Consider the following 576,716-nt stretch of genomic DNA (forward strand, 5'->3'; position numbering starts at 1 on the left):
TTTTGGTCACATTTCTATCATTTTGTTAACGCAATCATGAATAACACAGAGATAATGTATACATGATAAGGAAAATGAAAAGATTTTATATTTTAAAATGTTGCTGTTTTTTTTTTCATTTATTTTAGATTGTGGCAGCTGGCATTAAAGGCGATATAGTAAGTACTCTGGTATTTCAAAAATGAAACTGCTTCTCCCCACAAAATACTTTATGCGCCCATTTTGATAATCATACATATTTTTTTGTTCATTTAAAGGGAGCTCCTGGTCCTGTAGGCCCCGCAGGTTCTCCTGGAAAAGAAGGCCTAAGGGTGAGTCAGTACTTTTTTTTTTGCTTTCTTTTTAAATTTTTTGCAACACACATTTATTTAATAGTTATAGCTTATACTAAAATGTATATCACGTTTTAGTGTTATATTGTGTTTACTTTGTAATATTTGTAAGAAAACCTTTTTTTATCCATAATTTTTAATTAAAATATAATTATATAGATAATTTCATCATTCATTTTCATCATCATTCATCATTTTAAATATACTTGTACATATTTTTAAATAAGTGTTCAATAAATAGCACTGTTTATCTCTATTTCTCTATTCCTTAAGGTTCCCTCTGTCAGCTGGTTCCACAGTAAGTGGCCCCAGACTGACTCAAAGTGAGTGCTGCTCATAGCCCTTTAAATGATATGGAAGTGTGATTACACTGCTGTGGTAAATCTAATAGTCATTTTGCCACCCCCAGCCTGGCACTGTACCCTTCGTGTCAGGGAGACCACAGAGGTCTCTCTGTTTGCCCCCTGCTGCTGGGCTCTCTACTGTGTGAGTCTGTACTGTACTGTGTGTGCTGGGAAACCCCTCTGCGGATGTCAGTTATGACATCAGCAGAGGAAATCCTTTGAGAGGTGAGATTAGGGGGTTGGATTAGAGGGTGGGATTAAGGGGTTGGATTAGGACTGGAATTATACATAGGATTGTGGGTATAATTATGAATGTGATTAAGGTTTGATTATGGGTAGAATTAAAGTTTGTGTTACAGGTTGGATTATGCATTGGATTACACATTGTATTGTAGGGTGGATTATGGGTTGGATTATGGCTTTGATTGAGGGTTGTATTAGGGAACCGATTAGGGGTAGTATTGAGGGCATGATTAGGGGTAAATGCATACATGCTGGGTATTGTTGTATTCGAGTACAGTAGCAGAATACAAATATGAGATATTTGTAGTAGTGGGACATGCGTGTTCTGTGAATTTTTATAAAATAAAACACATGAAAAAAACACAATAAAATAACTAATTTGACCAGGTTTGTGATAAAATGGTTAAATGAAAGGTGTCAAGATACAATATATACTTTTGTGCAGTGGATTTGGATTTTGTGACTGCTATAAAAGTTTTAAACTCAGCATGCCACATTTTGCTTTAACTTACATTTTGCTTTAACTTACAGTTTTAACTGCAAAATCATAATTCACTCCTTGCAGTATTTGTTTTATAACTTGTACCAATAAATTGAAATCCTATGCATATTGGGCTTTTTAACAATCAGGACTAATTAGTGAAATTTGGTTTGAGTTAGTTTTCTTTATTTGCACTTGGTGTGAAGACATTCCTAAATGTAATACTGAGAAAAATGATTTTTTTTTTCTCTATATTTACCATTTTTTTTTAAATATCTTAATTTCTATTTCATATTGTGTTATGTACACAAATTGGTTATCAAAAGGAAGCCCTATTTATTTTAAAATAATATATAATATATATGGGTGCACTTACACAGTAAGGGGGAAATTGTAGGATAATGACCACATGGTAAAGGCGTCTCATCACAAAAAAAGCCTAGGTCCTTAAGGGGTTAAATGAGCTTAACTGGCTATGTGGTTGAGAGTGTTCCTTTATTGGATCTTCTCTTTATGATACATAAAAATCAGTTATCACCAGCTGTAAGAAGTTTACTTAAAAGTTTTAGAACATGATTAGAGTGTTAAAAATCACATTTTGTTTTTACTAGCTATTTCACAGTTTATTTCTTCATGTACGCAAGTAAATTATTTAAATTATAAAATAAAGTATATCATGCGCAATTATTTTTCAAGTATTTTTTCTCACTATCTATGGGAATATCATATTTATATAATTGTCAATTTTAACAGTGTCCTAAATATCATGTGCTTCATCATTAGCGTTACTATAGTCTCAAATGTAATGCCTTTTGTTCCTAATAATATGAGCACACTGGTGTGTTTTTTTTTCTTACAACTAATAACAGACAACCTTTATATCTTTTTCTAGATTGCTATAACTTTATTGTATATTATTAGCTCATAGCGAAATGTACTTCTTATGAATACTCTTGTTTTTCCATTGAGATAAAAAACCACCACCTGATAAGGAATATATAATTGACAATAGCTCATTGCATATTGATGCTTATACTCAGTAATCATATTATATAGAGAATAAAAATAATTTACAACATTTTAATAATAAAAAGGAAGTGAACAGGAGATATTATACAGGAAGCGTTGAACTGCGCTAGACTGATGGGAATCTTATAAATCATGTAACTTTGATATAGTCAATGAACCGGTTTTCATTATATTGATCAACACTTTTTATTACATGAAGGCTAAGTCTATTTACAGATATGTTTGTATTTCTGTCTAACTTTCCAAATAAAAACTTGAGAAAAAAATGCAACTATCACTTGTTTAAGTTTTTTTTTTTTTTTTTTACAAGATAGAATCTTTATATAAGCTTTATAAAGATAAAATTGAAATTGTATTTATTGCTTGGAGTAAACTAAAACTAAAACTGAAAGAGGTAATTATGTTCCTCCTTTTTCTCACCTTTTCTGTCTATTTTTATAATGCTAGTAGTTGGGTATTATGTTAGTAAGGTGGAGATAATATGTTATTCAGTTTGTCTCCATTCAAAATTTACATCAGAATGCACAATGCATGTGCATATCAATAGAATGTTCAGTTGATTTTTTTTTTGGGGGGGGGGGGTTTAAAACTTGAAGATTCTTCTATATCATTAATTATGTATGTCTATTTTGGTGTTTGTAGAGTGGCATAAATAAATAGCATTATAAAGCTTTTTTTTATATAATGAATGAACAGTAGATCATATTATAAGGTTCAGAATATTGGAAAACAAAATTAGGTGAACAGTCTTTCTAAAGTAGCTATATTTAATGGAACATTGGGAGTATTATAGAGCAGGTTGGCTTCAATTACAAGGTCTCTATGTTCATTTTTTAGTAACTTCACCAGAACTGGAAAGTGCCTGTTCCACTTGATTCCAGTTCTCAGCAATATTACTCTAGAGCTGGCATTTTATTTTTTCTCTTTGGTTTTAATTAATAGTGAACTTCTTTTAGCTAACGAGGTCAGTGAATTTGACAAACAATGTGTGCATCTTTAGTTCTAATGAACTCCTATGGAATTTAATTTGTACCAATGTCCTGAATTTGGACATATGGCAACTATAATTAGGTTCTTTAGTTAGCTGTTCTATTTTTTCAACAGTAAAAGCAGTTTCAGATACAAACCACCATTTATACACCAGGGATTGATACATCTTACATGAATTAATAAGCCAAAAATAAAATGGAATATCAGATACATTTATTGAAGAAGAAAAACTATAGCATATATTAACTCAAATGAATTAAATAAACAAAACATTAAAAATAGAACACATATGATAATTTATCCAGTTCCATTATTTTGGACTTAATTATTTTTTTTTTTAATTTGAGTGTTTGGACACAATATGATTTTTTATTTATTTATTTTAGTCTATGATTATAGTTAGGCAGCTCTACATTTAGGTGTCAGTGATGTCTGAACGTTAAAGAAAATAATAAATCGATTGACCAATCTAAAGAGTTTCTACTTTAATGTGACTGCAAATAGACATAGTACCCAAACAAATGTGAACAGGATGTATGGAAGATCATTATCTCAATGATAATGCTAAGTATATTATATACACAAATTATTTAACTGAAAAAAATTTATATACTTTGCACTCTTAATATGCTAGTTATTGTATAGTATTGTGCAAATCAAAGGTGTCCGGAATGCAAGTGTACTTTCACATATATTTTTTTGCGTTTTCATATCAGTCTCAATTGTTGTATTCCATTCTAAACAAAAATAGGTTTCTAAATTGAACTAGCTCGTACAGATCATTTTGTTTTATTTCTCATTCTGTTGTCACCTCTCTCCCTGGAGTAGTATTTCCATAAGCAGTTTTTCTGGAAGGATTTAAAGACATATGATGGATTTATTGTCCACCTCAGAATGATGAAAAGCTAAGTTGAGCCAGCTAAAAATCAGGCCTACCAGCTTAAGGGGAAGACGGAAGGAATAAACAGAATAAATAATGGAGAAGTAAAATATTCCATAAAAGTAAAGGTAATCAATGTGTCAGGCCCAATATAGTAAGTGTTCATTAATAATCAATGTAAAATCAACATCTGTATTTATAAATTTTAAATGTTAATAATCATCATTGCATCTACTAAATTAAAGAACTTGTATTAAGAAGTGGTCAAATGTAGATAAGAAGACATACCGTAGTCATTGTAATATATATCTGAGGTAGCATTTAAAGATTTTAGATTAGAATTCTGCATTTGGCTTCAATCAAATTTCATCTTGTCCAGAGGCGTAACAAGAAATCGCGGGGCCCCCGGTGCGAAAATTGCCCTGGGCACCACCCATACGTCTACCCACTGCCATCAGGCACCGTGGTCGCAGGGAGCCGCAGGGCAGCCGGGCCCCCTGGAGTGACGTGCCTGGTCGCAGCTGCGACTCCTGCGGCCGCATTAGCTCCGCCACTGGTCTTGTCTGAACTTTGGGCAATGTGTGGTCTGTCCAATATCCCAAATTCCAAAGTGCTACGTGGATGAATCACAAAATAAGTAAAATGGACAATGGATGAACCAGTTTAATTTTGGGGGGATTTGTAGTTGTATTGTTGGCACCAAAAAAAGATGATTAATGGCAAAAAAAAGGATGATTGATGGTTAGGGGACAGCCATTAAATGTTGATTTTATTCACACATTAAGTGAGAAGTAAACTTGGAGATTTGTTCCAGGCTTTGTAGTTGTGAGCTATTCTGCTGTCCTTGAATTGTAGGGTAAAACTGCTGCCCAATTTTCATTAACACGAGATTATAACAAAGTTTTCTCACTTCCTAGTTTTGTTTTAAATCCAGACCAGATATATAATAATATAATAATTTAATTTTCGTATTTTAGGATTGGAATTACATAAATGAGGCATGGCCAGGCAATATTGTAGCCATTTTTGCATGCCAGCACAGTCATAGTCAACATTTGTCCAGCTGTTTTGGCTGCCTAAATCACCTCCCGAATTATTTCGGTACCGGAATTCGTCCAAACAGAACAGTGACGTAAACTAAATACTGATGTTCCCCCAAAAAACATGTTTTAGTGTTTTCTGTTTTTCCCTCTATTGGTTACTTCGTAACACTATGAACTAATTGAAGCAAAAATGGTCATATTAATGTACTGCAAAATATATACTCAATACTTATATTATGTATATAGTTTGCAGTACACTGGTTGGGCCATTTTTGCTCTACTTTGGTTCATCTGAATATTTTTTTCCAAAATTGATTCCATTTTCAAAATTATCCCAAATAGAAATGCCACATGGGTGAAACCTGAGTTGCTGGAAACATTTAGTTTTTTCCTGTTTCAGGCTAATTTATTCAGACAAACCAAACATTTTCACCGTGGTCTTCTTTAGACTGAGAAAACGATAGATAGACACACAGACTAAAGATGGATTTTTTCTTAAATTTACAGGAATATATTATGCTACACAACAGCAGAATAATTAACTTAAAATAATTCTAACTACTTGTAATGTAGAGCTCATTAAGAGTGTTGGTTAAGCCACCTGTTTATTAACATCATTTTTCCCAATGCATCCACTTAAACAGTTCCCTAATTCTTTTCTATTAGTTAGCCAGTAGACAGCTGGTCACCAACCTTAGGATTTAATGTTCAGAAGCCAATCATTATCATCAACAGATGCAATTCATTAACTCCAGCTCTTACACAATCAGAGCATGTTGAACCCTTTTGCGATTTTAAATTAAAGGGTCAGTAATTCCTTGATATAACTGAATTTTATACAAAATAGCACACTGCGAGAAGCTGATATATGTATATTAATGGCTTATGAATATGCATGTAGAATGCCACAACGCCTTTTAATCAGCCAGAAATGTTGTGCAAACTTCAATGTCTGTAGAAAGCATATCTAGATTGTACCCATCACAACCCTAAATTATTCATTCTTTAAAGAGATCTCCAAATGAAATGTCAATATGACAACTTTGAGACAACATTTGTGCTGTTTATTCACTATGGAACGTTACAGATAGACAAAATACTTGCATTTCATAAAAGCTGATAATCAAAGTAGGAGAGTGACCCTGAAGGAAAAAGTAAACAAACAAATCATAGTTGAAATTAAAATTGTCAATGTTAGTTACTAAATTCCAAAAACCTCTGGGTATATGGTCAGATTGTAATCTAAAAATATTCAACAATGTTTGGATTACACAATAAAAGCTACAAATAAGTCTGAATTTGGACCGAATTTCAGTCGGACCAAACACTGCTGGATGACTGAAATCCAGAGCCTATGAGATTCAATAAGAACCCCATATTACTAGAAGTGCGGTTAATGTTGTTTGAAGCATATCTGATAAATGTTTAAAAACAGCTACTGGGCAGTCATTGCCACCCAGTCAATAGAAAGGTTCCATCCTTTATGGAATATTGGGTGGTGAACATATCACTATTTAAGAAAAGGGAAAGACATCCTAATGCCCCCGGCCCCACCTGTTGTCAATGGGTGGGGCTAATATATTATAAGACAAATCCAAAGTGTTCTGACTGATATTGCATAGTGTGGGAAATTTGGGCTGCCTAGTTCCTAGTTTCATAAATTTAGTAGATATGCCTCCACCTGTTACATAGCAGATGGGGGCATGGGGAGGTTTAAAACATCTTTTATAGTTACATGGACATCTTATTAACCCTACGTTTTTATTTTTGTTTTTACTTTTTTAATGTTAGCCACTACATAACTAACCCTCAGGGAAAGTACTGATTTTAATTTGGACACTGAATGCATCCGGCAATTGCTGCAGATTTGTTCTGCCCAACCGAATTTCGACTGTATTAATAATTTTTAACTATGAGACTTGCCATTGCTGTTGGAATTCGATCACTATCACCGGATTTTGTCCATCCATTTTGTCTATTCTGTTTTTTAGTGACTAACTCTGTGTATTTTGATGCTTTCCATTCATAGTAATCATAATGAGTGCCAGACCTAGAATGAATAAAATGAAGATGTATGGAACGAGTAGGACTTCTATGGACTGAAAGGCAATATGGGAGGGATGGAAACATATTGCACTAGAAGCAAGAGTTTATGAGGAACTGGTGGTTCAGGCAACAAGCAAAGATTTGCATAAAAGAGCATTTGATGCGTATGAGTGTATATGTACCCAAAATGGCAATAGTCACTGTCCCACAATGCAATATCCTGTCTTCAGTTTACATCTTTATGTTTATTGAAATATTGACTAGTACAATGTCTGATTGAAGTTTAAAACGTATTTCGGTAATTTGTTAAACACTGTAAAGGCTATCTTCTCTATAAAAACACATATACCAGTATCATAGAGGTACAACTTGGACAAATGTATTTAATTTGGTTACAATTAAAAACTTAAGCTAAAACAATTTCAGTATATTTAAAGAGAGTGATTGCACCTTAGTAAACTAGCATATAGGGATTGTGAACTGGAGTCTCACATTATTTTTAATGGAGTGGAATAGTAGGAGGCTTCTTGTGATATCTGTTGTAATGTAGGAGTGAGGCAGCAGGCAGGAATTGTACAGGTCTATTTTAGCCCAGTACTGTTAGTATTTGTGCATTGAATGGTGGACACCAATATCTGTGTTCAAAAGACCTGAAAAGGTGCACACATATATTTCTTTAAAACTTGAGCCAACCAGGCTATCAGATAACAATGTATATGTATGATGTCCCTGGAGGTGTTTACAATTGGCCACAAAGAGATAAAACAGTGCTCATGGCATTCATAACTCTTGTTATTGGCATCAATGGAGTCTTAGACATGCACAGATCATAATGTGGAGGTTGTATGTTTACTGCATGTTTTTATGTCTCACAACTTCTCAAACCTATATATCGGATGCTCCATGTGAGTATGACTATCTGCACAAAAAAAGGCTATTTGTTTGTACTTGCACCCCAGGCCAAAAGTTGCCAGCTTTTTCCTGGGTTCAATTTTAAAGGGACTCTATAGTCAACATATAAAAACAAGGTCCCCCGGCCTTCCTTCTTGCTTTTATATGAACTTTCATGGATTAAAAATTATTTTCGAGGTTTTTTTATATTAAAAACTTACCTCCGTTCCAGCGCCGAGCTCCCAGCCATGCCGCGCCCCCTTTTTCATAAAAATGACGAAATCAGAGAAATCAGAGAGAAGCGGCATCGCGATGTGGTGCGCATGCGCTGCTTCGCGCTGCACCAATCGCGTTCTTCATAGAGCGGCATTGACAGCCGCCCTATGAAGAACCTGAGCGCTTTACCGCGCATGTGCGGGGAATGCGCGTTCGCGAGCTGAGCTGTCTGACTGACAGCTCAGCTCGCTTTCTAAAACTAACGGGTGGGGGCCCTAAAATTCACAGTAGGGGGGACCTACTGTCCCCCCCGGCCCCCACCCCTGAGCGGCGGGTGGGGGCCCTAAAATTCACAATAGGGGGGGGACCTACTGTCCCCCCCGGCCCCCCACCCCTGTGCGGCGGGTGGGGGCCCTAAAATTCACAATAAGGGGGGGGACCTACTGTCCCCCCCGGCCCCCACCCCTGAGCGGCGGGTGGAGGCCCTAAAATTCACAATAAGGGGGGGACTTATTGTCCCCCCCGGCCCCCACCCCTGAGCGGTGGGTGGGGGCCCTAAATACAAAGGGGGGGACCCTAGTTAACCCTCCCCCCCAAAAAAATAATTATCTCCCTACCTACCCCCCTCACCCTAAAAATAATGAGGGGGGGACCTTTAACTAAAAACCTGTAAAAAAAAAATATAAGATAAAAACAACTTACCATTCGATGTTTTCTTTCTTCTAAAATCTTCTTTCTTCAGCCCCCAAAAAGGCCAAATAAAAAGCCATAATAACCGACGCAATTAAAAAAAAAAAAAAAAAACGAGCGCAAAAAAAATAATCCATCTTCACCCATGGAGGGCTCCGCGCAGACTGAGCTTTGCAGGGCGGGGGAAGGCTTATAAAGCCTTGCCACGCCCTGCAATTAGGCTAAGAACACTCTGATTGGCTGGTTTAAGCCAATCAGAGTGCTGTGTGTCATTTTACACAGTGTGGGAAAATTCCAAAGAATTTTCCCACGCTGTGTAAAATGACACAGAGCACTGTGATTGGATGGCTTGAAATCCATCCAATCACAGTGCTCTGTGTCATTTTACAAGCGTGGGAAAGTTCTTTGGAATTTTCCCACGCTTGTAAAATGACACAGAGCACTGTGATTGGATGGCTTGAAATCCATCCAATCACAGTGCTCTGTGTCATTTTACAAGCGTGGGGAAATTCCAAAGAACTTTCCCACGCTTGTAAAATGACAAAGAGCACTCTGATTAGCTTAAACCCACCAATCATAGTGTTCTTAGCCTAATTGCAGGGCGGGGCAAGGCTTTATAAGCCTTCCCCCGCCCTGCAAAGCTCAGTCTGCGCAGAGCCCTCCATGGGTGAAGATGGATTATTTTTTTTGCGCTCGGGTTTTTTTTTTTTTTTTTTTTAATTGCGTCGGTTATTATGGCTTTTTATTTGGCCTTTTTGGGGGCTGAAGAAAGAAGATTTTAGAAGAAAGAAAACATCGAATGGTAAGTTGTTTTTATCTTATATTTTTTTTTTTTTTACAGGTTTTTAGTTAAAGGTCCCCCCCTCATTATTTTTAGGGTGAGGGGGGTAGGTAGGGAGATAATTTTTTTTTGGGGGGGTGGGTTAACTAGGGTCCCCCCCTTTGTATTTAGAGCCCCCACCCACCGCACAGTAGGTCCCCCCCTATTGTGAATGTTAGGGCCCCCACCCGCCGCTCAGGGGTGGGGGCCGGGGGGGAGACAGTAGGTCCCCCCTATTGTGAATTTTAGGGCCCCCACCCGCCGCACAGGGGTGGGGGCCGGGGGGGCAGTAGGTCCCCCCCTTATTTTTAATTTTAGGGCCCCCACCCGCCACACAGGGGTGGGGGCCGGGGGGGGAAGGAGAGTAGGTCTCACCCCCCCCCCCCCTTCAACCACTATTGTGGCCAGATAGCGTCCCTGTGGGTTCGGGCTTTAGCTGTCAGCTGAAGCCACGCCCACAGCAGTGCTGACAGGCTATCAGCACACAAAGCACGTTCACAGTGCTTTGTGTGCTGATAGCCCGTCTGATGTATTCACCCAGAATGCATCGGACGAGAGGCCTTTTTAGGGCCTCTGAACTCGGAAGTCCCTCTGGTGGCCGTCTGATTGACTGCAACAAGAGGTGTTCCAAGCTTCCAATGTAAACACTGCATTTTCTCAGAAAATACAGTGCTTACAAGAAAAAGGCTCCGGGTAGCTGTAGCACTCACCTAAACAACCTCATTAAGCTGAAGTTGTTCAGGTGACTATAGTTTCCCTTTAACCCCTTAAGGACCAAACTTCTGGAATAAAAGGGAATCATGACATGTCACACATGTCATGTGTCCTTAAGGGGTTAAGCCTTCATTTAATAAGCTTTCCAACTGATTCAATACAGTTAGAAAAACCTTCCAAGTGATTTATCTACCGAAGTCACCATTAAAGTCTATGGGACGTTTTGTAGCTAAAATTCTGAACGTTTTTTTTCTTACAGTATTAAAACGAGTCGGAAAGCTCATTAAATCGAAGCCATATTTTGGAACTCTGTATTCTGTATTACCTGTACTACAAACTGAATATTCTTGCAATACTTACTATTTGGGACGCTCCAATAAAAGATCTACACATGAAAAATGTAATAAGAGGCATTATTACAGTTCTGAACTTGGTGTGAAAATATTCTCTCTCGTCAACAAATCACATAGTATATATATGTATATATATATTATATTTATGTGTGTGTGTGTTCTATCACGGAAGATTTGCAAATTGAAACACACTGTTTTCCCATTAATAACATTGGGGAGTTGCTTATGCTATTCGATTAAGTTTCAGCAAAGCTGATGCATTTCCCCATGGGTTCTTCATAACACAAATTTAATCACACAGAGTATATACAAAATTAAAATGATGACAGGCTGAAATAGACTCTTGGAAAGTAGCTTTAAATGATTTCCTAATAGCTTGATTAAATGAGATCTTGAGATAAAAAGTCACTACTCTATTCATCACGGTAGACATAGTAAAAAAAAAAAAAAAATGGTAAAAGAAAATCTGCTACAAATCTTTGTAGACTTATAAACCAGTACATTTGTATTTTGGAATATGAGGTTGTTTGCTTAGGAGTCAGAACACGTGAAAAGGGAAAAGCATATTATTAAGGTTTTATAAGAATTCCTTTTGATTATAGCTGGCATAAACTTATATGCGTCTGTGTGCTCATTTAAATCTTAACTAACAGAGAAAACAAAGAAAGGGGGACTTACAAAATGTCACCTGGGCACCAGAGGACCTTTCTGTTTTGTTATTTCTTTTTTTTATTATTTGTTATTTTCACTGTATTGCAGAGAGATGATGGCTTCAACTTTAATATGCCTCTGTTATGAATATGAGAAAATAATTAGGTTTCCAAGAAAATAACTATACAGAAGTCCTTTATTTATCATATTGAGATGAAGGTTTTAGGTGAAAGAGTTTATTTGTAGAAGGCTAATTGGATTAATGCATATAGTACATTGAATTATATATCAGAATTTACCATATTATGTATTGCCAATAATAGAAAGTCAGTCAGACCATTAAGAACCCCCCTCCCCTTTTATCCCCCCAGATCTCACCCCATCTCCTAACTCTCTGGTGAGGCAGACATAGTTTGGGAACCCAGAGTGTGTCACTGAATATCAGGGGTAGGCCACTTCTTATATATATGCACAGGGCTGGTCCAACCATAAGGCAGCACAGGTTGCCTTATGGTGCACCTGTGTATTTTTCGGGTAACTGGCAGGAGAGAGTGCAGAGCACAATGCTTATTGCTGGTCACTGCATGTAGTGGGACCGAACAGACCGCAGTAGAAAATCTTCTATATTCTCTACTTGGTCCAACAGGACATTGTTCAATGGGCTCAGCTCACAGATTCCTGTTAGACTTGGTAGAGGATAAAGAAAGCTTCCTCTACTGAGGTCGCAGGAGGGGAAAGGCGGGAAGAGACCATGAGGGGAGGAGTAGACACACAAAAGGGGCTGGGGGGGAAGCACACACGTTTCTGGGAGGAAATTAGAGACACAAAGGGGCTGGGAGGGAAGAGATAAACAAAAGCAGCTAGGAGGGAAAGGTACACAAAAGGGGCTGGGAGAGAAAGAGAGACACAGAGAGGGATAGGGAGGGAAAGAGAGACACACAAGTGCTGTAGAAGGGGCTATGAGATATACTGAGGGGCTGTGTTGGGGGAAAATGGCATACAAAAGGGACACACAGGATCTGGGTAGAGAAGAAAGACACACAGAAGGGCTGCGAAAGGGGAGAAAGAAATACAAAGGAGTCTGGGAGAGGGGTGAATGAAACACACAAAAGGGGCTGGGTAGGGAGAAAGATTTACACAGAGAGGCTGGGGAGAGAGAGACACCTAGGGTAAAGAAAATGACACATAGAGGGGAAGGAGAGGAAGACATACACAAAGGACTGAAGAAGGGGAGAAAGAGACACATTGAAGGGATGGGAAGGGGAGAAGGAGACACATTGAGGGGATGGGGAAGGAGGAAAAGAGATGCACAAAGTGGTTAGGGAGAAAATACACACAAAGAGGCTAAGAGGAAATAAGAGACACACAAAGGGGTTGGGGAAGAGACACACAGAGAAGCTTAGGAAAGAAAGAAACACAAAGAAGGTAGGGAAAGTAAGAGACACAAAGGGGCTGGGGAAATAAGAGACACACAAAGGGGGGGGTTCTAAGAAACACAAGACACACAAAAGGGAACAATGGGGCATAAGATACACTAAATGGGCTGTAAGACAGTAATGGTCGATATAATACACTAAAGGGGTAAGACATTCAAAAAATGGGATAAACACAAAAGGGGTTAAGACATTCAATTGGGTGGCCAAGAGACACAGGTAAAGATGCATTTTCCTTCAATCAGCCCTGTATTTTTCCATCATCAATGTACTATTCATTTCTTTGAGAGAGTTAAATCAAATGTTCTATATTGGCTATTTGACCTGAGTACATTTAAAAGTGTCTGTTGTATTGTAAAAAAACATACCATCCAGGCAGGAAATGGAAAGTTTTGAGATCAGTTTCATTAATTAAAACAATATATAAAACCTTACTTAGAAACTGCTTAAATGATAAAACTATTTAAAGTACACTCAAACCATTATCCATTTTACTATTCATAGCCCAGTAATCTTTACAGATATATCATCACTAATGGAAAACCTGTGATTAGCGGTGTACTTCTGTAATGTTCCAGGCTTGCAAGGAGAAGAATAATTACAATAGGCTAGAAGAGTTTACAGGGATGTCGCACTGCTCCATTGGCCTAATGTTTAATCCTTATGCTTTTGTTTCATATTAATCAAACAAGCCTAAATTATTGAAGTAAGAATGTGCCTAATGGAGTCTGTGGTTCAATTTTACATATCCAAAAACAACTATTAATATGAACTGAGGTCATTGAATGACAATCGCTGCCATTGCTGCAAACATGATCTCTCTGGGAAGAAATAGCAGAACGTATAGCATGTAAGAATGACAGCATGCATTCTATGAATATAAATATTGAACTAATGGAAAGTATGAGATTGATGAATGGCAACATGTATTAAATATATTGATAAGTGAGAATACATTTTTTTTTTTTTATTAATTGAGTTTATTGTTTTTCAATCATAAAATAGAAAGGGTGGGGATACAGAAAAAAAAAGGGTAGAGTGGGGAGTTCAGGGTTACAGTACATAGGATCTGATACAACACAGTGACATTCATATGTCATATTAATCACCCCTATCTATATACACAGTGGTATGGGCATAATGTAGTCTCTGCTCATCCCAATTTAGAACGGGCGTTACTTATACCCCTCTTTACCACCTCCAAGTGTAACTCGTCATTGAGGCAGTGTAGCTATCAGCCTCTTATATGCATGCTGGGCCGATGCTCCGGTTATCTCTTGTCTGTTTGTCATGTGATACGCGTACCTGCTACAGACCCTAACCTTGTTGGGCATTCAGGGGGTCAAGTAGGCTCAAGTGTAGCTATCTTGTGTTTAGAGTCCTACAGTCTATCTACCCGGAGAGGCTCTCAACCTACTCTGTTAATGCCTCCTATATATCCCCCTAAGCGTGATACCCTGTGAAGTATTACTCAAGTGTCAAGGCGTTGTTCTGCCTGAACATCCCATATTTGAACATAAAAACGGAAAAAGAAATAGAATACATTTAAAAAACGATCCAACATGGATCTAACATGAGGGAGAACCATATCTGTTTGCTATCCATTATCTATTCGGACTTCTATGGCTGTCATTTTAGGCGATGATATCGACCAGGGTGGGGGGGGAGGAATAAGAAGCTCCTTGCTCTAAAGTTCACTTTTTTTTTTTTTTTTTCGATTATCAGTAACAGGTGTGTGCGTGATCTGGATCTGAGGCCTATTGATGGTTTTATGGAGGCTGGAATTGAAAGCGGCTACACCAAGGTTCCCAGTTTTTTGATATTTTATGTTTTTGGTCGGCAGTTATCGCCGATGAGATGTCATATACATAATTTAATCGGATTTTGTCCATGAGGTTTTTTTCAGATGGGCAGTTGGTTGATTTCCAATTGAGCGCTATGAGAGCTCTAGCTGCTAATATCACCTGTGCGGCCAATGCTTTCTCCTGCTTCGTCCAGCTGGCGGGAAGGTCCAACCATAGGCAGGCCCCAAACTCCAGCGGGAGAATGATATCTACTTTGCTAAGCAGCCTAGAAACCTCCAACCACAATGGCCGAATAAGGTCGCATCCCCACCATATGTGGAGTGTCGTGCCTTTTTGTGCTCGACACCGCCAGCATCGGTCAGAAGTGTTCGGGTATATTTTGCTAAGTTTGTCTGGTGTCAGATACCATCGGTACATTAGCTTTCTGTGAGCTTCAATATGTGAGTAGCACGTGGTATGCCCAGTCAGTGCATTGACCAATGCTAGCCATTTGTGTGGAAGAAGAGTAGTCCCACTTTCTTTTTCCCATTGGGACATAAATGATAGGCTTGGGGACAGTGGGAAGTTCGATATTGCTTTGTAGCAATCTCACAGGTGCTACAAGTGAGAATAAAATTTTGAACAGTGGTTGGTGCCAAAGCGTATTTGGGCCTCAATTTAATATTGTTCGATAGCGTTGCAACCTCTAGCCGCAAGACATCCGACACCCATAGATGAGGGCACAGGCATGGTCTGATCTGCCGGTGTGGGGACCTACATTCTCAGGTAGAGTTTTGCTCAAAATGCTGCAAATAGCTTGTTTAGGTTGGTCAGAGTATGAGTAGTCAGACCATAGAAGGGCCCAGCGAGAAGAGCTCGGCATTCGCAATTTTGGAAAGGACGGTTTCAGGGTAATCACTCTCTTAGAGGATCTATATCTAGAGGGTACTATATCTGTGTTGGCTATACTGCTTGTGCAAGGGTGTCCCTCACCAGTGGGGGAGGGAGACTAACAGATTATCTGTGGCAATTTCAGGCTCGAGCTCAAGGGAACCGTGAGCGGAGAGATCGTCCGTCTCTCCCGCGTCTACACCACCCAGGCCACAAAACGGTTCAACCGCTACAACTTCCCCATAAGAGTTCACGGTTCTTTGATTGTGCTCCCACAATAGTGCTGAGGGAGATAGGGAGTAGTGATCACAGGCAGTCTGGAAAGTTATCAGGAATAAGGGCTTAAAGGGACATTATAGTCACCAGAAAAACTACAGTTTATTGTATTTGTTCTGGTAAGTATAATCATTCCCTGCAGGCTTTTTGCAGTAAACACTGTTTTTTTCAGAGAAATTGCAGTGTTTACATTTCAGCTTAGTGATAACTCCACTGGCCACTCCTCAGATGGCTACTAAAAGTGATTCCTGAGGCAATGCTGCACAGTGTGCATCACTTTAATATGCCTCGGTTATGAATATGAGAAAATAATTAGGTTTCCAAGAAAATTACCATACAGAAGTCTTTTATTTATCATATTGAGATGAAGGATTTAGGTTAAAGAGTTTATTTGTAGAAGGCTAATAGGATTAATGCATAGTACATTGAATTAGATATCAGAATTTACCATATTATGTATTGCCAATAATAGAAAGTCAGTCAGACCATTAAGAACCCCCCTCCCCTTTTATCCCCCCAGATCTCACCCCATCTCCTAACTATCTGGTGAGGCAGACATAGTTTGGGAACCCAGAGTGTGTCACTGAATATCAGGGGTAGGCCACTTCTTATATATATGCACAGGGCTGGTACAACTATAAGGCAGCACAGGTTACCTTATGGTGCACCTGTGTATTTTTCGGGTAACTGGCAGGAGAGAGTGCAGAGCACAATGCTTATTGATGGTCACTGCATGTAGTGGGACCGAACAGACCACAGTAGAAAATCTTCTATATTCTCTACTTGGTCCAACAGGACATTGTTCAATGGGCTCAGCTCACAGATTCCTGTTAGACTTGGTAGAGGATAAAGAAAGCTTCCTCTACTGAGGTCGCAGGAGGGGAAAGGCAGGAAGAGACCATGAGGGGAGGAGTAGACACACAAAAGAGGCTGGGGGGGAAGCACACACGTTTCTGGGAGGAAATGAGAGACACAAAGGGGCTGGGAGGAAAGAGATAAACAAAAGGAGCTAGGAGGGAAAGAGAGACACAGAGAGGGATAGGGATGGAAAGAGAGACACACAAGTGCTGTAGAAGGGGCTAAGAGATATACTGAGGGGCTGTGTTGGGGGAAAAATGGCATACAAAAGGGACACACAGGATCTGGGTAGAGAAGAAAGACACACAGAAGGGCTGGGAAAGGGGAGAACGAAATACAAAGGAGGCTGGGAGAGGGGTGAATGAAACACACAAAAGGGGCTGGGTAGGGAGAAAGATTTACACAGAAAGGCTGGGGAGAGAGAGACACCTAGGGTAAAGAAAATGACACATAGAGGGGAAGGAGAGGAAGACATACAAAAAGGGCTGCATGGAGACACTGAACTTTCCTCATAGACATGCAGTGATTCAGCGTTGATTGTTGATGCCAGGGGTGTGTTTGGCTTGTGCTGGCTTCCCTTGATCTGCCTACCTGACAATCTCAGCCAATCCTATGGGAAAGCATTGTGATTGATTCAGAAAACCACTTATGATGATGTCAGCCAAGCAGGCAGATCAAGGGAGGGGCAGCAGCTGCAGACTTGAATACAAGTGAGATTTTACAATATTTATAGAGGCAAGGAGGGAGCAAGGGGAGCTAGATGGTGATTTTAACACTATAGGGTCAAGAATACATGTTCGTGTTCGTAACACTATAGTGCTCCTTTAAATTCGGCTTTTGGCCCGGAGCTGCAGGTTGATGCAACTGCGCAAGATGGTGTTTAGGCTCCGTCCCCCAATTTTACTATTTTTAAAATATATCTTTTTTTATATTAAATATTTTTGATATTTTAATATTTCTTTAAATCTATTTAAAAGTATATATAAAAAGATTAAATCATATGAGAAGCTTATCCAAAAACATTAAATTGAGGCTTTGGTTGCTTGTCTTCTGCATTACATTTCTGTACGCACACCTTGTAGAAACTATATACCTGCAATATAATGTGCAGGTGCAAAATTTCCTTAAACTGGGGTAATATTTATCTATTATTCTCTATGGGAGCCACTAGCCACCACTTAAGAACTGGATTCTGGCTTGTTTCCAACTCTGTCGCTTACTTGAGATAGGGAGAATGTTAGCTATATGGCATTATATTGGAACCCAAAGGAATATACTAATGCATATTAGTATATCAGTTTAAGAAAAGGACAGATAATGTTATAAAACATAGTATTATTCTTATATATTCCTATTATTATTAGAAGTAGCATGCATGTGTATTTTAAATGAATGATACCATAGCAGAAATTAACTCCAAACATTCCATAGATGTACATCTGTTACAACACAAAATGGCTATTTAATAAATTGTATACATCAGTGGTTCCCAAACTGTGTGCCACAGAGCCCCGGGGACGTGCACACAAGGGTGCAGTGGAATGTTTCCTCGATGCTATGATTACAGCACCGGGGAAACATTAATGTTCAACAGGGACCCGTTGAGTGCCGTGGTCCTTTAAGACCGCGACCGTGCCCCTTTAAGGTTGGCCGGCTGGGAGGAAGTGACAGCTTGTCATGCACAGAGACGGAGTGGGAGGGAGAGGAGGCAGCCGCAGCGTGAGGGGAGAGGAGCACAAAGAGCTCCAGACCCCTTCACTCCCCCCAGCAGGACAAGGACTACATGCAAGTGGTCAGGATCTTTGTGAGCAGATATTATTGGCAATCAGTTATTCCTCTCTTCCTTCCTTCACTCCGGTTTAATAGAAGATAAGTACACATTTTTTGGAGATAAAATTACTAATGCGATTTATCTATTTAATTGAGGCTACAAAGAGACTGTTTCTGCTATACTATAACAAAAGACTATTTCGTGTATGAGGAACATGCATTAAGTGCTGCGAAAGATTGACTTTTGGGGCCAGGAAGTGACGTAGCGAATGAAGTGGAACGCAACAATGCGTTCCAAATGGAAAAAACCCCGAACCCTGAAGTGATTTGGAACGCACAGTGCTTCCCAAAAAACGTCCCAAGGCGATACCAGTGAGAGCCACACGTCATTGGCTCCACGTTTGTGAGTACCTCATTTGAGAATTCTGCACTGTTCAGCTATACAAACTCTATTACACTATTGTGTGTGTTATATTTATTTTTTACAGACATATCCGGAAGTGTGATTTACCATCTTTTGTATGTATTCATTTATGTTATATTGAGTGGTGTGAGGGGTTTTCCCACTCAGGTGGTTTGTAGCACTTTAGCTACCACACTTGTTTTCATTGTTTTTACCGTATACTTTCTTTATTTACACATTATTGGCAATCAGTCCATAAAAAAATAGCAATATGGTTGAAACCAGTAGTAGCCACTGCTAGCTATACCAGCTGCTGTTCATAGTGACACCTAATGGAAGCTATTTACTGACAAAATATTGAATTATTCCTTAGTTTGGTTTACAGTAAAATAAACGAATGAATGAAGTAAAAGAATAGTCCATAGTATACCCAGTCCATAATGCTTTGCAGCTGCCGAGGCAAGCCCTGAAGGAGTTAACTGTGTTGTGCAGAGCCTGTTAGTTTTAGCAGTTCTAGTACACACTCTTTATCTCTTAACCAAACTGTGTGAGCAAATACACATAACCAGGCTTATTATTATAACGGGTTGTGAACACATGTTCTTTGGCTTCTAAAAGCTTCCTGTTTGATTTCTAACGGTTACGTTTCCTATCCAAGGTGCTGAAAAAAAAATATATATATATATATATTTTTTTTTTGTGCTGATATTCTTCAGTGAATCCATTAAGATACTATTCAATAATGAACATAAGGGATGATAGTGCTTGAAAACAGCCAGGTACTGTAGGAGGGAAAAGCAATTACTTGGCTGATGCGGGCCAGAAATTTTTATGCTTTTAATTCCTGCCAGACACAACAAGACTGAGTGCTGGTATAAAAAGTAGACTATTTACCAAAACACAGATTTTAAGTTAACCTGTAGCTCATTAACCTCTTAGGGCCAATAAGATGAATAATTACTGTTACATACCTGGCTCTATGTTGTTCATGGTTATAGGGGAAAAAATATATAGATCTGACTAACTTTTAGATGATCCTGCCGCATTTTATTGTGGATCTTTCTTCATTCACCACACCGGACTCATTATTAAAGCATTTCGGAATTATGTCATTTTGAGTGAAAGTACTCAATCCTGAAAAATTAATTATTCTTTTGACACAGAGGAAAAAGCTCTCTTCTTTCCTGACTAGCTGGATAAAATCAGTGAGAGACAATAGGAACAATGTTCTGCAGCTTTGCCTTCAGCCAAAAATATATATACAGCCAGGTGGTTCTGTTGGCTAGTTTTCCCTTCTTCTCTATATGTGCAAAGGTTAGACGATTAGATGTTTAAACTGTTACCCCTAGCCCATCCATGCATTAATCCACTTCTAAATTGTAGATCAGTTCTTGGAAAACGTTCCCTTGGCATCCTTCAGTCTCTTGAGTATGTTTGCAAATATAGGGTTGATCACAGCACATGTTATCTTCATACCAATCCTGTTTTTTTTAAAGCTCATTTTTTATCTTCCATCCTTATTTTCACACTTTTTCTTCTTCCCCTCTTTTTTGACACACTAACTACAACACTCTATGCTGGCCGAATCTCTCCCTTAAGTTATCTTTCAGATATAAGCTACAGGTATTTTCGTGATCAGTGGTAATGGTACTAGAGCTATTGATACAATAATTAACACATAATGGAAATTAATGCAATAATGCAGCACTTATTATACTATATAAATGCATGGTTGTTCACTAAAGTGAGAATTGCAGGAAATTTGGAGTGGATTTCAAATTGAAGGCCGATATAACTAAACTGAAAGCATAGCTGAATGAGGTAATTATTCCTGTTTAGCTATGTTGGCCGTAAATCTGAATTTCACACAAGAGGCACCCAGACCATGTTATTTCATTAAAGTAGTCTGGTTACAGTGTCCCTGTCCCCTTTAGGGGCCTCCCCACCCCCTGCCCCCCCATTAGTCATAAGACTGCCTCTAGTGCGTTTCCTGCATTTTCATGGAGTTTGACTCCATGAAATGAAGCTGGCGAAAAGGCACCTTCGGAAACAATTGATTCAATGCTTTCCTATGAGGTGTTCGCTGAGAATGCACATTAGGTTCTTTTAAGCAGGGGATAGGAGATTGCTTGTGTTATTTATCATAGAATGACATCCTAGAGACTAGGCTTAATATAATGCTGTATCTACCGAGCTAGCAGTATTGGAACAAATTTGAGCGTGAGATAGGGTATTGCCTGTTATTGTAGATTATTGACTTTAAATGTTAGTGATAGATGGGGGGTGTGTCCTGGCAGTGGAACGGAGTGGACGTATGTTCTGAGTGCTTTGCACCTCCATGGCCTTCACGCGAGCAATTTTGTCTCTTAAGCCCTACAAAAGCGACTACAACATACCTCCTACCAACATGTCTCAACCCAAAGGCAAGAGGAACACCGAAAAGGGAGACAAGTCTACCCAAGACAAAAGCGCTATGCCATCGGAAGGCACCCAAGATGGCGCCGAAGAAGAACTCGAGCAGGACCAAAAAATTCCCAGTGACAGCAACTTCACTCACAAAAGAGGTAATGAAAACCATGCTGGACGACATGTCGGCTAAACTGCTGGTGAGCTTCCAATCCTCACTCAATGACCTCCGCAAAGATCTACAAGACCTGGGCACTAGAACCTCGACCGTAGAGGATAAACTAACGGAAATCACTGAAGCCCACAACGACTTGGCGGGCAAAGTGGAGGGGATCATAAACAACATGCATTCCTACGAAATTAAGCTGGGAGACATCCACGGCCTTCTAAAAATGCTGGCAACAGACTTACCTAAAGACCTCCTTCTGCTTGATCGTTGCAATCGGACTGTCAAACCGCAGTCCCTGCCTCCTGACACTCCACAGGATGTTTTCATTCGCACACAGAAATCATTACCAGAGCTCTACAATGGCCTTTCCATATCAGCAGATGTCTCAGCCTTAACGTTGAAATGGACGAGAGCATTCAAGGAGATCACAGACCAACTACGCTACCACAATCTGCCCTACAGGTGGGATACCCTGTGAAAGTGCTGGTGATGAAAGGGGGAAAGACCATCGCGATGAACTCACTAGAAGAGGGTAGCATGGGGCCTAGGGCCTCAGAAACCAAGCCTCACCTCAACATTCACCGAGAGGGGACCGGGTCTCGCCTGATGGGAACTAAGTTGTCAGCGACCCACAGACTGGACTCCAGCTCATACACACCTCCTGTTGCAAGTATAACAATTTTGTATAGACTGGTACTGCTGGCTCCCACCATAAGGAGTATATTCTGTACTGGGCTTCTGCCCAATAGTACAGCCAGGTGAAAGAGGGATTGAGAATAACCTCGGGGGGAGATGGAGAGGGAGGGAGCAGTTTAAGACATACACGCTATGAAGCCTGCCAAAGACCCTCCACAAGGGGATGGGAAGGGGGATGAGACCCCTGAGAAAAGTAAACCTTGGGGCTCCCACAGTCCACAGTGCATAAGCTTCCCACCCCTGAGGTATACAAGATTGGAAGACACACTAGCTATAGCAACAGAGAAGGTTATGGCACACAGGTTTAAACAAAAAATGAAAAAGAACGAAAGAAAAATAAATACACACACATATATATATATATATATTTATTAAATAAAAAAAACACAACAATTCTGTATAAGAAAGAAAAAAAAACGGTATATATGTTAATAAACTAAGGTACACCACTGGGCCTGGACACAGCCCTTTGGCATTTCATGGTGCGAAGCACATAAGGTAGTAGATACTGGGAATGCTAACCCCGTATGCTGCAGACATAGCAGAGTATAGACCTCAAGTTAAGGGACATGGCGAGCCAGCGTACACTTATGATTTCTATTGAGCCAGGCAACATAGAATCCTATGTTATAGGCCGCATTACGGTGCACCACCCTTTTAGGAAGAAGCCTAGCTTCTACCCCCACGGTACTGCTGTTCAGTACCCAGCCAAGTTATGGCAAACTTGTTTCAGGTTACAATGCTGTTAATTTTTGTTTTTAATTTTTATGTTATATTTTCTATACTCACCTTGGTTAACCTGACTTCATGCTTTCCGTCTCAATACTCCCTGGGGTACAAATGTGATGACCGCGGTGCCACCCTTTGGAGCGGACGTTCATCGCCTCTTGAACCCCGGCTACCCTATAGGATGCAGGGGCAACAGAGCAGAGACCCACTTGCTAATAGGGGTAGGACACTCAGCACGATGCCGCTGGGATGATTGAGCCCCCCTCACAACCTTCTTCAACAGCTGAACAGTGTACTTAAATATTTTAGGTTTAAACCCCCATTAAAATCTGTAAACTAAAGAGGACTGAATTTACTGGTTAAGAGACACTTACTGAGCAAGGAATTAAAACACATCAAGGCAGACGTAATATGCTTGCAAGAGACACACTACAGGACAAACAATTTCACACAACCCTAAATGTTAGACTACCCACACCAATACCACGACACTTCCCCTACTAAATCCAAAGGTGCTTCTATTTTAATCTCCAAACATGCAGCATTCACCTTTGAGTCCCTGGACGTAGACGCTAATGGGAGATATGTTATTCTAGGATGCATGATCAACAATATTCGATACACTATCACCAATATCTACTCATCCAACACCAATCAATGCAACTTTTTGTACAGGGTTCTAAACAAACTGGCCAAACTACCAGAAGGTATTTCCATAATTTGCGGTGCCTTCAATCACATATTTGATCCAAGATTGGGCACAACGTTGTCACGGCATAGCAATAGATTTAAAATCCTCAAGCGACAATGTATCCAAATATAAAAGCTCCTCACCCTGCACCATTATTATGATGCTTGGAGGATATCACTCAGACGAGAAATCTTATACACACTTTTCACAGGTACACAATTTGTATTCGCGTATAGATGGGTTCCTCATGCAGGGATCAATGCTCAACCAACTGGCCCTCTGCGATATAGAAAACATTACATGGTCTGACAATGCCCCTGTCACATTGACATTAAAAGACCAATACAACTTTAAGCAACGAAGCCCATGGCGAATGAATGCCTCGCTGTTAACAAACCCTACATTTACACAAGAAGTCCAAAGAGCCCTCACACATTACTTCCAGGACAATTCTGACACGGCCATGCCACACAGCACTATATGGGCAGCACATAAAGCTGTAGCACGCAGACTTTTCATAAGACAATCATCACACCTACATAAAACCTCTAAAGCACAGCATATACAATGGCAGAAAGACCTCTACCATCTCAATACGCAGAACCAACTCTCCTCATCTCTGGATGAGTTGTCTAATCTTAGAGAAGACCCAGGGAACCATGTCTCTGAACACAACTACGAAGACACTAGACGTGAACCGACATCAAGGGTATCACCTCTGAAATTCCAGTACGCACTAGAATTATCCTTTCAAAAATGACCGGTAGGGAATACCTGATTTACTGAATTGTTTTTCTGATTTGTGATTTTTTATTTTTGTTTCATTCATAGTAAGAGACAAGATTGATTTGCTATGTGCTTCTGTGCCACTGCTTGTGCTTTATAAATTATAAGCTTCTACCCTAAGTAATACACAGTGTGTGGCTGCAGTTTACTGCACAAGTGAACCCTGCATACACTGAGTGTGGCAGTATTAGTGCAGCAGGCAGGGTACAGCATAATTAAAGATAAAGAATTAGCTTGCAGAAGGATTGAAAGCACAACTGGTGACATCATGCAATATCTCATATCCTTCATGAGCAATAGTATTCATAGTAAGACAAATACTATTTCTCTATGCTATAGTATTTGGGTTACTATGGGTACTAATGTTCACGCTTAATATGAGCTCACACATGATGTTACCAGGTGTGCTTCTGAACCTCCTTTTGGTTAATACACTCCTCTCATTTGTTGACACTTTTTTCATGCTTCAATAACGTTAATAAAGGCAGTAGATTAAACGCATTATGAAGTCCAGCAAGCAGTGTAATACTTTTCCCCAACTTTTATGGGATTGGTTTAATTCACTGGCGTACATACCGCGGTCGCAGGGGTCGTAGCTGCGACCGGGCCCGGCCCACCAGGGGGCCCGGTCATCCTGTGACCGTGTATGTACGCCAGTTTGCCAGCCTCTTCTCCTAGGGGGCCCCCGAGGCTGGCAGTGGCATTACATGGCAGGTGCGCGAAGGAGCTTTCCCCCCGTAGCGCTCTCTGCTCAGCTCCCTCGCGTGCACCGCACTAATGCCGGAGCCAGAATATGACGTCATTCCGGCTCCGGGCATCAGTAAGCGGCATGTGAGGGAGCTGGGGGATTAAATAAAAAAAATATATGAGTGTGTGTATATGTGTGTTAGTGTGTGTCTGTTAATTTGTGTGTGTCAGTGTGTGTGTGTGTGTGTGTGTGTTACTGTGTATGTGTGTCTGTTACTGAGTGTGTTAGTTGTGTGTTACTGTTTGTTACTGTGTGTGTTAGTTTGTGTGTCTCTGTTATTGAGTGTGTGTCTGTTAGTGAGGGTCAGTGTGTGTGTGTTAGTGTGTGTGTCAGTGAGTGTGTTACTGTGTGTGTCTGTTACTAAGCGTGTTAGTTTGTGTGTGTCTGTTAGTGTGTGTCTGTTAGTGAGTCTGTGTGTTTGTCAGTGAGAGTGTATGTTTTGTAAGTGAGTGTGTATGTCTGTCAGTGAGTGTGTATGTATGTCTGTCACTGAGTGTGTGTCTGTCAGTAAATGTGTGTGTCTGTTAGCTAGTGTGTATGCGTCTGTTCATGAGAATGTGTGTGTGTGTGGTTAAAACCCCTTCAGCACTTACCTTTCTCCAGCGCCGGGCTCCATTGGCGTTGGGGATCTCTCTGCCCTGACCCACCTCTCAGCTCCCTATGCGCATGTGCGGCAAGAGCCGCGCGCGCATTCAAACCGCCCATAGGAAAGCATTACTCAATGCTTTCCTATGGACATCCAGCGTCTTCTCACTGTGATGTTCACAGTGAGAATCGCGGAAGCGCCTCTAGTGGCTGTCAGTGAGACAGCTACTAGAGGTTGGATTAACCATCAGTTAAACATAGCAGTTTCTCTGAAACTTCTATGTTTTCAGCTGCAGGGTTAAAGCTAGAGGGACCTGGCACCTAGACCACTTCATTGAAGCTGAACAGATTTTTTTATATCAAGTTGGAACTTTGTTCTGTTTTAGACGCACATTTTTCAATGGTTTGATAATCTCTTTGAATCTCATGAAACATTGCCAATGTTATGGTTAAAGTACTGAGTATGTAAAACCACAAGTGCTGTGTTTAAAATGGATTGTGTAAACGTGCTTTAAGAAAATGAGATGAATTTATGTTTCATTTTTTGTTTTATATTTGAAGAGGCATAAAAACAACATATCCTGTATTGGCTAACAACCAATTGCCTTAAGAATATCTGCCCAGTTCTTCCTAACTTTGAACACATCCAATATTTATTTAGCTTTTACAATTGAACAAGACAGTCAAATGCTACCGTATCAAAATAGCAAGTTCACTGTTAAGTCAATAGAATTTGCTTTATTCAGCTAACCGTTTGCTGCCAAGTTTATACCAAGTTTTGCTGACAAATCCAATAAAGTCAAAGGGATGCAACTTGATGGAATCAAGATTACAAAGTCAAATAAGGGTGGGTAAAGCATTTTACTTAAAGGGAAACTCCAGTGCCAGGAAAAGCAATCCAGCTTTGTATTCCCGGCACTACAGTATTCCTTTAATAATAAAACACAATAACAGAATAATATAAGCACCAAAAAAAAACTTGAGTCTAGTGAAGCCCTTACATTATTACTTCTCAGTTCTCTGCTATTCAGAAGTTAAATTGCTTTGGTTATTCAGCACCAGCCAAGTCTCCCCTGATTGTGACTCTCACAGCTTCCCTTCAGCTTTCCTGTTAAAAAAAGTTCACATTTTTAAATATGTTTAATGTAGTTGTATTTCTTTTCTGCTTTGGTAATTGCCTATTAGAGCCTACAGCAAGATTCTCATTAGTGCTGATTACAGTATACTGTGCTGTAAGTTTGGTTTGAAAATGAAACCTTTTTTTCATGGAGGTTGTGAGTCTCAGCCAAAGAAGGTGTGGCTCGTGCTGTATGAACAAAGTGATTTACTCCTACAAACCCCCTTTGTCAGTTCTTACACGTCTTATATGAAGATATAGGGCTCAATTTAAAATTCTGGAGTTTGCTTACAAATCTCTACATAACAGAGCTCCTACCTATTCGCACTGATACACAAGCAGGGCTCTACACTCTGCTGAAGATCTGCGTCTACTACCTGTTCATACTCACACTTGTGATGCCGCTCTCAAGACTTCTCTAGGACTGTGCTGTTTCTATGGAACTCCCTTCCCTGCTCCGTTACCTTCTTACCCAGTCTCAGTTCCTTGATGTGTGGGATAGTTATGAGTATCTCCTTATTGTGCCCAGCTCTATGTGTAACTTCCCTGTATTTTCCTTAGCTCTACTAGTTGTATGTCTAGCCAACTCTGTGTATTATATAGGTATATTTGTATATTCTCAGCTCTGTTTGTTGTATGGTTATCTCTGTAATGTACTTAGCTCTATGTATTTTATAGATGTCTTTATGTTTTGCCTATACCTGTGTTAAAATTTCAATTCAGTTTTAGTCATATTCTTTTGACTAAAAAGCCATTTTAGTTTTAGTCATATTTCAGTCATCTGAATTGTTTTAGTTTTAGTCTGGTTTTAGTCAACTACAATTTGACTAAAATTGTTAGTCGACCAAATTAACACTGGCCCATACACGTGTGTTTTATTGTGTGAGCATATTTTTTATTATGCTCTGCTCTCTGTGTTGTATAAGTATCCGTCTACCGATAAGGGAGGAGTACAATTCTGGGGGAGAAGTCTGGCTCACCACTATCTTAAGAATTTACCAGCTGCCTCAGGTCAGTGCAAAGAGCTGCCCAAGAAAATCTTTCAGATATTTAAAACCCCTTAATCAAGTCAGACAACACTCCTCTAGTGTTGCAACAGGAATATAGTAGGTAAACTAATCTAAGTCTATCAGGTGGCTTACAATATCATATTAAGGGACAAATAACTTACCCGATTATTCACCCAGTCAGCATGTGGGTATGTTTATTACATAGTTGCCAACATGTACATGTTTGTGGATTGGTATCAATTAATCATGTTACATAATACCACAATCATTTTTCCTGAGACCAGTGATATGTCTGTTTCCTAGACTAGGCCGTTTATGGACTCTTTTGGGTGCTGGGTGATTACTTTCTAATCCTGCATCCTTCTAGTAATTTTAGTGATATTACCCCTACTCTAACAACAACTGTTCCATTATCTTTACATGATTCCTTAACACTCAGCACTCCATTAAACACAACATATTCCCAAATCCCTGCTGCTCCTTATACCAAGTTTCTCAAGCTTTCTCCAATCTTTACCTCTCCATAACACTAGCCTATCACAGTATTGCTTAACTGTTCCAAAACCTCTCACTTGGGACCCTAACATTTTCCTAACATGCTTCTTTTATGCTATGTAGTAACTGTAACTGCTTCCTAGCCAAAGTGACTAGTTTGTCATTGTAAATTAGGCTTTTCTAATATATCCACAGAGCACAATCTTTCTTTTGTACAATGTTTCTACTACTACTACTTTGTACAGTGATATCATGATAAATGATTCCATAATTATTTTTTTTGGTATATTAACAGATCTAAAACACAAAGAGTCAATTTATATGTCTGATACTGTAGTTGTGTTTTGGCATGTAATCATTATGTCACAGTCCAAACATGTTTGCATTATCTATGGATTTCATGTATGTGCATATTCTAATGTCCCCAAATATTAACAGAAGAATTACAAATACTCTTGGGAACGGTATCTGACCGTGTTCGTTTTAGTTTAGTAATTTATACAATTAATTTTACTATTACTTTAAATGGGCACTATAGGCACAGAGCCCACTTCATCTCATTCACTAGAGGTGCTCTTGGGAGTTTACCGGACTCTGGGTGAGGACATCCAGTGTCTGTAAAATCTCCATAGGAAGGCACTGCTTAAATGCTGTCCCATGGAGACTATATAATGCGCTTGCAGAAGGCCTAACGACATCGGAGGAGACAGACTGCTGACCCAGCACCGAGGGAGTCCAGCACTGTAATTGGATAAGTGACTACATTTTTTTAACCCTTTACATGTTGATGGGGGGGGGGGGGGGGAGGGGCAGTGGGCACTAAAGTATTAGGAATACAACTAGGAATACAACCTTTACGTACATGTATAAAATATCCAAAACGAGGCATACCCTATAATCTCTAATGGTTTATTTATAACCCATTCCAATTTATTTCTGCAAGGGGTGAACTGCAAATTAGAACTGCATTTGCGAATAATTCAATTATATATATTTGTAATGTATTGTAGGTATTCCATAACAGCAGTATACATACAAAATTAGTGGTTACATTTAAAATTACAATAAAAGCTGTGCTAAACTTACATTTTTTGGAAAAAAAAACACTACAAAGCAAATGGGAGTAATATTTTTACACAGCATACATTTCTAGACATCTGCTGTTTTTTTCTGTTCACTTCTTCAGTGTTCTTTACTGGAAATATGTGTAGTGTGTTGTATTTATTATACCCTTTCTAACGATTTGTTGCTATTAAGATACTTGCTTTAAAAAGCACTGATGTTCACAGTGTGTTCCTTTTGTATTTTTGTATTAATATTTTTGTCATTAGAAATTCTCTATACCGACGGAGAAACTGAATATAATAGTTAATAGAAAAGGCAGAGGCACCCTAGTAAAAGAACAATATGGAATATTAGGACTGAGCGTTTGGTAACATACGACCTTATGCAGATGAAAATAAATTAGGAAGAATTATTATGTAGCAAAATTCTACAATGAGAAGTAAACATTAAGATACGTAATTGGGGGAAATTGAAAGATACGCATGCTTCACACAGAAATGTCAGTCTGCATAATGTCAACATTTCAAAGTTTTGAAAATGTTAAAATCATAAACCAGTGGACAATTGTATAAACCTAGCGTCCATCGGAATATGCATTTGTAGCTATAGCAACAAATTTCTAATGTAAAATGCAAAGAATTTCAGTGGTACTAATATTCAAAACACCCTAGTATTTGAAGAAAAAAAAATCTCAAACCAATTATTATTTAAGAAAAAAAAAAGAAAAGCTGTAATATGCTAAACTAGATTTAAAAAGTCATTTCTAGCATTGACAAGTATTGAATAAAATGCCACTTCCATTTAATTACCAGGTCTTCAACCTCAATAATGCACCATACATGTAACAAGTACATGTGTACAAATTCAATTCCAAACATCTGAAAAGGATTTAATCACTATCCCGGAAATCATGTAGAGGCTATATTACCTATAGCCAAGATAAGGAATTTTAGCCCTAGTTTCTAATTTGCAGAAAACTATATTTATATATACTATTTACTAATTAAATTGAAAAACAAAAAACACAAGAAACATTTCAGTTTATTTCTAGAATTAATATTTTATATATTTGTTATCAGTTTACTCTATATGTTTGCAATCTTCTAGATTTTGCCGCATATAATCGCAATACGCATATATATATATAAAGTATAAACATTAATTCTGCAAAATAATTAATAACCAGATAATAATAAATCATGGCTCACGTCGATTATATACGGCAAAATCTAGAAGATTGCAAACATATAGAGTAAACTGATAACAAATATATAAACAAATATATAAAATATTAATTCTAGAAATAAACTGAAATGTTTCTTGTGTTTTTTGTTTTTCAATTTAATTAGTAGAATTACAATACCCAAGTAAACAATTACTAGGCATAACATTAACAAAAGTAATTTTTTTTATGTTACTGGCACACCGAAGACTACAATATGAAACTATGTAACTTTTAATGTACATAAAGTAATTTAACCAAGTATTACCAAATGTTTCACTGTTTAAATGTCAAAATGTATAAAATGATCAGTGTATATTTCATATATCCACAGAGCCATAGCTAGCTGTTTTTGCGCCCGAGACAGGAACAGCAAATTGTGTCCACCCATTAAATTTATCTAGACAAAGATGGTGGTATAGCATGACTCCTGATTCAGGCAGTGAAGGTGGTATAGCAGGCCCCTGTGGGGAAATGTCCCTAGGGCCCTACAATCTCACCACTCAACACATAACCACATGAAACTACCAGTGCCATGTATGATTTGACAGTTTATTTTGTACTTTTGTGCATGCATACATGTATGCCATTAGTGTGTGTGGGAATGCTGCTTGTGGTGTACACTGGTGCTCACCCTGCCTTGTAAGTGCCGTATTCCCTTGGCTGACAATGGTGAAGAATCATATATTGCCATGGCCACCGGCAGCAACTATCTGATAGACTCCAAATCTCAATCCACAATTCAACCTACCAGACCCTTAATTGCAGCCAATCGGTCTTCTGGCATCAGAGACAAGACATTTCTAAAGCCGGTGATGCGCTCTATTAGACGGGCATTTTGAGGGAGCAGTTGTCAGTGTGTTCTTCTTCATGATCCCTCATGCCACAAAACTTCTCAGCTGCAGCTGGCCCCAAAACCGAGTGGGCTGCCTTTGGGGTGAGTGAGCTGTGTGGTCACTTTACGCCCTGTTGCCATTGCACAGCCCACGCATCCCAAAGGCCGGCACTGACTGCAGTCCCTTGCAGCTGCGCCTCAGACGAGTCCCTTTCTAAGGCTCTGCATATCCAAAAAATCCCAGCTGGCTTGATCCTTTTTCCTGTACAGTGCAGGTTGTGTGTTTATTAGAAGCGGTGGTATAGAAATTGTGAGCTTCACCCCTTCTTAAAATTATTAAAAACACATCAAGAGACTAGAAATGTATTCATGACAGCACAGTTTCATTTTCAACAATTGTTTCTGTTAGCCGCTCAGCTTTTCTCTCGCGTGTATGTGCAGTCTCAAATCCTTTAAATGAACTAGCAAGGGGCATTGCAAGCTGTTATCGAGCTCTTCAGGGCAGAAAATCATTGTGCCAGTGAAATTCCATTTACAGCATTGTGTACGCTCAAATTCTATAAAAGAAAGACAAAAAAAAAACATTATTAATTTCTTTTGTTATAGAACTGAGGCTACACAGTAAAAAAAAAAAGTCTGAGATAAAGATTTGGCAGCATTTGATGAAACAGTGGCGCTTTGTGCATGCCATTTCCTAATAGTCGAACGTGGACAACACACAAACAGTTACATTGTGGTTCAATAACATAATCTGTTTATATTCTATTGTGTCAACACCACCTATGTATGTGTTTAGCATTCATAGTTACACATTTGTGAAAGCTAGACTTTGTATCAATATACATGACAGATGGGGGAAAACTGTGGTCTTACTCTGTTCGAGCCAGGGAGGCTGAGAGCCTGACAGATATTTTACACTGCATGTTCTATCATTTCATTAGAACAGCAATGTTGAAGAAAGATGTATAGACTCCGATAATACTACTATTTTTGCAGTTAAAACAAGATTTTTAAAAATTAATATTATGTATGCAAAGCTGATACAAACTCAGGTAAAGGAAAACAATCAGGGTTACTAGCTAAAATTGGAATTCTAAGTGAATCTAAAATGTAAGGTCAAAAAAGCTGAGCTTGAAAAATTCTTTAATTTAGGTATGCTTTCAGTTTGGCTACTCTGGCCTTAAATGTGAAATTCGGTTTGGATTATGTCCTTAGTAAATAACCTTGTCTATTTAGGGCTTGACATTTCAAGTCTTACACTACTAGCCAGGCCTCAAAAGTCAATTGACACTTCAAGAGTCCATGTCATAATCGATAGGGGTGAATTAGTAGGAAGATTTCTTTTGGCTTTTGTTTTCCTATGTTTTTTTATGTACCTTGTGGAATAAACATTTTCTTTTGGATTCAGAGCGCTTGCTTTTTCTGGCATTATTTTTTTTTTTTTTCTTTGCGTAAATTTCAATTCACCAGGGCAAACGTTTCATTTGCCAATGGCTAATGGAGAGCGAATAGTTTAAATGGACACTATAGTCACCAGAACAACTACAGCTTAATGTAGTTGTTCTGGTGAGTATAATCATTGATACCTTCAGGCATTTTAATGCAAACACTGACTTTTCAGAAAAAAGGCAGTGTTTACATTGCCCTTAGGGACACCTCCAAGTAGCCACTCCTTAGATGGCCACTGGAGGTGCTTCCCGGGGCAGTGCTCCACAGTAGGCAGCACTACCTTTCAGCGTCTCCACACACTGCATGGGGACGCTGAATTTTCCTCATAGAGATGCATTGATTCAATGCATCTCTATGAGGAGGTGCTGGTTGGCCAGAATGGTGTTTGGCTCCACCCTCTTTCCAATTTAAAAATTGCCAATTCTGATGATGTCACCAAGGGGCGGGGTCAGTGTCGGCGGACCCGCACAACACTGGAAATAAGGGGAGTTTTAATTTCTTTTAACGGGGCTAAGTGGGGGGCAAGCCACCTAAATGGTGGGTTTAGCACTATAGGGTCAGCAATATATGTTTGTTTTCCTGACCCTATAGTGTTCCTTTAAGCCTGGCTCTGGTTATATTTGACACATATTTTAAATGTATTAACAAAAATGCAAAATTAAGAAAATGTATTAATTTCTACATTTAAAGTACAGATTAAGGAACTTCACACACGAAAAAATACAGTTTAAAATCCAAAATTTTACAAGGCTGCTTAAAATCACCTATCTTGTCAAACAAATATGGGTATTCATATTTTATATTATATGCCAATATATTGTTAAACCCACCACTACTTCACAGTACCCCAATATTAGTAAGTCCTACACTAATTTTAACATGGGAGATTAATAAACTAACTGCAATACTTATTGCTTAAACTACTTTCAAATGTATGTCACCTGCAAAGGCGCACCCAAAGTGGAAGCAGTGGGCTTAACACAATACAGCCATACAGCCATATGGTCTAACTGTGTATATTTAATAACCAGACCAGATTCCGTTTGGGTTGAGCACCCCGTCCCTTCACTAGAGATGCCCCTTTGTAGGTGACCACAGGAAACTTTAAATTTGAGGAAAGTCTCCGGAAGCATTTTAAGCAGTAAGTACTGCAGTTAGTAGATTTATCTCCAATATTATTGTGGTGGACTTAAAAGAACACTCTGGTCACAATAACAACTTCCTCCAAATGAAATTGTTATGGTGCCAGGAGGCCCCCCAGGTACTGTATTACCATTAAACTGCCTCCAATGTCAGATCTCCAGGTCCCCCAGCGATATCTGGTTCTGAAACTGAGATTCAGGAAGCACAGAGTACCATCAGGCAGCGCCCCATTCATAACAAAAAAAAAGTTCTGAAGGAACTGGGGATCTGGGCCTTAAGGCAGCCTTTGGGGTTAAACATTAATATTTTGGTCTTTGCTATACCACCACTGCTGAGAAATGCATGTTCTTGGTGTGCCCCCAATTAATTTTTTTCTGTATTAATTTCTACATTTCTCTCATTTAGTCCACATCTTTAGTGTCTCCAGTTGAGAATTCTCAGCTATTGATTATATACCTGCTGCTTACATATACAGTACTTAACATGTTTTGATACACCTTTCTCTTGAGATATTGTGATGCTCAGCATTCAGAAATAGTTCAATTCATGAGAATACATGAATAAAACTATTGCAGAATCTAATTGAAGCTCCAGAATGAATGAATGAATATTTTAATGGATGAAACTAGGCACATTTTAGGCTACAGTGCAGACTCTCTTGTACAAAGCTGTTAGAAGGCAGGTGAGTATTAGTGCAGTTCTGGAGCTTTGTGTTTAGAAACATTTATATACTTGTTTAACCTATCTACTAATATCCTAAGGGAAAACAATAGGTAATAAAATAGATAGACAGGAGGGTAGTGATAAGCCAGTCAGAGGGGAATATCTACAAGAACAGATGCTCACTATGAGTGAAGCCAGCTGGGTAGTATCCTAATTAGAGGTAAAAAAATCCCCCAACGAATGCAACAAAGCCTCACATTGAGTGGTTCAGGGTAGTTAGAGATAACTTAATAAAGCCAGACTTGAGTAAAAAGAAGTCTCTAAAAAGAGGCACTAATGGATCCCAAAAACCTGAGCCTAAACAGAAACCCCTGTAGAGGATAAACTGTCCCTAAGTACCTCAGCACAGTGGATAAACCACTAGTGCCTACTAGAACCAAAGTCCCTACCTGTCTAAATAACTTAAATAAATCAATTAACTTAATTCATAAGTGCTACCAAAAAAGTGCAAAGATAAATAAATAAATAAACGAGGACTAGCTCGACGCGCGTTTCAGCGTTTCAGCACGCCGTCGTCAGGAGCAATGAACTGTTAGCATTGCCTGTGGCTGTTTAAATACCTTTAGGTGTAATGATAACTGTTGCCAGCTGTGTGTAATCACATGGTCTGCCGTACGTGTTCTTTCATTATTGGTCGGTCGCCTCTCTGAGCTCCGCCTACCCGCTGGCCGCGTCATCTGACGCGGTCCCTGTACAGACAGGGAGGTAATGCTGGGAGTAGGGGGTGCCTGTGTGTGATCCGTGCAGACGTCTCTTAGCCGCGCCCCTTGTCGGCCGCGTCATATTACGTGGTGCCTGACGTGGGCGGTGAGGCGTACTGTGGGAGGTACTCACATGCGGAAACAGAATGGTATCCGCCCCCAAAAGTGTACTTTGATCGTCAAGATGGCTAAAATAACTATACGTGAAGTATAGTGCTCAAGTACCATTTGGGGACATAATAGCCAGTAGTAATGATGAGTGTACTTACAACAGTGTGTACACCTAAAGGGTTTAATGTCATACAGCCCATAAAGGCTGGAACCATAAGTTATGTTATGTCAGATTCCATATGTTACCTGATTTAAAGGTATAGTCATACATAGAAAACATGACATGACATAAAGAAATATATATATATAAATGTGCAAATAGTGGTATATTTATTTACAGTGTACTGTATCCAAATCAAAGGAATAGTAAGGATATCCCTATAATTTATTAACATCCAGAATGAGAGAATAAAGAAAAGTTAAACACATTTAAAGAAAGGCTGAAAAGGAGAAACCCTCATTTAAGGTTTTGAGTCTGTAAATCCAGTAGGATACACACTGTCGCAGGGTGATGGCTATGCCAATTCAAAAGGCTGTTTGTACAAGCCTTTTGAATTGGCATAGCCATCACCCTCATCCTTTAAAAGCTGGTATACCAATAGGACAGTACTTAAGATTAAGACGCAACTGCTCCTCCCTGGACGATTTCAAAATTAAAGCATGGGAACTCAGACGTGCCTTTAAGGATAAGGGTTATCCTAACAGGGTCTTACGGAGAGCTTATACCAGAGCAATCAGCACCGAACGTGAATCTCTCCTCACTGATGATACGACACAGAAACAAGACGAAAAATTAATTTGTTGTATTGCCACATTTGATGCGGATTGGGACTTCATGATGGGGACCTTAAACGATACTGGCCAATCCTGACATCTGATCCAGATGTCAAACAGGTAGTCACCACATTCCCCTCCGTGACAGCATGGAGAGGAAAGAACCTACGGGACACCTTGGTACATAGCCACCTAGCCCCCTTAAAAAGAGGAGGCAAAAATTACCTACCAAAGGGAACATATAAGTGTGCACACTGCAGTGCATGTGAATTCATAGACCAAAAATCAAAGGAATTCACTGATAGTGAGAATAGGGAGTCTTTTCCGATACGTTCTTTCTTTATCTGCAGGACAGAGGGGTTCATCTATCTACTCACCTGCTCATGTGGCCAAAAATACTTTGGAAAAACTTTTAGACCTTTCAAACTAAGGATAAGAGAACACGTCAATTCGGTCAGAAGACCTCTGGAGACTCCAATTTCACGCCATCTCAAAATTCACCATCAGAATTCCGCTGACAAACTGAAATTCATGGGGATAGAATATATTCCACAAACCCCACGGAGGGGAGTTTGGGATAAAAAATTGAGACAGCGTGAATCCTACTGGATTTACAGACTCAAAACCTTAGCTCCCGCAGGCTTAAATGAGGGTTTCTCCTTTTCAGCCTTTCTTTAAATGTGTTTAACTTTTCTTTATTCTCTCATTCTGAATGTTAATAAATTATAGGGATATCCTTACTATTCCTTTGATTTGGATACATTACACTGTAAATAAATATACCACTATTTGCACATTTATATATATATTTCTTTATGTCATGTCATGTTTTCTATGTATGACTATACCTATAAATCAGGTAACATATGGAATCTGACATAACATTACTTATGGTTCCAGCCTTTATGGGCTGTATGACATTAAACCCTTTAGGTGTACAAACTGTTGTAAGTACACTCCTCATTACTACTGGCTATTATGCCCCCAAATGGTACTTGAGCACTATACTTCACGTATAGTTATTTTAGCCATCTTGATGATCAAAGTACACTTTTGGGGGCGGATACCATTCTGTGTCCGCGTGTGAGTACCTCCCACAATACGCCTCACCGCCCACGTCAGGCACCGCGTAATATGACGCGGCCTACAAGGGGCGCGGCTAAGAGACGTCAGGACAGATCACACTTAGGCACCCCCTACTCCCAGCATTACCTCCCCGTCTGTACAGGGACCGTGTCAGATGATGCGGCCAGCGGGTAGGCGGAGCTCAGAGAGGCGACCGACCAATAATGAAAGAACATGTACGGCAGACCATGTGATTACACACAGCAGGCAACAGTTATCATTACACCTAAAGGTATTTAAACAGCCACAGGGAACGCTAACAGTTAATTGCTCCTGACGACGGCGTGCTGAAACGCCGAAACGCGCGTTGAGCTAGTCCTCGTTTATTTATTTATTGACTTCTTTTTACTCAAGTCTGGCTTTATTAAGTTATCTCTAACTACCCTGAACCACTCAATGTGAGGCTTTGTTGCATTCGTTGGGGGATTTTTTTTTACCTCTAATTAGGATACTACCCAGCTGGCTTCACTCATAGTGAGCATCTGTTCTTGTAGATATTCCCTTCTGACTGGCTTATCACTACCCTCCTGTCTATCTATTTTATTACCTTTTGTTTTCCCTTAGGATCATTAAAGGTAGGGACTTCCCTTTACAAAATTACTCTCCACATGGGCTTCCTTTAGCCCTTCCTTTCCTTTCCTTTTTTACAATATTTGAGGGTTATTCCCTACTCTGGGAGAGTAATCTCTAGGGCTCTTGGCACTTATTCATTGGTCAATTTTCTGACCTCTGAATCAGAGCCATCACTATCTTATTTTTGCTATCTACTAATATGTAGTTGTAGTGGGTGAATCTGATTAACGTTTCAAACATTTTACTTGTATTTCTATAGTATTTTACACCTTGTTTTCTCAAAGCTAGCTTACATTTATTTGACTTTTTGATTGTTGATTTTTTTTCCTAGTTGTGTTGTTATTTAGCGCTATATGTACTATAACTTCTTTTAGGTTAGTTTAACTTTGTTGAAAATGGAAAATGGAAGGACCCCAGAAAGTTCTCAAAAAAAGAAAATGAATCAGCATTCTTTATTCTGGTATCTATATATCATTGTTCAGTATGCATTTAGTAAATACAGGTGTCTGGATCGGAGATCACTCTTAAATATGTTTTCCAGCTTGTAATAATAGAACTCTGTTCTTCTGGAGATATCATTGACACAACAGGCATTGCATAACCTTTTCTTTCAACAACTATAAACCCCGTATCTAGAAGTTTCTTTGAAACATCTGAATCTTTTTTTAACAATTGGATTCTCTTCACTGTAAATTACTCTTGCTCTAAGGAAACTCAAACTACGTTCCTAAGTGTCGGGACAGTTCAAGCTTTAAAATATATTTGATCCTAAGCATGTTTGACTGAACAAATGATTATGCCATCAGTGCAGAAGAAATATTCTCATGGAACTCTTTGATGAGGTTTTCTGTGATTAGTTTTGACCCTCCTTCTCCGAACCATTGTCGTATGTACTTTCTGAGTGATAGACAATATACCTCTGAATTTTTAAAGAAAAATTGGCAATTCTAATGAGTCGGCTCTTATACAGCTAGACATCTAGATATGCCATTAAATTTCTGTTATTGTAATCTAGGAAATGGAAAAATTATTAGCTTTGTTTTATTGGTGACAGTTCTCTTTTACTCACCTCATTGAGTATTTGAGGTGATGAAGTGTACATCAGAGAAATATGGAAACATATTTAGTGTGTTGGAGCGTCAGTTTTCTGATTGAATACCTCCGCTAAGAACCTCTCCCTGATGCCACAAAGTGGCTAGTGATTATAGCTCCCACCCAAACATCAGCCAAGACTTGATGAAGAGTCAAAATAGTGAATACTTTATTGAAGAAAGTCAAGTTTTATACACATAGATCCCCAGCAAGGGTATCTATAAAAACATTGAAAATGTAACAAGCCCGCCGAGGCGCCTCCATGTTTGTGAGAGGATTTTGACATACTCCATTTAATTTAATTATCTCCATACACAGATGCGCCTGGTACAAATATACCCCAAAACAAATTAAAAACATTAAGAACCCCACACATGTGATATCCCCGGAGATTTCATCCCTGAACTCACAATCTGTAAAAATAGTGCCCTGATCCCACGTTTGTAGGGGAAACGCCATTAGGTTAAAGTTTTAACCGGCAGCGGCTAAGATTCACAGTGCCAGCATGAAAATGGCATGCCAATGGGGGGATGCCTGCCAGATTGAGGGGAAGCCAAATTGCGTGATTATTGGTCTCTACCGTACAATTGTCATTGCTTATTCACATTTACCTTTACTGGATGTTCTAGATCACTCAAATTTATGGATGTTCATCTGCAGCCGATATGGTATAAAGATATTTTTTTTACATTAGTCAGTACTTGCAATTGATGCATAAAATAATAACAATCCCAAGGCTAAAAAAAAAAATCTAAACTGATAGTTAGATGCTTAGTTGTATTTCCTTCTCCTTTATGGCAGATCCATTTTCTTTTTTTTTATTCTTTATTTTCTGTGCATTGAGAAATGTAACAAAACATACTTGTGCTGCCTTTTCAACATAGGCAGATTAGTAAACGGCATTGTTGTTGCCATGGATCAGAATTAGTCCATATGTTTTACAGTTATAACATAACAGGAGCGTAAGATTGGCAGCAAACATATAGTGTGTGTCTCATTGTTCTATGAGCTAACCTGCGTCCTAGTAGTCAGGGAGAACTTTGTGGTCGTGTTTCTGCACTTTTTCCTGTTTTCTAATGGGTCGAGTTTGCCCATGCGGTAGGTTCCCATAGGGTGGGCTGGTTGTGAGTAAGTGTGTCTATGTTGATTGGGTCCTGTGAGTGGTTAAGTGGCACTTCTCTCGGCCGTTTGAGGGAGGGTTTGGGTGATTGTTAAGTTCTGGCGTTCATCACCGGTTAAATTGGTATATGTACGTCTGTCTGTGCCTGAGTGTGGGTTTTGTGTCGTGCCGCTATGCTTGGATTAGTAGGTAGTGTCGAACCCCTAACCTAAGAGGATCACGGGGGTTGGGAGTATGTCTCGGTTTTTGTATGGGGAGTTATTAATAAAACTTGGTATTTGGATAGAGCGATAGGGTGAGCTCAGAGAAGGGAAGAGAATAGCAGAGCATGGAAATTAAAAGGTAAACAGTTTATGAGGTGTTCAGGTCTCTGCCTCCGGTATCTTGTTGCCCCTGGGGACGAATGGTACAGTTCTTTCTGGGTCCCATGAGTGGGGGACTGGTGTTGTTCCCGGTGTTGGGGTGTTCTGTATTAGTCCCAGTTTTTGGAGGAGCGCCAGGGCCTCCGAGAGTGAGGTGAGTTTTAGAACCTCTTCTCCGCTGAATACCGCCAGGGTTCTTGGCAGCAGCAATCTGTATTCTACGTTCCTCTTCCGCAGGTGTTCCGTTACGTTGCTCAAGGACTTTCTTCAGAGTAGGGTGCTCCGCATGACATCCTGGAAGAAGGTAAGTTGTGAGGCTTCAAAGGCCAATGGTGTCTTGTCTCTCACTGCTGCTAGTATGCGGCGTTTGTCTGTCATGGAGTGGCAGCGGACGATGACGTCCCTTGGAGCCGTTGTGGGTGCCCTTTTCTCTTTATTAATGCGGAAGTGGCTGTCAAATTCCAGCTTTTTGGCTTGTGTGTGTGGCAGTATTGTTGCCGTGAGTCTCCTCGGGTACTGTGGTAATTCGGATGATCCCAATGCGTCAGGGATAACCCAGATCTTAATATGTGTGCGCCTGCTGCGATCCTCCATGGCGTCTAGTGTGTTTTGGAGCACTGAGTTCGCTGTCTGCAAATGTTTCAGGGCATCCCCCATGCTTTTCAACTCTTGTCTGAGGTCTAGTATGGATCCATTTTCATTGGGGCATAGGTCAGACATCACCAACGCGTTTTACTTTGTCTTCAGGGTATCAATATTATTAAGAAAAATGTTATGAAACATACAGCATAAGTATTGTATTTTTATATGTGTGATTAGAAATAGACAAACTAAATAAATATCAGAATGCTAATTGTGACCTTACTGTTATGCAATTAAAGTCCCCAACTACAAAGTGTTTAAAAAGCTGCCTATCACCAGTGCAGTGATATAAGTGATGTAATCATCATCAGATCACATTTCCAGTAAATCTTTCTCTTGTCAAACTCCTACTTGTTCATACAGAGAAGGTATAATTTTAAAAGGAAATCTTATTACATTGTAATGAACAATCATCTTTTAAATGTCTTTGCTGATAATTAAAATCCTATATGTAGTCTCTAATGCCTCTTCAAGGAAAAGCATTGCTTACTAATTAACAAGGCATACTCATACTCATTGCTATGCCAAAGAGGAGAAAGAATTAATGATATGGAAAATAGAGAAATGTGAAAACATGAAGAAGGAACCTAGTGTCTGCTGTAGGCGGGAAATTATGTTTAATCAGTACCATCAAAACATTATATTATAAAAAATATATATATATAATCAAATGTATGCCTACTTATTTAAATGGTGATATGATCTGAACTATCATCCAACACTTTGCATTATATGTGTATTCAATCTGTTCCCCTTGCATGCAAATTGAAAATCCACTGCTAAAATACACATTTTCTAAAATGTTCTAAAATGTTAATTTTGTAACAATCAAAAATACCTTGAAAGAACATATTTGAAAGTGCCAAAGGTATTTTACATTTATAGATGATTTTTTTTTTTTTTCATTAGAACTGGGAATTATTTTTTTGCTTTGAAATCTTTAGTTCCTGCTGGGTCTTTTAAAATCTACCTGCTCTGAAAGTTCCCAGGAATTGCTCAAGAGCAAATGAAAAAAAAAAAAATAATAATCTTCCAGCCCTATGAAGTGAAGCATGCAAGCCTTCAATAGTGGATTCTGGCATCACACTATAGGGGGCATGTACAATCCAGCCACAAATGAAATAATAAAAGTAAAATGAATAGTGTGCAAAAAATAAAAATAAAAGTTGCAAAATATTTTTTGTGCATTAACCACAATAAGGTGAATACAGTGGATATAATTGCATAACAAACATAAATGCAGAAAAAAAAATGAACACAGAAAGTATTACCTACAAAAATAAGAGTGGTAATAGTTACATTATGATCTATTTTTAAAGAAACACTCCAAAAAAACAGAACGCACTTTAGCGGGGGCAGAGTACCTGTCAAATTGTTATTTTTTTTAATAGTGTTTCTTTAAGGTGAAGTCCTAAAACAGATCCCATTTGTGAATATATCTGCACAGTTATGAAATATATTTACAACTGTAAATGGCTGCTAATGCTTATGGCACAAAAGTCACAGTTATTTGTTAACATCTAGTTTTAATGCACTTTTTAAATACACATCATCAGAGTATTATATATAAAATTATTCCTTTATAAGTAGTCTGACCTTTTGTTGTATTTATTTCCCCATAGGTGTATTCACCTGCTAGAGTTATTTAATTAGCATGTCATTTAACTAATTATCCCGCTTTATGTACCAATTATTATTTTTAGATATGTGTCCACTTAACACTTGGCCTTATCTTGTTTTACCAACACGTGCTGTTGGGTAACAGTTATAATGGGTTTGCTAGGTTCACAAAAATTTGTAGCATTGCACATTTACCACTTCAATGCCCGGAACGTGTTTTATAATTATATTTGTTATTTGTTATTCTTTAATAAAACATTAAAAGTGTTCAGCTTTGCCATAAAATGTTGCACTATTGACCAAGATGACCGAGATTCTGCGGTTAGTATTTTGCGTTGTATTTATTCAAACTTTACTTATTATCAGATCATTGTTTCCAAGCTGACACATTAACATCGCATGTTCACCTTTCGTTACAAGTACCACTTTATAACAGTAATTTTAAAGATGTTAAAGGACATATTCCTACTTGATATGTTCATTGTACAATTACATGGACACTCCAGTTCTGATGTTTGCTACTAATTCCTATAATATGATCATTTTGCAGTGTGCTCTCTCCAGTTCCAAGGTTGATGAGTATTTTCTGACAGTCTCCCTCCTCCACACAATATAAAAACAATTTTCAAAGGTAGTCCTGAGGGATACCCCAGGGGTTATAGATCCATTTATATGAATACTTCAATGATGAGGCTATACAAGCTAATAATAGCAATGGTATAGCTCCTGTCTCGTAGTTGTAGCACATACTCTCTTTAGGAATCTACAAGGACATCTCTGAAAGGTAGTGGGGACCAAGTACTAAGTGAGCTGAAATCAGGGTATAGCTGTGTATTTAATTTACCTTTAAATATGTACAGTTATAAGTAACAGAGTGCAATCAGAAATGGATAGAAATTGCCTTTGTAAGAATCTTGGTTTGGTATGATACTTACAGTAGGGTGCTTAGAGTGACTCTTTGAATACTGCATTATTTTTATTCTGAAATTATACACACCTTCCCATTTACTGTAAGCAAAATATGTCTGAACTTCATGTCTTGCACTAAAAGGGACCTTAGTGTCCAGAGAGCTTCAAGTTATCCCTCTTTTGTAAGCCAATAAAGTCATTACTTACTATTTTATGTCATTTTAGTGTCATTTCATTAACCAGCTAACACGGTACCAATAAAAATATATATATATATATATTTGTATGCAGTAAGCTGAGTACATTGACCATGCTGAAATTTGTGGCAGATTACTTGTTTATAACATGGAATTTCTTCCCCATCATTCATTGATCATGAAAACCATTTACAACTCAACACTGGTAAACAACACAGTGGAAAATGAGAAGGGTGTTAAACGCTCATGGCTTCCAACATATTACAAAGTTAAAATATGGTTTGATTTCTGTCTTGTTATGAAAGAGGAAATGCATATTTTATCTTTCTTCATATTTTATAATAATGTGATACTAAATATAGCTAGCAACAGCATTCAAATTATTTAACCATATCCACATAAGATTCAACTGAATGATTTAGTAACTCGCTATGAGTCGCTGGTCAGAGATATGACCAAAGTACTTATTCATACACCTTGTTTCTTTTATTATTAGCATATCTCTGCCGTGAGAGCGCACAGTGACTATAATCTTTTCTCTCTGGGACAGTGACTCATTTTTATCTGGAAGACATTCATAGTTCTATTCATAACATATTTTTTAAATGTTTGCGGTCTCTGACATTATTGCTAGTAATTTAAAATCTGCTTTCAATGAATACACTGTTTAATATCCTTTTCAGCAGTCAAAATCCTTTGTTAGGAAGCCATTCTTCTGTGATCATTAACACAGGGCTGGAACACAAACAACAGATGAATTCGCAATTGCAGAATTTTCAGCTCAAAAGGCAATTTTTTTCCTTAGAACAGTTTTTCCATGTGTGGTTTCGTAGCCCACGGGGGACCCAATAAATATTTTTTTAATGCAGTGAGTTAGTTGAAAAGGATTTATATTCTTGTTTAAGACTTATCTTAAATGTTATCTTGATAGGGAATCCCATCCTTTTTAAACATTATATTCTTCTAACAATGTCAAATACTATTCTTGAATTAGTGACTCATCACCAAAACTGTTATTTACCTCTTATTTGATGCTTCAAGCAGTATAGACAATGTAAAAAAAAAAAAAATATATATATATCTCACAATTCTCTACGAATTGACTTCAGTAATATGGTGAGAGCTGATAGTTTCAATTTAGAAAATCTCTGCTTACAAAAAAAGAGGATTTGTGCCAGCTAATACTTCACATTCTTTTGAAGGTTGTAATAGTTTTTGTCATGGATGAGAGAGAAGAGATAATTTTTGCACAGCTCAAAGGACTTTCAAATTTATTCTAAAACAAAACATATATATCCTATAAAGCCAATCAAGAAATAGGCTAAATTAAAGAGATCACATTTAAAGTAACATATTGGTCTGTTTGAAAACCCTGTTTAATAGCAAAATCCAATTTCAACAAGGCTTGCCCCAGTTTTGCAGCTGAAAGTCTTTAGTAAAAAAAAAAAATAGGTCACAATTTACTGCAGAAGCATGTTTAATGTCAGACTATTTGGGATTCTGTCATACATAATGACCAGATTGTATACATAAACAGGTCAGTTCATCTTAAGAGATCCAATAATTGTAAAGTTGATTGCTTGACCATTTTTCATTTTCCTATATTATCCATTTTTTGAGGATTTTTTTGAGGGTTTTACCTCTATGTATTGTTAGTACAAAACCACCAGTTTTTCTTTTTCTTTTACTTGATTTAACCATGGCCGCCATTTTGCGTCATGGCACACAACACATTTTGGTTATACAGATGCTTATGGAAAACTAAATATTTTAGTTCAGGATGGTCCTAGCTCCTTTCACCAAATGCTGATCTCTAGAGCACATACAATGCATATGTATATATATATAAATTGTGCACATTTGTGTTCCTTAGACTTAAAACTTCTAGTTCTAATTGAATGCTCAAACTGGTTGAAAGTTCCCTTTTATTTATAAGGGGAAGGGTTCAAGTCTCAGTCCTTTTTTAATGGTACCTAGGGAGGTATATTGTACAAGGTGAACATTTCAGATTTGATATTTTTCATATTTGTAATTGTAATTTGTTATTGCTGTCATTTTTTAATATTTAGCCCTTGACGCTACTGTATGGAGGAATTAGGATTTGCTATATTTTATATACAAGCATTTTTTTAATTATAGATCATGGAAGGGAAGACATCCTATCTGTTATTGTATATCTTGGGGAGGGATTTTTTGTTTATTTTTATGTATTTTCCTGATGTGGGGAAGAGGAGTGAGCTAATAATAACAAACTATAGTTTTTTGAGGGGATATCTAGGCTACTTATTTTTATTGACACGTATTTATAGCACATTTTTATTATATGTCTAATTTGTTTGTCTGGGAATATCATATTTGAACAAACTGAAATAATCAAATTTGCTATCTAATTACAGCGAGTAAGTAAGTAGCTATCAAACTACTATAATTTCCTTTGCAACTCATGTTATTTGTCCATTGATAATATTGAATAAGCAAATTGAAAGAGTTATTCCTTGCACCACAACCACTTCAGTGATTTGACATTGTTCTGGTGTCTATATGTGCAGCGTTAAAGTATGAAACACTACACATATGGATTTTATTCCTTCTACTGCTGATGGTGTAACTCCACCTCCAGCAGCATCATTGGGGTGTCATCATCCAGCCTAGAACTGTTCCAGGCTGGCTATTGTCAGTTTTGTGCAAATTTCATTTACAAAGTGTTTTGACATAAATAGCAAGACCGCTGCCATCTCTTCCCCAGGTTAATGACTTACATGGACCTGACCTTAAAGAAAACATGATTCATCATGCCAGGCAACCTTCTTCCGTTCTGAAGCTCACGTCCCCATTGAAGGCACTTTGGTGGGGGTTAGGGGTCATCCTGGGGACTCTGACAGGTCTGCGGCTATGCAGCAAACTGTGATGCACTGTGTGTGTTCTGACACCTTTCTATCATGGCATTAAGGTTTTCAGCAATTTGAGTTGCAGCAGTACTTCTGTGTGATCAGACTAGATGGGCTAGCCTTCACTCCCCACGTGCATCGATGAGCCTTGGGCACCTATAACTCTGACACCAGTTCACTGGTTGTCCTACCTTGCACAACTTTTGGTAGATACTAACCACTGTATAATGGGAACACCCCACAAGCCGTTTTGGAGATGCTCTGACACATTTGTCTAGCTATTACTATTTGGCCCTTGTCAGACTCACTCAGATCTTGTTGATTGCTAATTTTCCCTGCTTCTAAAAAATGAAATTCAAGAACTAACTATTCACATGCTGCCTAAAATATCCCACCTCTTGACATATCCCACTTATTGCCATTGTAATGATATAATCAATGTTATTCGCTGTCAGTGATTGTAGTGTTTTGGATGATCAGTGTATTATTTTGTCTCCAGGTCTTTGAGGCTGGAATTATATTTCCAATGGTCATGATACCCAAAGAATGACTCTGTAAGCCAAACATAAATGTCTTCAATTTACAAAGGATTTATTTGTTTAAGCAAACCCACTACCAATACAATCCATATGATAACTGGACATGGACCCCATTCAGGCACCATTGTATCATACAACAGCCCAATAGACAAGCTGGGGTGCACCCTTCACACAATAGTGGCCAACCCAAGGACAAGGTGGCATTTTCCTAGAAACACCAGGAAGGATATGAATCCAAACAGTATTTTGATTGATGGATTCATGAAAGAAATAGGTTGACTGCTTCCTCTAACTAACAAAATATCTAGATAGAGTACTAGAGAGTACATGTAATCTTTTGTATTGTAACTATATTTAGCTCATTCAGCTGCTTCAGAGAAAATTGAATCAGCCTTTAAGTCTTTTGAAATGTAGTCCCAGATTCCAGACGCATTAATCATCGATACTTACAGCTGACCTGATGCTGCATGTCCTTCCTCTTCTACAATTAGTTCTTATTGAACAATGCTTAGAGCTACCGCTATATCTTACGTGTCAGCTTCAGCACTGTCATCCTAAGACACAATCACATTTAGTCATTACTGTGTTTGTGCACTGCATGCTTTTCTGAAATCCTAAAATCTGAAGGCAATATACAATACATTTTAATTGACTACTCAATCTTGAGATGCATAAAAATGAAAAAAAGCATAACGCTAACATGAATGATCAGCCTCTAAAAGTTCTCCACATAAAATGTATTAGCCTATAATATGTTAAATGCCTAATACACATAAATGCTAAGTCAGCTATTTTATAGTGGTATAGAACATAAAAATAAATGGTTATAAATATTATCTTCAAAAATAAAAATATGCCAGTGGTTAAACAGTAATGATAATCGTGTGATAAATGTGTATGCAAATATGTTCATTTTAAGATAAACAAATAAATAACAACATATTCCTTCCATGTAGTATTTTAAGCATCCTGCAAGTAACTTACCTGATTTTTCTGTAATATATCATAGCTGCAAACCACTGTATTTAATATGATCATATTTTATATAAAAGAGCATTTTGCAGCATAAACACACATACACACACCTGACTATTAATTCAAAGGGCAGATCATGTTTTCACATCCCATATTACACAGTTTGTGATGTCACTCCGTGCAATAAAAACAGTGACAGACAGTGTGCAGTGCAAGACAGCACTGGGATACATTACACAGCCTAACGAAATGGAGAGTAACTTCTGGGGCAAAAACTGCTGACATTAATTATTTTTCATCCTATTACTCAGATGCCAGGCAAAATGCTAGGGAGAGACAGACACTGTGTTTCTATATCACTAGCCCTGCTCCCAGCATGTCAGTAAGGGGAGAGGAACTGATTTTAGGGCAGAAGCTCTTCTTGCCCAAGAGTTTGACTCAGATCAGACCCTAACATTACAGCTCATGTATATCAGATTCCTAACTTAAAGTCAACCTAGTGTTTAAATCAGAGTTTGTGTAATTGTGGTTGTATGCACGTGTGTATTTGCGTCTGTTTGTGTATCTAACTCTGGCCATAATTTAAAGAAGTCATGTGATATTAAAGATACATAATGCTGAAGTGTGTAATAGGTGACAATAATATTGTCATAGAGTTAGGAAGACATGCATTAACCACTCAGCCTACTTAATCATGGGTTTCTCGTGATATCTCCAGACATTACGTTCTTGTAATGTCTGCTTTACCATTATATTTTGTCCTTTTTGTATTTCTGTCTCTTTAGATTTAACTTTCAATTTCTTTCCGTCAGTTGGAATCACCAAGAGTGTTAAGCTGACGTTCCTCATTCTTTGTAGGTAGGGATAAGAAATGAGAGTTGTTTTTGGCTTGTTGTCCCTTGAGGTCTAGCACGTCTTCCCCACCAGCCTTGACTCTGACTGTTACTGATGTTATATCTACCTTGAGAACCAAAAGATCTGCTGTAAACAATTTACACATCAGAGTCATCATTACTTATAGCTTCTTTTTAATGAAGAAAGTCAAGGGATCCACAGCTGGTAGAGTTACTGATGGCTAAGAGGGAACAGGAAAAGGAATAGGAAAGTTCTCATCACCATTTTCAAAAGTCTTCTTATGTTGTTGCTGTATTGCTGCCATTTTAGTTACAGGCTACTGGAAGATTTGTGTCACAATCCTTTGTGACACAAGCCTCTTTTTCTTGGTTTTGATGCCCATATTGTGTGTACATGTAAAGGTAAGTTTTTACTTGATATCTGGTGGTTTTGCGATTCACTGTACTTTGCAGGTTCTGTACTTTCCCTTCATGTCCTGTTGACCTTATAATTTAGTGGTGCATTTTATGCAATCATCACAGAGAGCTTGAGGCTTTTTCTGAATGTTCCCAACTAGATCTGATGAGTGCTTTGTCTTTTTAAGTACATCTACAGGAGGAGTACTTGTGTTTTATGTGTATAACTCATCCTGCAGATTCAAGGTGGTGGGGATGTTTTTCAGCTGTATTATTTGTATTTAATCCAGTAGTATAAACTTTATTTTGTGATCTTTGACCCAACTGCTGCTGGAATTAACCCTCTAAATATTTGCCTTAATTTTTATGCTTGCTTTTATAGGACCTTTGTTACCTCTGGAAGACACATAATTCTTGGGGCTACAACTCTGTATGTAAGCATTCACCACAATGCTAAAACTACCTGCATTATATCATTTAGGTCCTGCTCGTGTTGCCAAAACAGTTAGTTAGTGTTGGGATTAGTATTAAGCATAGGATTAATGTTAGGATGTTGTAGAGCTTAAGAGTTATGGGTATGGATAAAGATATTCTAATATCATTTTAAAAGACCAGCACTTTTTCTCTATATATACACTGATCAGTGTCAGGATCGGGACAGGGATCCAACACGCAGAGTACAAACAGTAGCCAGATACGTATACCGGACCTTAGAATGGCCGGACTAACGTAAGTAGTACAGTAAAGAATGGTCAAAGACAAGCCGAGGTCGAGGGTAACAGAAGACAGGTAAGCGAGAGACAAGCCGAATCAAGGGTAACAGAGATAAGCAGAGTAAAGTAAACAAGCCGGGTCAAAACCAAAAGGGATAATAGAATACACAAGCACTGAGTGACTAGAACAAGCTAGAACCACGACAGGGCAATGAGCTAATGAAAGAAGCTCTGTTAAATACCCTGTTCAGAGCAGTAACCACACCTCCGAGGCTTCCTGATTGGTCCTGCAGCAATTGAGTGACAGGTCGTTCCGGAGGAGTGTCCTGATGACAACTTCCTGCCTAGATGCTGTAAAAGGCAGTCACTCCCTTGCGGCCGGCCTTGCATGACCGGATAGACCGTGGGGAAGGGAGCCATCAGGCCGTCTGGATGGAGGAACAGCTAAGTCTCTACCTCTTTCGGAGGTAGAGACCACAGGTACCCTGACAGTACCCCCCCTCTCAGATACGCCCACCGGGCGGAATACACCAGGGTGAGAAGGGCATCGAGAGTGAAACGCCCTGCGGAGACGGGGAGCATGCACCTCCTCCTGAGGTACCCAACTTCTCTCCTCAGGACCATAACCCTTCCAATCGACCAGATATTGCAGTTTCCCCCGGGAGATTCGAGAATCAACGATGGAATTGACCTCATACTCCTCCTGACCCTCCACCTGAACTGAGCGGGGAGGGGCGATCGTGGAGGAGAACCTGTTACATATTAATGGTTTTAGCAAGGAAACATGAAATGAATTAGGAATGCGTAAGGCATTAGGCAACGCTAAACGATACGCAACTGGGTTAATTTGAGACAGTACCCTGTAAGGTCCAATATATCGAGGAGCAAACTTCATGGACGGCACTTTTAACCGAATGTTTCTAGTACTTAACCATACTCTATCGCCTGGAACAAACACCGGTGCTGCCCTTCTACGTTTGTCAGCGTGTTTTTTAACCAGCGTAGAATTGTGCAGAAGGATTTGTCGAGTTTGATCCCACAACTCTCTTAAATTGGCAACATGAACATCCACCGACGGTATCCCTTGAGAAGAAGACTCCGAAGGAAGGATGGAAGGATGAAAGCCATAATTCAAGGGCTAGAATGCGTAGAATCACAAATGAGATTGTTATGTGCAAACTCCGCCCAAGGAATCAAACCGACCCAATCGTCCTGGTGTTCTGAAACGAAACAACGTAAATATTGTTCAACTTTTTGGTTAGTGCGTTCAGCAGCTCCATTGGACTGAGGATGATAGGCAGAGGAGAAATTCAATTTGATGCCTAGTTGGGAGCAGAATGATCTCCAAAAACGGGAAACAAATTGGGAGCCTCTGTCAGAAACAATCTGGGAAGGTATCCCATGCAAACGGAAAATCTCCCTGGCGAATATCTCCGCTAATTCGGGCGAAGATGGGAGTTTAGGTAAGGGAATGAAGTGAGCCATTTTAGTAAATCTGTCTACCACAGTGAGGATGACAGTCTGCTTTTTAGAGATAGGCAAATCAACAATGAAGTCCATTGCCAGGCAGGACCAAGGCTTTTCAGGAACCTCTAAAGGGTGTAGAAATCCGCATGGAAGCGAATGGGGTAGCTTGGTCTTGGTACAAACTTCACATGCCCCGATGAATTCTTTAATATCCTTGCGTAAGTCAGGCCACCAAAAATCTTTAGAGACCAGCGCATAAGTCTTGCGGATGCCAGGATGCCCAGCCACCTTACTGTTATGGAGACAGCGTAGCACCTCCAGTTGGAGAGCGGCAGGAACGAAGTGTCGATCCCCAGGGGTCTGTTTAGGTGCCAAATGCTGAAACTTCATGATCTCAGAAAGCAATGGAGAGTGAATCCTGAGATTCGTGTTCGCGATGATATTCCCCTTAGGAACTATGGAGGACAGAAGTGGTTCAGTTATAGTGGATGGTTCATATTGACGAGACAATGCATTGGCTTTAGAGTTCTTAGAACCAGGTCTATACGTAAGTACATAATTAAAGCGAGTGAGGAACAAGGCCCAGCGAGCCTGCCTGGCGGACAAGCGCTTCGCCTCCCCAATATAAGACAAGTTCTTATGATCCGTTAGAATAGTAACAGGGTGTAGTGTCCCTTCCAGTAAATGTCTCCACTCCTTTAAAGCCTTAATGACCGCTAACAATTCCCTCTCCCCGATGTCATATCTGCTCTCAGGCCCAGAAAATTTTTTAGAGAAGAAACCACAAGGGTGTAACGGTTTATCCACCCCTAACCTTTGAGACAGAACAGCCCCAACTCCTGTCTCAGAAGCATCGACCTCGAGCAAGAACGGCAGAGTCGTATCAGGATGAACTAGAATGGGAGCTGCGGCAAAAAGTTCCTTGAGAGTCTTAAAAGCACCAAGAGCTTCCTCAGACCAGAACTTAGTATCAGCCCCTTGTTTGGTCATATTGGTAATAGGCGCAATGATAGAGGAGTAACCCTTAATGAAGCGCCTATAGTAGTTGGAAAACCCAATAAACCTTTGGATAGCCTTGAGTCCTTTGGGCAAAGGCCAGTCTAAAATAGATTGGAGTTTACCAGGATCCATTTTAAAACCTTCCCCAGAAATCACGTACCCCAGGAAGTCTACCTGAGCCTGATCAAAACTGCACTTCTCCAATTTGCAGTATAGACCATGTTGCAGAAGTTTGTGTAACACCTTTCTGACCTGTCTATGGTGAGTCTCAATCTCCTTAGAGTGTATTAGTATGTCGTCCAGGTAAACAATAACACAATCATGCTGAAACTCCCTAAGTACCTCATTAATCAAATCTTGAAATACTCTAGGAGCATTGCATAGTCCAAATGGCATAACAGTGTATTTGTAATGGCCATACCGGGTATTGAATGCCGTCATCCACTCGTGACCTTGCTGGATTCTCACCAAATTGTAAGCCCCTCTGAGATCTAACTTGGTGAAGATTTTGGAGCCCTTAAGACGATCAAATAACTCGGTAATCAGTGGGATAGGATAGGCATTTCTGACAGTTATTTTATTCAAGCCTCGGTAATCGATACAAGGTCTCAGCGTGCCATCCTTTTTCTTAATGAAAAAGAACCCAGCCCCGGCCGGAGAAGAAGACCTCCTAATGAATCCCTTTTCTAAATTCTCCCGAATATACTCCTCTAGAACCAAGTTTTCCTGAACCGACAAGGGATATACATGACCCCTCGGAGGCATAGTCCCGGGTAGAAGCTTAATTTTACAATCAAATGACCTGTGGGGCGGTAAAGAATCGGCATTCTTCTTGTCAAATACTGCCTCTAAGTCCAGGTAAAGGTCTGGTATCTGTCCTTCTGTGGACTGAGTAGGATTCTCCGGTATGTTAATGTTAGCTAATGGAGAAACCTTGCCTAAACACCTCTCCTGGCAGCCCTGGCCCCACGAGAGTATCTCCCCTAACTCCCAATCGATAATTGGGTTATGTTTCTTCAACCATGGGTACCCCAGAACTATGGGAACGGAAGGGGACGAAATCAGCAAAAGAGATAAATTCTCCACGTGTAGGATACCAACATTTAAATTAATGGGTACGGTCTCACGAAAGATAACAGGATCTAGTAGCGGTCTACCATCTATGGCCTCAACGGCCAAGGGTGTCTCCCTTAGCTGGGATGGGAAATTGTTTTTAAAAACAATTTCAAAGGCTTGGTCTATAAAATTCTCAGCAGCACCGGAATCTATCAAAGCCATAGCCCTGACTACTTCCTTCTCCCAAGTTAAGGAAACTGGTAGCAGAAGCCTGTGATCTTTATAATTAGGAGTAGAGGACAAAATAGAAACACCCAAGGCCTGTCCTCTAGAGAGACTTAGGTGCGAGCGTTTCCCGGACGGTTAGAACAGTTCGAGAGTAAATGCCCTTTGGCTCCACAATACATACACAGACCCTCTCTTCTCCTGTACTGTCTTTCCTCCTCAGAGAGGCGGGTATACCCTATCTGCATAGGTTCAGGAAGCAAAGATACTGTGGAGTCAGGACTTGGAAAAGCGGGGGCTAACCTAAAAGAAGGTCTCCGATTCCTTTCTCGAGTGTTCTGTCTCTCTCTTAAACGTTCATCTATCCGAGAGATGAACGAAATTAAGTCCTCTAAATTCTCAGGGAGTTCTCTAGTAGCAACCTCATCAAGGATTACATCAGATAGGCCATTCAAAAATACATCCATATATGCCTGCTCATTCCACTTGACTTCTGACGCCAGAGACCTGAACTCTAGTGCATAATCCACAAGTGTTCGGTTCTCCTGTCTCAGGCGCAACAGTAATCTGGCTGCATTCACCTTTCTACCTGGAGGGTCAAATGTTCTTCTAAAAGCAGCTACAAATGCATTATAGTTATACACCAATGGGTTTTCGTTTTCCCATAATGGGTTGGCCCATCTCAGAGCCTTCTCAATAAGTAGGGTGATAATAAATCCTACCTTAGCCCTATCTGTAGGATAGGAGCGAGGTTGCAATTCAAAGTGGATACTAATTTGATTTAAAAAACCACGACACTTCTCAGGAGCCCCGCCATAGCGTACTGGGGGGGTAATGCGAGAAGAAGCACCCACTGTGGCTACCTCTAGACCTGAACCGACAGGAGAAATAGGGGTATTATGTATCTCCTCTGGTGGGTTATTGGCACGAGATAAAAGTGCCTGTAGCGCAAGCGCCATCTGATCCATTCTATGATCCATGGCTTCAAACCTAGGATCAGGAGAAGCAAGCTGACTGTTTGTACTTGCAGGATCCATTGGCCCTGTCATAATGTCAGGATCGGGACAGGGATCCAACACGCAGAGTACAAACAGTAGCCAGATACGTATACCGGACCTTAGAATGGCCGGACTAACGTAAGTAGTACAGTAAAGAATGGTCAAAGACAAGCCGAGGTCGAGGGTAACAGAAGACAGGTAAGCGAGAGACAAGCCGAATCAAGGGTAACAGAGATAAGCAGAGTAAAGTAAACAAGCCGGGTCAAAACCAAAAGGGATAATAGAATACACAAGCACTGAGTGACTAGAACAAGCCAGAACCACGACAGGGCAATGAGCTAATGAAAGAAGCTCTGTTAAATACCCTGTTCAGAGCAGTAACCACGCCTCCGAGGCTTCCTGATTGGTCCTGCAGCAATTGAGTGACAGGTCGTTCCGGAGGAGTGTCCTGATGACAACTTCCTGCCTAGATGCTGTAAAAGGCAGTCACTCCCTCGCGGCCGGCCTTGCATGACCGGATAGACCGTGGGGAAGGGAGCCATCAGGCCTTCTGGATGGAGGAACAGCTAAGTCTCTACCTCTTTCGGAGGTAGAGACCACAGGTACCCTGACAATCAGCCACAACATTAAAACCACCTGGCCATCTCATGCTGCCAAAACAGCTCTGATACATTGAGGCATGGACTCCACAAAACCTCTGAATCTGTCATGTTGTATCTGTAACTAAGACATTATTGTCAGTATATTTATATCGGCAGACATTTTGTGCTATGATAGAAATTAAAAGTGTATACTGCCTGAATCACTCCATGCGCAGACTCCATTTTGCTATCTTCAAACTGACAAAGACAAAAAAAAAAATTCTATCCTTTCTGTGATTAACCTAGCCTGAGCTAAAGAATGCATTGTATATACAAACCAAGTGATAAGAAATGAGACAGGGGGATGGATGCTCTGCCTAGATGTTAATGGAATAGAAATAATTCTAAACTCAGACATTACTGACAGAGAAGATTAGTAATTAATTTTACTTTCTAAATTGTATAAGGTCTCATTGTAAAGTAACGGAAATTAAGTTTAAACTGTCATTTTAGAAATTACAGCAGGAATTGGAGACACACTGTCTGTCGAAAACCCAAAGAAGCACTTTGAACTGACAGAAAACTTAAGTTATAGGTAACCATAAAGATAAGCTAAATTATGTCAAAATCGTCATCAGGAAAAGTTAATTGTTTCCTGGATAGGAATGCTTGGTGGGACGAGACTGCCCTCTATAGACCAAATACTTAAATTGCTATCTGGAAGGTAACCACACCTCCAGTTTTCTATTGGTCTATCACCTAGTGACGAACAGAGAATTTTTCCCTTTAAAAAGTTAAGACAAAGGGAAGAGTGGGGCGAAGTCAAAGAGTCGGAGTTGAAGTGAGTTGGAGTTTGGGTTTCAGATTCGGCCATGCAGAGAAATCCATGATAGATATCCACTCCAGGGCACTCAGAATTTCTTACACACCAATCACACATCCATTCAGTTCCTGAGACTACCTACTCATCTGATGAGAATGTCTACTCAACTGGTAATTATACTGGTTTCATTTAATTAATCTAAATTAATTAAAAAATTTCTAATAGCACGATATAAGACTGGATAAATCACGGTCAGATTTCAATATTTAGAAATCTTAGTTAACTAAGAAATATATAGTTATAACCATTCCATTCTGCAGATGGAATTAGAATAATTATGTATTAATGTGACATATCACATGTTAGCATATCATGATATTTATCCAGGTGTATTGATTTGCTCTAAAATAAGATAAAATATCTGTTTAGGCAAGTTAAAATTCAGCTTGTAGAATCTGGTAGATTATTTTTTATTGGATGGTTCCAGGAAATGTCTAATGAGCTGGTTTAGATGTTGTGTTAATTAAAATTACATGAAATAGGATAATATATGCCTAGAAAGATCTAGCCAGCATTGAAAGGGTTATTCTAACTGTTAGCTAAAGTTTTATGGCCTTACGCTGCAAGCTGTGTGAAAGAAAGCTTTTCTGTGTGTGTAAGTTTCACTTTCGTTCTCTGTGAAGCCCGTCATAAATCTTGTCTTGTCACGCATGTTACTTATTATTATTATTTAAATTGTCACAATAAGTTGTATATATTTTTATAACAAATTGTGATTTTATTTGTATGGAATACATTTCACTTACTTGATAACGAATCTTTGGGATCTGAGAATTGAAATAGTGGGCAATTCTCAACTGTTTACTGTTATTATCCCATAAATATCCCCACATTATTGGCAGATGCTTTAAGTCCTACAAGTTGGAAGATGGGGCCTCCATAGATCAGATTGGTTGTTCTAGGACATCCCACAGATGCTGAATTGGATTGAGATCTGGAAATGTGTTGGCCAAGGCAACACCCTGAACTCTTTGTCATGTTCCTCAAACCATACCTGAACAATTTCTGCAGTGTGGCAGAGTGCATTATCCTGCTTAAAGAGCTGCTGCCATCAGAGAACACGATTGCCGTGATGAGTTGATGTAGTCTGGAACAATATCTAGGTTGATGGTACATGTTAAAGTAACATCCACTTGAATTCCAAGACCCATTCTTTTTTCAGCAAAACATTGCCTAGAGCATAACACTGCCTCCGCCGACCTGCCTTCTTCCCTGCCTTCAGAATAGTACATTCTGCTGCAATCTGTTTCCCAGGTAAATTTTTGCACACGCACCCAGCCTGATCTAAAAGAAAAGGTGATTAATCAGACCACCTGGTCAGTCTTCTTCCAGTGCTCCATGGTCAAGTTCTGATGCTCACCTCCCCATTGAAAATGCATTTGGGAGTGGAGAGGTGTCATCATGGGCACTCTGAATTGTCTTTGGTTACACAGCCCCATAGACAGCAAACTGTGATACATTGTGTGTTCTGACAGCTTTCTGTTATATCCAGGATTATGTTTTTCAGCAATTTGAGCTCTTCTGTGTGATTGAACCAGGTGGGCTAGCCTTCATCCCCATATGCATCAATATGTCTTGGGCACCCATGACACTTACACTCGTCCACCGGTTGTCCTACCTTACACCACTTTTGGTAGGTACTAACCATTGCATACTGGGAACACCCCACAAGACTTGCCATTTTGGAGATGCTCTGACCCATTCGTCTATCACTATTTCCTCCTTTTCAAGGTCACTCAGACCTTTATGTTTGCACAATTATCCAGCTTCCAACACATGAAATTCAAGTACTGACTGTTCACCTGCTGCTTAATATATCCCACCCCTTGACAGGTGCCATTTTTTTTTTCCTTGCATAGTTTTTATTGAATTTTTACAATTGTCATAACAGAGTACATAAATGTTACCTTCTCGATGCGATCATGAGTACATAAATACTTTAGGAGATTAATGGGCTCAGCCCACATTTAACAATTTCTAGACATAGTCAATTACTAGGGGTACAGTCCAAGATATTACTGTGTTATATGAGTACAACTTTTTTTAAAGTTGACTATTCTGTACCCAATAATAACACTTTTATGTATTTAGTCAGAATATGACTACTTGCATCATGCTTCATGTAGAACACATCAGGTAAACTTGAAATAACCAGAAGGTAACAGATGACCAAACATAACATGGAAAGCATACATAAGAAAAACAAAAACAAAAGTCACTGCATATTGTAAGTCATATCCAATCCGCATTTCATATACCCATATTGTGTAAAATCATCAACATGTTTCTGCCTATGTAGATGTGGTACGCTTTGTAAGACAAGTTGCCCTATGGGTCAATTACTTCTAGAGAGTATGATCCAGCTCGCCAATTGACCCATATGGAGTCATAAACGTGTAGGATATTATGCAATCTATGGCTCATTTCCTCATAAATCCTCATGGAATTTAATTTCTCCATCACTATTGACAAGAGGGGATGGGAGGAGGGGGGGGGGGGGAGTGTTCCTCCAGAAGGTGGCTTTACTGCTTTTAGCTTCTATCTTATTCATTGATTTGTTTATATGGGCATGTAGCATATGTAATATATACGTTTCTACTCAGAGTGGAAGGGAAATCCCTGATAGTTTATACATCACTAATTAACAAAAAGAACACAATAATTAACCATTAGGGAGACATGCCCCCAAGGGTGAGGAGTAACCCTAATAAAACATAACTTTTAATGTGTATATGTGTTTAAAAAACCCTCAAATCTCAAAGAAGACCAAATAGACTATCTATATTAGGAATAAATCCTACAAGTCTTTAGTATAACAAAATAATGTAATAGAAAATAGATGACATATAAGCAGTGTAAAGAAACAAAAATAATTAAATGAATAAGGAAAATAGAAAAAAAGAAAAAAGAGACTTTTTGGCGAAACGCGCGTCGGGACTTTTATGTATGGTGTCGGACTAAGGATATGGGACGACACTTAACCTATACTATCTGAGACAAATACCATCCATACCAGACTTTTATACATTTATTTTTCAAACGAATACTTTCTGTTGCTCTTCTGATTTTTCACCTCACTCACGAGGTGTTCTAGTTCACTTTCTTTATTTTTTCATTATATATTCTTTCAAAATTCCTCTAAGTGACGCAAGGGGGTTTAGCGTTTGTTAAGGGGTGCCCTCGAAGGCACCGCAGCGTAGAGAAGGGCTGTATCTGCTTATCTATACTCTGAAATCTTATTCCGTTCTCACAGACGACTTGCAACATTGTTACCTAATTTCACTTTGCTTCCCCCTCCAGCCAATTTATAAGTTACTGTTATTTATCTTCTGTTACTTTACCCTCTTGTATTTATTTACCTGTAAATTACAGCATTATTACTCTCCACAGTTTTAGTCTCTGATTTTTTTTTTTTTAGTTTCCTTATTTATTTTATTATTTGTGTTTCTTTACACTGCCTATATTTCATCTATTTTTATTAATTTATACATATTTTGTTATACTATAGACTTGTAGGACTTATTCCTAATAAAAATCTATTCATAATTATTAGGGTTACTCCTCACCCTTGGGGGCATATCTCCCTAATTCTTGTGTTCATTTTGTTAATTATCAATTCATTCTGAGGGTTATTCACCTCCCTCCTCCCCCCTTCCATCGAGTAACCTGACAACCTCTCCCTAGAAGTTTTCTTTAGTTTCGTTTTAGTTTATACATCACTAGTTTTACATTATCCCAAATGGGCACATTATCTTGCAGTGCCAGAACACATGGCCTATGGTCCCTACCTGGTCCTCACATCTCCAGTAGTTGGGAGTCGCATTGGTAAAAATGTGAGCTAACCTATGTGGTGTCATATACCATGTCATCCATACTTTGTATGTTGCTTCAATGTGGTCTATGCATCTTGTTGCCTGTTTGGTATCCCTCATTGCTTTGAGCCACTGTTTGGTTTAGAATTGAGTGCTAATTACCTCCTCCCATTTGAGCATGTATGAGATTTCATGGGTTTGGCATGTTCTTGTAGTGCTCTATAGCAAAGTACTAGTGTTTCTATGCCTTTCCTTATTCCCTTGTACACGTGGATAATGCCTCTCACGTCACCACGGGATGGTGATTCTCTGTCCTGTTTAACCAATATGTGTTTAAGCCTCAGCTAAGTGAACAGTTCTCTAGAGGGCAAATTATATTTCAATTTTCTATCCGAGAATGGTAGAAGGCCAGTTTCGTTATATAGGTGTGCTATAGTTTCTATCCCTGTGTTCACCCACGGTTTGATAGGTAGATCATGGGTATAATATTGTTGGTTCATTGGAGGTACATACATGAGTGTGTGGCTAGGTGCGAGGAGTCTGGTTGCCCAAGTATACCAGGTAGACTCGTTGTGGTTAATGGTTCAAGCCTAAGTGTGTAGAGATAAAGAGGTACCCACATCAAGTGTGCTATAGAGTTTGGTATTGTAATATTGTAGTATTTTCAAGCATGTACCATAGTAGGGATTCTGGTGCATGAATAGTAGCTCCTATTTGAGCTAAAGTGGTAGCAATGTAGTATTTGTGGATATCAGGAGTACCTAGGCCTCCTTCATGTAACCTGTAGTACATGTTCATGGCTGCAATTCGGGGCGGTTTACGTTTCCAAATATGTGCGTTGAGCAGCTGTTGGGATTTAGCCAAGATTGATTTGGGGATTTCTATGGAAAGTGTGCAGAACAGGAAAAATATTTGCGGAAACATCATAATTTTGACCGCGTTCACACTGCCAAGCCAGGATATCATTTTGTTCTCCCATTTCTGCATCTTTTGTTGCATGGAATTAAGTAGCCTTACGTGGTTTGCCTGAGTCAGTGTTTGTTTCGTTTGTCGCTAGCTGTATGCTTAGGTACAGGAGTGTTTTTTCTCGCCAGTCAAATTTAAATTGTGTAGATAGTGCTGATTTTGTTGATTTAGTTAGGTTGATTGGGAGTGCTTGTGTTTTCACTATATTATTCTTATTTTAGGAGACTGTGTCGTAGGCATTATATGCGGTAGCGACTCTTGGGGGTCCTGGAGTATAAGTAGGATATCATAGGCAAACAGTGCCAATTTCTGTTCGCCTATGTCTGTGTGTATATCTTTAATTTGGGTTTGCATTTGGATGTGTTTTTTCAGTGGTTCCAAAGCTAGTATGAAAATTATTAGTGGGCATCCATGGTGTGTGCCATCGGATAATGTAAATTTCCTGGATAGGAACCCCGAGTTTAGGACCCTGGCTGAGGGAGTTGTATATAATGTTGAGATTGCTCTACAGAGGTTTGGTGGTAAACCAAGGGCCGGCACATCCATAAGGCAGCACAAGCGGCCACCTTAGGTTGCACCGGTCCAGGGGACGCTAGATCAGAGTGACCTGCAGGAGGTGGCCGCAGAGCGATCCCTCCTGCCAGGCATTCTGTGTAGCGTGGTCAAGCGAGCAGTTCACACCGTGGTACAGTAACTTATGTTTCCTGTACCTGGCTGGACTGAAAGGAAGCCATGCTACAATAAAGGTAGGAGACTTACCGGGGACCAAGGTGCACTAATTGACAGGGGAGAGGTGGTAAGGAACACTATGGGATGGGGGGTTGGTTAAAGATCTATGGGATGGAGGTGCAAGAACTCTATGGGACAGGGGAGAGGGTGGAAGAACACTGTGGGACAGGGGAGGGGGAAATAACACTATGGGACAGGGGAATGGGGGAAAGAACACTATGGGACAGGGGAAAGGGGGAAAGAACATTATGGGACGGGGGAGAGGGGAAAAAGAACACTATGGGACAGTGGAGGGGGTAAAGAACACTATGGAATGGGGGAAATAACACTATGGGATGGGGGAAAAGCACACTATGGGATGTGGGAAAGAACACTATGGGACAGGGGAAGGGGGGAAAGAAAATTATGGGACAGGGGAGGGGGGAAAGAACACTATAGGATGGGAAGGTTGGAAGAAAACTATGGGACGGAGAAAAAAGAACACTATGGGATGGGTAGGGGAAAAGAACACTATGAGGGAGGGGGGAAAAAACACTATGGGAATGGGGCAAAGAACACTATGGGGAGAACGAACACTAGAAGAAGAGGAGAGAGGGGAAAGAGAGAGGAACAAAGGGGAAAGAGAGAGAAACATTAAGGGGGGGCACCAAGGTACAGGGGAGGGAATTGTTAAATTTTTTACATTGTGTAGGTTTGTTCTATCCACAAGACACATATCAAGTCTGAGAAAGAAATAGGCGCTCACTATAGTTAATGATGGACAGGCAGCAGTATACAAACAAGGATTCCCAAACCTTGTGGATAATGTACAGAAACAAAAGGAAAGTGTATCCCGCGCCTAGTATTTTATATGTGCAAAATATACATACATGTGTTCTCAAGTATATCCAGAAGAAACCAAACCTCGGAATAAAACAGAGGAGGTTACACCACACTTCTGAAGAAGCCTTGTGAGGCGAAACGCGTTAAGTCGGACATTAACATTTTATACCTTTTATGGTTTTTGTTTATATTTTGTTTATATTAAAGTATACTTTTAAAGTAACTTTTTATATTAATTTTTTTACCTCCTGGATCCTGTATATCCTTGGTGGGGATTATACCACCTAAGCTGATCATACTAGAGCAGGTTACATGCTCTAGCAATTGTAAGTACAATACTATCCATTACTTATACTATTACTGGTACTTACTTCACCATTGGCTACTATTTCCTTTTTTTGCATATACCACGCATATTGCACTCTGGAAGCACCTGTATGTACCACAACAACATATCCTAAGACGGGGATTGTACCGTTGTGTTATTTTGCAAAAGGTTTAGGTAAGGAAATCTGTCTGGTTTGTGTTGGGTACATATATACAGGGCCGGCTCTACCTATAAGGTGACCTAGGCAGCCGCCTAGGGCGCACCTTAGCAGGGGGCGCTGGATCCCTGTGCCCGGAGTCCCTGCTGCGGCTCCTCATGCTGCGCTGCCTGAGCGCTTTAGCAAGCCTCAGGCGGCGCAGCACTGCTGTATGGAGGGCGGCCGGGTTTGAGTGACTGGCAGGAGGGAGGCGCAGAGCGCTCCCTCCTGTCGGTCTCTCAATGTAGCGTGGCCTGGAGGCATGGAACGCGGGACAGGAACCTATGTTTCCTGTACCCGGCCGCCGACAGAAGTTCCTGTCCCGCGTTCCGTGCCACCCAGCCACGCTACATAGGCAGGAAGGAGGGTAAGGACCATTAGGGGAGAGGGGAGGGGGGGGTAAGAACCATTAGGGGGGAGGGGGGATAAGAAACATTAGGGGAGGGGGGAGTAGTAAGGACCATTAGGGGAGGGGGGAGGAGTAAGGACCACTAGGGGAGGGGAGGGGGAGTAAGGACCACTAGGGGAGGGGGGGAGTAAGGACCACTAAGGGGTTTGGGAGAGGGAGGACACCTAAGGGGGGAAGGGTGGTAAGGAGGGAGGACCACTAAGGAGAGGGGAGGAGGGTAAGGACCACTAAGGGGGGGGGGGAGATTACCACTAAGAGGGTGGGGGGAGGAGGGGAAGGTCTACTAAGGGGTTTGGGAGAGGAAGGACCACTAAGGAGTTTGGGAGGGGGAGGACCACTAAGGTGGAGGGGGGGGGGGAGTGAGAAGACCACCAAGGGGGGACTGCAGAGGGACAGGGGGTCAAGGGAGAGCACTAAGGGACAAAAGGGGAGAACATGGAGGGACAGGAGGGAAAGGGAAATCAATAATTGACAGGAGGGGAGAGCACTATGAATTTTTTTTTTTAAATAAAGAGCTGCTCCCCTCTCAGTCCCTATCCTACCCCACAAACCCTCTCTTTTGCATTACACACATACACAATGATTCCCCATACACACACACACACATACACACAGAAACATACAATGCATTTTAACTCACACACAGACACACCCGAAACACCCAATGCATCCCTTACGTTCACACAAACACTTATTCTCTTACACACAGAAACAAAATGCATCTCTTACACAATCAATGCACCCCTTACAGACACACACTGCATTCAATTACATACACAGAAACACACCTTGCACCCCTCACACACACACTCACACACAGAAACATACAATGCATTCCTTACACGCAAACACACACTGCATCCCCTATAAACACACTACATTCCTTACACAAATTGGTATCCCTGTACACTACATTCCATAAGAACACACACACATTGCATCCTCTACAATAACACATAAAACATCCCCTACACACATACTCTCCACTTCCTGCGAGAGAAATCATGGGTGGGCCATGTAGGTATTTATGGGTGGGCATTGTAGGCATACTCACGGTCAAGCCCTGGGGGCCCAAACCTTGAGCTGTGTAAGGGGCCCTAAAAAATGGAGCTGCTTCCTGTTCGTTAATTGTTGTGAGCACTGTTAAAAACAGTCTCCAGAGAGCCTCTTCTACACCAGACCTGTGGAGCCAGACTGAGCCCATCATCAGCCTCTTGTCCTTATCTGGTGGTAAGTAGGCAATCCAATATATTATTAGTAGCACTAATCTCTAATTTACCTCACATTAAATGGATACTATAGTCACCAGAAGCACTACAGCATAATTTAGTGGTTCTAGTTTCTATAGCCTGTGCCTGTTGGCTTTTTAATGTAAACACAGTCTTTTCAGATAAAAGACACTTTGTGAAGACTGACGTTGGCCCATATGGCAGAGCATATGGGCGGGGCATTGTGATGTCACATGGTGGGCAGGACATATGGGGGGGCAGCAAATTTTCTTTGCCTAGGGCAGCAAAAATCCTTGCACCGGCCCTGCATATATATTGGCAATAGTCATAGCCCACCAGTATCAGGAGCCTTCCCTCCTTGTCCGCAAACTCCCTATTGCATGTAAACATCAAGTGTTGTATGTATCAAAGTGCTAATGCCCCTTGTTTTATTTGTCTGGAGGTGAAGGTGGGCGGGTTTTGAACACAGAAATTAGTTTCCTGAAAGCATGCTATTGCTATATTTTTTTTGCTTTAATGTGTGTTAGATCTAGCCTTCTCTTATGTGGTGTATTCAAGCCATTTGCTTTAAATATAGGTACTGTGAATTTTCTTGCCAATTTATGTCTGACCAGTCATACTTATCACACCCTGTGCAGGACAATACCATAGGGAGCCCCCCATCCATTGTATCAGGCTAGACGAACACAGGTTATGTAATGCTATCAATCTATACATTGCAGTGAGAGAAAACATAAAACATGACTAAAACATAAGTATATACATGAATATCGTACTAGCGATATTACGATTGGGTTCCCATCTCTATAAGGTATTACTCTTGACATTTCTGAGTTTGTAAACTTATGAGTGCAAACAATGAGTGGGGAATGGATATGGTGGAACTGAAACCACTTCTACATCCGGTAAGGGCCTAGTAATGTTGACTATTTAAATATCCCTTTTATACTGAATTGCGGTGATATACAAACAGAGCTTAACTAATCAACCTACGCACCTTAACTGTACACACTGCACAAAGTATTGTGCGGAATCACAATTGCGTCTCCCTTCCAGGACCCGGTAATTGGCAAGGTTGTTCACTTTTATGTATATATATATATTTTTTTATAATTGTTTTTTGTTTTGTTTCGTTGTTTTTATTTATTTTTATTTATTTTTAATTGTTATATAGCTGAGTAATGCTGAGCACTAACTAGCATACTGCCTAACATCTCATCCCACTCCTGAGCCCAACACTGTCCAACATTACAACTTAACCCCATTAAATACACATGGTTTTGAAGTTATCAGTTTCCTGAGACTTCAGGGCATGTGACTAACCTTCTGGGTGCACCCTGTATGTAGTAGTCTTGAGAAGAATCATTTCTTTGTAACTCTTTGCCAGTCAGGTTGTATTCTCCTCCGCGACATAGAGGCTGGAGTCATCGTTGCAGAACTTAGTAGGCCCCATTGCTGCAACAGCTTGATCCCGTCGTCTGGATTGGTCACCATGGTCATACGTCCATTCCTTATTATGAGACATTTGGGTGGGAAACCCCAACATTATGTTGTTGTTCCTCAGCACTTTAGTGGTATTTATGAATTCCATGCGTTTGGACATTGTGGCGTCGGACAAATCAACAAAAAGCGAGATCAGGTGGTCTGGTAGATCTAGGGTCTTGCGTTGCGCTTTGATATGAAAATATTGAAGTTTAACCACTATATCTCTTGGTATGTCAAGCACAAGATTATGAAGCTTGGGCACCCTGTGTGCTCTGTCCATCAGCAGCTCCGATGGTGTGGCTGTAGAAAGTAGCGCTTTAAACAGGGTGAGCAGGTATTTCTGTATTTCTTCCGTGGAGATCTTCTCAGATACTCCTCTAACCCTGAGGTTATCCCTACCTGAGCGATCAGGTCAACTTCCATTTTAGTGAGCTTGTCTACTACCTCATTATTAGCAACACAGAGCTCATCTGTTCTGCTCTCCAGTGCTTCGGTCCTTGCCTCAATGTCTTGTACCTATTTCCTGAGGTCTTCTGTTATTTTTTTGAAGTCCTCTATCAGTGAGGATCATATTTGCTTCAGCATATATCCCATGCTTCACTCCGTAATTGGTATGTCTTCTCCTTGTACGTGCACTGACTCTGCATCTGAACCTGCTTCCGACATTCTTGCAGGCGATGCCGCGTTTTTGCCAACTTGGAAATGCAGCGTTTTTTCTTTTATTTCTTCCCGGAAGAAATCTTGTGCTCTCTGAGCCTTTGGGGGTGCCATTTGGGGCTCCCTGTATTGCGCTACCTTCACCTATGCTCAGTTGCTCATTTCCATGAAAAGAACTGCAGCCCGGACTCTCGCAGAGCTAGTCCGCCATGCAACCTGTCAGCAACGCTGGAAGTCCCGCCCTCGACAGGTGCCATTGTAACAATATAATCGATAGTATTATCTTCACCGGTCAGTGGTTTTAATGTTGTGGCTGATCAGTGTATACATTTAAGACTGTGTTTGCTTGCATTTGTATACAAAAAAAAAAACACTCAAGATAGTGGACCAATTTAATCAAATTTGCTTGCACTTGTAGGAGAAAATAAAACCCTTCCAAGGTGGTGGACCAGTTTAATACAATTGCTCCTATTTCACTAGAACTCACATAATTGCATTGAAGTGTTTTTATACCCAACAAAGTCTAATTCTTGTTTTCAAAAGTAACTGTGCAGTCAACATGTTTACAAAATTGTAAGTTGCCAAAGATAGATACTATTGTTTAAAACTCTTGGCACTCAAGCTTTTGATTATCATTGATGGCTTGAGCTCCCTAAATACACTTCCTAAAGTAAACATTTTTTTTAAAGACTAATTATTATTGTGCAAGAAAAGTAACCAAAGTATATCAATGAATTAGACCAATTATCTGTATAAACATGTTTCCTATCGTTGAGAATTAGATTGGATGTAAGACTTTTTTCTGGAATTTTGCTTACTTTGAAGTTGTACATACAGCCGGAAATAAATCAGGTACATATTAGAGAAATAAAAAATAGAAGTGTGGTGTACCCATAATTTGAAAGAGGAAAGCACAATGTGATTATTGGCAGAACAGTTTAGAGTAGAGGAATGGAATATTATTGCTTGCCAGTTAAATGGGAAAATGTCAGTCAACAGCAAGACCAGTGCCGTGCAGGTTTTCCAGCAGTAATATGGTTCAAGAAGACACAAAGTGTTTAGCATGCTATCCAGAACACTGTTCTGTATGCCAAATAACCCTCATAGAAGTTTGGGAGAAAATTGAAAGCCTGACTGCTTCACACAAATTTCTTAATGCTTTATGACAAAATGACAAATAGATGTCAAGTGACTCACAATTCTCTGTCAGTCACTGCAATGATCCATGTCCTCATTTTTTTTATTTGCAAAAAGAACATTTTTAATACCATGCCTAATGGATTTAAAATGAAAAATGAATGAAAAAAAAAAACGTTCAGCGTCATAAATACTCTGTTATTCAACCTGCCTGCTTTTGTGAGCCAAAGTGAAGCACAACTTTTTCACGTTGCTGGATATTTAATCACACTATCCTTCAGTACAAGTTTCAGAATTAATCAAGGAACACTCACGGATTCAAGAAAAAAAATTACAAATACGAGTTGAACTTATTTAGTAAAGTAAAATCTAAGTAAGGCTAAGTATTTTTTTCACTAAGTATTTTCATTAAAATGTTCTAAGAGAAGTGATGGGTTTAAGTTGAAAGGTGGAGGACAGAGGAGCAAAGTCATTAAAATATAGGCACTGTGTTAACTGTCACTGCTATAGTGACCAGGTTCATTGAAATATGATCGATTTCTCTACTATGTTGTGAGTAACAGTGCCCAGGCCAGAAAGTAATCAGGTCTTCATACCTATTTTCGCTATTTTGAACTAATGTACAACTACTGGAAGCTTTTAGAGATTGTTACATTTATTCTTATTTATTTGTGGTAAAAAAAAAAAAATCATGAAGTTGAAAATAAAACACAAATAAAAGATATACATGAGACACCACTGGGATGTGATATATGTTCAAATACTAATATGGCAAAATATAGAAAAGGGTATAGTCGTGATGAGCATCCATGTGCCATATGTTACCATTTCTCGTCCTCTGGTACTCGCAATCGTTGATAGAAAAAGGTACTCTCCCAAGTGATGTGCAATAGTTGCCTATGGCATCAGACGTTCACATGTTCTGTAAGATCTGCGGAGATCCTGCATATCTTGGATAGTCCAATTTGTTTTACTCACCTGCATATATTAGAGTACAAAGTGTTGTGGCTTCTGGTAGCCTCATTTGCCAAGAACTGAGGAGATGACATTGGCAAAAGCAGAGTTTCCCTCAACCTTCTGTTTTTCCCATGCTGCTGACATGTCACCTAGAGAAGAACAAAACAAGCAAGTGCCCTACAAATAACAGTGTTGTTTTGTCCACTTCTCGTCTATTATACACAGTTCCTGCCTTATTTACAGAATTTATGGTCCTCCATAAATTTAAAAGATCATTTGAACTTGATCAATGAGGTTGGTGTCCATCACCTATAGTTGAATAATGAGGCATATGTCCCTTGTTTAAGCTGCAAAGCATTGTCACAATATTGCCATTTACTTTGGCTATCCAGCTCAAACCTGTAACTGTTACCTGCTTGCAGTCATTATCCTACTGTATGCCATTAATACCGAATTAACTTTAATCCTCACGTTGTACAGATTATTTTCATCATTCTTCCTGCCAATAAAGTCTCCTCTAGCTTCCAGTATTAAAAAAGAAGAGATATATTGCCTAAGCTTCTTATGTTTTCAAACAACCTTTAAATAATTCTCCATTTAAAAGTATTAAAAATATGTGCATATCAGTTCCCTAATTTAGTTGTCAATGAGCTCAAAATAGTAACATTTGTCATAGTTGCCTGGAAAACTTAAAAATAGAAGCTTCTAACAGCCAACGCAGAAAGCATACACGCTTGCTGCTACGTGATTTATTTGCTTTGGAACGGTAAGACTGAGGTCTGTTTACAGAGATACAGATGCATTAGGAAAAAAAAGCACAGAAAAAGTTATTTTACATGACATTCCGAATATGGTGTGAAAGAAAATTAAAACATGGAAACTGGTAATGTGTATTAGGTTTAACTTGTTGCGCTTGATAGGATTTTCTAAATTATAAAATATTTTTTTTTCATACTTAATATATATTTGTTTGATGATATTTGAATAAACTATTCTACATCCTCTATTACAGAAAATTATTTGTTAATGGTGGAACGGGAGATTATTCATCTACATCCATTTGGTCCTCTGCTAGTACATTTCTACTTGCAATGTTAATTTAAAAAGCTGCAAAAATAATGTTAACATCTTAATACAGAATGCTAACGAAAAAAGAAGTCTTATGATATAAAATAAACCATATATTAAATAAGCATTTAGACCTGAATGAAGAGATTAGTAGATTGATTTAAGGAAGTTCAGATTTTGTACGAATATCACTGTCTGAATGATCACAAATACTGAAAAAAATAAAACATATTTGGATTTGTTACAGTTTTTATTAATAATGTGTGTAAGAAGCCGTATGTAACAAATGATTTAAATAATGTGTCATATGTGAAATGTCTACATAAGGCAACTTACCTTTTGCTAATTTCCAGCCACTTATCTAGATGCAAAGAAGGAAAATACTTGTATACTCGTCGCACTTTCTTTGCTAACAGTATTGAACTATATTTATTAATAGAAACTGTGCAAGGTTGCATTACAAAATAATAATAAAAAAATATATATAAATATATATATATATGTATATATATATAAATATATATATATATATATATATATATATATACTTGTGTATATATACTTTGCAAAAAAGTCCTACAAGTTTCTTTCTTTTCTCTTGTTTTTATCTATCGATTCATTTTTGTTTTTTTTTTCAGTGAGTAGTCAGATTTTCAGATGATTTTCTGATGTTTGAAATATTTAACAACTGAACATTCAGGAATATCAGCAAAGACTGATTTTTCAGATTATATTGACCTTGACCTTTTTTTTATTTTATTAAGGTTTTTAGACTTTACAACAAGATAATAAGTTTAATGAAAGCACCATAAATTAAAATAACATAACTGACATATATAAAGAAATAGAAATAGAAGCACATAAACAAAACAACCATAAAAAAACACGTTTTTGCCTTGTAACTTGTTTTGAAGGAAACCTGTTAATCTCTGTTAGAAATGTGTTCCTTTGTCTTAATTATGATACTGTAAACAAAAAAAAAAAATGATCGCTCTATAAACACTCATTCCCTTTAAACTCCATGGGAATGTTTGTGAGTGAAGCCTTGGAAATTATGGGAAAATTGTATGTTCTAGGTTTTATTTTCTTCTATTTTTAGACAAAAAAATAAATCATATTTGGATAGGCTGTTCTTTTAAAAATATAAAATGTTATTTTAAGAAAAAATACTGTTCCCATTTAGTGGAGAATATACATGTATAAGTAAAGGGCTCAACACTATAAGAAAGGCTAATGACAAAACGCGTCAATTGTTTCAATTTTTTTATCAGCTGTCTTTATTTTTATGTTCAAATAAATATTTTATTCCTGATATCTTGCATGCTGGATTCTCTATGGGAGTACTATTAGAACAACAAGGAAGCTGCTGGTATTTTATCGTGAGACTATCTACATGTATCCATTCAACACCTTTAGTCTGAGCCAGCTTATTTTTTTAAGTTTTTGGAAAGAAGAACTAGAACTGAGTGCCCCAAATGTAATAAAACTTAACTTTTATTAGAGAAATCTATAAAAATAATAATAATTAAATTGGTCTATAAGTAGTTATGTCTGTTATACTGACATAACTACTTATAGACCAATTTAATCTCCATCTTTTAACTTCACTGTGAGCACATTTGCATTATATATAATTTATTTATTATTAGTTTTATATATATGTCTAATAAAAGTTAAGTTTTATTACTTTTGAGGCACTCAGTTCTAGTTCTACTTTCCAAAAATTTCTCCTGTTATCTGGGTTACCCCCAGTAAGATTGTTACCTCCAAGCTTCCATTCAGTTCTAAATTGGAGCGTATTTTAAGTGGCTCAGCAACATGTGAGTTAAACTGATTTTAATTAAGGTTTTACTTTTTCATAAACGTTATTACCCTATGTTTTTTTCCTGTTTTTGAATTTACAGAATTATCCAATTTACATGTGTGGTAGTATATATGTCTTTTAGTGTGCTCTCACCATATTTTGTTTGATTGTTAAGCAATTGCATGCTGTTCTTCCTTCTTCAATGTACAATATATACCCTATGTATTGCATAGTCTAATAGCATAAATGTAGCACAAATTAATGCATTGCGAACATCTTTCCAACTGGTATAAAATAGACAGGCTGGATTCAGTAAAAAAGAAGTAAAGGGGTTGTCAAGAAAATTTCTGCAAAAGGCTAAAAGGGTGTAATAATTCAGTAAAGACTATTTTTTTTAAAAGCCAAGTGCTTTCTATATAATTTGAAAAGAAGGCGTCATGGAATAACTAGAGCTTTCTCTCCCTGAATAGTATTATTAGAAATTATTATTGAATTTCTTCCTAAAATAGATCATGACATTTCTTGATAAGGTGTGAGTCATCACTTAAAGTTAAAATTTTATTCCACAGAAGTATTATAGAGTCTACCTTTAGAACTCACTGCTGTTTTTTATAAATCACAATCTTTGCAGTTGAGATCTCTCTGCTATGAAAACATTTAAACGTTTATAGAATGTAACCTCTAATGATAAGAATAACTGTTTAAAATATTTAAATTTCTAATACAATTTATGTATCAAATTAAACTATTTCCTTTCAATATGAAGTCGACATCATGGATTTTTATTACTGTAACATAATGTGTTAAGTCTGTGCATTTGATATTTAAAAATAATAGGAATTATTATTATTATTATCAATTTACAAAATTAAAGTCCAATAGTTGAACGGTATTTTTCATCATAACTTGCAATTTTATATTGACCTACATATAAGGAGGTTTCAGTTCAACACGGTTTATTGCTTACTGAATAAATGTAAGCATTTGGACCTGACGGATGCACACCGTTGTGTCGATGCCCACAAGGTCTGTGGGAACACCACCGAGTATTTGTCTGACCTCAGCAGCTATGTCTGGAAGCATGAGATACACTGACTGCTGCAAACTAGATCCTATGTGACTCTATAGGTCTTGGCCTAATTGACGTTCCTAAGTCACATGACCTCAGTTGACGAATCACGGAAGTTCTTTGGACATTTGACCTCAGTTGGAAATTTTATGAGTGCCCTGTTGGTTTCCTGTTTGGTTATGCGAGAGCATGTTATTTATATTGAGTCTTGTGTATTTTGACCTTGGCTTGTACGTTGACTATTTTGACTTCTATATCCCTTCACCTGTGGTTCGTTTAATGTTTACATACCTTCTATTTTCTTGACCTCGGCCTGTCCTGTACTTTTCAATATACTATGTTAAATCCAGCCATTCTAAGGTTCGGTAATACATTTTAGGGTTTCTAATTTGTTTATGTCTGTTAACTTAAGTTCTGTGAGTTGGATATTAGATTACCCGGACAATATAAAGTCAGCTTCTCATATATAAAGTAAATATTAAGTGAATATCAGACCACTGAGCACTCTAAGTTTGTAAAGGGGTAAACTAAGTATAAGATAATATAATTTAAAGGTGTAGTCTTAGCACCATAACCAGTACAGTGCACTCTCTATATGTACTAAAAACTAAAGCAGTTCCCTTTCTGCTTTTTATATATCATTTTCATCTCCATTTGGAACAAATCCATTAGCTGAGAGAATATGTTGACTATCTCAGTCAACTAATTCTATCCAAAGACAGGCAGAATTGATGTCACTAAAGTGCAGTCATAGGCTTCCTTTTTATTGATATGTGAATAAAATGATTCCTAGGTAAGTGTCAAAACATTCAAAAATGGTTAACATTTTACCATAGAATGGCACCAGAAGACTCTTGGAACCATGATCACTAAAGTAGGCTGTAATATATTATAGGTGTCCTGAGAATGGTTGCGTTTTAAAGGGAAGCATGCTATTTTAATTTTAGTTTTTTTTATTTATTTTAAAATTGTATTGTGTTGTTTTATATATAACAGATCTACACAAGGGGATACACATCTTATTCTACCAATCTGCCTGCCCAATTATCTATATAAATCAAGTAATAACTAAAAAATCCCACTTTTATTACCTCTTTCATAATTTCAATCCATTCTTTTTTAATGGCCCTTCTTCTCTATCCTCCTGTTTCTCTCCTTTATTATGGTCTCCATCTGTATCGCCTTCTTTTCCTTTTCTTTAAAGTTCTCTTTCCTTTCATACTATCCTAACCTTTATTTAAATTCACCCCACACTCTTGATATTAGTTGGCCCTATGGAGGATGTGATTGATAGGTGCTCTTTAACAATGGTACAGTAAAGTTGCAGCCCCGCTCATCCTCTGTTGAGTGTGGACACATTTTGTGTGTTCCTTCGTTATTGTGTGCACTTGCACGGTTATCCTACTTTCAGAATGCAGACTGCAACAAGTTATGGACTCGGAAAGGGATACTGGAAACCAATTGTGCAGGCTATATTTTGACAGAGATGAGAACTATTAATTATGACAAACAATATTCTTAGGAAATGCGGTTTGTGGAACATAAGAATCCATTGTAAATGAGTTGGATGATGCCAATGGTGAGGATAATGACAAATTTAAAAATGAGGAAGCTTTTACTGAACTAATTCAATTTTTAAATGATAAAAGTCTGTCTTTAATAATGAAGAATGCAACTGAGGATGGAATAGAAATACTTTGAATATTAAGAGACTATTATGCAGGCAAATAAAATCCCAGAATAGCCAGTTTCTATATTTCTATACAAATCTCATGTCTTTTCAGAAAAGCACAACTGAGAGTATGACAAACGATGTTACAAGAGCAGAGGCAGTCATAATAACTTCGAGAAATAACAAATGAAGGATTGCTAATTGCAATTATTCTTAACAGTTTGCCCAAATCATTTAAGCCATTTGCAGCTCACACAACTTGATGGAAAAGTTCCCTTAAAGGCACAATTAAAGAGACACTTTGTGTGCAGTGTGTCCTCTTTTTTAACTTTACAAAAAGTGCAGCTTTAAAAAAAGAATGACACTTTTATAAATGTACCTTGACTGTCAATCAGACAACTGTCCTGTTACTTCCTGGTTGGTTAGTTCTGTGGAGCCAAACTCAAGAGGCAGGTAATTGCTCAGAGCACTTTCCTTCCAAAAACTTCTCATGGAGCTATTTTGGGAAGTTAAGACTAGACTACTACAGAAAGTCTGGGTGAGTTTAGAAGAGGAGAGATTGCAAAGGCTTCAGACAAGAGATCTGCAACTTTTGCAAGCTGTTTTTAGATATACTCCCAATAAAAATATGCATAATTGAATAGATGCATGTTTTCATTGTTTGTATATCTGCTTAACAGTGATTTTTACATTTGTTTTGTATTTGAGCAATGGCGTCTCCCTTTAAGAAGTTTTGAACATACCGTAAAATATTGTGCTAATTCAAGTAATGATAGAGCGCTAAAAATAAGCAATGTGACCTCTAGATTTAGAATGAAAGATGATAATCGTGGTTAAAGAGAGCACAAACCCAGCATGCTCTGGTAATAAAAGTGGCGGTCAGTCACTGTGGTAAAACTACTGCAACAGCACATGAAAACATTGTGTTAGACAAGCAGAATTAACCAGCTTGGGCCATGATTTAATACTGTTTGATAAGCTTTCCAAATGGTTTAATATTTTTGGATAAACTTTTAAAATAATCTATTATGAATTTTTTTGTCTTTATTTTTTTAATATTTAGATTTTTTTATATCAGATATCATTTTAAAAGTGTATCTAAAATATTAAATAATTTGGAAAGCCTATCCACAATATTAAATTAAGTCCTTCGATGGGCTAATTCCAAAAGGGCTAATAGTTGACACAAGGGCAACATACCACATAATTCTAACATTTAAAAATCCAAAAGCTTTGATGGTAGGTAGAGATTGTAGAAAGGCAGCACTGAAGAGTTGAGATGCAGAGATTTTCCTACTTGACAGTAAAGCAAATAGAGTGCTAGCAACCTTAAAGAAAGTATTGTATATACTTTCATATCCTCAAGGCATTATCTCTGTAGATGCAGCAATAAGTCATGGCACATCAATTATCTTTAGACAAAGCAGAAGTGAACTCATTTGCAAAAGTTCATAATTAATAAATACAATAGACTAAACACTTTTGCTGAAAATGAAGATAGCTGTCATGCATGTTATGATATTCAAAGTTGGCATGAAGTTCTAGGCCTCTCTAATTATGATGTTATTGCAAACTTACAAAATGTCATAAAAGGGATGAAGATTAAAAGAAAAGTTGATAAGTCAAACATAAACTGTGAAATTTACACTCAAGGAAAACATTTCAAAGCAGTAGCAGAGAGCTAGAGCCACAGCAATATTGAAATCATAGAACCACAAGAAGGTTTCAGATATGCCATTGCATTCACTTGTGACCACTTAGGAGACACATTTGTATACTTATTGAAAAGTAAAAGTGATGCAGTGTTAATTGTTGAAACATTCATTGTCAATTCAGCCTCATACGGAAAAATAAAATGTATGCAATTTGACAATGGTCAAAAGTTTTAAGTCACTACTAAACAAACAAGACCTCAGCACCAATCACACCATCAAAATGGACTGCTGAAAGAAATTAAGAGGGCACCATTTGAAATAACAAGATGCCTGTTAGGCGAAAGTAAATTGTCAAAGGAACTACACAGTAATGACTACTGCTCAGATACAAAACAAATGCTTTAACAGAGGGATTCCATTGCATCCCTGTAGTGGATTATTTTATGCAAACCAATAAGTTTGAATGACTATCTGTTCCTGTCCAAATTAGAAATAATAAAGTTGCGTGCACGCAGAAGTAAATTCACACTGAGACACGAGGTTCAGGTTAATGAAAGAACTTCAGGAAATTTAATGGCATCTGTTAAAAAGTGGGTGCGCAGACCCTTATAAAGGCATAATTACATCACTAAAGGAATTCAAGATAACAACAAGTAAACATTATTAATTGGTTTAGGTGTTAAGTGGTTAGTTAAAATCCCTCCCTACTGGGTGTACCATCTTATGTCATTACTGTCGTCATGAAATGCTCCTCCGGATTCCAGCACCATCTTGTTAGCACGAGGAGTTCACTCGATGGGAGGGGGGCTTTGGCAGCCATTTTGAGTAGTAGGCACGTTAGTATCAAGGTTAGTTTCTCAAGGCTTTTAGTAACTTCACATTTTATTAAGACTATCTGCTACAATGTTTCCCTCAACAGGAACCTAATATTTCCTGCTGACACACAATTTTCTATGAACAAAGCATTCTTGTAAGACTTGAACTATGAGGCCTAAGGAAGAATATAGGGTATAGATTTAAAGGGGCCTAATAACTCTACAACATCCCTAATGCTCATCCAAACCCTAATCTGAAACCTAAACCCAATTCTAAAATTTATTCTAAACCCATTTTAAACTTAAACCTAATAATAAACATAAAACTAAACCTAATATTTGTTCTAAACCTAATATTAATTAATAATCTTAATCCAAATTCCAAAGGTTTGGCAAGGAAAAGGCAGTGTTTACATTGCCCCTAGGGACACCTCCAAGTGTCCACTCCTCGGATTGCCTCTGGAGGTGCTTCCTGGCTCAGTGCTGCACAGTAGGCAGCTGTCAGGATCGGGACAGGGATCCAACACGCAGAGTACAAACAGGTGGTAGGTACGTATACCGGACCTTAGAATGGCCGGACTTAACGTAAGGAGTAAGTAGAGAATGGTCTAGGAACAAGCCGAGGTCGAGGGAACGAGAGGACAGGTAAGCGAGAGACAAGCCGAGTCAAAGGGTAACAGAGATAAACAGGGTAGTACAAACAAGCCGGGTCAGAACCAAAGAGACAACTAGAATACAAGAGCACTGAGTGACTAGACAGGCTAGAACCACGACAGGGCAATGAGCAGATGCTGAAAGCCTTACTTTATACCTTGATTCTAGAGGGTAATCACGCCCCCGACGAGTCCTGATTAGTGCTCGGGACTTGACTGACAGGTCGACCCGGGTTGGCGTCATGACGTCGACTACTGAGCGTCGCGTCATATAAGGAAGTGGATCCCTCGCGGTCGGCTTGTAAATGGCCGAGAGAACCGCGAGGAACGGAAGAAACAACCCCTCTGGGAGGATAAACGTCTAAGTCTCTCACCTCCTCTGAGGTAGAGACTACAGGTACCCTGACAGTACCCCCCCTCTCAGAAACGCCCACCGGGCGGAAGGAACCGGGACGAGATGGAAAACGGGAGTGAAAAGCCCTGCGGAGGCGAGGAGCATGTACATCCTCCTGAGGTACCCAAGTCCTCTCCTCAGGACCATATCCCTTCCAGTCAATAAGATATTGTAACTTCCCCCGGGAGATTCGAGAATCGATGATGGAGTTGATTTCATACTCCTCCTGACCCTCAACCTGAACAGAGCGAGGAGAGGATATAGTGGAGGAAAATCTGTTACAGACTAGCGGTTTCAGTAAAGAAACATGAAAGGAGTTAGGAATGCGTAAGGCAGCTGGAAGAGCTAGGCGATACGCAACTGGGTTAATTCGAGTCAGAACCCTGTAAGGGCCAATGTAACGAGGAGCGAATTTCATAGATGGAACCTTCAAACTAATGTTTCTAGTACTCAACCATACCCTATCACCTGGAACAAAAACCGGAGCCGCCCTTCTGTGCTTATCAGCGTGTTTCTTGAACAACATGGAATTATGTAGGAGAATTTGTCGAGTCTGATCCCACAACTTTCTCAAATTGGCAACATGAACATCAACCGACGGTACCCCTTGGGAAGGAGAAACCGAGGGAAGAATGGAAGGATGAAAGCCATAATTCATGAAGAAGGGACTGGAACGAGTAGAATCACAAACGAGATTATTGTGTGCAAACTCCGCCCAAGGAATCAAACCGACCCAATCGTCCTGGTGTTCAGAAACAAAACAACGCAAATATTGTTCAATCTTTTGATTGGTACGTTCAGCAGCTCCGTTAGACTGAGGGTGATAGGCAGAAGAAAAATTCAATTTGATGCCTAGTTGAGAACAGAAGGATCTCCAAAAACGTGAAACAAATTGGGAACCTCTATCGGAGACAAATTCGGAAGGTATCCCATGTAAGCGAAAAATCTCTCTCGCGAATATCTCCGCCAATTCAGGAGAAGTCGGGAGTTTAGTTAAGGGCACGAAATGAGCCATCTTAGTAAACCTATCAACCACCGTGAGGATCACAGTCTGTTTTTTAGAAACAGGCAAATCTACAATGAAGTCCATAGCCAAACAGGACCATGGTCTCTCTGGAATGTTCAAGGGAAGCCGAGGTCGAGGGAACGAGAGGACAGGTAAGCGAGAGACAAGCCGAGTCAAAGGGTAACAAAGATAAACAGGGTAGTTCAAACAAGCCGGGTCAGAACCAAAGAGACAACTAGAATACAAGAGCACTGAGTGACTAGACAGGCTAGAACCACGACAGGGCAATGAGCAGATGCCGAAAGCCTTACTTTATACCTTGATTCTAGAGGGTAATCACGCCCCCGACGAGTCCTGATTAGTGCTCGGGACTTGACTGACAGGTCGACCCGGGTTGGCGTCATGACGTCGACTACTGAGCGTCGCGTCATATAAGGAAGTGGATCCCTCGCGGTCGGCTTGTAAATGGCCGAGAGAACCGCGAGGAACGGAAGAAACAACCCCTCTGGGAGGATAAACGTCTAAGTCTCTCACCTCCTCTGAGGTAGAGACTACAGGTACCCTGACAGCAGCAGAGCCGTTCAGCGTCTCCACTCTGCATGGGAATGCTGAATTTTCCTCATAGAGATGCTGAAGACTTACGTCTATCTTCTGTCCGTACTCCCACCTCTGATGCTCGCCTTCAATATTTCTCGAGGCCTGCACTGTTCCTGTGGAACTCGCTTCCCTCCTCCGTTAGATGCTCACCCAGTCTCCACTCCTTCAAAAAATTGTTAAAAACCCACTTCTTCATAAAAGCGTATCAATTGAATTGTTAAAAGCTCCTGACTGATTCCTCTTCTCCAACTGTCACTAGTCTAATACTACCCTTACCTTTTTGTGTCATTTTACCCCACTCCCTCTAGCATGTAAGCTCATTGAGCAGGGCCCTCAATCCCTATGTTCCTGTGTTTCCAACTTGTCTGGTTACAACTACATGTCTGTTCGTCCACCCATTGTAAAGCGCTGCAGAATTTGATGGCGCTATATAAATAACATAATAATAATAATAATTGGTTCAATGCATCTCTATGAGGAGGTGCTGGTTTGCCAAAATGGTGTCTGGCCCCGCCCCCTTACCGATTTTATCCAATCCAATGCTTTTCCCATGGGCAATTCTGATGATGTCACCAAGGGTGCAGAGTTAGTGCCGGCATAAATAAGGTGAGTTTTAATTCCTTTTAAGGGGACTAAGGGGGGGGGGGGGGGTATAAACCACCTAAATGGGTCAGGAATAATTACATCTTAAAGGAACACTATAGGGTCAGGAACACAACCATGTATTCCTGACCCTATAGTGTTCCTTTAAGATGTAATTACGCGTCCTACAATCCTTAAGAGGTTATAGCACTTTGTAATGCACAGAGCATGAAGTGAACCAATGTTTTCTTTTGCTTTATGCCATGTAGCAGAGAGAAATATTGCTGGCTATAGCTTTATATTTTAAAACACATTTGAAATAAGCATCATTTACTCTAAATCTACTCTAGGCTATAATACCTCAGTGGAATCATATAAGGCATTTCTCAATGCCAGAAAAACACACCAACTAGTAAGCTTTGATTTTTGTGTTTTTGAAGCTCGCCCACTTCTCCCACCCTTTGTGAAACTTCAACATGTCTTTCTGTGACTGTGTTTATTGTATTTATTTTTTTTATATAATAAGCATTATGCTGCCTTTTCCATTTCATTCCCAGTGAGATGGGTTTTTGAATAGATGAAATGAAGTTCAGAAAATTGACTTCAATCAACAATTAGACAAGGAAGATTGAGAATCATAATAGCCGAACCATTCCTTTCATCACAAATTGTGTTTTTTAGAAGAATACAAGAATTCTTTTCATTACTATTGCTTAAAAACTGCCACACCTCTGATAACATAGCAGAAGAGCATTGATACATTGAAGAACATTTTGTACATTCTACTTAATATTCTTGATCTTACTTTTAATAATTTATGCGCATAGCGTTAATTGTTTTTGTTCACTGAACATTCAGGTGACCAACAAAACAATATGACATTAACACCAGCTTGACATTAGATAACATTCTTTTAAATGTTCTCCTGACATTATCAACAAAGACAACTAGGAATGTAGAAATGGTACAAAGATAGAGAGATATTAAAGAGAATTGGAATGGGGAATAATAAAGCAATGATAGAAGGGTACATCCTTTGTTTAGCATATCTGAATGCTAAAGATCTTTACCAGCTTTACCAGTGAATAGCATATTGGATAAGGATCATAAAAACTAATTTAACTCTATATACTATAGATAGATAGATAGATAGATAGCATTATATATCATACAAGATCCAGCACACTCACACATTAAACACCAAAAGCTCACAGAATTTAATAGGGTTTTTTTGTGTTATCTTTATCTTTTTAAACACCTGATTTAAAATATGGGTATTTAGTTACAGTATATGATCATACATTTAAAAATTTACTTTATATGGTAGCTGTTTATTGTATTTATAGTATTTTTTTAAATTTGGAGTAGCAATATTTTAGCAGCACATTTAGTTTGGAATTAATACGATCATACATTGCATGAGCCTGTCACAACACCAATGTACCCCATTTTGATATATATATATATATATATATATATATATCAAGACAGTGGTTGAACTAAAGTTGAGAGGGCTCTGGTGCAATAATTTTTTTGGGCACCCCTATCGCAAGGATGGAAAAAAAAGTTAGATCCCTGTCTGTCAAACAACTCCCACAATGCCAACAATCATTTGCATATCTATCATTTGATCATTTGCATGGTTGTACTTAGCACTGAGCAGTGTTTGCATGTTTGAATGTAAGCTTGTTTTTGTATGGAGTATGTGTGTGTGTGAATGTAAGGGTGTATTTCTGTGTAGTGTTGCGTGTTTTTATGTACCGTTGCCCCCCGAGTATATTTGTATAAAGTTATCATATCCCCTCTCAGCTGCCGTTTGTCCAAACTAAACAGATTTAATTTTTTTAACCTTTCTTCATAACTAAAATGCTCCATTCCTTTTATCAATTTTGTAGTTCATCTCTGGACTTTTTCTAGTGCCATGATATCTTTCTTTAGAACAGGCGCCGGAAATTGCACAGCATATTCAAGGTGTGGTCTTACCCAGGGCCGGATTAACATAGGGGCTGATGGAGCTGCAGCTCCAGGCCCAGGCCCAGGCCCATGGAATAGGCCCATTTAAAAAAAAAAAAAAAAAAAAATTTATTTTTTTTTACACACTACTCTTAGGTTTGCCACTTGACTGGTATTTTACTGGCACAGCCGGTATTTGAGGCTGCCTGGCCGTGCCAGTATTGCAGTAATACCGGCAATACAAATGCAGGTATTTTTCTCAATATAAACAGAGATTATTCTGCAATACCAACACCGGCCACTAGGGGTCACTGTGTGTGAAGAGAGGCAGTAATAGGAAGTTACAGCATATCGCTCCCCTGCCGCCCCACTGCCTCAGCACAGAGAATCCAGACAGCAGATCTACAGCTCAGGTAAGTGAGGGATGGGGGGAAAGGCAGCAGGGAGACATGGGGATACTGAGGCACTAGGGGACACAAGGGGACACTGGATGACATGTGGGGACACAGACACTTGGGGACACTGGAAAACATGGGGACACTGAGACACTAGGGGACACTGAGACATGGGGACATTGGGAGACACTGAGACATTGGGAAATGGAGAAACTAGGGACACAGTGCTGTGTCCCCATGTTCCCATGTCCCCCAGCCTGTGTCCCTAGTGTCTCGGTGTCACCATGGCTCCCAGTGTCCCCAAGTGTCTCAGTGTCCCCGGGTCTCTCAGTGTACCCATGTCTTACTGTGTCTCCCAGTGTCTGTGTCCCCATGTCTCAGTGTCCCTAGTGACTCAGTGTCCCCATGTCTCCCAGTGTCCCCAAGTGTCTCAGTGCCCCATGTCTCCCAGTGTCCCCAAGTGTCTCAGTGAACCTGGGTCTCTCAGTGTACCCATGTCTTACTGTGTCCCCTAGTATCCTAGTGACATGGGGACACACTGAGCCATGGGAACACTGGGGGACTGGGCGACGTAAGGACACTGACGCTGTGATACATAGGGACGCTGAGAGACTGTGTGACTTGCGAGACTGAGACACTGGGGGACAGGGAGACACTGGGAGCAATCCATCTATACAGCAGAAACAAACTGTAAGTAGTTTGTTGGTGATTTTACAGAATTTTCTCTTGTGTCACTCCTTGTGATTTACATCATGTGATTTCACACATAACTAATTAATTATACAAATGATTAAGGCTGGTATTTCTTTCCAAGAAAGGTGGCAACCCTAACTACTCTTCACATACTCTTGCTTAAAGGAACACTATAGGGTCAGGAACACAATTATGTATTATGTTTAAACCAACCTCTAGCCCCCTTGGCCCTCTTTTGCCTCCATAAATATAGTAAAATCTTACTTGTATTCAAGTCTGCAGCTGCAGGCTCTGCCTCTGAACTGACACTGTCTGCTGACATCATCAGAAGTGGTGGTCTGAGCAAATGACAATGCTTCCCCATAGGATTGACTGAGATTGTCAACTAGGCAACATCTCCTCATAAAGAAACATTGATTCAATGCATCTTTATGAGGAAAGTTCAGTGTCTGCATGCAGAGGGTGGAGACACTGAATGGCAGTGCTGCACACTAGGCAGTACTTTCCCAGGAAGCACCTCTAGCAGCCATCTAAGGAGTGGCCATGGGAGTTATGTTCTCTGAAAAGACAGTGTTTACTGCAAAAAGCCTGAAGGGAAGGATTCTACTTACCAGAACAAATACAAATGCTGTAGTTGTTCTGGTGACTATAGTGTCCCTTTAAGTTTGGAAGCTTAAGATAGATGCATGGGAACAAGACTTGTGTGGACAGGCTGACAATAAAATTAGTTTAGATAATGCAGACTTTTGTCTCTCTAACATTGTGGCATGTCCCCTTTCTTCTACACTCACTACATACACCTTTTCTCTGTCCCAGACTTTATACCAGGAGCTTCTGCCTGCTAGTAAGAAGGTAAGGAGACAAGTGGACATGTGAGTGCTAGGGGACAGTCCTTAGAAAGCGTGGAGCGAACACATCATTAGACGCATTTATGTAAAGCTCAGAGCTCAGGTTGCTGCCTGCATTGTATGCCCTTAGTTGGACAGCCTGCATGATTGGTGGGCAGCCGGACATGCATTCATGCCAGGCTGTCCTTCCAATTCTTTGGACAGACATGTCCCCTTTTTGAGCATCTTCGCCCCTTTTGGCAGTTCTGGCCATGTGATTCGCATGCCAGTGGCACACCCTTTTACCCCGCCCATTGACTTCCTGCTTCACTGGACACTGCTGTTAGGGGGGTATGGATTTACTTGAAAGATGAAAGCATAAATTAGAGAGAGATTAGCATAGAATGTGTTTTCGTATAGCTGCATCCTTTGAGTTTCCCTCCAATACCATCTCTATCAGATATATGATGCTTGGGAGGTATGATTGTTTTAGTGTTTTTGGTCGATAAGATTCTGTAAATAGGCCCATCATAATTGTCAGCACCAGGCCCACTGGGCTCTTAATCTGGCCCTGGTCTTACCAGCGATTTATAAAGAGGCAAAATTATATTTTCATCCCGAGAATTTATGCCCCTATTTATACATGACAAAACCTTACTGGCTTTAGCAACTGCAGATTGACATTGCATATTGCTACCTAATTTGTTGTCTTTAACAATTCCCAAATCCTTCTCATGTGTGGTTATCCCTAATTCACTACTATTTAGTTGCTTGTGCATTCTTAACCCCGAAGTGCATAACTTTGCATTTCTCTACATTAAATGTCATCTGCCATTTTAGTGCCCAGTCCCCCAATCTATCCAAATCCCTCTGCAGCAAAGCAATATCCTGCTCACATTTTATTACTTTACAAAGTTTTGTGTCATCTGCAAACACTGATACATGGCTTTCAATGCCTATTTCAAGATCATTTATAAATATGTTAAATAGAAGTGGTCCCAAAACAGAACCTGGAGGGACACCACTTACCACTTTTGTCCAGCCTGAAAATTTACCATTAATTACAACTCGTTGTACTCTATCCTTAAGCCAATGTTCTACCCAAGAACAAGAATATTCATATAGACCAATTTCTTTGAGTTTGACGACTAACCTATTGTGAGGAACCGTATCAAATGCCCTGGCAAAATCCAAGTAGATCACATCCACTGCAACACCCTGATCTATACTTCTACTTACTTCTTCGTAGAATGCAATTAGGTCAGTTTGACATGACCTATGTTTCATAAAACCATGCTGATTATTGCTAATAACAAAATTCTTCCCAATGAATTCCTGAATATTATCCTTTAATAGCCCTTCAAATATTTTCCCAGTTACAGAACTTAAGCTCACAGGTCTATAATTTCCAGGCAAGGATTTTGAACCCTTTTTAAATATAGGAACAACATCTGCCTTCCTCCAATCCTCCGGTACAACACCTGAAACAAAAGAATCTTGACAAATTAAATACAGAGGTTCACTTATTTCCCCACTTAGCTCCTTAAGTACTCGTGGGTGAATACCGTCAGGCCCGGAGCTTTATTTACATTAATTTTCTTTAATAGCTGTAGCACCTTGTCTCGAGTTATCCAGTCACAAGTTATTTGCAGTTTTTTTTGCAGCAATCATTTGCATATCTCTTGCTATAGGATCCTCATTAATATATACTGAAGAAAAATAGTTATTTAAAATTTCAGCTTTTCCTGGTCTTCATTAGCTAATAACCCCAACTCTGTTTCCAGTGTACCTACACTTTAATTTTTTGTTTTTTTAGAATTGATGTACTTGAAAAAATGTTTGGGATTGGTTTTGCATTCTTTAGCTATCAATTTCTCATTTTCTAGTTTAGCCACTTTAATTGCCTTTTTGCAAGCGTTATTGGCTTCCTTATATGTTAAATAGGATGCCTCTGATTTGTCTGATTTAAATGCTTTAAATGCCCTTTTCTAATTTTTAATCTCTTGTTTTACTTCTCTACTAAGCCACATTGGTTTTAATTTGTTTCTTTTATATTTATTACCCAATGGTACATACTGAGAAATGTACCTTTCTAATATTTGTTTGAATAGTTTCCATTTATCCTCAGTGTTTTTATCACTAAGGAGTTTATGCCAGTCGATATGTTGTAGAGCTTCCCTAATCTTATTGAAATTGGCTTTTTTTTTAATTATATGTTTTAGTATACCCCACTTGATTTTGCTTTTTTGAGTTTATTTCAAAATTTACCATATTGTGATCACTATTTCCCAAATGCTCCCCTACTTGAATATTGGTTAAAAGATCAACATTGTTTGTTATGACAAGATCCAGACAAGCATCCTTTCTAGTTGGTGCTTGTACCAGTTGTGACATAAAGGTGTAATTTAACATATTCAAAAACCTGATTCCCCTTGCTGAAGTACCAGTCCCTCTATCCCAATTTATGTCTGGGTAAATAAAATCTCCAATAATTAACGTGTTACCTCGATTTGCAGCTTTCTCAATTTGCTCTAACAGCTGTTCTTCCTCAATAATATTTACATTAGGTGGTTTATAACATATCCCAACCAATAATTGATTTCCCTTTGTTTGCCCCAAGCAGATATCTACCCATAAAGCCTCCACATTTTCCTCGTCACACTCCACATGCCTAAGATTTGACTTTAACTCATGGTTGACATATAAACATACCCCACCACCCTTCTTGTTTTTCCTTTCCTTCCTAAATAACGTGTACCCATTTAAATTAACTGCCCAGTCATGTGTCTCATCCCACCATGTTTCTGTTATGCCTATTATATCATATTGTTTAGTGTATGCTATTGCCTCTAGTTCCCCCCATTTTGTTATATAGGCTCCTCGCATTAGTAAGCATACATTTAATATCTATACAATTATTGAAGAGGTTAAAATTATTAAAGATTAAAATGTTGCATAACATTATTAGAAATACTGTTATGTCTTTGTTATGGGATTTTGTGGACAGAAACATGTTAAACGATAATAATAACCAATAAATTATGGATTTGTGACTAGGCGGATATAGAAAAAGACTGATACTTACAATTGCAAAGAGAAAAATAATTTATAACAGTTATAATATGAAACAGAGATTCATGTCTCATATGTTTTGTGATAAAGTTTCATATTGCGCTTGAACATTATCAATACGATACAAAACAAGAATAAACTTACCTGTACCACGTGCCCATGTTGCTCCCTTTGTCAGGCCATATAAATAGAATGCTTCACTTCCTCCCAGTTCTGACATCATCACAGGGGACCTAGCCACACTATTAAAGCGCCGCAGTGCTGACTGGGCCCCCTGGATATTCATTGCCATCGGGTGGCCCTAAGAGCATGGGCCACCCGATGAACATGGGGCCCTGGTGGTTACATAGCTCGCGGACACCCTGGTCACTACTGCGACCCCTGCGACCGCGGTAGTTCAGCCGCTGACTGCAACTAATATCCTGAGGTTCCTGTCATGGTTAAAAATGTGAGCCAATCAGCATATAGTACTCTGGAGTAGCTAGATTTCTGAAATTTCAGTGGTTCTTGGAATTTATTTTTTTAGGCGACTTTTTGTGACTCCATTTATGGTAACTACAAGCTTATTAGGAAAGCTCGAAATATGTGAAATAAATATATTTCAGAGAACAAAGTGGTGTAGCTCTATTCCCAGTATGTCGCTTAGGGATATATGGCTCTTGGGTTGTGGTTGCTCATTGAGCTCATTAATGCACTGCTCTGTCTATATATGTGATATTTTTGCTTCTTTTGCCATTGCAGTTTTTGGTATCATTGTCGCACAACATTGGACAAAATGCAGCAAAAACTGAAAAAAAAGTATTAAAAAAGACCTTTAGTAAATGTATAATGTTTGATGTGAAGTAATCCAAATAATACTAGCAAATGTTTAATTAATTATATTCTAAATCTTAGTACAGTGGCCTAGGTCTTAGGTTGCTGCAAATAATGCACAATACTTTAATTTGTTTGGTAATCCTGTTTTCATGTTTGCTATTCAACATCCTCATTCAAATAAATCATTATACCCAAAGGTTGTCTCCTTCATAAGTTCGCTCAATGTGCTAATTGCTTCTTTGAGCACATCCCTGTAGAATAAAACAATGACAGCTTCATTAGTATAAGTTTTTTACCTTTTTTTCGGGACTGAAACCATTCTCTTTCATAGAGTTAACTGCATGTAGTAACCACATAGTGGGGATACAAGGAGCAGCTCAATGCTTTCCCTAACGTGACTCATGCTGCCAGAGCGGTTTGATTATGGAACAGGACCACCAGATTTGAGTATTTTATCTTGCTGTATAGCAAATTGTATTTTGAATGGACAATCTACTCAAGGTACTCATTACAACCAAAGGCTTGCCACCTGAGCACTAGATGGTTGGTAAAAAGATAACATGAGAACATAGTTAGTCAAAACCATTGAAAAAGCAGCTTAACAATCCAACTATTGTTTGGGTGTCATTTTTCAAACTACAAAAATTTATTTTACAGCTTTTAGAGGAACTAGAGCAAAATATAACAATATAGCAAGAGAGCAATACAAAGTAATCAATAAAATCCAGGCTTAAAAATGGATGTTAACCCCTAATATAGACTATACAAAAGAACATATAAATACATTGTCATTAATACAAGTTAAAAACATTTTTCTTACAAAAAATGATAAAATATAAATATTTATAAAAAAAAAAGTATTTTGTGTCTATTCTTATGGATGAGTTGTATTGTTGTCTATTATATCAATTATTCTCTGTTAACCAATTCCTGATTTGCTTTGCAATTGGCAAGATTTACATTTGAGTGATTTAGAGCAGAAATGAATACAATATGTAGTTAATGCCAGGCTGTACACTACTTTAACTTTCTAGGCCGGTTTGGGTCTGGAGTGAGCAGGGACATTCTTTCTATGGATAGATGTTAGCAATGAATATTAGATAAGACATTAGGACTTCTCATATTGACTCCTCAAATATAGTTACTTACAGCTAGTGTGGGGGCGTAATCACATACATCTGAGACATTTGTTTTTGATATTTTCTATTTATCCTTTAACAATAATGCAATAACTTACCTGTGTTCCTGCCAACAATGCTCCTTCAGTGATGTCACTTACTCTTGCTGGAGAGGTGTCATGGAGTCCAGGCTGATGGTAGGACTTAGGTGGCATAGGATAGGGGACGTTTTGACTTTGGTTGCATGTTGCCAGCCATATACACATAATTGAATTTAGCCAAGCTTGAACTCGTGTTCCATCCTGGCTAATGATGCCCTAATGACACAGCAGGAGATGAATAACACCCCTGAGCAATAAAGGGCTATATCTCTGTATGTGCAGCATTTTATAGTGCTATACTCTTAATAAAAAGAACAAAAAAACATAATATATGCAGATAATATGAGCAATGCCAATAGAACACTCACACTTTCTAGAGCCAAAGTAGCTCTATTTCTGTAGGCGTATATGGTATATTCCCTGTCTAGGGATACAATGGTGAGATCCAGGTGTCTTGGTCCAGGTAGGGGTATATATAGGGAGATATTCAATTCAAAAAGTGGTTCACTTTTGAGAAAGCCACAGTGAAACACTTAAAGTGAGGACCTGAAAACAAAGATTATTCCATTGTGGACTGGTACTTTTTAATCCATTTTTTTTTCATTATTTTAAATATCCAGTCCTTGTAATTTAATTAAATTTTTATATTAGCTCCCTGGACATATAATATATCGATAGGTGGGGATCATTTCACCCAAGCCTGATTATACCAAAGCAGGTCCATGCTCTGGGTATTGTAAGTAGGATATTTTCTTTAAATTTTCCAATTTTACCTACTGTATTATACCACTGTAGTTCTCTCTGTTTACATCTCCTTATATATGCCCATACCTGGACCAAGACTTCTGTATCTCACTATTGTATCCCTAAATGTCTACGCCATCTACACCGTCTACGCCTACAGAAATAGAGCTATATTAGCTCTAAAACACGTGAGTGTTTCATTGGCATTGCTGATATTATATGCATATATTATCCAACTGTATTGCAATATTGTGTTTTTTTGTTCTTTTCATTAAGGCATATTGTACAGAATTTTCTTCCATCAACTGTATTTAATTATATACTTCATTACCTTTTGTATAACTTCCGCGTGGTCCTCCAGCACCACTGTTTTCCTCTGTTTGCTTTTTACAAGGTTGTAGGGGTTCATTGTAGGTGGATTGCTGCTCATTTACAGATATAGATTGCCACACACAAACCTTTGTTCATTTCTTTTGAATGCTTTGGTTAATTAGAAATATTTGTGACAACGGAAAAAAAAAGTTTTTTGCTGTATTTTTAAATCTATTGTCATGGCGAAGAATTAATGGTGGAAACCTTGTGGCACAATGAAGAATAAAGATAAATGTCAGGGTTTTGTATGATTCTTCAAAGTACAGGATCCTTGAATCAGACAGTGGTTTAGCTCACTGTAGTTATTGCCATTAGTACAATTGGATATAAATGTCATTTTTGTTTTCTCTGCTGAAAATGTACAATGTTCCTCTGCCTCCTTATCTATGGAACGGTACTATGTTCCATTGTCTAAGCAGTCCTATCCATTCGCACTTATGAAAAACATGTCTTCTCTTCTTAACCTCTGATGATCAATAATCTATCTCTTACTGACTCTCTTCAGCTGTTACCCCCTCTGGACAAATAGCTATAATTAAAATAGAAATATTACTGTAGAGGATGACACCTGCTTTTGCTCAGCTTGCTGTATGTAAGTGCACATATATATTTAAAAGAGTTAACTCATGTCACTTAGTAACTCATTTTTATTTAATCATCACATTTGATAAATTATATTGAAGAATAGAAAGAAAATGTTGATTCCCACCATTTGAGTATTTTCTGTTTCTCTTGTAGGAGCACAATCTATTGTGTTTGTTAATAATCATACTTCTGGTTTGTACTCTCTACAAATGGATCTCTCAACACCGAATATATTTTCCCTTTCTGTTTAGTAGTTATGTTCTAGATGTCAATAAAAATAAAGGTTTTTGTTCCGCTATTATTCTATTAGTCTGTGTTCTTTGCCATCACCCTCCCTAGTTGGTGAGTGGAAAGGGATTCTGTCATTTTTACATTAATGAAAAGAAAACCAAAGTCAAGGTAACTGAAATAGCACTCAAAGCCTCAAGTCAACTTACAAATAAAAGCAGGAGAAGTAAAAAGAGCTGTAAATAAATAAAAAGTTTAAAAAAAAAAGATATATTAAAATGCAGTGTAATTAGAAAGTTGTCACTTAAAGAACCAGAAAGTCTGGTTGGAAAGATAAGGCTTGATTTACTAAAATTTAGTTTTAGCCAATACAGACACTAAAGAGAAATGGATATGTTTTCAAGACTAATAAAAATAAGTCCATGGAGGGGATATGCATATGTATCATGAATAGATGTGCCTATGTATAAGTCCTAAACCTTAGCTTATATTTAAGTTACTAGCAAAGCAGTTTGTGTCCTGATTTGCATTTTTTGTAGGCCAGTAGATCTAATAGTGTAATAACTTGAGTTTTCATTATCTAAGGTATCAGTATCATCTCCAGAAATCACATACATATGGTGCAAAAGTGAAACACAGCAGATTGCTAATAAATGTAGATTTAAATTTACATCCTACAGCTACATTGACATACCATTAAAAATGATTGCTTTGACTATAGCTGTGCGATAAACTCACAGTAATGTGAGCTTTTGAGTGCTCCCCAGCAATGACATTTACAGTAATATTCAGAGTAAATGAATATATTACAGAGTGATATTTCTCAGTGGCTTATCAAGTAGAACATGTAGAAACAAAGCAACAGAAAGGACCATGACAGTGTAGTAGTTAGTACAAGTAAATATACATGCAAAAAAAGAAAGAGGGGCCTTAACACAACTTCAGGAAGCCACAAATATAGTCATCAAACTAGCTGATAAATGTGGTGGTCTCGGTATTCTACTCAGCGAGATGTGTAATAGGGAGGCCATATGACAATTAAACGATACTATAATGAATGTATGAGAAGTTAGAATCCAATCCTACCTGTAATAGACCGCCTGGCACCACGACTGGGTACCTCCATCTTCATGTTCAAGTTTTTTTTTCGCTTTTCCAAGTTACAAAGAAAATTTTTCAGAAAAAAGTATACTATACAAAATGCAAAATAATATATTGCCATGTTTTACATTATACATCCTATGATCTATTCTGACTTATTTTCATCTTCAGTAGCACTTTTATAGCCTTTTTAATTTTTCAGATCAGCAATACACCCTTATTTCCAATAAACATTTCTTCCTCATCCCTTCTAATACAATTTATACATATCCTGATTCTTGATGAATTAAATTTAAATCCCTCCTGCCCTATCTATAAATTGATCTGTTATTTTTTCTTTTTTTTTATAAATTCTTAATTTCCAAAGATTGTGTTTGTTTTTCTGGGGTGGGGGGTGGGGGAGGGAGGGGGGGGGGGGTACAGAAAGGAAACAGGGGGTTAACATTTGTCATTCAGTTTTCACAGCATATACATATAGGTGTGTCTGCGTTTTGTTGTACTTCATAGTTACAATCGTCTTATAGGGTAGGGGTGGGAATGGGAGGGGTGACGGGAGGACCTAGAGAGGTGGGGGGTGTTCTTGGCTGGTGGAGTTAATTTGTGGGTCTGGGGGGGCTAAGGCACCAGTATGGTCCTGGTTAGCCATGGGTCCTGTATTTTGTGGTGTGAGTTTGTGGTGTCATGGATTAGTTTGTCCATTTCCACAGTTTCGGTTATTTTACGTAGTACCTCTGGTGCAGCCGGGACAGTGTTGCTTCCCCAGTGTTTGGCGATGGTTCTCCGGGTGGCCAACGCAATCCGGGCCGACATTTTGTTTTGGGCCCTCGTTAGGGTAACATGGGATTTAGATAGGAGCCACAGCCAAGGGTCCTGAGGGAGGTTGCTGTGTAATGCCCTGTTGACCATTTGGATTATTTCCTGCCAGAGTTGGGCTATGTGAGGGCAGTTCCACCACAGGTGGATGTATGTGCCCTGTTCACCACATCCCTTCCAGCATCGGTCAGAGGGTATTTATTTTTGTTTTAATTCAAATATGTAAAAAAAAAGAAAGTAATTATTTATTTTCTGTATCTATATTTCCAATTTAATTTATTGCATCCCAACCAAACGTCTACATCAATCAACTTCTGCTGCTTGAATCTCAATCAATTTGGGAGGCTTTTCTCAATTTGTTTTATTTTGTCTCCTTTAATTTATGTTAGCCATTTATATTTAGGAAACTGTTTTGCTTATTAATTTCCCCTCATTTTCTCCTAATTCCTCTCATATCCACCTCACCCATATTATATCATAGATATCTTGTTTGCCTTTTAGCCTATATGCCATTTCCTCTTAGGTTTTAGTGATAGATATCTTTTCCCTTATTATACTTAATGATGACACCTGTTTTGTTTTCCATAAACTGGCTATAGCATTTTTTGTAGCCATTAAAATATTTTTCCTGTATCAGTATTCTCTCTGGCATAATGTGTAGTAAGAAAATTTCTGGTTGCAAGGGCATCAGTGTGTTTGTAACTTTAGATATTAGTTGTTGAATGTGTTTCCATACATCAATAATCTTTTTACACTGCCAAAATATATGTGTCATAGATCCTTCCATTTCTCCACATCTCCAGCAAGTCCCCATATCCTCTGGATATATTTGTGCCAATTTTTGAGGTGTCATGTACCAACGTATTCACATTTTACCTATGCGTTGTATATTGTGTGTGGCAACCTTAGTCGATCTCATTGCCCTATACCATTGTAAGGGCTCCCACTCATTATTTTATTCCTTCTCCCAGTTTAACATAAAAGGCAGTTTCTAGGGTTTTGCTATATTTAGTATTCCTCTGTAGCTTATTGAGAGAGGCTTAACTTGGGGTCCTCTCCCCAAGCATAGCCTCCCAAAATCATTCATCCTAGAATTTTCTACTTCTTTTACTTGAAGTTTCATTAAAATGTTTCACTCTGAGATATGTATTAAGTTCCCTGTAATTAAGATCATATTTAATTTGTATGTCTGGGAAGTGATGTATATGTGTGCCTGTTATTAGATGTTGGGTTTTTGTTAACCCTTTCATCTCCATGTTGTTAGGTTTAAATCTTTTGTATAGTAAGTTAAACTTTGCAAAGTTCCATAATAAAAATAATTGCCGTTCGCCAGAAGTTTAGGGGCCCAGTACCTCCACAACCGCAAAGAGATTTGTATTGTGGATTGGAAATTATGATTTATAAGATGAACCCGATGTGTTGTCCAAATGAGATCCAATATCTCATATTGTGGAACAATGGATTGTTCTAATATATGTCATAGAGGTACACTAGACGTATCTATTAGTGTTGCTGTTTGTGCCAGTATAGATGTAATATTTTTGAATATGTGGTACTCCCATTCCACCCTCTGTCATTCTGCAGCTCATTGTATTCAATAAATATATATTGATATCTTTGGGGGTTTACGTTTCCAAATATGAGCATTTATTGTTGTCTGAAAGTTTGCTATAATTGATTTAGGAATCATTATTGCACATTTTAACGTAATTAATCTGTCCCGCCAATGATCTGGTGCTCTCATCCCAGCGTTTTAATGTATCTTGTACTTCTCGTAGTAGTTTGCAATGGTAATTTTTTTTTTCATTTCCTTTTTGGAAACTGAAAGATATATACCAAGATATTTTATAGATTCATTTCTCCATTCGAATGGGTATTCATCTTTCAACCTTCGAGCAGTTGACTCTTGCATATTAATAGGTAAGGCTTGGGTTTTAAAAATATTATTTTCATAATACGACATATGTGCCATCTTCCTTCAATAATTCCATCAGTGGCATTATTGCATTATCTGGATTTGTTAATATTATCAGGACATTGTCCACAAATAAGGCCACTTTTTGGGGTCCTATGTGAGTATTTAGCCCAGTTATTTGAACTTGTTTATATATCTTATATACTAGGGGTTCAAGGGTCATGATAGAAATTAATGGAGAGATGGGGCAGCCTTGTCTCGTTTCATTAGAGAGGCAGAATTTATGAGACACAAAACCGGAATTAATAACTCTAGCTGTTGGGTTGTATATAATGAGAGCATGCCTTGTTTAAATTTATTTGGGAGTTGGAATTTATCTAGCACCTTCTCCATATATGTCCAATGTAGGCAATCAAACGCCTTTTCCGCGTCAAGTGTCAACAATAATCCCTCAGTTTTTTTGTCTTTTCATTATGTCCAGTATATCTATATATCTGCAGGTATTGTCCCCCACCTGTCTACCTGGCACATAGCCTGCTTGTTCTGCCCCTATCAATTTGGGCAGTAGTGGTTTCAATCTTAGTGCTATTACTTTTGCAAACAGTTTTATGTCTGCATTAAGCAAAGATATAAGTCTTAGGTTGGCACAACTTGTCAGCACAATTAAACAATACTATAAGGTATCAGAAGTTAGATCTGATCCTACCTGTAACAGACTACCTGGCACCCCGACTGGGTACCTCCATCAAGCTCACTTCCTAGCACTCCTCTGGGACACAGGAGTGATTTAGCCCCTGACTGCTGCAGGTTGGATGGGGTCTCTCCATCGCTTCTCGCCCTGGAACAGGGTCCTGGGTACAGCTGTAAGTGATTAAGCTCTCCTGCAGATTGTATAGCTGATCCACCCAAACACTAGCCCAGACTGAGTGAAGCGTGTAAGGAACTCGTTTATTATGGCCAAGTTGCCTGCTTATATACATAAACCCCAGCATGGGGTCTCCACACAATACAATGAAAGACATGAAAGACATGAAAGACATTCCCAAAGATCTCTGTGCCTGGGAGATAATTGCATTAAAGACTGTCAAGCTTCCTCCTAGGAACAGAGAGGCAAACATAAAAATATAAAACATAAAAATACCCCAAAACATCATAAAAATATATAATAACCCCACAAAAAACGCATCCCCATATAGCCCTGATCTGAGCACCTAAGTTCTCCAAATAGCGCTCAAATTCATGCAGTGTAGGGGAAACACCACCGTGTTAAAGTTCTGACCGGCCGCACAAGTGCTCCTATACCCAAAACAATTCCAGAGTGTTTGGTGCTTTGGCCGGTCAACTCCGCTTTGGCTGGTCAATGGAGCTCTTGCGGCCGCAATACAGGATGCTCCGCCTGGGTCTCGAGTAGCGTTTGTTCCCCTTAGCCTCAGGCACCTTCCCTCCAAAAAGCCCTCTTCTGGTTGCTTGCAAAGTTGTTCAAAAACCAGGATCAAGTTGTCGAAAACAGTTCCATAACATTCGCGACTAAGTCCCACTGAAGTGATCGGGAACCCATAAAATCCTCATGCCGAATTTAGTTCCATAATGATCATGGTTAAGTCCACTGAGGACCATTCATGGATTTCTTCATGCAAACGGCCACCAGGGAGCTAGTGTTCGGTTCATTTCAAATGAAGGGAAAGTGCCAAACCAGGGGCACCCAGAGAAAGCTGCTAATGGCGGCTGGGGAGATTTAACTCCCGAACAGGGTCTTTGAATATGGGCCATAGTCCTTGGGGAGGAGGCTAGCTAGCAGGCTTCTCCAGGAGCTCGTGGCATAGGCACATTTGCCACACTACCCAATAAAAAAATTCAAGAAATCTTTACTATTTAGATACAAGAGAAAGATTGTATATAATTATCCTATCTAAAAGTCTCCAATCCTATTGTACCTGTAATATATTTTCTTCCAAAAATTCATAAAAAAAAAAAAAAAAACCTAGGCCAGCAAATTTTTTGGGAATCAGATCTCCACTATTGCAACACAACAGAGAATATGAGACCTTGGAGAACAGACAAAAGCTTAGTGGAACTCAGTATCTTGCCCTTTGGTAAATCCCCGCTCAGGTATCAAAATAGTTTTTGCTCACTTGTACCATTACAGAAAGAACCAGTTCTAAGACATATCAGACTAATCCCACCCATGAAGGCAGTTCAGAACCGAAATGCCTGCAAGTTCTCTCTGCACTAGAGTTGCAACAACCTTGGACGATCATTTCAGTCTTCTTTGGGCCTCATCAACGAGGTGTAGCTGTATCTCTTGCAGGCTTTTTGGTGAGGCAGTTTGAAACATTCTAACCAATAACAGTAGGTTCCTTGATTTCCAAATAGATTTTTGTTGAGGGTATCAAAATTATATTAACCAGCAACTACCTCTGGTTTCTAGATTTGTTTTATCTACAGAAACAAGACGCAGTCAGGTATGCTACCAGCTATGCAAACCACTTTATGGCAGATTGGGAATCCACTGAAATTTGGGGTGAGCATGCTTGGAGCACAAATCTTGATTCCTGTTTCCAATACATGATAACCTCTTTTAATATGCGATAGCTCTGAATTGAAACTTCAAAGATTTTTGAAACACATAAATAGTATTGATAGAGGCATTTTCCTGACCTATCAATTCAGCAAAGAAGTAATCAGCTTTTTGGTCCTTCAAATATTTATACAAGATAAAAAGATACATGCTCACACATATTTTAAAAATTTACATACTAATGCATTAATTGATCAAACCAGTTGTAAATTTGCCCACTGGCTCAATAGAATACCAAAGAGCCAATTTTTATGACAGAAAAAAATGCTCTAAAGTATCTAATTAAAAGAAAAAACAAGCTAGTTGTTTGAATGACACATTTGTAGAGAGAAACCACTAGCCCCAAAATAATCTAGATAATTATCACACATGTAGATAATAAAGACAGAGATAACCTTTTGTACAAAAGTCAAGCGACCAATGATACCCCTGTTCTCCAAATAATACTTGATTTTAGCAATAAAAATAAGGTTTTAAAGAAAGTTATTAATAAACATTATGTACATGGCATGTACTTATACAGGACGATCTCTTAAAAGATATTATTAACGATAAATCACTAATAATATTTACAGGAGCACCCAGCTTAAAAACCCATTTAAAAAAACAAAAAACAACTTTACAAAAAAAACCAAAAAGAGCATTAGGACCATTATACCTTTCAAAACATTCAAAATTAACAATCCTAATTTGATCATCCATATTAAAGACCCACAAATGTTAAGGTGTTTGGGATCCAAATATGTAAAAAAAACAAAAAAAATAAACATGGAGAAGTGGCGACCTGAAAAAAATCTTGTGAAAAACTGAAATTAACTGGGTTTATAAACGAAACGTTCGAGAACCAGAAAGATTTCAATCTGTTGATTTTTTTTGTAATGAAATTTGCATTTTTTTTTCTCCTTAAATAGTTGTTCTTATATCCCCTATCCCTTTGGATTCCATTCACAAGTTTGGACCTCCTACTGTAAAATATTACATAGAAACATAGAATGTGACGTCAGATAAGAACCATTCGGCCCATCTAGTCTGCCCAATATTTCAAAATACTTTTAATTAGTCCCTGGCCTTATCTTACTCTAGGATAGCCTTATGCCTATACCACGCATGCTTAAACTCCCTCACAATCACAAAGCTGTAGTCTTTTTTTTCTTAAATTGCTATTTAAATGTGCAACAGATTTACTTTACATATCTTTTCTTCTTTTCCATATTTTTCTTTTTTTTTATTAAGTGTTCTTGCATAGCAAGACCACTTAATGTTTTCTAACATATATATTATTATTATTATTATTATAGCCAAATTTACTACCCTAACTCCTCCCACAGTTTTTACACTACATAGACAGTAATATACCGAAACGTGCGGATATTTCCCGATTGGTGTGCTATTACTTTATGGAATGTTTCGCCAAATGGTTCACGGAATATCGTCATTTTTGTGGCGAAATTGGTCCCATAGGAATGAATGGCAAAATTTTCAAAACTAGAGTGGGAGCTGACAAAAGCTGAAAAATCAGGACATGATTTCTAAACTGCCACCACTCCCTCATTTTCAAGCCCACCTACACATATCTTATATCAAAACATTCAGCTATCCCTGCTGCCACTAAAAAATGTCCACGGCTAAGCCATAGTCCTGATAGTTTTAACAATATGACCATTTGTTTGCAACTCCCGCCGTCCAGTGACATTCATTGAAACTCCACTCTAGCCAGCTCAAACTTGAAGGGCAATTTCTAAACGGCGACTGTGCCTTCATGTTTAATATTTCCTAGACATACATACATGTAGGTCTGGGTCTTGTGAGTCTCACAATATAAAACTCTCTGCTGTAGGATGTATAGTTTTTAAAATACGACCGTTTGAAGATGGCAACCGCCAAAATACTCTGACCTGTGCCAAGCTGGAGCAGCAAGTGATGTCATAGACAGGGCCTTTTGTACACCTGCTAATGTTTTTATAAATGTATGTTTTAATGTAGTTGTCAAGCACTTTGGGAAACAACGTTGCAATTAAATGTGCTATTTAAATAAATAAAAGTTGAAATGCATTTCTCACTCTATCAAGCTTGCCATGTGCAATTTTTAAATGTGATCAATCAATTGGTTAGTGTAATGTTTACTATCTTTACTCACTACAAACACTCCACACAGTTACTCTGCCCAGTCCAACCTTTCCACAGTTACTCCAGCCACTCCAGCCACACAACAGTTACTCAAGCCACTCCGCCCAGTTACTCCGCCCACTCCAGTTGTAGACTACTGGTGGAGGCAAGAACACTTTACACAATTTCCCCAGAAATTGTAGCTTTTCTAGTTTATTATATTTTTATTAGTCATAAAGGTGCAAGTTACAGTATAGATTTTATAGTACGTTTGCTGTTTGTGACATAATGACAATAATATTCATAACGGGCATACTGTTACATCTTTATCCATCATTAACGCATAAGGACATTTCATCATGAATACATGTCAGGTATCATGAACAATCTGTATAGTTAATGGGATATTTTGGGATATTGCTAGTGTACCTATGATAGAGGACAAAACATAGTGCAAATATTGCTAATAAACTGTAGTGAAAATTGCCAGTGATCAGAATGCACTCACATATTCCAGAAAAATAAAGCGTGTTATGGGTGCCTCCCCTGGATGGAAATGGGGGGTATGTCCCTTTAAAATTCCCTCCTCAAGTGATAGCTGATAGGGTATCCAGGTCCGCACGAGATCTCACAGACAGCAACCAAAGGAATACTTTAAAGGCGATTTATTCACTTGAAAAAGGTTAAATGAAATAAAATATAGTAAAAACAGATAAGAAAGAGATGCTGGTCCTACGCGTTTCGTCCTTATACAAAAAATTACTTCCTCAGGGACCTCTTTCAGCAAATCACATTTAACAGGTACATAAAATCAAAAACAGCATCCTAACAACGCTAACATTTAAAAGCTCTTATATAGGGCTAAACCCTGCAAGTCATTGGTGGAATAGTGGGTGTCTTCTAATTGCCTGGTTCCAATTCGTCGAGGTTTTCCTTTCAGGTGTAGCTGTTTAGCCGCGATGAAAAAAAGCCGGGTCCGTTCGAAGCTCCAGCCACTTCTGCATTCGTCATACGCCACGCCTGCGGTTAAGTTATAGTTTTTTTGTGTTTCATCACTTTTTCACGGGTGTGCGTGTTGTTTGTTATTTATCATGAACAATCTGCCATATGACTTTACATTCCACTGGATAGTGTCATAGTGAGTATTGTGGGCCACTAGTTATTCAGTGATGGACAAGTTTTATAATCAAATTGTTCTAAATCATATTTTCCATTGCTTGTGTTAGCAGTCACTATTTGTATGAGTCTATCAAATCAACAAATGGGAAATGAAGGAAAACAAAATGAAGCAACAGAAAATGGAAAACTATAAATTGTAATAGAACAGCGTCTGTGTGTGTCTATGGTGCCATATTTCTATTGTTGATTTACATATTATGCCATATTATACTGGTTGCTGTTTCTACCAAACTTTTTTATATAGCTTTTCTTTTTTTGTCATTTTACTCAAATACATTCGGTCACCAATCACGTGATCAGACCACTGATCACAAGGCATCCAGGTCTTTGCAGTCCTTTCTACTTTCACTGGTATTTAAATGTGCAACAGATTTTCTCTGTATTTTCTTTTTAGATTCACATATTATGTTAGACTATATTCCGTATTACCAAGATCACGTGACTGGATCCCATATCAAAAAAATATTCTTAGACTCTGATCACTTAATTGGACTTCTGAATTCTAAGCATTCTGGACCTTGCAATCCCCTCTTTTTATATTTATTTATATAATTGACTCTAAACTGCTAAAGTTTATTTCTTTACTTATATACCTGTGCAATATTTATAGATTTCTCTCTTTATTTACATTATCCTCAATTGTACAGATCATTAAATAAATTGACAGCCCCTTTTCCAGTTATAACAGTTGCCATCGCTGGTAGTTCTGATCATGTGATCAGACTTTATGTTGCAAAGCATTAAGGTCCCTGTAGTTCCATATGACCAACTTGTTAGATATTTAAATATCTCTTCTGCCTTCCCCCATGGTTCCAGTCACATGATCTATATCACTCGACATCATTGTCCTTGTAGTTCGTTATGCTTCATTCTGCCTATTAACCAGATGTTATTAAGTCCAAATTTAGCTACAAATCTCCACAGTATTTTTGTAAGACAATCTATTTTATGAAAAACAATGCACATTCCATTTTCCTCTATTTCTAATCTCTCTAATGCATTATACTGGTCATTTGATCACTATTGCGGTTACATGTACATGACAACAACATCTGTCTACCCCCTTTGAAATGTGCAATGCACTGTCAATTCAGTATATTTCAGAAATCCAATTTCTTCACTTGGAAGATCCTTTTCTGGCTAAACACATTGTGAATTGATTATATTACACCCTTTTATGGTTTTTAAAACCATTGTCCACTATTTAATTTTTAAATAGTTTCAAAATTAGCTGTGATACCATTATTCTTAATTGTGACCTGCAGTGTGTATAATTGAATAATATTCATATTTTCTGGTATGCTATGTCTGACACATCCTATCAACAACTCGGGAAGAAAGTCCTACATATATATCCTAAGTGGAGATTGTGCTGCCCTACGTGGAACTCTCTGAGCTGAATGACAGCTCTCTGTTTGGAAGTGTGTTTTTTTGCTTGTTATATTTAGACCACTCCCTCACTGAAATACTACACTATTGGTATCTAATTTTTGTTTTTATTTCCACAAACAACTCACGAGTTGTCTCACCAGTCTAGAGTCAAGACCATATATGTCTGCTATGCATGTATTCTCCCTTACATTTCCTTAATTGAGTAACTTGTGAATGCTATTCTGTATCCTCTTGCACTTATACACCACATATTCTAAGAACTATCTGAGGTCTGCCTTGTGGTTTTTGTTTTTTATATCTTATACAGCGACCCATTGAGAAAACCTGGGCACTACCTATGTTTCCCTTAGCAAGAAGTGTATTGCTACACTCTGCTAACTATCCCTGAGCTATGTGGTAGCTCCCAACTTGTGAATGTATCTCTGCATATTATGCTTCAACTGCACCCCACATATACACACTGCACTCCCATGCACACACTACACCCCTCACACAAACACACACTGCCCCTCCTACACACAGTGCTCCCACTGCATCCCATACACACACTGTCCCACATGCACTGCCTCCCGTACACACACACACTCTGCACCCCTCACACACTGCCTCCCATACCCACCCTGTATCCCTCACACACTCAGTGCCTCCCATACACACACACACACACACACACACACTGCCTACTCTCACACACACACACACACACTACTAGAGGCCCTATCCCCTACTACAGCCCCTAAGATGCCTACAGGTGTAACACTTCTAGACCGAAAAACAGATAGCATGACAGTCAATATCCCGATGGATATCTTGAAACGTAAAGTAACCTAGTTAAAACGATGTAATATTGAATTGCGTAACGTATGGTTGAATTCTCATGGAGCCCCTTGTGAGGATCAGGCGTGCAGAGGCAAGTCCCTAGTAAATAATAAGGGTTTGAATTGTATGCAGTTGTCGTAATGAAGGTGGAGTGAGGCCTCAACGTTGGTATGAAACAAGTGGGAAACTCTAGTTTACTGCATCTTTTAGTGGACATGCTAATGCTTAACCTGACTCGCATAAGTAGTGATTGACGTGGATGTGTTTGATTGGTTGTCGATGTATTTAAAACATGCCTAATGTGTGTTTAACCTTGCTTGACATTTGAAACATAGTATTACTGTAACAGAAGGATGACCTGAATTGCTACTGAAATAAATGAAAGAGTACATCTGAATGGATTAACCTGGAAGATACAAAATTTAAGCTGGTATTGATACTTGCATGGTATAATTAGAAACTGGATGTACTGTAATTCCACTTAACGGGTCGCCAAAGTAATGTATAGTAACCCCATTAATGAATTACCAGCAGCCTAATGGAGTAATTGTAAAAGCTGGAAAGCGGATAGTATTACAGAAGTTGCTATATGAACATGACGTATATAAGGACCTAACGTGGGTCCGACGCAATGCCTAAATAAGCACAACGTGGGAACAGAAAAAAGCAGAGTGAGGCCTTAATATATGTGTTTCGTACTAATGATGTTGTGTAGTTATGGCCCCGCGTGATACTTCTTCAAAAAAATGACTACTTAATTGATATAACATGAATATACGGTCGGTTATCCCCCTACTGGCTTAAATTTAGTGGGTTGGTAAATTGTAAGACATAAATGCGTTCATTACTCCATAATGAAAAGGTATTGCAAGCGTTCAGATTTCCGTGTGTTATGTACATGTCCCAGAGCGAGGCTATGTAGATATGACCCCACAGCCTAATCATACAAACTGAAAAAAGGGGACTAGAGAGGAAATTTAGCCAACTTTGAAGAGAGCAAATTAGCGACCTATTACATGGATGTAGGGACTGAATATAATCGAAATGACTACATAACCGGATTGTAACAACGAAATTGAATTAATTATTGTGTGAAAATATGAGCCCTATCGTGCCATTGTGACTTGCCATTACAATGGATGGCTAAGATTGTTGGGAGTGTGAGCCCAGCCAACTTCGGGTATGTGGGAACTGAGAGAGGGCCATTACCTTGACAGGCTTAACGAGCCCCTGGCGCTGTTCCAGATTGAGGTAGTGTAAACTGATAAATGGGGATTAAAGAGCCTACGTCTGAGCTGGTACAGTAGACCGGTAGTAGTTCTGACTGGAATTAACCGTATTTATGACATGTTAAGACTCTATTCCGGGTTTACCTATACCCTTTTTACTGGTGTTAACCTCTAAGATGCCCGTATTGAAAGTTTGCAGTTTGGTTTCCATTTATGAGTATTTCCAAAACTGCCAAGGTTATAACTGCGGCATCCCTCCCACACTCCTCCCAGGTCTTAATGTACTGTGTATACAAGAGAAATCTATGTGACTGGTAGGGAAATGAGAAAGTATTAACTGGATTCTGACCATACATAATGAACATGAAAGTTAATTTTTTGTATGTACAAGACAATTCTGACTGACTAACCATTTGCATTTCCTGTCAAAATAATTACTGTCCCTGTCTATGTGACCAGAGCAAACCAATGTTTGATTACCGCTTTAATGACAAACTTGATACATGATTAAAACTTAGCATATTTTCCCAGTAAGACCGTCTATGACTGTGAGTACCGTTGTGATATACTTAGTATTATGGTGTAGTTTGTGCTTCCCACGGTAGGTGGTGGTGTTGAGCTATGTTATTTGTACAGACCTTATTAACACGAATTAAGCCGAACGAAATGTATGATAATTGTGTGAAGCAGAGATTTAGCCCTATGGGTCTGTACTACACGAATACTAAGTACTTGGTGATGTTAACCTGCTGGATTGCCTGCAAAGTATCCTGGCTGTAACTGGGCCTGGGAAACCACAAGGGAAACTCTGCTGGCGAAACCGGTGACCAATTGACGTTGGCCCGGTATGGAGGTAGGCTTGTGTTTATATAGGCCGGATGAACCCCTCCCACAACCCCAGGCTCCGCCTTCCCATATATACAAGTCAGAGCAACTCATTGTTTAGTAAAAAAAAAAAAAAAAAACCTGGTTGATAAAACTTCTTCCAACTATTTTAAACCTCCACGCAGTCTGTTCTTAGTAAAATTTGGCATGCTAAAATAATGTTCAATATATAACAGAACAATCACATCACAAGTTACTGGATCTCTGCCAAATATCCTGTTCGTGTTGTTTTTCTCTGTTTTGTGCTCATTGCTTACCTTGGTCATTTGTACTGTAAAAAGATCCATAATTGAGTTTATCTCTTGGCATATATAGTGCCCTCTGTGAAAAGGGACTTGAGCCGATAGATGAAGTATAGAAAAACAAGACTAGCGTGGCGTGCTGCATAATACCGCGGTGTGAGTTTCAATTTAATGGCATGCACAAGTAACTGATAACACTGGGGGCATCACTGAACATATGTAATTTATCTTAGATTTGTGCCTCTCCTGTCAGTGAACTGATATCTCTAGTGCGGCTGGAAAGCAGTTTGCATCTGACAAAGGGTGGATGCTCTTTCTGCAGGTAGTTACTTTTGATGCTCAGTGTGCAGATAATAGCTTCTTTTTGAAATAATGGAGTTGAGTTCTTACTTGTAAAACTTAGAGAATATGACTAAAATGAAGGAGGATTACTGTCACGGGGAGAAAATGCTTTCTGAAATAAAGGATTTATAACACATTTACGCTTGAATAAGGAATACTGTTCAAACTCATAATTGAAGCAACACATCTTATTCTATTCAATTCATTCACTTGACTTTATACAGTAAAGTAAGTAGGAAAAAATAAAGAAATCCTATAGTTTTTTTTACTTTGTTTTGTTTTTCAGAACTAATACTAAACAGCCTAACATTTTGGACAAAATGACAAAAGAAAGAAATGCAGATTTGTTTCCCTAAAATCTATATTTTGCTTGATTATTCGTATTGATATGTCGGGTGTCAGTTCACTAATTTTAAATGAATAAACGGTTAATTAAGATGCTAGTGGATATACAGTGACTTCTTTACTTGTGTTTGGATATAGTAGTTTGACATATTAAACATCATCTACACAAGTCAAATGGAGGTCAAATGGAGGTCACATATGTTAATATGTGATATATCAATGCACAATTCTGAATAAAAGGCAGATTGAAAATATTTATATTATTACACAGTTTAGGTCTAGATTTTCATCACTGCCCAAATCAATATGTTAACCTCTTCTCAACCGCGGGTGTACTAGGTACGTCCGGAAAAAAAACAGTCGTTAAGGACCGCAGACGTACTAGACAAATATGCACTTACCTGATCACTGGCAATCCCCCGCCGGTGATCACAATGTGGGGACGTGCCTGCGGCTGATCCGGCTGAAACACTTTATAAATAAAATAAAAGTACTAAGATTATATATATATATTTAGAAATAAGTAGAAATAAGTAAACAAGGCACTCCTCCTATATCAAATTCTAATAGAGTAAATGCCTAGGTGCAATCCCGCATCCAAATATAGCAAACAATCAAAAAAGGGAGCACTCCAGGTCTTTAGTCAAGTGGAAAAAAATGTATTGATAGTATCAAAACATGATACAAATTCTGTGCAGAGAGAATCAACGTTTCGACCCTGCTGGGGTCTTTATCAAGATCACAGTGAATTAGCGTTACAGTGCAGAATATATACATACAAACAAATGCTGCTTACCAATCAAGAGATCGGAGACCCGATCAGCTGCAGGACCCGGAAGTGACAACACCACGTGGGTTACGCCTAGCATGTGACTAGGTTGCCGTGCAATCTACCAATGTGTGAGTGAGTGTCCGTGCGTCAGACGGCCGACACCGCCGTCATACCCGGAAGTGCTAAGGCCACGTGGGCGTGATCACGTGATAGACGTGCATGTGATGCGGTTGCTAGGCAACCCCTATAACAAACATAATGCTAAAAAAACTCCCTCTTACTAAATAAAGAACGGGAGAGTACATAAAGCACGTCCTATGGAGGACAACATTAAACTACATATCTCAATTTAAGGAAGGACTAGTCATAATAAAGTGCATAGTGCAAAACCCAAATGTATCTACATAGTGAAAGAGTGAAACATAAGTGGAAATAAGTCATCAGATAGTCCCATATGAATTGCGAAAACAATCTAGTATCTATTATCTATACATAACCAACTTTACTAAGTCTACAAGTTAAGTTTTAGAACACTAGTTTCAAACCTATCTAAATAAATTATCTTTCTCTGATTTGTGACAATCTTTTCAATTCCTATTAAATACAAGAGGAAGCATTGGCAATACTCATCATATAAGTTGAATGGAGCAAAATTATTAAACTTAAAATATCCACTAAGCCACTTCTTTTCCAAATCTCTCTCCATATACCACATAAGACAACTGACCCTACATAGTAGCTGCACTGAATCATATAAGAACAATGCAAGAGTAAATCACTGGAAAACATCCACAAAAATCAAAAAAGTCAAAAAAGGTTAAAGAAACACAGAAAGAACCAAATGTTCATTGAGTCCTTTAGGTGTTACAGTTTTTAGGTGATATATCCAATAAGCCTCTCGCTGAAGTAGTAATTTGGATCTGTCTCCTCCTCTAGGTGGTACTGGGACATGATCAATTGCTATGAACTTGAGGGTGGGTAGGTGATGTGATGCTGATAAAAAATGCTTGGCAACCGGTTTATCTGTTCTCTGGTCTCTGAAGGCTGTGGTGATTCCAGAGCGGTGTCCTCTGATCCGGTCTCTCAGTGTCATATCGGTTTTCCCCACATAAGACAAACCACATGGGCAGGTGATCATGTACACCACATGTGTAGTCATACATGAGATGTAGTGTTTAATAGGAATCCGCTTCCCACTGTGAGGATGAGCGAAAGTGGTACCCGTCAGCATGTGGCTGCACGTAACACAGCCACTGCATCTGTAGCAGCCCTTCTTTTGAATTTTAGGCGTCCTAGCATAGCATATTCGGGGGTCGTTCTTCACCAATAGATCCCTCAAATTCCGATTTCTCCTGTAACTGATAATCGGTTTGTTTTTAAATTTATCAGACAGACTTTGGTCCACTTGGAACATATTCCAATGTTTCTGGATACATTTCTTCAAATATGGAGTGGCAGTGTTGAATGTAATGGGAAGAAAGATATTGTTTTTCTTCTTAATCGGGCCTGTCTGGTTACTTTGATTGTATTTCTTCCAAGCTTTCTCCTTAGCGGCTTCCAGAATCCGTGGATGGAAGCCCCTAGTCAGAAAGCGATCCCAAACCTCCTGGAGTTGCTGTTCACAGTATTCTAAATTGCTGTTATACATCATCACGCGGAGAAATTGGGAGATTGGTAGCGAATCCTTAACATGCTGTGGGTGGAAGCTAGTGGCAGACAACAGTGTATTTCGATCCGTCGGTTTTCGAAATAATGTGAATCCTAATCTGTTCTCAATCATATATATCCTTACGTCCAGGAACTCAATACTGTGTTCACTCCAGTTTAACGAAAGCGTTACTGGAGTGGGTAAAGCGTTGATCTGTTGGACCATCTCCTGCAGAGCTGTTATAGTGCCTTGCCAAATTATAAAGATATCATCTACAAATCTAACATATTTTAATATGTGAGCTTGATATTGCTGTAAGATGTATTTCCTTTCAAACCAGTACATAAAACCGTTGGCATAGGCTGGTGCCATGGCCGCACCCATGGCGGTCCCGGATATTTGAAGGTAAAACTTATCTTCAAATTTGAAATAATTACATGATAATGCAATATCCAGCCACTCCATGAGATAGAGAATAGGAGGTCCACTGTACATGTCATCATTGGCTAAAATCTCCGATATAGCCTCCATTCCTTCTTTTTTCGGTATTATGGTGTACAGACTTTGGACATCCATTGTGGCCAAGATGATCTTTTTATTTGTCAGGTCCATCTGTTCTACCTGGTTAATGAAGTGTTGTGTGTCTTTCAGACACGTTGGAAGTTTTTGCACACTATTATTAATGTAATGATCAATGAATTGAGCGATAGGCTCAATTAGTCCGCCTTTAGCGGAAACAATTGGACGGCCTGGTGGTTGTGCCAAGTCCTTATGGATCTTCGGTAGTGTGTACATAACTGGGTGTTTCGGGTATTTTACAAACAAAAATTTGGCAGTTCTTTCATCCAGGTAGCGATGTAATAAACCTTCACTTATAAGTTTCTCAATCTTCTTTTGAAATTTCGCTACTGGATCGAAGGTCAGTCTTGAGTAGGTGGTAGTATCCTGTAATTGTCGAAGTATTTCACCCCTGTAGTCATCATAAGTTTGTATGACTATTGCACCGCCTTTATCGGCGGGCCGAATAATAATAGTGGGGTCCTGTATTAGGTCTTTTAGGGCTGCATGTTCCCCTTGCGTGAGATTATCTCTGTTATGAGGTGGAGTCGTAATAGTAGGGTCCATTTCATGTTTAATAACCTGCATAAAAGTCCTGATTGAATGGTTTGGTGTATAGATATCCTTTTTATACCGGTTAGGAAAGGTGTGTGTTATAATGGAACTCTCATCTTTTTTAATTATTATGTCATGGCTGTACAGAGTCCTCTGTAGTTTATACAGATCAATCGCCATGTCAAACTGTTTGGGTTTTGCCACAGGTATAAATGTGAGTCCTTTCTGGAGCAAGGATATATGGTTCTGGTCCAGGACCTTATTGGACAAATTAAAAATAGATGTTACTTCCGTTGTCTGGGAGGTTTTCCCATAGCTCCTATATTTCTTGTAACCCTTTTGTCCACGTCTAGGCCGCCTCTTCCTTCCCTTTGGTTTTGCTCGTTGGTATAGGTTAACCAGGGTGGATCGCTCGGATGGCCTCCATCCTTTAAAAAAGGAATCTGTTTTGTTGCTTGAGGGTCAGTCGCCCTTTCTCCATCAGAAGCCGATTCTCCCGAGCTCACATCTACTGTTTGTAACGCAGGTTTTCTTATACGTGTTCTAAATCTCGGCGGAGGATTCCGTATATTGGAATCTGTCCCACTTAACCAACGGTAAACCTGATGGTATTTGTAGTCGTGGTTCACTTTCTCAACTTTCACCTTTTTAAAATGAATAAGTTCGTTTTGGTATTTCTGAATGTCATCCTGTAGTTTCAGCATGAAATCAGTGGATGGCGTGGCTTGCAATGTGGTGACATGGGTCAATTCAAAATCCTGTATCGATTTCTTCACTTGAAGTAGTTCTATCCCGACTTCTTCAATGACTATTACCATCCAATCGAGGGAGCATTTATTGGAGATATTCATCCACTTTTTACAAAACATAGGGTTTTGTCTCCCTATCGTTGGAGCATTCTTTATCCGGAAGCCCCTCGGGATCCGTTTGGATCTGTAATAGTCAGACAGGAAAACGCCGTGGAGGTCTAAGTCCACTTCTCTCTTTTTTAATCTGGATAAATCGTTGTATAGGTCTTTCGCCGTGTGTATATAGGTCTTTCGCTAGGCGTAACCCACGTGGTGTTGTCACTTCCGGGTCCTGCAGCTGATCGGGTCTCCGATCTCTTGATTGGTAAGCAGCATTTGTTTGTATGTATATATTCTGCACTGCAATGCTAATTCACTGTGATCTTGATAAAGACCCCAGCAGTGCTCCCTTTTTTGATTGTTTGCTATATATATATTTATACACATACACAATACATTATTCTAAGTGTATTTTAATATTAATATATATATATATTAAAATACACTATAATGATGTTAATTATGCATATAATGATGTTAATTATATATATATATATATATATATATAAAAAATAAAAATAAATAAATACATTGAAAAAATAAATAAATACATAAATTTAATTAGAAACAATATATATACTGGTTTAAATTTGTTCTAACTGTATTTTGATATTAATATACATATTCTTCCCCCAAAAAAATCTCAAAAGAATTCAGACCAAGGTGCTTCTCAGTGCAAAATATAAAATCCAAAGAAATGAGAGCACTCACTGGATTTAGAAAACTGTATATTTAAATACTAGGCAAACAAATCAACGTTTCGACCGTCAAGCGGTATTTATCAAGATGCCAAATCAATGCAAAAACAGACAATATATAGCATGTCTAAAGATAAACTTACCCTATCACCGTGTAAAACCCCGTTACTCCGACATGCCCCTGTGACCAACGCCAAAAATCGCGTCCTAACGTGCGTGATGACGTCATGTCATGTGATCACAACCCTAACGGTTGCCTAGTTACGGCAACACAGTGTGACGTGAGGTCATGTGATCGCAACTGATGTCAGTTGCTTAGAAAACGGCTAAGTACTGTGAAATATAGTGAAATATAAATCGGAGAAAGATAAAAACATGCATGGAGGATAATAGCGTTATTCAATTGCTGAATTAAATACTATAATGTATGTTAAGAAATATGATGAAGGCACATGAATAGCAAGGTTAGAATAGAAAGAAGATGGCTCATGAATGTGCAAAAATGTGTAAAAAAATTGTAAAAATAAATAAAGAAAAATGAAAAAAAAGAAAAAATGAACAAATGAAAAAACGGAAAAATTTGAAAAATTAAAAAAATAATAAAATAAATAAATAAAATAAAATAAAAATAAATCAAGATAAGGATCATAATAAAAATAAATCTGAATATATATGAACTAGGCTGTGTATAAGTGTAGAAAAAATAAGTGAGGAACATGTAAACGGTGTGATATGAGTTGTGTGATACTGCTAATGACTAGAATGCAACTATAATGTAAATGTGTGAAATTGTGTCCAATCAGAGGCTATCCACTTATACTTAGCGATCTTTTAGAGTAATGAGGAGCTCTGTGTGATTGGACCAACGTTATTCACCTAATATTCGCTTTTCCAACCTGGGCACTAGGATTGTGTTTTAGAGAATGAGGGTGTTAAGAGGTGTATAGGCTTACACTCTGATCGCATTATTTATGCGATCTTATCTGCCGTTCACTCTCTATTTTCCCCTCAAGTTCTCTGACACTCAGTTTGTACCTTGGGACCACCTGGAATATTAGAACTAGGGAGACAGTGTTATTTACCGACTACTTTATAAGTTCAATTTACACGGCTCCCTCTAGATTCCTACGTCCTCTACAATACATTACCCCTAACGCAAAAAATATCTCCTACACCCCTGATGTTACCTGGGACTGTATCCATTTATAGATCACTATAATCACGATACATGTGCAGTTGATAATATACTGCTTTTCTGAAGTAGATGTTTACAGCCTCTACCCTTCAGGGGATACCTCTTTCTTTTTTTGTTATTATTGTTTCCTCTAAACACACACTGTGCATGACTCATAGATACTGTATCCGTTTATGAGCTGTTTAACAGTTTTCAAACATTTAAAACAGCCATTACCTAATATGCTACCCCTGTGAGCTTGGCTCACATTTCCAACTCATCTAGTTGTCTACGGACTAATTAGCATTGGGAAGATTCCCACTATAAGTTTTTTGCTACATCCTAAGGTTCTTATGGCTACCTAATACTATCTATATCGCGAGTATGTTTTAGTGTGGATAGATCACTAAATATCCTATTCTGTAATCTCAGCACTGTGTATACACATTCTTTTAACCATTTTTCCTTCCCCCCAAGAGGGATTAATAAAGATCCATATTATTGTACTTAGTTCATTCTATGCTCCAATTATTAGCACTTTTTCGCATATATTGGTGGAGCAGACTCATTTAGGGTTTAGAAGCTGATCATGGGTGTACTGTTCTAGTTTACCCCATTCAGTTTCTTCTTTTGCTATTTTTTGGGGTTATGCCCTAATTCCCTTCAACCACCTACAACTCCAGTGGTTTGATCCTTTTGGTCCTTCCACTGTTGTCGTACTATTTATATTTCCTACCTGTTCTATTTAAAATTTTGTGTATATTGTGTATTAATATTGTTTTTCTATTTTATTGTACCCTATTGTATCAATGTAATGTTTTGTGGATCCAGGACATACTTGAAAACAAGAGAAATCTCAATGTATCTTTCCTGGTAAAATATTTTATAAAGAAATAAAATGTATCATCCTATTCCCAAGAAGAAATTACAGAAGGACAGGGAACGGGGTTGATTACACCAGTCCACTATCAACAGTAGTGCCATAGCCTATGAGAGTATGAGAGTTTGATCACCTTTTCCTCAGAAGTGAGGACTGCTGACACCTTCTTCATTGATGCCTCCACCACCAATGCCACCACTTTTAGTACTATTCAGCCTCAGAATAGTGGGATTAGTCGGTTATATCTTATTCACCAACCAGGAGGAAATTTGATTTTTCTCAGCCTTCTCATATAGCAATAATGTCTGCTGGCATTGACACTGCTGTTCTTTCTGCCAAAGCTAGTTCTTATGGTGCTCATAGTAAGGGATCTATAAAACCAGTTGACTTGTCTATTACACCCTATTTCTTGTAGCCCCCTGCCCCCAAGCAACTATCTGAGAGACTTTGTGAGACTTTGTTGGATCCATCAGTGCCACTCTTTACTAAAGAAGTAGAGCAGAGTACCCAAGTAGTGTTCCCAATATTTGGTCTTCATGATCTTGGTGATGATGAAGAATCTAGTGATGATCATATCACTATTTCTCCCACCACTCCTGACATTTGTTTGAATCTATCCCTGGAGGAAATCAACTATGATAAAGAGGAAATATACGAGAAGAAGCAGCAGTTCACTATTTTCTGCATGTACTGTGCACTCGCCACTCTGTATTTGCAAACATTTATTATGGATGTCAGAAGTAGCTCAGCCAGTGAGATTATTGTTAGCACCTCTCTTACCAGGATGGCAGGCTAGTGCTCCCACAAATTTGACTGCCACTTTTGGAAAACCACCTGCCTCTTCATGAGAAACAAGACAAGGTTTGAGACTAATATATTATGCCAAAGAAAAGTTTGGAATTACTTTGACAGCTTACCAGAATGGTAAATTGTGTGGCAAGTAAGTGAGTAGGGGAGAGTGAAGGTTCACCTAACTAGTGCTGGTATGAACCAAAAAACGCAAAGGCACTGTGAGTCTGCATTACTGAGTGAAGAAGCAAAAAGAGAAGGTACTAGGGAAGACAGCATGTGCACTGGTAACCAACTACCAGCATTGTTACCCCTCAACTAATTTTACCCTTTAGCTGTGCAAGTGGTATGTGCTACTAGTTGATTGGGACAGAGATATCCCCAGTCCACATCATCACAGAACATGTTTGCCAGTCCAACTTTGAGCATTGTGTTGGGTTTCATGAAAGAGACCAGGCCAAAAAAATGTCCTGCTTGTTTGCCCAACTGATTGCTGTAGGTTTAACTCCCTTTTCTTTAAGCAGTTGACAGACCCTTGCTATGCAATATGCATTTCCATTCAATTTACTTTCAGCAGAATGAACATTACATCTTGTAGTGAGGGGTGCAGTTCAGGAATCCAACACAAATGTGGTAACCATACTTGAGCATTGCAGGAGGATTGTGGGCATTTCCACCATAGTGTGAGAGTGAGTCAACTTTTGGGGCAGGAGGAAGAGGAAAGAAAGCTTCCCACACACCATCTTCAATGGGATGTCAGCACATATGGAATTCCATTTTAGACATAATGAAACACATTTTCAAACAGAAGAGGGTAATCCATAGTCTATTGGCATTGACTCCCTACTGGGGTGTGAGGATAGCACAATAATTGGGCAGCTGGTAGTCATATTGCCTTTTTCCTTGAATTTTTGGATAGATCCCATATTTTCAACTTGAAATGACTCATGCTTCTCATTTTACATTAATACAAGATAGCAAAAGGAAAAATATTACAATCAGTAATTGTGTAGCCATGTTTGCATGTCATCACAGTCAAAGTCAATTTTTCCTGATTTTTTTAGCTGCCCGAATTTCTTCCCGGCTAGTTTTCGGTACTGAAATTCTACCAATATTTTTAAAGTTAATAATGTTTTAGACACTCTTTAAACATATATTTAGGGGCATGGGAGTAATTAGTAATAATTTAGTGCCAGAGAAGCTGAACACTACCTGGATAGAGAAAGTAACAGTGCTATAGAAATGGTCACCACTTTGACTCTACTTAGTTGGGGGCACCAGAATATATATTAAGGATACAAATGGGTAAAAGCAAACCTTTAACTTAATCCACTTCCATTAAGCGTGCTGTGAGAATATAAGGGAACCTAGGGAAGAATATATTTTTGACATGCACAAAGCATTCAAGGTATCTTGTAGGAAGAAAATATAGAAAAGAAAAAATTAAGATGTTTTCATTGAAATTGGCCACATTTTTACATTCAGCATTAATATCCTTTCATGTTTTTTTTTGAGAATCTAAAATGATATTAAATATAAACACATGTAAGTAAACATATAAAAAGTGTGTGATTTCATTAAAATATCCACATAAAAATATAAAGGTTAGCTTTTGCTATTACTTAAATATAGGCATACTTTTTTTCAAACATTAAGTCAAAATGACTTAACCCCTTAAGGACACATGACATGTGTGACGTGTCATGATTCCCTTTTATTCCAGAAGTTTGGTCCTTAAGGGATTAAAGAAACAAACTATGCAAAATAAATTAGCTTTCCGTGCTGACATCAACAAGACCCTGGTCAACTGAAAGAAACGGCAACACTCTAATAATGTAGGCATCTGCGTTCTGCCTGTTTCTGAAATGAAATTAGAAGACATCAGCTGAAAGATTTTCCTCTCACTCTCTTCTGATCAAAGATCCCTGTGCAGCCACAGAGCTCTTGAAAGCTTGGTGTAGGTGCCGGCAAAATCCAAGCAAGTGACAGATTACTGTAGTTATGAAATGCAGTCATCAATAACCGAGGGGTATTTTATTTCAGTTCATGATGGCATGGAAAATGTGAGTGGTGAATTAGAGGTTGAATCCATGTTAAGTCAGATAGATGCATGTTAAATCGCTTTCATTTGACATAATTATGACATTTTTATTTTCGCAAATGACACTCGTCTTGACCGTGTGTTGCCATCCGATTAGATAAATGTTGTTGATTTAATCTTTATCAATACAGTGAATCTATTATAATGAAATCCCATCAATAAAATTTCAGCTTAAAAAATAAATATATAAATAGATTTAAAAATGATTTGCCAATCAACATTTTTTTTTCTGGTGCATACACATTGTGCAGAATGGTACCCAGAACTGTCTAAGAGCTATTAGTACTGATTGATGCTGCAATCGCTTGTAGGAGCGTTAAAACAATGGCTGGAATTTTTATCTTTTCCTAAATAAGCACTGCAATCAATCTTGTTTCTTTTTTTTTATATACATATTTATAAACTGATAATTTCAAAGAAAGGCATCACAGTTACCCTGTTTTATTTCTTGTTATTTCCCAGGGAAGACGCGGAAAACCAGGCCCCCCCGGCAAGCCAGGAACACCTGGACTTCCTGTAAGTACATTGTTTTTTTATATGATTACTTGGCTCACCAATGACACATATATCTGAGGTTATTTCTTTTCATTGCATTTCCGTGGAGAGATCTGAAAAGTAGGCATAGGTTTTAAGTGCAAAAATGTATTGAGAAAATTAAGTTTGCAATATAGTGCCCTATATCTTCATAGATGATGTATAGGTACAATTTTCATCTGGTTCTCATATCTATAGCAGAGTGTATGTGGCTTTTGTGTCAATGGATATAAGATATTGAATATTTTGCGATTTTGTTTTACAATTAACCTATTGATTTGTTACAACTTTAAAAAGGATTATTCATTATTTCACATAACACATTAACATAACTTGTAACAATGAGAGGTATAAAAGCGGGATGGGCAGGTTTGTTGGCCAGCAGAAGGTGTTGGATGAGTCTGGTCATAAGGTGAGTGTGTACATGTCAGAAAGGCAAGCTCTGACCAGCCTAATACAAAACAGACCATGCACAGATTGTTCAGTGTTCATAAAGTGCTACTGCCCATAGGTTACAAAGGACAGTGCAAAGAGCATTTATTGATGTGCTTATGCTGCACAGATTAACCCCTTAAGGACCAAACTTCTGGAATAAAAGGGAATCATGACGTGTCACACACGTCATGTGTCCTTAAGGGGTTAAGGGCATTTCCTCAGTATAGCAAGATATGAGACACCATTGAACAAATCCGGGGCACCAGGACAGAACCCGAAATTTGGGATGGTCCTGCTGAACCTGGGAAATTTTTAAGGCATGCATAAAGCCACTAGAAATTATTGAATACATAAGTTTGCTCATTAAAGAAAAACTCCAAGTACCATAACAACTGTAGCCCTGGTATAACCATGCAAACTGTGGTTTGGCATGCTTCTGTGGGAAGGCCCCAAAGCATTCCAGGCAAGTATAAATAAAACACATTTGAAAACCAAAATGTTAACCAGTTTGTTGTATTTAATGGTTTTGTTAATGAACCTCTAAAAATGCAATGTCTCACATGTTTTTGTTTGCTGTTTTATGATGTTATGCAAGTGCACCAGGGCGAGCTAATCAATATGGAGCACTCAAACACGATTACGTTTTTATGTCGTATGAAACTATACATAACTATTAATGTAATAGCAAAAGAAGAGAAGCTGATAAATACACGAATATATAAGAAACTAGGACACTTTTTCTTGCCTGCTTACACAATATACTTTAAATTGTAAAGCAGCATCTGTCTAAAGCATGAATAAGCTCATTTACCTGCCTATAAAACTAAACCTTACCAATCCTGTTCTCCAAAATCCTGAAGCTCAAAATGAAGATATTTAATCCTGGTAGGCTGCTGCTGTTGAAAAAAAAAATTCAAGCGGTGCGGTATTCTAAATCCTTAAGTGAAAAACAAATCTAACTCCAGAAATGGACAAAATATTCAGCATTCTAAAACCAGTTGGATATAAACACAGAATTTGTCTTTCATGTGGATAGCTTATTATTAATGTAGGTTATTTTTTTTCAAGAAGTGTACACACAATATTTGTACATTACTGCAAATGTAAAGGAGTTCTTGGAAGTCTCACTAATATAGAAATATAGAATTTTAATGACAGATAAAGGCCAACTTGCCAATCTACCATTTCCTATAGCTCTGAATGCGCAGGAGCTTCTTTGAACTCTTCCTATTTATTAGTAAAATTCTTACATTACTACTGCATGCTATTCCATGCATCGACAAAGTTTTCCATTTAAAAAAAAAATAAAATACATTATTCATAAATAGTTTTGTTGATTTATGCTAACCATCTTTTTTAAATCACGATATAATTAAAAATATATGTAATATCAAACATATTTGCTTTCTGCTCAAGTTATACCTATCTAGGGCTTTCAATGCTTTAAAAAGCCATCCATAACACCCAATTGGTGTATGGAAATATTATATAAATATAAATGTTTGTCAATGTACAGTTATTTGTCACTGGATTCCTTCTTATTAAGTTAAAAGGACACTGTGCAAAAACTTTGCAACAGAGAAATGGCAGTGTCACAACTTACCTCTATTCCATCACTGCTCCCGTGGCGATCTCGAGCTGCAGCAGCCCAAACGCGCGCATGTGCAAATATTAGGGGCAGTGTGTGACCTCCGAACCTAGATCGAGTCCCAGGCAATGGTACGCTCTGGAGACGTGCGCGATTGTTCCTTGCCGGAGGACAAACCTGTAGATGCAGTTGAAACACATTAAGTTCATTAATACACTGCATGGCAACCCCTGTAAGTGACAGCTCCATACACCAATAGGGTGGTATGGAGGCAAGTCAGAATAATTGTATCTTTTGTTTGGCACCCTACTTAAACACAGAACAGCTGAGCCTTAATTGCTCAGTTGTTCTGTGCTACTTTACCTGCTCTCCTGGATTTACCTAATCTCTGGCCTGTCTATCATTTGTGAACCTCTGCTGCCTGGAAGCTTCTGCCTTGCCTTGCATTCTGTTTCCCTTGGACTTTGTTATTTTCTGCTTATTTTTTAAGCAATGCATTTGGGTTCCATAACGCCAAACGTGACAGTCAGAATGTATTGGGTTATTCACTAAATTCCAAACTGTAGCGAAGTGAAATTTGAATTGAAAAATGTAGGCCAACATAGCTGATTTGGAGAAATGCTGCAATGCTGCTATAGTCGCATTTTTATTTTAAACTGATTTTGGATTGTTATTCAATAGTTTAGTGAGTAACTCTAGTTGTCTTGTAGATATATATCTTTTTAAGTATCCAAGTGGAATGCAAAACTCTAAACCTGTAGGGTGTGTGCCTGCAGAAGTGATTTCCTTCAGCAATTATTCATCTAGTTTTCCCGTTACACATAGGACTAAGTGCCTTGTAATTACATGAATTTTCCATAAAAACATTTGTATGTAGTGCCACAACATGTGTAATTTTTCAACCCACTGGAATGACTCTTGTTATTATTGATTAGTAAAGAAGATCAGCTAGTGGTACAGTAAGAAAAAAATCTTTGCTCGTTTAATCATCTGGGGTGCATACAATCTGATCTCATAAGCCTATTTATTTTTAATTTAGAGAGTTCTAAAGCTATCTTCTCTTCACTGAACAGAGTTGTATAATTGCCTTATCTTGAAAAGATCCTTAGCTTGACCCAGATCATCAATCTCCACTTTCATTTATAAGAATGGGTAGAAATGTTAATTGAAGTAGTCTTCCATCTCATTATTTATTCTGCATGTATTCCACTTTACATTGTATTGATTTCCATCTCCTTATATAGACTGGACTATTTTTTTCCCCACACTTAATTAGTGGTATGTCTCTTTCTATATAGTTTGTAGTATTTGCTTTTTCCTCCTGTGTTGCAAGACCTAGAGATAGGAAAGGAACACAAACATGTATCCCTGACCCTATAGTGTTAAAACCACTATCTAGTCCCCTTTGCCTCCCTAAAGATAGTAAAATCTTACTTGTATTTAAGTCTGAAGCTGCTGCCTGTGAACTTTCTCTGACCTTTGACATCATCAGAAGTGGTGACCTGATCCAATCACAATGCTTCCCCATAGGATTGGCTGAGATTGACAAGGAGGCAGATCGGGGGCAGGGCCAGCACAATTCAAACACAGCCCTGGCCAATCAGCATCTCCTCATAGAAATGAATTGAACCAATGAATCTCTATGAGGAAAGTTTAGTGTCTGCATGCAGAGGGAGGAGATACTGAATGTTTGGATGCATTTTAGGCAGCCATGGCCCAGGAAGGATCTCTAACAGCCATCTGAGGAGTGACCTGGGAAGTTATCACTAGTCTGTAATGTAAACACTGCATTCTCTCTGAAAAGACAGTGTTTACAGCAAAAAGCCTGAAGGTAATGATTCTACTCACCAGAACAAATTCAATAAGCTGTAGTAATTCTGGTGACTATAGTGTCCCTTTAAGCATGCGTGGGATAGGCATAAGGCTATCCTAGCTGTAAGATAAGGCCAGGGACTAATAAAAGTATTTAGAAAAATGGGCAGACTAGATGGGCTGAATGGTTCTTATCTGCCATCATAGTTTATGTTTCTATGTTTCTATGACTACTGGGGCTGTACTGTGGTAGTCCCACACTTTATTTAACTATAGGAATTTTAAAAGGCTGCATGCCCACTGTAATTTATTTGACCAGTGTGTGGTGATATCTGGATATAATCACTCACATCAGATAACAGGGAGCACATTAAAAGTGTGAACATTATTAACAGGAAGCCTCTCTACTTCAAACCTGGTAAAAAAATAAATAAAAAAAATCCATATATATTTGGATATAAAGAATTGCTGGACTGATTAGACAGGAACTTGATCTTTGATTGAGCTTTGATACAGCAGGTTGTAGTAGTCATAGTGCTTGGAGTGTTCATTTTATGGCATTCTGCCCTTTATTTACCTTTGTTTGTTTACCTTTCTATCTCACTTTAACTTAACTCAGAAAAATGAGCCACTTTGGCTGTTAGGGGATCTCAGGGTGGGTGCTATTGAATATCTTATTTGAACAACAGTACAATTACTGGAACAAACTTTGTTATAACATAAACAAGTGATATTTGACGAGAACTGATATCTCTTTTTATGATCTCAACATATTAGTCACTATGCTTCTAAACATGCCATCTTCTTGTTCTAACCTATTTATATCATTGATGAAATATGAGTCAGACGTATGTTCATTATTCTGTCCAGTATTCAGTTTTATAAAAGCTTTACTTCCTTAATTATTGAGAATACAGTAAGGGAGTTCAGGATAACTAGAATAGCTCCTAAAGAACAGATAATATGATTTGAATGAAAAGAGAAAAATCTGAATTAGTACAAAGCCCATTAGCATCAGGAGATATTGCACAGCTCTTTAAACAAGGACCGACTGTAGAGGTTGACATAGGCTAAATGAGGCAGTATTTAAGATAGGATAACTTTTTTTATCTAATTAATTTGAAAGATAAAGGACTGCCTGAATTGAACAGAAAAAAAGGATTATGCTCAAGCTTAGACTATGAAATAACAAGAAGAGCCACTCAGCTGTAAATGAGATTAATTTATTAAAGAATTATGAGAAGAAATATGCAAATACCAGAAGTAATTTTCAGAACATGAGGAATTTGTATCTACATTTAATAGTTAGCATTTCATTGTTAAGGTGAATAGATGTCCATGGTATTGGTGTAGCATGCTGTGCAGCTATTAGTTCAATTTTATCCCTAGAAACTGCAGGAAAGATGGATTTATTTCATAAATATTCATTGAGAATAACACTGCCACTGAAAGAGGTAAATCTATTAAGCAGCACTACACCGTCTCTTGGTTGTTTTGCCCCAAAATAATGGATGCATAGAGATTTTACAAATACGTTGAGGAATGTAGTCTAGAAAAGACATGTTTCATGAGTTGTTCCAAGTGGAATGCAATAATGCAAATTAGTAATCTGGTGGTAACAATTTAATGTTAAAGAATGAGCCGAAACTGAAGAATAAAAAACAGCTCAAATAGCTTGCCCTTCACTCCACTTCTACTTTTTGCTCACTTGTGCCGTTACAAAGAGAATCTAAACCACTTGTATTCCAGAATCCACCCAAAAAAAGGTGCAGAAATGAAATGCCAGGAAGTTCCCTCTGCAGAAGAGAAATAGCAATCATAGATCATAGTTTGGGCTTTACCTTGTCAGTGAGGTGTGCTTGAGAAAAGCCGTCCATATTGGGCAAACCTTTGTCATTTGTGTTTTTCCCCCCAAAAAAGTCTGCAGAATGATGGAAGCAGTGTGCCAGTACTCTCTTTGCATTTTAAAGTATTGTAGGGGATTTGCCATTCCCTGAGCCTGGAACACCAGCATATTATTTGGATTAATTAGCTCATAAAATGTGTACAGCCCTTACTGGAGACACCTGAACAAGATATTTCATGTCAGGATTACTCTTTAGGTTAGGAAGATCCTAAGATGTTGCAAACAAACCAAAACAGACAGATCAGAAGAAATACCAAGAATGGACAACCACTCAAATATAGAGTGGACATGTCACACCTGGGCTCGCCATCCGGAGTGTGGAAATATCCAAACCTTGCCCTACCCCCTCTGCCTCCATTCCACCCCACCCCCTTTTGTTTTCTTCTCTTTTCCTTCTCTTTCTCTCCCCATCTACTGGGGGACCGGAACACTGGGGAACTGGGGGTGCCAGACGTCAAAATGTGCATATCGAAGCAGCAAGGAGGTCTGTGTCTCCTGACCTCTCTTGATGAATGGCTCACAATAGCTCCCAGCTGAAACATTATAAGACACAGGGACCTGCATGTTCTACACACAAGAGAAAAAGCTCCCAGGTGCACAAGATAACTGTCCAACGCAAACCCATTATATAGAGTACAGCTGGATCCACTGAGCAAAACTACCAACCGAGAGCTTGGCTGAGGAAAGGTCAGACCTATTTACACCTACCTCACAAGGTACTGACTGACAAAGTGTTAAGGGAAATGGGGGGAAGAAGGAGCAGACTTCCGGAACACCCATAGCTTGTTATAGCCTAAACACTGATTACAGTTCAACAACTAACAATCTTAGGAAATTGTGTCTATCTGGCATAGACCTGCCGAGACCCAGAACAAAGACTGGAAGGGGATAATGGAAGCAAATAGTTGAGATAAGACAAGAACTGACCTGACAAAAGCACACTTTTGGGGAGGTGTTGACATGAGCACCAGCAGACAACAAGACACCAGCAGGTCCACATTCTGGTTACTTGTTTCCTTGTTACCAATTATCCAAGTTGAACCATGCATGACCACTTAAGAACTTCAACCTTACGGACCTGCATGTCCCAACCTGCAATTGTCTTGAAAACAAAATAAAAAGATATAATATTTACCTTACTTTTAAATGAATATCTATAATGTTAGAGTGTTCCTCTTTTTATTTTAGATTATTGGGCCCTGCTAAGGCAGTTGATCCTCCTTTTCTAAAATTATCCTGATGAATTTATTTTAGTCCAGTCCACTGTATCTCATTGAGCGCATGCCAGGCAATCACCAATTGGATTCCTTTCTTGTACAAAAATGTTTATGCGTTTAGCTATTGAAAATGTTTATGCGTTTAGCTATTTTACTCATGAAGAGTAAAAAGGTTGATCTATATATATTTTTTTTTTCTGGCTCAGAATTATGTAAATCTACAACCACACTGCCTTCTGGGTAATATTTTTACTCTTCCAGTGCCCAGTTATTATTGCAATATGGACTAGTAGCCATGCAAACTCACAACAATTTCCATGTGTGTTTGTTTAATTTCAATTTTTGTTTCCAGTTTGTTTAATAGAATAAATACAAAACGTGCATACTGCTTTCAACATTGACCTGTTGTTGTTCCACAGGTTTAATTTTGACCTGTTACTTCTGACATTGGGTTTCAAAAACTTGTGAAAAAGCAGACTTTAGTTTAAAGTCAGAATCAGGAAGGACCATGCTAGATGAAAGTCTTATGGTTAATATGTTTTAAACATGAGTCTGGGAGCATAGGAGATGACTGCTGTGAACTGAACTGTAGCAAATCCTGACCCCACGCACCATATTGGGTTAGCAATATATTATACATGTAGCATTTTTATAATAATGTTCTCAGAAGTGGCATCACCTTGTAATGATGTTCCAGTTCCTCCTCTGGTTTCAGGTGGATATTTTGTTAGGGTCTAGAATGTTGAATGATTCAATGAATGGGTTGTAAATGTGACTTTTGTGATGAAAGAATCTCTCCTTGTCCAGCAATGGGCCACACTGTCTTTTTGGAAGTCACATGCCTGGTCTGATCCTTTAAGTAGTGAAAGGAAATACAAGAACCACATGGAAGAGAAACCAGAAACACGTGAGATCCCACCAGGGAGTATTTAACATACAATAGCTGTTCTCCAGAAGCTGAGCCTATAAGGTTTTGTGGACACTGGATCTGAAAGAATCATGTTTAACATGATGTGGGCCAGGGTTAAAGCCTGAGGTCAAAGGCATGCCCATTTTAACATAAAAAGATCAGTCAGAGACATTCCATGTAAGAACATATAACATAGTTTCAAGGTGAAAGTCTTGTAAGGAACATATCAAGGTCAGTGAAAAGCTAAATATTGTAAACACTTTACTGCAATGTTTCTGTCACACCCTGAGTAGTTGAGAAAACTCAGTAATCAAGCTAGAACTTAATTTTACTCTTGAGTTCAAAACAGGGAATTAATTTCATGCAAGTCTGCTGTTGGACTGACACAAAATCTCTATCTCTATAAATACATCAGAAGACAATATCAGAAAAAAATGTCATTTGTATTTAGTGATTTATTATGTTCTTAACAACTTTAAAAAAAGTGTTGTGTGATTAAACTAAAAAATGACAATGTATCATGGTAACTACATGTACTATCCACTGTAATTAATCATAACAATATACACTACCTTTGTCACAATACAGTAATAGCGTATCCCAAATCAGACAACACATTCATTGGCTATTCATTGCAATATGTAAACAGACAGAATAATAGTGCAACTATTGTATTTCTCTAATACACACTCCTGATTAGTATACCTCATGGCTTTATGGAGAAAATGTATATTTCCATGCTCCCCTGGTATTTGAGTTCAACCATTTGTTCTTTCCTATGGTTGTAAATAAATGAAATACACTCACTCTAAGAACAAATACAAAATAATGTAGCACATGGTAATATTGCTTTTATTTATTTTATTCCAAGCATGTCAAACTCAAAGGCCAAGATGGGCCAAATAAACAAGGTTTACATTTATGTGGGCTGCAAAAACAAACTTCAGTTCCCATAGAAACCTAGGTTTATTTAGAAAATTACAGTATAAAAAAAAGTTGCCTAAATGACACTGGACGTTCTCGCGCTCGTAGGGCTTCAAAATAAACAAAAGAGCTTATTTATTTTAAGAAATGCATTTGCATATAAACAGTGTTCAGTCCTGCTACCTTGACATGTTAAGAAATGTTTAGTAATGGGCCTGAAATAGGGAATGTATGCTGTTGCAAAGCTGTAAAAAACTAATGACGTTATTTTGTTTATTTTGAAGTTCTATGAGTGTGTTCTTCACTTTGGCTGAAATCATCAAACTTGATGATATCAGCCAATCCAATGCTTCCCTGTAGGAAAGCATTGGGAGACTATTGTGCATGTGTGGCAAAAAGCTGCACGGCCAAACAGCATCTCCATGGGGAGCGTTCAGCGCCTCCATGCAGACCCAATCTAACACACTGCCCCTCCTTCAACTCTAATACATTGCCCCCAAATCCAACACACTGCCCCTCCTCCCTCCACTCATCAACTCCACTATACACTGCCCCCTTCACCGCCCCTTAATCTAATACACTGCCCCTCCTCCCTCCACTCTAATTGAATAGACCGCCCCCACTCCCACCACTCTACTTTACCACCTCCCTCTCTCCAATTTAGCACACTGCCCCCACCACTCTATTACACTGGCCTCCTCCCTCCCTCAGATAAATACACTGCCCCCCCTTCCCCAATTTAATACAATGGCCCCTGACTTCCCCAAATTAAAACACTGCACCCTCCCTTCCATTAATACAATGCCACCACTCTGCCCCCTCTCTCCCCCAAGTTAATACACTGCCCCTTCCCTCTCTTAAATTCATACACTGCCCTCCCCCCAATTTAACAAACTGGCCCCCTCCCACCCTCAAATGAATACAGTGCCTCCTCCTTCAAATTAATACACTGCCCTCCCTCCCTCAAATTATTACACTGGCCCCCTCCTTCCCCCAAAGTAAAACAGTATTCCCTCCCTCAAATTAATACAGTGCCCCCTCCCTCAAATTAATACAGTTCCCACTCCCTCCCTCAAATTATTACACTGGCCCCCTCCCTCCCCAAATTAATTGTGCCCCCTCCCACCCTCAAATGAATACAGTGCCTCCTCCTTCAAATTAATACACTGCTCTCCCTCCCTCAAATTATTACACTGGGCCCCTTCTTAGAAACATAGAAACATAGAATGTGACGGCAGATAAGAACCATTCGGCCCATCTAGTCTGCCCAGTTTTCTAAATACTTTCATTAGTCCCTGGCCTTATCTTATAGTTAGGATAGCCTTATGCCTATCCCACGCATGCTTAAACTCCTTTACTGTGTTAACCTCTACCACTTCAGCTGGAAGGCTATTCCATGCATCCACTACCCTCTCAGTAAAGTAATACTTCCTGATATTATTTTTAAACCTGTGTCCCTCTAATTTAAGACTATGTCCTCTTCTTGTGGTAGTTTTTCTTCTTTTAAATATAGTCTCCTCCTTTACTGTGTTGATTCCCTTTATGTATTTAAATGTTTCTATCATATCCCCCCTGTCTCGTCTTTCCTCCAAGCTATACATGTTAAGATCCTTTAACCTTTCCTGGTAAGTTTTATCCTGCAATCCATGAACCAGTTTAGTAGCCCTTCTTTGAACTCTCTCTAAGGTATCAATATCCTTCTGAAGATAGGATCTCCAGTACTGTGTACAGTACTCCAAGTGGGGTCTCACCAGTGTTCTGTACAATGGCATGAGCACTTCCCTCTTTCTACTGCTAATACCTCTCCCTATACAACCAAGCATTCTGCTAGCATTTCCTGCTGCTCTATTACATTGTCTGCCTACCTTTAAGAGTAATACAGTATCCCCTCCCTCAAATTAATACAGTTCCCACACCCTCCCTCAAATTATTACACTGGCCTCCTCCCTCCCCCAAATTAATACAGTGCCCCCTCCCTCAAATTAATACACTGCCGCCCTCCCCCAAGCCCCTCTACTCCTACCTTACAATTTGCTGCCCGTCCTCCAGTTCCAGCTCCAGCCCTGCTCAAGCAGCCAGAGGGAAGAGGGAGTGGCTGCTCTGATCTTCTCTGCAGACAGACAGATACTCTGCCCTCTTGTGGCCGGGAGAGCAAGAATCAGGAAATATTTTCCTTTCTTGCTGGTCGCAGCCACAGCTAAACGCGGCCCCAGAGCAAGCGGGCCGCAAATATGTTCACTGTGGGCCGCATGTGGCCCATGGGCCGCATATTTGATATGCTTCTTTTATTCCTTTTTGTTTAAAAATTACTTACAAGAAGTCCAATACCCAGCACATGTATCTGTATATTATAATGCAGTCAAGTGTACCTACGATTTCGGCAATACTAGCAATACGTCACTTCTGGATCCTCAGAATGCCATTAATGTCAGCAAACAGAGAGGTGGTGTCACCTTGTCTCCTTTTGCCAATCAGCATCTTCAAGAGACTGCAGTTATATTTCAGTTGTCTTTTTTTCTTTCTTTTCGATATATAAGGAATCATTAGAATGGTAAAAAAAAATGGAATGAAAAGAAAATAGCTTTCAAAGATGTTCTAATACACAATGCTGCCTGATGTTGATGGGAGTATTGGCCCACAGCAACGACAATGCAAGAGCTTGCTAAAAGGTAACAACACTGATTAAATAATACATTTAGAACCCAACAGTGTCTTAGTGTTCTATGAATGTGAAGAATGCCAGTCTGGCCCATGGTTTGCAACATCCCTTTATCCATTTGCATGAAGTGTCTCTGATTGAGATCAAAAGACAGTGTTCATTACAATTCATATCATGTGGTATACCCGAGATGATTTGCAGCTGACAGTCTGATGGCTTCCTATAAAGGTGCTTTATAATGTGTCACTTCCTTGCTGTCAGGTTACGTTCAATGCTAAATGCTGCGGGCAACTTACATTTCATCAAGCTATCACTAAAAAAGGCAGAAACACATTTTTTATTATTTTTTGGTTTGTCTTTTTGCTATTCCCTTTTCTTAAAAAAAATTAAAATAAAATAAAATAATAATCTACATGGTCTGCTCTTGTCAAATCTATTATCCCATTAATGTTGTGCATGCGTGTCCTTTAAATTGAGCCCATTATTTTGGGCTCCAGAGACTTCCTATTATTATTAGTGTCCATATTGTCCCTTTCTTTTGCTGCCAGTGCTTTGCTGTTCACACTTGCTACACTTCAATGCATAGCAATTTAAATGGAGAACAATAAACAGAGCCGTTAGGATGGGATTTTTAAGTCAGCAGCTCCCTCTAGTGCCTCTTCTGAATTTCATTTTCTAGTTACCTAAAACGACAAAAATGTTCAAGCACAAAGATAGCAAACACTACATATGGTGTATACATATGCCAAATAAATTTAATGAGAGAATAAAATAGAAGCCAATTAAGGTTACAAGAACAGCGGTTGTTTTTTTTCAGAAATGCATAGAAACTATTTTTTATATAATATATGGTTGTAAAGCACTCCCTAGCAGAGGGCACTGAATCTTAGCAGCAAAGGAATATCAATGTGTGTGGTTTTGTATAGACAAATGGATAGACAGACAAATACATAGTTAGATACGTAGTTGATAGTTAGATACATAGTAGATAGATAGATAGAGATAAAATGTCAAATAGTGATTATTTGAATGCACTTTACAAAGGCACACGAGCATCTTCAAGGCAATCATGACTTTGATTGAATCAAAGGCAGCCCAATTAACAAAAGCAGTGTAGCTATGTGTACAACTCCATATTTGTGGAATCGATGGATTAAAAAAAGGGGAGCGTAGACTTGCAATGTCCTTTCTTCTGTAACTAAACGGATGCAGCTCTCAACTACTGTTTTATTAGAGAGGAAGAGAGAGAATATTGAGAGTGTGTTCCTTTCTACATACATTGCTAAGGCAACAAGAACAAATGCATTAGTTAATAAAATGTGCAACAGGAAAGCAGGGACTTGCTTTAAATAAAATTATACTTTAAAAGATACAAATTATCATGTAAGGCATAAAGTATCATACAATAAATTTGAGTAGGCGAAATGTTACAACTAAGCTGAAAAAAAAGAAAAGATGAAAAGATGAAAAAAAAGAAAAAAAAACCCAAATAATATTATTCACAGCTTCTGTTATAAGCGTCACAAAAGCAAGTGGAGCTGAAGTTTTTTTCAGAATTACCCAAAAGGTCCTACAATTTACAAAGTCACACCAAAACAGAATGAAAAAAACAAAAAACAGAAAACATTTTATGATTTAACCTTATCATGTTCTCCTTCGATGTTACTATAAATGTATTAAGTAAGCATGTGCATAGTTTATGGAGTGCATACTGGTATACCTCGGTGTATACTTACTCAATATAACTCAATACTCAATATGAGACAAATGAGTTTGCTAGAGGAGAGAGGGTACAGAAATCATAAATTTTGCTTAGTGTTATGTTATGCTTTATAAAATGTGTTAAGAAAAAAAAGCACACAATATTTATTAGGGATAAAATGCTCATTAGAACTTCTATAATGTCCATTATATAAAATGATTTCTATGTAAAAATAAAAAGCATACATCATACAAGGCTCCTGTTGAAGGAATGGGATTTTGAGTAATAGGATTATTTCTTCGACCATATGTACACTGTTTCAAATCCATCTTTTGAAGCACAGTCTGTATGCGCGTGTATTGCCAGAAAGCCTACTCACAGGAAGATTTTTCATTCCCCCAGAACGTAACCACATGAGTCTGCTTTTAGCTTCTGAGCCATTATATACTGAAATAAAAACTTACTGCCTTACATCACACATAATCATGGACATACACTCACAAATAAAGCTATACGAACATATTTATATGTCTAGTACGAGGACAGACAATTATTTGAGAAAATGTCATCATAAAACGGTGAATTATTTTTCCGAAAGTATTCTGAGCAGGGACATGCCACTGAGCAACTGGCTTTTCAGCTTTATCTTTGTACGCAGAAATGACTAATGCAAAGCAACTATTGTAAGGACAATAGCAGCTGATCTCAATGATGAATTGCTCCATAGCAACAACAACAATATCTAACTTTGCTTTCCATAGTATTCAGTCAGCATCTAAAGGAATGCAGAAAACAATCATTGCAGATCATTTTACTTTAGAACAACTAGCAACATTTTCATGTTTCCTTAATTCCGGCACAGAATCTGTAATTGCCTTGTGTCCTGTTGGCTGCTTTCCCGGCCAAAGAATGGCCTGCGTGAAAAGTGTTAACTGGTTACCATCTGAAGACTTGCCAGTGGGATGCACAGAGCAATGCCTAGTGTCCTCGTTGTCTAGCAACTCCGACGTCTCTGTAATTATCTTCCCTCTGCAGCATTGGAGACTTTAAATACAGACACTTTAAGGCTTAACTCAGTTCAGTAATAGCTTGTCCCAACAAGCATCCTGTGAAGGCAAGCAAAGGCAGACAGTTAATGCACAGAACTCACAAACCTAATTGACACCTTAGAATCTAAAACGCACAGCCTATCAACATCTAATGGTAACATGGTTACTATCTGTGAAAATCCACTGCCGCTACGCATCTCTTATAAATTACATCATTCTGTACCAAATATTGTGGGCACGCTGTGCAACACAATGCCCAAAACAGATTAGTATTTCTCTATAATCCACAAGAACCCACCAAAAACTATTCTTCTTAATTTTCAAACCATTTTTAAAAGGATCTAAAATGGTTTATATTTGCCAAACAATTAGAGTATCAGCTCTCCGGACAAATTCATAATCAGGTTAAAAATGCCCTGTTTAGAAATGATTTGTTATATATTTTTTTGCATGTTATATAAAAGTTATATAACACATGTTTTTATCTGTCACTTAACCATAGGTGTTACGATACTCAATAAATGCACCTGAATCAGGTAAATTTGATGTAAAATTATCTGCACTGAGAATGTCAGATTATTCTATTAATTATATTCATATACAAATAAATGGCATGCAAACTAACATTGCAATCATGTTTGATGATCTCAGCCAAAGTGAAAAACACACTCATAGGACTTCAAAAGCAAAAAGACTAACATAATTTGTTTATTACAGCTGTGCAACCGCATACATTCACCATTTCAGTCCCATTACCAAACCTTTCTTAATATGTCAGGGATTCGAACCCTTTCAGGAATGGCACATACAAGAGAATAAAAAAGATAGGAGGGCTGCTCCACACAAATGTCTAAATAAACAACAGGTTAAAGCAGCAATTGATGTGTTCAGCCTCTTTGGTTGGAAATCAGAACTGCAGTTTCAGGGTCTTTGAGGATATTGGCAAATAAAATAATGTCTATAATATCCAGGCAGGTTGGGAGGAAATAAATATGAAAACAAAGTCCAGTATAGAAATAAAGCAAGATGTTTGGATGAATCAGGATGGTTGAAGGTAAGTAAGGGTGGAGCAGATTTTATTTAGAAAGAGCCAGGAGCAGAAGACTTGTCAGGTTCAGAACACAACTTCTCTCAATGTAAAGGCATTTGGTTTTGTCGTGTGTGGCCTTTTATAGCAGACTTGTATTATCATGCTGTGCAGGTGAGAGTGACTGAGGTTTGTCTAGTGGTTAGGGAGGCCACTAGTGGCAAAACATGGTTAATGCAGGAACTTGTTTTAAATAAACAGAAAAGTTAACATAAGTCTTAGGATAGGATCCTGACAAGTGCTCTCAATAAAATACATAGGAGTAAAGAGGTAATAAAAATATACTCACAAAGATAAAGCAGGCTCACTGCTCTATGGTAACAGCTTGGGTGGTATGATCCCTACCTCGGATTTTTTGGAGTAAAGGATAAAATATATAAATGCCTGATAGTATGTCTAAAAATAAAATAAAGGATTGAAAGGGATAATTGGTACAATATACTGATATTATTGACCAAAAAACTCTTTAATACTAAAAATTCAAACAATAAACAACCATAACGCGTTTTGCCTCCATGGCTTCTTCAAATGGAGTATAGCATGCATACTGGCAGATCAGAGTTTATATAAGAGTAAAACAAAATACATTGGTGCCAAATTTCAGCATCCAATCATATTACAGTAATTAATCACATATACAAAGTACCTTTAAAAGTGTCTCTATACAGCCACATAACTTTTAACCCCTTAAGGACCAAACTTCTGGAATAAAAAGGAATCATGACATGTCACACATGTCATGTGTCCTTAAGGGGTTAAACAAATAAATATTTAAACATGTTATTAAAACGAGGGTTTTATAAGTTAATAATGGCATATATTGCCAAAAACACATGACATGCACTATTTGCGTGTCACGCTTAATTCTTGATCTTTTTTTTGTATAATTTTCTAAACTAACCTACGTTTCTATGAAAACTGAAGTTTTATTTTTTTTGTGGCCCACATAAACTTAAGCCTTGTTTATTTGGCTCATGTTAGTCTTTGAGTATGTCATGCTTGTTCTACATGAAACTTTGTCATCATTTTAGTTAATATTGGCAGGTGGTCACTACAAAACCAACATGACCATTTCCTGAGACAATAAAATTGTTGGCATTCAACAATCAAACTAGACTTTTTATATGTGTGTAAATGTTGAATATCCAGATCTAAAAAATAAAATATTATATATTTATTAGGTCACAATGAGTAGGCGTCAAAATGTTTTACATTTCTTTTTTAAGCTCATCATTACAACCGATCGATTGAAGTAGCTGCATATTGATCATTTTTTACTTCAAATCTAGTATTACACTTTGAAAATGATCAGCGCGGCTGCCGGTGGCAAAATAGAGTGTCACAAATGTCATTTTTTTTCTTAAAATGAGGTAGTGAGAATGATATTTGGCATCGTATCAAAATAGTAAAAAATGACTCAGCTGCCAATTAAATTGGACACGTCTGTTAACACCATTTCTGTTCATTGTCAGAGAAAAATAGAATAGCGTTAATGAATAATATCTAATGTGTTGTGAAAAAATCATTCATTAGATTCCAGCATCTTATAAACAAAAGAACAATCTTCATAGTTGTAACACTGTGAATTATGACACAGTTGACACATTTAAAACCATTATTAATACTTCCTAAAGAATATAATACATGTGCATCGTCAACACAAATACTGTATCATCACAATGCGTTTGGCAAGTTCTAGCAAGGAGCCATTATATTTTGAATGCATAAACTCCTCCATCTATTCTCTTATTTAGTAATGTCAGGATGTGATCCAAAAGCAAACAGGCTTAGCTTCAATGAATTCCATTATTCACCAAGATGAACTTCTGACAACTGGGTGTAAAAGCGACATCCATAAATGTCATGAGAAGCAGTCTTCTTCATTGCATTTCATGAAGGCCACAAGATTTCTTCATAAAAACATTGGTTGAAATGCTATGAGGAATTGTCATAGTTGCAGATTGAAGTTATCTTTAGTTTAGTATCTCAATAAAATACTTGGCTTTGATTTTGGAAATCAATCAAGATTTCTGAAAAACAGCTTTTGTGTGTGTCCGATCATGTGTACCTTTGGTAAAATGTATACTTTTTTTCTATATGTCTTAGACTTAGAGGGGGAATTCAAATGGATAGAGCAGGCATAGGCAAACCTCGGCACTGCAGATGTTTTGGACTACACCTCCCATGATGCTTTGCCAGCATTATGGGTGTAAGAGCATTATGGGAGATGAAGTCCACAACATCTGGAGTGCCAAAGGTTGCCTATCACTGGGATAGAGCAAAGGAAAAATAATAGATGTGCTGAAGATATCAACACGTCACTGGTTTAGCTAAAACATGCAGACCTCAAGAATTTATTTTTAAACAGAAACAGCTATTGGGCATAGTTTAAGAAAACACTAAGTCTGTTATATTGAAATATCACTCTGACATTTTTTTTTTGGCCGTGGAGAATACTAAAAAATCATCTTCCATGCAGACATTTTTGAAGAACTTATAAAAAAAATTACATTGTGTCTTATTTAATGGACTGTGCTTGCTCGGCAGGGTTAGCTACGGAAATGTCTGAACAATGCAAGATGAAAGTAAGAATCTAGAAACTATTAACCCAGCCCAATTACAATAATTCTTAATAAAAACATTTACTGCCTCCTGGTTTATAACTCATGGAAATCCACATTTGATTGGCCTGCATTTAAAGAGAATGGATATTGTTTATGATTTGGTAGAAATAATCTGGAAGGCCAAGTGACATCAAATTATCAAAGCAAAAGCCGAGAACTGGAAACCAAAGGTCAGTATCTGGATTTTTTTTTTTTTTTTAGCAATATCACTACAGGATTTTTAAATGCACTTGTGCTGTCCTATTTGTGACATATCACAGTTTATAAGTTCAAAGACTCGTAGAATTCTTCCTAATGGAGATATGTAAATTGTTTCTGTAGTATAACTAGCTAAATCAGGAATCAACATTTCCATTTTGTTTAGCCTGTCTAGTAGTGTAGAACTTGCAATTATTATTATTATTATTATTATTATTATTATTATTATTATTATTAGGAGTAGTAGTAGTATTAGTAGTAGTATATTGAAATGGGGTCATTGTTTTCTAAGTATTAACTGTTGTGACCAGAGAGGTTAGGAACTCAGTTTGTTAGGTCAGTTTCAGAACTAAAGAAGAGAGGACCCAAAAAGATAAAGGTAAGAGTGCCAAAAGGTAGATCCCCATCTTCCATACTGCTTCCACAATGCTTTGCTGGGGATCTACTATTTGCCCTTCCTTGCAGGATGGTATTTAGCACTGAGCAGTATTTGCATGTTTGGATGTAAGCATGTGTTTGTATGTAGTATGTAAGTGTGTGTAAATGTAGGGGTGTATTGTGTGTAGTATTTGTATGTACTGTTGCCATTTGAAAGTTGTGGTTTACTTGTATATGGTGTTTGCTTTTGAATGTAGGGGTGTGTCTTTATGTAGTGCTGACATTTGAATACAGCGGTGTATTTGTGTATAGTGTTGGCGTTTGAATGATGAGATGTATTCACATATAGGTATACACTGCCATAGAAATACACTGATACACATACAAACACACATACACACAGGCACACATCCTGATACAGACACACATGCATATACACACACTGACACACATACAGATACGCACACAGGAACAGACCTGCAGATACACAGACACACACATACAGATACACAGACACACAAGTGCACACACTGACACACATGACACACAATTACACACATACAGATATACACACAGTGACATACATGCATATACAAACACTGACACACATTTAGATATGCAGACACACACTAACACACATACACATTTGCAGACAAACAGAGACCCACACTGACACCCTTTCAAATACATGGACACACAGAATTACACACAGATACCCAGAATGACACACATTCAGACACATGCAAAATGTATATTTTTTTAGCCATCCTCCTGTTCCCTACCTTTTGGGTGCAGGTAGATTCCCTGTGGTCTACTTGGCCGGCTGAGGTTTTTGGAAGTCAGGGGCTCTCTCTTGGACCATGCCCCCTGCTCTTCTGATCGTCTCTGAGTCAGCTGGAAGGAAGTGCCCGACTGTCACTTCCTCCCAGAGCTATTACCATTAATGGGGCCCAGTCGCACTGTTAAAGGGCCTCAGTGCTGACTAGGCCCCTGAGGACACATTGCTGTTGTGTGGCCCTAACTGCATAGGCCACCTGATGAACCCTTTCAGCCTGAAGCCCTCAGTGTGCCACTGTATTGGTGGTAGTTACACCGCTATGTTAGGTTTACATTAAGTTAGGAAAGATTATATCAAGGACAATAATGATCTGAGGACAACATTATTATGATCTATCTCAGCATACACTGATGTTACGGAAGGAGGCTTCTGTGCAGATTCTCTGAGTATTACACACAGTTTCATCCACCATATTAACCCCCATACCATATTACTTGATGCAAAGCTGTTTTGTTTTATTACTATCATATTTATTTAACAAAACCTCTTATTTCTTAATTCTAACAGGCTCTCTGCAAAAACCTTTATTGGTTCACACATCATTTAAAACCTTACATCCACACTGAAGCCTCCTATTTCAAAAGTTTTCTATTTTTTTTTTTTTTTATCAAAACTCTCTTGACATTCTTTGTTAAGCTTTTTAGTATTTTGAGGAGTAAGCAACACATTTCTCTACCCCATGCTGTTTGAAGATTTAAACATTTTGGACAATTGAGTTCTACCTTTACAAAGCAATTCCAGCATTCTTTAAATCAACGTGTCTCATAAAATCACTACCAGCTCAACAATTGCACGAAGCGAGTGACATGCTTTTGCTTCCCATAGAACTGAACAAATTTCAACAAAGTTTGAATGCATTGTCAATCTGTCTGTGAACCATAATTTAATAATTTTTTTTTTTTTATCCTGAGTGTGCTAATTTTTTAAACAATGCAGAACTAAGACTATTGTACTATTCTGGTTGTTTTTTTTTTTTTTTTCATGCAAGGTAAATTGCCTTTACTAAAATAATATGTTGTTGCCAGTTCTCCAGTATTTGACCGCTGCCACTGCTTGTTTTGTGTGTGTCCTTTACTATGTTTTTCCATTCCTTGCTTTTAAAGTATAGAACATGTATTCTTTTTAATACAAATTGTACCATTAAAAGGTCAGATACATTGTCACGATTCGGGGAACCCAACACGCTAACACACACACAGACACACACACAGAAAGTGTGCAGTACCGGTCCTTAGAGTGGCCGGGCTAAGCACACACAGAATAGTCAGGAGACAAGCCGAGTAAGGGGAACCAGAAAACAGAATAACGAGAAACAAGCCGAGGTCAAAGGGTAGGAGAAAGTCACAAAGTCAGTATAACAAGCCAGAGAGTACGTAACCAGAAATCACACGTTCAGAATCAATACTATAAAGCAAAGACCACAACAGGGCAGGGAGGAACAGGAAAGGTAAGTATTTAAACCATCAGGTTAATTCTGATTGGATAATTTCCAATCAGAATTAACAATCACACGTGGGAGATATCTAAACCTCCCACTGTGATTGAGGCACTGTGCCTTTAATGCTGGGTCAGGTGACTGACCCCGGCGTGACATATCTTGGGCAGTCTTCCAGCGTGCAGCGTCATGCATGCTGCCGCTGGGGGGCGTGGAGGAAGACGCGGGCGGCATCCGAGGCTGGAGGGATGCCGCTCGCCGAGCCCACGTGGAGAAGGGGACCGCGGACGGCTGGAGGGTGAGTGCCGCGAGCGGACTGCAGCCTCCCCTTGCAGCCGCCCGCGGGGTCCTGACATACATGGCTTATACATTGATTTATTTAGTTGAAACAAAAAGAGCATCGTGCAGCAATGCAACTAGTAAAGATGACTCCTGTGAGAATGCAAAAACGTGTGATTTTAAGACGGTTATCTTTATGAATGCAAAAGGTTATGACACAACGATGGACAATCCATTTGAGAAGGCATTAATTGCATTGGAAAATCATTAAATAGCTTACCAACATCAGTTCTTTTTAAAAAATATATTTTAAATACCAATGTTTCTTATGTATTTTTTCTGTCTGGCATTTAATGGGCTGTCTACTTCTATGAATGTAGCAAAGAGCATCATCTTATAACTAGCTAGCCAAGCCATTCCTAGCATTAAATTGCTGGCAATAAGATACACAGATGATCTGGTCAAAAGAGAGAACATTGTGTGCTTATGTGGGGATGTGATGCACTCTAAATAAAGTTGGAGGAAAAGTAATTTGTGCAAAAAGAGAAAAATTAATTATGAGCTCTAACGTGCATGGGTTTTCAAATCTTAAAAATATCGTACAGTATAATTAATTCTGAGCATATTTATTTAATGTATCCATTTAACTTGTGTAAATCCACCTGTTTAGGATAGAAGCATTTTTTGTATATGTTGAGTGCTTTTGAGTGCACAGCAATGAGAGATCCACCAAGAGATTAATTCTAAATATTTGTATTTTTGACATTGAAACTGTCAGTGTCATTTGAGAATTCATTTTTTAAAATTAAAGTTTAAGAAAGATTTCATATGTGGTTAACTGTTGTATAATTGCTGAAGTGAGCCACCCCATTTACAACGGTACATGAAAAGTAATCTGCTTTGGCAATACATTTGTGCTGAGTCCACAGCCCATGGTTCCTGTTGATGTTGTTACTCTATCTTAAAGATTGACTTAAGACACAATAGGAACCGGAGTGGGGCAGAGAGCAGTTATCAGTGAACAGTGGGATCAACATACAGCTAACCTTACACAGTCAAAGAGCTGTCATTAAGCAAATGTATCTAAGCAAATGTAAAAATCAATATAGAGAGATAAAAATAAATTATGGCAAATAGTTTTAACAAAAGTGTCAGTATCCACTAAAGCTAGTCCTTGGGACTGATTGAGGTGGGAGTGTGGACTGAGGATGTGTGGATGCGGTGCCAACCCCACCCCCTGATGCTGGCCTACGTCAGGAACTCTGGTTCCACTGTATTGCTCTGCCATACCCTCTAAGTGATGACACTATGCTTGCTTGATCTCACTCCTTCCTTCTAATCTTCTTTCTTCTCCCAATATTTTCCTATTTTGTTTTACACTCTTCGTTCTTCTTTGTTCTCCTGATTGGAGATATCACCATACATAAATATAAACTCCTGGACAGTGGGCCAAACTACAGTTAAATCTAAATACCTGACAGTTGATGTTGTGCTCTTATTTGTATATTAAATGCCAATGTCTTGTGCTTTTCTCTACTCACCCACAGATTACAATCTGATCTAAACCCTACAATGTTGACCTAAAGCAGGCTGATGGCTCTACTTTTATGGCATATGTTGTTACCTTTCAATTACCATATTAGGCTTTGTTTTGCAGCAAGGAAGTATTGCTGTGTTCAGTTATCCGTTATTTATACTATGTTGATGAATTTTGTACTAATGTCAACTGTCCATCCTTTTGTATTACCTACTGCCCAAATATAAATAAAGAATGGAAAAAAAAAATAAAGCTAACTGGCTCACTGGCACATATAACTTTCAATGTTTAGTGCTGAAGTTCTAACCCTTTATCAGGATCCCAGTTCTTGATGGCCCATGTTTCCTTAATATTTTCTTTATTTGCACAATGTCATTGTTTTACACATTACATCGCACAGTGTGTGTGCTAATTTTTTTTAAATAAATAATAATTTAGCTGCTTATTCACCTGATACAGCAGTATGAGATACATTTGGGCCTTTTAATGAATCTCATAAAACAGCAGCATTTTGTTTATAGTAAGTTGTTTTTTATCCTAAGAGAATCGTGTGGATACATTACATGACTCCAGGTAACCAGGAGACTCAGAAATGGGAAAATAATCAATGAATAACTTTGAAAAAACAAAACAAAATCTTCATAAATTAAAGGGAACACATGAATCAAAATTATACTAGAATTTACTGCACGCCATTGGCGATGATTGGTTGACATAATAACTACTTAAAACCCTTCAATTCATTACAGAGTATTACATTTGAAGTGAGCTTTGAAGCCTTGACACTAATTCAAATCCCAGCCTTATAATAACTTTTGCCAACAAAGTGCCATCATGTAGATTCAACGATTTGTCTTTTAACATTGACTATATACCAGGACAATTTGCCAAACTGTGATGAGAAGAATGGAAACTGTCAATTGTGGGGTTAATTGCTGGTAAAAGTTGAAAATACAGAACTTTGTGCTAGGATTCTGATCCGATGTCTTTTCAGTCAGGTCAGTCAGTCAGGTCAGTACTAGATGTAATGGATATATATCTGGAGAAAACATGGATACAATCAATCCAATTATAATGATTTACCATATAAGATAAAACCGATCTCGCTTTACTAACTGCTGCAGTATCTCTTATGCATGTTCAATCCCATGGTTCGATTCTTGGCAGGGTCATCTGAGCATTTCATTACGCCAATTGACTACCATTCAGCTGGATAATGATTACATTTAACAATACTTGAAAACTTGAAAAAAGAAATGTGTCTCTCATTCTTAAATAATGCAATATTATTATTTTATTATTATTATTATTATTATTAAGAGATGGCAATATAGAGCAAATTCCACTGCTATATTAAGTCTTTGCAATTATATTCTCTTTATCTGAGATACATTTTCTTTATTGTATCTAGGGAGATGTACCTTTATTAAAATTAATATAAGCTCAAGCCAGTTGACTATAATTGTGTTAGATCTGACCATAGGCGTGCGCACGGGGTGTGCTGGGTGTGCCTGGGCACACCCTAATCCCTGCGGCACGCCTATGGATTGAGACCGGCAGGGGAGATCTCAGAATCTCCCCTGCCGGCTCTGCTCTTAGCCTCAATAGGCCGGTGGGGAGATCAAAGATCTACCTCACCGACCCACAGCAGCATGGAGGGAGGCAGGAGAGGACCCAGGGAGCTTCATCCAGCAGCTCTGCCGGGTTCCTCTCGCGAGATTCGAGCGTTGCCACGGCAACGCTCAGATCTCGCGAAAGTGAACCCTAGCCCCGCAGGCTAGAGTTCACTCTCCACTGGACCACCAGGAATGGCACATGGCAGCAAGGATCCCCCCTTCCTACATAAGGTAAGAAGGGAGGGGGATATTAAGTAATCTGCCCCCACCTCCACTGGACCACCAGGGAAGGCAGCAGCACAGTCCCCCCCTCCCCACAAAAGGTAAGAAGGGAGGGGGGATATTTATTAACTAATCTGCCCCCACCTCCACCCCCACAAATCACCCAAACATACAGCACACACACACAGCACCCTCACACACACACAGCATCCTCACACACAGCACACTAACAGCACCCTTATAAACACACAAAGAGCATACTCACACACACAGCACACTAACAGTACCCTCACAAACACACAAAACCCACACACAGCACACAAACAGCACCCTCACACACACACAGCACACTACCAGTACCCTCACACACAGCACACAAACAGCACCCTCACACACAAACAGCACCCTCACACACAGTACACTAACAGCACCCTCACAAACACACACACACACACACAAACACCCTCACCCACATAGCACACCACCAACACCATCACACTAACAGCACCCTCACACCACCCTCACACAGCACACACACACACAGCAGTGTATGCATGTGTGTGTGTGTATATATATATATATATATATATTTATATATATATATATATATATATATATGTATATATATATATATATATATATATATATATATATATATATATACATACATACATACATATACACGCGGCGTGTGCTTGTGCTTTAGGGTGCACACCCTAATGCAATAGGCTGCGCACGCCTATGGATCTAACCTTGCTGTGAGTGGTGTTCAGTAGCAGTGAATGGTCAGATCACGCAACTTAGACACTAAAGAAAAAAATTAATATATATTTTTTTAATTCATGTTAGAAATCTGGTTTTGGACAAAGTGTTCACTCATGAAACATGTCAGTTTGGTTTGTTTCCCCTTTTTCATCTATGGCAACAACGTGGATTTTTCTTCTAATATGAATGAATAAAGGATATTTCTCTTTATTTGTCCTCAGGTGAGGGCTGTTGTCTTTGGTATTATTTGGGATGTTCATTTACTGCTATAACACCGTCACAGCGGTCTTATGTACTTACCTGGTCGCCGTCGTTCCCCCGGCGGCGATCGGTGGTGCTCCCGGTGTGGGGGAGACCGCCTGCAGCCCAAGCAGTCTCCCCATGGCGAATTAGAACCCCTGGGGCCATGTGATCACTCAACAATGTGTCTGCCTGCAGGGGGACTGCCTGTGCTGACAGGCAGTCTCCCTGCTAGTGTAAAATCTAAATAAAAATAACTGTTAATGTTAATAAATAAAAAATAATTATATATGTGTGTATATATATATATATGATATATAGACATATATTATATGCATACTAAGTGTATTTTTATATTAATATGTACATAAATTAATATAAAAATACATTTATAATTAAATTACACACGTGTATATATATATATATATATATATATATATATATTAACTATATATGTATTGTATATATATATATATATATATTATAAAATACAAATAATAAGTAAATTTAATTAAATAAAAAATGTAAAAATTATAATTATATATCTATATGAAATTTTGTTCTAACTGTATTTTGATATTAATATATATATATATTTATATCAAAATACACTTAGAATGAAATTGTATATATATTTATGTACATATAAATAAATAGAAATAATACAAAATATACATATGTCCATGTACATAATTACATAAATAATTAAATTCTATGTGCGTATTTATGTAATATTTTTACATAATGAAGTAATTTTATTGATTGCAATTTGAGGGACCTGCCTGCCATCCCAGGCCGAAAGTCTGGAGAATTTAATTTGCTAGCACTGTATTTTACCCTGTAGCTTTCCATGACACCCTAAAACCTGTACATGGGGGGTACTGTTTTACTCGGGAAACTTCGCTGAACACAAATATTAGTGATTCAAAAGAGTAAAACATATCACAGCGATGATATTGTCAGTGAAAGTGACTTTTTGTTGTCATTTTTCACACACAAACAGCACTTTTATTGATGATATAATTGTTGTGATACGTTTTCCTGTTTTGAAACACTAATATTAGTGTTCAGCAAAGTCTCCTGAGTATCACAGTACCCCCATATACAGGTTTAATAGCGTTTTTGAAAGTTACAGGGTCAAATATATGGGTCAAATATTTTTACATTGAATAAGGCCAGATTGGTTGCGTTGCCTTTGAGAGCATATGGTAGCCCAAGAATGAGAATTACCCCCATGATGGCATACCATTTGCAAAAGAAGACAACCCATGGTATTGCAAATGGGGTATGTCCAGTCTTTTTTAGTAGCCACTTAGTCACAAACACTGGCCAAAATTAGCGTTCAATTTATTTTTTTACTTTTTTCACACACAAACAAATATGAACGCTAAATTTGGCCAGTGTTTGTGATTAAGTGGCTACTAAAACAGACTGGGCATACCCCATATTGAATACCCTGGGTTGTCTACTTTAAAAAAAAACATGTACATGTGGGGTGTTATTCAGAGATTTATGACGGATAATAGTGTTACAATGTCACTATTGATAAGTATGTTTTGAAACCGCAATATTCTACTTGTACTTATAGCACTATAACTTGCAAAAAAAGCAAAAAAAGCAGGTAAACACTGGGTATTTTTAAACTCAGGACACAATTCTGAATCTATTTAGCAGTTTTTTCATTCGCTTTCGTAGAGGAGTAAAATATTTTTAAAGTAAAAGTAAAAAAACATGTATTTTTTTCAATTTTTCATCATATTTTTATTTTATTTTTTTTAAATTAAATTACATGAGATTATATAAATAATGGTATGTAAAGACAGCCCATTTTGTCCTGAAAAAAAACAATATATAATTTGTATGGGAACAGTAAATGAGAGAGTGGAAAATTACAGCTAAACACAAACACCACAAAAGTGTAAAAAGAGGCCTGGTCGCAAAAACAGTCCGGTCCTTAAGGGGTTAAAATTACATTGTCTACAAAACATCTGCACTCTCTTTCACATACATCTGAAATATTTAAAGAGGCAGGACATCACTACAAAATGTTGCCCTTAATAAGTAGTTCCACAAGAAAAGAATCTCTTTTAGGTCATACAATTACTTGTGCAAATCAATACTGCTGTACTAGATGTACACAGAGAAAAATATTGGGGTATCTGTTTAGGTTTGTCTGACATTAAAAAAATATCAAAACTAAATATTTTAATAAATCTTTAGTTTCATTTTGTTTCTTAATAAAATCTTGTGGAAAAAGGCATATTTTTAACCCTTCACAGAGTGCTCCTGAGCTGTGGATGGGAGTATAAATGAAATTGGGAAGGAACTCAACATTAACACGCAACGTTCTATCTTCTCATCCTTTGGCAGCTGGCTTGGGGCATTTATAATTTAAATGGAAGAGTTTGGCATTGGCATTGTTTCCGCCATCTCTTTCCAACCCTTTTATTCTGTGTGCTTCAAGATAGGTGTTAAATTATATGAGGGAGCCTGGTGCAGAGTTGCCCCCCATGTCCTTTAAAAGGGAGGACTTGGAGAGGAACTACTGCAGCTCAAACATTAGACATGCACACATTTAAAGTGTGCATGTCTAATGTTTGAGGGGAATTTTGTCATGTCTAATGTTTGAGCTGCAGTAGTTCCTCTCACATGCCAGCAATTGATGAAGAGAATGGGAGGGGGACCCAACACCCAGCCGCCCATGTAATGTAATCCCTAATTACATCCCATTTCTAGCCCCCTATGATCTGTCAGCAGGGTGGGGGATTTCAAATTGAATTTCCCCATCCGGCTGACAGATGAAGGGGCTAGAAATTAGAGAGTATGCTGCTCCTAAATTTGAGAGGCACTTGGCCAAGCAAAAAATAAAAAATAACTTAACCCAGCCCAGGTGATGTGAGTAGAAATCAACAGGGATCTCTGTTTCTAGCTTCCAATGTTTAACCCGCCAGCAATGAGGTAACCATGCACCAGGTCTCCCTATATAATGTAAACCCTCTTCCCGAAAGCAAAAAGAATGAGCATTGGAAGCAGTGAGCAGGTGTGCTGTTGTCTAGCGCTTCTTTTTAACAGTAATATTAGAAAGAAGGATCTCAGAAAATCACATAAAATGGTTAACATCGGTTATACGTGATGCCAGAAATTAGAAGCCACTTCTTTATAGTGTTAACTCATAAACAAGGCACTCATTAATTGTATTTATATAAATTATAATGTAAACCTACCTATTTGTAAACATATTATTATATTATAAAAAAAAAAACGTATTACACTTATTATCACACTGTTCTACTGGTGTATTATCTTAATAAGAAATGTTGTGCCAGTACCACTACAGTATAATGGGATTTATATAATCTATTGTCATGACGGAGTTAAAAAGTAGTGCTAGTTTTTTTTTTGGTGTTCTTTTGGAGGGGGAGGGTGAAACTTTAGGAACTATACCATCAACTTAAATGCTTTTCATTTTGAGGATATATATATATTTTTTTTTAAATATAGTCAGGTAATACCTTTTGTTAGTTAAGAAAATTTGATCTTATCCATGAATATATTTGTTACTTGTCTGTCAAAAGTCACTTACATTTTATTTAGCTTCAGGCAAAATGGCCCATATGTTAGCATATTCTACTTTCCATATCCATTCCATTCTTACTGGGGTAAATACGTACCTAATGGGTTAGAAAGGCATGAATATGAATGAGTTACGTTAACATAAAATGAAGCCTCACCTATGATTGATTAGAATTCATATATGACTGGTAAACTAACCTCTGTAACATGACCTTCATTAAGCTGAGAAGATAATTCAATGTTCAGTCTCTTTCTCGTTCATTTGCATTTCCTGCCATTGCAACATTTTATATATATTCCATATGCTGATACAGCCCATTAACAAAGATAATGCAACCTGTCTTTTTCACCATGTGACTGCGCATACCATCTTTTCCAAAGAATGGAATCATTCAATTTCACCGGCACCTATTTTTTTTTTCTAGCTTGGTTAATAACCATAGCTCCCATGCTACCTGAGCAACACACTCGACCAGCTTCTAGAACGTTACTTGCTTTTTCCGGTTACAATAAATTGGTCACCCATCTTTTCTATATAGATCCCTACTGCTGTAGAATAACCTTCCAGAAAACAAAATTGTTCATCGGTTTGAAATCTCTGAAAAGATCTGCCTCTGTATCAGCAATCAAACTGTAACTGTGATTTGTGTTTGTGCTAACCAAGAGAGAACTGAAAATTATCAAAATCTCAATGTATCTTTCCAGCTAAAAAAATAATCTTACTGAATGCATTCAATTTTATGCTGCAATTCTTTCTTCTATATTTAACGCATTTTTGATTTCCAGTTTAGCATGTCATTGGTGTAGAAGCAAATTTATTTATGAAGATTTTTCTGTCTCTTTCCCAAGGTGTTTGTTATTGATTTCCCTTAAGCCTTAGTGATGATATTCTTATCTATCACATTCAGAAAATATCAATAAAATAATACCTCCTAATCTACTGCATTCCTTTAGTAATTTTCGGTTTGCAACTGTTGTAACACACTTAAATAAACTATTTCAAAATTGAGTGTATTTCAATAATATTACATACTCTCCCCACATTTATTTCATAATATACAGCATAAACATGTTGTGTGATACATGTGATGTGCGCAATGTACAGCATATCCATGTACGACTGCAGCCTTGACTGGAAAACAGTATCAGCAGGACATCAACTGTTTCCTAAGTTTTGTGCGAAGTCTCTGGTTGGATTTAACAAAAAACAGAGGTCAAACCATTAGCCGAGGTGAAATGTGTCATTGACAGCTGGCTCACTGCTATGGGACTCTAATCTCGACAAAAAAAAAGTCATTCTGTACAGGAGATGATAAGAACTGGGCTGATCATTGTGTCTAGAAGTCATTCTGCAATAGTACTCAAAATATCATCTAAAGCTGAGATAGCAAGACTACCTGGCCAAATAAGAGCTTAGATTTGGAGACAAACAAATGTACAGATAGAGGAGATGTGATCAAGACCATGAAGGTAATATCGCAATTTTTGTATGTAAGTCAGAATGGAAAATAATGGCAATATTCTCATAATTTGACCCAAAATGGCAAGTCAGCTATTCATGAAATCCACTTTCAATGTAAATTCAGATATTTGCTCCGTATGTGTAAATGCAATTTTAAATTCTCAATGTCTGTGAAAAATGTTAAACACAAAATTCAGACTTTTAATACACATACAGTTGCATCTAAATTAACACCATTGCATTTTGGTTTCAGACCACCTTCTTTTTAGCAGAAAACAGAAAACAAATATATAACAAAAAAGAAACAATGAGTCAGTTTTTAAATTGATAAATTAAAGTAAAGAAGAAGAAAAAAAATAGCGCTGGGGAATTCTGTGAGTATGTATATACACCAGAAAAACAGGAGGCGGGAAAGATAAATACATCCCAATCCCCACCACCAAGTGAATTGATATCCCAGAAAGTATCCTTTCACAGAAATGCAAGTAGAAAATATGTAAAGGATACAGCTGTAGATCTACAAAATGGAAAATACAATAATAGTGTAATACAGTTTAAAACACAATTTAGTACACCTTCAACATTGCACTTACAGTGTGTAGTCAATATCACCTTAGGATGTCTCCCCTTCAAATTATGGGGGGCTAATCCAAAGCTTCTTCACTTCTGGCAGCATAAACCACTCCGATGTAGAAGACAGGATTAGGGAGTTGTTCCAAAATGGAAATAGAATTTATTAAAACAAAAGTTAAAAATATATTAAAAAGAAATGTATTGTATGGTTCTATTGTATTGTATTTTTTTGGATTTGCTTCAAGTGCATTCTTCGGAGAAGTGTAGAGCACTATTCAAAGAAAATCATCTTAGATGCACATTTGCCAGTAACTGGGAAGGAGGTCTGAAAGCTGATAGCCTAAGTGTAGCATGCAAGTGATCAAGGATGGATGCGACTGCAGAGGGACACTTGAAAACCAAAAAACATACGCTGGCTTTGCAGCGAATGAGACGAGGAGAACGTAGAACACTAGTTGGGGAAGGGAGAAGAGTGAAAAAAGTGAATGGTAAATTAGGGTTTGTGGGCATCTTTTCAGCTGCCGAATAGGCAAGTGAGGCTAAGAGGGTTGAGATTAATGGGCCTGTGACTTAATGGTGTATGGGGATTACATTATTACATTAGTATTTGTTCTTACCCAACCACCATCCTTAAATGGCACTCCTTAAACTTATGTATGTGTGTAGTACGTTTTTTTAAAAATTACTTTATGCTTTTCATTATGAATGGAAGCATTCTCTAAAATCTCTACAGTGCATTGGAGTCAATATCTTTATGCCCTTATTTTATTTTTACTTTTTGAGAAAGAGACATTTTGGTTGCAAAGTAGAAATGGCTTACTTACATTTTAAGCTCTATATTCTACATCAGAATATAATGTTTATCGTTACAGTGTCCTTCTTAAAAGTTCTTGTTAATGTAAGAACTTGTGATTTGTCTCTATAGGCTATTAAAGGGTTTGTCAAAATGCTAATTATCCTGTTTAGCCTTTCTTCTTTTTTTTTTTTCCATCTTACTGCATGGAACTTGACTGAACTCAACCATCAATCAAGTTACACAGCAGTAGCAGCCATTAACAGTCTGATAGCACAACCAGAAAAAAAGTACATTTTAAATAGTTTCAGCATTTACACTGCAAAACATTTAAAACAGGACACAATATAAAGGTATATTATAATAATTTGATTTCTTGGATTTCTTATGCTAAAAAGAAAAAAAAAAGTCTGCTTTAATGGAAATGAAATGGTAGCATAGCTTCGATAAATCTACTTCAAGGTATTATTGTAAAAGCACTATTACACTAGAAACTGCTTTTAATATCTTTCTTTGTTTGAAAAGTTGAATACCCCAGGAATCGTGATTGGATCAACATGATAAGTACAGATCCAATTAGAATTCCTATGGTTTTAATTTGCTTGACCTTACAGAGGTTATTCCAACTATACACATACACAATTTCCAAGAACCTTTTTTTTTTTCAAATGAAAGTGTTTCTAAATATACCTGATCTATTATCAACTGTTTCCCATATTTTACTGTTGTCTTGTATACAATCATGATTTTTCTCATTCATTAAATTTAAGATAGCACCGGTTTTAGATGAAAATTATATCACTTGCAAAAACGTCCCACTTTAAAAAAAGTAAAGAAACAGACACTAAAATTCATAAATATTAACATAACGTGAAACATTTTAAAGTTAAAATTGCTATTTATTTGATATTTCCTTTTATCCTCAGGCACAGAACACTACAGAGCTGTGCACTCGTACTGACAGAATGTCTAAGCATGGCATTGAACTGTAATTGTAAGAAGATATATTATCAATCAAATCAAAATGTACATAGAGCAACCTCTGGACTTAGGGTGACGTTGCAACGATAACAAATTATTGGCACATCTGCCATTGACCTTGAAACCATTAGGCATTATTTCCCAAATCTGCAATTTAAACTCTGGCCGATTAAACACTGCTAACATACAAATCTGTACATCTAAAACACACTTTTATTCTATGATGTTTATGAGATTTAAGCCTTATTCATCATCTTAGCCATGACTAATAACATTCTACATCTTGCTCCAGGGCAATAACCTTTTTGACCATATGGCACAAAAAGGTCACTGCTCTTAGCATTCCTGAGGTTTCATGCAATGCTTTACAAGTAAGAACAATGGATCTGAGCTCTCGCATTGACTGAAACCAATAACGTACAATAATATACATTTTATTTATGTTATTGTTGAATATTTAAATAAATGAGTTACTATTCCCACTGTGGACAGTTTATTAGCTGCTGTAAAAAAACTACTTTATACGTGAAAGTAGTGACGGTCGTGATTCAGAAACAAACACTGTGCAATTTACTAGAAAGGCTTGCATGGCTATTAAACTAGATACACTGGCATATATAGGCTTTGTTGGCATGTGTAAGGTTATTGTCAGACTCTGGTATCCTGATAACATCTGCGGATAGCAGAAAAACCAAAGGATAACAGGCGATTTATGTTGCAATTTTAAACTCAAGCGGTGCCGTTCATTTTAAATCACTACATTAAAAATAAATAACAATAGAGCCTTAGAGGACACCAACATATTAGACGCACATAGCTCATTCACCAGCATTCAATTTTAATACTATACATATGACATATTTAGCATTTTTTGCCAGTTTGAGGGAATAAATAAAAGGCTTATCCCTATAACTCAGTGGCTGAGAGCCTGAGTGTGAGGACTGATTGATGCATGGAGAGCAAATTGGGCGGCAGAGAGAGCAGAGAATCAAAAACAGTTAGGGACAGGAAAGGATGGCAGATATGGGCATGTAGTTAGAGAAAGGTGGTGGCCTGTAGGCAACACCTATTGAGGCAAAGAAAGCTACTGAGGCATGCAAGTTTGGCATTGTTGCACGGGGAGGGATACAGAGACCATGCATCTATACAATCAGACTGATCTAGAACTGTTAATGATCATTATAAATTAAAAAGATGAAATAAGGCATTCTATTGCTGCTATATCATCCAGGCCTGACATTTACTTTCCACTTGAAGCCTGAAGGTCCATTAGATATTTAAAATCTACTAACTTTTCCCTAGCCAATGGGCAGTGGTGAGTGGAATGTTTAGCCTATATAGTTGCACAAGTTAGTGCTGCACTTAACTATTTAAAGATCCCAGCCTGGCAACTACAAAAAAATTGATATCTAAGGGTCCCCCTGTTATCTGAGGCCACAATTAGAGGACCCAGACTTAAAGATGAGCTATGTGCAGCCCTTTAACCCCTTAAGGACCAAACATCTGGAATAAAAGGGAATCATGACGTGTCAGACATGTCATGTGTCCTTAAGGGGTTAAATCCATTTAAATCAATTAGCCACAGATTCTGAGTCTGGTTAAGGGGTATGATTAGAAGTTGGATTATTGGTAGGTTATTTGTAGGACTATCGGTAGGGTTAGATTAAAAGTTAGAGTAGGGTTGGGTTCGGGCCAAGATTAGGGAAAAAGGTATAGATGTGGGGTATAATTATAATCTAGTACAAAAGCAGATTACAAATATTGGGTGTTTACAGATATGGAATATGTGTGGTTTGCAAATTTACCAAAAATAAAACGTGTGAAAACCACAAAAATATTAAATATTTTGACCGAAGTATATGATCAAATAGCTAAATGAAAAATGTCAACATGCATTTATTCAAATTATAATTCACTCCTTGCAATATTTGTTTTATAACATCTAAAGAATTATTGAAATCCTAGTAATTTTGAGTTTTTTTTAGTTACACTTGTTATCTGGAAATCATTAAATGTAAAAATAAGATTTTTTTAAAATTTTAAAAAAATATATTTTATTCACATTTAATATTGTGTTGTGAATTTATATAGGGAATCAAAAGCCCTATTTCTCCTATTGAATTGTTATATATAATATGTATGGGTGCACTTAAAAATAAAGTGTGAAACTGTAGTAGAATGGCAAAAGTGTCATAGGAGACCTTTGTCACAAACATGTCGCATCTCTAAAGAGCCTTGGTCCTTAATGGGTTATGGTCCTTTCTATCTATTTTTGCAAGAGTGTTTTCATTTTATTCTGATGCATTGGCTGAAATGTTTATGTTTATCTTTAAAGGCTGTATTCATTAAAATATTGAATTTGGTCAGTGGTTAAAAAAAAGCTTGTAAAATGTTGACTATGTTGACTCTAATATTACATTTTCTGCAAAGTGATCAACACGTAATTACAAATCATTGTGTGGTGCATAAAACCCTCATCTTTGCGAGTATGTAGCTGTAACTCTCTGCAACCACTTTGTATTGTAACTGATTTCATGTAAATTGGAGATTACAGTTGTATACCGCTTTTATTTTATTTCAGATTGAAAGTTTTGTTTTATTTTATTTGACATTGAAAGTTCAGTGTGTGAAAATTGTAGACCTATGCATTCATAATGTCTTCCAAATATTTGACTTTTTTAAACCCATGTCTTTAGAGGAGAATTCTCAAACTTGATATTTATGATGTAGTAATGAATTTAGTGTATCTGAAAGGCATGAACGAACTGCTGGCCATGCAACTGTTTATTATTTTTAATACGCCCTAAAGAACATATGCAGATTGAATTAAACTAATGTCTTGTGATCTATTTCACCCTTCAATATGACATGTAAGTCATGCATTATATATATACAGTATGTCATTGCTTCCATTGTATTGCATTATTCTAAACACAGGAACTCATTGTAAATTAAGAAAATCTATTAAGTTAGAAGTACTAGCACAGAGCATCTTTGTACAGGTAACTCTATTGGTCAGAATGGATATGCACTGTTATTCTTGATATTTTTAGTCCACCAGTCATACTTAAAGACCCCGTATTTCTAGTCTTCAGAACCTCTGTTAGATTTCTAGACATGTTTCTGTCCTCATTCCCTATATCCACAAACAATGCCTTTTTCCATTATGCCACCATTTTCCCTTAATGCATTAAGCCTCAAAATAATTCCAACATCTGCCTCATTACTGAAGACAGGATTTTTTGTGACACCCCTAAATAAGTTTCATTATATATTTTTTTATATGTACAATCATTATATGTTTAAAAAATGACCATGAATCCCTAAACAAAGCATTTAAAGTAGTGCCTCCATATTTTAAGATTTATTGTTTAGATTAGCAAAGCCTATTTTAAAAAGATGTAGAAAACAGTAAAAAAAAGTTTCACACGGAACTGAGTAATGTCTCACTATTTGCTAAAAGCTGCTTTGCATATTTTGAGAAGATCCCTGATAGTGAATTTGCCGCTTGCAGTGCGATGGCCACAGGGTGTAGCTGAAGGTGAGCTATATTGACCTGATATTGTCCCTCGTAGCCACCGCCATCTACTTCCACGGGATCCTCTTTAGCTGGTGCTTCATCTGCCAAGAACCAACGTCAGTGTTGTACTCTCCCAGAGGAGCGAGTGTATAACACTGATCCCTATGGAGGATCCCACAAATCCATGGAAGCCTCCATAGTTGAAGTGGTTTCCCCATCAGGCATCATTAGTACTAGCTGAGGTTTTTACAAAGCTTGACAGCTGTAGCTCCTCATTTTTGTCAGAAGGTGTCAGAAAGATACATAAGATAAAATAGTAGTGTTTTGCAAATTACATGTTTAGTTTGAATGTCGTGAGCATCATGGGAAATTTTGTTCACAAAAATATGTAGTGACAAAAGCATCCATTGTCCTTTGTTGGCTATGTGCACATCTCATTAATACGTAATATACTAGGTATTATTATGATATATATATATATATATATATATATATATATATATATATATATATATATATACCTGTTCTACTGATTATAGTTGGCTCAATTTCTATAATATTGTATTATTTACATCTCTGAAGTTTTACAAGGAATTAGAAGGTGAATTTTCATTCTTGTCTCACTTTTATGCATTAGCCATTGATGTACAAATATTTTATACAAATATATTTAGGGCCAGTACAAACCATTATCTGGAAATCTATTCATAAACAGGGCTATACATAGGACACGAGGTCACACATTTAGGCTGGAAGAAAGGAGATTTCATCTAAGGCAAAGAAAAGTTTTTTTTACAGTAAGAGCAATAAGGATATGGAATTCTCTGCCTAGAGAGGTGGTTTTATCAGAGTCCATACAGATGTTTTAACTGCAATTGGATGAATACTTGCAAAAACATAACATACAGGAAATAATTTCTAATTAGTCTTGTAATAGCTGCTTGATCCAAGGAGACATTTGTCTGCTATTTTGGGGTCAAAAAGGATTTTTTTCCTAGTTTGTTGCAAAAATGTTTTGCCTTCTTTTGGATCAACAGCAAAAACATATGTGAGAAAGGCTGAACTTGATGGACGCAAGTCTCTTTTCAGCCTATGTAACTATGTAACTATGTAGCGATGCATGGCATTCATCTACCATTTTAAACAGGGATAACTATTTTGATGGCTGTTACCTGTATGAGCTACACATAGAGCGCTTCTTATTTGTCGTGTGGAAACAGCAGTGAATTCTGACTTTCTGTGTTCAGCAACTAATGTTTAGCAATAAATTAAGAATTTGTATTTAGTTCTTTACATGGCACGTACAATATTTTTCTGTCTGCTACATATCTGCCTGCCTAAACTTAGAGTACATATTGCAAAAGCAAATGTGCAATGATGTCCGATCTCTTCGTAATAAATAAAAAACTGCAGTTAGCCCTGATGGAGGGTCTCCAATTCCTTAGTTGTGCCTCCAGGAGTTTGGACATCCTTGTGAGATCTTTGACATCCTTGTGAGCTTCATACTGGTACCCTGAACCAAATAATCCACTACAGGGGACATTAAATGGCAGGAGGACAGTCAGGTATACCTTCAAAAAAGTAGAGAAAAAGGGGGTTTTCTTAAAGGAACACTCCTAAAACACTTACAAGCTTGTTGAAGTGCTTTATGTGTAAAGACTGTGCATGCATGCATATATTTATTGGGTTATATACACTAAATAGTGATTTTTATTTGTTTGTTTATTTATTTATTTATTTATTTATTTATTTATTTTGCATGTATTTAGCATTTTGTATTTTGTTTTGTATCTAATATACATTAGAGCGTCTCTTTATTAGGTGTAAACTATACCCAACCCATGCTACTGAAAGTTTTTATTGTTTCTCTTTGGGGGTAGGAGGGAAAATTAATAAATATACCATTTTTGTTTTCAATTACAAATAATTATTTTCACATCCCCCCCTCCCTGCTTACCTTTTCCTGGAAGAGGGGGACAGTACTAATCCCTGGTGGTCCGGTGGAGAAACCCTGGGGGTCCAAGTGGTGAGAGTGAACTCTAGCAGCCTCAGGAGCTGCTAAAGTTCACTCTTGCGACATTCGGAGCATTGCCATGGCAACTGTGGCAATGCTCCAAGCTCATGAGTGGAGAACCCAGCAAAGCTGCAGGTTAGAACTCCCCCGGGTCTTCTCTCCCTCCGTCCCCTGCCGGCTGTCAGCATTACACTGCTAGCGGGCCAGTGATGGAGATCACTGATCTCCATTCAGGTCCTGCAGAGTCGGGGAGAGGAAGACACAGTTCCCAGTGCTATGAGCATAGCACCGGTAAAATATCTCGCAGTGCCCCTGTGTGCCCATCAGTTTGGGAACCGCTGGCTTAGACCATGTTGTCTAATGATAGTTTCCTCTGCTAGTAAATATGCCACAGTAGCAATTCTTTTGCCCTTTTACACAATGCACAATGGACTCAAATGGGTTTTGAACACATTACCTTTGAGGCTTGTGGGAATGTTGTGAAAATGACAACTAGAATGAGGTGCGAGAATTATTTGAGTTATAAATTACATAGATTCTGACTGATAAGACTACATGGATATGTTGGATAATCTGTTTAGGGAAATACTAATGAATTATACTTGTTTTTTTATTTTACACAGTATAGGAGAAAAACAGTTGTATTCAGCATCATTGTCTTGTCTTTCCACTGTAGTAAGGTTTTATCCAGATGCATGCACTGAAGTATTGTAGTCTCTCTACCATAGAGAGAAATTGAATAGTTGTGTCTTCTGAGTTTTTATAGTCTCTTAACTAAAGAAAGGAAGTGTCCTGTTGATCTTATCTAAACCGGGTATCCAGTGTATATTCTGCCTTTGTGCCATGGGGTCTTAGTGGATATTAAGTCACATGGAATTTGATGTCTCTTGTAGTTTTAGTATTGGTTTTAGATTATTCTCTGAAGAGGTTAAAGAGCAATGAAAAAGTGAGGCAGCTCACGCAGTGAGTAAAACAGAAAGGAGATAACAACAAAAATTTGTAATAACCTTTGCAACCATAAATTTGACTGGGACAGTGTATACATTAATTTGTTGCTCTATGTTATTATTTTCTATTTCATGTTCATTTTTCTATTTTTGTTCTCAAAGAAAAGCATACAATTTATGTGTTCGAGAATTGGACTGTTCTTCAACTTATTTCAGGTTGAAAACAACTTGACAAAGCTTCTAGAATTGTATCGCTAAATATGTTTGTTTACTCAAGAGCATTTCATGTAATAGAATATAGATCAATCTTAGATACTTTCTCTTTGTTCACCTTTCCATCTTGCGAACATCAAAGTACTGTGGAAACAATAATCTTATCTTTATGGCTTTGCTTCACGCCCAAGTCAAGTTATGAACTTAGTCCCTAGCTAATCAGATTCCTCCTTTTACTGCATTACATTAAAGAAATGTGTTGAAGAAACTCAAAACACGAGACATAAAAAGGTAAACCAAAACTTTGGTCATACTATTTTTCTAACTTATATTTAATTTATTTATATTTTATTCTTTTTACTTCATTCACAAAGATGGAGTTGATAGTAGAAAGCAGGTCCATTGGATATATTGACATCGGTGTTGAAGTTAGGATCACTCAGAACTGTCCTTATTTTTCATGACAAAATACATGAAATGAGTTTGAATAGGAAATATAGTCATTGACAAGGTTAGAAATAATGAATTTTCAGTGAAATAATAATTGTGCCCTTAAACTTATTTTCATCAAAGAATCCTCCATGTGCAGCAATTACAACATTGGAGACCTTTGGCATTCTAGTTGTCAATTTGTTGAGCTAATCTGAAGAGATTTCACCCCATGTTTCCTGAATGACCTTCATTTGGTGTGCAACTCACAAATGTTCTTCTTTGTGATCCAAACACTTTAAACTTAGATTTGACTTTTTCCCAGCCTTCCTCTGTCCAGTGTCTGTGTTCTTTTGTCTATATTAATCTTTTCTTTTTATTGGCCAGGCTGAAATATGGCTTTCCCCTAGAAGGCCGATATCTCAGTCGCCTCTTCACTGTTGATGATAAGACTGGTGTTTTCTGAGTACTATTTAATGGAGCTGTCAGATGAGGAGCCGTGAGGTGTACGGTTCTTATACTAGACTCTCTAATGTATTTGTCCTCTTGCTCAGTTGTGTACTAGGGTCTCCCACTGCTCTTTCTATTCTGATCACAGCCAGCGTACACATTATTGTGAAAGAAGTAGCAGAGAATTGTACAATATCTTCATTGTTTCAGAATAGACTGATAAGTTTTGGAAGCAAGTCCATTGTTCTGAGGTTCTGGCCATCTTGAGCCTGTAACTGAACCCACAGTTGCTGATGTTTTAGTTTTATTGCCTCTTTAATCATCACAACAGTTTTCATCTGTGCTAACATAATTGCCTCTGCAACGCCCATGTATGTATCACATTAAATAACAGCCGTTTCCAACTACATAAACAACATAAACAATGTCTGCACTGTATTTCTAAACAATTTGATGTCATTGTTCTCAATAAAGGGAGCTTTCTAAGTGACCCCTAATTCTTGAACACTAGTGTACATTTATGTTGTAAAATGGTATTAAGGAACACACTCCAAGGTGATCAAACGTAATGCCCATCAAATGTGGGTCTTGTCAATAGTGATGAGATTTACACTAGGGAAGGTGTTCTGGAATAGCTGTCCCAAGCATCATGCTAAAGCCATCAGATGCCATTTCTCACAGAAAAGCATTTATGGCAGCGTAGTTCCAGTAAATATCAAGTTTGGCATATACTGTTATTGTAAAGCACTGCAATATAAGTTAGCACTGTATTAATGCTAATAATAATAATAATAATAATAATAATTACTGGTGCCTCACTTATTAGCCAGTACAGTAATACTTGTCTGAGGATGCCCCTGTCTGCCAGCTGAACGCCTCAGTACAGTCTGGTGGGCTGTAGGCAGCATTTCTACCCAGCACGTGTTGGAATTTGCATGTCCTGAGATAATGATGAATGCTTCACTAGTGAGCCAATACAACAATAAATAAGATTGGTTTCTAGGCGCTGTGATTACTATGGATGTCAATCACAGAGTACAGACTCATATCAAAAGTGCCAAAAAGGAATCACAAATACACGGAAGCTCGGAAAATCTTAACTAAAAAGCTAAAGCTTACTAAGTGATTAAAATGTATGAGAAATGTCTATATGCCATCCATCTTTGATATTCTACTATGCATTGTGTTTTATTTTCAAGATATTTTAATCAGGCAGTATAGACCCGCAGCAAGTTTTCAGAAAATAGTAGAACAGTAGAAGAAAAAACAACATCCCTTTATAATAAACAGTAGTGTAAAACTAAAATACAGATTGATTCTAAAGACTATAAATCACATTTGCTTATTAGTCAGGTGAGGACCAGCATAGGATGAACGTGAAAGGTTACAGGACATTAAGAAACTCAATATTTCACTGTAATGGAATGACAAAAAAAAAAAAACATTTTGTGTATAAATGATATAGGTAGTAAAGGGGTTACTAATTTATCAATATTTATACAAAGGGCATAAGTAAAAAAAAAATGTGTTTTATTTTACACACGTTTGTGCTATGTTTGATATTTTACTTAACACATTATCATTGTCTCTTTTATTACACAAGTTTAGGTCCATATCCTTATTCCAATGGTCAATAAATTAAAAGAAAATATGAGATGCATATAAATAGTGTATCACTTTTTACAATCAATTTATTTTGTGTGTATGTGTGTATCTCTTTCTTTGGTACTGAATAATTAAAGTCAGTAAATGATCTAATTTGTTATGTTAGCTTGAAGGTTTTAAAATTAGACTTGCATATTGTGCATTTTGCGAAGTGCCATCCTTAAACATCAAGCTATAAAAGACAAGGCATGACATTTATAACATTTCCAGCCTAAAAGATTACTGTGAGGTGTTTTTACACAGATCATCACGCTACTCATTGTGTGCCATTGTTGTCAATCAGCTAATTTATAATATTGACACGTTTAGGCTCAGCTGACTTTAAGTTACTATATAGTGGTTTGCCTGGTGTTTGATTTAGAAACCAGTGTGTAGATTGCTGAGCTGTAGAAGTATTGAGTAAATGTCTTAAGACATCCGCTGGGATCTTTAGAATCAATGGTGATGCTTGGGTGAATGGCAGCTTTTGAAAAGGTTGCCAATGTATAGGACTATTTAATAAACACAGACAACTTTTATTCAATCCTGCAGCAGTAGGATATACAAAGGGTTTAGGAATCAGTCTAAAAATATTTGTCAGGTTTTTTTAGTGTCCTTGGAAAAATATGACCTCGATGCCCTCACCAACCCCAAATGTATTCTTCAAAATCCCTGAAATCTTTAAATCTAGCTAGCTTGCTGTATCGTAAAGTTCTAGGGAACTAACTAGCTCATCCATATGGTATCACTGATTCTTATCATTAATAAGTGCTAATAATTATAGTTTCTAGCAGAACGCACAACATTGTTACTGAAAGATGATTTGCCTATCTTTATAGTTCAACAAGGTATACAAATATTTAACATAACACTGATTAATATAGACACAACTATAGACCCAATAGCAAACAAGAGGAAAACTGTGATCATAACATTTTGCAGTATATTTTCTAAATTACAAAAAATATTAAAAATGGTGATGAGTTAGAAGATTATTTTAATGTCTTGAATATATGTTCTCTGTAAAGAAATGGTCTGACATTCACTTTTTAGAAAATCAAATATATATATTTGTAAAATGTGTAATACCTATTTGAATAAACCTGTTGTCACTGAGAGCTGTTTGCAGTGGATCAGATGATGTAAACAATTGAGTATAGAAACAATAGGGTAATTAATTATTTCACTCTTGATGTTGGCCTTGAATTAATATTTTTGAATAAGGTTTTGAAATGCTCACAATCTCTTACAAAAATCATTCAAATGTTCTACAAGTCATCCGCAAGGTCTATGGGAATTTTTGGAGATAAATAATTTGTCAAATTTTTGTAAAACAATTTGTCAAACAGATTGTGATAATTTCAAAATGTTATCCAAAAATGTTAAACTGAGGTCGCTGCAAAGTGATATCTTGTCAGCCCCCTACCCACCCCCACTCCCTACCCAGATAGAAAAAAAATGAGATACCGACACTGGCACAGGTAACCTTGAACATACTCAAGAGGTATAATTGACTGCTATCTGCAGGTGACTTCCAGAACGCTAAGGTCTTTATGGTAGCGTAAGGGAAAGTCACATTGAATATTGATGTGAATACCAATATACTGCATAAATCATCACGGTGTCATGCTTGTTTCCACTCTCATCGGTAATGGTAGAATAAGTAAAAAGTATAATGAATGCTACTCCCATATATCACTGAAACATTTGATTAGACAAGCAAGACACGTTTTAGTTTGATAGTGACTATCTCAAACAAGAATACTTTTTGAGGGGGTTTGAGAACCAGGAGGACTGCATGAGAGGTGTGAACTCCCATACTGTCAAATTAGGTATTGGAATCTGCACCTTGTTTGTCAAACCCCAAACTTGCTTTCCACTCAATCTCCTAGGAGATTGTGGCCCAGAAGCCCATGCAAGTCTGACATGACGAGTAGCATAGCTAAATGAGCAGCACTATGTATAAACAAGCTCCAATGATGCAAAGTCAGTTAAATTGAGCGGATCATCATGACATGTCAAGGATAAGTGGAGGGGTATCCTAAAATACAGACCTGATTTGTGTGAAACCAAGTAAATATAACATTGCAGAAATACAATTTAAAAAAACATATAAGTTTATTGTTAATGAGATCTTGTTGTTACAATGTTACAAGCTGTTACAGCTTGTTAAAAGCTGATATGGAGATATTATACTCAGATGAAGCTCTCCCTTGCAGGTCCCACCATCTTTCTACTAGCATCCATCTTTAGCTTCTGGGGCTTCATCCACTAGGAGACCACATCACTGTCATACTCTCATTTTTTTGTTAACAGCATACTTTACCATAAGACAAACTAGTTCCCGACTTTGTCTTATGTTATCTTTTAATATTGTTGGAAACAATAAAAGCCGATACTATCATTTTTTTTAAGATTCTCTCTCTATATAAACTGCTTAGAAGTGACAGGCCCACTTGAACAAATATTTGCATGGGTTTCAAATTGGAGACTATAACTAATTTTTGTTTTCAGAAGCCATTCATAAAATATTCAGAGGTTTTTCACTAAACTGAGAACTGTATAATAACAAGGAAACTGAAAATTGTAGTAAATGTAATCTGAAAATGTATAAATCCCAGCTATTTCGATCTCTGCAAATCTCTTTTTAAATATACATTTCTCAGTAAATTGATTAAATCCATAAGCATTACATTAATTAAGAGTATACTTGTTTTATAATAAATAAGACTGATATGAAACATGTTTATGCTTTTGAATGTCCTATAGAATGCACTTAAAATGCTTTGATAGCTAAAAATGGAAAATCCCTTTGGTTACTTGATATTTATTTTTAGCACCCAACTGCATTACTCACCCTCCTATTAAGATATTGACATATCCTAGTTCATAATTCTTTTCACTCTAATCAGTATAGAGGTGCAGTTGACCCTTACAGAGAATACAAAGTCTGATAAATCTGTCGTAGTTCTGTCAAAACCAAATAAGCATATTAATTAATGTGTTTTGTGTTACCGATTCATGAGGATCAGATAAAAAATCAACTAAAAAGTAACATTGTATATGCCTCTCCCGATGTTTCTCAGTGATATCATTAATAGTGATTGCTATGGCTTTATTTGTTTGTTGTTTATTTGTTTATAAAGTGTTTTTACTAGAAAGGAATGCTGAGATTTCCTATGTTTCCCGGTATATCCTATATATCTGTTTAGTTACACAAATAATTACTATTGCATTTATTATTACAAATATATTATCAAATGTATCTGCTTTTGAGACTTCCAGTTAATAGGTTAAATAATGTGCTTATATATTTTTTGGGTATTATAAAAGTATGAACATAATTTGAAATAATAATAAGAATAGAGATGTCACGAACATAAAATTTTCCGTTCCGCAAACGTTCGCGAACCGGCGAACCGGGCGAACCGCCATTGACTCGAATGGGCAGGCGAATTTTAAAACCCACAGGGACTCTTTCTGGCCACAAAAGTGATGGAAAAGTTGTTTCAAGGGGACTAACACCTGGACTGTGGCATGCTGAAGGGGAATCCATGGCAAAACTCGCATGGAAAATTACATAGTTGATGCAGAGTCTGGTTTTAATCCATAAAGGGCAAAAATCACCTAACATTCCTAAATTGTCTGGAATAACGTGCTTTAAAACATCAGGTATGATGTTGTATCGATCAGGTAGTGTAAGGGTTGCGCCCGCTTCACAGTGACAGACCAAACTCCCCGTTTAACGCACCGCAAACAACCCCAAACAGTCCATTTGCACAACCGCAAACTCCCCATTTGCACAAGGTTGGATACCAAGCTAGCCATGTCCCGTTCCTTGTCCTCACTGATGTCATTGAAGGTCTCTTCCTCCACCTAGCCACGTACAACACCAAGGGTCCCCGAAAGGTGACAACAAGCCCCCTGGGACGCCTGCTGTGTTTGGTCTTCCACCTCCTCAAAGCCACCTTCCTCCTCTGACTCCTCTTCTTCAGACTCTTCTCTCTGCGTTGCCTCTCTCTGCATTATTATAAGGTGTGTTAAGTAGTATTATTCCTATCAGTTTAATCCCTGTTACATCCCCTATCAGGGGACGTGTATATGGCATCGATTTTAGGAACCGGGAGATGGAAAAAGATGCTTGGTCGGTCCTCCTAATTCAAATTTGGGGCACTGTGCGTGCAATCTAATGTGCCACCAGATAGGAGTGGTGTGTTAAGTAGTACTATTCTTATCAGTTTAATCCCTGTTACGTCCCCTATTAGGGGACTTGTATATGGCATCGATTTTAGGAACCGGGAGATGGAAAAAGATGCTTGGTTGGTCCTTCTACTTCAAATTTGGGGTACTGCGCGTGTAATCTAATGTGCCACCAGATAGGAGTGGTGTGTTAAGTAGTACTATTCTTATCAGTTTAATCCCTGTTACGTCCCCTATCAGGGGAAGTGTATATGGCATTGATTTTAGGAACCGGGAGATGGAAAAAGATGCTTGGTTGGTCCTCCTACTTCAAATTTTGGGCACTGCGCGTGCAATCTAATGTGCCACCAGATAGGAGTGGTGTGTTAAGTAGTACTATTCTCATCAGTTTAATCCCTGTTACGTCCCCTATCAGGGGACGTGTATATGGCATCGATTTTAGGAACCGGGAGATGGAAAAAGATGCTTGGTTGGTCCTCCTACTTCAAATTTGGGGCACTGCGCGTGTAATCTAATGTGCCACCAGATAGGAGTGGTGTGTTAAGTAGTACTATTCTTATCAGTTTAATCCCTGTTACGGCCCCTATCAGGAGACGTGTATATGGCATCAATTTTAGTAACCGGGAGATGGAAAAAGATGCTTGGTTGGTCCTTCTACTTCAAATTTGGGGTACTGCACGTGTAATCTAATGTGCCACCAGATAGGAGTGGTGTGTTAAGTAGTACTATTCTTATCAGTTTAATCCCTGTTACGTCCCCTATCAGGGGACGTGTATATGGCATTGATTTTAGGAATCGGGAGATGGAAAAAGATGCTTGATTGGTCCTCCTACTTCAAATTTGGGGCACTGCGCATGTAAAGCATACTTTTTAATTTATTTTGCAAATGCTGCATCCTTTCCGACTTGTTGTAATTCGGTAACATTTCCGGCACTTTCTGCTTATACCGGGGGTCTAGTAGCGTGGACACCCAGTACAGGTCGTTCTCCTTCAGCCTTTTTATACGAGGGTCCCTAAACAGGCACGACAGCATGAAAGACCCCATTTGCACAAGGTTGGATGCCGAGCTACGCATTTCCCGTTCCTCCTCCTCAGTGATCTCAATGAAGGTATGTTCTTCCCCCTAGCCATGTACAACACCACGGGTACCAGATAGGTGACAACGAGCACCCTGGGATGCCTGTTGTGGTTGGTCTTCCTCCTCCTTGTCAGGGTACCTGTAGTCTCTACCTCTGATAAGAGGAGAGACTTAGACGTTTTCCCGTTCAGAAGGGCTGTTTCCTCTGTTCCTCGCGGTTCCTCCGGTCGGTTACACGCCGGCCGCGAGGGATCCACGCCCTTTTATGACGTGACGCCCAGTAGTCGACGTCATGACGCCAAGCTTGCTCGACCTGTCACTCAAACCCTGAACACGAACCAGGACTCGTCGGTGGTGTGATTACCTCCTAGAACCGGGGTATTTAATAGAGCTTCCCGCATTTGTTCATTGCCCTGTCGTGGTTCTAGCCAGTCTAGTCACTCAGTGCTCTTGTATGTCTATTGTCTCTTTGGTTCTGACCCGGCTTGTTTGTATTACTCTGCTGTTCTCTGTTATCCCTTGATCCGGCTTGTCTCTCGCTTACCTGTCTTCTCGTTCCCTCGACCTCGGCTTGTCTCTGACCATTCTCTACTTACACCTTACGTTAAGTCCGGCCATTCTAAGGTCCGGTATACGTACCTACTACGCTTTGTACTCTGCGTGTTGGATCCCTGTCCCGATCCTGACATTACGACAGGGCCAATGGATCCTGCAGGTACAAGTAGTCAGCTTGGTCCTTCCGATCCTAGGTTTGACGCCATGGAACATAGAATGGATCAGATGGCCTTAGCGTTACAGGCGTTATTATCTCGTCCTAATAATCCACCAGAAGAGATGCGTAATAATTCTATCTCTCCTGTAAGTTCAGGTTTAGAGGTAGCCACTGTAGGGGCCTCCTCCCGTATTACCCCACCTGTACGTTATGCTGGTTCTCCTGAGAAGTGTCGAGGTTTTTTAAACCAAATCAGTATCCACTTCGAATTACAACCCCGTTCCTATCCTACAGATAGGGCGAAGGTCGGATTTATTATCACCTTACTCATTGAGAAAGCTCTGAGATGGGCCAATCCGTTGTGGGAAAACGATAACCCGTTAGTATATAATTATAATGCCTTTGTAGCTGCTTTTAGAAGAACTTTTGACCCTCCTGGTAGAAAGGTCAATGCAGCCAGATTACTGTTGCGCCTTAGACAAGATAACCAAACACTTGTGGATTATGCACTAGAGTTCAGGTCCTTGGCGGCAGAAGTTAAGTGGAATGAACAGGCTTATATAGACGTATTTTTAAACGGATTATCAGATGTAATACTTGATGAGGTTGCTACTAGAGAGCTTCCTGAGAATTTGGAGGATTTAATCTCTTTTATCTCTCGCATTGATGAACGCTTAAGAGAGAGGCAGAACACTCGAGATAGAACTTGTAGACCTTCCTTCAAACTAGCTCCCTCATTCCTAAGTCCTGAGACCAAAACCTTACCTTTTCCAGAACCTATGCAGATAGGCAATACTCATCTCTCAGAAGAGGAGAGACAGTACAGAAGAAGGGAGGGGCTGTGTATGTACTGTGGAGTCAGAGGTCACTTACGCCTAAATTGTCCTAATCGATCGGGAAACGCTTGCACCTAAGTTTCTCTAGAGGACAGGCCTTGGGTGTTTCTATTTTGTCCTCTACTCATAACTATAGAGATCATAGGCTTCTGCTACCCGTTTCCTTAACTTGGGAGAGGGGAGTAGTAGAGACTGTGGCATTGATAGATTCCGGAGCTGCTGAGAGCTTTATCGACCAAGTTTTTGTCACTAAACACACTATTCCATCTCAGTTAAGGGAGACGCCCTTGGCCGTTGAGGCCATAGATGGTAGACCTTTAGTTGAGCCTGTGATTTTTCGTGAAACCATACCCGTTAACTTAACTGTTGGTATTTTACACGAGGAAGACATATCTCTGTTACTCATTTCATCTCCTTCTGTTCCCATAGTCCTGGGGTATTCTTGGTTAAAGAGACATAACCCTAGTATTGATTGGGAATTAGGGGAGATAATCTCATGAGGTCAGAATTGTCAGGAGAAGTGTTTACAGAGAGTCTCACCGCTTTGCATAGTTAATACTTCCACTCAGTCTACCGACTCTACAGAGGTACAAATACCGCCACTGTACCTGGACTTAAAGGCGGTATTTGACAAAAAGAAGGCCGATACGTTACCTCCACACAGGACCTTTGATTGTAAGATTAATCTACTCCCTGGTACTATGCCTCCCAGGGGCAATGTATACCCTTTGTCTACTAAAGAGAACGTAGTCCTAGAGGAGTATATTCATGAAAATCTAGACAAAGGATTCATTAGGAGATCCTCCTCCCCTGCCGGGGCTGGGTTTTTTTTTGTTAAAAAGAAGGATGGTACGCTGAGACCTTGCATTGACTACCGAGGTTTGAACAAAATAACCGTTAGAAATGCCTACCCGATTCCTTTGATTACCGAGCTCTTTGATCGTTTAAAGGGCTCCAAGATTTTCACCAAGTTAGATCTCAGAGGGGCATATAACTTGGTGAGGATTCAGCAGGGCCACGAGTGGATGACGGCGTTCAACACTCGATATGGGCACTACGAGTATACCGTAATGCCTTTTGGTCTCTGCAATGCGCCGGCAGTATTTCAGGACTTGATCAATGAAGTTCTTAGGGAATTTCAACATGATTGTGTTATTGTATACCTGGATGATATACTTATACATTCTAGGGACATTGAGACTCACCACAGACAAGTCAGAAGGGTTTTGCGCAAACTTCTTCAACATGGCTTATACTGCAAACTGGAGAAATGTAGTTTTGATCAGTCTCAGACAAACTTTCTTGGTTATGTGATTTCTGGGGAAGGGTTTAAGATGGATCCGGATAAACTCCAGTCCATTTTAGACTGGCCCTTACCTAAGGGTCTCAAGGCCATTCAGAGGTTTATTGGATTCTCCAATTATTATAGGCGCTTCATTAAGGGTTACTCCTCAATTATTGCCCCTATCACCAATATGACCAGACAGGGGGCTGACACTAAGAATTGGTCTACTGAAGCACTTCTTGCTTGCAAGACTCTCAAAGAACTTTTTGCTTCCGCACCAATTTTAGTTCACCCTGATACTACTCTGCCTTTCCTACTCGAAGTAGACGCCTCAGAGACGGGTGTAGGCGCTATCCTATCCCAAAGATTAGGTGTGGATAAACCATTACATCCATGTGTTTTTTTTTCCAAAAAGCTATCTGGCCCAGAGAGCAGATATGACATTGGTGACAGGGAACTACTAGCAGTTATCATGGCTCTTAAGGAGTGGAGACATTTATTGGAAGGGACCTTACATCCTGTTACTATTTTGACGGATCACAAGAACTTGTCCTATATTGGGGAGGCCAAGCGATTGTCCTCCAGGCAAGCTCGTTGGTCTTTATTTCTCACCCATTTCAATTACGTACTCACTTATAGACCTGGTTCTAAGAATTCTAAAGCCGATGCTTTGTCTCGTCAATATGAACCTTCTAATGTATCTGAGACAGTTTTATCCTCTATAGTCCCCAAGTGCAATATTATCGCCAACACAAGTCTTAAAATTCACTCTCCACTGCTTGATTAAATCATGAAGTTGCAACATCTGGCACCTAGGCAGACTCCTGTGGCAAGACACTTCGTTCCTCCTGAACTCCAACGGGAGCTCTTACAGTGTTTTCACGCGAGTAAGGTCGCGGGGCATCCTGGCATTCGCAAGACATATTCCTTAATCTCTAAAGATTTCTGGTGGCCTTCTTTACGAAAGGATATTAAGGATTTCATTGCAGTGTGTGAGATCTGTACTAAGACTAAGCAACCTCATACTCTTCCATGTGGTCTATTACAACCCTTGGACATCCCAGAGAGACCATGGTCCTGTTTGGCCATGGACTTTATTGTTGATTTGCCTATTTCTAAAAGACAGACTGTTATTCTCACTGTAGTCGATAGGTTTACTAAGATGGCTCATTTTGTGCCTTTACCTTAACTTCCATGAATGAGAAAATAGTGCAGCGCACTCAGACTACAAAAATACAAAAAACAAAGAAGGCTACTAAAATGCCTAACTAAGTATAAATATGGGGATTTGGTTCCACCATATGGCCATATGTTGTTAAGCCCACCACTACTTTCAAAGTACCCCATTATCGGTGGGTCCTACACTACAATGTGGGAGACAAATAAATAGTAATAGTGTCATAAATAAAATAGTGTTAAATACTAGTAAGAACATAGTGAGTATACAAACAAAAGTGATGAAAGCAATTAAAAGCAGTGTTAAAACTAAATAATTTATGTGTTAGTGCTGAAAATGAGTATACTCACTAATGCAGATGACTGTGTTCACTGGAAAAAAATAATAAAAGTGACTAGACTAATGACAAACTCCTCCTTAATATACACACCTGTGGCCACCTCTAAAGGAGACTCTGAAGCTGGGGGGCCTGGGCGGGGTGCTTAACCCCTAAGGAATCTGGTCTGGACTCCAAATATAGTATAAACAGAGAAAGGATAGGGGGCACTCCCGAGACCTGAATTTTGCATGAAAGGTGCTGCCGCTGTGACCAAAATTCCATGAATGAGAAAATAGTGCAGCGCACTCAGACTACAAAAAACAAAGAAGGCTACTAAAATGCCTAACTAAGTATAAATATGGGGATTTGGTTCCACCATATGGCCATATGTTGTTAAGCCCACCAAGGAGGAGTTTGTCATTAGTCTAGTCACTTTTATTATTTTTTTCCAGTGAACACAGTCATCTGCATTAGTGAGTATACTCATTTTCAGCACTAACACATTAATTATTTAGTTTTAACACTGCTTTTAATTGCTTTCATCACTTTTGTTTGTATACTCACTATGTTCTTACTAGTATTTAACACTATTTTATTTATGACACTATTACTATTTATTTGTCTCCCACATTGTAGTGTAGGACCCACCGATAATGGGGTACTTTGAAAGTAGTGGTGGGCTTAACAACATATGGCCATATGGTGGAACCAAATCCCCATATTTATACTTAGTTAGGCATTTTAGTAGCCTTCTTTGTTTTTTGTATTTTTGTAGTCTGAGTGCGCTGCACTATTTTCTCATTCATGGAATTTTGGTCACAGCGGCAGCACCTTTCATGCAAAATTCAGGTCTCGGGAGTGCCCCCTATCCTTTCTCTGTTTACCTAAACTTCCGACTTCTCCTGAATTGGCGGAAATATTCGCTAAAGAAATTTTTCGTTTACATGGGATACCTTCCGAAATTATTTCTGATAGAGGTTCCCAATTTGTTTCACGTTTCTGGAGATCCTTCTGTTCTCAATTAGGCATCAAATTGAATTTTTCTTCTGCTTATCACCCTCAGTCTAACGGAGCTGCTGAACGTACCAATCAAAAAATTGAACAATATTTACGTTGTTTTGTTTCCGAACATCAGGACGATTGGGTCGGTTTGATTCCTTGGGCAGAGTTCGCACACAATAATCTTGTTTGTGATTCCACTCGTTCTAGTCCCTTTCTCATGAATTATGGCTTTCATCCTTCCATTCTTCCTTCGGTCTCTCCTTCCCAAGGGGTACCGTCGGTTGATGTTCATGTTGCCAATCTGAGGAAGTTGTGGGATCAGACTCGACAAATTCTCCTACATAATTCCATGTTGTTCAAGAAACACGCTGATAAACGCAGAAGGGCGGCTCCTGTTTTTGTTCCTGGTGATAGGGTATGGTTGAGTACTAAAAACATTCGTTTAAAGGTTCCTTCTATGAAGTTCGCTCCTCGTTACATTGGTCCTTACAGGGTCCTGACTCGTATTAACACGGTTGCGTATCGCCTAGTTCTTCCATCTGCCTTACGCATCCCTAATTCTTTTCATGTTTCCTTGCTGAAACCGTTAATTTGCAACAGATTTTCCTCCACTGTTTCCTCCCCTCGCTCTGTTCAGGTTGAGGGTCAGGAGGAATACGAGATCAACTCCATCATCGATTCTCGAATTTCTCGAGGGAGGTTACAGTATCTTGTCGACTGGAAGGGATATGGTCCTGAGGAGAGGACTTGGGTACCTCAGGAGGATGTACATGCTCCTCGCCTCCGCAGGGCTTTTCACTCCCGTTTTCCATCTCGTCCCGGTTGCTTCCGCCCGGTGGGCGTTTCTGAGAGGGGGGGTACTGTCAGTGTACCTGTAGTCTCTACCTCTGATAAGAGGAGAGACTTAGACGTTTTCCCGTTCAGAAGGGCTGTTTCCTCTGTTCCTCGCGGTTCCTCCGGTCGGTTACACGCCGGCCGCGAGGGATCCACGCCCTTTTATGACGTGACGCCCAGTAGTCGACGTCATGACGCCAAGCTTGCTCGACCTGTCACTCAAACCCTGAACACGAACCAGGACTCGTCGGGGGTGTGATTACCTCCTAGAACCGGGGTATTTAATAGAGCTTCCCGCATTTGCTCATTGCCCTGTCGTGGTTCTAGCCAGTCTAGTCACTCAGTGCTCTTGTATGTCTATTGTCTCTTTGGTTCTGACCCGGCTTGTTTGTATTACTCTGCTGTTCTCTGTTATCCCTTGATCCGGCTTGTCTCTCGCTTACCTGTCTTCTCGTTCCCTCGACCTCGGCTTGTCTCTGACCATTCTCTACTTACACCTTACGTTAAGTCCGGCCATTCTAAGGTCCGGTATACGTACCTACTACGCTTTGTACTCTGCGTGTTGGATCCCTGTCCCGATCCTGACACTCCTCCTCAAAGCCACATTCCTCCTCTGACTCCTCTTCCTCAAAATCCTCTTCCAGAGTTGCCGCAGGTCCAGCAAGCGATGCTGATAAGGCTGTTTCTGGTGGTGATGGTGACCACAACTCTTCCTCTTCCCGCTCATCTATGGCCTGATCCAGCACTCTTCACAGGGCACGCTCCCGGAAGAAAACAAATAGTATGATGTCGCTGATGGTGCCTTCGGTGCGACTGACTAGGTTTGTCACCTCCTCAAAAGGACGCATGAGCCTACAGGCATTGCGCATGAGCATCCAGTAACGTGGCAAAAAAGTTCCCAGCTCCGCAGAGGCTGTCCTAGCTGTCAGGATCGGGACAGGGATCCAACACGCAAAGTACAAACAGGTACAGGATACGTATACCAGACCTTAGAATGGCCGGACTAACGTACGGAGAGTATAGAGAATGGTCAGAGACAAGCCGAGGTCGAGGGAACGAGAAGACAGGTAAGCGAGGAACAAGCCGGGTCAAGGATAACAGAGGTAAACAGAGTAAGACAAACAAGCCGGGTCGGAAACAAAAGGATAACTGAAAAACACCAGAGCACTGTGTGACTAGACAGGCTAGAACCACGACAGGGCAATGAGCAACAGGGCGAAGTATGTTTAAATACCCTGGCTAGAGAGGATAGACACGCCTCCGACGAGTCCTGATTGGTCTCCAACGGATTGAGTGACAGGTCGTTCCGGATTGGCGTCATGACGTCGGTCTCCGGGCACCATGCTACATAAGGAAGTGACTCCCTCGCGGCCGGCGTTTATGTGACCGGGTCGACCGCGAGGAACAGGGGAAACATGGCGTCTGGACGGATAAACGTCTAAGTCTCTGCCTCTCTCGGAGGTAGAGACCTCAGGTACCCTGACAGTACCCCCCCTCTCAGATACGCCCACCGGGCGGAAGGAACCGGGACGAGATGGGAAGCGGCAGTGATACGCCCTGCGGAGACGAGGAGCATGAACATCCTCTTGAGGTACCCAACTCCTCTCCTCAGGACCATATCCCTTCCAATCGACCAGATATTGAACCTTCCCCCGTGAGATTCGAGAATCAATAATAGAGTTAACCTCATACTCCTCCTGACCCTCCACCTGAACAGAGCGAGGAGGGGCTGTTGTGGAGGAAAATCTGTTGCATATAAGTGGTTTCAGCAATGAAACATGAAACGAGTTAGGGATGCGTAAGGTAGTAGGAAGAGCTAGACGGTACGCAACTGGATTGATTCGAGTCAGCACCCTGTAAGGGCCAATATAACGGGGAGCGAACTTCATGGAGGGCACTTTTAAACGGATGTTCCTTGTGCTCAACCATACCCTATCACCTGGAACAAAGACCGGAGCCGCCCTTCTACGTTTATCAGCGTGTTTCTTAACCAGCATAGAGTTGTGCATAAGGATTTGTCGAGTTTGGTCCCACAACTTCCTCAAGTTGGCCACATGAACATCAACCGACGGCACCCCCTGGGAAGGAGAAGCCGAAGGAAGAATAGACGGATGAAAGCCATAATTCATGAAGAAGGGGCTTGAATGAGTAGAATCGCAAACGAGATTGTTGTGTGCAAACTCCGCCCAAGGAATCAAACCGACCCAATCGTCCTGGTGTTCGGAAACAAAACATCGTAAATATTGTTCAATTTTCTGGTTGGTACGTTCAGCAGCTCCGTTAGACTGAGGATGATAGGCAGAAGAAAAGTTCAACTTGATACCTAGTTGTGAACAGAAGGCCCTCCAAAATCGGGAAATAAATTGGGAGCCTCTGTCCGATACAATTTGGGAGGGTATCCCATGTAGGCGAAAAATCTCCCTAGCGAATATCTCTGCCAATTCGGGAGAAGACGGTAGTTTAGGCAGAGGAATGAAATGAGCCATCTTAGTGAATCTGTCAACCACGGTGAGAATAACAGTCTGTTTTTTAGAGATAGGTAGATCGACAATAAAGTCCATGGCCAAGCAGGACCATGGTTTCTCTGGAACCTCTAAGGGATGCAGGAATCCACATGGGAGTGTATGGGGTTGTTTGGTTTTAGTGCAAACCTCACAAGCAGCGATGAAATCATTAGTATCTTTACGTAAAGCAGGCCACCAGAAGTCTTTGGAAATAAAAGGAAATGTTTTGCGAATACCAGGATGTCCCGCCATCTTGCTGTTATGGAGACACTTCAACAGTTCCAGTTGAAGAGCAGGAGGAACGAAATGTCGACCCGCAGGAGTCTGTTTAGGTGCTAGATGTTGCAGCTTAATGATCTTGGCCAGTAACGGGGAGTGAATCCTGAGATTCGTATTAGCAACAATATTGCATTTCGGAACTATAGAAGAAAGAACCGGTTCCGGTATAGTAGAGGGTTCATATTGGCGAGATAAAGCATCGGCTTTAGAGTTCTTAGAACCAGGTCTGTAAGTCAGCACATAATTGAAGTGAGTCAGGAATAAGGACCAACGTGCTTGCCTAGAAGACAGACGCTTGGCCTCCCCAATATAGGACAAGTTTTTGTGGTCCGTCAAAATAGTAATAGGGTGTAAGGTCCCCTCCAATAAATGTCTCCACTCCTTTAAGGCTTTAATGACCGCTAACAGTTCCCTGTCTCCGATGTCATATCTGCTCTCAGGCCCAGAAAGTTTCTTGGAAAAAAAACCACACGGGTGTAGTGGTTTATCCACCCCTAACCTTTGTGACAGAACCGCACCTACTCCTGTCTCAGAGGCATCGACCTCGAGTAGAAACGGCAAAGTCGGGGGGCGGGGCCTGACCGCGGAGCTGAATGGATGTGGGGCACCTCAGCTCCGCGATGAAACACCAACATTCAGCCCAAAACTACCTTATCCCCCCCCTAACAGACACCCAACGGCTGTTGGAAGGCAGAGGGGAGCCGAGCTGTGACTCTCGGAGGAACTATCGGCCCCGTCCTGCCGGCGATGCTAACTGTTGGGCGGACAGGATTGCGGCCTGCCGCGAGGCTCTGGCGGGAGAAGCAGCCGATCTCCCGCGCTCAGTCCGGCGGGTCGTCCCACACGCCTACAGAGGGCCCCGATCTCCCCCCCCTGTGGGCCGGGGGGGTTATCCCGGACCCCACCGGGGAAGCAGTGACCTACTGGAGCAATCCGGGCGGTGAAACAAGGGCGGAAAAACAACAGGGACCGCGTGGAAACATCAAAGATGGCCGCCGCTCCCATTAAAAGCCGGAGAACGTATTTGAAGGGCTCGGCACATACCTGCAATATTTGAGGCTCCATCCTACACTATTACCAGCGGATCCGCGGGACACAGACCCTGCCTGAACTGGAGGCTTTATTCACACCCCTGGCTGGCACATACTGAAGCACCCAAGCAACCAGCGGGAGGCGCCAGGGACTTGCTGATGGCCAGGATGCCAGCCGACCCAGCGCAGCTGCAGGAGTAGCTAAGATATATATAACTATGTGTGTGACTATTCCTCTAGCAGAGCACTGTATATTGTTTAGTATAGCATACTCCTCTTATTACTCTCCTTGACTCTAAAACAATTGATAATAGTACTGCTAACTTGCTAAAATTACCTAAGCTTACATAAAAGCTCAAACTGGCTAGCTCAGTGACTCGCTGCCCCCCTGGTGGTCAATATTAAGCAGTGCAGAGAAATCTGCACATGACACTCTTTCACATAAGCCTGAAACTTAAAAATCGTAACATACCTACTCAGATAAGCATGTATAGCTCAGCTATAAAGTTTTGTCAACATGTATCTAACCTGTTATACTTAAAACTTTAGAGGCGCTGTTTACTCTACCATGACTTTGTATAACACTATTGTTCAACCTCTTTTACAAAAAATGTATGCATACCCAACTTGCCACAATACTGCTATCATATGTCTATGAAACTCAAGCCTGTCAATGCTGTTGTGGCGACAAGGCACTGTTGTAACTACCTGCATACCAAAAATAAAGAATTAAAAAAAAAAAAAAAAAGAAACGGCAAAGTCGTATCAGGATGGACTAAAATTGGAGCAGAAGCAAAAAGTTCTTTGAGATTCTTGAAAGCAACGAGAGCTTCAGTAGACCACGTCTTAGTATCCGCCCCCTGTTTGGTCATATTGGTAATGGGCGCAATAATAGACGAGTAGCCCTTAATGAAGCGCCTATAATAATTGGAGAAACCAATAAACCTCTGAATAGCCTTGAGTCCCTTAGGCAATGGCCAATCTAGAATAGACTGGAGTTTGTCAGGGTCCATCTTAAAGCCCTCCCCAGAAATCACGTATCCCAGAAAGTCTATCTGGGTCTGGTCAAAACTGCATTTTTCCAACTTACAGTATAAACCGTGTTGCAGAAGTTTGTGTAACACCTTTCTGACTTGTCTATGGTGAGTCTCAATCTCTCTAGAGTGTATGAGTATGTCATCCAGGTAGACAATAACACAATCATGTTGGAATTCCCTAAGAACTTCGTTAATCAAATCTTGAAAAACTGCAGGTGCGTTACAAAGACCAAAGGGCATGAACGTGTACTCATAATGACCATAGCGGGTATTAAACGCTGTCTTCCACTCGTGACCTTGCTGAATTCTCACCAAGTTATATGCCCCTCTGAGATCCAACTTGGTGAAAATTTTAGAATCCTTTAGCCGGTCAAAGAGCCTCGGTAATCAGGGGAATAGGATAGGCATTTCTGATGGTTATTTTATTCAAACTTCGGTAATCGATGCAAGGTCTGAGTGAACCATCCTTCTTTTTAACAAAAAAAAATCCAGCCCCGGCAGGAGAGGAAGATCTCCTAATGAATCCCTTGTCTAAATTCTCCTGAATATACTCCTCTAAAACAGCATTATCTTTAGTGGATAGAGGGTATACATGGCCCCTGGGTGGCATGGTACCAGGCAATAGGTTAATTTTACAATCAAATGTCCTGTGTGGGGGTAGCGTATCAGCGTTCTTCTTGTCGAACACTGCTTTTAAGTCCAGGTATAGAGGAGGTATCTGTATCCCCTTAGACTGGGTAGAACTGTCTGGTGTGTTAATTACAGCCAATGGGGATACCCTGCGTAAACACCTCTCCTGACAACCCTGACCCCATGAGAGTATTTCCCCTAACTCCCAATCGATAATAGGATTATGTCTCCTTAACCATGGGTACCCCAGAACTATGGGAACAGAAGGAGACGAAATGAGCATAAGTGATAAGTTCTCCTCGTGTAAGATACCAACAGTTAGGTTAATAGGTATAGTCTCACGCGAGATAACAGGCTCGAGTAGCGGTCTACCATCTATGGCCTCAACGGCCAAAGGTATCTTTCTTAACTGGGATGGGATAGTGTGTTTAGTAGCAAAGGCTTGGTCGATAAAATTCTCAGCAGCACCGGAATCTATCAATGTCATGGTCTTTAGCACTCCCTTCTCCCACGTTAAAGAAACTGGTAACAGCAACCTGTGATTTTTATAATTATGAGTAGAGGACAAAATAGAAACACCCAAGGCCTGTCCTCTAGAGAAACTTAGGTGCGGGCGTTTCCCGAGCGAATAGGACAATTCAGGCGCAAGTGCCCTCTGACTCCACAATACATACATAATCCCTCCCTTCTCCTGTACTGTCTCTCCTCTTCTGAGAGGCGAGTATTGCCTATCTGCATAGGTTCAGGAAACAGTGAGGTATTGGAATCAGGGCTTTGAAATGCGGGTGCTAATTTAAAGGTAGGTCTAAGGTTCCTCTCTCTTAAACGCTCATCAATACGAGAAATGAACGAAATTAAGTCCTCTAAATTCTCAGGGAGCTCCCTAGTAGCAACCTCGTCAAGGATAACATCTGATAACCCGTTCAAAAATACATCTATATAAGCCTGCTCATTCCACTTGACTTCTGCCGCCAGAGACCTGAACTCTAGTGCATAATCCACAAGTGTTCGGTTCTCCTGTCTCAGGCGCAACAGTAATCTGGCTGCATTGACCTTTCTACCAGGCGGGTCAAAAGTTCTTCTAAAGGCAGCTACAAAGGCATTATAATTATATACCAACGGGTTATCGTTCTCCCATAATGGGTTGGCCCATCTCAGAGCTTTCTCAATGAGTAAGGTGATAATAAATCCAACCTTCGCCCTATCGGTAGGATAGGAGCGAGGTTGCAATTCAAAGTGAATACTGATCTGGTTTAAAAAACCACGACACTTCTCAGGTGAACCACCATAGCGTACTGGTGGGGTAATACGAGAAGAGGCACCTACAGTGGCTACCTCTAGGCCTGAACCCACAGAGGAAATTGGAGTAGTACGCGTCTCCTCTGGTGGGTTATTAGCACGAGATAATAACGCCTGTAGTGCTAAGGCCATTTGGTCCATTCTGTGTTCCATGGCGTCAAACCTGGAATCAGAGGGACTAACCTGACTGTTTGTACCTGCAGGATCCATTGGCCCTGTCGTAATGTCAGGATCGGGACAGGGATCCAACACGCAAAGTACAAACAGGTACAGGATACGTATACCGGACCTTAGAATGGCCGGACTAACGTACGGAGAGTGTAGCGGATTGGTACCGGGCTGTCCCACGACATGTATGAGAATAAGTGTATTTGGTCATATGGCTGGTTTAATGTGTATGTACATGTATAGAAAGCATGGTATCCGGGTATAATGACAGTTAAATGTATGTAAAGAATTGTATTCCTCTAGTTGTTCGGTAGAATCATTCAAATAAAACAAGGGAATGAAACTACCGAACAACCAGACCACCCAGGAATGAGTGTGCCTCCAATTACCGTTTGCAACAATGTTGCAAACAGGTAATTGGCAATCAGTGCAGTGTGGTCTTTGTCCTCTGGGTGGCCGCCATTCGGGAAACAAACACGTGGCGGCGGCCATCTTAAACTACCGAGCAGCGGTGTTTTGCCGTCGAGTGTCTGGAACTAAAATCGGACACTTGACTAGGCAAACACCGCTGAGACCTCCATACTTCCAGAAATTCGTATGGAAACTACCGAATGACCCGCCGTTCGGTAGAAAGAGCCCCATAAACAAGGGAATTCATTCAAACCCTCTCCAGGCTCTATAACACAGGCAATTCGCCTGTTTTCATTCCCTTGTTTGTGACCGACCGCAGGGCCAAAATGCATGGAACTGTTTTCGGATACTTTACCCATGCGGTCGGTCAAATCTTTGGAACCCCATATCTCACGAACCATTCATCCGACTGGGCTAATTTTTAAGTATGTTGGTCCCCCAGAATAGAGCTATCTGGGGATGTTGGATTTGTGGATGTACCCCAAGTATTTAGGGTACATCCAAAACTCGGGGAAAACTGTGTACACAATAAGGGGATTATGATGCTAGAGGAGGGGAGGAGATCTGTGGGAGGTTACTACTTAGAGATTGGATAATGTCTTAAGTGATAGAACCTCCTCCCTTGCATGGGAGAGGGCTTTATAAGGAACTGTGGAATAAAGCTTGTCAGTCTACTCCTGAAACTGTGTGTCGTCCAGTTATTGGGATTGCGATGGGGATACTGCTGTATTACTTTACCTGCTGGAAACCTTGCCTATGGACTTAACATCACCTTGTTCCTGAGCCTCACTGGAATCTCTAGTGGAGAATAGCTGTGCAAGATCGGCTCTCCGCTACATTGGTTGGCAGCGCTGGGATCCAAACTCACAGAGGAACAAGCGTAAATGGAGTACGGATGGAGATTGATTTTTCTGCGCTAAAACGCTCCACGCTAAAGGACCTCCTAGAGGCAAGGGGTATACAAGCCAGCAATAAGAAGAAAGCAGTACTTGTTACAGAACTCATGGCAGAGTACAGAATGGAGGGCGATTCAGTTCCGGCACAGAGGGAGCCGGGAGGAACACCACAAGGATCGGAATTCCAGAGGCAGGTTCAGTTCAGGCTATCCTTTTATGGGGAAAACCCCCCAACAGAAATTGTTACCAGGACAATGGCCGAGGTACAAGAATTCATCCTAAGGACACAGGCACCAGAACAAAGCTCTGCAATTAATGTGCCACAGGAAGGTAAGCCTAAAATACCATACCAGGCTTTTAAAACATATGTGGAGGCAGAGGAAGATATAGACGCTTTCCTGCAAGACTTTGAAAGACTGTGTGCACTGCATAAAATTAACGCAGAGGACTGGGTACCTATTTTGGCCGGAAGGTTAACCGGGAGGGCAGCAGAGGCATATCGGACTGTACCTAATGACGAAATAAGGAATTACAGTAAAGTGAAAGAAATTATACTCGCCAGGTATGCTATAACACCCGAGGCATACCGGCGGAGGTTCCGGGATCTAAAGAAAACAGAGAAGGACTCGCACGCAGAGTGGGCATGCCGATTACAGGGGGCAGCGCTCGGGTGGGTGCAAGCTAGCAAGGCACGTTCTATGGAGGATGTAATACAAATGTTGCTGATGGAGCAGTTCTATGAGGGAGTAACCAATGAGGTCCAGGAATGGGTAAGGGACAGAAACCCTACTTCCCTTACCGAGGCGGCTAGGAAAGCGGATGACTACCTGGATGCACGCAGGTCACAAAAACCTGCAGCTCCAAAAGCAACCTTTAAAACATTCGGGGGAAACAACTACACCCCAGCTCCACCGAGACCGCTACCACCACCTCCACCACCCGCTGCACAGCCCCGGTTCCGACAACCCACCGCTGGCCCCTGTCATCACTGCCAGAAGTGGGGACATTATAAAAGGGAATGCCCACAGCTACGGGACCGTTCCACCTGGATTCGTCCAGGCCCACCTCCACCCAGGGCGGCCGCAGCCCACCACTACCAGGACCTAGTCACCACCCCATATGGTTCCGCAGTCCCCATTACTACTGTGGAACAATGGGAGGTACTGCACGAGGCAGATCCGGTCCAGGCCAATGTGGATAATCTACGGCACCATCGACAGACGGTATATCTGAATGGTACAGCAGTCCGGGGATTACGAGATTCGGGAGCCACCATCACTTTGGTACAGAGCCACCTGATTTCAGATCAGGCAAAACTGAACAAAACTGTTGCCGTCCGGGTAGCTGGGGGAGCAGTGTACCGGCTACCTACAGCAAGGGTACATTTACATTGGGGAGCGGGGGCAGGGGAAGTGGAGGTGGGGTTGATGCCACATTTACCGGCGGAGGTTTTATTGGGGAACGATCTGGGGAGGCTCACTTCTGCTTTTGAGCCCCAGTCACCCACCACAGGAGAGGTCAACCCTGTAGTCACCCGACAACAGGCCCGCACCCAGGACCACAACACACTGCCGGAGGTCCAGGTAAGCAACCCTACCCCCCCTCTAGAATGTGTCCCCTGGGCTCCACCTAATGAATTTGTAGCTGAAGTCGCAACAGACCCCACGCTTCAGGTGTATAGGGACAAGGTTGGCACGGGTTCCCCCGGGGAGGAGGGAGAGAAGTTTATCTGGGATAAACAACTTTTATACAGGGAAACAACCAAACAGATTACGGGGTTAGACCCGATAGCAAGGAGACAATTAGTGGTACCACAGCGGTACCGGGCTGAATTACTCCGGATAGCGCATGATATTCCGCTATCCGGACATCTAGGGGTTAGTCGCACCAGGTACAGACTAACCCAGAGTTTCTTCTGGCCAGGGATTAGCCAGGAAGTACGCAGATATTGCACGACTTGCGATACCTGCCAGAGAGTGGGAAAAAGGGGGGATCGCAGGAAGGCTAAACTTCACCCCTTACCCATAATAGAGGAACCTTTTAGCCGAATAGCGGTGGATCTGATAGGCCCCCTCAATAAAGTTAGCCCGTCAGGAAAACGGTATATTTTAACGGTCGTAGATTATGCCACCAGGTATCCAGAAGCAGTGGCTCTGACCAACATCCACGCTGAGACGGTCGCGGATGCCCTCATGCGGATATTCTCCCGGATGGGATTACCCAGGGAGATTATCTCGGATCAGGGTACCCAGTTTACCGCAGAATTCACCCAACACCTCTGGAAGATCTGTGGCATTAAGCCTATAATCAGCGCCCCTTACCACCCCCAGACGAACGGGCTCTGCGAACGATTCAATGGTACCTTGAAGCAGATGCTCCGAACCTTCGCAGAGACCCACAAGGACTGGGAACGATTCCTGCCGCACCTCCTATTTGCATACCGGGAGGTGCCGCAGGAATCCACAGGGTTCTCCCCGTTTGAATTATTGTTTGGAAGGAGGGTCCGAGGCCCATTGGATCTTATTAGAGAGCATTGGGAGGGAGACCCAGATGGCACTCCCATCCTACCATATGTGTTGGCCTTTCGGGACCGCCTAGAAGCGTTGACCAAGACGGTACGGGAAAACCTTCAGGAGGCCCAGACCCGCCAGCGTACATGGTATGATCGGGGAGCCAGGGACCGTAGCTTTCAGGTCGGGCAGAAGGTACTAATTTTAAAACCTGTCCGACATGATAAGTTACAGGCCGCCTGGCAGGGCCCATATAAGGTGGTGGAGCAAAGATGCGAAACCACCTATATTATCGGCCCCTGCACAGGGACTGGGGGGCGACGCATGCTCCATGTGAACATGCTGAAGCCCTACCACGAGCGTACTGAGGAGGTAACCGCCATCTGTGCCCCTAACACGGAAGAGTTTGACAGCTTACCCCTCCCCGATTTGCTGGGGGATGGGCAGCTGTCCGGAGATTTAGGGGAGGTTACGCTGGGAGATCGGCTGAGCCCACAGGAGCGGATCGAGGTACAGCAACTATTGGAAGAGAAACGCGACACGTTCTCTAATGTACCTGGATACACGCCTCTGGCAACTCACCGGGTCGAGACCCCAGGGCAACTACCCATGCGCCAGACGCCATACCGCATTCCAGAAGCGGTACGGGCAAACATGCGTAAGGAGATCGACGAAATGCTCCAACTGGGGGTGATTGAACCCTCAGACAGTCCTTGGGCATCTCCTGTAGTCCTCGTACCAAAGCGAGACGGTACGACCCGCTTCTGCGTGGACTATAGGAGATTGAACGAGAAGACTGTATCTGACGCCTATCCGATGCCCCGGATAGACGAGTTACTGGACAGAATGGCCAGGGGCCAATACCTCACCACTATTGACTTGTGTAAAGGGTATTGGCAAATCCCCCTGGCCCCAGACGCCATCCCGAAGTCGGCCTTTGTCACCCCATTTGGCTTGTACCAGTTTAAGGTCATGCCATTTGGGATGAAAAACGCCCCAGCCACCTTCCAAAGGATGGTGGATCGACTCCTAGATGGATTCCAGGACTATACATGTGCCTACCTGGACGATATTGCTATTTTTAGCAATACGTGGCAGGAACACTTAGCTCACATCGGAGCTGTACTAGATAGGATAAGGGAAGCAGGTCTGACCTTGAAGCCGGCCAAGTGTAGTATCGGCATGGCTGAGGTACAATACCTGGGACATAGAGTAGGGTGCGGTAAACAAAAACCCGAACCCGCCAAAGTAGAGGCTGTAGCCCAGTGGCCCACCCCTAGGACTAAGACCCAGGTTTTAGCGTTTCTAGGGACAGCAGGGTATTACCGGAAGTTTGTTCCCAATTATAGCGCCCTGGCCAAACCCCTCACTGACCTGACCCGTAAGAACCTTCCCCGCCAAGTAAACTGGACCCCGGAGTGTGAGCAGGCATTCCAACAATTGAAAAATGCACTGATAAATGCCCCTGTCTTGGCAGCTCCCAATCCAACTAAACGTTTTCTTGTTCACACCGACGCTTCTATGTTTGGATTGGGGGCAGTACTGAGTCAAGTCGGGGCCGATGGCGGGGAACATCCAGTGGCTTACATCAGTCGCAAACTGTTACCTCGAGAAGTAAGCTACGCCGCCATCGAAAAGGAATGCCTGGCTGTGGTGTGGGCCCTAAAGAAGCTACAACCCTATTTATATGGACAGCCCTTTTCCTTGCTCACGGATCACAACCCGTTAGTCTGGCTGAACCGGGTGGCTGGAGACAACGCCAGGCTGCTGCGCTGGAGTTTGGCGCTACAGCCTTTTGACTTTAATATCCAGTACCGGCCGGGTAAGCAGAATGGAAATGCTGACGGGTTGTCAAGACAAACTGACTTAGAGAAATGATCCGTGAGCCCCCGGACATCCCCAAGCCGATCCGTGTTGGATCAGACTGTGTATGCCGGCTTGTGGGCAAGGGGGAGCAGTGTAGCGGATTGGTACCGGGCTGTCCCACGACATGTATGAGAATAAGTGTATTTGGTCATATGGCTGGTTTAATGTGTATGTACATGTATAGAAAGCATGGTATCCGGGTATAATGACAGTTAAATGTATGTAAAGAATTGTATTCCTCTAGTTGTTCGGTAGAATCATTCAAATAAAACAAGGGAATGAAACTACCGAACAACCAGACCACCCAGGAATGAGTGTGCCTCCAATTACCGTTTGCAACAATGTTGCAAACAGGTAATTGGCAATCAGTGCAGTGTGGTCTTTGTCCTCTGGGTGGCCGCCATTCGGGAAACAAACACGTGGCGGCGGCCATCTTAAACTACCGAACAGCGGTGTTTTGCCGTCGAGTGTCTGGAACTAAAATCGGACACTTGACTAGGCAAACACCGCTGAGACCTCCATACTTCCAGAAATTCGTATGGAAACTACCGAATGACCCGCCGTTCGGTAGAAAGAGCCCCATAAACAAGGGAATTCATTCAAACCCTCTCCAGGCTCTATAACACAGGCAATTCGCCTGTTTTCATTCCCTTGTTTGTGACCGACCGCAGGGCCAAAATGCATGGAACTGTTTTCGGATACTTTACCCATGCGGTCGGTCAAATCTTTGGAACCCCATATCTCACGAACCATTCATCCGACTGGGCTAATTTTTAAGTATGTTGGTCCCCCAGAATAGAGCTATCTGGGGATGTTGGATTTGTGGATGTACCCCAAGTATTTAGGGTACATCCAAAACTCGGGGAAAACTGTGTACACAATAAGGGGATTATGATGCTAGAGGAGGGGAGGAGATCTGTGGGAGGTTACTACTTAGAGATTGGATAATGTCTTAAGTGATAGAACCTCCTCCCTTGCATGGGAGAGGGCTTTATAAGGAACTGTGGAATAAAGCTTGTCAGTCTACTCCTGAAACTGTGTGTCGTCCAGTTATTGGGATTGCGATGGGGATACTGCTGTATTACTTTACCTGCTGGAAACCTTGCCTATGGACTTAACATCACCTTGTTCCTGAGCCTCACTGGAATCTCTAGTGGAGAATAGCTGTGCAAGATCGGCTCTCCGCTACAGAGAGTATAGAGAATGGTCAGAGACAAGCCGAGGTCGAGGGAACGAGAAGACAGGTAAGCGAGGAACAAGCCGGGTCAAGGATAACAGAGGTAAACAGAGTAAGACAAACAAGCCGGGTCGGAACCAAAAGGATAACTGAAAAACACCAGAGCACTGTGTGACTAGACAGGCTAGAACCACGACAGGGCAATGAGCAACAGGGCGAAGTATGTTTAAATACCCTGGCTAGAGAGGATAGACACGCCTCCGATGAGTCCTGATTGGTCTCCAACGGATTGAGTGACAGGTCGTTCCGGATTGGCGTCATGACGTCGGTCTCCGGGCACCATGCTACATAAGGAAGTGACTCCCTCGCGGCCGGCGTTTATGTGACCGGGTCGACCGCGAGGAACAGGGGAAACATGGCGTCCGGACGGATAAACGTCTAAGTCTCTGCTTCTCTCGGAGGTAGAGACCTCAGGTACCCTGACACTAGCACCCCGGTCATACAAATTGTCGTTAACGGCTTTTTCTTGTTGGAGCAGGCGGTCGAACATTAGGAGTGTTGAATTCCAACGTGTCGGGCTGTCGCAAATCAAGCGCCTCACTGGCATGTTGTTTCGCCGCTGCATATCTGAAAAGTGCACCAAGGCCGTGTAGGAACTCCTGAAATGGCCACACACCTTCCTGGCCTGCTTCAGGACGTTCTGTAAGCCTGGGTACTTATGCACAAAGCGTTGTACGATCAGATTACACACATGTGCCATGCAAATTCAATGCCGCCAACAAATTTCTTCCGTTGTCACAAACCACTTTGCCGATCTCCAGTTGGTGCGGAGTCAGCCACTGATCCACCTGTGTGTTCAGGGCAGACAGGAGTGCTGGTCCGGTGTAACTCTCTGCTTTCAGTTTTTAAAATGTTTCCTTTCGCATGATATATGGAGTAGAAGAGTTTATTTGGACCACTTGAAAAAATTCTCAGATTTTTTTTCCATGGATGAAGATCTTCAATCAATTAACATGTATTTCTGTGTGCAACAAAACTGGTGCAAAATAAGTCCACATATTGTTCTATATATGAATTAAAAAGTGCACATGTATAATGCTATAATTGGGAGTTAAGCATAGTACTCTAAACAAATGCCTAACGATGAAGCATATATATATAGGGATACATATTCGTTGATAGAATTATAGACACTTTTCCCTATATAGTTTCAATATATCTAGACTGAATACTTGTTTTGTACAATACAATTTAAGAAATAACAACTAGATTTTCCATTGTATTTGTTATCGTGGGTGTATTTTACCGAAAGAAATGAAATATTAAGCAACTACAAGTGCTAAGATGAAATCATAAAGCATAACGTGCATAGCAGTTGCAGCAGCCTTCACTCATTATGACACCCCCACACTCCAAATAACAGAAAATAGACAAAAAAAAGTGTGAAGATATCTGCACAAAACACACCGTGGGTTAGTACAACCATTTTCTATAACAAAAAAAAACAGAAAAAACTGAATCAAAACACACATGTGAATATACTTACGTTTTGCATTGTTTCCTTTCAGTTTTTTTTAACTCTTTGTTAAACAACACAGATGGTACATGGAGAAATGTAGTCACTGGTATCTTTCTGAATGGAAGGTCACCAGATCTGCTGTCTAAGTGCAGCAATGTTTTTTTTTTTTTTGTAATAGCTTGGTTGCTTGTCTATTTTAAAGAATCCTGCAAGACCAAGAAACAGGAGTAGCAGTACAGAGAGTTTATGGAATGAACTATTTATTTATAGTGGTCACTAGAGAGCTCATAGTCTGCCCAGTAATAATCTTTTCCATGAGATTAGGGGATAGAGAGGTGGTGTCCTTATTGACTAGAGGTATGGGAGAAAAGGAAAAAGAGAGTTTCTAATTACTAGTGTAAATCATGATAATAATCCAAAAAACACCAAACAGTATCAGCACTTAGGGAGCAAATAGAAAATAAGTCCAGAATGTGAGAGTCCCAATATATTTGGCTTTTGTATATAAAAATGATATATCCAATATATGGTAAAATAAATTTAGTATAGTGTTCTGTATACTCTTGCAGTGGAATAATCCAGTCCAGGTGTAACAATGTATCCACCTTAAATCAAATAAGATACCATCATAGTGTAACACTGTAAATTTATTATTATTACTTTAAAAACCATTTGTGGAACTCTTACAAAGGTGGTGGAACTAATCTGTAAGAACCACAAAAATAATTAGTGCAGTACAGTGCACGAAGTGTCAGGATGTGTCCATTGATGAGATGCTGCAGTACGTTCCGGTGCACTCGAGTCGGTGCAGACTGCTTTCAATTGCCTTCAAATTACAGACGCCGCAAGGCTTAGTCTATACGTTTCGCCCAGTAGGTTGGGCTTTCTCAAGACAGAGTGCCATGGCGGATATGGAGAGAATATATACATACCCCCTTGCGTTAGGGATGTAAGAACCCCCTTAAAGGTTTATTGTCCTTGTACATTGACACAAAAAACATTGTTTTATATATATATATATATATATATATATATATATAATTAAAAACAGTCATAAATACTTGAAATAGGTAACATAATTGAAATATGTAGCTAACTAGTTTCCTTTGTCACATATTTCTATCTATATCAGTAGTTTATATCTCCAGTAGATTAATACATAAAATTGAATTAAGTAATGTATACTTTAAATTATCTTTAAATTATGTATAACTTGTAACTCAAAAACAGATAATCTACTTATTAGGCTGCCCCTGAGGGATGTAATGGGATTCATGACTATCTCCTTGGACTGCATTAGCATCTGTTTTAAATATGTCAACTTCTATGATTTAGGGACAAGTGGGGTCAGGATGAAATAGTGCCAGGGGAGTTGTTAAGGCCTCATTTAGCTTATTAAAAAATGTTGGCCCTAATTCTATGAGTCCTATGAGTTCTTCAGACTTGAAGAGAAGGCTTAGTATTTGAAAGTATGGTGTTATTTGACAAGAGGTCTGCAGTTCTTGTCAATTATTTCACATATTTTCTTTAATTGAGTGTCATTATGTGACATGTATATGCAAAGAAGTTCACAGACATCTTTAAAAGCATCAATGAAGGTCTAGAAAGTCTAGAAATTCTGAAACAGCTTACTGGTTTCCCAGATTAGCCCAGGCTAGGGTTTTTTCGGTGAGCAAGGTAATTATGTATCCTCTCATAACCCCATAAAGAAAATGTCTGTGGAAAGTTTACATTGGATACACACCTAGTTAAGAAACCCCCAATGTCTGTGAGAGTTTCCATCATACAGAGTGGGAATATTTAGGCTGAATGAGGGGTCATCGGAAATAGTAGCTTCAGGTTTTAAGGAGAAGGCAAGGCAAAGAAGGACAGCTATGGCCCACTAAGACAAATTAAAAATCACAAAGCACAACACCGATATAGGAGTAGGTAAAAAGGGAAGCTAAGTTGTATCACACATGTATCTACAGAATGACTATGTGCCATGTTTGCTGACACTAGGCATGCCAGCTAATGTGCATTGGTCATAACTGGCGCAAATTTGGGGCATTAATAACACAGGAGGCACACAAGTGGAACACAATCTCTGGAAACCCTACCAGAAATGATAGCAGTTACTAAACATACTGTTTAAAACTGAATATCGTTTGCCCTTGCCTTGAAATATGAGACAATTTCCAAGCCATTTAATAGAGAGTAAATGGCTTAGAAATTGGCTCATATTTCCAGGCAAGGGTGAGCGGTATTCAGTTTCAAACAGTGTGTATATGCAAACATATATGCTGGGTTTACATTACTCGTGCATTAAATGGCAAAAGTTCAAAAAAGATCATTTATTTTTTCAAAAACATTACATCCAATTTTAACAGTTATAATCATATTTCAAAAGATCAGTAGATCAGAGTACAAACACAGGGGACATTTTGTTTATTGTACCTACAAAGGCCCACAAGTTAATTTGAATTATTAATATGTTTGTATATATATAACTTTGATAAATAGCTTGGAATATATTTATGCAATATCAGTTTCTTTGTTATATTTATTCTTTTGATGAAAATGATTACATTTAATTATCTTTATCTACTTTTACTGACAAAATAAAATAAAAACTATTTTTTAAAAATATTTTTCCAAACGTTTTGTAATGTTATGCATTTTGGTCTCAGATAGGATGTATTCTAAGGTGTTAGAAGTGTGGGACCCACTGACTGATAGCATTTATACAGATTCTAGAAATATCTTGCTCCCTGTATTGACTCAAATAGAATGTAGTTCCTACTGTTTCACAGAAAGCAAGTCTTTGGAGATGTTTTCTTTCATCATTTGTGCAAGCTGTTTTTAAGTCTAGCTAATACCATCTTTCTCTGTACACTTTCTACAACTTTCTAATTTACAATTGAAAGCAATGACTTTTCTTTTTCTCTGGTCCACTGACTTTCTATCAGAAATATTAAATATTCTGCACACACAAGCAGAAGTCACAAAGTCACAATGTCAAGATGTATTTTTAGAAAAGTTGGTCGTACGTTCTGATTTTAGATTGACAGATATACTTGTGCTGTACAATATCTGGCTGACACATGTGTAGTCCTAATGCACGATGCCTCTCTTATTCTGGCAATTCTGGAATGAAATGGCAGTTCTGTAAGTAAGAGGAGTTTGAAATTGTGAAAGGCAATTTATTGACTGAGTAATAAGTCCCAAAATTTGTAGCGGAAGTATATTGTCAATCAAAAAGCAAGAAACACACTGCATGTATATTACACACAACATATTGTCGGATTCTGAAAATGAAGGAAGGGTAGCATTTCTAGAATGGAATCAGAAGGAAACTGCCACTTTTTACCTTCTATTGGAGCTCTCAGGAAAACAAAATCCTTTTTTGGGAGGGATCTGTGCTTTTTTTTTTAAACGAAAGCATTGAAGTATGGAGATACGAAATAATTAGTTTCACATCCATTTTTATTGCAATGGTAAGGACCGTCATGGTGATTATAGTCGCATTTATACATGTGCTTCTATGGTCTAAAATTCAGGGAGATAAACAAACTGACATCCAGCCTGATTGATTAAAAGAATGTGTCATCAATGTGTCATCATCACTACTAATGAAACCTGATCATTTTCAATAAATCAAAGTATTATTTATGTTGATAAATTATATCAGTGCTATCCAACTTGCATAGTGTGTGTGGGTGGTCATGTAAAAAATAATTTGTTTAGTTTTTTGTCCTGTATTCACTACTTCCCACCACTCGCATTTCATCCCCATCATTTCATCCTATACATTTCTTTCCAGCTCTCCCTTTTCCCTTCCAGTAATGCCCTCATCTGTACCTCTTGATTCAATCCCTATTCATCTTTCTTCTTACTCAGTCTCTTACCAATATCCTATTCCATGTACATGCATTTCATTTCTATTAATTTCACATCCCAATTCACTTTCTTAAGTCATCTTCTCCCACTCCTCATTAGACTTCCTCTTCACATTTATTTTCCTCTACATTTGCTCATCCTGCTCATCTTCCATTTATAATATCTTCTTTTAATTTATCTTCCAATCCCTATATGTTCTATTTCTGATATGTAGTCTGGGACAATGAAAATGTGGATATGGTGAGTGTAGAAGAAAGGGGACATGCCACAATGTTAGAGAGACCGAAGCAGCAAGCTTATTTGCACAGTGCGCAAAATCTACTTTAACTTACCTTTTGTTACCCTTCATCCCTCTTTATTTATGTATATCCCTCTGCACAAAGCAAGAGCACGGACCTGTTCCATAGTTATGGGCTTGGAGCTTCAGCTCCATCAGAGCCAATGTTAATCTGATGCTATCTCCATGTGCATAAATAGTTAACAGCATGACTTTTGGGGGGGGAGGGGGAGATATAAACCATCTTTTAGTATGGCATTCATTTTTGGATATTAACATGTGATCTTGGTTCCGCTTCTTAGATGGTAGAGTTCTTCCAAATTTGAAAACCTATAACGTGTAGTCAATAGGGCATTTTTAGGACTCCTGCTGTAGCAGAACATGAAAGAGAAATCCCTAGAACGCTGGATGCTTTTTCAGTACCTAAATTTAGTATTATGTTTGCATAATCTGTGTAATCCCTTGAGTCAATTATAGCCTCTATGGTATTTTAAATTACTTTAACTGCTAATTGTTTTCCAATTAGGCAGTCATTGTACTTTAACACTATAGAGTGATAGTGCGAATCTCTAGTTAGTTCATTTCATTAACACTTTCCACCAGTAAACAGAAAACGTATTTACTGAAATAATAAATTACATATCAAATTGGTAAAAACAGACAAAACAAAATGTAATAAGGTGGATATAATAATAGTAAACGACTAACATAGTAAAAATATAGATGCAAAATCTGATAATAAGCTGTCTACCTGTCCAATGTTTAACAAAATATCAGATCTTTTTACTGTTGTGCATTTTTTGTTAAGCTGACTATACATTGTTTAGTTTAACTAGAGCCTTTCGCCATTTATACTGCCATTACGTCAAAGTAATGCCAAAATGACATTTACCCCCTGGCGTATCTGAGCTACATTGGCAGAAAAAATGTTCCACGTTTACTAAATGGCATGCAGAAAGCCTCACTAGCTATAAGACACTGAGCACAGACAGACAGGGCCTGAACAATAAATTTAAAGTAGAGAGTGTGGTGCTGAAAGGGCAACAATTTAATGCATAATAAAGTAATTAATAATAACATAAAAAATGACACTATGCCTAATTACAGAAAAAGTTCCTAAATAGAAAACATGCAGTATACATACTGTATACATATATAAATCATTATTAAGAGCAAGTAAACTGGAGATTCATAAGTGTATTTATAGCAAATTACAAAAAATAAAATAAAAAAGGACAATTAGTATAACTCACAGAGGTAGTGCTAAATAATTATTGCCGAATGTGCACTCACGCTAAGCAAAGCTATTCCAAGCTCAAAATAAATTACATAGATGGTATAATGTAAAACACAAAAGCTTTTGGTTGAGTCAGATGTTATGACACCAATGTGTAGTAAATATTATAAAATAGTAGAAGCGCCAATATGAAAGTGTGAAGAAGTATACATATTAAAAAAAGGTACTCAATATGACAATGTTTCATTATAGATCTAAGAGAATTATAGAAGAATAGGCAGTGACGTACTAAGGGGGGGAGGCAGAGGGGGTGGCCTGCACTTTGACAGGGACCAGATAGCTTACAGGAGTCTCCACGCTCGTTTCAGATCAAGCAGCAGCAGGTCCTCTGTTCTTGCGTTCTGCGAGAGGACCTGCTACTGCTAGAGGTAGGTGAAAGGTGGACACTCCTGGTCCCTATGCTGTGCCACTGGACCACCAGTGACTATGCTGTGCCACTGGACCACCAGGGAATGTAGTGTCCCCCCTCCCTGGACACATGTAAAAGTCTGGGGGAGGGCAGTTAAGAGGCATAGAGAGGGGGCAGGTAAAAGACAGGGAGGGGGGGCAGGTAAGAGTCAGAGAGGGGGGGCAGGTAAGAGACAGGGGGACAGGTAAGAGTAAGAGAGGGGGCAGGTAAGAGACAGGGAGAGGGGGCAGGTAAGAGACAGGGAGGGGGGAGCATGTAAAAGAGACAGGGAGGGGGGGCAGGTAGGAGTCAGAGAGGGGGGACAGGTAAGAGACAGGGTGGGGGCAGGTATTGTGCATACATCTCAGCATTTCACCTACACTACACACAAATGCAATCCTGCATGCAAATGTCAACACTACATAAAAACACACCACCAAATTCGAAAACCACACTACAGAAAAATGCACTCCTGCATTCAAATGCCAACAATAAATTCAAACACACCCATCCATTCACTCACACATACTCCATACATACATTAAAAAAAATAGCCAGTGTTTTTTACATTTAAAAGTTGGATGGGGGGGGGGCAAGGACAGCCAGATATAGGATCCGCCCTGGGTGCCAAATGATCCAGATACGCTCCTGAGAATAGGCAACCCTTATTGTAGAGATATAGTCCTATTTTTGCACAATAATTTCCATTAAGACCAGTGTAAAATAATCAGATGAAATTCATAATACTACTTCTGCTGGGCCTAAAATTCATATATATGTTAATGATTTAAACTATTTGTGGCCTGTTCCTTTACATCCATCTGCTGTATATGGTAGGCACAGTGTATATAAGACAAATAATGTTAAAACTGTAAATTCAACATGTTTTTTTTTTTTGCTGGCTAGTCATCAATTACACACTGACACTTGTCATTCTCAACTTAAAGAAAAAATAAACTGCCAGTCTAGCACAATAAAAGACAAAATGTGATCTGAAGTGACTTTGAGGGAATTCTGACATTATTTGCCTACAGCATTGTGTAAATTAAATCGACTATTAGTATAAAGTATTCCCTGTTTTAACAGCATGGTTTCTCATCCACTTCTCTTCCCAGCTATTCTCTTACCCCCTACAGCATTATCACTGCAATATCACACATATTCAAAACAAAACGATTGTACTTGGTGTTCTATAAGATAAAATATAGGAAAAATATATAGAAATGAAAATAGTACATGCCATTTGCACTTTGTGTATAGATAATAGAGGCAATGGATGTTTATTCTATGTGAGAGAATTATCATGGTTAAAATGTGCTATTCGGGAGCAAATTGATGAAGGAGCAATCATCATGGAATGTCTTTCAACATTTATAATTTTGCACCCAAAATAACGTCGGTTTTATAATTAAAAATCTTCCACTATATGTGGTTAAAATATGTAGCTATTAAATGGTTTGCGCGATTGTGACTAAATTCGTAATTGCACATATTTGCTGGTGACAGGGTTATTTAACCCCTTCCCGGCCTCGGACGTGCAGGGTACATCCGACAAAAAAACAGCAGTTAATGACCCTGCACATCCGCAGCTAAAATGACCAGGGTACTTACCTAGACCGCCGATCCACAGCGATTCCAGTCCAGGGGAACTGCCTGAGATCCTTGAAGTCCCCCTGCTGCAGCTCCATCCTCTCTGGCCCTCCATGGCCATGTGAACACCATGATCACATGGCCGCAATGGAAGTCTATGGAGCTGCAGTCCCCCTGACACTTTGCGTTCCACCTTCGTTGATACACAGTAACTGTCCCATACTGATGCAGACATGAAGGACTTATTCATGTCTGCATCAGTATGAGACAGTTACTGGTGGAACGCAAAATGTCCGCCATTTGGAACGCATACGTCACCCGGAAGTGACAAACCGGAAGTGACAAACTGGAAGTGACACCACACGGCTCTGATACCTGCGAAAATTAATTGAGGAATCCCTTGAAACAGCCGGACAGTGAGGACAATGCCCCCTGGACCACCAATAGGAAGAAAAGCTAGCCACATATAAGGAAGGACTGGGGAGGGAAGGGTTATGCTGCTATTTTGTCCTTTTGTTAGGATATTTTTTATTTGTTTTTATTATTGTGTCCTACATGTTGGACCATATTTGTTTTTTTACTTTTTATACATACTAAATAAAGCAGATTTCTTAACCATTTCCTGAGTCCGTTGTGGCGATACCATCAACCAGCTGAGAGGGAGTTTTGGAAATACCCTCCATATATCTAAGGGGAGGCACCCTAAGGCGATTTTACTATCTACATCTTGTGAGTTCCTCTCATATTTGCGCAGTTCTTATGTTTGTTTACAATATCACACTATTGTGTTATGTTTTGTTGCTGTAGATTATCAGCTGTACTCCTCTGCCATCTATATACATATTCCTGACAGATATCAGTGTTACAATGTAACTGTAACGTTAATTTAAAAAAAAATGGGTTGGAAATATCAAAGTGCTACTTGTACATATTGCCCTTTAACTTGCAAAAAAAAAGCTAAGAAAATGGTTAATATTGGGTATTTCTAAACTCAGGACAAAATTTAGACACTATTTAGCATGCTACAGCTAAACACAAACAAAATGTAAAAACATCCCTGGTCCTTAATGGTAAGAAAATTGAAAAGCGGTCTGGTCACTAAGGGATTAATAAAGTGAGAATTCAAAGAATTAAAATTTCAGATTTCAGATCAAAATAGCCAAACTGGAGTGGGCGGGGCCTAACCACTGAAGTGAGAGGACACTAATCTGTACAGCTCCTGCTATACACATGTAAACGGATTCCAGCCATAAAAAAGGGACTTAATCGGCTCAAATAGGCCACCAGGTTGAAGGTGACAAGGAGAGGCACAAGATGATGCCACACAAGTGACCTTTTCAGTGCAACTCACCCGTCCCTTCGCCAGGGCCTACACGCGTGATTGGCGTGAGGGAGACGGCTGCTCCCCCGCTGACATCCATGGCGGACAAACCGAAACGAGGCTTTCATTCCCCCCCTTTGGACCGGTGGGGGTCATCCCGGTCCGGCCCCAGGAGACCCGGGCACAACCTGGCAAAAGCGCCAAGGCGACAAAGGAACCTGAACCAAGCAGTAGCACCACACACAAAATGGCGGAGACAATATGCTCAACCAGCACTCGAAGCGAACAGACAGAGGCAGAGAACCGACTGGATAAAGCTTTCCAAGCCTTCTGGGAGAAGCTGGACTCTCTGCTGTCTCCAAAAACCCAGAGAACGCACCTGACACCCTGCCGCGCACTCCCCCAAGTATGCCCAAATGGAAGAATACGCAGAAGCCTCTGACGACGGGCCGCATGGAAAAAAGGCACGAGCGGGTAATCTCCAGGAGGCAGGGGGTCAGAGATCCGTCAGGCGGCAACAGGAGCGGGAAGGCAGCTCCTTGGAATCCGCAAGCATCCATGCCGAGGCACATCAGCCTACTCACCCATCACGCCAGAGCTCCCAGACACCGGCCGAGGGTACACGCTGCTGCAACGAGATCCCCCTGCTACAGCCCAAACGGTAAAGGAAGGCAGCGACTGAGCAGACAGCACCTGAAGGGCACCTCACGAGCTGCACACCAGACATAACTCGAACCCAGTCCAAGCATGCCAGACAGAAACAACGATGGCGGAACCACACCGGGACACTGACTCTCACTTAGGTACCAGAGGGAAACCCATGAACACAGATAGACCCACCTTACCAAGCCCCAATAAGCTGGGAAAGCCAGCAGCATCCCCCCTGGGTACGGGACTATGTTTACACCCTAGACAGCATAGGTTAAGCGGGGCTTGAGGGACTCAATGGCCATACCCTAACCTTTTGAGGAGACAGGGGACACAGCATACCAGCTGCACACAAAAGAGACGCTATCCTGCTTCTCATATATCGTTATATGTCGTTATTGTTTTCTATAATTTTTTCCAAGTGATGCAATCCTGCTTTTCTTGTTTGCCTTCCTTACTGCTACTTTAATTTTCCTAACTGAAGGCTATGGTAACAATTAAAGGACCACTATAGGCACCCAGACCACTTCAGCTTAATGAAGTGGTCTGGGTGCCTGGTCCTGCTAGGGTTAACCCTTTTTTCTATAAACATAGCAGTTTGAGAAACTGCTATGTTTATAAATGGGTTAATCCAGCCTCTAGTGGCTGTCTCATTGAGAGCCGCTAGAGGGCTTGCGTGCTTCTCACTGTGATTTTACTGTCATTGTAAATGCTTTCCTATGAGACTGGCTGAATGCGCGTGCGGCTCCTGCCGTGCATGCGCATTCAGCCGAAGAGGAGGCGGAGACGAGGAGGAGAGCTCCCCGATCAGAGCTGGAAAAAGAGGTAAGTTTAACCCCTTCCTCTCCATCCAGCCCGGCGGGAGGGGGTCCCTGAGGGTGGGGGCACCCTCAGGGCATTATAGTGCCAGGAAAACGAGTATGTTTTCCTGGCACTATAGTGGTCCTTTAATCAGTCAGTTAGCACACCCCTAATTGGTACCCTCGAGGGCTTAAGCCCACATGAACAGCACAGCATGTTAACCCCTCAGGTATCACTCCCTACCCAATAGAGACCACTCTCAGGCACAAAGCCTATATAATCGATACCATGACATGTTAGTACCTTACATTCCTCTTTCATGACATGCCAGAAAACTTAATCCTGTCTGTCACACACGTGTTAGATTGTTTAAGCTTAATAATAATGTAAAAATGTGCAACGTCTTCCATGCCACTGTTCTTACTGCAATGTCAAAGTTTACGCTGTTGTGGCATCATTGAAGCAATTTGTAAACACCTGCACAACAAAGTAAAAAATTATAAAAATAGCCAAACTGGAAAAATATTTTTTTTTTTAAAGCTTCTATACTGTCAATTTGGTTAACACTGGTTAAAATTTGAAATTGACTTTATATTCTTACCTAACCCTATTTGAGAAATAGTAACCAGTGTGGAGTGTGGAAGAGTTTAACCCCTTAAGGACACATGACATGTCTGACACGTCATGATTCCCTTTTATTCCAGAAGTTTGGTCCTTAAGGGGTTAAAGAGCTTGATGGTTTAATTAGATGAATAAGTATTTATGAACAGACATAAAAAGAAAGGTCACTGCAGTACTGTAGTACATGTATATTTGGGAAGTGCGACATGTATATTTGGGAAGTGGAAGAGTCTAAACATGACTTGAGAGTTGCTAATTTAAGAAATGAATTTCTACCTCTGATGTCATTGTTTTTTATTGTGTATCTTTATGTTTTATTCACATTGATAAAATAATGAGACAGAATTGTGTGCAGTATACATCCCAGAATAACATTACTATATAATTTACTCTAGATATCGTTTCTATGGGATTGATAGCAATTCTGCGGACACCATGGTCGGTTTCTTAATTTACACAAACTTAGTGTGCCATATATCGATAAAGATCAGCATTATTAGCAATATTACCTTTATGCATATACCCCACAAAAAAATACAATAATATGCATTCACACCACATTACAGATTGTTTTATTTGACTTGGTTTTCTTTCAAATAAATTTATAATTTAATACATTTTCTGGAAAATATCATTCTATTTGATTAATTATACATTAATGTAAAGTAATACTTACAGCAGTAATATCAAATTCCCCCGTGGTTGAGTTTTAAGGTAGGATTCCAGAAAATGTCAATTGATTATAATTGTTGAAAAGATATATCACAAAAAAATTTAATGTTTCAGAAATAAAAATTTAAAAAATGCTAATTTTGGTGAAAACCCAAATGATATTCAAGCCCTTCTTAAAGAGATAAGTAGAACTACAAATATTAGTAGGAAATGGTTAAATGTAATGGCATCCAATCATGTAGAAGACATAGTTACATAGTAATCTAGATTATAGATATAAATGGTGCAAGTCCATCAAGGTCAACCTTTAAAACCCATTACAAAAAAAACAAAAAAAACTAATTGTAGCAATTTCCAATTTGCCACAAAGACGGAAAAAAATCCATGTCATAATAGCAATTAGATTTCTCCTTAGAACAACAACCTGTTCACACGCATATTGATTATATGCTTAAATATTCAGGGGGAAAAAACCAAACAAACAAAACATTAAGGTCTTTTTAAAACAAATATCTATAGACTTTTATAAGACAACCTACATTTTGCTTATATTAGTCTCTCAGTTTATATAGGGCAGATGTTTTGTTTTGTTTTTCTTTACTTTAGTAACCTGTTTTTTGTTCTTGGCATCACTATTTAATCTTATTTAATTAGCATACATGAGTTGTTGGGGCCCACGATTCCTATAGGCGACTTAGGCAGTCGCCCATGGTGCACCAGCACGGGGTGGCGCAAGATTTGAGTGACCCAGCAGGAGTGAAGCGCACTGAGCTAACTTCTGCCAGTCACTCAGTGTAGCATGGCCAGGCGGCGTGGACCTCGGTACAGGAGCTTCCTATACCCGGCCGGACTGAAAGGAAGTGCTCTCTCAGTGAGCACTTACTGTCAGTCCGGCCGGATACAGGAAACAGAAGCTCCTGTATCACGATCCTTGCCACCCGGCCATGCTACAAAGAGGTAGGAGGCACAACAGGGAATGGATGGGACTAGAGATGGCACTAAGGGACACTGGAGGGGGTTGGGAGATGAGACCACTATGGGACACTGGGGGGGAGGGGCCACTTAGGTAAAGGTGGGGGGGGGAGAGAACACTAAGGGAAAGGTGGGGGGAGGAGAGACAACTAAGGGAAAGGATGTGGGGAGGAAAGACCACTAAGGGAAAGATGGGGGAGGGGAGAGAACTCTAAGGTAAAGGTGGGAGGGAGAGCACTATGGGAAATGGGGGCAGGGTAGAGCACTAAGGGACAGGAAGGGAGATCACTAAAGGATAGGAGGGCAGTGCAGAGCACTGAGGGACAGGGAAGCAGGAAAGAACATTAAGGGACAGGGGGAAGGGGAGATCACTTAGGGACAGGTGGGGAGGGGAGATCAATAAGGCTTGGGAGAGCACTAAGGGACAGGAGGAGATGGTAGAGCACTAAGGGACAGGAGGGGAGGAGACAACACTAAGGGACAGGAGGGATGGGGAGAACACTAAGGGACAGGAAAAAAGGGGAGAGTTCTAAGGGACAGGAGGGGAGACATCTAAGGGACAGGGGGAGAAGTGGAGTTAAGACCACTAAGGCACGGGGGAAGTGGAAGAGATCATTAAGGGACGGGTGTTATACTTTTTTGTGCTGCTATATTCTATAGACGTATTGCACTATATTGAGTTATCTGTATTTGTTCTTGTTTTTTTTGTTTTTTTTGCAGTATATACCACCCAAAGAACTTTTATCGCTGCTAAATATACAATTTTTGCAGAAAAATTCTGTTCAGCACACTAAGCACTATATAAGATTTTTTTTTTAAATGTTCTTTTTTGAACAACTTTGTGAAGATATTTGGAGCTAAGGATTTTTTATGCACATAAATTAATATATTTGTTGCACGAGAACTTCAAGAGTATATTGCGAGTTGGTTTTGAACAGGTGTTGTGAAACCTCAAAAAGTATGTTGCACTTGTTGTATTGATTCTTTTTTTTTTTAATTCTTTTTTTTTTCATCTTGACGGTCACAGTGTCTCAACAAAGGTTTGCTGGCTTACGCAGAAGCCAGAGGGTATACAGTTATATGTACATCTTTACAAGAAGCCTAGTTATACTGTGATTAAGTCTGGAGTACATTTATGCCATCTTTGACCATGTCCGCCAAGGAGTTTTTCCATTTTTTTCTTCAACACGATAATACATAACAAGATAATATATAACATAGTCGACAGGTAGACATTACATTCAGTACAGTGTGTTAGCCATATCTTCATGTCAGAGTGCCTGTCTCATAACTTGGTTTGCGTATTGAATGTACGCTGTAGAATCCTTGTGTCCTCCCCATACACGTGAACCTATTGTGCCATGCTTGTTTATGTTGTGTCTGTTGGCTTGGGCCCTGTTTCTATTTGGACGCAACACCAAGGCATAGTCTAGACCGTCTCCGAGGCCGCCCTGTCGGATACCAATGTCTTTCTATCCGTGTGTGCCAGTGTTGGCCTGTGGATCTCGGTGTGTTTTGGTCGGGTCAGGGCCCCTTTCCCGGTCCCCCTATGTCCCGACTCTGGGTCTGCCAGGGCCTGTTTAGAGTGTAGGAGTGTATGGGTAGTATCTTCGTGTCCCCTGGTCCCTGTAGTCTAGGGATGGAGGGCCAGCGAAGGGAGAGAAAGATATAGTTAGAGAAAGGAAGAAAGGGTGGGACAGGGATGGGGGGGGAGGGGGGGTATAATGCGACAGTTCAGTGGGGCTTGCTGTAGTTCTGTGTGCTCCTATTCCCAGGGGGGGCTATTTAGCGTGTAGTCATGCCAGGGTTCCCACAGTTTATCGAATTTCTGCGTGGTTCCTCGCAATCTGGCCATCAGGCTATCCATTAGGTGTACCTCTTTTATGTTACCTATCACTTTTTGCAAGGGGGGTACGTCGGCTTGTAGCCAAGTTTGCGCCATTGTTCTCCTTGCTGTCAATGTAATTTTATGGATTAGTTTTTGTTCCCCCCTTGTCCAGTTGTCTATAGGTCTGTTCAGGAGGTACGTCCAGGGGATCAAGTCGGGTGCCCTGTGGAAAATTCTGTATACCAATTGGTGTATTTTTGTCCACAATGCGTGAGCTTTGGGACAGTCCCACCACATGTGAGTGTATGTGCCTCTATGGAGACACCATCTCCAGCAGTCATCTGTTGGTGTTTGTCCCATACGACGTAGTTTGACCGGTGTGGTGTACCACCTAAACATGGTTTTGTAGGATTGCTCCTGTAGTGTTATGCATATGGATGCGGAGTGGTTTGCATCCCAGATGTCCCTCCAATCCTCTCCCTCCAGTACCTTGCCCAGGTCCCTTTCCCATGCCTCTGTGTATGTCAGTGCTCCCCACTCCTTCGTTTCTGAGCATAAGTGTGTGTACATCATGGTTATTAGGCCCTTCGGCGTGGTTTCGTTGAGACACATTCTTTCAAAGAATGTCAGGGGACCTGTCGCCGCCTGTCGCACAAGTGGCTGTTGGACATAGTCTCGTATCTGTATGTACCTGAAAAAGTCAGTGGGGGTGAGGTGTGTTATCTGTTGGAGATGGTCAAATGGGACTAATTTCTTATGCTCATACATATGACAGGTTCTCTGGAGCCCCGCTGTTTCCAAGTTCGCAAAGTCCCTGGCTGCTATACCTGGTGGGAACGCCCTATTTCTCAGGAGGGGAGTCAATGGGGACAATGTTGACGTCAGGTTATATTTGTGAGCGTTAGCATCCCAGAGGCTCAGGGAGTTTAGGATGGCCGGGCATTTCGTTCTCAGGATTGGCCTATCCTCTCTGCGCACCCACATGTGATACTGTGGCAAGTCTGCCCCTGTCATGAGGGATTCCAGGTCTACCCACCTTTGTTGTATTGATTCTTAAGTGCTACCCTACAAGTTTACGTTTTTTTAATGTTCTAGAGTGTTTTAAGTTTTACACAAGGTAGTGATCAACAGCTCAAAGATTTGAGACACATTGATATTAGATATTTTACATTTTCTCGAAGTGCCTTCTTTATATATTTTCACTAAATGGGTTGTAAGTTTAGTAAATCCTGATGATTCCCGCTCGACTATTAGCTCATCAAATTTAATTTAACATACAGGTGTTTTAGCCCACCAAATGTAGGTTATTCTAAGTTTGGGTGCTAATTTATCCCATTAATATGCAAGCATTTTCTACATACCCATGCTACTGTTGTTCTACTGTTTCTCTTTCTTATTTTAACTAAAAAGAGTGGCTGATATGCTCATTTTATTTTTATGACAAAATGTATGACTATTGCTACTGTACCACAACGTATAATTCAAAGAAAATTCAAATTCATTTTTTTTCTGGTAACCATTATTCATCAAAAGTTAAACTTAAAACAACCTTTGGGTAGAGACTTCCACATCTTTATTCTTCTTACTGTAAGGAACCCTTTCCTATGCTCTAAGCAGAAATGCCTTTCTTCCAGTCTCAATGTGTGACCTCTTATCTGTTGTATACTCCTGCTAAAGAACAGTTATCATGCAGCGGTTTGTACTAACCCTACATATAATTGTATAGTGCTATCATACCCTCTCTGACACACCTTTTTCTAAAGAAAATAAAAGCAGTTTTTCAAGCCTTTCTTCATTTGATTCCTTTCTTGCAACGGTCACTAGTCTAATACTATTCTTACCTTTTGTGTCACTTTATCCCACTCCCTCTAGCATGTAAACTCATTGAGCAGGGCCCTTGATCCCTCTGATCCTGTGTGTCCAGCTTGTCTGGTTACAAATACATGTCTGTTCGTCCACTCACTGTAAAGAGCTGCAGAATTTGTTGGCGCTATATAAATAATAACATAATAATAATAATAATAATAATAATAATAATAATAATAATAACTAGAAAAGCTACAATTTCTAGGGAAATTGTGTGACGTGTTCTTGCCTCCACCAGTAGTCTACAACTGGAGTGGGCAGAGGAACTGGGTGGAGTGGCTTAAGTAACTGTTGTGTGGTTGTAGTGGCTGGAGTAACTGTGGAAAGGTTGGACTGGGCAGAGTAACTTTATGAAACATTGATTAGCTGTATTGTTGTAACATTGTATGTTACTGTTTTTCTGTTACAGGTATAACGAATTGACTGACATGGAAATATATTTATTAAATGTGATAGTGCTCACCTTTGTGTTATCAAAACTGTAGCAATGACAGCAGTTTAGAGAATGTGTTTCATCTAGCAGCCTCTGTGTTCCGGAACACTCTGCTGGCTGCTCACACACCTGGGTTCCTATGGCAACTCACTGTGCAGCAAGGGCAGAGAAGAGCGTCTAAAAACAAACTGCTCCAAATTGCTTACTTCACTGGTGGTTGCCATCTTCAAACGGTCATAGTGTATAAATCCTACAGAGCAGAGCTTTATATTGTGAGAATCACAAGACCCCGATCTACATTTTGATGCATAGTATGTCTCTGGAATATTAAAAATGAAGGCACATTCAAAATTATATTGATAAGGCAAAACATATAAATGTTGATGACATGCACACTAATTAATGTTTAGTGAAAACCCAGACATCAGCAGTTCATCTATAAATACAGATCGTTAGTAAGACAGAGAATATAAAAATAATCAGTACACGCATCTCACCTGTCTCAATTCACTAGATCGCCTCCAGTGAGAGCCATTGTAGTGTAGACGGATGTTGCTTAACCCCTTAAGGACCAAACTTCTGGAATAAAAGGGAATCATGACATGTCACACTTGTCATGTGTCCTTAAGGGGTTAAAGGGCAGTTTGACTACCAGATTCAACCTGAAGGGGGAGCTTGCCCTCCCCTTAAACTTTCTTAATTAAAAGTTGTTGCATTTTGAAAAAACAGGCTACAAATATTGCCTCCTATGGCTTGACTACCCAGACACCTGCCTAATTTGTGGATGGACTGTCATTGCTCATTTGGACAGTTTTCAGAGGCATAAACTAGAGCTATAATGTGATAAGAATGTCAAAAAAACAGAAAATGCCTTACTAACTTCAAAAACCACAGATTCGGAAATATGTCATTTCAGGAGCAAAGTTCATATCATTAGTTAGCTAATGATAGAAATAGATTCAAACACAAAAATAAACATGAAACCACACATAATTATTGGCAAGTGCAATCTTTCTCCCACACACACACACAGATATATCTGTACACATTAACCCCTTACCTCTCAACTTACATCAGCTAGATTTAAATTATAGAAAATCAAGCTATTGTATTCACCTGAGATCCAATGCTGTTGTCCCTGTGCGTTTTTCTGCTGAGTCTCTTTGTAGCACTCAAATGAACTGCATATTCATGTCATGTCAAACTCCTGCACTGTACAGGAGTATCAAAGGTGTATAAATATGACACAAATGTTATTGCGAATTAGCAAATTTGCAAGCATTAGTATGTGCAATATAATGAGAGAGGCCACATGAAACATATGTGAGAACTATGGACGAATAAGAGACAGTCATCTACCCTAACACCAAAACAGCTGGTCACACAATGTCTGACCATCGTCAAGAGGAAGCTAGTGTCACAACTGGAATTAGAGGGACTACAGAACACATCAGCCATGTGCCATGCGGAGGAATCAATTCCCATAACCTACATCTATGCCTCAAGATGGCATAACAACAAATATAAGAAAAATTATCCTAGGAAAGCTAGCAGTCCTTGACCAGCGGGTAAAATATACATGTATATATATATTGCTTCTTTTTCAAATTTTGTACAGTACCCCATCTAATCTGCTGAGATGTATTATGTCATCCTTGAATGTTACTGTTTGAAGATCCTCTGCAAATGTGCAATTGTAAAGCTGTTTAGGTATCCATGAGCAGTATTCAATGCTATCCCATGTTTCCAGCAAATAGTACACTTAGATTTTGCTTTTAAAATAGAACTAACACACACTAATCCCTACTTAGACATCTCCGGAGCAATGCTTCCCTCTAACACAATTACAGTCTCTCTAATATGCCCTAAAATATCCCATAAAATATATATATGCCCATATATAGACATTTCAACTTCAGCTTACAGATACATTAAGAAAACTGCCAATAGCACACTAAGTCAATTGGCTACTTTTCTTTGATGAAGAAGTGTAAAATTTAACAGCCAACACATTCACACAGATCAACACAGCCATTTGTATAACACAGCAAACAATCTGTATATGTCATAACTTCAGTATACAATGTCCTAAAGTTCCAACAGAATGTAAAAATGCTGTATGTGTGCAGGCGTATTAATCATTGGTTACTATTACAGTCTGCATAGAATCTCTATTTTCCCTTGTAGCTGAAATGAAGACAAAAAGACTCTAAAAGGGTACAGTAGAGTTTAGAGAAGTGCGTGAGGTTGCCATTTACAGATCATCTGCAAAGATGCATAGGGGATGTACTGGACTTACCCACGTCCAGTGTTCTCAGCCAAATCATTTCCATTCAGGCTGAGCAGACATTATATCAGTATCAGTATCAAACCTGATAGAGTGGGGTGGGGAAAAGAAGAGTTGAGAAGAGCTGTGTTTTTAGCAACTGTTTCAAAATAGTTTGAAAAAAAACTGTGCTGGAGTCCATAACGTCTTTATACCATAATCACTATACTGAACTTTAAAAGGTATGGTGCTTACCATGGGTAAGGATGTGACCCCTCTCCATGTCAAAGGTTGTTACGGGAGGTGATATATGGTATTTGTTAAAATTATTATACACCTATAACAAAGTGTGATGAATTGGGGAAAAAGGGTCTGGTGCTTAGAGTGATGCAATAAAAAAATACTAGTTTTCTAAAATAATATATCAAGATGTACAGTTTTTTTTTTTTTTTCCAAAGAATGTTTTCAGTTGAAAGAACTCTAAATATATTCACTGGCCTAATCAAATGTAATGTAATGTAATGAGCCCAAGACAGTCAATTGCTCAAATTATTTCCATCTATCAGTAAGAGATGCAATACTAAACAAATTAGCTACATATAGGGTCAAATGTGATTTATTTGCTTAAATGCAGCGGTAACCTTTGCAATATGTACAAAAACAAGTCTGCCTTTAAGGAATGCATTAATGGACATTGATCTAACGTCAGATTTCTTGGGCAACCATCTCAGTTAAATAGATTTTCATAATTCACCTATTGCTCTCCCCGAAGAAATCCAGAATCATTGTCAACGGTTATGTGAGGCACATTAAAAAAATAATAATCCTGTTAGTGATATCAGAAAAAGCAAGCTGGCTATAAAGAAAATGTGTTGGAAACATCACTCTTACCCTCAAGGTCAAAATGAACAATATTTCTTATCATTTATACATGTTGTTTGTGGTGACCTGTTCATTATTGTTTATATATGATATTGATTTTTTTCTTGTTTTGTGTTTTGATCTTTTCATTTCAGTATATAGATTTTAAACTTTCTCCATATGTCATTAGTGTGATATTAAAGGATTAGAATCTGAATGCCAAAACATATAGCATAGAATTAGCAGAAAGCCGAATACAATGATAACATATTGCAAATAACTAACAGACAAGCTTCACATAACAGCATCTTCTTGGTCTATGATCTAAGCACATGTACATTTATGGGCTGTGAAGGATGGACCCTGGGGCAGGTAGAACAATGCCCCCAGTTTATGCTGTAATACAAAACTAATGTAAATATGTTGAAGTGGTAAGAACTGATAATTATAAATGCATGTTAGAGGGAAACAACTTGTCATGCCTGTCATAGTTAGTTTTATCCCCCCACCCACCCACATGCCCACTTATTGATAACTGGAGATGATGTAATACTATCTTTAGTTGTATGTTTTTTTAATACCCTATTCTCTGGCATGGACCTCTCTGACATGCATAGTTGGATTTGCAGGATTTCTGACATCACCCATTGACTTTGTAATGAGTTGTCTGATCCGGGACACCATAAATGTATCCGTGGCCCAGCACTTGTGTGTAAAACTGACTGTGTTTTTGTGACTGAAGGATTCCATTTCCTTTGTGTGGCAGACAGTGCCCTAGTCTTGTGAGCTAGCCCATCCGGTGTGTGGTAAGATTTAAAAAAAAAAAAACAGCAAGAAAGTACCTTTGCGCTGTGTGACTGTCCCCTCAAACTCTTACCCACTCCCTGACCCCAACATAAGAACATTATGTTATTCCTCAGGCTGTTCTGACATTTCACCACAGGAAACTGCAATTTAAGGTTAATGTCCAACAGCATATATATATTGTGATCATCTTGCAAATAACTCCATCACCCACCTTCGCATTTCACCTCCTTGATCCCACTGTGCTCCCTCTAACTGCAATGCTATGCTATATGTGATGCTTGCATCATGTGCTTTATGAGAGCAAGCCTTCCTACTGCCTCTTCGGACATTCTTGTTTTCTCCCTCCTCTTCAGGGAGATCATGCCAAACTAATCTTATTGATTTTTTTGATTGGGTAACTAAAATTATAGATCAGGGTGGTGCAGTAGACATTGCTTACCTAGATTTCAGCAAGGCTTTTGACACTGTTGCACATAGAAGGCTTATCAATAAACTGCAATCTTTGAGTTTGGATTCCAATATTGTTGAATGGGTAAGGCAGTGGCTGAGTGACAGGCAACAGAGGGTTGTAGTAAATGGAGTATATTCGAAGCTTGGGCTTGTCACCAGTGGGGTACCTCAGGAATCTGTACTTGGACCCATTCTCTTTAATATTTTTATTAGTGATATTGCAGAAGGTCTTGATGGTAAGGTGTGTCTTTTTGCGGATGATACTAAGATATGTAACAGGGTTGATGTTCCAGGAGGGATAAGCCAAATGGCAAATGATTTAGGTAAACTAGAAAAATGGTCAGAGTTGTGGCAACTGACATTTAATGTGGATAAGTGCAAGATAATGCATCTTGGACGTAAAAACCCAAGGGCAGAGTACAGAATATTTGATAGAGTCCTAACCTCAACATCTGAGGAAAGGGATTTAGGGGTGATTATTTCTGAGGACTTAAAGGTAGGCAGACAATGTAATAGAGCAGCAGGAAATGCTAGCAGAATGCTTGGTTGTATAGGGAGAGGTATTAGCAGTAGAAAGAGGGAAGTGCTCATGCCATTGTACAGAACACTGGTGAGACCTCACTTGGAGTACTGTACACAGTATTGGAGACCATATCTTCAGAAGGATATTGATACCTTAGAGAGAGTTCAAAGAAGGGCTACTAAACTGGTTCATGGATTGCAGGATAAAACTTACCAGGAAAGGTTAAAGGATCTTAACATGTATAGCTTGGAGGAAAGACGCGACAGGGGGGATATGATAGAAACATTTAAATACATAAAGGGAATCAACACAGTAAAGGAGGAGACTATATTTAAAAGAAGAAAAACTACCACAACCAGAGGACATAGTCTTAAATTAGAGGGACAAAGGTTTAAAAATAATATCAGGTAGTATTACTTTACTGAGAGGGTAGTGGATGCATGGAATAGCCTTCCAGCTGAAGTGGTAGAGGTTAACACAGTAAAGGAGTTTAAGCATGCGTGGGATAGGCATAAGGCTATCCTAACTATAAGATAATGCCAGGGACTAATGAAAGTATTTAGAAAACTGGGCAGACTAGATGGGCCGAATGGTTCTTATCTGCCGTCACATTCTATGTTTCTATGTTTCTCTTTCTTCTCCTATTCACTCATCTTCCCCCTCCTGTCCTCTTATACTCTTCCCAATACATTCCTTTCTGTCTCTGAGCCATAGCAGTCTGACTGGCGTAGATGGAGGAGAGCAGATGAGGGGAAGGGCAAATGAAGCATGCTACAGGTTGTATGAAAGGGGTGTGGATATGAATCATGTTATATCCCTTCTCCCTGTATCCCCGCCTCAGTGCAGCTGGCGTAGTGATGCCTTAGTAATGGGGCTGGGCTGCAGGATTATTTTTGGTGTGTGTTAAGAGGGGTGGTAAACTCAGAGACCACCACAAGAGGCAAAAGCTCTAGCTACTCCATTGTATGGTACTAAACATCCCCTGGCAGTACTGTCATGAGGGAGTATGTTATACGGGGGCTTTTTGAGGAGGGAATACTCCACACTGGTAGATGAGATAATTGGGGTAAAAACAGAAAGTAAAGTAAAGCCACTGTACCGATTCTATAATTATTATGCATCAGTGTTATAACTGTATGAAATATACTTAATGCAGATCATCAGGAAAAAATAATTAGGGGACAATTCTTCAAATCAAAATAAGTACTTCACATTTAGCTTATAACAATTCAATTTTCACGGATTTTGAAATACACTCTCCCTTTACTATTAACCACATATTTTAGGAAGGGGAAGACTATAAATTGGGATATATTTTCTAAAATCATTTAGTGCAAGCAAACATGGGCTGTTGTAAAATGATAACTTAAAGGAGCACTATAGGGTCAGGAACACAAACATGTATTCCTGATGCTATAGGGTTAAAACCACCATCGAGCCACCCTGGTCCCCTCATGCCTCACTAAATATAGTAAAATCTTACTTGTATTCAAGTCTGCAGCTGCTTATTTTGTGCCTGTTTCCTTTAGACCTGCTGACATCATCAGAAGTGGTAGCCTGATCCAATCACAATGCTTCCCCATAGGATTGGCTGAGACTGACAAGGAGGCAGATCAGGGGCAGAGCCAGCACAATTAAAACACAGCCCTGGTCAGCATCTCCTCATAGAGATAAATTGAAGTTCAGTGTCTGTATGCAGAGGGAGGAGATACTGAATGTTTGGATGCATTTTAGGCAGCCATGACCCAGGAAGGATCTCTAACAGCTATCTAAGGAGTGACCAGTGAAGTTATCACTAGGCTGTAATGTAAACACTGCATTTTCTCTGAAAAAGACAGTGTTTACAGCAAAAAGCCTGAAGCCTGAAGGTAATAGTTCTACTAACCAGAACAAATTCAATAAGCTGTAGTTGTTCTGGTGACTTTAAAAATAATTCTAATTTTGTGGCAAACTGTTTTAAATAATACAGCTCTGATTATGGCTTACAGCACTTGATTGATTGGTATGAAGCATGGGTCATTGTCATCATTGTTGCGTGATGATTTGGAGACTTGTTGAAAGAGTGAGACAATTTAAAGCCCTGTAACAAAATGAGATAAATCAAATGAGATGCAGCATTTGTAAAGAATAATTGGGGATGTGTCTTTTGAACCTTCACAAAGGTTGCTCGTGTGTGAACAAAGCGAACTAAGCAACAGCAAAGTGGTTTAATGATGAGCCAACCTAAGGTAACTAGATTTTGTCTACAAAACTGGGATATGCTCAAGTAAGGCCATGTTAAAATAAAAACCATGAAGAAGAAAACTGAATTATACAAATTATAATATTGATTCTCTTCTCTTGGATCCCATTTTGAAAACACAGAAATAAAATAATATAGAACGAAATTATTATTAATAATAATAATAATAATAATAACATAGAAATAGAGACAATGATGATGTAAAAAAAAATTTTATTGTTGGAAAATGCTTTCAGAACCTTTCAGCAGCATTCCTGCTCCTTAGAATTAGGGTTATGGCAATGGTTAGGGTGACAGGGCTAGGGTTTTCTTAATGTTAGGGCAGCTCCAGAACGTACATGTCCCAGTCTACCTCACTGACAGCAGTTGTTGCTGCACATATTTGTTATGGTGCTACCGTGAAATTAGAAGCCCCCACACCACACAGTGTTAGTCAAACCAAGAATTACAGACAATAATGCACTGGTGGTGGCATTAGAGTTGATCTGCTGGCTGAAATGTTATATGTATATTATTATCATTATTATTGTTGCCATTTATATAGTGCCAACAGATTCCGTAGCGCTTTACAATATTAGGAGGGGGGGAGGATTTAACTATAAATAGGACAATTACAAGAAAACTTACAGGAACGATAGGTTGAAGAGGACCCTGCTCAAACGAGCTTACAGTCTATAGGAAATGGGGTATAAAACATATTAGGATAGGAAATAGCAATCAAATAAGGTGGGAGTGAAGCAGAGCTGGAAGAGAGAGTAGAGTGCTGCCCTTTAGGAGAGAACAAGAGACAGGCATGGTAGAGGTTACTCTGGGAGGCCATAGGCTTTCCAAAAGAGATGGGTTTTAAGGCACTTCTTAAATGATTGAAGACTAGGGGAAAGTCTCATGGCGGTAGGCAGGCTATTCCATAGAAAGGGAGCCGCACGCGAGAAGTCCTGCAACCATGAGTTGGCCGTACGGGTGCGAGCAGCGGACAGGAGAAGATCATGGGCAGAGCAGAAAGACGGGGAAGGGGCATACATATGGATCTGTGAAGAGATATAAGAGGGGCTAGAATTGTTCAATGCTTTATAGGTATGGATTGGCACTTTGAATTGACTCCTATAGGATACAGGAAGCCAATGTAAGGACTGACAGAGGGGTGAGGTGTGAGAAGACCAAATAGAGAGGAAAATCAGGTTGGCGGCAGCATTCATTACAGACTGTAGCGGGGCAATATGGCTTGTAGGAAGAGCAACTAGGAGAGGGTTACAATAAGCCACACGGGAAATTACTATAGCATGGACAAGCTCCTTGGTAGCATCTTGCGTAAGAAAGGGGAGGATGCGGGCTATGTTTTTGAGATGTAGATTTAAGATCTACAGGATTTGGCAACATACTGGTTGTTAGGGCTGAAAGGTGGTGCCAGAAGCAAGTATGATGCCGAGACAGAGCGCTTGCAAGGATGGATTTATGTGAATACCACTAATTTGAAGGGAGAGCAAAAGAGGAGGATCAGTATTAGGAGGAGGAAAGACAAGGAGCTCAGTTTTAGAGAGATTGATTTTCAGAAAGCGGGAGGACATCTATTCAGAGATGAAAGAAAGGCAAGCAGTGACACGTTGTAGGGCGACAGGGGAGAGTTCCGGGGAGGAGAGATATATCTGGGTGTCATCAGCGTACAGGTGGTAGTGGAATCCAAAAGAGGTAATACTTTGCCAAGAGAGGCAGTATTAAGAGAAAATAGAAGGTGACCAAGGACAGAGTTTTCGGGGACTCCAACCAAGACAGAATGAGGGGAGGATGTATCATTAGAAAAGGAGACACTGAATGAGCATTGGGAGAGATAAGAGGAAAACCACAAAAGGACAGTCACAGTGACCGAGTGATTGAAGAGTTTGAATAAGGAGAGCATGATCAACAGTGCCAAAGGCAGCAGAGAGGTCAAGAAGAATTAGTATGGAGTAGTGGCCTTTATATTTAGCTGCGATTAGGTCGTTAGTAACTTTGCTAAGAGCAGTCTCAGTAGAGTGGAGAGAATGGAAGCCAGATTGAAGAGTATCAAGGAGAGAGTTGGAATTGAAGAAGTGAGACATACGGTTAAGACAAGTCTTTCCAGAAGCTTTGAGAAGAAAGGGAGCAGGGATAAAGGACAATAGTTAGAGGGGGAGGACGGGTCAAGAGATTTTTTTTTCAGAATAGGTACTACAGTGGCATGTTTAAGGTCAGCAGGGACAATGCCAGAAGAGAGAGCAGTTGAAGATGTGTGTTAAGGAAGGCACAAGACAAGGGGAGAGAGATCTGATAAGGTGAGATGGGATAGGATCGAGCGGGCAAGTGGTGGGGCAAGAGAAAAGGAGAAGCGCAGCCACCTCTTGTTCAGTAGCCAGGGAGAAAGTCTGAAGGGTAGGAAAGGAATGATCTATGTGTGGTTGAGAAAGAGAAAGGCAGCATGGGGAGAATTCTTTCCTAAGCTGTTCAATCTTGTCGGTAAAGTTATCAGCTGTAAGGCTAGTTTGGGGGGTGGCCACTGCAGTGAGAAGAAGAGACTTAAAGATGTCAAAGAGACACCTGGGATTGCGGGAGCATGAACTAATGAGAGGAAAAGTATAACTTGCGAGGGCAAGGGCTGTGCTGTATGAACACAATATGAATCTATAATGTAGAAAGTCTGAGTGGGTGCGAGACTTCCTTCAGGAATGTTCAGCACAACAAGAACATCTTTGCAGGTAGTGTGTTGATTTAGTATACCACGGTTGGGGGCGTGCCCTCCTCGAGGTACATGTTTGGAGCGGGGCTGCAGTGTTCAGGGCAGAGGTAAGGGTAGTGTTATTTGTGGAGATGGCCAGTAGGGAACAGGAGAGGGAAGGGATGGATAGCAGTTGTGAATCAATATCAGCTGACAGCTGTGGAGGTCAATAGAATTACGGTTTCTCCTGAGTTGAGGGGGGTTAGGCTGAGGTTGTTGGGTGAGGGGGTACTCAAAAGCAAACGATAAGAGGTGGTGATCAGAGAGAGGAAATGGAGAGTTGCGGATATTAGATACTGTACATGCATAAGAGAAGATGAGGTCGAGGGTATTGCCAGCTACATGGGTGGGAGAATCAGCACACTGTGATAGCCCGAGGGATGAAGTAATTAAAAGTAGTTTAGAGGCTGCTGAGGTCAAAGGTGGGTTAATGGGAATATCGAAGTACCAGAGAATTATGGATGGAATATTAGAAGAGAGGAAATAGGGTAGCCAGGCAGCAAAGTGGAAGATGAGTATATAACCCTACCTGACACAGGTGTCTTATTCCAGGGCCCAATTTAACCTTGCACTGCAGAGAGTCTCAGGAGGAAGGATGTGGGTTAAGAGCAGGCATTAGGTGCTAGAGTAGAACTTGCCAAGAATGAGGTACACTGAAGTTGTGGCAGGCTTATTCAATGTATGATCATATACTGTAACTAAAATCACTTTATTTTGCCTAGGTGAGGTGTTTTTAAATAAAACTATTACATTCTGTGAGCTTCAAAATTGCTGTTTAGTGAATAAGTCAGTGCAATGGATCTTGTATGTTTATATATGTGTGTGTGTGTGTGTGTGTGTGTGTGTGTGTGTGTGTATATATATATATATATATATATATATATATATATATATATATATATATATATATATATATATATATATATATATATATATATATGTATATATATATATGCACTGCTCAAAAAAATAAAGGGAACACTTAGACAACACAATGTAACTCCAAGTCAATCACACTTCTGTGAAATCAAACTGTCCACTTAGGAAGCAACACTGAGTGACAATCAATTTCACATGCTGTTGTGCAAATGTGATAGACAACAGCTGGAAATTATAGGCAATTAGCAAGACACCCCCAATAAAGGAGTGGTTCTGCAGGTGGTGACCACAGACAACTTCTCAGTTCCTATGCTTCCTGGCTGATGTTTTGGTCACTTTTGAATACTGGTGGTGCTTTCACTCTAGTGGTAGCATGAGACGGAGTCTACAACCCACACAAGTGGCTCAGGTAGTGCAGTTCATCCAGGATGGCACATCAATGCGAGCTGTGGCAAGAAGGTTTGCTGTGTCTGTCAGCGTAGTGTCCAGAGCATGGAGGCGCTACCAGGAGACAGTCAAACAAATAGATGTTGGATCAGTGCTATATGATCAAATAGAAGCTAAAATGGATATAAAGCTGCAACCTATTGATATGAGGTTCCCTCACATACCCTCAAAGAAAATAGCAGGAAAAAAGATTGGAAATAGGTCGCGCTGTAGTAACAATGTGTAGTGGTAATATACTCACACTGTGAGTATATTACCACTACACATTGTTACTACAACGCAACCTATTTCCAATCTTTTGTCCTGCTACCAGGAGACAGGCCAGTACATCAGGAGACGTGAAGGAGGCCGGAGGAGGGCAACAACTCAGCAGCAGGACCGCTACCTCCACCTTTGTGCAAGGAGGAACAGGAGGAGCACTGCCAGAGCCCTGCAAAATGACCTCCAGCAGGCCACAAATGTGCATGTGTCTGCTCAAACGGTCATAAACAGACTCCATGAGGGTGGTATGAGGGCCCAATGTCCACAGGTGGGGGTTTTGCTTACAGCCCAACACCATGCAGGATGTTTGGCATGTGCCAGAGAACACCAAGATTGGCAAATTTGCCACTGGTGCCCTGTGCTCTTCACAGATAAAAGCAGGTTCAAGCTGAGCATATGTGACAGACGTGACAGAGTCTGGAGACGCCGTGGAGAACGTTCTGCTGCCTGCAACATCCTCCAGCATGACCGGTTTGGCAGTGGGTCAGTAATGGTGTGGGATAGCATGTCTTTGAGGGGCCGCACAGCCCTCCATGTGCTCGCCAGAGGTAGCCTGACTGCCATCAGGTACCAAGATGAGATCCTCAGACCCCTTGTGATACCATATGCTGGTGCGGTTGGCCCTGGGTTCCTCCTAATGCAAGACAATGCTAGACCTCATGTGGCTGGAGTGTGTCAGCAGTTCCTGCAAGACGAAGGCATTGATGCTATGGACTGGCCCGCCCATTCCCCAGACCTGAATCCAATTGAGCACTTCTGGGACATCATGTCTCGCTCCATCCACAAACATCACAACGTTGCACCACAGACTGTCCAGGAGTTGGCAGATGCTTTAGTCTAGGTCTGGGAGGAGATCCCTCAGGAGACCATCTGCCACCTCATCAGCATGCACAGGCGTTGTAGGGAGGTCATACAGGCATGTGGAGGCCACACACACTACTGAGCCTCATTTTGACTTGTTTTAAGGACATTACATCAAAGTTGGATCAGCCTGTAGTGTGTTTTTCTACTTTCATTTTGAGTGTGACTCCAAATCCAGACCTCCATGGGTTGAAAAATTTGATTTCCATTTTTTATTTTTCGTGTGATTTTGTTGTCAGCACATTCAACTATATAAAGAACAAAGTATTTCAGAAGGATATTTAATTCATTCAGATCTAGGATGTGTTATTTTTGTGTTCCCTTTATTTTTTTGAGCAGTGTATATATTTATTGTATTAATCTTGTATTGTATTAATCAGATCAATATATTCACCCTTCAATAAGTCTCAGAACACCTAAATATATTAAAAATGTGGAGTTTCATTCATGTAATGGATACAGAATTGTGGTAGATTTACAGAAAAGAACAGTGAATAAAAAAAACAATGTTTTTTTTTGCCTTGTTTCCTACCATTAAAGATAGAGAATCAATAAGACAGACATTCCCATCACCCTTCATTAAAACAATAGTACAATTTGGCAAATGTTGCAAATGAACTATTCAGGTAATTTTCAGATTTTATTAGATATTAAGTTACAAATATATCATGCTGCACAATGTATTATGAGTAAAAAAAAAAGCCACCCATAGATTCTGATGACATTTTAGCAACCTCTTACATATGAAAGTCTTCTTGAGATGGTAATATTTTCCTTAATACAAATTTCACCATTAGGCAATTTCTTTGACTTCCCCTTACCAAAATTGTTTTTGAGACCATAGTGTCTCTTTAACCCCTTGAGGATGGAGGAAAAAACATAAACAAAACTTAGAATTTGAGCTATATGTGTATTCAACCGTAATTCACATTCATTTCACATCAAATATTTACATATGAAACATAATTTTATTTGAATAAAATCTAAAAAAGTTTGAGAAATGTTCTTAATTTTATAGTTCTGAATAACATTTCAACTGTGAATGTTATAACACTGTTAGCTTTTACTGCTCTAAAACACTAATATTTGTATTCAGTGATGTCTCACAAGTACCCCCTATGTACAGATTTTATGGGGCTTTGGAAACTTACAGTGTCAAATATAGGACTTTCCCCCTTTCAGTGTATGCACTTTGAAATTTAGAAGACTGGTTTGCTGGGTCTATGTTGCCTTTAGGGCCGTATGGCAGCCCAGGAATAAGAATTAACCATGAAGTCTTGCGAGTACAACAGTACCCCCATGTACAGGTTTCATGGTGACTTTGAAAGTTACAGGATTAAATATATAGCTTGCAATTTAAATTCCCCGGGCTCTCTGCTTGGGTTGTCAAGCAGGTCCTTCGAATTATAATTTATAAAATCCCATAACTATGTAAAAGCAGCTGCATGGATGGCTATTGAAGGCATGTGAACGTGATTAAATCACAATCACATGGCCCAGGAGGGCCACATTGTCAGGCAGTGCCCCTGAAACGGAGTGCCACATATCATCTCATCCGTCCCACTTGCTGTAGGGCAGCAGGCTACACTCAGACACTTATAATGGGTACTAACAGGACCCCATTCCCCATAGGTAACGGAACGAGGCAGGGATGTCCACTCTCCCCTTTGCTGTTTGCACTTACCATAGAACCACTTTTACACACTATAAGATCCAACCCAAATATACAAAGGGTAAGGATAATGGGATAACAAGTCAAGGTATCAGCCAATGCAGATGATGTCCTCCTGACTCTTGGCGACCCACAGACTTCTCTGACACACCCGACAACACTTCTACAACAATATGGAGAACTCTCCGTATATAATATATAGTAATTTAGCTAAATCAGCAGCCATGCCATTCCATCTCTCGACCCATGATGTGGCACTTATCCATAATGAACACCACTTAAAGATTTCCACTAAGGAGTTTACCTATCTGGGTATCCGCTTAACTGCGGTCCCCGCACTATTGTTTCACCGCAACTATCTTCCCCTCTTTCACACCCTCGTAAGGGAGTTGGAACAGTGGACGGACAAACCAATCTCCTGGACGGGACGCATTTACACCATTAGGATGAATGTCCTACCAAGACTTTTCTTCCTGTTTCAACCCCTACCTATAGGGGTCACCAGGGAACATTTAACAGGCATGCAAAGGGCAATAGACACATTCATATGTCAAAACAAACATCCCAGGCTTGCCCGCCTTTTATACTGACCTAAGACACGGGGGGGGGGGACTGGGCTTGCCACACCTATACTTATATTATCTAGCAGCACAGCTGACCCAAATTGTTCACTGGCACTCACCACCTGACAAACGACGGTGGGTTGTCATAGAGTGCCTAATGACTGTCATAGACCTCCCCCGATTGTACATTTGGGTTCCAAAAACCCAAAGGCATATATTGAGGACTTCTTGCCCAGCAATATTCAACTCGATTCGAATATGGGATCAAATACGGCACAAATACTCCTTTGGAGAGCTCCCCTCCCCGCTAACACCAGTCCTAAGAAACAGGGCATTTCTGCCAGGTGTGCAAGCTAGGGACTATAAGAGGATAGAAGCCACTGGACTTCAAAGATATGAACACCTCTATATTAATAAGGACTGGTCATGTACGAGCACTTAAACAATATAACTCCTCTCCAGTCCAGAGACTATTTCCGATACATGCAAATACATGACCTCGCAAAAAAAAGAGGTTGAAAAAGTGTCCACTAAACAGATGACTTTCTTTGAAAAAATATGTTTTACTGAAACATCACAGACCAAATGAATCATGCTTCTCTATAGTCACCTTAGCTCTGAATCCAATGAGTGGGGACCTCTCTGCTACGCTGAAAAATAGGAAGCTGACCTGGGGGAGACTCTGGAGGGGATAGACTAGCAGGAGATCTGGGAGTCCTGCACACGTGTGTAACTCTCCAGGAGCAGTCATTTCAAACGATATTTCGATGGTAAACAACCCCAGTGAAACAATATCAAATGAAACTGATCTCCACAGATGCTTGTTAGCATCAGTGTGGAGATAAGGGAACCTATGTTCATGTGTGGTGGTCGTCCCTGTAGTGGCTGGTTTCTGTAGCGGACCCGGGATCCCAGATTATGCAATGGAAACTAGACTTGGATGAGCTTGTCTGCTCTCTAGACCTCCAGAGGGCCTCACGAGGCATGAACAGAAACTTTTAAAAATGATATACCTAGCTGCCCGGATGGCTATGGCACAGAAATGGTAATGCCTGGAGGCACCTCCTATTTCCTGCCCAGCAGGATATCTAACAGTTATATCTATAACTATCACTCTCCTTCCTATTTCTGTCCCTAATACCTCAATCTCAAATACCCCTTTTACCTCAATCTCAAAAATTTTAAAAACGGGGCGGTGGAGGGAGAAGGGGACAGAGAAGTAATGAGACATCAAAATGAGTGTTGACTGTATACAATACTAAAACGCACTAATATGTCAACAGTTTTTTGTTTGTTTTTTTACAATGCAATGCAACACTAAGTGCAATATGATATGAATATACTTTGTCTCTTGAATGAGATATGTACACACTGGAATATTTGCTGTCTACTACTTCACCTGACTGCCTTTTCAAAAATAAAGAATTATAACAAAAAAAAACAGGAAAGGCAATAGTGCAATATATAAATTCAAATAAGGTAAACACACTACATAAGTCCACATCTGACAATTCACAGGTTGTGGAGCTCAGACCAGCTTCAGTTTATTCAGTGTACATTGGTTTAGATCCACACTTGTAGGATCTCTCTGGTACTCTTCACAGTAGAGTAGTAGTAAGGTGGACCATGCAGGACAAAAGGAAAAAATACAATAGTTGTCTCCATATAAATAAGTGCAGAAATAATATGTTTAAATCTTACTAACAGTGTAACGAGCAGACAAACCGCACTATGTTCTGCTGGAGTCACTCGTGGTAGAAACAGATGCCAGGTAGTAAACAACTGTATAGGGATAAAATAACAAAGTATTTGGCAAAGACCAAAAATAAAGGTAGCCAATAGATACTTTATTAGAAACAAACAATATAAAATCCACAATGTGTTTCACGCTTTCGGGCTTTATCAAATGAGAAAAAAAAAAGTACCCGGTCCACAGACATATTTATATAGTTCCAAACACACTAAACTTGAATTTTAGTGGTAAAAATGACATCATAGTTACATAACCACAGTTACATGACTAACAGTAAATAATAAAATGAATCATTACGTTTTGTAAATAATAGATGAAGAAACTACAAACAGGTGCTTTACTTGTGATATTTAGTTTAAGGCTGTAGAAAAGTGTAAATTATTACATCTGTGCATATAAATTAACATATTAGACATACAGTTAATTAATTGAACGGTTAAATAAACTTCACCCCTCCTGTGCCAATACATCTTAAAGCAACAGGTTCAGACAGGAGCTTAATGCATTGCAGTTCCAATCACAGAGAGGAGAATGACGAGGTTAGGCCAACAGTATAATGCCCAGAGGAATAAGGCGGGAAAACTGCTGGCTGCCAAGCTAAAGCAAAAGTCCCTACGCTCTCATGACTTTTTGATTCAGAAACAACTGTCAATCTGTGTGTGACTTAGATTCTGAGTCAATTAGAGTTGGTCTTTCATCCTCATTAGACCTCTCCAGAACCATGCCCCTCCTCAGGAGGCTGTTCAGAAGGCAGAATCTTGGATTACCTAAGTCAGTCTTTCCCATATCCAGCTTGTAGCTTTTTCTGGAATTTGGCTGCTTCATTTTATTTTACTTTTACTTATGTTTGGCAGTACCCTCCAAACATCCGCTATAAATAGCCTCATTGCCCATGCAAAAGTAATGCAAGGCAATTCCACTCTGGTTCTCAAATAATAGAGAACCACTGTGGCAGCATGGATCAAGCTTTAGTAACGTGGTGTGCTTAACTAACCAGTAGTATTTTCAGTCATTTGACCAGGTAAACATAAACTCAATTGCTGGAGATACACTGTTCACTAAAACTGTGCATAATGTGGTCTTTACTGCCATGCCATGGAAAGTCTAAATATGTAAAAAACATTATATTTATTGTTTTCCCCATTTCTTTAATACGGCACTGAAAGGGTTATGTGTTTGTCGGTGGCATAGATTTCAAAAAGAGGGAAAGGTGCAACCTAAGGAAAAGTCAGTGATTTTCATTACCCTAATGCATTCCAAGGTGCCATTTGCTGAAACTTTAGTACAGAATCTATTGTGCATAGTTTAAATTAAAAAAAGCAATTATTTGAAGTACAAAATCTTCCAAAGAAGCCTCTGTTTTCTGAAATGATTCTTCTACTGAAATGTTCTCATGTATTAATCAGATCAATATATTCACCCTTCAATAAGTCTCAGAACACCTAAATATATTAAAAATGTGGAGTTTCATTCATGTAATGGATACAGAATTGTGGTAGATTTACAGAAAAGAACAGTCAATAAAAAACAATGCTTTTTTGCCTTGTTTCCTACCATCAAAGATAGAGAATCAATAAGACAGACATTCCCATCACCCTTCATTAAAACAATAGTACAATTTGGCAAATGTTGCAAATGAACTATTCAGGTAATTTTCAGAATTTATTAGATATTAAGTTACATGAATAATGCTATCTCCCACAGAAGTGGGTAATATTTAAAGGGACACTATAGTCACCAGAACTACTATAGCTTAACCCCTTCAGGACGGAGTCAATAGTGCACGTTCTGATCAAAACAAAACGTAAACAAAAACTGGAATTTGCGCTATGTGTCTGTTCACCCGTAGTTCCCCTCTTTCAAATTATATGCACCCACACTTATTATATATCATTTTGTTCAGGAGAAACAGGGCTTTAATCTATCATTAACTATTCATATATGGAACATCATTTATTATGAATAAAAGTAAAAAAAATGTGAGAAAATAAGATTTTTTTTTAAATTTGCATTTCCATCTGACATTTTAACTGTGAATGTCATAATACTGTTAGGTTTTACTGCAAAAAAAATGCACATATTTGTAATCAGCGATGTCTCACGAGTACAACAGTACCCCCCATTAACAGGTTTTATGTTGTTTTGGAAAGTTACAGGGTCAAATATAGAACATTACATTTTCAAATTGAAATTTGCCAGATTGGTAATGTTACCTTTGCGACGGTGTGGTAGCCCAGGAATGAGAATTACCCCCATAATGGCATACCATTTGAAAAAGTAGACAAGCCAAGGTATTGAAAGTGGGGTATGTTTAGTCTTTTTTAGTAGCCACTTAGTCACAAACACTGGCCAAAGTTAGCGTTCATATTTGTTTTTGTGTGAAAAAAGCAAAAAACGAATATTTGGCCAGTGTTTGTGACTAAGTGGCTACTAAGAAAGACTGGACATACCCCACTTGCAATACCTCGGGTTGTCTACTTTTGCAAATGGTATGCCATCATGGGGGTAATTCTCATTCCTGGGCTACCATACACTCTCAAAGGCAACATAACCAATCTGGCAAATTTCAATGTGAAAAAAATGAAATGCAAGCCTTATATGTGACTCTCTAACGTTCCAAAACACCATAAAACCTGTACATGGGGGGTACTGTTATTCTCGGGAGACTTCACTAAACACAAATATTAGTGTTTTAAAACAGTAAAACATATTACAACAATAATATAGACCATAAAAGTGCAGTTCGCTTGTAAAAAATGCAAAAAACTTCACTTTTACTTAAAATATCATCGTTGTAATACAATTTACCAGTTTGAAACACGAATATTTGAGTTCAGCGAAGTCTCCCGGGTAAAACAGTACCCCCTATGTACAGGTTTTATGGTGTCTTGGAGAGTTACAGGGTCAAATATAGTGCTTGCAAATTAAATTCTCTGCACTTTCTCCCTGTGTTGTCATGCATGTCAATCAAATTTTAATTAATCAAATCACATAATTACGTTAAAAGATTATTTAAATATACATGTAGAATTTTAATATATATGCATTTATAGGTATTTAAATTCTACGTGTATACTGATGTAATCTTTTATGTAATTATATGTATTTATCTATATATATATATTTGCGGTTATTTGCATTTTATATATAGATAGATATATATAGAATGTCATTCTAAGTGTATTTTGTTACCGATATATATATATTAATAACAAAATACAGTTAGAATGAAATTACATATGCATATATAATTTATATTAAATTTTGTTTCAATATTTTATTTATTTATTTTATTATTTAATTTATTTATTATTTTAATTATACGTATTTATATATAATATATATATGTACATCTATTATATATATAATATATATACATATTATATATATGTAATGTCATTCTAAGTGTATTTTAATATTAATATATATACTTATATTAATATTAAAATACACTCTGTATGACGTTACATATATATAATATGTATATATATTATATATATAATAGATGTACATATTATATATATATAAAAATGCATTTATTTTATTTTTACACATGTCTAATTATTTTTTTTAATTCTTCCCACCAGCAGGGGGACTGTCTGATATTTCAAACAGTCCCCCTGCTGGCATATCCACAGCCAGCTATAGGGGGCCATGTGATCGCTCTTTGAGAGCGATCACATGGCCCCCGGGGGCCTCATTTGCCGTGGGAGGGCTGCCTGGGCTGTGAGGCAGTCCTCCCGAAGCGGATCGCGGCGGAGGTAAGTATAACTTACCTCCTGGGGCTGCAAGCCGTTACGGCGTGCTATGCCGTCATAACGGCGTTAAAGCCCACTTAACCCGTGACGGCATAGCACGCCGTAACGGCGTTAAGGGGTTAATGGAGTTGTTCTGGTGAGTATAATCACTCCCTTCAGGCATTTGCATGTAAACACTGCCGTTTCACAGAAAAGGCAGTGTTTACATTGCCCCTAGGGACACCTCCAAGTGGCCACTCCTCAGATGGCCACTGGAGGGGCTTCCTGGCTCAGGGCAGTAAGCAGCCCTGCCGTTCAGCATCCCAACGCTGTGCATGGAGACGCTGAATTTTCCTCATAGAAATGCATTGATTCAATGCATCTCTATGAGGGAGTCATGATGGCCAAAATGGCATTTGGCCCCGCCCCCATGCTGATTTTTGCTATGGGAAAGCATTGAATTGGCAAAAATATCTGCCCTTTCAATGATGTCACCAAGGGGGCGGAGCCAGCACCGGCAGACCCACGCAGCACTGGAAATAAGGTGAGTTTTAAACGTTTATAGGTGGGCTGAGGGGGGGGGGGAGGGGCAAGCCACCTAAATGGTGGGTTTAGCACGGTAGGGTCAGGAATACATATATGTGTTCCTGACCCTATAGTGATCCTTTAACTGTCACTAGCGTAATTCAGTAGAAAGTCAGTACAGAAGTGGAATATGTTCAGCATAAGATAATTTATTTTAAGACAAAAATAAGTTTAGAATATATAGTTGGTATCAGATAAAATGGAAATGTCTGGTTAAAATGTTGGCGTTTAAATGAGGATCCCTCTTCCCCCACGAAACTTCTTAATAACTTGTATACGGGTTGGAAAAGCTTCTCTGTGAAATTGTATTTTACAGTTCAGAAGGGGGACAACAGAGCCCTTAACGTTATCCAATGCTAGATTTGGGCCTCCTCCTAGACACCTGGGCTCTGTTTCTGTGAGGTGTGTGTATCCGTGCATGTGTGTGTGTGTGTGTGTGTGTGCGTGCTGAAACTGTTTTCTGAGTCTGGGCCTATGCTGCCTTGTGGGTAATCCTGCTCTTTCTAACGCTACCAGAATAAAGGTATTAGTGGTGCTGGTGCATATAACCTTTCTATGTCTATTTTGTTTGGTGCCTGTTAATAAAAGTATAAACCCCACTGGAACTTAAGCTATTTCATAAATGACCATTTAAATAATAACCTGAATTACATATCTGGCATTTGTATGGTGATTTAGAGAGGTACCTATATATATCAATTAGATTAGTAACATGCAGGCAGGGCCGGACTGGCATACCGGGAAATTTCCCGGTGAGCCGCGGCACCTGGGGGGCTGGAGGGAGCCCTGATCCCTATATTTTAATAATATTGCGGCCGCCGGCCGCATTGTCGGTGCCGCCGGGTGGCCGGTCCTGCGGCACACTCTGAGGATTTATACTTACCTTGCAGCCAGCGGCCCCATCTCCTGTGCTGACAGCCGTACCTGCTGTCAGTATCAGTGAGTGTGCCGGGCGGCCGCCCAAGCGATCCGGCGGCACACTCACTGATACTGACAGCAGCATAGCTGTCAGCACAGGAGGACTGAGGGAGGGGGCGGAGCTAACGACCATGCTCCCTCGTGGTTCCCATAATCCCCAGCTCAGCCACATCATTAGAGTAATCACTACTCTATGATGTGTAGATGCTAGGAATTATGGGGACCGCGAGGGAGCATGGTCGTTAGCTCCGCCCCCTCCCTCAGTCCTCCTGTGACAAGTTAAGCAGGCACACGGAAGGGGGGGCAAATAGAGGGGAGGGGGGGCAAATAGAGGGGAGGGGGGGGGCAAATAGAGGGGAAGATAAATAGAAGGGAAGATAAATAGAGGGGAAGATAAATAGAGGGGAAGGGGGGGCAAATAGAGGAGAAGGGGGAGACAAATAGAGGGGAAGGGGGGCAAATACATAGAGAAGGGGGAGATACATAGAGGAGAAGGGGGAGACAAATAGAGGGGAAGTGGGGGCAAATAGAGGAGAAGGGGGAGACAAATAGAGGAGAAGGGGGAGACAAATAGAGGGGAAGGGGGGCAAATAGAGGGGAAGGGGGAGATACATAGAGGGGAAGGGGAGTAAATAGAGGAGAAGGGGAGAGGCAAATAGAGGGGAAGGTGGTAGACAAATAGAGGGGAATGGGGTAGACAAATAGAGGGGAAGGGGTAGACAAATAGAGGGGAAGGGGGTAGACAAATAGAGGGGAAGGGGGAGACAAATAGAGGGGAAGGGGGAGACAAATAGAGGGGAAGGGGGAGACAAATAGAGGGGAAGGGGGGAGACAAATAGAGGGGAAGGGGGCAAATAGAGAAGGGGGAAACAAATAGAGGAGAAGGGGGAGACAAATAGAGGAGAAGGGGGAGACAAATAGAGGAGAAGGGGGAGGCAAATAGAGGGGAAGGGGAGAGGCAAATAGAGGGGAAGGGGAGAGGCAAATAGAGGGGAAGGGGAGAGGCAAATAGAGGGGAAGGGGGGCAAATACATAGAGAAGGGGGAGATACATAGAGGAGAAGGGGGAGACAAATAGAGGGGAAGTGGGGGCAAATAGAGGAGAAGGGGAGACAAATAGAGGAGAAGGGGGAGACAAATAGAGGGGAAGGGGGGCAAATAGAGGGGAAGGGGGAGATACGTAGAGGGAAAGGGGAGTAAATAGAGGAGAAGGGGAGAGGCAAATAGAGGGGAAGGGGGTAGACAAATAGAGGGGAAGGGGGTAGACAAATAGAGGGGAAGGGGTAGACAAATATAGGGGAAGGGGTAGACAAATAGAGGGGAAGGGGGTAGACAAATAGAGGGGAAGGGGGAGACAAATAGAGGGGAAGGGGGAGACAAATAGAGGGGAAGGGGGAGACAAATAGAGGGGAAGGGGGGAGACAAATAGAGGGGAAGGGGGGCAAATAGAGAAGGGGGAGACAAATAGAGGAGAAGGGGGAGACAAATAGAGGAGAAGGGGGAGACAAATAGAGGGGACGGGGAGGCAAATAAAGGGGAAGGGGAGAGGCAAATAGAGGGGAAGGGGAGAGGCAAATAGAGGGGAAGGGGAGAGGCAAATAGAGGGGAAGGGGGAGAGGCAAATAGAGGAATAATAGAAACACAGGGAGAGTGGGGACACAGAGACTGAGGGGTAATAGAGAAACAGGGGATGGGGGGACAAATAGAGGGGTAATAGAGAGACACAGGAGAAGGGGGGACACAGAGACAGATGGGGTAATAGAGAGACACAGGGGATGGGGGTACAAAGAGACAGAGGGGTAAGAGAGACACAGGGAGGAGATGGGGAAGAGAGGCACACAGAAGGTTTGTTGGGGTGACAAAGAGACATACAGTAGGGAAGGGGGACAAAGTGACACAAGATTTGTGGGAGGCAACGCTGGGCTGGGGAAAAGAGACAGAGAGTAGCTGGGAGAAGAGAGAGAGGCACACAGAGTATGGAGTTAGAAAGAGACACACAGATGAGATTTGGAAGGGGAGAAAGAGACAAAGTGTCTGGGGCTAAGAACAACACAAAAGGGGCTGGGGGAAAGAGAAATAGAGGCTGGAGAAGGGTAAAAAGAAACACACAGGGACTGGGATGAAGTAAAATATGCACAAGGGTCGCTGTAAGAGAAAAAAAAGGAGACAATTGGAGACAAGATACACTAAACGAGGTAAAGGTAATAGAAGTAAATTGATGTGATCCTGACAGTAATACACACATAAATATGCATGTATATTAATGTGTGTATTAGTAACATATAATTAAGCCTATAATATTTACACATATAGTAATATACATTTATATATGCATAATACACACATAAATGTCATTAATATATGTGTGTGTGTATGTGTGTAATGAGCACGTATTGGCCCAGTCTTGTTGCTAGTTGCATACTCATGCACAATAACATATTCAAAGTGAAGAGCGCACCCATAGAACTTCAAAATTAACCAGATCCCTTCATTTTTTTTAGTTGTGCAACTGCAGACATTCAGCATTTCAGTACCATTACTAAAATGTCCTTAATAGGCCAAAGTAGTTGTACTGAAACATTGATTACATGCAAATGTACGTCTACTTAAAATAAAGGCGCTCTCTTGTTTATTTTGAAGCCCTATATGCGTTCCTTCGTTGGAGTAAGCGCTTTCAATTTCAAGTTATTTTTTCACCCTCTATATCAGCACACTATGCTGTCGCGACGCATTATTGGGCTGGTATAGAATTTTTTTCCAGGGCTGATTTTAGTTCCCAGTCCGGCCCTGCATGCAGGTACATATTATGTGTTATTAGTGTATATTAAATCAAATACTGTTGTTTCATTTCTTTATTAGTACTGCATGAAGAAAGTATGGGTCATATTATTGCCTACTTTTGAAACTCTCCTGGGAATGGTGAAATTGAACATATGCAACCCTAATAGGCCCCAAATTGTGTCTATTGAACTATATTCAACCACTCTGATTTCTACTAAAGCTTATAATTATGTTGCCTTATGACAGTCCTTCTATTCAGAGCCAGGGATGTCTGGTTTCTTAATTGGAAACCCAATTCGTTCCAGCTCAGCTATGGTAATTTCACTGAAAAAGCCTGGAAAATAAAATTATAAAAGTTAAAATAAAACCGAATATTCTGTACATAGATTTATGCTGCCAATCACTACAGTTGAACATAATTGACAAAAACATCCCTGATAACTATTTATAAGAAATTAACTGTGAATTTCTTCTAACGTGTTGTGTTTTGTTTTATTTTTAATAGAGTCAACAAGAACAAAGTGCCCAAAAAGGCGAAAAGGTAAATCTAATTTTTTATCAGTGTTTATAAAATATGATAACATTCACATACGATTGTATGAGTGTAAAGTGGTCTCTTAAAAGTGTATTTGATTTATGATGGCTAGTGTCCCGTAGTTGTATCTGTCTTTCAACCACTCTGCCTACTGTAGCCAGGTTTATGATATATAGGCAATTCTATTCCTGTCTATAAATTCATGTTGTAAATCATTGCCAAATTAAATTCTGCCAAAGACACTCTTTTTGCTATAATTATAATGCATTTCACAAATCACCAGATCTGGAATTGCTGATGGGGTTTTTTTTCCATCTAAATTTTACTGCAAGTGAAATAAATGTTTCACCCACTAGCAATTTTATCTGATCAATGTGCTGTGTGTAAACATATAGAACATTTATACACATTTTCTATATTGGGATCAAGGTCTTGTTTCTCGCTTCTAATTTCTAAGGTCATTATAGTAAGGCTGGTTAATGACGTGCAAAATTATTACTCAGACTAAGGCTAATATATCATAAAGCAATGATCATCCCAATTAGGCATAGGCTAAATTTCCAGCTCAAAAGGATTAGCCAGGAAATTGGAAATAAATTATTTCATGGGAAATCCTGTAACAAACATATGAGACTTGCATTTTTTTTTTTTTTTTTTTTTTATTAATTGAGTTTATTGTTTTCGATCATAAAATAGAAAGGGTGGGGGTACAGAAAAAAAAAAGGGGTAGGGTGGGGGATTCAGGGTTACAGTACAAAGGATCAGATACAACACAGTGACATTCATATTTCATATTAATCACCGCCTATCTATGTACGCAGTGGTTTGGGCGTAGTGTAGTCTCTGCTCGTCCCAATTTAGAACGGGCGTTACCCATACCCCTCTTTTCCACCTTCAAGTGTAACTCGTCATTGAGACAGTGTAGCTATCAGCCTTTTATAGGCATGCAGGGGCGATGCTCTGGCTATCTTGTGTCTGTTCGTCATGTGATACGTGTACCTGCTATATACCTTAACCTTGTTGGGCATTCAGGGGGGTCAAGAAGTCTCAAGTGTCGGCTATCTACTCGACGAGGCGAGACTTGCATTTTTTAACATATTTGTCATGCCCTGTCTGGGAAATATTGACTTTTTTTTCATGCAACTTTGACCTTTTTTGTACTACATATAATTGTATTCCTCCACAAGAGTCAATTGCAGGATAATTTATTTCCATACTTTTGTGAGATTTATTTACAAAAATTACAAATTGCTCCATACGGATGCAAAAAACCTTGTAACGATGATATTGCAAACCCTAACTTTCTACAAAGTGAAAATTGGGCTACTTAAGTTGTAAGTAATGTAAGGCATTCATATATGCAGACTAAGACAGGGCTTGTCTATAACTTAGATTGGCCAATGACAAGCTAATTTTCAAAGTCAAGGAAAGCACACATAGTTGTAGGTTAGCAAGTGCAATAAAAAAGACCATATAATTAAAATACCACACCTGCTTTTGCTTGCTAGTTTTGTAAATTGTAAATGTGATACGTTTTTGGTTTTCTCTCTAGTTGTAGATATGGCATTGATTCTTCTGTAATTTAAACAAAGTGTTTTTATTTAGAGGGCATTTAATGAATTAATGGACTATTGCTTTTTTGTGCAAATTAAGGTGTTGATTACTTTTCTACCTGTCTCTATGCCTTTTGAAGTATTTCACAGTTTATTCAGCAGCTATACTGATTTTGCTGATGCAACTGTAGAAGATTTCTCATTGAAGTTATGTGTTTTTTGGGTTACATTTATAACCTCCATATCCAATGCAATCAGTGAAGTTGCAAAAAGGCTCAAAGTAACTATAGTCACTGATGATCTAGTGTGCAGATTTGTTTTCTATGCGTGATTAAGAGAAGGGAGATCACCGTTGTCCTGCTCCTTCACCAGTATGGAAGCAATAACACAGCTGTTATGATACCTTATTTGCTAATCATTGGAGGACTCAGTACATTAACAACACATAGATTCAGCCCTAAAGAGTACCTAGATACACACAAACAAAACAGAGGAGGATCGGAGAATTTTTATCTGTATGGTATGGTCCCCTTGTATTCTGCTCAAAGACTCATCGCATTTCATTTACGTCATTGATGGTGAAGCACCTGAATGAGTTGCTCTTACAATAGTCTAAACCGAACATATTGACCTTCTCTCTTTCCACCTTATATATTCACTTCATCCCCCTCCTCTATTTCTAACCTTGTCCCTTCCCTCTACCCTTTTTTCTCCTCTCTTCCCTACCTCCAACATTGAAAACTTCACACCACAATTGTTCTATTTTTCTGTATCTACCCTCCCAATTGCATAACTTTTTGGATACTTTGGTAGCATTGTTTTCTTTGGTTTGTTACATACCTGACTATGAAAGTCTTTTCAATATACCATTTTGTAAAAAAAAAAAAGTTAATTTATAAAAAGAAGATGGAAGACTATTTGGCTAACGCATGCAGTAATAGGCAGGATTTTCTCAGTATGGGACTGACTAATTCTGTCTCTGCATTAAACATCTGCATGTGTAAAGTGACAGGTTAGCTTGATTTTGGCTACAACCTCAAAAGAACGCTGCTGATATCAGCAAAAAGAAAGTTATTTTTAATTAAGAATTAGATATTGGTGCCTTGAGAGGGAGGATTGAAAGCAGGAAAGCATTGAAATATTGTGTTTTATTTGTCATTTTAACATTTGCTCAGTGTAACAGCCATGAAATGAATCAGATGTTTAGAAATTACATATCAGAGAGTTTTCAGCTCAGTTGGGTCTATGGCTTTCTTTGTTTTCCAGCTGTTAGAATTATTATATTCAATGCAATATGGCACACATGCTACTCACTTGTCTATGAAGATAAAAGGCAGCATATGCAGTCTACTTGGGATCCAAAAATGGCATCCAACCATGAAAGGCTGTGCATACTGTGATATTAGAGACACCATGTGCAACACTTTCTACTCTCATTATAGTTGCTACTCTAACCAATCACCAATTTACCTTCAATGCTCCATCATTTAGGTTTCACCATAAATGGACCAATTTGATTAGACGTGAAATTATTTCTCATCTGTCCTAATGGCTCATGGTTTATCGGAAAAAAACTTGTTTCGATTTTTTTTAATCTTAAACCCTTGACCATTGGATGAGGACGAGGCCTACTTTGAACATCATTCTCTGGTGGCAATTTATTTGGCAATATTATAAGATTTTTTTTTTGTAAAGTTCATAGTATGCAATAACAGAGGTAAAACAAAAATACTTGCGCATACACCATTTGGATTCTAAACAAGACAAGTAATAAATCTAAATTTATTTTAGAGACAATATTTCTCCTAATACATGACTTCATATTCCCAAGGCAGATAGACTCTACCAATGTTTTATATCAAGCATTTCTTCTCTTTTTTGTCAAAACATGTTTGACTTGTCATTCTAGAGAACTCGAAGCAAATAATTCATTTACATTTTAAAATAATCATAGTAAGCTAGTTTTGATAAATTGTTTTCTAAACATTTTGTCTTGCCTACTGTTCTAAAGAGAAGTGTAAGGTTTTGTCAGCAAACTAATTTATTTTACATGAAAAAAATAAAGTGGTTGTCCAACTCTATAAATTACTTTTTGTCCAGCTTTTATTTCTCACACGCTGTTATAGTAAAGATCTTCACACTATGGTTTAACTTGTATAATGCATCCTATGTTGACTTCATTTCCAATACATTCAAGACACATCTTGTTTAAATGCAGATAGATCAGAATATAGACGTAATAAATATGGATTTATACATACACATACAAGTATGCAACTAATGCTAACTTTCATATAGATATTTTACACCTTAGCGTGGAATTTTCTCTCTTTTATTTTGGTGGAAGGTTTAATTAAAGCAAGTATATATTATGTTTTGCTTTATAAAACTGAATTGCATATATTTGTGCTCACATGTTTATAAAATGAAACCCCTTTTACTATTTTGATAAATTGTGCTAAGCAAAATGAGAGGAAGAAGAGTATTTTTGGGGAATCTGGAAACGTAATTGTAATCACAGGCAACTCACATCTGGCAACCCTGATAGCTCTGGTCTATTATAAAAACATAGACATAGAAACATAGAAAGTGACGGCAGATAAGAACCATTTATCCCATCTAGTCTTCCCAAATTTCTTAATATTTTCATTAGTCCCTGCCCTTATCTTTTAGGTAGAATAGCCTTATGCCTATCCCATGCATGCTTAAACTCCTTTACTGTATTAACCTCTACCACTTCAGCTGGAAGGCTATTCCATGCATCCATTACCCTCTCTGTAAAGTAATACTTCCTGATATTATTTTTAAACCTTTGCCTGTCTAATTTAAGACTATGTCCTCTTGTTGTGGTAGTTGTTCTTCTTTTAAATACAGTCTCCTCCTTTACTGTGTTGATTCCCTGTATGTATTTAAATGTTTCTATCATATCCCCCTGTCTCATCTTTCCTCCAAGCTACATGTGGCGGAACCAGCCTTGACACTGTCCAATGGAGGAGCCTGGTTGCTCGCCTGCTCCCTTTAGACTATGGCCCGGCATTTAAAACCTTTTATTTTCTCTGTAGAAAGGCGTATTCGTGCCTTTCTGCGGGGGTGTTCGATCGACCACCTGGGAACTGGAGTGTGCCGTCAATTGACCACCCAGAAGCTGCGGTTAACTGCAGCTTAATTGACGAATGCTGGGTGGCCTTTTTTTGTTTGCCGAAACATGTGGTAGCGGCCATTTTAACTCCCTAATGGCCAGCGGTGTTCAGCGCCCAAACTATGGAACTGGAAACGGACACTTATTTGCGTGAACACCGCTGAGGCACCAGCGACCTTACTTCTGCATTCGGTAGTGGAACCGAATGACTGGTAATTCGGTAGTTTAACCGTATGAACAGCATCCGTCCAGATAGCCATGCCATGGATCCTATTCGTGTAACGAAAGACTATGGGAAAGACTTTGGCTCCATGGCGATTGAACTGTATGTATGTGATCTGAGCGCCATTCGGTAATAATGGGCGCTCAGATCTAAGCTATCTGGGGATATGTAAATGTGTATGTTTTATGTGATAAATGTAACCGTATGTAATTTTATGTCTTTTTACTGAAAATGTGTGTAATGGAGTTTTGCCTCTGTCCCTGGAGATAATTGGATTGCTTCTCAGTTGTCTCCAGGTCAGAGAGGAGGGAGTGTGATGCATTGTGGGATTGTTGAAATGTGTAAGTCTGTGATTGGTCCTTTTTCCCTTTGTGTCCCAGTCTTCCATCTGGTCCCCTAGGGGCGTGTCCACCAGGTGGGAGACCTGCATAAAAGCCAGGCAGGTAGCCCCAGTAAACCAGTTCTGCTTGACCCTCAAACAAAGTGTTGTCTCGTTCTTGGGGGGAATTGGATTGTATGCTGTTACAGTGCGACTGCCAGGAGTGTAAACTGTTCATATGGTTTTTCCTGTTCGGCTGTTTACAGCATTCGTGTGTTTCCTGTTCGGGAGTTTGGAGCATTGCCCTGGTTCCAGTTCAGGAGATTGGTGAATTCATGTGTTTGCAGTTCGGGAGATTGGTGAATTCATGTGTTTGCAGTTCGGGAGTTTGAGTATTCATCTGTTTGCAATTCGGGAGATTGGTGATTGCAGTAGCTGTCTGTGCATCTGAAAAGGGGAATATCGCCTAAACGATTTTTAACCTCTTGTGTGCAAAACGGTCCGTTACACTACACATGTTAAGTTCCTTTAACCTTTCCTTGTACGTTTTATACTGCAATCCATGAACCAGTTTAGTAGCTCTTCTCGGAACTCTCTCTAATGTATCAATATCTTTCTGGAGATATAGTCTCCAGTACTGCGTACAATACTCCAAGTGAGGTCTCGCCAGTGTTCTGTACAATGGCATGAGCACTTCCCTCTTTCTACTGCTAATACCTTTCCCTATACAACCAAGCATTCTGCTAGCATTTCCTGCTGCTCTATTACATTGTCTGCCTACCTTTAAGTCATCAGAAATAATCACCCCTAAATCCCTTTCCTCAGATGTTGAGGTTAGAACTCTATCACATATTCTGTACTCTCCCTTTGGGTTTTTACATCCAAGATGCATTATCTTGCACTTATCCACATTAAATGTCAGTTGCCACAAATCTGACCATTTTTCTAGTTTGCCTAAATCATTTGCCATTTGGCTTATCCCTCCTGGAACATCAACCCTGTTACATATCTTAGTATCATCAGCAAAAAGGCATACCTTACAATCAAGACCTTCTGCAATATCACTAATAAAAATATTAAAGAGAATGTGTCCAAGTACAGATCCCTGAGGTACCCAACTGGTGACAAGACCATGCTTTGAATATACTCCATTGACTACAACCCTCTGCTGCCTGACACTCAGCCACTGCTTTACCTATTCAACAATATTGGAATCCAAACTTAAAGATTGCAGTTTATTGATAAGCCTTCTATGTGCAACAGTGTCAAAAGCCTTACTGAAATCACTTTGTTCTAAGACACTCGTGGAACTGCAAATCTCTTAGACAAAAAACAGACACAGACAGCAATCTATAAAATAACTCCGATATATACTTTATAGCATCCGTAGACAATAAATAAATTAACTGTTTACCACTTGGCAAGGGAAACTAACTATCAAATACTAAACAAAAAAAACAAAACCCTAGTTTCATAGTGGGATGGAAACACAAAATGCGTAAACAAAGCAGTGTTTTAGTGCATACATTGCTGTCTGACAACACCTACACAGTTTAAATTATGTACGTTTCATTTGTTTATTTATAGTTTCACAAATAAAAGATTGTTAACGAGGTAGATAAAGTATTTCTGATAAAGTGCTAAATTGTACTTGATCATCCTTCTTACAGGATCCAGAATAATTAGTGGGAAAAAAACAACAAAAACATCTGACATATACAGTTGGTGTAATAACGTAATATTAATATATAAGAACACATATGTAGATATATTCAGAAATACATGTTCTCAATATATCAGCAGAATTTGAAATACTAGATTTATATATGGCTTTATACTTCATCTCAAAATTGCATAGCACATACTTTAATTAGGCCTTTTCACCTTACAGTCAGTCAGAGCCTTCCCTCTGTTGTATTTCCACAATCTGATAATGATCTGACATTATAGAACTGTGAAATTTTTGTTCACTGGAAAATTATATATATAGTTTGCACTTAAACCCAGTCTATAAAAGGTATGGTGAAAGGGGTTAATTATTTGAGCGACTCATACATCATTCTATCCACAGCAAAGATTTTCAAAGGAACAACATATTTTGCTGTTCTGTTAATTTTTTGTAGATGTTATATATATATATATATATATATATATATATATATATATATATATATATATATATATATATGTATACATACACAGGTGATTCTTCGTACAGAAGTGATCATTTATGAAAGCATAACATAGTGTCTCTTAATTGTAACAGATTGCCAGGTTTTCATGCATGCTAAATCAAATATTGCTTTTTTTATGACAATTTTCATTACAAGTATTTCATAAAGCAGGAATTCAAAGCAACACAAGAGAAGTAAATGTACAAAGCAAATACAACGGAGAAGAATGATAGTATTATCGGTCTCATCTCTATTACATTTACTGCTTGTTTTCTAACAAATGTATAGCTGGAATAGCTTATAATTTGTTCTATGCAAGAGCTTGATTATTATTTAATGTGTCGTTTAATCTTGCTTTGTGTACTAAACTCATCCTCATTATAGAAATTACAGTGCTTATCAACTCCGCTCCAATTCTACAAGAAAGCATTTATTTTATTCTCTTTTGTAAAATATAAGCTAGTGGACACTTGGTAAATGTAGTAATATTTTATTTATGTATTTATTTTATTTTTGTGCGAAGCTTATTCCAGTTGTTTTCTTATTGTTTTGATTTGTAGGGGGACATTGGTCCAAGAGGATTACCCGGCCTGCCAGGATTGGTAATTATATAACAGCGCAAATTAGATTTCAAATTGTACAGCATGGGAAGTAGTTGCCATAAAATCCATAAGGTTTAATGCCGAGCCAGCAGAGAGGCAGGAACAAAGCTAATAAATTCAGGCAAATGGCTTTCTGTAAAAATCATTATTTTCAAGCAAAATAGCCTAGTGTGGATGCTGATCTGCATGGATCATGATCATAAAAGCCTTATACAAAAAATGTTCTTTCTTAGTAAGTACACAACAGTAAATAAAATACTGTCGGAATTTATAAGAAACACAGTAACTATATAGCACTGTAAAACCTGTCTCCTGTGTTACTAAACCTGTCAAACATCTGGCTGAGCTCTATGGAGCGAAGAGTTTACCTCTGCAGACCAGAGGTCAGATGGCTACAAATATCTATTCATTGATGACCACAAATATCTATTCATTGCAGTCCGTCCACAAGTAAGATCAACATGTCCCTTCTCCACTGGAATTCTCAGATGTTTGAATGGGAATGTGAATGTAAATATATAATATTGATTACGATGTGTTTATAGCATTACTTTAAATACAGACGTAAAATTCCTGATTATCCATCCATTTATACTCCCACCTAAAGTCAACCTGTCTAATCTAGTGGTTGTTAAGCTTTTTGACAGGTGCTTAAATTATGTGCATGTCATTAGCCTGGTGATCCTTTCTGCATTTGTAGAAATTCTACAATTGTGATGGCGTAGGTACTAAAATAAATGATGAAAAATGCCTTTATTACACAGTTTACACTGGGACCCTGTTGCAAGTGAAGCTCAATCTGCAAGAATCTTGCATTACTCTCTACTTGCGGGCGATAACAGCTCTTACGCCATAAATGACAAAATGTATAGACTATTTGAGAGAAAGCATCAGCATGTTAGCAATGTCTCCATCCCATTGATATGAAATACACTGTCAAAAACTGATAGAAGTGTTTTCAGAGATTGCTGATAAAATGGGAGTTTGAATCATAAATGGGATTAAGCCAAAATAATAAGGGGGGGAATCAGAGCTGTTGTAGAATACATTTTGACTCCTTTGATCCTAGACACTTTTTTACTCCTTTTCGCGTGTTCTCTTCTTTTTTTCCATTTTTTTTATTTTTCTATTTTTCTTTTTACAATGTGAACTTCGGCTCGGTACTCTTTTATTTTCGCATTCTTGGCCTAAGAATGTTTGATAACCCCCTGCACATTATATTAATCTTAACATTATCCTAGCTTTTACAAGTTTTAATTCTGAGGCTCTGCATGCCACTACAATCTGTCCTATTTCACTCTACCCTTATACTCTAAGCATACTCTATACATATGTTGAACAATTCAGTTCACAAATGCAAAAGGGCCACATTTCTAGAGGCATCCTTTATATGACTATATTGTCTGTTTTACTCCATACCCTGCTTTACTGAACATTTACCTTGCTTGGGTTTTTGGATTCTTTTTTTTCGTATCACACACCTCTATGAGATCAATTGTATTACTGCCACTGTCTATAATGGCTGCTTCTGGTGTCTATAGCGTGTACCTGCAGTCTTTTTAATGTAACACATCTAGGTGCAATCACTCTCTGAGTAGATGCTGACTGACACATGCGTGGCATTTTGCCAACCATGTGCAATAGCCTCTCATTGTTTTCTTATGGGAAATCTTTGGATTGGCTGAAATCATCAAGTCTGATGATCTCAGCCATGTAATGCAAGGAAGGACGGTCATCCAACTAGTTTAACACTATAGTGTCAGGAAAACATGCTATAGTGTTTCTTTAAAGACTCCCTAAGTCACACCGTGTATCGCTGAATGGGATAAGACTGTGACAATCCCAAATGTCTTATAAGTGAGACATCCCATTAATATTCCCCCTGGGTTCTTACCGCTTTGGTACTAAGCCACAACCTTTGGGTGTCTGTTGCTATGGGGCAGCAATAGAGGCACCCTGGCATGGAGACCTATTTCTGGATTTCTCAAATGCAAAGCAGAAATTCAATACTCCATCTGAGGCTGACCAGGCACCTTCTCGTTACCTTGCAAAGTTTGGCTGATATCAATAATTAAATTACTTAATAAAAAAAGACTTAAAATATCTTCTATAAAATAACCTGAGAGCTTTGCTATTGGGAGGAAGTGGCTGAGTTATGTTAGCAAACATAACATATAGCCATAGACAGCTCCTGCAAAGATTAGCAAATGGATGTCAATATGATTTTCACATACAGAATTAGAATGTAGAAAAATCAGCCATTGGAAACAAAAGATATATCTAAAATGTTACACATTTAAGACTAAAAGAGTAGAAAGTATATGCATATATAGAAAACTGTTGACAACCAGTTAAAATAAATCTAAAACTGTGCAAATATAAGATAAATTAAGAAATTCTACGTAGATAAGTAAAGAATTATAAAATGAACCTCGATTTGCATAGCTGCTGCTCTTATTATTAGCCAGATGTCAGATCTGTTTATCAACCGATATCTACAGAGATGTCTCTGCATGGATTGTTTGTAGGGGAATTAGCAGTATATGCTTTACAGGCATAGAAATGTTTTACTTAATCAAATGATTTTTATATGAGCTCTTGGAAATATTAACTATGTTAGGAACAGAAGTAAAAAGAAAAAAAAAAAAACCTTTAGCACTCAAAAGTCTTTTTGAAGATAATAAACTGTCTATATCAAAATGAACAGACAAACAAAGATGTTCAAAGCACATATTAAAAGGTAGTTGAAATATGATGTTGGCTGGGATGGGCTGTTAAAGCAATGTGCCAGTTCGGTGCTTACTATCACACTGGGACCTCCATGTTGGCAGTAACGATATGTTAAGCCTATCTGTATTTCATGCAATTTCCATCTGGTGTGAATTCCCAGACAAAACACATTATTGAGATATTTTCTGTTTAAAATGGTTTTATCAGGTCTACTATCCAATTTGATGGTCAGGCTTATTTAGAGGCACTGAGTAAATTGGTCCCTGTGGATATATCATTGCATAATAATTACAAAATTATATGAGTCATAACCAATCTGTATAACTTGTGAATTTCAATCAAAACTAAAAAAAAAAAAAATAACTTTGTTAAAATAAATTTTCAGTGTAACGTTGTTTTGGTGGGCTGGGATAATGTAATTTGAACCAATTGAATTATTTTAGAAATTCTAAAGAGAAGGATTCAGTGCACAAAATATCACTGATCATTCATGCACATATGGCATTACAATAGAGGTGGTACTCCCATTACCTGCCCTAGTGCTAACTGCCAATTTTGAATTGTTTGTATGCTGGCTAAGCAGTTAGCACTAGGGCAGGTAATGGGAGTACCAGCATGGCCATTGAAAAAATAGTGCACTTGAGAAAGATATGCCCCCTTTCCTAAGTACCGCCACGTTAGTTCTGTCTAAAGGAAACAAGTGAATGACTGTTCACTGAAAGAGACAGTAAAATAATAATAATAATAATAATGCTAATATGCTTACAGGGCAAATAATTAGATGTTAATCTATAAGTGAAAGATACTATATCTAACTCCATTGACTAATATGTTGTTTTACTTAACTTAAATAAAGACAAATGTATGTCTTAAAGTCAGATACACCAGAAATTAAATATACTCAGAAAGTCGGAGAATATATTAGAATTGGAGTTTTGGAATTCCCTAATACATTTCATGTTTGAAGGCAACAAAAGTAAAGTTAATTTCCTTGTATTTGAAAATTACAGTTGTGGAAAAATCGTGCTTTACATTGTGTAGGAATGGTACTGATCACAATACGGTGCTACAGTAATACAGAACTGCATATCACAAAATGCACCTATACACATTATTTGTGAGTTAACAAAATATTTCTGATATGGAAACTACAAAGAAACAGATGTTGAAACTGAAGGAGTGATTTCTCCAATGTGGACATCATAAGGAGATATTGGACAGTTTGACACATATCAAGTATTACAATTATACCACGTTATACTCTGTGTCAGATGGCATCTGAAAATTAATTTTCTCAGATTGGAATATACTTATAAAATATAGCGTAGTATAGTGCTATGTATAAAATATCTTCCTCTTCTAGATTACAAAAGAAACCGAAACCAAAAATAAATTTTGCCTTGATCTGATCTGTTGCTTATCCAACAGCAGATTATGTTAATAATGGATGCTACATATGCTTAGGCTCTGTTTAGAAAACAGAAAATATCTACAGTAGAAACAAAACAGATCTCATAGGGTAATAGAGTTAATACACCATAAAATCTAATTCCTTATAATGCACTCACAAACACGTTTGATTGTAGGCATATCAGAGTTGTTAAAGTTGGTTTAGCTGTGTTACCTGCAGCAACATGGTACTACCTACCACCTTTCACTATTCAGAAAAGCTGAATAAAATGTTACAGGATTTATTGTACCACAAAATAAGTTGTGTATTTGATCACCCGCCCATGCAGACTGAGTTATATTAGGACAATTTATTTAATTTCTGTCTTTGAAATATGCTACACTATGTTTTTTGTTTGTTTGTTTGTTTGGTGGAAGAGCTAAGTGTAAGCAACAAAGAGAGTTAGTTCCAGATGAGTTAAAATAACGTTATATGGTATGCATCTGGACAGTTATTTTAATATAACACTGTTTTCCCAGAGTTCAACAAAATGGGAAATATTTGTTGCCATTCTCGCACTCTCCAGAAATCTATTGGAACACAACACTTTCAAAGATTTCGAACAATAGCAATTTCTACAAAAATGCTAAATGTTAATTAAAAGCCTGTAACACCTCAGCATTAATGACATGTAGCTGGTAATCTATCGCAATCCTTCTAGGATGCACCAACAAACAGCATCAGGGTTATTCGCTTAAGTGAAAATTCTAAATTAAATTCAGATTTAAGGCAAAAGCAGCCAAACTGAAAGCATAGTTAACTTTTTTCCAGTTCAGCTATGTTTACCTTCAGTTTGAAAATCACCTTGAATTCTTACTTTAGTGAATAATCCTCCATTTGTCAATGAACTCACTAGGAAACACTGACATATACTGGGGAAACATTCATTTTAAGCAGCATACAATTGTTCTCTCCGGTCCACTCCATGGGGGCCTTTTTTATTCTATTTTAATTATATTCTTCTTCCCTTTTTATATTTTGTAATCTGTGGATTTGGCAACATGTTTACACCATGTTATTATCCTATTTTAATTGTTCATGAACACAGTATAATTATTTTATTTTGACATCTATATGAACATGTTTCAAATTCACAAATTGCAGTTGTGTATCACTAGTACATGTCAAGTTAGTCCTTTGGAATATTCAACACAATACCGCCTTATTTCAGCAATTTCAGTACATAGACAGAGATGATACATATTGTAACTGCTATATAATCTACAGAGGTAATAAAAAAAATAGACCATCGACTTTATATACATACATTTATTACTAGCTAGAAATCATTTGCAGGTAAACAAGGTGTTCATTAAGCTGTATGTAGAAAATGTATGCATAATGCATCTTCAGAGTGTGCTACTTGCTAGGTTATTTTGCATGTGACTGTGGTGTGCAGAATGATTTATAACGTGGATATTATTATGTATGAAATGTTCTATATTCACAGGTTAATTCAGTCTCGAAGGGTGAAAAGGGTGACCCTGTAAGTATCTCATGCAATGTCAGTGAGCGTGATATAGTTAAACAATATTATTTTTTAACAATAGCAATTTTATACACCTATTGGTGTGTGTATATATATATTGGTGTGTGTGTATATATATTGGTGTGTGTATATATATATATATTGGTGTGTGTGTATATATATTGGTGTGTGTGTATATATATATATATTGGTGTGTGTATATATATATTGGTGTGTGTATATATATATTTTGGTGTGTGTATATATATTGGTGTGTGTGTATATATATTGGTGTGTGTATATATATATATATATTGGTGTGTGTATATATATATTGGTGTGTGTGTATATATATTGGTGTGTGTATATATATATTGGTGTGTGTGTATATATATTGGTGTGTATATATATATTGGTGTGTGTGTATATATATTGGTGTGTGTATATATATATTTTGGTGTGTGTATATATATTGGTGTGTGTATATATATATATATTGGTGTGTGTATATATATATTGGTGTGTGTGTATATATATTGGTGTGTGTATATATATATTGGTGTGTGTGTGTATATATTGGTGTGTATATATATATTGGTGTGTGTGTATATATATTGGTGTGTGTGTATATATATATATATATATATATATGTATGTCTCACACAAATATGTATGTATGTACAGAGGTTACATAATAGTGAAGCATGTATTATGGAGAAATAATAAAAATAAAAAGAATAATAATACCAAGAAAAAGCAAATCAAGTGGTTTATACATGTCTCCAGAACCTATAAATGACATTATATTTCCCACTATATCTATTTTATATGTCATGATATTTTTAGGCTAGGGTTAATGTTACTATAAGAGTTAAGGTAGCGTAGGGGTTAATGATTAGTATTATTCTACTGTTTGGTTTAACACATATTATTATTGTAGTGTACAAATGTTTGTGTAGTGTAGGGGTTATTGCTTAGTGGTAGTATGCAGTTGGAGTTAATGTGAAATGACAGTGTTTTTTGAGCAATCGATTAATGAGTAGTGTAGTGTGATGTGTTAGGGTGGTGAAGGTGTTAAGGGGAAGACTGCACTTTAAGTTTTTTGTCACATACATGTCCCATCGCTGCCTGAGATTAGTAGAAATTACAGTTTTGGCCATCATCTATTTAGGCTACAGTTATTAAAATTGCAGCAGGTGTCACTCAAGAGTGAAACTCCCCACTGGCACTGGTTAAGTCTCTCACAAGTGCATAAATGTAAACAAGCGTAGGATTCCCCAGAACTAATTATTACCCAGGAGAAGCCACATGAAAGACTACCCTATCATGGCAGCTGAGAGTCCCCAAGGTCTTAGTAACCAATAACCTCTAAACCAAAATCCCAAACCATGTGTATCCTACCAGCCTCCACAACGTTATCATACATATAAGAGAGCTGGGCAGTAAAATCTAACAAAATAAAAAAAAATAGAAAAATGCTACAAAATATAATTTATACTGGCATCATACAGGTAGTGGTATCACTGCCCTCTTTCATTGTAGGTTTCTAAAATAAACCCAGGAATTTGTGATACTATCTAATGAACAGCTATTGGTATGGCATTTTCCATTGTTTACTATGAATTATTCTCAATCCAGTTAGAAGCTTTTTTCTGTCACTGTGGCCAATATACAAGAGCTAGGGCAGAGTTTTGGCTTATATTTGCTGCACTGCTAATAAAAAAAAAATACACCAAATGATCCCATTTACTTCGAAAAGACATCACAAGGATTATTAAGCAAAAATAGATACTTGGGAAAAATTCTCCCATTCGAATACTTTTCCAACTTGCCTACTTTATCTTTGATTTTTGCAGATCACCTTTCCTTTGGCCTCAATACACTGTTTTGCACTGAGCAAACCCAGATGTGTTACATTCTCCTGAACTCCAGATCAGGTCCCTGATTTAATATTCCTGGATAAACTTTTTAAACTATTTAATATTTTTGGATAAATGTTTAAAATGATTTAATATTTTGAAAAATATGTGAATATGTTTTGATACATTGATATAGTATTTACAAGTAATATATATTTTAGTATTTAAAAATTAATAATTTAAAAAGTTTATCAGAAAATATTACATCATTTGAAAATCTTACCCAAAAATATTAAATCGAGGCATAAGTCAGTGGTCTCATGAATTCTTGAAATTCCAATCAAGAGATCAGATCCTTTGTGAATCAAGTAAAAAATATAAGCAAATGCCAAGTTGTAAGCATGAATATCCACTCGGCTAGCCCAGTGAAGGCTGATATTACTTCTAATTGAAGAAAACTGCAAGCAAATGGACGGCATTACTCAAAATATTATGGCTGGTGTCAGCATTTGAATATCCACTTTTCAGATTCATGTTTCTAGACAAAGATTTAAAACTAGTCTTTGATCACGCAGCAAAGCATCATATTTTTTTAATTCCTTTAAATTAATTGTAGGCACTAAATCTATTACATGAATTTGTTTGTGACAATCATTCTTGGCCTGGTTCTTTTACTAATTAACGTATGATATGGTCTTTGTCAGTATCTATTACATTGTTCAATATTGCAGAATGTTAATTATGTAACATATTCATTGGTTTTATGTTAAATAAATATGAGTACATTAGTAATTAGTATTCTCTTTCAATAAAAAACTCTTATTTATTTCAGGGTGAAATTGGAATTAAAGGAGAACAAGGAGCTAAGGTGCCTATTTACCACATTTTTGCTTTTATACATGTTTTTTACGTTGACAGATATACTTTTATATGGTAACGTTAGCTACCAAGCATTGACTTTCTTGCATCTGGCATCCTGGGAAACAAAATACTGTATACATGAAACATAATTGACTTAAAGGGACACTATAGTCACCAGAACAACTACAGCTTAATGTAATTGTTCTGGTGAGTATAAGAGCTCCCTGGCATTTTCATGTAAACACTTAGATGGCCACTGGAGGGGCTTCCTGGCTCAGGGCTGCACAGTAAGCAGCCCTGCCGTTCAGTGTCCCCACGCTTTGCATGGAGATGCTGAATTTTTCTCTTGATTCAATGCATCTCTAAGAGGAGTTCCTGATTGGCCAAAATGGCATTTGGACCCGCCTCCACATCGATTTTAGACAATCCAATGCTTTCCCTATGGAACAGCATTGGATTGGCTAAACATCTGCCTTATTTATTATGTCACAAAGGGGCAGAGCCAGTACCGACGGACCCGCGGTGGGTTAAACACTATAGGGCCAGGAATAGATATTTGTGTTCCTGACCCTATAGTAATCCTTAAGGAAAATCATACGGAACATCAGTTCAACAAACACCAGTGTTATTAGAAAATAACTTTGAAAAGTATATATAGCAGTAATACCCAATCTTGGTTATGCAGCCATTTTCCTGCTAAATATTAAGGGAAATATATTCCAACAATACCTGAAGAGACTGTTTTTAATGTATCTGCTTATATAATACATCTTATTGTAAACAGATACTGAAGAAAATACAAAGTGCATAAGCATGTTTTTAAGTTTATGTAACAAATGAACAAATTAACATTTCAGTTTAACCGTATTCAAATTATTTGTCAATAGTCATTCTAATTATTCTATTAAACAATATATACATATTTGTCACATAAGACCGCTTCAAAATGTATGTACTCAAGTAAGTGAAATTCTTTGGTCCCCAAGCTTGGTCTTTCAAAACTAATTCCAGAAACGTGCCAACTTTGATGTCTCTGGCCTTATTCAGAGTCTATAAATCCCAGTACTCACAAAATCACGCTGCTTTCAACCTTGTAACTGCTAGCTTTAGCTTTTTATCAAGAATGTCTCCAATGGAGTTTTGTCTGTATCATTATTTCCCTCTTTGATTACTGCAATATTTCTCAAAATTGTAATGCCACCACCTGCCTGTTGTCTCTCCATTCAATTCAAAGTACCGGTACTTCTGCCAGGATCATATGGCTGTCTCAGTGGTACCCATCTCCTATTCTTTCCTGTGATAAATTTTATTTATTTTCATATTCTTCAAAATGAAAACAATCAAATAATTTATCATTTGAAGTCCTGAGCATTGCTGCCTACATGCTTATTGTAGTATGTTTTGTTTCTGCTCTTAGATAATTACAATATAAAGGTGCTGCATTGCATAGAACCTTCTTAAAGAGGCCCTTATAATGAAACATGTATTATCCTTTTACATTAACAGTTAGCCTACATTATAGCAAGTGAGTTTATATAGTTATAATGTCATATAAGCAGATGGGACAGCTCATTACTTAGTGATTCATCTTTACCAACTGTTAAAACTGCAGGTTGGATAGCTAGTGAGAATATACCAACATTTGACCTTCCATGGTCAATAAAATGAGTACTATTAAGATTGGTAATGATAAGATCAATTATGTCAGGATATGATTAAAATCTTAAAAGTTTAAATATTTCTATCCTGATTAAATAAGTCTATATAAAAATCCAAGCAATTTAACTTTTGTACTATATTTGTTTTAGATTAAGTAATTGTCAGACCACTAAAGTAAAAGTGTAAGCTAATGAAGTGCAAGCTAATCTTACAATCTTACTGCTAATTCAATGTTATTATAATAAGTCTTCGGTTTGATTATACAGTAATATTACTTTTTGTTTGATTATTTTACACCCATCTTATTATTATTTTACACCCATGTAAGTGATATTGATCATTTACACAGCCTTATTGAAAGCGCGTTTATTGCAGCTTTTGTTAAAGTATGAACAGGCATTATTGTTATACATTCTTTGGACTTCTATCTGAAATATCAATAAAAAAGTGATTGACAAAAAAAAACCAGGCATTATGCGAGAACATCTTTAATAAGAACTTGTAAATTTAATTTAAGTAAAATGAAATTGACACTTTTTCTTTCAAACATTATTACAAATAAAAAAGCCAATGCATTGTCCATACATGTGTACAAATAGTATTTACATTAGGTACAGTTGTAGATTTTATGGATGAAAGATCATCAACCCAGATTTTGAGAGTTCACAAAAAATTCAGCTTCTTTAAAGCTCAAGTTAAAAAACAATAACAAAAACGCACCTGTCTTAGGTAAAGATAATTGGGATTTGCTTACCATATACAAAATAGCCATAAGCCTACCACATTACCAAAGCACAACATTGTTGGCAGTACCTACTCTATACCAACTCAACAACAGGCACCTGTGACAATATTGCACCTTTAAATGCATATATGCCCCAAGAGGATGGATGTCCCATACAAGTGGATCAATCTCCTAACAGAAATCCCTAGAGTACTGTCCATATAAGGAAGCTAGACTCAGAGGCAGATACAGAACTGTAGTGGTTATGGTACCAGGAGTGTTGTGGAACCCTCCCAGAGTACGTAGTCAAACCATTTAAGAGCAGTTTTACAACTTACCTGGCAACGTTCCGAATCTCGCAAGAGGGAACTCTAGCCTCAGGAGTTGCAGGCTAGAGTTCACTCCCATTGGACCACCAGGGTTTGCAGGAAAGGTCTGTCAGGGTAGAATATAGGGCCTGAAGTAGGCAACAGTGGCAGCAGTGTGTGGGGTGCAATGTATGAGGGGTGTATTGTGTGTGAGTGAGGGGTAAAGTGTGTGTGCATGATGACAGTGTGCGTGTGTATTAGGCATGTAGAGTGTGAAAGGGATACAGTGTGTGTGTGTGTGTGTATAAGCGGTGTAACGTGTGTGAGGGATACAGTTTGTGTCTATGAGTGGTATAGTGTGTGAGAGGTGCAGTGTGTATGTTTGGGGCAGTGTGTGTGTGTGTGTGTGAGGGGTACAGTGTGTGTGTGTGTGCAGTGTGTGTGTGTGCAGGGGTTGCAGTGAGTGTATGGGCTGCAATGAGTGAGGAGGGGTAGAGAGTGTATTAGGGGCAGTTTGTGCGAGGGTTGCAGTGTAAGTGTGGGGTGCAGTGTTTGTGTCTGTGAGGAGTGCAGTGATTGTATGGGGGCAGTGTGTATGTGGGGTGCAGTGAGTGTATGGTGGCAGTGTGTGTGTGTGTTTGTGCAGTGTGTGTATGGTGGCAGTGTGTGTGTGTGTTTGAGGGGTCAGTGAGTGTGTGTATGTGTGGGGAAGTGTGTGTGTGAGAGGGGTGCAGTGAGAAGTGCTGTGTGTGTGTGTGTGTGTGTGTGAGAGTGTCAATGTTATATCCCAGCTCCCTTCTTACCTTTGCTCAGGGAAGGGGGACATTTCCTGCAAGCACTGGTGGTCCCGTGGAGAAGCCCTGTTGGTCCAGTGGGAGTGAACTCTAGCCTGCATCTCCTGAGGCTAGAGTTCACTCACTCGAGTTTCAGAGCGTTGCCATGGTAAACAAGGCAACGCTCCAACCTCGCAAGAGGAGATGTGATAGAGCTGCAGGCTGAGCTCCCAGGTCCTCTCTCCCTCATCTGCTGACTCCAGCAATGTGCCTGTGGGCCAGATAGGAGATCTCTGATCTCCCCTCTGGTCTGTGAAGACCCATAGCAGTTCTAGCGCTTGAATAGCGCTCGCCCTGCAGGGGAGAGTGAGGGAGAGCTGGGGAGGGGGGCAAGGTAGAGGGAGCGCTGTACAATTTCTCAGGGGCGGGAGAGGTGGGGGAATGTCCCCGTGGATTCACCACTGGCTAGACTATGAATATGATTATTGGCATTAGTATGAGTGTGTGGATTGCCTACCAATATCCGTTTTATGAGGTTGTAACTTTTTGATTGGTCCAAAGGAAGCCAGAACTATTTGGTATCTGGAAACCTAAACCATAAGCACACCATATAAGATATTTTTTAACTTAGCTTTAATATGCTGTAGACCATAGCAACATCCCCTTTGAGGAGAAGAATTCCCATTTTACAATATTGCCACCAGAATTTGACGTGAGCTAGGTTGACTATTTGAAAAAACAAATTTATCTTCAAGGTAAATATCTGGATGCTTTAGTGTTCTCTTTTGTTAGAAATAATTTCATCCTGAGTTCTTTTGTAGCTCTTCGTAGACCATGATGTTCTCTGCAGTAACAACAAAGAAACCCTTCAGGAACAACTGATTATATATAAGGCTAATCATAATCACGTTGATTTCATGTGAATACAAATTACCCTTTCCTGTGAGTTGGAAAGTGATTTGTTAAATCTGAACACAGTTATAACACAAGAGCTGTAGATCGAAGACTTCTACATATTAATTTTACTAGTGTAATTTTATTAATACATTAATTTTTCACTTAAATCTGATGATTGCACTCATTTAAGGTGACAATTCCAAATATTTCTCCTTACTGTTACACAATGTGTCCTGCAGACATATATATTGACATCCGGGTAAAATGAAAGCCGCATAATGAAATCTACTAGCCCATTTTGTCAGGTGTGAAGCAGGCATGTAACAGTAGGATTAATCTATAAATAAAAGACAACATATTATTTGTATGTCCATTTTCTTCTCTTTTCTACTACTACTACTCTTGATATATTGCATGTTATTACAGTAAAAGTTACATATGTGATATCTAATGTCATATGTAAATGCCTGAGAATATAATATGGAAATCACAATAAATCCTGAAATAACGAATATAAATATAATGATATTAAAGTATTTAATAAAATGTGTAAATTTAGATTTATTATTATCAGCAACCTAATGGTATCTCATTTATTAAACTAGGAATAATTATAGGCTGGTGTTGACTTGGCTATTAATGAGCCCCGTACAGTTTTGACTGTATCTGGGACACTAACCACTGAACTGTCACACCTGCAACAGTGTGTGAGGTTTTTCCAACTCTGCAATTTTAGCCTTTGTGCTTGTCCGTTCACCACAGTTTTCTGCTTAGTGAACAGACCTGCAGACATAAGCATGTTTAAATAAAACGTTAAATAATACTACTTGCAAATTTACGAAAGAAAAATAATGATGGATTCTCTCTGAAAATCTTTCAAAGGGTGAACATGGAGATCCAGGATTACCGGGATTTGCCGGAGCTCCAGGACCACAGGTATAATTTAAATTGTGGTATTGTTGTTTTCTCGGCTTTCCTTCACAATGAGGTTATTATTGAAATCCAGGGATCACAGCAGTCACCTAATTATTTCTGCAGAAAATCCAATACTAGGTTCATAGATGCCATCCATAAGTTGTGAGTATTAAAAACCGCACGTGGAATTACAGTTAAAAAGCTGCTTGACAGAAGTCTGATTTTTCACAGCATATTATGAGATTAGTCAGAACACACAAATAGAGCTTTTATTTGTTAAACAATATTGCATATTTAGTTTGTGCATAGCTGAGAAGTTTTGGCAAAAGTGCATTCCCTGTGTCCTTCATTTGTATAATTATATTTTAGGGCACAAAAGGTGAACCAGGATCTATTGGACTGCAAGGACCACCAGGAGATATGGTATGTGTTTCTTGATAAAATATTTCTTCAGTCACTGTGACAGTAACTTAAGATAAAATGATCTATCATTGTCATTGGCTAAAAGGCAACACATGCTTTTCTAATAATTGCACTGTTTACAGCTCTACTTGTAATTATTAACAGCAAGATCTAATGTAGATCACTGATACCCTTTTTATATAAAATCAGTGCAGCTGTAATGCTTACAAATTCAATAGCACATATATCCTTTCACATTTCTAAATTAATGAGCTGTGAAAATAAAATTAAATGTAGATATTCACACATCTTTATCCTGCAATGGGTGCCTCCATCTTGGATCCCAGTTTTTGTTATAAACTCTCTCCTTTGCAGGTCTCTCTATCAGTACCTTTGTACATAGTATTTTAATACATTAGATTTTATGACAGAGTTTTGACATCACAAAATGGTAGATTAGTGATGTCCCGAACTGATCGCCGGCGAATAGTTCCTGGCGAACATCGCTTGTTCGCGTTCGCCACGGATGGCGAACATATGCGCTGTTCGGTCCGCCCCCTATTCGTCATCATTGAGTAAACTTTGACCCTGTACCTCACAGTCAGCAGACACATTCCAGTCAATCAGCAGCAGACCCTCCCTCCCAGACCCTCCCATCTCCTGGACAGCCTCCATTTTTTTTTTTGTAAATTTGTTTTTATTGGAGTTTTAACAACAAGTGTTTGTTATATATTTTCATATTATGAACCATGTGGAACTCGCAGGTCCCGTGTTAAACATGCATTCAATATTATTAGTCAATTATGTGGAGGAATCGTTTTGGCACGCAGGCCAGGAACAGTTGAGGACTCGCAGGTCCTTTCTCTTATACACGTATCCTCCCATTGTCTGAATTCTTCAGTTAATGTGTTCGGTTCATCGAGAAATAACATGAATAACCAATTCTAGTAACGTGTTGGTCTAGCTGTCGGGTATGGGTAAAGCGGGTGGTGGTAGGTCCTAGTGTGTGTTGGATTGTCCGGTCCGTCCCGGTTGAGCAGGTCTTCCCTCCGTCCCTCCTGTGTCTCGTGTCGTAGCCCTATGCGATTTGTATGGCTAAGTAGGATTTATCATTCGTCCTTACCAGTGGATTGTTGGTTACCATTAGGGTGCGCTTTGCGTAGTGCAGTGTGGTTGTGTGTGCGGAGTGTCCATATTCCCTAGCGCTCGTGTATGTCTACCGCTCTATACTCCCCATGTTCCCAGCAGTCGTCGGTTCGGGGAGTTCTTCTGGTAGTCGGGTAGTGGCTGTTGTCCTGGTATCCTAGTGAGCTTAGGGTTAGTCAGCTGCTTGGTCTGAGGAGTGAATAATCTGGGCTGATGGTCTCAAGTGTGTGGTCGCTTACCAGGAGTGGTTAGTGACTTGTCGGTGCTGTGTATGATGGTCTGCTGTTGGCAGTTATGTCGCTATTCCATTGCCGATTTCTTGCGCGGTAGGGTGGTCGGGAAATTACGTGTTGTAGGAGCGTTGGTGTGGTTGTGTTCCTAGGTTGTGGTTGGTGTTTTGGGATTATTTGTCGTTTGTTCATTTCCGTTTGGGGGATCGCTTATAGTGTTAGTTCGTGCTGTTAGGGTTCTGAGCAGTATTGACTGAGGATCATTGTACTCTTGTAGAGTAGTAAGATTGAACAGTCTTTGGGAGGTTGCCATTTTGGGTAAGATTTTGTGGGATGTGTAGTTGGTGTGTGAGTGTTTCGTCAAGATTCTAGGCGTGGTGTCTTCGTATTATGATTGTGTTGTTTATCGGGTTTTCGGGTTGATGTGTTGGTCTTGTTAAGCGGTGTGAGATCCTGCATGTTAGTTGTGTGTGTCTATGTAGTATGTCATCGTCAAGTGACGATTAGATCAGTTTTGTTAGACGTGTCGTGTGGTGTGATGGGTCAGATGGGTAGTTTTGTTTGAGAGTTATCTTTATGTGTGTCAGTTGTGTTGTTGATTTAGGTGCGTGTGGATGCTCATTTGCGAGTTAGTGTGGTCGTAGTGCGGTGATGTAATTGTGGGGTGTGGGTGGTGGATGCGGTTGCGTGTGGTGGGTGTTGGTTGTCTTGTATGCGTTTGTGTGTGGTGTGATATGCGAGGTAGCTGTGTGGGTGCAGGACATGTTTGGGGTTGTGGGTGTTGTGTCGTTTTCCCAGCTCCCCCCCCCCCGCCGGTCCCGTCACCGCGGTCCCTCCTCGCTGTGTATACAATCCATGGTTGCCATTTGTCTACGTGTTTGGTGAGAGTGTCCGTCAGAGTTGCATGTATCTCTTCCGCAGCTCGAATTTCTTCCACTTTGGCGAGCCATTGTTCCGTCGTGGGGATTTGAGTCCGTTTCCAGAGGGTGGGTATGAGTGCTTTGACGGCGTCTAGGAGATGTCGGAGGATCGATCTTTTATATCTTGAAATTGGTTCGTGGGTGTGGTGTAGGAGTATGTTTTCAATGGATAGTTGTGTCGTGGGTCCCAGGATGTCTTGGACACGGGTCGTTACTTGGGTCCAGTACGGTTCGATTTTGGAGCACTCCCACCAGATGTGTTTTACTGTTCCTTCCTCCAGGCCACATCTCCAGCAGGTCGCCGGGGTGGCGGGGAATATTTTGTGTAGGTGTTCTGTACCAGAACGTCAGTAGTTTGTAGTTCATTTCTTGGTAGGATGTGCTGGAGGAGGATTTGTGGTGGAGTATGAGGATTTTGTCCCATTGTGCGTCTGTGAACGTCCTGTCCAGGAGACGCTCCCATCGTCTTTTGTAGGGTATGACCGTGGTCCGTGATCCTGTGATTAGGTGTTGGTAGATAGTGGAGGTAGGTTTCAGTACGGTCGATTTTCGGTCGCAGAGTTCCTCGAACCAAGTGAGGGTCCTATGTGCCGCAGTTTTATCCGGTAGTGTATCTTAGTAGTGTGCTAACTGTGTGTATCTGTATTTGTGCATGGGGGTTGGCGTGTCTTCCATCAGTTGTTCCAGAGGCTTCAGTCCGGTGTTGGTTATGGTCCTGTGGAGGGGGATGAAATCTCCTTCCCCTAGGAAGGTCCAGGCGCTGGTGGGTAGTCCCCCCCCTAATTGTTGGTTATATGCCAGGGAGGTCATTGGGCTTGGTGTGGGAGAGGTCGTCGTCGTTCTCCGTATTACTGACCACATCTGCAGAGTTTGGTTCGTGGGGGAGAGTATGTTCGGTTCCCCCTGCGTTATTCTTTTCGTATTCCAGACTGAGGCGAAGATGGAAGGATTGTCAGGCGTGGTTCTATCTAGGGTTACCCATTGTTTGTGTTGGGGATTGGTGTGCCATTCCAGGATTCTCTGTAGGGCTGTCGCTTGCTGAAATTTCCGTACGTCTGGGAGTGCTAATCCTCCATTTCGTCTGGGTTGGCAGAGGAGGTCATATCGCAGGCGCGGGCTTCGTCCTTTCCATATGTATGTTAAGAATGCAGTCTTCAGGGTAGCGAAGAATGTTGTTGGTATTGATATGGGGATTGTGTGGAAGAGGTACAGCATTCTGGGCAATGCGTTCATTTTAAGAACCGCTATACGGCCTAGCCACGAGATGTGCGGGAAATTCCAAGTCCGCAGGTCTTGTTGAATGCGGGCGAGGAGGGGGGCGAAGTTAGTTTGGTACAGGGAATTCGGTTCCGTCGTCACCCAGATCCCTAGGTATTTCATTTTGGATTGACACCATCGAAATGGAAAGCTCGGGGCGATGGTTCTATGGTTTCCCGTTGGGTCAGTTATATTCAGGAGTTCGCATTTGCTGAGGTTGAGCTTGAGGCCCGAGAGGCGTCCATAGTCTTCGAGTTCTTTCATTAGGCAGGGGAGGGTTATTCTAGGTTGTGTTATGAAGAACAACAAGTCGTCCGCATATGCGGCAACCTTGTGTGTGGTGTTTTTCCATGTATATCCCTGGATGTTGTTATTCCGTCTTATTGCTTCCAGTAGGGGTTCGAGCGTGATCGCGAATAGAAGTGGGGATAGGGGACATCCCTGTCTTGTGCCATTACGGATCAGGAAGGGTGTAGCTGCTGCTGATATGATACAGAAATTGATAGCTAGGCTAGTGTATTCAGTGTCAATTACAGTCCTGAAGGACTCATCTGATCTCTGCTGTAAGGACAGCACCCCAAAAAGCCCTTTTTAGGGCTAGAACATCAGTCTGCTTATTTTTTTTTCTGTGTAATGTAATTGCAGTTGCCTGCCTGCCAGCCTGTGTGTCAGGCTCACAGCATATACTGTGCCCACTTGCCCAGTGCCACCACTCACTCACTGGTGTCACAATAGCTTGCATTTAAAAACCAAAACTTTTTTGAATTTAATATAATAGCAGTCAGTTTCCTTCACTAGTGTGCGTTTCAGGTCCTGCCCAGTGCCACCACTCACTCACTGGTGTCACAATAGCTTGCATTTAAAAAAAACAAAAACTTTTTTGACTGTAATATATAGCAGTCAGTTTCCTTCATGCGTGTGCGTTTCATGGCCTGCCAGGGCACAGTGTCACACCAGTGCAACTCATATCTGGTGTAACAGTAGTGTACATTTAAAAAACATTTTTTTTTTACTTTATTAGATTGAATAGCAGTTAGTTGTCTGCCAGCGTGTGTGTCAGGCTCACAGCGTATACTGTGCCCACTTGCCCAGTGCCACCACTCATATCTGGTGCCACAATAGCTTGCATTTAACAAAAAAAAACTTTTTGGACTGTAATATAATAGCAGTCAGTTTCCTTCACGAGTGTGCGTTTCAGGGCCTGCCCAGTGCCACCACTCACTCACTGGTGTCCCAATAATTGGCAACAGCATCCTTTGATTGGCGTGCTGTCTGGCTGACCCCGGGTGCCGATGCATGCTGTCTGACTGTGCCACTAGCTCCTTGCGACGACCTCCCCCTGCTTCCAACTCGTCTCCTCCTCCTCCTCTCTGTCTCCCCATCTGAACTTTCCCCCTGTTCTTCTTCTGTTCTAGCGGGCACCCACGTGACATCCACGGACGCATCTTCATCATCAACCGCTTTACTTGTATCTGACAACTCAGCAAAGGAAGCAGCAGCGGGTACAACATCATCATCATCACACCATACGTCCATGTGTGTAATGCTGCCTGACTGAGACATATCCCTGTTATCTATATCCTCTGGCAATAATGGTTGCGCATCACTCATTTCTTCCAATGTGTAAATAACTCCTCTGACATATCAAGTGAAGCGGCTGTGGTGCTAGTGTTGGTGGTGGCGTCAGGCGGGCGAGTGGTAACTTGAGAGGTGCCCGAAGCTAAGCTGGAGGAGGATGGTGCGTCAAGGTTCCGAGCGGAAGCTGTAGAAGATTGGGTGTCCTGTGTTAGCTAGTCAACTATGTCCTCAGAACTTTTCCAGTTCAGGGTACGTGGCCTCTGAACACTGGGCCTTATTCTAGGGCCAAAGGGAATCACAGCACCACGATCATGACGGCCCCTGCGGGGTGGCCTGCCTCTGCCTGTCATTTTTTTTTCGATTAGTGGTACTATGCGTGCAAGCTACTGTGACAACAGATATGAGTGGCACTGTGCACTGGCAGAAGTTGGCAGAGTAGACGCTATAGGCCTGACACACACGCTTGCAGACAACTAACTGCTATTCAATCTATTACAGTCAAAAAAAAATTTTTTAAATGTACACTACTGTTACACCAGATATGAGTTGCACTAGTGTGACACTGTGCCCTGGCAGGCCCTGAAACGTACACGCGTGAAGGAAACTGACTGCTATTATATTACAGTCCAAAAAGTTTAGTTTTTTTTAAATGCAGGCTATTGGGACACCAGTAAAAGTGAGTGGTGGCACTGGGCAGGCCCTGAAACGCACACTCGTGAAGGAAACTGACTGCTATTATATTACAGTCAAAAACGTTTTTTTGTTTTTTTTTTAAATGCAGGCTATTGGGACACCAGTGAGTGAGTGGTGGCACTGGGCAGGCCCTGAAACGCACACTCGTGAAGGAAACTGACTGCTATTATATTACAGTCAAAAACGTTTTTTTGTTTTTTTTTAAATGCAGGCTATTGGGACACCAGTGAGTGAGTGGTGGCACTGGGCAGGCCCTGAAACGCACACTCGTGAAGGAAACTGACTGCTATTATATTACAGTCCAAAAAGTTTTTTTTTTTGTTAAATGCAAGCTATTGTGACACCAGATATGAGTTGTGGCACTGGGCAAGTGGGCACAGTATACGCTGTGAGCCTGACACACACGCTGGCAGACAACTAACTGCTATTCAATCTATTACAGTCAATTTTTTTTTTTTTTTTTTTTAAATGTACTCTACTGTTACACCAGATATGAGTTGCACTGGTGTGACACTGTGCCCTGGCAGGCCCTGAAACGCACACGTTTGAAGGAAACTGACTGCTATTATATTACAGTCCAAAAAGTTTAGTTTTTTTTTAAATTCAAGCTATTGGGACATCAGTGAGTGAGTGGTGGCACTGGGCAAGTGGGCACAGTATATGCTGTGAGCCTGACACACAGGCTGGCAGGCAGGCAACTGCAATTACATTACACAGAAAAAAAAGCAGACTGATGTTCTAGCCCTAAAAAGGGCTTTTTGGGGTTCTGTCCTTACAGCAGAGATCAGATGAGTCCTTCAGGACTGTAATGGACACTGAATACACTAGCCTAGCTATCAATTTCCCTATCAAATCAGCAGCAGCTACACTGTCCCTCCTCTCACTAAGAATGCTGCTTCACATTGATTGTAAAATGGATGCTGTCCAGGAGGTGGGAGGGTCTGTGAGGGAGGGTCTGCTGCTGATTGACTGGAATGTGTCTGCTGACTGTGAGGTACAGGGTCAAAGTTTACTCAATGATGATGAATAGGGGGCGGACCGAACAGCGCATATGTTCGCCATCCGTGGAGAACGCGAACAAGCGATGTTCGCCAGGAACTATTCGCCAGCGAACAGTTCGGGACATCACTAGTAATAGGAAAGCAAAAGAGGGACAATGGAATTTTAGCTCAAATAGATATAGGGACTGTCCCTCCTAAATAGGGGCAGTTGGGAGCAGTGGCGTACACATGACCCATGGGTCCCCAGTGCGAAAATTGATCCATGCCCCCCCGCACTTATTCTGCGCGGGCTGGGGCCGCAACACATGGCAGCAGGCACCTGGTGGCAGGGGTGGCAGGGGTGGCAGGGGTTGCAGGGCTGCGACCCCTGCGACCGTGGTATGTACGCCAATGCATGCAGATGCACACACACTTAAAGAACCACTACAGACTCCAAGATCACATCAGCTCAATTAAGTGGTCTGGGTGCCAGGTCCCTCTAGTTTTAACCCTGCAGCTGAAAACATAGCAGTTTCAGAGAAACTGCTATGTTTCACTGAGGGTTAATCCAGCCTCTAGTGGCTGTCTCATTGACAGCCACTAGAGGAGCTTCCGTGATTCTAAGACACTGAACGTCCATAGGAAAGAATTGAGTAATGCTTTCCTATGGGCGGTATGAATGCGTGCGGCTCTTGCCGCAGATGCGCATTCGGAGCTGAGAGGCGGAGGACTCTGGAGAAAGGTAAATGCTGAAGACACACACACACTCTCACGAACAGAAGCATACACACTAGCTAACAGACACACACATTTACTGACAGAGACACACTCAGCGACAGACATACATACACACTCACTTACAAAATATACACTCTCACTGACAAACACACACTCACTAACAGACATCAAACAGACACACACAAACACACTCAGTAACTGATACACACAGTAACACACTCACTGACACTCACTAGCAGACACACTAACACTCACACACTAACACACACACTCACACACTAACACACACACTCACTAACACACACACTCACACACACTAACACACACACACACACTAACACACACACACACACACTAACAATCACACACTAACACTCACACACTAACACACACACTCACACACACACTCACACACTCACACATTAACACTAACACACACACTCACACACTAACACACACACTAACACACACTCACACACTCAGACACTAACACATGTTTTTTTTTAAATTTAATCCCCCAGCCTCCTTACCTTTTGGAGTGCTGAGGGGATTCCCTGGGGTCCAGTGGTGCTGCTGGGCTCCTGGGTGGCCGGTCACCGGGCAGGCTGGCGGGCACGCAAGGGAGCACAGTCCCCTGAGGGCTTCCTGTTCAGCTTCCTCGCGTGCCACGTACTGATGCAGAAGCCGGAAGATGACGTCATCTTCCGGCTCCAGCATCAGTGCGGTGCGCGAGGGAGCTGAAGAGGAAGCACTCAGGGGAAAGTGCTCCCTCGCGCACGCGCCAACCTGCCTACCCGCCGGGTGACGCCAGGGCCAGCCTCGGGGGGTCCTGAGGTGGACAGCTACTGGGCCCCCCAGGAGAAGAGGCTGGCCACAGTGGTTACATACCTGGTGGGCCGGACCCGGTCGCAGGCGCGACCCCTGCGACCCCGGTATGTACTCCACTGGTTGGGAGGTATGTGTGACATTATTACTACACCTGGCTTTGCTCTGCCATCAGCATAGGCCAATCACTAAGTAGAAAATCCCCATGAAATGTAGACATTTCATATGTGCTGAGCCACATACGTCAGGATGTAATTACAGTCTGGCTCCGTTTGCCCTATGCCTTGTGTATCTAAGTCTAAATAGTCAGTGAGATAGCTCAGCTAGATAAAATAGATTAGCAGGTTACATCTCTAAAGTTGATTAAGTATTGTAACATTGGGTAGTAATAGTTACTTCTGTCAATAAGCTGACAAGCGTATGTTGGGGAATGGATTTTATATAAATATATAAAAGAATGTACCCCTCAAGGTCAGAAACAATATCCAATATTCTGTTTTTGAAACTTGTCTTAACAAACCAAACATACAGCTGGTGTAAAGGATTGGATTGTGTGAGATGCAGTTTGCACACACACTGTTCCACACTAGACTCATCCCTGCCTGAGATTACATTTTCAAGTGGATTATACAGTTTTCAGATATGAAAGTATTCAGCAGACTGTCGCCTGCAAGGTCTATGTATCTTGTTATACAGGACTGCTCTGAAGCTCAGCAAGAGGCACTCAGCTACATATCATTGGAGATGCAGAGATGGCATCTGAATCTGTCGCCATCTGGTTGAGTTTGGGAATAAAAGTATTAATATTTCATGCAATAGCAAACTTACATTTTTAGTAATAATTTAACCCAGCCATATGAAAATGGTTGGAAAAAATACCTAATTACTTGTATGCGCTCCTGGATTCTACTCACAAAGATAGCAAACTGTTATTCACATGCTAAATGCTATCCTAGTCTGAATTTTAAGCTTAATTAAACCACGTTATTTACCTCTGCCTTGTTTGCATGTAACCTATTACCTAGCCAAGCTTGTCTTTTGCCTATAGTTCAGATTTCACTATATCTACAGAGTGCACTGACTTCTGGCCTTCTATGGACCCATTATAAAGCTACTCACATTGTGTTAGTCTTTTCTCTTATGCTCATTTATGTCACGGAGTATTAAACTTAACGCGCAGAGTTTAGAATGGCAAGGCATGGACTAATGAAATATAAATGTCTTACTGGGCCTTAAAGTGGCCAAACTTAATGTTAGACAGAGAAAAGAGTAGTCGAAATATGAGCCGAGGTAAGGTTAACGGAGAGAGACAGCGAAAATAAGAACTAGCCAGAGTCAGGTACACAGTAAAAATCAGATGGGCAAACAAGACAGGCAAGGGTTAACGCAAAACTCAGATCAGGAAACAAACCAAGGTCAATACTAGAATACAATACAAATCACTAGGAACGCACTAAAGGGTACTTGGAACAGAAACCACAATAGGGCACAGAATCTAGGGCCAGGTAAGTTCAAATACTTTTATTTTTAATTTGATTGGTTCACGTCATGCCGGCGCCCCAAAACGTGGGTGAATGGGGGCGCTGGAATGACGTAAGCCAATAGGATCCGGCCGCAAGGTTAAGCTCCCATTTCCCCTTTAAGAACGTGCTTGTGATGTGAGCAGCGTTCCTAATACTGTATGGGCCGTGTGCCCAATCAGACTGTTCTGCGTGCGCGTCCCGCCAAGAGCACAGAGTTATCGAGCCGCACATGGCGCCCCTGAAGGCAGGTGGGCTAAAGCCGTATGCGGCAAAATCAGAGGACCCCTGCCGGCACGTGGACTGGGTAAGTACTGTTACAATTTACAAGAATAACTCACATTTTTGACTACACAACACAGAAAAGTGAAAAATTATGAATGTTAGAGTATTTATCTCTTTAATTTGTTTAATTATTATACTTTAACCATGCTGTATCTCCCTTGTGTCAAGAAATGTTACTTGGTTCACACAATGATGTCAACTGAGAGAGACAGAACATTTATACACATGGCATTCCAGTAGATAGATGCTATCAAAGTTTTTGGAAGCTTATGAGCAAACTAAGATCCTAATAATACTTCCAATGATCATTTAGGTAATGTCTAATGGCTATAATATCTACATGATTCCCATTGTGAGCTGGCCCAGTGTAAAGGGATACATTAGGTGACTACATTGCAAACCCAACAGCAGTGGTAATTCTTTAAAGGATTGCTTATGAATGATCGCAACTTTGAGCATGAAAAGCATCAAGTGCTCTAGAAGCTGTCTACTGGAAACTAGCCACTTATATGTACTGAGTATTTGTACTCTAGCGTGAATCATTTGGACACTAATAAAAGTGAATCATTATATTTTATAAAAAAGAAATCCTAATTGCTGTTTTAATACGGAGGGCTTTTGAAGATCTGTTATTATGGATAATTTGCCCACTGGAAACAATGTTGGTTTGAATGAATATTGAATGTTGTTTCTCAACTAATGTAAAGACGTGTTCATTTCTGAATGTCCCAACAATATGTGGGTCAATGCAGCCTCTTTCAAAACTAAAAAAGGATTAATAACCCATTAGGCAAGTATAACGTTCATATACCTAAGTCTCTTGTTATCTTAGTGACAAATATTAGTTAGCCTTTTACTATTAAGTTGGTCTGTTACAATCCATTAGAGTGTTAATGCCAGGGCTATGGTGTTACAAATATTGGTCTTATAAAGCGAACCTAATTGCATTTTTGCAATTGTTCTATCCATCCCAAAATAGCATTCTTCAATACACTATGGCCGCCTTTTTTTTTTGTTCAATTTGCTCTATTTTCCACATCTGTTTCACTGATGCTTTTCATCTTGCAGTAATCATGGAAATCACACAAATTAAGATGTAATTGCTCTTCTTTATACTCATGGCCGTTCATGTGTGTCTCAATAACAGCAATAAATAGCGCACTCACCAATAAATGTCAGCAGAATTCAGGTGATAAATCAAATAAGCCTCATTAAAATAAAATAGTATGTAGAGAAAACAAATGGGCCAGGAAACAGAGTATCATTACTTTCTGTGCAGTGCTAGCCATTTGATCTATAGCCAATCTGTTACATTTACTATGTTTTAAGAGGCAAAGCAATGTCTATGTAGATCCTACCCACTCTCCTTAAACCCTCATTAACCAACCTCTGTTTCTCCTCCTGCTCCTAATGTCCCTCATACCCGTATGACCTAGCCATGTTGTTTTCAATGACCAAAGTAAATTTAGGAATTACAGCTTATTTAGGAAAGTGCAGATGAAGAATGACAAGTGAGGAAGATTGTCCTGACAGATATATTTTTCAACAGAGTTACAGCTACGACAGCCAAATGAAGGGACATTGACAAAAAAACAACATTACAGTAGTTAAAGGAATACTAAAGTGTTAGGAATGCAAAACTGTCTCCGTGGCCATAAAAGAGTTACAAAAACCCTTCAAACACTTACCTGATTTCAGCACGAGGCCCCCTGGTGAGCAGTGCACCCATTAGGCCTTCCCCATAAGAAAGTACTACTCTTACTTGCTTTTCTATTGTGTTTTGCATGACACAAGACATCCTCATGCACATAGTGAAGATGTCCAGCATCGTTTCAAGAAACTAAACTGCAGTCTTAACCCTGCAATGTAAACATTACACTTTCATTAAAACTACAATATTTACATTGAAGGGTTAATGGGACATGGGGCACTACACCTAGACCACTTACAATGAGACTGAAGATTGATTCAATGAGAAGATTGTTAGCGTTTTGAGAGCTAATGTTTAAGGAATAAGTGGGTCATCGGGTGTCCTATGGACATATAACATATAATATTAGCAATACCCCATAGTCATGGTTTTGCAGTCTTAATGTCTAAGAGCATATTGACCTTGACAAACTTATTATTGATATAAAAAATTATTTCTCAGGAAACACACACACACATGATATGCAATATATATATATATATATATTAATAAGAATGAATTGTACAGAATGGAGCTGAGGATCTGATTTTTGTCTTTTAATTTAAATTTCGGTTGCAACATATTTACATCAGATATTTCTAATAAACCAGTATATCAAGATCACACTAACAGCTTATGTGCTGCCTAGAGCATCAACTGTTGGTATTAAACTTTAAGTACGGAAAATGAAAATCAATAGCAATCCAAAATGAAGGCCAGTGAAGAAATTCAATGATTGACTTAGAGCTTTGAAAAAAACATGGAAAGAAATATCATAAATGAAAAATTATGTTATAGTATTTAAAGTTAACTTTCAATTTGGGTAATGCATAAGCCTTACTGTATCTCAAACACAATATTATCATTTCCTAAGTTTCTTTTATTCTCAAGTTGATATGGTTTCTTCTAATGGCATATGAAATTTAATACTAAAAAGAACGTTTTGCATTTTTCTACTTTCCTGCTTAAATATAATAAACAGGCAACATTTTGTTTTCTGAGACTGGAAAAAAATCTTAAATCTTTATTAGATGTCATGAGATGCTGTGTGTCATCATAGGGTGTAAATGTTTAGTACTTATGAACAGCAGACTGATTATACTTATTATTATAAACAGGGGTTACCTGGAGAACACGGTATACCTGGGAAACAAGGTAGCAAAGGAGAAAAGGTATGGTATACTTTTTGGTCTTAAAAATATTTTATTGCTTGATTTTTATCTAAAACGATGTAAAATATATAATAAATTGTCTGTGTGTATATATATATATATATATATACAAAAAATGCACAATATTGATATATATATATATATATATATATATATATATATATATATATATATATATATATATATATATATTATATATATAAATACAGCAGAATAGCAATCACATGAGTGTTTTCACATATAACCGGCTGATTTTATTTCAACAGAATCGCATAGAGTTGCACATAAGGTGAAATCAATGTTTCAGTCCCAGACAATTTCATCAAATCTGAACCAAGCTTATGAGGTCACCCTAACCAAAAAGAATGTGAATGAAAATGAGAGGGAGTTAGAACGAGACCAGACCTGAAAGGACCAAAGAGTTTCTACCAAACATCCATATGAGAAATGTATCTGTGACGGAGAGACACATAGCGTCTGGTAGTAGGTGAAACACTGTATTCCACATGTTTACATAAGTCTGCAGCAGGATATCATCTCAGACATAGATCCAAACCTATAAATAATTAACACAAGCATATCTATGTGCAGGTGTCACATCCACCTGGAGTTTTTGCAGAGGTGATGGAACCCAATTGGAGCGGAACAGCACTCTCTTACAATCACGACCCTCAGGAGCACCTGGAAGTGGTGACAGGGTCCCGAAGGGTCTGTGGTGGCATGAGGCCTTTAACCCCTTAAGGACCAAACTTCTGGAATAAAAGGGAATTATGACATGTCACACATGTCATGTGTCCTTAAGGGGTTAATGGGAAGAAGCCAAATGAGGAATCCGAGAAGGGAAGAAGCAGGAGGCGCAGTCAAATAATCCGAAGTCAGGCAGCAGACAAGAAAAGTCGATCAATCTGGAGTCAGGTCAGGCAGCAGGCAAGGAGAATCAATCAGGGGATCAAGGGTCAGGAACCAGGAACATAAGCTGAAAATCATGGCAAAAGGCAGGTATAGAAAGGCAAGGAAAATAATCAAGCACTGCGTGGAAGGTGTGCTTGGTTTAAATAGGGAGCCAGGATCACATGACCGCCACCTCCCACCAGTAGGTGGGGCGCACAGGAACTATAAAGAGAGGTCAGGGACTCAGCACCATCTTGGTTTGCACCATAGTCCCTGACCTGCCCTTCCCTAACAGATCTGCAGCTCTCCTCCTCCTCCCTGTGCAGAACGCCGGGGCTGCGTGGCGGCCGCCATCTTGCCGCGACGGTGTGCTCCCTGCGGACCTCGGCGGCGAGAGGGAGAGAAGAAACCGCTGCAGACCAGAGAGAGGGGTCTCAGGGAGCGGTGAGTACCGCGAGGATGCCACGGACGCCCAAGAGTGGGTGAGTGCACGACAGTGCCCATGACAGCACGGTGTGAACACAGGCAATGAACACACTACATCAAGGGATTTAAAACTGGTTTACAGGAAAATGTGACAAACATCTAAATAGCAGGCCAAAGTCCAAATGATCTCTGGTCCAAGAAGCAATTCAAAGCATTTATTTAATTGAGCCCTCTATGGGCAACTGTATCCAGGGTAAAAATCCAATAACACTCATGCTTAATCAGCTCCTTGCAGTGATTTCTGCCTCTTGTGGGCTCCCAAATGTGATCAAAGGCAACAAAACATAAAGAAAGCAGGGGGTGACCATCTTCCAGAAAGTGCCTTGCCAATGGCTTGTCTGCTTGGCCATCAGAACAGGTAGTACAGATAGTCCCCTGATACTCTCCCTCAATTAGGTCTAGATCTTGCCAATATATAATAGCCCACTGGGCACTGCAAGTAATACATTTCAAACAAGGTGGCTCAGGTTTTTCTATGGTTAATGTGGTTGTGTGTGAGTGGGCAAAGGTCCTTCCTAGGGCCATAACCATATGTGATTGATTCAAACGATCACAGAGCTTACAACTCCTTTTCAAAGTCACTAAAGGGAGGTTAGGGAATTCTGCAGAAAGGGCAAGTAAGTCCTAATTTTGTTTTAGGTATTGAATTTGTGCTACTGAAACATTGATTTCATATTGATTTCATAATCTTTCAATGTAGGGTAATAATTGCTTGATCCAAGGATAAATCTGACTGCCATTCTGGGGTCAAGAAGGATTTTTTTTCCTAGCGTGTTGCAAAATTGTGCTTCAAACTGGGTTTTTTTTTGCCTTCTTTTGGATCAATAGCAAAAAACAAATGTGAGGAAGGCTGAACTGGATGGACGCAAGTCTCTTTTCAGCTATGTAACTATATATATTATATGAAACTCTTGCAAAGTTGTTAAAATAAAATCATCTGGATACATTTGAAAATAGCCCGGTAAGTGCTCTCCTTTTGTATCATTATACGTCTGTCAAATAGTACTTTGATACATTGAGTGTGAGGTCCTCGTATGTTTATGTATAAGTCAATCACAGATGCGACAGCACTTGCTCAATAAAATAAACTGTATTCCAATCGATTTTCTGCCAGGTTGCTACCATACAGTAGCAACATATAAATTACAATTTCTTGAGAAAGGATCAAAAGTCTATGAAACATTGACAGCTTCATTATGGAATAAAAATCAAAATATTTGAATTTAAATCCCATGGGTGCCCACATTTCTGAAACATTTTAATATATATTATTATGCTGTCCTCAGGAAAGTCCCAACCGTGGGCTGAAACATTGACATTATTTAGTATCAAGTTTGTTATCTTTTTAATCGTGGAATATTAAAAGCTATGTTTTAGAAGACAGTGAGTGCAAACCATCCTTTCTACTTTGTATACAATTGTGACTACGGTCTGGCACCCGGCATCCACTATGACTAGAAGTCAGCAGGAGTGCAAGGAACCCTTGGATTTATATATATATATATATATAAAAAAGAAAAAATGCCTTGCACTCCAACTCACATCAATACGGACCCGGTGCTTGATTGCACAGAATAGATACAAGCGAAGAAAAATCAGCACTCCCAGGATTTATCCAAAGTGAAATGTTATTTCTTTATTCCAGTAGTCAACGTTTCAGTTCCTCTGGGGAACTTTCATCAGGACAGAATGTCCTGATGAAAGTTCCCCAGAGGAACTGAAACGTTGACTACTGGAATAAAGAAATAACATTTCACTTTGGATAAATCCTGGGAGTGCTGATTTTTCTTCGCTTGTATATATATATATATATATATATATATATATATATATATATATATATATATATATATATATATATATATATATATATATATATATATATATTTTAAATGTTAGAAAGGGCTGCACTCACGGTCTTGTTGAACAGAATGAATTTCTTCATTGAGGGTCCAGGGATCAACGTTTCAGTCCCATACCGGGACTTTCAGCAGGATCAGCATCCTGATCCTGATAAACGTCTCATGATCAGACTAAAACGTTGATCCCTGGACCTTCAATAAAAAAAATGTATTCTGTTCAACAAGACCGTGAGTGCAGCCCTTTCTAACATTTGAACTTTACGCAACATTTGTCCTCTGGGACTGGTACCCGGCCATATCAAATTCAGCCTGAGTATATATAGTGTTACTGATCCCTGCACACCAACTCCAAATCCCTAAAATGCCAGGTGCCAAAGTCAGGGCTCAAAGGTATCCAGAAATCTAAAAAGTCTGCTGCACTCACAGTCTTGGATAAAAATGTAATTGTTTATTGAAGAAAAAATTGTTGAAAATGCAATTGACGTTTCAATCCATGTTTGAGACTTTCATCAGGATCAAAGAGTAATAGTAACCGTAAGAGTTACTCTTTTTAAACGTTGATTACATTTTTTTTACTATTTTTCTTCATGAGTGCAGCTGACTTTTTGGATATATACAACAGCACACTAAATTATATATATATATATATATATATGTTATATATATATATATATATATATATATGTTATTTAGTGTGCTGTTGTACTATGTTATTTAGTGTGCTGTTGTATATTCTATAGCTATCTTAATATATAAGATTGCCTTGAAGACCGTATTTTAGAAACGAACAAAATTAACGTTGTTTTTCTTATAGGGTATGATTTATGTAGTATACACATATTTGATTGTATTGAATATAATGTATTATTAATTAGTTTAATCAGATTCTAATCAATAGAGAAAACTACCTCAATAAAAGAGATAGAAAGTGTTTCTTTACAGTGCCCAAAATGTAAAAGCTGCTCAACACTAAAAGTGGAATACCCCTTACCCACAATAGAAAACAAATATACAGAAATAAGGTATACAAATTATACCAAACAAGTGGAGCGCTCTAAACAGTAGAGGGGTTTACTCACCCCTTTGGTACAGTGACAGTCTTGAAAAACTTGAATGTACATATAAAAGGAAACAAAAAAACAAGAAACAAAAAAATATAGTGCAGATGTTCCAAAAATGGATAATTGGTAGTAAGTAATGACTGAAACCACTCACATGGACAGGAGCCTATATGGTATTGGCTCCGTAAAAGGATCCTTTATGCTCTTAGGGCAGCAACACACCCCTTTATCCCAGGTAGTGTCCCTCCAGGAGTATACAACGAGAAGAAAAGCAGAAAAACAACTGTGTAGAATTGCACATACTATAATGGTATTATGAGATATAAATAGTTGTGCTCACCTTCTGCAGAGCCCTGAAAGCCCGGCTCTGAGGTTGATAAACAATGTGCTACGTTAGAGGGGGGATAGCACTCTCCCCAATGGAGTTCCTGATGGCTAGAAAGGACTTTGGACTAAAGTATAAAATAGTAAATATACATTTATTAACAATGCATTAAAAACAAAATAAATGGGTACTAAAAAGATGTAATAAAAGTCCAATAAAAAGTCCAGAATAATCAGCTAAACGCGTTTCACTCTATGAGCTTCCTCAGTAGCTGCATGATAGCCTCAGGAATCCTTCTTTTTAAATGTTTGAAAGTCCTTGTGGATCCTCCTCTTGAAGTCACATGGTGTGGAATTAATCACAAATTGGAAAACAGGTTACACTCTACATTATATGTTACATTATATGTTTTTTGTTTCCTTTTATATGTACATTCAAGTTTTTCAGGACTGTCACTGTACCAAAGGGGTGAGTAAACCCCTCTACTGTTTAGAGCGCTCCACTTGTTTGGTATAATTTGTATACCTTATTTCTGTATATATGTCAATCAGATTCTAACCTAATTGTTACATATTCATTTGTTAACAAACTATAGAAAATTTAATTTAAGAATGTCCCATTACCTGTACATCGGATCACAGGTTTATATTTTAATTGAATATTGCATGCATAACAAATATGATGTATGCTACTATTTGAAAGGCTACCCACATATACATACCATATTTTGCCGTGTATAAGACAACCCTTATTTTTTGAGCCCAAAATTAAGAAATCAATGTTTTAAACATCAAATAGAACAAATTAAATTTTTTTTAGACGTGACTTCTGAGGAGAACAACACACTTCTTATTCTCATGCCTCCCCTGTGCTACCATACTCTGTGAAGTTAATGGCTTCATAGTGCATGCTGGGAGGCTACAGCTCCCACAATACAGCAGGTGGTGTGAGGGCATACTTGGACATCACAACAGTATTCCCTCTGCTCCCTGACCTCTTTTCCTTCCCCTGTAAATATAAATCAGAAAGTAAGACCTACCTGAGCTGGATCAAATATTTATAAGGATGCTCCTTTTAAGGTGTGACATGTCTCTGGAGTTCCGTTGATGGTAATTGCTGACATCTGCTGCAGCTCCTACGCAAATAGAGACCTCTTCCTCCATGCCACAGTATTCAGAAGTGGATCGGGGGACGGAGGCCAGGAATGCTTGTGGGCCATGGCACACTGAAACGTGGCAGGCGCCATCTTGCCTTAGGCCCTGCGCACAAGTGTTTGTTTTTTTAACCCCTGCAGTGACATTGTGTGTAAAAGACAAGCCCTAATTTTAGACTAAAAAATTTAAAAAACATAGTCTTATACATTGAAAAATACGGTATTTTAGGATTAGAAAAATACCTAGTTATTGGCCCTGAAGGTGTTACATGAATCACCTGATTCTATAAGAATTAATATTAGTATTCTATTATTTTGGGCTAGTTATGATGTACACTAATTATAATAGTTTACACTTTTCATTAGAGGATAGCGATACTCACTCATAATTCCTTACAATTTGTTTTTGTTAATTTGTTCAAACAGTTCATTCTGTTAACTCAGCTGTTCCCAAACTGTGTGCACACAGGGGTGCCACTGAATTTTTCCCCGGTGCTATAATTAAAAATTGCTGCTCAACAGGGACCCGGTCGAGTGCCATGGTCCTTTAAGACAGCGACCGGAACCCTCACTCCCACAGCAGCTTGACTCCAAGCCACCCTCCTGGCACATAAGGAAAGTTAACAGGAGGATGGCTGGAGATATTAAAAAAAAAAAAAAATCACTTGTGTGTGAGTGTATGTTTTTGAGTGTATGAGTGTGTGTGTGTGTATGTGTGTATGGATTTGAGTGTATGTATGAGTGTGATTGTATGTGTATAAGTGTTTGTATGTGTGCGTGTATGAGTGTGTGTGAGTGTGAGCATGAGTATTTGTATGTGGATGAGTGTGAGTGTGTGTATGAGTGTGTGTATGTGTATGAGTATGTGTATGAGTGTGTGTCAGGGTGTGCATCTGTGTGTGTATATATATATATATATATGTCAGTGTGCTTCTTGTTCTCTGTGCGCGCACACATCTGTGTGTCAGGGTGTGTGTTTTATGTCAGTGTGTATCTGTGTCATAGTGTGGGCATGTATCAATGTTTGTGTGTGTCAGGGTGCATGTGTGTGTATGTCGATGTGTATCTTTGTGTGTGTATTTGTCGGTGTGTATCTATATGTGTGTATCTGTGGCTGTCTATATGAATTTTGTGTATGTGTAGGTGTGTTTATATGCATCTATATGCTAATGTGCATGAATATCTTTGTAAGTAAGTATGTATGTATGTGCATACATCCAAGCAGTCAAACACCAGCACAACATACAAGCAAACTCCTGCAATCCAACACAAATATTACATACAAACACACCCCTGCATTCAAATGAAAAAATATACAAAAACACCCCTTCACTTAAACACAAATACTTCACACAAATGTACATCCACATTCAAAAGTGAACGTTACATTCAGACACACCCCTGCAATAAAACGCAAACATCACATACATACACACCCCTGTATTAAAACACAATAAATGTATACAAGCATCCCTTTAAACACCAACAATGTACATTACACTGTAGCGCCAGTAAATGCAGCATCGCTGTACAGATATACAACCTAGACATTTTGACTTAGGGTGCCTTGGAAAAATTCTGAAATATGAAAGGCACCTTGAACCTAAAAAGTTTGGAAACTACTGTGTTAACTACTATCACCTTGTTCATTCTTTTTAGAATCTGGTTCATGAGTGACTTGTAAATGGCTAATTTAAAGTGCACAGGAATCCTTAATAAATAAATGTTTTCTTTAATTGAATTGTTTTAATAATTTATTTTCAAGGGAGAGGATGGTGGTATTGAAGGTCCTCCTGGTCCTCCAGGTCCAAAAGGGGATATCGGACCTCCAGGATCAGGTTTACCAGGTGTACCGGTAAGACAAAATATTTCATTGTTTAATTTCAAACTATTTCTCCACTACAAGGGCAGGCTCATTAGTTGGGGTCTTCATTAATACTCTACGAAATTTAGTTGCAATAAACCAAGTTATTTCATTGGAGATAGAATAGAATTAAAGCTGCTGAGCTGCCACATCTCCTGTTCAAAAATAGCTAAATTAAAAAAAATCAAGGCAAGATTTAGTATGCAGTATTTTATCTCGTCAGTTTAGAACATGTTGGCATTCACATTTCATGTCCTCTTGTTGTGGTAGTTTTTCTTCTTTTAAATATAGTCTCCTCCTTTACTGTGTTGATTCCCTTTATGTATTTAAATGTTTCTATCATATCCCCCCTGTCTTGTCTTTCCTCCAAGCTATACATGTTAAGTTCCTATAACCTTTCCTGGTAAGTTTTATCCTGCAATCCATGAACCAGTTTAGTAGTCCTTCTCTGAACTCTCTCTAAGGTATCAATATCCTTCTGAAGATACAATGATCACATGCATAGATCAGTAGGCTTGACCTAAGTTTACAGTAGGCTTCACTATTACTAATGTACATTATTTTGTCATGGATATGCAATTTCATGCAGTACAGGTTTCCATCTGATCACACAATAATTTTTTTTTTTAACATACTGTTATATTTGTTAGTGATGAAACAGAGCAATTTGACTGCTTACCTGGGGTCTGCCAGGCCGTCTTCTGGCTTTCACTACTAATGTCAGAGAGTTGAAAAGGTGCTTCTTTCAGCTCTCCTTAGGTAAACCCTACAGTGTAGGCCTAGCTCGTTAGCTGGAAGTGTCAACTGATCACTCTCAGATGATGAGCTAAGACCTACACTGGGCTTAGATCAGATAGAGTTCCAACTCCATGTTGGAAGTAGTGAAGGCAGTGATTGGCACCTTGTGGATACCAGGTAAGATGTCAAACCATTGTAAAATGGTTTGACTACTTGCAATGGTGTGGGCCAAAGTATGTGGCACCATCACCACTACCACATACAATAGTGGTTATGGTGCTTGGAATGTTCCTTTAACATACAAAATAGTATTTTATCAATACTTGTAGAATTGGCATTGACAGAAAGTATATTATGTATCATGGCATCACTGTCATTTAAAGTGTATGTTGAGCAATATATTTGATGAATTGATGTGTAACTTGCTATGTGCAAAATGTTTATTTTCTTTTTGCAATCACGTTTTAAATTCTAATCCCCATCTAGGGGCAAAGTGGTATGTCTGGCACACCAGGTCCAAGGGGTCCTAAGGTAAGGTACCATGCTAATTATTGTAATAATTGCTTACACTATTGCTGCTATAAGCATATTTAGTGTGTTAACTCTAATCAGGTTACAACAGAATTTTATTTTACTTATACATCTAGAAAACAAGGAAATATATTGTACAGCTCCGTAAAATATATTTTGTTTATTCTAGTAAATAACAAATTTGTAATTTTAGGTCACAAAGCAATATATTCTGTTGATCTAAAATGTATTTGCATGGGAAACTATGATTTTTTTTTTAAATCAGGCTCACAAACCTGTATGCTCATTGTGATTTCTTTAGCTGTTGTAGTATTAGGTGGTGGGCATATATGCATTCCTTCTGTAACATGCCAGCTGGCCACCCAAGAGACAGCCTGCTGTTTGCTAAGGCAGAGTAGGCACCTGCCTATCTAAACAGCAGGTACCTACTCTGCCAAAATATAGTGTGTCTGGGCGTGGACAGCGAGGGAGCGTCTGTGGTGATGTCGGGAGCCAGAATATGACATCTCACCAAACCCGGCTTCACTAAACAGCACATGAGGGAGCAGTGAAGATTAACAAGAAGATACAAGCCCCACACTAGACATCAGGAAGATGACCAGCTGGACCCCAGGGAGAAGATCAACAGCAGCTCTCCCAAAGAAAGGGAAGCAGGGACGGCCTTAAAAAAAATGATCAAAGGCTTAAAATAAAACTAATTAGTGTGTGAGAGAATATGTATGTGTGAGTGTGTCAAATTAGTGATTTTGTGTGTGTCATTGAGTTTATTATTCAGAGTGAGTGTGTGTCTGTCAGTGAGTGTGTGTGTCTGTCAGTAGGTGTATGTGTGTTGGTCAGTGTTGGTCAAATGATTGAACGTGTCTGGCTGTTAGTGAGCGTGTCTGCCTGTCAGTAAATGTGTCTGTGTCTGTCAGTGAATGTGTGTCTGTCACTGAAAATGTGCTGGTTAAACAATGTGCACACCGAAGACTGTGCAGCCCTGCATATATGGCTCAGTGTTTCTGAAGAGACTTAAGAGGGAGAAAAAGTAATGCACTCACTGAATCTCAGTCCGACAGAGAAAAATTGTAAAATACTCGAGTCAGAGAAACATTGTCAAAAACATAGAGAAGGTCACTCCATATAGAGAATCATCACATACATACAAAAAAAAAATAGGATAATACAAAGTACATAAAGGGGAAGACACACACACAAACATACCCATGTACCCATGCACTCACATAGAGACAGAAGTATGTTTTGTGCAGGCAATAGAAATATATTGTGGGATTTCTAAGAGTTGTAGTGTAGCCTGTGGAAGCTTCATCTCCTTGAAAATAATTTTTGATGTTATCAAAATGCAGTTATAGGCCAAGATCCGTTGTCATCTCTTAGCTAATGCAACATATTTACTTGCTACTTGACGTGTGTACGGAGAATGTAGCATTAATGGTAAATGTACATCACTTACAATTTCCTGTACAGCAGATGAAATCACACAAATGGCTTCTGAAGAGCACCACAGACACTCATTAACCCAAAGCAGCAATGCTGTTCTTAAATCATACATATAAATACACAACTGCCCCTTCTATCAGGGAATGGATACACAGGACAGATTCTTAGAGTCACTGAGTCACAAATTATCCTCAATCTATACAACCATTTGGGAACCCTGGGTAAAATTCCTACAATATTAACTTTAAACAAGTCCCACTCTACGTTCACGGTACTCTTTCAAGTGGAGGATCTAAAGCTAGAACTCTCCGATCCTGCTACTAACTGACTACAACCCAATGCATTACTTAGTTCTAATTTGTTATCAGATATGGTTATATTGTAATGTTATAATTTGATGACTTTTGTTGTATGTTCTTGACCATTACCAAGTACAGTACCCCTCTAACCCCACTCCCCCCAGCTACTCTTGCCCAACCTCACACTGTATAAATCTTGGACAAGACTATATGTTCCAGCCCGACCCTCCATAAGCTGTGTAAGATCACCATTGATCACACGCTACACTCCTACCTAATGTTGTCACAGAAAAAAGTTCATCCATGGCAGAGAAGTACACCATACATGCCTTCTGGGACACCTGACAACTATTACTTGGTTTTATAGCGTAACCACACCTGCGCTAGAGTGTCAGATTGTAAACAAACACTGTATGTAATGTACTATGCCTTGAACTGTATTGTATATTTCTAAGCGTTCGCTCCTTGTATTGTTCCAACTTTTGATGAACAAAATAAAAATGATGTAAAAAAAAACTATTAGTGGTTGGCAAATAGAAAACAATTGTCTTATATAGTCTTCAAATCCCCTATCTACAAAGTCCAGACTTTACATTTCATTTAATTACCCACTCAAGGTACCCGTATACCTCTCCTAAGATGTAAAGGAGTTTAAAGGACCACTATAGTGCCAGGAAAACAAACTCGTTTTCCTGGCACTATGTAGTCCTTAGGTTCCCCCTCATCCTCATGGCCCCCCTCCCGCTGGGCTGAAGGGGTTAAAACCCCTTCAGCCACTTACCTTTCTCCAACGCCGTGCTCCCTCGGCGCTGGGGAACTCTCCTCCTCCTGCCGACGTCAGCGCCGAATGCGCATGCCGCATGCGCATTTAAACCGCCCATAGGAAAGCATTACTCAATGGTTTCCTATGGATGTCAGGGTCTTCTCACTGTGATTTTCACAGTGAGAATCGCGTAAGCGGCCTCTAGTGGCTGTCAGTGAGACAGCCACTAGAGGCTGGATTCTCTGAAACTGCTATGTTTTCAGCTGCAGGGTTAAAACTAGAGGGACCTATAGTGGTCCTTTAAGCATGCGTGGGATAGACATAAGGCTATCCTAACTATAAGATAAGGCCAGGGACTAAAGAAAGTATTTAGAAAATTGGGCAGACTAGATGGGCCGAATGGTTCTTATCTGCCGTCACATATGTTTCTATGTTGCTAAGATATCCTCACTTCAAGTTTGCTGGAGATCTGGCTTAGTATTCACTAAGCATTCTAAAAAAGAAAATAAACCAAAAAACGTGTTTAAAAGTGTTTTTTAACCAGCTACACATGTATACAAAAATATTGAATTAAAATGTATCTTTTGACATTGCTGAGCGAGGTTAGAGTTGCCCTGCTATTTTGTGTTAAGTGCTTAATTTAACTAGGAGTTATCAGTGCCAATTATACAGCAGACATTGTTTTTTTGGAGTTATTTTTATTTTATTCATATGCAGTAAACAAGCCTCACGATAATGCTGAAATGGTATATGTACAACTGTCAATTATTGATAAAGTTGGCAAAGACTTGTGTTCCTTACAAAACATTGCTGATTGTCTTTCAATCACATTAACCGTGATTATTGTTTTCTGGCACTAATAAATAGTCCTTTCTATTTCCTCATTATTATGATGAGCATCCTGTTTGTTTTCTGTATTGTTTTGGAGTGCTGTTGACAAGTTCTAGGCAAGCGTTTTACAATTTGTGGGATACAGAGCAATGTCTGGTTTTTCATATAACAATGGTATACATGAAATGCTCACATTTAAAAGTAATTTAGGACAGGGTGGTCAAGGAAGAAAAAGATGAAGAGGATGTAAATGATATTTAATTACAAAATTGCTGAATATAGTTATTAAATGTCCATTTTAGGTGGAATATGCAATTCAGTGTTTTAGTTCCTGACCCTCTTTTGAGTGACTCTTAAATGCTAATGCATTCATACGAGCAGACCACAATTACAGAACCAATTAACATAGCCACAGTTTAAAATGACACTGCTAAGGAGAGACAGAGGGTTTTGAGTCAGTGGTCTTTTATGTTAAGGGGACTAATAGTCATGAGGTGTTTAGCGTTATGATAGATTTAGGCTTAGAGGGTTTAGGATTTAATAGGATTTAGGATTAGTGGTTATATACATTCAATAGGCTGTGGACCGTAACTCCCATTATTCTCAGCCTAAACTTAAGACCATTTGATGTCACTATGATCACATACTGCCCCATAATATGATGTATTAAAATGTACAGGACCATGTGAGTGAACAATGAGTATAGATTGGATTTGTTACGCAAGCTATACCCTAGACATGGGATAACTCCACCTACTGTGGCCAAAAGTGAAAGGACACATTTACAAAATTAAAGGAATATGTAAAAAACTGTGTATGGTGTTTAATAAGAAATGGAATTGGAAGGAAGAAGAAATATGTTTAACACAATGAAGGATTAAATGTGGCTGATATGGTTTAAGAAGGAAATGTGACTGAGAGGGTTTAGGATGGGAAGATGTCTGAGAGGGTTTAGGATGGGAAGATGTCTGAGAGGGTTTAGGATGGGAATGTGGCTGAGATGGTTTGGGAAGAAAATGCGGCTGATATGATTTAGGAAGGAAATTTAACTGATATTCGAGGTAGGAATTGTGATGGGAGCCCAGTTTGAAATTTGTCTGAGGCATGAGAGAGGAAATATGTCTGGTAGATGATGTAGAGATGGAGTCTGGATGTGCAAAATCATTTGCGTATGATGTAGCAAATATACCTCAGGTTTAAGGTGAAAATATGGCTGTAGGTGAGGAAAAAATAGAATTGATGTTAAGGGAGGATGTAAGGCTGTTGAGTGAGGAATTAAATAAGGCTGGGTTAAAGTGGAAAGTGAGACTGACGATAATGGAGGAAATGAGGGTAGAGTGATGGATGAAATATGAGCCAGCAGGAAAATGAGGGAGGAAAATGAGTATAGGAGGAAGTGGGTTGAGTGTGCCGTATGGGTGAGGGTAAGGATGGAAATGTGACTAGTGGTGAAGGAGAAACATGAGTCAGATTGTAGCCCAGGGACCAGCGAAGCTAAGGGGAATGGGCCTTGACAGAGCTAGAAGGCAGGCATATTGAGAGGTGGGTGTTTATTGGCTAGGTGGTTGTGGGGGCAGGGCTTTATTTTAAATCAGTTATTAATAACGGACATTTTAGATTAGGGGCCATTTTAATTAGCCATACTTACCTGTTGTTGTGTGCTGCAGGTGTGTGTGGTGTTTCTGCTTCATTTTTCAGATGGATCCTGGGATGGAGGTTCTGATGGACGGAATCCGGTCTGCTGTTCGTGAGAGGGGACTTTCCTGGCTTCAGGACTGCCTTGCTTTTATGGATCCCAGGCGCTGTTGCGCCAGCCCACGAGGCAGACAAGGCCGCCCCAGCTATTGAGCCCCAGTGCAGTTCCCAGGAGATGGCGGAGAAGGAGCTCTTCGGCAGAGCCTGCGGCTAGGAGCGGTGATGTCAGCGGTGAGGTGAGAAGAAGGAGCCACGATGTGAGGGATCAGAGCCTGAGCATGTCCCTGAGGTGGACGGCGGGATGACGGCACGGGGATCGCTGTGCTGCATGGCAGACTGCAGGACAACAAGACAGATGGCGCCGAGCCTCACTGTGGGCGGCAGGTCGGCACAAAAGGTTGCGCCGCGCCAGACGGCAGGCTCCTTCCACAGCAGGCTCCATAGGCTCACGGAGTGCTGCTAGGGCGGATTCATTACTGGCTGCTGAGGGTCCTGTGCCGGGTGAGTTGGGCCTAGTGGTCCACTGCCATCACATATGGGAGATGGGGGGACTGTGATAGGTGGCCACTCAGAACTGGAGAGCAAAGCAGGGGGAGTCAGGCAGCCCACCCAGGCAACAGGCATTCAGGCCCAGGAAATGCGCAGCTCCAGACATGGTAGGCACAAAAGGAGTGCCTGCAAGGCAAGTGGGTAGCACCTAGGAAGGCAACAAGAGCAGGTGGCGGAGCACCCCAGTAGAACTGTACGCAGTAGTGAACGGCCCCTGATGCCGCGGAGGAGTCCGGGTAGGCAGGAAGTAGGGGTCAGGGACAGCTGCAGTGGTTCCCTTCCAGGGCGCACTACAGAAGGGCCCTGTAGGGCTGACCATGCACGGAAGGGTGGATTGCACTGCTCCCAGGACCATAACGCCAGATCCCCTAGCGTGCTTTCCCAGGTGGAGGCTGGCAGGCATGCTAAGAGCAGATCTAGGAGCGGCCGGCATTCGCAGTACAGGTCACAAGCAGACCCAGTCAGCGAATTTTACCGTTCGATAGAGGAAGCCGATAGCGGGAGCTCCCCTGACAGGAGGCAAACTGGCGAGTTAACTATTTATGACGACCGCAAGAGCCAGGACATCAGACGAAGCTTGGATATCTTGAATAGGGGTACTCATTGGGAAGGTGGGAAGGTGGGCAGGTCAGGAGCTGAATAGACACCCTACCCATGTCTTCATCTCCTTACAGATCGTTGGTGCATCCTTCCATGGCACGGGTCCAGGACACGGGTCCCAGAATGTTGGCGTTAACTCCTGGGTCCTTGGACGGCGGAGATACGGCTGCCGCTCCACAAATGTTACCAGCCAGGGGTTTGGCTGGTGAGTCTACTTCTGCTCATTGTTCTGGAGATCCAAGACTTTTCTAGATAATTGGAGTATGGGGCAGGATCAACCAGGGAGTTTTTGGGCAAGTCTGGGTGCCAAGTTCCGGGGGTTTAGGTGCAGGGGCTCCGTTGTTGTCGCAGTTAGCAGTGGGAGGGTCAGAAGTCATGTCTGGGGCATCGTCGTTGGTGTTTACAGATGTCGGTGATGAACTTGTCGAACTGGCGAGTAGCGTCCCGGATGCTGTGCGGCAAAATGTACATGTATCTTTTGCCGGGCCAATCGGTTGTCACTTAAAACCGGAATTAAAGGAGAAAATCTGGAAAGGCGAGGTCCTGGACATCTATGCACTTCTCCCATTAGAGGAGTACATCGATTTAAAGGAAGAAGATAAAAAGGACGCAAAGAAGGAGTAGGAAGAGAAAAGATGGAAGTATCGCAAGATACCAAAGTATTTTTTTTGTTTGCGGGCATTCTGCATTTTAGCCAGTGTGCCAGGTGAGAAATATCCGGAGCGGTGTTCCCAACTTTTTTGCTATTTGGATGGCATATGGGAGGCATATAGGACATATGGGGGTTTAGCTTGGTGGCGCTACGATGAACAATTTCGTCAGGGTCTCTCAGCTAACCCAAGCATGCGGTGGGAACAAATGGACCTGCCGTTATGGATCAAGCTCATGATGTTGCAAAAAATCGGTATCACCCTTTCAGTCCGGGGCCGGCGCGGGCTCAGCCTCCACCTCGTCGGCCTTGCACAAGAAAAGTTTGTGTTGGTCATTCAATGAGGGACAATGTAAGTGGGGCTCAACTTGTAGATTTAAGCATGAGAGTTCTGGCTGTGGAAGGGCGCACAGCCTCAACCATTGTTTCAAACGAGGGAAGGCGGCGGCAGGGGGTGGGGGCTGTACCGCGGCTCCATCTACTTCCACTGGGATTAACGCCGGTGAGGGTCAGCCCGATGCTGCCATGGCTAAACTACGACATTAACCAGGCAGATGTGGCGCTACTGCGGGAAGGCTTTACGCATGGTTTCATCATTCCATCTCAGGATCGGATCCTGGAGCGCTGGTTCCATAATTTAAAATCGTTTGCCGAATTTCCAGAGGTAGTAAGGTAGTAAAGGTTAAATTAGTTAAAGCGGTCCAATTGGGAAGGATGGTGGGACCCTTCAATAACCCCCCCCCCCATGCCTGATCTTTGTGTTTCTCCTTTAGGAGTTGTGCCAAAAAAGGAGCCAGGGAAGTACCTTCTTATACATCATCTTTCGTACCCCTATGACATTGATGCGGCCTTATGCTCTGTGTCTTATGCATCATTCAACAATGATGTCGAGCTGGTTAGGCACGCGGGGCATGGGGCGTTGATGGCTAAAGCTGACGTGGAATCGGCTTTTTGCCTGTTACCAATTCATCCTGATTGTCACCATCTTCTTAACTGTTACTTTGAGGGTAAGCACTTTGTAGACCTCTGTTTGCCCATGGGATGCTCCATTTCATGTGCTTATTTTGAAAAATGTAGTACTTTCCTGGAATAGGTGGTTAAGGTAGATTTGGGTAACAAGTTCATGGTTCATTATCTGGATGATTTCCTGTGTGTCGGTCCCGCCGGTTTGGATGCCTGTCACGTAGGTTTGCGTACATATACTGGAATGGGTTGCCCATTTTTTTGGAGTCCCTTTGGCGGCTGACAAAACGGTTGGACCGACCTCGTGTCTCAGTTTTTTGGGTTTGAAATTGATTAGCTAGCAGAGGAATACCGTTTGACGGAGGATAAGTTGGTGGCGCTGAGTTGGTGAGTGTTAGTCGAGCTGGTGGGGGGGCATTCAATTGGAGGATGTTGAGTTAAAGAATGATCGCATTGTCATCAGTCTGCTGCAGTCAAAAACAGATGTTTTTGGTAAGGGGTGCATGATTATTCTTTATTCGTTACAGGGATCGTCTGTGTTCGGTTTCCTGTGCTTCCGCCTATTTACAAGCTCGTCCTAGGATTCGAGGTTCTTTTCTGATGCATGATGATGGGTGATCTTTAACGAAATGTCAGTTTTTCTGGGTTTTTCGCTTGGGCCTAGGCCATTTGGGGTTGGATCCTTTACAGTTTGGCACACATTCCTTTAGAATTGGTGCTGCAATGGAAGCAGCACGGTTGGGTCTGAGGGATGAATTAGTACAAATAATTGGATGTTGGAGTCTTTCAGGTTCCGGTCATACGTGAGATTAGACCGTTTGATATAAATAAAAAATTAAAAAATATTCTACAATTTGGTTGTTCCTTGTTGGTAAAATTTTTCCTTTCTTTTGTAGGTTGGGTCGTCTGGTTGGTGGGCCACTCATTCATTCATTGGGTGCACAAGAGAGCCGCAGTTAAACATCAAGGAGGACAGCTGGGCTCTCCACGGTGCTTGGTCCAATTATTTGGGTTTGGTTATAGGGGTTTTAGATGGAGGGAAGTCTTTTCAGAGATTTTTAGGCGTTTAGGTTCAGGGCAGTCACCTGGTTTTCTGTTGCTACATGCTGGGGGTAACGATCTGGGTCGGGTGCCCCAAAGGGAACTCGTGCACTGTATGAAGCGGGACATAGATAAGTTGAGGGCTATGGTGCCAGTGGTAGTTTTAATTTGGTCAGAGATGGTGCCCCGTTCCATTGGTGTCCTGCTAGGGAACTGTCGGGATTACTGTTTGATCCAGCACGTAGAACTGTATAGCACGGATGACAAATAAGTTACGTATTACCGGTCCTTGGAATGGCCAGATTTAACGTACATAGAATAGTCAAAAATACTAGCCGAGGTCAGGGAACACAGAAAGGGACGCAGCGATGAGGAAAGCCAGGAGTCAGGATACCAGAATATAGAGAAGTCAATAAACAAAGCCAAAGTAAAAAACAGGTAGAAAACTAATAACAGGAACGCGCTCTCGGACAACCACAAGGGAAACCATGACAGGGCACTGAGCAGGCTGAGAACTGGGCCTAAATATCCCCCCTTTAGTTCTGATAGGCTTTAACCAGCCTTTGACCCCACAGTCAGTTACCAGGTTTCATTTGCATAATTGCTGCTCAACATTAACCCTTCTGTGGATTAGGTTGCTGTTCGGCACAACTTTTCCTGTGTGGACAGTAAATGTCATTAACCACATTTCTATAAGCGGATGAATACGTGACAGGAACCTGTGGCAGTGGCTAGGAGCAGGGGGCAAGTTAATAAGAGGTAGTCCATGCACTGGGGGTACAGTTGTGAGACATGTTGAATTGGAAGCCAGGCTTTTGGCATGATAGGGTGCACCTCTCCGACGTTGGTGACAAGCATTGTTTATGCGGGGTGGGGTGCTCAGATAGCATGAGGAGTCAAGCTCTGAGCTGTGGTGGGGGCTGGATAAGACATTGGGGGGTTGGTAGGTTTGGTAGCTGTGATGTTTGGAAGTTTGGTAACAATATTTACATGGTTGAATTTGTTAATTGGTAGGTTGGAGCCCGTAGGTGGTTTTCAACCTGGGTGTGTAGGGGTATCTCGGTATACCCGTACAATGTTAAATCACTTGGAGTATAAGGCCTCTTGTGGCCGTGTCTTGTGTTATGTTATTCATATCTTGTTATATGGATTATTGTTAGCTTATGTTATGGGTAATTGTCAGTTGATATTGTGCTGTTAAAAGTTGGGGTGAATTATGTGTCTATGGGAAAATTGGGAATGTTTGGCAATGACCCATTTTGTTATTTATATATTTAATTATGTATATAATTTATTAAAGCCGTGATATTTTATCCACTTTAAATAGGTGTTAATGTCTTTTTGGGGGTTTTAAAGGTTATGGTTTAGGACATATGCAAAAAAGGATGACTATGGGCATGTCATTAGGGAGAAAATATGATTGGGTTGTGAGTGAGTAAATGTGTCTCAGGTACATGAATGATGTATTGTGGGTTGACAATCACAGATGGTCTGACTGCACTCATTTATACTAAAAAAAATAATAAGGTACTAACACATTATTCACAAATTTAAGTAAAATTGGTGATTTATTTACTGTGTGTGTATCTGTAAAGATTTTTCCCAACAATAACATTTGTGGCATATGCATATTTGTATTTATCAGCTACTAAAAAATGTAGTGCCAAATACCTCAATTTGCCCATTGAGTCAGTAATATTATGTTGTGATTTGGGCAGATTCACAAATGAAAGGCATGTGTTGTTAATGATAATAATGTTTGGCTCACCTACATTTTTAATTGACACAAAATGTATAATGTGTTTCTTTTGTTAAAATGTTACCAAATATTATGTGGGTTAGAGCTAGAATTGAATTGTAAAATTAGAAGACCCTGTTGTGCTTATGCATAATGTGAATGAGCACTTTGCAAACTCGAATTAATTGTATCTAAGCATGATGCTATTTTGTACAGATACAATAATAACTCAATATCTGGGTCCACAGCCAATGTTTCATGAAATTAAATGGGCATTTTAGGATTGCTGTTCTGGACAAAATAGGCATACAATTGTGCAAAGTATTCTGGGACATATAAAGAGGACACTGGGTATAGTACAATATATGATTCGATAATGGCTGGATGGTATATATTGGGACTGAGTAATGAAGAAGGCTCACCTGGTTTCAATTTAGTATATCTTTTGCAAAGCTCATTTCAAGCTACAGAGTCAGAGGAGGCGGAGGTGGCACTAATTAGCTACAAGGCGGGTGCACTCTCCAAACTTACTCTTTATCTCCTTTTGTTCTGTTTGATTTTATTCTCTGTCAGCGCACATGCTACATAGTCCATATTCGGATATTAAATTGCATAGTCCCTTATCAGCTGGATCTGGAGGAGAGAGCTTTGCATATTTGAAGACAGTTTCATACATTTATTTGTGCCAGTGTTGTGCTGTCTGTCTACTAGGTAGCTGGTACTATAGCAATCTAAAGAAGACCATATGCAACCTTTGGAGATTTGCACTGGGATTGCTTTTATAAATTATTTGTATGGCTATATACATGTATTGCTATGTATACAGCCACACATTAAAATCACTGACAGGTGAAGTGAATAGCATTGCTTATTTTGTGTCAAGGTGTGATATATTTGTCAGCAAGTGAACAGTCAATTCTTGAATTTCATGTGTTGAATGCAGTAAAAATGGATAAAGTGTAAAGATCTGAGTGACTTTAACAAGGGTCAAATAGTGATGCCTAGACAACTAGGTCATTGCATATTCGAAATGACATGTCTTATGGGGTGATCCCAATATGCACATTGTTGCGCAAAGACGAATAATGTGTGGACAATGTTTAGCATCATGGGCACCCAGGACTCATTAATGGACGCCGGAAGCAAAGGCTAGCGTATCTGGTCTGATCACACAGAAAAACTACTGCAGTTTAAATTCCTGAAAATCCTAATGCTAGTCATGATGAAAAGGTATAAGAACACACAGTGCATCACAGTTTGCTGTGTATGGGGCTGTATAGCCACAGACTGGTCAGAATGCTCATGATGACCCCTGTCCACTGTTGAAAGTGCCATCAATGGAGACATCAGAATTGAACCATGGAGCAATGGAAAAAGACTGTCTGGTCTGATGAATCACATTTTCTTTTAGATCAGGTGGATGGCTAGGTGTTTGTTTGTTGGGTAGAGATGCAGGATGCACGTTGGTAAGAAGGCTGACGGCAGAGGCAATGTTATTCTCTGGGTAAACCTGGGGTCCAGGCATTCATGTATGTGACATGTACTACCTACCTAAAGAATGTTGCAGACCGCATAAAACCCTTCATGGTAATGGTGCTCCCTGATGGCAGTAGTCTCTCTCAGCAAGATCATGCACCCTGCTAAACTAATACACCTTTTTAAATAATGGTTTGAGGAACATGACAAAGAGTTCAAAATGTTACCTTGGCCTCCAAATTCCATAGATCTCAATCTGATTAAACATCTGTGGGATGTGCTGGAAAAAAAATCACATCTATGGAGGCCCCACCTTGCAACTTCCAGGACATAAAGGATCTGCTGCTAATGTCTTGATGTTAGAGACCACAGGACACTTTCAGAGGTCTTGTAGAGTCCATGTTGCAATGCATCAGAGCTGATCTGGCAGCACGAGGGGCACCTACACAATATTAGCCAGGTGGTTTTAATGTTGTGGCTGATGACTGTATACAGATTTGACATATATATGTTTTTGTCTATTACATAGTTTTAATGTCAGCAATCTGGAGTCTGAACTGAGTGACATCAGTCACTCCATTCCTATATTTATTAGCCAGTGATAGGAGCACCAGCTAGGGAATTACACATGCACTGTGGTTGCTATTGGTGGAGAGTAGAAGGACTGCCAGTGGAGTCTTTATCTGTGCGTAGAATCTGAGCTAACCAAGAGGCACCAAAACAATTATTGCACCCAGGACTTACAGACCCATGGCTCACCCCTGCAAGTTCCCATGATTGTCGTTCTCGAAGAAGGGCAAATTGAGCAGCAAGGAAGTGAGTAGGTGGAGAGTGATGGGTCATCTCACTAGTGCCAGTATGAACCTACATCTGAATGACAACACAAGTCTGTATTACTGAATGAAGAAACAGAACAAGAAGGTAGTAAGGCAGTAAAGCAGTTCCACTCTTAGTCAACTCTTTTCCCCAAATATTTTGCATGGGTGATGTTCAGGCAAGCCAAACTTCCACATGGACAAAGATCATACCATCTAAACTTTTTTTGTTGTTTTTGGACAAAGCGATTTGGCCCATCCAAATTATTCCACTATCCAAATCTATTTTTGCCTTCAAATAATATTCTTATCATAATTTATATAACAGCTAAATTTTCTTTCATGCTTTATAATTTTGCAGAGAAAATAAAAGAACGAATGGTTTTATCGGATAGAGCTACACATGAATATTGGACACTGAGCAAAAAAGTGACTGAACACAGAAACAATCTCAGACTATATGGAAGTATAGACAATGCTTTACAGCAAATCACAACTTAAAAAATAAAAACAAAATAACAGAGGAATCTTGCATATGTAGTTTTACAAACAATCATTGCAGATGTACAGAAACATCTACTATATAACAGACATCACATCATATCATTCAGTTACTGGACTGCTATACTCATTGTGCCATGTACTTATGACTAGTTAGGAACACTCTAATTACAGAAACTCTAATCACAAGCTCTAGAGATTTACAAGAAAACTGAACATAACTGAATAGAAAATCTCACATCTCATTTACAATATGTTGCTGCACAACGTGAAACAGACACTGACATTCAAATGCAGTTTTTTGTTTTGCTCTGTTTTTTTAATTATAAACTAGTTTAGCATATATTTGACACAATGAGGTCTTCATGCTGACTCATAAACCAAGCTGGTGAATCAAAGCACTCTGCCTCAGAATATTTAGCTTGTTCACTTTTGATATCGCAGTAGCTAACTTGACCATAAAGCTGGTCTTACTGTATGACTGCATACAGCCAAGGTCACTGAACCTTACACAAAACACAACGCTAGCTTCTCCAAGTAACCTCTTTTAACTGAACCTTTAAACGCATGGATTTATTGAACCATGCACAAAGCTAGCTTCACCTAAGAAACCCTCTTAAAAAAACACCAAATAATGCTGGGTTAATTCACGTAGGCACTATTATAACAACTGTGATTACAACAATAAATGGGGTTGCTATTTCACCAGAAGAAAGTCTGTTTCTCAATGGTTGCCTGAACCATGTTTTGGTCTGTTGGAAACCCTAAGGATTGCTCACACCTTGTACATAGTTTCAGATTGTGCCTCACAAAACTCCTTATCAGGCCACACTTGCCTTGTACATAGTGCATTCAGCTTATTAATTTAATGCCGTTTATAAAAGGATGGCTTACCTCTTTTGGTAACCAGTGTGAGGGCTCCATGCAAGATCTGAAAAGCTGGATTGGTTACGTTTTATGGTGTTGAGATCCTGGATGAGTCCCCAAAACACAAGTCAGCAGCAGAAATGTTCTTCTGTTTTGCAAAAACACATTCTTACACAATTCCTTCAGAAGATTACAGTTCAAAAGTTTGGAAAACATCATTGTAAAACCCAATGACAACCCTGCAGCTCTGGATCCTATGTACTCAAACCAGATGATCACATTCTCTATGTGAAGTGCTCACTTCCACATTTCACTCTCATTCAAAGCAAATTAACATGAAACCCTCCTGACTTCAGGAAGTGATTTTAGGGGACTGTAGTGTATTATTAACATCAGTGTGGGAAAATAAGATAATACAGAGGAGATAGACTTAGGAAAACTCCAAACTCCATAATCACCAGACCACGCTATACATCTTTTTCTGGCTTATGGTTTAAAAAAAAAAAAAAAAAACAACAACTAACGTGCAATGTAAGGCAAATTATTCTCTCCAATATTGCTTTAAAGCTGTATTGAAGTTAATTTGAAAGCATTATGAAACTTGTGGAAAGAATAATATATAGATTTTTATTTTATTTTAAAGGCTAATCGTAGTATCCAAGATACTTGCATGTTAACTACATATCCTATCATGCTCAACCCGCATTTAAGCTTCTGAAACATCATCGTAAATATAGATCACAATAATTTGGGATTCAAAAGTTAGCAATTAAGATGAACAAATATCACCTTTATAGCTGGATAATTATCCACTAAGTAGAAATATCACATTATATAATAAGCCATGAGTAGAATTATAGTAATCCCGTTTACAAAATAAAAAATGTGGCCTGACTACAGTATTATTCATCTTCTTTTTATTGGTAGGTTATTTTCCACTGTTATGTAATATTATCAATTTATTGCAGGACTTATATGTTCTCTTTTATTGTAAATGATCAACAACATTTTTATCTTGTACTACAATATCTTCCCTTATTAAATAGTAACTATAGATTAATTAACCAATTAACAGGGTGAAAGAGGATTGCCTGGTGTACAAGGACCGCCTGGAGAGGTTGGATTGCCAGGGGATGGTATAGACGGCCCTCAGGTAAGTAGTCTTTAACAGAAATAATGCACTATTTAATTACACAGTTAAAAATGATGCAAAAATACACAGAATAAAATGTTACAAAAAAAGCTAACAAACATATGGAGTATATATAACAGAGGATACTAAACTACAATATTACATCTAGTAATATCTGATTTTATATAATAAAAACTATATAATAGCAATAATGACAACAATTTAAAAAAACAATAGTTATGAGGAACATTATGTATGGTGTGCAGAACAACATATAAAAATACTAAAACTTCTACAGACACAAAAGCCAAAAATGCATCCGTCAAATGTATTTCAAGTACCTTAACTCATCCTCTTAAATATGTCAAGGCTGGGGTCACATATCTTATAAAAATAAAGCACACCATCTCTAGAACATAGAGAGATAGAGATGTGTGTGAGCGTGACATTTCACTGCTACCTAGAGAGTGGTAGCGCATGATAATGGCATTGTATGGAAGAAACTACATATTTAGCAATGTCTGTGTGATCCATCTCTAGTGAGATGAAATTGTGCTGCAATTCAAGGTCACACTTATCTATGCCACGGCCTCTGTGAATAAACAGTGTAATTTTCTGTGAATGCGTGTTAATGCACAGTTTGTGGAGTTCATAATACCTTTCACCTATCCTGAACAGAGATTAGTTGCAAATGTAAGTGGATCCGAGTCAATACTTTACCTCTGAGTGTCACTGTGTGCATATGGAATCTCATATCACTTAGGGAAGTTATTATTTTGAGTGGTCTTTCTAGATGTGAAGAAGCAATCATAGCATACTATGGAGGGGAAAGATTAGCCTACTAATAATTATATTCCTTTGGTACAAGCAACCACCTTGTTTCTCGATCTATAACACTGCTACATACCCTACAACCTAGCTGACAAAACCTCAGTTGATAACTGTCCTTTCTGCTTATACATTCAATTTGTATGTATGTGTAAGTTTCTTTCCATATTTTAGATATACGATAGGGGAAATTTTGTTCAATATCAATGAATACATTACATGTATGCTTCATTATTTTTTTTAAATTATTAGACCGATGATTAGTTCCTGTAACTATTGTATTAAGACTTCCCAGTATGCAATATATAAAAAGTACGCAACTATATAAAGCCAAAGTTGGTTTATGGGGCATGCTACTTATTGTCTGTTTGCAGGGTCCACGAGGACCGCCCGGCGAACCAGGTATCCAGGTAAATACCAAGGAACAGTTCCTTCTTTCATTTTTCTTCCTGCCATAACAGTATTAGACATGATTTTCTATAATTCTTGAAATTAGATGTGGCTAAGTGTTTTAATACAGTATTAAAATATGAAAACATGTTCTGTGTTAGTGTGTTAGTTGATTTAGATATGTGTACGTTTACAAGTTATCATCAGGTAATGACTGAACAATATGTTATATTAATGTTCATTTTGCAGGGGCCTCGAGGACTTCCAGGAGTACCAGGACTTCCTGGTGCAGAAGTGAGTAGACATCTCTGTATGTAAATGAATAAATTGATTATATCTACATATCAGAAGTCAGTCTTTGGGAAAAGTTCATCTTGGACACAGCAATGCTGAAAATCATGTTTCCAAAATTATCATAGAATGCTCTTTTGGATAGCAAATGAGCAACTTTTTAAAATCCAAATCATTGGCTATAATCCAAAGTACCTTGAATAAAAAAAACAGCAACAATGAACTATACAGTTTTGCCGTCTCATCAACATTGTGTCAGTATTGGACCAAGTCTTTCTGGCATAATATAAATAAACTGAAAAGGAAGTTGTGATGAGAGCAAAACATGTTAAAACTACCTACTGATTTATTCAAGTTTCTTATGTATCACTACATATCACAAGTTTGGGAAAAGTCCATTAACTTATACTGGTATACATTCTGAAGTAACTCCTGAGCAAAAATTAACAAACCTTTCATGCTACAATACACTGTAAGTAAAATTCTGAAATCCCATGGCACCAGGCTCTTCCTAAATAACAAATATTAGCTCCAGATCCCCAACCTTACATTTTTTTTCGTGTACTGCTACTTATATTCTTAAAAAATATATCAAATGGCCTTAGCACATGCCATGTGTGAAGAAAATGGACTTTTATTTGACATTTTCTTCTGTATTCGTTTGTTTCCTCCATTAACTGCATGAATATTGGATATTAGTTCGGTAGTTTGAAACTACCGAACACTGACCACCCTCCTGGCTCATTAAGTTCAAAAGAACCATCGATTAAGTGCTCCATGGGCGGCCGCTGTTCGTATAGCCGAACGCCACGTGGAAAAGAAAACGGCGGCCATCTTGTTCGCACGAGGGGAGTCAGCGGGACTTGGTCGTTGAGTGTCTGGAACTAAAATCGGACACTCAACCTCATGAACCACCGCTGAAACTACCGTAAGCCGGCTTCTCTTACTTACTGAACAGCCAGAAGAGCGGCAGTTTCGGTAGTTTTGTTCGTACAGACAAGGGGAACAATCGCTCCTATGAGCCAGGAGGATCTATTCGGTATTTTGTTTGTTTTTTGCCTTTTTCTTAATTGACCGACCGCACACGCTGAATTTGTGGAACTGTTTTGGGCAGGAGCCTCGTGTGTGGTCGGTAAAACATGACTTCCACACTTTTTAAGAACCTCTGAACCGATCTGGGTGAAATTTGGATATGTTTGTCCCCCAGATCGGGGCTATCAGGGGATATGTAATTTGCGGGGATACCTTGTGGGGAAAGGGGTGTTCTAACTTTTGGGGAAATTGTGTGCCCTCTGCCTGGAGATAATTGATTTATTCCTTAACTTATCTCAGTATCTCCCAGGCAGAGGGAAGGCGTGTATTACTGCAAAACTGTATAATGATTGGTTAATGTCTTTGTTTGCTGTGGGAGGTCCTCTTGCAGGAGGATTTCTCATAAAAGCCAGTGTGTTTTCAATAAAGACCATTCCTGTTACACCCTTCATGAAGTCTAGGCTCATGTTTTGGGAATATTCTATTTGCTGGGGAGAATCGTCTTGGAAGCTGCATTCATCTATACTATTCCTCTACTCCCTGCTGCAGCTATAATCACTTAGGCTCAGCTGTTGGGAAATGAATAGAAGACTGCAGTACCATCTTAACACCATGTACTAAGCTTAATATTTGTACAAAATTGAATAGATCTTTTTTGTGCTTGCAGGGTGTTCCAGGCAGAGATGGACGTCCCGGACCACCAGGTCTCCCAGGTGACCCAGTATGTGAACATATATAGACTGCCATGAGAACAGCGATATAACTGTAGATTATATGAATTCATTATATCACTAGTTATATCATAAGGCCAGACTTTTCTCCATGTAACTGGAACTCACAGGAGTATATGATATTACGCATATTTTAACAAAAAAAAGTTACAGTCTCATTATACTGCCCAGTAATATTTTTTTTTTTATTTCTTTTCTTTTTATTGTATAAAAGTTTTAACAATTGCATGTGAGGTACCCCAAAGGCAATCCTCCAGCACATTGAAACAGCCAGACACAACGATATATGTTAAAACACGACAAATTAAACAAGCAAAAAAAAAAAAAAAAAATTTATAACCAAAAAAAAAACACACCATGACTATTGAAGGCATACATATGCTGGCAATATATTGCAATATAGACACTATGTAGAATTAAACACCGAAGGTTTCCACAAAGAAAGTGCAGTGTTCCATTGAAAACCATCATACACATATGTATATTGCAATCGCGCTACATTTGTCCACTGCCAACCGCTATCTGATGGAATTCGCACCAAGAATTTCCATGGTATAGCTGTTATATTGATAAACATAAAAAAAAAAAAAAATAATAATAATTTAGACTACAAATATATTACGTTCTCTGAGACTCGATATGGGGGAAGCACAATCCGTTATCATATATTCTGTTTATTTGTCCAGGGTGACCATAGTTTGGCCACATCTCTAGTACCAAAAAAGGGGTTTGATTCCATCCTGTACTGATAATCTATTTGCTCCATAATATTATGCCATATTAATGGGATTTCCAGGCCCTAGCTATACATATTTTAATGGCAAAAAATATATGGGTCAAAAGGTATTTTTGATATTTATCTTGCGAAGGGAAACCAATATTAAAGAGAAAGAGTTGAGGGCTAATTTCTTTTATCTCCCTAAAAATAGAATTAATAAAGCCAAGCATTTGAATTTTTATATTATTAAGACCCCGACACTCCCACCATATGTGATATATAGTACCCTCCTCGTTTCCACATCTCCAACAGTTCCTAGAATATACAGATGATATTTTATATAATCTAGCCGGTACCATGTACCACCTATATATTATCTTTAAGTGTGTTTCATAGAGAGAGACGCTATGTATACAATGCTTAACTAGGAGTGTAGCATTGGTCCATTCCAAAAGTGGAAAGGATTCCCCAATATCTTGTTCCCATTTAACAAAAGAGGTAGCATGAGAATCTTGTTCCATTGATTCTAGCAATTTAGTAAATCTAGAGATCCCTCCCTTCTTTTTATATAATACAATAAGGGGATTAACATTGTGGTCCTTAAGTATGGTCCTAGATAATAGAAAATTCTTAATCCTTAGATATTGAAAGAGATCTCTAGGGGGAAGATTATACTTTTCTTGCAATTGTGTAAATGGGATGGGTTTAAGTCCATCCCACAAATCCGAGATCTTCACTATACCTAGGTGTGTCCAAGATTGGACATTTATATTATCCATTGTATATTGTAGGACCACTAATGGAACCCTATATAATAATTTATCTTCTAGCTTCAATTTTTTATTTAGGATTTTGGAGGTATTGATCATATCTACCAATATACGATTCGAAAGATACTTGGTATCCAGATCACCCAAATTCAACATACCCATCCAAAAGAGAACAAACAGTTTATATCTAGGGCTATCCTCCTGTTCTAAAGTAAGCCACGATTTATATCCCTGTTCCATGTCTAGCCACTGTAAAAGATGAGTCGCCATACATGCTTCATGGATTTTATCTACATCTGGAAATGCTATTCCTCCCTTCTGATAGCTCCTTCGAAGAGTGTCAAAAGCTATCCTAGGTGGTTTATTTGCCCAAATACATTTGGAAATCATGATTTGAAAACGATTAAGGATACCTTTCCCCAGTCTATAAGGAATTGCCCTAAGATAATAAACAAGTTTAGGTATCAGGAATGCCTTGATCATATTTAATCTTCCTATCCATGAGGACTCAATCTTCCTCCATTTGTCTACCAATTGTTGCAAGTCTTTTAGTAATTTATCGTAATTTGTTTGTATCGTCCTCTCTATATCAAAAGATATTTTAATCCCCAAATAACCAATAGTGTCTTTTGCCCATAGGATTTGGAAATGTGCAGTCAGATGATCTTTCTGAGCCTCAGATAAAAAAGAGGCTAAGATTTGAGTTTTTTTCATATTGACCTTATAGTTTGAGAAACTACTATAGATGGATATAACATCCAATACCGATGGAATTGAGACCATCGGATCCGTCAAGGTAAGGAGTACATCATCTGCAAAAAGGGAAACCTTGGTTTCCCCATTAAGAGACTTAACCCCCCTTATATTATTATCCTGTCTGATCAAGGTGGCCAAGGGTTCAATTGTAAGAATATATAGCAGGGGAGCCAAAGGGCAACCCTGTCTAGTACCATTTTTGACCTCAAAATGGTCCGACTCAACGAAAGAATTAATTATTTTAGCTGTAGAGCTCCTATATAACAACATAGTTTTTTGTCTAAACTGACCCTCTAAGCCGAATTGGCCCATGACAGAGTCGAGGAATCTCCAATTGACTCTGTCAAAGGCCTTCTCAGCATCGAGGGCCATAATGACAGATCCCCATTTATGCTCATTTATTCTATGTATTAAATTAAATATTCTACGTGTATTATCTGTAGTACCTCTCCCTCGCACAAATCCAGACTGATCAACATCAATCAGTTCTCCAATTACCTCTTTAAATCGATTGGACAAGATTTGAGAGAATAACTTTATATCCAAATTAATAAGAGATATAGGTCTATAGTTAGTAATAAGTGTTGGGTCTTTCCCTTCTTTGGGTATTGGAATAATTGAAGCCAATAACATCTCATTTGGGAAGGGGGTATCCGCAGACACCTTCGTGAACATCTCTAAAAGAATAGGGGAAATGAGTCTAGAAAAGGTTTTATAAAACATTGTTGAAAAGCCATCTGGGCCTGGGGCCTTGTTCAATTTTAACTTACCTATTGCTTCGTTTATTTCTGATAGTGAAAATGGGGCATTCAGCATTTCCAACTTTCTATGGTTAATTTTTGGTAATCTAAGACTACTCAGAAATGTATCCATTTCCTCTCTGCTCTTCCCTACCTCCTCCAGGTTATATAAGGATTTGTAAAATTCCGCAAATGCATTTACAATATCCTTTGGTGACACTAAATGTTTATCACCTAAGACAATTTTTTTTATAGATTTATCTTTGAGGTTATTTTTAATTTTATTAGAAAGGTCTTTGTTTATTTTGTTATTGTTATGGTACCATCTTTGTTTAAGGAATAGTATATTTTTATTGACCATATCGTAAATTCTCTCTTTAATAGTTTCCCTTAATTTAGCTATTTCTTTGATTAAGTCTTTATTCATCATATCTTTATTTAAACGTTCCTGATTTGCCAATTTTATTCTTAACTCTTGCAGAGATTCTGCCTTCTTCCTTTTAGATTCAGAGCCAAGTTTAATCAATAGTCCCCTTATATAGCTTTTAAGGGTACACCATACCATAGCCGTAGAAACTTCCCCATTATCGTTGGTAATCAAAAAGTTTTCAATTTCGGATGACAAAAGGTCAATGTTGCACTCTGATTTCAGGAGGCTTTCGTTAAGTCTCCACCTTGTCCTTGGTCTAAGACCACCTTTTAGCTTAACCTTAATGAATACTGGTGCATGATCTGATACAACTATGGATCCAATATTGGATTTAATAATAGAACTTAGAAACCCGGCTTTCACCAGAAACATATCAATTCGAGAATAGGTCTGATGGACATTCGAAAAAAAGGTATAGTCTCTCTCACTAGGATTCAAAGTCCTCCAACAGTCAAATAGAGAGTTCCTATCTAGAAATTTAGAAAGATCTGAAACATAGGTATTTACAGATTTATAATCTCTAACATTTTTATGGCTTTTATCCCGTGCTGGGTCCAATACACAATTGAAGTCTCCCCCAATTATGATGTTACCACATGCTAGTTCATCAACCTTTTCCATAAGTTTATCCAAAAAGTCCCCTGGGCACGAATTTGGTGCGTAAATATTAACCAAAGTATATATAATACCATTAATTTTTGCAATAAGTATTACGTATCTTCCCATTGAATCCCCAGTTAGATGTATCATTTCAAAATTAGTTCTGCTAGAGATTATGATAGCCGTGCCTCTTTTTTTTTTTTTTCCCTCCATATTAGAAGAAAATATCAACGGGAATTTCTTAAACTTCCAGAGTCTCTCTGGGGGATTAATCCAGTGTGTCTCCTGAATAAAAGCAATGTCAATATCGTTTTCATTTAGAAGTTTATAGACCGCTCCCCTTTTCTGTGGTGAATTCAAACCCTGGACATTCCATGATATCACATTAAGTGCCATCATAACGCCTATTGTCCTGGTTACCCCCCAAATCGAGTCTCAGAAAAGGAAAAAGGAAAAAACAAAAACAAAAGAAAAAACAAAAACAAAAAAAATACAAATTTACAATATAAAGTACAAAAAACATAAAAAATACTTCAAGAGAGGGAACAAACCCCCTCTTGGTAATCCAGTGGGGAAACGTATATATATATAGATACATACATATATAAGAAGCCCCCTGAACAAGACCTGCCTATAATTGCAGGAATAGAGACCCTAGCGAGAGGAGGAAGGCCTCCAAACTCTTCAGAGACCAGACGGCATTCTGAGTTTCTAGCCCAAAATCGATCTATGTCAATCCACAATACTGTCAACTTTGACTAGAATGCATGACCACCCTAACCCCTAAAGCCATAACCCAATATATTACTAATCTGACACTACTTGTTGTATTTTACAGCTATCCATTATAATAAAACTAATTTCCCTCTCCTCTCCCTTCCCTCAGTCATTGTAATTCCAAGATATAATATGGAATATGAAACGTATATCGTGAAAGAAGCAAGATAAGGAGACCTGTATATTTATATCTACCTGAACCAGACCTGCCTATAGATGTAGAAGAAATTAAAAATAAAAAATAAACACACTGACAAGAAAAGGAAATTCTCCAGACCTCATCAAAACCCAAACAGTATTCCAAATATCCACCCTTTATTTAACACTATAACCTTCAATGGATCAGTTAGTTTTGTCTGGGATAATGGATCGCGTTGGTTAAAAAAAAAAGGAAAAAAAAAATATTCCAATAGTTACTATTCTAATTCTGTTCAGCATATTTCTCCAACTCTTAAGTATGATAATACGAGTCCTTCCTCTCCTTTCCCCTCCCTTAGTCATTCTGTCTACCTATTTCCTTGATATATATATATATACACATAGTCCGACTACCCCTATCTATTGTTATCTAGATCAGCTTTACCTCTTATATATTGTCTTACTATTACCAAATCTCTTCACTCCTTTACCCCTTTAAAGCCCACATAATAACCACAGTTATATCATAAGTGAATAGACCCATACTATGAAATTGTACTATCACTCGTGTAAAGATAATTTACTTCCATTCTTATTACTGCTAAATAATATCTAATCGTAACTATTGTGACCAAAGCTTATGTTGCTACAAGGTACAAAATGTAGAGTCTCTAGAAAGTTCCTTAATGTCAAACTTCCTATTTGGAGAAGTGTACTAATAATATCTTGCTATACCTATTCCAAACAGTGTTAATACAAAATATGTGAAGAAAAAAAAAAAATTATATTAGTGCTTTATACCATTCTTATATATCTCCAATATGCCACCTTCAATTATCCGTCAGAGATATAACATATAGAATTACCAGTCTCCTATGTAGTTAATTATATCAAAGCGGAGGAGAGTGAGGAAGTGAAGGCATCTTAACAGAAAATATTGTGTAATGACTATATATTATAGCATAATTATATGACTCCCAACATTATCGCAGGTTATCATTACCTTAGACCTTAACTTATGTCATACCCCTTATATGAATACAGTGTAGATTTTTAAATTGCAAATGTTACCAAATGCCCTTATCTATAAATGAACAACCATAACTTTGGACATAACTCTGCCCATGGAGCTTGGGCATTCACTAATCTAATCTGTCATTGATTATTACAAAAGGCCCAACATTACTGCCCAGTAATATTTAATTATTAATATAGTTTATTTAGTGAGCTGAAATAATGGATCCATTGGCGAACAGGTCACTTGTTAATAAAGGCAGTAGTAAAACAAATTTACTGCCTTACTAACTTCGATTCAAGCAAGAAATTAAAAAGTTGACACATTGATAAACAATTAATTTTCAATTTAATTTTGTTTATGCAATTTATTTATTTATACGGAAAGTGCTTGAGTCACATTTTGCATTTTAATGTTGATAGTAGTATTTTGAATTGTAATCTATGTTTCGAAACCTTTAGACTATAGCTGGCAATCATTCTAAAAACTGAGAAGAAATCAAATGAAAATATTGCATTTAGTTGATTGACTGTACGTTTTAAGGTGATCACATTAATTTTTGCTTTCAGCCATGGATATCTTTACTGCCCTATGAAGAGTTAAATGTTTATACTAATATTTCATATTATTATTCTAGATTGCCCTTCCACTCCTGGGTGATATTGGCGCTATTCTTAAGGTACATACATGTATTATGTGCACACACAGACCTCGTGCTCCATCTCTCTCTCTTTCAGCCAGTCAGCCATTTTGTTAGGTAAACCTTTCTAATACTGGACAACCGTTTGATTGAATTTTTTTGTGACGAGAATTTAATAAAGTGCAGATGAAGATGTGTGGGCTGCACATTTATTATGTGAATCTCCTGTTCCATTGGACATTGGAATTCACTGAACTCACTGTCACATTTGTGGAACAAGTTTGAGATGATGAGGGCATCAAGGGATTCATGGTTTGCAAGAATACTCAGTGTGAACAAATTCAGTGAAGACTTAGCAATCCCAAAACAAATTTTGTGATAGAATTGTACTGTTTATTCCATCATCAGTGATGGACTTGGTCAGGCCCCTCTCACATTTTTTAATTGCAATGTAACAGGGATAAGAAGGATGGATACTGAAAAGAAAGGCAAGCACTCGGGTGAACGCAGCATTAAAACGGCTCTTAGGGTCTGGTGGCCGAATGGGGCAGGGAAAGGTGAGATTTACTTACCTGAACCTGACTCTTCAGCTGCCACGAGCTGATGTCAGCGCTGTACGCTCGTGCATGCGCTAGAGTACAGCATTAAGATCTCTGAAGAATCATGAGAGACCGTGAGATCCTTCATAGAAAGAAATTCATTTTCCTACAGCCATCACTAGTGATGGCTATGTGAAATGGCAAGGCTTGACAGCAGTAGCTCTGCCGTGTGTTAAGCTTTGTCAGGCGTAGGAAAAATACTGAGACAAAGTAGTCCCTTATCTTTTCACTGGGTTGGAATTTCAATGAAAACCCAGCACAGGCAATCTCAGCATTTCATAAAGATTTGTGTCTTTTGCAATTTTATGACAATACTTCCCCTGATAAACTTCTCTAAAACTTGCCCATAGGCAATATTAGTAGATAATTAAGCAATAACTGTGGAATTCTATAATGTTAATCAGTCAAAATACTCACCGTTGCCTAAACATATGCAATTTTTCCGGTAGAATGTGTGCAGCCATTGCCATATTGGGGGTCCTGGCAGCACCGGTATCAAAGGAGAACGAGGTGCAACAGGAATTCCTGGTCATGATGGTATGAAGGTATGTTTTTGTAATTCGGAGAAAATTATTTATATTCAGTCAAACTGCAACACAATATATTTGGTATTAGAGGAAACTGAGAAACTGTAACATTGGGTTTTTCGTAAAGAAAAATCTTTACTTTCTATAATGTTAATGTTAAAAATTTAATAAAAATTTTATAAAATGCAGAGAAGGTTATATATTTGGCGTGCACACAGTGAATATCATAAGGTTTGGTTAGGTTTTATAATAATATTACCACATGTAACAATATATCATTTGTATGATCTGGGATTGAAGTTTGGCACTTTTTCATCAGCTAGAAATCTACTTTTTGGGCACCAAATGTAATGCTATAGAACCAAAAAGCAGTTGTGTGTTAATATGTACTGTTGTCACAGCAGTGGTGTATGTGTGCAATACAGGGGTGTTTTAATACAGGGGTGTGTTTGTATGTAGTTTTGGTATCTGTATATAATGTTGGTGTTTTAACACTGGTTGAGTTTATACGTAGCGGTAGCATTTGATTGCAGGGGTGTGTTTGCATATACTGTTGGTGTTTGATTGCATGTAGTATTGGCATTTGATAGTAGTTTTGATGTTTGTATGTAGTTTTGATATTTGAATGCTGAGGTGTATGCACATGTATACAAATACAGCCACACACAGTGACACAGAATCATACAAACACACAGATACACACATGTACCCACAATGACACACAGATACATGCATATACCTACTCAGACACATACACACACCTACACATATTGGCACAGAGAGAGATACAAACATATACCGTCACAGACACATACACTGGCACTCACACAGATACATTTACTGCTTGAACAAGGAGCACAACCACAAAAGTATATAGAAAAAGATGTTTATTACATGGGTCAAAATAATAGGCTCTCATAAACAGTATCAATGCATAAAAAAGACAATAAATGTCCAATAAAGAATACAATGCAATATCTATAAGTTCTTAAGTTGCATACAAGCAAACTCCATAATGCATAAAAAATGATATATGAGTATACAAGACAGCTAGTGAGAAGAAGGACAAGAGTCAACCAATACACCCCTAATGTTTCGGCAGAATGCCTTTATCAAGGGAGCCTGTCACTCACACAGATACACACATACCTACCCATACACACACACTGGCCCATACACACACACACAGATACAAACATATACCTACACAGGCAAATACACAAACAGGCACACATACATACATATACCTACACATACACGCAGGCACAGACATATACGCATATACTCAAAGATACACACTGACACACTGGTACACACACATACACACTGACACATACACTTATACAAACAGATCCACACTGCAAACACAGATACACAATAACAGACAGATACACACATACAAACAGATATACACTGACACACAGATACACACATACATGCACACACAGATGCACACAATCTGCTATAAAACTGAAGATTTCCTTACATTTAAATGTGTTTTGAATGTCAATCTGTTCAATTATATAAGCTGAATTGAAGTTTTCCTGTCTCTTTAATATTTGTGTCTATAATGCAAACCAGTTTTTGGTACTTTTTTAAATTGTACTACATGTTTCTTTTATAAAACCATACTACATATAGGGAAATTCAAATATTTGAAAAATACATCTGCTGCAAAGTGAAATCTCCTATTTGAAGACGTACTGAAAATATCCTGTTACTTTTATCATTTACAGCATGACAATGTTAATCTCTAACTGTCAAACCTGCCCTACAATAAAGTGATAGGAAATCAAAATTCTACTGGTAACTGGCATTATGGAAAACTTAGTTTGTCAATCTACCACATATCCACAGCATATGGTACAAGAAATGTGAAAAGATGTACAGTATACATCTGAAAAGCATGCATAAATTAGGATTTTTGAAAAATATCCTTATTATGGGCTAAGCGTCACTAAACTCATGCTTTATAGAACAGGCATAGGCAACTTTTGGCACTGCTGTTTTTTTTATACTACACCTCCCATGATGCTTTGCCAGCATTATGGGTGTAAGAGCAATAGGGGGATGTAGTTCACAAGAACTGGAATGCCAAAGGTTGCCTATCCCTGTCATAGTGTTTATATGGCAGGGTTAAGACTGCCTCTAGTGGCTGTCCCTCAGACAGCCACTAGAGGCGCTTCCTGCATTTACACTGAGAAGTCAGAGCCAGGGTCGAGGGACCTTGGCACTGGAAAGTGGTAAGTATTTAAAGGGATTTTTAACCCTTCCAGCCCCCGTGGGAAGACCAGACAATAGTCTTATTCCAGAGGGACACTTTATAGTGTTAAGGTGGGTTTGAGGTCAATTACCATTAGATATGCAGAAAGGTTTATGTGCAATTCCCCGAGTCAGTATCAGAGAAATTGGACCAACCAATTAAACACATTTGGGTTACAATTCGGTTGTTTGTGAGCAAACATGGTATGTTGTGTCACCATTAACGGGTTAAAACAGCTGAATCGTGACAACTAAATAGCATAGTCTGCTGTCCAGTTGCCATTGATTGTTTAATGAATAGAGCCTCAAATGTAACATGGCATGTATTGTAAGCAAAGTTTGAAGCAAATTTTGTAAAATCGTGATGAATAGAGTTTATAAATCCAGATCTGTATACATAAAGCCATAGAATCTAGTGAGTGTCAAGCAATAAATACAAAAAAGAAACAAAGTATTTACATAATTTCTCATTGTAACAAACTATTTCCTAGAAGTTTATTCACCTAATAGAACCGGTAAATATGAATGTCAATAAAGGGTCTCTATATTCTGGTTTTATTGGTATATTATACTAATGACAGATTAACTCCATAAAGGTATCTTAATTATTTCAAGGCGATTAAACTGTCACTCTTATATTTAGGCTTTGATGATATTGTTCAGATTCGCGAGATAATTCTCCAATTTATAGTTGCCTCATCTCCCACTGGCTATACCCAAATGTATACACACATAAGGGCCCTTGTCTTCAGTATAGGTATCTATTTCAGTATTTGACCTCTTATATTCCCCCCCCTATTTTTTGTATGAGTTATTTCTGTATATAGGGGGGGGGGAATATAAGAGGTCAAATACTGAAATAGATACCTATACTGAAGACAAGGGCCCTTATGTGTGTATACATTTGGGTATAGCCAGTGGGAGATGAGGCAACTATAAATTGGAGAATTATCTCGCGAATCTGAACAATATTATCAAAGCCTTAATATAAGAGTGACAGTTTAATCGCCTTGAAATAATTAAGATACCTTTATGGAGGTAATCTGTCATTAGTATAATATACCAATAAAACCAGAATATAACTCATACAAAAAGAGATGGAGGGTTATCTACGCTGTTGATCAATTAATGAGAAGACTGAGCAACTGTGTTTATTTTTGTACATATCACTTGATTCCCACTAGATTCTCTGGATCTGTATATACAGAACTAGATTAATAAAATAATGCCATTTGCTAAGGTTATGCCCTGTGCCAGTTCTAGTGCTGGCTGGACTGCAGTGAACTAACACTGATTAGATTCACTTGGTGTGTTGATCGTTTTGACCCTACAACCTACATGCTACATGAGTCTGTAGGGTGGCAACATAGTTTTTGGCCTTCTCCAACTACTTGGTTATTCTGGTGGTAAAGAGATCTAGATTTCTAATATCCTTGGTGTCTACTAGCCACTAGCAGGCAAGAGTCTTCATTAGCAGTCAGGAGTTCACCATGCAATGTAATCAGGGGTTCACCTTATACCTTTACATCCTGCCCTAGCGGGCTAAAACATATATTACCATTATGATCTGAATGCATGTTTAATGAAAGGCGATTGATGTCGCTGGATGGCCGTGTATTAACCACTGGTCCTGTGATACTTATTTAAACAGATGTGTAAGGCACAGCAACACACCTTGCAGTGCCGTCATTGCGTGGGAGCAAAGAAACTGATACATTTTCTTCCTTTAGTTTCTGCCACCCAGGTCTGAGGTTAATCAACCTCTTGGCGAGCAATTCACTTGTGATATGCACTGATTAGAATACGATTTAAACTAAAATATGTTCAGGGTTGTCATACAGAGGCTCCATATATTTTAAACTAAAGTAATATGCAAAGATACATATAGTAATAATAAGTTACTTTTTCATTACAGCAAAATGAAGCTGAAAAACTAGATTTGTAATGTATAAAATCAATATATTATAATTTATAGCAAGGGGTAAGCTCTAATCTACCTCCTACTGCATAATTCATGTATTGATTCATTATGTGGGGTTGAGCACTTCAATAAGCAAACATCTTTTTCTGAGGAGCAATTACATGAGTTTTGATGTTGTAAGAATTAGCATAAGTGTGAATGAAATAAATAATTTGGAGACAAATGTTTTCTCCACAGTTTGGACACTTGTGAACGTGCTCTTGCATGTTACCATTCATCTGGTGTTTCTGTACATCAATCGCCAGCGGGGGGAAAAAAATCAATTAATTTGGTGACAAAAGCAGCATAACAACTGTAAAATGCTACCCACTGAAACGTATTGAAGTTTCTCAATAAGACAGATTTTATGACTGAATAGTTTTGCAGTCAATTAATTCCACTCCTTGTCATAGAATGCATACAATGACTGCAAAGCCCAATAACATGTTGTGGTGGGATGCTATATGGGGGGGAGGCTTGAGTGGGATACATTATTGTTTTTTCTAACTTAGCTTTAGTGTCACGATACAACGTGTTTGAGTTTTAATGAAGTCATATTGCTATGATATCTGGTGTTGAACACAGTTTTATTTTATGAATACCACTAAGAAAATAATGCTAAGCAGATATTGACTTATGCCAGAGGAAACGTGTAATAGAAAATGGAATTATTTTTTTTCCATTATTTGAAAATTTAAATTCTTGTAAATTCTAAATAATTGTAATTGTATTAATGGACAACATCATGAAAGCACATGCAGATGTGTCAGAACCATATTTATCTTCATGGATCTCTAAAAGATTCCACAGATGTGCTTTTGTGAGGAGTATTTGACATTGTTAGCAACTCGTGATGTAGTTGTCTACAATTTTTTTTTCCTAAATTCAGTTAGTGTGTTGGCCTTATCTTGAGCTCAGACTTGGTTTGATAAATGCAGACCACAATGTATTAGTTATTCTGTTTATGATAGCAAATCATTATTTTATATTTTTATGCTCCAACGCAGAGCGCTTAAAGAGATTTTATAGTCTTAAGACATGCAGATCTGTATGTCCCACCCTTGCACCCTCTAGCATTAAAAAGCCCTTTAGTTATTTACCTGCTTCCAGTGCTGACGGCGCTCCAGCTCCTGAGGTTATCCAACGGGATTATCATTTCCTTCCTACGGGGATTTTTCTGGTGCTGAATGTCCTCTAGCAGAGTGTGACGATGTCCAGCATCAGTTACGCAACCAAAAGTCAGTTAGCATCCAGCAATTGCTTTAGGTTGCTGTCTGATTGACAGACAGACTAGAAGCAGTTTTAGTCCTGCAGTGTAATTATTGGAGTGTAATCTGGTTTCTGCAATGATTTCAATTGCAGGACTAAGTGGGCCTGGGACACTGCACTCAGACCACTTTAATGAGCTGAAGTGGTTTGGGTGACTATAGTCTCCCTTTAAGACCCCAAGTACACAGTAAAACCATATCAATGAAATCAGAATATGGTATCTCATTGGTCAATCTGAGACTAACAAAATCTTTCCCATAGCCATAGAATTGTAGAATGTGTAAAACATAGACAACCATTTAGTAACTATCCACTTGTATGTAGTGGTGAGCTGAACGATTGTTCTAGGTGAAGCCACTGCAGGTTAAATCCTGACTTTGCAAACCATCCTGAGGATGACTTTGATGCAGTAAGATCATTACAGAAACATAGGGCTGGATATTCTTTGAAAAGTAAGTGTTTAGTCTAATTGCTGAACAGCAATTTCACCATTAAAGTCTGTGGGGAAAATGCTATTCATTAAGCAGAGTAAACCATTATTTTGCGAAGAGAATCAGGCTCATATGTAGCCAGTTTAAAAAAAAAAAATTCTTGAACTAAATCAGAAAATCTCTGCTATGAAAAAGAAGCAGCTTTGGGCAGGAAGAGAAAAGCAATATGTTTAAGTGTCACTGTAACCAGTTGATGTGTTTGTCATTGATCACTAACTATCCTTTTCTATCTGTATGTATTAGGGGGATCCTGGCTCGAGAGGACCAATGGGAATTCCTGGCAAAGAAGGACCAAAGGTAAGCTAATGAAGTGAGTACTAACTAAATAAATATTATTATAAATAATAATTATTATCATATAGTTATAAACACCGCAATCCATCCATATCATTCAATGTAATGTTATGAAACACCACAGAATTTACGTAAAAAAAAAACCCAACTAATTCTGAAATTTTGAGGCCTGACTGTGCCATTCTTTTACAGATGATATCTGAGCTGTCAAACATTCAGTATATGTTTACTTGTTATTTGAAGGGACATTATTGGCACCTAGACCACTTCATCTGTCTGTCTAGTTAAATCCACCTCTAGTGGCTATCTTCCAGACTGCCACTAGTGGCACTTCCGGGCCCCTAGTGGCACTTCCGGGCCCCATGTGAGGTTTTACTTAAACTTTGCATTAGGATGTTTAACACCATCTATGTTCTGTAAAGTAAAGCACTGATTCAGTGCTTTCCTATGGGGAAGCTTGAATGCGCGCACGGCACTTGAATGCACTTTAGGTCGGACCATATCCATGAAGTCACAGAAGGAGGACACTGGGTAGCGGTGCTAAAAGAGGTGAAGGATGTTTAACACTTTAATCACCCAACAGAGGTGAGGAACCTAAACAACTATAGCATTAGGAATACATGCTTGTATTCTTAACGCTAGTATTCCTTTAAAATGTTTATTTAAATGTTTTCATTTAATTGGCTGTGAAAATTTACTGATCATGATAGTTAAAAAATATATTATCTATAGTTGTGTACGGGATTATGGAAGGGGCGCACATTAAACTGTGTGTAATTTTAATATATGAAAGTCGGTTGAGGTGTGCCGAAACCGACGTGAGGTTAGGCCTGCAAAAGAGGGCCCACCCAGGTATAGTGATATATGAAGAGGGTGTGGTGGGAGGGAATTTCCGAAATCGTCGCAGACAGGTGAGTAAGGGGATTTGCTGGGTTTAAATATCCATAAAATCCCTCCCACAATTTCAGGCATACGCCTTCTATTTGTGTACGGGATTATGGAAGGGGCGCACATTAAACTGTGTGTAATTTTAATATATGAAAGTCGGTTGAGGTGTGCCGAAACCGACGTGAGGTTAGGCCTGCAAAAGAGGGCCAAAAAGTGTGTGACATTTATTAAACATAACAAAACATTTAGACATATTATAGAAAGTGAGCCTGATTTCTTTCTGGATTTGGAATGAACCTGGTTGTATGCCGAGGACTACCAGCGACCCATCTTCTCTACAAGATGAGTTGGAACTGGATGACTTGAGGCTGCTGTGGCGGCCTTAACACGGAATGAATGTACCGAGAAGGAACTTCGGATTGAGGCCAAGACTAACAAACAAGGAGCGAATGTATAGCGTGAACTGTTTGAGAGATGTGGCAAAAATTGTACGAGCAACCATTATAATCGGAACGCATTTAGCATCTTGAACCACATACAATACTTACACATATCGTAAGCCGTAGAGTACGTTTGCTTAGTATTAGTGGACAAATCTTACCTGCATAGACTCTAACTACAGGCATGATTGATACCTTTTTTGACCTGCAGAGGAAATCTGGACTGCGTGTTCTTTTATCTCAACCGTTACGTTTAAGCAAGGTCCGACTTCAGGACTTCGGAAGTGGCTAAAGCGGAGGAAACTGCAGGGGAACTTGAGACGTCAGGGTTAGCGTTTATTAAAGATAATACGATACCTGGAGCTAGTTCTTGTAGCATGCTGTGAGGAGGAAGGAAACGTAATAGGTTTAAATTCTGCAAAACTCAGAAGCTCATAGAGCTTTCTCGTGTAGTAGAGCTGCTAGCTAATGGGAACCAATAGGTGAAGATAAGGACTATCCCGTAAGAGTTGAGGCCGTGCCAGTAGCCCTGTGTTTGAGAGAAGCCCTACCTACGATTTAGGCCATGTGGACTTGTACCATCTAAGCGCGGCAGGGTATTAACCTCTTGTGGAAAAGCGTTAACCTGACCGAGCACGTGCGATTACCTGCATTAAACCAAAGCGAAAGGACTGTAACAGGTGCCTGAAGAAACTGCCGTGACGTGAATCGAAGAATAGAATGCAAAACCGTGACCCACCGTAGGGAAATGTTTGCACGAGAGAGGAACCTGAAGAGGAGCTTTGACAAAATTTGAAGACGATATGTGTTCGTATAGCAAGTACCCTATAGCAGTTACTTGGTAGGCATGAGATCGTGAAAGATTGTACGACAGGATGCATAAGGTGTTGCGCCTTAAATTAAAACATCCAGCATGACTGAAAGTAACTCCCGATGGACTACTTAAGCTTACATAAAGAGAAGCGTGAACAACGACAAATGCGTGACAAATGAATTGACTGCGCATGGAGGACCCTGAGAATGTCAGGCGTGCAGACAAGTCCCTAATTAGTAGATTAAGGATTCGAATGGTATTTGTTTGGCCAAAAAATGGAGGCGGAGTGATGCCTCGATGTTCGATATGAAACAAGTGGGAATACTGTTCACCCGGTCCCATCAGATCGTTAAGCTTATCCTGCATTGCTTGTATAAGCGACGCCGACGTGAAAATTGAGTGATAGAATGAGTCGACAAACGGTTATTGGGAACCCAATGTACCAAAGTGTCCCCAAAACATTGCAAAGAAATAAACGGTATATCCGCGATACATGAGTCCGGAAGCAGTCACTGTACGTCACGACGGCGCCTGGAGGACCCGACGATGGTCCGATACGAGGCCAAATCTGTACGACGTGCAACGCGGAGGGCAACGTGAGACCCAACATACCGACTCGACTGAACATAAGCAAGAAATGCCTGAAACGAGTTTTTGGAGGAACCGCTGGTCTCGGAGTCTCCAAGCTTGGTCTGGGCACGTAGTGTACGTGGAACCTAAGGATCGCCAGTGAGCGACAGGTTGGGGAAACATATATATGTATATATAAATATATATAGGTATCCTCGAACAGCAAGCACTAAGCGTCTAGCAGACCCATGCCCGTAAGAGATAACGTATTGAAAGCACCGGAGTAGCCGAGCACGATAGTTCTGAAATACCGTTTTGCATCAATGTAGGAGTATGTAACGCACGATCGAAACGAAGGCGGGAAATAAAGCGCCGGAATACCTGAAGCGGTTAAGGGATCTAAAACATAGTGACTATGCTTGACGGGTCTGGGGTGGTCCGCCCCCCCCCCCCCAGCTTACTAGGAGCGCGAGCGTGAGTGCGTGCGTGCTGGCTGACTAGCTAGTGCCGCGATGCGGCGAAACGATTACACTAGGTTGGTGACGGGTGAGGCCCTGCTAGTTGCCAAGCGGCTTGAGAGGCTCTATCTATGCGTTGGCCTGAGGGGGTAGCATGGCCACTGAATGAGGTGGCGGGGTGACGGCCTCTCGGTGACAGTTAAACATAAGATAGAATGGGAGTGACAGGTGAGGCCCTCTCTATGCCACAAAGCGAGGCGACTAACTATGATTTGGCCCGAGGGGCGTAGTACCTCCGAGTATGAGGATGGGAGTTGGCCTCGCGGGACCACTAACCTATGGCGAAGAAGCCGGGGAGAATAACAACTAGTGGACACCTAGGAACCTAACAGCCAGCAGTTGCTAACTAAGATGGAAGGGTAGTTAGTGAGAGATGACATACTACAGAACGAAACGTGGGTAGCAAAGAGTTGGGATCGTATGGTTTGACCGAAACCGGAGTGCCCGGTGAGCATGTGGGGTCCGGATGGTCGGGACGTGTGAACTAGAATGCATGTATGAACGTATGAATGGCCCTCGGGGCCCGTGGTGCCTGACCGTGGCCACGATTCGAAATGCAATACGAATAGACGTGTATATCATTCGTTTATTTATATGGAAATATATGCAGATCCTGTTCGTAGTATTGGTAAACGCGTACTGCCGTAGCCGAGGCTCGCTTGCCAGAACTGCAATATGAAAGTAGACGCATTTGTCCAGTAACGTATGTGCTTGTCTGCGTAGGAGTACGCCGGGTATCACGCGTAACGCAAATTGCCGCACTGACTGAGGACGAATTAGGGCTGGCACAGACAATGCCTCGTTTGCTGCGTACATACAGCGCTTCAAAGACCCTCACAACGACGAGCAGGTTAAAGAGAGTCAGAATAGCCGTTTATCCAAAAATTCAGCCATAACCAAGCGAGCAGGCAAATATCCGTAACCGCCAATGCGTGTCACTGTATATCTGTATATCAGTGTTTATATTTGCGTATGTGTGCGTACGTGAACGTCAGGGATAATATATTAATATAATTACATAATTATAATAGTAGCAAAAATTTTATTTTTTTTTTTTTTGTATGAAAAACTTGTGAAAGTTCACTTACGAGGGTGTCATACTATAGCCCTCACAAAGCACAGTGGGGTACCATGACCCGCATTGACAGAGGCTATATAATGCGTGATACAGATAGTATGGTAAAACAAAGCAAAAAACTAAAACAAAACTAATTACTACGAAAACAAGATATATATATATATATATATATGATTTCCAGCAAGTCCCATGCCAGGCCGCATCTGCAGCGACCCCCCTCCAAAGCTTATAAGAGCCGCCAACCGCCTAGCACAATCTGGGCCAGATAGCTAAGTTTAGGGACGAAATGAACACACTGTTTAACTAATAAGCCCCCGAATGACCAAACAGTGAAATATGCTGAGTGTTTAAATCTCTTAGTTATGAGGATCGTCAACCTAGTACCACCAATCGTGCTCCCAAAGTGTATGTGGGGGCGAGGTTTGACGTCCCCAGGCCATCTTTAAAATAAAATAAGAGTGGAGAACACTGTACGGGGTTATTCACTAAGGACCAAATGTGTGAAAGATGAGTATTTAAAATAACAACATTGCAACAGAATCTTCAAAACCTTCTACTAAAGGCAGATCTGGTTAAAATAGAATCGGCACATTCCATGTTAGAACACCTAGTGTGTCTACTTTAATATCGCAATTCCTGAGTGCAAAATCCATAGAAAATATCCTGTCTTTATGGTTTTCAAATTAAACCTGGTAGAAGGCAAATTTGATAAATAAAGTCACAATCTTTTTGCAGGCGAACCTACAGAAGTCCAGGGATAGTTACCAACCTGCAGGCAAATAGGTGGAATAATAATTCCATCAAATATTATCACTTTAACATAAATGTAATAAACAACATGCTTTATTCATTTTAAATATTTGGCGTCGGAGAGATGCTGTATGTAGAAGAGAGTTTGAACATTTCTAACGTTTAATCCTATCCCAGCTGCACTTAATCACTGGTCGCGTAAGTGCCGAGTCACATCCTGAACCGGGAGCGCTTTACTCTTAAAGGTTTTAGGATATTAACCCTAAGCTGCCCTCAGTCATACGGTGGGGTGCAAACATTAACCGCAACATGGGTAGTACGAGGCAAACACTTCCCGGAACCACAACGGCTCTCCACAAAAAGGGGATACATGTATATACGTGTACGCCGAACAGTGAATTGAGACGAACTGGCTGAAGAGAGAATTGGATACTGGTGAAAGATATATGCGCACGGAATGTAAGTTAGAATGAAGAGTACTCGAACGGACTTACGGTTTGGATGAACCGACGAATGGTTTCCAAGCGTATGGAAAATATTCACGAAAAACCGGCGGGCTGTGCACGAGCGTTGCGGCAGATGGACGTCAGAGGTCTGTGAAAAACGGAAATGAAAGCGAATTTCCGAAATCGTCGCAGACAGGTGAGTAAGGGGATTTGCTGGGTTTAAATAGCCATAAAATCCCTCCCACAATTTCAGGCATACGCCTTCTATATATCTATACACTGACTTCCCTTTGCAAATTACAGCTCCCTTTAAGATACCTTTAAGACCATCTCTTGCTCTGTATTCCCATCTGTACAAATTCTTCATTTCTTTTCCACTGGCAATGTTTATCATATAGATCTGTATTCCGGACCTGGTAACTCATAGTATGCTGCGTGCAATATTATCTTGTTTTCAAACTGAACGTTATGATCAGAATTTTAACATTCACTTTCAAACATTTACTGTTCTCTGTAGCAAACAATATAAAGCACTTGGATTATTTAAAAAAAAAATAATAATAAAACAAGAAAAACAAGATAATTTTTGGTCCAGGGATTTTATGGGCATGAATACTGTATGACAGATTCTCTGGGAACTCTGCATGCTTCTAAAATGAATTGTACAGTTCATTTGAAGCAATGCAGTTATCAGAGCTTGAAATGAAATATAGAGATTGCTGTGTTGTTTGATTTTTTTCTTTTTTGCTTTTACATATTATTTTTCCAGGGTGTAAAAGGTGAACGTGGCTTTCCAGGTCTATCTGGAGAGAAAGGTGACCAGGTAATATTATTTTACATATTATGTTTTCATATACTTCAGAAAAGCTCTCTGGAAATTAGAGGATAATAGAATGATCAAGAAACATCAGATCTGTGCCATTTCACCGAACATTTTATAAGTCAATGAAAAGCTTAACCTTTCTCTACATTTGAGCTGATGGGCTCAGCCTATCACTGCCATCCAAATATGAATGATATTGATGCAGGAACTTCCCTATTAGTAATAAGATGAGTTTAAATGTTGAGATGCATGGACATAAACACACACACACACTGACACATGATCACATACACACTGACACACACACACACACAGACACATGATCACATACACACACACACACACACACACAGACACACTGACACATGATCACATACACACTGACACACACACACACACAGACACACTGACACATGATCACATACACACCAACACACACACACACACACACAGACACATGATCACATACACACTGACACACACACACAGACACACTGACACATGATCACATACACACTGACACATGCACACACAGACACACTGACACATGATCACATACACACTGACACACACATATACATATATAAATATATACACAAATTGAAACACAACAACATACACATATAAGTCATAATTTACATATTGTTAGCTACCCTCCTGTTTCCATAAAAAGAAAGTCCCTGCTAGGACTAGGGCTCCGCTACATTGTCTTTATAAATTATGAAGTAAAATCAAGACAAATCAAATAGGCTGTAATAAATGTCCAAAGACTTTATTAGTCATATAAGGATAATGTATAACTAAAGTGAGACGGCAATTTATAACTGAACGCAAATCCCAGTGGAAACATATAAAAGAGGGTGGAACACAAGTTAAGTGCAAACCTCAGCAGAAAGCATGTATACAGAAATCATGCAGAGCATCACAAATTATATTTGATGCAAAACTTAAAAAAGAGACTAAAAGTGCAAAGATGGCTTATGCCTACTAAAAGGGCAAAGATATACTGAAGTATATTTTAGTTATTTGGTTCTATGGTGAAACCCATTATTTTTGCTTTTATCATTTTTGTCAAGATATATTTCAGTTAAAATAATACCAATACATTGAATCCCAAAAATAGTTGGAGTTTTGAATGTAAATGCTATTTTTTTTTTATTATTTCTTTATAACTATTTATAATTATCCAAGTCCATTAAAAATATTTGAATAAAGGTTAGAAAAGGGAAGAAATGCAGGTTCATATGGAATATCTGTGTGGACAATTATTTCACTTTCCAGGTTAAGTGATATAAATAGGGACTTGAATGCCATCCAAGTGATTGTACTACGCAAAGTGCAATATAACTCCCTGTACGGTTTAGAACTCTTGGAGTGGGTGGGGTGAAGAACAGTTGTAAATGGGTAAAAGGGTGATCCTCAATTCAGAGTTGTGAGGTGAGTACAGCTTTACTTTGGTGGAGTATATTTCAATTGCAATGTGTCTGTATAAAATAAGATGCCATCTCAGAATGAATTGAAATCAGTTTCAGAATGGTTTTAAGGAACAAGGAATGGTAGTGTTCAATATATATATATTTAAATGCCATCATTTTTATATTGGCAATTCTGCCAAACCAGAAGACCATAATGGAAATTCTGCTTAAATGATTGGCTTTTAATATTTGCTATCAATGTTCCCTGAAAAAGTATGAATCCTATCTATACTCACTTCAAGCACAATGTACCATCCAGATAGGCTGTGGTTAGTAGGTTTAAGTTAAATCAGAGCTGTCACTATTTAGTGTAATGTTCTCTGAAAATAACATTATATAAACACAACATTTAAAAGTGCCTATATATTGTGTAAACCTTTTATTTCATGATATATTCAGTTTTATTTAAAATTTATATTAAAAGCATTTCATTGAGTGTTTGGCATCACAATACATTGCAGTCCAGGCATAGGCAGGGCACACCTTGCATTGGAGAAGTAATATGTGCTGTACCACTATGCTTACTCTATACTACTTGACTGATGCAAAGGCACTCAGTTAAAGGACAGTGCGTGTGTGGATAGTTACATTTAATTTTATTTTTCAGACCACACGAACATATATATATAGTCGACAAGTGAACATCATATTAAAATGTTTGGAAGTACCGTAAATGCTCAGTCTGAAATAATAGCAAACTAAGGGAAGGATGAGGTCAATCATGGACAGCATGCATACGTCTCTGAAAATTACTGTATCATCTGAGTAGAATGTCTACCACCCAAGCTGTCATGTGCCAAAATGTCAAGCTATTTATGCTACAGAATGCTTTCAAATCTATTTCACTTTAATCTACCCCAGGAGGACAAGTGTAAAGAAGCAGACCATCATATCACATTTTATCTGAGTGAATGCAGCTCTGTCGATACATAGCATTTATTTCTTGTAGTACATCTTGAAGTTTAGTTCTGACATTTGTCTAAAGTTAATTTGCAGTCCATTCTGAAATCAAATCAGATTTTCAATACAGTATTTATATGCCAAATATATGATTTATTTGTTTGTTTATTTATAGGGTTATCAAGGTATCCCTGGGCTGCCTGGAGCTGCAGGCCCACCTGGAACTACAGTAAGTTTGAGTACCCCTGTTGAACACAAGCTTAGAATATAGTATTGAACAACACCTTTACTATTGTTTTGAAAATATTCTATATGACTTTTCATGGAGTCCTGGGTATAAACAGTTTCAAATTTCATTTGAATTGAGATGAGAATATGTCGGCATACAGCTTGTTTCTTCTGTTATATTGGGCATAGATAAATCACTTTAATCTGATGAGACGTCCCCTTTTTCAGTCATCATGTCCCCATTCTCTCTTTAGTATTTTATATATAAAAAAAAACTTGGTAGTGTTTGCTTATTGGCAATATTCAAAAGGGTCTATTTGATTTTATTTTAATATCAAGTAGTTAATATGTAATGCTGGAACGTAAGTGTGTAATTGATTTATGTTTTAATTCCTAGGTCTGCTATATAAATTGTTTAAGGGACAGCTTAAGCATCAGAATCATAATGAAGTGATTTTAGAAATACTGGCACTGCTTCCATTTTGCCATTTCTGATAGAATTAGGTTTAATTATTGAATCTATATAACATCCAGCATCAGTATGTAAAGTATGCTGACACTGGACATTGTGTGCATTGAATGCATTTCTGGGAACGGTGCTGGATTGGTGGATCACAGCGATTGTCACACATCGTATCCTTAAAGAAACAATACAGTATTAGGATTACATACATGTATTCCTAATGCTATAGTTCCCTTACACATGTAGGTGTCCCCTATATAGGTGAATCCCCCTATGGTAAGATTTCTTACCTTTTATCCTGCAGCTCTCTGGTCTCTGTGCTGAAGCTCCACCTCCTTGGCTGAGATGATCAAGGTTAATAATCTAAGCCAATCAAATGTTTGCCTATAGGGAAATATTGGGAGGCTAGTGCGCATGCATGGCAAAATTAGTTTAACTTAGCTATTGGGGTGAGAGCACCTCTGGTGGCTGTTAGGAAGACAGCGGCTAGAGGTATGCTAAACCTGCAAGATAAACATTGCTGTTCATGCAAAATGGCAATGTTTTCAGTTGCAGGTTTATAATAACAGGAACATGGCATCCAGACCACTTTCATTGAGAAGCATCTGACTGGATGCATATACTTCATTTTGATATCACCAGAGGTGAATCATAGTACAGTGAGGAGTCTATCTCAGCACTTGAATAAAGGTAGCTTTTATAGCAATTTTAAAGGTTTGCTTGCATGTTGTGTGCATGCTGCGTTAGTGACAGCTTGTCTGTTTTAGCCTAAATTTTTTATTTCAAATTTTAGTTTGATACAATTCACTATTTAGTAAATAATTCTATGTTTTTGTTTTGTTTTGTTTGTTTTTGAATAAGTATAATTTTGTGAGAGCTTGACACATTGTGAAATAGTTGACTATCGTGTGCCCATTATTATTTATTATTAAAGATTGCAATTTGGATGAAGTCATTAGGCAGACATTTCTAGATTGCACAATACAGATAACATCAATCCAATTGAGCTGCATTGAGCGTCTCTATGTGTGAGATTATGATATGCGGCATGGAATTTAAATACTGTTAGATTTCTTAATCGTTTCAAATGCTTATTGTTAGACAGGAGTCTTTGCATTTCACCTATGACCTCAAATTCCCAGCATTGGCATTATCTCTCTAAATATATGAACATACATGTGATTGGAAAAGACATGTGAGTGACTGTCATTTCTGACCATGTTTAAGCTTGTCTGTATTTAAGTCAAGAAACAAAGTGAGTTTTGAAATGCAGTCTTTGATAATTGTAGGACATAGCATAAGACACTTTTGAACAGCTCTGCATGAATTTCTGGTGGAACTATTTATTTCAAGGGTGTATGAAAATCAAATGCAAACCAAATGATCAATGGTTTCTGATAATTAACTTGGCACTTTACTGAACAATGTTCGCGTTATGTTATTAAAGCAAATACTAATTAATTTCTTCTTTAATGTGTTTAATTCAAACGATAGTAGAACTGTGATAAATCAGATATTTGAATGCAATATGGCTTTCTTTGTCTTTATGTTCTTTCCGTTCAAGACCTCAATTTAGGAAGGTTCCGATGGTGTGGTAACATTTAAACAATAAAATTATTAAATGTCTAGTACATTGAAGCCAGCATGTGCAATTATTTTATGGATACGCTTTCTCTCGCATAATTATACTTGGTAGTGCTTGCCCGTTTTCTTGGCAATTAACAGGTAGAATGTAGTCGTATAGTCGTAAAGATGGCCTGAGAAGAGAGATTAAGGGTGCAGTTGAAGCTTAACTCAGATTTCATGCTCCCTCAGATAGGCGCCATGGGTGGAATTCCAAATCGCAAACCAAATGCATCGAGTGATGCATAAACATGGTTTTTGATTTGTACCTCTGGTGTCAAAAAAAGGGATGACTGATGGGAAAAAGATCAAGTGAGAAATGGCAAGTAGAGGGAAAAAATTGGAGGAGGGAGTAAAAAAGATATCTGTATTCATATATAATTTATTTCTAATTCATTTAATAAATATACTACATATATAGTTGTTGTTGTTGTTGTTGTTGTTTTTTTACTGCTGCTTCTGTTTTACCCTATATTAGTTACTTTTTCCTCACTTGATCTATAAACTAACAGGTTGTAAAATGCTCTTATCGGTGTGTTGTAAAATATACACATAATATTTATAGTATGTATATATTTTGTGGTATACTAATTGGCACATTTTCCCCTTTCCGGTTTATTTGATTAGTTTTCTGAATACGTTTTTGTTACTAAAATTCTGTCTTCTGTTTTCATTGGAGGTAAATCTAAAAACAGCTTGCATATCCAGGAGATCTCTTGTCTGCAGCTTCTGCAGCTGTTGAAGAATATAATATAATAAAGCCATTTTTACCCCATAATATGCTACATACACATGATCTAGGGTTATAAAAATCCTGTATCCATGTGTTGTTATTATTTCCATAAAGCAGAGGTATCGATCAAATTGCTTTGAACATGTTTGCAAGTAAATATTAAATAAGAGAAAATACATACCTCCAGGAGAATCTAATGGTGTGCACCTAATGGAGTTTTCAGGAATATAATAATATATCATGTATGTACTGTAAGTCAGGGTTACTGAGCTGTGTGTAGTTTATGGGAGTTGTAATCTCTGTATCAGCACATGAAGATTCTAAACTAGGTCATAGTGAGAGATAATCAGGACAAATTAGTTTATATGAATAGGCTTCTTCTAGATGTCAATTTAAAATAATCAGCAAAACAACAACATAACTGGGACTATATAAACAACATTTAAATCACCCTCATTAAGTATATATAAAGCAGTATATTATTACCATAAGTGATATTATATAAATGTTAAGTGAGAGTGTCTATGCATTTGCCATGGCTAACAGAAATCATGGCTTTATAACCACGATAATTAAAATTATTTCCTATAGACACATCAGTGTTGTTTTCCATGCTTTTGTTCAATTTATTCCACTTAGCATAAGTCATTGCTAAAACTGTTTTCTGCTGTTAGTTGACAGTACATATCCTTAAGTCTTTAGACATATTTATGCTAAATAAAAATGATAATGATATGCACATTTTAATTTAAGCAGCAACGCGAACCTTTCACTATATCAACACATAACAGGTAGGGTCTTCTCATTTGATCTGCCAAGGTGAAAAAGCTACCACAAACAGCACTGTACACTCTCAATCTGTGAGGCTTATCAGTAGCATGCAGCTGTTTTATCAGTCAGAAAGGGAAGATGCTTCTTGGGAGACTTAATTGGGTTAGGCTGACCTCAAAAAGTACAACTTCTCAAAACAAATTGGTTGTGCAAAGCTTTTTATTGTTGTTTACAAACCCAATTTATTTGTTTTTTTTTACAGGGGCCGGTTGGGAGACCTGGACATCCAGGAACGGCTGGGCCCAGAGGAGAAAAGGTAGAAATAAATAATTGCCTGTTTTTACACATACTAGCTTGAACAGAACATACTTCTGTTATGTCAGTTATATAGCCTAACATTGGGTTTAGTGGTACGTTTATTGTGGATGATCTGCTTTTTTAAAAATAGTTTATAGAAAAAAAATTGTAAAATATAAAGCTTGAACATTGTTGAAGTTATTTTAATCCATTTATTATATTTTTAAGTCTTCTATTTGGCAACAGATTATGGAAACCCATCATGTATATTGCCTTCCATAAAAGGTCACCATGACCTTAGTTTTGTAAGACCCTTGGCAGCCAGTATGATTTGCTAGCAGTTTAAGGATGATGAAAAGATCTTTGACTTCACACCAGTTAAAATGGTTTTATAAAAATAGAGTATGCATGTATAGAGGAAGAAAAAAATATACAAGTGTGACTCTAATTAAAGGGACACTCTTAATACCACAACCACTACAGTTCATTTTAGTGGTTATGCAGCTGTAAGTCTTAAAGTGGCATCCCCTCATTTCCCATCAAGCCATTTTCAAGTGATTTCACAAAAACTGGTACTCTCCCTGGCACCCAAATCCAGAGTTGGATAGGTTTGAACACATAATATGAAGTGTAACTTCTTCATTATCTAGAAACTGCCAGTGAGCCAGACTTTGTGCATCATAGACAGTCATGAGTTGTGTCAAATGTTTTGTAAATGGTTTGTCAGAAAACCAAAGGGCAGCAAACAAAGCCTAATTGTACCATAACCAATACAATGAGTTTTAGTGGGTATTGTGCATATATTGTCTTTTTATGGTTTTTTATATACCATAAAGAATACAATGAGTTTTAGTGGTTATTCTGCATAGATTGTCTTTTTATAGTTTTTATATGGGTGAATTATTATAGTGGTTAAAGGGACACTATAGTCACCCAGACCACTTCATCTCATTGAAGTGGTCTGGATTGCAGGACTAAGACCGCTATAGTGGCTGTCAATCAGACAGCCATTAGATGTACTTCCTGCTTGCTTACTGACTTTAGGTTGCCTAACTGATGCTGGATGTCCTCATGGTCTCCATGAGAACATCCATTGTCAGTGAAATTTCCATAGAAAATAATTAAAGCAATACTTTCCTATGTGGAGGGCCTAATGTACTTGCTGGGCATGTGCATTAGCCCTATACCACGTCAGAGGAGGTGGAGCATCAACCCATCTCCGAAGGACATCGGCGCTTAAATTGGGTACGTGACTAAAGGGTTTTTATGCTTTAGCCAACAGAGGGGGAGTAGGTGCAAGGGAGGGAAGAACCAGAGGACACTATAATGTTAGAAATACAGATTTGTGCTTTTCAAATATTTTTTTCAAAATTTTGTAAAAACAAATGATATATATATTATATATATATATATATAATAAACAATACACAAGATCCAGCGCACTCTCCTATCTACTAAACAGCAACTTCAATGTTGACAGATTTTATTAGTTTTTAAAAGTTTTTTTTTAAAAACACCTAATCTAGGCAAAAAATAATAATGGGGATTTAGTTACATTATATGATCATACATTGCATAAGCCTGCCAAAACGTCAATGTACCCCATCTTTGGCAGGTCCTACTCTCACAGTCTAATGTCTGATCTTATGAGATTAACCCACTTACTTGGGAAAAAATTCCATCTGAGGCTCTCTGCAGTACAAGGCTAAATAGGGACCTGAGATGAGGGAGGGGTGCAAAACCAAGGAGTTGGCTAGACTCCCAAATATATATATATATATATATATATGTATGTATGTATATCATGAATACATTTTTATTTCAAAATTTTAAATCATTTGTAAAGCTCTCCAAAAATTTTAAATTGAGTCCCAATTGCTATAAAGTGCCTTCTTATTGTACCCACATGCATTATTTAGGCTAGTTGTTTATTATAACAATATAAAGACATAGTCACTGACATCAAATCTATAGACGCTAGATTGGAGAGTGTGGAGAATTGATAAACAAATTATAAATTTTAGACCAAAAAAGAATAACATGAAAAAATTAGCTTTAGCAATTTTTCCAGCTCAGCTATTTGTAATTAACACTTGTTTACAATTTAATAAACCTAAAATGAACATAATGCACATAGGACATCTTGCTTATTTATTAAGTAAAATATAAGCTATCAGATTTGTATAAAGTATATGGTTTCAGAGAAACTAGCTATTCAGTATTTGGAAAAATTTTACATGAAGTGTGTAAAACAATAAATGCTTGTTAAGCTAACTAATCACTCCCTTCTTTTCCGTAGTTCTTAAGTGGAAATAATTGAGCAGAATTTTTAATTTCTTATGTAATGACAGGGTAATGAAGGCTCTCCTGGCAGACCTGGTCCTCCTGGCCCCCCTGTGAGTAACTTTAATTTTCTAATAAAATGGTTAATTGAATATTTATCATGCTGTGATTTGCATTCAGTATGCTAAGACCCCATAAACTAGTAATATGGGGTATTTTTCTTGCCAAGGTATGTTTCACAAATGCCTTTTGTATTTTTTATATTGTTAAAGTGTATATAAGTTTAGCAATTAGCACAAAACCATGCAGCGGGGAGACAAGATGGCAGACCTTTAAATGAGGACAGGAGTTCCCATAATGCAATGCTCAAGTAATCCCACAATGCAAGAGGTATCTTGTACCAGGGCATATTGTGAGATTGTGCCCTTTGAGGTCTGGTGTCTGATAAACATGAAATGTGTCCTTTGAAGACCCTTAATTTTTTTTTTGGAGTCTAAGAGTTGTAAATGTATTGATTAAGAATCAGATCTGCTCAGGAGTTGCAGAGTAAGTGTCTACCGCTAACCGTTTTATATTGTGGCTTTGAGCATAGAAGACCCTAGCAAATTGAAGATTGTCACGTAATGATAAAATCTCTTAGGGGAAGTTACTATTTACGACCAACATATAGCAAAATGTTATGGTCTATGGAACTTTATATTCTACACATACTAGTTGCCAATTTGTGATACAGTTTCCTTCTATAATTGGGCCTCTGAGAAAAAAAAAATTGCCTAGTAAACTTCAATATTTCCGGTTCACAGATCAATGTACACTGTATGAGTTGCAAAATAACTCTACTTTCCTTACTATCACTTTTATCTTCTATTCTTATTTCCATATATTATCTTGTTGATGCTCTGTTTAATAAAGATATTGCAGTGCCCATTGTTATCTATAGTACCCAGCGTTATCCGTCTTACCTACAGTCTGAAAGGAAGTTTAGCAACAGGAGAAATTTACTTGCAGACAAAATAAACTCAATTGCATGAGCTTTATTTATGCAATGTTTCGTAGGTTTCAGTCGTATTGGTTGATTATGCAATACATTTTTTTTGGAGTCTTCCATTTTCAAACTGTAAAAAAATGCATTCCAAGTTGCTTTCTTAAAGTAGGCTTGTTTCAAGCTGTGCTCAGATCTTATCTTCTTTGTATTTCTAAAGTAAAGAGGCAATTGTTTGTGCACATTACATCAAGCATCGTTTTATGTATCAATTTACAATAGATAAAAGCAAAAGTTATTTGCATTAATACGGCAAAATATGTCTTACAAAGCAAAATCGCTTTTAACAGTGTACCACCTCTACCCTGCTGCGTTCTAATGCTGTAATCTATCTGGTGTGCTCTACGAGTTACTGTCTTTTAGCATTATTATGAGCACTGATGTGGAGGGATAGCAAAAGTCTCTGTTTTATTTATTGGTATGCACTAAATAATTAATTTTATTATATATTGGATTTATCTCAATGAACCTACACATTATTTCTTGAATTATAAATGTATTACCTTTTCATTTGCACTAAAAATGTACCTTTTATACTTTTGTGATCCCTTATTTATACCATGCTCTTTATTTACATATGTGTTTCTCTAGCCTTAGTCCATCACCTGTTCTCAGATTGGAAACTTTTAGACATATGTTTATTGTGTTTTACATTTATTCATAGGCATGCGCAACCTATTGCATTAGGGTGTGCACCCTAAAGCACAAACACACGCCGCATATATATATATATATACACATACATACATACACATACACACATATACATATACTGCTGTTTGTGAGGGTGCTGTGTGTGTGTGTGTGAGGGTGCTGTTAGTGTGATGTGTGTGTGAGGGTGCTGGTAGTGTGCTATGTGGGTGAGGGTGCTGGTAGTGTGCTGTGTGTGAGGGTGCTGTTTGTGTGCTGTGTGTGAGGGTGCTGGTAGTGTGCCTTGTGTGAGGGTGTTTGCGTATGTGTGTTAGGGTCCTATTAGTGTGCTGTGTGTGTGAGGATGCTGTTTGTGTGATGTGTGTGTGTGAGGGTGCTGTTTGTGTCATGTATTTGTGAGGGTGCTGGTAGTGTGCTGTGTGTGAGTGTGCTGTTTGAGTGAGGGTGCTGTGTGTGTTTGTGAGGGTGCAGTTAGTGTGCTGTGTGTGAGGGTGTTGTGTGTATGTAAGGGTGCTGTGTGTGTGTTTGTAAGGGTGCTGTGTGTGTGTGTGTTTGTGAGGGTGCTGTGTGTGTTTGTGAGGGTGCTGAATGTATGTGGGTGCTGTTTGTGTGCTGTGCGTGTGATGGTGTTGTGTGTATGTAAGGGTGCTGTGTGTGTTTGTGAGGGTGCTGTGTGTGTTTGTGAGGGTGCTGTATGTGTGTGGGTGCTGTTTGTGTGCTGTGTGTGTGATGGTGCTGTGTGTGCGTGCTGTTTGTTTTAGGGTGCTGTATGTGTGTAGGTGCTGTGTGTGTGTGTGCTGTATGTGTGTGTGTGCTGTATGTTTGGAGGGATTGTGAAGGTGGGGGCAGATTAGTAAATAACCCCCCTCCCTTCTTACCTTATGTAGGGAGGGGGGAATCCTTGCTGCCATGTGCCATCCCTTGTGGTCCAAGGGAGAGTGAACTCTAGCCCGGGGGCTAGAGTTCACTCTCGCGAGATCTGAGCATTGCCGCGGCAACGCTCAGATCTCGCGAGAGGAACCTGGCGGAGCTTCTGTCTAGAGCTCCCTGGGTCCTCTCCTGCCTCCCTCCATGCTGCTGTGGGCTGGTGAGTTGATCTTTGATCTCCCCGCCGGCCCATGGAGGCTTAGAGCAGAGCCGGCACTCAGATAGCACCAGCTCTGCATGAGCCAGCAGGGGAGATCCGGAGATCTCCCCTGCCGGCAGGGGTCAAGTCCGGGGGAATAAAGTGTGGGAACTCTCCCAAGATTCCCACTCCCCCCAAAAAATAATATACACTTTTGTGTATATATATATATATATATATATATATATATATATATACGCGTACACACACATACACTCACAAACACTTACAGACACACACACATACATTCACAGACACACATACACACACACTTACAGGCACACACACATACATTCACAGACACACACAGACACTTACAGACACACTCACAAACACACACAAACTTACAGACACACACACACATACAGACACACACACATTCACAGACACACACACACACAAATTATTTTTTTTTAATAAAAAAATGTCCACCCAGCATCCCTACCTGGAGAGCTGGTGTGGACTTGTCCCTGGGGTCCAGTGGGTCGGGTGCCTGTCTCCATCTCAGCCGCGGTGAGGGAGCTATGTGCTCTCTGTTCCCTCTCGCTGCACGGGCTGTCTGCTGTAGCTGGGAGCTGGAATATGATGTCATCATCAAACGGCGCGGCGAGAGGGAGCAGACAGCACACAGCTCCCTCGCCGCAGCTGAGATGGAGGCATGCGCCCGACCGGCGCCCGACAGGGGGGGGGGTGATCATCACCTCTTGCTCCCCCCCCCCATGACAGGGAGAACACGGGGGGAGGAGGAGGGCATTTGGGGGCGGCAGAATGCCTGCAGGAACAGTGGGAACGGCGTTCCTACGCGTTCCTGCAGGACTCACAGGCGTGCCGCAGGGATTAGTGCGCACGCCCAGTGTGCACGCCATTTATTTTCCTTTGTATTGCTGCCTTTACCAGTCTTACTACTCTCTTCTGTATGTTTGTGTTCTTGATTGCTTTGTGTTGCTTACATTTTGTAACAGTGCCATGTTCTAGCATGACCGCAATATCTCACCTTTCCTACTTCCTGATAAAACAAATCTGCTGGTTGCACAAACTTTCAAGCTCCATAATTTTGGTAATTTAGATATTAATATTTGCATCACTTCTATTAGTTCCTGAATTGCATAAATCTGTCTACAAAAGGCCATTACAGAATATTATTGAATCTATAATATTGTAACAGTACAATGGTATGAAGTTGGTGAGGTATATTGGTACATTCTAAAAAACATGAGATGGTTTAACTTGTACAATGACTTGAGTAGAGAGAACTGAAGTGTAAGGGAATCACTCTACTTTTGTAAGCTTCTTTTTATTAAAAGGACACGATAGCCACCAGAACAACTACAGCTTAATGTGTTTTGTATGGTGTCTTTATTCTGTCCCTGCATGCATTTTAATGCAAACATTAGTTTACATTAGTGCCTAGGGACACCTCCCGTGAGGTTAGTGTTGCATAATGGCCAGCATCTCCACGCTCTGCATGGAGATGCTGAATGTGCCCCATAGAGATGCATTGATTCAATGCATCTCTATAAAGAGATGCTGATTGGCACAGTGCTGAGTTTTGCCACACATGAGCGATAGGCTCCCAATGCTTTCCTATGGAAAAGCATTGGATTGGCTGAGATCATCAGGTCTGAAGATCTCGACCAAGGAAGCGGAGCGCGTGTTAAGCGACAGACCCTCGCAAAACTCACCTTTTAACCAGAGGTAAGGGGACCAGATGTCTAAAATGATATTTTAGAAGACATTTTAATTCCTGATACTATACAGTTCCTTTAACTATAACTTGACTGCCCCATGTATTCTAGAATTGTCAATGATTCACTCTGCCTTAACTATTAGTCATAATTCATACTAGGAAATTATTGCAAATGCATTTTAAAACTAAATACCCCTGTAGAATGGTAACATATGAGTTATCCCCTGCTTCAACACATTTCTTTTACATACAGAAATGTTTATAGTGTTATACTTAAGTTAACTAAGTTTGTATGACAACTTTTCTATTTTCAGCTTATTTTCTAGAGTTCCTAGTAAATGGCGTATTGTTCCATTTAGAAAGAAATACTGGTAGCTGCCATTGTTCTTATTCTAATTTACAGCACAATGAGGTTCCAGACTGCAGATTTCGGTTAGAAAATGTAGACACAGAGGGAGGATTTACAATGGGCCACTCTCCACAAAACATCTAATTGATGCCTTAACTTCACTTCACTTCACTCATCTTTCACCTTCCCATTCATGAATTATCGTGATTGTGTGCATTATTTCTACAACACATGTATCATGACTGTACGGAACCTTTCTTGTTGCATCAGATTGCTATGTGGACTGCCACTTAAAGTTTTCAAACTACCGGTCTATATAAGCAGAATGGTAGAGTTAGTGTCAGATCCTTGTGGCCTTTTGTCTGTTTCGTTCAAATGATACTTTAAAAGTCAACATTAAGAAGAAAATAGTTTTAGGAAATAGATATCAAGGAAGAAAATCACCACTTATTAATTGTAAAATGTTGTTTGATATCCTTATTTAGAAGATAAGTGCTAAATCGAATGCTTAGATAATGGGTCAATCGACTAAATAATAAGCCTGCTTTTAAAAGATACTAACCGCTGACATTAGCTTCCAGAGAGAGATAAAGCTGGGGGCAACAGAGAAAGTCTAAATAGCATTATGTAACTCTTACATATCCTGATGAGAATTTGCTAGGTCATAGTGAGAAATGGTCATAAAAAAAAAAAAAAATTAAGAAAACGACTAAAAGATTAAAAAAAAAAAACATTGTTAAAAAAAAAGCTCTGCCCTTTTATAACACTTTTTTTTCAAAATCAAAATAAGCATAACAGCCGGTGTTTTATAACTTGCATTTTGTTAATTCTTCAATTAAATATGTGCTTTGTTCATACGTAATTATTCTCTCCTCCATACTAAGTCCTCCCAACTTGTGCATTCTCTTCACATCTCACGGTGCACATTAAATTTATGCTGGACGTGTAGCAAGAAGAAAAGGCGAGCATCTCAGAGGATCTGAGTGGTGTATGGGCTTTTATCACTGTGTTCAAAAGAATAAAGCAAGCTCCAAACTTTAACATGAAGTTCAATATAGATTATCTTGTAGATTTTTGTCAGCTGGCATGGCGGTGTAAAACAATTCAAGGCTGTAGGATAATTCTTCATAATGTTCCTGTGCACACACACAATTCCTATCTCATGTTAATGAAATCTATATTCAGCCATTATTCATGCTCAACTACCACTCGAACACAGAGAAAAAATGTGTGTGATCAGTGACAGTTTTTTTTTTTTTTCTTAATGTAATATACTGCCTGGAATGAATATTAGACTTATTAAGGCATCAGGATAAACATCAATGAACGGAATAAATATTAAAATTAATGACAGTTCAGTGCCTTGGGTGCTCTTTCTAACGATTTAACCAGTTTGTAAAATCACCATCACACTAAATAAGTAGTGATTTGTTTCCACGAGATAAAGCATTCTAAGTGGAGCAATTCTTTATCTGCTCTAATGAACACGCTGCAGTTATTTAGCAGTAGCAAGCAACTCTAGTTTAGTTCTCATCCCACCTCCTGACACTACCATGATGTGCTATCAGGCTACCTAGACAGATTCACAATAATGCTAAACAAATCTGCCTGACCCTGTAAGTTTTTTTCAGCTATCTGAAAGTTGCAAGCTACTTCTACATCTTTTACAGCCTGTCGAAAAATTCTAGAGATGTTATTATGCCACATATAAGCTTTGGGGATGGGGGTCAAGGTCAGTTATAAGGATAGTAAATAATAGAAGGAGAGGCTGGGTGCAGGTCTTAAATGTAGGCAGATTTATTGGATGAAAATCAGCATCCAATGTTCAGCCTTATAACAGACCCTTTATCAAACTCATAATAAAGTATCTGATAGGAGCTAAAACTTTGCTGCTGTACATCTAATAAATCTGCTTGCACTTTAGTCCCCTGCCCAGTCTTTCCTACAATTATTTGCTGATTCTAGAGTTTGGCCATTTCCGAACTGGACAGTCCCTTTTTGAATATTTGCCTTCCCAACTGTTCCTTGTATGAGAATTATATGGATAGTGTAACAGATTATTTGGAATTAGCGTGTATTGTTATATATTGTCGATAACTGCACTTGCACTCAGATGCAATACTCAATCCCAGCAAATACCTGATGCAATGGAGCAGGACAAGCAATCCCACAACGATCAGGCAGTCAAAAATGAAATCTCCAGGTACTCAAAGTGTTCAAGCCGCAGGCAGATTTATTGGTTCAAAAGCGTAAGAGCAGCAACGTTTCAACCTGCTAAGAGGTCTTTGTCAAGCTAGCTGCGGCTTGAACACCTTGAGTGCCTGGAGATTTTATTTTTGACTGCCTGATCGTTGTAATCCTTAATGGAGCTGCCCCAAACTATAGTCAGTTAAGTATATACAGAACAAAAAGAGAGTTCACAAGTGTATGCAGGGAGATGTCAAATAATGTCAGCAGTCATAAGGACTCTGGTAACATGCCTTGGAAGGTAAGTCCTGCTTCAGCCGACTCCAGTACTCAGGAACCCGCCACGGCGGTTAAGCTGTGTTGCGATCAGACCCCAATATGCAGGTATTCGCAGTCGGTGCTGGCAGCCTTTTGCTGTCAGTATTTTCATGGGACACCCGGTTCCCTGTGTGATCTCAGGTACTTGCCGATAAAGGCAGCCGGTTACAGGTCGTACAGCCAAATCTGTGGCATCGGGGTCTAACTGCCTTTCTCTTCATCTGTGGACTGGCTTGTGCAGGTGGGAGAGGTTGCTTGCTCCTCTGCTTTGTTCCCGCTCTCTTCACTCTCACTGCCACAAGCCTCTGCTGGGTGCGTGGAGGTGATTGCTTAGGTGGGTGAACATTTGCTTTTTGCCTGATAGTTTGTTGTAGTATGACTCCGTGCCCACAGTTGGCTCGCTCGGCACCATTCCTTGTGCCTGTCACAGCCAGGTTGCCCTCTAGAAGCGGACCGGGATCACCCCCACCGGTCCAATGGGGGGGGGGGGGAGGTAGGAGACTAGTGGGTCTGCCCTGCAGATGCAAAGGAGAGAAGAGCGGCCGCCTCTCCCCAGCTCCGCCACCTGCAGGCCGCAGTAAACCACCTCGGGCTCCTGATATCAATAGTACCCAGGAAAGGTGTCACAATGCTTGCCAGGGCCTCCCTGATATGGGTAGCGCTGTTTGTCATTGGTTCCCCCTTGGGTTCAGGGATTATTCCCAGGAAATCGACTGATTCTCATGAGCCCCTCTAACATGCGTCAATTCAGTTTGCAAGTCAGGCTCCGCCCCCCCCCAGTTCAGATAATTTGAGATTAATGTAAAGATTACAAATAAAGAGGAGAAATAGATGAAAAGGATAGAGCATATAAGAACAATTGACCGGGAGCTAAGGGGCCCGCTGTGGGATAGAAAAGTGTGTAAGTCTACATTTTTTTTTTTTTTTTCACACCTGTAAAATGCAAATGTTAATAAACATAATTATAAAAATCCTGGGAAGTGACACTCTCTCTATAAGAGTTATATTATGTGTATTGTATATATTAAGGTCAATGCATGTTATTTGTAATTTATGTTTTCTTGTATAAAACTGGGCTACGGGACTACTATTATGATGACCCTTCTTGAAAACGGAGCACTGTAATATAATAGAAACTTACGAAGACGAGTTGCATTTCAAACATCATCCATTCTGCTTATCTACATGTTCACACTCTTTTCTTCCCTATGCTAAAATTGTTTCTAAAAATAATTCAGACAGAAGGGGAGACTAATAACATATAGGTTTTGGTTGACTATAGATAAAAAAGCAAAAAAATGTCTACTGAATTTGCGAGCCATTCTTAACTATTGCATCTGACGCGCAATGTCCTGACATATTCTTTAAATTATTTCATTTATGAATCTTCTGTCAGAAGTAGGAAATCCATTGTTGGAGTCAGTTGTACAAAATATTTATTCCTAAATTTAAGATACCAAAATATAGTTGGCTAAAAAAATTTTTTTTATCCAAAGTCAATTTGTTCCTGTAGCTATAACAGTATAAATCAAAGCTTAGCTCCTTGTTCTGGTTCTGCCGTGGCAGTGTGCCAATGCCTAAAAGAAACACCAGTCATCCGGAGACTTACGTGATATGCATAACAGAAGAACATTAAGAGATTAGGAAATAATGCGAACCTTAAACTCCAACTCAAGCTACATACAAGATCCAGCGCACTCACTCATTCACTAAACAGCAATTTCAAGTCTCACAGAATGTAATAGGTTTTTTAGTTTTTTTTAACAACATCTCACCTAGCAAAAGATAATGGGGGGTTTAGTTTCAGTATATAATCATACATTGCATAAGCCTACCACAACGTCAATGTACCTCATTCTTGATAGGTCCTATCCTAGCAAATTAATGCCTGCTATATTTGAGATTAATCCACTTAGTTGGGAAAAACTTGCTTCTGGGGTTTTATGCAGGGCAAGGACACTGGAATGAGGCACTTGTGACAGGGAGAGGTGCAGAATGCAGGAGTTGTCCTGGATTCTAAAATATTTATACATATATGAAATCAAAAGTGTGCACTCACCTGAACATGCATTATTGTAAGGGTGCTGCTGGGGCCAATTCATACAACATACAAGATCCAGTGCATTCCACTCTATTCAGGGCAAGGCTAAATAGTGCCCTGGAATGAGGCACCTGTAACTATGCAGAGAGTGGCACTGTGGGAAATATTGTTTTAGATGAATGTGACTATATGTTGTATTTGCTTACCTCCACATATACTTCTGCCATTTTGAATGTTTCACCACATGGCAGATGAAGTTAATATGTTGAGAGGCAATAACCCCTCTATATAAATAATGGCACAATGTCTTGTTTACAAATTATACTCTTGTGCCTTTTATGAATGAAAGACTGGAAACAATATTCTTTGGAAACATACCCACCTAGATAAATGTCAGAGCAGTGACATAATTAGAAAAATAATATAGAAAATTGACCATACCTGTATAATTGTAAAACAATTTGTCCATTGGCTGTGCATCACACTGCATGTAATTATTGTGAAATTCACTTTCAATCTAATATGCCAAATGCTTCAATGTATCATATATATCTCTATCCTAATATTTAATGTTATTTTTCCAAAGGGTATGCCCATTACTGAAAGAAATGGAATGGGAAGCCTTTATAAATTACAGGTATTTTATTATAGTTAATAATGTTGAAAGACTAAATAGTATTGGGCACATCATATGAATAAAGAATATACATATCTTTTAGGGAGCAGCTAACTACCCTGGACCTCCTGGACCTCCGGTAAGTAAATATTATTGACAATTACTGTGTAGGTATGCAAGCCACACTATGCCTGTATGGGTAAAAAAGATCATGTTGATATGGGTGGTAATTACGTCTATGCCAATATTTATAGACAAAAAAGGAAGAGTTTAACGAGGAAGCTGATGATAACCTACTTTTTATTCTAGGCTCTATGAAATATTCCTCATTTAAATAATATGTACCGTAATTGAATTGTGGGTTGTTGCTGTTTTGTTTTGTATTTTCTTTACTTTTTTTTTTTTTCTTTTTTTTTCTTCTACTAAGTCCCACCTTTCATGTCAAAATGCATTCCTTCTCTGGTATTTATGCTATCTGTCTTCTTCTTGAATGCCATACTTAATCCCTGCCATTCCTGTAGCTATTCTCATCCATTGTAAACGTTAAACAACAGATGGGATTCAGCGCTGAAGAAAGCATTGGTAGTAAATATAAGGCAGCTTTAAAAACCAAGACCACTATATTACTTTCCCCTGTCCCTTTATTTCTCCTTTTATATATACTATCGGAGACTATCCCAAGGCACTACTCCCAACTCCCTATCACTCCCTCATCCATTGTGTTATCTATTGTAAATTGTTTTGATGTTCATTGATAAAACAACATTACCTAAAATATTACATGATCTAGATAATGTATAATAACACATTATGTGTTTTTACTTTATTTAAATGCAACAGATATAGATAATGGGTCTAAATAATTCCTTTTATAATACAATACCAACATAATAATAATAACTCCATTTTACTTTTTATGTTACATCTAGGGTCTAAAAGGTGATCAAGGACCCATGGTAAGTCGCGTTAAATAGTTAAGTATTAATTGTATAACTTCAGTTATTTCTTTTATGGCTTCTCCCAGGTTTCCTCTCTTTTTGCATATTTGTGACATAGAATGGTTCCCAATTTTAATGCAAAATGTTAAATATGACAGAGCAAATGAGAGTAAAGGTAAAATAATTTTGTGTATTTAAAGTAAAAGTCACCCAAATAAACTTGAACGGTATGAAAAAGTAATAGCCTCTCTGAACTTAATAACTGCTTGCATCGTTTAACAGCATAAAACGCAGTTAAGTGTTCCTAAAACTAGAGATGAGTCTTTGACATCTCTATAAAAGAATTCTGTCCTGTTCCTCTTTGCAAAATGCTGTGATTCCTTTAGGTGAGTTTGGTGGATTCATATGACACTCTGTAAGAGGAGATACCTGCAGCGGCTGTACTGCTTGTCTGGGTCGTCCCTCCTTAAATGAGGTTACACATGATGCAGTCTGGGCCATGATTTAAATGGTGATGACAGGCCAAAGCACTGGGTGTCAGCCAGCAGTTGCATGGTCGACTTCAGCCCAGCAGCCACACCAACTCCCAGAGTCTGCACTGTTACTTACAGCTAGGCCCTCTGCCTTGCGCTGCCTTGTGCATGGGAATATGTGGGTGGTAGCAGGATGTGAAGCAGATGGGACTGGACAGGGTGTGAGATGGGCCACCAACCATCTAGGTGCAGTTAAGGTGCCTGGAACCCACGAATATGAATATATGTGTAAAAACCAAAGAAAAGAAAAAGTTACCTGCGCTCTCTCCTTAATCCCTATGTATATTTAGACAAATGAAGGTCATTTAGTTGCTCCAATGGCCATTGGAGGGAATGCCTACTTGCCAACGTCAAGGCAGACCCCCCCTAAAGCGGGAATGAATATATGTGTGTATGTGTATGTGCATGGGTATACACAAAGAACAACATTCTATTTTAAAAATAAATCCTTTTAAAGGATTTAATGTAGTAGTCCTGGTGTCTGTGTTTGTGTTGTCAAAGATTTGCATTAAGGCTTGTAGTGTAAAAATGCATTTTTATTTATGCACGTGTGTATTACTGGGTTAAGGTGTTTGTTGTTAAGTGTTTGGGTTAAGTCCTCTGGGCCATGGGGTGATAGTTTTTAAAATTAGAGTTAATAATCAGTTTAAAATTAGGTTAAAACTTGGGTTTTGTGCTAAAGGGACACTATGGTCACCATAACAACTTTAGCGTAATAAAACAGTTTTGATACATAGATTGTGCCCCTGCAATCTTCCTGCTCAATTATCTGCCATTTAAGAGGTAAATCACTTTGTTTATGCTGCCCTAGTCACACCTCCCTACATGTGACTTGCACAGCCTTCCATAAACACTTCTTGTGTAAAGAGTCAACTAATGTTTACACTTCCTTTATCGCAAATTCTGTTTAGTTTCAAATTTCTTATCTCCTGCACTGTTAATAGCTTGCTAGACCCTGTATGAGCCTCCTGTGTGTGATTAAAGTTCAATTTACAGAGCAGGAGTTACATCTGATTGAAAATGAAACCATTTTGTTTTCATGCAGGCTGTGTCAGTCACAGCCAAGAGAGGTGTGGCTAGGGTTGCATAAACAGAAACAAATGTGCTTTAACTCCTAAATGTCAGAGAATTGAGCGATTAAACTTCAGAGGCATGGCCTGTTTTGGTGACTAAAGTGTCCCTTTAAGTCTGTGTAATGTTAAAAGGTTTAAACATGTTCAACCCAGTTGTGGCTTAAAGTTAGATGGGATTAGAGTTAAAGAGAGCTTTATTTTAGTAGTCAGGTCAAGGTTTTTTTTTACATTTAGGGAGTTCAAAGTTTAAGAGGGGTGAATGTTAGGATTAAAGTAAATGAGGATTTAAGGTTAGAATTTAGCTTAGGCCAGAGAAGAGTTAGAGGAGGTCAGGAAAAGAGTGTGTTTGGGATTGGAGGGTTTAACATGCTTTACGAGAGGTTATGAAATGGATAAGGGGGAATTAGGATTAAAACAGGGTTAAATTTAGAGTTAGAGGATCTTAAGATAGACGTTTAAAGGGATACCTCCATCCTAGACAGAGAAAGCCTGTTAAGATCCGACATCACACTGATTATTTATGTCATTTTGACAAAGAGAAATAATCCGGTGCAGGAAGAAGCAAAGATAAGACTGTACAATACACATTTTGCCACAGCTTCCACATAAATACCACAAATAGTGAGAGGGTAATTATATTGCAAGGGCATTCTAACATTATTGTCTAGGTGTACAATACCTTCATTACCTGCACAATCTACATGGGAAATATTTTAATTACAATGAAGCAATTAATTTATTGTCTTTTATTAAACTCAAATTCCTCTTAGACTACCTGTTCGTATGATCCGTGAAACGTATAGGCTACCATTAAAGGAAAAAAGTAATTTTTGTAAAGTAATGCTCCTTTTAAGAAACAAGGTGCTATTGTTTGTAACCGGCAGAAGACAAGTTACATTGTAAGCATCTGATCTGCAAATCTACTCTAACTCATTTTACAATAGCAGCTTAGAGGCACATGGTGTTCTGGCAAATTAAAATGAAAAATCTGAGCAATTGAACACACAGGCAAGCAAAGCATAAAAATAATTAAAAGAACACTTACAGTTTGATGATCTGTTATTCCAGTCTTACTGCTACTGGTAGGTTTATTTTAGAGCAATGGTTTCTGTCTTCGGAAGCCTCAATGCTTCCCAGGTGCATTTTATATTTAATATAAAAATGATGCATAGATGCTGTTTTTGGACAAAACATTTAAAGCTAAAAAAAAGAAATAAATAAAGCAATGTGCCGTGCACACAGATATATTTCGATTGATACAAGTTTCCATTTTTTATGCTTTTTTAAATTTACATTTCCTGATATCTCGGTATCAAATTGTATAAAGGTTGAAGATGTCACATGTACGACTACAGGTTAACCTCACCTTACAAAAATGTCAATAATGCTCTAAATAGACAAATATATATATTTCCATCTCTTATCTTAATTTATATTTAAAATGAGTGCAAACCTCCTTTTCTTTCATCATTTAGCAAAATCGTCTTAATTGTACTTTTTATTGCTTTTTAAAATCTGCCCTATTGCATTTACAAGCAGGAGTATTGTAGAGTTGATTTAACTTTACAATATTTCCATGTGAAAATAAATAGGTAAAATTAGGCTTTAACGATTGCTTTGCTTAGGTAGAGATAAAACTGCATTCACGCTTCAAAGCATTTTCTATATTCCCAGTCTAGAGGTGCATGTGTTCACATCGTAACTCAAACAGGTCTGATGCCCTCTTATCCCACGCTTTGGGTAATGCAGTATTTTAAAGCTGCATTATTACTATGTTTTATTACAGCTATTTGTCCTGAAGAAAAGTGAATCCTTTATACCTTTTATAACTTTTATGAGACCTATCTGAAAATTATTCATAGATGCTACTCTGCTAGATCATAAATTTTGCATTGTCGGAATCTGTATATGCAAAAAGAAATTGTGGTCTTTTAAATCAATTTTATTTTAATTATGATAGCCTTTATAAGCCTTCTACCGGGTTTATAAGCCTGCTTTAAGGGAATAATTAACTTGTTGGTCATATAGTTATTATAAAATGGTATGTGGAGGTATCTCTTGCCAAGCAAAGAAAAGATCACTTATAACATGTGACACTGCCTTCCACTGCATATCAGTACTCATCAATAATTTGTGTTAATGTGCTGTTTTTTCGTGATTGAAACCCCCCGCCAAGATACCAACATCACATCCTTTCTTTCCCAGTTAAAGGCTGCCTTCCATTATGCACCCACTTGTTCTGTCCCTCACCAATTCTTTATTTATAACTGCAAACAGGCGTATTCACTGAAGTGAGAATTGTTGGGATTGTAAAGTGAATTTTAAATTTAAGGTCAAAATATGTAAACTGCAAAAATGATCTTAGTCAGCTATGATCCAACTTCTGCTTTTTTAGACTTAAAGTGAACTAGTAAAAACATTAAATTACCTTAAATTGCTTCCATATACATTGAATACACCATATATGACAAAGATCCATGGTGTATTCGTTGTGAAATATTTGTATATTCACCTTTTCTCCATTCCCGTTACAGTTTGTGTTACTCTTCTTGTAACACCCATCTACGGGCTGTCCTCTGCTCCGCCTACAGTATTCTTTGATTTGCATCTCCAAGCAGGGGAATCCTCCTCAGTGACGTTAGCACCCTGGCTTTGTTGCCAGTGTGCTGGTGTTGGAATGAAGTGGTGTCAAGTCACCCTGTTCTTATACTTCCTATCAGGTGCTAGAAGCGCAGTCTAGGAACATGCACTGTGGTTGCTAATGGTGGAAGATAGGCTGTTCTGGCTCTCTTTTGTCTGTCCCTTTGTACACCAAGGCATTAACTAACAGCTGGGAGAAAACATATATTTTTGAGCATACGTTATTTGGTGCATGACAGGTCCACTTTAAATTTGAAATTCACTTCAAATTTCTGGTAATTCTCACTATGCAACCTCATTCTTTCACACATAATTGCCTACTTTAACATCATCCCATTTCCCTCTTATGCCACTATCTCAGCAAGCTGTTTTACATTTGAAATCTGGGTGTCCTGGTCTGATCACCCTCCCTCCCCCTACTCCACCCCCACAAATCTTTAGTTTTTATTCTGTCATCCCAGATAGCTATTATATGGTATTCTGTTTTGAACAGTGTTCTCAAATAATTCTGCTTCAATTAGCAGCATTATTAATGGTGAGTTGTGGGTGCTCAAGCTCCAGATGTGGGACTATAGCCTATAAAGCTCTGGATAGCTTCAGATATATCACTAAAGGGCAAATACCCATTACCTCTGAAGTGTCTATTCGCTCATGTGTGTGTCTGTGCATGTGCGGATGTATTTGTCTGCATATATGTATGTCTGACTCTATCAGCAATATAGGTATGATTGTGTGTGTGTGTGTGTGTGTGTGTGTTATTGAGCTGAAACCTAACAAAACCACAGGCTTCAGGCTGAATATCTTATGAATGTATCCACTCCTTTGTAAACACAATTTGAAATACGTTATCTTTTAGTTTAATGATAACAGTATAAGAAAGTATATTATACCTTAGAATTGTAAAATTGTAAAACTAGTCTGTCCTATATCTTACATAACCAGGCCACATCATTTTGTCTGATAAAGCATTTTATCTTCCAGGGGGAAGCAGGCCCAATGGGGTTGCCAGGCTTGGAAGGTCTTCCAGGAGAGAAGGTATGACAGTTTTTTTTTCTTTGTTTCTTTATTGGGTACTTATGTTTCTATCTGTCATGATACTTTCATCAGGCACTTAGGTACTGATTTCTGTTGCTACAGAGGCTGATTTATACCTACAAATTCACGATGTACTGAGTATGTTCTCTTTGATACAGACAAACTGTAGGGCTGTTCAACAGAACATAAATCTATCTCTCTATTTAGAGTAAAAAGAAAAAAATACTGTAAGTCATTTCCATATTTCCATAATCATATTACAGCATGATATAGGCTTTGCATACAAATAAGCTGCATGCCTTCGTGACTTTGATGCAAACAGATGGATAGGTACAATTATCCATGAAAGTAAATCCATCATTGTACGTATGTGTGAACACTTAGATGTAGAAAAGATTTCATTTTCTCTTGTCTCCAAGGAGTTATCTATGAGGATTGAAAGTCTCAGGGGTCTGCTTGTGGGAGCAGCCAAAAGAAAATACTTAAAGTGAAATTTCATCTTTTCTCATTTACTTATTTAAAGAATGGCTGAGCTCTATGAGCCATTTAGCAATGCTACTTGTGTAAGCATGTTATTCCATAATTCTTTTGTGTTTTGCTCTTATCAGCAGAAAAATGGGAAGCTTCCAAAACACTCTGTGATTGTAGACAAAAAAATAAAACTTGCTAGAAAATGCAATGATCAGCCTAGAGTTTAATGTAAAACTGATGTAAATCATCATTGCTTTTGCCTTTTCGATGTGATGAAATTAAACAGTCAGGCAAACAGCTAATCACTTAAGAAATGTTATTATAAGGACAGATATAAGGACTGATATAAGGACTGATATAATTTTTTAGCAATATTTACACTGTTATTCTGTCTTGTTTTGTTCACTGACACTCTGTCCTATCATGAACTAGAATTAAAACTGATTCAATTTCTATACACAGGCACTTTCATACCCGTACAGCAGCTCACACTCACCCGCAAGCTATAGCTTGCATATCATTCATGAAAAGATATGAATAAGAAGCAGTCACATTAGTGAACAGAAGTCAACAAGGGCTTCCATGTTTGCACAAAATGAATGCTGTATAATCTTCCACATGATACTTTTCCTGGGCATCTGACATTAGACAAAATGTAGATGGATGATATATAGCATGATGCTCTATAGCAGGGATAGGCAAGTATGAACTGCACCTCCAATAATATTTTTACAGCCATAATGCTGACAAACCACAAGGGGAGATTTAGTCAACAACATTTGAAGTGCTGAAGGTTTCCCCTGTTATATATGATACATTTTTAAATATTAGATGTAGTTTGTATGTGATTTCATTTAGTAAAGAAGTAGTATAATATACAGTGGTGGCCAGTGACGTTTTAAGATGGGGTAATGCCAGTTTCTACCCAAGAAATTTGACCCCCAGCTTCTCTCTGGAAACCCCACATCACCATCTCCTTATCTATTGGACTCATAAAATACAGAAATAGCTGTCAAAAAAAGGTCACTGAAAGGGCTGAATACATATATTGATGTGTTATTACAGAAACATGCTTTGTCTAATGAGTTACACTATTTTGCTCTGATACAATAAATGATAACATATGACATTATTAAGACTTGAGGATAAAGGATAAAGCAATAATGGAACTGTACTTGGAGAGGTAGGGTGGTGTAATATCATGTTTTGCCTTATACACACAGTGCTGGTATTGGGGATGCATTTCCAGAAAGTACATTGAGCTGGGATTTGTTCATATATTTTCAGCAGATAGACACACAGTGCTTGACTTTTTGGGACAAATTTTCAGCAGACACACCTAGTGTTGCTGTTGACACATTACCAGCAGACTCACATAGTGCTCATGTTGACACTGAGATTTGCTACTTTATAGGTTCTTCTCTCTGGAAAACCCACAGCCCCACCTCCTTATGTATTGGACTCATATGGAGACAGGCTTAGGCACCGAGTTTGTAAAAACCACCATCCTATATGTCAAAGTTGAGCAAGACTGCAGCCAATGACAAAAAGGATATGGTGAGGCCTGATAGACAGCAGTTGTTGTTGGGGGATTCTATCATAAGAAGTGAGGAGCTGGACAATAGTAGCCTTGTGAGATGTCTTCCTGGAGCTACTGCTTACAGAGACAGGAGACATATTTGTAATATTGTTAAGTGAGTCAAAGCAGGAAGAGGAATTGGATGCACTTTTCCATCTAGGGACAAATGAGGTTTTAGTGTTTTTGCCAATGACATACGGCAGGTTGCTTCCACAATGTTATTCTCTGAAGTTCTGCCTGTGCATAACACTCAGAAGCGTATTAGGGACTTTAACTTGTGGCTTGGTGAATGGTGTCAGGAGCAAGGATTTGGCTTCATTTCTCATTGTAGCTCTGTTTAGAATGGAAATACTCCCCCCCCCCCTTCCAAAAAAAAAAACTAAACAAAAAAAACAAGGACAGAAGGTGCCTGTAGCAAGTCTGTTAAAAAAATTATAAGCTTAGAGTCATGTCTACAATTGCTCGCAGTTTAGGGAATAAGATCCATGAACTTGTGGCAATAATTGCAGCTGATAATGTAGATTTAGTCTCTGTTACTGAGACATGGTATAATGAGAAAAATGACTGGGACATAGCGATACCAGGGTACTCTTTATATAGAAAAGACAGGGAAGGCAAGAAAGGGGGAGGGGTGTCTCTGTATGTGAAGGATAGCATAAAATCTAGCCTAATAATAGTTAGTGAGGCGAACATAGAGTCGTTTGGGTTACATTAGAATTTAATAATCACACAGTAACTTGTGTAGGTGTGAATTATAGGCCCCCAGGACAAATAGAAGAGTTAGATAATCTACTAGTTGAGGAAATAGCTGAAATGACAATGAAGGGGGAAGTTATCATCCTTGATGACTTTAATCTTCCTGATGTGAACTGGAAAACCAAAATTGCCTGTTGTGCCAGGAGCACACATATTATAAACTCCCTACTGGGATTGTCTCTAAAACAAGTCGTTCAGGAGTCAACTTGTAAAGAGGCCATACTAGATTTAGTGTTAACAAATAGAGATTTGGTATCAGATATTTCTGTAGGTGAAAGTTTAGGATCCAGTGATCATCAGTCAGTGTGGTTTAATGTAAGAACAATGACTGAGTCACATCACACAAAAACAAAAGGTTTAGACTCTTGAAAAAAAAAGACTTTTCTAAAATTAGAATATGTGTAAAGGAGACATTATCAGATTGGAGCAGTTTAAATGGAGTCCAAGAGATGGGATTATTTAAAAGTTACACTGCTGAAGGAAACCGAAAATTGCATTAGGCATGCAAGTAAAAGCAAAATATTTAAGAAACCACTGTGGTACTCTGCAGATGTGGCCAAAATAGTAAAAAACTAAAAGTTAGCCTTTAGTAATTATAAAAAAAATCCCAGAATGAGGAAGATAGACAGATCTATAAGATTAGGCAGAAAGAGGCTAAGCAAGTTATACGAGCTTACAAATCACACACAGAAGAGAAAATAGCACAGTCAGTAAAAAAAAAGGGACAAAACATTTTTTAGATATATAAATGAGAAAAGGAAAGTAAAACAAGGATTAATTAGATTAAAAACAAAAGAATGAAGGTATGTAGAAGAGGATAAAGGTCTAGCTGACTGCCTCAATGAATATTTTTGTTCAGTATTTACAGATGGAAATGAAGGAAATGGACCTCAGTTAGGAAAAAGGACAAATTAGTCATTTGTTACATGTTATTATTATTATTATTATTATTATTATTATTATTATTATGTTATTTTTTTGTATGGCGGCATCAAATTCTGCAGCGCTTTACAATGGGTGAACAAACAGACATGTAGTTGTAACCAGACAAGTTGGACACACAGGAACAGAGGGGTTAAGGGTCCTGCTCAATGAGCTTACATGCTAGAGGGAGTGGGGTAAAGTGACACAAAAAGGTAAGGGTAATATTAGACTAGTGACAGTTGCAAAAGAGGAATCAGTCGGGAGCTATTAACAGTTTAATTGATACGCTTTTATGAAGAAGTGGGTTTTTAATGATTTTTTGAAGAAGTGGAGACTGGGTGAGTGTCTAATGGAGGAGGGAAGTGAGCTCCACAGGAACAGTGCAGCCCTCTAGAAGTCTTGCAGGCGTCCATCAGAGGTAGGAGTACAGACAGAAGATAGACGTAAGTTTTCAGCAGATCGTAATGGCCTATACGGGACATACTTGTGTATTAGGGAGGATAGATAGCTGGGAGCAGCATTATGTAGAGATTTGAAAGCAAGAACCAGGATTTCAAATTAAGCCCTATATCTTACAGGAAGCCAATGTAGGGACTGACAGAAGGGTGAGGCGTGGGAGGTGTGGGCAGACAGGAAGATGAGCCTCGCTGCCGCATTCATTATGGACTGTAACGGCGCAAGTTGGGAGCACTAAGACCACTGAGAAGCAGATTACAGTAGTCAGTGGAATGGACCAGCACCTTAGTCGCATCTGGCTTTAAGTATGCTTTTGAGATGGAAACAACAGGATTTGGCCATAGACTGAACATGAGGCTTGAAGGAAGAGGTCGGAGTCAAAGAGAACACCTAGGCAGCGAGCCTGCGTGGTGGAGCTGATGGTAGCACCGTTGACTTGGAGGGAGACCGACACAGGAGTAACAACACGTGAGGGAGGAAAGACCAGAATTTTTGTTTTGGTCAAGTTTAGTTTAAGGAAGTGGGCAGCCATCCAGTTAGAAATAGTCAGAGACACAGGTCAAGAGAGATGGGGAGAGATTAGGAGAGGACAGGTAGATTTGCGTGTCATCTGCATAGAAATTATATTGGAAGTCAAAGGAGCTAATCAGTTTACCAAGGGAGGCAGTATAGATGGAGAACAGTAGGGGACCAAGGACTGAACCTTGGGGGACACCAACAGAGAGGCGTTGGGGAGAAGAAGCAGAGCCAGAGAATGAAACACTGAAAGAGTGCTGGGAAGGTAGGAGGAGCACCAGGAGAGAGCAATATCTTGTAGACCAGTATTGTGGAGGATGAGAAGAAGCTGTTGATGATCAACAGTGTCAAAAGCTACTGACAGGTTAAGGAGAATTACGATAGAGTAGTGACCAAGAGATTTTGCAGTGAGTAGATCATTGGATACTTTGGGTGCCGTTTTCACAGAGTGCTTAGCGCGGAAACCAGACTGAAGCGGGTCTACCAGAGAGTTGGATTAGAGGAAGTCTGTCAATCTTGCATACACAATTCTTTCAAGGATCTTGGATGCAAAAGGCAGTAGCGAGATATGACGGTAGTTGGATGGGGAGTCAGGGTCAAGGTTGGGCTTCTTTAGAATTGGAGTTACAGTTGCATGTTTTAAGGGCAATGGAAATATGCCAGAGGAGAGATTGAGAATTTTAGTGAGAGGTGGAGAAACAGAAGAAGACAGAGTACGGATGAGATGTGAGGGAATTGGATCTAGGGAGCAGGTGGTGGGGCGGGAAGATTGGAGCAGAGTAGAAATCTCTTCCAATGTAGCGGTTGTGAATGAACATAGAACAGCAGAGGGAGTAAAGTTAGGGGAAGTATTGTAAGGGAAAGAAGAAAGATGAGAGATCTCTTCCCTGATTGTAGAGATCTTGTCAGTGAAGTGAGTTGCAAAGTCTGAGGCGGTCAAGTTAGTAGGTGAAGGAGGAACAACAGGGCGAATAAGAGAGTTTAGTGTGTGTGAAATAGCTGTTTGGGTTCGCGGGAGAGTGTGGTTTTGAGTGTATTGAAGTAATTTACTTTTGCAGAGGAAAAAAGCCAAGCTGTATGAGCTCAGCAAAAATTTAGAGTGGAGAAAGTCAGACGCACAGTGAGACTTTCTAAAACAGCGTTCAGCAGTTCTGGAGCATTTTTGGAGGTATCGAGTCAGCTTGGTGTGCCAAGGTTGTTGTTGTTGGGGGCACCTGCTGCGTTTAAATGTAGATGGTGCCATGATGTCTAGTTCAGAGGAGAGGGTGGAATTGTAGAAGAAGATTGCAGAACTAGGACAGGTGAGTTTTGAGATAGGTAAAAGAAGAGTTTGGAGATTAGTGGAGAAATGCTCTAGGTCGAGACATTGGAGGTTTCTGTGAGATTGATGTTCAGTGTGAGTTTACAGAGTTTACAGAGTTAGAGGTTCTATTTCAACAGTCAAAAGTAAAGACAAAAAAAGTCAATGGGGCCCGTTGGAATACACCCAAAGTTAATAAAAGAGCTTATTGGTGTACTAGCAAAACCATTAACAGACTTATTTAACCAATCATTGTTACATTCACAAGAAATGTAGTAGGGAGGAGTTGGGCAACTATAGGCCAGTAAGCCTTACTTCAGTAGTGGGGAAAGTAATGGAAACCATGTTAAAGGATAGGATTGTTGAACATCTTAAATCGCGTGGATTTCAAGATCAGAGACAACATGGGTTTACTTCAGGGAGATCATGCCAAACTAATCTTATTGATTTTTTTTGATTGGGTAACTAAAATAATAGATCAGGGTGGTGCAGTAGACATTGTTTACCTAGATTTCAGTAAGGATTTTGACACTGCTGCACATAGAAGGCTTATCAATAAACTGCAATCTTTTTAAGTTTAGATTCTAAAATTGTTGAATGGGTGAGTCAGTGGCTGAGTGACAGGCAACAGAGGGTTGTAATCAATGGAGTATATTCGAAGCATGGTCTTGTCACCAGTGGGTACCTCAGGGATCTGTACTTGGACCCATTCTCTTTAATATTTTTTTTATACACATATATCTCAAAATACACTTGTAATGACATCATATATATGCATTATATATGTATAATATATTATAAAATGCTTTAATTATAATATATTATACATATATAGAAAATAAAAGTGTGTGTGTATGTATATATATATATATATATATATTCCCAAAACACCATAAAACCTGTACATGGGGGGTATTGTTATACTTGGGAGACTTTGCTGAACACACATATGAGTGTAATACAGTAAAACGTATCACGATTAAGAAATCACCAGTAAAAGTGCAGTTTTTGTGTAAAAAAAATGCAAAAAAAACTAATAAAAGCTCTAACTTTGGCCAGCGTTTGTGACTAAGTGGCTACTACAAAAGTCTGGATATACCCCATTTTGAATACCGTGGGATGTCTTATTTTACAAATGGTATGCCATGATGGGGTTCATTTTCATTCCTGGTCTGCTAGATGGTCTCAAAGGCAACATAGTCCCAGCAAACCAATCTGGCAAATTTCAATGTGCAAACATGGAAAAGCCCTACATTTGACCCCTGTAAGTTTGCAAAAACCCATAAAACCTGTACATTGGGGGCACTGTTGTACTCAGGAGATGTTCCTAAACACACATATTGGGGTTTTCTTTGTCAGTAACACATAACAGGAACTGAGAATCCATGCCTAAAGTACAATGTGAGAGAAAAATAACACAAAAAAATTACTACCCAAACGTTTGACAAACACTGGTGGTAGAATTAGTGCATGGAAAGTGTTTAAATAACATCATTTGAAATACCCTAGGGTGTCTACTTTTAAAAAATATATGGTTTGATGGTGGTAAATTTCGTTGGCCGGCTTCAAAAATATCCCAAATAGGACATGGGTGCATGATGACCAGCTGTGAAAATTCCAAGTTGGAAAACTGGAATGCGCACCCTCCAAATAAGGTATTTTAGCCCCCAGAGAACCCGACACACCTATACATGGGGGGTATCACTGTACTCTGGAGATGTTGCTGAACACATATTGGGGTGTTCTTTGGAATTAACTCTTAAAGTTCTCCGTATATGTATTCTTAAATTGCTATGTGAGTCAAAAAAATCACCAATTATTTTTTTTTTTTTTTTTTAATTTGGCATAGATTAGTGGTAAAATGGTTCCATGAAAAGAGTCAAAATACCCTAAGTTTAATACCTTAGGTTGTCTTCTTTTAAAAAATATATACATGGGAAGGGTGATTCAGGGATTCCTGACAGATAGATACATAGAAACATAGAATGTGACGGCAGATAAGAACCATTCGATCCCATCTAGTCTGCCCAGTTTTCTAAATACTTTCATTAGTCCCTGGCCTTATCTTATAGTTAGGATAGCCTTATGTCTATCCCACGCATGCTTAAACTCCTTTACTGTGTTAACCTCTACCACTTCAGCTGGAATCAGTGTTACAATGTAACTTGTGTTAATTAAAAAAAAATGTTTGGAAATAGCAAAGTGCTACTTGTACTTATAGCCCTATGATTTTCCAAAAAAAAAGCTAACAACGTGTTAACATTGGGTATTTCAAAACTCAGGACAAAATTTAGAAACTATTCAGCATGGGTGTTTTTGGGTGGTTGTAGATACTTAACAGATTTTGGGGTCAAAGTTAGAAAAAGTGTGTTTTTTCATCATATTTAAAAAAAAAATTTATAGTGAATTATATGATATGATGAAAGTAATGGTATCTTGAGAAAGACAGTTTAATGGTGAGAAATACGGTATATAATATGTGTGGGTACAGTAAATAAGTAAGAGGAAAATTACAGCTAAACACAAACACCTCAGAAATGTAAAAAGAGCCCTAGTCCTTAACGGTAAGAAAATTCAAAAACGGTCTGGTCACTTGTGAAAAAAAAAAAGGAAAAAACACAACTAGAATCACATTTGTAAGTTGTACATTTACTTTTAAGCACCACCATGGAAATGTGCAAGTTAACAGAAACAGTGTGAGCAGTTTACACTTTTTCCACTGGCAGTAGTTTTTTTTTTTGTGTTATGACAAGAATTATCTGGTGGGGTGCTGCCCTAGGTTTCCCTATACACGAGCCAGCACTGCATGTACATATGTAGTTTATAAAGAATCATGAGATCTTTCATTATTTTCCTGTGTACTGCAGTTTTCAGCACAAGCTAGCATAAAAGGGATTATTTTGACCGTATCAGTTCCCACAGACTGGTTTGTAAACTATCTGTGTTTCCTCCTTTTTATAATCTAACAGTCTGTTTTTACTTTAGATGCATTTTTGATAAAAAAAAAAAACACTCTATGTTTAACTTTCTTGTACATTAAAAATAGTTCACTCTTGAAATATAGCACTTAGTGATGTCCTGAACGGTTCGCAGGCGAATAGTTCCTGGCGAACATAGCATGTTCGCGTTCGCCACGGACGGCAAACATATGCGATGTTCGGTCCGCCCCCTATTCGTCATCATTGAGTAAACTTTGACCCTGTACCTCACAGTCAGCAGACACATTCCAGCCAATCAGCAGCAGACCCTCCCTCCCAGACCCTCCCACCTCCACAGCATACAATTTAGATTAATTCTGAAGCTGCATTCTTTTTTTTTTGTGTTTGTGTTTATTATACATTATCCTCCATAGCCAGTAACCTGTGTTTATTATACATTATCCTCCATAGCCTTTAACCTGTGTTTATTATACATTATCCCCCCATAGCCAGTAACCTGTGTTTATTATACATTATCCCCCCATAGCCAGTAACCTGTGTTTATTATACATTATACCCCATAGCCAGTAACCTGTGTTTATTATACATTATCCTCCCATAGCCAGTAACAGGGGCGGGCTGGGCCGGGGGGCAGGGAGGCAATTGCCCCCCAGGCCGCCCGAAATTATTTTAGGACCGGCCGCGGCGGGCCGGCCCTTTAAATGATGCAGCCGCCGAGCGCTCTGTAAAGAGCGCTCGGCGGCTGCAGCTGCTTTTCCCTCCCTCCCCTCCCCTGTAGGTGGCCGAGCTGCACTCCGGTCCGCGGTCCCGGCCGGAGTGATGGGAAGGTGCACACTGAGTGTGCACTTCCTGTCAGTCCGGCCGGGTACAGGAAACAGAAACTCCTGTTCCGCACGGAACAGGAGTTTCTGTTTCCTGTACCCGGCCGGACTGACAGGAAGTGCACACTGAGCACTTTCCTATCACTCCGGCCGGGACCGCGGACTGGAGTGCAGCTCGTCCACCTACAGGGGAGGGGGTAAGAAGAAGGGGGGGGGAGAGTAAGAAGAGGGGAGGGGGAGAGTAAAAAGAGGGGAGGGGGGAGAGTAAGAAGGGGGGGAGAGTAAGAAGAGGGGAGGGGGGGAGAGTAAGAAGAGGGGAGGGGGGAGAGTAAGAAGGGGGGGGAGAGTAAGAAGAGGGGAGGGGGGGAGAGTAAGAAGGGGGGGGAGAGTAAGAAGAGGGGAGGGGGGGAGAGTAAGAAGAGGGGGGGGAGAGTAAGAAGAGGGGAGGGGGGAGTAAAAAGAGGTGAGGGGGGAGAGTAAGAAGAGGGGAGGGGAGGGGGAGAGTAAAAAGAGGGGGGGGGAGTAAAAAGAGGGGGGAGAGTAAGAAGAGGGGAGGGGGGGAGAGTAAGAAGAGGGGAGGGGGAGAGTAAGAAGAGGGGAGGGGGGAGAGTAAGAAGAGGGGAGGGGGGAGAGTAAGAAGAGGGGAGGGGGGAGAGTAAGAAGAGGGGAGGGGGGAGAGTAAGAAGAGGGGCGGGGGAGAGATTAAGAAGAGGGGAGGGGGAGAGTAAGAAGAAGGGGGAAGTAAGGAGGGGAGATAAGAAAAAGAGGGGGGTAAGAAGAAGAAGGGGGAGTAAGAACAAGAGTGGGGAGTAATTAGAAGAAGGGGGTAAGAAGAAGAGGGGGGTAAGAAGAAGAAGGGGGAGTAAGAAGAAGAGGGGGGAGTAAGAAGAAGAGGGGGGAGTAAGAAGAAGAGGGGGTAAGAAGAAGGGGGTAAGAAGAAGGGGGTAAGAAGAAGAAGGGGGTAAGAAGAAGAATGGGGTAAGAAGAAGAAGAGGGGGTAAGAAGAAGTAGGAGGGTTAAGAAGAAGGGGGGAGTAATACGAAGAAGGGGGTAAGAAGAACAAGGGGGGGAGTAAGAAGAACACAGGGAGGAGGGGGAGTAAGAAGAACACAGGGAGGAGGGGGGGTAAGAAGAACACAGGGAGGAGGGGGGGTAAGAAGAACACAGGGGGGGTGAGAACACACAGAGGGAGGAGTGAGAAGAACACAGGGAGGGTGGAGGGGGGATGAGAAGAGCACAGGGAGGGTGGGTGAGTGTGAGAAGAGACCGCTAGGGGAGGGTGGGGGAGAGGAGAGACCACTAAGGGGCAGGGGAGAGCTCTAAGGGACAGAAGGGATAGCTCTATAGGACAGGGGGCAAGACAGGGAGCTCTATAACACTACGCGCACACACACAATGCATCCCTATACATACACAGAAACACACAATGCACCCCTATACATACACAGAAACACACAATGCATCCCTATACATACACAGAAACAGAACATGCTTCACTTACACACAGAGAAACACACAATGCATCCATTACACACACACACAATGCAACCCTTACACACAAAGACAATGCATCATTTGCACACATACACAGAAACATACAATGCAAACCCTTACACACACATGCAAACACACACACTGTTTTTCTTACACACAGAAACACAATGCATCTCTTACACTCAATGCACACACATACAGACACACACCTTGCATCCCTTATGCATACAAACACAGATTCACACAATGCATCCCTAACACACAACCAGAAACACATAATACATCCCTTATACACAAATACACACTGCTTCCACTACACACAAACACACTGCATCCCCTGCACAAACTGGTATCCCTATACACTACATATCATAAGCACACATATGAGATAACACATAACACATCCCCTACACACTCCACTCCCTGTGAGCGAGCTCATGGGTGGGTGGAACATATAAGTGGACTTATGAGTGGGCCTTATGGGCATACTCACCGTCAGGCACTGGGGCCCAGACCTTGAGCTGTGTAAGAGGCCCCCAAAAAATGGAGCTGCTTCCAATTCTCCCAGAACGTTGAATTTTGTGACCACAGTTGCAAACAGCCTCCAGAGGTCCTGTTCTACACCAGACCAGTGGAGCCAAACTGCAGCCCATCATCATCCTCATCTAATTGTAAGTAGGCAATCTAGTATATTATTAGTGACACTAATCTATAATTTACCTCACATTAAAGGGACACTATAGCTTAATGAAGTGGTTCTGGTGTCTATAGCTGGTCCCTGCAGGCTTTTTAATGTAAACACACACTGTGTGCAGTACTGGCGTTAGTTCATATGGCAGATCATATGGGTGGGGAATTGTGATGTCACATGGGGGGGGCGGCAAATTTATATTTTGTCTAGGGCGGCAAAAATCCTTGCACCGGCTCTGATCCTGGGCAGGTGCACCAGTCTACTGGTGACCCACAGGAGGGGAGTGCACTGATTGCACTGCACTCTCCTCCTGCCCAGACCCGTCTTGACCACAGTGCAAGTGCCCTCTGCCCCTAATTTACAGTGGCTCACACTCACAACAAGCAGTGCCTAGAGCCCTTTGCAGAGACGGAAACAAAGAGGTTCTGCGGCAGCTGGCCGTCCTGCAAGCATTACATTAAACAGCTGTTCCCCATGCAGCCACAGGTGGCGTTGTGCTGGGAGACTGTGATTACTCTTCACTTCCTCCCAGCCTACAGAGCAGCGCATGGGGGAGAGAGGAGGAGGCATGATTTAATCTTGAATAAATCCTCTAAGCAAACCTTTATAAATTTGGGGGGATCAGCTCTGTTTCCACAGTTTATTGGTGTTTACTCTCATCTCTGTATTAATATTGAGGGATGTCTAAGTAGTAACATCAGTGTGTGTCAGCAGGGCCAGCCGTTGGAGTGGGCAAGCTGTGCGGTCACGCAGGGTGCCATGACAACAGAGGCGCCCGGCGGCCAACACAGCTCACAAGTTGGGTACACCAGCATATTTAATTTAAACGATTCGCTGGTGGTCCACTGGTGCGCACCAGCAGTAGGTGCAGTCAGATCAAATCCTCTCCCTCGTGGTTCCGGCGCTCAGTTAGTGAGTCAGAGCACAGGCTCAGAGATTCTCAGCCTGTGCTCTGACAACATTGAAAGTCAGAGCCGTGAAGGAGCGGGTATGGCAAAGAGCTACTGATTAGCATAACATCAATATCCGTTATAAAACCAGAAAAAGGTGGGCATGGATGGTGAACTGATTTGGTGGCGCAATGGGCCACTTGACTGGTTTTTCCCCCCAGGCCTAAGGCTGCCAGCCCTCCCCTGGCCAGTAACCTGTGTTTATTATACATTATCCTCCATTAGCCAGTAACCTGTGTTTATTATACATTATCCTCCCATAGCCAGTAACCTGTGTTTATTATACAGTATCCCCCCATAGCCTGTAACCTGTGCTTATTATACATTATCTCCCCCATAGCCAGTGACCTGTGTTTATTATACATTATCCCCCCACAACCAGTAACCTGTGTTTATTATACATTATCCCCCCACAACCAGTAACCTGTGTTTATTATACATTATCCCCCATAGCCAGTAACCTGTGTTTATTATACATTATCCTCCCCATAGCCAGTAACCTGTGTTTATTATACATTATCCCCCCCATAGCCAGTAACCTGTGTTTATTATACATTATCCTCCCATAGCCAGTAGCCTGTGTTTATTATACATTATCCTCCATTAGCCAGTAACCTATGTTTATTATACATTATCCCCCATAGCCAGTAACCTGTGTTTATTATACATCATCCCCCCATAGCCAGTAACCTGTGTTTATTATACATTATCCCCCCATAGCCAGTAACCTGTGTTTATTATACATTATCCCCCATAGCCAGTAACCTGTGTTTATTATACATTATCCCCCCATAGCCAGTAACCTGTGTTTATTATACATTATCCCCCATAGCCTGTAACCTGTGCTTATTATACATTATCTCCCCCATAGCCAGTAACCTGTGTTTATTATACATTATCCCCCCACAACCAGTAACCTGTGTTTATTATACATTATCCCCCCATAGCCAGTAACCTGTGTTTATTATACATTATCCCCCATAGCCAGTAACCTGTGTTTATTATACATTATCCCCCCATAGCCAGTAACCTGTGTTTATTATACATTATCCCCCATAGCCTTAACCTGTGTTTATTATACATTATCCCCCCATAGCCAGTAACCTGTGTTTATTATACATTATCCCCCATAGTCATTTATCGTTGGACCTAGGCAGCATGATGTCTTAGGCCGGCCCAGAGAGTGAGTGAGTGAGTGAATAATATAATATATATGTTCAGAAACATATTAGTAATATATGTAAATTGGGTTCATGCAAAGAGGGTGAAACAGTATTAAAGAAAAACACACTTATTGCATCAAATTTACAAAGCCAAACTTTTAAAAGCTTTCCTCATTTCTTTCTCGGGATGAGGAATATATCGGTTGTAGACTGAGGATTTCCATCTGCCCAATCTTTTAATAATATGCACTGGAGTGTCAGTGTTGAAGGAGACCGAAGCTGCCCCTATTCTAAATGAAAGACCCGAGACATGGATACAACCCAATCTTAGGAGTAGTGTTCTGATGTAGAAGATGAATTTAGCCGTAGTCAGAGGGATTCAGCAAAAGTAGTGGTGAAATGTGTGTGGCATGACTGAGTGTGGGTAAGTAAGAGTTAAGTATTTTAACTGGGCACTAGTTCTAGGTGGGATAAAGTGGTATAGCGGATGGATGAGTAGTTTGGTTCGTTTTAGAGATTTGTAGAGAAAGTAGATAGTGATCAAGATTTTTAGCGATATCCAATATTTTTAAGGTGGTCTCAAACAAACATAAAATGCTATATAAAATTTGTGGGAATATCGAATAGTCGTGTACGGTAAATCAGAGAGGGCTCAGAATATCGAACCATCGATCGGTAACCTGGATGAAGTAGTGGGTCTATCTGTTTTATTAAATACGCGGTAATATGCTTTTAATGGGATAGGACGTTAGGAAAGGTGTGTGATTGAGATAAGTGGTTGTGGCTGTATTTACCTTGTCCTGGGACCAACCTGGCTCCTAAGCTTGAGCCGTGCGGCCGCATGCGGCTTGATCTCCTCTTCTGACTTAGCCGCGTGCACTGACCACAGTGATCGGTCACTTGGCCCGCCTGGCACTAGGAGCACGGCTCGAGGCACGAGCACGCTCTTAAAGGGGCAGTGGGGACCTAAAGTTGATTCAGGCTCCCATTGGCCCACGTCATTCCAGCACCCCCACACACGAACGTTTTGGGGGCGTAGGCATGACGTGGGCCAATCAAATGTTAAAGGATATTTAAACTTCCCTAGCCCTATCCACTTTGTCCTATCGTGGTTTCTGTGTCAGTACCCTTTAGTGTGTTCCTTGATCTATATTGTTTATTTTGGTATTGACCATGGCTTTGTTCTTGACTCTGAATTTATCTTTAACCCTTTCCTGTCTTGTTTGCCCGTGTGACTGATTACCATCTACCTGACTCTGGCTTGTTCTCTTTTTCGTAGTCTCTCTGTTACCATGACCTCGTCTCGTTTCTGATTACGCTTTATCTCTGTCTGATGTTTAGTCTGGCCATTCTAAGTCCAGGTAATAAGTTATATCCTAGTCTTGTCCCTTGCTATCCTAAACTCTGCGTGTTGGGGTATTACATCATGACATTATGATAGGACCATGGGCCCTGCAGGTTTAGGACAGCAAATGGCCTCATATGAGGCAAGATTTTAAGAACAGGATCACCGTATGGACCAGATTGCCCAGGCCCATCAGACACTTTTGTCCAGAAATGCTTATTTGGCCCCTGAGACACTGGTATGCGTACCATCTCAACCCGTACCTCCCATTCCAGAGGCATCTATCCTGACTAGAGATGTCCCAAATAGTTCGCTGGCGAATAGTTCCTGGCGAACATATCTTGTCAGCGTTCGCCATGGACGGCGAACATATGCAATGTTCGGTCCGCCCCCTATTCGTCATCATTGAGTAAACTTTGACCCTGTACCTCAAAGTCAGCAGACACATTCCAGCCAATCAGCAGCAGACCCTCCCACCTCCTGGACAGCATCAATTTTAGATTAATTCGGAAGCTGCATTCTTAGTGAGAGGAGGGACAGTGTAGCTGCTGATGATTTAATAGGGAAATCGATAGCAAGGCTAGTGTATTCAGTGTCCACTACAGTCCTGAAGGACTCATCTGATCTCTGCTGTAAGGACAGCACCCCAAAAAGAACATCAGTCTGCTTTTTTTTTTCCCTGTGTAATCTAATTGCAGTTGCCTGCCTGCCAGCGTGTGTGTCAGGCTCACAGCGTATACTGTGCCCACTTGCCCAGTGCCACCACTCATATCTGGTGTCACAATAGCTTGCATTTAAAAAAAACTTTTTGACTGTAATATAATAGCAGTCAGTTTCCTTCACACGTGTGCGTTTCAGGGCCTGCCAGGGCACAGTGTCACACCAGTGCAACTCATATCTGGTGTAACAGTAGTGTACATTTAAAAAAAAAAAATACAGGGAGCTTGTTGTCACCTTTCGGGGACCCTTGGTGTTGTACGTGGCTGGGTGGAGGAAGAGACCTTCAATTACATCAGTGAGGATAACGAACGGGACATGGCTAGCTTGGTATCCAACCTTGTACAAATGGGGAGTTTGTGGTTGTGCAAATGGACTGTTTGCGGTTGTTTGCAGTGCGTTAAATGGGGAGTTTGGTCTGCCACTGTGAAGCAGGCGTAACCCTTACACTACCTGATCGATACAACATCATACCTGATGTTTTAAAGCATGTTATTCCAAACAATTTAGGAATGTTAGGTGATTTATGCCCTTTATGGATTAAAACCAGACTCTGCATCAACTATGTAATTTTCCATGGGAGTTTTGCAATGGACCCCCCTCCAGCATGCCACAGTCCAGGTGTTAGTCCCCTTGAACAACTTTTCCATCACTATTGTGGCCAGAAAGAGTCCCTGTGAGTTTTAAAATTCGCCTGCCTATTGAAGTCTATGGCGGATCGCCCGGTTCGCCCGTTCGCGAGCATTTGCGGAAGTTCGCGTTCGCCATTCGCGAACGGAAAATTTTATGTTCGCGACATCACTAATACCACTTCATGTTTACTCAAATTCTTGCACATTTACAGTAAAAACCATATCTCTACAGAGATGTTAATGGTTCAGCCACTAGAAAATACATCTTTTAGAGGAGGGTTAGGCAACCTTCGGCACCCCAGGTATTGTGGACTACACTTCTCATAATGCTTTTATAGCCATAATACTGGCAAAGCTTTAGAGGAGATGTAGTCCAAAACATTTCGATTGCCAAATGTTGCCTACCCTTGTTCAGGAGTAAAGTCCTAAGAAGCTAATGCCTGCACCAGGCATCAACATTTTATCTGAGTTACACACTTGTTGTAGCGGAGCTCCCTGTACCCCAGTTGGGTACCTCCGCCATGGACAGCTTCCTAGCTGGCACCAGGGGAAACAGCCACTCTTCTGCCCCAGTCGCCGTGGCTTTACTGGGGTTCTCCTTGAGCCATTCCATTCTGGAGTCGAATAGGGGACTAGCTCTATTCCCTCCCAGGGACAGGATGACACAGTCCTGGGAGCTCTATACCTTACAAGGACTTTCCCCGCCGAATCCTCCACGAGCCGGAACAACATGCTGAGCCGTGATTAAAGCCCTTTACCCTCATCAACCAGACGACACATAGTTCTGGGAGTCAACTGATTTTAATGGGCCAACTCAACCTTTTATGCACAAACCCCAGCAGGGGGTCTCCATTGCATTCTACACAAGCCCCTCCCAGGAATCTCTGGGCATTAAATCTATAAGCTATAAAAACATAAAAGTTCCCTAAAACATAATAAAAAATATATAATTAACCACACAAATTATACATCCTCAAATAGCCCTGATCTGAGCGCCAAAGTTGTCCAAATAGTACTCAGATACATGCAGTGTAGGGGAAACGCCACTGAGGTATATTTCCGACCTGCCGCTTACGTGGTCTTGTGCCCTAAATAGTTCCAGGGCGTTTGGTGCTTTTTCTGGTCAACTTTCGAGAGCTACTGCGGCCGCAATATGGGTTGTTCTGCCTAGCTCTTAGGTAACATTTGTTCCCCTTAGTCTCAGGCACCTTTCCTCCAAAGAGCGCTCTCCTGACGGATTTCAAAAAGCTTGAAAACCACGAACCAAGTTGTTCGAGAGCTGCATGGTCACCTCATGCCAAAAACAGTTCCATAACATTGGTGGGTAAGTCCCGCTGAGGTGACCAGTCCTCATAGCGAAATTAGACCCATAGCGGTCGCAGCTAGGCACCAATGAGGACTATGTGTGGGTTTGGTTCATGCGAACGGCCGCCAGAGCGCCAGCGTTCAGTTCCATTTGCATGAAGGGAAAGTGCAGAACCAGGGGCACCCAGGGCAAGCTACTAATGGTGGCTGGGCAGGGTAACTTCCTAACGGTGTACCAGAGCTGGACCATAGTCGGTGGGCAGGAGGCCGGCTTCCACACTCCTCCAGGACTCCGTGGCAAACGTACATGGAAAGGAGCGTTTGTCACACTTAAAGTTCTTACAAATGAAGCTACGCACATAAGTTTACATATGGATTTTTGGTTTATTGATAATTGTGTTCATTTCATAAGCCATGCAGGTGATTATTTTAGTTATTCAGAGTTTTCTGATACTTTTATGAAAATGTAGTTGCTTGTTGCATCTAAGAAGTTTTATTTTGTCACTTTCTTATAGTCACAAAATAAATAGCGCCTATACTAATCATAATAGTACAGTTTTATTTCAAATATTTCTTTCTTTCGTTTTATTACTTATTGGATGCTAGCATTCCTAAATGTTTTAAAGGATTTGTGAATCTTCATGTTATTTTTCATAAGTCAAATAAGCTTTATTGTTGCTCCTAATAGGCACTTCAGTACCATTTCAGAACACTGAGCATGAGAGCTACTATATCTCAGCTTAAACTGTGACACTAATGGAAAATGTATATGGTACTTGGTGTATTGAAACTATCGCAGAGCTGCCGGATACATCTTTTACTATTATTATTTTTAAAGTGTTTTGATTTGCAGCGAAGGGATAGTAATACAAAATGAGATAGCAATGTAAATAGCTTGCATTCTTTTTTCCATTTTTACGTATATGAACAAAAAAAAAGAATAAAACAACTTCTAAAGTATCATTCAGATAAACAATTAATACATAATGAAAAGTTCTCTGTCACCAGGAAGGAGACAGCATAGATCAAAAGTAATAACAAAAGAAATAAATTCATACCTCTGAAGAAACACTCCAGATGTGTGAATAGTAACTGGAAATAAAGCTGAATGAAATAATATCAAAAATAGAAAATAAAAGTGCTTATAAATCCTCCAGCAAAAGGTAAAAAAAAAACAATCAATAGGTAAATCACTACAGCTTAATAGCTGTACCTTTGCCCTATCCATAGATCTATTTGTTTTTTTCGAGTAGATCAAAAGTAATACTTATAGTTTTGTGTCCAAAGAGACTTTTCAAATGCATTTAATTACATTTAAAAAAAAAAATGGAAAAAAACAACAATGGGAAAGGGTAAAAAAGATAAAAATGAAAAAAATGGGGTAAACAATTTCTCCATCCACAAACAATTAAGCATACGTGGGAATACAGGACGTTACCTGTGAGACAGGACCACTTAATGTGAAATATTATTTTACTAGATTGTAAACTTGTTTGAGCAGGGTCCTCATCAAGTTATTGTTCTGGTAAAATTTAGTAATGATCTTATTCATTGTTAAATGTATTTCTTTAAAGTATTGTAAAGCACTGTAGAATAATTTGGCGCTATATAAATGCCAATAATAATAAAGCACCAACATTATCAGCAATTTTGTACAGAGTAAAAATAAAACATATGTTATTTGGAGAAAAACATTTAAGCAAATAAAAGAATAGATGACAGCGACAGATGAAAGTGACGGATGACATAAACACCACACATTAGCCGTCAGCACTACCAACATTCCAGGAAGCAGCAGTTCCAAAGCACCAACAAAGGCTTAAGTACAAACAAAATGTTACCATGTGAGAAGGTGCTAATAAAAGAATTGTAACACTCTGGAAAGAAGAATGCTGGAGATTATTTCATTTCTTCTGATGGCAGATCACAGGACTCTGCACTGCTTTAAAGGAAGTAAGGAATAATTATTATACAAAAACAAATAAAACAAAATCAGTATGTGCAGAACAGAACACATCTTGCTGGGAGACTAAATTATACAGTATTTTCTTAAACACATAATAGAAAAATAAAAATAGGGTTAAAGCACATAGCGATAGGGCAAGTTATGCAAGGTGATACCGGAATGGACTGCTACAGAGAGAACATTCCATCTCTGGTTAAAGATCTTTTAATAATTATCCAATATTTATGTATGAAACAATATTAACACAATATACAGTACTAAGACCAGGAACGCATGCATAGCCAATAGACTGTATACATGAACCATGTTCTATGGTTTACATGAAAACACATACTTAAGTAAATTTTATATCTCTTTATGGTACGTGTTGGTGTCTGTGTACAGCTCTGCATTCATATGGTTTTATGTCAATAGTTTCAAATGACATATTATATAGAACTCATATCACCCAAAAACTAACAAATACATTTTTACAGAGTACACAATGGTTATAAACACATAAGGGGAAATATATCAAAGCAAAGCCAGTATTATTCTGGGTGCCAAGTGCTAAATATTGGTTTCTTGGTGATTGCTCCTTACATAGCACTTTGCCCAAAATAGTACCTGTTTTTTGCCATGATATATCCCTCCAATAGTGCTGCAAATTGTGTTAGTTCTTTTTGTTTGCCACTTGCTAGGAAATGATCCATCTATGTGTTCAAGGGATATTTTCAAACAACACATTCAAGTGGTGCCTTTATGCGGGGGAGTCATGGATCGTTAAGAGATAAAATGATTCCCTGAATGCAAGATTTCAGATCAATAACACATTTTAAAGAGAAGAAATTGCACTCAATTTGTTATAACGCCAAACTCCATAATGCTACAATAAACTTAAAGTTACAAAATACAGAACCATTTTTTTTAATATAAGATTCCCTCCAAGCTCCTATCACAGCTATTGTGTAGCCACAAAGGCTAGGCAAACTAATTTACACACCACCAACTTTGTAATAGGATGAATAAAGCTGCAAGGCAATGTAAATAATTTGATAAAGTACAAAGAGAGTGACACCCTGTCATAGCATTGGCACTGCGAATTGATTCAGCGTCGCTTACCATCCCCTGAGGTTCACGTATCCTTGTGCAATAATGTTTACCTTTCACTAGAACAAAGACATAATAGAGGATTCAGACTGGGGAGATTAGGAATGTCAGCTGGATTAGCTAATGAATTATATTCTTGACTAAGCATTGACAAAATGCATAAGACAAACGGCTGTTCTCTGAGCCATAAATATATCATTTGTCTCTCCTGTTTCATAAATAAACCATGCGGTATATTGCTAAACATGACTCTGTGTATATTTTGTGTTCTAGGGAGAACGAGGGCAAATTGGTCCCCCGGGAATTTCTGGGCTACCGGTGAGTGTTTTTGGCAGCTGTAAATTTAATAATGGCCAATGTTGTAGCTGTGTATATGTTACAACTTTATAGTACAATTTATATGAAAACCAAAGCACACAACATGTTCACATTTTCTTTTTTCTGAATATATTTTGTATGTATAGTGATTTTAAAATGAGGCATATTTGTGAATAAAATCTCGGTCCAGAGCATTAAATAATAAATTGGAAAGAACAATTTTCGGTTTGAATACACAAAATAACATACAATTGTTATACCAGTAAATGTCACTTTTGGAAAAAAACACTTTAATGTTAAGACAGTTGTTAAGAAGGCAGCATTGCTATATTGAGATACTGAAATACAGGCAACAATCTTTTTAATAACCAATAAAACATAATTTTGTTGATAGCTGCTTTAATCAAAAGTCATAAAAGTGGACCTTTCACATAATAGATCTTGGTTTTCATTCGTGCATGGTCAGTAAACTGGAATAATAATTTGAAGCAATTTCACGCAATATTTTATAATTCATGATGTAGGACTGTATAGTTATTTTAGTAATGGTTCAGTAACCTCATTATCTCATTGTTTTTCAGCAAAAATACACAAAATAAAGTCTGCATTACACTGTTCACAAGAAACTAACTATCCATTTACTAAGAATGAGAAACCATTAAAAGGAACACTCCAAGAAAATGATGTTATTATTTTACATATTAGTACATGTACTTTTTCTGCACGTTTTCTTTGGTGTTTTTTGAATGAACTCTCATAAATATAAGTGATTTATATGTCTGTAGTGTTCCTTTAATTAAAATGTTTATACAAAAATAAATGTAGTTTAGGGGGACATTCTAGGAACTAGGACCACTACCGCTTCAGCAACAGGCATCAGTCTAGTCAGTAGAACCACTGCAGCCTCAGCACTGTAAATACTGCATTTTCTACATTGCTGCCTAATGCCACCTCTACGGACTGTCACTTAGACAGCCACTAGAGGGACTTCCTGGATACAGCCATACAAAGATTGCAGGACCATCGTTAAATGTCTCCACACTCTGCACGGAGACGTCAACTGCTGCTCAGTATGGATGATCTCAGCCAGCGAGGCTGGAGAGACCACACCAAGACGAGCACTCCAGGGGAAGTAACATAAGTAAAATAGTTTATTTTGTTTAACCCCTTAAGGACCAAACTTCTGGAATAAAAGGGAATCATGACATGTCACACATGTCATGTGTCCTTAAGGGGTTAATAAAGGGGAGCCTAATAATCTAAATGGTTATAGTAACACTCTAGAGTTAGAAATACATGTTTGTAACACTAGAGTGAGGCTTTAAGATATTTAAAATAATCTATTATCAAAGCAACATTTATCATAATTAAATTGTGTGACCTCATAAAAAAGGGAATATGTTATGCTGCACTATGATACATGAATTATGTCTTTCTATAATAAACATGTTTACCGTATGAGATTGAGAATGAATTTACATAACACAAGTTGCTGTATGGAGTTCCTTGAAGGCAGGAGATCACGGTGACTCCGGTCCGTGCAATAGCTATGCCTGTCACCTTCATGTTGCCAAGGAACTGTCTTTACCAGTTGTACATTCAGCATTCTACAATCTGCAGCAACATGAAATGACTAAATAGTATAACTTCTGTATCTATCCAGTAACAGCCTCAAGAGGCTGTCCCATAGGACCTCTGTGACACCTTTTCACAGCACAGCTATGAAATAATTGACAGCTGATACGTAGTTGCCAGGGAATACGGTGTTCAGCTGTTAATTGGGTAATGCTGGACCACCTCACAATGAGTAAATTATGTCCCTGATTGTCCCCCAGACTGACCAGTTGGACTTAATCGAAGCCAATCACAGAAATGACCTTCTTTAACTATAATATAGTAAATGTCCATTTAAATTAAAAACTACATAATTTCATTTGTAATGCTTGGATTTTTTTTAACTGTGCTTACTGTGATTGGCTCCAATGGCAATCAATCATCTTGGGCGTCAATCTACTGAACTACTAAGGCTTAGAGGTAGGGTTAGCTTTAGGGATAGCATAGGATTAAGGTTTCAATTAAGGTTAGAGTCATAACCTCAAAGACCGCTCCATACCACATATAGACCCTGTCGTAAAGGGGTTACTATGCTTATAATAGAAAGTTATAATTCATGTATCATAGTGCAGTGTTACATATTCACTCTTTTATGAGGTCACACAATTTAATTATTATTAAATATGATTTGTCCAAATCAAATTGCCTTTAATCTACACCTGACCAAATTGATGCACTTATTCACTTAATTAGCTTCCTCAGGTAAATCCCAGATGGATTGATTCATTCTCACATGGATTTAAAAGAATTTGATGTGGTTGAAATACATTTTTGCACACGTCTAACAGAAAATAATAGATAGTACAGGGGGGGATTAAACACTATTACTATTTCCCTGTTAATTATGTTTGAAAAGTATGTATTTGCTATACATTTAATATAAATTTAAGAGAAAATGGAGCATCTCGTAATAAAAAAGGTTAACGCAAGTTAAAGGTGATTTTCAGTGTTTTATTTAATGGTGTTATTCTAGAAAAGTAGAAGTTGTTTTTTAAAAAGGAGGTAAAAAAAAAAGGTAGATAATAAATAAAACAATTAAAAAGATGTTTGTGTCCACTCTGGGGGAACCATATAATGGGGTTTTGTACCAGAGAGTGGGCAGTTGGTGGAGGTAGTATGTAACAACCAGAGGTCCCATATAAGTGAATGTAGTAAGATATGATCATTGGCCATGTGAAGCAGTTACTCAATATTTTCAAGAGATTCTCAATATCAATTCTTTGCAAGTTGCTGTTTTAGGTTATTTCCAGTGGAAAATGTTTAAAACTGAGCAAACAAAACAAGTATTTTTTTCTGCAATTTAGATTGGGTGAGCCTGTACATACTGTACTTTTATAGTCTGATGGGGGGTTTTGAAGCATGGGTCCTGTGCCAACTTATTTGCCAGCAGGCCACAAGATCTACACAGATCACATTGCAGAGATAGATAGATAGATAGATAGACAGACAGACAGACAGACAGACAGATAGGTAGGTAGATAGGTAGATAGGTAGATAAATAGAAAAATAGATAGATAGATAGATGGATGATGGGTCGATCGATAGATAGATAGATGGGTGATAGGTTGATCAATAGATAGATAGATAGATAGATAGATAGATAGATTAATGTAAAATTATCTATTTTAAAATTATATTTTGTATTTATTTATCTTGCTGTCATGTTATTATTATTGTTGTTAGAATATCCCTTTTTTGTTTTTTTTAAAAAAGAGCATCTTGCATTTTAGAGTAAAAGTCCGTAAATAACCACTGCAGGTTGATGACAGGCCATTCCAAATCCATTTGCTGCAATACTTGTGACAATCCATGTTGAAATGACATTCAGTCTGTGTCGTTGCTTGGAATTGTTTCTGCTGTTTATCCAATTTATCTGATGACACTAGATTGAATAAAGCATGTTTGAAGAATCAGTGGAAGGAGCTCTTGGGTTCTTTGCTCCTGACAAGCTTTGAAGAGGCAATTGCAGGACATCTAACAATATCTTCTGGTGTAGTTTGACAACAAAGACTTAAAAGTGGACTCAAAATTTTACATAGTGTATACTTATTATGTAGTCTGTTTGTGCTGCTCTTGGGCACTTTCTTCAAAAAAACAAAACAATGAATAGCAAATGTGAAGTCTTTGGCCAAGGAAACAGACGTTGGCCGTCTACTCTGTCTTTTGATCTTAACCACAGATTGTCTCTCCAAATCAAACTCATAAAACTGTATTCGGTTTGGATTTTGTCATTCTACTTACTGAAATTTAAAAAAAAATGTAATCATAAGAGTCATCTCATCATATACTGCAACAGAAATTACACTACGTTGGTTTGGCTGGTTGTGTTCAAGATGATGAATGAGGGTAATCTGGTTGATACTTATCAGTGGCATGGTAGTATTCACCTGAGACCCGGATGCTGTCTGAGAATCAACTCTTGCAGAAGGACGAAGCCTTATCAACATGGCCCATATAGCATGTGAAGTGTTAATACATGGTCACAGGAGCAAATGAGATAGAGGACTGGAAAAAATCAGAAATTAAAAAAATATAAATGGTTAGGCTTTCATATTAGAGCAGGGCAATTAGGAGTCCTTTATTTTTAAATACAATAAAATATAATGGTACACTGGAGTTTGGAAATTAGTTCCTTATTCTAGCATGATATTTCATTTAGTTTGTTTAAAAATGTTTAGGATATTCCTATTAACTCTTTGTTATGTTTTTTTTTTCAGTGTGAGTTATCCCTTTTTAACCAGAAACATTTTCTGCTGCTTTAAGTGCACTGCACCCTCTTTTATGCAGACTCCAAGATCAATCTTTAGACAATGCAATAAAAACACATGGACCATTGTAATTTATTTTGGTTAACAAGACAGCTTTGTTGAAACACACTCCAATATGCAATGCGTGTTATGTAGCATAACGCAATTTGTTTTAAAATATCTTCTTTCTTTTTAACAGGGGAGAAACGGAGCTTCGGGTTCACCAGGAATCCCAGGTGAACCAGTAAGTATGCATATTAAATTTGCTTTGCCACAGAACATTCTAGAGAATTGAGAAGACAGGCATTTCAAAGCTCACAGAACTGTCACCGCTGATCTCAATTTGGTAGCTGTGCTTCCCTGAGGTACAAAGCATAGGTGATTTGAGACCGGTGCATCCCAAGAAAATAGAGACATATTTCTTACAGTATTACTGAGGAGGCCCAAGGGAGCTCAGCCATATGCTTACGCTTGTGCTGCATCTTAATAGACTCAGTCTATACAATTAACATTGTGAGGGAATAAATAGATATTTATTACTGCAATTCAGAAAACACAAAGTTTACTTTAAGTGCTGTGTCTTAATTGACCCCTTTCCTGTCAGGTAAGTCAAAGACTCAATTTTCGCCATGTAAAATGCATTTTGTAAGCATTAAGTAGAACATTTAAAAATGCATTGCCCCCGGTCATACAAACTATAATGTGGTTATTCAGAATAAAGCATAATTATATACTTATTCACCACGTGTTAGCAGTTTAGCTAATGAAAATATTTGAATGAGTTTTTAGACTGCTGTCTGTGTAACTTTTTGTTGCAGTTACCATGGTATTGATTTATTTAACCCATGGCTATAAAAGGGGTTTATTCACTTAGCAGTATGTTGGAGTGATTTGCTGCTCCCCTTGTATAATTTAGAACAAAAAGACATTTTTTTTACAACTTTTTTCCCAGTTTTTACAAGTCAAATGTCATTTTAAAACAATTTACTGTTTAGTAATTAAATGTTTAATATTTTAACATAAAGACACGGAAGAGTTTACTGTTTTGTTCCTAATGTTTAATGGATTGGAGGTGTCACAATAGTAAAACATCCCCTCCCCCCAAATACTGGTACTTACTTTGAATTGTGAATCTATAAATAAAGAATTATAAAAAAAAAAAAAAAAAAAAAAACACATTCAATGATATTCTCTACAGCAAGTAGTAGGCTTTTTAAGGTCTTTGGGCCCGGCATCTGATGCACTTGTCATTGTTCAGTCAACAAGTATTATATTCCTTATTTAGTTAATGTCATGAATGTAGGCCTCCAAATAAAATATTGCAGGAATAAAAGGAATGTTATTTTCACAACAGTTACTTGTTTGTCACTGTCTTTGGTAAAACACAAGTCTGACATATTCGTGTCAAAGAAGGCCATCCAAAAACCTGCAGGATAATGTCATTTGCACAGCAGTGACATCTTGGCTTATTTTGTTAAGAGAGGCAAATGTGCAATAACATATCAAAGTACTGCATGTATCGAACCAGGAAAACAAAATAGTTTATAATGCTTTTTGTGCCGGAGTGGATCCATGCTGTTAGCTTAGGAGATTGATTAATGCCGTGGAGGACTTATATGCAGACTGCTTTTCCCACGACTCTCAGCAAAATGTTTGGCTGGCTGCGGGTTATGGGAAATGCTGTAATATTACACAACTGCTAATATCCCCTCAATGTTAGGGAGTGTAAGATGCTGTGTGCATCATTTGTAGGCAGTAAATGTATTTCACAATACATATAATGAATGTATACCTATCTGGAAATAGCCTCGACATCCACATGACCAGTTAGGTTCACTTTAGATGAGATAGCATTTTATGAAAATGATTGTTACATTTTACAGATGTATTGTTACAGGTATATTTTTGCGGGCATCACAGTTCAAATTATCTTCTCATTTCAAAATGATTGAACAAGTTCTTTACATGCGATATAAATTCAGACAGATAGATGGAATATAATAAACTGTAAACATAGCTAAAATTTTATTTATATAAATTGTATTTGCCTGATGTGGTAATGAAACTTTTGAATCAGATGAGTCAGCTATATATATATATATATATATATTTGCATTACTCACTTGTATGGAATGAATAGCGTAGTGAGCAGTACCGACAAACACTCTTTTATGTTTATTTATTTCTGTTGCTAATATACACTACTAAAATGCAGTCATATTGATATACCAGTATATATTGATTGTCTAGTGTTTACAGTGAAAAACATGTGTCTTATATTAAGGGAAAGCAGCTAGCTTAACTTGTACTGTGAATCGACTTAATTGCGTATTGTGACAAAATAAGTTTTTACATTTACAGTTATTCACCAAAGTTAGAATTCAAGTAAATTCAGAGTGAATTTCAGATTTAAGGCCAGAGTAATCTAATTGAAATCATAGCTGTCTTACAGGATTTTTCCAGTTCAGCTATTTTGACCTTAAATTTGAAATTCCCTTTGTATTCTCACTTTAGTAACTAGCCATGTTAGGGTACAGAGGAAATTTAAAGAGACACTCTACAACCAGGAATCAAGTAGAACTGTGCTACGGTAAAAGCTCAAACAGTTTTTGATTGTTACCTAAATCTTTGGGGCCTTCGGCCTTCTGTCCTTCCAGGCTTCTCCATATCAGTAGAGCAGAGGTTATTAATCTGTTTGAACAATATGAATTTTGTACAACTGTTGACATCATTCACTGTCTATGAGCATCATCAGAGAGACCCAGATATCAATAGATGAATGTATCTCCCAAGTACCAGCAGTGATTCAGTCCTTGATGACTACAGACAGATCATAACGATAAGTGATAGTGATAAGTGACATTTTTAATCATGTACCAGAACATCTATAGTAAGAGAGAAATATTAATTTGTGATAATGTGGGCTTAAATCCAAAGGTTGAGGAGCCCTATATTCATTCAAGTTACAAGATCAACATAATAAACAGACTGAATTGGTTTGTCTCTCTGCAGTAAAACTTCTGCTGTTTGTGATCACATCATAGTTCATCATTCATCTTACTGACAGAATGAATAGTTTCACCCATGCTTTGAGATATCTTCACTATACAGAGAGCAACTTTGCAACAAACTGATTTGGTACAGTGGTTTGTAATATCGTCAATAGAAATAATCCAGCATTGAAACTCTGTGTGAGGGTAACCTCTGCTACTTCAATGGTTGAAGCACATTTTATCAGAATGTGAATATATTATATTTCCATTACATTTATTCTCTTCCATATAAGTGTGATTTGTGTTTTATTCTGATATTAAAAAATCATGTAACGAAGGTATACATTAACACACTATATGTTTTATTATAGGGCGAAAGAGGTCCAGTAGGAGATATTGGCTTTCCTGGACCTGAAGGGCCTCCTGGACCCCCAGTGAGTATTAAGACATTTAATTTATTATTATTTTTAATTTTTTTTCCAGAACACTTTTAGTTAGCCTCCATGGGATGGTTGTGGATTAACTGGTACAAAGCCTATGACATCAGATCCGTTATTCATTTAACATGTGGTTTAATAGATTTGCCATTGGATTGCCCAATCAATTATATGGGAACAATTAAACTAGTGGTTTTATTAGGCATCCTCATCATCATATAGACGATCTTGTAAGAACAAAATATATCCTTGCAGAAATAGGTTTAAAGTCTGTAATCATGTATATAGCTGATACTTTTATTAGGTGCATAACTCATACCAAAGGCAATTAAAAGCATCTGGCTAATATGCATGCAAACTATGAGCAAACCATGTGAATAACTGCCTGATAGTATATTACCTATATAATATAAATTGGAAATCATTACATTTATCTTTAAATATGAGACATAGATAAGAATATTCCTCAATGTGATTTCTTGTGAAACCTTGGTCAGACACTCTTTTAGCTTGAAAACAGAAAGACCAGACAAATAAGGCATTTAAAAAAAAAAAAAAACATTTTTTTTTTTATTAAATGCTTTAAAAAAAAATCAAGTTTGCTTCTGTAAGTGAAAAATACCACTATACTATTAAAATACAATATCATTATTAAATGGTAATAGTTTAAAATCTCTCCCCCATTGCTATAGTATTTTTTAGAAACTTGATCTCATAAGCACAAATGTATTTCTGGATTTTTTTTTTGTTTTGTTTTATTTGTTTTTTTTTACATCATTATTTTTACATAAATATCACAATTTACTCCCTGGCAGACTTGTTACATAATGGACAAATTATTACATTGAGTGGGTTTTACTGTATCAAATCGTAGCATTTAGAATTCTTACAAACAATGGTAAATCTAAATGTAGGTAATCTCCTGGAGCCGACAGCAATTACTGCTAAAGGTATGCTTCCTGATTTTAAATGTACTCCTAAAAACAAACAAATAAATACATAAAAAAAAAACAACTTAACCGATAGTGAACACATCCTTTATCAAAAGCTGAGAATTTTTCCTGGGCACATTGACCTGTTTTACAATGCTTACTCCTGCAACATAGTTCAGCATTAATGGTTATTAATTTGTTGTTTTTCTTTAGGGTATTCGGTCTTACCAATTCTAGCAGCATGCTGATAAGCAATTATAAACATTCAGAGATTTTTTAAGTGTTTTCTGCATTAAATCATGCTTCAACATTTGGAATGTAAATGACTTAAACCATACCACTCTACTTTGTACAGAAGGAAGTCAGAATTTTTATGGCAAAAATGCAATATCCATGCTCCAACAAGATTGACTTACGTTACATAAAAAAACCTCAAAGTAGATTTGCCTCCATCCTTCCGCCACTTTACTGGCCTTAATAGTTCCGTTTCTTTCTACCTTTCTCTGATTTTGCAATACCAAGATAAAGAACTAATCTAGTATGGTGAGGGATCATGTGACTAATTAGTATGCATCTCTCTCATTGCTGCTAAGTGTCATATCTTGTAACTAATGTCTATATTGCCTTACTATTTATACAGAAAGAGTGAAAACATAAAGGCCACCAATCTATTTCTGACTTGTGTTATATATGTGTGTTTCTATGTGCTTACGCCCCAAATGATCTTTACTTTTGTACAGTTCCATTAAAAAAGATAATGTTTGACACTCTGATCTCTTGAAGAGTTGAAGCTGTCTGTATGTTTACATATAATAAAGGTGCTATGGTGTTGTCTTGGTAGTTTTAGTAAATGGGTATTTCATTGCAGATCTATAATCATATCAGCAAAAATGCACAAATCTACAGCTTAAATTACCATCATTATACAAAGAAAATGTACATTTTTATTTTCTGGAAGTGGCTCGCGTCTTGAAAAACAGGTCACATAATAAATAACACAAGCTAGTATTCTGTCAGTTGTGTGAACATAAGGTCTGCGTGTATGCGTACAGAACTGTGTCACTGTGAACACATCGCCCACCCACATACTGTACGCAAAAACATTTTCAAAAGATCTACTTTACTCAAAAACACTCAGTCTGAGTCATGCTGTGAGAATAAACAATATTACTTGGACTGCTTAAATCCACATATAGAAAACTTACATTCGTGACTGAATTCTTAACTTCTTGAAAGACGTTTGGATTTTTGTATAGAGCCCACAAATAAAAGAGATCACAAAACATTTGCCGAAAAACACACACAAAAAGGATTTTTTGCACCTAACTCTTGGTGACAAACAGTTACACATCAGTAGAAAAAAAGAGTGCTATATTTTGTAACACACACTGCTAGTTAACTGAACTGCCTCTTAAATTGCTACTTCCTGCAGGCCAATAGTCCCAAAGAAGAACAAAATGGCTGGGTTTCTTAATGCAAGCACATCTCCCGGCCTCTTCACAGAGCAGAATTTCTTCACATCAGCACAAATAGCTCAGTCATTTTGACAGATTTACTTCTGCTAATGAAAGAACCACCTGTGTTTTTGTAAGCAAATTCTGGAAACCAGCTCTGTTGGATGGGCTTAAGGATTGAGAGACCAAGAGCTAATGTATTACAACACAGCTATTTTCTGATGTTTTGGCCCCGTGCATCACATTCTTTGTATTACACAGCAGTCACTCCTCAGGCAATTTACTAGCTGTGGGTGTTTTACAGGTAGCAACAATCAGCTCAATAAGACACTTTGCACACCTGCAGTACACCCCACGGTTGTCTACCTTCCAGTTAGAGAAAACATATCAAAAATCATCCATAGATATATTTTTTTAAAATATATTTTATGCTGCATAAAATCTACAAATATTTTTTTTATGCTGGTGTTAAAATAACACCAAATATGTTTTTTTTTTTATTTATTTATTTTACTTATCTGGTTTAGCATATTATTTTATATATAACACTTGTATGGCTAATCAAAATACATAACCGGAATTTAAATTAATTTGTATCATATATTCCTCAAAGGCATACAGTAAACAGCAAATTACTTAGCTTAATGAAGCTGTTCTTCTGTGACTCACACAGTCAACATGACATATAAAAAACATGGTTTACTTTTCAATCAGATTCCACAGCACAGTGTGTTTACTTTAGAAGTTGTTATCTCTTCTCTGCAAGGTTCCTGCCATCTCTAGCAGACTATTAACAGAGCAGGAGATAAGACATTTTAATTAATCACACTGTGCAATAAAGAAAGAAAAAAAAGATCTTTCTTTACAGTATGTGTGCAGAGAGGCTGTGTTAGTCATAACTAAGGGAAGTGTCTGTGGCTTTGGCTGAAGAAACAAAGTAATTTAACTCCTAAATTGCAGTGAGATTGCAGGGGTGTGATCTATCCACCAAACCACATTATTAAGCTGAAGTTGTTGTGGTGGTTAGAGTGTCCTTTTAATTATTTTTACTGTAGCAAGGTTGTAGTTTATTATTTTTGTTTCTACCTAACATATATCCCTTTTTTGTGATTTTATTTTGTAATCTTATCTGAATACTCTTTATAATACACTCATTCTTCATTTGATGCCCGCCATTCTGTTGGAACAGCGTTGGATTTGATTCATTACCTATCATTCTGGTCGGTCTATGAGGGTCATTTATTTTCTTGTTAAAGCAAACAAGTGAAATCGCCAGATTGCATGCTGCAGTTATAGACATAGTATGAAAAACATTATTCTGTGGAGCAGGGATCAATATCACATTTCAATTAGGCAACACAAAGCAACACACTCTACCAGCTGAGAAACAGGTGCACAAATTGCACAAAATACTACAGAGGGCAAAATGTGTGTTTTTCTTTTGATCAGTCATACCCAGTGATACTGCAGCAGCGCTGTGATAAATTGTTCCCTTATTGTTCTTAAACACGACGTGTAATATAGGTTTTGAGACATTACATTCATTTACATGGGCTTGTTCTTGACCAGCAAATCCTATTGACGAGGAAAGTGAGCATCCTTGAATAGACGTCTGGCCTGTATCCCAGCTATTTCCTTTTCATCTGTGTTTGATCCCATCTGACATACTGTCAGCTGCAAACATTGTTGCATCACCTATTTCCTATTTACTCTTAGTGAGCACGGATTATTGGACTGGGAATACACAGAGAAAATCTCAATAAAAGGCATCACATAAAAGTGGCCATCCGAATCAGGCAGTCTGATTTAATGTGATGATGACTACAGGGAACACTGTACAAGCTGACCACGCTAGAGCTAAAAACAGTGTTCTCAATATTTGTCGGATTAAAATTTAGGACTAAGAACAAGTGAAATATTATGTATTTTTCTTGCCTCAGTTGCAAGGATGAAGTGTAGATTAACCCCTTAAGGACACATGACATGTGTGACATGTCATGATTCCCTTTTATTTCAGAAGTTTGGTCCTTAATGGGTTAAATAATGTGTTTTTTTCAAGAGCCAGTTATTTTTCATGTAGCTCCATTACATAGCGAGACAGGGTGAGAAATAGCAGAAATAAGGAAGTAATATGCACAATCAGTCAGGGGATTAAGTAAATGAGGAGAATTGGCAAAGGAACTACAAATAAGGACAAAAAAAAGTCAAGATTGAAAAACAGGTGAGTTGGATTTCTTTTCCCTATTTTGGCTACTTCAGTGAAAAACACATAGCTTCTTTGTCAATTATATTCCTTTCTCCGTAGTGAATGAAACCCTGTAGCACACAGTCATTATTTATTGAAATTTCTTTTAGAAATTGCTGTGTTTGTTACTGTGACCTACAGATCTGCAATCATATATAAAATGGCCTTGTGCAGACTACTTACGTCTTTACAGTAGGTTCCTATATATTATTAAACTGGTAAGAGAAGTGGTAAATAGCACTACCTTAGAACTGGGGATCACAGGTTCATATCCTGATCAGACAACCCTCTCAGTAAATGTCCCTGGGTACGACATAAATACCGATATGTGCTGCCTACCTCATATCCTCTTCACCACTTTTAAATATCCCTTTTCTATAATTGTAAAGTGTGGTCTTCATATCAATGGTAACGATATCGAAAGCAGGTAATTGCATGCCAGTTGAGTTGCTACTAACAACAATGAGCTGTAGGAGCATTCAAAAATATAATTAGTTGTCTCATTTATAAGGATAAAAAGCATCTCCCAAGAAAGCTTATCTATAGTGAATTCTTCAGTTGCAAAAACGCACATAACTTAACATTGTTATGATGAAGTCGCTGCCACTTAACTATTGAAAGCTATAAAACTCAGGGACCTTACATTTCTTATTTAGCCCACAAGCGTATCAATTGATGATTTAATAGGAGAAAGTTGCAATGAACTTTGATTCCACGGTATTCTGGTTTGTGCTGGCAATCTCTTTACAGCTCTCAAACGTTAGAGCAAATCATTGTCATATCCTATACTACCATCTAGTGGCAATCAGTGTGCATAGAGTGCACTGATGTTATATAATGTGTTATGCATTTTTTTCACCCGCACAAATCTTACAATTCTTTAGATAAGAAAAGTCTAAGCATCTCTTTTCTCTCCTCAAAGCTTCATGTTTACACTAAAACACAACATGTTTCCTTGCAGACAAATTCTGACTTTTAATTGAAGCTATGATCAGTTTTATAATGCATTAATTTTTAACCTATTTTAAATAATCTCTGTTACTGGACTCAGTAAATAGGCTAATTAATACAACTATTAGATATTATAAATCTGAAAGCATATGGTTTTCGGCATACGTTCGTTCTAAACGCTGTGTATCAATCCATATTCAAGACCCATGTGTGTGTTTATGGAAGTATTATTATGACATTTGAAGGTTTATTTTTAAATGATTAACTCCCACAAACTGTTGGCCATGTCTAATGCAACAGTCTGGATTCGGTGATCCTATATGCAGAAAAGAAAAATATAAATGTGGAAACAACATCAACCAATATGTTGGCTTTTCTGTCTGTAGACTAGCTCTATAATAGCACTATGTGCATTGGCAGCCCCGTGGGACTTGTTAGCAAGGTTTGCCAGTCAGTTAGGAGAGAATTACTGCCCACTTGACTTGTACAATTTTTGTGGGGGATCATGCACAACTTTGACATGCCCCAACTACAGCACCACTTCCTACTGATAACATATCTCCTAAAATACGCCTTTTATGTCATCAGCTAATTAAAATATAAGAGGAATTTTGGATTAGTTCTGGGATTTTACACATATATAAAAATGTGGTAAAAATGTCATTGATGAGGTTTTTCTCATCCTGCAAGTTGTGAATCTTGTTGTAAAACAGTTTAAGCCATATGTATCATGGAAAAAAACAGGAGCTATTCAAAACCAAATGAGAAATTATCACTATGGGAACCTATATAATGTATTCAAAACATTTAACTCTTTGATCCCATATAACACAATTTTCGCTTTGTTAAATATGGCTTTTTCTTTGGAATGGATGGTGGATGCACAGAATATTCTTTTTTGGTTTAGACACATTTTACGTTTGCTTGGGTAAGATATAGAGGTGTACAAAGGCAATGCGTGCTTTCCACACAGGAAAAGTGTAATGAATCAGTATGAGCATATCATGGTATACTGGGAGTGATACTGTGGTGTAACTCTTATCATGGGAGGTATAGGATTTGGGACAGATAGGTGGGTGCGGGGGCCAGGAGAGTGACAACAAAGGCAGACCTGCCTTGTAATGGGCCTTCTAATCCTGCCAGGCTGGCCCCACTCATGCAAATAATGCACATGGTACTAATCAGGGCGAGAAGAAAGCACCCAAAATCTGGGATGGTACCACAGAACCTTGGATAGTTGGGAAGGATGTACTGTGGAATTTTGGAATGTAATCACTAAATATCAAACTAGCAAATTCTAAACCAAATTGTAAAATGGCCAAGCTGCAAATATAGCTTAGTTTGACTGCTATTTTAGCTTAAAACTTGTAATTTGATTTTCCAATCATTACAATTCAATATTTAGGGTACAAACAGTTCCTGAGCATGCTAACATCTTCTTATAAAAGCAGCAGGGAATGTCAGACAGGGCCGGTGCAAGGATTTTTGCCGCCCTAGGCAAAAAAAAATTTGCCGCCCCCCCCCATATGTCCAGCCCACCATGTGACATCACAATGCCCCGCCCATATGCTCTGCCATATGGGCCAACGCCAGTCTTCACAAAGTGTCTTATCTGAAAAGACAGTGTGTTTACATTAAAAAGCCTACAGGCACAGGCTATAGACACCAGAACCACTACATTATGCTGTAGTGCTTCTGGTGACTATAGTATCCATTTAATGTGAGGTAAATTAGAGATTAGTGCCACTAATAATATATTGGATTGCCTACTTACCACCAGATGAGGACAAGAGGCTGATGATGGTCTCAGTCTGGCTCCACAGGTCTGGTGTAGAAGAGGCTCTCTGGAGACTGTTTTTAACAGTGCTCACAACAATTAACGAACAGGAAGCAGCTCCGTTTTTTTAGGGCCCCTTACACAGCTCAAGGTCTGGGCCCCCAGGGGGCATACGCCTACAATGCCCACCCATAAATCCACCTACATGGCCCATCCATGAGTTGGGGATGTTTTATGTGTGCAATTTGTGTAAGGGATGTAGTGTGTTTATAGGGGATGTAGTGTGTGTTTGCGTGTAAGGAATGCATTGTATGTTTCTGGGTGTGTGTGTGTGTGTGTGTAAGGGGTGCAAGGTTTGTTTCTGTGTATGTAATTGAATGCAGTGTGTGTCTGTAAGGGGTGCATTGATTGTGTAAGAGAACGTAAGGGATGAATTGTGTGTTTCGGGTGTGTCTGTGTGTGAGTAGGAATGCATTGTATGTTTCTGTGTGTGTGTGTGGGGGGGATGCATTGTGTATGTGTGTAGTGTAAAAGAGAGGGTTTGTGGGGTAGGATAGGGACTGAGATGGGAACAGCTTTCTTTTTTTTAAAAAAAATTCATAGTGCTCTCCCCTCAATTATTGATTTCCCCTTCCCTTCTGTCCCTCCGTGTTCTCCCCTTCTGTCACTTAGTGCTCTCCCTTGGCCCCCTGTCCCTCTGCAGTCCCCCTTGGTGGTCTTCTCACTTCCCCCTCCCCCTTTAGTGGTCCTCCCTCTCCCAAACCCCTTAGTGGTCCTCCCTCTCCCAAACCCCTTAGTAGACCTTCCCCTACTCCCCCCACCCCCTTAGTGGTAATCACCCTCCTCCCCTCTCCTTAGTAGTCCTCCCTCCTTACCCCCCTTAGTGGTCCTTATCCCCCCTCCCCTAGTGGTCCTTATCCCCCCCAACCTCCCATAGTGGTCCTTATCCCCCCCAACCTCCCATAGTGGTCCTTATCCCCCCTCCCTCCCCTAGTGGTCCTTATCCCCCCTCCCCTAGTGGTCCTTATCCCCCCTCCCCTAGTGGTCCTTATCCCCCCTCCCCTAGTGGTCCTTGTCCCCCCTCCCCTAGTGGTCCTTATCCCCCCCTCCCCTAGTGGTCCTTATCCCCCCCCAACCTCCCATAGTGGTCCTTATCCCCCCCAACCTCCCATAGTGGTCCTTATCCCCCCCAACCTCCCATAGTGGTCCTTATACCCCTCCATCCCTCCCCTAGTGGTCCTTATACCCCCCCCATCCCTCCCCTAGTGGTCCTTATACCCCCCATCCCTCCCCTAGTGGTCCTTATACCCCCCCATCCCTCCCCTAGTGGTCCTTATACCCCCCTCCCCTAGTGGTCCTTATACCCCCCCCATCCCTGGTGGTCCTTATACCCCCCCCCATCCCTGGTGGTCCTTATACCCCCCCTCCCTTAGTGGTCCTTATACCCCCCCTCCCTTAGTGGTCCTTATACCCCCCCCCTCCCTTAGTGGTCCTTATACCCCTCCTTCCTTAGTGGTCCTTATACCCCCCCTCACTTAGTGGTCCTTATACCCCCCCTCCCTTAGTGGTCCTTATACCCCCCCTCCCTTAGTGGTCCTTATACCCCCCCCCCTCCCTTAGTGGTCCTTATACCCCCCCCTTCCCTTAGTGGTCCCGATACCCCCCCTCCTCCCTTAGTGGTCCTTAATACCCCCTCCTCTCCCTTAGTGGTCCTTAATCCCCCCCCCCTCCCTCCCTCCCTTAGTGGTCCTTAAACCCCCTCCTACCCCCTTAGTGGTCCTTAACCCCCCCCCCTCCCCCTTAGTGGTCCTTAAACCCCCCTCCTCCCCCTTAGTGGTCCTTACCCTCCCCTCCTGCCCATGTAGCGTGGCCGGGCGGCGCGGAACGCGGGACAGGAACCTTTGTTTCCTGTACCCGGCCGCCGGCGGAATGACAGGAAATGCTCACTGAGTGAGCATTTCCTGTCATTCCGCCGGCGGCGGGTACAGGAAACAAAGGTTCCTGTCCCGCGTTCCGCGCCGCCCGGCCACTCTACATGGAGAGACCGGCAGGAGGGAGCGCTCTGCGCTTCCCTCCTGCCGGTCATAAACCCGGCCGCCCTCCATGCAGCAGTGCTGCGCCGCCTGGGGCTTGCTAAAGCGCTCAGGCGGCGCAGCATGAGGAGGCGCAGCGGGGACGGATCCGGCGCCCCCTGGTAAGTTGCGCCCTAGGCGGCTGCCTAGGTCGCCTTACAGGTGGCGCCGGCCCTGATGTCAGATGAAACAAACAGATGCCAAACGAGTTCCACGTGACATAATTGTTATTTCATAGATTTCATACATCATTCCCTAAAAAAAATGGGACCTATTTGTATCTTGCAATTAAAATGTTTGGTGCAGTAGTACATCTACACTAAATCTCCTTAAGTAGCTTTACATGCATTAACTTTATAGTTGTTTTTTTTTTTTTTTTAAGGTATTTTTTTCAACAAGTGCATGTTTACAGATAAAATGCAGGCAGTGATAGTTGAATACAGTGGTAAGATGTGTGTGTGTTTAGTCGTGTCTGACTCTCTGTGACCATATAGACCATAGCACCAGGTACATCTTTCAGCCACTGCCCTTCTGAGCTCCAACAACTTTGTGACCTCATCTATCCATCTCCGCCTCTGTGTCCCCTTCTTCGTGTGCCTTTAATCTTTCCCAGCATCAGAGTCTTCTCTAGAGAATCCTGCCTTCTCATTATATGTCCAAATTATTTGAGCTTCAGCCTCATGATCATAGCTTCTAGTGAACAGTTTGTCTTGATATTCTTGCAATCCAAGGGAATCCAAGCAGTTTTCGCCAACACCACAGTTCAAAGGCATCAATTTTACGATTCCCAGCCTTCTTTATAGTCCAGCTCTCACATCTGTATGTTACTACTGGGAATATCATAGTTCTAACTGTGCGGACCTTTGTTAATAATGTAATATCTTTAGTTTTTACCAGCTTGTCCAAGCTTGCCATAGCTTTCCTCCCCAGAAGCAAACGTCTTTTAATTTCATGACTGCAGTCACCATCTGAAGAGATCTTGGATCCCAGGAAAATAAAATCTGTCACTGCCTCCACTTCTTTCCCATCTATTTGCCAGGAACTGAGATTGCTGTTTGCCATGATCTTAGTCATTTTAACGTTGAGCAACAAACCAGCTTTTGCACTCTCTTCCTTTACCCTTATCAATAGGTCCATTAGTTCTTCCTCACTTTCAGCCATCAGAGTAGTATCATCCACGTATCTGAGGTTGTTGATATTTCTTCCAGCAATATTGATTCCGGCTTTGGTAGGGTACCAACAACAAATTATAAATTTTATAGTTTGTGTTTATTCCCCGAGCATTGATGAATTGAACTGAACTGCATAATGAAAGCCAAGATAGCTGAGTTTAATGGAAATATTGTCTATCATTTCTTTTCATCACATAGAATGTGCCTTAAATAGTTAGTCCAATCATCATGACCACTTCTACTTTTAGAAATGGTCATGGTGATAGCAGTAAGTATCTACAGCATTTCTGCTGAAATGCTGCAAATCCATAGATATTTGGACTTGCGTTCAGCCATGGCACATGTGGCTTAGGCAGCCCGGAACTCTGTTCTAGGCTACAACTTCTGTGCAAAATTTACAGATGTTGTCAGCACACAGAAGTGGTTAGCTTCTACCAGCACTTTACTGTATTAGAGCCCTACCTACTGCCCCTGCCTTCCTGCTTTCTTTACTAGAACTGCGTTTTTTGTATTTTTTTTAATCCCCTCCCTCTTTTTGCCTCTAGTGGTTACTTTTCTCAACTTCATGTGTGAAGTAATATGTACTGCAACATATATACATAATATTTATATTATATGCATATTTTGAAATATATTGATTTGCCCATTTTAGTGCCCTTTTTGGTTTGTCTGAATGCTTTCCCAAATATTTTACCATGAGCGATATTTGGCTGAACCAAACCATCACATCAATAAGTGTTAGACATTCCGTTTAAGATCTTCACTTTTGGGGAAAATTGTTCGAGTGAATCAAACAATCATGCCATGCACAAGTCTAATACATATAGAGTGCAAGAACAGAATGCGAAGTTGTCATGGAAGGGGAGTGAGAGAGAAGAGGAGAGGCAATGTAGAACAAGATGGGGCGACACACAGGGACAATATACAGTACTATTTATGGTGGCATTATGGAAAACGTGACACTATGCAGAAAGCAGCAATATTATTTTTAGGTAATTGCTTGGAGGATTATAACATTTGAGAGAATAACACAATTTGTCGGTAAACTTATCACACGGAGTTTATCTCATCACAGTAGTCAATGTCAATGTTACATATTCAAAAGCTTTATATAAAATACAGTTTTTATATCTGTAACATTATTATTCTCTAAATAATTGTTAACATTTTTAGGAGAACCAACAATATTTTTACTGTCCTCTCTATGCATACTGAAAAAAAAAGTAAATTTTACTTACCATAACACGAAATAAACTGTTTTATGCAGTATTCATAGTAAAGGGGTTACGTGTTTTTGTTGTTTTTGTTTCTGTGTTGTCTATTTATTTCCTTTTATCTTAATTTGAATTTACTACACTATGTTAAACTCCAAAATGAAACCTGACTTCGCCATGATATAAATAGTAAACTAGTGATTTAAAAACCTCATGTTATGATATATGTTAAAATAGCTGCACTGGAAAAAATTCTCCAACTAAGCTAAAGTGACATCTGGGGTTTAGTGAATATACCCCAGGTTCGTGCTATGCTATGAATATATGTTGCCGCTGGATAAAGAGTGTCAAGGAGAGAGAATTAACATTAAATGAAAAGCAGTATCTCGAAAATGATGTTTGATGCCTGGTACACCTTGGGTTGTTCTCTGAGCAGTGTTTGTATCAGCTTTGGAGCTTCTAGACTTTGATAGATAAGCTCCTATAATCACCCTTACTGGGTACACAGTGTGCGCTTTCTCAAACCTTGATGAGGAAGGAGAACTGATGATCTAAAACTTATATGCCACTATGCTATGAGATTCAAGTACTAAAATCCCATATATCATTTCTAGGGAAGAAACGGAAATGATGGATTACCGGGTTCACTGGTGAGTCATGTTTAATTTCATTGCTTGTAATAACTTCAGTGAACAAACAATAACATTTCTGTTTGCAATGTTCGATTTTTGAAGTTTCTAAAATTTCTGTAATAAATTACACTTGCTGCTGTTTTTGTTTTTTTTGCAGGGAGCCCCTGGTCGGCCGGGTGACAGAGGTCCAAAAGGAGAGCGCGTATGTTTCCTTTTTCTTTTTTTGATGTAAAAATACAGTTGATATAAAAATATAGCCAGCATAAACCAAAAAAAGTCTATCATTTTATTTGTATTCTACAGTGTTTGGATGTCACACAAACGTATACTAATATTTAGACATATTAGCCCAATGCATCGTATTTTATAGTTCAAGTCAATTAATTGTTTAGCATGTTTCATAAATGTGTGATAGCAAACCTTTTATTAAACATACCTATTTATATTTCTAAAGCACCAACAGGTGCACATAGTACTGTACCACTGACAATACAGTATAGATAGGACATAGAAGTAATTTTAGTAATAAGTGCAAAATGTATACAGACATGAACATTAGAGCTTGTACTTCCAGAGAAGGAACAATATGTGTAAACAGCTTTGGTCATTAGACTCTAAATTGGCAGAGGTGTTGTGACAAAAATATGTAGCGAACTTAAATAAGTAATTAGACAGTAGAAAACCAGAAGAAAAATGTGTGCAATATGTAAATGGACATTACAATATGATTGGTACAATAGGTATAAAGAGCGAACACATATAGAACACAGCAGGTAAAATAAGTGTAATAAGTGGGAAGACATTACAATGCATGCATTGACTAAAATAGATACACAGACATTACAATAATACAGTACAATGCACAACAGGACAAAGAGAATAGTAGGAATACAGACATTACAATTAAGGGTACAATTGTGAGTGTTACAAGTATACAAAGAATAGATTATTTGGACCAAGTATACACATATTGACAGAGGATGTTTCTGCTTTGTAAAGCATGTATTTTAAGTGGGACACATAAACCTTTAATTACATTTTACTTATTTATATATAGCCAGTGTACATCTTACTACATCTCACATTTACTTTTAAATGTTTTTCCGGTTTCCAGATGCCATATCTACTTGTAGGAAAATCTGCGTAGAAAAAGTTTTAGACATCAATAAATAAGAAAAAAAACACTTGATATAATTTTTAGATGATATAGGTACTTGGTCTTAGTTAAAAGTGGAAATATTTAAAAGTAAGAACAGGGTTTTGTCAATTTCTCAAGACAAACATTTAAAGCAAAAACACAAATGCAGTATTGTACTAAGATCTAGAAATTATGTAAATGGTTTAACAGGTGTTTGGGAAGGTTTTTTAAAGTATAAGTACTTTCCTGCGGATACGGTTCTGTAGAATTTGTTCATTAGTCTACATTTGCTATGGGTGATTTGAATAATTCACTCAACTCTCCTCTTAACAGGGATTTCTAATAAAAATGCTTTCATATACCAAGTTAGGTTCTGCCTCATATCAAATTCAGCCCTATGTCACCTAGTTAGAGGTTCGGGACTGTAGGATTTGACCTTTACAGAATTCCATTTCTTGCTCAGTTACTGAAAAATGCAATCCAATAAAAACCATGAAATGTAATTTAGAGCCTTCTTTATTACTATATTTTATTTACATTTTTCCAGTCTATTCTCTTGGGTTTTTTGCAAAGTGTTGTTTGAGTTGTCGTATGCCTTTTATTTTTATTGACAATGATGCTGGTAGAGATGGATGCTCCAAATTAGTAAGCTTAGCGACTCCCAGGGCTCCAATTCATGACTCATTAATTCATGACATTGAGCACACTGATGCATGTGTAATTAGCAGTGTTTGTATATCCCTGGTGGCGATGGTTCTGTTAGCCTTTGTACACAGTAGTCTCCATGCTAAATACACCTTACCTCATCACAAAATATCAAAGTAGCTTTTCTGTACACCAGTAAAAGAGCTACAGGTGGTCTCCTTGTAGGTTAAGAACCTTAAAGATAAATTCTTTCAAACATGGCTATTATATTCTCACCCTGTTTAATCATTATGAAAATACTGTGTCCCGTCATCATTTTACAATAAACAAAATTAACATTGTACAAATAATTTAACATGTGCACACTGTGTGTTTAAAAGTTTGCATAGATTGGTTTTTAATTGAAAAATAACAAAATAAGGTGGAGTATGATAATTTTGTCAGACTTGCCAAAATATTGAAAGGTGGTTGGCCTTTATCAAAACTGCTCTCTTTTATTTTGATGATACTATGTCAGTCTTACTCAGTTAGAAAACAAGTCTTTTCTCTAAACCCTGATTTTTCATATAAGTTTTTATATAATTCTGTTCAACCTGATGTCAGCAGCAAACTCTGTAGTGGACCTGTGTTTTGAATAGGGTCAGGCTGGCAAAGAAGGCAGTGGGAAATTATCCCATGAGCCACTGGAATAGAAAGGATGGTTCTATCTGTAATTTTTTCATTATTGAATACTAGTTCTTGCATTATTAGTATAAATCCATTATACATTTAAGAAAAGGAGCAGAGTTCACTATCTTGGCCCAGATTGTAAAGCCAGGTAAACACTGCATATACCGCACTCTTTGTGGGAACTCTACTAAAAAGTCTTATTTTTTTATAAATAAATATGTATGTATATATGAGAAAGGTAACAAAAACACCAACACATACATGAGGAAAATAAGCTTGAAAAAATCAATTCAAACATCATCTCACAGGAGTTGGGTCTCCAACAGAACACCAAAAAAAGAAACTAGACATGTTTCATGTCTACACCAAGGCTCCTCGGGTCTCAAATTGGGCTATTTGCTTGTAGTTGTCCTCTTCCCCTCCCCCCCCCCCCTCCCTACATTCCCATGTGAAGCCACCCCTACAGTACTGGACGTCTCCAAAAAAAATAGAAATTATCTTGCCATGGTCTATATTATTATATATATTATTTTCTTAGGTTATATGTTGAACTAATAATAATGTATTAATTTTGACAAAATATTTTCTAAGCACAGAATGTACTTCAGCTTAAACCAGGTTTTGGATAAGTGCAACTGATTTCAGAGCTCATTGCTTGAATTGAAATGTCAGTATCTCAGTGTTACAGGTATAATTATTGGCAAGGTTCCTGACTCAATTCAAACTCAACCATTTATTCTTCTGAATGTTAGGTTAGGCAGTTATAGCCTCTGTACTCGTAAACATACTTGAACACTAGTTTAGGCAAAATGTATAAGCTACACAGTTTATTATTATTATAACTTTATAATTATCTGCAGGACTGCCATTAGAAACTTTGGGGAAACTGAACACAGTTCGAGCTCTGACCACTCACTTGGCTAGCCCCGAGCAATGATGACATGATCTAACCTGGTGATCTTCATCTCTATACTTTTCAAAGATAGGGTTAGATAAAATATATTTACGTGGCCAAATTCGGTCAAAGCCACATGCACTATTAACTTATGTTTAGGCTATTCGCCCCTTGTTAGGCTAAATGTTGAGCATTGCATGTTGCAGCTTTATTCGGCCTTTGTTCGTAAATGTAGCCACATTTTGCCATTTCTCTATTGTAGGTATAGGCCTTTCATCCCTTGTTTGACCAGTTGATGTACAAAGCTACATTTGGCCATTTTAGCCATTTGGCATGTTCAGCTGGCCCATGTATTTTATTTTCGGTCCTCATTCGGCCTTGTTACATTAGTAGTTCTGTTGTAATTGCATCCATATTTTATTCATTTGTCCATCCATCAAGACAGCCAGAATATATGGATACTCTATAAAAAGTTTAGTAAAGTTTATTAGTAAAGTTTAGTGCATATTCATCCATATACGGTCATGTAGTGAAATATGCAATACTAACCTTTTTGACCTTTTGGCCACATAGTTTTCCTTATAATTACCTATTCAACCCACACCCGCACATAATTCGCACATGTATTATTATTCAGCCCTTGTCTGTAGGCCATTACATTTGGCTAAACGTGTAAGCCACACAGCATATTTATTTGTATTTTTACGGTCGGCCCTCATTGGCCATTTTACAATCTATTATTACAACTGTATATAGAAGGCCTTCATTAGGTCTCATATATGCAGCCGTAATCTCAGTATAGACCATTGGTCCAATTTATAGTTTTGTTCATACAAGAGATCATACAACATACACACCTATAGTAATTTTACCAAGAGAAAGGTCACAATGTATATTTACTTGGTAATTTATGTTTGTCTCTCAGTAGGCTATATTGACATAATTAAAGTAATAAGGCACTTAGTTGGACTACCTACTCACAGTTGTACAGTTATGTCAATTACAATGCATCAGCATACTACCAGTAGGCTTACTATACATATTTTCAGGACTCTATTTCAGTGACAAATCAGTATTTGGCATCATTCAGCCACACAGCATCTAATTTTCTGTACACTAGGCTCACATTCAGCATTACTCCAAGATTTGAACGTTACAACCTGCCCTCATTTGGCCAATCTACATCACGTTCCCATAACTACGAGTTAACTCTTAATTAGGCTTACGGTTGGTTTAGTTCATTGTTCAGTTCCGCAAATTCTGTCCATGCTCTTCCACATTATACTACTAATTTGCATAATAAATCATGATTCTTATTAAATGGCATTACTCGGACATATAGTTTTGTTTGTATGATATACTCGGACACATTTGGTCATGTAGTAGGTGGAATTGTCCAATTTCGGCCATATAGTATGTTTGAATGCTACATATTGGGTGTTTTTCAGCCATATAGTATGTTGGTTTCTGCATATTTACCCCTCATTTGGCAATATATCATGTACATATAGTTCATATGCAGCATTATTCCGGTCATATAACATGTTTTGTATCTTACATTTTCGGGCCTCATGCGAACAAATACTATGTTTGGATAATTTTGGAGTATATTTGATATATTTAGAGTATTGCATAATCGGCCATATAGTCTGATATTGTGCATGTCCGACCCTCTTCCAGCCGTATAGTTTGGTATTGTGCATATTGGGCCCTCTTTCGGCCATATAGTTTGGTACTGTACATATTCAGCCCTCATTCAACATATAGCATGTTAGGTATTGTGCATATTCAGCCCATATCCAGCCATATATTTCTTATTGGGTATATTTGGCCCTCATTTGGTCACATAGTATGTTGATATTTGTGCATATTCTACGGGCATATTTGGCCCTTTTTGGGCTATATAGCAAGTGTGCAGAGATAATTTCTGCCCTCATTCAGCCATAGAGTATGTTATGTAGAGTTCTTATTCAGCCCTGATTTAGCTGTATATTTGTTAAAATGGGAATCATTGCATTCGGCTATTAAGTTGGCCTCACTGTTGATATATTTAGGATGCATTCAGACCCCATTTGGCCATATAAAATATAATAAGGCACATATGGCTATCATTTGGCCATACAGCATATTTAATTGTGTGCTTTATGTATAGCCTCATTTGGCATATCACATGTCTGTCATAAGCCTAATTCAAACCACATTTGGACTACATACATATGGTTGTAACTTATGGGGACAGACAGTGGGGCAGTTATTTGTTTCTTGTCTCAATTTGTCTCGGCCTATGTTCGGCCCACGAGTATCTGATAATTTGTATATACATACACTTCTAGTCTTACTAGTAAGCTTCAGTTCCACTTCAATTCACACACGTTAGACAAATCTGCCCTTTATACTGCCGTCACAGCAGAATAATTAGCATTAGCCTAACCTGGTTCTTAACATCATACGGTAAATTAAGTTAAGATACTTATAATCCTGTTTACATGAAAATTCATGACTATCATAATTTATTAGTTATAGGCAATATTCTTTTGCTTATCATAGTCAAATTCCCACAAATTGGATTGCATTGGTATAACAATAAGGCTAATTCTGTAATACTTGCACTGCAATCATTGTAAACCTTTACATGTTGTTTAGTTATTCGTTAGTCAGTCATGCACGTTACAGGTATTCTTATCATTTAGATCCTCTACACTTACCTCTCTCTTATCCAATAAATTTGAGCAGACATTTTTAAAATACAGACTCTATTCAACATTTGCTATTTCACTCAGCCATAGGCATACATACGCTACAACCTACCTTTATATCCATATGTGTCACACATTACACCCCTTACTATATGGTTACTTGGGTTCCCTGACTTACTTGTTGCCTACATTACATCCCATAAGAGTCGAACTGGCGTTAGGTAATAGGAGCTGTCGAATAATATAGTCCTAATTTATGCAACAGTCCCGCAAGGCCAACTCGCATCCTCTACACAGAGGTCACCTGCCCTCAGCCTAAATCAAAGTAAATCCCTTGCCTTATGCTCTTGCTAGGTTCATATCAAAGCCAATCATTTTAAGTTGTTTACAGTCACCAAGAGGCCAGCATTCTGCCATACCATTTGGTGGCATTAGACCCATGGCCCAAATTATAGTTATAGAGCCTCTCAAAGTTCTTGGCCCCTAGTGGGGTTTAACCTTCCCATGGACAGTGGGTTTTAGCCACCTGGCAATAGTTAGTGTGCCAGTTCTTTTCTAACAATTGGGGTTGTTTTCATGTCAGGTACTTTTATTTCAGGTACCTTTACTTATGTGTCTTTTTTAATCATAGTATGCCATAGGCTTTGCAACTCGGAGAGGAATTATCATGAAGAATTGCTATTTTTATTGGGTTCACCATCAAGGCCAAGAGGAGACCTAAATAATTTTACATTTGCAGTAATCATCTGTTAACCCCTCCTCAATTGCACAAGATTCCCGGAAGTGATGGACTTAAATAATCTTACTATAACGGGGATCTATGGAACACATATTAAGACATTATACCAGTCAAGCAGGCCCTCCAGTAGAATTCTCCTTTTATCCCACCAAAGTATGATGCCCATTATAAACATAAGACCTAAACTGACACCAAAAACAAGTAGCCCAGGAAATACGCCACCACTATTTAGGTACAATACACAACTCATGTCAACTAAATTTATGTTACATTAGGACTATCATCATGAAACTTGGCTTCAACACTTCTACATTTTCAGGTCATTTTCTGGCATGGACATTCCAGTACTTATAATTAAAGAATAGGGCACTGGTAATCCTCTGTATAAAGTTGTTTTATAGCTTTATAGGTAAGGGTTAGTATTTTGCGTTGACACCTATAGGTTAAAGAAAGCTAATGTAAGGATTGAGGGTTGAGGTATGGGAGGAGACACAGAAGAGAAAGATCCTCCTGGTGGCAGCATTCATTGCATATTGTAGCAGCATAGTACGGCTTTTGGAGACACCAATTAGGAGAGAATTAAGGTAATCCGTGCAAGAGATTACAAGAGAATGAACAAGCTCTTTGGCAGCATGTTGTGCAAAAAGGGCTGTTATCTATCGTCCCCCTAGTTCCCCTCTCCTCTTCCTTGACCACTTTGCTGCCTGGTTGCCCTACTTCCTCTCGTCGAACATTACATCCCTTAATTCTTGGAGACTTCAATATTCCCATTAACCCACCTTTGACTTCAGCTGCCTCTAAACTACTTTCAATTACTTCCTCCCTTGGGCTATTGCAGTGGGCTAAGTCTCCCACCCATGTAGCTGGCCATACCCTCGACCTTATTTTCTCTTATGCATGTACAGTATCTAATATCTGCAACACTCCATTTCCTCTCTCTGATCACCATCTCTTATCGCTTGTTCTCGATTACCCCCCACCCAACAACCTCAGCCTAACCTCCCTAACTCAGGAGGAACCTTAATTCTATTGACCTCCAGCAGCTGTCAGCTGAAATTGATTCACAACTGCTATCCATCCCTTCCATCTCCTGTCCCTTATTGGCCATCTCCACATATAACACTACCCTCATCTTGAGCAGCTTGAACACTGCAGCCCCACTCCAAACATGCACCTCGAGGAGGACACGCCCCCAACCTTGGCATACTAAATCAACATGCTATCTGCAGAGTTGCTCCCATTGTGCTGAACGCTCCAGGAGGAAGTCCCGCACCCAGGCAGACTTTCTCTGTTATAGATTCATATTGCGTTCATATAGCGCAGCCCTTACCCTCGCCAAACAGTCATACTTTCTTTCTCATTAGTTCATGCTGCCGCAATCCCAGACGTCTCTTTAACACCTTTAACTTTCTTCTCCGCCCTGCTGTGGCCACCCCCCAAACTAACCTTACAGCTGATAGCTTTGCATGCTACTTTACTGACAAGACTGAACAGCTAAAGAAAGAATTCTCCCCTCCTTGCCATTCTCTTTCTCAACCACAAGTAGATCATGCCTTTCCTACCCTTCAGACTTTCTCCCCAGCTACTGAAAAAGAGGTGGCTGTGCTTCTCCTTTCCTCTCGCCCCACCACTTGCCCGCTCGATCCTGTCCCATTTCACCTCATCAGATCTCTCTCCCTTTGTCTTGTGCCTTTCCTAACATACATCTTCAACTGCTCTCTCTCTTCTGGCACTGTCCCTGCTGACCTTAAACATGCCACTGTAGTACCTATCCTGAAAAAAACATCTCTTGACCCATCCTCCCCTTCTAACTATCATCCCACATCCCCTTTTTCCTCAAATCTTCTGGAAAAACTTGTATTTACCCGTGTGTTTCACTTCCTCAATTCCAACTCTCTCTTTTCGCCCTCTCCACTCTACTGAGACTGCTCTTATCTAAGTTACTAATGACCTAATTGCAGCTAAGGCCACTACTCCATATTAATTCTTCTTGACCTCTCTGCTGCCTTTGACACCGTTGATCATGCTCCTTCAAACTCTTTAATCGCTCGGTCTCTGTGACTCTGTCCTCTCATGGTTTTCCTCTTATCTCTCCAAACGCTCATTAACTGTCTCCTTTTCCAAGCATACCCCCTACCCTCGTCCTGTCTCGGTTGGAGTTCCCCAAAGCTCTGTCTTTGGTCCCCTTCTATTTTCTCTTTATACTGCCTCTCTTGGCAAACTTATTGCCTCTTTTGGATTCCACTACCACCTGAACGCTGATGACATCCAAACCTATCTCTCCTCCCCAGACCTCTCCCCTGCCGTCCTGCAATGTGTCACTGCTTTCCTTTCTTCCATCTCTGACTGGATGTCCTCCCGCTTTCTTAAACTCAATCTCTCTAAAACTGAACTCCTTGTCTTTCCTCCTCTTAATGCTGATTCCCCTCTCTTACTCTCCCTTCAAGGATGGACTTATCCACATACGTCCATCCTTGCAAGCATGCTGTCTTGGCGTCATACTTGACTCTGGCCTCACCTTAGTGACTCACATCCAGTTTGTTGCCAAATCCTGTAGATTCCAACTTAAAAACATAGCCCGAATCTGCCCCTTTCTTACGCAAGATGCTACCAAGGAGCTTGTCCATGCTCTAGTAATTTCCCGCATGGATTATTGTAACCCTCTCTTGATTGGTCTTCCCAAAAGCGGTATTGCCCCGCTATAGTCTGTAATGAATGCAGCCCTCTGCCAGCCCTTACATTGGCTTCCTGTATCCTATAGGAGTCAATTCAAAGTGCTAACCCATTCATATAAAGCACTGAACAATGTTAGCCCCTTTTATATCTCTTCACAGATCCATAGGTATGCCCCTCCTCATTCCCTCCGCTCTGCCCGTGACCACCTCCTGACCGCTGCTCGCACCCGTACGACCAACTCACGCTTGATGGACTTCTCGTGGGCAGCCCCCTTCCTATGGAATAGCCTGCCTACCTCCATCAGAATCTCCCCTAGTCTTTAATCCTTAAAGAAATGCCTTAAAACCTATCTCTTTAGGAAAGCTTATGACCTCCCAGAGTAACCTCTACCTCACACACCTGTCTCTTGCTCTCTCCTATAGGGCAGCGCTTTACTCTCTCCTCCAGCTCTGCTTCACTCCCACCTTATTTGATATTTCCTGTCCTAATGTGTTTTATACCCCACCTCCTTTAGACTGTAAGCTCGTTTGAGCAGGGTCCTCTTCAACCTAAGTTTTCTTGTAATTGTCCTATTTATAGTTACATCACCCCCTCATAATATTGTAAAGCGCTACGGAATCTGTTAGCACTATGTAAATGGCAATAATAATAATAATAATAATAAAAGAAGGCAGGCCAGCGAGGCAGTGTTATGCTCTGGGCAATGATCTTCTGGAAAATCTTGGCAGTGGTGTCTCTAGGATTCATTTTTAGGGGGGCACATGGTGGGCCAGGGACAAATGTAGGGGGCAGTTATAAAACATGTATGTATATGTGTGTATACACACACGCTTCCTTAATCCTTCTGCAAACTGCAGTCTCAGCCATGTAGTTAATGTGTCACACCTTAGATGTAGCAGCACTGTCCATTCAGCTCGCATCTACCCCATGGATTGAAGAATCCATGTCTTTTTTGCCCCCCGCCCCCCCCCCCCCCCCCATTCCATGTCTCTGTTCCCCTCCCTTTCATGTATTTTCTCCCCCCTTCTTCCATGGATGTCATTGGTATTGTATGCAGTGTGTGTATTGAATACATTGCTGGTATGTGTGTGTGTGTGTGTGTGTGTGTTTTTGTGTAGTGGATGCAGTGTCTGTGTTTGTGTAGTGTAACTAGTGTTTGTGTGGTGGATGCAGTGTGTCTAGTGGATGCAGTGTCTGTGTAGTGGATGTAGTAGATGTGCATGTACTGTTGGATAAGTGCTGGGGGTTGAGCTGTAAAATTAAATTGGGCTTAACCCCCATCCCTGCCTCTTACCTGTGGGCTGGAAGGGGAGGGACAGTGTGTAGGAAGGTGACAGTATAGCAGGGCAGTGTGTACAAAGGTGACAGTATGAGGTGCAGTGTGTAGGAAGGTGACAGTGTGGGGTGGCAGTGTGTTGGAATGTGACAGTGTGGGGACAGGGTGTGGGGATGACAGTGTGAATAGGCAGACTAACAGACAACACACACTCACTAACAGTCATTGTCTCACATACTGTTTAACTGACACAAACACGTTCTGAGAGACATATGGAAAGAAAAGTGAACTCTATAATGCAGGCTTTGTAAAGGAATAACCCTTGGTAATAGGTATTTAATTGAAGTTAGAACTTTGCCAACAGATATATACCAAAAAGTAAAATAAAAAATGATGTAGTTCAAAACTTGTTTTTATTGTTATATTTAAAAGAAAGATATATCTATAAGTAGCACACAGTGGGAAAAAAGGGGGAGAGGTACTATTGTGCAGATTATATATAATTGATAGACCCTAAAGGAAAAACACAGGCTCTCACTGATGTGACAGACAATCACAGACAGACACATACAAATTCACTGACAGACAAACACACACGCTAATGTCTTGGTGCCAGCTACCAAAGGACAACATAACATTTATTTTTGTATGTGCTAAATCTCATTTTATACACATCTGTGATTCTGTGATAAATGAATCTCTACCCCAAGCTGATTTCCTAGTTTCTTACTTGAAATATTTGATTCCCTATTTATCATAATCTGTACCTATTATACGTTTCTGAAAATAGCACTTCATGAATGAGCATGTCATGATCTATGAATCCGTTTCATGCTTTTAAACTTCTTAATCAAAAGAAAATAAAACAAAAATAATATGTTTTGTAGAGCAATATAATCATTTTCAAATATTTTCACATCCCAATATCACCTCAACCATTTATTCCTTGTAGTTGGTGCCAACAGAACATAACATGCTGTTTTAGTTACATTAATTTTGTTCTTGTTATACAACATTGAAAGTGTCAGTATACTAGGTCTATAAAAGCTCTTGATGCATGTCTGCATTAGTTCTTGACAATGCAGCATTACCTCATTTTAAAAAGGTAAAATCATGATTTCTACAAGATTCATAACATAACTTCCCCTTGCCCTTTTTTGCATCAGTGTTATACTTGCCATAATTGTTGTTATTATTTTATTATTGTATATATTGATTTTATTAAAGTTAGTATGTCCATCTAGAACCAAGCATAACTGTTATTTTGCTGTTTGATAGCATTTGGGAAACTATTTGAAAGTAAAATCTGACAAAATATAAAACTATGAAATAGTATTTTTACTGAGCTTGGTAATAACAAAGTTGTTGACTGAATGTAACGTTCCATAAAGACAGAACGAGCAATAGATCACCAGAGCTAGAGCACAATGTTCCATGTGGGACATAAAACACCAGAAAGGTTCAAACCAAAGGCTTGTTTACCATTTAAGTGCTTTCCATTCAAAATAAAAGCATTGCGATTGCTTCAGTGATAATTCCCAGATATTGCTATTAACATGATATAAAGTCATGATTTTATTAATGACACAGAGGCCAGTATTATGCTTTCTATTTCCTTTCATTTCCCTCAGCAGCGAACAAAGAGATGTATACAAAAGAGAGAAAAACAAACATAACATTGCATAGTAACAGTGCAACCAATCAGCACTCGGCAAATAGTATATAAGGTGTAGCACTCCACAACGCTTCCTCTTTCCGTAGCGATACATAGACCGTCAGAAACCGAAAACTGTAGAACCGAACTGAACTGTAAACTGTGTAGTAGACGTATGTTCTTTCCATGTGGGATAACAATTTAACCCCTCTCAAGGCTTCTGAATGTTGGCAGATGCAATCAAGCTAAAACAGAAGAGAAAAATGATAATAACGAAATTCCTGATTCGATTTTAGTGAATATATGTAACAATATGTGACGTATAATCAACAAACAATTCAAAGTTACTCATAAGATATAGTAAACCAAATATCCTTTACCTGAGATTTCATACCATGAACCTACTATGTGTACTTACTATCACAGACCTTAATATATGTTGTCGTTCAGTAAAAGGTCATCACAATGTCCCAACCCGAGGGAGGGTGGGTGGGAATAATACTCACCTCTGTGTCATTAATAAAATCATGACTTTCTGTCATGTTAATAGTAAAATCTGGGAATTTTATTAAATACACGGCTCCTATTATGCTATTTTAAAGCTGAGCCACAACCTACTCTGAGAAGTGTTGAATTGGTCTAAAGTAGTAATTTTGGAAAGTGGATTCCGTAGACCAATCTGCAGCCTTCAATGTGTCTTCTAGTCTACAACCTATTGTCAGCGCCTTGGAAGCCATAGCACCTCTGACTGAATGAGAGGAGAAAATTGTGGTATCAGTTCCAGCCGAGGCTAACAACCATTTGGCCCAGCGAGCCAGAGTAGGTGTAGACACTGATAGGTGAGGTCTCTTGAATGAGATGAATAATGGTCCGCCTTGTGATGGGCGCAACGGAGATGTGCGTAATTCATATTCCTTCAGACATAAAATCGGGCACAGATTAGGCTGTCCTGGGAATCTAGGGTAGACAAAATAGCATGAGTAATTTGGCAGGTAGCTGTTTCAGAGATAACTCAGCATTTTGGGCTAGTTGTCTAGTAGGTTGAAAGTTACATTTACATCCCAACATGATCGATACTTTTAGGGAGTGTGAAAAACAAATACCTTTGAGTAGGCGGCAAATCATTGGGTTTTGATCAAATGGGAGACCATCTAAACCTTCATGTCCTGCCGAGATTGCAGACCAGTATAGATTGACGGTACAGAAGTCCTTGCCTGATTCGAAAAGGTGTGGAAAAAAATTCAGCACCATCTTGACAGGAGCTGATAGGATCCACTGACCAATTGGACCTAGTTTTCCTTGCTGCATGGTAGGAACAGAGGAGTTGTGTGTGAAACATCTTTAATTGCTCAGGGTCCCTGGAAATGAGCCATGCTAGGAGACATTGAATGCCCTGGTCTATGAGTCCGTGACACTCTGTTCGGATTGGTCAGGAGGAAGGGTTTGTCCGGTAGTAGTCGTGGATAGTCTATCACCATCTCCAATAGGTGTTGTAGCGGAGAGCCGATCTTGCACAGCTATTCTCCACTAGAGATTCCAGTGAGGCTCAGGAACAAGGTGATGTTAAGTCCACAGGCAAGGTTTCCAGCAGGTAAAGTAATACAGCAGTATCCCCATCGCAATCCCAATAACTGGACGACACACAGTTTCAGGAGTAGTCTGACAAGCTTTATTCCACAGTTCCTTATAAAGCCCTCTCCCATGCAAGGGAGGAGGTTCTATCACTTAAGACATTATCCAATCTCTAAGTAGTAACCTCCCACAGATCTCCTCCCCTCCTCTAGCATCATAATCCCCTTATTGTGTACACAGTTTTCCCCGAGTTTTGGATGTACCCTAAATACTTGGGGTACATCCACAAATCCAACATCCCCAGATAGCTCTATTCTGGGGGACCAACATACTTAAAAATTAGCCCATTCGGATGAATGGTTCGTGAGATATGGGGTTCCAAAGATTTGACCGACCGCATGGGTAAAGTATCCGAAAACAGTTCCATGCATTTTGGCCCTGCGGTCGGTCACAAACAAGGGAATGAAAACAGGCGAATTGCCTGTGTTATAGAGCCTGGAGAGGGTTTGAATGAATTCCCTTGTTTATGGGGCTCTTTCTACCGAACGGCGGGTCATTCGGTAGTTTCCATACGAATTTCTGGAAGTATGGAGGTCTCAGCGGTGTTTGCCTAGTCAAGTGTCCGATTTTAGTTCCAGACACTCGACGGCAAAACACCGCTGTTCGGTAGTTTAAGATGGCCGCCGCCACGTGTTTGTTTCCCGAATGGCGGCCACCCAGAGGACAAAGACCACACTGCACTGATTGCCAATTACCTGTTTGCAACATTGTTGCAAACGGTAATTGGAGGCACACTCATTCCTGGGTGGTCTGGTTGTTCGGTAGTTTCATTCCCTTGTTTTATTTGAATGATTCTACCGAACAACTAGAGGAATACAATTCTTTACATACATTTAACTGTCATTATACCCGGATACCATGCTTTCTATACATGTACATACACATTAAACCAGCCATATGACCAAATACACTTATTCTCATACATGTCGTGGGACAGCCCGGTACCAATCCGCTACACTGCTCCCCCTTGCCCACAAGCCGGCATACACAGTCTGATCCAACACGGATCGGCTTGGGGATGTCCGGGGGCTCACGGATCATTTCTCTAAGTCAGTTTGTCTTGACAACCCGTCAGCATTTCCATTCTGCTTACCCGGCCGGTACTGGATATTAAAGTCAAAAGGCTGTAGCGCCAAACTCCAGCGCAGCAGCCTGGCGTTGTCTCCAGCCACCCGGTTCAGCCAGACTAACGGGTTGTGATCCGTGAGCAAGGAAAAGGGCTGTCCATATAAATAGGGTTGTAGCTTCTTTAGGGCCCACACCACAGCCAGGCATTCCTTTTCGATGGCGGCGTAGCTTACTTCTCGAGGTAACAGTTTGCGACTGATGTAAGCCACTGGATGTTCCCCGCCATCGGCCCCGACTTGACTCAGTACTGCCCCCAATCCAAACATAGAAGCGTCTGTGTGAACAAGAAAACGTTTAGTTGGATTGGGAGCTGCCAAGACAGGGGCATTTATCAGTGCATTTTTCAATTGTTGGAATGCCTGCTCACACTCCGGGGTCCAGTTTACTTGGCGGGGAAGGTTCTTACGGGTCAGGTCAGTGAGGGGTTTGGCCAGGGCGCTATAATTGGGAACAAACTTCCGGTAATACCCTGCTGTCCCTAGAAACGCTAAAACCTGGGTCTTAGTCCTAGGGGTGGGCCACTGGGCTACAGCCTCTACTTTGGCGGGTTCGGGTTTTTGTTTACCGCACCCTACTCTATGTCCCAGGTATTGTACCTCAGCCATGCCGATACTACACTTGGCCGGCTTCAAGGTCAGACCTGCTTCCCTTATCCTATCTAGTACAGCTCCGATGTGAGCTAAGTGTTCCTGCCACGTATTGCTAAAAATAGCAATATCGTCCAGGTAGGCACATGTATAGTCCTGGAATCCATCTAGGAGTCGATCCACCATCCTTTGGAAGGTGGCTGGGGCGTTTTTCATCCCAAATGGCATGACCTTAAACTGGTACAAGCCAAATGGGGTGACAAAGGCCGACTTCGGGATGGCGTCTGGGGCCAGGGGGATTTGCCAATACCCTTTACACAAGTCAATAGTGGTGAGGTATTGGCCCCTGGCCATTCTGTCCAGTAACTCGTCTATCCGGGGCATCGGATAGGCGTCAGATACAGTCTTCTCGTTCAATCTCCTATAGTCCACGCAGAAGCGGGTCGTACCGTCTCGCTTTGGTACGAGGACTACAGGAGATGCCCAAGGACTGTCTGAGGGTTCAATCACCCCCAGTTGGAGCATTTCGTCGATCTCCTTACGCATGTTTGCCCGTACCGCTTCTGGAATGCGGTATGGCATCTGGCGCATGGGTAGTTGCCCTGGGGTCTCGACCCGGTGAGTTGCCAGAGGCGTGTATCCAGGTACATTAGAGAACGTGTCGCGTTTCTCTTCCAATAGTTGCTGTACCTCGATCCGCTCCTGTGGGCTCAGCCGATCTCCCAGCGTAACCTCCCCTAAATCTCCGGACAGCTGCCCATCCCCCAGCAAATCGGGGAGGGGTAAGCTGTCAAACTCTTCCGTGTTAGGGGCACAGATGGCGGTTACCTCCTCAGTACGCTCGTGGTAGGGCTTCAGCATGTTCACATGGAGCATGCGTCGCCCCCCAGTCCCTGTGCAGGGGCCGATAATATAGGTGGTATCGCATCTTTGCTCCACCACCTTATATGGGCCCTGCCAGGCGGCCTGTAACTTATCATGTCGGACAGGTTTTAAAATTAGTACCTTCTGCCCGACCTGAAAGCTACGGTCCCTGGCTCCCCGATCATACCATGTACGCTGGCGGGTCTGGGCCTCCTGAAGGTTTTCCCGTACCGTCTTGGTCAACGCTTCTAGGCGGTCCCGAAAGGCCAACACATATGGTAGGATGGGAGTGCCATCTGTGCTCCGGTCTCCCTCCCAATGCTCTCTAATAAGATCCAATGGGCCTCGGACCCTCCTTCCAAACAATAATTCAAACGGGGAGAACCCTGTGGATTCCTGCGGCACCTCCCGGTATGCAAATAGGAGGTGCGGCAGGAATCGTTCCCAGTCCTTGTGGGTCTCTGCGAAGGTTCGGAGCATCTGCTTCAAGGTACCATTGAATCGTTCGCAGAGCCCGTTCGTCTGGGGGTGGTAAGGGGCGCTGATAATAGGCTTAATGCCACAGATCCTCCAGAGGTGTTGGGTGAATTCTGCGGTAAACTGGGTACCCTGATCCGAGATAATCTCCCTGGGTAATCCCATCCGGGAGAATATCCGCATGAGGGCATCCGCGACCGTCTCAGCGTGGATGTTGGTCAGAGCCACTGCCTCTGGATACCTGGTGGCATAATCTACGACCGTTAAAATATACCGTTTTCCTGACGGGCTAACTTTATTGAGGGGGCCTATCAGATCCACCGCTATTCGGCTAAAAGGTTCCTCTATTATGGGTAAGGGGTGAAGTTTAGCCTTCCTGCGATCCCCCCTTTTTCCCACTCTCTGGCAGGTATCGCAAGTCGTGCAATATCTGCGTACTTCCTGGCTAATCCCTGGCCAGAAGAAACTCTGGGTTAGTCTGTACCTGGTGCGACTAACCCCTAGATGTCCGGATAGCGGAATATCATGCGCTATCCGGAGTAATTCAGCCCGGTACCGCTGTGGTACCACTAATTGTCTCCTCGCTATCGGGTCTAACCCCGTAATCTGTTTGGTTGTTTCCCTGTATAAAAGTTGTTTATCCCAGATAAACTTCTCTCCCTCCGCCCCGGGGGAACCCGTGCCAACCTTGTCCCTATACACCTGAAGCGTGGGGTCTGTTGCGACTTCAGCTACAAATTCATTAGGTGGAGCCCAGGGGACACATTCTAGAGGGGGGGTAGGGTTGCTTACCTGGACCTCCGGCAGTGTGTTGTGGTCCTGGGTGCGGGCCTGTTGTCGGGTGACTACAGGGTTGACCTCTCCTGTGGTGGGTGACTGGGGCTCAAAAGCAGAAGTGAGCCTCCCCAGATCGTTCCCCAATAAAACCTCCGCCGGTAAATGTGGCATCAACCCCACCTCCACTTCCCCTGCCCCCGCTCCCCAATGTAAATGTACCCTTGCTGTAGGTAGCCGGTACACTGCTCCCCCAGCTACCCGGACGGCAACAGTTTTGTTCAGTTTTGCCTGATCTGAAATCAGGTGGCTCTGTACCAAAGTGATGGTGGCTCCCGAATCTCGTAATCCCCGGACTGCTGTACCATTCAGATATACCGTCTGTCGATGGTGCCGTAGATTATCCACATTGGCCTGGACCGGATCTGCCTCGTGCAGTACCTCCCATTGTTCCACAGTAGTAATGGGGACTGCGGAACCATATGGGGTGGTGACTAGGTCCTGGTAGTGGTGGGCTGCGGCCGCCCTGGGTGGAGGTGGGCCTGGACGAATCCTGGTGGAACGGTCCCGTAGCTGTGGGCATTCCCTTTTATAATGTCCCCACTTCTGGCAGTGATGACAGGGGCCAGCGGTGGGTTGTCGGAACCGGGGCTGTGCAGCGGGTGGTGGAGGTGGTGGTAGCGGTCTCGGTGGAGCTGGGGTGTAGTTGTTTCCCCCAAATGTTTTAAAGGTTGCTTTTGGAGCTGCAGGTTTTTGTGACCTGCGTGCATCCAGGTAGTCATCCGCTTTCCTAGCCGCCTCGGTAAGGGAAGTAGGGTTTCTGTCCCTTACCCATTCCTGGACCTCATTGGTTACTCCCTCATAGAACTGCTCCATCAGCAACATTTGTATTACATCCTCCATAGAACGTGCCTTGCTAGCTTGCACCCACCCGAGCGCTGCCCCCTGTAATCGGCATGCCCACTCTGCGTGCGAGTCCTTCTCTGTTTTCTTTAGATCCCGGAACCTCCGCCGGTATGCCTCGGGTGTTATAGCATACCTGGCGAGTATAATTTCTTTCACTTTACTGTAATTCCTTATTTCGTCATTAGGTACAGTCCGATATGCCTCTGCTGCCCTCCCGGTTAACCTTCCGGCCAAAATAGGTACCCAGTCCTCTGCGTTAATTTTATGCAGTGCACACAGTCTTTCAAAGTCTTGCAGGAAAGCGTCTATATCTTCCTCTGCCTCCACATATGTTTTAAAAGCCTGGTATGGTATTTTAGGCTTACCTTCCTGTGGCACATTAATTGCAGAGCTTTGTTCTGGTGCCTGTGTCCTTAGGATGAATTCTTGTACCTCGGCCATTGTCCTGGTAACAATTTCTGTTGGGGGGTTTTCCCCATAAAAGGATAGCCTGAACTGAACCTGCCTCTGGAATTCCGATCCTTGTGGTGTTCCTCCCGGCTCCCTCTGTGCCGGAACTGAATCGCCCTCCATTCTGTACTCTGCCATGAGTTCTGTAACAAGTACTGCTTTCTTCTTATTGCTGGCTTGTATACCCCTTGCCTCTAGGAGGTCCTTTAGCGTGGAGCGTTTTAGCGCAGAAAAATCAATCTCCATCCGTACTCCATTTACGCTTGTTCCTCTGTGAGTTTGGATCCCAGCGCTGCCAACCAATGTAGCGGAGAGCCGATCTTGCACAGCTATTCTCCACTAGAGATTCCAGTGAGGCTCAGGAACAAGGTGATGTTAAGTCCACAGGCAAGGTTTCCAGCAGGTAAAGTAATACAGCAGTATCCCCATCGCAATCCCAATAACTGGACGACACACAGTTTCAGGAGTAGTCTGACAAGCTTTATTCCACAGTTCCTTATAAAGCCCTCTCCCATGCAAGGGAGGAGGTTCTATCACTTAAGACATTATCCAATCTCTAAGTAGTAACCTCCCACAGATCTCCTCCCCTCCTCTAGCATCATAATCCCCTTATTGTGTACACAGTTTTCCCCGAGTTTTGGATGTACCCTAAATACTTGGGGTACATCCACAAATCCAACATCCCCAGATAGCTCTATTCTGGGGGACCAACATACTTAAAAATTAGCCCATTCGGATGAATGGTTCGTGAGATATGGGGTTCCAAAGATTTGACCGACCGCATGGGTAAAGTATCCGAAAACAGTTCCATGCATTTTGGCCCTGCGGTCGGTCACAAACAAGGGAATGAAAACAGGCGAATTGCCTGTGTTATAGAGCCTGGAGAGGGTTTGAATGAATTCCCTTGTTTACGGGGCTCTTTCTACCGAACGGCGGGTCATTCGGTAGTTTCCATACGAATTTCTGGAAGTATGGAGGTCTCAGCGGTGTTTGCCTAGTCAAGTGTCCGATTTTAGTTCCAGACACTCGACGGCAAAACACCGCTGTTCGGTAGTTTAAGATGGCCGCCGCCACGTGTTTGTTTCCCGAATGGCGGCCACCCAGAGGACAAAGACCACACTGCACTGATTGCCAATTACCTGTTTGCAACATTGTTGCAAACGGTAATTGGAGGCACACTCATTCCTGGGTGGTCTGGTTGTTCGGTAGTTTCATTCCCTTGTTTTATTTGAATGATTCTACCGAACAACTAGAGGAATACAATTCTTTACATACATTTAACTGTCATTATACCCGGATACCATGCTTTCTATACATGTACATACACATTAAACCAGCCATATGACCAAATACACTTATTCTCATACATGTCGTGGGACAGCCCGGTACCAATCCGCTACAGGTGTGGGAATCAAGGTTGTGACCTCCAGAATGGAGTTATCAGGACTATTGTGCCCATGCAGTGTCGCAGGAATGCCAGAGTCCGAACAATTAGATTTAATGGAGAGAAGGCATACGACCGGTTTGTGGACCAATCCTGAAGGAAAGCATCCGTTGTCATTTCTTCCGGGTCTGGATTCCAACTGAAGAACTAAGGTAGTTGAGTGTTCAGTCCGGGTGCAAAGAGGTCCATGTGTAGGGGTCCCCAGAGGTGGGCAATCTACCTGAGTATAGACGGTTGACGTCCCCAATCTCCCATCTCCCTCAGGTAATGGGAGTTCTAGTCCACCGTGTAATTCTTTAGACCTGGGATGTGCTCCAGAGTCACGGATATGTTGTGTTGTAGACAATATTGCCAGAAGTCTCGGGCCAATACCGCTAAGACTCGTGATTTGGTTCCACCAAGATGATTGATGTAGCGGATGGCGGAAACGTTGTCTAGTTTGAGGATGATCGAACATGAGATGTTCTTGGCATTGAGACTGCTAATGGCAAACGAGGCTGCCAGCAGTTCCAGGCAATTTATATGCAGAAAAGATTAGTCTGTGGACCATCTGCCTCCAGTGGATATGGGACCGCAATGCGCGACCCAGCCATGTAAGCTTGCATCCGATTCTATCCCGAGATCTGGGGTGGATCTGAATATCACTCTCCCGTTCCATGCTTCCATGTGGACCAGCCACCAGGTCAATTCTTCCCTGGATTCGTTGTCTAGCAAAATGTGTGTTTCGTACGAGTAGCCCCTTCTTGAGTATGATGCTTTTAGTTTCTGCAAAGCCCGGTAGTGTAATGGACCTGGGAAAATTGCCTAGAAGGAGACGGCCAATAGGCCGATGACCCTCACTATTTGTCACAGGGATATGTTTGGGCAGTTCGTTAACCTTTTTATCTCCTTCTTGATTTTTGATATTTTTTCTGCTGGGAGGCATAGGACCTACTGGATGGTTGGAGAACTGACTTTTCCCAGTTCACCAGGAACCCTAGGTTCTGAAGGAGATGGATGGTCCATGTTAGATGGACAGTCAGTTGTTCCCTCATTTGTGAAAGTATGAGGATATCGTCTAAGTAGATGATTAGTCGTACTCTGTGTATTCTCAGGAAGGTCAGTACATGTTTCAGGAAGCACCAGGGGGCTGAGGACATGCCAAAGAGGAGGCATGTGAAGCGCAATTTCCTTGTTTCTCATCTGGATTGTAGCAGGTCCCTGGGATCCTCTGCCACGGGGATTGTCAGGTAAGCAGTTTGACCATCCAATCCGCCGGTAGTAGTAGGTCTCTGAGGCAGTGAATGCCTTCCATCTTGAAATGCCGGTATTAGATAAAGGCATTCAGTGGTCGCAAATTTATGACCAGTCGGACGCTCCACGCCCTTTCTTGGGACTAGGAAGAGGCTGCTCACAAACCCTGGCGTATCCCAAGGAATTTCCTCTACAGCGCTCTTTGCCTTCAATTCCCTGATCTCCGTGGAGATTAGGTTCATGATGCTCTTTGGACATCATGAACACCCGAGGCGGGGTGTCCTGTATGGACAAAGCGCTTAATTCTAAATGATACCACTGGATTGTGTGTAAGACCCATGTGTTGGACGTAATCATAGTCCAGGCCTGGTAAAAAAGAGCCAATCTTCCCCACACATTTATATGGGAAAAAGGTGGATAAATAATACTCACCATAAGGATGTTTTCCCGAGGTCGTTCCCCGACAGTCGTGGGCATTCCAAGGTCATCCTCTGGTAGGGGAGAAAGGGGTATATGTGCATTCTTGCACTGGTTTGTGTTGATTGAAGGAGCCTCTGCCCAGTCTGGTAAAGCCCCGGGGGTTGCGGCCGGATTCCAGACCCACCAAAAACCTTTTGGTGAAACACTTTTTTAATGGAGGTCTGTGCTTAATCCAGCGCTGTAAAGGTTTTAACATAAGAGCCAAAGTCCTTGACAAAGGACTCGTCAAATAATAGGCCTTTAGCAGCCGCTCCTGGCTCATTGGTTGCCATGCTAGCCAATTTAGGCTCTATTTTGAGCAGGATAGATTTCCTGCGTTCGGTGGACATGGCCGAGTTGGCGTTGCCAACCATACACACCAGGTGTTTTAGTCATCTAAACGCTACATCATAATCTAGTTGGGTTTCTCCCAACTGTGCTGTTACCAGCAGTTCGTAGAGTTTTGTAATAGAGCCTAGCGTGTCTAGGAACTTGTCCTGGCAATTCTGCAAGGAATAGTCTAGGGCCTTCTTCGGCTTCCAGCCTGTCTTTGATAAGAATTGTATGATCTGCGAATCGACTTTGGGAGTCTTGACCACCATGTCTGGGATAATGGACCGAGGGCATTCGGCCCTTAGTTTATTACGGCCCTCCTGGGAGAGGGATTTGCGGACTCTTATTGCGCAATATGCTCTGATGGTTCCCACTCTGCGGAACGAGGATGGCGAAGGTCATCCGGGTTGAACACCTGGGTAGTCTTAGCGTTCCGGAGGTCATCCACATCAATATGGACCATTCAGAACAAAGCGGGGACCAACTCTGTCCCTATGAGGTTCTCGTTTTGGAAGTCTCGTCCTCATAAAAGTCTGAGAATGCCTCATCCGAGCCCTCCTCCTCACTATTGTCCGAGTTGGACATGATCTCTTGGGCTCTCGCCCTTTTCCAATTTCTGTCTGCTTTTGCCTGGCCACTGGCTCTATTGCGTGGTTATTGCTTGCCATCCTGGACAGCCTGAGGCATGTCAATCAACCCAGGGGTTTCCTCGATGTGTGGAAGGGGAGTAGAGTGTTTACGTTTGCTCTGGGCCTTGTTGCCCAGCAAGGGTAAACTGCATGTAGCAGTGTTTTGTGGAGGGGCCTGTGTGGCAGGGTGCCCTTGCATCAATGCCTGAGTTACGTGTAATCATGGAGGAGATGAGCCCCATGGCCGAAGTTAAGGCCTTGTTAATGGAGTTCATCATAGTCACATCTAGCAGGCTTTGGAATTCTCATCATATTGGCGTCATCCATGGGGTCAGGGGTGGAGTCCCCATGACATTCAGAGGGTGGCCAGTTGGCCCATCACCAGTAGATTGCATATTACTATGTCGCAGTCACCGAATCACCACCATGGGTGTAAAATAATGTATATGCTAATAAATATATATATCCAGTCCATAGAGGTTACTAGGGGAAGTATAAACAACTGAGATTGGAAAAAATATATAGCAATGAAGTAGAAAGATAGAAGGAAAGAAAAAAGGTGGTAAGGATTGCTTAATCCAGTCACCCAGCTAATGAGCTAGGAGGAGATAACCCTAAAGCAATAGCTACACAGTGCACTAAAATGATACCAAGGTACAGGGAGTGTGCCAGATTCATAGGAGCCGTGTTCCGCTATTCCGCCAGGCCGCACTGAGGACACACTAAAAATGGCTGCTGTCACTGGTGGGCAACGTTGGATCTAAGAAAATGACCGTCACCAACAGTGCATGTGCGGCGGTAATAGTGGGCAGTGTGCTTGCGCGCAAAAATGCTTGCAAAAATGCGCATGAGCGTCAGTCAGCACAGTGATAGCTTTTGCGGTGAAGGATGTGGGTGGGTTGCTGACTGCGGTATCCTGCGGGCGGAGAGGGAACAGAAACGGCTGGGGATCTCTTGGTGCCTTCCCTCCGCTGGCAAGAGGACGCCGAGAGGGAGGCAGGAGAGGGGTCCCCCGTGGGGAAGGAGAGTGACGGGTTAGTCACAGTACAGTAAGACACTCACAGGGGCACACTCCAGAGAAGGTAGAAAAACCATACAGCCATAAGCAGAAAGGATCAATAATCATAAAAGGGGAATAATACAAATAAAGCAAAACAGTGTCTTGTGTCAAATACAGCAAAGTAGAGAGAAACAAAAATACTTAGCTGGTCTGAGGGAGCAATGAAGAATGAGGAAGAGTCTTATATACTAGTTGCTGAGTGCTGATTGGTTGCACCGTTACTATGCAATGTTATGTTTGTTTTTCTCTTTTGTATACATCTCTTTCTTCGCTGCTGAGGGAAATTAAAGGAAAGAGAAAGCTTAATAGGAGTCTCCGTGGCTTTAATAAAATGAAAGTGGCATATGCGGAGACTATAGTGTCATTCCATCACATGTATTAAGGAAAAGACACGTGTTGAGAGGAAACCTGTTTAAGTATAACCGGAATATCAGTGATTATGCAGCTGACGCAATCATAGAAAAACAATTAGAGAAACGTCTGTATCAAGAAAAAATTTCTAGTGTGTTGACTCTGGTCTCCCAGAGAGAGGAACATTGAATAGAGTAGAAAGAGAAACCATTAGCATGAGAGAAGATGGAGAAAAAGGAGGAAAGTGTATATTAATACCACAATTTTGTTTGGCATGATTAGTTTCCAGATTTCACCCCAGAATACACATACATTCCACATTTTGCACTTTTGATGTCTGACAGAATGGAAAATTAACACCCTAGAAAAAAGCAGTCCCATGTAGAATGTGTGTATGTATATATGTTTGTGTTTGTATGCGTGCTTATAAATGCCTATGTATGTGTGGGGTGTACATAATTATTTTTTGTTCAGAAGTGTGCAGTTCTAGGAACAGCTAAGACACTGCACAGAACCCTCAGACTTCCAGGCCTCTGGAAGAGGCCCTGAAAATAAGGGATACATACACCACACAGGAGGGGTGACAAAATATTTTTTTTTTATAATTCTGTATACACCGCTTTTGCCAAATTTGCAATACAATTTTGGTCTTAATATATCTTAAAATAAATTTTAAAAAAAATAGCCTAGCAATATCACATAAAACAAATTAAGGGAGTTTTCATCTCTTCTGTGCTGCTAATATCATCAACGCTTTTTGCTTTTATTTTTGCTATTTTTTTATAGTATATGGAATTCAAAGGATGAGTTATTCTAGAACAACATTCTTTGAAAGCTAGAAAGGATAGCACAAATATACAGTTCTGACAGTGTTGAAGAGCTCTGAAAATAATCTTGAAATTTGGCTTGTAGGTTTTCAATGTACCATCTTGAAAAAATAATTGCTTTCCAAATACTATGGATTGGGTCAGTCAATAATAATTCTCAATCATCATTGGTGAATGCAATTGAAGCATTCTATTAGATGATTGCAGGGGTTATCATTGAACATCCAGTAGGCAACAAAGTTGGTAAATATCTTGGAAACCAGTTATTCCCAGAGCTAATTATAGCACACTGCAGTCAAAGATGATCCCTCCATTCAGATCAATTGATGAGATAAATAACATTCCAATGCTCGTGGAGATTTAAGCAATGGGAATACTCTGCGATGCTTGTATTAAATGAATGTATTTGTCTATAGTTTTCGTTATTATGTACTGAAGTATGATGACTCATACACTCATGTTATTTCTCTTACTACTATTTAAATAGCTTCAGCATATTCCATGACACTCTACAGTGGGGCTCTAAAAACAGCAAGTATGATAAAGGATATATCTACAGAGAGAGAGAGAGAGGACTTGGCAAAGAAATCATTTGCTTTATTTGATTAAAAAAAATCTGATTCAGTACATGGTTCAGTACATGATGCATTAGTACAATTTACAGTTTTATTTGAGGGACTGTTGTTAAATCAATAGATGCTATGAGCAATGAACATGTAAATAGATCAGAAAGAAAATGAGAGGAGAATTATACAAAATTGGTGTTCATAATTAGACATTTAGAATAGACATTTAGTGAGCTCAATAGTTTAACCTTCATGACATTTAATGTAGAGAAATGCAAAGATATGCACATTGGGGTAAAGAATGTGCAAGCAACTTACACCCTAAACGGTAGTGAATTAGGGATAGCCACACACGAGAAGGATTTGGGAATTGGTATAGACAACAAATTAGGCAGCAATATGCAATGTCAATCTGCAGTTGCTAAGGCCAGTAATATTTTGGCATGTATAAATAGGGGCATACATTTTTATGATGAAAATATAATTTTGCCTCTTTAAAAATTGCTGGTAAGTCTCTTTAGTGTGGAAAAAACATGGCCTCAGAAGGGATATGATAACATTATAAAAATATATTCGGGGCCAATACAAACTATTATCTGGAAATCTATTCATTAACAGGGTTATACATAGGACAAATGGTCACACATTTAGGCTGGAAGAATAGCTGTTTGATCCAAGAAGATATCTGACCATTTTGGAGTCGAGAAGGAATTTGTTTCCTAATTGTTGCAAAATTGGAAGCACTTCAGACTGATTTTTTTGCCTTCTTTGGGACCAACAGCAAAAACATAGGTGAGAAAAGCTGAACTTGATGGACACAAGTCTCTTTTCAGCTATGTAACTATTTAATTACTATGCAATTGCTATGCAAGTAGAATACTGAAAGTGAACCTTTAATTATAATCAAAAGTATAATCAAAAGTAAATAACCCCCAACTACAACATACATTAAAGAGAGTAATTAAGAAGAATGAAGAGAAACATGAAAGACCACATTATTAAAATGAGAAAATGGATCAAAGTTGCTATTTTAATAATGCTCAAAGAAAACCTATTACAGCATTGAAGGACCTACTACAGGACATATATGAATATTAAAGCAATCATTTATAATGCTATGTTCGATTTGTTGACTAGTGTGTTATGTGGACATGTGGATGCATTGTAGAGTAATTTATATTATTAAAATGTTATTTGATTTGTCTTTTTAATATTTTAAGGGAGATCCAGGAATCCCTGGTGATCAAGGTCCACAAGGAGAAAGAGGTAAACCTGGCACTCCAGGAGAGAAAGGAGACATGGGATCTGTTGGACCACACGGGCCACCTGGAGACCCAGGAATACCAGGAAATGATGGACTCCCTGGACTCCCAGGTCCTCCAGGAACACCAGTTACATGGGTAAAATTTTACATGAGAGATTATTTGTATAAGTGCATGCATGTAACATAGTAAGGTTAGTCACTAAACTGTGAATTTTCAAGTTATATATCATGTAAATAATTAGCTAATGTGAAATAAAGCAGAGTAAAAGCAGTTTTGGTCAGCTTTTCTGACCCTAAATGTTAAATTCCCTGGACAATTCCGTAAATGTTTCCAACAGTTCACAGTTGAATGATTAATCATGACAGTGATCTAGGCTGAATATATGAACATAGAATGTCACATTTAAACGTATAACAAATGTATATACATATATATACACATTCAAAATATGCTGTCAAAACGGGACAGATACATTTTTAAAGGAAACCTAAATATAGATTTAAATATATATATATATATATATATATATATATATAGATATAATGTTAATGTTTTTATAACTGTATATTTACATTTCCCCAAAAAATGCATCTGCCCTCTTTTAAGAGCATATTTTGAATAGCCAGGACAAAAATATTTCGCAGTGAATTCTATGTTTTACATGAAATCTCTTTTTCGTAAATCTTAATGGGTCACTTCTACTTTATTTAATCCTGTTAAATATTCACATATTCATTTAAAAGGAGGTAAAAGGACTGCAAAATACACTAAACTAATAAAACATGTAGTTAAACCAGAGTCTTTATCTACAATACAACATATCTAGTATCTACATGCAGATGGGCAGCCACATGCAATTCAGGCAGTAGAAATGGTTATATTGATTCAAATGCAATCAGAATCACACAGTAAACCACACATAATATTTTTCTCCAAGTGATCAAATATATACAGTTGTAATAAAAATGATTCAACCCCTTATTGAAAATCTGGTTTATTGTTAGAATTTACAGACTTTCAGCTGTTTGCAATGAACAATAGACATGTGCGTTCGTTTTCCTATGAATACGATTTCGTACGAAAATTCAGGGTTTTTTTTCGTACTCATTTACTAAAACATAAACGAAAGTCCTACAAGCTAAATATAAACGAAACGAAAGGGTAAATGCGGAATGCATTACCTTTTTATTTTGTTTCATTCGTTTAATAGACTCTGTGCTGCAGAGGATTTAACCTCCACAGCACAGAGAAATAACAGTGCGCATGAGCAAAAAAAAAGGAGGGAGCCGGCAGTGCTACCTGCTCCCTCCTTGAAATAAATATTAATTCCACCCTCCACCCTCCCATCCCTGCATTAAAACCTATGGGGGTCACTATGACCCCCATATTAATAAAAGGGAGGTTTGTGACACTCAACAAACCCCTAGACATTTCAGGTATTTTAAGGCTGTAAGTTGCATTTTCAGTGAATTTAGGGAAACCACTTGAAGCATTTGTTGTGTTGAGCTATTTAAATTGCTTTTGTTTGGTTTGTTCATTGCAAACAGCAGAAAGGCTGTACATTTTGACAATACATCTGATTTTAATTAGGGGTTGATTAAGTTTTATTAGAACTGTACACTGCACGATAGTTTATAAAGTTATTTATATTTTAGTGACACTTAACGCACTAGCTTTAGGAAAAATATAAAGACTGATACCACACTCCAATGTTAGATGCTCAAAAACATTTATTAATTCATTTTATTCACTAGAAGAAGAAATCACTTATATATAAGAGGTATCTACCACATCTCTCCATCCCATAAAGGTGAGGTAGATACCTCTTATATAGAAGTGATTTCTTCTTCTGGTGAATAATATGAATTTAAAAAAATATTTTCAGCATCTAACATTGGAGTGCGGTATCAGTCTTTATATTTTTGCTGTAATCATTTGAGGTTCATTATAGGTGGAGAACCTTGATACTCGCACCATAACAAAGTGTGAGTGCCAACATGTATTTATGTTTTGTTACATTAGCTTTAGAAAGCTAGTTTGTCTATTATAATTGATGTGCAGCCTCAAGCAGTACAATTTGTTGTGCTTTTTTTCTCTTTTATTTTTTATTTTTAATAGAAACATAGAAATATAGAATGTGATGGCAGATAAGAACCATTCGGCCCATCTAGTCTGCCCAATTTTCTAAATACTCGAACTAGACCCTAGCCTTATCTTATAGTTAGGATAGCCTTATGCCTATCCCACGCATGCTTAAACTCCTTTACTGCGTTAACCTCTACCACTTCAGCTGGAAGGCTATTCCATGTATCCAGTACCCTCTCAGTAAAGTAATACTTCCTGATATTATTTTTAAACCTTTGCCCCTCTAATTTAAGACTATGTCCTCGTGTTGTTGTTTTTCTTCTTTTAAATATAGTTTCCTCCTTTACTGTGTTGATTCCCTTTATGTATTTAAATGTTTCTATCATATCCCCCCTGTTTCGTCTTTCCTCCAAGCTATACATGTTCCTTTAACCTTTCCTTGTAAGTTTATCCTGCAATCCATGAACCAGTTTAGTAGCCCTTCTGTGAACTCTCTCTAAGGTATCAATATCCTTCTGAAGATACGGTCTCCAGTACTGCATACAGTACTCCAAGTGAGGTCTCACCAGTGTTCTGTACAATGGCATGAGCACTTCACTCTTTCTACTACTAATACCTCTCCCTACACAACCGAGCATTCTGCTAGCATTTCCTGCTGCTCTATTACATTGTCTGCCTACCTTTAAGTCATCAGAAATAATCACCGCTAAATCCCTTTTATCCACATTAAATGTCAGTTGCCACAACTCTGACCATTTTTCTAGTTTACCTAAATCATTTGCCATTTGGCTTATCCCTCCTGGAACATCAACCCTGTTACATATCTTAGTATCATAGGCAAAAAGACATACCTAACCATCAAGACCTTCTGCAATATCACTAATAAAAATATTAAAGAGAATGGGTTCAAGTACAGATCCTTGCGGTACCCCACTGGTGACAAGCCCATGCTTCAAATATACTCCATTGACTACAACCCTCTGTTGCCTTTCACTCAGCCACTGCCTTACCCATTCAACAGTATTGGAATCCAAACTTAAAGATTGCAGTTTATTGATAAGCCTTCTATGTGCAACAGTGTCAAAAGCCTTACTGAAATCTAGGTAAGCAATGTCTACTGCACCACCCTGATCTATTATTTTAGTTACCCAATCAAAAAAGTCAATAAGATTAGTTTGGCATGATCTCCCTGAAGTAAACTCATGTTGTCTCTGATCTTGAAATCCATGTGATTTTAGATGTTCAACAATCCTATCCTTTAACATGGTTTCCATTACTTTCCCCACTACTGAAGTAAGGCTTACTGGCCTATAGTTGCCCGACTCCTCCCTTTTACCTTTCTTGTGAATGGGCACAACATTCGCTAACTTCCAATCTTCTGGGACTACTCCTGTTAACAATGATTGGTTAAATAAATCTGTTAATGGTTTTGCTAATACGCCACTGAGCTCTTTTAATAACTGGGTGTATTCCATCAGATCCTATTGACTTATTTGTCTTTACTTTTGACAGTTGAAATAGAACCTCTTCCTCCTTTTTCCTAACTGAGGCCCCTTTCCTTCATTTAATCTGTAAATACTGAACAAAAATATTAATTGAGGCAGTCATCTAGACCTTAATCTTCTTTTACATACATTCCTTCTTTTGTTTTTAATCCAACTAATCCTTGTTTTATTTTCCTTTTCTCATTTATGTATCTAAAAAATGTGTTGTCCCCTTTTTTTACTGACTGTGCTATTTTCTCTTCTGTGTGTAATTTGGAAGCTCTTATGACTTGCTTAGCCTCTTTCTGCCTAATCTTATAGAGGATTCTGTCTTCCTCACTCTGTGTTTTTTTATAATTACTAAAGGCTAATTTTTTTGTTTTTTACTATTTTGGACACATCTGCGGAGTACCACAGTGGTTTCTTGAATTTTTTGCTTTTACTGACAAGCCTAATGCAATTTTCTGTTGCCTTCAGCAGTGCAACGTTTAAATAATCCAATTTCTCTTGGACTCCATTTAAATTGCTCCAGTCTGATAATGACTCCTTTACACATATTCTAATTTTAGTCTGTTTTTCTAAAGTCTTAAACTTTAGTTTGTGTGTAGTGTGACTCAGTCACTGTTCTTATATTAAACTACACTGACTGATGATCACTGGATCCTAAACTCTCACCTACAGAAATATCTGATACCAAATCTCCATTTGTTAACACTAAGTCTAGTATGGTCTCTTTACGAGTTGGCTCCTCAACAACTTGTTTTAGAGACAATCCCAGTAGGGAGTTTAGAATATGTGTGCTCCTGGCACAAGCCACAAGCTATTTCCTCAACTAGTGTATTATCAAACTCTTCTATCTGGGGGGGCTATAAATCACACCAACACGAGTTACTCTGTGATTATTACATTCTAACGTAACCCAAATGGACTCTATGTTTGCCTCACTAACTTTTACTAGGCTAGATTTTATGCTATCCTTCACATACAGGGCCACCCCTCCCCCTTTCTTGCCTTCCCTCTTCTATATAAAGAGCACCCTGGTATTGCTATGTCCAGTCATTTTTCTCATTATACCATGTCTCACCTATTTCCATTTTTGTTTGACTCCTCCGTGCACTTCCTGCCCACTTTTCCCCTATTTACTATTTCCTTGCACCCTGTATTCTTAAAGGATCACTATAGGGTAAGGAACACAAACATGTATTCCTGACCCTATAGTGTTATCACCACCATCTAGCCCCCCTGGGCCCCTCATGCCTCCATTAATATAGCAAAATCTTACTGTATTCAAGCCTAAAGCTGTAACTCTGCATGCTGTTTGCCTCAGAAAAAACAAGCAGTCGGCTGACATCATCAGAAGTGGTAGCCTGATCCAATCACAATGCTTCCCCATAGGATTGGCTGAGACTGACAAGGAGGCATATCAGGGACAGAGACAGCATGATTCAAACACAGCCCTGGCCAATCAGCATCTCCCCATAGAGATGAATTGAATCAATGAATCTCTATGTGGAGAGTTCAGTGTCTGCATGCAGAGGGCAGAGACACTGAATGAATGGATGCATTTTAGGCAGCCATGACCCAGGAAGGATCTCTAACAGCTATCTGAGGAGTGACCAGTGAAGTTATCACTAGGGTGTAATGTAAATACTGCATTTTCTCTGAAAAGACAGTGTTTACAGCAAAAAGCCTGAAGGTAATGATTCTACTCACCAGAACAAATTCAATAAGCTGTAGTTGTTCTGGCGACTATAGTGTCCCTTTAATATGGCCACCTTCTACTCTTCGTAAATTTACCTTACCTTTTCCTTCATTTTTCTCATTGGTCTTGTGTTTCACTTGTGGCTGCTTACCCATCCTAGGCTCTTCCTTTTCTAACAATCTTGTAGATCATCATCCCCAGTCCATGTGCCTTTTATTTAACTCTACTAGCTACTAAAAGGAGCTTTCATTGTATTGATTCTGGTAAAACAGTTTGACTACTATATCAGGATTAGGTTTCTACAGAATTGATAGGGAAGAACAGAAGTCATTACCACCATGGTAAAAGAGAAAGAGGGACAGAGGGGCAAAGCACCTAAAAGGCAACAACATGTCTGCTAACATAGAAATGCATAAGGAATGAAAAAGTAGGCTAAATTTAAAAAGCAAGTCAAGCAGTAAGTATCATTCTCTGTATTCTTAAGGATAATGTTGGTGTGCTTTTCATCATATAAAAGACAGTATATAGCGTGGATGTTTTCAGAAACACAGAACATGGAAATTGTCCTGGAAGTAGACATGGGCAACTACATTTCCCATCTGGCAGATGAATGTCCTTTAGATCAGATCAGTGTTCCCCAAAGCAGTCTGCATTGACCACCAGTTCAGATTTTGTCAGTATCTCCATTGGAATAAAACAGGGAAATACATAAATCCTGGACTGTTGGTGGTCCACGAGGACTGGGTTGGGAAACACTCTTTAGATAATCTTCAAAACTGATTTCCTTACCTTATGTTTTACTCCTGAAAAAAAGCTGTATCAGTAATGGATATATTTTAATTTAGTTTTAGGTAGATCCATTTCAATCTACACAACTGGATATGAATAATCAAAGTGGGGCAAGGGAGATTTGCTAGCTCTTAACGGTACCTTTTCTTCATTAAATATACAGTTTCAACCCAGCTCTAAATAATGGGATAATACCTGGGCTACTACCAGAGACAGGTAAATAGAGAGGTTTAAACTATGTTTTGCAAAATCTTATCTCTACGTTTTTACACCATCAAAATGTATATTTTTTTTTAGTAATAATGTATCTTAGTTTTCTCATTCTGTTACATAATACATTTAAGGGTTAAGCTAAATTCCATTTCAAAATAAAATGTTAAAGTATCAAAAAGGCAGATTAAATGTGCCAAGTGAATTTGGTCTACTGCCAAATCATATGGTGTAGAAGATTTATCAAGTTAAGAGAAATTATACAGTGCACAAAACTCTCGAAATTAATTTATGTAATCAATTTATCAAGCACAGAGATTTCCACATTCCCTTTGGATGGTTTTAATTATGTGAAAATGTCCTGTATTTACCCTAAGGACAGAAAATATAAACGTATGGACACTGAAACTTGAAATCTGCCTTCCACTAGTATATGGGGAATTTTTACAGAAGAGGAAAACTGCCACTGAAGAATAACACACCATAAATATAATGTTCCAAACTGAGCAGTTTCTCATTCTTGTTACCCTTAAAAGGTGAACAAGCTAGGTGTATAGGTAATTGATAGACAAGCATGTATACATAATATAGACTTTTTAAATGTGCAGTGGAGGTAAAAATGATGACCACTAAAGTAAACAAGACTGGTTAATAATAATATAGGTATTAAGATCAGTCAGTATAAAGGCAAAATTAAATTAATTGTCTAAAGAGTTGCAACTTTTATCCCTGATTAACATTATATTTTGAAATGATGCATTATTTATAATTTTAAAAGAGGCTAACCACACTGATTCAGGTAATGTACTCATACATGTAGTTTACTAAGCAAACTGAGCCCCTTTGCACTGATGGTGGTTTTTAATTGTCTGTTTTGTTATATTTATCTTTGTAGTCATTTGCATGTAATAATGGTAGGACTTAAATTTGTCAAGTCCTACTCTACTACCTAGTATTAAACATTACTCGCCAATCCAAGCCTGTAGGGTCCATTTATTAAATACACCTTTGGATATAAGTGTTTCTCATAATATTGTTGAAACAAATGAGTAACCTATAGGCTTACAATATCTTCTTTTAGTGAATTAATCATTTTTATTCTAAATTATATCTGAAAACCTACAAAATAAATATTTCCTACATCAAATATTTGTTTTCCTCTCTTTTTCTCAAGCCACTTTCCCTCAATTTAAGTGCTCACAAATCTGAGAGACAGACAAAACTAGCACTGAAATTAAAATACTCTCTATATCAATGTTCTCGGCTGTAAATTAGTATGTGCGTGTTTTACTTCTTTATGGTATTTCTTTGCACATAGTACATTTCGTTATCTCCCCTGCTTGCCTTTATAACTATAAAGAGATCAATAAGATATAGGATAATTTAAGATCTTGCTTTGGCTATAATTCAGCAATTCAGGAATTCGGGCTGTTTTTAGCTATTGTATTATATCCCTCAGAATAAAAATGTTTTGGTTTTTTTAGAAAACCAATTTGATTGATCTTACTCAAGATTCAGTATAGTGACCCATCCAAGGTTTATAGTAATATTTTATTGCTTTCTTTCACATATCTCTTCTCTTCAGTTTTGTGTGTCCCTACTTAGCCTTTGTCTCTCAATTACCTTTTGTACTTTCCTTCCCATGTCCCCTTATCCTTAAACTCCTTCTGAAAGGGAGTTATTATTGTGTTCAATAAATATCCGGCAAGGACAATATAAAAAACTTGGCATGCAGTAAGTCCCATGCATTTGTACACTTTCTTACATTTTTTACTTTGTGTTTGCTCTTTTGGTATGCATTCCTAAATAAATAATATTGTTAACATTCTACACCATGCATTAGATGCATTTGAATCTAAGCATATTTTTTCAAGGTAAAACTAAATAATCCTAATGAAAGCATTTTGTTCACTGGCAATGTAAAAAAAAATGATATTTTGGCACTCTTAATTAATCATTGCATGGCAGAGTGGACAGTAGCTGAGCTTATGAGTGTCGCTGCCAGCAATCAGCATAAGTCCAAATCAGTGTCATATACTGTTAGTTTTTTTTCTGTACAAGTCTGTTTCCTGATGTTTTGTGAGAAAAAAAAATATCAAAGTAGAGTGAAAACACATTAGTCTGTGAGTTTGTGTGTGTTTTACTTGAATATTATTTTGCTACCATTGTCTGTGCTATGGTAACATTTTTTTTTTTTATATGTGGGATTGTAGTAGCAATTTAATAACCCCTAGAGGCAGTATTTATATAAATTACAACTTGAAAGTGCAAGCACACTATTTAAAATGGTGGCTTCACAAAAGAAAGTAATATTTGTAGTAACATGGTTTGCTTAAAGTAGAGAATGTGTATTTGAAATCAAACCGAAGTGTTTTTCTTTCATACTAAGAGAGCATTTCTTTAGAGGTTTAACCTCTTAACGATGTTAGGGCGTGCTATGCCATCCTACAAAAGGAGGGTTTTAGTGCATTAGGGTGTCAGGGCACTCCAGAATGACTGGATACTGGCTCTCTGCGGTGATCCCGATCGGTGGGACTTCCTCTTTCAACCATGCCTGATTGCATCACTTCCTGCAGGGAGAAAGCAGACGTCCCAAATTATAATTAGTAAAATCAAATAAATATGAAAACAATGTATGTATATATATATCATAGGCGTGCGCAGCCTGTTGCATTAGGGTGTGCACCCTAAAGCACAAACACACGCCGCGTGTATATGTATTTTTATATACACATACACACACATATATATACATACATGCATACACACAAATACAAATATACATAGGGGCAGTGTGTGTGATTGTAAGCAGTGCAGCGTGTAAGGGGTGCAGTGTGTGTGATTGCGAGGGGTACAGTGTGTGTGTGTAATTGTGAAAGGTACAGTGTGTTGTAATTGTGAAGGGTGCAGTGTGTGTAATTGTAAGGGGTACAGTGTGTGTAATTGTAAGGGGTACAGTGTGTGTAATTGTGAGGGGTACAGTGTGTATGATTGTGAGGGGTGCACTGTGTGGGCGACAGGGGTTAGGTGGTTGGAAGGGCAGTAGCAGGGGGTAGGGGGTGAAGGGGCAGTGACAGGGGGTAGGGGGGTGGAGGGGCAGCGACAGGGGGTAAGGGGGGTAGACGGACAGCTAGTAGGGGGGGTCGAGGGGCAGTGACAGGAGGTAGCAGGGGTAGATGGATAGTGACAGGGGTTGGGGTAGAGGGACAGTGTAAGGGGTTAGGGGTAGTGACAGGGGTTAGGGGGTAGGGGGGCAGTAACAGGGGGTGTGGGTGAGTGGAGGGGCAGTGACAGGGGGTAAGGGGGTAGTAACAGGTGTTGGGGTAGAGGGGCAGTGAAAGGGGTTGGGGGTACTGACAGGGGTAAGGGGGGTAGAGGGGCAGTAACAGGGGGTGTGGGTGAGTGGAAGGGCAGTGGCAGGGGGTAGTGACAGGGGTTAAGGGGGTAGGGGGGTAGTGACAGGGGTTAGGGGGGTAGAGGGGCAGTAACAGGGGGAGTGGAGGGGCAGTGACAGGGGGTAGGGGGGTAGTGACATGGGTTAGGGGGGTTGAGGGGCAGTGACAGGGGTTAGGGGGGTAGAGGGGCAGTAACAGGGGGTGTGGGAGAGTGGAGGGGTAGTGACAGGGGTTGGGGGTAGAGGGGCAGTGGCAGGGGGTAGAGGGGAAGGGGGTAGGGGCAGTGACAGGGGGTTGGATGGGGGGCAGTGAGTGACAGGGGGTAGAAGGGGGTGGGGTGGAGGGCAGTGGTTAGAAGGGGGTGAGTGAATGGGGTGGGGGGGCAGTGAGTAGATGGGGGTGGGGGAGCAGTGAGTGACAGGGGGTAGAAGGGGGGTTTATAAATACCTGCCCTGGTGGTCCAGTGGGCGCCCTCTCTCTTCAGTCTGCAGCTCCGCTGGGAGTGAGCTGCAGACCACATGGTGAGTCTCGCGATCTCCAGTCAGAGCGTTGCCGCGGCAACGCTCTTACAGGCTGGAGATCGCGAGACACCTCAGTCTGCAGCTCACTCCCAGCGGAACTGCAGACTGAGGCCGGATCTCTGTCAGGGCAGACTGACAGGAGGGGCCTCGCACCCGGCGGCATTGTGGGCACGCCACCGGGCCCCCTCCTGTGTCAGTTCGAGGACCCGACATGTCAGTCTGCCCAGAGGCAGTGCAGCACGGAGGTGTGATTAGCGTGTGCCCAGGCACACCCGGCACACCCCGTGCGCACGCCTATGATATATATACACAATGAGAATTCTATTTTTTTATATAAATAACAAAAATCTGCACACCAGTCAAGCCATAAGACCTTCTTTTCCCACAGAAATCACAAGTTTGCAGAGGATTCTGGGTGGGCATTTGCAAATTAGTTAAACAAAGAATCACATTTTTGCCTCATTCCATTTTAAACATGGATTCCTTTGAGTCTGTGTTTGCTGTATACAACAGCTTTGAAATGCAGCTTAGGAAAAGATGCACTGTTGTACTCGTGAGATATTGTTGCACACAAGTATGAGTGGTTTTGTGTGAAAAATTGAACAAATAAATATGAACACTAACTTTGGCCAGGGTTTGTGACTTAGTGGCTACCTAAATAGACGGGCCATGCCCCATTTTGAATACGCTAGGTTTTTTTACTTTTGCAAATGGTATGCCATAGGGCAGGGGGGAGGGGGAAATTCTCATTCCTGACATATGGACTTAAAGGCAAAATGGGCCCGGCCCAGCAAACCAATCTGGCATATTTTAATGTGTAAAAACTTAAAAGGGGAAAGCCTTATATTTGACCCTGTAACTTTCAAAACTACTTAAAACCTGTACATGGGAGATACTGTTATACTCACGAGACATTGCTGAGCACAAATATGGGTGTTTTAGAGCAGTAAAATGCATAATGGCAATTATATAATTGGTGAAAGGTGAGTTTTTGTGTGAAAACTGCAAAATATGAATACTTGCTTTGGCAGGGGTTTGTCACAAAGTGACTATTAAAAAAGACTGGACATTCCCCATTTTGAATACCCTGGGTTGTCTACTTTTGCAAATGGTGTGCCATGATGGGGGGTAATTTTCATTCCAATTTGGCAAATTTTCAGGTGTACAAACTGAAATGGGCAAGCTCTTTATTTGACCCTGTAACTTTCCAAAACACCATGAAACCTGTACATGGGGGGGCATTATTTACTCTTGGGTCTTCACAGCATACCAATGCGTGTGTTTTATTACACTAAAAGCAGTACTATGACATTCACAGTTAAAATGCCATGTAGAACATGGAAAATAAAATGTCTTAATTTCTCACCCTTTGTGTTAGATGATATTCATATTAAATTGTGTTCTATATATAAATATTTGATGTGAAATGAAAGTCCTATTTCTCCTGGACAACATTATATATAACATGTGTGGTTGCACGTAATATGAAATTAGTATATTATGGTTGAACAAACAAAAAAGCTCAAATGCTAGATTATGTTTTTATTTTGGTCAGAACTTGTACAGTTGCCTTCATCCTTAAGGATTAATGAGTTTAATACTTTTAGTTATCATTATCATGTTACAGGAATCTGGCAATAAAATACAATGAATCACTAAAATATTATAATAGCAACCCACTTTATGAATTACAAAAATAAAATGTCTTAATTAGATCTAGGTGTATGAAATTTTACGTCTTCGTTGTTTTTAAAAGTGGACAACAAACCATAGGTGGATCCTCCGCACTATGTGCTGATGCCTTTGAAAAATATAAATGTCAAACTCTAGGTTGCTTTAGGATTTTCATAGTTATGAGATCACAGATTACAGAGTTCATTATCACCTAGTTTAATTTGATTCCGTTTTGTTTACCGCACATTAGTCTGTGACCGTTTGTCCAGATTTCCCACCTTTAACACAATAGAAAAAAGTTAAATAGAAAGGAGTGAAAGAGCTGCAAGCCTCTCTCAGTGTTAATTGGGATTCCCATGGACCTATTGTGTGTTATTATTATTATTATTATTATTATTATTATTATTATTATTATTATTGCCATTTATATAGCGCCAACAGATTCCGTAGCGCTTTACAATATTTTGAGAGGGGGGATGTAACAATAAATAAGACAATTACAAGAAAACTTACAGGAACAATATGGACCCTGCTCAAATGAGCTTACAGTCTATAGGAGGTGGGGTATTAGAAACATTAGGATAGGAAATATCTGGTAGGAGTGAAGCAGAGCTGGAGAAGAGAGCAAAGCACTATCCCATAGGAGAGAGCAAGAGACAGGTATGTAAGGGAGAGATTACTCTGGGAGGCCATACGCTTTCCTGAAGAGATGGGTTTTAAGGCCCTTCTTAAATGATTGAAGACTAGGGGAGAGTCTGATGGCAGTAGGCAAGTTATTCCAAAGGAAAGGAGCCGCCCGTGAGAGGTCCTGCAAGCGCGAGTTGGCCGTACGGGTGCGAGCAGCGGTCAGGAGGTGGTCGCGGGCAGAGCGGAGGGTACGAGGAGGGGCATACCTCTGGATCAGTGAAGAGATATAAGAGGGGCTGGAATTGTTCAGTGCTTTAAATGTATGGGTTAGCACTTTGAATTGACTCCTATAGGATACAGGGAGCCAATGTAAGGACTGGCAGAGGGGCGAGGTGTGAGAGGACCGACTGGATAGGAAAATCAGTCTAGCTGCAGCATTCATTACAGACTGTAGCGGGGCAGTACGGCTTTTGGGGAGACCAATCAGGAGAGGGTTACAGTAATCCATGCGGGAAATTACTAGAGCATGGACAAGCTCCTTGGTAGCATCTTGCGTAAGAAAGGGGCGGATGCGGGCTATGTTTTTGAGTTGGAACCTACAGGACTTGGCAACAAACTGGATGTGTTCATAACTATGTATTTTCTAATCATTACGAAAAAAGTGAAAGGAACACAGCTATTATTCTTTCATTGACTTAACCTAGCATTTACACTGAAAACCTATTCCAAAAGAAGTGACACATTACGGTTAGAAGTCACCCCATGACACCTTCTACTAAATTGAAGGATTGGGGCTGATTTCTAAATCAAACCAATTGAGTGATTTTCTATTGTTTCTATTTAGAAAATACATATTTTTTGTGTACTGGATATATATCTTTTCATATAAATTTATAAAAAATGTAATGCACTGAAAAAGATCAAATTGCTCACCTATGTTATAGATAAATCGAGCATCATTCATCATAAATGGCCTAGCTGATTTTCTGCATAAACAAAGCTTTTAAGAAGATACGAATGAATGTGTAGCACATGCTTTGTGAAAATGCTTTATTCTAAATGATTTTAACTACAGCCTAAATTGCAATATATATATATATATTTTTAGACATATTTGATATTTACAACTATTTAACTTTCATAATGTTACTTATATAAAGCACACACATATGAATTCATGTTGTTTTCATCATCTCCCTATTTATTAATGATGCTTTACATACTCTGTGTTAATAAAAAATGGAATTAAATGTAGCTGCAGGCATATTGAAAAGAAAGAAATATATATTTTAAAAAAAAGCAATGTTTTGCAATACTACATTATCTCGATCACCAAATGTGTATGTACATTGTTGTGGTAATCTAGCAACAAATATACAACTATAACATTTGCAAAATTCATCTCCTCTAAAACATGCAACGCACTATCTCCTAATCAGACAGTTATTGTCTGCTGCACGCTTTTTATAGTTAATTTAAGATGAACTTTCAATATACCATAATACAAGGGGCACAATGACCTTGGCTTTTCAATTTAATAGTAAAATGATGATGTCCCTATGCAACATAATGTCTGTTTCTCTTGTATTTGTTTGATGGTTCAAATAGCATCAACAGCCTCACAAAGCAAATAGCACTTTTGAAGTTTCCTTGATATAGAGTTATCCTTTAAAGAAAGCATACTATGTCTTCTCAAATGTAAAGATTTATCGTGTTTCTTACTGTACTTTTGTTTCAATTATGCAAATAAATAAAATATCTTTCTTCCCAGACAGAGAATGTCATGTTTGAAGAAATGAAAAAATATATTAAAGAACAAGTTTTAAGAATTTTTGAAGGTAAAAATAACTATATGTGAGATATGAATAGCCGATGTAAGCTACCTATTACATCCCTTATTCATGTTATTCTGATCCCTTGATATTCGCTGTTCCATCTGTCAAAGTTACTGTAACTTATTACTTAATCATACGCTTTTGTTTTTCCAATGGCTATTTGCAAAACTGAGATTCATTGAAGATTCATAGTTGCCTATGAGCTATTTATATACGGCGCAGTGTAATTATTTGTTTGAAATTGCAGTTGCATCTTTTTTTTTCAGTACTATTTCATATTTTAATTCTGGAAAAAGTAGATAAAAATCAAATTCAGGAAAAAAGAAAACTGGTAAATATTTCCTATATCTGAGGAATTTTTTTTTTTTTTTTTTTTTATTTCCAAATGATATGTACAGAAATATATTTAGTTTTTTTTTTTTTATTTAAAAAGAGTAGTTTTTGTAATTTGTTTCATAGTCACCTCAAATTTAATTAACAAAGATGCTGTCATAGAACTTGCCAACATTGAAACATAGTCATGGATCTTTGATGAGCCCTCTAGGGCAAAACACATGGCTAAGTAGTAGTTCATTTAAAATGTAACCTGTGCACAGGCATTAAAATCTTTGTGAAATGAGCCTACGGAAATTAGATTTAGATATCTGAAGAAGTGACATCTATTTCTGGTATTACTATAATGACATTGGTGACTTCCATGAATGAAATCAAAATTTAAATAAATAAAAACATGAAGTAAACCCAACTAATCTCCCTGTCCTATACTCCCATTTACATGCTATTCTGGGCCAACTGGGATTTTCTAAACCTGTAAAAACCTGTTAGAAAGCCGATATAAATAATATTTATCTGATCATTTTCCCAAAGTGTTTCTGTAACATCTAAGCTTGGATTCGGTCCTTTCATGGCCCAAGAGGCCTCTTTTCTCCACTAGAAAGTTGCATTCTGTATTCCGCTGCATAATTTACCTTTCATACCAAACAGTGCTGGTCCTCCTATTCAATGAATAAGCATACCTGGTCAAAGAATGGTGCTACAAAGAATTTTGTTAAAACTTCCATTGCAGCTAATTTGTGTAGCTTCTGAAACTCGGTGCTTAGTACAACTAATTGACAACTCTTGTAGCACATTAAAGAAATAACTCAATAATGCTGAGCCAAGTGCTAAACAGTTATCTCTAAAAGCATTTTAATAGCAGGTAATTATTGCTTCAGGCAATTATTTAATGGATGTTTTTCAAAACTGGTTTTGAGTAAATTAACAAAAATCAATTGCTCTTGCACCTGACTGTAGGTAGCCAATAAATTAAACTTGGAAACGAAAGCCTTGTAATTTCAATTTGTCATATCTGTCCAACAGACATGTCCCAAATGTATTTATGCCCACGAAAACAGATAACTTTATAGGGTGTCACTATTGAAAAATATCAATCAATTATCTTATTGACTGGGTGGGTAGGATTGGCTCTTAACTGGGCAGTTAATGACTATTCTATTTACTGTTTTAAAGAAATACCAAGCAGAAAAATTCAAAATGGCAACTGCTTTGTTACATAATGTGTTTTATTAGCATCCCATCATAAAATGTTTCCCATCATTTTTCATGTTTAAATTTGTATTGATTTTCAAAGTGTACATTACAAAAAAGGTGAGGGGGAACCCCACAACACAAAGCTATAGCAGTACAACAGAATGTACAGACCAAGCTAGTTATTGCTGTACTTTGTGGGTTTACAAACCGCATTATGTGAAAGAATGCCATACTCAATGAGTATGATGAACATGGTTTACTGGTAATAATGGTACCCTTATTATCAAAATGGTATACATTTATTAGTAGTAGATCAAATGTAGGATGAACAATTAAGAAGGTTGGTTACGGACGAAGCAAGACTCATGAATATTTTGTTCTTTACTTTTTATAGTGTATTATAGCAACTTGTGAACAGACATTATGAACAAAAGCACCGCAATGCCTTAATTAAGCTGAAATATACAAAAAATAACAGGGGATTCTAAATACAGAGTTCCATTATCTTTGAATGGATGGATGAATAGATGGATAGAAGGATAGATTAGTTTTTTTTTTATTTTCCCCTACACTTGGTTGCTAGTGATTCGCTGGGAAGTGGGTTAACATAAAGTAGAATGATGATTTTAAATCATCTTCTTTCAATTGACACCTCTGTTAAAAGTCAGATTTTTTTTTCTTCCAAACTATTTTTTTCTTATATGTCAAAGAAGCATCCATACCTCACTGATCAGGTTACGCTGAATTAGAAATCCACCATGTTTCTTTTTGTATTGCTGATAGACAAAATTCTAATTAACTTGTTATGAAAACAATTACATAAATCTAATTAACGTTTCCCTGTCTTTCTTATATATGTGCATAACCATATCAATATCTAAAACGTACCATTTGTACTTCATTCCTCTAGAAAGAATGGCTGAAATACTATCTCAAGTGAAAACACCAGCTGCCTTACTATCTGCTGAAGGACATGGTAAACCAGGTCCACCTGGAAAAGATGGCTTGCCAGGAGCTCATGGAGATCCAGGTCCTCCAGGTCCCCAAGGTAAAAGGCAAAATAAAATCTAAAGTTATAATGTACAGTGTGTGTGTACAAACTAATGAAACTCGAATGTAATAGATGAATAATGCCAAATAGTTCTGAAGTGAAGAATCGCCTCTTTCCTTTTTAAAAAATGAAAAGAAATAAGCATTTAAAAATGTAACCCCTTAATGATATATTATGTTTCATATCATCTTCAGGGGATTGGAAATAAAACATATATGTCTAAATGAAATGTCCTAGTTAGCATCACATGGCATGCTTCCTCCAAATAAAATAGGATACTCTAAGTCAGCAGAGAATCTCCTGAATGGACATCAAAATGATAACAAGGGGCACCATTGGTCCTTGAGAAGTATTAAATCCCTCCTTAGTTGTTTTACATGGTTAATATATATAGATAAACAAACAAGAGCAAGACTAGATTATGGTTTTCACACACATATACACACCCATATATATATATAAATATATACATAACAAGATAGATAGATAGATAGATAGATAGATAGATAGACATGTTAAGTGTCAAAACATTAACCATTTGCTTGGATGGCTGAATAATCCACCATTGCACCACAGAAGCCCAGTGCTGAAGTCTTATTTCTTTATTTATACATATTTATATACATGTGTGTGGATAGATAGATAGATAGATAGATAGATAGATAGGTAGGTAGATAGATAGATATACAAGAGATGTATTACGTGGTTGATGGAAAGACATTATTTTGTTTAGAATAACATTGTGTATACATAATAATAATGGTCCTATGTGAAATTTTGAAAAAACAAATTAATATGTTATCTCATTGATCTTTATACATTTGATAGCCTTGTTTCACTGGAATGTGAGGTATCCATACTTGTATTTTATTGCCATTGTTTCATTGACCACAGTATCCAAATTTTAATAATTGAATTAATGTTTGTTTTGCGCACAAAATGTGTATGCTTGTACACAGACATCCTGGTGGTATACTTAACTCTATAAAAAGCAGAATTTCCAGACAAATGTAAAGTTCAGCTCAAGGTAGTGGCCATTAAAAATAAACACATAATAATAATAGTAATTATTATTATTATTATTATTATTTATTTTCTATCCCGCAGCCACACATGATTGTGCAATAATGCAACCTAAATATATTTCGCTCATAACATAAGAAAAATGAAATATCAGTCTTTTAGTAGTTTCTTTATAGGTGGTTCCTGTTTATTATTATTTTTTGTTAGTTTGGTCTACTCTGGGATCAGAATAAGTCAAACTGGAATGAAGAAAAGAAAAAAAACAGAACATAAACTGTGAAGAGGATGTATGAAGTTAAACAGTGGGAAGGAAAAAAATAAATACATTCATCCAATAGACTCAATCCAGACATGTTACGTGGACTATATTCATCTCTAGAAATCAAATGTGGAACTAAATTGTATACATTTCTAAATATGCCTTCAAATACTGTGAAATCATGTTAAACATTTCCCATATTTCATTCTGTTGCATTATTTAGCTAAGCAAATATTCAGAGAATTAAACATAGAGCATATTTTAGAGAAATCCAGCCTCTTAACTGGAAAAGGTACATTGTATTTTCAGAATGTATTAAATGCAACGCAACAGAATCAAATCATGGGTTACATGGAGGAATTTGCAGAACAATACCAAATATCTGTCTGTCCCTCTGTATATCTCGATATAATATGTTTCACCTTTCCATGTGGGGACTGTTGCTCAGCTGGTTTTACAACTTGCAGTCCTTTCTCAATACGAGTTAACAAGATCCAACTGAAGGGAAAATATATTCCCACGCTATATTTGTCCTTCCGTGCAATTAAAATTATTATCACTAATGGGTCCTGAGTTATAGCAATGAAGTCACTTATTAGAACCAACTGAGTATATTACAGTTAAACTGTATTTTGCTATATTATGACTGAAGTTAACAGTAGTGTTTGTATGCAGTGATTGTTTGTTTGTGAGGTAATGATTGTTTTGCTTTGGGAACACGGCTGTCACTAAAAACTATCACTAAAATGTTATATGCTGTGTTATCATCAAACACTGCTCCGTGTGTCGTTAAAATAAGGAAATATATTTATTTATTATAATGAAGTGCTCATCTGATTGTCAGGTTATTGTAGATGGGCATAACACCTGCTGTATCACCAAAGCTAATTTTCTGTACAGCTCACTCGCATCTCCAAGATGCACCAACAAGGGATTTCGATTAGTGTGTTGGTTAAGGGAAGATATTTTTTGTTATTGTAAACATAAAAAAAAAAAATAATTTTATACACATGAAATCATTGTGTATACTCACTGATTTTACAACTCAATGCAACTGTCTATGAATAAATTGCAAAATGATTTAAAAGTTTACTCCAAGCACACAGTGCCTAGAATTTTCTGCGCAGTGCTCACACTGCACATACCGAGTTTAACCCCTTCGATGCTAGATCGGTAACATCACCTCCGCCAGAGTCATGGGGAGTTTTTAGCAAACCTGAAACCAGAGCGTCAGGGTGGCTTATGTCAGTTCTGTGAAAATATCAATGCACAGACATTCATTCATTAACTAAGAGCGGTCAGCTGGCACTCTCTGTTATGAATAAGCAGCAGGATTGACATCCGGCCTCTACAGCTCTGCAAAACCCGATTGTCAGAACCTGACTACAGAGGAGACAGAGGAGCAACCAAAACTGAGTAAGAGGACAAACCACTGTAAATCGGTTTGCCTCATTACTGGTGAATGGCACCAGAGTACTCCTGCCATCTTATCCACTAAGGGGGCTATAGTTTTTCGATGGAGGGAGTAACCCTTGAATAATGCATGTAACAGGTACCAGACGGGGAATTTTAATGCCTGTTGATACTTAGCAGTTATGATTCTCTTGAATTAGGATCCATCTCAGTTCTGGAAATCGGCGGTTCTTCCGAATGCTGTAACTCTAAAATGCCATATGGATGAATCACGCAATGAACGAACAGTTTTGTTTGTTTCGTGATTTAGAGTTCTGCTCGTGGTGGCAAAAAGATGATGGGTAAAAAGATGATTGATGGTTACGGGACAGCAAGTGTTGATTTTATTCACAGATCAAGTGAGAAGTGACCTATAAAGTGAAAAAAGGAGGAGTAGAAAAGAAATCTGTATTTACATCTAATACATCTAATAATATAATATATTAAGAAATAAATCTGAAATTTATTGCGGCCCCTCCTTTTTCCCCCCAATCAGTTACTTCTTCTCACTTGATTTGTGAAGCAAATTGAAGGAAAATTCACCTTTTTTTACCGAAACTCCACATGGACTAATCCCAAATAGACCGTCACAATCATTACAGCTTTTAGGGATAATGTTTGAAAGTAGAGTGATAATTTCCCTGTACCATATTCTTGGGAATTCTATTATTTAACATAGTTGGCTGCAGGTTTTCAGTCACTACTTAAAATGGGCCTCCCACCTTTATAGCTTTAATACTAATTAACCCCTTAAGGACACGGTTTCAGAAATAAAAGGGTCCTTAAGAGGTTAATTACTTAACAGTAATTGACATTCTGGGTATTTTGTGTATATTGTGGTCTAAGGTCAGACCAGTGTAACACAATATCAAGATAATAAACCACTACTTACGTTTACCTTAGCTCCAGCACAAGTGTTGCCCTGGAAGAGAAACACATTTATCTGCAGGGATTCCACCGAATCCCTTTCAAGTATTGGCACTTTAAACCCCCTACCAGCTTACTGCACTGAAGCTCAGAAGGTAGGTGGAGGTTCAGATAGAACGCTATCGTGTTTGGACCTAATCTATATATGTGTTAATGCATTTTACTGGCGAAAATCAGTCACCCTTGTTTAAAAGGGCGATGCTAGTGAATAAAGCAGGCTTTTCATAAGGCTAAAGACGTGCGAAACCTTTCCTACAATCTCCTTCCTTTGTTGCTGTTAAGGAGTTGTGCTAACATTGATCCATTTAGGCTTTCATACAGTGCAGGATGATAAAGGGAAAGGATGCCATTTTTACTCTGGAACAAGGCAGCAACATTTTTTTTCAAATCTCTGTAAAAAAAAACATTGATGGAGTGCAGAATGATATGTTTTGCCTTAATGTATTTATTTATCAGATATTTTACCAGGACGGATTGAGATTTCTCTCGTTTTCAAGTATGTCCTGGGTCTACAAAACATGTCATCGTTACGAGCGGGTACAATAAAATACCAAAACAATATTAATACACAATATATATATATATATATGCAAAATGTAACATAGAACAGGTAAGAAATATATAATCAACCACGACAGGTGCATTCTGTTTTGAGATATGTAGGGAGGGATCTCTTAAAGGATTTTAGGCTGCGGGAAGATTTGAAAGTGTTTGGGAGGTCGTTCCATAATTGCAGTGCTCTTTAGGAAAATGATGATCGAGATGCTTTTGTTTTGTATTGCGGTACGCTAAATAAAGTGCTGTTACTGGATCAGAGGAGGTAGATACAGCTGGGTAGAGTATTCTTCTCAGGTAGAGTGGGAGCTTCCTAGAAAAGTTCTTAAACACAAGGCTGGAAATATGAAGTGCAATACAAAACAAATTCATTAAGAAGTGTGCAATTTGTTGGCAGTAAAGCAAATAAAGGGAAACTGTAGGGTTAGGAATATATAGTTCTCTAAAATATGCTCTACGTTTAATTCAATATCTGTATTCCTAATGCTACAGTCCCAGTTTAGGGTCCCTAAATTATTATTTACCTTTCTCCATCATTAAAGGACCACTATAGGCACCCAGACCACTTTAGGACTGAAAGCAGTATAGTAACTTCAATAAGATTAAATTGTTATAGTGCCTTTAAGCTATGTCTTATTACAGAATGATCTTAGTGATCTGATGTACTAGTCACTCCAACTCAACTAAATTAATGTGCATGTAAAAAAAGTAATCATTTGTGAAAGCTTTATTAAAAAGTCATATAATTAAACATAAATATATGTATACACTGAATTGATATATATGATTATATGACTATTCGTTTAATATTTTTCCAACTTGTAATTTAACAAAATGACGTTATTTCAATAATAAAATTTAAGTAAAAATGCTACAAGTGCCGCTCATAACAAGTACAAGTGAAATAATTAATAGCAACACCAGACAGATGTAATGCTCAATTACAGAATTGTTACAGCAGAACTCTGACTTTTCTAGACACTACAACATTTAATTAAAATCATCTTGTGTTCATTTTTTTTTTCATGCAAAGCTGTGCTTTCTTTTAAAATGTATATTAATGATTTAGCAATTGACATCACGATCCAGTTCAGTGTAGGCATAGTCAAGGCACACAATGCAAATGAGAAGAGCAGAAACAATGTTTCAGTTTCTTCTCTTCTTTTGTGTTCAGTGGCGGAAAACAGTAACATTTATAACATTTATAACAATGGCTAACAGAGAACCCATGGAGGCACCCAGTTCCAGGTTATATGTGCAGATTTTTACATTCGATTTTATTGCCCAGACTTCATAAAAACATTATTGATAAATATAGGGAATAAATAGGCAGAATATTTAAAATGATCAGAACTAATAATACACCTTTAAATTCGACTGACATATCAGACTCAGTATAGTCTGAATGGGCATTGCACATGAGAAGAAATAGGGCACAACTGCAGTTTTTTTACTCTCAGTGCTACAATTTATTTTCACATTCTGAATTTTCATTCTGTACAGGAAATGCCAGATGTAGGATGGCAAACACAAGTGAACAAATTGTCTGTGATCAAACTAAAACTGAAAAAAAAAATCACTTTCTGATGGTAATGCTTTTAATTGCAGATATCGATTGTGTCATACATATTACTTAAAAATAGTACTATCTGCGGTATGTTCAGTAATATGCTGATCACATCAATGTATTATACAAGTCTCTTGAAAACCTTAGTGATGGGATGACAGTATAAAATGATCAAGAGCAATCCAACCCAATTATACCTAAAACTTAAAGGACCACTATAGGCACCCAGACCACTTCAGCTCAATGAAGTGGTCTGGGTGCCAGGTCCATCTAGGGTTAACCCTGCAGCTGTAAACATAACAGTTTCAGAGACACTGCTATGTTTACATTAGGATTAATACAACTTCTAGTGGCTGTCTCATTGACAGCCACTAGAGGCGCTTCCGCGCTTCTCACTGTGATTTTCACCGTGAGAAGACGCCAGCGTCCATAGGAAAGCATTGCGAAATGCTTTTCTATAGACTGATTCAATGCGCGCGGATGACGTCGGAAGAGGGAGGAGAGTCCCCAGCGCCGAGAGAGCCCGGTGCTGGAGAAAGGTAAGAGTTTAACCCCATCCTCCCCCTAGAGCCTGGCAGGAGGGGGGCACTAAGGGTGGGGGGAACCCAAAGACCCTACAGAGCAAGTTTGTTTTCCTGGCACTATAGTGGTCCTTTAACTTTTAAATTCTACTTAAAACATACATGAAACAAAGAAATACAAACAGATTACAATTATAATCCAAACGTAACCTTCGAGTGAGGTTCACAGTTAAATGTGTATAATAACTATAAATTTAATGAAGGAGATACAATTAATCTTCACCTAAAGCATTGTGCGTACAATAATACGTGAATTTATGTATAACCAGGGAGAAGGGGTAGGTTAATAAACCTCTATGGTAGAAGGTAAAGCAAAATAAGAATAAACTAATAATAATCAGAGATGAAGTAGAAAACAAAAATCTAAGAGATAAAATAAGTACTAATAAATTCAAGGAGATAAGCTACAAAATGTCTGTGCTGTGTCCTCAAGGGCACCAGAGCTAAGGCTCCCCCTGCCCTTTCCCTATGTCTTCTAAACTCTAAGGTTACCTACAGCGAGAAGAAAATTGTATACAGAATAAAAAATAAAATAAGTCTAATACTATTAGAAAAGCAAAAGAGGACCACACACAGAATTAAGACCTGTCCCGACGGGCGTTTTGCTGCAACCAGGCTCTTCAAGGGGCTTGACAGTATCCTGCTCTTGAACCCTGTTATAGGAATTTATAATGTAATGAATGTTCATTTTAACCTTAAACTTGAGGGCACCTCCTTTGGTGACATAAAAATTCCACTGGACACTTTAGTCACCTAAATATCTTTAGATTAATGAAGCAGTTTTGTGTATAGATTATGCCTCTGAAGTATCACTGCTCACTTTGCTGCTATTTAGGAGTTAAATCACTTATTTTTTTTCATGCAGCCTTAGTTGAGTGTGAAGACCTTTACACCTCTACTGGCTGTCGCTATGTATTGTCTCAGTGTTTACATTGCCATACTGTAGAGACATTAAAATGCACTGGCTTTGGTACTTAGAAAGAGCTTTAAAATACAGTACAAAGAAATGCCCAGCCTCTCAGCCTTTTCACCAAATATTTTTTTGTTTTGTTTTGTTTTTTTAATATCTTTACCTGATCCACTTAGTATGATGAACTGGTCAGATTAATTTTGTTTTGTAAAAATTAAAAAAAAAAAAAAAAAAACAGGAAAAAATCTGAACAGAGATATTTATGGACAAATATATTACTGGTACATTTTGATGCAGCCTTGCTCTCATAGTAAAACATTGATGCTGTTTATGATCATTATTAATATTTTGGTTTGCATGTTTTAATTATTTTGCTGGTTGTATGTTTAACCCGTTGTATAATGACTTCTGGAATTTGTGTTTGATAAACTATTCTGAAAATTAAGCAAGAAAAGGACAAATGGAGTGTGTCACACAGTGTATAGGGAAGTGGAAGTTTTAAACTAAGTACATATAAAACTTAACTTTTATTAGATATATATTTAAAAGTGATAATGGTGAATGAACCCTCCAATCAGAGGGAGGATCTTATATCTATATTTGATTGTAGGGTTTATTAACCATTATCACTTTTATATGTACATCTAATAAAAGTTACGTTTTATATGTACATAGTTTAAAACTTCCTCTTTGGTATACACTGTGTGACACACTCCATTTTAGCCGTTTCTTGCTTACTCCAATCATTTAGGGTTTCCCCCTTTCAGGAGTGTGTGTTCAGTACCCAGCACATTCCTTGTTTTTCTTTGTCCTCTTCTGAAAATTTGCATAAATGTCCCAGACAGGTACTGGTACAAAGTAGAGAACTGTCACTTAATTAATTTAGCAACAAGTATGACTGCATTGAAGGAGATTTTGGTGCTCTGTTTAATACCTCAAATATTTATGTAACTACAAGTCTGTATTTTCAAAGGTACCAACTAAATTTGCTAGGGGACCCTCTGCATGTGAATACTGAATACCTCTTGTAATTTCTAGTATTTTATGGGATTGTCCCTAAATATCTACTGTTACTTTTCACTGAAAAGAGCGATAATTAAAATCAGGTTTTACTAAAGGTATATAAAAACGCTGAGCAAATGTGAATAATCATTCTCAACTGCTGAATGTCATGTTTCTAATCTTGTAAAAAATAATTTAAAATAAAGTAACATTGTAGAAAAAAAACACTCTGTCTGGCAGTATATTTACTAAATTGTCTGTTCACTAAAACAGCTTATTACACACATTCACTCTTTCTAACTGTGGCTTTGATTTAACCTTGTTGGATAGGCTTTCCAAATTATTTAATATTTTTGATAAAAAAAATGTAAATTATTTTTTTAAATATTAAAATAGCAAAAATATATCATATATGTATATATATATAAATATCAAATTATTTTTTTCACTTGAAAAGGTTATACAACAAAGTTAAATAGAGGCACATATTGCTCTGGTAATACAAAATAGAGAACATCTTGGCACATGCCATACAAGTGTGTATTGCTTCAGTGCTTTTTGCAACTCGCTGTAGTAATAAGTTATAACAGAAGGGAGACTGGGACAGCACATGGAACAATGTACAGCAAGCATGTCAAACTTGCGGCCCACAATCAATATATTTGCGGCCCAACTGCCCTAAGACCGCTTTGTCCTGTGGCTGCGACCAGTCACAAGACAGGTGCCCTGCCACGGCCGATCGAGTGCTTCAGCTGCTTAGAGCTGCAGTGCACAGAGGAGCTGGTTGTCTGTCCTTCCCTCCTGCTCACAGTGCCAGAGAAGCACCGTGTATTAAATTGGGTAAGTGAGAGGAAGTGTATTAAATTGGGGGAGGGAGTGCAGTGTATTTAATTAGAGTGGTGGGAGTGGAAGCAGTGTCTTAGATTGGGGGCAGTGTATTTAATTGGGGGCAGAGGAGGTTGTTTATTAGATTGGGGATAGTGTATTAGATTAGGGGGCAGTGTATTCCATGGGGGTGTTGTTTTAGATTGGGGAGGCTGTGTATTAGATTGGGGTAGAGTATTAGATTAGGGGGCAGTGAATTAGATTGGGGAGGATGTGTATTAGATTGGGGAGACAGTGTTTTGGATTGGGGAGGCTGTGTATTAGATTGGGGTAGAGTATTAGATTAGGGGGCAGTGTATTAGATTGGGGAGGATGTTTATTAGATTGGGGGACAGTGTTTTAGATTGGGGAGGCGTTGTATGAAATTGGGGGAGGCTGTGTATTAGATTGGGGCAGTTTATTAGGTTAGGGGGCAGTGTATTACATTGGGGCAGTGTAAGATGGGAGGGCAGTGTATAAGAGTGGAGGGAGGAGGCAGTGTATTGGATTTGGGGGCAGTGTATTGGATTTGGGGGCAGTGTATTGGATTGGGGAGGATATGTATTAGATTGGGGGGACAGTGTTTTAGATTGGGGGAGGCGTTGTATGAAATTGGGGGAGGCTGTGTATTAGATTGGGGCAGTTTATTAGGTTAGGGGGCAGTGTATTACATTGGGGCAGTGTAATATGGGAGGGCAGTGTATAAGAGTGGAGGGAGGAGGCAGTGTATTGGATTTGGGGGCAGTGTATTGGATTTGGTGGCAATGTATTATATGGGGGCAGTGTATTAAAATGGGGGCGGTGGCAGTGTATTAGATTGGGTCTGCATTAACCCTGGTGCAGGGTTAACCCTAGATGAGCTGAAGTGGTCTGGGTGCCTATAGTGGTCCTTTAATAATCAAATTGGCCTGTAACTGGCACATAGTTCTTTATCTTTCCCAGGTTTTTGTATTACAATTATATGTACTTCTTGTGTCTGTATTGTTACATTTTTCCCTTTATCAAGTGAATTAAATAATTGGACTTGATGTGGACCCAGCACTTCTAGAAATATCTTATAGTAGGTCATTGTCAGCCCATATTGTCCTGGGTCAACAGAAGCAATCAGCCTTTTCCATTGCAGGCAGTGCTGTGAGTATTCCTACAAGGTGAGGTCTGTTGGACTGTGTGCGCGTAACTCACATGCATATAGTCCTACTATATACCTCAAATTACATTGTTCCTCCTCCCTCTCTCCCTAATGCTAGCAATCATTCACTCCCTCCCTAATGCCGCTGCTATGGGGGCATATATAGAATTCTGAAGTGGACTTTAGTGGCGAGATGAGATGTCACTCAGCTTATTTCAATGCTGGAGAACACGCACACGGTGTGCATGCTCGCTGTAGCTTCCAATGCTTCTAAAAGATAAATGCTGCATTCCATGCTTCTCTATCAGATTAAAGGAAACTCCAGTGCCAGGAAAACAATCAGTCTTCCTGGCACTGGAGGGTCCATCTCCCTCCCACCCCCCAATCCCCAGTTACTGAAGGGATGAAAACCCCTTCAGTCACTTACCTGAGGCAGCGACGATGTCCCTCGCTGCTGTCTCCTCCTCCGCGCCGCTCCTTCTCTGTATTGCATCGGCCGGTGGGCGAGACTGATCCCGCCCACCGGCCGAGGAGACCTAATGCACATGCGCATTACGTCTCCCCATAGGAAAGCATTGAAAAATAATTTCAATGCTTTCCTATGGGGAAATGAGCGACGCTGGAGGTCCTCACACAGCGTGAGGACGTCCAGCGACGCTCTAGCAAAGGTTTCCTGTGCTTTGAAGGAGGAAGTGACCTCTAGTGACTGTCTAGTAGACAGCCACTAGAGGTGGAGTTAACCCTGCAAGGTAATTATTGTAGTTTATAGAAAACTGCAATAATTACACTTGCAGGGTTAGGAGTAGTGGGAGTTGGCACCCAGACCACTCCAATGGGCAGAAGTGGTCTGGGTGCCTGGAGTGTCCCTTTAAGCTGATGGGCGCATTTGCAGCACTTGCTTTGCATGAACCCAAGTTTAAAATACTTCTCTATGAGTAACATAGGAGTGACGATTAAGGAGAAAAAATCCCAGAGAACTTGGCCCACGCTGGATTCCAGGTATGTTTTAAGCTATTTTTATGCTTTTTCATGCATAGTGAGGAATGCACAATTGGGCAACTAAATATAAAGAGAGACAGTTTTACATCTAGCCAGAGTGACCCTTTAAGGAATCTAATGTCTAACAATGAGGCACTTTAAAAAAAAAAAAAATGTTTATTCAGGAGCTGAAAGTATGTACAATAATATCTGTACTCATAATACACTCACTCATTGCAGTGGCATACAGTGTGACACATGTTGTAGTTCTGTAATTTCAAAGGCCTTCGATCCACCTAACCAGCAATAGACAGAAAGAGAAACTTAATTTTCACATCAACCTGCAAACTTTCTGAGGCCTTCCATATACCTACCCAGCCATGTTGACATCTTGTTGTTTACCACTGTAATTTTTTGTACATGCGGTTTTTCCTTGTTATTTTCAGGGAATGTATTCATTAATATTTTATGTACATAACAGGTATTAATATTGAGGGTGGTACAGTTTGGTTGGCATATGCTTATATTGTATACAACAGAAGTTTGCTTTAACCACCCCCTCTCATTGTCCATTCCTTGCCCCTCTAAGCAGCAAATAATTCCACCTAACTGTTCTTATGTCTGTTCTAGTCCAGAGGCATGCCATCCACCTTACCAGCCAACAAGAAAAATTAGAAACTTTGTTTTCACTAAATCCACCCTGTTTCCAGCTTACATTATTATAGCATTGTTCTTTAGCTACTTGAGAGCTCACTAAATTACTTCTTCATTCCCTATGTTACCAGTGGCTGCAAGTATTCTTTCATTTTCTCTGTCCATCACCTTCAAATTCCCCTTGCTTCCTACTAGCTCACAGCAAATCTCTCTTTTCCTATTGTATTGGTTTGTGTATATTGTACCAGAAAGAACAGAATGACCCAGGCACTTAAGGTGTGTAAATCAGGCAGGTTTGTTGGAGAACACAGCGATGTTTCAACCTCAAGATTGATAAAGCCTAATTTTAGACTGAAACGTTGTGTTCTCCCATAAAGCTGCCTGATTTACACGACTTGAGTGCCTGGACCATTCTGTTCTTTTTAGTACTCACCAAGGTCTAGCCAGCCTTAGGTCCAGCTGAGCACCTGGTTTGTGAAGGGTGTGAGGGAAACTCCTTGGTTTCATTACTGATGATTTATGTACAGTCAGATGCTTCTCAAAGAGAAGCATTGGGACACACTGTGCATGCACAGCAATTGCAGTTATCTGCCATAGAGAAGCAGTGAAATCAATGATTCCCACTCACTTAAACTTACAAGTACAGCCTAAAGCAAGTGAGGCTGGTAGTCTGCTTGAGAGCTGGGGTGTGTTACTAAGTTACTTCACTAATTTATAAAAAAAAAAAGTATAGATTTGTCCCTGCTGCCTTATTTTATAAAAGTTCTGGTTTCAGGGTTAGGGGTATGGGTGATGGTATGGGTAGGGGTAGGGTTAGGATTACGGATATGGGGTAGGATTAGAGAGCCCCACAGATGTTTTGAATTCCGAAGTTCCGAATTGCCAAAGTTCCAAATTTCGGAAGTGCCGAACCGAACCAAATGGCCGAAGGGCCGAATTGCCAAAGTGCCAAATTGTTATACTTTCCCGAATTTCCGAACCAAACCGCATTTTTTTGCCTATGCACATCCCTAATGGTAGGAGTCAATTCACAGCAACAATCCTTGCCATTGCTGAGCATTGCTTTGGCTAAGTAGATTCATCGGAACTTGGCTTTCTGTTTAAGTAGATTGATGATTCCCCAGCCTAACCCTATCCCCCATAACGTTTGTTTTATTAAGTTGTGCACAGTGCTTTGTCCAACATTGCATGACTTAGACTTGGATTATTGATTTATTATAAAAATATATATTTCATTATCTAGATAGAGTAGGATTTCACTTCCCTGTCCGATAGAGAAATATTTTAGACTGTGATCCAGTTGCAATGCAGCCAACTGGTAGTAGAGTAGCTAATAGAGTCTCAGGGATGAAAGCCTCTGCCAACTACAAGAAGCTCAGCCACATGGGATGTATTCTGTATGTTACAGATGAGTACAGCTTGCTCAAAGCTCTTGCTGCAGTATTGCATGGTATCATATCTGGCGTTATAAGTTATTAGGGCAAGTGCCACCAAGTGGGAATCAGAGGGAAATTAAAACACAAATTGGTGGAATTAACACACTGACAAGGAAAAATGAGGGCAATTGCTGTTGAGAATTTGACAGTGGTTGGGGGACAAGAACAGTAAGAATTTGAGGAAGGGCAATGTGCATGGCATTGTGGAAGGGGGCAGTAACTGGGTGAAAGAGGAATAGCGACAGGAAAAGGATAGGGTAAATACAGTGCACGCTGTCCCTTGATATGTGCATATATTAAACACTATATACAATGGTAAGTCACATTTGTTTGTTAAGTTTAGTAACTTTTAGACCAGGCAAATATGTTGAGATTTGAGAATCTGAGTCCTGATTATCCATATATAACTATCTTCCAATATTTGCAATCATATAAAACCAACATGAAATGAAAAATTAGAATTTACAATAGGTCAGGAGGTGTATACAGTATTTTAATAATTCTATTAGATGTTTTGTGCATTAGATAGTAGAACAGATAGTAATATATAAAGGTTTTTTTTTTTCTTTTAAGTATATATCAGGCATTCTTGTATTTTTGCAATAGTTTATGTATTTGCATTTTTGTATTGTTGTGAAGATGATATTTTCTCAAGGAAATGTGGGCAGACAGTGTGACGGAGTATATAACCATACCTGAATACATTTTTATCCCCTCAAGGTCAGATTTTCAAAAAACAAAAAGAGCCTATTTTCTCTATATGCAAATGTGTCCTATGCATGCTATAGACTGGAAGAAATTGTGTTTCAGCTGCAAACAAATTAATCTTTCCTACACATGCCTACTTTCTTTTTCCAAGTTTGCTTTTTGTATGTATCGTATATTCTCGGATTATTAAACACTTACTATGAAAACCAAATCTTTATAATTTCAGAGGTTTTGACAATAGCTTGTAATTGTATTTTGTCCCACACAAATCTTGCACAAGTTCTGTCTGATTGGTATAATATTAATAGATATGAATGATAAAAAAACATTGATGATTGCATAGTAAACAATAAATACATAGTAATGGTTTTGTAAAAAATGTAGGATTTCAGTATTTCAAATTTGTCTCCTATTTAGTGAGTGGGCATTAACATAAGTGGTTTTAAAAACCAAATGATCATCACAATCTCTTATTACTGTTAAAAGCATCAAAACTCGGGGAAAGCTTCCTTCCTGTGATGTACTGAACAATCCAATAGATTGTAATTGACGCAGAGCTATTTGCTTGCATGTATCTTTACAACGCAGTGGCTTTTTATAGACCTTAATGGAAATCATTCACATTTTATGTTAAAAACAAGTTGAAATATGATATTAAAAATAGTTGATCAATTCCACATTAGTCATAACCTGGCTAACTCCAAGCAAAAATAACCAAGCTGTTATTATAGTTGAGTCTGAGACTTTTTTCCAAATCAATTTTTTATTTTTTATTTAATTCTTTATTTTTGTAGTGCTTAAGGTTACATACACGCGAGTATCGCCACGACAGCTGATACAAGCCATTGAAACCACAGGGAATTGACATTTGCATGGCAGTCATTAACTGCACAATTTTATAAAAGGAAGCAGGCTAGGTAGAGATGTCTATTACGGTAAATTCAATAGAGCAGGTAGCTGCAGTAGGTTAGACATATTGAGTAGCTTTGAAGACTTACAACTGTTAACATAAACTATAGAGGCTTAGGTGAGACGCCTCGGTTCCAGTGCAGCATATTCATGCCATTGAACATAGATTAGCTAGTCTGACCATCTATCGTTGCCTATTATGCTGATGAGTCACCAGAGCATGAAGGTCTACTATTGAAGTACATGTTAGGTAGCTTTGGAGTCGAGGGTCTGCACTATTTTTGGTCAACAAAATTAGTAGTCATGGTGTGGCGGTTGCAGGTGGTTACGTTTGCATTCGTGTATTCCCTACATATCTAGTTATGGTCATGTAGCGTTAGTGTGAGAGCAGGTAGGGCTAAAGATTATCTCTAGTTTTGTGTGTAGCGCAGGGTGTTATACCTTAAGTAGGTAGTGAGCAACTTTTTTTATGTAAATTTGCGATCCTTTTTTTTGTTGCTTTTGCCTTTTTTTTTGTTTTTGCTGTCTGTTTGATGAATTAAAGTCTATAGTGTTACTATATAGAGCATTACATATTGTGCTAGCCAAATTGAGATGTGAGTTGTGGTCAGTTGTTTTCTGACTTGCAAAATGTAGACCAAGTTAGAAAATATCTTCATCTCAGATGAAATGGAGAACTTTTCAAATGTCATTATTTTGGCATAATTTGAGCATATTAGTTGTCAACTTATCACTTGCTTTTTAATTATTGATTTATTTTTTATTATTCAGTTTTATCAAATGCATATTTTTTAGAATACAATGTAAATTACTTTGAGCCCCATGCAAGTATACAAGGACCTGAACTGCAATAAACATTTCAATGGGGTGATGGAAAGAGGAATTATCACTTTACCAAAAAAAGATAGTTTCTCTTTAAATCTTTCTCTTAGAAACAAAAATGACTTGGCCTCACAATATGTTCAAAATTTCAGGTATGAATTATGGTTTTATAGGTTCTGTAAATATATTACTCCCTTCATTAATTTTGCCTGTGATGTTATTCCATTGATATTATTGTAAAGAGAAATTGAGGAAAGGTACTAAGCAGTTTAAGGTGAACCTGTTATGACAGATATAGGTTTGCAGTTTCCTAACCATCTGGCTTGACTCATGACTTATACAATAGCATTTTACTTCTCTACTACTCCATACTATTTACAGTTCATATTTTAATGTGCCCCTTTCTCCTGCTGGGAGCATCAATCATGTTTTCAGTGGGTGTTACAATTGCTGTAAGAAACATCTCTCATGCATAACCCTGTTTGGGAAGCACAGACTTACTTCCTATAACAGGTTAAAAGTCCCCAACACCTTATGTTGGCTTTGTGTAAATAAAACATCATTCTGGCTGTTTCTCTACTCTCTTGGTACTGCTGTTGGTGCTGCTCTCACACAAAACCTGTCCCATCCCATCTCCTTCCAGGCACTGTTACCCCTTATACAAATGTAATAAGAGTAGATGCATAATACGCCCTGCTCTTGTGACATTTGTAATATTATTTTACAAATTTTGGAGTGGCAGCACCTTGCACATGTTTCAAACTTTCTTTGTGGTTTTGTATTTGCATTCATTCTCTTAAGCTGAATTTAGTTAGGAGAGACATTTGCATTCCCTTAGGCTGAATTCAATATATATTAGTATGTGGGAGGGATGTGTCTTGAATTCTATGTAGTAAAACGTTTTGAATTAATTGTTAATGCAGGGGTACTGGAGCCTAGAGTTGGGTCCTGAAAAGTTTGAAATCTAATTTTGGCACCATTACATTCTTAGCATTGTTTAGGAATTATCCATGCCTGCGTTTTGGGAGCTTTTATTATTCCATGCACAGTATGTTGTTCAGTATTTAGGTTTGCCAGAAAAGGAACCATGTTTAATGTAAGGGCTCAGTGCATTGTACTTGCATTTTCTATACCTAAACTGTGAGAAACCCCTGTATTTCACAGGCCATAGACATGTTGCTCACTGAAAGCAGCTTTACCATTCCAGATCATAGTGGAGTCACTGAGCTCAACCTCCATGTCACACATGATGTGAATGATGGAAGGGTTGGTCCTAGATATGGTACTACTTGGGTCATAGAGCAAAATGCTGCCTGGAACCACTACCACATCTCCCCGATTCACTGCACTAGGATATGTCCCTCAGTGAATTTCTCCCCAGTTTTGTACCCATATGCGAGGCCTTGAAACTGGATAGACAAGGGCAGACTGAATAAGATAGGCAAACAAACAAAGACAAATTGGCAAACAGACTAAGATAGGCAGACCTAGGTAGACACGTAATGCCAGGGATTGCCCAATATTGATTTTTTTTTAGAGCAGATACTGATAATCTGTGAACTTTCAGGCCTATAGTCGATAACTTACTGATACCGATATTCTGTACATGTATCATTTTGAAAAAATAATCAATTTCTACACAAATTTACTGTTAACTGAACATGTTTATTATTTATTTATTTATTTATGTTTTGCACATTTTTTTTATTAATGTAAATGGGCAAAATATACATGCTAGTCAGAATTGTTTATGTTTTCAATAATATATGTGTGTGTAGTGGATACAGTGAGAGTATTTGATTAGTGTATGCAGTGTGTTTGTGTAGTGGATGCAGTGTGTTTGTGTGTCAATATGTGGGGTAGGAATCTGGGGTAGATAGGCGAGCAGGGGCACTATTTTAGACAGGGAGCAGGGGCACTTGGGTATATGGGCGGTAGGGGCACTTCGGTAGATGGGGAGCAGGGGCACTGGGGTAGATGGGGAGCAGGAGAACTATGCTGGATGGGGAGCAGGGGCACTGGGGTAGATAAGGAGCAGGGGCACTATGATAGACAGGGAGTAGGGGCACTGGGGTAGATAGGTGAGCAGGGGCACTATGGTGAGCAGGGGCATTGGGGTAGATGGGCTAGTAGGGGCACTGGGGTAGATAAGGAGCAGGGGAACTATGATAGACATGGAGTAGAGGCACTGGGGTTGATAGGCAAGCAGGTGCACTGTGGTAGACAGGGAGCAGGCCCAGTGGGGTAGATGGGGTAACAGGGTCACTGGGGTAGATAAGAAGAAGGGGTACTGGGCATATAAGGAGCAGCGGTACTATGATAGACATGGAGTAGGGGCACTGGGGTAGATAGGCTAGCAGGGGGACTATGATAGACCCCACTGGGGTAGATATGTGAGCAGGGGCACTATGGTAGAAAGGTAGCAGGGGAAAAGGGGTAGATGGGGAGCAGGGACACTAAGGTATCTGGGGAGCAGGGACACTGGGATAGATGGGGAGCAGTGGCACTATGGTAGAAAGGTAACAGGGGAACTGGGGTAGATGGGGAGCAGGGGCACTGGGGTAGTTGGGGCACTGGGGTAGCTGGGGAGCAGGGACGCTATGGCAGCTGGGGAGCAGGGGCACTTTGGGTAGATGGGGAGCAGGGGCACTATGGTAGATGGGCTTTTAAGGGCACTGGGGTAGATGGGGTTGTAAGGGTACTGGTGTAGATGGGATAGTATGGGCACTGGGGTAGTAGGGGCACTTAGGTAGATGGGGCAGTAGGGGCACTGGGGTTGTAGTGGCAATGAGGTAGATGGTGTTGTAAGTGCACTGGAGTAGTAAGGGTACTGGGGTAGGTGGGGTTGTAAGGGCACTGGGGTAGATGGAGTAGTAGGGGCACTGGGGTAGTAGGGGCATTGGGGTAGATGGGGTTGTAAGGGCACTGGGGTAGATGGGGTAGTAGGGGCACTGAGGTAGATAGAGGGGGAGCATGGACTCCTTCTAGCTTACCCCACACTTATCAGTTTGGGACACATTTACCCATTACCCTGTCTGCATTATCGCCAATATCGGTATCTTTATAGGATGATACCGATATTGCTGAAAATTTGGAATATCGGCCAGACCGATTATCGGTCGATCCCTAGTAAAGACCAGCAGGGGGAGCACTCCTTTTAAAGAAACTATTCAGAAAATATCATGAAAATATAGAAGCATCAACTTTTCTAGGATCTTGTGCAGGAGTGATAAAAGTACACATAATTGTTGCATGCTTCTAGTAAGTACTCTATCTCTTCTGCACATGATATGATAGAAATTTGTGTCAATCATGGTAGTATTTAACAAGTCTATTTTGAGGTGTGAAAAATCCTTAAAAGCTTCTGTATTTAAAACTGAATTTTTTTTTACAAAACTTCTCACCCCATAAGCCTAACCTCTAAAGAAGATGTAACTCCCATTACCAGGGCTGCCATCAGGGCATGACAACCATGATGGTATTCAAGGGCCCGGTGGTCCTGGGAGGCCTGGATTGCTCTGGGAGTGCACCCCCCCCCCTCCCTGGACAGGTAAGAAGCAGGGAGAGGGGAATAAAATTAAAATGTTCAAATAAATAAAAAAAATAAAAAAAACACAAAAAATGAACTTCATATAGCTTTATGTAACTTTCCCATGTAGCTCTAACACACATACACACACACTCTGTATGCACGACACAAACTACATACCTACACAAACATGCACTCTGCATTCACTACACATGCACACTACATTCACTACACACACTCAGTATGCACTACACACACTACATTCACTATACTCACTCTGCATCCACTATACGCGCACCACATTCAGTAAACACACATACTTCATCCTTGTGGCCGGACTCAGGATGGACCCAGGGGCCCAGACCTTGAGCTGTGTCAGGGGCCCCAAAATTTCTGATGGCAGCCCTGTCCATTACTACACACCTTCTGTCCTTTTGACATATGAAATCAAGACACTTGCATCACTGGTGATACTTAAAATGAGTAGCCACGACTGGAAATGTATCAGGGCTACCATAAAATTAGTGTTTTATGCTGACATGAATGCATGTACTATTGCCAGAAGTGCTCTGTGCATGGTCCTCATTCAGCACAATTTGAACGCAACTATTGATGCAGACAGTTCCCTTATGGTCCCAGAGTTGGGAAACCAAGGAACCAACCCAAGATGGCGGGTCAGGAGCCCAAAACGGAGATGGTCTCACCAGATCCGAGCCTGTTAGGCATCTTACTATAAGTATGGGCACTTATTTAGTAGTTAGTATTGCTTAAACATCTATATTAAAGTAAAGCTGCACTTGTAAGTTTGCATAAGGCACATGTTTTTACATATTCAGGAGAATGAATGAATATATATAATGTTTAACTGCGTAATATAAAATCATTCTTGCATCCTGGTTCAGTACTACGCTGGGAATACAGTCTCTTCTGCTGTAAGCTTCATTTGACAGAAATCTGCCAGAGCGTATTTCACTTCAAGTTACATGAATTGACTGCACTGCATGGTCACTCACCGCCTATCACTTCCAATTTTCATCCCTTCACTGAACAAGTGCTCCAAAGGCCTGCAACTTTACTTTTTCATGTTAAAATTTAAAAAAATAGGCTTATGGAGACCTTAATCACAGTAAAATCTTCTGATGTTCTGTGATTCTCTAAACCAGCACAAAATGACTACATAAAAAGACCGCAGGGATTAAAAGGTCACGTTCCCGGTGCAAATGCTGGGGGGAACACGAACTCGAAGTGAATATATTATCAGTGAGGAGAACAATGAATCCACATCTGTTCAGTGGAATGGAAGCTGATACGCTGTTAAATGGTCATTATTTTAAGTTACGCTATATTGAACTGTCGGTTTATATTGTATTTGTGTGCAGGTTCATGCAGATGTAAAATAACCACGGTTTTCCAGTTTAACACGATATTAAGTAACTAGTTAAATCATTTTACAATACAATGTATATTCGTAGTCATTTAGTTGAATTCTACAGGCAGTCGTTCAGCAATCTATTTTAAGTGATATTCAGCCACATATAAAATGTGATGAGATTATTTTATCATACCTCCCCGTTGCTCCTTTTTTTTGTACAGAATCAGCCTGTCTCTCTTTTCTATTGCATGTCCCTATTTTGCAAACTAACAACTCAGTTTGTTTGGTATGTATGAGTGTATCATAGAGCCCAGCACCAATGGTATTGTCTAGTATACAATGTATGATAGAGCTTCACACCATAAAGATACAGCTATCATAAGACTGTTCAGCAATAAAATTAATAAAATGCTACTATGCATTGTACGCATGAGGATCACAGAGCTCCAGAGATATACAATTAATTAATGCATCATAGCTCTCAACAGTAATACAACTGATAGTAATGTCTGTGTGTATTTCAGTGTAACTCATCATGATTGCTAGGCAGAGCTGATTCTAGAAATAGGACTCATAGCTAATATTCTCAAACTTAACCTTAAATCTGCCAGCCAAACTCTCTTTAAATGCTCTTATGTTTCAATATCATAAAGAAACCCGGGACATGTGTGTCATATCTGACTCAATTTCAGCCTTAATATTCAATACCACGACCTGTCTTGCTGTCCCAAGCTCCAAAATAATTCAATTTCTCACTCATGGTACTAAAAGGCTCCAATTCATTCTCTCATCATTTCTGTTTCTGACTGCTGCCTCTCCTTAACAGTCTTTTTGATAATTTCAGCTTAAAGGGACACTATAGTCACCCAGAACACTGCATCTCTTCCAAGTGGTGTAGGTGCAGTGTCCATGCCCCACTAAGCACTGCTATGTAAATCATTGGAGTTTTTGAGAAACAGCAATAATTACCTTGAATAACTAGGACTGTCTCTAGTGGCTGCCAATCAGACAGCCACTAGAGACATTTCCTGGATGCTGCCAGGCTCTAAATCCCTTAAATTGAAGCAATGCTTTTCTATGTGGATCACATCGGAGGAGGCGGAAAGCTGACCCAGGGCTGAGGGACATCGGAGCTGGAATCATGTGAGTAAATAAAGGGTTTATAACCCTTTATGTTCCACTGGAGTGGGGGAGTACCGCAAGCTAGAGGAAGCAGAGGGCATGTGTAAGGAATACAGATTTGTGTTTCTCACACTATAAAATCCCTTTACATCTGGCAAAATTGCAGTAGTTTCAATTGTACAGGCTTCCCAACTTATCGAGACTATAATTGTAACAAATTCTTAGAATATTCAGAACCTTTTGTTATGTTTGTCTCACACTGATAATAGTTCCCCACACTCTTTGCTTGATTTTGAACTCCCACTGTTTTGGGGAATTGCTCCATATGTCCACAACGGACTTCCAGATGATCTTCAGTGTTACATCCCCCTTCTAAAGTCTTCAAATGTTACTTCAAAATATGTTTTATAAAGTAGCTTACTAAATACCCATTTACCCCTCTTCCCACCCAAAAAAGATACATTCTCTTGTGTCTCATTTGTCTCTTTACATATCATATTGTAATGATATAGAAAGAGCTATCCAACATTACTGTGTGAGATGGTTCCTGTATTCAATGATTCAGCACTGAGGAGGGCCTTCCTGTTTTATAAATAAAGTGACAATTCATATCAATATTAACCCCTTACTGACCAGACCATTTTTCAATTTTCTTACCGTTAAGGACCAAAGCTGTTTTCACATTTCTTTGGTGTTTGTGTTTAGCTGTAATTTGTCTCTTACTTATTTACTGTATCCACACATATTATATATTGTTGGTCTTTCTAAAGATACCATTATTGTTATCATATTATATAATTTACTATAAAAAAATATGATGAAAAAATTTAAAAAACACACTTCTAAAATCTGTTACGCATCTACAACCGCCAAAAAACACCCGTGCTTAATAGTTTCTACATTTTGTCCTGAGTTTATAACTCACTTCTTAGCTTTTTTTTTGCAAGTTATAGGGCTATAAGTACAAGTAGGACATTGCAGTTTCAAAATATATATTCCTTAAAGTTATCAATAGTGACATTGTAGCACTGTTATCTGTCATAAATCTCTGAATCACATCATAACAAGTAAAACTAATACAGTAGAAAAAAGTGATATTGTGTGACAACAAAATTGTTGGGGCACCTCAAACCACTCTAACAATAGCAAAAGAAATACATACAAGTGGTGGATCACACTTCTTATAGCTTCCTAAAATAAAAACATATAGTGTAATACAGTAAAATATGTATTAAAAAGGAAGAAGGTAGTCAAAAACACTGGCCAAAGATAGCATTTATATTTGTTTGTGTGTTAAAAATGCAAAAAATTATTATGAATCCTAACTTTGGCCAATGTTTGTGACTAAGTGGCTACTAAAAAAGACTGAACATACCCATTTGCAATACCTTGAGTTGTCTTCTTTTGCAAATGGTATGCCATCATGAGGGTAATTCTCATTCCTCATTCTCAAACGCTCTCAAAGGCGACATAACCAATCTGGCAAATTTCTCAGTCTTTTTCCTGTCCTACAGTCCTTAGGATGTGAGCATTTTGCTCCATTTAATTATGGACATGTATGTTTTTTCTCTTCATTACTTTTTTTGTTTTTGCTATTTTAGGGTGCCTTTATTCTGTGGCCTTTATATTATGGTGTCTTTTACATTAGGGTGCCTTTATACTGTGGTGTTTTTATACTATGGTACTTGTACACTGTGATTCCTTTAAACTGTGATGTTTCTAAACTGTGGTGCATTATGCAGCTGTGCCTTGTGCTGTAATATCTTTAAACTGTGGTGCATTATACAGCTGTGCCTTGTGCTGTAATATTTTTAAACTGTGGTGCATTATGCTTCTTATGCTGTAATGCTTTTATGCTGTAATGCTTTTATACTGTGATGCATTTAATCAGTGATGTATTTAAACTGTGGGGCATTATGCAGCTGTTCCTTATGGTGTAATGCCTTTATACTATGAAGCATTTAAACTGTGATGTCTTTACACTGTGATCCATTATGCAGCTGTGCCTTAGGCTGTGATGTATTTTATACTTTGATGCATTTATACAGTGGTGCCTTTAAACTTTGACTTTTGCACGTTGTTGCCTTTTAATGATCTTGCAGGCACTTTTACTTTTCTTATGCTTCCCCTCGGTGCCGGCGATTTATTCCCGGTTCCTTGGGTGTTCAGGGGCCATGTATGCTACAGGCCGAGCTCTCTCCCTGGTCTCTAAACGGCAAATGCACTTGGGAAGACATTTTTTTTATTTATTTTTAAATAATAATTACGTATTTATTTTTTTATTATATATATATATATACACATATACATGTGTAATTTAATTATTATAAATAATATAAATTATTTTTATATTAATATATGTATATATTAATAAACAATACACTTAGTATGACATTATATACTGTATATATATATATATATATATATATATATATATATATATATACATATTATATTTAGATATAATATATGTAATTATCTCATATATATTATTTTATTTTAACAGAAGCAGGGAGACTGCCTTTCAGTTCAGGCAGTGCTATGGGTGCCTATTCAGAGTGATCACATGGCCCACAGAGGCCTTATTTGCAGAGAGGGGACTGTGTGGGCTATCAGGCAGTCCCCCCAGAACGGGAGCAACACCAATCGCCGGTTGGGGAACGGCGGCAATCGGGAAAGTATTAAGGAATGCCGCAGACGTACTAGGTACATCCACGGTCCTTAAGGACCATTTTTGTCAGATGTACCTAGTACATCCGCGGTTCAACTTCCATAACATTGCTGGTAGTGTTTCTGGCCTATGTTATTATTAAGGAGATGCTCAGCAATTTTATTACATGACAGGAGGCTTCGTATTTTGCATATCTCTCTTTACTAAAACTCCATAGCAGTAAAGAAAGTGATAACAAGAACCAATCAAAAAACAGTAGGAGGTATAGTATTCCCAGTGAACAGGCTCCTCCCCCTCTTTCTTTACTGCTCCATCAGCAGACAGGTCAGAATATTGAGCTCCTCATATTTATTCATTATTGATTTTATTTGACTTTGTTAACCTTGTTATTTTCTGTTTTCACTCTTATTTCTTATTGCCTCACTTTGCTTATATCTTATTGCCTCTTTTTCTAATTTTTCCAAATTTGCTTGGGGCTCCTTTATTTACCTTTGCCCTTCTTACTCTGGGCTCCCTGATATCCCTCCCGGTTTTCCGTTTTATTCCGGACATTTTCGCCGTTTTTTCAGTCCCCTTTCACTAAGGAAACCTTGGCTACACAGCCCTCGCCACTCCCGGCCGCCTAACCGCGCGTTTTAACGCTCCGGCCGGCGGCCGGATCTACTTTCCCACACTTTCAGTGTGACGGCGGCCATCTTGGATCTCGCGAATCGCGAGACCCGCGGCCGCCATTTTGGAGCCTCACACACACTCGGTTGCTGAGATCTGCATCTACTCGGATCCTCCAAGGTAAGCATATATATTTATATCCTTTTCTGCTCAGGTTTATGTTAATCCGCCTGTTGTCACATCCAGTTGCTCATACATATCCCAATTACTATTTCAGATTGCTATCAACTCACATTGCTCTCATCCAGGCAGGGGTCCCCACAGACAGTCTCTGTTACTCCTGTGGTATATGTGCACTATAGGGCTCAATACCCTGTGCTCCTTGGGGTGAAACCCCATAAAGGTGAATGCCTATCAGAGCTCTACTGTTGTAACCTCTGTATACTGGGTGCTGCCCAGGCTGCCTATCAGAGCTCTACTGTTGTAATCTCTGTATACTGGGTGCTGCCCAGACTGCCTATCAGAGCTCTGCTCTTGCAACCTCTGTATACTGGGTGCTGCCCAGACTAAAAACCCAATACTACCCTGCTGGGGTTATATCTGGTACTGCTGGTACCATAACTACCGTAGGATACTCTCCTAACGTTGACCCCTGCCTTACTGCCCTCTTAACAGTGCCAAGTCCTTTCCTAACATTATGGAAGACTCACAAACTACCCCAGTGGATTTTCAATCCATGGTTAATGCAGCAGTGGCCGCGTCTATGGAAAAGGCCCTATCACACGTGATGGCCGCTCAATCAGAACGCTCCAAACCACGCCACACACGCCAAGACACTGAGTCTGAAGACTCTGAAACCCAGTCTAAAGACGACACCCGGGGTAGTAAACGCCATTGGAAAGGGGAAAAGACCCCAAATTGAACAAAGGCAAAAGACCCACCAAGCGGAGCAAAACGACAACATCTGTCGCCCCTGCTCCTACCCAAGTTCTATCCTCAGAGGAGGAAGAAGATATCGATGGCACTATGGCCATCTTGGATGAATGGCAGGCTAACGCGTCCCATTCTGACGACGACGCCTGGGACTCAAGATCTAAACCCTTTCATGCAGGGGATTCAGACTCTCTCGCTGCAGAATGGCAATGGACAGGGGACAACACCCTGCCTCAGGATGAAGCTATCCTGGACCCCATGGGCCAGACACTCTTCGATCCACGTAACATCAGACACCCCCGCTCGACAGACTGGACACCACCAGAACACCTGGCTAAGTTTATGCACTTATGGATGCGTAAACCCATGGACAAGGTAGTTCGTAACCGACTGAGATCGGAATGCCCCCGCCCTTCCCTACCAGATCAAGTAGCCATGACACCTGAATTTGACCAAGTAATCACTACTTTCATGAGTAGAGGCGGTCACAACCCCCGCCGCGGGGTGGAGAGGGGATTCAAAGGAGTCCAAGACAAACTCTTAGATACCTCCGGACCCCTATCACGCATCATGTACCTAGCAGACGATGCTTTCCAACGGGCAGACCAATTCGATGCCGACATGGTCAGGGAATGGGCTCATGATATCCGCGAATGGGCTCAACGCGGTTTTTGTTTCCTCGGAAACGCAAATGTGGCCCTCTCATCTGAGAGGCGTAAGGCAGCACTTCTCCGAATAGACGGGAAGTTGGTGGATTTGGGCACCAAGGAACTCGGACCTCTGGCACAGGGCAAGTTATTTGGAGACCCTTTCCTAAAGGAATTGAATCGCCACGTCAACGTCTTCACCTCGTTGAGTAAAGCCCAGACCTCAATGAGGAGGGTTTTCAGACAATACCCCACTAGGGGTGTTTTTGGACGGGCTGGCCGCCACAGGGGCCGTGATGCCAGCCGTTTCTGGCCATCAGGCCCCCCATCCTCAAGACCGCAACCCTTCTACCCAGAAACGGGATACCGCCAGCCTTTCACCTTCTCAAGAGGCTCAGACAGAGGACGCAGTACCCGAGGACGTGGCAGATCCCGATTCACTCCAGGTAAGCTATCATCTACCTATGACCACTTTGCATGCAGGTCGTCTCTCTCTTTTCTTTCAGAACTGGACGACCATTTCGTCAGACGCTTGGATACTCCAGACGGTACAGGGATACATCATAGATTTCGTCAGTACACCTTACCAAGAGTCCCCACCACGACCGATCAACTGTTCGACAGAGGACTCAAAGCTCATCCAAGCCGAACTTCAGGAACTCTACAACAAAGGGGCGATAGAACCCGCCACAGACACCGGAGGATTCTTCAGCAACATTTTCTTAGTGAAAAAGAAGACAGGAGACCTCAGACCGGTCATAAACCTACGTACACTCAACGCTCACGTGGTCTACCGCCACTTCAAAATGGAGGGAATCCACCTTTTACGGGACCTCCTACAAGACGGCGACTGGTTCACAAGATTGGACCTCAAGGATGCCTACCTGTCAGTACCGGTACATATCGACAGCAGATACTTCCTCCGCTTCCTGTGGAACGACCAACCATGGCAATTCACTTGCCTCCCTTTCGGCCTCAGTTCGGCCCCATGGTGTTTCACCAAACTGTTGAAGCCGGTAGTTACTCATCTGCGCGCAAGAGGAATTCGCTGCATTATATACCTGGACGACCTCCTAATCTTCTGCTCCGTCAAGTCAAGACTCAGACTACACACACGTTTTGCCATGGAACTCCTAGAATCCCTAGGGTTTACGATAAACCATCAGAAATCCGCTACAACTCCGTCCCAAACCATACAGTTCCTGGGTTTCGAAATCGACTCGGTCTCCAGCACGCTCCGACTACCGACAACCAAGATCGCAGCGATTCGGAAGGAAATCCGCAAGACGATCCGATGCCAATCAGTTCCCCTACGCAACCTAGCTCGAATCGTAGGCCTTCTCTCGGCATCCATCCAGGCCATCTTCCCGGGCCCGCTCCACTACAGGGCGATGCAACGCCTCAAAGCATCCTTCCTCCGCCGGAACCCCACTTACGATCAACCCGTACCAGTGACGGCAGAAGTCCGGGAGGAACTTCAATGGTGGCTGGACAGCATGCAGGCCTGGAACGGCCGAGCTATCTTCGGCGAAACCCCAGATTTCGTACTGGAGTCGGACGCCAGCCTTTGGGGTTGGGGCGCCACGAGCGAGGATGTATCGACAGGGGGAACCTGGACTCCACAGGAACTCAACCTACACATCAACTGCCTCGAACTACTGGCAGGCTCCTTCGCCATACGCAGTCTGGCAAAGGACAAATCGAATTGTTGCATTCTCCTCAGGATGGACAACATCTCAGCCGTCCGCTACATCAACCGCTTAGGCGGAGCCCGCTCACGACTCCTATCCGAACTCACGAAAGAGGTGTTCGACTTCTGTCTCCCACGCAACATTTCCCTCAAGGCAGAATACCTCCCAGGGGAGACGAATTTAACAGCCGACTGGTTCTCTCGACATTGGAGAGACGGCAGCGATTGGATGCTGGATCCAGAGATATTCAATGCCCTCTCGAGAAGGAGAGGACCCTTCCATCTAGACCTCTTTGCATCCCGCAACAACAGACAAACGCCAGACTTCTTCAGCTGGCTCCCGGACCCAGAATGCAGAGCAGTGGACGCTTTCCTCCAGACCTGGCCCCCCTTCGGCGCCTACGCATTTCCCCCATTCGCCATGATAGCGAGGACTCTCCACTATCTGAAGACACACCAGATCTCTCTGCTCCTGATTACCCCCCTATGGCAGAGTCAACCGTGGTTCCCGGACCTGCTAGCGCTATCCTACGCAGATCCGCTCTTACTACCATCCCATCCGACTCTCCTCAGGGATCCGAAGGGGAACCCCCACCCGCTGATAATGGAAGAGAGACTCTCCCTGGTGGCTTGGACTCTTTCCGGGGCACCTGGCGAGTCAGCGAACTATCGCAGACTGCTAGGGACCTCTTATGGGAGTCGTGGGCACCGGGGACGAGACTATGCTACATCTCTGCTTGGACCTCCTGGTCCTCTTGGTGCTTGGAACGGGATCTCAATCCACTTACGGCACCTATTCCCACCATCCTGAACTTCCTGACGTCACTTTTTACAACAGGAAAATCTTATAGGACCATTAACGTAGTCCGATCAGCGATCTCAGCGGCCCATATCCCCATCCAAGGAATTCCAGTGGGCAAGGATCCTATGGTATGTAGACTACTGAGGGCCATGCGACTCAAACGCCCTCCAGCCCCCAAATACAATCAACTATGGGATGTGGACCTCGTCCTCAACTTCTTAAGAGAATGGCCGCCTAACGACAGACTCTCACTCCGCCAACTTTCAGCCAAAATGACGGTGTTGCTCTGCCTAGTTTCCTTTCGTCGGGTATCCGACGTTAGAGCCTTCGAAGCCAATGCCTTCTCAATGGATCCTGAAGGGGTGACATTCCATGTCTCCCGACGCACCAAATCTAACTCTACCACTATTTTTTACCCCTTTTTCCTCACGGAACCCCAATTGTGCGTGGTCGCAACCTTACGCAGCTACATGACGGCTACCGCCTCTCTCCGCCCGACTCCCTCCGGTCAACTTCTGATCTCCTATGTCAAACCTCACAATCCAGTTTCCTCTACCACTCTCGCTAGATGGGTACGCTGGATCTTGTCACTAGCAGGCGTAGACGCCTCTTTCGGGGCACACTCGGTGAGAGGCGCGGCTGCTTCTTCGGCCTTTTCAGCCGGAGCTTCACTATCAGATGTCCTACGCTCAGCTGACTGGTCCCGCGAATCCACTTTCCGGACCTTCTACTTTAGACCGAACTCCTGCGCGTCTTTTTCCTTATTACATCAGCGTTAAAAATGCAAAATACGAAGCCTCCTGTCATGTAATAAAATTGAAGATTATGCTAGCTTTAGTGTACTAATAATCTTAATTTTAATAAAGACAGGAGGCGAGTATTTTCCCACCCATACCCACCCTTTCGGTCTTCAAAAATTTTCTATACTGTCCTTCTCCTATTCTCCTATCTTCTACTAGGATCTAGTCTCTGCTCTCCCTGCATATTCGACTGTTCTACGCATTCTGTAAATATCTTAAGTCATGATTGTTGTGCCCTATGTTTCTTTAGAAGGAAATGTATGTATTACCGATATATTACTATTTAATTATATAATCTTACATAAAAATACTGTACGAAAGTCTCCCATGCTTTCAAAGTCTCTCGACTAGTACCTAACCTATTCCACACTCTCGTTTCAGCGTAACTCAACGTGGACCTCCAACTATCGCTACGTGGATTATCCCAAGTTTATCCTAACTGGTTTGGATTGATTCCCCAAGTTTCCCTTACACTCCACATGGATGGTCCTAAGACTCTCGGATTTATTCTTCTGTTACAGACCCAAGACTGGCTTTCGAATCAACATTATTTGAACTTTGCCGTCTGCGATGTCGCTAGTTGAAAGAGGGGGAGGAGCCTGTTCACTGGGAATACTATACCTCCTACTGTTTTTTGATTGGTTCTTGTTATCACTTTCTTTACTGCTATGGAGTTTTAGTAAAGAGAGATATGCAAAATACTCGCCTCCTGTCTTTATTAAAATTAAGATTATTAGTACACTAAAGCTAGCATAATCTTCAATTTTAATATAAGGACAAACTTAAATTTGATTTCAGCAATTTTGTTGGACATTTGCTCAATTATCAAAGTCTTGTCTAGCTATTATCTTTATTTTTCTCATATTTTTCTTTAGTGGCCAGAGAGATGGCAATGTGGCATATGCTTAATTGTTGAATGCATTTAGTATATTTAGGGAGTCTTTCAGTGTCTGCTGTGTTATAGGGTTATTTTATAATAGCTCTCCAGAGAGGGACACGCTTAGATTGGCTGAGAAATATTGAATCCTGAGGAGTCATTTATTTGCTCAATAATCTGCAAACAATGTCTTCCTACCACATGTGTTTTCTTATGTTTTGCTCATAAGACATCACTAATGTGCAATGACTCAGGGACATCCTCAGATACTTTAAGTAAAAGGATCCTCTAACATGTCTCAGGCGAGCGTGGGGTCACATACTAACAAGAACTCTGGAATTATGGAAATAGTAAGGTACTTCACATCATTTCCGAAGAAAAATCATAGAAATTATGCCCTAAGGATCTAGGTTCCTTTGTGTCATATTTTTAAATGGTCAATAATTGACAAGAGAATTGCAAATTTTAGACCAAAGTAGTCAAACTGAATGAATTTTTTTTTGAACTTAGCTATTTAGGCTCACAATGCTTCAATCCCCTTTTCTATGCTCCACAATTCACAATTTAGTGACAAACGCTATATTAAGAAGGGTCATGGAAATTATTCCTGTTTCTCAATTCTTCTTGGACAGGATACAAGGATCCAGTCATGAGAGTATTGTTTGATCTTTTTTTATATAAACCCTTAACAAACATAGGCAATTGCCCAACTTCTATACCAAAACAAAACCTGTACGTTATGCTATATATTTGTTCCACCTTTATTTAAGGAGTTCTCTTTAAGTGCACGTATACATATAAGGTGTTATTTTATTTTGCTTTCTTTTGATATCCTATATGCATACCTAACACAATGTTGAGTATGAATATAATGTTATAAAATGGAAGAAATTAAATAAACAAACTTCTTTCAACAGGTTTGCTTATAAGTTTTATGCATCAAACTCGACTAAAGAAAAAAAAATAGATTCACTTATCAGTTCTATTTGGCATATGCCTCGTATGTCTAGGATCTAAAGTAATTTTTGGTAGTTTGTGCTAACTCTATAACAACTCAACCCAAACCCTACACCATTTCCCCTAATCTTAATTAAAACCTTAAACAATTCCTAACCCTAAAACAGTATTTATCCTAACACATCATTAACCCATACCTTACACTAATACTAACCCTACTCTAATACTAACCCGAAGTCTACTCTAACACTAACCTTAACCCTACTGTAATGCTAACAATAATTCTGTACTGACAGCAGAGGGATTTCCCAGCTCCATATTGGGAGCTTGCAGCATGAGAGGCAGATCTCCCTATTTTGCTGCAGCTCCTGCGTGCTGTCCCTGTGATCACACATTGATCAGTGCTTTGCAGCTGATAATGTCCAGCGACGAGCACTGACAGCAGGGAAGCATGCAGGAAGACCCAGGTAGCTTCCCTTTGAGTACAGACAAGCTAAATCCAATTGCTCAGCTGCTATATTTAAATGGATTAAAGAGTTGTATGCACTGTTCATTTTGAGTGCTACATACAACTCACATGTCAGTAATTTTAGAACCACTAAAAATGGTTCCACCCAACAGTGAGGAACCTCAGGTATCGATTGATACTTTGGTCTCCTTGGAGTTATCAGGAACAGCAGGAACTTAACCTTGTTCACACCAAAACTGCAGAACTTTCCATGCTGTCCTAATGGTGTTAAAGTCCACTATTTTTAGAATGGCATGGGATGCTCTAACATTATAAAAGGGTTAAATGGAGTTGGAATAGTAATTTGATGTGTTGACGTCTTTGCTTGCAACAGTAAGCTGAATTTGAAGTTTTGTAATCCATCCATTTAATTTTAAATCCTCAAAAAAAGACTTATTTTTCTATATTTTAGTATCTAAATTACTGAGTATCTGAGCTGTGTCTAAAAGTGACAGAGTTATCTATCCTTTTTTCTAATGGAACATTATCTTTATTTTGCTGGTGGTTTTACGCAACAGATTTACTCCTTTTACATCAGATTATTAATATTTTTTCATTTTTCACTTTTAAGCTTGTTTACTCATTTCAATAGAGCACAGTTATTTATAAACTTAATTCTGAGCAGAACATTTTAAAACACTCATCTGAGATTATTGATGAAAGAGCGAGCTATTAACAGACCTCATCATTCAAACTAGGGAATCAAATGTGATAACAGTAGCAATGTTGCCAAACCCGAATTTACTTATTATTAAATTTGATTTAGTGAATTCAGTGAACCTTTGCCAAGTTTTTTAATTGAATAACAAAATTGACAAACTTACCCACAGTTTGGTGTTTAATATATAAACCCTGTAATCCACTATGTGATCGGTACCAACACTTGATAAAAAACATGAACTTTTAAATGTGTGCAATGCAACTCTGTGCTCATCTTTCATATAAGCTCTCAAGTAACAATTGTTCCATGTTCTAATTTTTTTTTGCTTGCTTTTAAAGTGTTTTTTAATGTTTCAACATTTGCTTTAACTAGACTTTAACATAAACTTTAGCATATGCACCAGGTTGAGTGTTGGACTTTGATTTAAGCTGCGCTTTAATTGCATGTTCAGTTTGCTGATCAGCTAATTGTTGTAGAACACCAATAACTTGGCCACTAACAAATTATTTAAGATTTCTTTTTTGGATTTTCTACTGCACTGCAAAACAATATGGAGCAATATTCAATAGTTACTTTCTCCATTTGTCATTTGTCACTTCTGTGTGATAGGTTTAAGAGGACAGAAAGGAGAAAGAGGTGAATTTGGAATCGGTCTTCCGGGAAGTCCCGGACCTTCAGGCCCTACAGGTAATTACCATACAGGAATATCATTTTTCAAAAATAAAAAATAAATATGAATGAGATTTATCATAGTGTCATGTTTTCAAAAGTGGTGCAAAACTTTGTAAGTTGAGTAATCAGCAATGAATCCATTTTTTTCCGTGGTGATTGCCCATCACTTTTCAGAACATGGCACTTTGGTAATTCTTCCCTTTTTCTTTATTTCCCATATTGGTTGAAACAAAACTTGAATATTTTATAGACACAGCTTCTTCTGGAGAAGACTAACCTTTAAGGGTTGTCCAAATACCATTACTGTGCTATTTTTAGAAGTTATCGCACAAGGCCACTGTTTACTTGTTTTCTATCAATTTGCAGAATGGATGGAAAAATATCACAAAATGTCTCATAGACTTTGTATTTCTTCCATTGTAAAATAATAAAGGATAATGATGTGGTTAGAGAATGGTTGCATGAAAACGAGAGAAATCTCAATGTATCTTTCCTCGTAAAATATTTTATAAATATAAAATACCACTTTCCTGGTTGTTAATGGGTCAGGAAGTCCTACCATGTTAAATAGCATGTTATCATGATTAGCATGTTTTGTTCACAATATCTTACAAAGAAAAAAAAGATCTTTTAAAATGTGTTTAGTCAACATTGCTAAGCCTAGATGTGTTGAAATATTTTAATAAAGGTTTGTTATTAAGGGTTTGTTAATAAACATTAGTTATTAAGAAAGCCCCAAAACTTATATTTTTATAGTAGAATCTCACCATTGTATACTAAAATCACAATTCAGCATGTAAAATATTTTGATATTTAATTGTCTTATGGATACAGTACTTATTTTACTTCCCAGGTATACCAGGCCCACCTGGCCCTCCAGGTCCAATTGGCCCTTCTGGTCCACCAGGCTCAGGTGGAAGGTGTAATCCTGTGGATTGCTACTATCCAACATCCCATGGTCGACCACGACTAAATGGAAAATGACCTGCTTTCTTCTGACACGGGTTAATTTATGACAAGAACAATTCCACCTCAAGCAACTAGCACATGACAAATGTTGCGAAGACATTGAGGAGTGCTGTCCATGTATTATGAGATGCCATCTCGCCGTGGATGTGAATGTGGCAGAAACGATTTATCGAAACAGCAGACAGTCTTATTGCAATGTACCTGCCACATAGGAGGACATTTATTTTATAGGATACAGTTAGTCAACTGTTTAATTTTATAGCATACAGTTAGTCAAATGTTTTACACCCCTGGTACAGTGAATCCCTCTGTGCCACTAAAGACATTAGCATTTCAAAAATGTGAAATACCCAAAATGTATTTTTAGATTAAGTTAATACACAAGCAAAGAAATGTTAAGCATGTGGACGAAAGATAAAAAATCCATTCACCTGTTTCTGCTTTTACATTTAAATATTTGAAATACTCTACTCTCTAAGGTCGAATGGGAAATGGAACCAAATTATGTTCCAGATGTTGTCTTTAGTGATATGGTGGTGTTTTTGGTCTGCGGTATATTTTGCAGCAGGTTATAATATTCTTTGCTTGAACATCAACATTTGGCTTAATTCAAAAAATAAAAATGTATTTTTTTGGGGGGTGGGGAGATGATAATTACTGTATATTTACAGCTGCTCGGACTGCACAGCCAAAGCCTGTTTAAACAGACGAAATGTTTGTGTCCTTTGATCTGTGGTGTATTTGTTTTTGTTTTTTCTCTTTCTTGAAGGACGAAATGAAGGAAGCTCATAGTACGGTTCATTTTGGCCTTCATGGCAGTCTGTGTAAAGGTCTGTTGTAATTTGCTATTTATAATTTAATGAGAGAGATTTTATAAAAATGAACTAGACTAGGCTGCTGACAGAATATTCTGCTACACAGCTCAAGTGCTAGTAGATTTATGAAAAAATAAGCTGTTGCTTAAATTTTAAATTACATTGTTATCCTAATAATTTTGAAAGGTTATTTCTCTGCTGTCAGGTTTTTTTTTAAGCAGAGAGTTGATTCCTCAAGAATTTGCTAATATTCTGGAGGATGTGATATTTATATTGCACATTACCATTAATACTGCAGAAGTCTTAATTTATCTACCCATGCGTAGTGTCCATTAACCCTACACATTATTTTGTAGTCGCATAAAGATTTGATACAGTGGAAACTCTGAGACATTTAAATTGGATGATCTCTTATCCTTTCTGCCCCATGGTGACCACAACTTTGCAGACATCTTAGGTTACATTTGCATGCATTGCTGCTTAAAAACTGGTGACCAGGGTTTTTCACTACACGGGTACAGAAATATTTTTAATATATGCTTTTTTGTATTAAAGATTGAGTTTTGACATACATATTTTGGATCTCATCTATTATAGATGGTAGGTAGATGTTTAGGTAACTTTGGAGATAATGATTTACTCTAAAAGTCTTAAATGTGTCTTCTGTGCCATTAAAAGTCTCCATCAAGTCAAGAGCATTTTTCTATAGTTATGATGGTAAATTAGCAATTGTAGTGTTCCGCACTAATTCATTAACATTTTCCCGATGACATTTAGATGATCAAACTGTAAAAGAAATAACAAAACAATAAGATCTGTCTTATCAAAAGTAAAACAGTACAATCCCATTGTAAAATAAACTGAATATAAACGAAAGCTCCCGTGCAAAAGAGAGAAACTGTATATTGCTTTAGAGATATAAAGATGCCATCATGAAAATATTTTTGCTTCTTTTTGTAGACAAATTTACATTTTTATCTTATTTAATAAATTTTTTTTCTTACATATATAAAGATATTCTTTTCTCCAAATCTGACAAAATTCACTGAATTGCAAATAGTAACTAGAAAATATAAATTAATTGAACTTGAAGCAGGAAATTCTATGGACCTCTCCGTTATCAGAATCCAAAATTCTCAGGAAGTTGCCAGCTCTCCATATTACAGACCAGCACTGTGAGCAACATGTACTTAACTGTAGAAAACACAACAGTACATTACAGCTTTTCTTTGAAACTGAAGAAGATGGATAAATAAGAGTTTCTATTATAAGAATACTTAAATAAAAGGCCATGCGTATGATAAATTCAGAAATACATCTTGAAGTAATATTTGTTGAATACATTAAAAATCAAAGATATCTGTAATTTTCTTTTTTCACCATAATATTAATTAACCTATTCTGCCTATCCACATCATTCTTTGGTAACTATAGTGATAATCAAAAAGCATGGAATCTTCACTGTCAGAATATTAATTAATTTCCCTTATTTGATGTTTGAGATCAGCTTACAGTTAGTCAATCCTCAAACTACATTTTGTGAGCATATAGAAAAAGAAAGAAATTTCAAGTACTGATTTTGGCATGAAGAGAAGTGACATATTCAAAGATTTTAAAAAAGTGAAATAAAGCATATGTGTACGCGATAATAATTTAAAATTAGGACATGTTGCAAATCCGATCTAGAGCAATTCCTACTTGCTACTGTGAGACATATTTCTTTCCCACGTAGAAACATTTTTTTGCCATATTCTGTCATTTTTTGGAATGTTTATTTTTGCTTTTTGTTTACTTCATTTTGTTTACTCCATATGGTAACACAAGAAAGGTGCTGTTCAATATGAACAGCACACACATACTCATATACAAAATAGAAGAATAGATAGCTCTATATTGTGTATATTTTGAGATTTTGAATATTAAATATTAAAAACAGTGTAGTTTTCTATGAAGTTACATTTTCTTTGCTTCCATCAAATCTTTTGGAAAAATAATATAATGGGTCACTTTATATTAAATAGTGGTTTGGAGCACTGAAAATATATATTTTTTTAACAGTGGGGAGATGCCATGCAGTGTAACAAAAGCACGGTGGAGATTAATTGGTTATTTCAAAGCAAAACAACCTTACATTATGTATGCAATCAAAATACATGTCATCGAAGAATGCGTTATTCTTTCAGTAAATAATTTTTCACGCTTCCCTATTCTGCTAAAATGATTTGGGTTAAGTTTAAACTCAGATGATGCATACCTTCTTTTTCAGTGCTACATGTATTGCATTTAATTTATGTTATATTTTGCCTGATTTATAGATTTTATTTTTTTCTTGTTTTTTAATATACATATATTTATTTCTAACATTATGCATGAGATATATAAAAGTGGTCAAAAATGGTATTACAATAAAAGAAAGTTCTAAAAGTGGTACAGTTGGCGAAGATATTTAATTGGTGTCCATGGTGATTGCTCCACTTTTAGAACATTGCTCAAAATTGCACCCTAGCTTTCAACCTTTTCAATTTTCTTAATTTTAATTTTATAGCACAATAGAGGTAATTGTAACATATGTTTGATCACATTAAATCATATTAATTAATAGGAAAGGAGTGTTGGAAGAAATATATTGAAAATTCATTATATTTACAAAAAAAGAGACAGTAGAAACAAATTATTTCATTGTCACATGTAAGTAAATATTTAGATAAATATATTCCTTCCTCTTTCCCACTCATTCATCTCTTTACTTTTAGATTGTCTTCTGTATAATTTTCCATTAGTTGAATTGATTTTTCTAAAGAGGAGCTTTCATTACTTTTTAAAAACTACCACTCTGAATACATCTGTACACACTCAGCTCAATGGTCATTGACTCAATAATAGCAAACCTATTGAATGGCATTAAAAAAACTCCAGAAAGGGTCGTTGAAGGCCAAACAACCAACACTAAGATTTAGTAACACCTTCGAGTCTGTACGACCTGTTTGAGCACATAGTTACGCATGTTTATTGATTTATATAATGAATATCATAGACAGCTTACACCAAAGACAAACTTCTCCAATTCACATGCCATTCTGTGGCGCTAATATAAAGATTTTCAAAGAATTTTATATTTATTGGCGAACCATGTCACCTCAAATTCCCCTGGACTGCATTTTCAGTTTTGCTCAACTAGCTTTTAAGAATATCTAATCCACGATACCTCTGAAGTGCTAAAATCGCTCATCACTGTTGGTACATAGATATAAAGATTAGCATTAATTCAGTCCACATTGCAGTATTTTTTATATGAAGGTGGACACAGTGGGTAAGACTTTCCACCAAGGTCCATGGCAGTACAGAAGCTCTGGAATTTAACCAAATGCTGCTTCAAATGTATTTTTACTTGATTTAAGTTTCAGGGAAAGGCATGTCACTTATTTTGAATAGTCAATTGGTAAATTGTTGGAGTTTCTGGGTTTCTGTGTTTTTATACAGAAGGTCCATTGAATAAAATACGAATGGGGCATAAAGCACATACATTAAAGCTATCCAAATCCAAACTCATTTGTAAATACAAATTGTGTTTGATGAAAAGGTATGTTGCAGTTTATCAAACCTTGGTGTATCTCGGTGTTGGCACAAAAGTCAATAATAAATGGAATCCTCCTGAACGTTGTAAAATTTTTACCAATTGTTTTTCTTGCCTGACTTGTTATAAGGTATGTTTTCATTGTAAATGTATATGATTTTCTTGTATTTTACTATATGGATTGTTTGTTTATTTGTTAATTGCATTGCTACTGAATACAAGTTTTTATTTTAATGAAATAGCTGGGAATACATTTATGATTTTAAAGCAACTATAATATCAGTTACAGTTTGTTTTACTGATGCATGAACCATTTTAATAAAACCACTTTAGCACAGATGACATTACAGAATTCCATTTGAAATATGTTAAGTGACTAGCCAAAACCAGAAGTGTGAAACATGTCTACAATTTTTAGACCTTGAAACATGAGTTCCTGGTTGCAGTAGTGGACAGTATTTAATATACTTGCTCAAACAGCCAGATTCTAGCAGATAACAAAATTCTGAGAGACAACATATTCTGTCGCTCATCATCATTTGTTTTTACAGGGTATTTATATTGCAGAATAAATGTCATCTTTTAAATTATATTGTCTCATGTTCTAACTTGTCTTCATTTTCTGTACTTTACCATACTATTAAACACATGACCAATCAACAATGCTGACTGTCATCACTTACCTTTTCCATGCGTACATAATATAATAAATGTCATCAGATTCAATTTATAAATATAAGGCTTTCCTAGTAATGCTCAACCACAAATAGCAACATATAGATATTCATGGTATTTGGAGTAATTTATGTCAACATATAACACTTCCCAAATCTTTAACTAATTCATATTTTTTCATACCAAATTGATACTTAATATGAAAATCTGAATACTGTGGTCCACAAACCACATCAATATGGTGTATAACAAAATGTCAACACAAGCGTATATTCCACTGACGCTCCCAATCTCTACGTTATCTGTACACAGAGCTGAAATATTCAGATATAATTTTCAGGCCTTTTTACAATACATCTTGTAAATCTTGTAAAATTTGTTTTGGAACCTTATCGCACCTAATGTGACAAGGAAGTGTTAGCATCCTTGAGACAAAGGTCCCTTACCCACTTTTACATGAATTTAATTCATTTAACCACATATAGAAAAATGTTTTATTTGCATGAGAACAAACCAATTGTATTAATTATATATGCAACAACAGGGCCCAGTTGAGTTGCAAACAGCTGGTACAATACAATATACAATCTGACCTTCTCACAAGCTATGAATATCCATGGAAATTGAATACACATTTATAAATCAATTACATGTCCCCAGTCTTCATACTTGTAACAATGTTTTCATGATCATTTTCTGATCATCTCATCATACTTAATATGCTGCCAGAAAGCTTGGGAATTTCTACTCTGTGCCCATTTATTGATTTCTTACATTTCTATACATTACTATATTTACTTTAATTGATAGGTTATCCAACATTTTTAACTGGTAGTACAATGCTTTCAAACACTGGACAACCAACCTTTACCTAACTTTCAAACATCTCTGCACCCAACAATCAGCACAGACCCATCACATTACATTACTATACAAATAGTCAAATATCAGTCCTGATCCATGCACCTCTACTTAACTGCACAAAGTATTTGTAAAGAGACTTACAAGTATAACTGAACCAATTGCAATAGACGTGCATATTGCATTTAACACACGCCATTTAGCAGCATCCATTGGGAAGGATCAGGTTCTAGATTCTGCATTCCAGGTAAACTCAGCAACTTAGGTAACCCTGTTTGCAACTGCTGGAAATGAGGTTACTCATTTGGCAATCTCTTTCACATTTGGTGGAAATATTCACTAGTGTTGAAGATGCATTTTAGTCCGAATTGCAATTCTATGGAATTTGACCTGATTGTTTGATCGGCTGAAATGATCATTTCTGAGCTACCAGCATCTCAAGGAAAACAACTCACACAAGCCTGATCATGCTGTTTCATTCTTCATTCAGACTGTCATGCCTGGCTCTAGAAAAAAGGGGGATGTAATGGAGAAGAAGCTGTTTGTGTGTTTGTTTGTTTGTTTGTTTGTTTGTTTCTTTCTTTCTTTCTTTCTTTCTTTTGTGGGACAAAGAAGTAGCTTAGTTTGCCATGATGGGCAAGAGGTCTTCCCAATCATGAATGCTTTATCTACTGCCTAATGAAGAGGTGGAAAAAAGTAGATCATTGATGTCTAATGAAGAGGTGAAGAAAATAGATGATTGATGGTTAAGAGACAGCCAGTCCCTTTTATTTTTATTACAGATCAAATAACTAACAAAAATAGGGGGGTAAAGGAGTAGTAAAACAATCAATACTTCCAAGCAGGATTTTCCTGGACTGCAAATAATGTGTTCGTGTGAGAAAGCCTGGGTCATTGAATCTAGTGTGAGACTAGGCTTAGCTTGCTGTTGTATCTTGCTACCAGCTACCTCCAGAAGCACTTAAAACAACTTTAAGCGACAGATTGGGAGACAGGATTTTGCCATTTTGCCATTTATCCTAGTGTTAAACTTGGTTACAAATATAAAGTTGTTTAAAGTTGTTTTTTACTTTGTTTTGCTGTTTGTTTTTTAACAAACAAAGAAAATTCCTGTTCTTGGAGAGTTTTCAGTTTCCTTGCTACGCCCACATTGACTCACGCAGACTTTAAGTGGTACAGATAGTCTGCTTCATTTATCCTAGTGTGACACTGCTGTTTATGTCTAGTGCAGTGTCACATTCCTATCATCTGCCACTTAACACTAACTTGAAATCATCAATTTACAGTTGTTAAAAGTTGTTTGTTTTTTTGTTGTTAACTGTTTGTAGAATGGAAATGCATTTTGGGTGAAATAGTTGTTCAGTAAAACAATAAATGAATAGGTTCCTCTTGCCTAGTGACTCTGATACTATCACGGGTGGCGTTCTGGAGACCGGGACCCCTGTATGCCTGATGATGAATATAGGAATCCCAGCATGGATATGGACTATCAGGGCCTGGTGCAGGGTAACCACACGCCCCTGGTATTGAGCACCAGCATTTGTGCTGACACATACCAGGGCCCTGATGCAGCTTCTACGGATCCCAGGAGCTAGATGAGAATATGCAGATCTCCCAGGATCTGGATAGGGAGGCTCTGCGGCAGATATGTTTCCAGTACTAGAAGCAAGGCAAGACTAGAACAGGTACCAAACAAGATAACTAGACAAGACTAGAAGTACCCAGAACCAAAGCAGGACAGAAAGCAGAACCCAGAACATGTACACAATACATGAGGGAAATATTAACAGGACATGGGAAGGACAGGACTGTACATGAACTGGGAATACAAGTCAAAATAAAATAAGACAAGATTTACATATGTAATAAACATTGGAGATTTAGGCATACATAAATGGACAAGATGTATGCTGCCCACCACTGCGCCAAAGTACTAAAATTACGGTGGGTCCTTACTGCCTAGATATGCATGACTAAATAAACAACAATAAAATACACACAGTACTTACCTGCAAAGAAAGGAGCAGAGAAAATGATACCACTGTTTGCAGGGACAGACTGAAACAAAAAGGATAAATGGCAAAGGAATGGATGTGGCAACAAAAAACAAACATTTAAAGGAATCCATGAGACTGGAAATTCCAGGAACGGAATAAAGGAATGAACCCAGAAAACCCAGCATAAAGAAAACCAGACATAGCATTGAAAACAAGAAAAAACAAGAAAAACTAAACAAGAATTGTAAAAAGAGTACTGGATATCAGAAGCCCAGACAGAAATGATCCGCAACATGAGCAAGATGTGACAGATACTGTCAACCACAAAAACTTTGAGTGGTAGAGATAGCCTGCTTTATTCATCCTGTGACACTGTTGTTTACGGTTAATGCAATACTGCACTGCTAGTCACTGATACTTAACACCAACTTCGAATCATCATTTTATAGTTTGAGGGGGGGGGGGGGGAGAGGGTTTGTTTTTTTAAGTGTTTGGAGAAAAACAAATAGTTTGCGATTTAGTGTGTTTAAACCAGTGTGTGCAGTGCTAATGTGCAAGCACTGTGCAGTGTTTCCTAAATTCAAACACAATTAGAATTCAGCAGTAAATCCACAAAGCACCAACCCATTTTGCAACACCTGTTTTAGCTGAATAAAGTCATGTTACATTATACAAAATCATTCATATCCCTAATTTATTGTAAAACAAACCCACCATAATCAATATTACAAACCAATCCCAAGACCAAATTGAAGGAGGTTTGGGGAAGGGGTCATGTTTCCCAATCCACCATCAGCTAGAATGCCATGGCTTTCGAGAGTCTGAACACCTCTAATGAGGACTGCTAATATCTATGCCACTGCTGTCTCCACCATCACCACCACAATCACCATTCTTAGTAGAAATATTACATTATCTGTAGTATTCAGCCTGAGGATATTGTGATTAGCAACATGTTTGTCATGTCCAATTTAACACAATGCATGTTGTCACTTCCACTGGCACTGCAGTTCATTTTACCACAGCTAGATCAAGAGTTATACCTTCTTGGTGCCCCACCAAGAAGCAACAAGGGGAGAGCAGGGCAGAGTCTACTCTCTGGGAGTCATTTGGATCTCTTTTTAGTGAACACTTAGTGCAGAGTAGCAAAGTAGTGTCCCCAATGTTGTGCTGGCTGCTGTGATTATTCCAGTAATGAGAATTCAGTTTCTCCCACCACTACACGCGTAGCACTTTAACCTCTGGTGCAGCTACTCAACTATAAGTATGCTGAGAGTGTGTAATTCGAAGAGGAGAGTATGGAGAGGACAGGCAGCAGCCCAGTATGTTATTTGATAGCTCTGGCATATACTCACTTCTGGCATCTTACCCACCTTTTCCATGTCCACTCGTATATGCTTTAGAATCACCTCATCCAACAGAGACAGCTGTGACATCAGCTGCACCTACTACCACAGGTACAAGTAGTTCACCGACTGTCAATGTTACCATCTACACTACCACTTCCAACACCATCATCATCACCAGTACCACACCATCAATATTCCTATTAGCATTAAACAACTACATGTTAGTGTACAGTATAGCCCAATGCAAATGCGTCTGCATCTTCATCAGCTACAAGGCAAAGGGTGCGGGCTAATGTATCACACAAAAGCCAAGTTTGAAATAATGCTGAGTGTTTCCAAGAAAGCCAACAGCAAACAAATTGTGCAGAAAGGAAGAGTAGGAGGTGAATGAATGGCAATCTTACTAGTGCCAGCATGAAGCAAAATATGCGACAATACCATTAGTCTATTAGTGAAAGAAGAAACAGAAAAAGAAAATACAAAGGCAGACAGCAGATCCACTGGTGCTGAATCTGACTCTACACAATTGTCACAACCTACCACCAGCGTGAACTCCTAATGTTCACTAATACATCAATTTGGAAGGGTAATTTATACTATAACATCACTATTCACAACCTGTCTACTACTATATACATGAGCTTTCATTCTTCTACGTCACACTACAATACAGATCTATCACAAATCGTTCATACCTTAACTTACTAATGCAGCCCAAATCCATGCACCCACACTTTTGTTTTCAGACAATCTGAATACTGTACTGTAGGTAGAAGAGTCATATGATAACACATTTTTTTACCACCCTTAATTCATCTTTGCCCTTAATAGATACCTTTTTTATAATTGCCTTATATTATTTATTTTTGATAACTTTAACATTTATATTTTTGTTCAATATTAAATTCCATTCCACTGTTTACATTTATTTTGTATGTGGACATGATAATTGCATTACATTTTTGCTTTGTTTTGTCATGTTTTTTTACTTTCAGTTCTACCATAATATACATTTAGAATGTTGTTAAAAAGAAGAAAAGAAAAAATAGCAAAAAACAAAACAAAACACTAACCACTAGCATTTTGCTTGTTCCTGGAAAACCTACAGTATCCAGTGGCTGTATATAAATTTACAGAGCTTTCCCAGAAATCAATTGATGATCATTCTTGCAGTAATACTCATGTAGCAAACATCCAAATCATCTAGTTAACTGTACTCTAAAAGCTTAACATATGAATTACTCGCAATATGGTGAATTTCAGCTGCATTACAAGCCTGTTTTCCTTCCTACACTGATTTACTGAACACTACCTCCTACGTGTTTATTTATAGACATTTAATTAATTACACCACGGGAAAAAGCTATGCACTAGAAATCAAATACACACATCCACAAAATAAGGATTGCTAAAAAAAAGTCTACAAGCTTAGTGTATTTCTACCTGAAGCAACAATCAGCAGCCCCATGTGTGCGAGAGTGTGTGCGTATATGTGCGTGTGTGTGTGTGTGTGTGTGTGTGTGTGTGTGTGTGTGTGTGTGTGTGTGTGTGTGTATGTATGTATGTATGTATGTATGGCCCCCAGCAGCACCCCATTTAAGCATGTTTAGGTGAGTGCAACCATCCCCCCATGTTTCCTATATATATATATATATATATATATATATATATATATATAGTGAGGGAAAAAAGTATTTGATCCCCTGGTGATTTTGAATATTTTTCCACTGAAAAAATAAATGATCAGCCTATAATTTTAATGGTCGGTGTATTTTAACAGTGAGAAACAGAATGACAAAAAAAATTCAGAGAAACGCATGTCAAAAGAGTTGTAAATTGATTTGCATGTCAATGCGTGAAATAAGTATTTGATCCCCTATCAATCAGCAAGATTTCTGGCTTCCAAGTGTCTTTTATACAGGTAAATAGCTGAGATTAGGAACACTCTCTTAAAGGGAATGCTCCTAATCTCAGACCGTTACATGTATAAAAGACACCTGTCCACAGAAGCAATCAATCATTCAGATTCCAAACTCCCCACCCTGGCCAAGACCAAAGAGCTGTTCAAGGATGTCAGGGACAAGATTGTAGACCTACACAAGGCTAGAATGGGCTACAAGACCATCGCCAAGCAGCTTGGTGAGAAGGTGACAACAGTTGGTACGATTATTCGCAAATGGAAGAAACACAAAATAACTCTGTCTCCCTCGGTCTGGTGCTCTCACCTCGTGGAGTTTCAATGATCATGAGAATGGTGGGGAATCAGCCAAGAACACAGAAATCAATTGCTAAAACACTACACCGTGAAGGATTGAAATCCTGCAGAAAGCACATGAACAGGCCCATCTGAAGCTTGCCAATGAACATCTGAATGATTCAGAGGAGAATTTGGTGAAAGCGTTGTGGTCAGATGAGACCAAAATCGAACTCTTTGGCATCAACTCAACTCGCCGTGTTTGGAGGAGAAGAAATGACCCCAAGGACACCATACCCACCATGCAAACCTTAATTACTTGGAGAGGATCTGCAAAGAGGAGTGGGACAAAATCCCTCCTGAGATGTGTGCAAACCTGGTGGCCAACAAGAAATGTCTGACTTCTGTGATTGCCAACAAGGGTTTTGCCACCAAATAATAAGTCAAAGGGGTCAAATACTTATTTCACTCATTGACATGCAAGTCAATTTATAACTTTTTTGACACGCCTTTTCTGGATTTTTTTGTTTTTTTGTTATTCTGTCTTTCACTGTTAAAATACACCTACCAGTAAAATTATAGACTGATAATTTCTTTGTCAGTGGGCAAAAGTTCAAAATCAGCAGGGGATCAAATACTTTTTCCCTCACTGTATATTTATATATATATATACATATATATATATAAATATAAACAGAAAATGATATTTGCACTCATGGGTCTCCGCAATACAAATGTATACTTTTCATCACTAAAGAGAGTTGGGGACTGTGCTAGCATTTTATTACAGAGAGAAACATTCTGGATCAAAACTCTGAACACACTCCTTATGGCTTGAATGACAACATTTCATACCCATCTTTCTTAGAACCGTGGTGATTTTTGTATATATGTAATAATGGCTGTTTATTACTGCTATCAATCTGTGAAAATATTATTTTTTTCATAATCTGTAACATGTCATTTATTTCAGTGATCCTAGTAATTATGTTGTGTAAGTGATATGGTTTGTGTTTTTTCCAGCCTGCGCATATATTGTTATTAGTTAATGTTCGTTAAAATGTTTTGGCTAAATAGGATTTGACACTACTAATGATTGTATATATATACATATATAGTGGAATCTTTAAAAAAAAATAATAATATAATTTCAGAATGTAATACGTTATTAGTATGGGAGCACTTGGCTTTGTGGTAATATGTGGGAATATTGTAGTTTCATAGTGTGATCCAGTAGGGGTACTGATTAGGTATACACGATCAGTTGTTTGGTATCACTGTGGTAACCAAACCCGGATTGGAGGAAACTGACTCTATTCCGTCCGTGATTGGGTGGAATAGAGTCAGTTTCCTCCAATCCGGACGGTAGGTGGGGAATTTAACCAAGAGGGAAGCAGGAAGAAGTCACCAATTGATAAAGCCGTGAGGAATCGGCGAAACGCGTCTTGGACTGATACCAGTGTTATGTATGTATTTCATGATTTTAATAATCTGTAGAATAAAAGTTTTATTGCTTAAACATACACCTGGTACATCTTCTATCCAGGGCCGGTGCAAGGATTTTTGGGTACATAGGCGAAGATGTATTTTTCCGCCCCCCCCCCCCCATTCAAAAATAACATCTTCACCTATGTGCCTCTTAACCAGCCCCTCTCCCCGTCCATTATTGGTCCCCTCCCTTCCCTGTCCCTTAGTGTTCTTCTGACAGTCACACACACTCAATGACAAACACAGAGACTCACTGATCTGACACACACACACTGATTGACACTCATTGACAGACACACTGATAGTCACACACAGACTCAATGACAAAGATACTCTCACTGATTTGACAGACACTCACAAACACACACTGACAGACACACACACACACATACACTGACACACTCACATGCAACACTCATACAATCACTCACAGACACACATACACTCACGCACACACTCACAGTCACTCACAGACACATACACTCACTCACGCACACACTCACAGACACACATACACTCACTCATGCACACACTCACAGTCACTCACAGACACACATACACTCACGCACACACTCACAGACACACATACACTCACTCACGCACACACTCACTCACAGACACACATACACTCACACACAGTCACTCACAGTAACACATACACTCACTCACGCACACACACACACAGAGACACTCACTCACAGACACTCACTCACACACAGACACTCACACACAGACACTCACACAGACACTCACACACACATACACACTCACAGACACTCACTCACACACACAGTCACTCACAGACACACAGTCACTCACAGTAACACATACACTCACTCACGCACACACACACAGACACATACTCACATACACTCACTCACGCACACACACACAGACACATACTCACAGACACTCACTCACACACACACACAGACACTCACACACAGATACTCACACACAGACACTCACACACAGACACACACTCACAGACACACACTCACAGACACTCACTCACACAGAGACACATACACACTCAGACACACACTCACACACTCACTCACACAGAGACACACACACTCACAGACACTCACACACACACACACAGAGACACATACTCACTCACAGACACATACACACACACACACACTTACACTCACACAGACACTCACACACACAGACACTCTCACACACAGACACTCTCACACACAGACACATCACATACATTCACAAATTATTTTAATACATAAATAATATCCACCCAGCCTCCCTACCTGGAGTGCTGGTGTGGATCATTCCCTGGGGTCCAGTGGGGCTGCTGGGCGGCGTGCGGCAGGGCTGCGATCAGGCGCTGCGAGGGAGCTCTAACCTCTCTGCTCTGCTCCCTCGCGGGCTGTCTGCTGATGCCGCGGGAGCCGGAATATGACGTCATATTCCGGCTCCCGCGGCATCACTAGACAGCGCGCGAGGGAGCAGAGCAGAGAGGTTAGAGCTCCCTCGCAGCGCCTGATCGCAGCCCTGCCGCACTGGGGGCGGAGATGGTGGCCGGCAGGAGGGAGAGCTTCCCTCCTGCCGGTCACTGAAATCTTGCGCCCCCGGAGCCGGTGTGCCCTAAGGCGGCCGCCTGTGCCGCCTTATGGACGCACCGGCCCTGCTTCTATCCTGCTAAAGAGGGAAGGAGTCATCCCCTTAAAAGGACTCAAAGGCTAACATACTCAGAGCCAGGTTACAGGCTCTGATCCAGGTGAGAGGCTTTCTTCACCTTTATTTGTATATAATTATCATAAGGATTTCAACACCAGGGCGAGTTTTCCCTGTTTTCTCTTTGTTTCTTTTGAGGAACACACTGCATTTGGAATAAAGAACACCCAAATATCTTACATACCCCTAAGAAAACAGCTGGGGAGTAAGTGACTATTACTGAGCACTACGCACTGTCACTGTTACATATTGTTTATGTATATAGTGCACTTGTTTGACTGTATTTCAATAGGATTGGAGGGTTCCTATTTTTGTGTGTGAGCTACTGCACTAAGAGCACTTTTTTGGAAATTGTTTTAAGCGCCTGTTTAGCACAGATCACTTTGTGAATTTGTTTACTTCTGTTGGTATGTACTTTACAAGTAACACTAAGCTTCCATAGCAAGCCAGTAACCAACCTCATACTGATGAGTTGCATTAACAATGAAACCGCTGTCCATTAGTGGTTTACTGGCTTACCTCATCTTTCTGAGTTGTGTTTCATAGCTGTTGTATACAGCAGACACATACTCCAAGGAATCCATGTATAAAGTGGAATTATGAGGCAAAAAGGTTGTCCTTTGTTGAGATCATTTGCATATGCCTAACCAAAATCCCTTGCAGTAGTGAGAGCACTGTTAAAGTGAGATTTCTGTGGGAAAAGCAAGTCTTATGACTTGACTGGTGTGTGTATTTGTGTTTAGCAATGTATTAACTATCCACTTACTTCAGGTGGAAGGGGTTTTCATCCACACTTTTTCCCCGCCACAACTCTTTTGGTATGTGTGGCAGAAATGTGTGGCAGGCCATGTGAAAAGGCTCATAAAATACCTTTTTCGTACACTTTCTCTATTCTGTTCAGGAACCGAATAGGCTCACGAACCATGGACCACCTGGGAGCTTGTTAAGCCTAATTGACCGTTTCTAACACGTTCCACTGCGCTGCTCTAATTGTTCGTCTGGGTGACCACTGTTCGCATGAACGACCACGAGGTGGCGGCCATCTTGTTCCCGCGAACGCAGGCAGCGGTGTTTGGGAATGAATCTCATGGAACTGAAATCAGACACAGAAACTCCCAAACACCGCTGGACTTCCAGCATCACCTGCATTCTGTTCTATACCACCTAGAAGGGCACTGTTCGGTGGAAACGTTCCCACAAACAAGGTAAACAAGCTCCAGGGCAAGACTATTGTTCGGTAGTTTGCTCATTTTTAAACTACCAAACTAGACCGACCGCTAACCATGATTTCATGGAACTGTTTTGGGCATAGGAACATGTGCACAGTCGGTCAAATAATTGACTTCCATGACAATTCCAAACCCCTGAACCGATCTGGGTGATTTTTGGATATGTTGGTCACCCAGATCAGGGTTAGACGGCGATACTCTCTTGGAGGAGAGGTCTTTCCACTGGGAGCTGGATTTAGGTGTTGGTCTAGGGTCAGAAGCGATGGCGAGACCAGCCAGGCTACTGCGGCTAAGGGGACTATGGTGCTTATAGTACTCTTAAAACTAAGAAGCAGCGATTGGTGGAGGTACCCAGTCAGGGTGCCAGGCGGTCCGCTACAGTATGTACTTTACAAGTAACGCCAAGCCTCCATAGCAAGCCAGTAACCAATCTCATGCTGATGAGTTGCATTAACAACGAAAAAAAATGGCCATGAGTGGTTCACTGGCTTTGCTCCTCTTCCTGAGTTGTGTTTCAAAGCTGTTGTACACAGCAGACACAAACTCCAAGGAAACCATATATAAAGTGGAATTATGAGGTAAAAATGTGGTTCTTTGTTGAGCTCATTTGCATACACCTACCCAGAATCCCTTGCAATAGTAAGAGCACTGCTAAAGTGAGGAAATGTGGGAAAAGTCTTATGGCTTGACTGGTGTGTTTATTTGTGTTTAGTAATGTATTAACTATCCACTTGTTTCCCCACCACAACTCTTTTAGTATATATATATTTTGGTATATAATATTTGTATTTCATCTGATACATTTAATCTGAGAAGCATACATAACCAATTATTTAATACTTTAAATTGTTTAACTAGAACTTAATAAGTACCTGATAAAGAGTACTTTAGTAAGAGTGATGTATCAAAATGTTCTGTTCTAAAAAAGTGTTCCAAAGTACTTTACATTGGACAATCACCATGGAAACCACTGGAACCAGTGTGTACATTCCATTGGTGATTCCTCCACTTTTACATGTCTGAACCACTATCTAGAATTAGACACAACTATAATACCTTGTTGGCCTAGTAATAGTGTTTTCAAGTGAAATGTCTTCTTTTAAGTATGCATTATTAGCAGAGGCACATACATACATAATTATGTTAATTATTCTATTACTCAGTAACACATCACCCAGGTGGCCTAAAGTGCCAGTTGATTAATGTTTGGTCTCTAAATGGTTGTTCCTTAATTTTACATAAAAACATATTTTAAAAAAATCAATCTACACACATTTCCTTTTCATTTGTTAATGTTTCTTCACTACGATTTCTTCCCTAGTGTTAAATGCTGTGTTCATTTTTCAAAGTTTTTTTAGGTTATTGCTCAGTATGTGTTATTGACACTTGTAGAAGCTTCTATATTTTTATAGTAATTAATACAAATGTTTTTATCCTGCAATTATAAGGAGTAATCTGAGTAAACAAAGCTTTAATATTAATTTGTCTGAATTGAGTTGATAAGTGTTTTGTTCTTGTGCAGAATATGATATTGTCAAAAAAGGCAACTTTATACAAAACACTAATACAATCACATTTTACTAGTGTACATTTAGCTGGCTGAATTCATATTGGATTGGTAATACCTCCAACTGATTTATCTGATGCAACAGTATTTTAATATTGCTGTTAAATCATGAGTGAAAGTGCCAAACTGTGATTTAAAATGTTTTCTGTTATTTCATGTATTCCTTGTAGACCAAGAAGACTTTGTAAAACATAGTCTAGCCTTTACGATTATTTTACTTCAGTGCAATGCAATAAAAACATTAGAAACATAATGTCTTTATTGTCCTGTTCCTCTTTACTGTAGCTGTGAGTATAACTATCTGAAACATAAATGTGTCTCTTTGTTCTTATTTTCATATTTAAACTACAAATTATTTCATAACGTTATCTACCCTGATGTTTACTAGAGAATATGATGCCTACTGACATTCTTTTCCTGGTTGTCAATTATTTCACTACCAATACTGTTTATTCACATGGATTTCTTTTTGCATTGAGCTGCTATGCAAAATTACCTTCTCTTTAATGCTGATCCTGTTAGCTTCTACTCAATGCTGGTCAAATTACCTTCTCCTCAATGATAATCCCATTACCTTATCTTCAATGCAGGTCCCATTACCTTCTCCTCAATGCAGGTCCCATTATCTTCTCTTCAATGCTGGCCCCATTACATTCTCCTCAATCCTGGTTCCATTACCTTCTCATCAATGCTGGCTCCATTACTTTCTCTTCAATGCTGACTCCATTACCTTCTCTTCAATGCTGGTCCCATTACCTTCTCCTCCATGCTGGTCACATTCCTCTCTCTTCAATCCTGGTCCCATTACCTTCTACTCAGTGCTGGCTCAATTGCCTTCTCCGCAGAGCTGGAGAAGGCAATTATCTTCATTGCTGGTCCCATTATCTTCTCCTCAGTGCTGGCCCCATTGCCTTCTCCTCAGTGTTGGCCCCATCACCTTCTCCTCAATGCTGGCCCCATTACCTTCTCCTCAATGCTGGCCCCATTACCTTCTCCTCAATGCTGGCCTCATTACCTTCTCCTTAATGCTGGCCTCATTACCTTCTCCTCAATGCTGGCCTCATTACTTTCTCTGCATTGGCTGGTCCCATTACCTTCTCCGCATTGCTGGTTCCATTACCTTCTCTGCATTGCTGGTCCCATTACATTTTCCTCAATGCTGGTCCCCACCTGTCAAAAAAGTAATTACTCTGCTTCTCAAATTTGGACTTCCAATGATGTCATCTGCTTCTGCACTATATAGGAGCCTGAACAAACATGTGCAAGATTTTAGGAACATCATACAGAGTAGGTGGGTACCAGGGTACAATCAAAATGAGTATATTTGCAAAGCTGTAGTATTCAGTGCCATTTTAAATATATATAATCCAAATATGCCTGTTTTTTCCAAGCATTACATTTACTGCCTGGAGCTTAACCCTAATATATAATCATGATGTTTTTACTGCACTGCCATTTTGGGAATCTGTATTTCCAAACAAGCATGCTGAAAACATACAAAGACCTATAAGTAAGGTTTTTAGCTATTTTAGTTATATCCTTTTTGCATCTACTGTATGTTATATAAATACTATTTGTGTATTACCATTAATTTTTTTTGCTACCTATATGAAGTTTCATAAGAAGAGGGATATCATAAAATCGTTAATAAATTTTTAACAAACTATATATTTATATAAATATGTTCACTCACAATGTTATATTCTTGTTTTATATAAATGCTATGATTAATTTGCGTGTAAGTGAAGAGGTTTAGCGTCTACAAAAGTCTTTCTTTCACATATATCTTATGTGCACATGCAGCCATAGTGTACACATTGTTGGGATCACCTACCTTTTCCCTCCGATTCCTCCATTGTTCTCTGCAACACTGCACGCTTGTGCGCTGCTGGGTTTTATGGTCAGACAAATTTGGATACGAATGGCTTTTTCGCCAGACTGAATTCGGGTCCTGTTGGCGAATTCACAAGTCCACATTTGGCACACAATGATGACCTTTTCAGTCGAACCAAGTGTTCTATCGCCCACGAACCATACATAATTAATGTGACATGGACCAACAGAAAGTGAGCTCTGCCTATATATAGTTACCTTTCAAACTCCATGTTGCCCTGTTGTGGTTCTAGTAACCCAAGAGTGTGTTCCTTGTATATCCTGTCCCTGGTTTCATATTTTGTCACTTTGTCAAGTTTTACTCAATTCTTCTGATTTCTGGTATCCTTTGACCTTGACTTGTTATATTGTTTATCCATATCTCTCCTGTTCTTGACCTCAGCATTAGCCCAGCCACTCTAAGGACCGCTATATGGCTTGTCTATTTGTTGTGTTATAGTCTGTACGTTTAGATTCCACGTTGAGCCTGACACACATCCAGTGGTTACATTATGAAGTATTGTAGAATAAAGGGCGCCCAGAATTAAATGTGACAGAAATATACATACATAAATCTCCAGATGGTGTAATACTGTAGCCCTCTGAATAACAAAAAAGAATACAGTAATAGCGCAAAACAGTATAGTAAAATAAAATCATTTTTATTTTACTATACTGTATTGCACTATTACTGTATTATTTGTTGTTATTCTGAGGTTTACAGTATTAAACCATCTGAAGATTTCTGTACGTATATTTCTGGCACATTTAATTCTGGGTGCTGTATACGCCGTTTATTCTACAATTTGTTCCTTCCCAAGATTTGGGAATCCTTGCACTGTGTACTGCAGCCCACATAAACACACTTATTAAGCTATAGTGAGCACCTGCTACCCCTGTTGTTCACATTATGACTATGCATTTCTAATAATAGCTAAACACATAACCTCAGAACAGCCTGAGATCTTTGTGGCATGGAATTGACAAGGTGCTTGAAACAATCCTTAAAAACCATGCTAAACACATATACCATAGTACTGTGAATTTCATTAAGGCTGAAAAGGCAAATTAGAGAATCGTTATGTTTAACAAAATGTAATCTGAATTATAATTCATCAGAGTAATCATTTTATGCAGATATAACAGCTGAAAACACTTGTGGTTTTTTTTTTCAATATCTGAAATCAATTATTGTCGATAAGGCACTTCAAAGTAATATTGAAGTTTCCAAAATTGTATTGTAGGTTGCTTTGCTTTTTTCCCGATCTCTTTAAGTCTGGAATTGTTCTTGTCATTCCAAGATATGAAGAATTTATTCTAAGGTAATATTCTACATAGCCTAGAGATATGTTTTCTACCTTTATCTTGCTGTAGGATGAACCCCTGAATAGCCAGGCCTAAAGCAGAGGGTATTACATGCCGTGCAAAATGCATAATCCACAATCTTTTTTGGTCCAAGTTGCCACTCTGTGCAAGTCATCAACTCTGGATCCAGCAAATGAGTAACATACCATCACATTTCCTTATATGTTCCACAGTTAGTGTCATACAACAAGAAAACATTCTTTCTCATATTCAACGCTGCTCAAAAACCCTGCATGATGAAACAAACATTTTGTTTTATCAGTCCATAAGACCTTCTTCTGGTCTTCAGCAGGCTACTGTCAGTGCTTGGTGAAACAGACAAGCCTCTTATTTGTTTATTTTGCTATCTTAGCAATGACTTTCTTCCTCCACTCAACCTGTCAAACTCAAAGTTCTGAGTTGTGTCTTAAAAGTTCTAAAAAGTATAACTTGAAACTTGAACCACGGTTAAGCTATATTTGAAACTCTTTTTTTTTTTGTGAGTCACCTGTCAGGCAAGCTGTTGACTCTCTGAATATTGTACGTGGCTTTGGGACTGCCAGACCTTCACTATCCAAGTGCCTTTTGGTGGTGTAGCAAACTATAGTCACTTAACCTTGGCATTCTTTGCAACTTCTCTAAAGGAAAAACCTTCCTATAATAGTCTGTCTGACTTCCTTTGATAAGTGTCTTTTTATAACCATTATGATAGCAATAGAATACGTAATGCAGAATAATACTGTAGCCCAGCGCAGCTAAGGGGAATAGGCCTTGAATTTGCTAGGAAACAGGCATAGATTAAGGGTATGTGTGGATTGGCTATGTGGATATTGTGGGTGGGCTTTGGATAAGGGGAGTATATATAGGGTGCCATTTTAGATTAGGGGCCATCTTATATTTTAGATTAGGGGCCATCGACAGGAGGAAGTATCACGGCGGGAAGCACCGCTGCGCCACCACCAGGACGACGGCACTCGGGAAGCGGACTCAAAGCATTCAGCGGCAAGAGATTCGGATGGTGAATCCGTGGAAACTCATAACTCTGGGGATCTGTTGGAGGGCATAAAATCCTTTCTAGAGTCTTGGTATGGGGCCGGGGGTAAGACAGCGGATTTTAGTCAGGTATGGTTGCCTCAGTCGGAGGGACAGGGGACAGGACGGGTTGGGTTCACAGTTTTAGGCAGGACTGCGCCGGCGCCTGAGTTAGGGAGTGAGCAGGCAGAGCTGAGTGGGGGCGTCCTGGTGGCGGCACGCCAAAACGTGCATGTCTCCTTTGTGGGACCGTTGGACTGTCACCTTAAGCCCAAGGTGAAGGAGAAGATTTGTAAAGGGGAGTTTGTGGAAATATTTTCACTCCTCCCAGGAGTACATTGATCTCAAGAGGAGGACAAGAAGGATAGCAAGAAGGAGGAGGAGGAGGAGAAGAGTAGATGGTATCGGAAGATCCCCAAGGCATTTGGTAACTGGCTTAGGGCCTTCTGCATACTGCCCAGTATGGTGGAGGAGAAATCCCCAGATCACTCCTCCCAATTATTCTGTTATCTGGAAGGGATCTGGGAGGTGTATCGGACATACGGCGGCTTAGCATGGTGGCGGTTTTGATGACAATTTCGGATGAGATGGGATTAGATGGATCTCCCCCTATGGATGAAACTAATGATGGCACATAAGGTGTCCCCCTTTCAGGCGGGGGCCGGCAAGGGACCTGCCTCAGCCTCGTCGGCCGTACTGAGAAAAGGTTTCTGTTTGCTCTTCAATGAGGGCCAATGCAAGTGGGGGTCTCCTGCCATTTCAAACATGAGTGCTCGGGATGCGGGGGGGGCCCATAGCCATAGTCGATGTTTCAAGCAGGGATACAAGGGGCGGCTATCGCATGAGCTTCCGCTTGGACTTTGCTGGCTAGGGCTACGAGTGGCGTCTTGTTCCCTCACCACTTTATACGGGTATTAGCAGCCATGAAGGCAGATTTGGAGGTGTGGTCGGTTTTTCTGCAGGATTTCAACGGCCGGGTGTGTTTTCTGGAGGCGGCGGTGGCTTCGCCGGATTTGGAATTTTTTACGGATGCGTCGGAGAGTATGGAGTTTGGAATTTATTTTGCTGGGCAGTGGTGTGCTGAACCATGGCCGAAGGCATGGAAGGCCAGCCCGATTATTCGTAACTTGCTGTTTCTGAAATTGTTTCTGTTAGTGGTGGCACTGGCTCTATGGGGGCGGCAGTTGCAGAACAGGAAGGTGAAATTTTCTCTGATAACATGTCAGTAGTGGAAGCTGTTAATGGTTTATCTGTTTCCTCTATCCCTGTGGTCCAGCTACTTCGCCATTTTGTACTGTATTGCATGAAATTTAATGTGGTTTTCCGGGCGCGACATGTGCCAGGATTCTTCAATGTTGTTACTGACTCACTCTCTCGTTTGCAGTGGGCGCGGTTTCGGTCAGTGGCTCTGGGCGCGCAGGAAAAAGGGGTTCCAAGTCCGGCAGGGGTGTGGCAGCTTGGGATATTCTGCTTGGCGGCCTCATGAGAGGGTCACTGGCGCCGTCCACATGGGCGCCTATGTCAAGGTTTGTCAGGATAGGGACAGGGTGGTGTCTTGTGCAGGGGTTCATGACTCGGCTGCGGCCAGGTTTGAGACGCTTTTATGGTTCTTGTGTATGTTTGCTTCAGTCGCTTCCCATTTGGTTGTAGGGTGAAACATGACAGCGCTAGCATTCTTATTCAAACTGAATGGTTGGGAGGACATGACAAAGCATTTCATTGTCCTGCAAACACTTAAAGGGTACAGGAAGGGGCGGACGTTGATGGACGCGCAGCAGCCTGTATCGTATGAGGTCCTCCAAGGTTTGTTTGGCGCGTTCCCGGAAGGTTGTTCTTCGGAGTCCTGCTGTTTTCTGTGGCCTTCAGCTGGCCTTTTTTGGGGCATTCCGGGTGAGCGAACTGGTCAGTAGAAATCGTTTTAGTGGATGGGGGTTTGCAAATTTCGGAGGTCGAATTATGGGAAGATCGGGTGGTGTTGCATTTGAGCCGGTCCAAGACTGTTGTCTTTGGTTGCTCAGTAGTGGTGCTTTCGTTGCCAGGGGTCAAAGTTTGTCCAGTGTCTTCTGCTTCTGCTTATCGGGCAATACGTGCAGGAGTTTGGGGTTCGTTTTTGGTTCACATGGATGGGTCCTCCCTGTCAAGGTTCCAGTTCCTCAGGGTCTTCCGGATCGTTCTGGTATGTATGGGATTGGCTTCGTCACAGTTTGGGATGTACTCTTTCCGGATCGGGGCCGCGAAGGAGGCTACATGCCTGGGATTGGCCGAGGATTTGGTTAAGAAGATCGGCAGGTGGAAATCTGTGCATTTTAAAACTTACGTGGGACCTGACTGTTTAGTTTAGGTGGGTGTTTGGAGGGTGAGTGTGTTATGTTATTTCATTACAGGTTGAAAATGTGGAACATGTTTGTTTGCTTGTATTATCAGTTTTTTCTCCCACATTCTGGAATGTGTGGGTGATTGGACACTTGTTCGTCTACTGGGCAAAAAGGAGGGCCACAGCTTCTGGTATACGCACGCCTTAATCTGTCCGGAAAGTAGATTAATAGAGGTTCGACTTTGATAAAGTCGGTGGCGTAGGTTCTAGGTTTCAAGGCAAACAGGAGCTTACAATCCATCTTGAACATCGAGAAAGTGTAAAGGGAACCGTCGAACCTGTCAGGCATTATGACATAGGGTTCTGGATAAGCAGGTTCCGGGGCTGGGCGTACTGTGCCTTTAAGAAATAGATCTTCTCGCTGCAGCTCTGAAACAGTCTGGGCCAGGCTGGACACTTGCTGGGGAAGTAGTGTGCACATCTCTGCGGTCTCCATGATGGTCAGTTCATTCTGTCACGGCTTACCTTAGTGGGAGTCCGATATGCAGAGACCACCTTGGCCAATTAAACACAGGCCAAGGTGGTCATGTAAGAACTCACCTGGCCTGTGAGTCTGTGCACGGGGGCTGTGCAGGATAATGCTCCAGTACAGGTACGAACATAAGCAGGAGAATCATAGTGGGTAAGCCAAAGGTCAGAGGGTGCCAGAAGTCAGGATAAACGAGGGTAAGCCAAAGTCAGAGGATGCCAGAAGTCAGGATAAATGAATAACAAGCCAAGGTCAGGAGCCAACTGGAGAACACTGGAGAACACTGGAACACAAACACCAATACAGGAACCAGAGTCAATGAACTGACACTGCCCTCAGGGAGAGGCAGTGTCTTATACCTTGCTAATCAGTGATCAGCCACAGGTGAACCATGAGTGACAGGAGCAGTCTCAGGTAAATTCCAACCCCCCCTGTGCTGGATACAAGGCAGGATCAGACTTCAGGCTGTTACTTGAGCTGTATGGTGGCTCAGAGGAGAAACAGCAGATCCAGGACCGCAAAGTACCCAGTTTCAAATCCTTTGTTGGGCACTTCTGGGGCGACGAAGTCTGGATGTTGCAGTGAGAACCGTGACAATAGGTATGTTAGTTTTAGTTCGCTAAGAACAGTTAAGCTTGGAATGGTATTGGTAGGTTCGAGCTCGTCGGTAGCTCAGAACCTGGTGTGTGTAGGGTGTATCTCGGTATACCCCTAGATTGTGAAAGCTGAAAAATCATGCCCTCGGTGGTAATGGTTTATGTTTTATGTTCATTTATTTATATGTTATAGTTGGTATTAATAATAATGTGGGTCATTGTCGGGGTAGTTATGTTAAAGGTATGGGGTTTAACCCCTTAAGGACCAAACTTCTGGAATAAAAGGGAATCATGACATGTCACACATGTCATGTGTCCTTAAGGGGTTAATAGTGTATCATGTATTGTGTTGACAATGACCTTATAATTTTGCATGTTACTTTTTATATCATTAAAGCTGTGATATTAATTTTCCCAATACAAGGTGTCTGAGTATTTGTTTTGGGGGTATGGGGTTAATTAAGCAAATGCCAAAAGAGGACTATGCATATGTCATCTCTAAATAATGCTTAACGCAGTCTGTTCTCAACACTGCTTGTATATAGAAAGAAGGTTTGTAAGTCATTAGTCAAAGTTGATGTGTAGGAATCAGCTAAGATGTGTAACTTCTGAGGCATAATTTACTTCCACTGCTGTAAAACAGCTGTAACTTGTTGCCTGAAAAAGGCTTTCGCTCATAAAGCTGAAATGTATATTCACTGGACATGAACTGCTTACATTTCAATAAAAAATGGAAAAATAGGTATTCCACAACTTTTGATTCTTAGTGAATATCTCTTAAGTACTTCAATATTCCCTATTGCTTAGCCATTGCTTTTTGTGAAGGTTAGGGTCAATCTAGAGCCGTGTAACCCAGTAATGCTATCTGATTAATTTATACTATTTGTATCACCATACTGACAAGCAGTTTTAATGCAGTGCCGATGGCATGTGTCTCACTAGAAAAAAATAAATCAATTTTCTGTATAACTTGTTTTCTTTTTTCTATTTCTGACAAATAAAAATCTAATTGTAATCAAAGATGTCATTCCAATGATCGGTCTAACCATCAACTTAATTCTAACTGTAATGCTAATCCTAACACTGCTTCTAGTGCTAATCCTGATTCTAACCCTAAAACGCTAAACCCTTTACTGTAAAACCTAGCATTAATTGTTGCCTACTTTTTATAGATGGGCCGAATGGTTCTTATCTGCCGTCACATTCTATGTTTCTATGTTTCTACAAACATAACACTACACCTCACACTCTACTTCTATCACTAACCCTACACTTACGCCAGGACATTTTGCTAATGATCACATTTCTTTGGCTGTTAGTTGAGGGATATTATATCTGTGATTGGCTTCCACAGCCAGCGCTCACTTTTGAGGTTTCCATCAATAACCCAGTAGATTCCAATCCCAGACTGTACTTGTTGCAGAGATTGCATCTAACCCTGTATAGGCGTAGGCAGTCAGTTGTGGCGAGCACCTACCACAGTGATTGGAATACTGGGGAAATCTGGGGACTGTTTAATATCTGACTCTCCTAACAGGAGTCTTGCATGTTCCCACTGCTGAACTATCTACTATCTAATTTTCTGTATGCCAAACATATTTTGTAAGAATTGTTTGCCTTGTTTACATATTGCAGAGTTCTGTTTAATATATTGGTGGTATATAAATAATTGTAATTATTACTCAACTATGCAAAATCACATCTTTCGGTAAAGATAAAATCACTAAAAACATCTAGACCCCAGAATATATAGGAGACTAAAACAAGCTCAATGTATCTCGAAGTGTGTTTCCTGTTTAAATACTGTATTAATAATTACTAAGAGTGGAAATAAATCAATGTTCTGAGCACAATTGCCTCATATTTTGACTCTACTAACTTACTGGAGTCAAGTTAAGGACCTAATTAAAAATGTGATAACAGAAGAATGCCTACCATTCCTCAATACCCTAAAATGCTCAACAATGACATGTCAGAGTTATTTACTAAACTCCAACTTTGCAAAACTGTTGAATAAAACCTTTAGTAAATATAAGGGAGTTTGAAGAACTACTAATAATTCACTGACGTGGTAATGAAGGCAACCTGAACCACCCTCCTGATGTATATGGAATCCATTGGTTCCCCAAAACCTTTTTTAACCTATCAACCAAAGGCATATAAGTCAAGGAAAATGGATGAGCTTTGCACAAGTCCGCTCGATGGGCATAGAGATTAATTGACTTTAAAATGAATTATTTGTAATGCCAGAGACTAGAAGAAGAATAACTGGGCATTCATGTAGACAAAAACATCAACAGGTGACTTTAGGACCCTTCCACCTTAGACCTTAATCCAACGACAGATGGATAGCAGGTTCCTGTGATATTTCAAAGTACCTGCAAACACTCTGAATAGTAGTGGTCCAGAGCAACCCACCAGGTTTTTCATTGTTCCCCTGCATAATATGGAATATTGTGATGAAGGATTGTTGCCTTGTACCTATCTCCAGGCTTAGCAGGTTTGCGAGGGCATCTTGATATTCTTATATTTTTACATTTATAAATGCTTATTTTATGGCAAAGAGGCTCAGTCATAAAGTGTTTTTCTGTAGTGAAATACCCTTAGGTATATGGATTTCAAATAAATTCAATCTTTTTCTTTTATGGGGTAAATTGGTGACATATTTTCTTTCAAAATCATAAAAAACATGTATGCAAAAAAAAAAAGGAAAAACGAACTAGTAGTCCCAAATGTTCTCTGATTTCACAAACCAGTAATGTGATAAAAAGTGTAGAAGCAGGGCTGATGGAAACAAAACAAAACACATGTGTTTTTGCTGATGATACAAAAATATGTAACCGGGTTGATGTTCCAGGAGCGATACGCCAAATGGCAAATGATTTAGGTAAACTAGAAAAATGACCAGAGCTGTGGCAACTGACATTTAATGTGGATAAGTGCAAGATAATGCATCTTGGATGTAAAAACCCAAGGGCAGAGTATAGAATATTTGATAGAGTCCTAACCTCAACACTGAGGAAAGAGATTTAGGGGTAATTATTTCAGATGACTTAAAGGTAGGCAGAGCAGAATAGGGCACAAGGAAATGCTAGCAGAATGCTTGGTTGTATAGGAAGAGGTATTAGCAGTAGAAAGGGAAGTGCTCATGCCATTGTACAGAACACTAGTGAGACCTTACTTGGAGTATTGTACGCAGTACTGGAGACTGGATCTTTGGAAGGATATTGATACTTTGCAGAGAGTTCAGAGAAGGGCTACTTAACTGGTTAATGGATTACAGGATAACACGTACAAGGTAGGGTTAAGGGATCTTAACATTTAAACATTTAACATTTAAACATTTATAGTTTGGAGGAAAGACGAGACGGGGGATATGATAGAAACATTTAAATTCATAAAGGGAATCAACACAGTAAAGGAGGAGACTATATTTAAAAGAAGAAAAACTACCACAGCAAGAGGACATAGTGTTAAATTAGAGGGGCAAAGGTTTAAAAATAATATCAGGAAGTATTACTTTACGGAGAGGGAAGTGGATGCATGGAGTAGCCTTCCAGATGAAGTGGTAGAGGTTAACACAGTGAAGGAGTTCAAGCATGCGTGGGAAAGGCATAAGGCTATCCTAGCTATAACATAATACCAGGGACCTAATGAGAGTATTTAGAAAATTGGGCGGATTAGATTTGCCAAATGGTTCTTATCTGCCGTCACATTCTATGTTTCTAAGCTTCTAAAAAATACAAATGCAGTTTTTGTAATAGGCAAGACCTTCAGGGCCTTCAAAGCAAGAATTATGGAGCATATAAGGTCTCCGAGGAACCGTTTAGATACACCAATATCTAGACATTTAAAGGAACACCATCACGGTGACTCTAATAACCTCAGATTCTGCGGCCTTGAATTGGTGAAAAGGAACCAAAGACGCGGTGATTTCGATAGAATCCTAAGACAGAGAGAATCCAAATGGATCTATCAGCTAAAGACACTCCAAACGAGAGGTCTAAATGAGGGCTTCTCTTTTGCCCCATTCATCTGACTTGTCTATAATCATTTTTTATGATTTATATTTGTATTGTTTTGATATGGACTATATAGTTAGCTTTTTTTGTTTATTTATTTATTTATTTTTTGAACCATGCCTTTCTTGTTTCATTAACCACTCTTTCATTATGTATAATCAACTTAGTTCATAACATTTGAATGGATCTTTAATTTTATTTTCTCCTATTGATACATAATATGTCACTTATTACGAATTATGCCTCTCTTAAATGTTTGCCCTCACTAGATACCGAACTATATGATACTCGGACTTACAAGCCACCTTATTTACATCCGCCCTCCCCCTCTCTAAATAAATTCGGGGAAATGGGTTGAGATGTGTAAACCCCTATCGTACCACGACAGAGACTAACCACAGATGCCCATTAGCAGACACGTTATCCCGATGTGGGTAATATATGCCTATACTCTGGGGCCCTTAATACTGCTTAAGGCAATATTCTCCGGGCTCTCTTAGATTTCAGACTTTGCTGAAATCGTTAGGGGCTATTTTGGTTGGCAGCTGATTTATCATCTATTACTTTTATCATCCTCGCCAGGTGGACCGCCTGGTTTGGTGACTAAGTCCAGACGCATGCGCAAGAGTACATACTTATAAGCACTAAGTCCGCACGCATGCGCCAATACTTGACAGCGTTCCGCCACGAGCGTATCGCCCAATCCTGAGTCCTGGCGCATGCGCGAACAGACTGACATATACATATTCTGTGCGCATGCGCCGATATCTAGTAACCGACATACGCATGTCCACGAGCGGGCATTCTGCCTGGCCCGAAGACTGAGTTTTGACGCATGCGCGGGCGGAGGTTCTATTCCCATGAAGGGGGAGAAGTTCCCGCGCATGCGCCGGTGAAAGGGACATGCGCACAACACCACCAGCGGTAATCATTGGATTCGGCTGGCGGGCAATTTGAAACCCCACCTTCTACTAGATTAGTAGATGGTTGGGTATATAAACAAGGTAAAGGGAGGCTCACTATGTACTATTTGCCCTTGAGAAAGGCGGTGAGACCGCCGAAACGCGCGTTGGGCATTTTGTTCCATATGACTGGACACACAGATATACTTTTGATGCTGACTGCTTTGACAGCTTGAGGGAAAACCTCACAGCCCTAGGTACAGACTAGAGGGATTACTCTGAGTTAGGAGCAGCAATGGTAACTGTATTTTTTGCTTAACTCTGTTTAGACTCAGTCCCTTTCATTACTTTGTTTTCTCTGTATATACTATTTTGATCTTACTTTCCTTTCGATTTACTTCCTTTTGGTGCACTGGTTATACCAGGTATTTTGATATTGGACTAAAGTTAAGTACACCTTAGGACCATCGGAAGTTATTATATAGAGATAACTAGATTTCAGCTGTTCCTAGGAATACTGCAATTGGGGGAATCCCCCGGCTTTGGTGCTGTTTCCTGGCATTAATCAGTAGGTAGGCTGAGGTTCCAAGGGAAGCTAGATTAGCAACTATGTATCTTCACAATTTACATTTTGCCTAGTAACTTGATACACTAGTATCTTTTGTGATTGCTGTTGCTACTTGTATTCCAATAGGTACCCAGCCACACTGGTTCGCCAGTTTACATCTACAGTCGCATCTTATTATCTTGTTTTTAACCCTCACGGAGTGGGGTGATTTAATAGGTGGTGTGTTTTTTGATATTATAGTTTTTTCTCAAATTTGTTCTATTAAAGTTTTTGTTATTTTCTTTGTTCTTACTGCTTTGATACTAAGACTGGGGGTAGCGGTAGTGAGATTAAGGACCCAGTTTCTACGGGGAACTCTTCTCACTCCCTCTGTTTTGATAGTCATATATTCAGGGTTAAGCCCTATACTACCCCTGTAACCCCTTTTTAACTACTGGTCAGAGTTTGCACTTTGACTGATAGTTCCTATGCAGTTTTTGTAATAATTAAACATCCATTAAGATAGTCAATTTGCCTAATGATTTAAAACAAAAAAAACTTGATAGTGCAGAATACCTGTGTAATATTAGACTAATACCAAGAGAAAGAGGTAGAGCCACCACTGGACCAATGCAGACGCATGCTGATCAAGCTCTGCAACAGATAGCAGAAAAACCTGCAATCCTGGTGACATTTCGCCCAATATCACCTACTACTCCAGCTACAAAAGGCAGTTTTTAGGTTCTTTAAGGAGTATCAGGGCCCGTTTTCACCCAGATTTAAAAAATGGTAAAGGTTTTTCAAACTTTGTGACTCTCGGCAGAGACTGCAGGGTCCCTGTGCGCCCTCCTGCCTCTCTTCCCACAAGATGGAACTTTGCCCAGATTCCAGCATTCATGCCAAGATTGGGTACCATGATGGCCCAAATTCAGTCTAATAGTTGAGAAGCAATTTAGATTCAATCCTTTTACTCAGTTTGCAGGAGAAATATGTGATGCCATAACTCAGTGACTCTGTCCATGGCGTATTCTTCATGCATTGCGTTATCTCCTTTTGAGTTGCTTTTCCTACTTTTCCTACTTTCCTAGGGGAAGTGCCCTTTGTTGATAACATTTTATCAAAACATTTTACTTATGCTTTGATATGGTTACAGCATTCTTTTTATGATATATAGCCACCTGATCAGGGCCGAACTGGAATACTGGAAAATTTCCCGGTGGGCTGCGGCACCTGAGACCGATCAGCCCTAAATTAGACTAATGTAATTTAAATGATTTTCCCCTTAGAATGTACCAGCCCATGTCAGTCCGAGGGGAGTAAGGAGGGAGGAGCTGTGAGCTGGTGCGGCAGTGATTAGGATGCTGGCGGCCAGAAGGAGACCTATCAGTCTCCCTTCAAAATGTACACTCATTTCGGCCGCATGCCTGACCTCCACATGCAAGTCCTACCTCCATGCTGACCTCGAGGGAAAAAAGGGCCACAAAATGGCAACTTCACCTACCAGTGGCAGGTAAGCTTCAACCATGACAGTGATTGTGCGTGTGTGCCTGCTAGTGAGTGAGCTTGTGTGTGTTTGTGCTTGCTCAGGGCCGTCTTTCCACATGGGCAAGCTGGGCAGTTGTCCGAGGGCCCCACAGGCATGGGGGCCCGCACATGCATGGGGGCCCCACCGCGATGCCCATGTTCCCGGCTGACAGGGGAGATCAAAGCCGGCACTGCTTTCTTCCCATGGGCCCTCTCAGGCCGGTGGGGAGATCAAAGATCTCCCTCACTGGCCCAAAGGCCCTTTGGTAGAGGAGAGAGAGGGAGGGAGGACCCAGAGGCAGGAGGAGGGATCTATGAGGAAGAACGCTTCACGCGCTAGCAGACTGTGTGGAACATTGCTGCATGTTGCCAAGACAATGTTCCACACAGCATTCTGCGTGCAGGAGGACAGGAGGCAGCCTGCAGCCAGATGAAACTCCCCACTGGACCACCAATAAAAAAAAATGATTGAGGGGCGTGGCCTGCGACCGCATGGAGTAGTCGCAAGGAAGGAGAGCTCCGCAAGTCACCGAGCCTAAAGCTACTAACGAGCCGACTAAGCACAATAAAATCGACTCTTTTCGGAGCTAACAATCCCCTAGACCCAATGGCACCTTCCAAGCAACTTAAAATAATGGATCCGATCCAGACAAACAAAAAAGATCGCCCGCAGCAAAAACAAGATGGCGACGCATCAAACACAGACCTGCTGGATACAGGGAATCTGGCAGATGATGAAACAGTGCAAAGTCCCCACGGAGACTCTCCGGTCACCAACAACAGCCTGCATAGCATGCTGCAGGATCTGAAGGAATCTCTAAGGTCAGACTTCAGGCAAATTACTAAAGAAATCCGCAGAGACATCCAGGAACTAGGAGACCGCACCAGCAGACTAGAAACTAAAACGGAAGAACTCTGCTCAGTTCACAATGATGTGGTTGACCAGCTACAAAAGTTAGAAGATGACCAAATCGCCCTGAAAATGAAAGTGGCAGATATGGAGGACAGGTCACGTAGTACGAATAACAGACACAATCTCCGCAGAGGCCCTCCCAAAATACGTACAAGCATTATGTAGTACTTTGGAACCGCAGCTTGACGCCGCGTCCTGGACACTGGACAGAGTCCATAGACTCCCCAGACCAGCTAGATTTACGGCGGACACGCCGAAAGATGTCATCGCTCGCTTCCACTATTACAAATCGAAGGAGGCGATCCTGACCTCGACAAGGAAGATGGAACAACTTCCAGACCCATACCAGGGAATCAGTATATATGCCGATTTATCAGCAACTACCATGGCGAAAAGCCGTGAATTTGTCAACGTCACCAAGACCCTACGCAACCACCAAGTACCGTACAGATGGGGATATCCAACTAAATTATTAATCTGGTACAAAGGCAAAACGGAAGCAATCCTGGAACCTGAAGTCGGAATGGCGAAACTAAAAGAATGGGGCCTGCATCATAACATGGGACACAACTCTCCTCAGAGAACACAGCCAAAAAAGATGTGAACGGAATGGACTATGGTGGGGGTCACCATCAAGACCTGCCACCTGCAATGAGGACTAAATACACTCGCCCAGCGTGCCACCCCAGAGCCGATCTAACCACTTAAGTATCATAGAATGTTTTGCATGTAATGTTATGTCATTTTATGCTAGTTGCGCTAAAAAGTAAAAAAAAAAAAAAAAAAAATGTAGATGCTAGCACTAAAACGTATTACAATACAGATAACGATACATAGAGGCTATTAGCAAACCACGAGTTAAAGGATCTGCGCATCACTAAGTGGCGGCCCTGCAGACTTAGGTCTAGCGATATATTGAGTTGTTACAACCCGCATCAACATGAATAGTTACGCTCCTTTAAAACGGGAAGGCTCACCAACCTACATTTCCAATACAGGCTTAATGTCGGTGGAGACTTTCAACACCCCCCCTGCCCAAATTGGAGAGAAAGCTTCTCTCATATGAGGCAGACTATATCCCTGCGCAATATGCAGGTGTACTTATGTTCTTCTTCTTTTAATTTAAAGGTTAGTTTAATTTTTGTTTCGTTAACTGTGTTAATATGCTTAATGATGTTCTCTATTGAATTATACCATATACTGTCCCGCACGCACGGGCTACGTACCACAAGGGTTAAACTTAAGACACCTCACACCCAACACACGAAATGTAGTAACATTCCCCAACCTGAGGGAAAGGCACTGCACAAACACAATGAACATTGGCATAAGGTGCTCACACCAAGCCACGTTCACATCACAGGTGAAGGGAATGGACCCCAGGGTTTGCAATACAGGCTTCACTGGTATGAACTACCAAAACAAGCAAGCAATCACTCAGTGACATGGCGTTAGCAACGTTCAAAATCTACTCCCTAAATGTGAAGGGTCTGAATAGCCCACACAAACGGCGCCTACTAACCCAAGACATGTACAAATCCAAAGCGGCGATTATGTCTCCAAGAGACGCATCTGTGCGCCCGCAAACCACCCCAACTTTATTCCAGCCACTACCCCCAGGCTGTCAATGCTTACTCATCCCACAAATCTAGAGGAGTTGCAATTTTCTTTCACAAGGATTGGGTATTCTAGGAGACTGGAAGATTTACAGACAGAGAGGGCAGACTGCTAATTCTGGTAGGGAACCTGAATGGTATGGTGATTACGATAGTCTCATTATATGCCCCAAATGAAGCCCAAATTGCTTTCACCCGCAAAGCCTTGAAACAAATCGAAAAAAGACGTCAAGGACACACAATTATTTGCGGTGATTTCAACTGCACCCTGGATCCAGAACTAGATATTAAAAGGGAACAAAACAAAGGCCCTACCTCACACGCAATCGCAAACTGTACTGAGTTAAGTAAACTAATGTTTAACAACAACCTTTATGATGCCTGTAGATCTATGTACCCGAAAGAAAAAGATTATACTTACTTCTCACAGGTACATAGAACGTATACAAGAATTGACCTATGCCTGGTTGACAAGGCTACCCTGGTTAACATAGACGAAGTACAGATAGGGCAACGGACATGGTCAGACCATGCCCCGATAATTATCACCTTTAGGTCTCTTCACCAAGTAAGGGGAAGTGGCAAATGGAGACTAAACGAGGGCCTCTTAGACAACCCACAGGTGCTAGATACCATATCTAGAGAAGCGTCCGAATACTTCACCCTTAATGCAACGGACTCCATCCCAATTCAAACCATATGGGTTGCACACAAGGCGGTTATGCGAGGCATATTTATAAGAGAAGGATCAAAGCACAAAAAACGACACACGTAGGACATTACAGCAAGTACTGCTATCCCTAGAAAAACAGAATAAATCCAACCCGTCCAAAACATTGACAAAACGAATTGCTGATATACAGAAAGATTTGCACGCCCTAGAACTTTTAACGACCGAAAGATGGCTGAGGGCCCTCAAAATTTAATTTTACACACATGGGAACAAAGCGGGCAAAGCATTGGCCAATAGACTGAAAACCAAACAACTACAAACCAAAATTCCCTATATCGAATCACCCACAAAGGGAAGCCTTTACAACCCCTTAGACATTGTCAATGAATTAGCACACTACTATGACAAGCTATATAATCTAAAAAATGATCCCACACTACTACATCCCAACGCTAGAAACATTGAGGACTTTTTGAAAGATATTTCCCTACCTAAACTCACAACACAAACGAGCACTCAATTAGATGAACCGTTCACAGAAGACGAGATCCGCAAAGCTATTATTTCCATCCCTAAACACAAGGTGCCTGGCCCGGACGGGTTATCTAATTATTATTACCATAAACTAGAAGCAATCCTGACTCCACACCTCACCACACTATTCAATGAAATAAAGCAGTCAGGAAACCTCCCAACGGAGATGCTGGAAGCCCATGTGGTCACCCTACCCAAACCTGGCAAGCCACCCACGCAATGCGAAAACTTTAGGCCTATATCCCTGCTAAATGCAGACATAAAACTATATGCGAAACTATGGGCATCAAGGCTGAAGACCCACCTCACCGATTTAGTTTCCAGAGAATAAGCAGGATTTGTTCCGGGGAGACAAGCAGGGGATAACACCAGACACTTTATCAATCTGATAAATTGGGCCAATACCAGTAAACAAACAGGTGTAGTGCTAGCGCTGGATGTCGAAAAGGCGTTCGACCGCCTGAGCTGGACGTACATGGATGCTACTCTATTAAAAATGGGCTTTTCACAACAAACATTGAGGGGAATTAAGGCCTTATACCAGACTCCCTCAGCGAGAGTCTTCAACTCGGGGTTCCTATCAGACAAATTCCAGATTAGTAATGGTACGCGCCAGGGATGCCCATTATCCCCACTATTATTCATACTATGCTTAGAACCACTTATACACCACATCAAAACCAACCAAAAAATAGAGGGCCTGGACACCCCAGTTGGGCACCACAAACTGGCACTCTTTGCCGACGACGTGCTAATGTTCCTCACAAACCCGGTGAGATCCATCCCAACTCTGATGAATCTACTCCTGTTATACGGTAGAGTTTCATACTACAAAATCAACCTCAAAAAGATACAAGCACTACCTAGAGGCATCCCCATCCACAAATTACAAACACTCAAACTACAGCACCCCTTTGATTGGAGGAAAGTCTCCTTAAAATACTTGGGAATAAACCTAACCAAATCAACTTCCCAGCTGACCCAAGAAAACCATATCCCACTAACCCACAAATTACAGTCACAACTGGACAAGTAGCAACACTTGGAAATATCATGGCTCGGAACACCGTCAAAATGATGGCACTGCCCCATGTCCTATACCTATTCCGCACCATACCTATAACACTAAGTGACAAACTGCTACATAGATTCCAAAACATATTCAACGCATACATTTGGAAAAAGAAACCGCCAAGAATAGCTAGGCGACTAACTTGGTTATCCCCAGACAAAGGCGGGCTTGGCATTCCAAACATTGGTGCTTACTATAAAGCAGCAGCCATAGCACAGGGGCTGGAGATACTATCTCGTATCATACCTCCAATATGGGCACCTCTTGAAAACGCATGCATTTACCCACGCACAATAAAATCCACTTTACAATCACATATGTTATGGGAAACAAACAAAATGAGACCCTTGATCAGTACGAGATTCTTACTTAATAGCTGGAAGAAATGGGCAGGCCCACTCATGGGTGCAAACAATATTTTATTCTTTGCTCCCATACAAACCCTCTCTGAACTCTCCGACAACATCAATATGGTACCATGGCGTCAAAAAGGAATACAATCAGTAACACAGCTGTACACGGAGGAAGGCTTAAAATCATTCCCAGATCTCCAAAGGGAGTTTACACTCCCCGCCGGAGACGTGTTCACATACATAAGAATAAAACATATTCTCCACACCTGACAAACTTTAGCTTACACTGCATAGGCAAACGTCCGCAATAAAAAAAAACCCTATCCCTGTGCTACAACGCCATAGACGACAGGGACCCCTTCCATTAACACAAATATATGGAAATGTGGGAATCAGAACTTACCATTATTGTTCCTACCCCAATCTGGCTACAAGCAATACAGACCACACAAAGGATATCCCATAACCTATCACACTGGGAGGCATACTGTAAGATTGTAATGAGGTGGTATGTAGTACCTACCAGACTAGCAACTATGTATCCATCGGTGTCATATAACTGTTGGAGATGTGGACAGCACAGGCAGTGGTGTATCCTGATTTTGTGCTGCCCTAGGCAGGACAAAACTCAGGTGCCCCCCTCCCGCCCGCGCCACCCCATCCAACCCTTCCCCCCACCCGCACCACCCCCACCCTTCCCCCGCCCCGCCTTCTAAATACACACACACATTCACTTACAGATACGCATACACTAGTTAACAGAAACACACACTCACTAACAGAAACACACACACACTTACAGACACACTCACACTTACTAACAGACACACACTCACTAGCAGATACACACACACACTCACACTAACAGACACACACACCGCACGCACTAACAGACACACACTAACAGACATACATACACACACACACACACACTAACAGACACACACTAACAGACATACACACACACACACACTAACAGACACACACACCGCACGCACTAACAGACACACACTAACAGACATACATACACACACACACACACACTAACAGACACACACTAACAGACATACACACACACACACACTAACAGACATACACAGACACACACACTAACAGACATACACAGACACACACAGACACACACACTAACAGACATACACAGACACACACACACACACACTAACAGACATACACACTGACATACACAGACACACTAACAGACATACACACACACACTAACAGACATACACAGACACACTAACAGACAGACACACACTAACAGACACACACACAGACATTCACACACACACACACACACAGACTTCACACACACACACACACACACTAACAGACATACACAGACACACACACTAACAGACATACACAGACACACACAGACACACACACTAACAGACATACACAGACGCACACACTAACAGACATTCACACACACACACACACTAACAGACATACACACTGACATACACAGACACACTAACAGACATACACACACACTAACAGACATACACAGACACACTAACAGACAGACACACACTAACAGACACACACACACAGACATTCACACACACACAGACATTCACACACACACACACTAACATACATACACACATACTCACTCACTCACATATTTAACACATTTTTTTTTTAAATTACCTTACCTTTGGGAATGCTGGGGGGGGGGGGGTTCCTATTTCTCCCTGGTGGTCCAGTGGCTGCTGGGCGGTGCTGGCGGGCGGCTGGCGAGGGAGCACTTCCTCTGAGCTGTCTGCTCAGCTCCCTCGCGCGCCGCAGAGTGAGGCTGGGAGGCGGAGCCGGAATATGACGTCATATTCCGGCTCCCAGCCTCACTCTGCGGCGCGCGAGGGAGCTGAGCAGACAGCTCAGAGGAAGTGCTCCCTCGCCAGCCGCCCGCCAGCACCGCCCAGCAGATCGCCCGCCCAGAGGGCTTGTCAGTTAGCCGCAAGGCTAACAAGGCATTTGCCCTGGGCATTTGGGGGCGGCGTTTTTTGCCGCCCCCTGGAAAATGCCGCCCAAGGCAAATGCCTTGTTAGCCTTGCGGCTAATACGCCCCTGAGCACAGGGGCAACATGCACCATATTTTTTGGAATTGCCCTCTATTGAGTGGGTTCTGGTTAATGATAGGGAAAGCAATAGCACTTCTAGCAAAACGTAAAATTCCACATACACCAGAGTGCTATCTGCTTCATCTGTCCCCAGAATTGTTGTCAGATGCTAATAACCATTTCCTTATAAACATGTTAACAGCAGCGAAAACCAGCATAGCCAGTCAGTGGAAGAGGAGACACCCACCCTCTCCCACTGAGGTATGGAATAGATTGGATTTCATAGCAGACTATGAACTAATGGCATACAGAATGAAGGGTCAAACAGAAAAGTATAACAAAAGATGGGCAAGCTGGCACACATCACGCACGGCAGTGACAAACCTTAAAAGCACAACATAACGGGTTTATACCTAACCTTGAATAAGCAATACCTAGAAGTTAAATAACCAAGACACGCGATCCCTATCCTATCTCAAGTACTGTATCCTATCTCAGTAACTTACCCTAATCACAAGACTTACAGGACTTACTTCCTAAGTAACTAAGACGAGGAAACATCTTAAGTGACATGTTACGTAACAAGTTAGATAACTTGTATGTTTCCCCCCACCCCCCGCCCACCCCCTACTCCCCTCCATCCCCAACAGGCGCATGGTTCTCACATACAAAGTCATCCACACCAGGGCAGACCTCAGTCATCCAACGGTTCAGTTGATATGGAGACTGACAACCACTACCAACATCAATGAAGTAATTTTACTAATGGTCGAACAATGTATGTATTATGCTCCATATGCAACATGAAATGTATACAATGTCCAACTCCAAAAATGTATGAACTTGTGTTGTTGTACTGTGAGACATGTAAACAAACTCCCCCAACCCCATTTTCCTTTCTGTAACAGTGGGGGTTTTTCCTTTTACCATGCTAAAACTCAATAAAAACCAAACATGGGAAAAAAATGATTTAAAAAAAACAAATATTTGCTCCCTGCACCCCTCACATTCTGCAACCCTCTCACACACACCACACACACACACACACCCACACACACACACACACACACACACACCTCACACACAGCTCCCTTCACAAACACACACAGCACCCCTGACGCACAGGACCTCGCGCACACACACACATATACACTGCACCCCTCACTGCAGTCTGGGTGTATTCAGCCGTCTGGGTGTATTCAGCAGTGTGTGTGTCTATTCAGCAGCCTGGGTGTATTTAGCAGTCTCTATGTGTGTATTCGCCAGTGTGTGTGTATTCAGCAGTCTGTCTGTGTGTGTTTGTGTGTCCAGCAGTCTCTGTGTTTCGTGTGTTTGTATGTGTATTCAGTGGATTGTGTGTATGTATTTAGCATATATATATTTGTGGTTAGGGAAATAGCCAGAGTAAGTGTTGACACTAAAATATACTAAATTTGGTTGTGGTGTGCCGAAACCGATGTTCAGGCAGCAGGGGCGTATTAGCCGCGAGGCAAACAAGGCATTTGCCTTGGGCGGCATTTTCCAGGGGGCGGCAAAAAAAGCCGCCCCCCAAATGCCCAAGGCAAATGTCTTGTTAGCCTTGCGGCTAACAGACATGCCGGATGGACTGATGGGCTGCTGGGCGGCACTGCCGGGCGGGCGGGCGGGCGGGCGGGCGGCCGGCCAGCCGGCCGGCTGGCGAGGGAGCACTTCCCCTGAGCTGTCTGCTCAGCTCCCTCGCCAGCCGCAGAGTGAGGCTGGGAGGCGGAGCCGGAATATGACGTCATATTCCGGCTCCCAGCCTCACTCTGCGGCTGGCGAGGGAGCTGAGCAGACAGCTCAGGGGAAGTGCTCCCTCGCCAGCCGGCCGCCCGATCACCCAGCAGCCACTGGACCACCAGGGAGGAAGAGACCCCCCCCTCCCCAGCATTCCCAAAGGTAAGGAGGGGGGGGGGGTGTTAAATAAATAAAAAAAAATGTGGTAAAAAAAAATGTGTTAAAAATAAATAAAATGTGTTAAAAATAAATTTAAAAAAATGTGGTAAAAATGTGTTAAAAATAAATAAAAAAAAATGTGTTATAAATAAAAAAAAACGTGTTAAAAAAAATAAAAAAACAAATGTGTTAAAAATAAATTTAAAAAAATGTGTTAATGTGGGTGAGTGTGTGTCTGTGTCTGTTAGTGTGTGTGTCTGTTAGTGTGTGTGTGTCTGTTAGTGTGTGTGTGTCAGTGTGTGTGTGTGTCTGTTAGTGTTTGTGTCTGTTAGTGTGTGTGTGTCAGTGTGTGTGTCTGCTAGTGTTTGTGTCTGTTAGTGTGTGTGCCAGTGTGTGTGTCTGTTAGTGTTTGTGTCTGTTAGTGTGTGTGTGTCTGTTAGTGTGTGTATGCCTGTGAGTGTGTGTGTATGTTAGTGAGTGTGTGTCTGCTAGTGAGTGTGTTTGTCTGTTACTGAGTGTGAGTGAGTCTGTTAGTGTGTGTGTGTTTCTGTTAGCTAGTGTATGCGTATCTGTCAGTGAATGTGTGTGTATTTAGAATGCGGGGCGGGGGGAAAGGTTGGGTGGGGGTGGCGCGGGGGGAGGGGGGGCGCCTGAGTTTTGTCCTGCCTAGGGCAGCACAAAACCAGGATACACCACTGTCAGGTAGGCCTGTAAATAAAGAGCCTCCGCCAAGATGGAATTGTTAATATGGAGAGTGGTGGGTGGCGTGACCAATTGATATCGGCCAGGTATGGATCCTGTATTGCAAATAGCACGGTTCTCTAGGGTATAAACATGTGCAGTCTTTTGATTTAACATAAATCCAGGCACTTTATTGTTGAAATTCGCTCAGCTGACAGAAAAACAAAAGAAACAATAATGTAACCAAAATACCTGCAAACAAAATCTTTGCTCGTCTGAGCTCTTACTAACATTCAATTCCCTCTCTATCGAGGATTAATCTTTAACAAAATACAGGTTTTACCAACCTTGCTTATTAGCAACTCTCTGCACTCCAGTACTCAGTGACAAGTCAGCCTGCCGCTTCCAACCTCCAAAGGAGAAACAAAAGTTTGCTCACAAAGTTTTCATACAAAGACACATACATACAAACAGACAGACAGGCACACATACATACAGACAGACACACACATGCACGCAGACACATACACACATACAGAGAGACAGACACACACACACACACACAAGACACAGATACATACATGAACACAGGCACACATACATACATACATTCATACAGACAGATAGACACCGACACATACAGACACACACACATAAATACAGACACACACACAAACACAAGAGACACATATATACAAAGACACATACATACAAACAGACATGTACACATACATACAGACAGATAGACAGACACAGACAGAGAGACAGACACACACACAAGACATACATACAAAGATACATACATACAAACAGACAGGCACACACACATACAGACAGATAGACACAGACACAAATACATACATACAAAAACACACACACACACATAATATTTAAGTCCCCCTCCTGTTTCCTACCTTTTAGGTGCAGGAGGCGGACTTTCCCTGGGGTCCTGTGGTGGCTCCGGTAGATGGGAGTCAGAGTTCCCACTCTGACTCCCTCTGCTTCCTCCCGAGCAGGCTCTCAGTAATAGCTGGGAGGAGTGACCGGGGAGTCACTTCCTCCCAGCGTGTGATAAGTTCATCACAGGGGGCCCGGTCGTGCTGTTAAAGAGCTGCAGTGCTGACCGGGCCCCCTGAAAATCCATACCCATCAGGTGGCCCTGACAGCATGGCCCACCCGATGGGCACCTTAACATGCGGCCTCGGCGGTTTGCCACGGGGCCGGGGCCGCAAATGATGATGGCGGGTACCCGGTCACAGAGGTCTGCAGGGCGGCCCCTGCGACCACTATATGTACGCCAGTGGGTTAGAGACAATCCAAAATCCTGGCCTGGACCTTGTTTCTCTGAGTTGCATATAAACTGAGGAGTGGAGTTCCAGCTCCAGCAGAGATATGAAAACCCTCACAAACAGCACCATTCACTTTATCACAATTTATATATATATATATATATATATATATATATATATATATATATATATATATATACATGATGTGTTTATATATTACTCAATCATCTGAGGTGGCAAGACATAGCCTTACATATTACATGTGGCAATACATGGCACAATGACTTATGGGACTGGCACTGATTGGTAAGTTAATTTTGTATTTTATATATACATGTATGATTTTACACATTCTGTGATCTTGAAAAAGACCCATCAGGGTCGAGATGTCGATTATTTTGCTGAATGTAATTATATTACAGTAAATCCTGTGAGTGCATCCTTGATTACTATATATTGATTTTATATACTGGACGTGGATAGCACCCGGGCAAATATATTGAATATTCTATAAAGGAGAGTGTTAAGCTTCTATTTTAAATATATATATATATATATATATATATATATACACACACACACACACAATAGTAGCCTCCATATAAGTTGTAATTTCATTCTTAAATGGCTTGACTAGTCACTCTGAGAGGGTGCCAGAATGTTCCTTGCACCATAACCACTAGAACGGGCTGTTGTGACTCTAGTTCTTAGAGTGTTCTGCTAAATAAAAGATGCAGTTCAGTTACTAGAAGCTGATAGGGCACTGTTTATTCTACACTGAAGAACAGTCACTGATGTTACAGACTGTTTTTATTGGGAATGCTTTGATCCTGTCAAAGTGGCAGGGTGAGTTGGTAATCAATTGCCCATTTACTTTTTCCTTTCCTTTTTGTATAAATGCCTTATGCCCAAATGCCTTCCCGAACAACAGCATTAACTAATTTCTGTAGACCCGGAAAAAAAATCTCTGTCGAAGTGGTTCAGAAAAAACAAAAGCTTTCATGCTGCACAAGTCTAATGAGAGCCCATTCAAGTTGAGGCTCTTCTTGGCCTGGTGTTACCCCAAATCTTGCATAACAGTGCCAAACACTTACAACTCCGGTACGACAAACAGCTTGATGCCAGAAAGAAAGACAGGTCATATTGGTATACACAATGTTGTCTTGCTGTATCCACCTACCATGCATTTATTAAAGGTTTTGGCAACTTTAACTTTTGTTTCACAAGCAGACCAACTACAAAGGGAGCAGCTATTGTAGGAGCTTTATGTACACTAAAATCAGCACAGACCTAATGAAGAACAATGCAAACTAAATCCCGCAGGACTTCCCTTGCAGTCAGGTGAGCCATGTATCAGTAAGAGACCCGAGGCAACGCACAAATGGAGAGTGCTTTTATGACTAAAAGAGAAATCAGGAATGGCTAATTAGCTTGCTACTGTAGAAGAATTTAAATAGGTAATGTATTCCAAGTTTAATGAATTAGCCACGTATATTCAAATTATAATAATATGTGTTTATATTATATTATTTTTTTATTACATTTAGAATTCAAATCATTAAAGGTGACCTTTCTCTGTCAGAAAAATAGGGGGGTGTAAAACAATGGATTCACTGATATCATCACAGATGCTGTTCAAATGCAATTATTAGGTAATTATCACACGCCAGTCCACGTTTCCTTCAGTCTTTCTGCTCCCAGCAATGACAATCCTTCTATTTGTTCAGCAATATATGAGGATCATTGATACTAAGCTTCATGTATACAGCTAAAGAAACTGACAATCCGTTACCACTTGCTACGACATCTGTTTTACCAGTATACCAAGTTGGAAGCGTTGTAGATGTCACATAATTAAAAGATAAAGTGTGAGGTAAAAAATAACCAAATACATGCTACACACAGTTTTTCAATGTGCAGCATTTCTTGTGTTTGCGATTTTACACAACCCAAATTGGCCGTGCTAATTTCGTGCCTGGATTATTCTACCAAATAACACGTTTAAAGTTGTCATATAGTTTTCAGCTTAGAATGGGAACGTACTGTTTATTTAATAATGCCAGCAAATCAGCATTTTAAAAAATATATATATATTTTTTTTTTTAGAAAGTAGTTGTTTCAATTTAATCAGTTCTTCATATCCTTTGAGGACAAGAGCAAATGTCTTTGGTTGTAATGCTGAATTGAATTTAAATCCATTTTTGCATTCTCTAGAGAACACTGCCATCTGCTGGCACTAACTGCATTATAGTAAGAAATAAGGAAATCCGTATTTTAATCGAGAATTTCTTAGTTTGAGATTTTACATTCAAACATTGAAAAACATAAACTGTGGGATTTCTGCTCAGTAGTTGACCCTTTATGTGCACATACTGATAAGTTCCTTACAATTGGTTTAAAATGATGGTGTTCCAAGGGGATCAATTATCAAGGCCATTAGGTGTCATTAAATGTTAAAGGAACTATCTCTGGGTGTAATACATGTGCAATTCCCAACATTGGGTCTTAGCGAGAAAAGCTTTTTGCAGAACGCTTAATAAGTGTGGTGCTATTAAAAGAATCTGTGGTCTGTAATATTACTCTATTATTCAATTTGTCCTGCTTTTCACATGAAAAAGGAGGAAGCGGGATGAGCCATTCTGCTTATGTAAGAAATAAAACGTTTTGAACTCTGTTGACAATGGAATTTACTTTATATGTATAGTGTGTTTTAGCACACGTATACAGATACAACTATTAATGTGCATTATTTATGCTTATTTAAATGCCCATGACAGTTTATTTTATTGTGGAAAAAAAATGGCAAAACAAATGTAACCCTTTTCCTATTTTGGGAGCACATTGGCTTCCTTAAATGCAATGTTGTGGCTATTTACACAAAATAGTAAAAAATACAATTTAAATTAACATGTTAGCTTGAAATCACATGTCTTACCTTTGTGGTGTGGGATAACATTACAGGGGTCCTCTGTTGTTAAATCCATGGAAATCTGTGGCATTGCTAAATATATCTGTACTAGCAAAGGTTCTTACTGCTTGCACCCATCTTAGGGGTCCATTCAGTAAATAGTTAAATAGACACTCAGACAAACCCTCTGGTGATGGACCATTTCCAAGTTTCTGTCAATATGTGACTGATGCTGTTTTTGTGATATTGCTCTGTATACACTGGTCAGCCACAACATCACAACCACTAACAGGTGAAGTGATTGATTGATTGATTGATTGATTATATTAAAGAAGCGACACATGGGAGTCATTGTATCTATGGTCTAAGGCAGGGAAGGGGCATGTACCCAGATAACTGAAGAGTAATGAATGGTTTGATGCCAAGAACCAATGCTTGGTGACTTAGTGATGTCGCGAACACAAAATTTTCGGTTCGCGAACAGCAGACGCGAACTTCCGCAAACGTTCGCGAATCTGGCGAATCGGGCGAACCGCCATAGACTTCAATGGGCAGGTGAATTTTAAAACCCACAGGGACTCTTTCTGGCCACAATAGTGATGGAAAAGTTGTTTCAAGGGGACTAACACCTGGACTGTGGCATGCCGGAGGGGGATCCATGGCAAAACTCCCATGGAAAATTACACAGTTGATGCAGAGTCTGGTTTTAATCCATAAAGGGCATAAATCACCTAACATTCCTAAATCACAATGGATATGGATTGACACGTGACATATGACATATTGACACCTTGACATATGGATTGACACCTGTCCTCAGAGCCCCTGATACACACTGACCCAGAGCAGAATAGGGACTGTTCCCCCTACATAGGGTCACTTCGCAGATATGGATTGACACCTATCCTAAGGATCCCTGATACACACTGGCACAGAGCAGAATAGGGACTGTTTCCCCTACATAGGGTCACTTGGCAGATATGGATTGACACCTATCCTAAGGATCCCTGATACACACTGACCTACTGTCCTCCCCCCACCCTCACCCCTGCGTGGTGGGTGGGGGCCATAAAAATAATGAGGGGGGACCTACTGTCCTCTTCCCCGGCCCCCACCCCTGCGCGGTCGGTGGGGGCCATAACAAAAATGAGGGGGGACCTACTGTCCTCCCCCCGGCCCCCACCCCTGCGCGTTGGGTGGGGGCCATAAAAATAATGAGGGGGGGACCTACTGTCCTCCCCCCTGGCCCCCACCCCTGAGCGGTGGGTGGGGGCCCTAAAAAAAACAATAAGGGGGGGAACCTACTGTCCCTACCAAGCCCCCACCCCTGAGTGGTGGGTGGGGGCCCTAAATAAAAATCCCCCCCCAATCAAAGGTGACTAGGGGTCCCCAAGCCCCTAGTCACCCACCCCCCACCCCAAAAAAAGTTTCCCCCTACCTACCCCCCTCACCCTAAAAAATAGTGAAGGGGGAATGAAATAACTAACCTGTAAAGAAAAATTCAACTTACCATTTGACGTCTTCTTATTTCTAAAATCTTCTTTTTTCAGCCCCAAAGAAGGCCACATAAAAAGCCATAAGAACCGACGCAATAAAACAAAAACAGCGCAAAAAAAAAAATCCATCTTCACCCATGGAGGGCTCCGCACAGACTGAGCTCTGCAGGGCGGGGGAAGGCTTATAAAGCCTTGCCACGCCCTGCAATTAGGCTAAGAACACTATTATTGGCTGGTTTAAGCCAATCAGAGTGCTCTTTGTCATTTTACACAGCGTGGGAAAATTCCAAAGAACTTTCCCATGCTGTGTAAAATGACACAGAACACTCTGATTGGTTAGATTCCAAGCCCACCAATCAGAGTCTCTATGTCATTTTACACAGCGTGGGAAAATTCCAAAGAACTTTCCCATGCTGTGTAAAATGACACAGAACACTCTGATTGGTTAGATTCCAAGCCCACCAATCAGAGTTCTCTTTGTCATTTTACACAGCGTGGGAAAGTTCTTTGGAATTTTCCCACGCTGTGTAAAATGACACAGAGCACTCTGATTGGTTAGATTCCAAGCCCACCAATCAGAGTGCTCTTTGTCATTTTACACAGTGTGGGAAAATTCCAAAGAACTTTCCCACGCTGTGTCAAATGACACAGAGCACTCTGATTGGTTAGATTCCAAGCCCACCAATCAGAGTGCTCTTTGTCATTTTACACAGCGTGGGAAAATTCCAAAGAACTTTCCCACGCTGTGTAAAATGACACAAAACACTCTGATTGGTTAGATTCCAAGCCCACCAATCAGAGTTCTCTTTGTCATTTTACACAGCGTGGGAAAATTCCAAAGAACTTTCCCACGCTGTGTAAAATGACACAGGACACTCTAATTGGTTAGATTCCAAGCCCACCAATCAGAGTTCTCTTTGTCGATTTACACAGCGTGGGAAAATTCCAAAGATTGGTGGGCTTGGAATCTAACCAATCAGAGTGCTCTGTGTCATTTTACACAGCGTGGGAAAGTTCTTTGGAATTTTCCCACGCTGTGTAAAATGACAAAGAGCACTCTGATTGGCTTAAACCAGCCAATCAGAGTGTTCTTAGCCTAATTGCAGGGCGTGGCAAGGCTTTATTAGCCTTCCCCCGCCCTGCAGAGCTCAGTCTGCGTGGAGCCCTCCATGGGGGAAGATGGATTATTTTTTTTTGCGCTCGTTTTTTTTTTTTAAATTGCGTCGGTTCTTATGGCTTTTTATTTGCCCTTTTTTGGGGCTGATAAAAGAAGATTTTAGAAAAAAGAAGACGTCAAATGGTAAGTTGAATTTTTCTTTACAGGTTAGTTATTTTATTCCCCCTTCACTATTTTTTAGGGTGAGGGGGGTAGGTAGGGGGTAACTTTTTTGGGGTGTGGGGGTGGGTGACTAGGGGCTTGGGGACCCCTAGTCACCTTTGATTGGGGGGGAATTTTTATTTAGGGCCCCCACCCACCACTAAGGGGTGGGGGCTGGGGGGACAATAGGTCCCCCCTTATTGTTTTTTTTAGGGCCCCCACCCACCGCTCAGGGGTGGGGGCAAGGGGGAGGACAGTAGGTCCCCCCTCATTATTTTTATGGCCCCCACCCACTGCGCAGGGGTGGGGGCCGGGTGGAGGACAGTAGGTTCCCCCCTCATTATTTTTATGGCCCCCACCCACCGCGCAGGGGTGGGGGTGGGGGAGGACAGTAGGTCCTCCCCCCATTGTGATTTATGGCCCCCACCCACAGCACAGGGGTGGGGGCCAGGGGGAGGACAGTAGGTCCCCCCTCATTATTTTTATGGCCCCCACCCACTGCGCAGGGGTGGGGGCCGGGTGGAGGACAGTAGGTTCCCCCTTCATTATTTTTATGGCCCCCACCCACCGCGCAGGGGTGGGGGTGGGGGAGGACAGTAGGTCCTCCCCCCATTGTGATTTATGGCCCCCACCCACAGCACAGGGGTGGGGGCCGGGGGGAGGACAGTAGGTCCCCCCTCATTATTTTTGTGGCCCCCACCCACCACGCAGGGTTGGGGGCGGGGGGAGGACAGTATGTCCTCCCCCATTGTAATTTATGGCCCCCACCCACCGCGCAGTGGTGGGGGCCAGGGGGAGGACAGTAGGTCCCCCCCTCATTATTTTTATGGTCCCCACCCACCGCGCAGGGGTGGGGGCAGGGGGAGGACAGTAGGTCCTCCCCCCATTTTGATTTATGGTCCCCACCCACCGTGCAGGGGTGGGGGCCGGGGGGAAGACAGTAGATCCCCCCTCATTATTTTTATGGCCCCCACGCACCATGCAGGGGTGGGGGCGTGGGGAGGACAGTAGGTCCCCCCCAGTGTGTATCAGGGTCCCTGAGGACAGGTGTCAATCCATATCTGCCAAGTGACCCTATGTAGGGGGAACAGTCCCTAGTCTGCTCTGTGTCAGTGTGTATCAGGGATCCTTAGGATAGGTGTCAATCATATCTGCCAAGTGACCCTATGTAGGGGGAACAGTCCCTATTCTGCTCTGTGTCAGTGTGTATCAGGGATCCTTAGGATAGGTGTCAATCCATATCTGCCAAGTGACCCTATGTAGGGGGAACAGTCCCTATTCTGCTGTGTGTCTGTGTGTCAGGGATCCTTAGGATAGGTGTCAATCCATATCTGCCAAGTGACCCTATGTAGGGGGAACAGTCCCTATTCTGCTCTGTGTCAGTGTGTATCAGGGATCCTTAGGATAGGTGTCAATCCATATCTGCCAAGTGACCCTATGTAGGAGGAACAGTCCCTATTCTGCTCTGTGTCAGTGTGTATCAGGGATCCTTAGGATAGGTGTCAATCCATATCTGCCAAGTGACCCTATGTAGGGGGAACAGTCCCTATTCTGCTCTGTGTCAGTGTCTGGGTGAGTATCTGCAGTAATACATAATGTCTGGAGGGAGTATCTGCAGTAACACAGGGTGTCTGGAGGGAGTATCTGCAGTAACACAGGGTGTCTGGGGGGAGTATCTGCCGTTACACAGGGTGTCTGGAGGGAGTATCTGCAATAACACAGAGTGTCTGGAGGGAGTATCTGCAGTAATACAGAGTGTCTGGAGGGAGTATCTGCAGTAACACAGAGTGTCTGGAGGGAGTATCTGCAGTAACACAGAGTGTCTGGGGGGAGTATCTGCAGTAATACAGAGTGTCTGGGGGGAGTATCTGCTTGTAACATTTATATGCACTGAAAAAAAAATAATAATACATTGAAAAAATTAAATAAAATGGTTGCAGCTTCCGAATGAATCTAAAATGGATGCTGTCCAGTAGGTGGGAGGGTCTGCTAGGGAGGGTGCATTGTTGATTGGCTGGAATGTGCCTGCTGACTGTGAGGTACAGGGTCAAAGTTTACTCAATGATAAAGAATAGGGGGTGGACCGAACATCGCATGTGTTCGCCCGCGGTGGCGAACATGAACATGCTACTATATAATACTATACTATTCGCTGGCGAACCGTTCGGGACATCACTATTGGTGACAAAGTTAAAACAAGTCAATTAAGTTAGTTAATAAGTCAATAAAATAACGTAGTTGATGAAGTGTGTTCAAGAAATTAAGTGTTTACAGAAAAAGATAGGGGAATTCCCCTCCAAAATATAAATAAGAGAAATATACAGCAGACATAAAGTTACAGATAAAAAGTAAATGACAAATTATAGGTTAAAGATAAATAAAGTATATACATAGATATCTTGGTCTGGATTGATATCCTAATAGGAGGACATAGGGTAATCTTGAATAAGCTATAGCTAATATACAATCAATTGTCTCACTGTTGCTATAGTAAAGGGTTCCCTGCAACAATCCTAAGTATTGCTGTGTGCTAACTGGTGGAGGATATAGGTAAAAGAAGACCCCACAAAAAAGTCTAACCATGTAAATATAGATACAGGATGCAGAAACATTACTCTGATACCCTAGAGCAGTGTTTCACAACCCATTCCTCAAGGCACACCTACCAGTCCAGGATTTAAGGATTACCCAGTTTTGCCTAAAGTGTTTTTAGAAAAAAAAGAAAAAACACCTTAGACAAAACTGGGTAATCCTTAAATCCTGGACTAGTAGGTGTGCCTTGAGGACTGGGTTGGGAAACACTGCCCTAGAGCAACATTGTATCACAGAGTAAAGAAGAGGGAACTTTCATTAAACAGGATTTTTCTTGATAAATTATCAGCCAGAAAACACAATACAGGTAATGGGTATGTGAGGTATAGGTATTTGACAGAATCAAGATACGAATACAATCAAAAAAATAGGTTAGTAGTCCATGATAACAAAATATTCTTTGCTGTGCCTTCACAAGTACCTCAGCTAATATCAAAACGCAAAAACTAGCTGTCACTTGTTAGCAGGATACACCTAATCTTATAATACCTAGACCCACAGATTGATCGATAAAGGAGTCAGTCTTTTCTTTACTGATTAACAATATTATAACTTATAGGTGAAATAATCAAATTATAAATATGGTCATATATATTGAGGAAGCCCCGAAGCGTGTTTCACCAGTTAGGCGGCTCTTCAGGGGCAAACTAACCTCAAAATGCCAAGGCTTAAATGTGTAAGTGTGAACTGTCATTGGTGGAGCCAAAGCTCCAATCAGTGAACTGAGTGGATGATTGACGGTGTGTTGATCCGTAATGACATCCAGAAAGTATTGAGGCACTGATGAGATTTGAAAGGGCTCACCTATCGGTCTTAGATCGGAGATTGCCATATCCAACAGGCGCCTGTTGCTTCCTTAAGGCATCAGCTAAAATGGGTTGTTAATATCCTTAGACTTATTTTTTTTTTATTAAAAATATCCCAAAATTCGATACACTATAGCTATAGTGAAGTGCAAAATAAAGTCTGGCATAAATTTAATTTAGACCTCTAATTGCTAGGTTTGAAAAATATTCCTTAGAGGTCCAGATATACAAACTAAGGATTTGAATTGCAATGAATCTTACGGGAAGAAGCGACAATAGTGAGATATGTCCATGCTGAATATTTGTAAGTAGAAAAGGATCTCAACTGTGTGTATTTAATTGATATAAACAGTATGGAAATACAGAAATGTAACACTTGAATGAAATTAATGTAGTGTGTATGTTGAGTACCGAGAGCATATAAGAATGTGGATGATAGAACCTAAAGAGCAGGGTAGCTAATATAAAAATAAAACATATATGTTGGGATAAGCAAAATAAATGAAAATACAAAACTATAAATATGGATCCAAGAAAAATAAATACATTTTTAAAAATGAGGGTGATAACCTTTTTGATTGTCACTATATGAAAGGGGTGTAATTGAATTCCTCATTTAACCCCGATGTTGCCAATGTTTTCAATTGGTAAATGAACATTGACTCTCTTTGGAGAAGTTTAAGGTTAACCCCTTAACGCCGTTACGAGGTTCAATCCCTGGAGGTCTGCGGTACTCACCTCCGCCGCGATCCTCTTCAGGAGGACTGCCTTACAGCCCAAGCAGCCCTCCCCTGGCAAATGAGGCACCCGGGGGGCATGTGATCGCTCTCAACGAGCGATCACATGGCCCCCTATAGCTGGCTGTCTGTGAAATGTCAGACAGTCCCCCTGCTGGTGGGAAAGTAAAAAAAAATGATTAAACATGTTTTAAACTAAAATAAATGTATTTATATATATATATATATATATATATATATATATATATATATATATATATGTATAATTACAATAGTAAATCAATAAAATAATAAAATATTTTTTTTAAATAAATTATATATACATATGTAATCTCATTCTAACTGTATTTTGTTATTAATACATATATATTGGTAACAAAATACACTTAGAATGACATTCTATATATATCAATCTATATATAAAATACAAATAACTGCAAATATTTATATATAGATAAATCTATATAATTACATAAATAACTACATAAGTATACACGTTGAATTTAAGTACATATATATGTATATATAAAAAAATTCTACGTGTATGCTTAAGTAATATTTTAACATAATTATGTGATTTAATTAAGCAAGTGCAGAGAATTAAATTTGCACGCGCTCTATTTAACCCTGTAACTTTCCAAGACACCATAAAACCTGTACATGGGGGGTACTGTTTTACTCGGGAGACTTCACTGAACACAAATATTAGTGTTTCAAAATGATAAATTGTATTACAACGATGATATATTTAGTAAAAGTGAAGTTTTTTGCATTTTTCACACACAAACTGCACTTTTACTGACAATATTATTTTTGTAATATGTTTTACTGTTTTGAAACTCTTATGATTGTGTTCAGTGAAGTCTCCCAAGTATAACAGTACACCCTATGTACAGGTTTTATGGTGTTTTGGAAAGTTATAGAGTCAAATAAGGCTTGCCTTTCATTTTTTTCACATTGAAATTTGCCAGATTGGTTACGTTGCATTTGAGACCATATGGAAGCCCAGGAATGAGAATTACCCCCATGATGGCATACCATTTGAAAAAGCAGACAACCCAAGGTATTGAAAATTGGGTATGTCCAGTCATATTTAGTAGCCACTTAGTCACAAGCACTGGCCAAATATTTGTCTTTTTGCTTTTTTCACACATACTATAAAAGACTGGACATACCCCACTTGCAATACCTTGAGTTGTCTACTTTTGCAAATGGTATGCCATTATGGGGGTAAATCTCATTCCTGGGCTACCACACGGTCTCAAAGGCAACATAACCAACCTGGCTATATTTAAATTTGAAAAAACTGAAAAATGGAATGTGCTATATTGGACCCTTTAACTTCCCAAAATACCATAAAAACTGTTAATGGGGGGTACTGTTGTACTCGTGAGACTTTGCTGAATCCAAATATGTGGTGTGTTTTTTTTTGCAGTTAAAGCTAACGGTATTATGACATTTACAGCTAAAATGTCTAAAAAATTTTGTAAAAATCTTAATTTCTCAGAATTTTTTTCAATTTTATTCATAATAAATTACGTTTCAAATATGAATAGTTCATGAGAAATTAAAGCCCAGCTTCTCCTGAACAAATTATATATAATAAGTGTGGGTGCACTTAATATGAAAGAGGTGAATTACGGTTGAACAGACATAGAGCGCAAATACCAGTTTTTGTTTACATTTTGTTTTGATCAGAATGTGTACTATTGACTCCGTCCTGAAGGGGTTAAAGTTACCTTTCTGTAAGGTTATGATCAGTTTTTCAATAGCTTGGAACCGAAGATTGTCCGGGTTTGCAGAGTTCCAGAACTGTTGATCAATCCCACATGTTGGAGAATTCTTCATCTGAACTGCTGGTAGGTCTTGCTTATATATTGTTTTCCACACGTACAGCGTATCAGGTAAATTAATCTGTTCATTTTATGGATGTTTTGGAAGGCTCGTTTAAGAACCCTATTGGGATACCCTAGGGCTCGGAATCTAGACTGAAGTTCTTGGCATTCTTGAAGAAAAATCATCCTCTGAGCAGTTTCGACTGGCTTGTAAGTGTTGCCCATACAAGATGGAGGACTTTAGTCGGTACTGGTTATGGCTCTCCAAATTAAGAAAACTGTTTGTAGAGGTAAACTTGCGATAGAGTCGAGACTGTATGTTTCTGTCTTGTGATAACATAATTTTCAGGTCAAAAAAGACCGTCTCAGTCTCATGTATCACATTGGTGAGCTTGAGATTGATGTTGTTTTGGTTGAGAAAATCGGCAAATTGTTCAAATGCAGCCTTAGTGCCTGTCCATAGGAGCAATATGTCTTCTATATATCTATTCCACTTTAGTATGTTATTTTATATGTAATGAAACCAAGCATTGGTTCTAGGCATCATACCATCCATTACTCATTGATTATATTGTTACACATTCACCTGTCCAGGATGGGCTATATTAGGCAGCAAGTGACCAGTCAGTTCTTGGATTGTATGTATTAGAAGCAGGAAAAATGGGCAAGTGAAAAGATGTGTGTGACAAGGGTAAAATAGTGATGACTAGGCAAGTAGGTCAGAGTATCTCCAAAACAGCACTTGTTCATGGCAATGGTGTTCCCTGATGACAGCAGTCTCGTTCTACAGAACAATGCACCCTGCCACACGGCAAACAGTTTTGCAAGAATGGTTTGAAGAACATGATAAAGAGTTGAAGGTGTTGCTTTCCCCTCTAAATTCTCCAGATCTCAATCCGATTAAGCATTTGTGGAATTTGCTGGAACAACAAATCCAATCCAATCCAATCCAGGCCTACCTTGCAGGACATACATGGTTTGCTGCTAATGTATGGTGCCAGATACCACAGGAGATGTTCAGAGGTCTTGTGCAGCCCATGCCTTGATGCATCAGAGCTGCTTTGGCAGCACGAGGGGGATCTACACTATATTAAACAGGTGGTTTTAATGTTTTGACTGATCAGTGTATTTACACAGTAAATATATATATATATATATATATATATATAATTATATTGATTCCTAAATGTAATTTGTCTAGCAGACACCTGGATGATCATGGGATTTCAATCCTCATCATAGGTCTCTTTTGTCCAAACCCAGGGACCCAATGACTTTAAACAGAGAATCGAACAATTCAAATTTGGCATTCTTAATTTTTCAAGTCTGACTTTGACACTACTATAAGAGAACATTCTAGCCATAATAGCTGCTACTATGTTTTTTTCCTTGTAACACTTGCCCTTGACTGCTACTGAACCGCCTAACTTCTGAGTGTTCTGACAGCTGATCCCAACATGCACTGTAGCTGTTAGCATCATCTGTTAATCAATCCATAGAATCACCATGATTGGCTATCATGACAATTCTATGGTACCTCACATCCATCTTGGTGCCATCTAGGGATATCGCTGGAAAGCGTCAGTGAGTGAGTGTGCTTTCCAGTAATAGCAAGGGCATAGCATGATTGTCGGGATCATAGTGTGTACAGGGTTATAATACGTTCTCCATTTGTTTCAATATGCTGCTGTTATGGTGACCACCGGAAGCCACTATCCCAGTGATTGCCGACACAGGCGGTCCCCATTAATGTTATTTCTCTATGCCTCAATAACAATAATACAGTTATTTTGGTGATAAATTCCCCATTTATCCTCATGACACATCATACGCATTATGAGTTATCAACGCATTTTTCTTATAATGTGGCAAAGTAAAAATCTATAATGGAGAGCATTCTCCATAGCAACTCGTTTGGGAAAATTGTAGTTAAAGGATACTCTAGGCTCTTAAAGCACTTTAACTTGCTGAAGTACTTTATGTGTGAAAAGTGTGCCCTTCATTCCAGTTTACAAAAGGTGCACACTTCAATAGAAATTGATACTTATAAATTAACCTGACTACACCCCCCTGGCTTTCAAGCAGGCAAAGGGTTCTGTTACTTCCTGGTTTTATTAGCTGACTTGAACTAAACTCAAGAGGCAGCAATTGGACAGAGCATCTGCTTTGCAAAGACTTCTGGAGGAGCTGCATTGGGAAGTCTGTGATTTGATAGCCACAGAATGCCTGGTCTGAGGAAAAAAGGAGAGGGCTTCCAAAGGCAGCCGACAAGAGAACTGCAGCTTTTGGAAGCTATTTTTAGAGATAACCCAAGTGAAAAATACATGTTTTCATTGGCAATATATCTACCAATCTGTGATTTTTCTTTTAATTTTTTTTTTATTTCGGCAATGGAGTGTCCTTTTAACTTCATGAACAATTTTTTAAAAGTGCATTACAATTCTATGTTTAGTGAATACATCCCATATGACCCATCAGTATACAGTGTGTGTCACACGTTTTTCTCTCTATAGTAAGTTTAGATGTTCTGGTTCATTCCATGGTCTTACATAATTCTTCTGTATTTACCTCTACACTGTATAGATCTCTACTATGATACTACACTTTCCTTTAGCAATTCTCAACCATTTCTCTCTGGGATCAAAGTCCAGGAAAATGACAACTCTGCAATGCCTTGTTCTCTAAGGCACTGTGTGAGCAGCAAAAGCAGAATTGATTAATGGAAGCAAATGTTAAGCAGCCATCTTAACTCCACAAATGTACAGATCAATGCAAATACTATTAAATGGAAATGCAATTAGGATGGTTGGGAATTAAAAAATAATTAAATCTTAGACCAGATTAGCAGAACTAGAAGCATAGTTGACTTGGGCAGTTTTTTCAATTCAACTGAGTGGGGCTTAAAGGGACACTATATGCATCAAAACAACTTTATCTTAATGAACCAGTTTTTGGGTATCATGCCTCTCAAGTCTCACTGCTCAATTAGCTGCAATTTCAGATTTAAATAACTTGTTTCTGTTTATGTAACGCTAACCACACCTCTCCTGGCTGTGATTCACACAACCTGCATGAAAAAAAAAAATGTTTTTACTTTCAATCAGATGTTATCTTGCTTTAGAAGTGTTTACCTTCTGCTATGTAAATTGTTCTTAAATCCCACACAGGAGGCTCTGGTGGGCTCTAGCAGTCTATTAACAGTATTAAACATACTATGCAATAAAGGAAGTTTAAGCATTAGATTTCTCTTTATAGGAAGTGTTCGGGATGGATGTTCATGTCACATGCAAGGAGGGTTGACTAGGGTTCTTTAAACAAAATGATTTAACTCCTAAATTGCAGATAATTGAGCAGTGAGATTGCAGGGGTATGATTTATACACGAAATGGGCTTCATTAATCTAAAGATGTTTTGGTGCTTATAGTGCCCCTTTAAATTTGAAATTTACTTTGAATCCCCTATAATTCTCACTTTAGCAAACTGCCCTGTCTGAATTCCACACAATCTCTCAGTTTTGTGAATAACTTGTAAATATCTTTATTTAGGGGACGGGCCCTTGTTTTACACAACAGGGAGATGTGGTACTAAAAACACCAAATACAAAAGATATAAAAATAATAGCAATGTAACTTAACTTGATGACAGCTTCCCTTGGCAACCTTCCCATGTGGATGCCTGGATTAGCAAATATACAAAACAAAATAGGGGAAAACGCTGTCTGTACCTAAAAAGAAATTAACAATTCGTAGTGTAAAACTGCATTAGGCATTTTTGAGTGACACGCTATTAGATGCACTGACAAAGTGTAGATAATCAAAGTGCCTTAATCCTTTAGGGGGGTATGGTTTGGATCTCCGAACTCAGGAACCTTGGAACCAGGAAAGAGCAGGAAGCAAAGTATAAAAATAAAAAATATAATTATTGATAAAAAAAAAGCCACTGGTCCAACAAGGAGATGGTTTTGATAAGCACCATACATTTTAATGAAAGAAACAAGGTCAACCAGTCCACATGATGTAAAACATGATGTAATTTCAAACAAACACAAAGGTTTACTAAGTTCATGTAGATATTTTTACAATATATGTTCCAGTTATTTATTAAACTACACATACCAAAAAGAGAAAGTTGGAGGATGCAAAAACAAAATGTATAGATGAACTGACAAGCGAAACACTAGCCCTGTACCACGATTCATATCCAGCTATCGCATTATTATCAAGCTATGTTTTTTCGGCTGTTACTATAGGTGTATACTTTCTAACCATATTAGTTCTCAGGGATTTTTGGGTGAGGTGGACACAAAAGGGTGAGATTTTGTTGGGGATAAGGGATGCCCTCGAAGGCACAATAGGGAAAGACTTTACAGCCCTACTATCCCCTCCATTGCTATCCTTAAACTAGGATCTCCCTGTAATATTCTGTTCTGCTTGTTAGTATTTCGTTTTTGATTGGCACTACCCTGGGTACCTGTTTCACCACAGGACAAGCGCATAATTAACCAAAACCGAGCAGCTTGTTTGTTAATCTTTGTTACCATAGTATTAGAAAGTAAAATACCATCGGAAATTGTAATTATCGATATGGGTACCACTACTGCATACCACAGCTTATACAATGTTACTATGGTTATAGACATTACAATAATGTATATGTTGCAACAGTGAAACAGTAGCTTAATTACACATTGTAGCTGGTTAGCAAATAATCAACGAATACTTTACTACCTCTTTGCTAGTGACAATTGGGCAAGAGCCATATGGAGCTCAGTACCGTTTAATCATAATTTTGTCTATTGAGACTAATTATTTTGACATTTTTGTATCTGATCCAATGAGCTTGAGAGGTTTATTAGGGAACCAGATCATATTTAATCTTGACAACTGCGTTATTTTTGCAGTTTAGTTCCGTCTTATGACCGAATATATTTATTGTTGTTAGTTTACGTTATTTATATTAGTCCATGATTTTTGGACATTTTAATTTAAGATTTATTAAAAGTGATGTTTTAAATGTCCGATTGCTAATCCACCTTTTCTATATGTTTTGTTTTTGAATCCTCAAACTTTCTCTTTTTGGTATGTGTATAAATCTTCAAGGGTTATCCCCCAGCTAGTAGGTATTTGCAAATTTTTGCTTCTATTTCTTTTCTTTCTCCCCTTTTTTCTCTCAACTGATTTATTTATTAAACTATTTCTCAAATGGAGTGTATAAAGAAATAGTTCAAACAAGTTCAGAGCATCCATTATAAGCCTGAGTGCTTTGTTATGAAACAGTCATGACAATTTCTTTATTTCCCTGTTATTTATACACCTTTAAATGTGCATTCAGAATTTGCACATTGGAAGAAACACAAGTACTTTATTTACTGTGCATTGAAAGTGGGTTCTTTATATTGAATAAACTGCCTTGGAATTTAGATACATAGCTACATGGAAAACATAAGTATTGATAACGGGGATAGCCAACTTCAGGCAAAGAATTCTGGGAAATGCATTTAAAGAGCCACTAAAGGACTAACATATGGGTTAACCCATTTAGCCTTCTATATCTTTTCTGATATGCATGTTTTATTACAATCTTAAGTTTCTTTCAATTCATTAAAGGGACACTCCAGTCAAGTAGTAGTAGCCAACATTAAAGTTATTGGTATTCTGCATTAAATCTCCTGGTACAGGGGTAAAATAATGTAAATAGAAAATTATGATCGCTGCATATGAATGTATAATTCAGCCAGTGGCAACATTGTAATTGGTAAAAAAATATAAATGAAAATTGTTAATCAAAGATGGGAGATGGGGATCACATGGAGTCCCTTAGAAAGATGCAGTTGTACAGGTATCTATGCTAGTTTATTCTCAAATAGACAGGTGAATGAGGTCAAGGATTGGCTGGGAAAGCCGGAGAGAGACAATCAGATAGATGAAGCTGTAAGCTGGTCAGTTTGGTAAAAGAATGATACTTCACACAAGACAAGTTTGTTGATCCGCACCAATAGGGAATCCCCAAAAATACATCAGGAAGAAATCATAGTAAAAAATGTACATTTATTGAAGTCAAAAAAGAAAATACATATGGCAACATATTGATACTATAACAACAGTCCTCGTGTATGCTGTATCAGTTTGGTAAAAGCTCACTGCAGAATATGCACAGCCTGTGTATTTACTGCAAATATTGTAAAATAATTTCCATTTATTTATTTATTGTGACTTTAGTAAAATGTGTATTTATTTTTGAAAAGGATGGATAAACGTGATTACTGATACTTCTGACTGGTTATTTCCCTTCCATACAAGTCCGTGTTACACTAAACAGTTCCATTGACAAGATAGAAAAAACTAGTCTAGTGTGCTTTTTTGTATTGCATTAAATGATAAATCTCACAGAAATAAAGAACAGGAAGCAAAAATAAAAAATAAAAAGCAAATAGTTTAACTATAATTGCAATCTTCTAAGAATTTTGATAAACAGCAACCTGTATCATGTGTGCTATAAATGTGTCCCTTTAAGACCCTATGAATGCAGAGACATCGTCACATGCTTAATCTCATGTATTGGAAAAATGTCATTGAAACCAGCACAATAAAAATACACGAACCTGAATTGTCGATGGGCTGCTGTGATACTGTCTTGTACTATTACCATGTAATTTTGCTGGAGATTAATTTATTTATAGTCGACCTCTTGCCTCGGTTTGTTAGTAACCTACTAACAGCTTGTTTTATATTAGGTAACCGGTTGTTCACAATGAACCGACCTACACAAGAGAATGGCTCAGTACTGCTAAAGTTACTTTTCTCTAGATAAAAAAAAAAACAGGTCTCTTGACATGTCAAAAAGATCCTTTCTGGTTTGCTTTCATCTCATCTGGTGATCGAAACATTTTATTCCTCCCACACACTGCAGTATTCTTGACAGCTCTCTCATTAGCTTATATCGCCATTGTTGGATTAAGTCATTGAAAACCAGCGCTGTCCATGCACCCTAAAGTCTTAGCTTAACAGAGTGTGGAAAATGTTTAAATTATAACCATATTCATACAGCTGAATAAGATGATTAGCTTTCAATTTATCAAAAAAAAAAGCAGAGATAAAAAGGATATTCTATTGTGCTTTTATTCCTTCTACAATAAAAGGATGTAAAATCAAATGTATGAAGCTTTAATGGATGTATACACACTTAAGGAATATTCACTATTATCTAGATAATGCATCAGTTGTTTAAAATTGCTTGTCCCTGTCATGGCTTTTTATCATATCTTGAAGCTATTTAACTATATATATATATATATATATATATATATATATATATATATATATATATATATATATATATATATATATATATATATATATATAATACATCCAAACATGTGAACACAGTAAGTAATAAGTGGAACAGCATGAAACTTTGCTGCAGTATAGAATTATTATTGCATGTGTGGCCCAAGGTATGGGGCTGTATATAATATAACCATCAAGGAGTAAATCACAGAGAGACCACTAACAACAGAAAGTCATATTTTTGGTTGGACAAATATACAAACAAAACTGCAACAACTTTGCAACGACACAAAAAAAAATCACATTTAACCCCTTCGTGACCGCAGACGTATCAGGTACGTCCGACAGAAAAGAGTCCTTAAAGACCACGGACGTACCTGATACGTCCGCGGCTAATTTGAGCGCTGGATGTCGAGGCATCGGGCAATATCGCTCATTTCTGCCGGGCACCTAGAGAGCACCGGGTGATCGTTCCCCCCTGAGCGATCACTTCCGGGTTGCTCCACGTGGCGCCCAGCAGTACAGCAGAGCATCGGAAGCGATGGGTCGAGGCAATTTAAAAAAATAATTAATTAAAATAAAAAGTGCTGTGAACCCCTTCCCCCCCTCCCCAGTCATTGGGCTCCCAAGATGGCGCTGCCTTTCTAAAGGCGGTGCATCATGGGACTTCTGGGGGTGTCCCTAGCCTTCCTCATCATAGAGGCAGGCTAGGGACATCCAATCAGAGCTTGCCCCTATAACAATGTTTATTATAACTATGATCACCATTTGTCTGATCAGGTCAATATTAGTAAATATTGACTCTGATCAGTATGGATCTCCCTCCCTCTCTTCACTTGTTTTTTAGTGAGAGACGGAGAGAGATCTGTATTTTAGGTAGAGTGATTTAGGTAGTTTTAGGTAGGGATTTGTAAAATTGTGAGACCCAAAGGCTCTTTTCAGAGCCATTAACCCCTATCATGCCAGTGATCACTGTATAGATCACTGGCTCTTGCACAGCAGCACTTAATTTGCTCTCTTTGCATTTTTTTTGGGGGGGGTAATTTTTTTTTTGTTTTTTTTGTGACAGATCACTAAATAAAGTGATTGTGATCATGTCACAGGGGTCGTATAGAGCTGAGGAGGAGTATGCCATCCTCGCATTAGAGTCTGACACGTCTATGTCTGACTCCGACCCTGATTTTGACCCTGCCAGGTGCTCAGATACATGCTTGTGATGTATCTAGTTATGATGTATCTGTAGCTGCTAGTCCTCCTGCCAGAAGGAGACGTGCTGCTCCAGCTGGTGGTACTGCTGAGGAGTGCAGTGGCGTACATACCAGGGTCGCAGGGGTCGCGGCTGCGACCGGGCCCGGCCCACCAGGGGGCCCGGCCGCCCCTGCGACCCGGTATGTACCCACAGGGCCAGCCTCTTCTGCTGGGGGGCCCAGGAGCCGGCCACCTCCGGGCCCCCCGAGGCTGGCCCTGCTGTCACCCGGCTGGCGGGCGCGCGAGGGAGCACTGTCCCCTGGGTGCTCCCTCTTCAGCTCCCTCGCGCACCGCACTGAAACCGGAGCCGGAAGATGACGTCATCTTCCGGCTCCGGTATCAGTACGCGGCGCGCGAGGGAGCTGAAGAGGGAGCACCCAGGGGACAGTGCTCCCTCGCGCGCCCGCCAGCCGGGTGACTAGCAACACCACTGGACCCCAGGGAATCCCCCCAGCTCTCACACAGGTAAGGAGGCTGGGGGGATTAAATTAAAAAAAAAAAAAAAGAAAAAACGTGTGTGTGTGTTTAGTGAGTGTGTGTTAGTGAGTGTGTGTGTGTGTTAGTGTTAGTGAGTGTGTTAGTGAGAGTGGTAGTGAGTGAGTGTGTTAGTGAGAGTGTTAGTGAGTGTGTTAGTCATAGTGTGAGTGAGTGTGTTAGTGTTAGTGAGTGTGTTAATGTGAGTGTGTTAGTGAGTGTGTGAGTGTTAGTGAGTGAGTGAGTGTGTGTGTTAGTGAGTGTGTTAATGTGAGTGTGTTAATGTGAGTGTGTTAGTGTTAGTGAGTGTGTTAGTGAGTGTGTTAGTGTTAGTGAGTGTGTTAGTGAGTGTTAGTGAGTGTGTTAGTGAGTGTGTTAGTGTTAGTGAGTGTGTTAGTGTTAGTGAGTGTGTTAATGTGTGTGAGTGTTAGTGAGTGAGTGAGTGAGTGTGTGTGTTAGTGAGTGTGTTAATGTGAGTGTGTTAGTGTGAGTGTGTTAGTGTGAGTGTGTTAGTGTTAGTTTGTGTTAGTGTGTGTGTGTTAGTGAGTGTGTTAGTGTTAATGTGAGTGTGTTAGTGTTAATGTGAGTGTGTTAGTGTTAGTGAGTGTGTTAGTGAGTGTGTGTTAGTGAGTGTGTTAGTGTTAGTGAGTGTGTTAGTGAGTGTGTTAATGTGAGTGTGTTAGTGAGTGTGTGAGTGTTAGTGAGTGAGTGAGTGTGTGTGTTAGTGAGTGTGTTAATGTGAGTGTGTTAGTGAGTGTGTTAGTGTTAGTGAGTGTGTTAGTGAGTGTGTTAGTGTGTGTTAGTGAGAGAGTGTGTTAGTGAGTGTGTTAGTGAGTGTGTTAGTGAGTGTGTTAGTGAGTGTGTTAGTGAGTGTGTTAGTGTGAGTGTGTTAGTGTGAGTGTGTTAGTGTGAGTGTGTTAGTGTTAGTGTGTTAGTGTTAGTGTGAGTGTGTTAGTGTGAGTGTGTTAGTGTGAGTGTGTTAGTGTGAGTGTTTTAGTGAGTGTGTTAGTGTGAGTGTTTTAGTGAGTGTGTTAGTGTGAGTGTGTGAGTGATTGTGTTAGTGAGTGTGTTAGTGAGTGTGTTAGTGAGTGTGTTAGTGAGTGTGTTAGTGAGTGTGTTAGTGAGTGTGTTAGTGAGTGTGTTAGTGTTAGTGAGTGTGTTAGTGTTAGTGAGTGTGTTAGTGTGTGTTAGTGTGTTAGTGTGTGTTTGTGAGTGTGAGTTAGTGAGTGTGAGTTAGTGAGTGTGTTAGTGAGTGTGTTAGTGAGTGTGTTAGTGAGTGTGTTAGTGAGTGTGAGTTAGTGAGTGTGAGTTAGTGAGTGTGAGTTAGTGAGTGTGAGTTAGTGAGTGTGTTAGTGAGTGTGTTAGTGAGTGTGTGTGTTAGTGTGTGTGTTAGTGAGTGTGTTAGTGAGTGTGTTAGTGTGAGTGATTGTGTTAGTGAGTGTGTTAGTTTTAGAGTGTGTTAGTGTTAGTGTGTGTGTCTGTTACTGAGTATGTTTGTGTGCGTCTGTCACTGAGTGTGTGTCTGTCAGTAAATGTGTGCGTCTGTTCATGAGAGTGTGTGTGTGTGTGTCTAAAGCACTTACCTTTCTCCAGCGCCGGGCTCCCTTGGCGCTGGGGATCTCTCCGTCCCGATCCGCCTCTCAGCTCCGAATGCACATGCGTGGCAAGAGCCACGCGCGCATTCAAACCGCCCATATAGGAAAGCATTACTCAATGCTTTCCTATGGACGTTCAGCGTCTTCTCACTGTGATTTTCACAGTGAGAATCGCAGAAAATCCTCTAGCGGCTGTCAATGAGACAGCCACTAGAGATGGATTAACCCTCAGTGAAACATAGCAGTTTCTCTGAAACTGCTGTTTTCAGCTGCAGGGTTAAAACTAGAGAGACCTGGCACCCAGACCACTTCATTGAGCTGATTTGATCTGGGTGTCTGTAGTGGTCCTTTAAGTGTATGTGTTTATGCATGCACTGGCGTACATACCGCGGTCGCACGGGTCGCAGCCCTGCGACCAGGTGCCCGCCCGCCATATGTTGCGGCCCCAGCCCGCGCAGAGTAAGCGGGGGGGGGGCCCACAGATCAGTTTTCGCACCGGGGCCCCATGGGTTGTGTGTACGCCACTGGAGGAGTGAGTAGTGCTTCATCACCAGAGGCCAGATATACCACCCTTCACTGCAAATCCTGGCATCAATTTAGCCCTCAGCAGTTTATGGAGGTGTTTCTGGGCAATAATGTGTTAGGTAACATTGTCGCCCAAACTAATTTATATGCCCATCAGTTCCGTGCTGTAAACCCGACTCTTTTTTGGCAAAGCAGCAATGGGCCCCCATCGATGTGCCAGAATTTAAAAGATTCTGGGCATTGACTATGCTGACGGGCATCATAAATAAGCCCTACTGGAGCAGTAGCCCCATCTGCTCTACCCCCGTTTATTCCAAATGTATGTCAAGGAAGAGGTATGAAATGATTCTGCATTTCATGCACTTCAACAACAAGAGCCTGTGCCCCCCTAGGGAGCATCCCCAGTTTGACAGGCTGTATAAAATTCACCCCCTGATTACCCACTTCTCTGCCAGGTTTGCAGAGGCTTATACACCTGGAAGGGATATATGCGTGGATGAAGTATAAGGGAAGCAGTATATTCCTTCCAATCGCTCCAGGTATGGTGTAAAGGTGTATAAGCTCTGTGATAGCGAGACTGGGTATACTCAAGCCTTCTGGGTGTATGAGGGAAAGGATAGCCACCTTGACCCTCCGGGTTGCCCAGAACATATGGGAACCAGGGGCAAGATTGTCTGGGACCTGATATTCCCCCTGATGAGCAAAGGGTATCACTTGTATACAGACAATTTTTATGCAAGTGTTCCTTTGTTGAAACTACTGTATTGTTTTGATACAGTAGCTTGCGGTACAATAAAAAAGAACCGCGCAGGTTTTCCAGGACAACTTGCACGCACCCGGCTACGAAGTGGGGATACCTCAGCTCTGCGCCAAGAGGAGCTGTTGGCAGTTAAGTACAGAGACAAGAAGGATGTGTACTTTCTTACCATTATCCACACTGAGAGGACTGTGGAGGTCTCTGTATGTGGCAGAGCTGAGAGCACAAGGAAGCCAGTGTGCATCAAGGTCCATAACCGACATATGGGGGGGTTGATCTGGCAGATCAGCTGCTACGGCCCTACCTAATTATACGCAAGACAAGGGCCTGGTACAGAAAGGTTGCGATTTACTTAATGCAGATTGCAACCCACAATGTTTTTTTGTTGTTCAAAAAAGCAAACCCTGGAATGCAAATAACCTTTTTACAGTTTCAGCTCCAGATCATTTCGGGGATTTTGGTATGTGATAAGCCCCAAGCTAAAGATAAGCCTATCAGAAGAAATACTCTCAATTTCAACTCAAATTCCAAGTCACACAATTGTAACTGAACCTTCCTAAAATCCTGGCAAACCTATGCATGGGGGGCATGGGTGTACTAAAGAGGATTTGCAGAAAACAACCTGGAGTTCTTTCTTGCAATAACCAACAGCAGGCTCTTTTAAATTACAGTCAAAAGTAATGTGTGTGTAAAAATAAAAATTGAAAAATTACCACTACACACTTTCTCCAATTTTATTGGCTAAAACAGTTGCATCAACGCACTCCATGTACAATACCTCGGGGTGTCTACGTTTCAAATATATCAATTTTCATGGCAATAAATAAAACTGGGGTATGTGATAAGCCCCAAGCAAAAGATAGGCCTATCAGAAGAAATACTCTCAATTTAACTCAAATTACAAGTCATACAATTGTAACTGAACCTTCACAAAATCCTGGCAAACCTATGCATGGGGGGAATGGGTGTACTCAGGAGGCCTTGCAGAAAAAAAAGCTGGAGTGTTTTCCTGCAATAACCAACAACAGGCTCTTGTAAATTACAGTCAAAAAGTAATGTGTGTGTAAAAATAAAAATTGAAAAATTACCACCACACACTTTCTCTAATTTTTTGGGCTAAAACGGTTGCATTAAAGGCATCAAAGCACTCAATATACAATACCTCTGGGTGTTTATGTTTCAAATATATACACTTTCATGGCAATAAATAAAACTGGGGTACGTAATAAGCCCCAAGCTAAAGATAAGCCTATCAGGAGAAATACTCTCAATTTCAAATCAAATTAGTGTTTTCTTGCAATAACCAACAATAAATAAAACACAAATGACAAATAACTTGTAACACTATGAGTTCCCTATGCAATAAGCCCACTTGCAGCTGTAAAGCATCTGTCTCATGTGTAATTCTTGGATTGAGAAGTGGTCTACCTCAACGACCAAGGGGGCATGTCTTTCCTTAAGGGGTATGAGAAGTGAGGTGAATGGAAGAACTAGGCCCAGCTTCCTGGGCAGAATCAGGAGGAGTCTGACTACTAACAGACCCTGGATGTGATTCCTGTTGGAGACAGGCAGTCCTAGTCAGTATAGTCTGTAAAGCTTGGGAAAACTGGTCCATTCTGTGGTCCATTTGTTTCAAACGGGCTTCATTATTGGCCTGTAGGGCCCATGGCTCTATATAGGTATAGGGAATAGGGAAACAGTAACCAGAATGAATGAATAAAAAGAGAGAAGGTACATATACCGGACCTTAGAATGGCTGGGATAACATGTGCCCTAGATAGGAGAAAAATACAGAGTCAAAATAGCGAGTTAAATAGGGAGAACAAAAATCTGTTTGGATACGCTGTTGACCAAATTTTCTATTGATGTATAAATGTGTTCTCTAATATTTTAAGAGCCTGTGATGTTTTGCCAATGTACTAGAATCCACAGGGACATGTCAGCATATATATAATGTTTATGGAATTACAAGTTAAGATTGATTTGATGTTATATTCTTGCTTGTTTCTAAATGAGGTGAATTTATTTAACATTTTTGTTCCTGTTCTTTCTTAACGTGCATCCCCTACAATTTATACAGGAGTAAAAGCAATTTTCCCTTTTTAAAAAAAGATGAGGCTTGAGTCTTATTAGTCTTTTCTTGGTCTGAAAAATTCTCAGTTAAAATTTGTGTAAAATTATTGGCCCCTCTAAAAAAAAAATTCTGTCTTTTTCCTAAAAAATTATTAATATCACAATCCTCTTCTAAAATATGCCAATTCTTCTTAATTATTTGACGCAGATTTTTATTCTTAGAATAATTGTTAAAAATGAAAGGTATTTCTTTTTCTTCCTCTTTTAGTTTTTTTAGTTTTATATTTTAATAGGGTATCTCTTTTTTTTTTTCAATTTGTTCACATATTTCTTGTAGTGAATCAGAATCATACCCTTTTTCCATAAATTGAGTTTTTAAAATCCTTGACTGGCACCTATATTGTTCTATGTACAATTCCGTCTGAGCTTTAGGAATTGACCTAAAGCATTGATAATTCAGTCTGGGGATATCCTGATTGCAACAAGGATCCACTTTACCTGTTGTATCCTCCGTTTAAAGCCTCTAGTCTGAGCCAGCTTTTATGAGTGGCTCAGCAGCATGTGAGTTGGACCAGTAATATGAGTTTTTACTGTAATGTAATGTAACAGTATTACCCTATGGTCTCTCTTTTTATTTATGTTTTAGGATTGTATCCATCTACATTTGCAGTAACTTTTCATATCTACTGAGTGCTCTCACTTTTTACTGTCACATTTTGCATGTCATTTGTGTGTATAAAGTTATCCACACCGGTGATTGTAGCACCATATTTACCCTTTCCAGCTATTGTTTATATATATTAAAAAAAATTCATGATGCATCCTGCAATGCACAGGTCCTGTTTTTTTGTGTGTTCCTATGGAGAACAGCTGGTTTAGATTTTATAAGAAGAGTTTATGACCAAGGAAATCTTTTATATTGTCTTATTAGTTGAAAGTAGCTTTACCTGTCCTTATTTCAAGTAGATTCTTATAACAGTTACAATAACAATACACCATTGCTAAGTATTGAACTGCAATATGTGTGTGTGTGATCAAAGTTAAATTCACTCTACCACTTCTTCAGCCCTTCTTATTTATAAAAGCCCTGCTCAATTCAACATATAACTCAGTATTTCTCAGGAAATTAAAGGAACACTAATGTCACCTACACCACTTTATCTCAATGAAGTGGCCGGGTATACCAGTTCTGTCCTTTTAATCCTTAGAAACTGCAATGTTTATATTGCACGCTTAAATTGACCTCTATTGTCTTTCTTCCTGCCCGCCGCTAGAGCCACTTCTGCAGAACTGACCAAGTAAAACATCGTCACCTGAAACAGAAGCATTAAGGAAATAAATTAATACCAAGTTTTCATATGGGGAATATTGGATCCACATGCAACACTCAAGGTGGAGACACCTGTATAGAACTAGGGACAGGGGCACTATAGGGTTAGGAATACAAGTTTGTATTCCCGATGCTATAGTGTTCCTTTAAATATTTATACAGTATTTAAATTATGTAAACTGTTTTAATAACACCTCTGCACCACTTACTGCTAAATAATGTTAATCTGTTTTAAGAAGGTAAAGGGATCCGAGAAAATTAGAAAGCCGCATAATAAATTGAGCAGACCTGGTAAACTGTCAAAACAATTGTCAATCACTCTAAACAATTTTGATTGAAATAAAATTAATCTAAACACGTGGGACTAGCATAACTCCCTGCTCACAGGTTTGAATTATACATACTATAAAAAAAATGCTTCACAACTACAATTAGGTAATGCAACAATTTTAGTGCGAGCTGTAGCAAATGAAATGTGTTTGTAAGCACTTATTAACCCTTAGTGTACTATGATATCACTGTTCTTAAACCTGTTTCAAGGAACCATAAATATTCCACATTTTGCTTGTGTGCCAGTTCTGTAATATTTAAAGCTCAAATATAACAAGTGTTTCTTGAGACTGCTGCTGTAAGACACCTTAAGGGTTAACTCTCAATATAAACTTTGTAGGTTTTCATGGGAATGCTATCCTGTCAATGCTTGCTAGCATTAAACATACTAAACATTGACAAGAATGATTTAGGAGTGGTACCAAATTGCTATGTCAAATACGCAGTAACTAACTAGCATCTATACCAGTGATGGCGAACCTATGGCACACGTGACACAGGTGGCACGCTGGGCCCTCTCTGTGGGCACGCGGCCATAAGTCACCGGGGGAGGGGGCCGCTGGCTGTCTGCAGCAATGCAGAGTAGGCACCTGCCTGCCCAAAACGGCAGGTGCCTACTCTGCTTTCTGTCGGGGGACAAGGAGCAAGGGGAAGGGATCTAGGAAGCAGCTCTCCTGTCCTTTCGCGAGCAATCTGTGTGGAGCATTGACGCGCTTTACCAAGGCAACGCTCCACACAGCATTGTGCGGGAGGACAGGAGAGCTGCTTCCCAGACACGCTGTGTGTCCCCCTCCTTCACCAAAGGTACCTTTTTTTAATGTATCTTTACCACCCCTCCACCACACAGCACCCCTACCCCCCACACATAGCACCCCTACCCCCTCACACACAGTACCCCTACCACATACACAGCATCCCTACCCCCACACACACAGTACCCCCGCCCCCACACACAGCACAGCACCCCTACCATCCCACACAAAGCACCCCTATCCCCCCAAACACAGCACCCTACTCCCCACACACAGCACCCCTATCCCCCACACACAGCACCCTACTCCCCACACACATCACCCCTACTCCCCACACACAGCACCCCTACCCCACACACAGCACAGCACCCCTACCCCACACACACAGCACCCTTAACCCCAACCACACTCAGCACCCCTACCACACTCAGCACCCCTACTCCCCCACCACACTCAGCACCCCTACCCCCACCACACAGCACCTCTACCCACCCACACAACACCTCTCACACACACACAGTACCCCTCCCACACACAGCACCCCTACCTCCCACATATAGCACCTCTACCCCCTCACACACAGTACCCCTACCACACACACAGCATCCCTACCCCACACACACAGTACCCCCACCCCCACACACAGCACAGCACCCCTACCATCCCACACACAGCACCCCTATCCCCCCAAACACAGCACCCTACTCCCCACACACAGCACCCCTATCCCCCACACACAGCACCCTACTCCCCACACACATCACCCCTACTCCCCACACACAGCACCCCTACCCCACACACAGCACAGCACCCCTACCCCACACACACAGCACCCTTAACCCCAACCACACTCAGCACCCCTACCACACTCAGCACCCCTACTCCCCCACCACACTCAGCACCCCTACCCCCACCACACAGCACCTCTACCCACCCACACAACACCTCTCACACACACAGTACCCCTCCCACACACAGCACCCCTCCCACACACACAGCACCTCTACCCCAACCACACTCAGCACCCCTACCCCCTACCACACTCAGCACCCCTACCCCACCACACTCAGCACCCCTGCCCCCACCTAGCACCGCACCCCTACCCCCCACACACACAGCACTCCCCCCCACACACACAGCCCTCCCCCACACACACACAGCTCTACCCCCACACACACAGCACTCCCCCCACACACACAGTACTCCCCCACACACACACAACACCCCTATCCCCCACCAAACACAGCACTCCTACCCCCACCACACAGCACCCCTACCCCCACACAGAATCCCCCCCACACACAGCACAGCACTCCTCCTCCCCCTGCACAGCACTTCTCTCCCCTTCCCCCCCCCCCACACACACAGCACTCCACACACACTCCACACCCTTACACACAAACACATACACTCCAACCCTCAATGCAGTGTGTGTGTGTGTATTTAGCAGTCTGTGTGTGTATTTAGCAGTCTGTGTGTATGTCAGTGTGTGTATGTATTAAGCAGTCGGTGTGTGAATGTGTTCAGCAGTCTGTTTGTATGTATTGCATTTGTTGGAGATACTAATAAATATAAGCTTAATTTTATCTATTTATATCATTATTTAAACTTTGTATCATTGAACTCTCTGTTGTGTTCTTCTTTTAAAACAGAAGATGTTAATTAGTTCGGACAACTGTACGAGTTGATTTTTCTAAACGTAAACCTCAGTATTCAGGTTTAATTGCCGTGTTTGCACTTTGAGGAAAAAAAACTTGGCATGTATTACAGTTTGGGCACTAGGGCTCAAAAAGGTTCGCCATCACTGATCTATACAGTGACAGGGCCTAAAAGGCTTTGCAGTGTGTTTTGTTGAAACTGATGCAAATATATTTTCTTTACAGGAAACACTGGCACATGCATCCAATGAGTGATCAGTACGGGTTTGCTGTCTGCTTTCTGTTGAATGGCCTTTTCTCTATTTATATGACAGAAATAAAAAGAACACACAATAAACCTTTGCAGGATATGTGTTATAAAAATTGCTAATTAAAATTAGATAACACTACACATGTCAAAATAATGGGCCGTGAACAGCATCCAACCATGTGATGTGTTAGAAGGAGTTTAAAGACTCAGGGTTATGTCTGTTATATCAATTTCATTGAAAAGTGACTCTGCAGACCATGGCTGCCTATTAACATAATACATACCTCGGGACTTTATTCTATCTAACACAGCTCTAAAGATTGTATTCTTAAAATCCAGGTATGAAAAGGTGCATCTAATTAAGTATGAGGAAGAAATTTCACCTGATATTTTTGCATTATGTAACATGTCTTGTTTCAAGAGGAAGAAAGAAAATTACACAGGAAACATACAGATACACAATACATTATAATAAATAACAATAAAATGCATCATGGAACAAACTTCAGGTAAGGTTAAATAGTCAACTCTCCTGAGTATCCTTAAATAAGTTCCTCTTTATTTGAAAAATACATTCAAATTGCACGTGCAGCCCAAAATGAAATAATTTAAAGGGACACTATAGTCACCAGAACAACAATAGCTTATTGTATTTGTTCTGGTGAGTAGGATCATTCCCTTCAGACTTTTTGCAGTGAACACTGTATTTCAGAGAAAATGTAGTGTTTACATTACAGCCGAGTGATAATTTCACTGGCCACTCCTCAGATGGCTGCTAGAGGTGCTTCCTGGGGCATTGCTGTACAGTGAGCAGTACTGACATTCAGTGTCTCCGCCCTCTGCATGCAGACACTGGACTTTCCTCATAGAGATTCATTGACTCTGCCCCTGATCTGCCTCCTTGACAGTCTCAGCCAATCCTATTGGAAAGCATTGTGATTGACTCACAGAATCACTTCTGATGATGTCAGCTGTAAGCAGGCAGATCGGGGGCAGAGGCAACAGCTGCAAACTTGAACAAAAATAAGATTTTACTAAATTTAGAAAGGCAATGGGTGTCAGAGGGTCTAGATGGTGATTTTAAGACTATAGGGCCAGGAATACATGTTTGTGTTCCTTACCCTATAGTGTTCCTTTAATGGGTTTTATGCATTTGGATGCCTTCACTGATATGTACCCTGTTTAAGTGCATTACAATACGCAAAAAGGATTGTTATGTTTATATATTTTTCTCCACACCTCGGTGTAACTGCTTGCACAAATTTAGTGTATTTGAAATGAAATGATTTTTTTTTTTTTAATTATACTATGGAATGGTATTCACACTGATATGAAATTTAGTGCTTGGTGTGATTTGTATTTGGAATTTACTGTGTATTGCAATGAGGCCTAGAGATTATTGCAAACCCCAGAAGAGCACAGTCGAATGTGTCTATTTGTCATTATCACCATCTAAGGAATGTGTAACACTGTGCCAAGAGCAGATGGCTTCATATTTATTAAAACATACAAATACCCCTCCATATAGGAACTAATCTGAAATACATCCTGATTAAAGAGGACAGCATTATAGAACATCAGTGCTTGATGATAAGCGGTAGAAGGGGAACATTTGCACAGATTTGTTTATTTAACCCCTTAAGGACACATGACATGTGTGACATGTCATGATTCCCTTTTATTGCAGAAGTTTGGTCCTTAGGGGGTTAAAAGGCATGTACAATACAATGCATTAGATTTTGAATCTACCCTTGTGTGTTCCATAACACGACGATAGGGGAATGTTTAAAGGTTCTATTCATTGCACTCTCTTGCTCAGGAAGGAACACTAACAATGATGAATCTTATTACTGGAGTCTATATGTAAAAACAGCTCTCATTTAATGTGATGAATAAAAATAAGCATGCTTAGATTGTGTTTATTAATTTATATGGTTGTCATTTCCTTGACACAGTCGTTTCATCCACACACAGTGCAAGGTAAGTTAGGAGTTGCATATGATAAATCATCCCTCTGTCAAGGTCGGATATAGTGAGTCTGCACTGAAGGAAAGTTCCTGGCATAAAGATTATGTCATTCCATAGGTTTGGCCTTCAGTTAGTAAGCACAGTTAAATACATTGTCACCATGGTTGACTGGTTTTCCAAGCAATCATACAGTAATGATGAAAAGTATCCCATTTTTCATCTTATAATTGTAAATAGATGACCCCCACCTTTAAAAATTAAAATATATTGACATTTCCTTGGAGAACCTAACAAGGAAAGCTGTATGTAGTATATCCTAGGCTTCTACTGAAAATCACGCTTCCTCCAAAACAGACAGACTGCGCCATAGCCAAACTTGACAAGAAGAGAACAAAGAGGAAGTGATACCCTCAGATAACTACAAAAATTAGTAAAATGTTACATTTCATGCAAAATGAACTTGTATGAATATTTCTCTTAAAGATAGAAAACAACCTTATGGGAAAACCTTTAAAACTTAAAAATATAAATAAATAAAAATAGTTACGAATTTAGATTTATCTGTAGTTAAAGGTATAAAAATATATCTACCCTCTATTTCTTAGGCACTAGCATCAATTCTAATTTCCTAAAATACCTGCCATTAATTGTATTGATGTCAGCAGGCACACCTGGGCTACTTAAAGTCACATTTTAACTGAACTGTTAACAAATAGATAAAATAGCTTTAAGCCATCGCTATGGCTTTTAAAATCGCCTATGTTTTTTCCTTCATACTTATGAGTAACAGTGGGTGTCTGTAGACGTTGACACAAAGTGATCAAATGTTTGTTCATTGTAGGACATATATTAAAGTTAATGCCATCACTTCTAAAGGTACAACCACTACAGATAACTTTATAATTGCTGACATCTTATGTGTACATCTGAATTTTAAATATGTCTCATTTACAGTATAAATGTTTGCAAATTAAAGGTGTACAATCCCTAGGGGGTCTGGTTCAATATCTCCGATGGAACGTATTTCAAAAACTCATTGAAAAACATGCACAGGGGTACGAAATAGTATTTATTTCTTCCTTTTGTACAACCAGAGATGCCACATGAAAATAAATATTTGTTCATAGCTATGAATAGTTTTTATTTTGGGGTTTCAAGAATCTCTTATTGCATCCATCACATTGCAATGTTGGTGTCACACAGAGGAGGTATCAGATGGTACAGTATTCTATATACACACAATGCTTAAAAACAACGCAGGGTAAACAGGGGAAGATGTCACCTTGTCTCTAATTAAAATAAGTCTTTGTGACACACTATTAGTCAGAATAGCTCACATAATACATTTACAGAGATTTACAGCACACATGTACTACCATTTTTTTTTTTTTTTACAGAAACAGTTTCCATCCATTTTATAAAAACAAAATTACAGTGAATTGATGCAAAGTACATAGAGGAATATTAAATGATTGGGGCGTAGTTATAGTTTTTATCTGCAATTCAGTCTGGAATTCTTTCTACAGTTGCTTGATGATTTTCACTGCAAAACCTATTGGGGATTTTTCAATCGCCTTCTGCACTTGAATGCTTCTTCTCAGATTCAATCATCTTAAATCCTAAGTATATAATGCAGCACTCTGACAATTAACCTTTGCTGAAATATAATCAGTGGGATTCTAAAATATTAATAAGAGGATGGTTAAAATTTAATATAAAGCACATTTTGTCTTCCTTGAGATCTACCTGGTGACTTGGGAGAGTGGCACATTAAAATCTCTATTAAAACAATTATTGTTATTTTGTTTCGAAGTTGAAAAAGTCTTCTCATAGCACAAGCACCATGTTTTCCAAATATGGTCGTTTTTTGTTTTGTTTTGTTTTGTTTTTGTTACCACCCATACAGTATATTATAGTCTGCTGTTGATAATAAAAAGTCATTGTTTACTATGCTTTTTGTTTCTTTCATTCTTTGATGTTATTAGCAGTCGCAGACAGAATCGTGGTTTTAACAGTTCAAGGGCCTTTCATGTTGGAATCTTTAGCAGACTGAGGAGCAGCTATGGCCTGAAGGCTGCAGGAAGATGGATCACAGAAGCCTGCAGGGCCAGCAGGACCTGGAGGTCCAGGAATTCCAGGTTGCCCAGCAGGGCCAGGTTGGCCTCTCTCTCCATCACGGCCTTCTCTACCATAGCTTGGTTTGCCTGGTTCACCTACAAAGAAATTATAAATAATCAGGCTCAAAATATTGATAAAAAAAAAAAAGGGACATAGAAACATGAACAGAGAAAGGAGATAGCTATGGAGAAGAATGCATGGCAGAGAAAATGTAGCTGTAGAGGTAATGAAGAAAATGTGAATGTGTAGATAGGGAGCAAAATGGAGTGGCTATGGATGGGAGAAGAAGAGGAAAATGAAATACTGGGAAGGCTGGCAATATATCAAAGAAAGGGGATACAAAGTTGCCTGAAAGATAAGACATGGGGGAGGTGAAAGGCAGAGGGTGTAGCAGATATGCACCAATGCCTGAAAGCCTGCACTTAAGTTTTTAACCGTTCATGTTAATCACTTAAAATTAAGAAGGCACCAGTGGACTGACATGACAGAGTATTTTTTTAGGCAGTTTGACTGTACTAATCGGTCTCCTTGACAAAAACACTTTTTTGTTTCCTTAATGTGTCAGCTAGCTTGATAAAGCACTCTGTGCCACCAACATTTTAGACTTGATGAATTTATGGACCATGTATAAATGTCCACTGTTCTTGTGCCTAGAACTGCAGTTCAATGATAAAAATGCAAGTAGTGAATTTCTAAACTTCCGCAAATTACTTGAAGTGAACATTGCATCTAGAACACAGTGATCAGCAAAATTCTGCTTTCTATTGATTTTCTATTGGAACTAGAAGTCCCATGGATATTTGCCAGCCATTGGCGATTTGATTATATGTAAACCGATTTTGTATTTGATTGTCTTTGCTTAATAGTATTTACTTTATTTTTTTTTTTTTTTTAAAGCATGAGCATTTTGGTGGCACAGTTCCTAATTCTCTACAACTGGAGAATAACTAGTTACCTGAAAGGAGTTTACTCACTAAATACTGAGCTGTGACATGACGCGATTAATTGAAAGGCAAATTGTAAAATTTAGACTAAAACAAAACCTAGATTTTTGTGCTATGTGTTTGTTCCACTGTAATGTAAGTGTTTCTCTTTAAGTTTTGTTTAAAGGACAGGAAGAACTTTATTTTAATAGTCGATGTATATATCATTAACACAAAATTAAGTATAAATAAAATGTTTTAAAAAGTTGTTTTTTACATAATAAAAAAGTAACTGAAAATAGATTAAAGCATCAGTCCTGATTAATAAATGCCTCATATCTCTAGGATCTAAATTATTTTTTGGTAATTAATGCTAACCCTATACCAAACCTCGAACACTATACTAACTCTATCGCTAACCCTAAGCTTATACTAAATCTAACCGTATAGCTACCATAACATTACCCCTAACCTTAACCCTACACTACCCCGACTCTAACCCAGATTTTACCCTAACCCAGTATTAACCCGTACCCTAACCTTAACATTATCTTTATTGTTAACCCTACCTTAACACTAAACCTACCATTATTCCTAATGCCAGCGAGAAGAGGGTGATCAGCAGATGGAATTTATAGCTAACAGTAGATATCAGTCTCAAAGTACCATGTACTGGATAATTGCAGCATGAGCAGGAGATCTTCCTCTCATGCAACAGCTCCAGCATGCTGTCCCTGCCGGTCACACTGTGATTGGTGCTGGGCAGCTAGCAATACTTAGTGCTGGTCACAGTCAATAGGGAGCATGCAGGGATAACTTGGGGTTCTCCCTCAGACTTGGGGAAAGCTATGTGCAATAGCTCAGCCATGGGGATTGAAATGATATTTAAATTGCTGCATGCAAAGCTCATTTTGTCATCCTAACATGTTAAAGCCCACTGGTTAATTTATTCAGTTATGACCCAAAATTGGGTTTCCATGCTTTTTTCTCTGAGTCCCATCTACTTAGAAAGTCACAATGGTAGAGATTTAAAAACGTGTTGTATTCTGAAAAGTAGATGGGTAGTTTGTTGCTCCAAAGACAACTGCACACAATAAAATGTTTATTGAAGTCGCTCTGCCTTTGCCAGTGCAGTTTGACAAAGACTCTTTGACACTTGGAACATTTAATGAAGGTGTCTGGCCGAGCTTATAGCAGTGCATTTTATATTACCATTGAAGAATGGATCTCTCAGGTAATTTAAAAAATAAAGAATGGACCATCATGCAAACTCCATATAGTTCAATCATGCACTATATAAAAAAAACAAAAAAACTGAAAAAAAATTAATTTATAAATGTCACATTTACCTGTAAGTCCCGGCAAACCAGGGAATCCCTTCGGACCTCTCCCTGGTAATCCTCGTTCTCCTCTTTCTCCTGAATCACCTAAATCAAGAAAATATCAATATATATATATATCAATATTCAGATACACACAACATGAGATATATATATATATATATATATATATATATATATATAAAATATATAAAAAATTAAATGCTTTAGTTGTTTGTTTGTTTTTTGCCCCATTGCAAAGGGCGATACTATGACTCAAACTGATTTATATCAGGTAGATAGGAATTGATATTCTCTGGGATGTTAAAATGAAAAAATGAAAGGATATATATATATAAAATATATAAAAAATTAAATGCTTTAGTTGTTTGTTTGTTTTTTGCCCCATTGCAAAGGGCGATACTATGACTCAAACTGATTTATATCAGGTAGATAGGAATTGATATTCTCTGGGATGTTAAAATGAAAAAATGAAAGGATATATTATGCGTTCTTTTATTAAAACATTCAATTTTTCTCACACAACAGTTTGCTCTACGTGACTTTTCCCCGGGGATGTAGAATTATGAATCACATGCCATTTATGCTATTATGCAAAGCTGTGGTAAAAGTGCTAGCAGACAATAAATCTGAAAAATTAGATTCTCCTTTCACAAAATAAATATAGCAAAGGTTAAAGTACAAATTAGGAATCATACTGAAAAGGAAATATATTCTGATCTTCACAATTAACCTAAAAACAAATACTCAAAGTCTAGATTGCATTTTTACAGATATATACTTGTTAAAGCGCAGTACTGCTGATACATTGACCTTCATGGATTTCTGATTTTTATATTAAAGTGTGATGATCCTAATTTATTGATCTTTATGGTACTGCTGATATATTGAACATATTATAAATGTGTGCATATCTGTAACAAGTGATATATTGACTCTTATTATGAGTGATACAAAGAAAGGGAAAATACCATTATATTGAACATTTTGTCCATACTCTAAATGTTTGATTAGTAAATTTGCATCAGTAACTAACATAGTATTCACTACTAACCTCTTTCTACTCTACTTTGGATTATGAAATATGTAATCAATTTAATCTAGTATACCTGCTACTATAAAACAACGCATTTTACCTTTTTACATTATAATGATGATTATTAATATTATGATATTTACTCCATCAGAATTTGCAGCACAGCAACATTATTTCTACATAGCTTACCTTTTGGACCTTTACGACCCAGCTCACCAGGTGGACCCTTGAGCCCAGGTAGACCCCTGGATCCAGTATGTCCAGGTAAACCATTATCTCCAGGTGAGCCAGGTGGCCCAGGAGGTCCGGGTCGACCAGGCAGACCAGCAGCTCCAGATTCAGGCCTTCGTAGACTGGCTGCCAAGTTAGCTAACTGCTCTGTAAAGTGTAAACAATACATAAAGAAGACCTTTAACCACAACATACAGATTACTAATACAATTTCTTAGCATAGTATTCATGCAGCATTATTCACTAAAGCGAGAATTCAAAGTGAATTTCAGAACAGCCAAACTGGAAAAATTATCTAAGTCAGCTATGCTTTCCATTCAGCTACTCTGGATTTAAAGGAACAATTTAGGGTTTAGGAACACAAACATGTATTCGTAACCCATGTAGTTTTAAAAATCCCATTTAGGAGGATTGAACCCCCTTAGAAAGGTTTAAAACTGACTTTTTGCAGTGCCGCGCAGGTCCGCCAGTGCTAGCCATGCCGGCGCTGGTCCCACCCCTGATTCACATCTTTGGCTGACATCATCAGAATTGATCATGTGGGCCAATCCACTGCTTTCCTATGAAGAAAGCATTGGATTGACTGAGATGACCAAGGAGGCAGGGTCATTTTCATAATTTAACCTTGTTACACCCCCTGGCTGCCATTCAGATAACAGGTCATGTTACTTCCTGGTTTAGTTAGCTTAGTGGAGCTAAACTCCAGAAGCATCAATTGTCCAGAGTGTCTGCCTTGCAAAGACTTGTCACTGAGCTGCATTGGGAGTCTGTGATTGGACAGCCACAGAAAGTCTGGGCGGGGTTAGAAGAGAAGTGTTTGAAAAGACTTTGGTATCTGCAGCTTTTTCAAGCAGTTTTTAAATACCCAATAAAAAAAAAATGAATCCTTAAATGCATACCTGTTTTCATTGGTCATATATTTACTAAACAGTATGTTGATCTTTTTTTTATTATTTTTGGTCAGTGGAGTGCCCCTTTAACTGAATTCCAACCAAATTTGGCTTTAGTATAAATGTGACAAAATTTGTGTTTGTGAATAACCCTGAATATGTATATACTTCAACAACCCCAAATGGTTTTTTTTTTTTTAAATATATGTTGATTTAATTTGATACACTACTCTTCTTTTAAGCCATATTGATAACAAATAAATAATAGGTATTGTTTATTAATTCATCAGTTGTGGCTTAATTTTAGAAGTGAACGTCCACAACAAAATACAACACAGAAGAGAAGGAGGATAAATATAATGATATTTAATTACAGATATGTAATTATGTATGTGTGTGAACATTTTAAACTGCACTGTTGGGAGCATTGTCATAGTGAACTATAGTAGTCGGTGCATTAATCATGATAGACAAGCACTGTTTGGGGAATAACTGCAGTTTTGACACAATTTCCTATACAGTGAGGCAGATGTTTAGTAAAATGTAGGTATCATTCTTTTTTTTAATTACATATTGTAAGTATAAAAAAAGGAACTTTGCTTACCTTGTAAAACTCTCATGCATACTTGTTTAATGTGAGGATCTGTTGGTTCTTTACCCTAAAAAAATGCAGTAGATATTTTATATAGCTTTAGGTTTTTTTTTTGTTTTTTTTTAATCTAGGGGTGAAAAAAAATACAGGTCACATGAATGACTTACTGCTGGGCCTTGGCTGCCAGGTAACCCAGGAGCTCCGTGTTCACCCTGCACTCCTCTAGGTCCAGCTGCTCCCTGAGGACCTTCTACGCCTGGCTGTCCACGACTTCCTTCAGGTCCACGGTTACCAGATTCACCAGGGCTTCCAACCTAAACAAAAATAAGCAATTTACAATGCTTACATGTAACCAAACACACATCATTTGGAAACAGTCTGAGAGTTAGCGAAGAATGCTGAACTGCTCAGTCTAAATATTTATTTCAAACACCATTTAAGTAGGTTGGCATTAGTAGCTTTGGAGCAGTACCAGCAGATGATAGCTTTGATGTGGTCACTGGAATGAATGAGAGACAAGGACACTGCTTTTTTTTTTCTTATTCTCTTTTGAGAGAGCATAAGATTCTATCTATACTTTGTGCTAGCAGTTTTAGTAGTAAATGTAAAGATTGGGAGAAAATATATTTAAAAGTAGGTTTTTCTCCCAACTCTCAGTCAATGCCTTGGCAGATATGTTGACCTCCCCCATAGGAGGTCTTTCTGCTCTCCCAATAAGAGAGAACATAGAAAACTCCCTAGCCAGAAGTCCTAGCACTGTCTAGGTAGTATATGAGCAGAAAGACGTGACTTCAGCCCATTTGACGCAGACAAGCTGGCAACTAAGCCAGTGTGTCAACGTCACTGAAGAGATTTTCCTAGCTTGGGAAAGTGTCCTCAAGCTGGGCAAATCAAAAGAAAACTGGAGGCAAAATGGGGGAGAAGGGAAAGACGGCAAGGAGGTTGGAGCTACATGATGAGTGACATCCACGACTCAAAGATGGCAACACTGGAACGGAGGAGGGGTGAGTTGATCTTATATTTACATTGGATACATCGGGTATCTTGTGATATATGATGTTTTTCATGTTAATGGGAAGGATTCCATGTAAGTGGTTTGTTACTATAAGGGTTTCACTTTAGGCAAAAAAACTATTCTTAATATTGTGTTTAATGGTGCCAAGTGGACTTTAAACAATAATAATAAATAAATATAAATACATATATACGCTGTTTTTTGCTAATACTTACAGATCCCTTTGCGCCAGCATTTCCTAGATCACCCTAGTTAAAAGAGAGAACATGTTACAATCAAGAAATAATATATTGGATTAAATGTAAACTAGGTTGCTTTGTTAACTCAAAAAAAGGATTAGACACAATCTATAGATTTTAAGAATGAAATTATTTATATAAAATTAAATATATATGAAAGATCACTTAACATCCCTTGGACAATGCACAAAAAAAAGACAAAAAAATAATGTGTGTGGACTATAATTTCCATAAATCTCTTCCAAGTAAGAACTATACAATGTCCTTACTTCCTTCCTTTCCTTACCTGTTCACCTTTTTCTCCCGCGTAACCTTCCTCTCCAGGACCACCCTAAATGTTAGAACATTTCATTAACAGAATAAAATATATAGGGAGCTCAGAATTGAATAAAGTTAGCTATTCAAAAGATATTGTTATTGTCACTTACCTGATCACCTTTAGGTCCATTCTCACCAACTCCACCCTGAATAAACAAGATTCATTCAGAAACTGATAATTGATTCTACATTAATATATTACATTGCATCTGTTATCTATTATATCATAACTATGGGGATAATTATGACCCAAAACCACTGCTTTCATTTTTATTTTATTTTTACTAATCCACAGATGTCTGGAACACAAACTGAGTTAGGTTGCCAAACATTCCTTAATGACAACACTTTTGATTCCACGGTAATTAAATTAGCAATTTATTTTCTACTTTACTCTGTGACAAGGTAAATGGTTTGTTTTTGTGTGTGCAAATAAACACAAACTGTCAGAAGAGAGAAGTGGTTTGATAGCATCACAAGAATCGGTTGAGAGAAATCCCAGGAGTTAAAGTACTTTTGAAAATATTACAAGCATCATACAATTATAGATCTTATAAACACACATTTGCATATGTTTAGTAATCAGTGTAGTCAGAGCTTGCCAACACCAGATTAAAGCAATAACAATCTGAATTTTGGAAATCAAACAAATATCATTTTGTTACAAATCCCAATTTCCCTTACAGCTCCTTATTTAACAGATCAAGCAATGTTGCAATCTTATTAGAAAAGTCTCAGAACAGAAACGGTGAAAATTAAACATTAGTTTGATATGACAAAATAAATATTATGCTAAAAGCAGGTGTGCCTGACTTGTATTTTATAAAAGGTTTACTCCAAGCAGGGCCGGCCTTAGGGGTGTGCGAGCTGGCGCACATGGGGCGCCATGAGAGCAGGGGGCGCCATGCGGCTGACACAGCTCGCACATGGCCGTCCGGGATTATAAAAAAAAAACAACACAAAAATAACAATATTGCGACAGGGGGCGGAGCTTACCGTGCGGCAGAGGTGGAGCTAAACTGACAGCGGTGGCAAAGCTAAAAGTGCCGGGTAACTGCTGCAGGGGAAGCAGGAAGGAGCGAGCCCCTGCTTCCCCCAACATTCAGTCTCCAGGAGCTGCACTGTCTCCACTCCTCCATAATGAACAGAGGTAACTATGGGACATTGTCTGCCTGTGTGTGTGTGTGGCTGTCTGTGTGTTTGACTGTCTGCCTGTGTGTGTCTATGTGACTGTCTGCCTGCGTGTGTGTGTTTGTGTGTGTGTGTGTGTGTGTGACTTCTGCCTGTGTGTCTCTGTGTATGGCTGTCTGCCTGTGTGTGTCTGTGTGTATGACTGTCTGCCTGTGTGTGTGCGACTGTGTGTGTGACTGTCTGCCTGTGTGTGACTGTGTATTTGACTGTCTGCCTGTGTGTGTTTGTGTGGCTGTCTGTCTCTGTGTATGTGTGTGTGTGTGTGTGTGTGGATGTCTTCCTGTGTGGGTATGGCTGTCTGTGTGTGACTGCCTGTGTGTGTGTGTGTGTGTGTGTGTGTGACTGTCTGCCGTGTGTGTGTGTCTGTCTGTCTGCCTGTGTGTATGTGTGTGGGACTGTCTGCATGTATGTGTGTGTAAGACTGTATGTGTGTGTGGGCCTGTCTGTCTGTCTGTGTGTGTGTGTTTAACTGCGTGTAACTGTGTATGTGTGTTACTGCCTGTACCTGTGTGTTTTTGCCTGATCCTGTGGATGTGGCTATCTGCCTGTGACTGTGTGCATGTGGTGGATTTGACAGTGTATATGTATAACTGTGTGCATCTGACTGTGGGACTGTGTGCACATAACTCTGCACAAATATACACTTGCATTCACACATAGGCCTAAATGCATATTTTAATCTGAATTAAATACTCATCACACTATAAACACAGCACAAATATCACATATAACCAATACACGTATATCACACACAGTTAATACACCAATTACAAATATCACACACAGCCAACACATAGCAATCACACCTATCACATACACAGACAACACAAACATTACATCATATTCTAGTGATATGTATTACAGTGGAGCTATGGTATATAAAATGCACATTACTCTGTGTTTTATAGTTAGAGAGCTCAATGATACACTAATAGACATTACTCAGAGTTGTATTGTGGTATAGTGTATGATCTTGTCACAGAGCTCCACATTACTGGGAGTTTTATTGTTGTGGAGCTCTGTGATAAATGGAGAAGTAGCACCTTACTACATATATTTATTCCAAAGTGGTCAAGGTAAATAAGTATAATCCAGAGCTCCAAAACAAAACCACTCATAGTATTATGTGACATACTTAGTCTGCTCCTCTGTAATGTAGGGGAGGCAGTCTGGCACATCTGGCCTGCACTTCTGTTGGCTGCAGACCATAAGCTGCTGTCTTCCTAGCTCGGGATAATCAGAGCGCTGCCGCAGATTACCACAAGACACTGCAAGTCCCTGAGCTTGCGAGACAGTTACGCATGGTCTGTACCCAACGGAGGGGCAGACCAGATTCAGATCAGCATGCACCTCTCCCAACTAGGTAACAACAGGATAGGAGGAATGAACATTTGTTTTTAAATCATTATTAATTTAATAAATCCCCTATACAATTACTACACTCCTACACACACACACACACTATACATGGATGATGGGGGGGAGGGTGGTGCTGTGAAGATTTTTCGCACAGGGCGCCTAAAGCCAGCCCTGACAACTTCAGTGTTTTGAAGTGATGATGGTGCAAATACCCTGTATGCACATAATTTCAGTATACAATGCGGCACATTCTTTTTATATTGCTACTGGCTGTGGAAATGCAGGCTGGCTAATATGTATTCTGTTTATAGTTTTTGTACAGAGGTACATTCATTGGTTTAGATTGCTCAGCTGATGCTCTTGACCAATCAATAAACAGCAGGTTCAGCATACAGTTTCTGTAGCAATAGAGGAGGCTCAGTCCCTAACAGGACCCAGGTAAAAGGCAAAACATTTGCTGCATTGCCGGGAAAAGGTGCTCTAGTATTCTTGGCACCATAACTACTACAAAGGTAGTAAATCTTTCATTCAGATGTTTTGCTCCTATGCGCACTCATCTGCATTATAATGATTCTCACTTAATGTTAAATTTTTTTTACAAAATCAATAATAAAAAAAAAGATATGGTTGAAAATATTTGAGTGTAAACATGGCTTTTGCTAGATTGTATACACATTAAGTATAAAAGTACACTTACATAAAAAAGTCAGCATTAAGAGTTACACCCTTAACTAGCCAGTTGAGGCATAGGAACGTTTCAAGAATATTAAGTTGGAGCATTGTTTATTAGATAGATGTGCTTCTGTATCTATAATATTACAATATTCTAACACTGCATGAAAGGGTAGACTTCGACACAGATACCATGATATTTGGTTCAAAATACATTTTTAAAAACTAATTGGTATGGGGTTAACCGAAATTCTAACTTTTAAAACACCAATTTCATGGGCAAAGGTCATCTTTAGGCTTAGGAGGAGAGAAAAATACCTAAAGCTGATATATTGAGAGTGAAAACCTGAGTGCCAAGGACACACGGATATCAGTTTTCAAAAAAAACGCCAACGATTTACCCACATAAAGAGTAACAACTCAATTAAAGGGTTAAAAATACAAATATCTGTATCTTTATTCAATACTATACCTTAGACTATACATAAACGTGAAATAAAAATAAAACTAGTGATACAGAAAATGTGCTAGCGGCTTAAAAAAGGATGAAAAAATCTACGTAGCCTACCTAGTGTATCCTATAAATGGCTACTATGAAAATATCCAAATACAAACCAGCGCAGGTAACTATTTGGATACACAATATAAAGTATCTTTGGAAATTAGGAAAATAGCTGCTGGTATAAATATGTTACAATCAGGTGATTTATATACACCCTCTAGCAATCTCCATTCAAGCAGCTTAAGTAAGTATTTAGAAATTTATGCTCTTGAGAAAGGCGCATAAAACCTGCGTCGAGTTAAGACGCTGCTGCTAGGCTATTTTTTTTATCTTGTAAGGTTATCTATGTAGTCCGATAATATTTTCACTTTAAACCTGCCTCTATGCAGCCAATATGCTGTAGAACTAGGATAGGGAGTCAGAATATGCTTTACAAGATGGATCTATGAGATTGAGGTAGTTTAATAACGTTACTCTTAGCTAGTGTGGAGTGTATTACCTAGGCATATTTTTTGAGTATCATACGGGGGAAACGGTCTGCTTTGGTCCTGGTGGGGCGATCACGTTTACATAGCATCCCTTTTATTGAAGGGATATCTAATGGGAGTGTTTTTTTGTCTTCTAAACTCTTAACCCTTAACTCTTAGCTTCTGAGTATTGAACTTTGTATTCCTAAATTAGGGAGGCGAAACATTTTTGTTGCTCCACAATTCCCTCTTCCTGGTTTACTACACATGGTAGGAACTTCTTTACAAATACCCCATCCGTCTATCCCCATATAGCTATCTGCTCCCATCTTTATACTTACTTAAGCTGCTTGAATGGAGATTGCTAGACCTGGTGTATATAAATCACCTGTTTCTAACATATTTATAACAGCAGCTATTTTCCTAATTTCTAAAGATACTTTATATTGTGTATCTAAATAGTTACATGAGCTGCTTTGTATTTGGATATTTTCATAGTAGCCATTTATAAGATATACTAGGTAGGCTACATAGATTTTTTTTCCTTTTTTTAAGCCACTAGCACGTTTTCAGTTTTTTTGAGTTTACGTTTATGTATAGTCTAACGTATAGTATTGAATAAAGATAACAATATTTGTATTTTTAACCCTTTAATTTAGTTGTTACTCTTTATGTGCGTAAATATTTGGCGTTTTTTTCAGAACTGATATCTGTGTGTCCTTGGCAGCTGTGTTTTCCCTCTCGATATATCCGCTTTAGGTATTTTTCTCTCCTCTTGAATTATTTGGGTTATGCCTCCTTTTGACTTTTCCCCAGGGTATCCTGCCTCTCGAGTCTTTTTAGTTTTGTGTTCATTTTTAAGCTTATTGCATAAATAAAGCTCCTGTGAGCCTTATTGAATTGTAATACCCTTACAGGTGGACATCAAGCTTACTGGTCTATACATTACTCACTATATTATAATGAATAATAAATTAAAAGAGAAGTATGGCAAAGTTGGCAATTTTTATTCAGTAACATAGACTGACTCAGCTACATTTTGAATTTGTCTTTGTCAAGCCTTTGTCAAGAATTTGTATTGATTTGTTTGAGGACATTGAGGTCCAGGAGGAAATCAGACGAGGCTCACTACAGATTTCTATTTATAATTATAAATAAAGGCAGCACGCCAAATGTCATTAACCCAATGATGTTACGTCAGATATTATCTCTCTGAAGAATCAAAATATAAGTCTTTCAATCATTGTGCTAATCTCTAGAGAATCACTACAGAAATCCCATACACTGTACATACTAATCAGTCTTATTTTCTCTCTGACTTATTGTACTAGAGTTAAAACTTCAGGTTTTTATATTCTCTGAATATCATATCATGAACTTTCCACAGAATAAATTAAGGTAAACTAAAAGTATTCCAGTTTATAAATTCACCTGAAAAATCGGCACAGTTTAAAACCCCTTAAGGACCAAATTTCTGGAATAACAGGGAATCATGACATGTCACACATGTCATGTGTCCTTAAGGGGTTAAAACCATTTATTTGTCACCAACTTATATTAAGCAATTTGGGTTACTGTTGCACTCCATACAACTACAGTTTCAAATGCTAGTTTAGCTAATCTAATCGTGTTTCAAAAGGGTATTGAATTCTGTATAGTAGCCAAAAGAATCAAAAGTAATTTACTGGCTTTACTGACTTGTGTAACCTAAATATATTTTAGTTTGACTGCCATTAACCCTGCTAACTTGGGGTTCATTTACAATCTTGTTGGTAAATGCTGACTGCCCACTATTTACAACAGCTAGTAGCAGTTATGAATTGCCACCGAGTTTACAACCTTAATGCACGATATTCAAGGCTATTTTGAATAAGAGCAGCCACTACATGTATTAACCATTCACATATTAGCAACTTCTAGTAAATCACAGAAACACACACTTGAGCATGCGCATTTCACAAGTAGCAACAAGCCGTTAAAAAGTATTGACAATGCTGGACCAAGATTATTTGTTTCAAAAGGATTTACAGGGATTTTGTTTTTGCTAACCTCTTTCCACCAAGCCAGATGCTTGGGTTAGATGCAACTGGTAAAAAGTAAGAGCAGGATTGGAAACCAGCTAGCACTTGTGAAATTTTACAAAAAGCTGCTAGTGGTAGTCAGAAGTGACTGGTAGCTAAAAAGTAGCAACAAGATTGCAAAATGAGCCCTTTATGTCCTATGCTTGGTTGTGTTTAAAGTGATTCTTTGGATTTTGCTGAAATAAAAAAGTGTAAGTTGTATTGGTTCTAAAAATCTGCCTGTATGCATCACCAGTATGCCTTTTTAAAACAGTTTAGCTTAAAAATTCTATAGTGTATCTATGAAATGTAAAAAGTAGATCACAATGCTAAATTTTTAAAAGAAAGCATGTAAGAAAACAGACAAATTAATTTTTGATGGATAAAAAAGAGCTCAATGTTTCATTCCTCTTTTGAACAAATTGCATACTGAATGTATAAGCTGAAAATGCACACTATAGACAGACACCCAGACCACCACATCTCATTTAAGTGCAATGCCCCTGTTCCCGTAGCCGTGCAATGTAAAACATTGCAGTTTTAGAGAAAATGCAATGTTTACATTGCAGGGTTGAGACTGCCTCTAGTGGCGTTCTACCAGACAGCCACTAGAGGTGCTTCCTTCAGTTTCACCGAGTTTGACTCAAGGAAACGACGCTGGATGTCCTCACGCTTTGCATGAGAATGTTCAGCATGTTGAAAAACCACATAGGAAAGCGTCAATTCAATGCTTTCTAATGGACAAGGCCCAATGCGTGCGGCGGTTTCCTGATCTTGTTGACGTCGGAAGAGGAAGAGTCTGACTCATTGCCGAAAGACCTTGGCGCTGAAATTAGGTAATTGCTTAAAAGGTTATTTCACCCTTTACATGGCTCAAAGGGCTGCGGGAGGCAGAGGGACCCTATACTGTGAGAAACACAGCTTTATATGTTATGACGATATTGAGAATCCATAATATTTATTTATCTAAACTGGTTTCAAACACTATATATTTATTATCTTTGTTCTTTATCTTTATTATCTTTGTTAGGACAATATTTATTTCTTTATAAAAGGTTTAAATTAGAGATTTTAAATATAAAAACTTGGTTGTTACATGTATTGTCTTGTGAAATCCATTTTAAAATAGGACGTTTATTTTTCAGTTATTGTGTTGATAACTTTGTGACATACTCTGTACATCACTTGTTACCACCGCATATACTCAAGCCGAAATTTATGGTTTCTTCTGACCATATATTCGTTTTTCAATATACTCCGCTTGCAGTGATTGCCACAAGTTGTTATTCACAAACGTGGAAATTGTCAGGAATTTTAAGTAAATTCAAAGTGAAGTTCACATTTTAGGCAAATTATCCGAAACTGCAATCATAGCTGTTTTGGAAAATTTCTCCAATTTGTCTATTTTGTCCTAAACTTGCAATTCACTTTCCATTCCAGGCTGTTCACACTTCAATGAATAACTCTGTGTATGATAAAAATCCTATGTTATAATCGCTCCTAATGAAATGTCTACCAAAAGTATCAATACAAATAATGATGGGTTAAAAAGACTTTCGGAAATATGACAGTTCTGTTTGACGGGCACCGTGATTCATGTTAACATGAATATTTTATGAAGTCTCCCATAGAGAATTGCTATTAATCCATAACTGTTCTAAATAGGAACTCTGCAATAGATCATTTTTCATCTGAAAATCAAATTAATTAATTAATAACTGGTGTGCTATACTTCCAACATTAAAGTTCATCTGTGTACAGCCATGAGGAATACAGAAGTGTTTTGTACTAACAGCACAACCTCTTCGATTGAACCTTTTCTGGATTCTGAAATCCATGGTTAATGCTAAGTGATGGATGGAAGCATCTTCGCAAACAGACAATCAGTAGAGCTACTAATGGAAAACACTGAGAGGTCTATTTATTAAGTGTCTGACGGCAGCTGGATGACAATGACTTGCCCAAATGTGGCTGTTTGAACTTAAAGTTTATGTGGCACTTATTTATTATTCACAAGAGACAATTTGGGCTATTTAAATGCTACTTGCACTGTTACAATTTGTTTAGCTGATAAAGACAGACAAATCTCTATATACCATTGCTAATTTAGCTATTCACAAACGGCTGAATGCAACTGTATAGTAGACAAATCCCAATAATCCTATACTTGACGCAGGCCAAGGGAAACCCACATATAACCATAGGTTCACCTATTCCTATGTCAGCCAAACACTATCACAACTCACTAACCCTATAACAAAACCAATCACAGTGGTGAGTTTTTTGTTGTTTTGCTTTTCCTAAATATTATAAACTTTCAGTTGGTGTTTCGTTATCATTTGGCTGCCCTTCAACTGAAGTTATTTTCATATATATTTTACTTCTGTAATAAGACCAAAATAGCAAGGGCCCATCTGGCTTAATGTAGTTTCAATATGGTCAATACAGAACACGTTGCGCGTCAGAGACATTTCATAAACAGAACCAAAATGAACCGAGACAAAGGGAGATTGGCTGAGTTTACTAATGATAGACCGGTAGTTTTTGAAAGCAGTGTTTTGTTCGACAATGCAGGCATGAATTAGTTCTCCGGTATGAAATGCCTAAAAGAATCCATACACTAATGACTGTATTAAACAGCTGCCTTTTACATTGTTGTAAAACAGATGCTGTGTGGTTATACTCATTGCATTAATTTATTACAGCTGCTTTCGTAAATTAGTAGACTTAGTAAGGAAGTTGCTGATACAAGAAAAACAATTTAACCCTAGGTATTATGTTTTAATTACAACAAGCCCTTTAAAATTGAAATATATGTGTAATTTGCTGTTCACAGAAACTTACTAAAAAAGTTAGAATATATACATTTTACTAAGGTAGACCCTAGAATTATTTTAGCTTGCTGAAGTGCTTTACTTGTGAATAGTGTGTGCTCTCTTTTCACTTAACAAAATGTGCAAATTTCAATAGAAATAGGCACTTCAATAAATTACCCTGGTTACAACCCCTGGCTATCAAACAAGTAATCAATTCTGTTACTTCCTGGTTTGGTTAGCTCAGTGGGGCCAAACTCAAGAGGCAGAAACTGCTCAGAGCACCTGCCTTGCATAGACTAATCGTTGAGCAGCATTCAGAAGTCTGTGATTGGACAGCCACAGAAATTATGGGCAGAGTTAGAAGGGGAGGGCGTGCAAAGGCTTCAGACAAGAGAACTGCAGGTTGCTACAGTATTTAACACCTACCCTCTCAACCCACCCTGTATTGCTCCCACACTCTAAAGCTATTGGCCCTGCTTGGGAACCTTTCCTAAGTGATCTTCCCCCATGACACTGACATATTAATTTTATTACCAGTAGAGCAACAGCAGAAAAAAATTTCTATCAATTTCATTCCATCTGTAGGAAGGTTCTCCTGATCTACTCTTGTCACCTAACCATGGGCATAGACCTTTATACCACTGGCATAGAGATATATGCAGATTGCTCTGGTGGGACACTGTCCATTGGGAATAACACATGATTATTTAGTTAGGACAGCAACTGTCTTTTATATAAGTGAGGGTATTATAAACTCTGATAGATTGTGTATCCACGACGATGTAGCTCCCAAGCATCTATAAAGGGTCACTCCATCAGAATAATCTATTATTGTGTATGCAATTGTGGAACAACTCATACTGTGACTATATGCCCCATGCCACACACTTTATAGTGTCCTCTAGTTTAATTAGGTCATAAATGTGTATAGGCATTTCTCAGAGCCATCACAGTGACATGGTTTACCATAAATTTGACAACTAGGCAGACTCATTGGGCCAAATGATTAGTAGCACCTGCCTGTTAATGCATATGCATGAAACACATTGAATCAAAAAGGGGGGAAAGGCACGTTTGTGACTTCACATTTCTTACTAATCCCAATTATTAGCATTCTGTGAAATATGATTCATTAACCAATATGGCAACTTTCAATTTACTTAATTGAAAAGATACATACAGTATTTTATTATGTATATTAAACACCACGATTGGGTTTAATACTACTGATGTTCAGTGTAATCATCTCAGCATATTTCATAAATGTCCCGGCTCTTATTTAATTAAGCATTTTCTGACCGAGAGCCTGTCTTCTCATCTTACTAATTATATGCCCTAGTTGTTCCGTGCAGTTTAGCCAAGAGAAAATAAAATGAGATTCTTACAAACGGATTGATACAAAGGCAGCATGTTGGCTGTACTCCCTGCATTTGTTCAAAACTCACACCATTAATTCTGAACTCAACTAACAGACGAGAGCTCAGATTCAAAGGATGAAAAGTATTATAACTCTTGATGATGAAATTACTAGATACTTTGGTATTTAATGCTGATCACCAGGACACCTCACTGCTGGTTAAAAACATCCAGTTATATGTTAATGTAATTTTCTGTAAGAGGCATGTCTAAGACTTAAAGGGACATTATAGCGTTAGGGTCACACACCTATATTCCTAATTCTAAGTGTTCTCCTCTTTATTTAGATGCAGTGCCCAATAAAAATTGGGGGAAAAAAGGGTATTAATTAACGTTTAATTTTTCCAGCACCAAGATGGAGTCCTTACAGCTGGTCACCCTGCCTCCCGCAATGTCACATTGTGATTGCAACAGCCCAATCTAATTTTTCTCATTGAAGAGCATTGGGGACTAAGAGCACATATGCAGCAGTGCTGCACTTTTTTTTTTTTTTACCACATCAGAATTGACCTTAGTTTATGCAGTTTAGTAGCCCTTCTCTGAACTCTCTCTAAGGTATCAATATCTTTCTGGAGATATGGTCTCCAACACTGCGTACAATACTCCAAGTGAGGTCTCACCAGTGTTCTGTACAATGGCATGAGCACTTCCCTCTTTCTACTGCTAATACCTCTCCCTATACAACCAAGCATTCTGCTAGCATTTCCTGCTGATCTATTACATTGTCTGCCTACCTTTAAGCCATCAGAAATAATCCCCCCTAAATCCCTTTCCTCAGATGTTGAGGTTAGGACTCTCTTGCACTTATCCACATTAAATGTCAGTTGCCACAACGCTGACCATTTTTCTAGTTTACCTAAATCATTAGCCATTTGGCTTATCCCTCCTGGAACATCAACCCTGTTACATATCTTAGTATCATCAGCAAAAATACATACCTTACCATCAACACCTTCTGCAATATCACTAATAAAAATATTAAAGAGAATGGGTCCAAGTACAGATCCCTTAGGTACTCCACTGATGACAAGCCCATGCTTTGAATGTACTCCATTGACTACAACCCTCTGTTGCCTGTCACTCAGCCACTGCCTTACCCATTCAACAATACTTCATTGAGATTAAATGGTTTGGGTGCTTTAAGTGTTCCTTTAAAGGCTGATATTCTAGTTTTGTAGTTCAATATAGCTGCAAGTTCTATCAAACAGTTACACCTACTTTATCTCTTCACAAAGCACATCTAAGAGGTCAAAACATTTGCCATAAGAAACAGAGGAATTTTAAAAAACTCCCCATAAGAGTTTAAGATTTTGGCTTGTACATGGTAAAAACACTACAAAATACCAGTTAAACAGCCATGTTGGAATGCTGTTTTTAAATGTGTTTGCAACCTCTAAACGCTGCCTAACTGTCACTAAATTACTTGTAAAAAATACTTTAAAAAAAATCTATAGCAGTCCTGAAATAAACACATATAAATTTATATATAAATAAAAAAATGTGTTTCCTTTCTTTCACACATCTCATTCTGTACCCTATAATAAAGAAGCAGCGATAGGAACTGGGATGCCTCATCTAAGGCTTAGAAAACAAAACACACAAAAAAAATTGTCAAACCGAGTAATGCCAGCATTTATTTGAGCATTGAATCTGATATTTAATGGGTAGGTATCCTGCTAGCAAATTATTTTTCCAATGGCAACGGAAATAATTTTTCCAATTTGGTACCAGTAATTTAGTAGATATTTATATATTAATGTGTTAGATTACCAGGTTTGAAAGTGCCCATTGCAAATAATTATGCCTATTTTATACTTACATGATGTTCTCAATGGATTTAACCTAGCAGTGCTCTAGAATGTTAATGGAGGGACCTGACATTGTGAACTACTGTTCCCATAATGCTCAGCCAGCCGGTGGTTTCCAAACATGAGCTGTACCAAATTTTGTAATGAATGGTTTTATTTAGAGAGAACGTCAAATCTCTCACACAGGGTTTATGGTTAGAAATACTGCAAACTTGGATATCTAAACATGCTTAATAAATTCTTACCCTGTCACCTTTAAGACCAGGAAGACCAGGAGGACCTGGCAAGCCAAGGAAGCCAGGATCACCTTGAGAACCCTTACAAAGAAAAAAGGAAAAAACTAAACAAAAACACACATTATGACATTTGCCATACAGTACATAACAACATATTTTTGTCTAAGGAAATAGATTGTAACTGTTTAGGTTGAAACGCGAATAATGTTATATTAGAGGAAGCAAATAGCAAATGCCACCGTCTCGCATTTATTCTTTGCTTCCCTTGTGTGAGCAGTTCTTCTAGGTTTACATTCCTGCAAAACAGAGCATTCTTTGAGACAGGGCCTTGTATATCCCCCTTGCAGCTACTGTGTAAACAGCAGCCAGGCAATGCTGAAAGAGGCCATTCATAGCACTGCTCATTACTTCCAGACAGGCACATCTCTTCCTCTGCTATCGCTTGTTTCTTTATTTTATATCTTTACCATGATATTCAGCTCACACATTGATTGTATAAATTTAATCTATCTTTGTTCTTCTCTAGGGTCCCCGCTTGTACTGTATAATAAAATAACAATCCAGGTATGAATAACTTAATATACTACTTGATCTCAGTTAGGCAATGCCTTTTCTAATATTAGCATCACTTACTTGTTTCCCAGGTGGCCCTGGAGGACCGATGGGTCCTGTTTCACCTCTGTCACCCTTTTCCGCAAGACATAGAAGTAAAATAATTAGCACAAGGTAATCAAACAGCTAATGGTATGTGTTCACATAACCCATTTTAAATTAGATGGGATTCAGAGATAATGTTCTATGCAATTGGTGCTTACTCTGTTTACTAACATGGGCCTCAATTTAATATTTTTGGACAGGTTTTAAAGTTATTTAATATTCTTGGGTAAACTAAAATGATTTAATATAATTAAATATATTTTAATATTCTTTGTATATAATGTATTTTTGATATGTCAATATCAAATAAAATGTTTATCCCAAAATATTAATTCAAGTCGATAAAAAGAAAGAGAGACAGAAGGACAGATAGATGACAGACTCCAGTTTACAAAGATACATAGATGTTAAAGGGAAATAGTAGTAAAATATTAATATAAATAGATATTTCAAATAATATGTTATATTACGCAGTACCAATATTGTAACTGAATCATATTAGAAATAAACATGTTGCTTTGGTTATGTATGGATTTGTAAACTGGAGTCTGTTATTTATCTGTCCAACTATCTGTCTATCTGTCTATCTATCTATCTAGAAATATTACTATCACTGACTAAAGCCTTGATTTAATATGGTTGGATAAGCTTTTCCAATTATTTAATATTTTTGGGTAAATGTTTAGAGGGATATAATATTATGAAATATAAATATACATTTTGTAGTATTTTGAGATATGATATATATATATATATATATATATATATATATAGATAAATATATATATGAGAAACTCTCCTTAAGTTAAAATGGCAATCCAAACGTGGACCCCTTGCTCACGGTGCCTAGAGGGATATTGGCTATACCTCACTGATGATACCTTATAAGGTTGAAACAATTGTCTGGGGTTGCCGTATCTCTCGTGCAGAGGGAACCTGCTTGCATTTTGGATCTAGACTGTCCGTACAGGTGGGACCAGTCTGATATGCTTCAGATATGTTCTTTCTGTAATGGCACAAGTTGAGCTAAAACCAGCTTGAGATCTGAGCTGGGACCCACGAAGGGCAGGCTAATTGAGCTGTTGTCCGTTCTCACCTCTCTTGCTACTTATTTTTCTCTCCTTAAGTTCAAAGGGTGGACCCCTTGCTCACGATGCCTAGAGGGATATTGGCTATGCCTCACTGATGATACCTTACAAGGTTAAAGTGATTGTCTGGGGTTGCCGTATCTCTCGTGCAGAGGGAACCCTGCTGGCATTTTGGATCTGGACTGCCCGTACAGGTGGGACCAGTCTGATAAGCTTCAGATATGTTCTTTCTGTAATGGCACAAGTTGAGCTAAAACCCGCATGCGATCTGAGCGGGGACCCATCAAGGGCAGGCTAATTGAGCTGTTGTCCATTCTCACCTCTCTTGCTACTTATTTTTCTCATATATATATATATATATATATATATAGAATGTGACGGCAGATAAGAACCATTCGGCCCATCTAGTCTGCCCAGTTTTCTAAATACTTTCATTAGTCCCTGGCCTTATCTTATAGTTAGGATAGCCTTATGCCTATCCCACGCATGCTTAAACTCCTTTACTGTGTTAACCTCTACCACTTCAGCTGGAAGGCTATTCCATGCATCCACTACCCTCTCAGTAAAGTAATACTTCCTGATATTATTTTTAAACCTTTGTCCCTCTAATTTAAGACTATGTCCTCTTGTTGTGGTAGTTTTTCTTCTTTTAAATATAGTCTCCTCCTTTACTGTGTTGATTCCCTTTATGTATTTAAATGTTTCTATCATATCCCCCTGTCTCGTCTTTCCTCCAAGCTATACATGTTAAGATCCTTTAACCTTTCCTGGTAAGTTTTATCCTGCAATCCATGAACCAGTTTAGTAGCCCTTCTTTGAACTCTCTCTAAGGTATCAATATCCTTCTGAAGATAGGGTCTCCAGTACTGTGTACAGTACTCCAAGTGAGGTCTCACCAGTGTTCTGTACAATGGCATGAGCACTTCCCTCTTTCTACTGCTAATACCTCTCCCTATACAACCAAGCATTCTGCTAGCATTTCCTGCTGCTCTATTACATTGTCTGCCTACCTTTAAGTCATCAGAAATAATCACCCCTAAATCCCTTTCCTCAGATGTTGAGGTTAGGACTCTATCAAATATTTTGTACTCTACCCTTGGGTTTTTACGTCCAAGATGCATTATCTTGCACTTATCCACATTAAATGTCAGTTGCCACAACTCTGACCATTTTTCTAGTTTACCTAAATCATTTTCCATTTGGCTTATCCCTCCTGGAACATCAACCCTGTTACATATCTTAGTATCATCCGCAAAAAGACACACTCCCAGGATAATCAGCACTCCCAGGCTTTGTAGAAAAACAAACTTCTATTTATTCCGAAATGTCAACGTTTCAGTTCCTCTAGGGAACTTTCATCAGGACAGCAAATCAGGACATGAAAGTTCCCTAGAGGAACTGAAACGTTGACATTTCGGAATAAATAGAAGTTTGTTTTTCTACAAAGCCTGGGAGTGCTGATTATCCTGTATATATATTGAATAGTGCAATCGAGCACCGGGTCATTTAAATTGTAAGTAGGAGTGCAAGGCTTTTTCCTTTTTTTTCCTTTTTTTTTCTTCTATATATATATATATATATATATATATATATATATATATATATAGCTATTTTATGTTGAAACAAAATCATTTTTAAAGTGTATCTAAAAATATTACATCATTTAGAAAGCTTATGCAGCAATGTTAAATCAGGGCCTTCATTACATAAAATACAATAGTATGGATTATAATTTTTTTTTACATAACTGTAATTTTTATTATCTAAAAAGGTATTTAATTTTAGTTTAAAAATACATCACTTCCATATTTAGATTGGTGTTTACTAGTTGGTTTACAAACTACAAAACTATAGAATTAATTATCCCTGATGAATAAACCCATTTCAAATAAACATCTAGTTATTTGTAGTCATGTAATCAGTGTAATTATGTAAACAGTCTAGATTAGGCCCTACTGTTTTCCAAATCATTACTTGCAATTAGAAACAATAAAAGGTCTTATGTTGACACATTTTGCTGAAGATATGCTTGTGCTTACCATGTGTCAGGATTTCAGGATCAAAAGATCTTAAATAACCCATTAATCGTTCGATAATATAATGGTTAGTCCTTCCTGATACACACAGCTCAGTTTAGTAACCATTGTTTCCATCCGAACAAATGCTGACCAAATTTATGAATGCATGTTGATGGTTATGGATGTGTTCAACACCCTCTCTCGTACAATGACTTTCTCCAAAGTAGTAGTGAGATAGGAATGTGAAGTAACCATAATTGAGCCAGACTGTTTATAATCACATGACCCACCAAATACTAGAGCATTCTAATCCAACCACACGTGGCTGGTATATCAATATTTTACACACCCTTTGTTGACCTTGACATGGTCTCCAAGAAAACAGTGTCATGTTATTTAACTTTTCAGGGTTGGGTCCCATAGTAAGTTCCTCTTTAGTTATTACTATCATTATACCCATTTATATAGCGCCAAGTTATTCCACAATTCTTAATAATAAGGTTGAATTTAACAGCAAATGAGATACTCATTACAAATGTCGATGGAAACAATAGATTCTTTAGTGCTTTGTTCAAACAAGCTTCCAATCTAGTGGAAGGGGGGTATAAAACCACAATAGAAAGGACAGTGTGGGGGATAGGAACCAAGTGATAGTCTGGAAGAGTACCAGAATTAGGTGAGATTGAAATAAAGAATGGACTGACCAATTAAGTTTAGAGAGTGAGAAGTAGGTTTTGTTTGATGACGGTTACCCAGGGTGTCCCTAGGCTATTATGAGTAAATGGAATTTTAGAGACTTCTTCAAGGATTGGAGACTAGGGATGAGTCTGATGTGGGGAGGCAGGCTGCTTAGGAGAAGGTCAACAGCAGAGCAGAATGTCCGAGAACAGGTGTCACTATAAATTAGTGAAGATATTAATCAGGGTGAGGGGTTGTTGAGAGCTTTGGAGGTAAGAGTTAATATTTTCAAATGATTCCTGTAGGGTTCATAGAGCTAATATAACAATTGACAGAGTGATGACAGATGGAAAGTGCGACATGAGGGATAAGTAAGCCTGGCAGCATCATTCATCATAGATTGTAGAGAGTAGTATGGTTTCTGGAGAGACCAATTAGGAGAGAACTACAGTAGTCAATGCAGTTATAAGGGAATAGAGTCTCACATAATTTCCCCTCACATTTGTTTATGTATTAATCAGTGTTTTTTGCCTTTTCAGGCGTTTGTAGTGCCTAGTCGCGGTTTGCAAGGTATCTAAAACTGGAAGCTTTTAATAGAGAGGCTTACACCAGAGAGTTGAAGGGTGTTTTAGTTACTGAATAGCAACTGGTGGTGTAGTTATTAGTTTTAGGGAATTACTTTTCTTATTAGGAAAGGGTTTCAACACCTTTAATTTCAGTACAGCTGCAGGACACAGGTTACTAAACAGCTATTGGGCTTGAAAAGGACCACACTCGTTATTTTCTATTGGAGTATCTTATTAAATTAAGCAATGGAGAGAGATACTCAATTCCCAGTTATATAAATCCTTAATGATTCATTTCAGATGTATCAACTAATTCTTTGACAAACTGTGGTTCAAATATTCATTCATTGCCTTGGGCAGTTCATTTTGAAACTCCTTGAGTAGAAGCAGTGAGTGTGTCCAACACAATTGCAAAGTCAACGTTTACACAGATTAGAATTATAAGATTGTCAGTCTTTGTAAGTCTCACATTGGTTGTTCTCAGGTGGCACTGCTTTTGGCAACAAGAGAATCATTTCCAATGTTTCTCCCTTGATGTAGATCAGGCGAAAAGTGTATCACAGTGTGTAGGAAACAGAAGTCTCGCAAATTCGAACGGTAAACTATGTATCCTGGTCTAATATAACTTTTTGGGATGTCAGTTCACAAATTTATCTAATGAATATATTGGCAGCACTTGGAGGCTGTAGAAAGACTTGACAGAGGAATAAAGTAATCCATCTTTGAAAAAATATGGCACACAAAACTAAAGATAATTGTGTAACGATCAGGAGAACAAATCTAATGACAAGTCAACAAAGTTTAATATTATAATTTAGATTTTGATCACATCTTTGACATGGGATTGCGTCATTCTTGGCTGACTTGTTAGTTTGGCACCAAAGCAATTGTTTTGGAAAATGGATATTTTTGTGTTGTTGACAAAGAGATCCTGATATAATATATGCGTTTCGGGAAATTTACAGTTTGATCAGGAAAGAGGGATACGACAAGTAGAGATATTTAGCTTGAAGGATAGAATGATTCAAGACTTTTAGTGTATAAATATAATATTACTATAGGGAAAAAAGGCAGCAGGAGACTAAGTATGAAGAGAAAAATATAATATGCAACACAATAATTGAAAAACTGGTTCAAATGAAGAGGAACAAGAAGTGAAGTAGATGTTGCACTTACAATCTAGATTAAGTGGTGAATAAAAATAAGTCTAGCCATGTGCCAGGTAGAGAAGACAACTCTAGCTAACTAACCTAAAGAAAAAAAGAAATAGTGTAAGAGATGACTGTAGTAAGGAAAGGTGAGTGAGAAACCACCAGGTATTTAAGAAGTAACACAAGAAAATCAGTGTGAGGAGAGAAAATATGAGAAACTTCTATCATACTGGAGACTAGTCTTAGAAAGGACAAGGATGAGCATTTCATACAAATGGAGCATAATGTTGCTGCCTTTGAGAAGTCCTGCAAGTGAGAGTTAGCAATGGGGCTACAAAGGTTAAGGAGATGTCACTGAGTAGAGTGAGGAAAATGTGCCCTTGTAAATAAAAGATGAGCTAGACTTGTTGAGAGCTTTAGTTAAATTGAAATGTAGAGGGTAGAGAAAGCCAAGGTAAGTATTGTCAAAAAGTTAAGGTTAGGGTGGAGTGAAACATTGTAATCTAGAGCTAAATAGGTTGTTGTTTTTTTTTGTCAAATATACCTCCTGATGTGAAGATACACCGATCTAATATAATGCATAAAAAATAGAAGTTATATCTAATAATGATCAATATCTTGATCACAATGAGCAAGCACGATGGCAAATGGTAAAAAGGTCTTCAACTATTGAAGTGGTTTCATTATTTAAACACTTTCAAAGTCACTCACTAAATTGGAAATTGTCTGGAGTGGTACAGATTTTGAAGACAAAATAACTATATCAGAAAGAAAAAGTAAACTATGAGTCTAGCTCCCCAATTTGTGCTTACAATTTGAAATTTACAAGTAGACTTCATACACGCCACTAATACAATAGCTTTGTGAACCCTGATAGAGATTTAAAAAAATATATTGGTTGCTTACCGAAGGTCCAACAGGCCCAATGGGGCCAATTTCACCTTGAGGCCCCTGATCCCCCTGTTTTAGAACAGAAAACAAAAATACATGAGCAAGGATCTAGCTTTTCACAAGAAAATGTAATTTAAAATGATTCTATTATTTTTTCACAAAGGATGGTCAAAAATCATCATAATTAGTGGTGTTTGCAAAAAGTGTACACTATGTACATACATACAAACATACATATGTATAGTTATGTCAAAACTGTATTTGAGGTATGCATATAAGCATGTGTGCATGCAATATCTGTAAAACAAATTCAAGATAAAAGAAGAAAACACATGAGATTGCAAATTTTACCATGTGCCTACAAGGAGACCTTCTGGTCACCTCTAGTGTTTAGTTTTGTGGTATACCTTTTGAAGAAATTCAAATATAAAACTTATTTTTTTACAGGAAAAATAAATTAAATCTTACAGGTTTACCAGAGTTTCCCATTAGTCCAGACACCCCACGAGCACCACTGTTACCCTTTTGAAAATGAAATAGAAAAAATATAATTAGGGTAACTACTTGTAATGTACAAAGCAAAAACTCACAAAAAAACATTTCAAATTCAGCATATTTTTTATACATGTTGTCTGTATTTATTTCTTACATTAGTACTTCTCTTCTCCTTGAACAGTAATATTCTACTTTACATTACAAAATGATGATTCAATGTGTACCTATGTAATCTTGAATGATTTCAGGAGAGCTGGGAGCTTGAAGGAACACTATAATGTCAGTCATACAAACATGTATTCCTGACACACTTGTGCTTGTTTGGCTGTTTAAGTCCCAGGTCACCCTTCCATTGCCCCATTGCCCTGAAAAGGTAATTTACCTTTTCCCTAAGTTGCTCAGGTCTCACTGCGGCGGTCTCTCCAGGTCCCGCCTCCGTGGCTGAGATTTTTATTTTTAATGATCTTAGCCAATCGAATGCTTTCCCATAGGTAAGCATTGGGAGGCTAGTGCGCCTGCACATCAAAACGCTGCATCAATCAGCATCTCCTCATAGAGATGCATTGAATCAATGCATCTCTATGGGGAATGTCCAGTGCCTCCATGCAGAGTGTAGAGGTGTTCTTAGGCACCAATGTAAACAAGGCAGCATTTACATTGAAAAGCTTGTAGGGACATGCTATAGACACCAGAACTGCTACATTAAGCTGTAGTTGTTCTGGTGAATGTAGTGTCCCTTTAAGATTTCTCTCAACTTATGTGTATACTTGGTCACAATACGTGAAAATAAATTTGAGCTGGATTGAGCCTATAGACATTCTGACAGTTTGTAGCAGTGAGCTGTTTTTCTTTATTCTTCCAAGTTAGCCTATGTGTTAGAAGAGAGGTGATATCTTACTGATTCTATCATCAGATAGCTGTTATGATTGGATGCACATGTGCTACCTCCCATTATAAAAAAAAAAAAACAGGTGTCCCTATCCTCCCTGTTTATTATATCGCAAAACTAGAGTCTTTCACTGTTGTGAGGCCTTCAGCTACTGACAGAATGCTACTGACTGGCCAGAAGGTATATTGTTGATTAGCTAAAACGGGCAGTCTTTATAAAATGGCAGGAATCAGCAAAGACAGATATTACTTAGTGTATGGGGTATATTCTAAGAAAGGGGCATTCTACTGTCAATAGCCACTACATGCAGTTCACTGTGACAGAAAATCACCCATGGAATGAAAGCACTATAACCACCAAACTATTTTTACAAGGTTTACCAAAAAACTGTTTTATCTCTGCATCCATGGCCACCCTCTCCACAGGGAGGGATAATTTGGAAATTACACTTCCACATAATCCACACAAATTCATCCAATCTTGCACAGCAGTGACAGGATGACAAATCTGAGGAATTAACAGAAAACTGGGCAATGGCACCGACAGACTCGTAGAACCTTTATCGCCACATTGAGCTACAATTGTTATGGTGCAAAGCGTATCCCTTTAAAGAGAAACTGATATCATCTGTATTGTTATTTAAATGAACAAGGAGACGTATTATAGTCTCTGCGTGTATTATTATTTTGGAAATGCTGTTAACATAGGTCATAATGTGTGCAATGATGACTAAAGCAAAATGAATGGAGTTCGCAGGATATTAAAATGAAAGTATAAGGACATGTGTACTGCCTGTCAACACGCACAGTAGAAAAATTGTACTAAGAAACATAATGAGGCCAACAGAGTGATGTCTACGCTGCTGAAAAATATCTTTAAATAAATGGCTTTGAGTAGAGACTTTAATGCCTCTAACTGCCTATTCTGTTTAATTAGCCATAAGGTACTTTATAGCCATATAACATTTAGTAAATGTGTCCTCTATCCTCTCATGACTTTCCTCTGCAGCAAGTTCAATGGCACTGAATTATTATATATAACCTCTTACAAATTTAGATTATGCTAATAGTTCTGTGTTGACTGTCAGTTAGGCAAAATAATTGACTTTTCTTAAAAAAACATTATTTTGAACTCAATAAATAACATCAGGCTTTTTCTTAAACTCTTTAGCGACGATATGATTTAATAGTCATACTCCATATTACTGATCCTGTATTCATGTATGGATACTTTATGCAAAGTAATCATCCCATTCCCATCAAGGTTTAACATTAAGTGAACAAAGATACCTTCTCTCCAGCTGTTCCTTTAGCTCCCGGATTTCCTGGCATACCCTGAGGAGGAAAGAAGATAAAGGGAAATCCATTTAAGTATGCAGCAATTGTTAAAACACACACACATATATATAATATCACAGTAGATTAAATGTGCCAAGAAATGATAATATGATTGATGGCCATTTAATGCCAACTCCTCCACAGTTTGTTTTTAATGGCTATTTTCCTCAGCCAGGAGGCTTGTTACAGGTAAATGAAGGGGATTCTACTAAGGAAAGGGACAGCAGAGAAATATTATGGCATTGACCACAGATGGGGGGCGTATGCTGATAAGTAGGTAGAATTGTCTCAAAGTGCGTGAAACCCAAAATACATTAGTGGTGATAAACATCCAATCCAAGCCAGGTTAGAATGCCACTGATTACAGTCACATCAACAAGCCACTGTCACTGTTTGCAGCCATAAGCCCTTTCTGATCCTCCCACACAAATATAATGCATATGGAGCCTGTGAGACACCAGCCTTAACCCAAAGTGGTCTGAGCAGGTACCGATGTGTAAGGGGAGGAGAGTAAAAAAAAAAAAAAACCAGTATGGAGTTCCTCCTTCCATTATAATTCCATAATATGTTTCCTTGTCAGGTTGTGTTTTGTCTCACTCATTCATGGCTACCATTAAAGAACATTGAACTTCATTATGTTTTATCATACAAAACATACTATAACACAAATAGCTTAATTTAATTTTGGTCTGCAAGATTTTTTCTCTCTTGTTTTACATTCCAAGCTGTAGTGCCTTGATCCCTAGATAAAACCAGAAGGGCTTGGAAAATGACCACCTATTCTCCCATGTGGGGTAGGGAAGCAAATATCTAGATAGGAGTCCATATAATATCTGCAGTCCATTCCTCCTCTCCCTGGCCTGTAACACATAGGGTGACAGGAATGATGGGAAAGATGTCCACTAGTGACTAGGAGATGCCCTGTCTCCTAGTACCTCTAGGGAATATGTATATATATACATATGTTATAACACATTAAGTAACTTTTTTCTGTTGCACACGAGTATGTAATGGAGTATAGGTTGCCATGGACATGCCAGCAAGCTTATTGTAGCATTGCTAAGCAAGGAGAGGTGGGAGATATGCAAAACATAAAATTGATGATCGGAGTTTGACCCTCTCTCCACCAATAGGAATTAAGGCGTTTGATATTTCCGTGACAACACATACCCTTTACGTCAGCACATATTTATGTCATCACAGGGCGCGGGGAAGGTTCAGAACACATGCGCAATTGACACAGGTGAACGTGGGTGACACACACCTAGGGTAAGTTGTATCACTTATTCCTCTTATAAATACCACTGTTTGTAAGTTTATGTTATGCTGTCCTGAGGAAAGTCTTGGGCGGGGACTGAAACGTTGATGCTATTTAGCATCACATCCGTTATTGTTTTTTATAATGTAAACATTAAAGGCTTTGTTTTATGAAGACAGAGTGCAGACCATCCCTTCTATTTTTATATACTAATGTGACTACAGTCTGCTACCCAGCGTCATATCAGAGTCAGCCTGTGTGCAAGGTATTTTTGGATTTTTTTTATATATATATATATATATATATATATATATATATGGGCACTCGCAAGACTTGCCAAAAACATAAATACGTTTAATCTATGAACTACAGCACAATGTGAATCAACCTCAGACCTGAACCTGGTCCTTGCTCAAGAAAAAAATGCGTATTGTGATATAGTTAACAAATTATACGTCTAAAAATTTTTAATAAGACCTGCGAGTGCCCACATTTTTGTCTTTTGGATTGTACCTGTATTGACCTGTATCATTGTGTACCTGGACATTATAAATTATTGTGTATGAAAGGAGTGAACAGTAAATTCTATGTGAGAGTGAGTGCCTTCATATCTGCATTTTTAAATATATATATATAGTGGCTATCAACAATCTTTTTGATCTTGAGAAAGGCCTATGGAGGGTCAAAATGTTGGTTACTAATGTAATAATCGGGTTAGACATTTGCTGAATAAAAGAGAATAATTTTTGTTTGTATAAAAAGTCCTGAGAGTGCTCCTATTATTCATAACCCTAGCTATATATATATATATATATATATATATATATATATATATATATATATGTATATATATATATATAGAGAGAGAGAGAGAGAGAGAGAGAGAGAGAGAGAGAGAGATAAATGGGAAATAACTAGAGAAGGTGAGTGAGAAAGAGGTAATAAGAAGACATTATTCAATTTATGAATCAGGCTTGGACAAATCCCAGGAACTGGGTAATCAGGGCTCTTTGCAATTAAATACTAGAGTTTAGCATTTTGATGTCAATTATATAGTTCTCTGTCTAAGGATTTATATAATGCATAAACCAATCAAGCCCTCCTCCTATACCCTGTAAGAATGAAAAGCGCAAAATATAGTCTAATATCTGATGGCTCCTAAAATCCCGAACAGCTCCTAATATTGTTAGACCAATAAATATATTTTTTCTTTTATTTCACTTTGATTTACATAAATGTAGTAACATCCCAACAGTAGCAGTGACCTTGTTTTAAATTTGAGCCAAAGTCGTAGCTCAGAAAGTATGGCAAGATTTCAGAGAAACTCCATATGCCTACCCCTGCTGCCAGTGAAATATTTACATACTTAATTTTTACAGGTGATTAAATATTAATAATAGCCTGATAAATCAAACTGATAGTCTAGTAATGCTTCTACAAATGAGTGTTAATGGATTTCGAAAACCAATAATGTTCTTCTCGTTAAGCTATAATACACTTACACTATAACAGTTATATACTTTAATGTGTTTTTGAATTTAGCTTAAAAACTCAGTTCAAACAGTCACAGAATCCCATCAAAGTGAAAAGTGACTTTGAACACATTTTATTTTATACTTATTTTGTACTACTTGTTTATTGATTCACTACTTAAAAACGGTAGACATTTAAATGTCAGTAATAAAAAGTTGATGCCATCAACAACACTATAACATTGCCACATTAAAAAGACAATGGAAACATTATAGCATCATTTCAAGTAAATAGCTGTACCCTGAGCTGTATAGAAACATAGAAACATAGAATGTGACGGCAGATAAGAACCATTCGGCCCATCTAGTCTGCCCAATTTTCTAAATACTTTCATTAGTCCCTGGCCTTATCTTATAGTTAGGATAGCCTTATGCCTATCCCACCAGGGCTGTCTTTAATATTGATTGGGCCCTGGGCAAGCATTTGCTTGGGCCCCCTGGACCCACTCCCTGGCATGCAATCATGCCTCCACCCCAACGCAGTGGGCGAACTAAAGTAGAAAGAGCCCTGGTGCAAGAATTCCATTTGGACCCCCAATTGCAAGGTTGGAAAGAAGGTAGAACCCTATTTGTCGTGCAACTCCAACAATGCATTGACAGCTGGGGCTCTACCAATTTCCCATGCTTGCAGGGTTGTATTTAGCACTGTGTTTGTGTGTTTGAATGTAAACTTTTTTTGTATGGAGTATGTTTGTGTGAATGTGTTTGTATGTAGTGTTAGAGTTTGAATGCAAGTGTACATTTAAGTGTAGTGCTGGTTTTTGAATGTAGGGGTTTGTTTATATATAATTTTGGTGTTTTTTTTTTTTAGAATTCTTTATTTTTCCATCTTGACAAGAGTAGCATGTAGAATATATATATATTATATAATATATGCAGTTACGGTTACATTGAAAAGCTTGTAGGGACATGCTATAGACACCAGAACTGCTACATTAAGCTGTAGTTGTTCTGGTGAATGTAGTGTCCCCTTAAGATTTCTCTCAACTTATGTGTATACTTGGTCACAATACATGAAAATAAATTTGAGCTGGATTGAGCCTATAGACATTCTGACAGTTTGTAGCAGTGAGCTGTTTTTCTTTATTCTTCCAAGTTAGCCTATGTGTTAGAAGAGAGGTGATATCTTACTGATTCTATCATCAGATAGCTGTTATGATTGGATGCACATGTGCTGCCTCCCATTATAAAAAAAAAAAAAAAAACAGGTGTCCCTATCCTCCCTGTTTATTATATCGCAAAACTAGAGTCTTTCACTGTTGTGAGGCCTCCAGCTACTGTGACAGAACATCACCCATGGAATGAAAGCACTATAACCACCAAACTATTTTTACAAGGTTTACCAAAAAACAGTTCTATCTCTGCATCCATGGCCCACCCTCTCCCATCCCATCTAGCATGCAGAATATATGCAGTTACGGCTTGTGCAAAAGCCCAGTATTTTACCACATATGTGAACGTAGTTATACAGTTGCCTATACAATATATATCAAGACAAGTACATTTGACATTAGGCTTATTCGGCTGTTTTTATATAATTTTGGTGTGTTTGTATGAAGTGTTGACTTTCAATGCAGGAGTGTGTTTGTATGTAATGTTGAAGTTTGAATGGAGGGGTGTATTTGTATTTATTGCTGGTGCTCAGACACACAGGTAAACACGCTGACACACAAGCAGATACACACACTGACTACATACAAATACGCACACAGATAAACACACAGACACATACAGATACACAGACAGATAAACTGAGACATACTGACACACATAAAAACATACAATGATAGACATACTGACACACACACTGACACAAACTGTCACACAGGCACATACGATGACAAACATACTGACACACAGATACATATACTGACACACACACAGGCACAAACACTGATAGACATACTGACACACACACACAGGCACATATACAGACATACTAACACACACACACAGCCACATATGCTGATAGAGATACTGTGTGTGTGTGTTAGTATGTCTGTATATGTGCCTGTGTGTGTGTGTCAGTATGTCTATCAGTGTTTGTGCCTGTGTGTGTGTCAGTATATCTATCAGTATAAGTGCCTGTGTGTGTGTGTTAGTATGCCTGTATATGTGTGTGTATGTCAGTATGTCTATCAGTGTATGTGCCTATGTGTGTGTGTCAGAATGTCTGTCAGTGTATGTATCTGTGTGTCAGTATGTTTGTCATTGCATGTGCCTGTGTGTGTCAGTATGTCTATCAGTGTGCCTGTGTCAGTATGTATATCAGTGTATGCGCCTGACACACACACACACACACACACACACAACAGGTACAGACACACATGGACACACTGGAAGACATACTGACACACAGGCACATACACTGGCAGACATACTGACACACACAGACACACACACAGACATACTGACACACACAGACACATACACTGTCAGATATACACACACAGACATACTGACACACACAGACACATACACTATCAGACATACTGACACACACAGACACATACACTGTCAGATATACTGACATACACACACAGTCATACTGGCACACACAGACACATACAATGTCAGACATACTGACATACACAGACACATACACTGTCAGACATACTGACATACATACACAGTCATACTGACACACACAGACACACACTATCAGACATACTGACACACAAAGACACACGCACTGTCAGACATACTGACATACACACACAGACACACGCACTGTCAGACATACTGACATACACACACAGACATACTGACACACACAGACACATACACTATCAGACATACTGACACACACAGACACATACACTGTCAGACATACTGACACACACAGATACATACAAAGATACACGGACAGACAAACTGACATACATGTAAAATTAAAATTTTAAGCCCACCCTCCAGTTTCCTACCTTTTGCTGGAGGGTGGCATCCCGGGGATCCAGTGTGCTGCCTGAGGATTATGTGAGTGAGGAGCCCCCATCCTCTCTGCCTCCTCCTCCCTCCCGTGCAGGTCCTTCTTCTCCCACGCAGCAGCTCTTTATGGGAGGAAGTGACGCTCGGCACTCACTTCCTCCCAGTGCTGCCGAAAAGCAAGGGGCCCGGTCGCGGTGTTAAAGGGCCACAGCGCCCGACCAGGCCCCTGCTGATACAAGCCCACTAAGTGCATGGCCCACCCAGTGGGACTCCTTACAGTGCGGGGCCCGCTTAAAGTGGCCAGGAAACTTATTTTTTTTTAGGGCAGCGGGGCCCATGGGACAGCTGCCTTGGGCCCCAAGGAGTAATTGGGCCCGGGGCAGCTGCCCCGTTTGCCCCGTGTTAAAGACGGCCCTGTATCCCACGCATGCTTAAACTCCCTCACTGTATTAACCTCTACCACTTCAGCTGGAAAGCTATTCCATGCATCTACTACCCTCTCAGTAAATTAATACTTCCTGATATTATTTTTAACCCTTGCCCCTCTAATTTAAGACTATGATAGATTGATGTAATGATGTAGAATACTGCAGAACACAGTGTGTTGTAGGTGTAGGGCAAGTATGCCTTAGGATTAGGGTTTAGGGATCCATAGAGTTAGAAAATTATGGTTAGAGAGCTTACAGATACAAGGATGCCAGCTTACTGGGTACCTGATTTCAAGATATGGTATCCGGTAACCTCTATCCCTTTTTTGCATGTTCAGTCAGAAGCTGAAATATGACTCTCAGGGATTTTAACAATTTCCTTTAAACATCCACTATCAAGGTCTTTCTATACCTTTGCTTCAACATATCTAAACTTGTATTGCCACCAACTGCTTGTTTTATAGTACAGGGCTGTGAAATGTGAACGTTTCAAAAAAAGATAAATGTGATAGAAAGTTGAATATCCAAAACCGACATAAATTGTACTTGCATAGGAAGACAGTGCACTCATTTCTATTTCTTTCATTGTCTTTTTAAAAAAAAATTGTCTTTGAAATTTGAATTGTAAAATGTGGTTTTCAGCAAGGACTGGTGCACAGAAAATATGTGTTTTTGGACGTTTACAACAGCAGAGACGAATTAACAGAAGTGGAGTAAACAAACATTTTGCTCAAAGCAAATTTAAGGCCAAAATAGTCAAACTGGAGCATAGATGACTTGAAGCTTTTTCATGTTCACCTGCTTTGGCCTTAAATTTGAAATGTACTTTAAATTCACAATGACAATTATCACTCAATTACAAAACCCTGTAACAAAAAAAAATATCACTACCTTATTGATTGTAACAATAAAGTGTTCACGCATTAAAGAAAATAGGTTACTACAAATATAAACACCTGTGTTTGACAAGCAAATACAACAGTAGGTCCATTATATGCTTCCAGATCTCTTGGCAGATGTACAAAAGGCGAATGTAGAAGGATTAACAAAGCATATCCAATCCAATTCTTCTTTATTAAATACAAATCTCTCTGAGTTCAAAAACTATTTCCCAACTGAGAAACTCTGCAATTTTTTCAGTTTTATACCTAATTACATTTGTACTTCTAGTTTAAATTGGATTGGAATTCCATTTTAGATGCAAATGTACTGGTCTCGGAAAAATGTTGCACGTGCATACACAGCGTCAGTGCCATTATGCATTGTTTTAGAATAGAATAGAATCTAAAAATGGATGATAATTCAGGTTACCTCTGTCATCCAAAAAGTTATTTTGAAAGATTATTATGAAGCGTTTTGTGTATAGCTCAATTTGAAAAGTCTAATTATTTAGATCATTTTAATTTTATTTCCCAAACACAGTCACTTTCTGATAGACTGTGTTATAAGCAACTAAAAACCCTCTCGCTATAAAAAGTGTGAGAACAGAATGACTACAGACCAACTGTTATTCCCCCAGACTCCACACACGACAAGATGAAAGCAGTAAGGCAATGGATCACAGCTTTCCAAATTACTAGACACCAAAGCAAATGTTTTCTATTTTTGAGGAGGCACTGTGTTAGTCTCTGCAACATTACATTTTATTTTAACTCTATGTTTCAAATAAATGTAAAAAGCAGACAAAATTAAATCTCCAACTGTGCCTTGGGATGTGAATTTAAAAATTCAGATATTTTTGAGCATTCTTATTAGTCAACAATTTGCCTAAAATCTGATTTTTAAATTCAGATCACATTAAGGTCCCATGAGTTGTTAGTTTCAAAATGATTTGACACAGGTCGAGTGGCCAATATCAGTAGCCTGCGAGCACCACAACTACTATACTGGGCTCCACTGGTTATGGTGCTTAGAGGGTCCCTTTAACCCCTTAAGGACCAAACTTCTGGAATAAAAGGGAATCATGACATGTCACACACGTCATTTGTCCTTAAGGGGTTAAGTCAAACTAAATGATTTAATATTTGTGGATAAAATGTTAAGATAATTTTTCAACATATAAATGCGAACAAACATAAAACATAAAAATCTATATATATTAAAAAAATATTTTACAAAATAGCAAAATATTACCAAATTAAAATAATTTTCATAATATTAAATCATTTTAAAAGTTTATGCAAAAATATTGAATAATTTGGACAGCTGATCCAACAATATTAAAACAAGCTCTTTGTAGAACATTCCCAAACTCTTTTGATAATTTGATATTTTATTTTATGCTGTATACGACATTTACCAGTTTTTGGAAACTAGTGTTCCACCATTTGGTAGTGGTCATTCCCAAACTTTCACTCAACCTTGTAGTTTTCTGTTTCAAAGTTCTGATAAATATAGATGTGCATAAAACAGAATTTAGTCCTAGACAGAATATAAATATTTTACACTAAATTTGATTATAAAAGTATTTTCATACATAACTACAATGTAGATATTTGAGAATTTTTTTTTAAAGATTATTTGAGAGCAGCCACACTCCTTATTGATCCCCATTCTTGTAGTATTTGTTTAACCCCTTTTAGTTATGTTCTCCCTATTGCATAACCATACAGAGAGCTGTTAAAGGAAGACAGTGGCATGGCACAGGAAACCACTGTGTATTGACATACTGGTAGTTTTATATTTAATGTTTTTCAATGCTGAGTTGACTGAGTATTATTGTACATTTCTATGGAATCTACACAACTGAATAATATATTGAAATAACCTATAACTTTTTTTTCCATGTATTGTTTTTTATTGAGGCATTTTATAGATAAAAAAAAATCAAGACACATACATTGTAATATAAAACAGGTAAGACTGGCATGCAAGAGTCACCCAGGACTAACGTCAAGCACCTTGATGACTTCGTAACCCAATCTTTACTTACTTAATATATCCAGAAGCAGAGCAGGGAAAGAAGAGAATTAATTTTAAAGATTCAGCAAATTACTTCACAGTCTAGTTTAGACAAGGCAAAGTCAGGGTCAGACAAATTTTGCCCAGATTGGCAATGCTCCTATTTGCTAAGGTCAATTTTATTTACACTTTGGTCAGCCCAACCAGATCTGCTAGATGCATTCTATGTTAACCTGAAAATCGGTGCTTTTCACATATGAATCCTATATAAAATATGATTTACGTATTTACAACGCACAGATTTTAAATTGGACCAAATGCATGCATCGACTCGGATGCACATTTGCAAAAGATTGTTCACTTGCATTTTCAAGCGAATGATAATAATCCAGACTAGTCGCCCACTGTCAGTGCTAGCAGCTAGTGGTTAAATAGTTAAACACCCTTGATGGCACAATGATTAATCTATCAGCGTTTGCAAGCCAGCTGCCATAGTAAAAAGTGAATCAAAGGAAAACACAAACCTGGGGGAGTCAACCTGGATTAGTGATTGACAGGGTGGAAAGATATAGGCACCCAATTGCAGAATAAAGATGTGTGCATAATTATTAGTATTTTTATATATATAATTTGCATATGTATTTTTTTGATATAATTTTTCACACATCACAAATATATTTTGTATACAGTATCTGTTACATACAAGTCAATGATTTTTCAATCATGAACAAATTATAATTGTCATAGCTGAATACCTGTTTTTTAAATATAAGAATAAGTATAAGTAAAAAAGAGGCTACAGTGTTGGACTAACCAGGGCTGGATTATCATAGGGGCTGATGGAGCTGCAGCTCCAGGCACAGGCCCATGTGATAGGCCCATTGTAAAAAAAAATATATATATATATATTTTTTTTACTTTTTTTTTTACAGACTACTCTTAGGTTTACCACCTGACTTGTATTTTAAGGCACAGCTGGTATTGGAGGCTGCCTGGCCATGACGGTACTGCAGTAATACCAGCAATACAAATGCAAATATTTTTCTCCGTATAAACAGAGATTACTTTGCAATACCAGCACCGGCCAGTAGGTGTCACTGTGTGTGGAGAGAGGCAGGGGTAGGAAGTTACAGCATCTCCCTGCCTCTCTCTACTCACTGATCCGCAGGGGAGCAGCTACACAGCACAGAGAGTCCAGACAACAGCTCCCAGCCTGCAGAGACAGACTACAGCTCAGGTATGTGAAGGATGGGGGGAAAGGTAGCAGGGAGACATGGGGACACATGTCTCTCAGTGTCCCCATGTCTCTCAGTGTCCCCATGTCTCCCAGTGTCCCCATGTCTCCCAGTGTCCCTATGTCTCCCAGCCAGTGTCTCAGTGTCCCCATGTATCCCAGTGTCCCTATGTCTCCCAGCCAGTGTCTCAGTGTCCCCATGTCTCCCAGTGTCTGTGTCCCCATGTATCTGTGTCCTTAGTGTCCCCATGTCTCCCAGTGTCCCCAAATGTCTCAGTGTCCCCATGTCTATGTCCACAAGTGCCCCATGTCTCCCAGTGTCCCCAAGTGTCTGTGTCCCCATGCCTCCCAGCCAGTGTCCCTAGCGTCTGTGTCCCTATGTCTTTCAGTGTCCCTAGTGTCTTAGTTCCCCAAATGTCTGTGTCACCATGGCTCCCAGTGTCCCCTAGTCTCCCAGTATCTGTGTCCCCATGTCTCTGTATCCCCATGTCTCTCAATGTCCCCAGGTCTCCCAGTGTCCCCATGACTCCCAGCCAGTGTCCCCATGTCTCCCAGTGTCCCTATGTTTCCCAGCCAGTGTCCCTAGTGTCTCAGTGTTCCCATGTCTCCCAGTGTCTGTGTCCCCATGTCTCTATGTCCTTAGTGTCCCCATGTCTCCCAGTGTCCCCAAATGTCTCAGTGTTCCCATGTCTATGTCCACAAGTGCCCCATGTCTCCCAGTGTCCCCAAGTGTCTGTGTCCCCATGTCTCTGTGTCCCCATGTCTCTCAATGTCCCCATGTCCCCATGACTTCCAGCTAGTGTCTCAGTGTCCCCATGTCTCCCAGTGTCCCTATGTCTCCCAGCCAGTGTCCCTAGTGTCTCAGTGTCCCCATGTCTCCCAGTGTCTGTGTCCCCATGTCTCTGTGTCCTTTGTGTCCCCATGTCTCCCAGTGTCCCCAAATATCTCAGTATCCCCATGCCTCCCAGTGTCCCCATGTCTATGTCCACAAGTGCCCCATGTCTCCCAGTGTCCCCAACTGTCTGTGTCCCCATGCCTCCCAGCCAGTGTCCCTAGTGTCTGTGTCCCCATGTCTGTGTCCCTAGTGTCTGTCTCCTCATTTCTCCCAGTGTCCCCAAATGTCTGTGTCCTCATGTCTCCCAGTGTCCCCATGTCTGTATTCACAAGTGCCCCCATGTCTCTCAGTGTCCCCGGGTCTCTCAGTGTCCCCATGTCTCTCAGTGTCCCCTAGTATCCTAGTGACACGGGACACACTGAGACTAGGGGACTGGGCGACATGGGGACATTGACACTGTGATACATAGGGACACTGATGCCATACTGGCCTTCCAATTCTTTGGACAGACATGCCCCCTTTTGGGGCATGTTCGCCCCTTTTGGCAGTTTTGGTCACGTGATTCGCGTCAGTGGTGCACCCTTTTACCCCGCCCATGGACACTGCTGTTATGGGGTATGGATTTACTTGAAACATGAAAGCATTAATTAGATAAAGAGATTATCATAGAGTATGTGTTTTCTTATAGCTGCATCCTTTGAGTTTCCCTCCAACACCAACTCCATCAGATACATGACTTGAGAGGTATGACTGTTTTAGTGTTTTTGGTCGATAAGTTTCTATAATTAGGCCCCATCATAATTTTCAGCACCAGGCCCACTGGGCTCTTAATCTGGCCCTGGGACTAACCAACACTGATGCCTCGCAGAAGGTTACGGAGGTACCAGAGGGCATAAAACCTGGGTATATTAGAAAGAAAAGAAAATGAAATGGGATGGGAAATCCAATCACTTAAAGTAGGTGGGACCCACTCCACCCGAAAGTACCTGCTAGAGTTAAAAAATCATTATAGTGGTATGAACCTTTATTAGTAGACTAAGCCGAATGTATAAATAATAAATACAAAAATATAAGTGCAGACCCAACTTATGTGAAAAAGATATATAAAGAAGTGGTGATACACCTTTAAAAACCTGGGGAAGTTTGTCCTAAATACCAGATTTGTGTACTAGAGGAACATGTGTAGACACCGTAATTATCTTTTAAAGGATTAGTAAATATGTAGATACCTCTAAAGTTATTATAATTATAATGTGCAGATAGTTTGCTGGATGGCATTTATTGTGGCTTCCCTGTATTAAGCTACTTTGTAGCTATACTAGTATTTAGTCATATCAACCTTAGGGGTTATCAGCTAACAATCTCCATCTTGACAAGGGTTACCTTCTCAGCTACATCCCAAGGCTTGGGATTGTCTATTAGCTACCAGTCCTTTGGGACTAAGCAGAATCACGAAGGTAATACCTCCTATATTGACTAGAATACTTCCTATAGGCTTATGTATAAGGACCCTACAATCCCATACTAGCCTAGTATCATTGACTCTATGCTTGCTTCTGTCTCTCCCTGTCTCTGTGGTAGTGTTACTTTGTTCATTCCATGTATCTTTTATCATATCTAATCGAGTTGATTTGATACAAAGGGTGATATAGCTACCAACCCCGTTTCCCTCACTCGTCGTTCTTATACAATCTCTATATGTCTTATACCTGAACAACCATTATACTTGTACTTTAGAGGTATCTACATATTTGCTAATTCTTTAAAAGATAATTACTGTGTCTATACAAGTTCCTCTAGTACACAAATCTGGTATTTAGGACAAACTTCCCCAGGTGTATCACCACTTTTTTTATATATCTTTTTCACATACGTTGGGTCTGCACTTATATTTTTGTATTTATTATTTACAGGGTTATTCACTAAACACTGGATTTTGTCCAATTGAACAACATACCTGAAAATAAACTGTATTTTAACCACAATCCTCATATTTACTACAGCCAAATACGTACAGAATTCTGTCGTGCAGCATAAATCTACAGTAATAACCCAGATGTATTTGGTGTCTGGATAAAAATCAGTACTTTTGCCTCCGAACCGAAAACAAGGTATAGGATTCAGGAGATTCACAAAGCACCACATTAACAAAATTTGGATGTGAATGAATCTGGCAGGAAGTGCATTCGCAAACAATGGTTCACTTGCTTTTTGCAGGTGGATGTTCATTTGGAGCACTACTTCCCTGCTGGCAGCACTACCTGGAGTATTTGGGACCTGTCCCATACAGAAATAAGCAGCATGCACATGTAAATTTCCACATTGGAAAGCACTGAATCAAAGTTCTCCTAGGGGGGCTAGAGCGTCACGTGCCAGAGTTTTCCTTGGTCAGTGCCATGGAAGTGCCTCTAGTGACTGCCATACTAATAGTCACTATAGGTGGTCTCAAACCTGCAATGTAAACATTACAGTTTAAAAAAGTACAACAATTTACATTGTAGGGTTAAGAAAACAGAAACAAAGCACCCAGACCACTTCAACAAGATAAAGTGGTGTGGATGACTATAGTGTCCCTTTAACACAGACATACAGTAGTGGACAAACTTTTCTTTGAGGCTAAAACTGAAATGTCATGTTATATGTTTTGCTACTTTGTTGTTTTAAAAACAATACAAGTGCTTTTTTTCAATAAAATGACAATGACTGTCATGCAGCAGTGGTTCAAATGATGTTTGAAAAAACAAACCATTTGTAAAGTGACAACACTTCAATTTACTTACAGGTAATCCCTGTAGGCCAGCTTCTCCCGGAGCACCAGGTTCCCCTGAGTCCCCCTGAAAACATAACAAAGACATAGTCACATCTGAAATTAGACATTGACATAGAAATAATAAATCTCTGATTGCTGCGTACTACCACTTCCAGCACCAATTTCCCATTTTCAAAAAATCATCCGGAAAACAAATAAACTGGAGAGCCAGAGAATATATTCAAATATACTTGAGTATTAAGTGGATAAAACATATTTAAAGAATCAAGAACTAATTGGCATGTATGAAGGGGGGGAAAATGGCGCTCATTTAATCATCATAACTTCAGTTGTCATGTTGATAATGCATTTCTAACATCATTGTATCAAAGTACTTTGCACCTCTTATGTCATTATCATCAGCCCGTAATGCTGAGATTGATTCTAATAGTACAATAATGGAATGTATCAATCATGTTTTATCCATAGACTGGTGCCACTTCCTTGCTGTCATTAACCTTGCCTGTTTTACAATTCTACTTCAAATGTTTCACACTTTGTATTACACTCATTACATTTGGAGTATGCATTATAGAATGGGATATTAAATAAGTGATGGGTTAATGCAGTGTACTTGATATATGGAAGCTGT

At 39.4% G+C, this 576,716-nt stretch overlaps 2 protein-coding genes and 1 long non-coding RNA gene across 3 annotated transcripts in view; 2 read left to right on the forward strand and 1 right to left on the reverse strand.

The window, feature by feature from the left end:
• Positions 1-257: 257 nt before the first annotated feature.
• Positions 258-243,893, forward strand: LOC134585676 (uncharacterized). Its single transcript, XR_010086538.1, has 6 exons — positions 258-311; positions 117,185-117,238; positions 227,478-227,513; positions 235,476-235,517; positions 241,148-241,183; positions 243,857-243,893. It is a non-coding gene; the product is annotated as an uncharacterized LOC134585676 (long non-coding RNA).
• Positions 243,894-248,524: 4,631 nt separating this feature from the next.
• LOC134586240 (collagen alpha-1(XIX) chain-like) lies at positions 248,525-457,751 on the forward strand. Its single transcript, XM_063441733.1, has 31 exons — positions 248,525-248,551; positions 249,129-249,182; positions 249,531-249,584; positions 262,544-262,597; positions 270,141-270,230; positions 271,464-271,508; positions 286,811-286,888; positions 288,070-288,105; positions 288,335-288,379; positions 290,076-290,129; positions 296,721-296,762; positions 297,772-297,867; positions 304,075-304,128; positions 310,399-310,452; positions 313,003-313,056; positions 316,908-316,961; positions 319,294-319,338; positions 329,213-329,263; positions 329,346-329,381; positions 330,172-330,198; positions 335,408-335,461; positions 356,849-356,893; positions 361,454-361,498; positions 364,619-364,681; positions 377,116-377,151; positions 377,291-377,335; positions 404,462-404,641; positions 418,765-418,831; positions 421,269-421,406; positions 454,973-455,050; positions 455,889-457,751. The coding sequence occupies exons 1-31, from the start codon at positions 248,525-248,527 to the stop codon at positions 456,017-456,019; spliced, it is 1,932 nt and encodes a 643-aa protein (XP_063297803.1). The 3' UTR covers positions 456,020-457,751.
• A 74,505-nt stretch (positions 457,752-532,256) lies between these two features.
• LOC134586979 (collagen alpha-1(IX) chain-like) overlaps positions 532,257-576,716 on the reverse strand; it is a 139,788-nt gene continuing 95,328 nt past the window's right edge. The window contains exons 25-38 of the mRNA XM_063442973.1: positions 576,096-576,149; positions 562,152-562,196; positions 559,947-560,000; positions 559,494-559,547; positions 553,063-553,116; positions 552,439-552,510; positions 540,013-540,048; positions 539,871-539,915; positions 539,561-539,593; positions 538,498-538,644; positions 538,343-538,397; positions 536,807-536,995; positions 535,591-535,668; positions 532,257-533,413 (exon numbers count right to left, since the gene is read on the reverse strand). Of these exons, the coding sequence (XP_063299043.1) occupies positions 533,217-533,413; positions 535,591-535,668; positions 536,807-536,995; positions 538,343-538,397; positions 538,498-538,644; positions 539,561-539,593; positions 539,871-539,915; positions 540,013-540,048; positions 552,439-552,510; positions 553,063-553,116; positions 559,494-559,547; positions 559,947-560,000; positions 562,152-562,196; positions 576,096-576,149 (1,113 nt within the window). The 3' untranslated portion in view covers positions 532,257-533,216. The remainder of the gene's footprint in view (positions 533,414-535,590; positions 535,669-536,806; positions 536,996-538,342; positions 538,398-538,497; positions 538,645-539,560; positions 539,594-539,870; positions 539,916-540,012; positions 540,049-552,438; positions 552,511-553,062; positions 553,117-559,493; positions 559,548-559,946; positions 560,001-562,151; positions 562,197-576,095; positions 576,150-576,716) is intronic.

The sequence above is a fragment of the Pelobates fuscus genome, chromosome 2, assembly GCF_036172605.1.
Source record: "Pelobates fuscus isolate aPelFus1 chromosome 2, aPelFus1.pri, whole genome shotgun sequence".
Classification (NCBI taxonomy): domain Eukaryota; kingdom Metazoa; phylum Chordata; class Amphibia; order Anura; family Pelobatidae; genus Pelobates; species Pelobates fuscus.

Bases quoted from the DNA above. Each gene is read 5' to 3' on its own strand.
- LOC134586240 (XM_063441733.1), top strand. From the start codon at position 248,525: ATGAAATCTACTAGCCCATTTTGTCAG. The intron at 335,462-356,848 runs GTATGACAGTTT...TTTGTGTTCTAG, and splicing joins AAGGTCTTCCAGGAGAGAAG to GGAGAACGAGGGCAAATTGG. The intron at 418,832-421,268 runs GTAAAAATAACT...TCATTCCTCTAG, and splicing joins AGTTTTAAGAATTTTTGAAG to AAAGAATGGCTGAAATACTA.